Source organism: Macaca thibetana, chromosome 4 (assembly GCF_024542745.1).
Source record: "Macaca thibetana thibetana isolate TM-01 chromosome 4, ASM2454274v1, whole genome shotgun sequence".
In the NCBI taxonomy this organism is placed as follows: Eukaryota; Metazoa; Chordata; class Mammalia; order Primates; family Cercopithecidae; genus Macaca; species Macaca thibetana.
In genome coordinates, this window is record NC_065581.1 from 9,571,296 (window position 1) to 10,148,011 (window position 576,716).

Here is a 576,716-nt window from a genome sequence, read left to right on the forward strand (position 1 = left end):
CTGGATTAGCAAATACCACTTGAGGTCTTTCAGTAAGGCTGAGTAACTTGTATGAGTCACATAATTACTAAGCTTATAGGACAGAATTTCATTCTAGATCTAACTCCAGAGCCCCATATCTTAACCACTTTGCTGTACTATCTTATTCATTTCTTTATTCATTTATTCACCTATTTATCATTCAATTACTGAACTCCTAGCTTGACCCAGACATTGGGGTGTTTATCCTTGAGGAATTTATACCATTTTAGGAGACAATTTCTGCTCCTTCCAAGGTCTCAATAAATTAAGGTATCAATAAGAGAACAGCCTTTCCATTCTAATCTATCAAATGTCCAAGATCAAGCAAACTCTCCATTCAGCAGATCCCAGTGTTCATGCCACAGACCAGTGTATCAGTGCATATTACATATATCTGGTCCTATTTAAAGCATTTCAGGCACTCGTAGAGTATGTAAGAAAACAATAATTTTTTTTTTTTTTTTGTGAAGTAATGAGTAATGGAACTTTTCCTGGATCCCTGGATGCAGAACCTAGCATCACCTACTTCATCCCTGAGTATATCTGTTCTCCCTGTCCCCTCACTCCTCACCAGTGACAAAAGAGAAAATCTATATAAAATGCACTGTATTCAAAAGAAAAAAAATGCATTTTTAAAAAAGATTAGGTTTACCTTATTTCACTCAATCACCAGCTATTTAGGACTTATCATTTGCCAGGGCTCTTCACTGTTATACTAAGCAAGTTCTTAGGAGAATCTCCAAATTGGTAGTAGGTATTTTCAAACGATTGGAAGAATTCCCCAGTTGTAAGAGTTCTCATTTGAAAGGACAATTTTTCCCACCACTAGAGGTGTTTAAGATTGAGCAAGATGGCCAACTAGAAGTGATGTAGTAAAAGAGATTTGTGCTTCACATAGATGGCTGGACCCAAGAACTTGTGTGGATGTACATGCTTATGTATATGTATACGTGTGTGTGTGTAGTTTGTGTATATATATGTGTATATGTATGTGTAAACATATGTGTATATGTATATAGAGCGTGCACGTGTGTGTGTATGCATTGTTAGTGACTAAAATATATAGAAAAGACCATTTTGGACACGTCTTGAATAAGTACTTATAAAACAGAAATGCCACAGTGTCATAAAAGCGTTTCCTTCTGCTTATCCAAGCATTATCAGTTGATTTATTTAATAAAACTGAGGACCCAGATAGACTGGAAATACAGCTTCCAATAGAATGTTCTCATGCTGTGATTATTGAAGTGATAAGTAATTTGCTTTTAATGCTAGCAACATACCACTTAGCACCATACTTAACTGAAGGATGAAAATCATTCATTTTTCATCCACTTGCTTAACTGACACTTAATATAATCTATTTATTGTCATTGAACTTAAAACAAGAAATATTTACTAGATCTCACTTTTTAATTTATAGCATTTAAAATTTTAATTTCTTATTTATATTTTTATCCTTAATAGAATTGCATTCCAAATGGATAATTTATTTAGACAATAAGAGCACAGTAGGTACTAGCAAAAATAATCTATTAAAAGGATTTTTTATTTACAGTTTTCAATTACAATCGTATTTTCTAGTGTATATTACTTTGTAGGAAGAACAATGTCAATGTGAATGACACAAGTCAATTAGCAACCAACTATAATACTAGAGATGAAGTTACCAATGAAATCACTGAGAATATACACATGAGTTTTTTGATATTGTTTTACTAATAGAGGCCTTAAAAATAATTATTAGTATTATAAATTATCCTCAATAGACTGAAAAAGACTGGTGACTAAATTCACAGATATGTAGTCCCGCAGAAACCTGTTCTGAATTTTGAAATAATACTTTGTACTGTGTGTAAACACATGTACTCTCCTAAGGGGACATTGTACTGGCGCCTCTTACATTAGAACTCAGTTCTTACAGAGAATCTGTTTACAAAGACTTTACCCAGCTCTCCTTATCCATGGAATTATTATTTGCGGTCCATAAAGAGTCAGAGAAAATGAGAGAAATTGATTTATGAGAATAAAGTTTCTTTTATCTGTCCCTTTCTTTCTTTCCCTTTCTTTCTTTCTTTCTTTCTTTCTTTCTTTCTTTCTTTCTTTCTTTCTTTCTTTCTTTCTTTCTTTCTTTCTTTCTTTCTTTCTTTCTTTCTTTCTTTCTTTCTTTCTTTCTTTCTTTCTTTTTCTTTCTTTCTTTCTTTCTTTCTTTCTTTCTTTCTTTCTTTCTTTTTCTTTCTTTCTTTCTTTCTTTCTTTCTTTCTTTTTTTGAGACGGAGTCTCACTCTGTCGCCCAGGCTGGAGTGCAGTGCGCGATCTCAGCTCACTGCAAGCTCCGCCTCCTGGGTTCACACCATTCTCCTGCCTCAGCCTCCTGAATAGCTAGGACTACAGGTGCCCGCCACCACGCCCGGCTAATTTTTTGTATTTTTAGTAGAGACGGGGTTTCACTGTGTTAGCCAGGATGGTCTCGATCTCCTGACCTCGTGATCCGCCCGCCTCGGCCTCCCAAAGTGCTGGGATTACAGGCTTGAGCCACCGCGCCCGGCTATCTGTCTCTATTTTTTTTAAGAAACTATGCATACATGTACATCAAAAAAGTCTAAATTAAATAGTTTCTTTCAATGCCAGTACAAACATAGTGTTTACTTCAGGTGTAGATTGTGCCAAATCTTATTTCAACATTGAACTGGGTGATAACACTGAGCCCTGAACCTCGGAATGGTCCTTTTCAACAAAAAGAGAGGATTCATGAAAACACAGGTCAGTAAATTTCTACACACCAAACACCTATGTGTACATATAATGTTATAAAAGATGTAGACAAACTCAAGTGTTGAACCTGTTACTTAGTACTTAGTGCCCAGTAACAGAAGTTCAATGGCAGGGAAAACAAATACAGAAAATCAATAACAGTAACAAAATAAACTCTGCAGACTTGTATTTTAGAATATTGAACTCATGCTTTGCAATAATGTAGTAGAAGATGCCTCGGATTAGAAAATATACTGTGGCCATGGGCATTCTTCAGGTGCAGAAAATATTGCTTTTCTTCACTCATCCTTCCACTGGAGCCACCAATTTCCTAAAGGAAACCCGTAAAAGGAAAAGTATCAATGGATTGATTGCTGATTTCTGCATCGCTCATTCAATTCATTCATTGAGCACATGAAACATAAATTTAAGTGAAATGTGACATGTCCGTTTATTCTTTCATTCAACAAAAATATACTGAGCACTTATTAATTCAGTACAGCATTAGAAACTGGGGAGGTAACATTAAATAAAGTAGACAATGATCCCTGCCTTCGCAGGCCTTAAATTTTAGTGAGGAAATTATAAATAGAAATGATAGACCTGCAAAATTGGCAGATATTTACTTTAATTCAGTTAAGCAAATGGCAGGACTTTTGATTTACTGACTTGATTTAAGAATTTAGTGAAATACAGCATAAGATGCAGAAATCTGCTTCTATATATACAGTTGTTCCTTCTCTTTCTCAGAATATTTTGTGCTGATATAGGTCTATCAGAGAATTTGTTTTAATATATCTAGCCCCGTTTTTTCTTTGTTTCTTTGTGTGGACTTCTTTATACTGTAAATAAGAGCAGAATAAAGAACCAGCCCCAATGCTATTGTTAGGCCTCCTTCATGCCATCTTTCCGACATCAAATGTTTACTAAGCTCCCCCATAGTACCAAACAGTATTCCAAGTTCTGTTCATGCGAAGATGCATTTTTAAAGTTCTCTGTTAACAGGTTAACTCATGCTGTAATGGGAAACAAAAGTATGTAATTAATTTTACTTAACAACTGTGTTAAGTAAAAGTAGAGGTAAATATATGGTGATCAGAGATATGAGTATTAATATTTTCAAGAGTGGAGGAGAGGAAGGAAGGAGATCAGTGATAGCGACATTTAAGTATCTGAAGGAAGATTCTAGTTGTCTGAGGTGAGCAGATGTGATAATTTAAACTTTTTTTTTTTTTTTGAGACGGAGTCTCACTCTGTTGCCCAGGCTGGTATGATCTCGGCTCGCTGCAACCTCTGCCTCCCAGGTTCAAGCGATTCTCCTCCCTTAGCCTCCTGTGTAGCTGGGACTACAGGCACCCACCACCACGCTGGGCTAATTTGTTGTGTTTTTAGTAGAAACGGGGTTTCACCATGTTAACCAGGATGGTCTCAATCTCCTGACCTCATGATCCTCCTTGGCCTCCCAAAGTGCTGGGATTACAGGCGTGAGCTACTGTGTCCAGCCAATAATTTAAACTATTAAAACATGTTTGGAATATTTATTAGTTTCTGTAAAGTTAAAATCTGTTGACAGAGACACTAATGTACATTGATTGTTCTTCAGTAATAGCCATAGAGGATAGAAAGTGTTGATAGTATATATGTTTGATAATTTCTGCCAACAGAGGGAACACACTGTGTAATCTTTAATGCAAACTTCTTATGTTACACTGACAATATCATAATAGACAATGACTAAAGCTGGGAATTGAAAAATCACTAGGATTGGATGCATTCACATGTTCTCTAATTATTGGTATCTATTTTGACCCTTCTAATAAGCACTGCCTTCTGTTTCAGAGCTACGACTGAAAAAACACTTCTCATCCTCCCTTAAATGTGCGGAGGAAGGTCAGGGAGCTGAGATGTCCCTTATACAGTGGACAAAAGATTCTTAATGATGCTGGACTTTTTATGACCATTGAACCCTCTTATGGTTAATTGTCGCTTTGTGATTATCTGATACCTGATCTTCAGTTGACAGAGAGGAAAGCAAGTGAGTAAAGGGGAAAGGAAAGAGATTATATGAGGACCAGAAAGGGGGCTGTGCTACTTTGAACCCTTTACAAAGAATTGTGATTTGGAGCAGCCCAAATCTGAGCCAGCCAGTTTGGGCTTGGCGGTTGTTATCCTAGAATACAAAAGTTATACACACGAATGAACTCATTTAAGTGACCTGATTTTTTGTTGTTATTTAATTCCTTCCATTTTTCTTTAAGTTCCTTCTAGAGAAAAAAAAAGTGAAATTTTTAAGCTAAATGAAGAGGAGGGGGAATTTATTTAGACTTGACCTTACTATTTTTTAGCCATCCCTCTGTTTTCCTCTTCATGAAAGAATACCACTGTGAAACAATGTTAAAAATGGCGTCCTGCCCTTTTCAACTTCCAGAGTAGCCAAATAGTGCTCTCTAAACTAGCAAAGATTAAGATGGTTTCTCCTCTCTCTGAAAACATATTTGCAATGACCTTGACTTCTAGGTGTTCTTTCCAATACCCATTATTGACTTTTAGTCAACTGCATATCACAAGGCAGTAGGGTTGAAAAGGAAGTTGAACTTAGTCTTCTCACCATGAGTTGTGCAACATGGAGCGTTAGAAAAACAAGAAGAAAGAAGTAGCACTTTGTGGCTCCTTCACAGTTGATGCACTCATTCATAGTAATGAGCTAAATATTTAATCAGCAAATAAATACCTTTTAATTTTAATGGGTTCTTTTCATGTCTCTCAATTAAATGTCAAACGAGTCTCCCAGGATGCTGTCCATTTCACTTATATGCTCCTGAATAGCTGTGATCACTTCACTGTGGACGAGCTTTAAGCCACTGATATCACCAAACACCTGAAAAGTTGTGACAAATGGGCACATGTTTATTAATGATGTTTCAAAGAAATATTTAGGTGGAATAAACAACTGTTAATTCTTTCCTATTTTTCTGTTGGAATTGTAGCTTGGAAGTCCCCTGAAATGCCTTATGATTATCCTAATTCCACAGTATAACAGAAGCTTATCATTTAGATTTTATGGTTGAGTTTCACTTCTGACATTTACAGTAATGTTATAGCAACTCTGTCCAATATCATAATATTTGTATAAATATATTTAGTAGTATAGAAAATGGGATTATAATTAACAATTCAAATATGTTTGAAAAGTTATTTTTTTCTAATTCTACTGAAATCTAAAATCAAAAACAAGACTGGAATTTTCTTTTGTGCCTTGAATAACTATTGTTTGATTAAATGCATAGAAATAAAAAACTGGGGAAAATAAGGGATAACATTCCTTTTAGTAGGAACTCACTGTGCCTAAGGAAGCTCTCTGTCTATACAAGACTATACTTGAGACAACGAACAGCTATGCCAACATCCTGCTTCCCTTGTCACACACAATTTAGGTTTATTCCTGGACTGTTTAGAATAATCACCAATTTCACTGACTTCATACGTCTCTCCTACCTCTTGAAGGTATCTAACATTTCCAAGCATTCTGCTGAAGGATTGTTTTCCCCTAGAATTTATGACCTCTTGTACCAAAAGCCATTCAGATGAGAAAGGCGGGAGCCACATCTACGTGCACTTTGGCAAATTGAATGTATTTTTCTGGATACCAAAGGGGACATAGGCTTACCTGACAAGCCTCTTTTTCTTTTTTGGAGGTTGCAGAAGCCATTTTTCTCTTTCTTTCTTTTTTTTTTTAAATATACTTTAAGTTCTGGTGTACATGTGCAGAATTAGAGCTACTCTTCCATCTCCTGATGAGACTATAAATCTTAAAGCCAGCCAATCATAAAGCCTCTCTCCAGGGTGAGCAAATGGAGAAAAAGAGTACTGATTGAAATACCAGGAAAAGAAAATCTTCCAAGATAGCGAGTAGAAGGAATCATAAAAGCCTGGATCAACGTCATTTTATGAAGAAAACATTCTCAAGAATGAACCAATGTAGATGAAAAAAAGAAGAGAAGAGATTTGATAATTTTTTTTAACTTGAGTCAAAATCCCATCAGAATAGCTATGGTACTTCCCATTTATATGAGTTAATAAATATCCTTTGTGATTATGCAGAAATACATTAGGTGTTTGATATATACAACCAAATAATGTTGAGGAAAATTTATCTATCCTGAGACAAGAATCGATAGTATATTATGGTATTTGAACTTGTAAAGTCATTTTCCATTACTGGCTTCCCTGTCATTCTTTGTCTTTCTTTTTTTTTTTTTTAAATTTGAGACAGAGTCTGGCTCTGTCACCCAGGCTGGAGTGCAGTGGCACGATATCCATTCATTGCCACTTCTGCCTCCTGGGCTTAAACAATCCTCCCATCTCAGCCTCCAAATTAGCTGGGACTACAGGCATGTGCCACCATGCCTGGCTAATTTTTTGTATTTTTTGTAGAGATGGGGTCTTGCTATGTTGCCCAGGCTGGTCTCAAACACCTGGGCTCAAGCAATCTGCCCACCTCAGCCTCCCAAAGTGCTGGAATTCCAGGCATGTCTGTCATTCTTATCAACTATCTTTTGCATTTACTCTTTATTATACACCTCTCTATTTCTTGGTATGTGATCTTTTAAAGCTTAAGTTTATTGGGAAACATTCTGTGCACCACGGTATTTATTTAGATGCCTTTTCTTCTTTCTTATCAAGACTATCTAATAATGCAAGCCAGAGTTACAATTCTAGAGCATTTTCCAAGGTTCTTGAAATGCCTTCCCTTTTAGATCCATCATGCCAGTTCTCTGAACTTCTGAAATGCCCTTGTGAATATTAAATTAAAGGGTGCTCAGCCTTCACCAGGAGTTCCACAATGAGAAGGTCACTTTCTCCTCAGTTTTTTGTCATTTACAATCTTTCTTTGTTGTTGAGAATTAGATTCAGAGTAACAACCTTAATCATCACTTTATTATCTAGAAAACAAACTGTTGGGATGTCTCCTTACTCAGTAGTAGCTCTTTATTAATATGAATTCTTTAAAGAGTCTACAGTGCTTGGGTAAGAAGGAAGCGGGAACAAGAGTGGTTTTGTTTGCTGGAGATTTCAGAAACTTTCCAATTCTCATCTGGATGAATTACCTGGAATCATTTTTCTACCTGGTTGTACATCAGCGGGGACATGGACTAGAATCACACAGCCTTCCATGTTACTCTGATTTTTCTAATTTGCTCCCACACCTATAATTATTCCCCCTTGTCCTCATCACAGCTGCCACCATAATGTATCAAAAGTCTACTTGTAAAAAATGATTTGTATGTATGTGTGGTATACATCAAATTAGCAAATTTGGCTTCATGGCTTTGGGGAAGATGAAATAAACACATAACTACCCTCAACTGTAATTCCTAAGGAAATTTATTAATTGTCATTTCTTTTTCAAAATTTTGAAACAGGATCTTGCTCTGTCACCTGGGCTGGAGTGCAGCACAATCACAGCTCACTGCAGCCTCGACCTCCCCAGGCTCAGGCGATCCTCCCACCTCAGCCCCCCAAGTAGTTGGGACTACAGGCATGCACCAACACATCTAGCTAATATTTTTATTTATTGCAGCGGTGGGATGTTGCCCAGGTTGGTCTTGAACTCCCGGGCTCAAGCAATCCACCCTCCTCAGTCTCCCAAAGTGCTGGGGTTGCAAGCGTGAGCCACTACACCCAGCAGATTGTCATTTCTAAGTTAACTCTGTGTGAAAAAGTTCATTTTCTAATCACTACAATGTGATTATAAAGAAATCTTAGAACATTTTAAATTTGTATTAGTTTGTGTAGTCATTTAAGTGATGTGTGCTAAAAATACACAAACAACATTGTAGTCATACTTATTTTGTTTTATGGATATTATTGATTAATAGGAAGAAATGTGGCTAGAAAATGAATATTACTAACGACTGAAATCTTATGACAAACTTGTATTTAAATGGGTCATGCTTAGAAAATAAACAAAAAACAAACCTAGTCATGTAGTCTCTTTCAAAGGTAGAAAAAGACAGTGAATGATGATATCTATGTGGTTTCATATTTTAAATATAGCATTATCTCATTAAGTCATAGAAGTATAGTTTGGTTTGGGTGACTGCAGCCAAAAAGACTATCGAAATATTGGGTAAGTTTTCCATTCACTGTAGTTTTGGTTATACCTTTGTTCATACTTCAGGAGGGCAATTCAGATACACACAGACACAAACAGATGTAGCAGATATTACATACACACACATATAAACATCCTTTTAAATTCTCATATTCTTTAACCTAGTAATTTCACTGTCAGAATCTACCTCTGAGAAGTAATATAGGGTATTAATGAAAACTGCGGAGGAAAGATCTCCAAATTCTATCCCTCCATAACAGCAACAACAACAACAAAAGTGGGCAAAAGCTCAGAATCAACTTTTTTGGAGGAAAACTGGATCCAGCACTCTCTGTGGCTGAGGCCGAAGCCACTGAAGTCTTGATTAGCCACTCAGGACCTCACCACAATGGTGTGAGGGATTTATGATTGTGAACTAATAGAATACAAGCTTGAAACACCGCTGTGTCACTGCCAGACAGTGTGACTGGAAAATAACCTCAGCAGAGACCAAGAAGTATCTTTCAGCCCATGCCAAGGCCATGCTCAATGGAGACACCCATAGCAGTGGAGGCAATAGCACACATAAGCCCTTGTCTTGTGCTTGAAGCAGGACTGGCCCTCTTTGATGTAAAGAATCATCTGCATTTCTTAAGACATTTTCTAGCTAAAACAGGCCTTAAGAAAGAGATAGTTAATTGGTTGCTAATAAGGGTAGGTATCTTCTCAAGTGTCTAATTGGAAAAATGAAATTTATTTATCATTGAGCTGGTGGGATGGCTCAAATCTAGCTGCCGAAAATACGCAATATTGATAAAGTTTCAGTGAGAGGCCTTTATAAATATGGTTAGGGAGATAAGGAGAAAAAATAAAATAGACACAGAATTCTGGTAGTAAATTTTGATTTCATTTGCCCGCTTAACACTAAGATGTATATATTCATAGCACTAATTAACTGATTGCGGCAAGACATCAACATTTGGAAGCCTGATACAAATCATGATGATTCCGAAATGAAGTGGAAGTATCCCTCAATGAAATTCAGATTGCTACCCCTGATTGAAACTATAGAGTTCAAAAGTAGTACTAGAAATAATATGACATTGTATAAGTTATAGGTTGAATCATCATCATTTTAGAGAAAGGATGTTTTCAATTTGAAAACGTAAAGCACATAGGTTAATTTCCTTGAGGGGTTAATTGAACTCAGGGCCGACATTGGGATTTATTCCCTGGAATTTAGGGATCCTGGGTGTCGGTGGTGGTGGCTCTGTTGATCATTACAGCTGTGAAAATTATAAGCCAAAGCACGCAGTCCTTCCATTTTTGCAAAAGTATACTTTACTTGGTTGTAAACTATTCAATATTCTTAAGATTAAATATCTGAATATTGCTTCTGAAAGAGCAGCTGTCAGCTCAAATCTAAAGTCTAGTTTGTTTACTGGCTGTATTTTATATCCTTTAGAAAATGACACAAAATGGCAATAAAATCATTGTAAGTATTCTACAGGGGAATATAAATGCCCTTTGGTTACAGTGTACATATCTTTATACGTAATTCTAGTTTATTTTCCCTAGAATTATGTTAAATATGTAAAAAGCCTTTTCTCATAAAGGTAAAAATGCTAGATGTTTTCAAGTTGTAATTCAGCATTAGTGTCAAGATTGCTTCAGAAAATAAGCTACTGTTACTGTTTCATTCCTTTTAAGTGTCGCTCAGCATACTATATGCAATTTTGCACATAAACTTATATGATTTCATGTTTGGGTTTCAGAAAATGTAAGTGGGATTAAAAATAATTTATAGGAAACAAATATTTTTGAATAACTGATTCTAAGCACCTGGATTTTTAACATTGTTTTATAATATTATTTTAAAATAATTGTTTCAAGTAATTATGGAAGAATTTGTTCCATAGACTGTAATGAGAAACTAATATTATCTATGAATTTCAAAAGAGAACAATCAATATATTAGTAGATCTTAGATTAATATTAGCATAATTCCAAAATGCACCAAAATATTTTCATATTTCTATATATAAATATAAGATATTTATAATACTTTGTAATAACCCTAAACCTAATCATAACCCTAAACATAATCATATTATAACCCTAAGCATAATTGTATCTTTTTATATCCGCATAGCACACATATATATAACATTGCTTTTCATTTTGCTTTTTTTGATGAGCGAATTATTTTCTACCTTATTAGAAATCAGTATTAGGCAGTCTTGTCAAATGGAATCAAGATAAAAATCACATATTCTGAAAATGCTCACCTCAAGCATTACCTTTTGGATGCATGGATTTAAAATATATTCATAATGTAAATACTCAAAACGTTTCCAAATATTAAGATTAATAAATTTGAAAAGCATGAAAATATTTTTTTCACATTTAGAAGGTCACCCTTCAAGATGTCTTTTCTGAAATCCAATTCAGTAACAGAAAAATATACAGAATTCAAAGGGAATTCTGATTCAAGTAAAAACATTCAATCTTTATCAATTATACAATAGTTTCCATTCTTCAGTTCTACAACGTTTATGTTAGACATTTAACCATACATTATCATTCATATATTATATATATTCATGTATCATTCATATATCATATATATTCAAATTTTGACTGCTTCTTTGCATTTATAACTTTTAAACATTTCTTATGAGTTAGAATCCAAGAAAAGTTTTCTTATTCAATATATGACACATATATTATTTCTAATGAACATATGAATACAATAATAGAACAATCATTTTCTACAGCTTTCAGAAGTCCTAGTTATTCAGGGATTTAAAGGAAATCTAAAATATCAAAAATTATTTTATATATAAGAATATTTTTAAAAATATGTGTCTTATTCTTTTTCATGAATGTATAAATTAAAAATATAAGATCCATATAAAGCAGGAATCATTAATGATTGATTACCTCAAAAGATAACATAAACGAAGTATAGAGAAATTTAATATTTTGTAAGATTGAACTGTAATGCTTCTATAGCCTGTAGAATCTCTAAAATATTTCTAACAATTACATCTTAAGTTGCAGTAAATGGAATCAAAAAAGACGTCATGATTTTCTAAGGACACCAAACATAGCTATAGTAAAATTCATGTAGTCACTAAAAGTTAATATTTTTGCGTATTATTAAAATAACTTTTAAAAACAAATAGTTGCGTTTACTAAAAATATGTCTGAAATCTAATGTAGTCATTTAAAATTTACAGTGTGCTAGGTTTTGAAACAAACAGAACTGTGATTTTTCCTTTTCAGGTTACCAATAAGACAAATAAAATGATAAACGCAGCCTGAGGTAAGACTCTTCTTGCTTCACTTTTATGAAAAACTAACCATTTCACAGTGAGTTGCACTGACCCAGTTATAATGGGCAAAAAATCACTTCTTTTGACACATGCATATGGGAATAATTATATTGTCAATTAATTTTCAAAGGGAGCTAAATGCCTGTGTATATATGTAAATGATTAGGAAATATGTCTAAGACTTTTCATGAGGGTGTGACAGAAAAATGTCTTACAAGTGGCATTATATTCTAATACCAGTCTGATCATGGAATTCTACTTTGCTTTTGCATTCTTTTGTTTACATGTTGCTTATAATAAGGTCTGAGTTTCAGATATAGCAAAATGCTGACCTTTTATAATTTAGTTAAAATAGTCCATCAATCATTCTTAGTGAAAGGAAGAGGCAAAATAGTATCAGGACCTTATTTTTTAAAAAATAGAAGTAGCAACTATGAAGTTTGAATTTGAAAACCAGAAATAAAGCATATTAGTATACTTAAATTTTTTGCAATATTTTATGCAAATCCATAATCATTGTTATTACTGTTTTTTTATCTTAATGTGCATTTTTGATATTATCATGTGAGCAAATGTACCCAAAGGCCATACTGAATCTTCCTTTGCAGGTGTCGTGCACAAAATATCAAGTGTTCTAAATTTGGTGAATGAAAATGTACCTTTCTTCTATTTTGTATAAATAAATTCACACCAATATTAAATCCAGAGCAGCCTAAAACTACGCACAGTGGGAAACACATGCATGGCTTTTTTCCTTCCCATGTGCAATGACTTTGAACAAAAGGAAAAACTGATGGGGTAATTTTCTCCCTGAAAATATAAGATATCATTAACAATTTAAATTAATTAGATGAATGTTGTCCAAAGGCACCAATTTTTCTGTATTTTTCTATTGATTTCTCGTCTATATTATTGCGCAACTTCTTCCTCTCTCTCTTAATCTTACTCTTTCTCTCTCTCACACACATATGCACTGCAAATTGGTCATTGTAAAATATAGATATGGAAAATTCCAAATACACTGAACTATCTTTTCTGGAAGAAATCAAAATAGAAGAGTGGAAGCTAAAACATTTTCGATTATTCGTCATGAGGTCTTGCCCTGCAATTCATCAATTCAAGGACAAAATGTGGTTTCCGTCTCTCCATTTATTCAAAGCTTCATGCAGCCTTGCAGGAGAGTCGGTTTCATCTGCTGTCTTGAGAGAAATAAAGTTAAGGTCCAGTCTCTCTACACCTGCTCTTTGCACTTGTGGTCACTTGATTGCATGGGCAGTAGGAAAGTCCAGAGCTGAGTAAAACCCACCTAAGAATAATACTGTGTTTCGGTTTTTTTCTTTTCTCCTTTCTTCTCCTGCTGCTTTCTATCAGCCAAGCACTTAACAATCACTAATTGGTTAATCTGTTATTTAGGCAAGTATTAATATTCTAATTTTGCAGACAAGGAATCAGGCTTCCTGCTGTGTATCCCCTGGCCCTGGGTAAGGAGTGCTTCAAATGGGAGATTCAAAGTAGGTGAGCCTGGTCTCCTGAGACGCAGCTGCTTGCCTAAAGCCGCGCAGGAGGGCTTCGCGGAGCCTGCGTTAGATCGCTCGGTTCCTGACTCCCAGTTCTCCGCTCAGACCACCAGGCGACACTGCCTCTAATGACAAAAACCGTTTTCCCATTCCACCCCAACTAATGCTCCAAGGACTTTCTTAATTGCGACTGATACCCTGGGATTGGGAAGCTTATTTGTGACTTGATGAATCTGCACCAATCTTGCCTGGGTTTCTAGGTTTTGTAGCACTAAAAACTTTAGGGTAACTTTGTTCTTACAAAAATACCTCAAGATAACACTACCTATGGAACAAAGAGACAAAGCATTGCTCTGTGGAGAGGAGTTGGAATCCATGGAGCCTAGAAAGGCTGATAAAAATAGAATTAAAGAGAGGCGCTCACTGCTTGGTCGTCCAACGACCATCTCTGACAAACGGTGGAGGGGATATTTTACAAAGCAAAATATGTAGAACACGGTAAAAGTTGTATCTTCTTAGGTCACAAGCCTGGATGAAAAACATTATGAACACATATCTGTAGGAAATATTGCTTGTAATGTGATTTCTATTTCAGACAAACGAAATCTGACCTCTTTTGTGCAGGAATTATTCTTTTGCAAAAGCATAGTTGTCTACACAAATTAAACTTGAAAATAATTTGCTCCAAATCCAAAATGCTAGGTGTTTACTGAGGAAAAAAACATAGAAAATGTGAATATATGACCTATATTTCATATCAGAAGTAGGAAAGCCTTAAAAATCACTCTAGTTCCCAGTTAGAGCTGTGTTAAATGCAAAAGGAACTTAGAGAACTAGGTACCCTATTTAAAAACCACCATAAAGCCTTCAAGAATAGAGTTCAGGTTATAAGGGTGAAGCAAAACCTCATTCATTTTTGTTTCATATTTATTGCCATATCTAATTTGTAAAGAAATTAGGCCCAGACACAGCTACCTACTTCTTCCATTATCAGAATATCCTACCGAAATATGGCATCAGTCTTACAGGTATTTTTAAATACCTCTAAGTCACTTCCTAATTCTAGGTCACTTAATTCACCGTGGCATCGATGGTAAATATCTTCTGGTGTCTATTATGTAGCGTAAATTGGAATCCAGAAATTCAATGCAATTCAATAGATATCTTTAAGCACCAACTACATACAAAGTACAGAGAAAGGAAATTCAATGATTGAAGGTAGCTTTTGGGCAAGTAGGTGACTGCTTATAAACCATCATTTTAAAAAATTAAGGGATATTTCTTTAATCCAGAAAATATAATCTACCCATTTGCTGGTATTTGATATTTCTTTACAATGCACACATCTAGGGAAAGATAACAGAATGGGTTTTCTCACTGAGGTTGCAAAAGACCAGTTTTAAACCCCTTCCAATGTTAAGTTTTGTAGCTCGAAAGCCCAGGAATAAGCCTGGCAGAACCTTTCAGAGATTAAGAAAGAGCAAAAGGAAAGCAGGAAGATTGGTAAATAGCCAGACAGATAAGAAAATTTGTCTAATTCTCAGTTTGCTCTGGGACTGGTATTGTTTTATGGTTCCTACCCTCTAAGAGACACAATGTAACACTGGAAACAAGTTTGGAAAGGCTGAAGAATAAAATATAATATTGTGACAAGTGCTACAGAAGGTACAAACTGATTACACCAATTTGAAAGTGCACTTCATAGGTTTCACAGAGCAGGGGACAGATAAAGTAAAGCCAGTTGAATGCCTGCTGGAATTTCAGTTGAGCATAGGCTCCTACCAATGCCCAGCTGTTCTTCCACCATTACCATCATATAAGGCAATGGTGTGGAAAACACTGGCAATAAAAGAGTCAGACGGGTCAATAACACCTGTTGCCCCACTGCTCAGTTCTTCCAGAAGTGAGTTTATTTTATTTTTAGCATAATGTTACTATTAGTACTTGAACAAATATTTACAAGTTCAGTGGATTTAATTGTGCATGATTCGTAATACTTTGCAATCTTTATTGCACTTTTTTTTTTAACAGCTAAAAGTACTTTGCAGATGTTATCTCATTAATCTGCCCCAAATCCCTATGAGCCAGGTAGTATGAGTATTCATAACCCAGTTTCACAGATAAGGAAATAGGCAGAGCAGTGGGAAATGACTCAGCCAAGGTTATGGAGTAAATGAAGAAGTGAGCGAATGGAAGGGTGGTGGTGATCGCTCTGTTCAGGGGACTGCAACTGCCTTACACCTGGGCTTTCTATTCGGGCCCCAAGGCTCTAGGATCTACAAGATATTTTGTAGCAGAAAGGCAGACCACCCGATGCCTCTTCTTTTCCTGTTATTTCAGTGCGTGGTGTACACACACGTTTTAGCACACGCCTATGCAAAGTGTTTTAAAAATGCATCCTTGGCAGTTTTGTTCTGCAAAGAGATTACCTAAGCAAATGTTTCAGAAATCTGAAAAGGATTACATGCAAAAGTGGCAATAGCAGCCTGTGACCCAAACTCCCGAAGTCTTACATTGGATACTGTTACAATCTGCTTACCTGCTGCTTTGCTACAATATAGGCAATTCCCTCTCATACTACATCTTGGTCGGGGCAGAGGAGAGCCAGCTGATGGGATATCGTTTCCCCACTTCTGTGCTTTTCTGAGTAGAGTGTATGTGACTCACTCAAGTACCCAAGCAATGTTGTGGGCTGTGATAGCAGGAGGAATAAACTCCCAATCCGGGTGTTTCGCAAGACTGGGTGCTAAACAGTTTGAAATTGCTTGAAGGTTATATTGAAAAGGCTGTTTTAGGAGGACACACTTTCATCAACTTAGTAACAAAAACAACAATGGCTAAGGTTCAAAGGAAAAATGTGCTGGGAATATTAGAATTCCAATATTCTAATATTCAATAGAATATTCAAATATTCTTCCAATTCTAATCAACCAGTATTGCGCCACTGTTAAGTGATGTTTGTATGCCAACAGGACTAGGGAACCAAATGCTCTATGTATCTTAATGTTCCTTCTCCACCACTCTTTATTTCCACCAAATAATAACACTCCTTCAGGATTCACGATTCGAGGGTGATGCTAACGGGACAGACCATGAATTTGGATTCAGAGAATATGATGGATTGCAAGAGATTTTTTTAAAAACTCAAAGTCAGCCCACTGAAAGATCCTGACTTTTTAGGAGAAAACATAACATCAAGATCTTTGCCAAACACTACTTGATGGGGCACATTTCTTTATTTTTAAGATTTTTCTCACAGGGAAAACACAATGAAATGCTACCATCTGATTTATTTTGTGCGAGATCATTTAAGGGAAAGACTGTGCAATTCCTGAGGCATGGAGGTGTTTGTGAACTCCTAGAACTATTATTCACCAACCTGCTAATGTTTACAAACATTGAGTAAAAGTTATTGCAGTCAGAATCCTCAATTATTTAGCTTGATTTGTTTCTTGCCTCTCTTGGACATAGTTATGCACAGAAACAACTTTTTTTTTTTTCTATGTGGTGCCTTTGTTTAGGCAAAAACTAAAACACATCTTCAAGCCCACCATATGTTAAAAACATAAGTTATGATATGTCTGTAAGGTAATATTGAAGCTCACGTATACATATATACATATGCACACACGCTCACACACACACACACATATATATATATATATTTATGGATATGCACATTCAAGCACTACAAAATTCAAGCACTACCCAGCATTTGCATCAGATATTTTCATATATACATACCTCAACAATGGCCCCATCAGGGAGTCTGAGAAAATGGCGGTACAGCTCTTGCAACCCACTGGGATAAATGGTATATACAGATACATGAGAAGTAATATCTCCTGGACCAAGTGCAGACACAGAAATTTCATTTTGATGTTGGAGGTCACAGCTGGAGACACTGGACTTGATGCCATGGCTTTTCCAGATGTAATCATACACTGCCACCTAGTGAGACACAGCCCCCCCAACCCAGCCCCCCAGCCCCAGAAAAGAACAAAAAAAAAATTAATTAACTTCTGGCGAGAGCATAACCGATTTTAAATGATTTTACAATAAATCTGAAAGTCTCTGCCATCTGCAGTGCTTGCACTGCGTTCCATGCATATTTTTATGGCATATATCTAAATAGTGAAGATAGACAAATCCCCGGTGTGTGCTCCATAAAGTTAATTCTACACAGATGAAGCTGTAATTGGCTTCCATATTAACCCAAAGTAGGAAGATCAAGCAGGCTGTGACAATGACAGTGTTGATTAAAAAAAAAAAAAAAAATGCTTACTAATGGTTTTATGAATGGGTGTTTGTGCTTTCTCATCCGAAAGAAATCTTTGTTTGTTTTTACTTACTGGTACCGTGCTAAGCGCTAAGTCTCTGGCATCACTGTAACAGTGGACAAGATACATCAAAGACATACTTTACAGAGGTGCACCGGGAAGGATTCTTGTATATTTCATGTATTTACCCGCTATTTTTTCCTTTACGGCAATCCCAGTTTTTGCACGTACTGGACTTTAATTTCTTGTAGGATTTTTCAGGTAACAATTTCACTGTCTAATATAATTCAGTGAACCCTGTGAGGCCTTCATTAATATTAACTGAATTATCAATGTATTCCAAAGATTCTATCCTTTTGTTTATTTAAACGATTGATGATGAAGGTTAGACTGTACCACTCTAAAATTTGAGGCTGACAAGCTGTCTGGCCTCCAGATATCTTTGTTATCTTTTTCTACAACTGCTGAGCTGTATAGATGCTTTCTGAAATTTCCAGTTTCCAGATTCACAGATGGCAGTAGTTTCAAAAGCAGGCGGGAGAAAGTTTTCAATAGATTTCTTTCCTTACTGGCTCTCTTTAAGGCAGAAAACATTTGTGTGTTGCAGTGGAAATCCCATATCAAACATGTTAACTCCCCCTAAGACTTAGAAATACTTTAAGTTCTCAGAAATATGGAAAGACTTAATAATATGAAAGAAAATTCTGGCCAGTAACTCTTTAAATCAAGTTCATAATTGACAATAAACTCCCAAGATTCTGATGACTTTTTCTTTGAAGCTAAAAAGGTATAATTAAAATTCAGACAGACGGGGGGTGGGGGGGAATAGTATAAATATCTTGAAATGGCGAAAAAGAGAAAAGATCAAGTTCTAAAATGATTAATACAAAGGTTTTTTGAGGATCCATCCTATGAGAGGTTTTTGAGACAATGTAAACATGCTTTAGGAACTAACAATCCACCAAACGTTCACAATAAGAAACTGGTATGTATTTGACTTAAAATAAGTTTGTGGTGAGTGTGCAGAAGGAACCTTACCAAGTAGTTGAAGTTTGAATTGGGTCTCAGAACTTCAGTGGGATTTTGATAGGTATGAAAAGTGCGACAGGTGCTCTTGGCAGAGGAGGAGCACCCGAAAGGCACTGAGATGCAGAAGTGCACAGCAGGCCCGGGGGCCAATGAAGGGTTCAGTGGACGGGACTGAGGAGGTGTGTGAGGACAAGGACATGAGCTTGGAAAGTCAAGTGGTACTGCGAAGACCCTGGATGCTGTGCTGAGTCATTTTGAATGTAATTCACATATGGGGAAAGCTGCTGGAAGTTTGAAAGCGGAAGAGGTGTGACCTGATTTGGGTTTTAAGGTCATATGCTGAGGCAGCTTAAAAGGTAGATGAGAGTTAAAAAGAAGGAGGAGAGTTTGGAATGCTTTCCATTAAAAGTGAACAATGAGACCCTGCACTGGGGCAGTGGCAACTGGATTGGAGACCACATCCATGGTTTCTTTTTCTGAGCTAGAATCAGCAGAGTTGAGGATGCTCGCTAGATACGAGGTATGAATCAGAGATGCCTCAAAAGGGGCAACCAGCATGACACACCAATGGCCAGCGATGACATTGAAAAGGGGCTAAAGCAAGCAGGCAGGGAGGGTTTGAGGAAGCACGGTGATTGAATCAGCACTGAATATGTCTAAAAAAGAAATTTATTTTTTTTGAAATTTTAGTTTGAGACAGGGTCTCATTCTGTTGTCCAGACTAGAATGCATTGGTGTGATAATGGCTCACTGCAGCCTCCACCTCCTGGGCTCAAATGATCCTCCTGCCTCAGCCCCTCAAGTAGCTGGGACCACAGACACGTGCCACCAGGCCCAGCTAATTTTTGTATTCTTTGTAGAGACGGGGTCCCCAAACTAATCAGTGTTGCCCAGGCTGGTCTGAAACTCCTGAGCTCCAGTGGGATTACAGGCAGGCGCCACCGCACCGGCCAAAGGAGATATTAAAACTATGTCAAAACTAGCGACTATGGTAACATAAGTCAAATTACAGAATGAACTGTTACTCTCCATGATAGCCTGGTGAGGACATTAAGCAGCACCACCCTCCCCTCTGGACGTGGATGATAACTGGCCAAACTGAGGGCTCCTAGTCACTCTCCCGGTGCACACAGCACCAGGCCAGCTATCACAAATGCCTCTCCTTCTCTCCCTTAGGGTTAGCCCATTCACTGATAATTCCCAGCCTCTGGATGTAAAATGTTTGACTTTAGGCTAGGCAGAATAAAAATGGGTGGGGAAGAAGCATGCTGCACGCTGGGGAACCATCGAGTTTCCACTCATTCCACAAAACACAGGTGAGACAGGAGTTAGGAGACAGCTCTTTGTGACCCAGATAGATGGGAGCCTCCCTCCCCATCTTGGAAATGTAACATGGAGCAAACCCACATCGCCACTTCCTTAGGTGGCATTTGCATGTTTAAAGGAATAGGAAGATGGACACATTTGTCCCTAAGGCATTAATTCTCACTTCAAGGGCTGATTCCTTTAAAAGTGTGAGTGACTTTGGAAATGTGGGCAGCAAACTGTGCAAAGCAGATTTTTAACAATAATTCTTATTCACTTAAGGATTACATACTTCCTTCTTCCTCTCTTTTTTTTCTTTTTTTGAGATGAAGTCTCGCTGTTATCCCCCAGGCTGGCGTGCAATGGTTCAGTCTTGGCTCACTGCAACCTCTGCCTCACAGGTTCAAGCGATTCTCCTGCCTCAGCCTCCTGAGTAGCTGGGATTACAGGAGCTCACCACCACGCCTGCCTAATTTTTGTATTTTTAGTAGAGATGGGATTTCACCCAGTTGGCCAGGCTGGTCTTGAACTCCTGACCTCAGGTGATCCCCCCGCCTCGGCCTCCCAAAGTGTTAGGATTACAGGCATGAGCCACCATGCCCAGTGCTTCCTCTCCTTTTTAGCCACTCCTAATCATAGGAAAGAGAGGGTTGAATTGCCTTCTGCCCAGAGATGTCTTTGACTGATTTAGTGTCTAGGAGGAAAGGCAGGGGTGGGGGATAGACTAGAAAGTGAGGTGGCATTATTTATTATTTAGTGGCAGGCCCTAAGGTAGCAGTTGTAGTACACACACACATGCACACACACACACACACACACATACATTTTTAAAAACTTAATATGTGCAGCCCTGTCAGGTTAGAATTATTATTCCCATTTTATAGACAAAGAAACTAAGACTCGGAAATGTTAAGTAACGTGCTCAAAGACAGTTATGTGATGATATTTACTAAGAGGTAATTTTTACTCCCGCAGCTCAGATTTCCTTATTTTCCTGGCCTCTCTTCTCAAACTTAACTTACTCTCCTCCCTGGTGAATTTGAAACAAGAAAGCGGAGGAGCTTTCCTTGTCCCTTCTCTCTCATTCTTTTGGATTTAAGCTGCCCCAGGAAGTAGCTATATTCTTTGATTATCTATAATGTCATTTTAACCAGAGCAGGCCCCTTTCAGAAAGGGTCTCCTTCTTCATGAGTGATAAAGTAGCAAGCTCACGTGGCTGCTGATCTACAGTCACATCTTCCAAACAGCTTTTGCAGTAATGAAGCTGATATTTTTATTTCCTTTGGTCTGGTTCCTGTGTCTTCTTAATTTTGTCGAACAGCTTAGGGTGGGGAAAAGAGAGGTATAACATACTAGCCCCCTGAGAACCCAACAGTAATCAGGCAGCTCTGATATTTGAACCCACGTTGGTCTGACTCTAAAGCCCATGCATTTTTGCTTACACCATGTGGTAAAATGTTTGATCACGGAGCACGCTGTTGTTGTGCACGCATGTGCTGCTGCCGAATGGGGATATGTCTGAACACGATCTGGGTGCTGAATTTCCTCTTTACTAAGCGTGCATATGGAAGACTCTGTGGGAAGATTTTCCTATCTTTGGTCTGGGCGGAAACTTAGTAGAAATAGAGGCAGCATTCAAATCACCTCGGCATTCTGTTCTACTAACATCCTGTGGAAGGTTCTCAAGGTCCTTGGAATTGAAGATGAAGTAGGACATGTACTGGAACACACTTTTTCTCCCTTCCTTGAACCATAAGGGTCTAATACCAAAGCTAGTATGGTCATTTCAGAATTTCTAGCCATCAGTTCTTAACACAGGACAGCACACCCGAAACACCTGTGTCCAGCAAGGTATGTGGACCAAGTCAGACCCCACTATATTGCTGTATGAGTACACACCTTTTTTTTTTTGAAAGAAAGAAAGGGGAGAGAGAAAGACAGAAGTGAGAGAGAGTGACCCGTACAACTTCACTAGAAATATTTTTTGTTTGTTTGCTGTTTCTTGTTATTTTAGATAAGAGTTTCACTCTTGTTGCCCAGGCTGGAGGGCAATGGCATAATCTCCGCTCACTGCAACCTCTGCCTTCCGGATTCAAGCGATTCTCCTGCCTCAGCCTCCCGAGTAGGTGGGATTACAGGTGCCTGCCACCACGCCTGGCTAGTTTTTTGTATTTTTAGTAGAGATGGAGTTTCACCATGTTGGCCAGGCTAGTCTCGAACTCCTGACCTCAGATGATCCATCCACCTTGGCCTCCCAAAGTGCTGGGATTACCTAGAAATGGTTTAAGGTTCTGAATTAGATGCTCATACAGAAGAGGATATTTCTGGCTAGCTGCTGAGTGTTCTCACATTGGCCATGAAAACACTCCACCCTACAGGTCAATGCTTTATATTCTGACTTAGAGCCAAAGACAGCCCCCAAGCAACTGGGGATGCTTAGTTTTGAAAACTTCTTAAAAATCCTCCCTACAGTTAAGAAAGTAGGGCAAGGTTAAAAGAATAAGAAGAAGAGGAAGAAGAAGAGGAAGAGGAAGAGGAAGAGGAAGAGGAAGAAGAAGAAGAAGAAGAAGAAGAAGAGGAAGGATGAGGAGGAGGAGGAGGAGGAGGAGGAAAAGGAGGAGGAGGAGGGGAGGAGGAGGAGGAGGAGAAGGTTTTATAACAGGGATGAAATCTGAAGAGGGGCTAATGAGAGGGCATATACAGAGGTAGGGAGTGATGAAAAAATCACCATTTATCTTTAGGTCACGTGGCTCAATTCTGAACAATTCACGGAGGTGAACATGAGTCTCTACAACTTCATTTGCTTGATTTTTCAATCTATGTCCTGAAATCTAGCTGTTGAGGAACCAGCTACTCAGCAAACTGACCTATGATATTTGATCATCAACTTAAATGTTCCCTTATAACATTTCTCATTTCATTTTATTTCAGGCTATGAAGGCAATTCAAGCAGAGGAAGGGAAAGATCTGCTAAGGCAAATACCAGACAACCCAGACCTTCTTGTCTAGAGTAGGTGAGGGAGAAAAAGAAGGAAGCAGGATATGCTTTTTCTATAAACTGCATTTTCTGTAGGTGTCTTTATTTTCCATTTTCTAGTGAGTAATGGTTAAACTGTTTGGCAGACTAACATCCACAGAAAAGTGGAGATCGCTTAGTATTTCTGCAAAATGATAGGCCAGAAGAGAGCTACGGTGCCCTACATTAGCTGAACTTAGCTCCACAAGTCTCTCTCCTGTCATCTAAAATCTCTTTCATTAAAGCCAAACGTGTCTCTTCATTTCTGGGAGAGGCCAGCGTGAGTTAATAAATCTATTGAGACAAGTGACTTGAGAGACTACACATATAGGACACATTTGAGGGGCTGAAGCTGACCTCCATCTGGAGGCACAAAAACCTATAAGGTTCCACAAACTGCCAGACCCGTGAACAGTAATCCTTAAATGAAATTCATCGTTCAGTAGAAAAACAAGTTAAGGACGGTAATTCAATGGTAGACGAAACAGGCCGGAACAGGTTCAAATGCTGCATATTTCACAACAGAGCTTAATTAAAACAGGACTATGAGGCTGTTAATTGCATTATAATAGTTCAGCATGAAATTAGGTCTGATGTGAATGTCCTTATAGTGGAGTTGTTTATGTTATTATAATTACACAGTGGTACATAGATTCACTGCACAGATACATTTTTAACAGCTCTTGAGTGGATTTCTTTTCTTTCCTCATTTAAATTTTGCACTCAGTTTCCAAGTATGGAAAGTCAGTAAGAGGGAACCAGGGTCAGGAAATTAGGTCATACTGGATGATCTGGTTGGTCTCCTGTGTATTTAAAGCTTAGAACTCCAAATAAGTTATGCCTTGATGATCGTGATTTTATTCACTATTTCTTTAGGAGCAAACAATTCATTAAAAAACTGGGTCTCAGTAAAATGGACATAAATGCTTCATTTTGTCTTAGAAAGTGATGACATCCTGTGGAATTAATGAATCCAAATGCATGCTTATGACTGTGTCTGTGGTTCCACGGTATCATATATTCCAGTATTTAAAAAAATAAAACACACAAAAAAATAAACATTGGTGTCTAGTAAAAAATGGTAACTCCTGTTCACAAAATATAATAACAGACATAACAGGAATTGATTTTCCAAATGGTAAAAGTGAGGGCTCTTCCTACATCCAGCCATAGTATCCACTTTTTGGTCAAGAACTTAGCTGCTTTATATTAGAATCTTGCCTGTGACCTTGACTTAAACACCAAAACCTTGGATAGCATCAGCTATTTGGGAAACATACGCATATTTGATGTTTTCAATCTTCATCTTGTTATTTTGATTTCTGTGCATTCTATGTATGTCAGCAATACTGCACATTGTTGCTTTGGAATAAAAAAAGCAACAAATTAATAGAAGACGATCTACAAATAAATTAGGTAAGTAAAATGATTATGCCTTGATGTTTCATTCTTTAAGATAACCATTAAGGGTATAGAACAAGCAGTTAAGTAAATTTGAACCAATTTAGAGAAAGGCAATAAACTATGTTGCAGTGCCAGAAAGCTATACTTCTAAATAAAATTACTTGTGCTTAATTTGGATAGAAATTACGTAATTTTGAGGAAAGTTAATGAATATCCATATGTATTGGTACACACATTATACAGTAATTTCTGTTATCATGAACATCTCACATTTTGGTAACCAAAAATTTTACATCCTGCATCTGTTAGAAATATGTGCTTTTATCACTTCTCGGACTTTTGGCTAAGATCAAGTGTAGAAATATGTGCTTTTGTTTCCTTCCTTCCCTCCCTCCCTCCCTCCCTTCCTTTCTTCATTCCTTTTTTCTTTTTTTCTTGTTTTTAGACAGAGTTTTGTTCCTGTTGCCTAGGCTAGAATTCAATGGCACGGTCTCGGCTCACTGCAACCTCCATCTCCCGGGTTGAAGCGATTCGCATGCCTCAGCCTCCCAAGTAGCTGGGATTACAGACGCCCCCCACCACGCCCAGCTAATTTTTTTGTATTTTTAGTAGAGACCAGGCTTTACCATGTTGGCCAGGCTGGTCTCAAACTCCTGACCTCAGGTGATCCCCCTGCCTTGGCTTCCCAAAGTGCTGGGATTACAGGCATGAGCCACCACACCTAGCCGGAAATATGTGCTTTTCATACCACTGCTCCAAAATTCTTATGAACCCCCCAGGAAACCACAAAGACCTTTACTTCTGGTTATGACATTTTTAAAGCTTTTAGAAATAGAAATAAATGCAAGGCATTTCATGAAAATAGAAAGTCACAAATTTTAACTGTATTTCCAAGGCTTTTGCTTGCAAATATGCATGCAAATGTTAATAGTAGCAATGCAACTACGTATGAACATGCTATAAATTAGTTTCAGAACAAGTAGAAGCATATATTGGCTTCTTTCTGCCACTTTTCACTGCGCATATGATGCACTGGCTACAAATATGAACAATGGAGTAAGAAGGTGAAAACAGGGCCAGGCCTGGTTGCTCACGCCTGTAATCCCAGCACTTTGGGAGGCCAAGGTGGGTGGATCACCTGAGGTCAGGAGTTCAAGACGAGGCTGGCCAACATGGCAAAACCCCGTTTCTGCTAAAAATACAAAAATTATATGAGTATGGTGGTGGATGCCTGTAATCCTAGCTACTTGGGAGGCTGAGGCAGGAGAATCATTTGAACCAGGGAGGCAGAGGTTGCAGTGAGCCGAGATCATGCCATTGCACTTCAGCCTGAGCAACAGAGCCAGACTCTGTCTCAAAAAAAAAAAAAAAAAAAAAAAAAAAAAAAGGAAGAAGAAGGTGTAAACGGTCCTCCACAAATCTGAGATTAGACTGGCAAATCAGGGACGTGGGAGTGAGGACAGAAAGAAGAAAAGTGAAAAAAAACAAAAAACAAAAAAAAGACACCTCTTTACTGTAGCCACTCACTTCTCTGATAAATCTACAGGTGGTGGATGCATTGTTTAAACACAAAGTAGTCGTGATGACATGGCCAGCAGTGTTTTCCACTCATCTACTCCACTCTCTATAGACACAGGAAAGAAAATTTTTAAGTTTTAAAGTCAGACTGTGTAAAACATCAATCATGACCAGAGAACTGTGCAATATACTCCGGTCTTCAAATTTAGAAAATACTTTTTCTTTTCCCTTGAATTCTGGGAAGTAAAAAACACAATGAAATTTGAAGGTTATTGATTTGCTCTAATATTTTAGTACTTGGTCTGGCAGAACCGAAGAAAAATACTTGAACTTACTTAAGACAACCGATTGTGTTAGTCCGATTATCAGAAAGAAAAAAAATAATCTGGCCAGGCACAGTGGCTCACGCCTGTAATCCCAGCACTTGGGTGCAGCAGCTCATGCCTATAATTCCACACTTTGGGAGGCCAAGGTCGGTGGATCACCTAAGGTCAGGAGTTCGAGATCAGCCTGGCCAACATGGTGAAACCCCGTCTCTACTAAAAATACAAAAAAAAAAAAAAAATTAGCTGGGCGTGGTGGCTGTAGTCTCAGTTACTCGGGAGGCTGAGGCAGGAAAATGGCGTGAACCCGGGAGGCAGAGCTTGCAGTGAGCTGAGATCACTCCACTGCACTCCAGCTTGGGCGACAGAGTGAGACTCTGTCTTAAAAAAAAAAAAAAAAAAAACTGACTACAATTTTTTGTTTGTTTGTTTACTTGCAATGTGGTGCCTAACCTTGCTAACGTGTACTCAAGTCTGTCACAGCCATTAAGCCACTCAATCATCGATAGAAGGAGTTTCAGATGTCTACTAGTATGAAGATTACTTACCATTTTTTTTTAAATATTATTTAGCCAGCGCCTTTACCTCCACTTTCATGTGTAAAGCACTGGAACAGAAAAAGCTTCCTCCCTGTCTGGGAATTATTCAACTAAGAGGGTGGCCCGTTGTCCACGCTGGTGACTAATACTTGGTTCTTAGCCCACCCTTTGGTTTAATTTTCTCTAGTGGCTGGAAAATAGCAAAGCATAAGAAAAGCAAAAGATGGGCGGCGGGTAAGGGAGGTTGTCTGTTTGTATGTGTGTGTACTTTACCTTATTTTCATAATAAGTTATCTCCAAGTTTAGTTGCACAAATATTTTTGTATTAACAGAAATGAACAAAACTATATAACTTACGAGTATAATTTTTTATGCTTTAACCAAACTTATTTCAAGAACCAAGTAGTACAAATTGGTTGAAACTTTTGGAGGGAGAATTAGTAACAGCAAGCATGAACTCATCAAACACTGAGCACACTCCTACATGAGTGTGGCAAAGGCTATCGCATGAGTCTTCCCCATACAACTACGTGGCTCACTCCTTTTCTTCGTGACTCTACTAAAATGTCACCGTTATCAGTGGAGTCTTTCCTGACTAACCTGAAGGAGATAGCACCTTCACCCTCAGCCATACCCTGTGCCTTATTTTCCCTACAACACTTACTATAGAAGTTACTACCAACCATACTATAGACTTACTTCCTTATTATCTGTCTTTCTGCACACAAATGTCAGGTTCATGGGGAAAGAGAATAGAGCTGGGCTCATAAGAGGAGCTAAGTATGTATCTGTTGAAGGAACAAATACATCAAATAAGTGGTTTAAATGAATTGAATATTTAAAGCAATCTGTTTTTTTGTTTTGTTTTGCTTGTCTCAAGCTTACCTTTGAGGCTACTAAATCAATTTATTTTTGCTAACTGCAAAATTGAAAGGTAAGACCCAACTGTTCTTTTATGTCAGCATTTCTAGTAATGCTTAGGCCATTCCTTCAGAAGTATCAGTGAGACCATCGCTCTACCAGCATATCACAAGGCAAATTTTAAATCCCTATTTCTTAATTCAGTGAAGTTTGTTCAGCTGCTGTCTCATCACCTCACTCCACCTACACCACCCACGAGTCAAAGACTGCCAGTGTCATAACTCTCCTAGAATAATACCCCTTTGCACGCATATAAAACCTTTACTCCAGGTGTTACAATGGATTACATGATAATTAATTGCCTCATTACATAGCCCTATGAGTAACAGAGTATTACAGTATTTTGATTTTCTGGATGGTAAGTCTCAGATAAAGAAAATAAAACTGCATCTCTCCCTTTAATAAGAATATCAAAGGGATAAGAAACAATGAATTAAATTCATCATCATGCAATGAGTTGATAGGGATGTTAGTGGTTAATGGCAAAAAATAGCTTATTTAATTTACCACTTTTCACTCAGAAAAGCCAGGGCTATTTCACAGGTGTTTCTTTTCACAGCTATCAAAAGAAATCAGAATGGTCGGGTGTGATTGTTCATGCTTGTAATCCCAACTACTCGGGAGGGTGAGGCAGGAGAATCGCTTGAACCCGGGAGGTGGAGTTTGCAGTGAGCCGAGATCATGCCATGGCACTCCATCCTGGGCAACAGAGTGAGACTCCACCTCGGAAAAAAAAAAAAAAAAAAAAAAAAAAAAAAAACAGTATATTTTTGGTGTGCTTACTTTAACTAAGTCTTTCTCATTATTCAAAACTATTTTTGTGTCCATCATTCAAGCTAGATGCCATGAGAAATACAGGTTGAAGGCCAGGCACAGTGGCTTATGCCTGTAACTGCAGCACTTTGAGAGGGTGAGGCAGGAGGATCACTTGAGCTCAAGAATTTGAGATCAGCCTGGGCCACACAGTGAGACCTCATGTCTACTTCTTCTTTTTTACAGAGAGAGAGGAAGGAAGGAAGGAAGGAAGGAAGGAAGGAAGGAAGGAAGGAAGGAAGGAAGGAAGGAAGGAAGGAAGGAAGGAAGGAAGGAAGGAAGGAGGGAGGGAGGGAGGGAGGGAGGGAGGGAGGGAGGGAGGGAAGGAGGGAGGGGAAAAGAAAAGAAAAGAAGGAAGGAAGGAAGGAAGGAAGGAAAGAAAGAAAGAAAGAAAGAAAGAAAGAAAGAAAGAAAGAAAGAAAGAAAGAAAGAAAGAAAGAAAGAAAGAAAGAAAGAGAAAGAGAAAGAAAGGAAAGAAAGGAAAGAAGAAAGAAGGAAGGAAAAGAAAGAGAGAGAAAGAAAGAAAGAAAGAAAGAAAAAAGAAGAAAGAAAGAAAAAGAAAGAAAAAGAAAGAAAGAAAGAAAGAAAGAAAGAAAGAAAGAAAGAAAGAAAGAAAGAAAGAAAGAAAGAAAGAAAGAAAGAAAGAAAGAAAAAGAAAGAAAGAAAGAAAGAAAGAAAAAAAATTTTCTTGGCCTCCATGAAATTTATAATTTAGTAAGGAAAATGAGATACAAATACCAATTATTATAATTTAAAACTAGTAAGTTATAAATGCTCTATGGGAAATTTAAAATTCTAAACATTTCCTCTGAGGAAGGAAAATTCATGTCTGCAAGTGATGAAAATAGATGGCCCATGTTAGATATCTCCTCTGGGCCTGGACTGGAACTTAGAAGGGAGAGAAAAAAGGCCACACATGTGAAGATGAGTATTTTTGATTAAAAAAATAAAGAATAAGGGAATTTGGTGTTCATATTTTAACCAAATTTCCAGTATAGTGTCTTTCAGTGAGTCTAGGTTTCCAGAATGTTTATACTTTTTGAGATTTCAAGGGATATTGTCAGGCTTTCTATTTTATGATTGCACTTGGACATTGGATCTTGCCCTGAGTTTGAATGTGTTCTGTCTTTCAGCATGACATTTTCAGAGCAGAATAAGAGAAGAGAAAAGCATACAGAAAATTGATCACAGCAGTGACTATTTTGGGAAAGATTAATTAGGAATAAGAATTATAAATAATACTTATTTAGGGCTCATTATGTAAAAGGCTCTCTTCAAAGCCCATTCATTCATTCATTCAACTATCCGCTCAAAACGTATTTATTGAAATCCCATTTCGTACCAGAGGAAAATGGAGAAAAATAATTAAAGCAAGGAGACAGAGTCCTTGATCCACAGCTTGAGAAGATAGATGATAAATAACTAAGTACATCATAATTGCTATGGAGAAAAGGGAAACGGGGCAGGAGACTAGACAGTGGGAGGGTAGAGGGCTATTTTATTCAGAGCTTGTTTCTTATTCAGGGAAAGTCTCCCTGAGATAGAGACATTTGATCAGAGGCTTGAATAAAGGGAGGGTGTGCATCATGTACATAACTAGGGGAACAGCATAGTAAGAAGAGGAAACAGCGAGTATATGGCTGTCCAGGTAGATGGTCACCGTCTGAGGTTTCACTCAGTGGTTTCTGTTACCCATAGTCTACTGTGATTCAAAAACATTAAGTGACAAATTCCAGAAATAAACAGTTTATAGGTTTTAAATTGTGTACCATTCTGAGTAGCGTGATTAAATCTTGAGCCATCCTGCTCCCTCCCTACCGGATCATGAATCTTCCCTTTGTCCAGCATCTCTATGCTGTGGAGTTACCTGCCCATGAGCCACTCAGTATTGCTGTAGGTTCTCAGATTGACTGTTGAGGTATCACAATGCTAGTGTTCAAGTAAGTAACCCCCCTTTTTTTAACTTAATCATCACCCTTGAGCGCAAGAGTAGTGATGCTGGCATATTGTTATACTTGTTCCATTTTATTATCAGTTATTGTTCATCTCTGACTGTGCCTAAATTATAAATGAAGCTTTATCATAGATATGTATGTATAGGAAAAAAACATAGTACATATAGGGTCTGGTACCATTCACAGCTTCAGGCACCCACTGGAGGATGTACTTGTCTTGTGTTCCAGAAAAAGCAAAGAGATCAAAAGAGCTGAAACTTGGTGAACAAGGGAGAGATAGGAGATGAGATGAGAGCTGTGTGAGCTGGGGAAGGAGCTGAGCATTTAGGGATGTGTGGGTGGCTGAAGGACTATGAGTTTTACTTTGATGAACATGAAGGCAGAGTTTGAGGTGACACATCTACAAGCCAAGAAATACCAAAGATTGCCAGGAAACCACCAGAAGCTAGGAAAGAGGCATGGGAGAGATTCTCCCTCACTGACATCAAAAAGACCCAACCCTGCTGGCACCATGATCTCAGACTTCTAGACTCCAAGATTGTGAGACAGTAAGCTTCTGTTGTTTAAGCCACCCAGTTGTGGCATTTTGATTTGACAGTTCCAGGAAACTAACACAGGAAATGACCCACTTACATGCATTATAGGTGAGGATGAATGAATAGAGTCAAAATATGACTGCAAGATAATCTGACCCCCAGAGCCCACATTCCAAATCTCTGTCTCTACGACTTCTCTAAAAGACACATTTTAAAATTGTAAAGCGAGAGGAAAAACTTCCAAAGTACCCATGTCAATGAAATTAAAAAAGTATATTTACTTTAAGTCATAAATATATATCCAACAGCTTTTTCTGTGGTTTTTTGTTGAAGTTGAGCTACGGAGAACAAGTGTTTGAAGAGGACTTGGCTGTAGAGAATTATCTCCTGACTGTTTTCAGTTAGGAAGAATAACACCCTGGGAAAGAGAATGTCTATATTCCCAACCTCCACCCACTGGAAATCACTAATCTATTCTCTGCTTTTATGAGCTTGACTATTTTAGACTCCATATATAAGTGATATTATGCAGTATTTATCCTTCTGTGCCTGGCTTATTTCACTTAGCACATTGTCCTTCAGGTACATTCATGTTGCTGCACATGACAAGATTTCCTCATTTTCTAAGACTGAATAATATCCCATCATCATGTATACCACAATTTCTTTATACATTTATTCATTGATGGCTACTTAGGATGATTCCATATCTTGGCTTTTTTGTGAATACTCCTGCAATCGACATGGCAACGAAGTTATTTCTTCAACATACTGATACCATTTCCTATGGACATGTACCCAGAATTGGGATTGCTCAGTCACATGGCAGTTACATATTTTTTTGAGGGACCTTGATACTATTTTTCATAATGGCTGTACTAATTCACATTTCCACCAACAGTGTACCAGCATTTCCTTTTTTCCACATCATCACCAACATTTATTGTCTGTCTTTTGTCTTTTTGGCAATAGCCATTCAAACAGGTATTAGGTGATTTCTCATTGTAATATTGATTTGCAATTGCCTGATGAGTGATGCTGAGTACTTTTGCATGTAACCGTTGGCCATTTGCATGTCTTCTTTTGAGAAATGTCTATTCAGGCCTGTTGCCCAATTTTAATTGCACCATTTATTTTCTTGCTATTGAGTTGTTTAAATTTCTTACATATTTTGGATATTAACCTCTTACCAGGTGTATGGTTTGCAAATATTTTCTCCCATTTGTAGGAAAAATCAACACTGTGTTGATTGTTTCCTTTGCTGTGCAGAAACTGTTTAATTTGATGTTATTCCATTTGTCTATTCTTCTTTTTGTTGCCTATATGTTTGAGGTCATATCCAAAAAAATCATTGCCCAAACCAGTGTCAAGAAGCCTTTTTCCTTGGTTTTCTTGTGGTTGTTTTACAATTTCAAGTCTTTAGTCCATTTTGAGTTGACTTTAAGATGTAGTGCCAGATAAATGTCCAATTTCATTCTTCTGCATGTGGATAGTTTTCCTAACACTACTCAATGAAGAGACTGGCCTTTCCTCATTATATGTTCTTGGCACATTTGTTGATCAGTTTATCAGAATAGTGTGGATTTCTTTCTAGGCTTTCTATTCTATTCCTTTGGTCTATGTGTCTTTTTAAATTCCAGTGCCATTCTGTTTTGATTACAATAGCTTTACAGTATATTTTGAAATTAGGTGGTGTGATGCCTCCAGCTTTGTTCTTTGTGCTCAAGAATGCTTTGGCTTTCTGAAGTTTTTGGTAGTTTCATACCAATTTTAGAATTGTTTTTACTATTTATATGAAAATACCATTAAAGTTTTGATAAAGATTATATTGAATCTGTGTATTGGTTAGGGTAGTATGGAAATTTTAACAATATTAATTCTTCTAATCCATAAATGTGGAATGTATTTCTATTTTTTTGTGACTTCAACGTCTTTCTTCAATGTTTTGTAGCTTTCAGTGTACAGATCTATCACCTCATTGGATAAATTTATTTCTAAGTACTTTATCTTTTTATGCTATTGTAAATAGGATTGTTTTCTTAATTTCTTTTTTGGATAGCTCATTGTTAGTATATAGAAATGCTACTAATTTTTGTATGTTGATTTTGTATCCTGCAAGTTTGCTGTATTTATTAGTTCTAACAATTTTTGGTGGAGTCTTTAGAGTTTTCTGTATTAGATTATCTTGCCTGCAAAGAGAAATTATTTTACTGTTCCCTTTCTGACTTGAATCCCTCATTTCTATTCTTGCTTAATTGCTCTGGCTAGAACTTCCAGTATTATGTTTAATACAAGTGGTGAGAATGGGCATCCTTGGCTTTTACCTGTTCTTTAAGAAACATCTTTCAGCTTTTCATCACTGAATGTGATGCTAGCTGTGGGCTTGTCATATATGGCTTTTATTACAGATGTATATAATAGTTTTATTACATTGAGGTATATTCCTTCTATACTTTGTTGAGTTTTATCATGAAATAATGTTAAACTTTGTCAAATGATCTTTCTGCATCTATTAAAATTATAATATAATGTTTATCTGTCATTTTGTGAATGTGGCATATCACATTTATTGCTTTGCATATATTGAACCATCTTTGCATCCCAGAGGTAAATCATCCTTGATCATGGTGTATGATCCTTTTAATACTCTATTGAATTTGGTTTACAAGTATTTGGTTGAGCATTTTTGCATCTGTGCTCATTATGGATATCGGCCTCTAATTTTTATTTTTTATAGTGTCCTTAACTGGCTTTTGTATAACAGTAATGGTGGCCTTGTAAAATGAGTTTGAAAGTGTTCCCTCTTCTTCATTCCTTTGGAAGAATTTGAGAAAAATTTGCTTTAAATATATGTTTTAAATGTTTGGTAGAATTTACCAATGAAGCCATCATGTACTGTACTTTTATTTTGTTGGAGGGGTTTGTGATTACTGATTCAGTCTCCATACTCGTTATTCGTCTATTCAGACTTTTTATTTCTTCATGATTCAGTCTTGGTAGGTTATATGTTTCCAAGAATTTATCCACTTCTTCTAGGTTTTCTCATTTGTTGATGGATGGATAGTTGTTCATAGTAATCTCATAATTCTTTATATTTCTGTGGTATCAGCCACAATGTCTCCTCTTCTGGTTATGACTTTATTTATTTCAATGACTTATTATAATTTTTATTTATTTCAGTTATAATTGTATTCTTTTTCTTAGTCTAACTAAAGGTTTGTCAATTTTGTTCCTCTTTCAAAAAACAAACTCTTAATTTCACTGATCTTTTAAACTATTTTTCTAGTTTTTATTTCATTTATTTCTCCTCAGATCTTTATTATTTTCTTCCTTCTCCTCACTTTGGGCTTAGTTTGCTCTTTTCCTAGTTCCTTGAAGTGTGAAGCTAGGTTATTTATTTGAGATCTCTCTTTTTTCTTAATGTAGTGTTTACCACTATAAATTTCACTTTTAGAATACTATTGTTGCATCCCTTAGGTTTTGGCATGTTGTGTTTCGACTTTCATTTGTCTCAAGATACTCTTTAATTTTCCTTTTGATTTCTTTTTTGACTCATTGGTTGTTCAGCAGTATGTTAATTTCCATGTAAATTTTCCAGTTTTCCTTTTGTTATTGATTTCTAATTTTATACCATGTGGTCAGAAAAATACTTTATATGATTTCAATCTTCTTAAACTTGCAAGACTTGCTTTGCGGCCTCTCAGCTGAAGAATCATGAGGCTCATAAATTTGGAGTGGAGAGTTTTATTTCTTTTAAGAAGTTGCAGACTGCAGGCTGGCTATCCTGCAGGTTGAAAAGCATAGCTTCTGGCAGAAACCAGAAGCAGAAACTTCGAGAGAGGGAAGGGTAGAACAGGAATTTATGTTAAATGAGTTGGCTAAGTATACATACTCAACTGGTTACAGAAAGAGCTATGGATATTTACAGAAGGGGACATGCACATGCATAGTAAGCAAACATGCATGTAACATAGTCCCATGTTCACTTTGGTTTGCAGACTTAAAATTTAAATACAGTAAAATTAGGCCATATTTGTCAAAAGGTGAAATGGTAAACACAGAGGCATTCTGTGTGCAGCCTCTGTAAACCAACCAGAACCAGTCCATGGTTGGTGGTCTCCTATCAGGAAGGAATGCTGGTTAGTTGTATCAAAACCACACAAAGGGAAGGGAGTCCAGAGAGTGTTTCCAAAGAGCTGCTTTCTGTTTAACCCTTAGGAAACAAAGTCTAATGGTAGTTAGTGAGAGGGGGTATAATGAGGCATGTCTAACCTCCCACCCTGTCATGATCAGGAATTCAGCTTTTAAGGTTTCTCTGTGGTCCCCTTGGCCAAGAAGGGGTTCATTCAGTCAGACGGGGGATTTACGATTGTAGTTTTATTCCTCAGGCCTAACATATTATCTATTCCAGAGAATGTTTTCAAGTACTCTTGAAAAAAATGTCCATGCAGCTACTGTTGGATGGAATGTTCTGTATACATCTGTTAAGTCCATTTGGTGTATAATGTTATTCATCCCACTATTTGCTATATTCTGTTTGGATGATCTATTCATTGTTGTAAGTGTGGTATTTAAGTCTCCTACAATTATTGTATTGCTATTTCTCTCTTTACTTCTGTTGATATTTGCTTTGTATATGTAGGTGCTCTAATGTTGAGTGCATATATGTTTACAACTGTATTTCAGGATTTCAGGCATTTTACAAAAAGCACTTCAGGACTCCCAGGGAGAAGTGAAACTCCAAAGATAGACTGTGTGATGACCCAGCTCTCTCCTTAGGAATGATTTCCCAATCGTAGCACAGACAACTGGAATAAACAAACAAACAAAAAAAAATTAAGGTCTTGATGAGTTGAGGGAGAGTTTGAGGTAGTCTATGTGGCTGGAATTTTCAGGGTAAGAAATGACAGTCTCAGAAGAACATGTGGAAGTTGCTCTTTGAGTCTCCATCTGAGAGCCAGACTGTCCATGTGCAAGGTGAGACCACACAAGGCTCATCAAATAGCAGCTGCCATGAGGTCAAGAGTAGAATAAAGATACTAGGATCTGGAGAGTACTATGAGAAGAGCAGTGTCTTGAGAAGTTAGAGTTCTGAGCTTACCAGAGTAAAGATGATGTGGTTCAGCTCTGTGCCCCTACCCAAGTCTCACATCAATGTGTAATTCCCAGTATTCAAGGAGGGGCCTGGTGGCAGGTGATTGAATCATAGGGACAGAATTCCTCCTGGCTGTTCTTGTGATAGAGTTCTCACAGGATCTGGGTATTTGAAAATGTAGAGCCCCTTTTCCTTCACTCTCTCTCCTGCTAACCATCTGAAGATGTTCTTGCTTCCCCCTTTGACTTCTGCCATGATTGTAAGTTTCTGAGGCCAATCCAGAAGCAGAAGCCTGTACAATACAAAGAACTGTGAGTGAATTAAACCTCTTTTCTTTATAAATTACCCACTCTCAATTGCTAGAAAGATATCTGATTCTGGTCACCATGGCTCATGCCTGTAATCCCAGAACTATGGGAGGACAATGTGGGCAGATTATCTGAGGTCAGACCTGACCAACATGGAGAAACCCCATCTCTACTAAAAATACAAAATTAGCTGGGCATGGTGGCACATACCTGTAATCCCAGCTACTTGGGAGGCTGAGGCAGGAGAATCACTCGAGACCAGGAGGTGGAGGTGGTGGTGAGCCAAGATCATGCCATTGCACTCCAGCCTGGGCAACAAGAGCAAAACTTCGTCTCAAAAAAAAAAAAAAAAAAAAAAAAAAGATATCTGAAAATGTAGTAGCAGATTTGGAACTGGGTAATGAGCAGAGTTTGGAACAGTTTGGAGGGCTCAGAAGCAGACAGGAAAGAAGGGAAAGTTTGGAACTTCCTAGTGACTTGTTAAATTATATAACCAAAATGCTGATAGTGATATGGACAGTGAAGTCCAGGCTGAGATAGTCTCAGAAGAAGATGTGGAACTTATTGGGAACTGGAATAAAGGTCAATCTTGCCATGCTTTAGCAAAGACACTGGTGGCATGTGCCCCTGCTCTGGGGATCTGTGGAACTTTTAACTTGAGAGAGATGATCTAGGGTGTCTGGAAGAACAAATTTCTAAGCAGCAAAACATTCAACATGTGCCCTGGTTGCTTCTAAAAGTGTACGCTCATATGTGTGTGCAAAGAGAGTATCTGAAACTGGGACTTATATTTAAAAGGGAAATAGAATACAAAAGTTTGGAAAATTTGCAGCTTGACCATGTGGTAGAAAGGAAAAACACACTTTCTGGGGAGGAGTTCAAGCCTGATGCAGAAATTTGCATAAGTAAAGAGAAACTGAATGTTAATAGCCAACACAATGCGGAAAATGCTCCCAAGGCATTTCAGAGACCTTCATAGCAGCCCCTCCCATCACAGGCCTGGAGGCCTAGGAGAAATGAACAGTTTGTGGGGCCAGGTCCAGGACCCTGCTGCTCTCAGTCTCAGGAGATGATGCCCTGTGTCCCAGCTGTTCCAGCTCCAGCCGTGACTAAAAGAGGCCAAGATGTATCTTGGGCCATTGCTTCAGAGGGTGCAAATCATAAGCCTTCATGGCTTCCATGTGCAGAGGGCAAGAGTTGAGACTGGGAAGCTTCCACCGAGATTCCAGAGGATGTATGAAACACCTGGATGTCCAGGCAGAAGTCTTCTGAGATTTTGAAGACAGATCTAAAGAAATTACTCAATTTGAAGAACAGAGAAAAAATACTAAAGAAAATAAAAAAGCAAATCAGAAGCATGTAAAATATTAAATAATGTAACATAAATGCAATTGAAATTACAGATGGAAAAGGGGGTGAGATAAGGGCTGAAAAAACATTTTAATAAATGATGACTGAAAACATCCCAACTAAGTTGAAGATCACTTCCTACAAAGCAAAGCAGCATAAAACCACAAAGAACTTTACCTAGACAAATCAGAGTTCAACAGCTGAAAACCAGGGATAAATAGTAGAGATTTAAATCAACCAAGGGAAAAAAGACACATTGCATAGAGGGGAAATGGATGTCAATGACCTCTGACTTCTCTTCAAAAACAAAAACAGAGGCCAGATGATAATGTAACAATATCTATCAACCCAGATTGATAGATATTGTGATCACAAACTCTGTAAATATAGATAGTTATTTTTAACATTTATTTTTATGTTAATACTAATAAACTATTGACTACACATTGGCTTATGCTTTCAGCTTTTCATCCTTCCTGATCTCTGGAACAGTCTTCTGTAATAGTTATAAAAATAAAATTCTAGATCTAGATTCTTATCATTTGGGCAAGTTCTTGATTTTTTTTTTTTACTTTCCTCACCAATGAAATGAAGTACCTATGGTCTCCGACTTAATGAAGGCTTGATTTAACGATTTTTCAACTTTACAATGAAGTGAAAGTGATATGCATTCAGTAGAAATTGTACTTCAAGTACACATACAGTTATTGTTTTTCACTCCAGTAGAGTATTCAATAAATTATGAGATATTCAACACTTTATTATAAAACAGTCACTGTGTTAGATTATTTTGTTGAACTGTAGGCTAATGTAAGTGTTCTGAGCAAGTTAAGGTAGGCTAGGCTAAACTATGTTCAACAGGTTATGTGTTTTCAATGCATTTTCGACTCATGGTGTTTTCAATTTATATAGGTTTATTTCACATAGCCCCATTGTAAGTCAAGGAGCATCCACATTGGACCCAATAATTTCTAAGATAATCACGATCTCTGAAATACAGTACAGTGTATCAGGGTAATGAGCAAGTACTAGAATGGGAATGCATAGGAAATCCATGATTGAGGGGTATTATATTACATGAAGTTAATATTTTCACTTTTAAATGCCTATAAATCAGAAAACCATGATAAACATATTTATAAACAGATTTTTTCCTTCACCTTTGTTTTATTCCAAAACAGTAAAATGCCAAAATAAACACACATGACCCATCAATGTGTCCATCTTAGTAGCCAGAAAATCAAGCCTCAAATGACAGACCATGATAACCAAGCATTTCTCACTTAGTGTCTAAAGGAAATAAACATATTTTCAGAACTTTGGTTATAAGATTATTGATTAGTATGAAACTCATCTGCTGTTTGGTTCTATAGCACTACTAGAAGTATACTTACTAGATGGAGTCAGCACCTCTATTTATACAAAGAGAATGGACCAGTTAGATTTGTAGATTGTTTATTTCAGGTGACTCATGAAGGTATGTGGCACTGCCTAGGTTCTCCCACTTATTTGATTACTTGATATGAGTCTGAGTGACAAATGGAATGGCTAAATAATGGTAGAATATCAGTGCACGCTCTCTTTCTTTCTCTCTCTCTCTCTTCTCTCCTCTCTCTCTCTGTATATCACACACACACACACATGCGCGCGCGCGCAAAACAGAACACCTCTATTTTCTGGGTAATTAAAGAATGCTCTAATGTGTATTGCAAGTGATGTCAGATTGAAATAATCTAGAAATATCTAAAAACATTTGAGTAACACTCTATGACTATCTTTGTCAAAACTACAGCTTCACTTCTTATTGACAATCTGGTCATCAAGTAGGCATATGTTCACAATTCCAAGTGTGTTATTTTCAGATTATCTGTTTATTCTTTCAGGCCTATTATTTTGCCCTTAAGTGTACTAAAAGAACCAAAAATGTTAAGTAGGACATTTAATCCACCCATTTCCTTTGCAAGAACGAAGACAGAAAGGAGATAAAACTAACGTCCCAATTTTCACTGTAACAGATATAACTTTTAACATAGTCTAAAAGAATTATAAGTAAAATGATAATTGACAGATAATATACTCAGATATTTAAAAAGTCATTTAGTATATAGAAACTATGAAAATACAACAGTATCCCTTGATTGATTGATGGGAAAATTGAATAGAGGTTTTAAAGATATAAAAATTGATTATTAAAAACTGTTTTCAAAACTTATACTTTCAAAATAATGAACTTATGAAATTGATTCACTATTTTTAGCTTAAGCGTATTGCCATTAATTTAGCTTTTGCTAAATTAGCTAAATAGAAGGATATTTACAGATTTTTACATTGTTTATATTGAAAATGCTCAATTTAGGTTTACCAGTGATTTTCTTTGGTATAATATCTTGAACTCAGCCAGGAATTCACTTGTGGAAAGAAATAAGCAATAGAGAAGATTAAGCTAGAAATTGGCTTGAGATTTATAAACTGAGGAAGAAGATCCACTGGGGAATCAATTCACCCCCTAGAGATACTAAGAAAATAGCTGGGGAGGCTGTGCTTAGAGTGCAAGAGGCATGGCATTCTGCTCAGCCATAATTCTCGTAATGGCTAAGCAGGAATCTTTAGATGGGCAGCAGCTGCAATTTTGATCCCTTGAATTTTTATCTTTCAGGCTTTTAAGTCCAAGGTCATCTAGTGGACACATATAGTTTAATGAATACAACACTTAGTTGATAAATATATTAATGAGTATATACAAGAAGCAATAGAAGTCTGGATTCAGAATTATAAGTTAACATTACATTCTCACTTACCTTAGGTAACTGTTATTGGGTTATTGGGTTGTTACAGGAACTCATAGAGACTGTGTTTCTATGTGCTTTCTGCCCATGAGGAAATTATTTTCTTGGTAGAGATTAGGAAGTGTGTGGGGAAAGATCAAATAGAAGAATTACTTGAAGGAGAAATATATATAGTAAGTTGGAGATAGTTGTAAGAGCTTACTATAAGGTGCATAATTTAATGTAATTATCACAAGTGTTAACCAAGAAATATCAAGATATTAACCAAGTGACAACAAGAACAGAGAAAAGGTAAATTACTCTGAAGAAAATTAACTTGATTGCTTAAAAGGTAGAAATTCTGAATATAATCAAATGATATGTCATCAGATATAGCATGTCTAGTGACATATCACCTATACATAAAATGCATAAAATACCCAAAGAGAAGAATAAACATCACATATTAGAGTATGTTCATTGAAAACAAGTAGTTGTCAGATGAAAATCGTAAATGTATTTTTCAATAAATAAAAAAAAGTGGACTAAAGAGGGTGAAAGTTCAAAGTTTTGGAACTAACTGGATATCAACAAGGATTTCTCAAGGGCTAGGAAAGAGAAAGAAAGATTCAGAAAGCACACAAGTGAGAAAAGAAATGAGCATTTATATAGAGAGGAGATGGACGAGCCCAGGGAAGGCTGTCATAAAATACACATTGCATAATGCATGATGGATCAATTCTATTATTTAACTTTCTAAAAGATGTAACAATACAGAGATATGCTAAGCATCATAGTCAGCATTAATTTACAGTGGGAGAAATAATTAGAATCTCACTTTTTCTGAAAAATGGAGTGAAAATGTAAACAATGCTTCCCTCCAGGCAAGTGCTTTATCAAGTTGACAGGTGCATTTGAATTTCCATGGGTGGGGGATATAATAGGTTATTTATGTGTCATTTTAATAGAAAGACCCAACCATCAAGATGGACAGCAGACTTTATCAGTACTGCTGTTTGCAACTAATCCTCCAATTTAGTACCCCATGAAAATACCTGCAACAAAACCTGTCCATTTTTCTTTTACACTCTATTATGGAAAAATCAATATGGGTGCTATTCATCGCAAATCTCCTGCTTGGCGGGTGCCTGAGACACAGAATGTGAAAAAACCTGACACTTCAGCACTCTGTGTGGCAAAGCCCATTGCTTACGATTTTATTCTGCCACATTCTACCACCCAGAATGGCCCAGTTGGCCTAGTATATGTTCCAGAATCTAATAGAGATCAGCCAGAGACGCTGAATCTGATTACTGTAAGGGTAATTCATCTGGAGTTAGTTTTAGAGCTCAGACCAGCAGCTAGTTGACTTCCAAACTAGATAGATTTAATTTTTATCTGTTTTTTTAATCAAATAGTGAATAATAACTGATAAATTCAGTAAATAATAATTCAATCAAACCATACGTAAACTACACAATAACTGAATACTTCACTATTTAACCAAGTCATTGAAAACATATTCTGACTACCTATTGTCCAGGAAAGTGGTCTTTGTTTATCTTCCAAATCTCCTAGGCCAGGTTTAATATCCAAAATAAGATGTTAACTGGGAAACAATTCTACTACATCCCAAAATAAATACGTATGAATAGAATGTCATAGAGCTCATGACTTCAACTATGAAGCCACCGAGACTAATTATCAAAAGGCTCAAAATTCAACACCTTCCCCACAAAAGCACCTTAAAGGCAGAATGTTTATTTATCTTTGTTTTCCTCCAAATCACTAAAATTACATGTTTGCCTGGTATTTATTAGAGTAATGAGTATTTAACGGAGAAAAAGTTCATACATTTATTCTTGCTTTATGTTAGCAAAAGCTAGATTATAGAATAATATCCCCAAACCCCAAACAACTCGTAAATGATTCTTAGCCATCAGTCTTTTAATTGAGCTAAATTTAGATAAGTTGAATATACTGCATGAAGCTCTTGGGCAGATCTGACAGACTGGCTCACTCAACATATACTCCAGACACTAACCATGGGCCTTCCAGGAATACAGGAGAGGAAAACTTAAGACTGTATTTCTCAGATCCCCTCTTAGCCATGATCCCCCTTTATAAATTTCTTTCTTAAACTATCCATGGGACTTCTGTTCTCTGCAACGAGTTATCCAAGGGCTGGATTTTTTGCCCATTAAGTGATAAACCATCATTCCCATTTTTGAAATCATAGTTTTTTATGTCATTTTTGACTTAAAAGTTGGAATTCAAAAAATTATCAGCTCATAATGTCTCCTCATTAGCAACTTCCCTTACCTTAATTACTTCCTAAAAATCAAGGTACTATATTTTATCAGTAACTTTCTTCCATTAAAAGGTATCCACACATCTGCAAGTATTATTAGAAATAAGCTGATGTCATTTACTATTACTCATTGCCTCAATTAAATATTGAGTACCCTATTGTATTCCAGGTACATTCAAAAGCATGTTACGTAAATAAGGACAACATTGATAAAAAGAAAACTTTCTTCAAAATATGCATTATTTCCATGATGTTTGATGTTGGGGCAAAGCAAGCAACCTCACATATACAGGTTTTTGCTGTGTTGATGTGGAGAGGAGCGATCTGGATCACGGTCTTATGAGACCTGTTGATCACATTTGATATAGGCAGAACAGCTGTGCCAAAGGGCCAGAAGAAATTTATCAGTGCACTCTTTTTATTGGGCTCAATTCTAAGGACTATTTGCTTCCAACAGTTCCTCAGGTGACAATAAAACTGATTCATTTGGAGGCAAATAAATCCTCTGATATAAACAAACTGTTTGAGAAGTGTTGTTACCTCTGAAACTTTTTGATATGTAGAAATGTCTCATGTCATATAAACACGCGTATTTTTTTCAAGGGTTATGTATATGCTTCTAAACCATACGAGGCAATTGAGCAATTAATTGTAACTCTTATTCTGCTCTGTGATTGTTTTATGTGTTTAATTTTTGTCTTACACTCCTGGCTAGTAAGCTTCTTTACTACATACTTTATATGTCTTTATATCCTCCAAGGTATTTACTGCAGAGCTGGACAGAGCAAACGGCTCGATTAATGCCAGATTCACTGTCAAGGATATTTGGAACTTTCAATGATTTTTTTAAAAGAGTCAAGCTGGTTCATAGTTCCGTAACATCTTATTAGTAGGACTTTAGTTTCACTGCCCCCTTGCAATGACCTGCAGAAGCTCCTTCATTAAAGAGCCACAATTGCACATTCAAAACACAGCTTCCAGCAATATCAACTGTGTGATCAATGTAACCTTGAGGAATTCATGGTAACTGCAACAGTGTTGAGAAAGGGCATGTGATGAAATATAGGGATAGAAGCTTTATTGATTCACAAAAGATTGTGTCTGAATTTTCATCCATTTTTCAATCATTGGATATCGTATCATGCTATATTGCTATATCATGAGATATCTTACCCTGGATTTTCTGAATAATTTTAATTCCTGCCTTTTTTGTCATGTGAGAGATCAATACCATCTGGGCCCAGGTGATGTGATTATTTGTAGGTAGCTGCTATGTTTTATTTTAATGATTATTGGAAAGCATGTGCTCCTAAGAAAAACTAACCATTTTCATTGAACTATTTTGACATCATTAAGTATAATACAGTGAAAATGAACACTTACTGGACTCTGACGACAAAGATCAAGGTTTGAATGGCATTTTAGTCACTAACATTAAGCTGCCTGAGCCTAAATTTTCCCATCAAGAATATGAAAATTATAGCTTACTTTGGATAGTTATGCAAGTATGAAACATGACAAAATGAGTGAAATTAAGTCTGTAGTTTTGTTTTTATTATTATCTTGGAATAATTATTCTATTTTAGAAACTAGATAATTATACTTAAGTAATTTAGAAGGGAACATGTTATTAATAATCATAAGCTTCTAAGAATATATAAACATTCAATGCATGACATTTAAGTTAGAATTTTGTTTGCAGAATAATTTAGAGTAAATGTAACAAAGTGATATTTATAACCTAATTTTTTTTTCTAGGCAGGATTCCAAACTAATCTGAGACTCATTATTTCACTGCTATTGACATGCGTTTTCTTTATATTAGATCTTGGGTTTCCCTCCTTAAAGCAACTGCCACTTCTATGCACATTTCGTCTAAATATGTATCTCAAGATTGAATGCCTCTTATATTTTGCTTTATATTCTTAGTTGCATGCTGAATGCTGCTTTTCCTCTCTCGGAAGCTACCTACTTTGGACCTGCATGTGTATGTGCAAAGATCACCAATGAACGGCTACATTCAAATTCAGTTTTAAACATATTTTCTAAAATCCTGCTATATCACCATCAGCTGGGTTGCTTCCAAAATATCTGTTTTTTTTTTTTCCTTTCCCTGATTTCTTGCCACACTTAAATTCTACATTCCTTTAGAATTTAGAAATTGAGGCCACGGCATGAATGTCATACTTAACCTACTGTGTGGTAGACTTCCTAAGGACACCCTACCTCATGGTGTCTTCTTAGTTTCAGGACTTTGGCACATATAGAATGAAATGATAAACAATGCGGCCCTCTTTTATGATTTTTAAAAATTCATTCCCTTTCCCCTTTCATATGGGACCATATTTGAACTATACAGTCACACATTCAAGTAGAAACAATGAGAAGGAAGCTTCATTTTAAAGGCCAAATATCACTTTTGTGTTTCTCTTAAGGTACATACTTAAATTCATATTGGAAATAAGACGATTCTTTTGTCTTGGGGAAATAATTTTACTGGACCATTTGATATTGAAGGGAAAAGTTACGGTTCTTTTTGGAATGAAGTCCTCTAAAAACACGTGAGCAAACTGCTGAGCAAAATAACATCAATTGTTGTCTTCATTGTGCCCAGTTGCATTTTCTAGACTGTTTCCTGTTGGAAAACTTTCTTTATATTTTATCTTCTTGAGTGGCATGGCAGTGAGGGGTGAGGAGATAAGCACTGCTCGCTCCCTAGTGGGAAAGAAGGCTAGCATGGAGGAGCAGCAAGATGTGGCCAAAGGGACACGTGGGAAGGTCATGGTCTTGTGAATCTTGAAAAATAAGTAAACTACATTAAAAAAAAAGAAAACTACTAATTTGCTTCCATTGCCCAGGTTCATATGAACAAATACCAGGGAATGGAGGAAGGGAAATAAAAGCGTGTTTTGTCTTCATGTCACAAAGGGAGAGATAAATGTCTCTATGTTATATTCTTACACAGATCTTTAAAGAGATATTATTCATAAGCTCAGGCCAAATTTAGTCTTATTTAGATATTATTCATAAGCACAAGCTAAATTTAATGTTAAATTTAGCCACTTATGAAATTTAAAAAAGAGCAGCTATACTTTAACAATCATCGAGGAATAAGAAAATGCGAGCAGCTCAAATAGCAAAAGACACAGAACCAAGGAAAGGGAAAGGAAGACAGAATGCCCAGCGTTTTATAAAACAAGATGACGGAACCAATTAGTAAATGGAAATTCTGCGAATAATAGAAAACAGTATAAATTCTTCTATTGAGAGAGCAGGATTCAGACTAGATTTTTAAAATTCACATACAAGCTGCTCTCAAGGAAAAAAAAAGCAGTATGAAAAGGTTAATAATAATAGCCTTTTTATTTATTGAGCACCTGTAATGTGCCAAATGCTCCTCTAATTGCTTTAACGGGATGCCCTCATCCAATATGTAAGTGGTATTATTGTCAGTTGCTGTTGATTTCTGCTCTTTCTGTCTTAATAGACGCAATTTTTATTAAGTAATCAGAGTGACCAATAAAGTGTTCTTGCTCCTGAAGATGAGACATATTAGTCTATGGATGCTAAGTCTTAAACGGCAATAATCTTTTGCATAAGGCCAGCCTGAGGATGAAACTTTGCATAAGGCCAGTCTGAGGATGAAGCTTTGCATAAGGCCAGCCTGAGGATGAAACTTTGCATAAGGCCAGTCTGAGGATGAAGCTAACATACAGAAGGGACAAAGAGGAATTTCAGAAACGAAGCGTGATGAAGAATGAAATCAAACTCATTTGAGTTGGATTCAGCTAAATGATCCTAACTGACATACTCATTTTACAGAAAAGGAAATGACAAAGAGTTAAGGAGGCACAGTCAGTATTGAAACTCTGCTAGTTTTTCTCCAAATTTGCACTTACATCTAGTATTATTATACTGAAAAAGATTTTAAAAAGCATAAAAACAGTATGTGTGGAAATTCCAATGGCAAACAAAATAGTCTTTGAGGCAAAAAAAAAAAAAAAAAAAAATCATTTCATACCCCTAAAAGGTAAAATCATGGCCCTGATTGTTAATTAGCTCTAGAATTATAAATCCAAAATTCTTACAAATATAAGAGAGATGTAATGTCATTACAGTAGAACTCCTAAACACTCATTTGAGTTTTTTTATATTTCAAGTGTTCAAAACAAAGACATAGGTATTTTAATACACTAATAAATAAGAATTGAATTAATGGATACTCAAAAAAAAAATCAAACTGTAAATTCCACAGAGGATAAACCTTTTTCAAGGGTACATTAAGCATTTATAAAAATAATCATGTGTTAGACCATGAAGAAAACCCTCAATAAAATTTTCAGTGAAAAATATACAAGACACATACATTCATACAATACAATAAGCTAGGAGTTCATCATGTAAATTTAAATGAAAAGCATAAAACTGTTTGGAAATGTAAAGCATAACACTATAACAACAACAAATAGTGTCTTCTCAATTCATAGTAGGTCCGACAAGAAATCAAAACTACAATTTTAGAAAATAACAGTCGAAAAACGTACAATGAATATACATTAGTAAATACTTATAGACAGATTGATGAACACAGAAAGAACTGGTTCTGGGCATAGCAAGGTCTTATTCATCCTGACTTGTCTTCAATTCCAGCCTTGTGTCAATTCAAACTGAAGTCACATGCAGTGCCCCAGGTTTATTTTGAGAGTGTGTTAACCAAGTGCAATGGTCAGGGGGCCACCCCAGACATCTTGAACGAGATTCTTCTCTGCTGTTTCCTGGGTATACTTATGAATAGTGTAATGCCAAAGAAGGTAGAAAGTTACCTCTTAAATTCCAATTCCATTAATGATTGTGTGTCCTGAGGACACTAGAACTTATGAATCTGCATCAGTGATTAGAGGGAATTAGCAGCACTACCAGGAGAAATGGTGTTGGCTAGTAGAAGTAGCCGGACCTAGAGGGAGATACTGGGCTTTGCAAGAGTGGTACCTAATGGAGAGGAAGAGCTGGGTGCACACCTGTCAGCCCCAGAAGGCCAAGGCAGGCAAAGGATAACATCAGGTGCCATGAGTTGACAGGTCTTGTTTCTGAATACCCAGAACTTCTTGAGGGTATGCAGAAATAACTTACAGCATTGTGGGGGGAGGAGGTTATAATGGCAAGAAAATGTGTACACCAGACAAATGCAGGTCCTGAAAATGGAGATGTTTTCTATTAATGTAATGACATATAACTCTGTCACTGAATTTGTAAGTCTCAACAAAGATGAAATCTTCTGAGAAAATATAAATCTCCCCCAAATGAGCCAAGGAAACAACAAGAAGAAAACTGCAATAACCAAGAAAGAAACTGAACATACTATCAAAATTACTTCAAAAATGCTTTATACAAGAGCACTTCGTTAGTGATTACTATATAGTATTTTTCAAAAATGAAATTATTGTCATGGTATTTAAATATTTCCTGGTCACAGAAAGGTAATTTTTACAGAAGTAGAATAATCATAAAACCCCAACCAAATATATATTAAAAAGTAATAATAGCTCAAACATACTTATTACAAAGTGATATTTTAAACCTCAATAATTATTAGGGAAAGTATTTAGTAGTATAACAAGAATTTTCTCCCTCAACCAAGTAGGTTTCTCTTCAAAACACAAAGTTATTGCAATATTGGTAAATATATTACCATAGTATCTACATCAATAAGTTGAAAGGAAAATATATTCTGAAACCTCAATAAAATTACAAAGATATTCAACAATATTCTAAAAATACTCCTCATTAAATTCTTAAGAAAAGTTGCCAGGCATGGCTCATGCCTGTAATCCCAGCACTTTGGGAGGCCAAGGTGGGTGGATCACTTGAGGTCAGGAATTTGAGACCAGCCTGGCCAACATGGTGAAACCCTGTCTCTACTAAAGCGCACACATACACACACACACACACACACACACACACACAAATTAGCTGGGGATGGTGGCAGGTGTCTGTAATCCCAGCTACTCGGGAGGCTGAGGCAGGGAGAACTGCTTGAACCCAGGAGGCAGAGGTTATAGTGAGCCGAGATGGCGCCACTACACTCCAGCCTGGGAGACAGAGCAAGACACCGTCTCAGAAAAATAAATACATACATACATACATACATACATACATACATACATACATACAAATAAATTTTAATAAAAGTAGAAAGAAAGAGATTCCTATTTAACACAAAAATGATTATTTACCTTAAATCAACAGCCAACGTAATTCCCCAGCAATGAAACACAGGAGACACTTGAATTTAAATTAAAGAGTAAGGAAGTGATATTTGATATCACTAGTGCTGTTTAAATGTTTTATAAAATTATGGAAAATTTCATTCAATGAGACATGAACTGAAAAGAAGGAATAAAATCACTGGAGAATAAGAGGTGGGCAGGAATTGCCTTATTCTTCCAGAAAACTAAAGGGAATAAATAGGGAAAAATTTCTTTTTACTTTCATAGCAGAGTACAAAAAGAAAAAATCAGACACAAACATCCTGCTAAATCAGTAATTTTTCTGTTTAAGAGAAAAAGCAGTTAAATGATCTAATGTAAATAAAAATTTCATTTAAAGTAAATTTAAAATAACTAAGGTGTATCTTAAAATGTATCCAACCTATATAAAGAATGCAATACTATTTCCTTGAGAGACTTATGAAAGAAAATATTAATTGATTAATATGCTTGGAATACAGAATGCAAGTTATAAATGTTTTGGGGATTAATGTTCCTTAATTAGAAGATTATCTTTAAAATATATTTACAAAATAAGTTATACAGGCAGTTCTCACTCTACACAGTACTCGGCTAACTAAAACGTATGTATATGAGAGTCATATCCTTGCTTTGGTATGAATTTCAATTAACTGTGCCAAGGCAGAATTGCTTTTAGATTTAAAGCAAACCCTGTTAAAATCCTGATAACATTTTTCTTTCTAACCCTGACGATATGGTCCTGAAGTTCATCTAAAAGAAAAAATAGGCAAGCATATGTAGTAACATTCAAATGACAGAACAATGAGGATAGGACTGTATGACTACACACAACAAATTAACAAGAAATATTAAAATATTGTGGTCTACAATAATTGATAATGGACATGACAAACTATTTAGCCCCCAAATAGGTCCTAGTCTGTGTAGGTTATGCATGTATATATGTTTATGTATATATAAACATAGGGGTGTGTGTGTGTGTATGTCTATATCTTTAATATCAGAGAGAAGCATGACTAATAGAGAAGAGATTCTTCACCAGATTCTCATGATACCACACACCAAAATAAATTCCTAGGTACATCAAAGTTTTAAATGTTTAAAGAAAAACTATTTTTACAAATTAGCAATGTTTTTAGACGATTTCATTTTGGAGAGGAAAAAAGACTTAAGAGTCATAAAAGCAATGAAATTCTGAAAGACTTCAGAGAGAAAAACTTCAGTTACTAAGAATTAAAGCTCACTTAAAAAATCATAGTTCTTACTAAAAGGTCAGTGACAACAGAAAACATGCTTGTAACAAAAAAAAACTATAGCAACAGAAAAATAGTATAGCTGAGGTGTATAATGATCTCTAATAAATTTTTAAAAATCACTAACACTCAAATAGAAAAAAATAAGCAAGTATCATAAGTGAAAAATTCACAGAAGTAATGCAAATAGGCATTAAGTATGTGGAAAACTTTGGGTTCACAGCAATAAAAAATACAGATTAAGAAAATGGCAACTTATTTCAAATTATCAAAGGTGTTTTTTTCAAAAAAGAATGATGCACAGTGCTGGCAATGTTGAGTTAGAATGTATACCTTCCTATGCTGCTAGTGATAATATAAGCTATTGCATTTCTAGAGGGTAGTTTGATATCAGATCTTCTAGATTTTTGGATCTTTTGACTCAGTGATCATACTTCCAGAAAATGAACCTAATAAATGTATCACATATGTGAACCAAGAGTTATGTATAAAATGTTGTTTGTAGTTTATAATGGTGTAAAGTTAAGAGGAAAAGTACTTAGATATTCAATAATGAGAATTAAATTATATCATTATTGGTACTTCCATGCAATGGACTATTATACAAATATTAACATAGTTTCATAGATCCTTTAATAATCCTGGAAAATGCTCTAGGCATATTGGAATATATATATATATATATATATATTTCTAAAGATTGCCCAAATCACAAACATTGGCAATTTTCTCAATTCTGTGGAATTTTGTCACAACTAAGTACGACTGTGATAAATATCTCTGATATTTTAAGTCCTTTCCTGGGGAAGATACACTAACATTAGCTATACCATCATGCACACGCCTTTGCTAGTTCCTTTCTCTCTACAAGGCCTCTGACCATCGTCCATAGAACTGTTGTCCTGTTGTCATCTCCCTGTCACTCTCAGCCCTCTCTTAACATTGTTTTCCTGGACTTGAAACACCATGTAGGTGATGATGACTCTCAGATTTATATCACTTTTCCAGACTTTCCCCCAAGCTACAGACTCTGGATCCAACTGTCTATTTGACAACTGCACATTGACATCTATTAGGCATCTCAGATTTAAAATGGATGGAATGGAACTACTGATATAGTATGACTGAAATTTTGGTGAGATTATGGATCATTTTTATTTCCTCCTGTATAGTTTCTGTATACTCTGCAACATTTCCTAGGACAAGCATGTATTACATTTAGAATCAGATATTCAGTAAACATTATCCCAAAATAAATATCTATCTCAAGAAACAGAGGTCCTCACTTTGAGGCACATGAGCATATTTGTCTAATTTAAGAAAGAAATCCTGTTTCTTTAAATCCAAGTTTTGTGTTGGAGCCACCACTGGGAGGTTGTGCTGAATTTCCCCCATTAAGCAATTTCCTAAGGAGAAACCACCTGATCAAGCACTCATTGCTCCATTTCTTCAGATTTTTAATTTCAAAACATTTCACTTGGCAGAGGCAGACCAGGGAGCCCTGTCAGTGACTGCTGGTATTTGGCAATGACAGTGGAAACACAGGAAGGAACCAAGCGCAGAGCAAGCCAGCACACTTTAATCAGCTCCTAGCAGTGGAAGAGCCAAGGTTTACAAGGGTCTCACACCCCTAGGTATAAGCAAAGTGACACACTCCAGTGTAGCTGTGAAGTTTTATAGCAGTGTTATCACTCACAGAACAGAGACATAAATGCAGAGGGGTTGGAAGAAAAGCACATAATGTTTTCACACACTAAGCTTAATTTCAATATTGTTTCGTGCTCCTGGGGCTTTGTTATGAATGACTGTAAAACTCCATCGTTTTGAAAATTAGTGGATTGCAAGGAAATTGCATCTTTGATGACTCTGGTGCAATGAGTTGATATACTGGTAGCTTGGCCTCACACCAGGGCATGCTAAGTTGGCCATAGTTTCAGGGAAAAGATCTGCGGAAAATGACGAAAGATAACAGAAAAGTTTTTTTTTTTTTTCTTTTGCATCCAGCACAAACTAAATTTAAAAAGAAAAAGAAAAAACAAAACAAAGGAAGAAAAAAAAAAAGAAGTGCACAATGCCAATAATATTCTAAGGAGTTATGCCTGTAATTTAAAAGTAGCTCTAGGGTATTTCTAACTTATATGACCAGTCTGTGCTGCATGGGGGTAGGGTGACACATGTAGCATTTGAACTTGACAGCATTAGATAGATAATGTTTCTATAATCCCCCCATTTCTGAACAATTTCTTGTTGTATAATATATTGTATCTACAGCTGTTCTACATTCAGTGGCCATAAAACCATCCATTTGTGTAATCTCAGGGCAAAAAGCACCACAAAGAGAAGCAATGGGACTGGGAAAATGATCCATCTTCATTTATGCATTTAAAATTTTTCTCACTGTGATAGCCTGGTGAGGTGGATATCTTCTTTTGAAAACCACAGAGAGCCAGCTGCCTCTTCCTAGTCCAACAAACATCAGTACAGACAATAACATTAAGGATTCATAATCCCACATAGAAGTACACGACATTATCCTAACTAAATTTTGTCTTTTTTCATCCCCAAGACTTATTAATACATGGGATAAAAAGCTATGGGAGCTCCAGCTTCCACAGTGTGTGTGATGGATATTGTATTCCAGCTGTTCAATTTGGAGGCTTGTGTCCCAGATTCATCAAGTTCTGGTGGAAATAAACAGAATGTGAGTATTTGATTCTCATAGTTTTTCTAAGCACGGTTTTCTCATTTCTCTTTTCTTAAATGCCAAAAAGGTTATCTAAATCACAAACATTCTCAATTTTCTAATTTCCATGGAATTTTATCTCAGCTGAGTATGTTTTACCTTCAGACTGTGATCAATACCTCAAATATTTTAAGTCTTTTCCTGGGGAAGATATGCTGACATTAGCTATACCATCATGCACCTGCCTTTGCTAGTTTCTTTTTTCTTTACAAGGCCTCTGACCATCGTCCATAGAAGTGCTATTCTGTTGTCTTCTCCCTATCAACTCTCAGGCTTCTCTTAACATTATCTTCCTGGACTTTAAACACCGTCTAGGTGATGATAACTCTCAGATTTATATCACTTTTCCAGACTTTCCCCCAAGCTACAGACTTTGGATCCAACTGTCTATTTGACAACTGCACATTAACATCTATTAGGCATCTCGAATTTAACCTGGCTGGGGTACAACTATTGACTTCCACCCCACCCTGCTTCTTTGAAAAGGAAGTTGTCAGCCCTTCATCATCACTGCAGCAAATGGTGCGACAACATCCACCAGTTGCTCAGATCTAACACCTGGGTGCCATTTTGCATTTCTTTTTCCTTCACATTCTAAATCCATCCAATCTATAAAAGCTAGTTCACAGAGACCCTTGGAATAACTCTTTAATTCTTTAAAAATTGCTCTCCTGTTTCTCTGCTCCTCTCCAAAGAGTCAGAAGAGATACTTTAGAATGTCTTCTGGTCACTGAAGCAATCTACTTCCTGGTCACTGCATGCTATGCTGAGATCAGCAGCTGATGTAACTGACAATATGGTTCTCTGCATGGTCAGAGGTTAGTGGGGGACTGCAGATAACTCAGCCATCCCTCAACTCTTATTGATACTGCGTGACCCCTCTAAGTTTCTGCCATTATCTTCCTTCAAGTCCTGGCCTTGTGATTCCATTGAACTGTTTTCAAATTCACCTACTCTTGTCTCTGTCATCTCAATTTTATTATTGAGCCCATGGAGTAAATTTTCATTTCACGTAGTTTTCAGTTCTGAAATTTTCACTTGGTTCCTTTTTATAGTTCTACTTCTCTACTGAAAGTGTTTGTGTTTCCATTTATTCCAGATTTTGCCTTTACTTCATGAAGGATGATCAACATAGATGATTTAAAGGCTCTCCAACACACGACTCACCTGAACACTAGCATCTGTTGATTATGTTTTCCATAAGAATTGGTCAGATTTTCCTGGTTTTTGTATATCAAGTAACTTTGGATTGTACACTTGACTTTTTAGATACCTCTGGAGAAGGTGGATGTTTGCTTTTTTTGTTTGTCTGTTTTAGCAAAACAATCAACCCAGGTAGTTCTACTTCTGCTTCATCTTTTGGTGGTGGTTCCAATGGCAGTTCAGTTCTCTTTGACATTGCTATGCTGTTTGGATCTACTTCATGCATGTGCCATCAGTTTGGTCTACAATTTGGACTTTATTGTTCACTTCCAAAAGTCTTTCCTGTTGTTCTTTGGATTTGTTCCATGCAAGGACAAGTTGGTGGTGAGCTTCAATTCATACACAAGATACCTCCCACCCCAACACATGCACACATCTGCACACCCTTGTCATGCAGCCGCAAAGTCCATTTATTCTGATTTATCTATCCAGAGCTAGAGATTTTCTCTCATGGCTTTTGAGGCCTCTTCTAGATATTTCATATATATATAATGACATAATATATAGTGTACTGACTTTAATTGCTGTGTAACAAATTACTACAAACATAGTAGCTTAAAACAACACCCATTTTTCCGCACAGTTTCTGTAAGACAGAAGCCCGGGCCAGTTGGGTCATCAACTCAGGCTCTTAACAGGCTATAATCAAGGTGTCAGCCAGACTGTGTTCATATCTGGGGCTTGACTAGGGATGAATCCATTTCCAGATTTATTCAGGTTTTTGAAAGAATTTGGTTCCTTGCGGTTGTAAGACTGAAGTCCATGCTTTGTTCTTGGCTGTCAGCTGGACACTGTTTGTATCTCCTTGAGTCCTTGTCACAGGGTCCCCTCCATAGGCAGCTCAAAACAGCTTTCCTCAAGGTCAGTAAAAGGATCTCTATCACTCAGACCCTCTCTTTTCACACAAGATCTGGACTCCCTTTACTAGGGCCCACCTAATTAGCTCAGACCCACTCAGGGCAATTTCCCATTCGATTAACCTAATTACATTTGCATAATCTCTTCACCTTTGCCATATAACATAACCTAAGCACAGCAGTGACTATCCCATCATATTCACTGGTCCGTTCTAAACTCAAGGGTGGGGATTACAAAGGGTGTGTGCACCAGGAGGAGGAATTTTAACGGCTGCCTTAGAATTCTGCCTACCACAGTGTTTGCATATAACTTCTTTCACTTAGCATAATGTTTTGAGGCTCATTTATCTTCTATTAGGTATTAGTAGTTCATTTCTTTCTATTGGTGAATAAAATGAATATACTACATTTTGTTAATTACCAGTTGATGAAAATTTAAACTATTTCTAATTTTGGCTATTATAAACAATAACTTTACAAACATTTATGTAAATGTTTTTCTTTTTCTTAAGTAGATGTCCAGGGATGGAACTTCTGGGTTGGACAATAAATTTAAAGAGAAGCAAATCTTAGCAAACGGTGTAGTTCCTGGACTCATATATCCTGATTTCAAATCCTAATTCTATTCTTACTAGCTGTGTGATCTTGAGCAAGTTATCTAACCTCTATGCTTCAAGTTTCTTACCTATAATGCTTTCCTAACAGTGTGACTCTGAGAACTAAATAATAATCCATGGGAAACACGTATGGCTTGACACAGAGCAGATACTGTAAACTACCATGAATACTCATTCTCAAAGCCCAGTAGGCATTCGACAGATATTTGCTGATTGACTAACAGGTTGAAGATTCTTTCTTCCAAATAATCTGTATAATATATATAGTTTCTGAATATGACTTCCATGGAACTATGGCTCAGATTTCTTTTTCCATTTCTTAGTGACATGGCCTGTGTTTGGGGATAACTCTATGATTGTTTCCTTTGAGAAGATCTGTCAAATAACCTGACACCCTCAAAGATTTCTTAATAAACATTACCCTTTCTTTTACCCAATAACAAAGATAAACAATGAGATATTCCCATTCCTGTAATGACTTTCCTGAACGGAAGTTGACACACCTATAATTTTGTTCCCACATGGGACTTTTAATATTCTGACCTATAACATCAAATAAAACCTGAGGTTTTTGTTTTTTGGTTTTGTTTTTTTTTTTTTTTTTTTTTTTTTTTTTTTACTACAGGCTGGTGGTCTGTCTGGGATATATTTTATGTGTGAGGGAAAAATAAAATTTTATTTGCTGCCTGCAGACTAAATTCCTTTAAAGAAGAAAGTTTATTGATGTTGTAAGCAACATGATGCCTCTTGGGATGAAGGATGACCTGGGCTCAAGCCACCTCCCCCACCTTCCTCTCTTTCATCACATTCTTTTAATTAAGAAGTCGGCTGATTGAAAGTTCATTAGCTGGCACATTTCTTAGTTTTGGCAAAATAAGGTTATGTTTTAAGAAATCTAACAGGCTCATGATGTCACGTTAAATAAGAGCATCTTCCCTTTTTAATGTTTCATCATTTAGTTAGCATATTAAACCCTTAACATTTCTTCAAATTGTTCCCTTACTATGACCCAACAATATAACCACACCTTCGTTTCCTGATTTTATGAAATATATAATTCCTATTGGAGGAAGGTCATAATAACTTACACGGTATTTCTATATCTCAAGCTTGTCATGGAATAATTTTGTTCCGAGAAAGAAAATAACTTAATTCCCCCTGAATTTAGATTATTCATCCTGTCAGTCACCATCATTTTGTGAATCACCTCAGGAAAAAAATGTGTCTCTCAGACCAGAAAATGAACTCCATAAAGATACTAGTTTGCCACCATCAAGGACCCTAGGAGATCATTTTCAATCTTATGGGTTGTAAAGAGTTTCCTTTGTTTAAAAGCAAACTGGGAGTTAAAAAGCAAGGAAGTAGGAAGTTCCTAAAAATTATATGAGGTCTTAGAAGTAAAGGTGTGGTAGCTGTGTCTCCAAAGTGATGTTTAATGGGGTAGGGATTTGCTGCTGAGTAAATTAGCTATGGGAGGATTATAAACTGTGGTTTGCAAGCTTGAAATTTTTTACATTTTCATCTTCTTTCTGTGTTGTTCTAAGTATTTAACAAATTCTTTTGGAAGTTCAGGCCTACTTGAGCTACAGTGAACTATTCAAGAAAAGGGGAATTTCTCCACACTTCTATTAGAGTTTGAAGTGGAAGGCAGTCCTGCAATTTAGCTGGTAGTAGCAGCAGTAACTCAGTTGAGAGCCCCAAAAAGGAAAATGACATTGAAGAAGATGCCTCTAGTGTCGTATGATTCAACCATATCCGGAGATCGTCTTTCAATGGTAAAATCTTACAGGTTTTTTGTATGGACTAAGAAATATTTTTTCTCATACCACCCCTCCCTAACGTTGTCTCTGATGCTTCAACCCTTACAAAACAGAATTACTATCATGTTAATGATTATCTCAATTTGCTTTCTTTTCTTCAAGATGTTTATGATTTCTAGCTATTCCAATAAGACTCTCTGTTCTTTGACGTTAGGGATGTGACTTAAAATTTGCTGTCTTCTCACAAGGATTATCACATACTGGGTAATATACATGGTATATACATAGTACATTTATCTTTTGTTTATTTATTATTATTATTATTATTGACACTGGGTCTCACTCTGTTGTCCAGGCTGGAGTGCAGTGGCATGATCTCAGCTCACTGCAACCTCTGCTTCTTGTATTCAAGCAATTCCCCTGCCTCAGTCTCCCAAATACCTGGGATTACAGATGCCCACCACCATGCCCAGCTGAGTCAATGTTTTTTAAAGGTAGATTGTAATCTAGATTTTTAAAAACTATTATTAATTTTTAATGTAATTGACTAGTTTATCATATTTTACAAAATACTGAGTTTTGTCCTCATTTCTTTTGGGAAATATACCTAAATGTTGTATCATGAGTTATTATCAGATTCAAATAGATGTAATGGAAAGATATAGAACAAGGAAACTTAAGTCAAAAGACCAGTTTCAGTCTAGGCTTGACCTCTTACAAGTAACATAATTTAAGTCCTGGAGCCTCCTTTAAGCCTTCATTTAACTACGAAATAGCAAAATAAAATGTTTCTCGTAGAGTTGTGGCAATTCATTGAAATCACATATGTGAAGGTGCTTTATTAAGTTATTTACAATAGCAGTAGAAGTAGCAGTGTGTCCGGAGTTGGTTCCTTCTGGTGGGTTCATGATCTCACTGACTTCGAGAATGGAGCCACAGACCTTCGTGGTGAGTGTTACACCTCTTAAAGAGAGCACAGACCCAAAGACTGAGCAGCAGCAAGGTTTATTGTGAAGAGTGAGAGAACAAAGCTTCCACAGCATGAAAAGGGACCCGAGCGGGTTGCCGCTGCTGGCTGAGGTGGCTAGCTTTTATTCCCTTACTTGTCCTCTCCCGTGTTCCGTTTCTGACCTATCAGAGTGCCCTTTTGTCCATCCTCTCTGCGATTGGCTACTTTTAGGATCCTGTTAATTGGTGCGTTTTACAGAGCACTGATTGGTACATTTTGTAATCATTTTGCTAGCTACAGAGTGCTGATTGGTGCATTATTACGGAGTGGTGATTGATGCATTTCAACAATCCTCCTGCTAGCTACAGAGTGCTGATTGGTGCATTTTACAATCCCCTTGTAAGAAAAGTTCTCCAAGTCCCCACTCAACCCAGGGAGTCCAGTTGGTTTCACCTCTCAGTAGCAGCTGCATCTATCAGGAACCAGAAAAGCACTTTCATACATTTAGCTGGAGAAGATGTTCTTTAATGGGAGGATAAAAAGTATTCCATGTTAAAAGCTAAACTTCAAAAAAGAAAGTAATATACCATGCCTTAGCTGTATCTTATAATAATGTTTACTGCAGTATCCATAGTTATATTCATTGATACTAAATTCCTTAAAGATATCCAAAGGAGGGTCCCTAGTGTTTGTTTAAAATAGAAGAGATGACATAGTAATAGGGAAAATGAAATGGTTGATCACAGCAATCTGAAATCAAGTAATTTTCCTTCTTCCTTTAAGAGAACATTGCCATTCAATACTCTCTTAAAAGAAATGCATCATTCATGTATTTCATGATAAATAAATGAGAAAGCCAATAATAATATTTTTAAAAAAATAAACACTAAACTAAGACTGCTCACTTCCTTGCCCCTCCAATGGATCAATCCTATTGAACAGACTGTGTCAGGTTTTCAACCTAACTGTTCAAAAGCTAATCATGTGCAATCTCTAAAAAGTGTCATCTATGTTTCCCAAGAAGCTTACTTTCTTAAACTAAAACTGAATCTGGAAAGCAGTGTTAATATGTTTCAAATCTGGCTGCTTCACACCACAAAATCTACTGTGCTTTTCAAGACAATTACCTCCAAACATGCAAACAGTTGAAATCCTCAGCATAGTTTTACTTAACCTACACTCTGCTTCAAACACTGTCGTTTATAAAGCAATAATGAAAATAACAAGTCTATAAACCTGTGCTTACTGGCAGGGGTTTTAAGCTCCCAGGTCTTCAAACCTGTAGCTTAAGCAATGATTTATATCTAGAGGAATTAAGGAAATAGAAGAAAAAGAGGAAGAGAAAAGGAGGAATCAATCTCTATACCTCCGTGAGTCTATATGTGTATGTGTGTATCTACGTATATATGAGTTATATGTCATAGAAAGAAAAGACTGCGGGAAATAAGAGTCAGGAGAAAGAAGCTCAAAGAACTTTGCCGGGAAACCACTTAGCTATAGCAAAACAACCATGCGATATCTGCAAATATGCTGGAAACCCTACAGTGACACCGAATCTGGGTACTATTTAGGGAGTGGCAATTCCACATTTTGTACATACATAGGAGGGAATTGAGGGTGTTATCCTGCTTGGAAGTGGGCTAAGGTACCTCGTTTAAATCTGCAAACAGTTTTAATTGAGGTTACATGTTTATTTTGGGTGTCTGGAGGTGAGACGCTAAGGAGGGTTGATGGAAAGAGAGCAAAATTTCTTAAGCCTCTTTTGACACTACCAGTAAAATAATCTTCTTCTAACGGTAAATAGGCTGAAAACAGATGTACTGAGTGACCTCATGCATTTTAGTGCATTTCTTTCTTGGGCCTTGCAAGCCAACAAACTAGTTTTTTATGCTACACATCTTCTTCATCAACAGAAGGGAACAAGGGCATGCTGAAAGCAGAAGCAAAGGGAAAGTATCCAAAGTTCTACTCCCAAGATTCACAAGTTCATTTTGTGATATGTCTTAACTTTCAGTTAGACATGGGCTCCCTCTGGGTGACAATGGTAAAGCCACATAACTGCTTTGATTGGATTTTCTTTCTTTGCACAAAACAGGCCAGTTTTTTAGTCTTCGGTCGCCTATAATTTTGGCTCTTTGTGAACAAAAGAACATGTTTTTAGTCTACTTGCTATGGATTTCTTATTTCAGGAAGATAACTTTACATTTATTTACTTCAATACGTTGAGACACACATATGACAGGATTGAGATAAAATATGTTACTCTGGTTTTTAAAGTGGTCTTCAATGATCTGGAAAAGTCTCTCACCTGTAGGACTTCATCAAGGTCCTCTGAGTATTTCTTTACCAGATCCTCCCACAGGAGCAGGACTCACTCATGGGCAGGGTATTGGATCAATATTACAGTTCTGAGTTGATACAGAATTTAAGAACTAAAACACTCACTCCCTGAAGTTTGACTCTTGCTGCGTGGACAGACAAACTGAGATTTCTGGGTTGGACGCCTAGCATAGCCCATTTTCTCATTCATCATTTCTAGATTTCAAACTGAGTGCAAAATATCACGTAACCTATTTAAATAGTACTTACTAACAACCATGCAAGTAAAGGCAAAAAGCTTCTCATTCAGGAGGTTTTCCTCTGTTTCCTGAAACGTCCTGATGTGTAAAGATCATGGCTGGCAAAACGTCCTAGAATTTAGTCCTGACTGGGACACTTTCTTGAGATGGGCTGGTCACTTCTCCGACACTCACTAATTTCCCCCACTTGTGAAATTCCTGACCTGCTTTACCTCAAGGTTTCTTAAGGAACAAATAAAATAATGTGACAACATTTTGAAGACTAATGTGTGATATTAACACAAAGTAAAATTTGTTTCAGTGTTCTAAGTTAAAATCTACAAATTGATGATATTTCCAAGAGATATTGAAATAACTGCTTGTTAGATATGATAGAAGTAAAATCTTTTAGTTTTAAAATGTAAAAAATAAGAGCCAGTGCAAAAAACAGCCTTCTTTAGAGAGGCTTCATTTGTTTATGATCATTTTTCAGCACTCTAAAATGGTCAGCAATGATTTCATCCATACATTTGTATAACACTCCTACAATAGAAAATAATTCTGCACCAAAAAATCAAGACAGATGTAAAAATTTCTTTCCACGACAACTATCTAACAGCTAACTTTCTGTGCTTCATCACTCATTAGGAAGTAATCATAAACGTAGCTGGAGCTGGGGAAACTTTTCTCAGAAACGACAGAGGATAATGATATAAAGAATTATTCGATGAATATTTCTGTGCTTTTATATGTGAAAGCTATATGTATTCCCCTTTTCTTGTATCTACTAATGGAAACCATCTTGTCTATTTACACTACATAGATCTTCATTTATTAAGCCAATGAATTCGTAACGATCAGTCTTAGAGCAACACGGCTAAACACAGGACCCTACTCCACCATTACGTCGTACATTTTAAAACATCAGAATTGGCTAAGTTTGGAGACTAGAATACACGATCAATAAAAAGTGCTTCAATTTAGTTTTTAATCTACTGTCATCATGCTGCCTCATTATATTCCTTTAAAAATTTACTAGAGGCAATTTTCCCGAATACTGAAAATGGAAAGTAGTAAAAGCGGAGGAGAAAAGGGGGTCCCAACACCATTATAGAGTGGCTCACAAAGTTCTTGAGCATGAGTATTATGTATTAAATTTTTGATTTCTGCACAACAATAAGTAAGTGTTACACATAGAATTACTCAAAGAATAGAGAAAGGCAAGAAGGATGAGGTGGCCGGGAGCAAAGAAGGGAGGAAAGCAGGATGGATTACCACTACTTAAGTTACTAGGTGACTTGGTTTAGTAACAAAGTTGCAGTATAGCATTTTAACTGTTCCCTAATGTTATATCACAAGAGAGAAAAGATAATTGCCTTCTCTGTGACTCCAATACGTGAAATAGATACTATCCTGGATGTAGAATTCCCTACACCAAAACAAAACAAACACAAGAAATACATGGTACTAAAATGTTACTCCTTGGTAAACTAAAAGTCACATTTTATTTGTAGAACTTAGACTTGACATTAATTGTTCTTGTCAAATAGGTAAATGCATTAAACTTTAAAGCTAATCAAGTCTACTGGATTTGAAGTAGCATATGCAGTGTGTTCTGCCTCCAGGAATTAAAAATATTTGGCATTGCAAATAGGCCAGAAACCTGAGTGTGTGCTTCTCTATTTCTGTCAGGCCCTTGGTCGATAGACCCTCCTTTGATACATTTTCATCAGTTTGCTTCCTGGACACAAATGATCTTGTGGGAGCTGAGAAAAATGGAAGGCAAATAGAGATGCAGCATTTGTCCAGCAGTGTTGTCAAACCATCTTCAGGGTAATCAACTATTATTAGCTTATTGTAACAATGAAGCTCTTCATGAACTGTAGCACAATTTTCAATAATGTGCAGTTTTTTTCATGACTTTCCATAGACCCTGGTAAAAAACAGTTTGTCTCTTTAAGTATTGCAGAAAATAACCCTCTTCCAGGTATGGTAATTAACAGGATGATAGTAAAACTGTTCATTAGATCCACCCTGTACATAATTAATGCGTTTGTCACAAGACTGAAATTCTTCTATTTTTTTAACAAGAGGGAAAAAAAAGGACTAACATAAAATGTTGATATTTTAAGTAAAACCATAGATGTTTCCTTTGAACCTGAAGGTATGACAAGTAAAATGAGAGACTGGAAAAGTATAATTATCATAACAGAATCCATTCTCTCTCCATCCCGATGATCTTCAGTGTCATTTCATTTTACGTGACTGTGTGGTATGTAGAACAGCAGTAGAACAGCAGAAGAACTATCATGAAGCTCAAGAGGAAAACGATCTCCCAGTCACTTTTTGTTTATTTGGCATTCGTTATTGAACTTTGGGGTTAAAGCCTTCTAGGCTCTCTTACCCTAGGACCCCTTCAAGTTTATTCTAGGTGGTGGAGGGGGCAGTGGCAGAGGAAGAAGACTGTGGATTCTTCAGGCTTAACAAAAGAATATAGATCATGTGTACATAAAGCGTTCTTCATAAATTCCAAGTGAACCAAATATCCTATGAAGTAACCTGGTTTCTTCATAGATGTGAGAGAGCAATAGTATTTTTGTCTTTGTGGGATCTACCTGAGTCATCATGGGAACTTACAGGTGATTCCTTTCTGCTTATTAAGCCGTGGGCCACCAGGAAATCAAGAGCAGAACCAGAAATGACTTCCTCAGGAGGAAGACCTCAACCCTAGTGTATTCAGTTAAAGTTAACATTACTTGAATGTTTAATGTAGGAAAGTACCTAACCTAGCACTGGGAGGGAATCAGATATCCTCAATAAACAGAAGAAACAAGAAAATTAAGGAGCTTCCAATGAGGAAGGAAAGAAATGACATCCAGTGAAAAATATGAAATACAATCAGAATATGGTCAATAGAAAGTTCTTAATTGCTCTGAATACACAGAGATGAAGAGGCTGGTTTCTGTCATTCATCAGGCAGACCCCAGAAAGCTTTATAGGGGAGCTGACAGCCAACCTGGCCTTTGAATACAGAGGATTTTGATGAGACAATGTTTTAGAAAGTGGGATTTCATAAAATGAAGATGACTTCAAAGGCCTAGAGATAGAAAAGTATGTTTGGGGAAAAGCAAATATTTGAGAATGTGAGAGGGGTTTTTGTATTGTGTTGAGCTCTTTATAATCAATGCAGGTCTGTCCTCTACTCCTGTAAAAACCTAGAACATTGCTTCTTAAATTGTAGTCCAAAAACATATGTTTGGCAATCTCAAAGTCTCTGAGTTTTATTTTTAAATTAAAGTTTCTATTTCCTTCATGATATGTGGGGTGATAAAAACATTCTAAAAATTATGGTGATGGTTGCAGAAGTTTATAAACATGATAAAAACCACTGCCTTGGGCATATTAAGTAGATGAACATTATGGTACGTAGATTATATCTTATAAAGCTGGTAAAGATTATTTTACCCATTTTAAAGAGGCAAATATATTTTTAAATAATGAAATAAGATCTTCATTACTTAACTCAAAGTTATTATGCTGTGTTGATCACTGTGAGGCTCTTTGCTATATTTTAAAAGATGCCCAAGATTCCCTTTAAAGGGGTTTGTAGTTTAGTCCAAGGCTACATAGGCATAGGATGGAGATAAAGAAATGAAAACTATAGCTATTAAAAAGAAAGATATAGACATTAAAAGAGATTGGCTTTTAACTTGTCTCGATGGCAGTAGAGACAATTTGATTTACAAATTCAAAATTTCTTTGTTAACGCATATTTAAAAAGTGTAGACTGGAACTAATATACATGTAGCATGTATCAGCTTCTCTATCCCTGATTGGATTGTGACAACGTTCCTGTGCAGAATGCCAAGAGTTTGAAGTTAACGACCTTTTGATCAAGATTCGTTAATTACCTGTACTTCGGTTCTATCAGTCTTTACTGTGGGTCTTATAATAATTAAAAGTATCATATAAACTTTAAAAGAAAACCGAAGCTTTAAAGAATTGCACTACTTGTTAACATTTTTTAAAAACAAACTTATTGATTCATTTTCTTCTAAAGACAAAAATAAACATGCTGGTCACAATTTTTAAGTTTTAGATGTGACTGAGACAATTAGAAGAATCCCAGAAAGAGAATATCAGGAAAATGCAAAAAGTCAAGGGTTTCAAGGCAACTTAGAAAGACCAACCCTCTGGATAGGGTAGAACGTATTTATTTCATAAATTATAATATATTTAACAGAAAAATTAACAGAAATATCCTTTTCATATCAAGAAATTAAAAATAACCACGTATGTAAAGCAAAGGGACAGATGAGTCATAGACTGACCTGGTGACAGGCTGGAGCGTGAAATGAGAGCTTGTCCAACAGCTTGCTTGAGAAGAAGCCAAGGGACCAGCCAGGAAACCAGGAACGAAATATAGATGGCGGCATGTGTCACTTGGCACACCACATGGTGACTCCACTCCTGCCAAATGTACAGCAGGGACAGTCACAGCAGCTTAGCTGTATTTTAGGACCTAATCAAGGCATAAACCGCAACTGCTGCTGTTGGCGGTTGACAAAGGAAACCAAACTGCATTTCTAATTGGGAAGAAGAAAACGTGGGCAAGAGAATAACCAACAAAATCTCATTGGGAGAAACCGAGTGTGACTAGGTTCTGTCACAAAGTTGAGCAAGGGCACATGTTTCACCAAATCTTGAAAGAGAATCATCAGAATGGATTAAGAGACACCTTATGAGCATGTTGGCCAATACATTCTTACAAAACTGATCCTCGCCATTATTTTCTTTCCTCCCTGCCCGAAGACAGATAATAAAGCTATACATAGCAAACAGATTGCCATGGCTCAAACATCTATTTGTGACCATAGTACTAGGAATTGCTTGTTTTGTCTGTTTCATGTTCTTTCTGCAGAACTGATGCTACTGAATGATACAAGATGATGGCTTAAAAAAAGATTTTAAATTGTGCCTGATACTTTTTCCTTTTGGTTAGCAATTTTATAAGTCTTTTTAAGAAATTTTTGAATAAATTGGCAGAAGAACGCAGACAGAAGGAAACTTAAGATGTGGAAGAAGATGTAATGATTTCAAAGAAAATAATGGTTGTTTTTAATGTTAACCTTTTTTAAATACAATACTGATAGAAGAAAACTATTGTACTCTTTTGTTTTAGTGGAGAAATAATAGATGTCTGTTCATGTGTTAAGTGTTATAGCAAAAAAAAATTACACATATGGTTAAGTTAATGAATACTTTTGATTTTATCAGAATAGCAACAGACAGAAGTACTTTGCAGAGACTGACTTCCTAAGCTACTTAAGACAACTTGCACCACTAAGAAAAAAAAGTAGAACCATTTGGAAAAATGAAATTTAGTAGTTCCAAGTTTCAAAGAAATGTCAACATTTTATTCCATTCAATAAAAAACAAAACCAATAGTCTTTTTATTACTTTCATCTGAAACATTCCATGTTTCAATCTGAGCCTTGCAGACTTTCATTTGGAGTTTGAACCTGTTCTGGTTGCATTTCAGTTTTGGAGAACTTCATTAACGTGAGATTGGCAATTCAAATGCAGGTGCAGTTTTCTGTTAATATCATGCTGTTTAGGTAAAACAAGAAATATTAAGTAATTGGCTTGAGATTTTGTAATTTTTTCTCTGAGTTCCTGCTAGATTTCACATTCCAGTAGTCAATGTATTTTCAGTGAAATGTAAAAATATTCCCTTTCTCTTTGACCAGTATTAATTTTTGAGATCTTATTGCTTGTCACTTGAATCCCGTAACTGTTATACATCTTTGGTATAAGCAACATTTGATTTTTGAAGTGTGTACACCATTTCTTCATATTTTCAAGATGCAATTTTACATTTCTGCATTTTAAAAACAGTTTGGCCATAATCCTAGATGCACGCTTCTAATTCATGTACCTGCATATGTGACCTTTGCGAACAGAAATTTGATGTATAATTTGTGTTTACTTGTAACTTTCTGGCTATATACTGCTGACATCAGTGGATTCAAGTTACTGAAGTGAATACCAACAATAAAAAAACCCTTAAAAAGGAATATAAAACTAATAGGTACTCATCATTAAAAAGTAGGGAATTTAGAAAAGCAAAAAGAAGATGACATAAATTTCCTATAATTTTATATCAAAGGCAGATATAACAACTGTGACGATTTTATGGATATCTTTGAAATCGCATGGAGCATAGCATATCGACAGCTTTACATCCTGATATTTTCATTTAACATTCAAATAAGGGCATGTTTGATATTATTTAAAAGAGCTCAACAATAATTATCAAGAATATAAAATACTCTAACATATAAATTCATCACAATTAAACAAGTTTTCAGCATATATTTTTTTCTTTCCTTTTACACAATGTTTTCTAGAATAAGCATCTTTTGAATTAATTTTTTTGTCTGCATTTCTGATTTTTTCTTCAAATATATTCATTAAAGTTAAATTCCTAGCTCAAGGTATATGATCATTCATAAAATAATAATTTTCAAATGACTTTCCAGAAGGATTTTACCAGTTTACATTCTAATCAACAATTATGAATGCTCGCCATGTAAGAGGTAGTTTTATTTCTCTCTGTACCACTTATCTACTTCTCAGTTTTGGATAATGGAATTGTGAATTTTTTAGAATCAGTTCATTATTGATTTATCAATATTATTTACATTATATGCTACCTCCTCTAATTTTTTTTAAAATCTAAAAACCACTTTAATAATCAAAGATTATACAAATAGGATCCACAACTAGGTGGCTGCAACTCTCAATTCTTAATTTTGATTAATTATTAAGTAATATATTTGACTATGTTTTCTTTTTGGTGGAAGGTAACATTTTTGAATGGTGTCTTTTCTCAAACTTTGAATACATTAGAAAATGTTTATGTGGCTCTCATGCAAATATTTAACTGAGCGTGGAGTTATTCTGAATATTTTCAGAATTTAAAAAATTGTGTATCATTATGTGTTTACCATTTTAACAAAAATTAAAGCTACATAATGATATTGCTAAATTATGATGCTTTTATACACTGGAATACTGTATAGCCTGAAAATTATGATTTTGAATATTTTAAAATAATATGAGAAATGCTCTTGACTAAATGTCAAATGAAAAAAATTAGGACATAAAATTGTATCTATAATGTCCTAAAAATGTTAAATTAAGTAATCTGGGTAATTGGGTAATCTAAGATGTAACCTAAACACAAGTTGGGTATCAGCATTTTTCATTAATTTTCTGATATTTGATGACTCAGTTTTACCTATATTTAGTTCACCTATTCATTCCAGAACATTTTCTCATAGTCATTTCAGTTTTCTCCCCAGGTTCTAGGAAGAACTTCTAATCTTTATCTTCCATTCTTCTTCCCTTTCATTTTTTGACTTTACAGTCTGCTATGCGTAATTTTTGCACTAGTTCACTGAATTACTGGGAACTGTGGTTTTGGAACAGACACAGAAAATGAGATACCAACAAGACAGAAGTTGAAATTTTGAAGTGGAGTTTTGAAATGACCCCGAACACAGCAGAAAGTAGGCCCCATTCATTTACATTGTGGTGGTCTGGATTCTGTGTGATTCAGACTGAGTCTCATTATGCATATGTGTGCACATGAGTGATTTTTTTGTGATGGGGTGGGGAAGGAAGGAGGTACATTCTTAATTTTCTCTGCTTTGCTTAGTTCTACTGTTTTCAAGATCAAAGAATGGTTTGACTACTGAATTTTTGTTTTTTGTATATAGTGGAAATTATGTGAAGTATAGAAAATTGCTAACTGAAATTTTAACATTTGGTGCTGCATTAGTTGTCATTCATCCATTTCTTCTAAATCCCTCTTAGCATGTCTTAGATTATTTTCATGATTATTTCAATGAAATAATTGTATAAAGGCAAATCAGTCACCATTGTCATCATATCATACTGTAAAGTCTTTTGCTTATTTTCCTAAAATACGTGAAAGGATCCTAGAAGTTTCACAAGTTAAAGTATTACAAAAGTTTAGAGAAACATATGGATAGAGAAGAGAGTTAAACCAGTGAGTGCTTTTTCCAGTTAAATGGGAGCTCTAGTCATTGAATGTGAAATGGAGTGACTCAAGAAGGTTTATTTAGAGGTGTGGGAAGTAAGCAGGAGGCTGGTCTTGTCTGGCAAAATATAGATCTCAAATTAATCGAAGATATATATATATACACACACACACACACACATATATATATATACGCATATACACACACACACACATATATATACGCATATACACACACACACATATATACGCATATACACACACACACATATATATACGCATATACACACACACATATATATATGCATATACACACACATATATATACGCATATACACACACACATATATACGCATATACACACACACACACATATATATACGCATATACACACACACACACATATATACGCATATACACACACACACACATATATATACGCATACACACACACACACACATATATACGCATATACACACACACACACACACACATATATATATACACATATACACACACACACACCCATATATATACGCATACACACACACACACACACATATATATACGCATATACACACACACACACACACTATATATACGCATATACGCACGCGCACACACACACACACACACACTTTTTTTTCTTTTGAGACAGAGTTTCACTTTTGTTGCCCAGATTGGACTGCAATGGCGTGATCTCAACTCACTGCAACCTCCGCCTCCTGGGTTCAAGCAATTCTCCTGGCTCAGCCTCCTGAGTAGCTGGGATTACAGATGCCCACTCCAAGCCCAGCTAATTTTTGTATTTTTAGTAGAGATTGGGTTTCACCATGTTGGCCAGGCTGGTCTCAAACTCCTGACCTCAGATGATCCACCTGCCTCGGTCTCCCAATGTGCTGGGATTACAGGCATAAGCCACTGCACTCAGCCTATCAAAGATATTTTAATATTGACAAATTATACTAACAGGCCAGACCAATCCGGAAGCCATGTGGTCAAGCTAAATCCGGACACTTTTCCATGTATCCATTTCTTGCCTACCTATCCAGCCTTGGTGCCTATATTGCCTATTATCAGTTACACTGCAGCCACACTAACCTCTTTTCTGCTCTCCAAAATACCATGATATTTCATTTTCTGCTTGAAGTATCCCCTTTTTAGTGCCAAATTTGTCCTTGAACTATTCTTCATCTTTTATATGGTTAGCCTTGGTTTCTTCACCCAAATCTCATCTTGAATTATAATCCCCTAATCCCCATGATCCCTATGTGTCAAGGGAGAGACCAGGTGGATGTGATTGGATCATGGGGACAGTTTCTCCCATGCTGTCCTTGTAATAGTGAGTGAGTTCTCATGAAATCTAATGGTTTTCTAAGGGGCTCCTCCCTGTCACTGGGCACTCCTCTTTCCTGTTGCCTTGTGAAGAAGGTGCCCTGCTTCCCCTTCACCTTCTGCCATGATTGTAAGTTTCCTGAGGCCTCCCCAGCCGTGCTGAACTGTGAGTCAATTAAACCCTTTCCTTTATAAATTACCCAGTCTCAGGCAGTTTATGGCACTGTGAAAATGGACTAATACAATCTTAAATACCCATCTCCATCATCTTCTCCTGAACTCTTCAAATGAGTTACTTCCGTCTTTATTCAAGCTACCACCATACCACCCAACCCATGGCTCTATTTTTCCACTATCCTACTGGATTTCTATTATTTTCTCCTATTTACCTTCCCTATGGGAATATGAGGAAAGAGAGAGTTTTATCTTACTTTCATTTGCATCTAAGAAAAGTGCCTGGTTCATTAAAGGTAATCAATAAAAAAGTAGGACATCAATGAACAGATAGAGGAATGAATGATATTAATTAATCTTTCTGAGCCCCAGTTTTCTCATCTGTAAAATGTGAATAATACCAATCATGTATATTTGCTTTGAGAATTAAACGAACCAACATGTAAATTGCCTATATTGTGCCTGATCCGTTTGTTTCCCCTCTTCCTTCATTCATAAGAAAATATGACTTAAATTATAAGATCTTTTTTCCTCTCTTCGACCTAACTACTAAAAACGTGAGTGTAAAGAGTCAAATGATTTCTCTTAGCAGGTGGTGATATTATGATGACATTTTTGCAACACTGATTTATCAAAGCATTGTGATTGTTAAAATCCCAAAGAATGCCCTACAGTAGTAATTAGATAAGCTAAAATGAACTAAAGGCAATAGGAGAGATGGTATTTTAGTAAACTTGTATTTTCGTTTCATTAAAGTCTATTAGATGCAAGTAATTTTGGAGAACTTCGGTGTCTCCAATACCAATAAGATATGAAAAAGTGACTCTCATTCTTCCTGGTAAAGAACATTCTATTAAAAAAAAAAAGTGAAAGCACATTGTTTAATATAGTACATTAAATTTCATTTCCCATCACAATTATTAAAAGTAGCTCTTGCATTATTAATAAGAATAAATAATAAGATGGCAATAACTATCATTAATGACTTGTTCATTAATATGTTAGTAGTTGGCTGTTTTTATCATGAAGAGAAATGAATGTAAGATAGTAGAAAAGACCGGGTACGGTGGCTTACACCTGCAATCCTAGCACTTGGGAGGCTGAGGTGGGTGAATCTCCTGAGGCCAGGAGTTCGAGACCAGCCTGGCCAACATGGTGAAACCCTGCCTCTACTAAAAATACATAAATTAGCCAGGCATGGTGGCGTGCACCTATAATCCCAGCTACTCAGGAGGCTGAGCGGGGAGAATCATTTGAACCCGGGAGGCAGAAGTTGCAGTAAACTGAGATTGCACCACTGCACTCCAGCCTGGGCAACAGAGAGAGACTCCATCTCAAACAAACAAACAAAAATGTATAGTAGAAAAATTCAGTAAATAATAAAATAGAGGGCTGCATATTTTGTCTCAGTTCATTCAAATATACCTGATTCTGAAGGAACTTTAAAGAAGAGATTTGCATACTGAGTACAGAAGTAGTTCAAAGCTAATAGGTGCTTATTACAAAGAAAACTCTCTCATGTCTCGTTGAGTTTAAGTTTGTTTACACTTAGAAAAACTTGATTTCCTGTGTCTGAGGAAAATAAGCTTATAAAAAAGATGAAAAGGCTGCTATACAGCACTCTAGTAAAAGGATGCTAACAAATTAAGTGTTAATGAATCAAAAACATATGGATTACACTTCACTTCAAATAGAAATAATTTTAGAGTTAAGGGGGAAAGTACTTAGCAAAATGCAATAGGTCTTTGTCAGTCTTAAAACCCAAACATTTAAGGTATCTTCAGGAAGCTCCTAGTGATTCTTTCCTTTTGTTGTTATCTATCATTTTCATTTTATAGAAGAGATCAATCTCTTTATGGCCAAATGACCTTTCAAAAGTTTAACAATATATTGGGTAAGTTATAAACAAACATCCCAGAAGTTCAGAGATAAGAAAAGATCAAGGGAGAAATGTGTATCAATTAACCAAAACCACCATACTAAAACAGAACATTTTCTTCCTCTCCATGCTTATTACCATTTAAAAAGTAAAGGAAAAGAGAAATGTCAGTTTTTATATACCTTTTTGAAACCATCCTCATACACACACACACACACATACACACATATATATTTAAATTGTTGCAGTGATTTATATTTTCAAATTAGTTTGGTGAATATCAATCTCTTCATTGCACAAAATCGAAATCTATATAATGTTAGTAGTTCTAATTGCAGTCCACATTTATGTAAAAACCTTTAAAAGATAATTTCTTAATGCTTATGGCGAACTGGGAATTTTGTCAATAGAAGAAGAAAATCATGCTGGATACAGAGTTCAGAATATATACTTGCTTGATGTATAGAAACCCCTTTGTTTAAGATCATTTAAGCATGTTTTTAGCCTGTGTTCACTCAGGTATGTAAGATATGTTCTTTACTGAAAAAAAATTAATGTAATTTTTCAATGCAAAAAAATGTTTCTTTAGTGCCTAGTCTATTGACTTCATCAAAAAACAGTTCACTGACCTTCCTACCTTGTTGCATAGGCCTCTTTAAGAATTATCTGTGCAAATCAAAATGTTTGTTTCTTTTTTGTGAATACGTAAGACAGTGACTGACCTTTGGTGTCAAAAGCCTTTGAGTCAATTTTGAGGTGGGAACCTCCACAAGTAAAGCCTAGGAGTACAAAATGTCCCTGGAACTGCAGTCAGGGAACCACAAGTGTTCCATTTGGACTGTTTGAGTGCCTTCCTTTTGTTCTCTCGCTGTCTCAGACGTTCCTTGGTTCTAACTGAGTTCGAGCCCTGCTTCCCATCTCCTCTAATCAAGGCAATCTGTTTATGCTTGAATTGACAAAAATCAAGGGTTCTTTGCTTTGTAATCACCACTCACTCGCCTACTACTTTGGATTAAGTCTCACTCCTGGTTTCTATTTCCACACACTCCCACGTTTCATTCCCAATTTCAAATTTGGCCAGGCCCAAGTTGGCTTTTTATTTGTCCTCACCTTCGTTCAAGTCCCCATCAAGTTTGGAAAGTGCTCAGAACGCTGGGACCATCCCTCCACTGCAGGTCAAGATGATGAATAGTTGATGACACTCAAAACACTACTCAGATGTGATTGTGGAATTGGATTTAGTTGGATAGACACCTCTATGGATAATTTAGACATTTGAATGAATAAGCAGCTTTTAATGAAGGAAGGGTTAACTGGGTATTAAACAGAGTATATGAAACAATATACTTCCCAAGAGGTAAAAGTATTAGAGCTTTAAAATAAGCAATTTATAGTGTTCAATGCTCAGGCAAGCCAGATGCTTGACTGAATGAGTTGCTTCTTTTTCATTAAAATTTTCAATGGCTCCCCATTGCCTACAATAAATACATGGTCCCCACTACTGGGCAATTTCCAGTTTTCAGTCCACCTCTCCTGCAGATCTTCACCCTCCTGCCCGTTGTTCCAGTCAAAACAAATTACTTTTAGTTTTCAAACTTGCCTTGGTATTTCCTATCAGTATACCTCTATTCGCTGTTTCCTTTTGCATGGAAGAGTCTAAGTCAGTCCATCCCAAATTTCCATCAACATGCCTCCATTTTGTCTGCATGGCTACAATGTTGCCCTTCATGACTCTAATCAAAGCTTTTCTCCCCACCCTGACTGTATCCTCCAAGTAGAGGTAAACTCTCTCCCTAGGAAAACACTGTCATCATACCAACACATCATCTGCAGTTTGCTTTTTAGATAACAATGCTTAGTTTTACCTCTCTATGTAATTCATTACTAAATGTGGGTTGTTTTTCTTATCTCCTTTTATTAAAAAATTATAAATTGCATATAACCTTCAGAAAATTTCAACAAGAATGAACTAAAGATCTCAAGCAATGTTTGGAGTCTCTATTTTGGTGAACAAAAATAACAGATCAGTAGCAACACTTAAAGATGAGGAAACAGAGTTAGTTTTATGTGTGTGTAAGTTACCTTTCTATGTAATCATTACTAAATGTGGGATGGTTTTCTTATCTCCTTTTATCAAAAAATTACAAATTGCATATAACCTTCAGAAAATTTCAAAAAGAATGAACTAAAGATCTCAAGCAATGTTTGCAGTCTCTATTTTGGTGAACAAAAATAACATCAGTAGCAACACTTACAAAAAGATGACGAAATAGGGTTAGTTTTATGTGGAAGTTTTCCTGCACATATTCACAATAAGTGGGGGCAGTTCCTTTTTAGAGGACCTTTATACTTCCATCCTACAACCATCTATAGCAAAAACTATTATAACATACAACACCTAAAATAATAATCTTCATTAATTGCTTATGGTTGTTTCCGGGTAATACAGACACTTGAGAAATAGGCATTTTCTTTTTTATGCTTTCCAATTTTGCTCTTGAATGGGTCTCTAAATTTACACTCCATTGTCCCATGACACACAACTTTCTCCAATCTCCCGTCTCTACCTAATATCCTGCTATTTTTATGAGCTTCAATAGCCTGTTTTAAAGTGGTAGTTTCTTTAAGAAAATAATTACAATGTAAATTAGTCTTCAACAAATAGTAAGGCGCATTTTGGAATTAAAAGTCTAGGTATTGAAGCTTTGATTCTTGCGATGTTTAAAACCATTATATAAGTTTAACCATAGCCATTAAATCTGTGTACCTAGAAATATCATTCTTTCTGTTGCTAATGAAGGTCCTACGGCACAAATTTATTAAAGGTATATGTTTGCATGGGATAATAATTGGGTCGATAATATTAAATTCATAGGCTCATTATTTAATTGCAAGGGCAGATTATGAATACAGCTTCTAAAATGTATTTTAATGAAAAACACTACATCCTGACCTAATCATATCAACCTTATGCTATCTAATTAAAGATGCAAAAAATCATTAGAGTTGCAAAATATTAGTTCCAGCTCCATCAGGCTGTGAGCTGCCCCTTCATGAATATATATTTTTTTTACCCCATGATAAATAGTTAATGAGGTACAAATGACAAAATTTGCATGTAGGCAAATTAGTTTAATAGAATGATGTCTTTTCTGACTACTGAAAGTGACCTTTTCCTTATCAAAAAAAAATGGTTAAAATACTTGGAAATTATCATCCGGCTGCCTTTGCACAAATGACAAATTATATGTATTAACAATATAAAAATTATAAAACTCAATAATCCTAAATTCTCATCATACTGTAAATGTGTCCTGTGCTTCTGCATTTATCAATTTAATAAAAGGAAATTAAGCATATTATAAAGTATCCATTTATGAGGCAATTTTTATTCCGGATCATAAAAATGAAAAGCACATGCTTAATAGCTAGCACTATGGCAAACATCTAGATCACATTTTTAAAGCACAAGAATTCTAGACTACTTATTTGAAATACTTATATATGAAAATGCCTACTCCACTCTTAGCATTTTAGATTATAGATGATTGTTCTCAATTAAACTGGCATTATATCTTGAGATTAGTACATCAATTATTCAACAGGGCTACCTTGCTTCTCTATTAAAATAAACTAAACAAGCAAACATAAGAGATCTTGAGAAGAATCACACACAAAAATCATAAGAAAGAAAATATCTTCACAGTGTAAATACCAAGGGCATGAAGAGTCATAATAAACAAATAAAATAAACATGCCTATTCATGTAAGTTTGGGAATGTTTTGTATGCTTAAGACACATAACCACAACAAGAAATAGCAGGTGGTCTACAGATTTTCAAATGATTTGCATAAACATTTCTATAATTCCTACCACTCACGGTTACTGAGTCTATACATGTAAAGACAACAGCTGCCATTTATCTAGAAATTTGAATTTCTGCTAATGGTTCAACTGAATCAAAGCCAAAATATTTTACTTAAGACCCAAATGACTTTGATTAAATTGTTTACTTCAATTCCATTTAATTAAATTGTCTTTTCTTTGATTTATTTGAATGTTTACACACAGAATTATGGACATTCTAGGTTTGAAGTCTGTTTCTGAGTTCTAGTCGTATCCATCATGGGGCAGCTAAGTCATTTTACTAAGAAGAGCATAAATATTAAAGAATTAAATAATTTCACAGCCTCCTTCAATTTTTCTTCTAGCACCTAGATTTTAATTATCTCTCATGTGTGTACACACTCTCTCATCCCTTGTTAAAATAGACATAATAAATAGTCAAGTAATTCTGTTTTCCTCTGTTTTATCTATTTAGGTACTGTTGTTCAACTCAAATTCTTTTGGTACTCAACTTTGGATTGTTCCCAAATTCTTGAACTTCCATGTTGTGACACTTATTAATGAAACAACATGCACTCTACCTGTTCCAAGCACTGTAAAATTATCCTAAAGAGGAAGTGCTTTTTGCTTAATCTTTAGGATAATTTCAACAATTTGGTATTTTAGAAATTATGCTGTTAGTCAAGGATGTCTGAAGAAGAAGTAACCAGAACAAATACATAGTAACATGAAATTTGTTTTGCTTCAAGTTAGGGTTTTGAAAATGCCTGCTATAATATTATATGAACTCTCAAATAAACAGAATTCAAGACATATTGATTATATTGAGTGAGCCCATGCAATTTTTTTAAAGCTAACGTTTACATTCCTATCAAGTAGGAAATGAGGTAAGGTATGTTATAAGTTCATTCTGTAGGCTAACGAAATATATTCAATTATTCAACTATTCATTCCTGCATGCATTCTTTTATGTATTGAACAAATAGCCAGTAAACAAGTGCTATGTTCTAGAGATTAAGATTAAGGGCATGAAGACTGAGGACATAGATTAAGGTCATAAAGATGAAGAAACCACTCTTATTCCTCAAGGATACCTCAAGTCTATAAAGAAAGAGGGACACATGAACAGGTAGTTCTCAAATTGTGTGTTGGATGCTGTCAGGTAAGACAAGTAGGTTTGACAAAAAGAAAATGCCAAAATATTTCACTTAAGACCCAAATGATTTGGATTAAACTGTTTCTCTGGGTTGACTCCACAGAGAAAATACTCAAGCTGAGCCCTGGAAGAATGATTAGTTTACCAAATACTACGTGAGAAGTTGGGAGGATATTGTTCCAGAGAGGAATGCATGGACATGGGAAACAGTATGGCATGGGTGGTGAGTTGCTCATATTTTTATATAGCTTAATCATATTGTGGTAAGAAGCATGCTGGCTGGGAAGAGGTGGGATGGATGGGGATACAGGACATGAGGCTGAAGAGGTAAGAAATAATCAGGTCAAATGGCAGTTATAAAATAGTAAGGATTTGTGTAATGGTGGCCAAAACAACGGTAAATAACTTCAAGAACACCACAAGAAAATTATCAACTTGCTGATATACTGGCCGAGTGAGGGTTTTTTGAGCAGTCCAAAACACAAAGCTCCTTCAACCCAACTCACCTTTCTTCTTTCACCATTGATTCCTCTCCATTGCTCAGATCGTTTCACTATATAACTTAGCTCCTGATTGGAAATCTCCAAGTCATACGGTATGAAGAATTTGTTTTCTTCACTGTGGACGCGCTGAAATGCATCTAATATCCAAGAGTCACTGTGTAACCTAAGAATAAAGGCATCTGTTACCCCAAGTCTTGTTTTTTTTTTTATTTTTTTCCCAAGTCTTGTTTAGTTTTTTCTCCCAAAGTGTTAAATAATTCATATTTCTTTTATCATCTTCTATTTTAGTGCATATTCTTCATTCTTTTCTCAGAAATTATTTGATGATGAAGATTTCAGAAATTATATAATAATTTCCTCAACAAAATCCCATAATGTAACAATTGCAACCCAAAGGTTTTTGCAGTTATTTCCTATAAGCCTACCGCTTCTTATTTTAAAATTTGTTAAATTTTTAAATTTTTATTTTTTGTGGCTGCATAGTAGGAAGATCCAGAAGCAACCTACTTGTCTGTCAACAGATGAATGAATAAAGAAAATATGATAGATAGACACAGTGGAGTACTATTCAGCCATAAAAAATAATGAGATCCAGTCATTTGCAACAACATGGATGGAACTGGAGATCATTATATTAAGAGAAATAGGCCAGACACAGAAAGATAATCACATGTTCTTACTTAATTGTGGGATCTAAAAATCAAAACAGTTGAACTCATGCTTCTTATTTTTGATGTCTAAGAAAAAATTGTAAAACTATTTAGCTATTAACTTGGATTATAAATATCCAAATTAGTTCAAATGTGAGGGATCTATCTAAAGAAAATTTAAATTTGGATTCATTCCTGAGTGGTAGAAACCCCACTGGGGCAGGTCAGATAGCACAGTGGTTTCTCTTAGTTGTTTTTTTTTTCCAACGTGAATGGTAAACAGATTAATTTGCTGAAGCATCTAACTTGATAAAATGTTCATTTAATTTTTTTCCATGTATCAAAACAACTCCAATATTGATTTTGAAAAATCAGTTTTTCTTGTGATACTAATAAAGTGACAGCCTGTTGCCTCCCAAATTTATATTTTAATAAGAAATATTAATTATTTGATATTGTTAAGTAACATTTAGATGAGAAGTAGAGATATTTGTTAGGTCAATGCTTATAAAATTTTTCTGTTGAATACCCCTAAAAGTAAAGAAGAGAAAATGTGTATACTTTCCCTAATCTACCAGTATTTAATACAATATATTTTCTTTTCCAAAATTTTGAGTAAAATTGAAACTTGAGAAAATGTAATATTTATCTTGTGACTTAGCGTACATATGTCTCACCATGCATACCAGGAAGTAGTTTCAGAAGCACAAAATTGGGCCACTAACAGTTCACATGCCAGACCAAAATCTTTTGTGTCTCAGTGTCAATAAACGACCCTTCTGAGAAGTAAGTTTTTAGAAAATGGCCTGAGATACAAATTGGATTATCAAGATATTTAGGCATCACATAATTATGTGTCTTCCTACACATTCAAAGTAGAGAATTATTTTAATTCAATAATTATATTTTGCTTTAACTAGTCTAGATAATGCTAGAATTTATTGATTTTCCATTATAATGGCAGTCAATTTCACATTCATCGAATTATTCTAGCCTTATTTTAATCTCGTTTTTTATATATTGATACACTAAGATACTAAAAGAAGTTTGCCTCACTGTTTATAAGTAACAGAGACAGAATTTAAGCTCAAAGATAACTCCAAAGTTTATTTTGTTCCTTTTTTCTTTTTTCGAAATGCAGTCTTGCTGTGTTGCCCAGGCTGGAGTGCAATGGTGCGATCTCGGCTCACTGCAACCTCTGCTTCCGAGGTTCAAGTGATTCTCCTGCATCAACCTCCTGAGGTGCTGGGATTACAGGCCCACACCACTGTGCCCAGCTAATTTTTGTATATTTATTAGAGATAGGATTTCACCATGTTGGCCAGGCTGGTCTTGAACTCCTGACCTTGTGGTCCACCCACCTCAGCCTCCCAAAGTGCTAGGATTACAGGCGTGAGCCACTACACCCGGCCCAAAATTTATTTTGTTCTATCATGTTGATTTAGTTAAAATAACTAATATAACATGTATCTTCATTTAACTACCTCTGTCTCAACTCTTACCAAAATAGTATAATAAACATTTTGACCTTAGCTGCTAAATAATGTCTTTGTGTTTTTTCCCCTACTATTCTGCATTTATCACACAGTGAAAATAAAAGCAAAACTGCCACCCAGCCTAACTGATGGCCCAAGACAGGCCATATGGCTGGATGCCATCTTGAAATGCAACTACTGCTCTTATTGCACTTGAGATTCTAGGTCGGCTGTTTGAATGATTTACTAGTTGCCTTGTTAAACAAGAACTAGTCTTTACCATTCTCCTAAGTTTGTTTAAAGTAACATTCATCTTTTTATTTTAATGGTGGTAAGATTTAATGTAGTTGAATTACTGTCAATTTGCCTCCATAAACATTTTCTATATGAAGATTTTAAGTGCAACATTATCAACAATGCAATTAACTTTGAATTAATTAGGAATCACAGTCCTGTTTCTGCTGGCTTCTGTTCCTTTTGCCCAGAAAATATCTGGCTCCTCTTTATTTTTCCTTCATTCTGTGTGAAAGAATAATTATGTAAACATCCAAGCCCAGATCTACAGGATGGTAAACAAGTACTTTGACAGAGAACAAAATAGCCCATTGGAATAGGGAAAGCTGTACAAAGATTAATTGCATTTTAGCTTTATTATTATTATTATTATGCCATTTTGGGTGGCATTTTCCAGCGAAAAGTTCCATGATGAGTTGTTAATGGGTTAAATTACAAACTTTTATAAGTTTGTAGCATATTTTTGAGCTCTATAAACCAAGCTCATATAAACAAAGAAAAAATAATCTCTGGTTATATAAGCAAAATTTAAAAAATAAATAAATTGAACATAATTCTCAACATAATTGAGAATTATGTAATTCTTCTGATAATATATAACTTTTGATAATTATAATTTTTATAATTATTTTATAACATTAAGCAATATAACACTTATCCAAAGGTGAATTATTTTGTTCTTCTGCATTAAAAGATATTTTAGCCCGTTATACATCTGTGAAAATGTCACTTTTCTGGTGTTCTTTAGAAAGTTAAGAAGCCCATCTATATGTTAGGAGAATTTCTGTAATGATAAACAATGTAGAAACAGTCCTTATTTCATAAATAAATTGGGTGTTGGTTACCACTGATGAAAGAGCAACAGACTATTCTCTTTGTATATGCAACACTCAATAAAATACTAAGTTTAAACTTTTCATGATCATATGTAGTTATAAAGTTTACTATCCTCAAGTGCATCAGTAATACACACAAACACACACACATTTTCACCCATTGTCTGCCATCTTGTGTGTGTGTGTGTGTGTGTGTGTGTGTATATCAAACTGATTTATATAAAAGTAAAGATATGGCTGGGCACGGTGCCTCCCAACACTTTGGGAGGCTGAGGCAGGCAGATCACGAAGTCAGGAGTTCGAGACCAGTCTGGCCAACATAGTGAAACCCTGTCTCTACTAAAAATACAAAAAATTAGCCAGGCATGGTGGCAGGCACTTGTAATCCCAGCTACTTGGAAGGCTAAGGCAGGAGAATCACTTGAACCTTGGAGGTGGAGGTTGCAGGGAGCCAAGATCACGCCACTGCACTGCACTCCAGCCTGGGTGACAATGCAAGACTCCATCTCAAACAAACAAACAAAAAAAGTAAAGACATTGGATTATATTAGATGACAGAAGAGAAAAAGTAAACCAACCATGGAAAATTTTCAACAATTAATATCTCTAGTAGAAGGATATAAGTTCATTGTATGCTTATAATTTTTATAGGTTTGGGTTGTTTTTAAATAAAATGCTAAAAATTATAAGATTCTATTGCAATATACGTCATTATATGGTGATGCTTGCAAATTTGAATTTCTTTAAAAAATACAGCTATTCAATATGCCTGAAAATTTTATATCTCTAAATTATTTCTCATAAAGGTAATTAAAAGAGAAACTATATTCTACCTGTTCATAAAGCCTTAGGCATTGATGTTTATAGAAATAAGTGACATATTATGCTACAGGTTCTGATGATGGCCAATGAAACAAAGTAATTTACAAAGTCCTTTGCCCTGTGTCCTACATTTGCAGCAATTCATTGCTTTGTGAGTGGCAGAAGCTATTATGTTTGGTTCACATCTCAATGTGGGTCATTTACAGCAACCTAGTGTGTGACATTTCTTGTAAAGCTAAAAAGGACAAGTGTGAATATTTAGCTAACATAGTATTTTAAGCATCATAAAAAAATGGAATCTATAACTTTAAATAGCTCTAAATGCAAATATACATATGAAGAAGAAGAATCAAATATAACTGGTTATTTCTAACTCTAATAGCTACAAGTCAGATTGGCAGTGTGATTTTACACATAGAGTAGTCAACGTACTTGTGATGTAAGTTGGAAAACTACTTACCTCTGGGCATATTTGCATTAGAATGATGCAGGTATAGCTCTAAACAGACAGGATACAAACAGCCAAACTTTTGGCACGACCAGCATATGTTCATCAAAATTCATTTTCATTGTCTTTACTTGTTAAAACCCACATATTATTTTATAAAATTGTTGAACACTTAAAAGAGGTGTCTGATACCAAAGTATTGAGACATATGGAGGCAGTTTTGATTTGTTTTCTAGAAACTCTTAGGTGCTCACCATTCTGTTTAAGAGTCATTGAAATTCAAACAGCTTTGGTTTGAAGTCATACTAAATAAAGAAAAATGAAAATATAAGGGAGGAACAAAGAAGAGAAACAGAATAAAAAGGGACACAGAACTTTAGAAAAAGGGAAAAGAAATTCACAAAACAATAAAGTGCACACAGCTGGAAGGAGTCAAGAACTCCCCTAGCCCCTGACCATTTCTAGAGGCAGTCTTAGTGTAGGTTTCTAGTGATGAAGTCAATGTTCTTCTATATGTGTAGTCTCATGTTTGTAAGGGGACAGTCATATTCTTCTTCATTCATTCCTCTTTATTCAGTTGGTTAACAAATATGTATGGAACTAGATGAACACATTAAAGAGTAAGGGAATTTCCTGAATGTGGACATGGTTGATATGGAGGGTGAAGGAGAGGGAGGATGTAAAAATGTAATCACTGGATGGGTTTTTTTCTGCCCACTGCACAGAAAAAAATCAATTCACTGAGATCACAACATTGCAATAGAGAAAGAGTTTAATTGATGCGAGGCTGGCCACACAGGAGATGGACTTCTTACTCAAATCAATCTCTCAAAACGCTCAGAGACTAGGGATTTTATAGACACTTTCGTGGTCGGGGGGCTAGGGAATGGGTGTTGCTGACTGGCTGGGGGTGAAATAATAGGGTGTGGAAAATGGTCCTCATGCAGCGAGTCCACCTCTGGGCGGGACCATGGGACCAGTTGAGTCATGAGTCACAATTCCATGTGGGGTCAGTCTGAAAAATACCTCAAAAAAAAACCTTTTATGTTTTACAGTAGTGATGTTTTCCACAGGAGCAATTGGGGAAGTCACAAATCTTGTAATCTCTGGCCACTTGACTACTGAACAGTAAGTGACTATGGAAACCATGCCTATGTTTTAGCAGAAGTGAGGTCCATCCAATATTCCTAATTTTATGGCCTTTCACTAGTCTTACAAAGGGAGTTTCAGCCCCCGAACAGGTAGGGGATTCATTTTAAAGAGAGACTGTTACTATTATTATCCTTGCTTCAAAGTTAAACTGTAAATTAAATTCCTCCCAAAATTAGCTTGGCCTATGCCCAGGAATTACCAAGGACAACTTTGAGGTCAGAAGCAAGATGGAGTCAACCACGTCAGAATTAGCTTACTGTCAAAATTTTGCAACGGCAGTTTCAAATAAAGCTGTCCAAAATAGCTTCTCTTTTCCCTCCCCAACCTTTCCTTCCCTCCACTTCCCTTCCCTTCTTCCCTCAGAACTAGATGAGTGATTTTGGCATTTACCAAGATAGGAAACCTGAATGAAAAGTGATTTGGAGGAGAAAACAATGAATTTATTTTCAAAATGTCAATAGTGAAGTCCTCTTGCTATATATATGTGGAGTTGTGAACATTAACTGTAAGTTCTATATTTTTGGACTAAATTCATGTTTACCTTGAAAGAACTAAATACCATAACTAAACAAAATGGCCTAAGTTACTGTTAGTTAGAAATACACTAAATACATTAGTTTATTCCTAAAAAACAGATCTCATTAGCTACTTTCGTACTGCCAATAGAAATGAATAATAGTTAATATTTATTTATTGAGTAAATACTTGTTATATATTATATATATATTAAGTCTATTCCTCAAAGTTCTAATTTGATTTTATTATTCACATTATCAAGAAATAGAGTCAAAGAGGTAAAACTATTATCTCAAAATACACAACTAGTAAGTAGCAGAGCCATGATTTAAGCCAGGTCTACCTGCCTTCAAACCAGGAACGAACCACTACATTACACTAATTCATTACAGGAAAATTAACCCACAAATGTATTTTTTTAACCATCACATGGTTAAAAATTGGAGGAAAATTAACTACAAATGTGATGCTTTAACCATCATATTTATTTTTAAGTGTACAGTTTAGTAGTATTAACTATATTCATATTATTATGCAACAGAGCTCTAGAACTATTTAATCTTGCAACACTGAAACTTTACAGCCATTAAATACCAGTTCACCTTCTTCCCTTTCCCCAGTTCTTGGTAACCACCTTTCTACTTTTTGGTTGCTATGATTTTGGCTACTTTAAATACTTCTTATGAGTAGAATCAAAGAGCATTTCTCTAGCTTATTTCATTTAGCATAATGACCTTAAGATTAATCCATGTTGTAGGGCATGACAGAATGTTCTTCCTTTTTTAAGACCACATAGTATTCCATTGCATGTGTATACCACATTTTCTTTATCCATCATATGTCAATGGACATTTGGATTTCTTTCACCTCTTGGCTATTGTGAATACTACTACAATGAAAATGGATATTTAAATATGTCATAGAGATTCTGTATTTAATTATTTCAAATATATACCTAGAAGTAGAGTCACAGGATCATATCGTAATTGTATTTTAAATTGTTTGAGGAATCTTCATGCTATTTTCCATAATGGTTGCACTATTTTTCATTCTTACCAAAAGTGCACAAGGGTTCCCAATTCTCTGCATCTTCTCCAACATTTGTTATTTTCTGTTCTTTTGAGAGTGGTAATCCTCTGGGGTGTGAAGTTCTATCTCACTGTGGTTTTGATCTGTATTTTCTAATAATTAATGATGCTGAGCATGTTTTCCTGCACTTATTGGCCATTTTATATCTTCTTTAGAGAAATGTCTATTAAAGTTTTTTGCCCATTTTTTAAACAGGGTTATTTGGGGTTTTTTCATTGTTGAGTTGTAGAATTTCCTTATATATTCTAGATATAAACTCTTTATCTGGTATATGACTTCCAATTATTTTGTCCCATCTAGTAGGTTGCCTTTCAATCCTATTGAATGTTTCTTTTGATGGGTAGAAGTTTTTAAGGTTGATTTCATTGCATTTGTGTATTTTGGATTTTATTATCTGTGCTTTTGGTGTTATATCCAAGAAATCATTACCAAGACCAATGTCATCAGGTGTGAAAGTCCTCTGTGTAATATCCATATGTCAATTCCTATGGTATAGGATGAAATAGGAACCTATGCTTAGACATTCAGAGATTTTTGTGACAGCTATTGGTTAGAATTAGGATGTTATTTTTTAATGGGTCAGATCTACCAATACATATTGTCTGATATTCCTTTGAAGGCACTGACTCATTAGATTACATAGGTGCATCTGTTATAGAATCTGTACTAAGGAGACCCAAACTGCAGAGCATAAGATGAACTATTAAAAGAAGAACTACAGCAGCACTGTCTCAAATCCAACTAGTCTGTGAGGTCTTAGCTACTGGGAAAACACAGTGCCAGGAAAAGGTCCAGTGTTACAACTAATGTCAATGGTGAAAACCACCACTGCTTGTGTACTACAACTAGCCTAAGGAGGAGGCCCCTTCTGTCATTGTCCCTTTGCAGAATGACAGCCCCTTTGTAAGTATGACCAAGATCACTAGGAACTCTTCTGCAGTTTTGAGCATCTGAACATGCCTTATATTAACCTATTTAACAGGTCAATAAAGAAAAAAGACTACTTGGGGAGGAAAGCAGAAGATGGAGGCTGGAGGCCACAGAATAGAGATTTGAAAATACCAAAGTTAGAACAGAGAATTGTCAAGACAGAATTTAGAGATCATTCTGCATCTAAACTGTGGTTATTACCACCCTGGGTTCTCTGAATTTTTTATTTACATTGACTAAAAGTTTTGCATTTCTCCTGCTATGCATCATTCTGACAATTTTGAACTCTTCCTTCCACATTGCATTGTACTTTTTAAAGTTGACTGTTACCAAAAAGTCAAACTAAAAACCTATTCTGGTCATTTTGATAAGTCAAATTAACACAGGCGAGAGCTGTGTGTGTACCTTTCCATGCTTCATTATATTCCAGCTGACAGTTCAAAATGAAAAACACTTGGGGACAAGGGTCATTTGAACATGCAGCCTATAAGTTACATTTTATTTGAAAGGGAAAGTGTGTCCTCACCACATAAAAAAAGTATTCATTTATTTATTCATGCTTTTAGTTCAACCAATTTTTGTTGTGTTCCATTGTATTCCAGGTACTTTTCTTGGTATAGAGAAGAGAAGGGTGAATTATAGAGTCCACATCTTGCCCTCAGTTGCCAGTCCAAGAATGCCATATCATTTTCTCACAATATTTGCTTCATTCTGGTCTGACTACTTATGCAACATTAAAATACAAGGTGAAGAGAATTCAACACACTGCTTTTATGCAGAGGTAATCCTCCTTGGTCTGTGGCAGCAAACCAAGATTTTTTTTTTTTTGGTTGGTTGTTCAATTGTTTCAGTAATAAGGATGGCACAATTTTTTTCAGGAAGAGTTTTAGAAACTATACATATTGCTGACAGAGAAAAGTGGGGAGTGGCACTGGCCAATGCAGATTAACTACGCTATGAGATGCAAGTACTTACATGAAAGTAGAAAAGAAAATTTCTTATCCCAGTGACCTAAAATAAGCTCAAGCCAGGAATCTAGACTGTGCCAGCCAGGTAGTCTGTACCTTGTCACTTCATTCGGGCACATATAAGTTTATTGACACCTGTTTGTCATTGATCAAAACTCACATGCCCTGTTTCCCATATGTTTGGGAAGAAAGTAGAAGTTGTAACAGATTATTTTATATTATTTTTACCCTAGAGGTTCTGAAAACAGGCAAATTTACCAAAAGTCAATTCATCAAAGGAGTGATTGGGTCTAAACTGACCAATTTTTCTGTTTATAAGAGAAGAAATATCATGCCAAGGAATGTTCACCTTATCTCTGACCTAGCTTCTTGCGGCTATGGATGGGAAGAGTTGGGGTAGAAAAAGAGCACTCTATCTGCTGAAACAAAAATGGAAGGGGGGTCAGCTACAACATTGTCTCAACTGCCCACACAAGACATATTAAAGTCTAAGGAGTAGAGGGAGAAACAATGATGAGCTTTTAGCAAACAAGCATTCAGTGAATGTATCTGGACCTAAACCAGCATTCAGTGAATGTATCTGGACCTGCAGGATTGAGCCATTGAGTTACAATCATTCAGTTTAATGGAGCTGACGCAATGCAGTATCTAAATCTTTTAAATATGTCTATTCCTATATAAATGTGTCATAATGTACATAGTTCATTTCTGCCTATCAGGGCATAGAATGTCCATGAACTAATTAGGTGAGAATTTCAAGGAATAAGAATTGCTTAGCTAGATATTAATTACATACATTTTAGAATTTTTTTTCTTTACCTGGTAAATAATATTTTGCCTTTACCAAGGAACATTGTAAAGAAGATTGTGGATCCACAGTGAAATGATTTAGAAAGTAGAAAATCTTTGATTATCTCATACACAGTCCCTAGACAATGAATATGCTCATAATATTCTCATCAAAACCTGTCTTTAAATTATTTTAATCTAAATTAATTTTCCTAAGTAATAAATGACAGCAGCTAAAACTTATAAGGCTATTTGGAACTATTAAGTCAATGATTAAGAAGACATAAAGACCCTCAAAAACTAATTAACTTGACTATCAGTCTTTTAGATTTGTGTACAGCTTCCAGGACTATAACAAGCTTAAATAAATCTAACTAACACTTAAATTGTGATTTCTTGTTCTCTGCATATTTTAAAGAAAAATGTAAACAGCCTGGAGATCTTTTGTACTATTTAGATAAAGGGTTTAGAATTCAAGAATCTATATGATATCAATGGAAGCTTTATCTGAAAGGAATGCTACAAGACCAAACACTTAGTCATGGATGGGCCTCACATCTTTTCCCTAATGCCAATGTCCATAGTAGTCATTTATAAATGTTTGGGGAAAGGTAAATTTTGTAGAAGATTATCGTGAAAACAAGAGAAGCTTACTCTGTCCATCACACTGGAAACATAAAATAATGAGGTAAATTTATTTAAAATAAAACCCAGTAAGATAAAATAACAAAACAGTTAAGATCTAATGATGATACCAACTTACTGAACATACCAGAAAATTAAAGATAAAAGAATGTCTTAGATCTCAACACTAGCCATACCAAATGACTTCTACATGGCTTATGAGCAGAGGTTCAAAAAAGAATTCAAACTTTCTAAAAATAGAAGTAAATAAATGGGAAACAATTATTTGTCAAATTTGTTATTTCAATGTCAACAAAGTTATAAAAGACTTTATGTAAATTTTAAATAACTATTTTAAAATCAAAACATAAATTTAAAAGGCTAGCAGAAAATAGAGAAAATATCCGTTAAAATTATGACAAAAGGGTTAATACTGTTAATATATATATATATAAAACTCATAAAACTGAGTAAGACAAATATTTGAACGCTCTGTGAAAAGGAAGGCAAAAGGACACTTAAAAAAGAATTCATAGGCTAGGCGCTGTGGCTCACGCCTGTGATCCCAGCACTCTGGGAGGCCGAGGTGGGTAGATCACCTGAGGTCAAGAGTTCGAGACCATCCTGACCAACATGGTGAAACCCCAACTCAAAATTAGCTGGGCATGGTGGCAGGCGCCTGTAATCCCAGCTAGTGGGGAGGCTGAGGCAGGAGAATCACTTGAACCCGGGAGGCGGAGGTTGCAGTGAGCCGAGATAACCTGAGTGACAAAGTGAGATTCCATCTCAAAAAAAAAAAAAAGGCAATTCACAGAAAATGAAATATGAATGAATAATGAGCATAGTAAGAATGTTTAGCGATGAGTAAACAAAAACTAACATTTATTGAAAAATGAGATTTCATTTCTTCTATTAAATTTTTAAAAAGTTAAGACATTACATGAACATGATTTTAGAACTTTCCTCATTTACTACTGTGGAAAAATAAATCCATACTACTTTCCTAGAAAACAAGTTTGCAATAGTTGTCAAATGTCTTAGAAATATCAAACCCTCTAAAACAGTATTTCTGGGTCTCTAGGACTCCATTCAAATAATACTTTAAAATGTAGACAAGCCCCTGTGCCCTAGGATGTTCATTAGAATTATTTATAAGATGTACAAAAATGTAAAACAATCTATTTTCCAGCAATAAATAAATATGTATTTTATACTGCTTCTACAGTATATTTTATACAATATAAAATATTGTGTATGCATTAAGTGCATACATAATTCTGAGCAAACTATCACAAGGACAGAAAACCAAACACCGCATGTTCTCACTCATAGGTGGGAACTGAACAATGAGAACACCTGGACACAGGAAAGGGAACATCACACAGGAGGGCCTATCCTGGGGTGGGAGGAGGGGGGAGGGATAGCATTAGAAGATATACCTAATGTAAATGATGAGTTAATGGGTGCAGCACACCAACATGGCACATATATACACATGTAACAAACCTGCACGTCGTGCACATGTACCCTAGAACTTAAAGTATAATAAAATTTTTTTAAATGTATCACATAATATTAAGTTTAAAATCAACATATGAAGTTGTTTTTGTAGAATTCCAACTTTGTAAAAAACTATATAATGGGAAAACAGTTTAAATAAAAGCTCCTAAAAAATTAACAATGCTTTATCTAGATGAGATTACTCGTGTTTTTAAATTTATTCTTTGACTTTTTTCTATACTTTCAATTTTTTTCATAAATCACAAATTCTTCTAGAATGAGAAAAATTACTAAAAATATTAATGCTTTTTAGAAACTATAAAATCAAGTCCAAATGATTACATCTAGCAGATGTGAGAAACTGGTATCCCAGTCAACTTGCCTTTCAGAGCCATGGAGACTGAGAATTTTTCTAGTAGAAATCCTGTAGCATCTAATTACTGAGGCTCTTGGAGGAATCAGGTCCAAACAAGCAAACTTAACAGGGATCAATCTGGAGCCTGCACAGCCAGTCCCCATAATGTGGAGCTTCCAGGGCCCAGAGCTAGACACATCCTTTATGAACTGCCAGCACAAGACTTGGTCTCCTTTGTCTTCCTATCATGCTAGCCATATTAACATTGCCATGTTGACAGCACTGATCCAGAAGTCCAGAACGACTTACAGTTGTTGCTCTAATATATCGATTAAGGATGCTAACCTAAATCAGTCAGACATTGCACAAACCCACATTGGCATTTTCCACTAAGATGAGTTCTTATGACTTCTGTGTCTCCTGGACTATTATGCCAGAGCAAAACCCCACCTCAATGACCAGATGCATCTGCTGGGGGCCGTGCTGGCTTCACAGAGGACCTGGGCTGCCCAGCATGCCATCATTTTGAGAGGTGACAATGTGCTAGCAGACCTCGCTAGCTCTCAGAGCCTCCGCGGCCTCGGCGTCCACAGTCGAGGAGCCCTTCAGCCCGCCACTGCACTGTGATAGCCTCTCTCTGGGCTGGCCCAGGCCGGAGCCGGCTCCCTCTGCTTGCAGGGAGGTGTGGAGGGAGAGGCGCGGGCTGGAACCGGGGCTGCGGGGCGCGGCGCTCACGGGCCAGTGTGAGTTCCGGGTGGGCGTGGGCTAGGTGGGCCCCGCACTCACAGCAGCTGGCTGGCGCTGCCGGCCCGGGCAGTGAGGGGCTTAGCACCCTGGCCAGCAGCTGCGCAGACTGCACTGGCTCCCCCCAGCACTGCTGGCCTGCCCGCGCCTGGCGGGAATTCTCACCAGGCCTCAGCCGCCTCCCCGCGAGGCAGGGCTCTGGATCTGCAGCCCGCCATGCCCGAGCCCTGCCCTGCTGCCTCCTCCCTGCCTGTGGGCTCCGGGAGGCCAGAGGCTCCCCGAGGGGCACCACTCCCTGCTCCACGGCTACCGGTCCCATCAACAGCCCAAAGGCTGAGAAGTGCAGACGCCTGGCGCGGGATTGGCGGGCATGGCGGGGGATTGGAGGACAGCTCCGCCTGTAGCCCCGTGTCGGGATCCACTAGGGAAGCCAGCTGGGCTTCCCAGTTGGGTGGGGACTTGGAGAACTTTTATGTCTAGCTGGAGGATTGTATATGCACCAATCAGCACTCTGTTTCTAGCTAATCTGGTGGGGACTTGGAGAACTTTTATGTCTAGCTAAAGGACTGTAAATGCACCAATCAGTGCTCTGCGTCTAGCTCAAAGTTTATAAATGCACCAATCAGTGCTCTGTGTCCAGCTAATCTGGTGGGGACTTTGAGAACTTTTGTGTCTAGCTCAAGGTTTGTAAACACACCAATCAGCACCCTATCAAGACAGACCAATCAGCTCTCTGTAAAATGGGCCAATCAGCAGGATGTGGGTGGGGTCAGATAAGGGAATAAAAGCAGGCTGCCGAAGCCAGGAAGGGCAACCTGCCCTGGTATCCTTTAACAGTGGGGCAGGTTTGTTGTTTTGCTTTTTGCAATAAATCTTACAGGGGCTGAGTCTCTAGGTTCCCCACTGCATTTATGAGCTATAACTGTTATTGTGAAGATCTGCAATCTTACTCCTGAGGCCAGCGAGACCAGGAACCTGTGAAGGAGAATGAACAATTCCAGACGAGAGGAACGAATGATTACATACGCGCTGCCTTAAGAGCTGTAACGCTCACCGTGAAGGTCTGTAGCTTCACACTTGAAGCCAGGCGGACCACAAACTCCTCCAGAAGGAAAAGACTCCAAATCCCTCAGAACATCAGAAGGAATAAACTCCAGACACACTATGTTTAAGAACTGTAACACTCACCACGAGGGTCAGTGGCTTTATTCTGGAAGTCAGTGAGACCAAGAACCCACCAGTTCCGGACACAGTTTCAGAGAAAGACAAGTAAACAGACTCTTCAGCTGATGTATGGAAGAGACGGACTTACTCAGATGGAAAAAAACAGGTATTTTTCCTGTAGGAGATTACCATCATTTTATCAACATCTGAAGGAACCTTAAGAGCACCTGCTTCTAGAATATAAGCAAACCCTGCTGAGGGTAACTAAGCATGCCTAGTTTAGACGGCAGGTTAAGCATGGAAAACAAGGAGAACTAGGTTGAGAGAGTGAACAAAACCTGTTTATTTCTACTAAATTATTCCAGGTTCATTGTCTATGATGGCCAGGCCATCCACCTGTCATTGTTTTGTCCCTATATTATTTCTCCATCCATTATAGTGCTTCCCACTCTTCCTACCCATAATTACCTGTGGGGTAATCTTTCTATTTTAATTCAAATACCCATTTACTTTAGGTAGCAAAGCATTAAGTCATAGTTATTTGGTGCATAAATTTTGTGCTTTCTTTTTTAACTTTACAAATAATGTAGATAATAAAGTTGTAGACCTCCGACGATGAAGAGTGTAACTGTAAACATTCATTTTAAGTGAAAATGGTTATATTGATGTGGGAATAAATGATACAAAACATTATTTGATAATTTTAATCTTAGAAAAGTCTAAACTACATCTCATGCTTTAACTTCTCTGATCATTTTAAACAATAATTATTCATGTAGAGCCTGTTATAAAAACCTACACATGCATGTTAATTTCATCATGTTACACAAAAAAAAATGCCTAAAGTCTAGCAAATGAACATCTTTGCCTAGGGCCACATGACAAGTTTGTGGTCAAATGAAAACTGAGTGATCAGAGAAGCCCTTCTCTAAGAAACTAAGTGCTCTGGAAAGATGACATACAGTGCTTATGACATGTCAAAATATAAACCAAGCCTGTGCCTAAACAACACACATCCCCTGGAGAATTAGGCAATTTTACAACAGCTATGTTAGTGACCTAAAGGCCGCATCAGAGAATGATCAGTCTACTGAAGGAAGACTTGCGCAGTGAGTTCACCTCGCATTTCATAGAAAATAATGACTATCATATGTGTACTCCCTCAGTACCCAGCCACAAACCTCCAAGCAGCTGCATTCACCCTTACCTTTTTTTCTTATCATATCAAGAGACAAGATCTTTTTCCAAAATCCAAGGTTTGTCTCCATCTGAGTTGTACCTCATGTCTTCAGAGACCTCTCTCAAATATACTCCCTTGCTTAAGTATTTATAATATTTCTGTAAATTTTCATCTCTGCCTAGAAATATGTTCAAACCACGCCCGTATTTAAAAATCATTTTTAAAATATATTTTCTAACCACTTTCTATTTATAGCATAACTGTATAAAAAAAGTCACAAAGTACCAACTCTACATCCACATCCTTGACTCAGCCCACTGCAATTTAGTCTCTACCAAAAGGCAATGAAACTCAAGGTTTCAACTACATATATCTATAGTCTATATTGATTTCCCCGAGCTCTGCACTTATTTATCCAACTTCTCGTAACATATTTCCCTTGGCAATATCAAAGATAGCTCAACATGAAAGAAAAGTGAGTTAACTTGTTATCCATCTCCTGTAAATGTTTATTTTCTATCTAATCCCTGCCTCTGAGGATTCTACAGCCATTTCCCACCTGCTCAACTCCTGATCTTGAGACTATACTAATTATCATCCTCTCCTTTGCCTTCAACTTCCAATCAAATTATGTTATGTTCTGCTCATTAACTATTTGGTTTTTGTTTTGAATTTCTTTATTTCTTCTAAAAAATATGGGAAACATCTGCAGAAAGAGCAGGTTTGTTACATAGGTATACATGTGCCATGGTGGTTTGCTGCACCAATTGACCTGTCCTCTAAGTTTCCTCCCCTCACCCCCCACCCTCCAACAGGCCCTGGTGTGTGTGGTTCTCCTCTCTGTGTCCAGGTGTTCTGAGTGTTCAACTCCCATTTATGAGTGAGAACATGTGGTGTTTGGTTTTCTATTCCTGAGGATGATGACTTCCAGCTTCATCCATGTCCATGCAAAGGACATGATCTCATTCCTTTTTATGACTGCAGAGTATTCCATGGTGTATATGTACCACATTTTCTTTATCCAGTCTATCATAGATGGGCATTTGGTTGGTTCCATGTCTTTGCTATTGTAAATAGTGCTGCAATAAACGTACATGTGCATGTGTCTTTATCGTGAAATGATTTATATTTGGGGGGATATATACCCACTAATGGCATTGCTGGGTCAAATGGTATTTCTGGTTCTAGATCATTGAGGAATAACCATACTGTCTTCCACAATGGTTGAACTAATTTAAATTCCCACCAACAGCGTAAAAGCATTCCTATTCCTCCACAGCCTCTCCAGCATCTATTGTTTCTTGACTTTTTTGTGACTGGTGTGAGATGGTATCTCATTGTGGTTTTGATTTGCATTTCTCTGATGATCAGTGATGTTGAGCTATTTTTTTATGTGTTTGTTGGCCACATGTATGTCTGTTTTTGAAATGAGTCTGTTCATATCCTTTGCCCACTTTTTAATGGGGTTGTTTTTATTCTTGTAAATTTGCTTAAATTCCTTGTAGATTCTGGATATTAGACCTTTGTCAGATGGGTAAACTGCAACATTTTTCTCCCATTCTGTAGGTTGCCTGTTCACTGTATTGATAGTTTCTTTTGCTGTGCAGAAGCTCTTTAGTTTAATTAGATCCCATTTGTCAATTTTGGTTTTTGTTGCAATTGCTTTTGGCATTTTCATCATGAAGTCTTTGCCCATGCCTACATCCTGAATTGTATTGCCTAGGTTTTCTTCTAGAGTTTTTATGGCTTTGGGTTTTACGTTTAAGTCTTTAGTCTATCTTGGTTAATTTTCATATAAGGTGTAAGGAAGAAGTTGAATCCCAGAACAGACCAAAAACATGTTCTGAAATTGAGGCAGTAATTGGTAGCCTATCAACCAAAAAAAGCCCAGGACCAGACAGATTCACAGCTGAATTCTACCTGAAATACAAAGAGGAGCTGGTACCATTCCTTCTGAAACTATTCCAAACAATTGAAAAGGAGGGACTCCTCCCTAACTCATTTTATGAACTAGCATCATCCTAATACCATAACTGGGAAGATACACAACAACAACAAAAAAGAAAATTTCAGGCCAATATCTCTGATGAACATTGATGCAAAAATCCTCAATAAAATACTGACAAACTGAATCCAGCAGCACATTAAAAAATTATCCACTATGATCAATCAGCTTCATCCCTGGGATGCGAGGCTGGTTCAACATATGCAAATCAATAAACATAATCCATAAACAGAACCAAAGACAAAAAACACATGGTTATCTCAATAGATGCAGAAAATGCCTTCAATAAAATTCAACATCCTTTGTGTTAAAAACTCTCAATAAACTAGTTATTGATGGACCATATCTCAAAATAATAAGAGCTATTTATGACAAACCCACAGTCAGTATCATATTTAATGGGCCAAAGCTAGAAGCATTCCCTTTGAAAACCAGTACAAGACCAGGATGCCCCCTCTCACCACTCCTATTGAACACAGTATTGGAAGTTCTGGCCAGGGTAATCAGGCAAGAGAAAGAAAGAAAGGGTATTCAAATAGGAAAAGGGGAAGTCAAATTATATCTGTTTGCGGATGGCATGGCTTTATATTTAAAAAGCCCCATCGTCTTAGCGCCAAAACTTAAACAGATAACCAAAGTCAGCAAGGTCTCAGGATGCGAAATCAATGTGCAAAAATCACAAGCATTCCTTTACACCAACAATAGAAAAGCAGAGAGCCAAATCATGAATTAACTCCTATTCACAATTGCTAGAAAGAGAATAAAATACCTAGGAATACTGCTAACAAGGGATGTGAAAGACCTCTTCAAGGGGAACTACAAACCACTGTTCAAGGAAATAAGAGAGGACACAAACAAAAGGAAAAACATTCCATCTTCATGGACAGGAAGAATCAATATCGTGAAAATGGCCATACTGCTCAAAGTAGCGTATAGATTTAATGCTATTCCCATCAAGCTACCATTGACATTCTTCACAGAATTAGAAAAAACGACTTTAAATTTCATATGGAATCCAGGAAGACACTGTATAGCCAAGACAATTCTAAGCAAAAAGAGCAAAGCTGGAGGCATCACACCTCCTGACTTCAAACTATATTACAAGCCTACAGTAATCAAAGCAGCATGGTACTGGTACCAAAACAGACATGCAGACAAATGGAACAGAACAGAGACTTCAGAAATAACACCACACATCTACAACCATCTGATCTTCGATAAACCTGACAAAAATAAGCAATGGGGAAAGGATCTCTTATTCAATAAATGGTACTTGGAAAACTGGCTAGCCATATGCAGAAAACTATTTCTTAAATATATGCCAACTTCCATGTTTAGTGATATTCTCTTTAAAATTTTTGACACTCCTTGCCTAGACTATCAAAATGGCTTTCTAACTAGATTTTCCTACTTCCAACCTGGTCACTGTTAAACCCACCTTTCCTTCTACTATCAGAGTGATTTTCCTAAAATTAAAAGTTACGTTAAATCCTTTAATGTTTTCACTTTACCATTAGAAGAAAGTCAAACTCCATAGCATGATGTCAAGTCTTTTATCATCTTGTCCTTGAATACATTTCCAACTTTAACTGTGCTGTCTGCCATCTCCCCATATCCTGCACACCAGCCATGTCAAAATACATTTGATTTGTCAAATACGTCACACTTTTGAAGGACCATATGGCTTTATATATCTTCCCATTGCCTGCAAACCTGCTTCCCTCTGTTTTTTATCTAGCTAAATTATATTAAGGCTTCAAAGATTACTTAAGTATCATATTTCCACTGAAATCTTTGCCTGTTGCCCACATCCTCCACCAGATCTGTGTTGTTTCCTTTTCTCAATGCTCCTAGAGATCCCTGTGTTGATCTCTTTCTGGCACTTTGCTAAAAAATGGTGGTGAGAACACTTAACATGAGATCTACTCTCTTAACAAAATATTAAATGCACAATACAATATTGTTATCTATATACCAATGTTGCACTGCAGATCTCTGGAACTTCATCATCATTTGTAACCAAAATTTTTACCCATTGAATGGCAACTGCATATTTACCCTTCTCCTCATCCCCTGGAAATCATCATTCTACTTTCTGCTTCTATGAGTCTGACTTATTTAGATACTTCATATATGTTAGCATAATGTCCTCAAGGTTTATACACATGTATTCACACTGTCACATATCACAGGACTTCTTTCTTTTTTATGATAATATTCCATTGGATGTACGTACCACATAATATATTCATCAACTGGTGGAGATTTAGGCTGTTTCCATGTCTTGCCTATTGTGAATAGTGTTGTAATGAACATGAGAATGCTAATATCTCCTTGAAGTTCTGATTCCAATTCTTTTGGATAAATACCCAGAAGTGGAATTGCTAGATTATATTGCAATGCTGTAGTAATTAAAACAGTATGGTACTGGCATAAAGACAGATATAGACCAATGTTACAGACTACAGAGCCCAGAAACAGATCTACACATATACAATGAACTGATCTTTAACAAGGATGCCAAGAAAACACAATGGGGAAAGGAGTCTCTTCTACAAATGGCACTGGGAAAAGTGAATATTCACATGCAAAAGAATGAGATTGACCTTTATCTTACACCATATGTTAATACAAAAATCAACTTAAAATGGATTAAAGACCTAAACATAAGATCTGAAACTGTAAAATTCCTAAAAGAAAACATAGGGGAAAATCTTCATGACATTGGTCTTGGCAATGATTTCATGGATAAGACACCAAAAGTACAGGAAGTAAAAGTGAAAATAGACAAGTGGGACTACATCAAACTAAAAAGCTTCTGCAAAGCAAAGGAAATAATCAATAGAATAAAATGCCCTCCTAGTACTTTTTATACTACCTTGCATTTATTGCTTCTCTTCTCTTTCATCACAAACATAAACTGATGACTTGGCAAGCCAAATCCATGATATTCAGGATCAAAGCTGAAGAATAATTTTTCTGTTGGTGACTTTAACGGGTGGAAAGTGTGGGAAGAAGCAGGTTGGAAGGAAAAGAAAAAGAGAATTTAAGACGAACTTTTCAGGAAATGTCCCAGAATGTTATTAGATATCAAGAGATTGCTCTTTGTTTGCTACAGGTCTCTGGTTTGGAGCAGCAAGTTTAATAACTCACAGTAAAATTAGCTCTCTCTATAATGGGGAAAATATTTTCCTAAAGTCAAATAATTTCCTGGTTGGTCTTCAGGACAAGTGTTACAGGTAACCAAAGAAATGTTCACCTTAGCAATGTAGAGATGGTTCTAACTTCTCTTCTTTAACCATCTCCTCACAACCTAAATGTGCAAAAAGAAGACTGGAGGCTGAACACATTGAAGAACAAAGTGATTGAAGCACCTTACCTGAGACAATATAAATATAAAATCAAAGAAGAAATGATGAACAGGAGGATGTAAAGCAGCACTGTGATCACCACGCCAAGAATGCCTGGCTGCATCGTTCTTACAAACATCCAGTAGAGCTTCGCGGCATCTGCCATGGGAGTCTCCTCATTATCTGTTAGCCGCTGACAAAAGCAAATACAGATTTGAAAAACTAAGAATGGGAACACTGATCATCAAGTTAGGTGAAAGTAAATATACAAAGACTATGTGACCCTATAAATTGTTTTTGAAATAAGTCTTCCAGGTACTAAAGATTGCCAGCTCTTCTGGTACACAAAGGAAAAGAAAAAAGGCTTGGTTTACCCGGTTTTTCTCATCTTCCCTCTAAGCCTTTACATGCACACACTTGACATGCAATTCATAAAGTAAAAGCCATGTTTTATTTATGTACTATTAACTTCTGAATTTAATGAGCACAAGATGTGAAGAAATTAAATATGATGGTGAAAAGAGTCCTTTCTTTCTGAAGCAGATTTGATAAGAATTTAATTTGTGCTATGCATGAAAGAGATGGCTTATTTTAGAAACTTATAAAAAAGTTATCAGGCTACTTAATGTGCGTTTGAAAACCAAGTTTACATTAGGTTAATTTAACAATAAGTCCTTATTTTAGACAAGGAAAGACGTACACTACATTGGATTAGAAATGAAAAACAATACTATGGGGTTTTTAAAAGTATATACATTTGTAAAGACCTACAGTATCATCATATGACATCTTTGACTTTATAAAATATGGATGTTCTTTAATTATAAGTCTCTTGATATCAAGTGGAAGTAATGTGCAATATAAATGTTAAGTAAGGTATCTTTTCTCAATGCAATAGAGAAGGAAGAATATCTTTAGTTTTTAAACTAATGATTAAACTGATGATAAATAAATGTTGAAAAGCCATTTTTTAAAAAGCTTATCCAAACCACTCATGTGTAGATGAAAACAGAAACCTAAGCAGATTCATTTGTATTTTCCCTACACCAAAATATACTTTAGTGATTGGGCAGTGAGTATAATTGAGATGTTCCAATTCTCAACTACTGCTTCTTTGAGCACCATCTCAAAACTTTTATTTCTATATTCTGTACTTGTTAACCAGTCTATCTCGCAAAATTGTGTGACTGCTGCCAGGACTTCTGGCAGTAGATTGTAAGAGTCATCATGCATCTCTCCTATTCTACATCATACCTTTCTGCTGTTTCTTAAAGGTAATGAAATAGACTTGAGATTCATTAATGAAACCAAAAAAAAAGATATATATTTGATGACAGTCACATAACCTAACCAATATATTTTAATTATTTCTTTGACCTACATATATTGAATGCCTATTATGTGTCATTAGGAACTGAAGATAAAAGAGGGAATACAATTAGACAAAAGCTCTACCCTCTTGGAGCTTACATTTATGTGAGAAGGGGGTACATGAATGATAGTAAGCATATATGCAAGATTAAAATAAGTAATTTATTGTTTATGATACATCACAGGATGGTATTATGAAGAAAAATGTAAACCAGAAGAGGTATAGGAAAGATAGAAGTGTATCACTAAATATTGCTTCAGAATAGGTGTCACTAAAAATATGGCCTCTAAGAAAAGACCTAAAGATATAAGAGAATGAGCCAGGTGCCTCCCAAATGGTATTCATCACATACGGCCCATACTACATCTGTGTGTGTGTGTGTGTGTGTGTGTGTGTGTGTGTGTGTGTGTTGATTCTCCAACTAGATTGTAAATTCCAGCCTGGACTATAGGGGCAATGGCTCTTACATCTTGTGTCATTCACAGAGCACAGCATCATCATTTCATTCTCATACTCTCATCTTTATTCTTTTTATGTTAAACATATAATATATAGTATGTTTATATATTTATACACATAATATATAAAATATATATTATATATTTATATACATAATTTATATATGTATTTTATATATATATATATATGTTTCAAGGTTTATTCCCAGTCTCTTATTTGATCTTCCCAGCAACACTATAAAAAGAGTAAGGTAGGTGTTTTGTATTTGTAGATATTACTACTTTCTCATGATGCATATGAGGACATTGAAAATCGAAGAGGTAAACTGGCCTATCCGACATCAAATAGATGACACATAGCAGAGCTGGGACCAGAGCCCAGCTCTCTCTGACTCCAACTCTGTGGTCTTTCCACTACTCTATGGTCACTTCTAATGGAGTGTTTGTGATTTGAATGTGTCTCCCAAAAGCATGTGTTGGAAACTTAATCCCAGTGCAAGAGTGTTGGGAGGTAGAGCCTAATGGGAGGTGTTTAGGTCATGAAGGCTCCATCCTCGTGAATGGATTAATGCCAATTATAAAAGGGCTTGAGGCTGCAAGTTTGAATTCTTGCCATCTCTCATCCTCTCTTTGCTCTCCTGCCATGGGATGACACAGCAAGAAGCCCCTTGCATGTGGTTGACTGCCACGGGTACTACTTGAGACCGTCATTATGGCAGTTACTATTGTTACTGCTTGAGACCGTCATTACAAGACTGAACAAAGGGATGAACATAGAAATGATAACAAAAAACAAAAGAAACTATTTTAAGGGAAGGCTAGCATGGAGGAGAAGAAGAGAGCTCCCTGCTTCTAGTGAGCAAAGACGGCCGCTGAGCATCTACAACCCTTTGTATTTATTGAGTAACGAGCAAGGAGGAGAAGGTAATGACTAGTCAGCTGCTTAATTGATCAAGGGTTCATATTGTTACTGACAGGTTTCAATTATGCCTAATCATAAGAAACATTTGTGCAGCCTCCAACACTTTTAGGATGTCAGTTCCTCAATCTCGGACTTCCCAGACTCCATAACCATGAGCCAATAATTCCTGTTCATTATAAATTAACCAGTCTTAGGTATTTTATTATCGCAGCACAAAAGAGAATACGATGTGGAGTCTCAAGAATCGTTTGCTGAATGACAGTGTTTGCATCCTACCTTTCATCTTTGCTTACATGTTTTATTCTTATCTCACTATTTATATTGAGGGCAGAAATTATGTCATATTTATTCTGAATCTTTTAAAACCTTATGTAGAGAGTATATACTCAATAAATATGTGCTGATGGACTAAAACATTCAGTAGCAAATCTTTCCTCTACTTTTTATCCAGATTAGGGCTCAGGCAGAGAAATAATTTATCCATTTAATGAAATTGTTGAACATAGTATCATCAATGCATTGCCAACCTCTGAACCAACAAACTGAAGGACTAGCAAAGAATTACTAGCAACATCAACAGCCACTCAGCACTTCAGCCTCAGACCAATTCATCTGCCACATCTCCCTTTAGATCTCCATACATGAAATGAATTCAAGACAGAAAATACCAGTAAAATTAGGTAGCATCTCCCTGAGCTGAGTGACCTGGTTCAAACCCAGAAGATACTCAGCTTCGTCCGCTAAAAAGAAGTGCGGAAGGATCTGGAGGTATGAACTCAGGCAACCTGAGTCTCCCAAGTGACATTCAACCTATGATAACTGCAATCCTTGTGGAACAGTAGTTTTCAAGAATTAATGATCATCAGAATCACCTGGAAGGTTTGTTAATATACATATTGATGGGCCCCTTCCCAATGTTTCTAGCTCAGTGAATTTGGTGCAGGGCCTGAGATTTTGCATTTCTGTTAAGTTCTCAGGTGATGTTAATGCTGTTGGTCCAGGGACCACGCTTTGAGAACCATAGATTTAAATCAATACTTCTGAAGCTTCAGTATGTGGCCACATCCAAGTGCATTTTTACAGGTTCCCAAAGGGTTTTAATGCTGTCTATCTGTGGATTACAGACAGCTTTAGAGGTTTTTAAAAGATAACAAAATTAGATGTCATCTGCAATAAAACATGATGGATTCAAACTGCCCAATAATTTGTGCAAATTTGGAAAACAATTTAGCTTTTTTTTTTTTTTCAAGTGGAGAGAGAGAGAAGGGTGCTCTATACAGCTACTGGAATCCAAGGCAGCCTTTGTCAGGTTCCAGATCTATGAACTGGTTCTGAGATGGCCACACTGGAGGTTACTTTCCTATAGATTACATCGGAGGTCCAGAGTAAATTAAGTTCTGCTCATTTTGTCAGCTGCCTTGGATACAGTGGTCTGGTTTCCTATTTATCTGCCTGAGGGAACTAACTGAAACAAGAAAAGTCCTTCCAAGATTGCTGCAGACATCCTTCTGAGCAGATCTCAGAGGACTACAGGGACAGCTGCTCATCCTCCCCAAATGGCTTCACGTGTGATGTGGCTGTAGGCTGAGCCCCAGCACCCTGTCTACTCAATATGCACATTAGGACTCTGGGAGAAACTGGAAGTTGGTCCTCCCAGAATGCAGACAGCATTTCTCTCTACATCTCCTGCTCATCAATCCTCGATGCCACAGTCACCTTATTATCCTGGAGAATAAGAGAGGTAGGAATGTAGATGTTATCCAGCTGGAGAATCAGAATGTGCTAATCAACAGGGTGAAAAAAGTTTAGAGATGGGGTAGGAAACACAGCCACTTCTAACTCAAAAGGCTCCCTCTTCTGCCATGTTGTCAAGGTGCTCAAAGGCATGGAGGCTTCACACAGTGGTCTGTCCTTCAAGAACTGAGGAGCGTTCCTTGGCACATGATTCTTTCGCTAATCCCTAACAGTGGGACTAGAAACTAGATATACCAGTGGGCTTGAGGGGCACTGTTTTAGTTAATTTTAATAATGTTAAATGATCTACATAGTTAGAGTCAACAATCACACTTGTAGGCAGGTTCTGGGCATTTCTGGCAGAGGTCATTTCCACTAAGGAATAAGCAGTCAGAATTCTCACATGAAATCAACAAGACATTAGTGCACTTAAAGCTTCGAGAACTCCAGTCTTGTGAAGAGCAGTCCAGCTATCCCCAGTGAGCGAAAGCCCAGCCTAGCAAGCAGGAAAATGAAAGGAAAGGCCTTCTCTGCAAAGTATGTAGCACCTTGTTACTCACAGTGTGTCCATGGAACTAGCATCATTGGCACCATCTAGGGGTCTATCAGTAATGAAGAATCCTAGGCTCTACCTGCTAACTCAGAATGTGCATTTTGTTTTATTTTTTAAAATATGTTTTTATTTTTATAGATTTAGAGGCTGTAACTGCAGATTTGTTACATGAATATGTTGTGCAGTGGTGAAGTCTGGGACTTTTCATATAACCATCACCCAACTAGTATACACTGCACCCATTAGGTAATTTCTCATCCCTCATGCCAATTTCCCATCCCTCACGCCCCTTCCACCCTCCATCCTCCCACCTTTTTAAGTCTCTGATGTCTATTATTCCACTGTTTATGTTCATGTATACTCATTATTTAGCTCCCACATATAAGTGAGAACAGGAATGTGCATTTTAATAAGATCCCCAGGGAACTTGAAAGCAAATCTTTCCTCTACTTTTTATCCAGATTAGGGCTCAGGCAGAGAAATAGCATGCTAGGGCCTGAGACACAGTGCGAAAAATGGTGACAGGCTCTGCTGACCTTAGCTGTCTACTATAGCACCCATAGTGGGAGATATCTTCATGGATGCAAATGTTCTGAAAGCACTTTGTTGACAAAAGAGTCGATTTCAAACACAGTTAACAAGTAGAGTCCATCAAAACACTCATCTCTATGATTTGCTTGGTATGGTGAATATAATCCAAACACATACATTCCAGTTATGAAACTTTCCTTTTTCTTGTTAAAAGGAGAAATATACCAAATGTGGAATATTATTTCATACATTAAGATAATTTTATAAATAAACATTTGGTCATATTGATTAATTTATAGTATCTATATGCTCCCTTGCTTGGAATGATATTTTATGGCCAGGTCTACAGTATAGAAATTTAGTTAAAATTCAGATGTCTCTTCTTTTGCCTATTGAAATTGCTTAAAAATGTGATGACTCCAAGGTAAAGTGTTTCTTGGCTTGAATTACTCCACTGTTTGCCAGTATCTTTAATTTTGCTTTGATGATTTAATCTAAAGCATTTGGCAATTTAAATGGAGCTTCAATAAAGTTGCTAAATTGCAGGTCAGGGGTCACGGCAAGTAGGCAGGATAGGAAAGGATGATCCCCCATTGAGCCTTGTCTAGCCTTGCCTAGGAAAGGATGCCCAATTGAGCCCTGCCTATGCAGGAGCTTGCATCTTCCAACCTATGTTGCTATTCTTAGATCTTCTTAGTCGGCTCATCAGAGCTTTCCTATGCATCCATAATGTCCATGGTCCTCAAACTGTGGTCCCTGACCAACAACATCACTGTCATCTGTAAATTTGTTAGAAATGCAAGTTCTTGAGCTCTACTTCAGACCCACCAGAGAAAGAACTCTGGGGATGGGGCCCAGCAATCTGTTTTTACCATAGCCTACAATAGATTCTGATACAGAATAAGGTTTGAGAATCAGTACGTTTCAGTAACACTCTCTAGGAAATCCCACGCCTTGCGAATTCAAAGCAATAGATTTGGATATGGTAATAAATTTACACTAAGAGCCACATCATTTTCGCCTCAAATTATAGCCCCCAAATTCATTGGTAAATTAAATATTTTGGGGTAATCAAAAAATTGTCATCAGGGATAACATACATTTGATTTCACAAAGCAATATATTGACTGAAAGCTTGAAGTAGAGATTTTAACACAATGGAAGGAACATCATCCTCAGAATTCAGAAATCTGGGTCCTAGTCGTGGGTGCAGTGTGAACTGGCTATATGGCCTCAGATAAGTCATGTAATTCTGCATCTGGTTTCTCCCAGCTGTAAAGTGAGAAGAATACTTGCCCTATCAACTTACAGGATTGTCATAAATATGTAATCAAAGACATTGTGTGAAGATGCTTGAAAAATACAGGAGCACTCTTCAAATATTAGAATTATTATTACCATTATTTACATGTCATTATGTACCTTAATACATCATTCATAATTATGTAATCTTAGAAATATATATTTTAGGGTGAAAATGCACCATGTCACTTCAATATCATCACAAAAGTCTAAATAAATGCCTATGCGGTAGTTTTTAAAACACATTTATTACTTAGAAATGTTTAAAAAGCTTTCATTCTTGACTGTATTTATTGCAGAAGAGTACTACATCATAGTCAATAAATAACCTAACTAATTCAAGGAACTACTGTGCAGTTACCTTTTTGCAAAATTTGCCTATGAAAATTCTTAATATTAAAAAAGTTACCTAAAAAAAGTTACCAAAAGAATATAACAAAATAAAGCTTCTTTGTAATAAGGTTACAAATGTGACAGCTAGCTGGGATTTGATCTTCAACATGACTTCTGGCTTATTTTTCAAGTGTTTATTTATGAGAGTTAAAATTACACTTAAATTGATTATATTAGACATGCATGACTTTTTTATCAGAAGAAACTTAATTTCGATTTAAGATGAATACTGATTGTTCATTATGATTGAAACTTTCCATGTCAAATGATTCATGGACTAAAGCTAAATTCTATGTCAAGGACTCATATCCTGATTATTTCATTTGACTTACCCCCAGGAGAGTATCCACTATAAACACTGCCAATGGGTCTAGAACTGTCCATAGTCCCATGGTAATGATTAACTTTGACAAGACATCAGGGCAGGAGGCAAACAGTAGCTGACAGCCCCATCTGATCAAAACCAAAAGAAGTAGGATTGCATTCAGCATTAAAGGCCCCATCACAACCACAGGAAGCTCTTCTCCAATGTGAAGTGAGGAGGTTGGGTAGCGAAGCTCAACGGTGTGAAGAGAAAAATGGAATCTGTGGGAAAAGAAGGCAATCGTATAAGGGTGAACAAGAGGAACCGTACAAAATACCAAGTGTACAAACCAATTTAAAGAATTCTGTGTTTTGTTTTCTTTTTCTTAAATACGGAAAACTGGACACTTAGTAGTACCCCCCAATTTATTGTTAGAAGTTTTCATCTTATCCCAGCCCCTCAACATGTTACTTCCCAGGAAAAGGTAAACTCTACCCTGTTTATTGTTGTTTTAAGTGTCCTGTGCCTCCATAGAAAGTATGTCAATTTGAGCCACTGAACACAGCATTCTAAGGACTAAGAGCATTTCTGCAGTTCACACAGTACATTTTAGTAGGTTATTTAAAATGCGAAATATACCAGTGAACTTTCTACTGTGTCAATCTTTAACAGAAATGAGAACTAGATGTAAATCTAATGCTCCTTTAGAGTTTCAGCATAACTGATTAATTTTACTCATGATTCTTGTCAGCAGATTCCCAGATACAACAAAAATGACACTGTCACCACTAACAACCAAAATATCATACTCCTTTGTTGTTCTAAAAGAGTCAACTAGATGCAGTTGAAGGACCTAACTCAATGATTAGATCCAATCTGAACCCAGTCATTCAAGCATCCTCGACCCAGGCTTTGCCACTATCTTTCTGTGCAGCAAGACTTTATTTCACTTGAAGTTTTCTCTCCCCTGAATTTCAGCCTATGTAAAGCTGCTTCATAGTTAATCCTGCCTGTGCATTCTATTTATCTGCCATCTACTAGAAGGAGTTGTTTTACCCACTCCTTGACTTGTGCTTCAAAGAAAGTTTTATGCTTTGTTCTTATGTGAATATCAAATAAAGTAATGTACATACATTTCTTTTTTCTTTCTTTTTTTTTTTTTTTTTTTTTGAAACAGAGTCTCGCTATGTCACCCAGGCTGGAGTGCAGGGGCACAATCTTGGCTCACTGCAAGCTCTGCCTCCTGGGTTCACGCCATTCTCCTGCCTCAGCCTCCCAAGTATCTGGGACTACAGGTGCCTGCCACCACACCCGGTTAATTTTTTTTTCTTTCTTTTTTGTATTTTTAGGAGAGATGGAGTTTCACCATGTTAGCCAGGATGCTCTCGATCTCCTGACCTCGTGATCCGCCCACCTTGGCCTCCCAAAGTGCTGGGATTACAGGCATGAGCCACCGTGCCCGGCCATGTACTTAAATATCTTAGCATAGTATCTGACACAGAGCGAGAGTGGAAGACATGCTCATTGTTGGTAATGTTATTGCTACGGCTCATAGCTAAGATGTGACACAGAGCTACTGTGTAACTCAAACCTGCAGACTGAGACAATAGCCAGAAAATATCCTTTGTATCTTAGGTCCTCCCTTGCTTAAGAAATTGGTTCAACGGGGCTGTCAAGATACATTTTGCAGTCTCATTTTATTAACAACTAATAAAGATAGGGCTTCCTTTCCTATTGAAGAATAAAAGAGTGAAAAGCAAACAACAACTAGGCCAAGCATATAACATTTGTTTTTCCTGCTTTGGAAACCTTAAAAAAAGGAAAGAGAAAGAAAGAAAGGAGGAACAAAGAGACTATCCATATAAAAATTCCTCCTTGAAAATGCAGTTTAGTATATACACATTTGTATATTCCATAATATATTCGGACCTTTATGATTTCATTTTCAAAGAATATCAATAACTATATATGTATGTATAAATACAAATATACATATATATTATTTTCATAAAGTCTTAAAGTTCTTTGCACTCTTCTTAATTGAAAATATACACACAACTTTATTTTTATCTGTACCATCTACATTTGAGAAAATGAATTTTACTCGTATTGATATCTATCTGTGTGTCTATCTACAGTGTCTTTGGAATCATGTTTGATAAAGAGATAACCTTTAAAATATCATCCTTTTCCAGAGGATAATGGCCCCGAAAGCTGCCTGGGCTTGAGTTTGGTAATTGTTTGAATTCAATCATTTTGCAGAAGAAGCAATCTTTGCTTCTCTGTGAATAGGTGATAAATCACACTTACATTACTTCTAAAATACCTTCAGCCTAAGTCACTATGATAAAATCAAAATAGAATAAAACATTGTTGCTAAATTCCTTTTTGGAACCTGCTCAGATATTAGAACATATTTGAATCTGCTAAATTTAAAATAAATATTGATGTACCAGTTATGTACTTATATATACAGGCCCATAAGGTGAGACTATAACTGTAATAGAAGTTCTTGCTCTTAGATAAAGACATTTTTGTCTTTTCAAATAATCTCTGCATTTTAGGTTGTACGGTAAATGGATGGGAGAGGTGTTTTGTACTTTCATTTGTCCTATCAAGATGAAAATACATTCTTTTGACTTTCAGAGGAAAGCACTCACTTTGTAACAGGAGTTGAAATGGCCTGGAGGAAAAGCCACTGGCCCAGGTAATGCAGGTAGAGCCTCAGGAACCAGAGAGAAACCATCAGCAGGATAATGTACCAGAAGCCCTGGCTTTGCCATTGAGATAACTGAAGTTCTGAAGACACTGATACCAGCACAAAATGGAGATGCTTGAAGAAGTCTCCAGATCTACTGTCAGCAACTGAAGAACAGCTGCAAACAAAGAAACAGTACATAAAATCTGTGCTTAAAGCACAACCAAAAGTAAGATATTTTGAGAATAACAGTGAAACACTGTGAAAGGAAAATTGATCAAAATTATTTCTAAATAAATAATTGGACTCAAAAGTATTTATGTTCCTTTTAGCTATAGTGGATTGCTCACATTATAGGAGAACACAAAGTAACATGAATTAGGGAAATGCAAATCAAGACCACAATGAGATGCCACCCCACATCTGTTAAAATGCCTACTATAAACACACACACACATACACAATAATAAGTGTTTGCAAGGATGTGAAGAAATTAAAACCTTTGTGTACTATTAGCAGGAAAGTAAAAAGGTTCAACTGCTATGGAAAACAGTATGGTATATCCTCAAAAAATTAAAAATAGAATTATCATATGATTCAGCAATTCCACCTTTGGATATATATCCAAAAGAATTGAAAGTAGGGTCCAGAAGTGATATTTGTGTACCCATGATTATAACAGAATTATTCACAATAGGCAAGATGTGGAAACAATATAAATGTCCATTGGTCGATGAATGGATAAACAAAGTGTGGTGTATATATATAAACAATGGGATATTATTCATCTTTAACAAAGAAGGAAATTCTGACACATACTACAACATGGATGAACCTTGAGGACATTGTGCTAAGAAAGATAAGCCAGTCACAAAAGAACACATACTTATGATTTCACTTACATGAAGAGGTATCTGAAATAGTCAAAATCATAGAAACAGAAAGTAGAATGGTGGTTGGCAGGCGTGGGGGAGAGGGGAAATGAGCAGTTGCTAACAGTATAGAATTTCAGTTTTTCAAGATAAAAATACTCAGGAGATTTGTTGCACAACAATGGGAAAATACCACTGAACTGTAACTTAAAAGTGGCCAAGATGGTAAGTTTTATGTTATGTGGATTTTACCATAATTGAACAGTTTTTAAAAATAAACATGAAATAAATTATTGTAAATGGTAAATGTATTTTTTATTTTTAAAATCTAAAATATATTCCTGCTTATCTCACCCACAATTATCTCTCTACATGGAGATTAAATTATTTGCATGTAACTTGTTAAAGATCAATTTTCATTTTAAAAATTGAAATTATCAGTATGCCACTAAAAATCTATGAATACAAATTCAAAGCTTAAGAACTTTTTCATTACATAACACAATACTGATATTTTTGGCTGAAATAAACTATAAAAGGATCTCATACAAAGTATTCTGATTTAGCTCTGATCTCCTCTCAATATTTGGCATTAAGGGCGAGAGATGTCAAAGTTTCTAAAATTTTTTGCAAGAGAAAAGATGAAGAGCCCATCTGAAAATAACTGAACAATCAGAAAGCATTTTCCACTCAGTCAAAATAATTTGTGGAGGTAGTATACAGTAGTTACCACAGTGTTGTGACTAAAATCTCTGGGAGCTGACAGCCTGGATATAATTCTCTATGCCTTAGTTTGCTCACATGGACAAAGAAGCTTGTAATAGCACCCATATCTCAGGGTCAGCATGATGAGTAGGTTAACAGATATAAAACAATTTGAACCATATTATCACTGTGGTACATTCACAAAACAATGAACACTTAATCTGTTGCTTCTCTTTCTTTCTCCTAATTTTTCCCAGCGCTACTTTGAACTACTCTGGGCTTCCATTGAGCCCAAGAAATGTAGAAAACCTGACTAAATAATGATATGATTCCTTTTATTTTTGAAGATATATATATATGGATATGCAAATATTTATTTAAGGCAGTAAATCACATGGGTATATACCATGTGTTTTATTAAACCAGTAATTGATCTTTATAATAACTAGTCTCTAAATTCCTGGATAAGCATGCCTAATTTTATTCTAGAAAGATTTTCCAGAATGAGATAGTAAATTCCTCCATGAAAAATAGTCTTAATAATAAACATGTTACCAAAGGAGAAACTAGTAACAGACTAGGCAGTTCAATGACTTAATGATGAACCACAGCAAGTCAGAGCAGTGCTGGGGACAGCAAATAAATGGAATTCATGGACATATTCAAAAGATGTTACATATAAATCCTCATTGCTCTCTGAAGATAAAATATGATGACATAACATGGGAAGAGAAGATAAATCATGAAAACAAGAGTGGGGAAAAAAGAAAGAAAGAAAAAACAATGAGTAAAAGATAATCTACTATTCCCTCTTAGCGTTGCAGACCACGATTACAGTCTTTTGGTCTGCACAGAACTAGTGAGGCACCGAACCTGATATTGACAATTCCTTTTTTTTTTTCTTGTATGTGTTTCTCCATGAAGGTGTAGACCGTCACCTAATGGAAAGCAAGATGCAGTCTTTTCATTGAGCATTCTTTTCAATTACACAAATGAGGAACAGTTAAACAGGAAACAGACCCCAAGAAGGTTTGGTTTATATACAGTAATGTAGTCAGGGGCTAACTCTGTTATAGAAGGGATTCCAAAATACCTCACTCCATTTACCATCATGTGAAATGAAATGCAGAACTTTCCACACTGCTAAAGCAGAATGCCCTGTACATGATCTCTTCCTCAGTTAATTATTCTGTCATTGTTTTGCCTCTTCAAAGGGAAGGGAAAATCAAATGCAGATTTGGCATTGTGTTGTTTGAAAAAAAAAGAACAAAAAAACCCTGGAAAGTCTCAAATGATACAAAACAGAAAAGACAGTAGCTTTTTTGACCTTTGGAAATTTCCACTCTTCTTTTCATATCTATTGACATAAATGACTAAGCAGTTTAAGTGTGTATGCACAGAACCCACTATAAAGTCATTCTTTTACCATTAGTTTTACTATAAAAATGTTTCCTACTCACATTCAGATATATGTGTTGTTTTTTTTAACCAGACTTTTGATTTAGGACAAATAACACTAAAATTTCATTAGGAACCACTTACATTGAATTCAAAATATTCAGTTATTTTATACCCAGTCACCACAAGTCAATATTTGTTTTTTGATTTATCTAATAATGGTAACTATTATTAGATACATGTGGATTTAAAGAGTCAGGAAAATCCCTGAATTGATCATTGAGAGTTTAGAAATTTATATACTGCAAATTAGAAATTAATAAAAGAATCAGTTGATACTGAATGATGCCAAATAAAAGACTATATCAAAAGCTAATTAATTGAGCAAAACTAGGCAAGTATAGTGTTATTAACAATGCTCATACAAAAACAAAATATGACAGTCTTTTAATCATTTTAAATTTGCCCTTGAAATCTAAATGTATAGAATTTAGAACTATTGTAGAATTATCTCTACAACTTTCTCTTCACTTCTCATTCTTGAAACATTTTTCATTAAAAAGAATTTTGCTTCCATGTTTCAAAATTGTCTTGAAAAAGAGCATCTTTTGTATCCTTATAGGCATGCAAGGCTTACATGATAAAATGCAGTGCCATTGTGGAATATCTTCATCCATATTGCAACTGTTCTTTTCCTTCCTCTGTAATCTTTCTTGGTTATGTACAAAGAGTATGACCATCAAAAGGATAATAAATGGCCTCTGCCACTGGGGTGTGTAATACGCATAGTGGGAATTGATTTGTTGGTTATGAAGGAAGCCACAGAGCACACAGATCACTGCAAAATCACATTGAGGCCAGCAGCTACTTCTCAGTTCATGCGGACATCTCCTCTATTGCTCACGGGGTGAGCTGCCAGAGGGTGAGAAGAATGGTGAGGTCATCCAGTATTCAGCTATTAAATGAAACCTATTTCTCTGAACTTTAGCCACATTTCAAATGACACACATATATCTACCTTCCATGCCCAGTCCTAATGGAGACCTGAAATCAAACAAGATTTCTATGATCCATCCACGTAATCATAATAAAAAAAGACCAAAATTGCTTTGGAAAAAAAAGAAGAGAATGCATAAAAAAGAGAATGCATTCTTAAACTACTCTATTCTATAGTTAACAAGAATCCTTAGGAATTTGGATAAAACAAAGAGTCATTCACTCATCAATTATGCATAATAATTCTTATTTAAAAATCACTACCAATAGATGGCACTAAAAATTTCCATATTCCTTTCTTTTGGCATAACCAAACACACTCTGGTTGTACCATTTTTTAAAAAGTATGGTGCTTTTTTCATTATAATCATCTATAAGTAATTCTTTTATTTAGGTACTTCTTAATTTCTTTTCCACCATATCCCACTCATCAGCAAGTTTTTGAGCATGGATATCCTCAGTGACTTCTGAGGCTTTCTAAGACTTAATAGTCACCTTTTCAGGGAGTCATTATCATGAAGATATCAAAGAAACATTGATATATCATATCATTTCATGGTTGGAGAAGGTGTTATTATATTCCCTCAGCATTCCCTTCTCCAGAGGCTGAATTAAAGCCTAAATAAGATCAGTCATTTGCCTAAGTAACATTACTGGTAACAAAGAATTTTTAAACTAGTGTCACCTGCTTTTTTGTGAGGACTCTTCATCAGTCAGCTACTGAATCACTTTAGCAAGAAACCCAACGACCAAGAAACTCTAGGCTGATTGAAAGTGAGCATCTTTACCTAGAAACTAGGTAAAAAAAAAAAAAAAAAGCATTTCTTCCTTTGTAGAAGCTGGTTGAATTGCGTATAATTTATTCAACAGATTATTGTTAAATCAATATAGTATATCAGGCTTTATCATAGTGCAGTTGGCAGAATAATGGCCCCCAAATATTCTATGCCTTAATTCCTGGAATCTGTGATTATGCGAAATTATATGGCAAAGGGAAATTAAGTAGCAGATGGAGTTAAAGTTGCTAACTGCTGGGCTTAAAATATGAAAAGTATTCTAGATGATTTAGTCAAGCCCAATCTAATCACAAGGGTTCTTTAAAAAAAAAAAATGGAAGAAGAAAGCAGAAGACACAGAATGAGAACACAAGACAGACCCAGAAAAAGGGTAACGTGAGAAGGATGGTGGAAACTGTAGTCTTTGAACCTGGAGATGATCCGAGGCCTGAAGACAGACTCTAGAGGCTGGAAAAGACAAGGAAACTCCTCTGGAGCCTCCAGAAAGAAGGCAGTCCTGCTGACACCTTGACTTTAGCCCAGTGAGACACATTGCAGACTTCCGACCTCCAGAACTGTAAAATAACAAACGTGCATTGCTTTAAGTCACAAGTTGGTAGTCATTTGTTCCAGCAGCAATAGATTGCTAATATAGATGAGCTCTGGATTCCCACCATTCGATTCCCACCATTGAATAACACCCCCACTCACCCACAGAATTTTCCATCCATTTGTAGAGACAGATGAGTGTAGAAAAATAAAACACAGAGCTAAAATCCAGTGATAAGCGCTTTAGTGTTGTACTAAATACTATGAAGAAACATATAGAATAGACCTATCTCTAACTTAGCCAGAGGTGACTTCTCTTATGAGCTTTACAAGGTAAAGAGGAATTAGACAAATGGGTAGGAAAATTGGAAAGGCATTCCAACACTATGCAGTTTTCAGAAGAAAAATCCTGTCTCCAAAACTGAAAACAAATGGAACTGGCTGGTGAAAGTCCAAGTAGGAGAAGATGTTTCCAGAATGTGAAGCTAGAGAGGTAGATATGAACTACTGGGAAGAGACCTGGCCAGTTTATGCCATCTAAAGGAGTTTGGACATTGTCTCAACACCATCAGCAGACTGTATTTTTCTTCCCTTGGGGATGGGGGGAATATTATGCTTGCATTTTTGAAACATTGCTCTGGCTGCAGAATAAATAAAGGTTTGGGAGGGTCCATACTAAAGGACGGAAAGCATGGTGACCTACATCAATGTTTATCAGTAATGCCCGACCAGGGGTGGAACTCTGGAGTCTTCAGACATGTGGTTGTGGGTGTTCCTTGTTGTCACAGTAACATGAAAGTTGGCTAAGACACTAAGCTTCCTGAAATGAGAATGGAAGTCTCAGACAAGGAAGAAGTCTTTTGTCCCCATGTTAGTTTCTTAGGGCTGCTGTAACCACAACATGAGTGACTTCAAACAACAGAAATTTATTCTCTTACATTTCTGGAGGCTAGAAGTATTAAATCAAAGTGCTGGTAGGGCGATGGTCCCTTCAAAGCATCTTGGAGAGGATTCTTCCTTGCTTCCTCCAGCTTCTGGTAGCCCCCAGCGCTCCTTGGCTTATAGCAGCATACCACTAATTTCTACTTCAGTCTTCACATGGCTGTCTTCCTCTGTATGTCTGTGTCCTTAGGCATAAGAGCAGCAGCCATATTGGATAAAGGGCCCACCCTACTCCAGTATGGCCTCATCTTAACTTACATTCGCCATGACTCTATTTCCAAATAAGGTCACATTCTGAGATAATGTAAGTTAGGACTTCAACATATATATGTATGTTATATGTCTCTCTCTCTATATATATATGGGGGGGGGGGGCAGAGAATACAATTTAACGCCTAACACTCCCAAACATGAACAGCCGCATTTTTGAAGAAAAGAGAATTCAAGTGGTAGAAGAACAGAGAAAAGAGAGTGTACTCCAGAGAAGTCCGACTACTATGGACAGGATGTGGAAACTGAATATGAGGGCTGAAAGAAAAGATTCAGAAAGGGTTCCAAACTTTCTGGTTCAGGTAGCTTACCCAATGGTGGCTGAATAGAGGACATATTAGAAAAAAATCGTTGGTCCGGGAGTGGAGAAGATGAGGGAAAAGATAAGCTCATATTGACCTTCTTATAGAAAATGGCAGTGGTATGTCCCAGAGAATTTTCCCAATTGTCAGTTTTCCTTATGGAAGTGGAGTTCAAGAGATGTCAGGACTGGAAATATAAATTCGAAGCCATACACATGGTAACAAGAAGCAATCAGAATGGTGTGAAAATGACTTGAAACTTTAAAAAATTATAAAAATGTTGGTGACTAGTATGATACACATTTTCTCTTCTCATGGAATTTACTGTATTGCTGAAGCAATTGACACTCCAGCACCCATTGAAGCGATTCTTTTTCCATATGCTGCCTGATGGCTGCAAATCCACTTAATCAGGAAACAATGTGCCTCCACTCACTTCTCCAAAAAAGTTTATGAATAAGAGGGTTTTTTTTGTTTTTTGTTTTTTGTTTTTGAGACGGAGTCCTGCTCTGTCGCCCAGGCTGGAGTGCAGTGGCCGGATCTCAGCTCACTGCAAGCTCCGCCTCCCGGGTTTACGCCATTCTCCTGCCTCAGCCTCCCGAGTAGCTGGGACTACAGGCGCCCGCCACAGTTGAGAGAGAGTATTTGACATAGACAATACTACTGATGTAATATTACCAGCTATTATGCATTGAATACACTATGCACTGGGAGCTTTTCATAAATATATCTAATTTACAGGGCCAGTTTGGAGGACACATGGTACTGTACTCATTTTACAGAGGAGGAAACAACTAAAAAAGTTCAATTTACTTGCTTTACATCATACAGCTATTAAGAGACAGATCAAGACCAGAACCTAGATTTAAACCTGATTTTCGTCTAATGCCAAAACCTGTGCATTTCCACAACGCATGCCATGTTTGACTACATGGGGGTTGGTAGGGATGGCAGGAAGGAGGTATACGACCCACTCACATATACGCAGAACTCAGTTAAAATGCAAACTGATATTCATGATGTAGTGACTCTGCTCTGTGAAGGCAGGAACTGTCTGTCTTGCTCACTGCTGTGTTCCCAGGTGCTAGCACCATGCCTCCTGCATTGCAGGTGCTTGAAAATGAACAGGTACTAAATGAATACGTTCTTAGAATAAGTGGGTTTCTAAATGGCTTCAGTTAAAACTATGAACTGCTTCTGCCTATTCCTATAATCTACCATTTCAAGATTCATACAGCCCATGCCAATGTATGTGCTTGGTACCTAAGAAATTTGAAAGCAACCATTAGGATTTTCTAAATGGCTTCTGAAGAAAGGTACAACCAGATATCATTATGTGATGTGGCTGGTATGACCCTCTTTGGGCAAGTTCATTGTGACACCATGCTTAAAAGAAAATGAGGTAAAATATGTCAAGATAAGGAGGCACTTATTTGGAAAGAAGGAGCATTAATCAAAAATAAGTTATGACAATACTATAATAATGTGTTGATATTAGATAAATATTAACACATTAATTATAAATGACATCAGTTTCATTTTTCAACAAAGTTGTTAAAATGCTCAAATCTTTTTTATTTTTGTCTTCAAGTATTTTTGTGAAATGTGTATCTTTTTACATAGGTATCTGTACATATACTTTTGCCAAAATATTCTGGATAAAATTGTTATCCATTCTTTCAACTTTTAGAAAACCTGATGAAAAGAAAAACTTCACAACTTTGTTTTGATGTTGACATTTTTAAACTGGACATTTCCCCTTAAAATTGTGTCTCCTTGGTCAACGTGGCTATTATATTTTTAATATAACACATTGCACTTTTAACAGGTTTAATTCAATTTACAACAAATGCCTCTAATTAAGTTAAAAGATCTTTGAAAATTGCTAAATCTTAGGGGTAATATTACCACTACTGACATTGAAATAATTGATCATTCCCACTGAGGCACAAAAGTATAAATGTTCTAATGAGAAAACAGCGATTGAAGTATATTGAAGGAATCCAAAGAGACTCCAAACTCTTTAGGCTGTTATTTCCAATGACAGTCTCTGAATGGGAGAGAGAAGCTTTGGAGGGGGCAGGGAACGATGAAACTTATCACACAGTATAAAAAGAAAATTGAAAGCAAACTTCACCACTTGAAGCAAGGGATGCCAAAGTCTGTTTGTCTTTTCGCAAATACATTTTTTGAAATTCAGTGTGTGTGGTACGTGTCTGTTTTGGACCGTTAATTTTGCCATTTGAAAATAACAGTTTCTTTAACATTCTCTAGTAATAAATACTGGGTGCAATATTCGAATGCACTTATTTTTCCAAGAGAAATTTTCTTAGAGTCAAAGATGAATAAATATAGGGCCAGTGCTTTATGATAATTAAGATGTATGAAAACTAAGGACAACAATTGTCCCGGACTTAACAACAATAGCAGAGCGGGAAGCAGAAATGAATGACTGTTGCCACAATTATTATCGCAGCTCACCTTCTGGCGTTGGGAAGTGACTTAGCTTTGCAGCTAATCTATTAGAAAGAAGGAGAACATTTACCTTGCTGGTATTTGCCTGACCTAATTAGTTAAAATGTTTACAAAGCACTTCATAAGTGAAAATAGCTGAATACTTTATGCATAATGGGAGTTTTATTAATAATTGGAACAATAATGTAAAAGCAGTTAGCTTTGAAAACAATTACATTGATGAGCTGTGTGATAATGTGTTAACAGAACAGTATAAGAAGAAAAAAGAAAAGAAAAACAACTTCACAGCTTAGCCAGAAGCATGCCATCAGGAGCCTCCCAGACACGTAAGGCTGCCCACACTGAAGGATGAGGGAAGGCAGGGCTATGTACAGGCTGACAGCAGAGATTCCGGCTTAAATTTTTGCTCTTCTATCTATAGCTTTGTGATATTTCATAAATTATCTAGACTCTGGGCCTCAAATGACTTCTATAAAAACAAGAGATTGTACTGTCTACCACTTCAAATTATTATGAGGATCAAACAAGAGAATATGTCAGATTCCTAGGAAGGCAAATGCCACTTTTAAAGAAGAATTGCTTATTATACAAAGCTGAGAGGTCACTAACTAGTCAAAGAAAGTACTTTTGAATCACAAAATTAGTTTTTCGTTTTGTAGTCACCATTGCAGGCAATGGAAAACACATTTCAGTGAAAAGAATCACATTGTGATTCTAACGGCATCTATAAGTAGCTCAGACATTGAAATCAAGAAACAAAGGACATAGCTTGATCTCTTCTTTGTTTCCTTCCTAAAACCATAGTTTGGATTGTATGTATTAGATAAATAGGTGTTTGGCAGTAAGGAGTCCAAAAATAGAAATGCAGCCCAAACCAGTGACAATATCAGATATGTTGAAAACAGTAGAAAGAGAAAAATACACGCAGTGTATGTGAGTTTAAACAGGTCGATAAATTTATTTTGTATAGAATACACTCTAACACTCAGACTTTCTTGTGAGATCAAGTTTAATTTTGCCTTTTCTAGCAAAATGTGGACATCTGTCAAATACAATATGGGTATGACATCTTATCCTGACATAACAGTGTAATTCAGATATAACTCAGATTAAAATGAAAATGAAGACAAATGAGGAAAAAGTAATAATTGAGTGTTGACAAAAAGTCGAAGGGGAGCAGCCCTGCTATGCTGTCAGTGTCTGGAGTAGTAGTGCTCATAGTACTGCTCAGGAAGGCATAGCTCAACTGAATTGATTTGAATTGAAAATGCACATGGCATAAAGAATGAACTGTATTTAGCAGTATATGTAATATGTACATATATGACATATACATATCTATTTGATGAATATAATATCAAAAGAAAAATGTATAGCAGAGTTTTGAAAGTATAAATTTTTAAAATCAGATGGAACTGGATTTGAATAGTAACCTTATCACAAAGTAGCTATAGAAACCTGAGTAAAGTACTTAACTTCTCTAAAATAATAATTCTAATAATATAAAGAAGATAATACTTTTTTTTTTTTTTTTGAGGTGGAGTCTCACTGTGTCACCCAGGCTGGAGTGCAGTGGCGCAATCTTGGTTCACTGCAACCACTGCCTCCCGGGTTCAAGCGATTCTCTTGCCTCAGCCTCCCGACTAGCTGGGGTTACAGGTACCTGCCACTGTGCCTGGCTAATTTTTTTGTATTTTTAGTAGAGATAGGATTTCACCATCTTGGCCAGGCTGGTCCTGAACTCCTGACCTTGTGATTCACCTGCCTCGGCCTCCCAAAGTGCTGGGATTACAGGCCTGAGCCACTGCACCCAGTCAATAAAACCTATTTTAAAGGTGCATGAAGAAATGTAAAGGAGTCCAGGTGTGGTGGCTCTTGCCTGTAATCCCAGCACTTTGGGAGACCCTGGTGGAAGGATCACTTGAGGCCAGGAGTTGGAGACCAGCCTGGGCAACATGGTGAAACCCCCTCTCTACAAAATATACAAATATTAGCCAGGCATGGTGGCCCACGTATGTAATCCCAACTATTCATGAGGTTGACCTAGAAGGATTGCTTGAGCCAGGAATTAAAGGATTCTTGAGCCAGGAATTCAAGGCTGAAGTGAGCTGTGATTGCACCACTACCCTCTTGCCTGTGTGACAGAGCGAAGCCCTATCCCCCCATCCCCCCAAAAAAGGAAAAAAGAAATGAAAACAGAGAATACATGTAAAGCTATTAGCATAATATTTATCTCACAGGGGGCCAGGCGCGGTGGCTCACGCCTGTAATCCCAGCATTTTGGGAGGCCGAGGTGGGTGGATCACGAGATCAGGAGATAGAGACCATCCTGGCTAACACGGTGAAACCCCGTCTCTACTAAAAATACAAAAACTTAGCTGGGCGAGGTGGCGGGCGCCTGTAGTCCCAGCTACTCGAGAGGCTGAGGCATGAGAATGGCGTGAATGCAGGAAGTGGAGCTTTCAGTGAGCCGAGATAACGCCACGGCACCCCAGCCTGGGCAACGAAGTGAGACTCCATCTCAAAAAAAAAAAAAAAATTTGTCTCACAGTTAGTGCTCAGTTAATATTAGCCAAATAGAATTATTCTTATTTTTTGTCACCATCATCATCATTATTAAAAACCATGATGGCAGCATTTTCTAAACAAATAATGGAAATAATCTGAATTCCATTCTCTTCTAGCTTCTTACAAGGAGGTGCCCTTGCTATAGAAATAAGATTTAAATCCTTCCAATTATGTTGAGAGAACTTTTAGTAATTATCAATCCATATCTTCTTTTAAGACTTCTAAATAAAGACCTAAAATAGAGAAAAATATGTCTTCATAATTTAATGTAACAAAATACATAATATATTAATTATTTTGTTTTCCAATTTAATCCTGAGTTGTTTTATTTAGTCTCCTATTATAAAAAGTAATTTGTGTTGATAGCTCTGAGGAAATCTAGAAATTAAAGAACTAATTAAATTCTTTCTGAGTAATTTTTTAGTCTCTCTATCAATATATGTGTGCTCACACGTTCAAACATCTACGAATAGCCAAGCACTGCAGGATGTTTCTCGAAACTGACCTTCCATGATGTCTACTTTGACTCACCCTTTCCTCTGGGCAAACAAACCTAACCTTTAAGCCACATTTTCAAAGGAATCATAGATCATGCACCTCATAGAACTGAACTAGAATGTCAGAAATTATGATCAAGATAGGAAAGACAGGTAATCAGAAGCTGACCTATTTTGTCGTGAATTTACTATGGATGGAAGATCTCAAGGAAGTTTTTACTTTCTTAAGTAATAATAGTGATAAATACTCTGTAAAATATTTAAATAATGGTCCCATTTCCATAAATAGTTTGGCATCTTCAAAGTTATATTTAAATAATATTTTTATAAATAATTTACCTGCATATTTAAGAAAAGGAGTTTTTAAAACATATCATGAAAGCACTATAAAGAAACTATAACTGGTGTGATAATTCTAGAATTTCACCCTGAAACAAAAATACCATCATAGTTTACAAAATCCTTTGTTAATTTAATTCTGTGTATATACTCCTATATTTCAATAAAGGTGCTATTTTTTTTTCACCTGGAGCTCTGATATATATAAATAACAGCAAATCTCTTGTTATTTTTAAATGTAACTCAGTTTCTTGATCTTTCATGTTTTTTACATATGCATTTATCAAAGTAGATATCAGCAAATCTTAAAATCAAAACCGAAATTGATATTTAAAATTTAAATTTTAAATTCTAAAACATATAAAATTTAGTGAATATAAAATTTACTGAAGCACTCTTATTCAAATGGGACAAAAATCTGGGAACACGATGCTGATTAGAATAGCAAGGTAAATATAAGCCACCGAAATGTTGAGCTCTCTCCTACTAAATAATTGTCTTCTCGGAGGCAAATTTGAATGCAAGAGGTCCCTTGAGGAGAGATTACGGGAGCTGTACTTGTCCTAAAGGGAAGGAAGTAGAACTGAGCAGAAGGAGAACCTGACCCACAAGGCCTTTGTGATGATCTGGAGTTAGAGTGGCCCTTCATACTGTCCCGAAATAAGGCAAGGGGAGCAGGCCTTTGTGTTTCCACATTAGTCATCAGCTTGAGTTGCCCTATTAGAGGGGCACAACATGAATGAGAAAATTTCCTATGACCAAGGAGAATTCCCCAGGAGGCCCTCAGGTCTCAGCCATCCACGACCAATATTCCCAGCAACTGAAGGAATGGGGGCTGGGTCTGAGTGAAACATGACAGTATTCATCATAGTCCACACTTTGTGCCACTCAGATCCACTTGCTTCCTACAGTAAATTCACACCATCTGGAAACTGTTCCAGTTGGTCAGTCTTGTTTCCTGGGAAGCTTAGTGGAGAAGGGTGAGTGGGGACAATGGCATCCTGAGTTGTACTGCCACCATACAACTGCTGCAGTTGATCTCGAGGTTAACACTGACATTCTCTATCACCCTCCTCCACCGTACTTACCCTGGAGTAGCACTTCTGCTGGTCTAGATGTCTTGCTTGTTGAGATGTTCTAATCTTCATGCCCTGAAGGTCCAAGTCCTAGAGAGTGTGACCCTCCCAGGTTTCTGCTCCTTTCTCTGTCCATTGACAGTTAAAGCCAGACACGAGGACCAGAAGAAGCCCCAGATGGATCACCTGAGAACCAAACCTATTTTCCCCTGTTCCCATTGTGTAGTAGCAGCTCCACCTCCTACCAAGATAAGAGATAATTAACCTTGACAATAATATGACTCCTTTCCTTGCCTGCGGTCTCTTGGCATGAGAAGCCTGAGATGACCTAGTGGTGACTATAGCTTAATGTTCTATGTCCTGAGATGGAAATGGTTTCCTTCTGCAAAGCAAGGCCTCCAGAATTCTGCAGCCTCAAAATTGTTGGGTTAGGAAACAAATTCCCCATGTGGGTCACTAGGAGTCATTTTAAGTGAGGCCCTTTCCATTTCCAGCTCTTGCCTTCCAGTTATTCTATGTACTGGGGACACCCATATTATGGTTACTGATTTAGTGTATGTTGGGCCCCCCCATCCTTCCAAGGTAATATATTCAATCCAGTGACTGAGCTGAACTTCCAAGAGGCTACTTCAACGATCTATCAGGTTGGGAGCATATGGAGGGTGGGAAATATACTAAGATTAGTGGATCATGGTACCACAGCTGCATCTCCTTGGGAATACAATGAGCCCCTTGTTCTTTTCTTTTATATATATACTTTAAGTTCTAGGGTACATGGGCACAACGTGCAGGTTTGTTGCATATGTATACATGTGCCATGTTGGTGTGCTGCACCCATTAACTCATCATTTACATTAGGTATATCTCCTAAGGCTATCCCTCCCCCTCGCCCCACCCCACGACAGGCCCCGGTGTGTGGTGTTCCCCACCCTGTGTCCAGGTGTTCTCACTGTTCGATTCCCACCTATGAGTGAAAACACGCGGTGTTTGGTTTTCTGTCTTTGCGATAGTTTGAATGAGCCCGTTGTTCTGAGGCAGTCTTGCACAGCCTTCTGGCTGAAGGGATCAAACCCTCTGTAAATTGTCAGACAGTGTACAGGCCATGGCCTAGTTGGCAATACATGCAAACCCAAATCTAGAATATATGTTGCTCCTGGTCAAGCTGACTTGCTGCATCTTCCAAGGAGGAAGGGGCCCAATGTAGTCAACTTGCCGCCGAATGGCTGGTTGGTCTCCTTGAGAGATGATGCTATATCAAGGGCAGCATTTATTTCTATTGGTGATGGGCTGGACATTTGGCAACACTAGCTAATGTAAGCCATGGTGAATTGCAGCCCATACTGTTCGCCTGCACATAGCTTTCATCTCTGCCCACATGTCTATTTGGTTCATGAACTCATTGTGCCAGCACTGAGATGGTCAATTATAAAGACAAGCTCAGGTTAAACAGCTGAGACACTGTGTTTACTTTTTGCTTGGTGCTTCTTCCAGGGTGGATGTTACCTGTGGGTGTTAACGTGCAACCCAAAAGTGTTTATACTTTGTACCCACTTCAAAGGTAAACTCCTGTGATTCTTTCTCAAAACTCATTACCTATTTTCTCTTTACCCTTTCAGTCCCCTGTCCAAGCAGCCAGGACATCTGTGTCTACCATGAGCCCTCACAGATGTTTACCTTAGGCTACGTCACTTTCAACACAAAGGTAACGACTAGTTGCACCTGCAAGAGTGCTACCCACTGGAGAATTTCCCCTGCCTGCTGACGTGCAGGGACACCCCAAGTGAGCTGTAATGCAGCAGTTATCTGTTTTCCACTACATGAACCACCTGCAAGCTATGCTTGTTCTTCTTTTCTTTTCCATCAGGTGGTCATAAAAGCCCTCTCTCCTATATTGACACAGATAGTAGTTCAGAGAGGGAATCCAGTGCATCAGCGGTAGGTATTATGGAAGTCTAAGTCATCTGCTCATACAGCGTACTTTTAAAATTAAGGTCATCTCCAAAAGATGGCATGGTTCCACCAGTATGGTATCACAGATATGACATATGTCCAAAGTCATCAAATTGTATACATTATACATGTGCAGGATTTTTTTTGGGGGGGTACATCAACTATACCTAATTAAGATTACATCAAAAACTGGTAAGTGCTATGAAAAAATTATATGAATCAGGATAATGAGATTGGGATTGACTGTTGGGCGAACATGGAAGGCCACAAGGCGGCATTTGAGAAGACCTGAATTAGATGAAACCATGTCAACTTATGACAATAGGCAAAAACATTCTGGAGAGAGTGAGTCTGTCCCTGGGTCAAATCATACCTGAGGTCAGTGGCCAGTTTTATTCTCTATCTGCCACTATCCTATCCTCCTTTAAAAAATATTGATGCCAGGCACAATGGCTCATGCCTATAATCCCAGCACTTTGGGAGGCTGAGGCAGGCGGATTGCCTGGGGGTCAGGAATTTGAGACCAGCCTGGCAAACATGGTGAAATCCCGTCTCTATTAAAAATACAAAAATTAGCCAGCCATGGTGACGCGCACTTGTAATTTCAGCGACTCAGGAAGTTGAGGCAGGAGAATCGCTTGAACCTGGGAGGTGGAGGTTGCAGTGAGCCAAGATCACACCACTGTACTCCAGCCTGGGTGATAGAGTGAGACTCCTTCTCAAAAAAACACACACACACACACACACACACACACACACGAGATCATTTAAATTAAATTTTGTGATTTTGACCAAAGAATTCTATTGTAGACTGCATGTTTGTGTTCCCCCCAAATTCACATGGTGAAACTGCAACCGTCTAGGGATGGTGTTAGGAGGTGGAAATGTTGGTAGGTGATTAGGTTCAGATGACGTCATGAGGGTGGGAGCTCTCAGCATGGAATTCATGCCCTTATAAGAAAATAAAGAGACAAAAATTTGTTCTCTCAGCTGTGTTAGGATCCAAGGAGAAGACAGCCATCCATGAACCAGGAACAGAACCCAACCAGACACCAGATCTGCCAGCACCTTGATGTTAAGCTTCCAGCCTCCAAAAATAAATGTTTGTTATTTACCCTATGTAGTATATTTTTGATACAGCAGCTCAAACTGACGAAAACCAATCCTAATATAAATCCTAGTATTAATTCAACATATGCTGTGTTGTGGTGGAGTTGGGATGGTGAGCCTATTTTCTGTGAATAATAAAAAAAGTTAATAATACTAATTATAAGATTTGCAGGGACCATGTGGCAATAATTAGTTGGCTACCCAAAAGCACATTCCAATCCAACTGTCCCTTTCCCTCCTCCAGCTGGAGAGGCTAGAAAAGTCTAGATATTCCTTTTTTCAACTTCCCCTTGTAATGAAGAGTGGGCACATGACCCAGTTGTGGACAGTGAGATACAAGGGGAAGGCTGCTGAAGGGATTCTGAGAAAGTGAATCCTCTCCCTAGCAGAAGGGAAAACACAAATAAGTTCACTTACCACTAGCCCCTCTTTCCCTTTGAATGTGATCTTGTTACTCAGAGCTCGTGAAATCATGAGGGTCAAAAGAGAGAATCACGGAAAGACGGAGCCAGAATCCTGACACAGCCAAGCCATAGAAAATACCAGCAACTGCCTGCTTATCAACTCCCTGTTGCCTGAGAAAAATGGACTTATCATTTAGGCCATTCGTGTTTGGCTTTCCTTTTATTTGCAATTTGAAAATATTATTTACTTAAACTAACCATGTAATACATTGAATTCCTAAAACCTAGCAAGACCTAGAATAGGAATTGCCATTAAATAAAAATCTACGGTGTAAACAAAATTAAGGAGAGTTGAAAATATAAGAAAGCAGATACAGCCATCATCATGTTTGCCTTGATGATGTCACTCAAGTCACAAAGTCAGGAAACCAAAGGACCTAAGTTTTTGCTAGTTTTGTTTTAAATATTCAGGATGGTCTTTCAGTTGAATAGCAAAGGTAAAAGAATAATTGAATTATTTATTGATTTAGATGCTGGGGTTGATCCTATGTGTGTGTGTTTCGTAGGTGACAGAATGATTATTAAATGCACACTGCACATATGGGCAGCAAGTGTCATTTAGAGAGATAGCCATGAGATTTGCTAGCAAAATATTTCTCAGCAAAGCTGCTCTGTGTGTGTATGTGTGTGTGAGTGTGTGTCACTGTGTGTGTGGGTGTGTGTGTATGTGTTCAGAAGCAATTCACAGCACTAGGATTGTATCTGCCTGGAGGCAATCACAGACAATGCACACACAAATACATTCAGAAACACGGGGAAAATCTGTTATTGTGTGAAATGTTACATTTCCCATACGATTCCTCATAACCACAACATTAATTATTAGGTCCTACTTGGTAAAAACAAAACAAGACACTCAATAGGTTATTCAGGAGAACACTGTATTAAATGGAAAACAGGGATTCGAATATGATGTGAGAAAGTGAATGAAATACTTAAATGCCCTCTAAATTAGCTCTGAATGGAAACATCTAATAATAAATTAGGAAATTAAAAATTTCTAAATGTCGGGGGTTCTCAAAATGAAGGGACGCTGCAATAACCCCTATGTAAAGCAAAGCAAAATAGAACTCCCCCCAGGGGTAAAAGCCACAGTGAGAATTTGAACTCAAGTCCTAGGAAGCCAGAAGGCAACACTGCCTTTCTCCAATGGTAAAGAGCCACATGGAAGAATAGTACCTGAGATGTCTGAATTCATCTTCTAGAATCTTTGAGTACATTTAGAAATTAATTTCTATTTATATAGCAATTGATCAGAGAGTTTTAAAAATAGCTCATCATCCAGTGTCCTGAAGTCACGAGCAAAGCTTGTGAAAAATAAAAATCCTCTTGTTTTCCTTCAAGAGTGTAGCAACAGTGTTTTCATTTATTTTCAGAAAGCAGCAGACAGAGAATAAGGGCAGATTGCCAAATACGAGACTAGGGATGTCCTTGAAGACAGCCTACACCAAAACAAACACAAAAACAAACATGTCTACAATTAAAAGACAGTAACACTGCATTATAATTAGTTGTCTCGGGAAGTAAAGATGTTTTCAGTTAACTGAATGGGTAACAATTACTTGGATTATTGTCATACTTAAAATGTCAGTGTTAAATGATTGCTTTAAGCACATAATAATAAATTCTGCATTCTTAAGTGGCAAATACAACAAAGCCAAATATAGAGAATGTTGTTACTGGAAGCAAAATTAAACATTAACAAAAACCTGCAACACGCATTTTTAAAACACAGGGAACAAAAGAGGAATAGCTGGAGATAAACAAAGATTGTTCTGATATTCACCACTTGCCTTAGAATTAGGAACAGGTCAAAAACTCATGGAGAAAACCTGTTTGAGGCACGCCTACCATTTCAGAAGTAAACACATAAGGAGGGATGACTACAGAGAATAGTATAGAACCTTCAAGACCTCTTCCTGGAAATCTAGGTTAATTATAGTATTTAGGAAAATGACATTGCTTAATTTCACACCTGCGATTAAATCCAACATGATTTCCTGGGATATGTTACGATCACATCATCGTCCTTGCAAACCATATTTTTCCCGTGTCGCTGTTAATTGCGCGGGATTAACAAATAACAAGGGCCATTTGCTTACACTGCCACCGTCAGAGCATCTCTCTCCTTTTCTCCAATATAGGTTCTTACTTCCTTTTGAATTCCCAAGTCCCCCAAACAAACCTAAAGCTTTCAGTGATTCAGCTGAGGCAGTTTACCCATCCTGCAAGCCATGCCACCTGAAAACTAATACCACAGAGCAGGAAGTTAGATCTAACTGCAAAATTGTGGGAAGAGTTAGTTCTTCCCTTTGGAAGTTAGAGTTTAATTGGATATATGAGATATTCCTCTACTCATCATCCATGACTCAACTGCACTGATTTTCTGCACTGATAACAATGGATCACAAATACAATGGGCTCTGTCCTTCCTCTTCTGCTAGGAGAGAAGACATACCACAGCCCTGATGTTAATTGTCTAGTTGGAAAGTTCTAAAAGGTTTGGAGCGGATAAGAGGCCACTTGTAGCTGGAAATAAATGTTTAAGGACCATCTGCTGGGAAAATGGTTTGTGAGATGGACTCTGAAGCACTGGTAGGATTTGGGCTGGCAAAAGTGTGGGAGTCTGAGGATTATATAACAATGTGGAAGAATCCAAGAAGAGGGACATGGCAGAATGAGGAGGCAAACTTAGCTGCCTTCCATCTTTCTTCACAGAGAGAGAAAATATTTCCTCCCTATAAAGGTCTTGAGCAACAAGTAAATTTTTAAAAAGACTCATTTGCCCTTTGTTGTCAACATCCAGAATTATATACTTCTCAAAAAGAAAATAAAAGCTAATCTATTCTTTCTCCTTAGAAAAGAAAATACAATGTTTTCTTTTGGCCTAAGCTATTAAGGTACTTCTCTCTCAGAATTTACACACCTAACAGAGCTGATAAGAGCTTCCAAGCTCAGAACTTAAAGGAAAATCTATCATTATTATCATTCTTATATTTCATTCAAGATAAGACTTTCTTTGAAAAGTATGATTTAATAAATAAACAAGCAAATCAGACAATCACAGTAAATGCTGAACCCAGAAAGCATTACGTGCACTTCATCATAATTCAGGACACACGTGAGTGACTAAAGGTTGTGGCACCATAATGCCTATCAGTAGACCCATCTGAAATTGGTCCACTGAAATAATGACTCAAAAATTGTGGTAAAGCTTAAATAGGCAACCACCACAGGCAGCATGAGCGTCACCTCACGACATCGCAATTTATTTGTGCTGGGTTCCAAAATAGTAAGAATATGGAAACAATAATTGGGATTGCCTTTTCAAAGGCCTTTCAACTTGTTTGCTTCCATAGTCAAAAGATCATGGGTTTTAACTTTAGTGGGCAGTAGGTTTCAAAGCAGCTGGCTACTTCCCAGCCATGTGGAATGAGGTAGATTACTTTGTCTGAAGGGTAACTTTATCTACCTTCAAAAACAGGAATGACACCTTCCTGAAAAAGTTTCTTAAGAGAGAAAATTGGGGAGACACATAGCTATGCCGAGTCAATGCCACCTTATCATAGTAGTAAAATAATTGAATCACTACTCACCCATTTAATAAACATTAACGGAGTGTCCACAAGATATAAAAGAAGACAGAGTGAGCATGTTTACAAGGGCACCTGAATCTAACGTCCTTAAAGCATCTTCCAGCTGCCTGTGCTAAAAGTGAAGAGATAGCCAAACCCTCCACAGTGTGCTTTTTGAATGCTTCTTTACACTGTTTTTCTACTAATTTCTAACATAGGGAGAATTTCATTAGATAATTACCCAACTAGTGAGGAAAAGGAGAATACATTAAATGTTGTTGAAACAATATCCATAACCTGTTCTAAATCTAAAACATTCCTCAGACTTCTCTTCCAGAACCATGTACAAATAAATGTGCTATTTTAATTATTAAATAAGGAAAATAGGGCAAATTTAACATAAACCAAGGTTGTTTTATTATAACTGCTGTGAATATTAATATTAGAAGAAAGAATTATTAATGCATTTATTTAGACCTTAGGGTCCAATTTCTTTTAAATGCTTTTGTATAATGAAAAAGTAAGGCCAATTGTTTGGGGAATCAGGCTACCCTGGGAAAATACTTCCTTTCCATTTAACAGTTATTATTTTCAAAAAATTCATTAAAACCGTTTATCTGATTAGCACTATACTAGGCACTAAATTGATCAGTGAAAATTACATTTTTAAAACAAGGGTATTTTAAATAATTGATTTTTAGAATGCTTTGAGAATTTTTATATATTTCAAGAAGCCAAATGCTTATTTTTTCTAGAAATTACACAACTTAGAATAAGTCTTACGCATTTACTGGAAGACCGCAAGAGTGTCACTTAAATAAATATCAAAGCAATGAGTCCTCACGAGAAGTTGAAGCCTGAGGTTTGTTTGAATTTGCTACTTTAAAAAATGCAGAAACCATTACAGTCAAGAAGTTCAAGTATTAGTCTTCTCTTTTGTCTTCTATCATTTAATGAAGAGCAGAGAGCCAGATGCCACCAGGCACTAATGCTGGCATGGCCCATTCTAGGTCAGTAAGTTGCCAAGAAATGTTCTCTGCACGTTGGTATTTGCGTCCAGCACTAGAAAACCATACTATAGTGCCACTGTGTCTATATACAAGAGGAATGAATAAATCCACAATAAATTAAGTACTAAATGTGTCTAATTTCCAATGCAGTGCTTCCAGCAACAATTGAAATTTAAAAAACTTCTAAAACACAACTATAGAACATGCTATCTTGTTGTGAGTGCACCGAAGCAAAGATTAACAATAAAATAAAAGAAGGAATGAATATGCATCTATAGCTGGGATGTCATGCCTGCCTGATAGGCCTTGGCAACAACCATTGTACTTGTCAGATCCCATATAAGTTTGGAAGGTTCATGGTTTTAGAGCAAGAAAACGTTTTTCCATTTTTTTGTTTGTTTGTTTGTTTTAGTGAGACTCAAACTAGAAATGCCAAACTGCGATTTCCACTAAAGACACGGATGACTATGTCAGGTTGTCTGCCAAATTCTGTACCTTGAATAAATATAGGTAAACAGGAATTCAGTTCAGTAGGACCAGGGTCCATATGTCTACTAGCATACCTACCCCTACCTTGGGGAAACATTAAGAATAAAGTCTGCATTCCACAAATACTGTTGCCATAGTGTGGAATTTGTTTCATGCTTTCCTGTGCTGGGTGTCAACTTGGAAAAGCTAAGAGCTGCATTTCCTAGAATCTCCTTCCCTATAGGGAAGAGTTTTGGGGTGCAATCACTCAAAAACAGAGCCAATGCATTCGTTAAAAAGCCAGAGACTCCTGTTAAGCCCTCGTAGAACATCCACACCTATGGAGTAAAGCCTTCATAGGACATCCACTCCTGTTGAGTGAAGCCCTCACAGAATATCCATTCCTGTTGAGTGACACCCTCAGAGAACAGCTGTTCCTGTTGAGTCAAGCTGCCATAGAATATCCATTCCCATTGAGTAAAACCCTCACAGAACATCCATTCCCACTGAATGAAGCCCTCATAGAACATCCATTTCCACTGAGTGAAGTCTTCATAGAACAGCCATTCCCATTAAGTGAGGCCCCAATAGAACATCCATTCCCATTGAGTGTATTCCCCATAGAACATCCATTCCCATTGAGTGTATTCCCCATAGAACATCCATTCCCATTGAGTGTATTCCCCATAGAACATCCATTCCCATTGAGTGTATTCCCCATAGAACATCCATTCCCATTGAGTGTAGCCCCCATAGAACACCCATTTCCACTGAGTGAAGTCCCTCATAGAACACCCATTTCCACTGAGTGAAGTCCCCATAGAACACCCATTCTCGTTGAGTGAAGCCCCCATAGAACATCCATTCGTAGTGAGTGAAGCCCCCATAGAACATCCATTCCCACTGAGCAAAGGCCTCATAGAATACCCATTCCCGTTAAGGAAGCCCCCATAGAACATCCATTCCCATTGAGAGAAGCCTGCATAAAACATCCATTCCTGTCGAGTGGAGACTTCATAGAACAGCCATTGCCACTGAGTGAAGCCCTCAGAGAACATCCATTCCCATTGACTGTCAACTGATTGCAGCCATGATTCATCCCAGGCAGAACTGCCCAACAAGCTCAGCTCCAACTAATAGTGGATTTTTTAATGCAGTAATAGATAACTCAATTTTAAATAATGATATTAAAATGTGCTGTCATAACAAAAATCTTAAACCTGTGGCACTGGCTCTGGTAGGAGATGGGTTATGGGTGAAGCATACAGAAGTGGCAAAGAAACTTTTGGGAAAGGGAAAAAGCAGCGAAAAACTGCTAGAAGATACCAGTCCCCTATAGTATATAGAGGTGGAAAGATTTGAAAAATTATCACCTGTAGTAACTTGGAAAGTAGAAAATATGCATAAATAACTTGCAGATCTGGCTAAGAAGAACTTCGGAGAGAATGGGAACTTACTGGTTTGGTACATCTGGCTGTGTATGACAAAGCACTGTAAGAGAGACATAAACTAAGGGAAAAAACTCTTCAGTTTGGAAATACAGAGGGGCCAAGACTTCCTGGGTTAGGAAATAAAACTCTTTCTCATCTTATATGTGCCTTCACCCCACAAAAGTTGTCCCAGTAAGAAATAGCTCCAGAATAAAGAATAAAGATATGGCTATAACATCTTTTTCAAGACCTAAGAATAACTTAAGAAAGTGCCTAATAGACCCTCTCAGTAGGGCAAAGGGCCTCTATGAATCTTAAGAAGGTTGTCCCACAGCATCCTGACCTGCCGCCCAAAGTAGAACAGGACTATTTCCAAAATAATGGTGGGTGTGGCCTTTACAAGAGAATCTAATGGGAGATATATATATATATATATAAAATCTGGCACATGAACTTTTTAAGGGATCTTTGCCAGCATGGTAAAAGTATAGAATAGAGACACTTCCAAATGGACGTTGCTTCTGGGCCCCCAACTTTCTGTGGGCAGGAAGCAGGGTAAGAAGGCTAATTAGCTGCAAACACGGGGAATTTCTTGTCAAATAGGAAAGGCATCTCAGAGACCGGAGTTAAGAGCCTGGAGGTGAAGGTAAGAGCAGAAGGGGACAATGGCCTAGGGAGCTACTTTCTGCAAATACGACTTAACCCTAACCAACACGTTTTCCCTGTCTCTGAAATAGGAGAACTTACAACGGCTTGTGTCCAGATGGATTTCAGAATCGCTATGGAACAGCGATTGATACAAGCTTCTTGCTCCTTACCTTCTGAAGAGAGTATCTATTATGATTACCCTGCTAAGTGTGTGTAATGGGGTCAGGGGTGACATACAGATAACAAGTCCTTTTAGAACACTGATCCCTGGATCCAGAGGAGCCATATCTGAGTAGCTGCATCTAAGAAGCTCAATTCAGATCTGGTCCTGATTTAGATGATGAGATCCTGGATGATTTGACCCTAATGTCATAATGGAATAAGACTCCCGAGGAGAAGGCAGTGCATCTTTATGTAGAAGGGATGTAAATAATTATGGCCAAAGAGTGGACAGAAAGTGATTGTTTGCAATTGGTAATGGATACATCTCTTTTGTTTTTATTATACTTTATGTTCTAGGGTACATGTGCACAACTTAAGCCTATATACTTACACGTATATAATTCCAGGTTTATATGCTAATGGTTGAGGATACAATAGTAAGGAAAAATAGATGTATTTTCTGTTATCACAGTTTCAGTCTTGTAAATATAGAGAAATATTAGTAAAATAAATTATCAATAAAAGTAAATTGCACCAATGGTAGACATTACAAAGAAGAGGCACATGAGATTATGAGAATCAAAATAAAGGCGTAGGGAAAAGGAACATCTGAAGAATAAGTAAAAAGTAACAAGGCCAAAAGGAGAGAAGAGTTTCTAAGCAGAGGGACCACCTGACAAATCCCCTCTGGAGAGAGAATCCAAAAGCTGGTAAGAGTCTAATTGTGATGTTTTGAAAGAATCTAAACATTAACAGGCAGGTAAAGTTATTAAATACAAATACTACCAGTAGGCAGTCTCAGTCCTAAAGCTTGAATAAAACTAATCCTGAAAATGATTTGAGGCAAAGCAAAGAATAAATAACCATTAGCATAGTTCCTGAAAAGTTACATTTTGAAAGAACTGAATCCTTCCCTGTTAAAGTAAACAAAACATGAATCGCTGAACAGAAGAATGCAGGACCCCTGAATATAGATTGAGCCTAGGCATTTGCCAAAATATTATTTACCAGCCCATTTCTTACTAAGATAAAAAGCATATCTAATGAGCTGGCAAGATCAATCTCCATAATTATTACCCAGAGATATATATTTCATAAGTAAAAAATGAAGTGCTTGTATAAGAAAGAACTGCATTATTTGTTTCAACATTTCGGTTTGTAATTTTTTTTTTTCAGATGAATAGACTCTTGTATGTAGAGACTGACTGTCTATGCAAAGACTTCTAATTGATTGCTGTTGAGTGATCCATGTGTAATGTTTACAATGACCCATGGGAAGCTCCTCATCAATGAGATTGAATGGAAGTATATCACAGAAATTTCCATTCTGTCCATTAAGAAAAGGAAGAGAATTCTTACTAATTGTCAAGAAGCATATCCACAGGTCATGTTTGAAGTAATCAACTTCTCTCAGAAGGCAAAGATTTATATCAAAGTGGAGGGCTTTGGGAGGCCGAGGCGGGCGGATCACGAGATCAGATCGAGACCATCCTGGCTAACACAATGAAACCCCGTCTCTACTAAAAATACAAAAAAATTCGCTGGGCGAGGTGGCGGGTGCCTGTAATCCCAGCTACTTGGGAGGCTGAGGCAGGAGAATGGCGTGAACCCGGGAGGTGGAACCTGCAGTGAACTGAGATCGTGCCTCTGCACTCTAGCCTGGGCAACAGAGTGAGACTACAACTCAAAAAAAAAAGTCAATTAACAAAAGGTTCAGGAAGTGCCATCTTGACAAAATATGACACTCATAATCCACTGGAAATGTTACCACATGATGTATCATATTGGATTCAAGTGATCATGATTAGAAACCATGAAGTTACACAGTTTTTGAAATGTACAAGAAAAATGCCTAAATATACTGAATGTTAGCAATAGTGTTTCTAAAAATTAAAAGGGGAAGGAAGGAGGAATTCAACCCCTTCTCCCTGCCTCACTTAATGAACTGGGACATCTCATCTCATTTGCGTTTGTTCTCAGAATGGGATTTACAACATCAGCTCCCCTGGTCCTCAGGTCTTTGGACTCATACTTAATTACACTTCCGGCTTTCCTGGTTTTTAGTTTATAGACGGCAAGTGGTAGGACTTCCCAGCCTCCATGGCTGCATGAGTCAGATATCTATATATCTATATATATATCTGTTGTTCTCCTCTTTCTGCCAATGTGTTCTCATTATTTAGCTCCCACTTATGACTGAGAACATATGGTATTTGGTTTTCTGTTCCTAAGGATAATGGCCTCCACCTCCATCCATATTGCTGAATAGTACATGATTTCATTCTTTATTATGGCTGCACAGTATTCCATGGTGTATATGTACCACATTTTCTTTATCCAGTCTACCTTTGATGGGTACTTAGATTAGATCTATGTCTTTGCTATTGTGAATAGTGCTGTAATGAACATACATGTGCATGTATCATTGTGGTAGAACAATTTATATTGCATTGAATATATACCCAGTAGTGGAATTGCTGGGTCGAATGGTAGTTCTGTTTTTAGTTCTTTAAGGAATCGTCACACTGCTTTCCACAATGATTGTAATAATATACACTCATACCAGCCGTGCATAAGTGTTCCCTTTTCTCCGCAACCTTACCAGCATTGTTGTTTATTGCCTTTTTAATAACAGCCATTCTGACTGGTGTGAGATGGTACCTCACTGTGGCTTTGATTTGCATTTCTCTAATGATTGGTGGTATTGGGCATTTGTTCATATGTATGTTGGTCACTTGTATGTCTTCTTTTGAAAAACATCTGTTCATGTCATTTGCCTACTTTTTAATGGGGTTGTTTTTTGCTTGTATGTTTGCTTAAGTTCCTTATTGATTCTGAACATTAGACCATTGTCAGCTGTATAGTTTACAAATATTTTCTCCTGTTATGTAGGTTGCCTGTTTATTCTGTTGATGGTTTCTTTTGCTGTATGGAAGCTCTTTAATTTAATTAGGTTCCATTTATCAATTTTTGCTTTTGTTGCAATCGCTTTTGGCATTTTCACCACAAAATCTTTGCCAGTTCCTGTGTCCAAAGTGGTGCTTCATAGATTATCTTCCTGGGTTTTTATACTTTCAGGTTTTACATTTATGTCTCTAATCCATCTTGAGTTGATTTTTTATATGTATAAAAAAGGAGTCCAATTTCAGCCTTCTGCATACAGCTAGCCAGTTATCCCAGCACCCTTTTTGAATAGGGAGTTCTTTCCCCATTGCTTGTTTTTGTCAGCTTTGTCAAAGATCAGATGGTTGTATGTGTGAGGTCATATTTCTGGGTTCTCTAGTCTGTTCAATTGGTCTGTGTGTCTGTTTTTGTACTAGTACCATGCTGTTTTTGGTTACTTAGCCTTGTAGTGCAGTTTGAAGTTGGGCAATGCGATTCCTCCAGCTTTGCTCTTTTTGTTTAGGATTGCAATGGCTATACAGGCTCTTGTTTGGTTCCATATAAACTTTAGAATCGTTTTTCCTAGTTATGTAAAGAACATCATTGGTAGTTTGATAGGAATAGTGATGAATCTGCAAATTGCTTTAGGCAGTGTGGCCACTTTAATAACATTGATTCTTTTGCTGTCCCAGAGCATGGAATGTTCTTCTATTTGTTTGTGTCATCTCTGATTTCTTTCAGCAGCCTTTTGTAATTCTCATTGTAGAGATCCTTCACCTCCTTGGTTAGCTGTATTCCTTGGGATTTTATTCTTTTTGTGGCAATTGTGAATGAGATTGCATTCCTGATTTGCCTCTCAGTTTGGGTGTTGTTAGTGTATAGGAATGCTAGTGATTTTTGTACATTGTTTTTATATCATGAAACTTTGCTGATGTTGCTTATCACCTCAAGAAACTTTTGGACAGAGACTATGGGGTTTTCTAGATCTAGAATCATGTTGTCTGCTAATAGGGATAGTTTGACTTTCTCTCTTACTATTTGGATGCCCTTTATTTCTTTCCCTTGCCTGATTGCTGTGGCCAGGACTTCCAATACTAAGTTGAATAGGAGTAGTAAGGTGGCATCCTTGTCTTGTTCCAGTTTTCAAGGGGAGTGCTTCCAGCTTTTGCCCTCAGTATGATGTTGGCTGCGGCTTTGTCCTAGATAGCTCTTATTATTTTGAATTATGTGCTTTCAATACCTACTTTATTGAGAGTTTTTAACACAAAAGGATGTTGAATTTTATTGAAAGCCTTTTTTTCTGCATCTACTGGAATGATCATGTGAGTTTTGTTTATAGTTCTATTTATGTGATGAGTCATATTTATTAATTTGCCTATACTGAACCAACCTTGCATCCCAGGGATAAAACCTAATTGATCGTGGTGGATCACCTTTTTGGTGTGCTGCTTGATTCCGTTTGCTAGTATTTTGTTGAAGACTTCTGCATCTATGTTAATCAAGGATATTGGCCTGAAGTGTTTGGTTGTTGTTGTTGTGTCTCTGCCAGGTTTTGGTATTAAGATGATGCTTGCCTCATAGAATGAGTCGGGGTTGAATCCCTTCTCAATTTTTTGGAATAGCTTCAGTAGGAATGGTACCAGTTCTTCTTTGTACATCTGGTACAAATTGTCTGTGAATCTGTCCAGTCCTGGACTTTTTTGGGGTTGGTAGGCTATTTAATTACTGATTCAATTGCAGAGCTAATTATTGGTCTATTCAGGGCATTCAATTTCTCCCTGGTTCACTTGTGGGAGGATGTATGTGTCCAGGAATGTATCTGTTTTTTTCTAGATTTTGTACTTCTTGTGCACTGAAGTGTTCATAGCAGTCCCCAGTGGTTATCTATATTTCTGGGGGGTCCGTGGTAATATCCCCTTTGTCATTTTTATGTTTTTTGGATCTTCTCTGTTTTCTTTATTAGTCTAGCTAGCAGTCCATCTATCTTATTAATTTTTTCAAAAAAACCACTCTAGATTTGTTGATCTATTTTGTGTTTTTTCATGTCTCAGTCTCCTTCAGTTCAGCTTTGATTTTGGTTATTTCTTGTCCTCTGCTAGTTTTAGGGTTTGTTTGTTCTTGCTTCTCTAGTTTTTCTAGTTGTGATGTAACATTGTTAATTTGAGATCTGTCTAACTTTTTGATGTGGGTGTTTAGTGCTATAAATTACCATCTTAACATTGCCTTAGCTGTGTCTCAGAGATTCTGGTATGTTGTGTCTTTGTTCTTATTAGTTTCAAAGAAAGTCTTGATTTCTGCTTTAATTTCATTAGTTACCTAAGAGTACATTGTTTAATTTCCATGTAATCGTGTGGTTTGGGCAATTTTCTAGGCCTTGGTTTTTATTTTTCATTGTGCCGTGGTTCAAAAGTATGGTTGACATAATTTCAGTTATTTTGAGTTTGTTGAGTGTTGTTTTATATCCAGCTGCATGGTCAATATTAGAGTATGTGCCTTGTGGTGATGAAAAGAATGCATATTCTGTCATCTTTGGGTGGAGAGTTCTGTAGATGTCTATTAGGTCCATTTGGTCAAGTGTTGAGTTCAGGTCCTGAACCTCTTTGTTAATTTCCCGCCTCAGTGATCTATCTAATACTACCAGTGGGGTTTTGAAGTCCCCCACTATTATTGTGTGTAAATCTAAGTCTCTTTGTAGGTCTCTAAGAACTTTCTTCAGGAATCTGAGTGCTACTGTGTTGGGTGCATATAGATTTGGGATAGTTAGGTCTTCTTGTTCAATGAAACTGTTTACCATTATGTAATGCCCTTTTTTGTCTTTTTTGAATTTTATTGGTTTAAAGTCTGTTTGGTCTGAAATTAAAATTGCAACTCCTGCTTTTTCTGTTTTTCATTTGCTTGGTAAATTTTTCTTCATTAGGGAGATTCTTATACAGCATGAGGGTAGAAGCACGATAACATGTAAGTCAGTCAAAATAGGAAATGAATGTCACATCCAGAATTATGACTTCACAAGATCTCATACTATGTGAATGTTATGACTGTTAGGGAGAAAAAAATCTCCTTTGAAAAGGATTAATACACAAATGCCTCCCTCCTATCCTTGAATGGAAACTTACTCACTCACCAGGTTATGTGAGTTGAAATGAGAAACAGTCTATTTGCACTGCTACTTACTGCCTTACCACTGAACACAAAGTTAAAGATACAGTAGCATTTCACATGTGATGGAATAGATAAAGAGGCAAGCTTATTCATTCTTAGCACCACCTGTGATCATCCTCAACCCATTAATAAATTCCTTCTAGGGCATCAGATAATTATCTTAAACTCATTTGCAGGAATACAAGAAACGTATTTCCAGGAACAGAGAAGAGTCTAGGAACAAGGATCTATTTCATAAAGTCTTAGGATTTGGGCTTTAATTTTTTTGAAAAGTGTAGTAAAATTTTAAACTCATTTGTAAATCTATATAAATGTCTTTCCAGGGAATGAAGAAGATACCATGAACACAAATCTATTTCAAAAGCCTTATACATTTTGCTTTCAATTCTTTTAAAACCATAGTAAATATAAATTGAAACTAGCAGGCTAAGTATAAAAATAACACAGCCGTTCACATTTGGCATTTCTTCCTTTTTAACAGAAATAGCATATTTGAAGCACAAGGTCAAAATGTCTTCCTTTATTTAAAGAAAACGTCAAAGATAACAGTAATTTAGGGATCAACTTGTAAACAATGCATAGCAAATTATATCAGTAACTGGTTAAAAGCCCTATAAAAATAACTTATCCTGTATTTTTAAGTAATGGGATTCAACAAGAACTTCTAAGACATCAAAATGCTGATTCACAAAAGAAATTCTTTAAAAAGAACCAAATAAACGTCTCTGCAGGCCCCACACGCAAATTAACTTGTTGTTTAGCTTGAAAGGTTAAAGACGTGGCAGGATACTCTTGATGAGTTCCAATGAAGGTCACAACCTCAAGGTCACAGTAAGCTCATAATGTTTGACCTAGGAATTCCTTCCTAAATAGCTTTATCTTCCTAAATCAAGGAAAAGGAATCATCCACAAGGTGTCAAATTCTTGGCCTTTTATGGAGAAGGGTAGCTTGGATAAATTCTGCATTCAGTTACTTTTACATTAAATGGGATTTACTGGGAAGGAATGGGAGAATCTTGACTAGTGGGGAATAAACTGAGTAACTTTTCTAGTGGTTTAAACAATGCCAAGTACTTTATGACCAAATTGTTGTATAGCTGAAGAACAGCATTGTATAGCTCCTTAATTACCCTTACTTTTTCTTCCATTCTTGTTGAGCAAAAGGAGAAAACATTAGCTAATAATTCAGTTCACAAGAACAAGTGTGATTGCACTGACTCATTAGGGCTTGTGGCCAGATATGTGTGAATGCTGAGTGCCTTAAGTTAGAGATAGTCGAGAATGAAGGGAAACCAAGAATGGACATGTGATGAATTAACTGCTACTTTGTACATGTATTATTTCCTAGATTAAAACTACTGTGAATCTAGTTTGTTTTAATGAAAAATACAATAACATATGGAGAAATAAGATGGATTTTCTCTTACCTAGATTAGTTTGACCAATAAATTAGTTATTAATAGACTGTTAGCATGATACTGTTATCTGACGCACTATTAATAAGAATTATATAATAGATTCAGGAAGTTAAAATCTCAAAAAGTTATTACTGCTGTGCCCCCAGTTTCAACAATAGTGCCTCACTTATAGTATGTGTTCAGGAAATACTTGTTAAGTGGGTTCTGTCGCAGAAGAAACAACTGCAATATTTCTCAATATGTAGACATTTTAACAAGAGAGACAAAAAGCAGTATTATCTGGAAAAAATCAAAGAATTCTTGCTAAGACTGTTATATGAAAACTTTTCAAAAATGAAATGTCCAATGATTCATCCCTATGAATCACTAAGCATATATAGTCCCTTGCAATGTCTTATTGGGTGCAACTGGAAACCCAACTAAGCTGAGAAACTAAGATGTCCCCTAGCGTTGTAGAGAGAGACTGTTGCTTATCCAAGAAGAAATGCATAATATGGCATTATGATACCTAAAAAGGTGAGAGAGAACAGACCTTTCTAGAAATCCAAAAAGTAATACTCAGTGTTATCTGTGGTGCCCTATACCTGTATTATTTTATTCACTGGGGTCCCTATGAATCTCTGGACGTATATAATCCCTTGCAATGTCTTCTTGGGTGCAACTGGAAACCTAACTAAGCTGAGAAACTAAACATTATGCGTGTCTACAGGCAGCAAAACTGAGAGCAAATCATATATATAATTTGGTATAGGATGAAGAAACAAAGTGTTCTGTTGATGTGTTTTATAAAGTGTTTTATTTATCTTGATGCATGGTAGATGCATCTAGGACCCACGTTTTTATCTCTTAGGAGAAAAGATTGACTTGCAGCTCTGTTGTGCCTAATACAACCAATCTGTCTCTCCACCACATAGCTCAACAAACCCACCCCATGAGGGCCAGCTGGACATCCACCAGAACACCCTACGCATCTCCATACAGTATGCCAACTCCATACACTATGCCAAGAGGACCTCCATGTACCTGGAAATGAATTCTCCTCTACAGTGGATATCTTTGACATAGCTTCCAGGTGGAATACCCTCAGCAGTGGTACTGAGGCGGAACTGAAGAGTCCTTCCTCTCTAGCTTCTGACTATAACCCTGGTTGAGACCAGGAATCTTCAGGGCAGAATTAAATAGGAATAGACACTTGGCCCCAAGCCAGCTACATAAGTGCTGGATGTTCCTGGCTGATGCAGAATTAGTTGGTAAACATAAGGAATATAGCCCTACCATGAACTCTGAGATCTTAATTTGGCTGCAGAGAGGAGATAATGGTATGCTATATTGTATTCCAAGCCCACTTGGGATACGAAGAAGGAAATTCTCCATGTCTACATATTTTAAATTCATCTACATTAAATGTTCCTAAGTGAGTGTGTGCTGTGTTCATACATGAGAGAATAAACAAATAATCTAACTAAATAATTGGCACTCTAGGAAAACTGTACATGACTTGAAAAGGCTGATTTTTTTTTTTGCAACTGAGAAAGTATTACAAAGAATTTGTTAGTCTACATGAATAAGACTTAATGTTAATAAAAGACGTATTGTGCTAGACATTTTCCTGTGTTCTTCGTAGAGACTCATTGAATCATTACCATATCCCTACAAGATACATACTGTCATATGCCTTCAGAAACTGAGACACAGAGAGGTTAAATTTGCTCAATGACATTATTAATTGATAAGGCCAAGATTTAAATCTAAATAGTAAGTTGCATACCGTTGCTCTTAACCATTAAGCTAAGTCATATTTCTAGATTACAATGTCTCCAAGGGATATCCCACGAAAGTATAGAAGAACAAAACCACTTCAAACCAATGACAGTTGTGAGTTAAACCTTACATTTTGTGTAATTATAGTTGGTATATATGAAGCATACTGTGTTTTGTTCAACTTGTGGTTGCAAATGTTTGGTTGGTTAAAGTATCATTTTTAACTCTGAGGTTTGATGACGCTGTTAGTTCTTGAAAAGAAATAGTATGTGTCGATTTGATAACAATATTTATTCTATAAAATCTGTACCCAAATATCTTGAGGAAGTCATTTAAAAATATATACTACTTCAAAACAAACTAGATAAAAGATGCAATAATCTCTAGTTTGCTCCATGCTTTCTAAAGCTAGCTTTCTAAACTCAGTGGCTTTAAAATCCCTTGGCCTCATTCATCACCAGCTAGGTACCCAACTCCAAAACCAATTCTGGTCACAAGAAGGGGATTACAGCAAAGGTCTGATAAAAGATGTCCCCTGGCATTGTATAGAGATTGTTGCTAAGGGCTCTATTCTCTGCTTTTATCCGCTTCTCTGGTAACTGTTTCCTAGCAAGCAAAACTCTTTATACTCTGCCTCCTTAGTGAATCACTATCCTGTCTTAAAGCTCCATCTCTGGTAAATGAAGCTCTTACTTATTCCTGCAGTTTCTTTATGATTAGGTTGCTGATATTTTATAGTTGCATCATTGTGCAAAGAAGACAGGAGTTAGAGTTAGAAGTACACTGTTGGTGGGAGTGTAAATTAGTTCAACCATTGTTGAAGACAGTGTGGTGATTCCTCAAGGATCTAGAACCAGAAATACCATTTGACCCAGTAATCCCATTACTGGGCATGTACCCAAAGGATTGTAAATCATGCCACTATAAAGACACATGCACACGTATGTTTATTGCAGCACTGTACACAATAGCAAATACTTGGAACCAACCCAAATGCCCATCAATAATAGACTGGATAAAGAAAATGTGGCACATATACACACGGAATACTATGCAGCCATAAAAAAAGATGAGTTCATGTCCTTTGCAGGGACATGGATGAAGCTGGAAACCATTATTTTTAGCAAACTAACATAGGAACAGAAAACCAAACACGGCATGTTCTCACTCATAAGTGGGAGTTGAACAATGAGAACATGTGGACACAGGGAGGGGAACATCACACACCGGGGCCTGTCAGGGGGTGGGGGTCTAGGGGAGGGATAGCATTAGGAGAAATACCTAATGTAGGTGATGGGTTGATGGGTGTAGATGATGGGTTGATGGATGACACGTGTATGCATATGTCACAAACCTGCATGTTCTGCACGTGAATCCCAGACTCAAAGTATAATAATAAAAAAAGAAGTACTGGAACTAGCTCCTAGGTTTGATAGTTGCTAGCTGAGTAAACTTTAGTGAATTACTTAACCTCTCGTACTTTTAGTTCCTACATGTGCAAGATAGTAGTGCTCATAATAATGGACTTGGTAGCTCTGAGCAAATTGCTAATACCTTCAGAGTAGAAGTTGCATCTCATGCATTTTTGTGTCCCTAGCAGCCAGTCCATAGTCAGTGTTCCTAAGTGAGTGTGTGCTGTGTTCATACATGACAGAATAAACAAATAATCTTCATCTTGGTGCTGTGGTCCTTCCTAAAACAAAGTTCCAGACTTCCTCAGTCTGGCATCTCCTGTTGGCTCCCAATTCCTGATTTACCCTGACATGTAAAGGTGAATCAGTATTGCTAAAAGTTTTTGGAGGTGGGTTCCATCTCACCAGGTAGTATGGAGAAGTGAAGACTTGATCTGATATTTTCTGTTTGTTTAATTTTTCCTCCTGCATTATCCCCTACTTTCAAAATAAGCAAAGCTCAAATTATCATCATAAAAATTAAATTCTGCTCTGATGGATAGCTTTTTTTCTTTTGCATTAAAGAGTCAGCCACCACTAAAACCTCTAAGGCAATCTTCCGGGCAAATGCTGATGGTTGTACCGAAATACATGAGCAAACAGGCTCGGAGATGGGCTGATAGTTTCCTTACTAGAGCCACATTGCATTATGAGTTGGCAGAAAGTTAGGTCAGATACGGCCAACACCTGGAAAAGTCACAGAAGCATCCAAATACTGTTGTAAATGGCAGAAAACCAAAGTCTGGAACTGAATTCCCCCCATACTATGCACTCCAACAATGCACAGTTGGAGAAGGAGACAGCAGCCCTCATTAAGCTTCTGAGTGCATCCTCGGGAAACATGGCACCAATGTAGCATCAAGACAGATGAAAATCCATGTCTCCTAAGCTGGCGTGTCCATGCAATTACCTTAATGCATCCCAGATTTGAACCCATCATTGATGTTCCCGTTAGTTACTGGACTGATTCCACTAGTGCCACCAAAGCACCATTCTCCAAGTCAAATGGCAGTGTCAAATCTCCACCAGCAGGCCTTGGAGTGTGTCCAGCTTTCAGATGTTGAGGCAAATCTAATCAAATGATAGCACTTTGGGGAAATGGTTTGTCAGTAGAATGGATGAAAAGGCAATTTTCTACAAGATTTTATGATAATCTACAGAGGGTAAAAAGGACAGAGAGTGATAGAGCAAGATATTGCAACTCCAGCAAATTCTTACTGAGCCACTGCAAGTGTCTGTCATTGTTCTCAGTGATATTTGGCTTCAACACATGACAGTACACAACCTTTGCCTTCAAGGAGATTGCAACATAGAAGGGAACTTCTTCTATAGAAGGTGGAGAGGAAAGACCACTTAAGAACTCTGAGGTTAAGAGAACTAGATGAGAATCACAGCTCTGACTCTTACATGCTTATGTTATGAGGCAAGTTATTTAAACTTCTAAGCATCTGCTTCCTCCTCTATGTAATAATAATAATAATAATAAAAATACTCTTTAGTAGACAGAAAAGGGAAAACCTGTTTGCTATCTGGATTAAAAATAAAACTGGGTTAAGCAAACACCAAATGGATGGGTAGAGTAAATGTATAGTAATCAAGAGTGCACATCCTGCACATGTACTCCAGAACTTAAAATAAAAGAGTACAGAAGAAAGTTTTTTTCAACATAACTCCAAAAAAACATAAACCACAAGGTGAAAATGTTATGACAACATTGCAATTAAGGGTTTCAATTTAATAAGAGTCAACAAAGAAAAATTGGCAGATGAGTAATTAAAAAAGGTATTGACTAGGCAGATGACAGATTGAGATAAGACACTGGCAAAACTGGACATCCATCAGGGTATAAATACCTAGAATTCACTAGAAATGTCCACATATTAACAAGAAAAATACAGAAAGCTCAATAGAAAGCAGATAAAATATGTGAACAAACTACTCTCAGACGGAGAAACCTCGGTGGCAGTAAGTATTGAAAGAACACTCAAATTTATTTGTAATTAGAAGAAGTAAATTAAAACAATGAGACATCACTTGAAATGCATCATATTGTCAAAAATTAGAAAACTGGTCATGCTACATGTAGGACAGTATGTAAGAAAACAGGATCCTCATGCACCATCGGGGAGGGGTGGAAGGCTCATTTAGCTATTCTGCAACTGCTTAGTCAAATAAAGCACAACTGTACATGGTGACCCAGCAATTTCACTCCTAGGTGTACTTCCCAGAGAAATTCTCATATAGGACCCTAAAGGGGTATATTCATTTCAATGTTGTTTCTGCTAGTGGAATTGGAAGTTATCCACCCTCCTCCACTGAAAAGGGTGAATGGACACAATGAAACAGTGCACAGATATTAGAATCTATTAGAATATTACATTCATTATATTAGCTATCAGAATATTACATGCACCAACATGGAGATATCTTTTTTTTTTTTTTTTTTTTGAGACGGAGTTTTGCTCTTGTTGCCCAGGCTGGAGTGCAATGGTGTGATCTCGGCTCACGGCAACCTCTGCCTCCCAGGTTCAAGAGATTCTCCTGCCTCAGCCTCCCAAGTAGCTGGAATTATAGGTGCCCACCACCATACCTGGCTAATTTTTTGTATTTTTAGTAGAGATGGGGTTTCACCATGTTGGCCAGGCTGGTCTCGAACTACTAACCTCAGGTCATCCATCCACCTTGGCCTCCCAAAGTGTTAGGATTACAGGCATGAGCCACCACGCCCAGCGTGGAGATAGCTTAAAGGCATAGGGCTGAAGACAAGAGAAACAGAATGATATCTACAATTAAATGTCTTTCATGTAAACCCATATGAAACAACAGTACCTTCTTTTAATGATGACCCGAAACTCAAGAACACAAACATGTTGTGATGGTTACATACCCATTTTATTTTTGTATCTCTAGAACCTAACACGATGGTTGGTGCCCGATAAATATTTGCTGGGCAAATCCATAATTCAATGTAGAGAACAAAGATAGGGGACATTCAAAGAGATTCGAAACCGTTTAGTGGATGTGACAGCAGACATCATTTGCAAATAAGATGTGTCTCTCAGAACAGGGGACAGATCCAGTTGATGGGGAAGGTCTGCACCTTCGGCTCCATATCTTTTGACTTTGAGGTACAAATAATGAGCCAGTAGTCCACCTAAGTCTAGTACTCAGGAGGAATTTAGATTTGGGTCTCAGCTGCCAATAGATGATAGTTTCAGAAGTAAAAGGAAGAGAATAAAGTAGCAGGTAGAGGGGCAATGGGACCAATGGTAATGCTGGCATGATATTGAAACAGTACAAGAAGGGAATGATGTGTGGTTAAAGGACATAAGAACTGATCAGTAGAGGGGGAAAGATTATTTAATCTTCCCTGTGGATGGAGGGGTGAGTTGAAGTGATATGAGAGGGATACAGTAGTAACCTCTTACTACTGTATATAGAGGCAAAACCCCTAAATAACCCAAGCCATTTGTTCAAACTGCTTGCCCTATTGTTTAACTATTGAGGAGCAAAATTAAAATTGGCATATTTGGGAAAAGAAAGGGAGAATGAGCAGAAAGGTCAGAAACCAAATTAAAAATAAGAATAACAAACTCTATCCCTAAATCCATAGATGGAACTATCTAGAGTTTGCTTCTGAGGCCAGATAAATCCCCAAACAACTTTAATTTAAAATATCCTGAGAACTGCTGTTCTTACGTTATTCCCTAGGTTCCAATCTGCTAACAGCCAGAATCAGAAAGGTACCCAAGATAAAGATAAATTTAAGATTTACTATTATTGAGCCCAATTCTCCTGTTCTAGCACCACAGGGTGGAACAAATGTTTCTCCCAAAGTAGCAAAAAGAAAAAAAAAGAAACTCTTCCACCTGTGCTCTTGTAGGAGACCCCACATTTCAGAAAGCCTCAGCAAAATGCATAGATTTGCTCCCAGGCAGGTTTACCCCACATGTCATATTGGCCACGTCAAAGAACTGCACCTCTCTGATACTTAGAATTCATGCCTACTAAATATTCTTAACATGCTATCTGCTGGATTTAAGATTATTATTAAGGTGGTCATCCCAATAATTTAGCCACAAAAACGTTAGAAGAAAAGAGATGTTTTGCTAGAGATGTTATGAGGAAAGAATATAGAGTGCTTAGGAACTGATTTGATTTGGGGGGAATGTTGTGATCTCAAATTCAAAAGTGTGTGAAGGAGAATAATATTTTAATGACAGAAAGTATGACAGACTGAAGGAAGAGGAAAAGAACTCATTGTTATTTAGGAAATGGGTTGATGGCAGATGTCCCCTTGTTATAGTCAGACAAACAGAAAGGTTCATGCTTTGCCCAAATTCATGTGAATTGAAGCATTTGTAGAATTTTATGAACTATCATCAAATAATAGGAAACTATGAAGAGGCACACATATCAGTTCCTGTCTACATGAGAGAAGCTTTACAATCATTGTTGTAAAACTAATTCTAGACTTATAATGAGTGGGCTAGGAAGATGAAGTCATCTTGCTTCAAATTTCAGCCATAGTCTGTACGGGGATGTGAGACAGAAATACTACCTAAGAGTGTTTCTGGGCATCAGGTAATAAAAAGCTCTAATGTCACATCGTAGTTTCACTGTAGCTAAAAAATGGACATCACTGGGTGGATGGCCCTCTAATGGGCTGTATCTTTGAAGCACTGGGGGATCCAGGAATTAAACTGTAAAGAGGAAGATGAACAGTCACTTATGCGAACTGGTGTTGTCATGCCCCTCACTACAAACCATTGATACACCCAGTACTGCAAACCACTAATATACTTGAGGAGAGAGAATCAATAAAGATGATACTGTGATTAGAAAAAAAAAAAAATTTTTTTTAACTATGATCACAGCCTGGGTTTTTTTCTGAGAATTTTAAGTTGTCCATGAGATTAACGTGTATGTGTGCATGCAACGTATTTCGTGTGGTTTTGGTACAACGGTCACTCGCTGAACATCAAGGACAAGAAAAGACAAAGCTGTACTTCAGCTGACAGAAGAGGAATGCAGTTTGAAGGTAAAAGCACACAACAGACTCTGGTTTCATTTATACCCACTAATACCATCTTTGAGTAACTTTCTGCTGAGGTCTACATGGGCCTGTAAATTAGTCAAGTGGGGATCGTAGGATAAAACCCTATAGGTAGAGGATGGAGAGTAAAAATAGACACTATGAAGTTTGATGACAGGCCTGACTGTACTAGCACAGATTTAGGAAAGGCCAGTAAAGAGAAAAGGGGTGTGGCCCAACCCACAGCATTTATCTACTGAGGTCAGCACAGAAGTAGCATAATTGAGAAAAGCAGGGATTCCAAAGGTCCCCATGGGAATCGGGAGTGGCAGAGTAGATGGGATTCAAGGAGAGCTTGTAGGCCCCGATAGGAGCATGCTGACTTGGGGGAAAAAATCTCCACAGATGGCAATTCAGGAGAAGTGAAAGGTCTCCTGTTTTACCAAAACACCAGAGGGTGAGATGACTTTTGAGTATATATGTTAGGGGGAAAGGATAAAGACACTGATGGTTGATTCATTCCCTTTTAGTGCAACATACACCGGAACATTTTTTTTTAGACGGAGTCTTGCTCTGTAGCCCAGGCTGGAGTGCAGTGGCAGGATCTCGGCTCAGGGCAACCTCCGCCTCCTGGGTTCAAGCAATTCTCCTGCCTCAGCCTCCCAACTAGCTGGGATTACAGGTGCCCGCCACCTCACCCGGCTAATTTTTGTATTTTTATTAGAGACGGGGTTTCACCATGTTGGCCAGGCTAGTCTCAAACTCTTCACTTCGTGATCTACCCACCTTGGCCTCCCAAAGTGCTGGGATTACAAGTGTGAGCCGCTGTACCCAGCCCACACTTGAACATTCTTGAATGATACATCCTGAGACCTTTGGAATTTTCCCAGTTTAAAATTACTCTCATCACTTCCATAGATGTATTGTAGATATTAGCAACCTCATCTGGATGTTTCAAACGTTAAATAAGATGATGTATTAGGTATAGACATGGCAGTTTGAACAGGCTCACTCATCACTAGCTAAGAGACCGCTTCCATATGTTAGCCCCATTGCAAGCAATTTTTAGAATAGTTTACCAAAAACATTATAAATTTTGAGTGATTGTAGGCTTTCAAGGCTGATTACAGTATTAATTAAGGCAGGCTCGGTTATGTTATGGTGACAACTCCCACATTTCAATGACTGCACACAATACACGATTTTCTTGTTCATGCAAAGTTTGCTGCAGGATAGTTGCTCCAGAGTGGCTCTCTTCCATAGGAAGACTCAGTGGTCTAAGCTACTTTGATCTGTTCATCCTGTAATCTCAATACAGGCCTCTTCCATAACCGCTAGCTAGAGGAAAGGAGAGAGGGGATGTCACACTGGTGATTAAATGCTTTGTGCAGGAAGGACAGACATACATCTCTTTCTGTTCTTAATCAATTGGCCAGAGGAATTCAGACCAACTACAAAGGGAATAGGTAGTCTTCTGTGTGTCTGGCAAGAGAACAGCATATTGGAGAGCAGAGTAATCCATAATCTCTCTATCAAATCCATAAACAGGCTAAACCAAGGTAATGTTTAGCCCATCAATGAAAACATACACTGCTTGTTCTTCGGACTCCTAAAAGGTGAAAGCTATGTTCATTTCTATCCTTGAATCCTTCCCAAGGATTTGTGCAGAGCTGTGTATTGAGAGTGCCAAGTTTCTAGCCACTGCAGGCAGTAACTGGATAAGAAGATAACGAGGAATACTGAAATTGAGATGCAATTGATCTAATGATATTTAACAAATCTCTACATTTTGAGATAGATAAATGCATAAATAAGTTATTTGGATACATAAATAGGGTAAATAAATATAGGAATAAATAGTTTTTGACCTGAGATTTTAGTGAGTCAAACTGATACTAATAATTTAAAACACAGAATCACAGATTTTATACTATTAGGAGGAATTTTTTCACTGTCAAAATTTCCCAAAACAAACTAGATGGCCTTGAAAAATAGCACGTGGTCCACCCTTAAAGTAGCCACATAGATTCTATGACAACTCAACAGGAAGCTGCCAATGAAAATCAAATTTTAGGTCAGCAGCAATATGGCAGAAAGGAGGGGCAGGGAGATGGACCATAATGCTAGGTGTCTTTAGAGTATATTCCTGAAATATTTCTGTAAAAGCTCATACCACGCAAATGTTTAAAAGCAAAAAGTTCATAAAACCTTAAATTACCTCATCTTTATTTTTTTTTCTACATTATACAAGAATTCAGTTGTTAAAGCAGAAATGAATTTAAGATAAATATGCATTGGTATAAGTTGTTTTTCTTCTTAGGAATTCTAAGCACTTGGCATATTTCCAATAAGATACACTAGGTTAACACACCATTGATATATATTTAAGAAACTTCTATGTACCATCAGCGTATTTAAGATCCTTCCATTCTTGTTTGTATGTGGAGAGATGAGGGAGTAACTTCCATATGCTGAGAACGCCAACTGAATTAATGATTCTGAAATCATATAAACTACTGCCATATTACAATTTGAGTAAGACAAAATCCAAAGCAGTTTAGGTGACATAAAATACTGAATAATCATGAAAATTAGTGGATTGTGAAATGAATGACCACCTACCGTCACCGATGAAGCTGGCCCAAGACTCTCCACTTTTATTAAAGAAGGCATAAAGTATATGAGAGTGAAAGAATTTACAATGCCTGAAGCTCAAAATACACCCGCTGAATTGTTTTCTTGCTGCTGTTTGCAAACTATTACAACAGAACATTATCTATTTTACTGGTAATTTGAGTTTTTGCATCAAATAAATCCCTACATTGCTTCCTGCCCAGCTTTGCCCTTTCATCATTTAAATCATGCAGCTTGGATTTGGACTGACTCATAATCTGAAGCTCCTGGATATTTAAATCTTATCACTGATGTCACGTTAGGTTTCCAGACAGTTGGCTAAATTAATTCTATTCACCTCATTCTCCATCTCTCCAACTGAATCAGTGTGGTATCTGTGGAGAAGAATCTCCTGCACCATACTGTGCTCATTTTCCAAATAGTACTGAGCTAAAAAGCAACTAGTTATATGCTATGCTCTGGTGGATGTCAGATAATATGAAAAAATTCTAATATTACAAGTCCAGAATATAGGATACCATGTAAACCTATTAAATACTGAATGAAAGCATGAATATCTACTCTTCAATGGGGGTGAGGGTCCACCAGGTTAATTGTCTCAGTAAGATTGCTTTCAGCCATGAGCAACAGAATGCTCATCCAAGAGTATTGAACAATAGCACATTTAATTATCTCATGTGAAAGAAACTTTCAAATAGGTAGAAGGGGGTGATAAGCTTTGGGTCCACACAGCAGAATGCTGGGTCGATTTCTCTCTCATTTTCCTCCTTTCATAATGCAAGATGTCTGCAGAAGCTTCCAATACCATATCCTTACAGCAATGATTCAAGTGGGAAGAAATAAGAGGGTGGGAAAAAGGGTTCTTCTTCCCTGTTTCCCTTCTAGAAGGAAGCCCACGCCAATATCCTCTCACATCTCATTGATCAGAACTGCACCTATGACCACCCATAGGACATGGTGGACTGGGAACATATCTACTATTTTCAACCACTGAAGGCACCATCCCCAGTAAGAAAGATGGGGGACAAGATAGCTGCTGAGGTGGAACCAACAGTGTCCAACGCAACACGTACCTGCTTTCAAACATAAGGGAAGTCACAGGGATCAAAACCTTAATTGCCCTAGTGATGTCAGTGAAAACTACATTCTTCATGTTATTTTCCTTATGGAGACACAGATGTGGGGAAGGTGATGTCATTTTTCTTATCTTTCTAGAAATCTAGTGGACCATGGTATCCATGAACTGAGATCATTTATCAGAGCAGTTATGGCTTCTTAGCTATATTTTAAAAATGGATTGCCAGAAAGAAACCCTGTTAGAGAATAACTTTTTAAATGAGTTCACTGAGCACCAACAGCACTGACCCCTCCCCACCAAGAAAATAGATATAAAGCTTAAAATCAAAAGAGAAAATCATATTCATAAAATAGTACCAAAATCAACGTACAGAGGAGATAGTGCGTATGAACAGGAGAGGGGCTACAGAAGAAAATGGTGTTTTGTGGTCATATAATCAAGGCAATAAAGAAAGTAGAGTGAAAATACAGTTTTCTGAGAGGAAGAAGGAAGCTTTTGAAGCAAAGGAGTTAGGCCCTGAGAGATCAACGGGGAACATACACCATGTCAGCCTCAGGCCCACCCATAGGAAAGAAGCAGATGTGAATGTCACCTAAAAGGCAAACTGGATTAGAATCCTTCACATGCACCAGTAGGGAGACAGTTACCATCCACTCCAAAGAGCAGCAGCCTGCGTCATTGCCTCCCTATGTGGGGTAGACAGACTAGGATCCCGTGATTGGCCCCTGTAATTTCTGCCCCTTGGTATTCCTACCCTGTGTGATCCTCTCTCCTGGAGTATGGGTGGGACCCATGACTTGCTTCTGGCCAACTGAAAATGGCAAAGGTGAAAAGATTTTGCAGAGGCAATTAGGTTCCCCATCAGTTGGTTTTGAAACCAAATGGGAGACTACACTGAGCAGTCCTGACTTAACTGGATAAAAGCCTTTGAAAGAAACACTGGCCCTCCTTGAATGAAAGACTCTCCTTGTTGGCTTCATAAACTAAGTGGCCATAGAGAAGACCATATTGCCTGGAACTATAGGTGGCCTCTGGAAACTCCTAGGAGCAGCCTCCTAGCCATGGCCAGTAAAAAGCTGCCCCCCTGCCCCCATCATACAGCCACCAAGAAATCAATTCTGCCAACAACCCAAATTAGTGTAAAGGGGATTGCTCCCCAAGTTTAGCCTCCAGATGAAGCACAGCCAAGCCAAAATCTTGATTACAGCCTTGTAAGACCCAAGGCAGAGGACACAGTTAAGCTATGCTCAGACTCCTGACCTATAGAGACTATACGATTAAACACAATGTGTTGTTTCAAGCTGCTAAGTTTGTGTAATTTGTTTTACAGCAACAGAAAACTAACACATTATGTTTACTCCCCTGGTATCTCCCCTTTACCATTAATATCTTATTTTTACACTGAAGATCTTTTCATTACTACCAAATACTTTGCATGTTTCCCCAAAACAAGCAGGTCATTATTTTAATAGTTAAAATATAGGCTAGAGAGCAGATACTTGTGAAGAGTAGCAGAGAGGACAGAGCCGTAGCTAGTAATAAGAGCTAGGGCCAGCTGTGGTGGCTCACACCTGTAATCTCAGTGCTTTGGGAGGCCAAAGTGGGAGGATCACTTGAGGACAGAAGTTTAAGACCAGCCTGGGCAACATAGCAAGATCTCATCTGTACAAAAAATTACAAACATTAGTCGGGCATGGTGGTTGCATGGCTGTAGTCCCAACTACTAGGGAGGCTGAGGCAGGAGGATTGCTTGAACCCAGGAGTTCAAGGTTGCAGTGAGCTGTGATCGTGCCACTGCACTCCAGCCTGAGCAACAGACTGAGACTCTGTATCTGAAAAATAATACTAGCACTAAAAATAGTAATAGCTAACATCTGTTGAGCATTTGCTATATACTTTGAGCATTTATACTATTCTTTTTTTTTTTTCTTTTTTTTGAGATGGAGTCTTGCTCTGTCGCCCAGGCTGGAGTACAGTGGTGAGATCTCGGTTCACTGTAACCTCTGCCTCGCAGGTTCACATCATTCTCCTGCCTCAGCCTCCTGAGTAGCTGGGACTACAGGTGCCCACCACCACGCCTGGCTAATTTTTTTGTATTTTTAGTAGAGACGTGGTTTCACCATGTTAGCCAGGATGGTCTCGATCTCCTGAATCTCCTGACCTCGTGATCTGCCCGCCTCGGCCTCCCAAAGTGCTGGGATTAGAGGCGTGAGCCACTGCACCCAGCCTGTACTATTGTAATTTTTATATACATATTTGAATTCACTAAAATAAGGCTGGTACCTCTAGCTTCATTTGTACAGATAAAGAAACTTGGATAGAAAGAGTTTGAGAAACTTGTCTAAGTTTACTCAACTAGAAATTTGTAAAGCTAATTTGTTTGAGTTTAGGTACTATGCCCCTAGAGCCTGTATTCTTAGCCACCAAGACTTATTCCTTCTCAGTACAAATATATGGTCAAGCATTAGCCACACCTAATAAAGACATCACTCAATTAATCCCTAATTATATGTGCATCATTGATAAATTACTGTCAGGAATAGACCTCCATAGTTATTTTGCTCTGATGAACTATTCTAGAACTGACTTAGCTTCCCTCTGCATGGTGTCTCACTCTCACTCCACACCCACTGAACGCTGCAGAATGGGCCAGTAGAATACAACTTAAGACATTATATTTTCAAAACTGCAGAATGCATGAACTAATGTCTGTGTATGAATCTGAGACTAGTTAGAGAATTCCATGCTATATGGAAAGAGCATAGATGCACTAGTTGAGTGTTGGTAAATTAGCCACCTAATGTCTCTGGAATTCAGATATATAATCTGTAAAATGGGAATAACAGTATCACAAGAGTGTTGTGAGCACCAAATGAAAAAATGTGGAAAAGAGATTTATAAAGTGTAACATTCTGCACCCATGGACATGGTTAACTTATCATTATAGGAAGGAGCACACACTGCTTTCACCGTATTACACAGAATAATTCTCAGGGAATGAAAGTTGGAGGCCCTTAAGAAGGCTTCTTAGCATAATAATTTAATATTTAAGATTCAGTTGATAAATAAGAAGAGAGTACTGCTCTCCTGCCAAATATCAGGAGCGTTTCATCCCGGTCATAGTGCAGACACAATGTTGAAGTTAATATTTGGGGTTTGTTCCTTTGGGACGACTCTGCCATTTTTTGACTTGTTAGGTTTCAGGATGTGTTTCAAAGCGAGAAGAAAAATGATATTTGGAGGTGACTGTAACTACCTTTTCTGTTGCTGAGATTGTACGTGTTGTATCTATTTAACCCCTATAAAGGGGGCACGAAATAAAGGGATCATGGGTGTATCATGAGAGCCTTTTCCAAAAGGTAACATTTATTTTCAAGTGTTTGGATTGCCGAGACAAGGATTTCTCTCCAACGTACAATTCATCAACCTCCTTACTCACTGTAAAATCAATCTGTTCTGTTTGTATGACATAAACAACAAGTCATTTCTCAGGAATGAGGCAGACCATATGTGAAGGTGTTTCAGAAAAGCACAACAGGGAATACGCCAATCAAAGAAGCATCTGCATTTTATTTCAATGTCAAATCACATGTGTGTTATAAAAAGGAAAGTGTATCAGTTTTATTAAAGAACAACTTTCCTGTTGTGATGTGTATAGTTAACCCATACCTCGCCTAAGCAGTACAGTCATGTCAGCCACATAAACAACTGGTCGAGAACACAAAAAGATCTCAGCCTGTGTGGTCAGCAATGTGCATTTTGTAAATATCTTGGCATATGCCTATTCCCTACCTTTGTAGCCAGGAGAAGACTTGCCACAGAGGTAAATCCATCATATGCATTTTCCCCAAAATCAGCTCTCTCGTCAATGCATTGATAAATATCAAAGCAGCTTGAAACTGATAGAAACAGGAAACTATGAAAAGACTAGCAGAGTTCTAGGGAGAATTTACTTTTTATGATTGGTACTGAATTGAAATGGAAAGGAAGTGGGTTCTAGTGTCATTTCCACTTCTTATTAGCTGGATGACCTAAGGCAAGTCACTTAGCTTCTATAGCTCTCAGCTTTATACTTGTATAAACTGACAGGGCTGGCTGAACTAAATAATCCCAAAATCCCTTTCTGCTCTACAAATATGTGATTCTCTGAGATTGTCTTGTTACTGAACCTTCTCCCCATTTAGGAGTTAGGTATCTCTGAAACTATGTTAACTTCTTTAAACCACTGGAATGACGTCTACTGTTTTGAAACAGTCTTTAGTGCAATTTCCAGAGGTACTTATCACATAATCTAGCTTACTTCTTTGGAGAAATCACTGTACAAAGATTAAGTTACTGCATTAGGAAGCAAGAAGCCAATTCACTCCACAAGGAATGGATTCTATAGCTCTGTTTACACAGGTAAATAAGTGGCTATTTGCATAATTAACTGAATGGACATTGTAAACATTCTCCCTGAAGTCCTTTCACTCATAGAAAATAATAATAATTAAAGTTCCCAGTGGTCAGTATCTTTTTTGACCTGAAATGCATATATATGTGTATATATACCATTTATCTCTATAGACTCATGTCTAACATACAATTTTTAGGATTCAACTGTTCATTTTGTTTTCTGTAGGACAGAACATACACGTGTCACCTATAAAGTATCAGTAGGGTTCCTACGGCTACTGGTTTCAAGTAGGCTAGAAATTATAAGTGTTCATAAGGGGTAGTAGAGGAAGTATAACTAGCAAAATAGTGGCCTTGGCCATAGGGAGCATTAAACTGAAATCACTGCAGCTTAGCACCTGGGAGAGAAAAAGGAATCTCTATTTCTAAGCAATAGAATATAAAATTCCAGGAAAGAATTTGGGTGGCCTGGTTCAGATCACATGCCCATCCCTGGGCCAATCACAGTGGTCATAGGAACATAACCTATATCACGTCCAACCCCATGGAGTATGTGAGAGGTGAGGGGAGCTCTGTTATCAGAAAAGAGGGGAAGCAAAGGCACTTTTGGGAAAGAAACATGTCCGCCAAGAAGAAATGAGAGCCACCACAGACAACCTGACTCAGAACATCTAAAGTCAGCCTCAAATTTTGTACCACTGGCCTTTTCTCCAGAACTTTCTTCTGGAAATACCAATATTTCTTATTTTACCCTAATAATTTTGTATATTATTTCAACAAACATGTATTCAGTGCTTCCAATTTATAAAAGTATTGAGGAATATCTTGGGCATCTCATAGTATCTAACACATAAGCAGAAGATAGTCAACCTGTCATACAGGAATATATCTCAAAGGAAAAACTGAAACACCTTGTGAATAGAGGTCTTGCAGCTGAGGAAAAAAAGGCAGTCATGATGCAGACCCTCCCAGGGACTATCCCAAAGACTGTCACCTAAGATTACCCGACCCTGCTGGCAGCTGACCAACTAGATTGAGATGTGTAGGAATGGGGATGTCATTTACACATTTAGGTGCAACTCAGCTGAGTATCTTTTTGGTTGAGGAAAAAAAGTAGGACAGTCTTAAAATTGTATTTCAGAAGCCATTTTTAAAAATTATTGGCAGCTACAAATGAAATAAACTTGCCTTTGATTAGCTAAGAGTCTTATACATCAAAAACATGTATTAGAACCTCCTGAAGCCTTCACAGTCTACCAAATTCACCAACATTGGCATATTCAAATGAGTGCTGGAGGAAATGGGAGGAGTGAGTTGGGGGTAGGAGATAGAGCATATCAGACAGAAAGAAAACACACATTTAAACTTGCTGTGCTGCAGCAAATGTTTCCTACCCGATGTCATATAATATCTTTGAAGCTGGGTAGTACAGTATTCTGTGTTAAGTACATTTTATGGGGATTTGGAGAGGATTTAGGTAAAGGCTGCCCCAATAAATGATTTACCAGCTCTAATAAAACATCAAGGAAATTGTTCAGATTGATCTCAAACGATTTAAAACAGACATTTATAGAGGTTTGAGCAGCCCCCATATCCTCAACCCCTGGTTTAAAAAGAAATGTGTATAGTGATTAATTATCCCCTATTACCCTTTTTTTTAATGGTAGTAGTTTCCAGAGAAGCGAGAGATTGGAAGTCAATAAATAGGTATAATAGCCAAGGGGGTTGGGAGAGAGAGAGAAGTGATCACATATTCCTCCTTCTATTCACTCATTCGGTAAGTATTTGCTGGTCATACTATGTACCAGGTACTCTAAGGCTAGGACCTGGAGACCCAGAAGTGACCAGAGAAGGGGGATTCCTGCCTACGGCTTCTGTTTAGTCAGAGGAAACAAAAATGAACAAATCAATGAAATAAACAGAAAACATTATTTTAAATTGGGGTTAAGTACTTTCAAGGAAACCAACAAGGTGATGAAAAAGCAAATTGCCATAATAGAGGTGGGTCCCACTTTGCATAGAGAATCAGGAAAGGCTTCTCTGGGACATAAAGTGGATGCTGCAACCGCCAATCACATCGCTAGGAATAGGCAGAACATGCCAGATAAAGTGGAAAGGTGCTGATGTCATCAAGCATTCAGTGTGTCTGAAGAACCGAAGGAAAAGCAGATACAGAAAGTGAGAAATCATCTAAGTGACCTATGCCGTCTATTTTAACCCTTGGAAAATGTATTTCCTAAAAATGGATTATTAATAATGTTAATAATAATTGTCTTTATTTAAAAACCATTTGTTTTAGTTGCTGTAAGAATATCTTCTGCACTTTATCTCTCAACTTTCCCAATATCCATCAGATTCCAAAACACAGAAATCATTATTCTAGTTTGACACAGGAGAAGGCAGCCTCAGAGAGCTCAGACAAATTGTTCACGATTACACAGTAGCAGCAGAACTGGAATTCATACTCAGGTTCATCTATCTGCAGAGCCTACACCTTTTTGTTTCCTTTAACTTGTTTTGTTCAGCAAATATTTGAACCCTATGCTAGGAACTCTGCACACAGAAATGAATGAAGCAAAATGTTGTGGACTGTTTCTAAAGATGGCCACACAGTATCTTCCATCCCAACAGGCCCTTTTGCAATGTCACCTTTCTGCACCTGCATCAAGAGGGAAGTCTATTCCTTCTCTTGCTACCCCTGAGGCTTATTTTGACCAAAAGAAGAGTTTTCCATTATGTCTTGCCTGAATTCCCAGCCCTCAGAATTGTAAGCAAATAAAATGGTTGTTTCAAGAAACGAAGTCTTGAAAGTCGTTTGGTGATTTAGCATAACCAAAATGCATAAGGAGCTCAGCCTGGAGAGGGAAACAAGCATACAAATATCTTTAAAATAATGCAAGTGTTCCCATGTTTACTGCAGCATTATTCACAAGAGCCAAGATACACAAGCATCCTACATGTCCATTTATGGATGAATGGATAAAAAATACAGCATATAAACACAACTGAAATACTACTTAGCCATACAAGAGAAGAAAGTTCCGTTATTTGTGACAACACAGTTGAACATGAAGGACATTATGTTAAGTGAAATAAACTAGGCACCAAAAGAGAAGTATTGCATGATCTTATTTATATGTGGAATCTAAAAAGTTGAGCCTACAGAAGCAGAGAGTAGAAGGATGATTACCAGAGGCTGAGGAGTGGGGAGGTTGGAATGTTGTAGGTCAAAGGATACAAAATTTAAGTTGGGCAAGAAGAATAAGTGCAAGAGTTCTATGGTACCGGATGGTGACTACAATTAATAGCAATATATTGTATACTTGAAGATTACTAAGAGAGTGTTCCCATAAGAAAACATAATTATGAGAGGAAATGCATATGTTAAATACTTTGACTTAACAATTACAAAAAGTATACATAATTCAAAACATCATGTTATACACCATGAATATATACAATTTTACTTGTCAATTAGAAAATACATGATTTTTAAAAGTAGTGTGAGTGGCATCATGAGAGAGCAGCGGAGAAGCATTTAAGTCAGTGTTGCGCAGAGGTGGACAAACTTTTTTGGGAAAGACCCAAATAGTAAATATTTTAAGTTTTGTGGGCCACACCTTCTTTGTCTCAGGACATAATTCTGCCATTGCAGAGGGAAACAGCCAAAGACAACATATAACCAAACGAATGTGTCTGAGTTCCAATTAAACTTTATTTACAAACACAGAGGGAGAACAGGATTTGCCCCCAGAAGCTGTAATTGCCAGCATCTGGCCTTCTTAGAACATCAGAGGAAACCAGTTGAAGGCATAGTGCCTGAGAGTAGCATCTTAAAGGATCAATCAGGAACTGAAGCTCTGTGGTCCTGGGAAACCCTTCAGCCTTTTAACTTAACACATAAGATAATAACCGTATTGTGACACTGCATATTCTGGACTCTGAAAGGTCATTCCCGAAGGGCAACAGGGAGCTCAGTCATTACAGAAGGCCTGGAAAACAGGGGAAATGGAAGAGCTGGAAGCCTGAGGGCTTAATGAAGCTTTTCCTCTAGCCCTGGTGAACCCGAATAAGAATTAAGAACTTAGCATATGACTCAACAGAAGCTCCAGCTCTCTCATTGCATTAGTCTGTTCCCACGTTGCTACAAATATACTATCCAAGACTGGGTAATTTATAAAGGAAAGGGATTTAATTGACTCACAGTTCAGCATGGCCAGAGAGAAACTTACATTCAGGACAGAAGGAGAAGCAAATGCATCCTTCTTCACAGGGTGGCAAAAAGGAGAATGAATGAGTGCTCAGTGAAGGAGGAAGCCCCTTAGAAAACCACCAGATCTCGTGAGAACTAACTCACTATCAAGAGGACAGGAAGGGGAAAACTGCCCCCATGATTCAATTATCTCCAGCTGGTCCCTCCCACAACACATGGGGATTATGGGAACTACAATCAAGATGAGATTCGGGTGGGAACACAGCCAAACCATATCACTCATCTACATACATCAAAGTAAGCACCTAAAACCTCTGTTCTGGAAATCATATCATTGAATCTAATCTAACAAGTATGTCACTACTCCCCTTAGAGACTATCACAGAGTTTCTGAAGAATAGGGAGCATGTCTTTTTCTTACTAGCAAATAGCATCTCTTGTACATGTTTTCTTTCTAGGAGAGCCATGTATGTTTCTTGTCTTTGAGCTCTTTAGCTTCCCTTCATGCCTGATGCTTCTCAGTCACAGACCTGCTTCTCTTAATCTGGAAAACAACTCACTCTTTAGCCTGAATACCACACTCTGGCAGCATCAGGAAAAGCACTGGTGAAAGCATTTAGAGTTCTAAGCTAAGACCAATGGGAGTTCTAAAAACTGTGACTGGGCACAGGAAATTTGAGCTGATACCATGTTTTCAGATGTTGGTTCCAGGATGGAAGAGTGAAAGCAAATTCTGAGAACCAAATCAGATAAATGCCCAGTGGAAAAAGAATTTCAGGAAGAGATCTCGGGGTGGGCAGGGAGGCCATGGGTAGGTACGCATGACTTTGACTAGGTACCATCTCTTCTTTCCAAGGTCACTCCTCGTGTCACATGACCACTGTCATTCCTCCTTACCACCATTGATGGACACCACCATCGCAAAATTCTGTACTCCTTACTTCTGAGAAGATCCACTGCTCACTCTTTCATGGTTTTATTTTGATGTTTATTATGAAATGGGAAAGGTTCCCTTGCCCCCTTGCAGGGCATGCTATGGGGGTGTGGCTCGCTTCTTCAGTGCCCCACTGCTCAAACCTCTAGGGAACCATATAGATGGGCAGGCTGTGGGGCTCTGACCCCATGACAGTGTCTGGGGGTGAATGTTTACAGCTGAAGCCCCAGTGGGCATGTGTTAGAGTGCTCTTCTAGTTTAGCTTCCATAGGCGGCTTGTGTTAACCAGCTCAATTAGGCCCTCTACTTTGTCTCAAGGACAGAGGGCTTTCTGTATCCCAGGTTCTTGCCTTGGTGTGCTGGAAGAATCGGATCAAACCTAGGTTTGGAGAATGAATGCCTGCCAGCCTGTTGGTGCCTGTCAGTGTGTCCCTCTCGACATCCAGCCACCCATGTGTTCCTCTGCTGATGTGCTCCTCTCTGAGTCCAGCCACCTGTGTGTCTGCCTGCTAGGGTCTTGGCAGTTTTTATAGGCACAGGATGTTGGTGTGGCAGGCTAGGGTGGAAATGTAACATTTGGGCAGGAAAACAAAAATTCCTGTCCTCACCTAGGTCCATGGGCACAGGCCTGGGGGTGGAGCCCTAGCCAGGGATCACACCCTTCCCCGCTTCTGTATCATTTAGAGGGACCATGCCCTTCCCTTCCTAGCACTTCTCTTCTATATCAGTTATACGTGCGTTCACAGAAACAGATACACCCATGAACACATCACTAAGTAGAGAGAGCAGTAATTATGACCTGCTTAGGTCTTAAGTGAACTAAGTGATCCAGCATGTGTCAACCCCAACTATCCCCCTAATTCCATCTCTGGACTCTGTCCACACCAATTTGTCACCATTTCTCTATTACAATCTTCTCCCCAAGACTTGGCTCAAACTTATTTTGGGAACCACTCTCCATTCTCTAGTAAATTCAGCCATCAGCTTCTCTGTAAGCGCATGTTGCACTTTGAGCAATTTTTAAAAATACCATCATCAGATCACATTGATGTTTTTAAACATTAATATTCCTCATTGGACTATGAACTTTCTGAAGTCGGAGTACACATTCTATAGCCTACAATAGGAATGCAATCAATATTTGTTGAATAAACAAATAATAAAATAATAATTCTTGCTGGAGTCAATACGTTTAAATTTGAAAATGAAAAGAAAGGATATAGTGACTCACCAGACAGAAAATCGGTGTTCCTCCAGTTCCTCCAAGTAAGATATGTCCTGTGAATAATCTTCAGCTTCTCCAGTTCTCAAAACAGTTGATTTTTCTTTCACAGAATGATCCGTCAGGCTATCTCCCTTGTCAAATAAATTAACAAATATAAAAAAATGAAGTATTTTATTAATAGGAGATTGAAAGTTCACCTAGTTTCAGTGACATTTTCCCCAGAATGACTTATAGAATCATTGATCACGAAGAAGCATCGTTAGGCATGGGTTCTGCATTGAAATTATTATTTTATGCTCTAGATACCCTCACTAAATTTTTATCTCTGTCAAGGCAGAGACCATGACATGTTCACTTTTGTCTTATTTCACATGGGACAACTTATGTAAATGTTGTCAGAATGGAAAGACAAACATAATGATGGTCACAGTATTTGTACTGAATCAGGACTTTTGCATGCAAGTGAAATAAATGCAACTTGAACTGGCTCTCAACAGAGTAATTTGAAGGGAGATTTGAACAACAAGTCTATGGAGAAGGAAAAGAGAAGGAAATTCTGCTGAATTTCAAGAACACAAGAATCAAGGACTTGAAGGCTCCCAGGACTCTCTTTGCCTCTGTTCTGTGCTCTGGCAGGTTACTTCATTGTAGCATTGTCACTAATGGCTCCTGAGTCCCCCAGCCTGTGATTCTCAACAGCATCCATTCAAGCACAGGAATTGCATGATGTCTATGGAGCTCCTTCCTAGAACTTGAAAAATGATGTAACCTGTGATGATGGGTCCAGAAGGCAAACTGAGCCCTGTGGCTCAACTAAGGGTTCTTGGGGCCCTGCTATGGCAGGGAATTGGAAGTGGAAGCAGCTAACCTAGCAGGGCTCTTCCTTCCTCTCCCACCCTACAAGCTCGGTTTTTACCTGTTTTATTTACTGGGGTCTCCTGCTAAGCTTTTACTATAAATGGTACTGACATGGTTGGGATGTTTGTCCCTTCCAAACGTCATATTGAAATGTAATCCCCAGTGTTGAAGGTGGGGCACAGTGGAGAGGTTCTGGGATCAAGGTGGCGGATCCCTCATGGCTGGCTTAGTGTTGTCCTCAAGATAGTGAGTTCTTGTGAGATCTGGTTGATTAAAAGTATGTAGCACCTCTCTCATCTCTCTCATGGTCCTGCTCTCACCATTTGATGTGCCAGCTCCCACTTTGCTTTCTGCCATGACTGTAAGGTTCCTGAGGTCTTCACTAGAAGCACATGCTGCAGCTATGCTGATACAGCCTGCACAAGCATGAGCCAATTAAGCCTCTTTCCTTTATAAATTCCCCAGACTCAGGTATTTCTTTATAGCAATGCAAGAATGGCCTAACCCATGTGCTGATAAGGAGTTTGAAAATCATTAGTCTAGAGAAGCAGAAAATCAGGCATGACTTGCATTTATAAGATAGTTTTGTTAAAACTCCTCTTCTCTTTTCTTTAGACCCTTGTCAAACATTTTAAATGATTATTTGTAAGAGGTCAGTTTGGTTGAAATTCCTTAATATTAGCCCAGACAAGTTTTAGCACAACTTCATAGTTGGAATAGCTTGAAATCGCAAAATGTTGCTTTGGGTTGACAGATTGTTGTAGCCAGGAAAACCTAAGCATGAAACTCAGGTGAATGAGATGTGTCGTCAAATCCCCAGTGAACTCAACGAGTTTCATTTCCTTTATTATAAAATTGATCAATTTGATTACCTTAAGAAGAAAATCCAGTTATGACAGATATCAATTTAAAGTAAATGCCTTTCATTGTGGTCCTTTATTTTAGCTTCTATAGCATAGAAGTATTTTTGAGTAGACTATTCAATGTTGATAGTTTTAATTACTCCATCCCTAAGTAAATTAAAGAGTACCAAGATTCTTGAAAAAATATGAGATCTTTGAATTGTCCCAACTAAATATATATTTGATTGGCACACCTTGCCAGGTTGCTGAAAAAAAGGCCTTTGTAACTTTAAAATTTCAATTTGATGGCATTTCCTGATGAGTTGCTTAGATACTTTATTCAATCTCATTCAATAGAAGATTGAAATGGCTACCAAGAACTATACCATAAATTTGGTTTACCCACCAAAGCTGCTGATTTGATAAAGTAAAGGTTTTTCATGATACAATGCACAAATTGCTTTCTTTCTGGTTTCTCTATGAATATCTACATAGTTTCTTCAAACTAAATTCATGGCAGAAATGGGATGTAGTATATTTCTTTGTCTTCCACACACTTCACGTGGTTATAAGCATATGGTAGATCTCAAGAAACAGCAATTAGAGGCCATTTTATTAAGTAATTACATTATAATAACAGCAACAGTGGACATTACCTCTAGTTGCCAAGTCATAAAGAAAAACATCGGTGAATACTAACTATTGCAAACATTTCTTGAACTTTTATATTTCCTTTAAGAAATATTTAAATTAAGGCACTAAAAATTCCTTCAGATGGATTTTTGGGAAGACATAAAGTCATGGAAACTTGTTCATCTCCAAAGAACTGATTCAAAAGAGGAACAAAAATATAAAGAAATAACTTCTGATTCCAAAACAAAAGGTAAGTGTGTGCAGAGAAACTCCCGGGTAAGTACCAGGATGTATGAAGCCTGTTCACATGGAAGCACTTTCATAATATAAACAGTCTTCCAAACACAAATGTATATCTTAAATATATGCCTGAAAAACAATGCCTGAACCATATTGTCAGCACTCAGAAGACAGAAACTAGATTTTCTGCCTCATTACAACTATAAATCCTATCTGTATTCTGAACCCTAAGAACATCATCATTAATTTTTTTTCAACAGCAATGTCTTTAAAGAGATTAATATCTATACTTTAAAATAGAAATTGGTGGTACAAATTTATTCCAAAGCATCATATTTTATATGTTGTGTATATTGTTACTCATATACTGACCTGCCACAGAAATCAAAAGCAAATCTTTAAATATAAGTTGCTAAAATTTAGAATCTGATTTTCAAACTCGTAGACTAAAAATCTGGTTTGTGAATATTGGTGGTCAAATACAACACTGGTCACGAAACAATGAATGAACCTTCTTCCAACGCAATGCAAACTGAGAGGCGAAAGTGTTTTAAGGAATTTTGAAAATCTAAAATATATAGTGCTATAGCAAAAAGAGTAGTCAGGTGGTGATCAGAAGACACATTCAAGTCTTTTTACTACTTTGTGAACACAGATGGATTATTTAAAGTCCATGAATTGAAGTTTTAAATTTAAAGAATAGAGATAAGACACTCATGAAGAGAAACATATATATTATATTAGATATATTATACATATATAATTTATATAACGTATAATTTACACATATATATAATTTATGTATGTATATAATTCTTCCAGGAGGTGTGAGAATAGCATGTAAAATGCTTTACAATGCTAAGGATATAAGTAGTATCTGGTACCATATCCTATACAGCATAAGTGATCAATTGAATATTTAACACCCTTCCATTTCTTGTGAGTTATTATCGCATTTCTTTGCAGCTGCCATGAAAAAAATGTTATAGGAGCCAAGTCTCAAAGTTATCTAAGCCTATGACATATAACCCTATTTAATTGTGTCATATGGTAGGTAGCAAAGCTCAGGGTTCTTTATTGCATAGGTTAGAAACTTTAGTTTTTTATTTTTTTTATTTTTTTTTATTATTATTATACTTTAAGTTCTAGGGTGCATGTGCATAACGTGCAGGTTTGTTACATATGTATACTTGTGCCATGTTGCTGTGCTGCACCCATCAACTCGTCAGCACCCATCAACTCGACATTTACATCAGGTATAACTCCCAATGCAATCCCTCCCCCCTCCCCCCTCCCCATGATAGGCCCCGGTGTGTGATGTTCCCCTTCCCGAGTCCAAGTGATCTCATTGTTCAGTTCCCACCTGTGAGTGAGAACATGCGGTGTTTGGTTTTCTGTTCTTGTGATAGTTTGCTAAGAATGATGGTTTCCAGTTGCATCCATGTCCCTACAAAGGACACAAACTCATCCTTTTTTATGGCTGCATAGTATTCCATGGTGTATATGTGCCACATTTTCTGAATCCAGTCTGTCACTGATGGACATTTGGGTTGATTCCAAGTCTTTGCTATTGTGAATAGTGCTGCAATAAACATACGTGTGCATGTGTCTTTATAGTAGCATGACTTATAATCCTTTGGGTATATACCCAGTAATGGAACTTTAAAATTAGTTGAGGATCCAGAGGTTTCTGCCCCTTTGCCATAATTCCTTTCATGAGCCAATCAGTTTACAGAGAAGGATGAGGGCCAGGAACTGGTGAGAGGATAAGTCTGTGAGTGCAGAGAGAGCTGGCAGTTCACAGGCAGGGCTACCAGGGCACTGGTATTACGGTGTCAGCACAGTGAAGCTCCACTTAGCAGCATTTCTTCTCCAAACCCCTCACAGGGTTTTTCTGTGGGTCTCTGGAGAGAACTGTTCACCTGCCCATCTGGCCAGATGAAGGGCAAGGGGATTGTTTTCATCAAAAGAGAAAGCCTTAGAAGGAGGAAATGGTGAACAAAGGGCTGAATCCAGAGGATTACAAATGCTTTTGAACTGCCCTGGGAAGATCAGAAGTGAGCAGCCGTGGAAGCTTTCATGCCGGCCTAAGTGATGCTCACCAGTTTTTAAGAAGGCAGGGGAGGAAGGTTTGCGGTGGAAACACTCTGCTAAGAGGCTTGTGTTAATAAGATCACAGAATTGCAAGTCCTAGATAACAACAACAAACACCAGGTGTGCCTGAACTATCAAAAGCAAATAAATATGACATCAGGTTCATTTCCATCAGTGCTATTACCATCATCCAAAAACAATCATAGCTCCAAATTAGATTCAGCCTAAATCCTGAGACCATCCAGCAGAAATACTCTTTCCCCTTTCTTTAACTCATGCCTGATGTGTTCATCAGAGAATTTCACAGGACAGGCTTCCATTAATGTACGCAGAGGAAAACAAGATATCCCTGGCTAGGTAGCTCAGGATATGCTAGAGAGACCCCTCAAGTACTGAGTCCCTCGGGCTTCTGTTTCTACCCATTGGAAGATGACTAGCATCTCTGGCCGCTTGACATCACACATGTAAACTGTTCTCTGATCATTTACATTTGAAAAACTGATGCTTCACATTTGAAGTGCAACACTAACCTTATTTTCCCACGGCCATTTTATGAACTGCTTAGGTTAGAATTTTTAAAAATTAGTTGAAGATCCAAGTTAATTCCTGATACTATAAGAACATGAGAAAAAATAAAATGCTTAAATTGGAGTGTGGAGTCTCAGGCTGAGACTGTTTATTGTCAAGAGAGGGGTATTTCTATGCTTAGAAGGTGGTATAAATGCCCTTACCCGTAACACTTGGTTGCTTATAATTTGGGTGTGTCCTGGCTCTGTCATCCCACAGCACTGATGGGGCTGAGATGCAGGTCCCAACATGTACGTGCTGCCTCTGAAAGCCATTCAGCATGAAGACACCTTCCCAATGTGCCTGGACCCCAGGGAAAAGCTTACTTTCCCAAGCAATTGCTTCGTAAGTTTTAGAATAAAATATTAAAAATAAAACCAAAAGAGAACTCCTTGAAACAATTGTGAATGGGAGTTCATTCATGATTTGGCTCTCTGTTTGTCTGTTATCAGTGTATAAGAAGGCTTGTGATTTTTGCACATTGATTTTGTATCCTGAGACTTTGCTGAAGCTACTTATCAGCTTAAGGAGATTTGGGGCTGAGACGACGGGGTTTTCTATATATATAATCATGTCATCTGCACACAGGGACAATTTGACTTCTTCTTTTCCTAATTGAATACGCTTTATTTCTTTCTCTTGCCTGATTCCCTGGCCAGAACTTCCAACACTATACTGAATAGGACTGGTGAGAGAGGGCATCCCTGTCTTGTGCCAGTTTTCAAAGGGAATGCTCCAGTTTTTGCCCATTCAATATGATATTGGCTGTGGGTTTGTCATAAATAGCTCTTATTATTTTGAGATACGTTCCATCAATACCGAATTTACTGAGAGTTTTTAGCATGAAGGGCTGTTGAATTTTGTCAAAGGCCTTTTCTGCATCTATTGAGATAATCATGTTGTTTTTGCCTTTGGTTCTCTTTATGTGATGGATTATGTGTATTGATTTGTGTATGTTGAACCAACCTTGCATCCCAGGGATGAAGCCCACGTGATCACATGTACCCTAGAACATAAAGTATAATAATAATAAAGAGAACTCCTTGATTGAACATGTAAACTCAGAAAATATGGGGGAGAGTTTTAGGTTTTTAGAGTGAACATATTCATTCTCACCTTACCTACTTTAGCCTTGCTTCTAATCCCAAAGTTTATGGTCAACGACTGCTATGAGAATTTTACAAAAATAATTAAAAGGCTAGTATTAGACCCATAGTATTGTAGAAGTCGCACAAACATCTTTTTTCATTAGTTTCTCACGGAGTATATGTAAAATGACCTGAATACATAATATGTACTAAAAGAATGTGATATTTATTCACCCATTTTTTTATTTGCTAGAGGATTGCCCCGTGATTTCCATACCCTAGACCTGAAATGAAGATTATAAAAACCAGGAAGTAGAAAACATAACTGGCTAACACACATAACTTATGTTTTTCCATGATTGCTACAAATAGGGATTCTAGAGCCAGACAGTCTGGGTTCAAAACCCAGTTATATACTTTAATTAGTAATATAATTTTGGTTAATTTACTTCATTTTCCCATGCTTCATTTTTTCTCATCTCTAAGTTGGGGATAATGATGATAATACCAATATCTATCTCGTTATTTCGCTGTGAGAATAAGATGAGTCATTTGTTGTAGACTGAAAAAATTCACCAGCACCTAGTAATGTCCTAATTCTCAGTAAATGGTACCTCTCATTGTTACAGATTTCACTAAACTTTTTATTTCAGAGCTTTTATCTTTAATATAGCCTGTGATATAGAAGGTCTGCAATGTAAAAAGTCTGCAATATAGAAGCAATCACAATTGTACATTCTGTAAGTAGTCACCTGAACATTAAAAACACAGTCATTTATTTGATTAAATGATGGCCCACAATTTAGAGGTTAATAAAGAAAAGATTTACTTTAATGTCAGTAGTGAGAGCAAGATGTGAAAGATGGCCCTGTAGAACTATATGCATTTAGCCAGGAAGGTATAAATTAAGATAATGATTCAGATAACCTGTACACAAAGGGACCAGGTTGTAGGTGTGGGTCGGGTTCTTTTACTTCAATTTTCTAGCCAAGCTAAATTTTTTAAATACTTAAAATTCAAAGTCACCCGGTCTAGGCAGATACAGATTTTTAAAATGTTAAGTCTCTAAAAACTGGATCCAGTAATACAAGTAATATTAATGTGGCCAATGTTTTGGAAATCCAGTCTACTTAATTTATCTAAGTTTACCAAGATAGTTTCTATACAGACTTCATGGCAGCCATGATCGTGCCAAATAAATCACTGAAACACAGCACAATCAGCACATTTTCTAATCATCCTGCTCCAACTGAAAAGAGTCTTGTAGACTGATTAATTTAACTAAAGTCTTCAATAGCTTAAAGAAGTCTGATTCCAATGTTATAAAAATTTATTGGCATTGCTGATTTCTCAAAACGTCAGCCACTTTACCATATCCCACACTTCAAAACCTGCTGTGAAGACCAAATTACTTTCTACCTGGAAATACATTTTAAGAAATCATAGTTTATAACCAGGGGCTGCTGTTTTCATGGTCTTTCCAAAGCCAACTTCTACAGCCTTCATCTTACCTGAGAGTGTAGGTCTTCTTTTAAGAGATTGGGATCATAGTCCATAGAACAGGGACCGATTTTATTAGTAATGCTCCCTAGGGTTAAAAACAAAAAGGTGGAAAAAATATATGACACATTTTCACTTCAGAGGATGTGTAAGCTCACACTACTGAAATCGAAGAGCTTATATATGCCTTGACAAATGGGGGTGGAAGAAACAATTCTAAAACGAAGGCCCTAAGCTATGTCCCTGGTTTTAATTCAGCCAGTGTATGAACTTCAAGTAGAACTCTACCCTCAGCCATACCACGGGATATAATTTACAAGCAGTAGCTGTGTCTGGTCTGCTTTCCTACCTCATCTGGGTAGGATTCTCTATCATCAGCTATGTTTCTGGGATCACGTTTTCTTTTTTTTTTTTGAGACGGAGTCTCGCTCTGCCGCCCAGGCTGGAGTGCAGTGGCCGGATCTCAGCTCACTGCAGGCTCCGCCTCCCGGGTTCACGCAATTCTCCTGCCTCAGCCTCCCCAGTAGCTGGGACTACAGGCGCCCGCCACCTCGCCCGGCTAGTTTTTTGTATTTTTTAGTAGAGACGGGGTTTCACCGTGTTAGCCAGGATGGTCTCGATCTCCTGACCTCGTGATCCACCCGTCTCGGCCTCCCAAAGTGCTGGGATTACAGGCTTGAGCCACCGCGCCCGGCCTGGGATCACGTTTTCAAGGAAGCCCTCCTGCACCTTGTATCAATGGTTCAATATGAAACTCTGAGATTAGGGAGATTTGGTCCCTGCCTGCAACCAGTGCTTCTCACTTTACTTACTCTCTCAAGAAGCTGACTCATAAGTTTTGCAATATAATATTAAAAACAAAAAAGAGAACTCCTTAATTGAACATGTAAGCCCAGAAAACAGAGTTTTAGGTATCTTTGACATATCTTGCGTGATTATATCAAGGTTTCTCAGCTGGGGCGCTATTGACATAGCGGGCTGGATAATTCTGTGTTGTGGTGGCTGCCCTGTGCTTTGTTTAGCAGCATCCCTGGCCTCTACCTCCTCAATGCCAGCAGCACCCTCTACCTAACCTCCAACCACTAGTCGTGGCAACCAAAAATGTCTCCGGACTTTGCCAAATGTTCCTTGGGACAAAACATGGCCAGTTGAGAGCACTGTTCTAGATTGCAAACTCGTTAAGAGACAAGGTATCTTTTCACCCTTGCTTTTCCTATAGTGTCTCACACAGTGCCTGACACAGAGTACTTTCCGAACCAATCAGATGTTGCTTAAAGGAAAAATAAATAAATAAATGGCAAGAGCGCTTATAAGCAGGTATTCCTACAGCTTTATACCTCCGAAGTCATTGTCTTGACCACTCATTTCACTGAACCCATATGGCAAGGTCTATCCCCAGGGTCTTGTGACAAATATCCTGGCCCAGAAGATGCTGGTGCTTGGAGTGCCTCAGGACAGCCACAGCTTTGATGTGGGGGTTGACCTGAAAGGTTTTTTTTATCAAAACAGAGCGTGTGTTGTGAGCAGTCAAAGCCTTGTTTTCTGTCCCCCTTTCTCCCTCCAGGAATTGAATGGTGTCATCCCCTGTCCTTCGAAATTGCCTTTGTGGACTTTTTTTTTTTTTTTTTTTTTTTTTTTTTTTTTTTTTTTTTGAGGCAGAGTCTTGCTCTGTTGCCCAGGCTGGAGTGCAGTGGCACGATGATCTCAGCTCACTGCAACTTCCACTTCCTGGGTTCAAGCAATTCTCTTGCCTCAACCTCCCGAGTTGCTGGGATTGCAGGCATGAGCTACCACACTCGGCTAATTTTTTGTATTTTTAGTAGAGAGGGGTTTTGCCATGCTGCCCAGGCTGGTCTCAAACTCCTGAGCTCAGGCAATCTGCCCGCCTTGGCCTCCCAAAGTGCTAGGTGCACAGGCATGAGCCACAGCGCCTGGCCCCTTGTAGACATTTCACAATGAGATTTAAGAAGTGTAAGATTCTGAGAACATAGACTGTGTGTCTGCATGCTTCAGAAATCTTTTCTTCCCAAAGGGTGACCCCGCCAGCTTCTTGATCCCCAGTCTAGGTCTGTGTGGGGCAAGCATTTTGGGAAGTGATGTCTCATTGTGTTTCTTGACACTGCCTCCAGTGTCCTGCACCAAGATAAAGGCAGATACTGAGAAATATCCTTCTCCATGGAAATTCAGATGGATCAGGCACGTCTTCTTTGAGACACTTGATACTTCAGTCACATAGATCCCTGGAAGAGCTACCTTTCTTTGGGTCTAAAACAGCATTTGTTGGTAGTGAGATTGTTATGGTCAAAATGACAATAAGAAAGGGAGGAGAAGGAAAAGTAGTGTAGAAAACATTTTTATTTAGGTTTTAAATATATTATTTAAATATAAAATTTTGATATTAGTAATTTATATTAATCATAAATTAATTACATATTAATTAATCATGATTATATAATGTTTACATATAAACATTATATTAAACATATAAAACATACATAAACATATGTTAAAACAAATATATAATTATATATTGTATATAATATGTAATTATAATCTAATGATTAATTTAATATTTATATATAATTGACATATTATTATATATTATAATGGGTGACTTGATGGTTACATTAAATATTATTTAAATATTACACTATTTATATATTTAGCATATATTTTTAATGTATTATTCTTTTTAAAGTCTTATAATTTAAATTCTTAGTGTATAATTTCTAGCTGGAATAACGAATATAAATATGAAATAATAATAGAATGCATTTTTTAGTATTTTCTAAGAACTCTGTATATATTATGTTGTTTACATCACACGCACACACACACACACACACACACACGTTAAAATAGTTACCATTCCCCCATTTGATACATTTGGAAATTGAGACTCAGATCAAAGAACTTCCCTCAAATTAGACAGCCAATTAGAGGAAAATCTGAAATTCAGTGCCAGTTCTTTTTGACCACCAAGGCCTTGCATTTCATCCTTCTGCTGTATCCTACTTGAGAAGCCACACCACATTTTCTACTTATACACACATTTAAACATTGGACACATTTTATTACTGCTGGAATGAATTACCACAAACTTAGTGACTTAAAACAACATCTTTTTATTGTCTCACATTTTTTGTGGCTCAGCTGGGCATAGCAAGGTTCAGCTGCTTACTCTATTTAAGTCTCACCACGCCAAAAATCAATGTGTGAGCCAGGGCTGCAGCCCTCATCTGAGTCTTGGAGTCTTCTTCAGGCTTACTGAAAGTTGGCAGAATTCATTCTCTTCTCCTAATTTCCATGGGATCCCCATGGCCTTCAGGTCAGCAGCAACTGGTTGTGTCCTTTCCTTGCTTGAATCTCTCTAACCTTTTTTTCTGCCACCGGCATAAGAATGTTCTCTAGTTTTAAAGGTTCATGTGATTAAGTTCACCCCGATAATCTCTCTGCTGATGTGTAAACATTCTGGGGATTAGATCTTGAACATCTTTGGAAGACCATCTTAGAAATCTCCCTACTAGAAATAATTTCTAATTTAACAGGACTTACATCCCTATATGTTACTAAAATGTAGTGATGGTGTGCCTGTTAGGGTAATAAAGTCTCTATCAAAGAGAGAGACTCCTAAAAGTCTTTAATATTTTCTTGGTTCTCATGTAAAATATTCTTTGCTTTAAAACAGATCTTCCTATTTATAAAAACATAAATAGCAATATATGTATATTAGATAATTATTTATATATGCTATGTAATATTTATGTCATATGTGTCATGAAATTATTATATGTTATATAAATGTATCTATAATACAATATTTTACCAAACTGTGATCGTATCATATATGTAGTTTGCATCCTTCTTTACACTTAATATATTGTGTTTTTTACTGATTATTAAATATTCCCCAATGTGTAATTTTTAATGACTGAACAGTAATACATAATATGGTTGTATTTAACCAGCCCCCTTTGGTTAATATTTATATCATGTTGCACATATTTTACAAAAATTTTATTGTCCTTCTGTGCTTATTTTCTTGAAATGAGTATTCAGGATCAGGGATACTAAATCAAATGCTTAAGGTTTTTTGTCTTTGCTCTATAAAATGAATTATAAAAGTTTATATTGTAACGGCCAATGCAAGAAAGTATCTAATTATCCACACGCTTGCCAAAACTTGTCTGCTTAGTGGATAAAATAATAAATCTCGTTGTTGTTTTAATTGGAAATCCTAGAAATCTAATACATTTGAATATTTTTATGTTTGCAGAGCATTTATGTAGATTCCCTTCCATGCCATTTCCCCAAATTTTTCAGCTATAACATTTAATATTTTCTTTGTAATTTTTATCTTTACATATTAAAGATATTACTCTACCTGATGTGATGGTTCAAAATATTTTTCTCAGTTTGCAACGTGTCTTTTAATTTCTTTGAGAGTTGTGTGTATATAAATAAGATATAATTTTCAGTCTTATATAGTCCTGTGTATCAATGTTTTCTTTCATTGTTTCTCCTTTTACTTATAAGCTCACAAAACCTTTTCACACTAAATAGTCAAACCATACATACACAAAATATAAATAAACAAAGAACTTTTGGGGTACTTGTATGATTTTCTTGCATGCTTTCCCACTGCCAGGTGGGTAGACGTGGCATCTGGGGTCCTGCCAACACCTCAGGCTCAGACATGCAAAACACAACTGACGCGCGTTCCTATCCAAGGGCTCCTTTCTCGTATTTTTCTATCTCTTTTCATGACTTTGCTATTCTCCTTCCACCCAGACTCAAAATTCTCTGTCTTGCCTGAATTTTCCTACTCTATTGTCATCCACATCTAATGCCTTGTCACATTATCTTCTACCTCGTTCAGTAGTTTAATGGCCATTTCTTCCTCCCTTTCTCCATAACCCTAGCTTGAGCCTTCATTGCTTTCTACCTCTGCAGGTGCAGGCAGATGGGGGATGAAGGGAGAGAAAGAGAGACACTCAACTGAGATAAATTCATGGCATATGCTTTTTGGTTTTTTGCAAATTTTTATTTTCCATTCAATAAGACATTATGGTCATCTCTACAAGTCATAAAATATACATCCACCTTTTTTCTTAAAATGGCCTTTTTCTTCTAGATTCCCCTTCAGGGCTTCCATTCACAGTTCCCTGATTCCTTTTCAATTTACTTGCCCCATATAACCAGACACACACACACACACACACACACACACACACGGACACACACACAGGGACATGTACATTTATAGAGGTACTTTTTATCACTGCACAAAAAGGAGATTATATATAATCTCTTTTATATATTTTTATATTATATATAATTTTTTAATATTATATGTAAAATATATATAATATGCCATTATATTAAATATAAAATAAAATGGGTTATATGGGGCAGGTGAATTGAAGAGTTAGGGAAGTATGGATGGAAGGCCTGGAGGGGGATCAAGAAGAAAAAGGCCATTTTAAGAAAAAGGTTGGAAAGAAATTGATTTTCTTATATGTTGCTTGTCAAAATGTATTTTTAAAAGTTTTTTGAAAAGCAGACTAGTAACATCTATTAGCATTTACAATAAGCAAACTCTTTGACTCAGGAATTCCACCCAAAAAACTAGAAGCTAGGGAGCTAAGATACAGGAGGACTATTGAGAGTTCACTGCAAACCCCCTTCATACAAGCTCTCACCTTGTCACCCAAATCCTACATGGTGTTTAGGGCACAGGGCAAGGGCCACCTCACTCCTTGCAGCTTCTACAAGCTTGCATCAGATGAGGATGTCCCCGGCAACTTTGTTACTACACACCCTGCATTTCCTCTGGCTAACTCCAGAAAACCAGAATCCAACTGATATATTTTTTTAATCGAATTGTTAAGTTACAATTAATATACAATAAAATGTACATATTTTAAATGTGCAATTAAATGGGTTTTGACAAATGGATAATTCCATGTAACTCCCAAGACAAGTAAAATCTAAAACATTTTTTGCATCACATTAAAAAAGTTCTCCTATACCCTTTATACACACAGATACACACACACACACACACACACACACACACACAGAACTAGCAAACAGTGATCTGATCCCCAGCATGATAAATTAGAATTCTGCTACAATATCACATAGATATAATAATGCAGTATTGACTCTCTTGGTTCTGGCTTCTTTCACTCAGAACAGTAGTTGAGATTCATCTGTGTTATTGCTTGTATGGGAATTTCATTCCTCTATTGATGAGTAGTATTCCCTTTAACAAATGAACTACAATTTATTGATTCTTCATATTTAAGTGTTTCAAAGTTTTGACTCTGAGTATGGCTGTTATGAAAATTCATATCCAAATACTCTTGTAGGAAAATGTTTTCATTTCTCTTGGGCAAATACATAGGAGTGGAATTGCTGGATCATTTGATAAATATGCCAGCAAAGAAAAAGAGTTTTTGTTTCACGAATTTTCAATTTCTGCCATTCAGTGTATATTTAGGAATGTATGTCTTCCTAATGATTCTTCCCCTTTCTTTATCTTTGTTTTCAAGTCTATTACTAGATTTCTAACATTAGATATTAGTGTAGCCACACCAGCTTTCTTACATACAGTGTTCCCATGGCATACATATTTTAGTCCTTTCACTTTCAACTTATTTCTGTCTTTAAATTTATAGAGCATCTCTTGTAGACAACATATAGTTGAGTCTTGCTTTTAAATCCGTATTAGCAATCCCTGCTTTTTAATTTATTTAATCTTGTTATTTCATGTAATTATTTATATGACTGAGTGTATGTGTTGACATCTTGCTATTAATTTGTGCTTTGTCTCTCTGGGTTTTTTTGTTCTGTTGACCCATTCCTGCCTTATTTTGGGTGACTCTTATATGTTTTTAGTCTTTCATCTTGTTTCCTCTATTATTTTCTTGGCTATATTTTTTGGATTGGTACTGTTTGCTTTAGGACTAACAGTATGCATCCTAAAATTATCCCACAATATTTAGAGTCAGTGTTATAGACTGCCACACTTTATACCTGACAGTTCACATTACCCACTTCATACTTCTCACTACACAGTATACAACAGTATAATTCCAGTTCCCACTCCCTCATCCTTTGAGCAATTGTCGTATCTTTTATCTACACATGCTTTATAACCCCATCTTACAATGTCATTTTATTTAAAAAGTAATTACATTTTAAGAAAATTATTAGAAAACTTAGTGTTCCATATTTACACATATACTGCAATTCTGATATCCCTCTATTCCCCTGTATAGATCATTTTGTATTATGTTCCTTCAGCTTAAAGAACATTTTTAACATTTTTATAGTGCTGATCTGCTGAAGAAAAATTATTTCAGCTTTCCTTCATCTGAAAATGTCTTTATTTCACCCTCCACTTTTATAGGATTCTTTTGCTAGATACAGATTGGTGAATTGACATTCTTTGTCCTCGTTTTAAAATATATCATTATATTGACTTCTTGTCTCTATTTTTTCTGACAATGTCAACAATTTCTCACATTATTGTTTCCTTATCTATAACATGTTTTTTTTTCTTTCTTCCTGCTTTCAGGATTTTCACTTTAATTTGGATCTTTAGCAGTTGACTATGATATCCCTAAGTATGATTTCCTTTATATTTACTCTTCTGGGGTTCACTGAGTGTATTCAACCTATAAGTCAAAATATTTCCTCAAATTTGGAAAATTTTCAGTCATCGCTTTTTAATGTATATTTTCTCCCATTACATTATACTTTTCTAAGATTCCCATTATTGACATATATGTCAAATTATGTGATGTTGCCCCATGAGTCTCTCTTCGTTTTTCTCCCACCTTTTTCTTTTCTTTTTCTTTTCCTTTTCCTTTCTTTTTCTCTTGGTGGTGGGGGGACGGAGTCTCACTCTGTTCCCCCAGCTGGACTGCAGTGGCGCCATCTTGGCTCACTGCAAGCTCTGCCTCCCGGGTTCACGCCATTCTCCCGCCTTAGCCTCCCGAGTAGCTGGGACTACAGGCGCCCGCCACCACGCCCGGCTAACTTTTGTATTTTTAGTTGAGCTGAGATTTCACTGTGTTTGCCAGGATGGTCTCGATCTCCTGACCTTGTGATCCGCCAGCCTTGGCCTCCCAAAGTGCTGGTATTACAGGCATGAGCCACCACCAGGCCACCACCTGGCCTCTCCCACCTTTTTCTTTTCTTTACTTCAGATTAATTTCTATTGCACTGTGTTCAAGTTCACTGATTGTTTCTTCTGCCATCCTAATTTGCTCTTAAGCCTATGCAATAAATTTATCATTTAATTCTTGGATTTTCAGTTCTGTGTTTGGTTACTATTTTATAATTTCCATGTTGCTGCTGAGACACCCTGTCTATTCACTCATGAAGGCCATGAGTGAAAAGTATTCTCTTTAAATTTTTGAACATATTTGCAATGGATAGTTTACTATTTTTCCATGCTAAATTTAATGTCTGAATCATTTTGGTGTTATTTTTATCCACTTTTTTCCTTGCCTAAGGCTCTTATTTTCTCATTTCTTTGCATGTGTAGTAACTGTAGATTGTATAACGGCCATTGGTGAAGACTCTGGATTCTCTTATCTTCCTCTGAAAGGTGTTGATATTTTTTTCTAGCAGGCAGTTCAATTTTTGGCTGACTCCTTTAAACTCCTGTAGTCTTGAATTTACATTTTGTTACAGCAGGTCCAACAAACAAACAAACAAACAAACAAACACCCAAGGGTTTCCAAGCCACCAAGCCACTCTTTCTTGACAAAGCTCAACCTCAAAGCTCTAACTCCTCTGCTTACACTGTCAGGGCTTGTTTTGGGCTTTCTTTGGGTGGGTGTAGAGTAAGCTACTCTAGAGCGTGCTCTTTATGTCTAATATGCAGACACTTGGTATCCTAATTTTCTGACCAAACTGATAATGAGGTATTAACATGCCTCTTCTGGTTGCGCTTGAACTCCACCTCTGTTTGAATTCTAGTATGTCTGTTCTGCTCTCAGGTCTACGGGAGCCTCTAGCAAGTAGCCACTGAGCAAAGCCTTGGTATGCCTTACTGTGGTTAAGTACAGCATAATCCTCAACCAAGAACATGGGAGGGAAGTTTTTATACTGACATCTTCCTGTTCTCTGTTCTACTTTGCAGACTGCAGCTGTTTCAACTGCAATGGTGAACTCTGTTTCCTGAGCTCAGTGGGACTTTCTCTGCTTGGACTTCATTCTACTTCTCTACAGTTAGGATATTGTACCCAGTTAGAGGGTCACTGTTCACCGCATAGCGTTTGCTTATCAGTTTCTCTTCTTTCAGGGATTACAGTCATGCCTTCTGATGGCAGTGTTCCAATGCAGTTGCTCCATATATTCTTTCCATTGTAATGGTTGATTACAGCAGAAGAGCTAGCGTGGAACCAACTGTTCTACCACAGCTAAAATTGGAGGTTGCAATATTGTTAAATTTTTTAATTAGAAAATAGAAATGAATATAAGAATTTGTCATGAGCTAACTAGCACCCATGTTATATGCTAGTAATGCAAATATTGGTTAATTATTTTGAAAGTCCACTTTAAATCCACTTTATTTTATGGAACTACTATTCTATTTAACTATCAGATCCTTGTATATTGAGAAAAAGATTAAATGTTTACAAATAACATTAACCTGCTGATGCCTTGGGAACGTGTCAGCTGGTATCACCCAGAAAAAATAAATGGAACAGTCATATTTTTAATAATACATGAGGTGCACAAGGAAAACACTTGTCAAAACTGTATAATGTTACAACACCCTATCTCTGTATAAATGCATATGTTTATAAAAGTGTATTTTCCCTGTGTTCTGCTAATCTTTTTTACTTGGCATGTTTTTAATGGTTTTTCCAAATGACCTTTGTAAAATTAATCAAGGATCTGACACTGTCCTTTGGAGAAATATAAACAAAGAATGCTGCCTATAATAACTTTTGCATGAAAAACCAGTCAGAAAATGACAAAACAGAGAAAACATTAATACTGAAAACAAAAAATAAAGCTTGAAAGTGGAGCCAACTGAAAAATGTTGCCAAAAATATTTTTATGGGTATCTGAAATCCATTTTCCTTTTATTTTCTATACCATGTCTTTATTACTTGAGATCAGATAGATTTCTCAAGACAATTTTCTATGTAAAATATACCGCATTTTTTCAAGAGCTCTAATAGTGAGAAGCATCTCAAATTAAAGATGAATAAAATCTACAGAAAATATGTGTAAAAATATATAAATACAAAGAACCCAGAAAAATGCCTGCAATTAGACAAGATGAAAATTTAAAAAGAAATTAAATTTAGTTGTAATCCATTCCTTATTCTTTTCTTTGAGAAAATTACTACTGAAGTGAGGGTTTTCCCCCCTGTAATTTAAATGTTAAGCTGCCAGATGTGTGTCTCATGCTTGAAGAGTCGAAGCTTTGCATTATTTAGCATATTAAGAATCACAGAATTTTAAAAAGGGCTCCTTTATTGCCTCGAGGTTCTAATTAAGTAAACCTTAGCCTGGTACATTTAAAACTTGCAATACATGAGAATTTGCTCTTTTTTTCCCATAGTCAAGTCACATCTATATAATAAATATGGAAAATCTTTAAAATGATATAATTTTTCTTTTGCTTGAGGAATTAAACCTATCTATTATTTTAAGAAGTTTTTAATAGAGGCCAGCAATCTAAAAGACAACTAAGGATTCAAAATACTTTCTAATCATTGCAAGTTGCTTTTCTTATTTATACCCACGAGTATGTGTTTCATAAAGGCCGTTTCATGCTATCAATCTTACTTCTTCCTTACTCTCTGCTTCTACTGTGGTCCCAACTGTTCCATTGACAAAGGCAATTCTAAGAAGCAACAAGGGGGTCATTGTTTTGGGGATCGATATTATGTTTTTCTGTGTTTGTGTGTGTCCGTCTGTGTTAAATATCTGATCACACAGCACTAATTAGGTGCCCTTTCAGCAGTTTATGGAAAGAGTTGCAGCAGCTAACCTGAAAACTATAATCAAATAGAAGTTGTGGAGGCACACAGCATTCATAAATCATACCCTTAAATACAGTTATTTTTGCCATTTTAGAAAATGTCAAAGGTGTCAACTCTGTCCAAATATACCGCTTAACAGTGACTATTTTAGTAAATTGACTTGAAATGCATTCAGCTAACTGACAGTTAGAAGCACATAATCTAGTTCACAGTACAAATGAACAGTTTAAAGGCCAAAATAAGCACCAAACTACAAATTCTCAATAACTAACATGTTGCAATGACCATGATTGTAACCACAGAAAAAAATCTTAGTATTAAGGAGTTTATCTACATGAGAAATCAATGCTTAACATTTTTTTAATGAAATGTGACTTTTAAAAATCTAGTTTCCAGTTAAGAAAAAAATGTTCTAACCACATTCAAAACTATAGCCAAGTATCAAATTGGGATATTAACAGTGAATAACCTAGAAATTACCCAAATGCAGGTAATGAGTTGTTAACGTTCTCAGCTGGTGGCACGGTTTGAACCTATGAACAGTTCATGGATGCTGCCAACATAAGTAGATAAATGTGTGTCATAATGGCAAGAAACAAGAAATTCTCTTTTCATCTTGGGAAGTACAGATGAACAAACTGATCTTCAAAAATGTAACTGGTGACAAAGGGCAAGTTTTATAAAAATGGAGCTTAGGTTTGGCCAGGATTATTATCTCCAAAGCCTAGGATGTTTACTAAAAGGTAGGATTACCTAATATTTTATGAACTGGTTTTCTAGATATGTGAAGAAATTTAGTGGTTTAATATTTGGGGGATATTTTAATATAGTTGGCAGCAGGAATGCAAGAAAACCATCCCTACATTCACTCTGTCCAAACCACTGACTGGCTGAGTGGTTGGATCGATCTTTCCACATTGGTCCACAGCCCATGTCACATTTTGGTGCTATTTATGAATTCCAGCAGTTATTTGATTGAGAATAATGCATTATATTTATAAAACATTTTCCAGTTGACAAAAACTTTTGCATGTGTTACTTATTTAATTTATTTTGATTAACTTTATTGCCTGTAAGTAGTTTTGTCATCATCCCAATCTAGTTGCAATCTCTTATTTTACATTCTTTTTTTTTTTTTTTTTTTTTTTTTTGGAGACGGAGTCTCGCTCTGTCGCCAGGGCTGGAGTGCAGTGGCGCGATCTTGGCTCACCGCAAGCTCCACCTCCCAGGTTCTCGCCATTCTCCTCCCTCAGTCTCCCGAGTAGCTGGGACTACAGGTGCCCGCCACCATGCCCGGCTAATTTTTTTTTGTATTTTTGGTAGAGACAGGATTTCACCGTGTTAGCCAGGATGGTCTTGATCTCCTGACCTCGTGATCCACCTGTCTCGGCCTCCCAAAGTGCTGGGATTACAGGCTTGAGCCACCGTGCTCGGCCTGCATTCTTAAAATAAAAATAGATTCCTACATGTATATCTTACCTAATAAAATATGATTATAATGTAAGAGCAGGAATATACTTCATTATTCTTCTCAAGGATAATCTTTAAATGTCATCCATTTCTGCCATATTTAAGATTCTATCCTTTTATGAAAGTCAGCTTTTTTTCTGATTCTCAAAAATATTAAACTCTCCATCTTAAGCACAATAAAAGAATGCAGAAATTTTAATATGCTGCTCATGAGCTTTCCCTGGTTATCATCAGTTAACACTTTCACTAAACTTAGAACATCCAAAGCTATTTGGAAAAATACATTATTTTACCCACTACTAAGTTCCTATTGCTAAGAGAAAATTACACATAGAGATAGAGCGAGTCGTTTCACCACAGTGAAACAGAGTGTAGACACACGCAATTGTGTGTCTGCCATTGTGAGAGTCAACTCAGTAACACAATGATGATTTTGTGAGCACCTACCAGGTGTACAAAACTTTACAAAAATGTAATACAAATATTATATGGTATAATCTCTGAGTCTTTGCTTCTTCACCAAGAAAGGGGAGATAACAGGCCCTGACACTATATAATATTGGTAAATTACTAATATTTACTAATATGTAATGATATTAATAATTTATAATACATAATATTAATAATTTACCAATATAATAGTAATTTACTAATATATAATACAATCATATCATTGATATTAATTGATATTATAAATTATTAATATTATTGCATATTATATTAGTAAATATTAGCAATTTACCAATATTTTATAATGCCAGGACCTATTATCTCACCTTTAAAGCTGAGAAACAAAGACCCGGAGATTAAGGAACTTGACACAGGACATTAAATGAGAGTCAAAATCTCAGTTTACGCCTCTCTGCCTCCCATATTCAGGTTCCATTCCTCCATTGAATCTGGACTCATCTGAGTTCTCTCTGTCTATCCTTGCACATCTCCCACAGGCAGACTGAGATAAGGGCTGCAGGGTGATGCTCTTAAAGTAAAAAATAGCACAAAAAAGAACAAAAACAGAAATGTGAATCAACAACCCACTGCAGACTTTATTCATACTAGAGAGAAGAAACATGGATAATAAAATCCTGCAGAGGCCGGGTGTGGTGGCTCACGCCTGTAATCCCAGCACTTTGGGAAGCCGAGGGGGTGGATCACGAGGTCAGGAGATCGAGATCAAATTGGGATATTAACAGTGAATAACCTAGAAATTACCCAAATGCAGGTAATGAGTTGATAACATTCTCAGCTAGTGGCTGAGAACCTGGCTAACATGGTGAAACCGTGTCTCTACTAAAAATACAAAAAATTAGTGGGGCGTGGTGGTGGGTGCCTGTAGTCCCAGCTACTTGGGAGCCCGAGGCAGGAGAATGGCATGAACCCGGGAGGTGGAGCTGGCAGTGAGCTGAGATTGCACCACTGCACTCCAGCCTGGGCAACAGAGGGAGACTCCAGGAAAAAAAAAAAAAAAAAAAAAAAACCTGCAGAAAGTAATAGTAACAGCTAACATTGTTGCATTCATACTATGTACCAGGCTTTACAACTTTCAAAATCTCAACTTAGCTACTAATTTTATACTCTACTTCACAAATCTACTTTAAAACACTTCAGCGAGTAACAGGATTTACCAATTTAAAACTTCCTTTCTTCCTTGAATATTATGCTAAGTGAAATAAGCCAAATATTGTATGATTCCACTTATATGACGGACCTATAGGAGGTAACTTCATAGAGGCAGAAAGCAGCATAGAGCTTATGGAGGCTAGGAGCGGGAAAATGGGGAGTTGTTTAATAGGTACAGAGTTTCAGTTTTGCAAGATGAAAAAACAATTCTGGAGACGGATGATGGTAAATCCACTTAATGCTACGGAACGGTGTACTAAAAAATGGTTGAAATGGTAAATAATATATTATCTATATTTTACCACAATTACTACTTTTTTAACTTCTGGATCCCTCAATCCCTCAATAAAATGCTAAGAAACTTTCAAAATGATGAAAGGCCCTTAGTAAAAAAAATAATAAAAAATCATAGGAAGGTTTCCAGGTGGAAAAAGATGGCACAAACTCAATTCTGCTTTGTTTTCCCCACTAAGTCCAAAATAAGCCCTGGAATTAATCCAAGAGGTCATCAAAGGAGAATTCCAAAAGGTGTAAAGAGGTAGGCAAAGTAATGAGAGACCCCAGAATTGGGGCAACAACTTAGGACAGGGCATCCTAAGCTGCCCCACCAACAGAGGACCCCAGTCTGACCTGACATTTCCTGACCTCACCCTATCAGCAGAGAGTGGTCCAGGCTGGCACGTTCATTCCTTTATCAAAGGGAATTTGCCAGAACAACACTAGGCGAGTCCCACAGCAACTGTGGAACTTCTCTACCTCCTTGCCTCCCGGGAAAGCATTATCCTTCCCTACTACTTGAGAGTTCCTCCCCCATTGAGAGACAACAGGTAGCCAAATGGTGGCCTATTGCAAGTGCTGACACAGGAAGCCTTTTTTTTTTTTTTTTTTTAATTATACTTTAAGTTCTGGGATACATGTGCAGAACGTGCAGGTTTCTTACATAGGTATACACGTGCCATGGTGGTTTGCTGCACCTATCCACCTGTAATCTACATTAGGTATTTCTCCTAATGCTATCCCTTCCCTAGCCCCCAGACCCCAACAGACCCCAGGGTGTGATGTTCCCTTCCCACAGGAAGCCTCTGATCAGCCTGAGGCCAGAGACTGCCTTCCCTAACCCAGAAGCACCAGGTGGCCACACCGAGGGAAACTCTGTCCTCTTAGGCATCACCAGCAGAGGACTGGGAGCCCTAGAAGCACGAGTTGAATCACGGAGCCCAAAATAGCACAACGTCGTTCAGTTACTGAAAAAAAAAAAAATCAGCCACAAATTCTATATCCAGTTGACCATCCTTCAGGAATGAAGAAATAAACATTCTAAGATGAAAGGAAACTAAAAGAATGTGCCACTAATAGACCTACCCTTAAAAAATTGTTAAAGTTTCTCAAACAGAAAGGAAATGATAAACAGAGAAATCTTGGAGCATCTGGAAGAAAAGAAAGCAAAATAAAAGGGGCATCAAGTGTTATGATATACAGTATTCTACTCTGTCCCTCATGAGTTTTATAAATCGTGTTGGATGATCAGAGTGAAAATTATAACACTTGTCACTCAGGACAATGCTTAAAAGTAGGAAAGGTAAAGAAACGGAAATGGAAGTAAGGTATCTACAATTGATTCAAAGTGGTAAAATGTTGACACCAGGCAACTGTGATAAGTCACAAGTATATACAGTTATACCCGGAGCAACCACTATGAAAGCCACAAAAAGAGATATGTCCAAAAACTATAAATAAATCAAGATGGAATTCTAACAAGTGTTAAAGTGGTACACAAGAAGGCAAGCAAAGTGGGAAAACAAACTAAGACACAAGGGAAACAATAAGAAAACAAACATTAATTATTTCAATGAAACAGGCAGATCGGAAGTAAGAAGAAAATGAAAAAATATATACCACCATGCCAACATTAATTTTTAAAAAACAGGATTGACTATACTGCTACCAGATAAAATAGACTCAAAGCAAAGAAAATTACCAGGCAGAATAGTATATAATAATTAAATTATCAATCTATAGGTAAGACACAACAATCAAATACTTATACGCAAATAGTGGAGCCTCAAAAATGAATGAAGTAAAAACTGATATGGATGAAAGAAGAATAGAAAAATTACAAATTCTAGTTAAGGATTTCAACATTCCCCTTTCATCAGATGATAGAGGTACTAGACCAAAAAACCAGCAATAATATAGAAGATTTGAACAATACAATCATCAAACATAATATGAGAAAGGCAGATTAATAGATACACACATATACACACACATATGTAAAGCACTCCACTCAACAACAGCAAATACACATACTTTCTCAAGTCCCCAAGGATTATTCACAAATGTCATACCTGCACTACAAACAAACTCCAACGAATTTAAAAAGAATTAAAATCACACCGAATATGTTCCATGACCATAATTAAATTGAACTAGCATTCCATAACACAAAGACAAGAGAAAAAATTTTAAACTCCTGGAAATTAATCAATGTACTTCTAAGAAATCTGTAGGTCAAAAAGGAAGTCTCAAAGAAAATAAAAATAGATTTAGAACTAAATAAAATGAACATGCAACATATCAACTTTTTTTTTTTTTTGAGATGGAGTCTTCCTCTGTTGCCAGGCTGGAGTGCAGTGGCGCAATCTCGGCTTACTGCAACCTCCGCCTCCTGGGTTCAAGCGATTCTCCTGCAACATAGCAACTTTAATGGGATGTAGCTAAAGCAATGTTGAGAGAAAAATTCATAGTACTAAATGCTTACATCAGAAAAGAAGAAAATCAATAATCTACAGCCTCACCTCAAGAGCCTAGAAAAAGAACAAAATGAATCCAAAGCAAGTAAAAGAAAGAAAATAATAGTTATAAGAACAAAAACCAATGCGATTGAAAAGAGGAAAAGTAAAATAAAATCAATGAAACTTAAAGCCGATTCTTCAAAAAATTCAGTAAGACTGATAAATTCCCAGCAAGACTGACAAAGATAAAAAGAAAGAAGATACAAATCACCAATATCAGGAATAAAATGGGATATCATTACAGATACTGGAGCCATTATGAAATAAAAGAATACCTTGAGCAGTTTTATGCTCTTAGACTCAACAACTTAGAAGAGATGGACCAATTCCTCAAATACTCCAAACTACCAACACTTCGCCAACATGAAATAGATAACCTGAATAGTGCCTTAACTATTAAATACATTGAATTTGTAATGTTAAAACCCTACATCCAGATAGTTTCCCTAGACAGTTTTACCAAACAATTCCAGAAGAGTAAACATCAATTTTACACAATCTTTTCTAGAAAATATAGGAGGGAACAATTCCTAACTCATGAGGCCATTATAACCCTGACACCAAAACCCGACAAAGAGAGAACATAAAGAGCAAAACCACAGATCAATATCTCCCAGAAGATTAGACACATGAATCCTCAACAAAACATTAGCAAATTGAATTCAACAATGTATGAAAATAATGATACACTACGACCAAGTGGGATTTATTCCAAGTATAAAAGAAGATGAATCAATTATTTGAATCTGCCATATCAATAGTCTAAAGAAGATAAATCACAGGATTGTATCTATTAAAACAAGTGAAATTTGATAAAAATACAACATCCGTGTATGATAACAGAAATAGAAGGTAACTATTAACATCTCAAGTTAATAAAAAGCATCTCCAAAAAACTTACAGTTATTGTATGTAGTGCTAAAAGACTGAACGCTTTCCTCCAAAGATCAAGAATAAGACAAGCATGTCTACATGCACTCCTGATATTCAACACAGTACTGGAATTTCTAATAACTACAATCAGGCAAGAAGAAGAAGTAAAAGATATACAGGTTAGAAAGAAAAAAATAAATCTATTGCTATTGGCAGATGATGTGATTGTCTACATAGAAAATTTTCAAGGAATCTAGCCAAAAATTTCAAAGGACCAGTACATGACTTCGGCAAGGTTGCCGGATACAAAATCAACACACAAAAACCAATCACAGTTCTATATACTAGCAATAAACCTGCAGAAAACAAAATAAAACAGTCAATACCCTTTACAGTTGTTCCACTGATAATGAAATACTTACGAATAAGCTTAACAGAACATGTACAGGATATTTGTGCTCAAAATTGCAAAATTCTGATAAGAGAAATCATGCAAGATCCAAATAAATGGGAAGACATATCATGTTCATGGATTGGAAGGTTCAACATAGTAAAGATGTTGCTTCTTCCTAAATTATTTCGTAAATTTAATGAAAGTCCTACCAAAATCCCAGTGTGGTTTTTAAAAATAGATACAGACAAGCTTTTTCAAAAATGTATATGGAAAGGCACAGGTTTTAGAATGGTTAAAGAAATCTTGAAAAAGAAAAATAAATGGGAGAAATTATCAGATATCAAGTTTCACTACATATAGCTACAATAAATCAAGTCTGTGTGACATTGGCATAAGCACAGACACATAATGAAGAGAAGAGAATAGAGAAGCTAGAAGTAATTCCACAAAAATATGCCCAACTGCTGGTTTTTAAGAAAGGTGTAAGAGTAATTCAATAGCAGAAAGATAACCTTTCAACAAATGGTGCTGGAGGAATTTGGCATCCAAAGGAAAAATGAATTGACTAAAACTTCCATAGTTACATTAAAAATAACTAAAAATTGATTTTCATTTAGAAAAAAAAAATAAGAGAAAATCTTTAGGATCTAGGGTGAGGCAAAAAGTTCGTAGATTGACCCCTAAAGCATGATCCATAAAATGAGAAATTGATAAACTAGACTTAATTAAAATTAAACATCTTTGCTCTGTGAAAGACCCTGTTAAGAAGATGAAAAGGCAAGTGACAGATTGGGAGAAAATATTTGCAAACTACATAATCAACAACTATAGGTTTTAACCCATATAACAGGTGTTACAGAGAAAAAAAAAAAGTACTAAGATGATGAATTTCTGGTCTTCCCAACAACCAGTTCACCACACTTGGCTAAAACTTTATTACATGAAAATTAGCCCCACACATGACACCTGATGTCTGAAAATCTGAGAAAGAAAATAAAAGATGTTTCATTGAAAGCCTAGGTGAAGGCAGAAGAATGTACTATTCATTATGGTCCAAAAGAAAATACTTTAATGCTGGTGAAGATGCACTTGCTGATTTAAAAAAAAAAAAATGTCATTCTAACTACAGAGAAACTAACTAATAAGAATCTGTTTGGAGAGAAAGCATGAATTAGAATAAAGGAGAACAATTCGTGTTTTAGGTTTCTGTACTGTTTTTCACTAAATTATGCTTTCACAACCTTTTCGTCTTAACTGTGAGAACCACTTGTATCTTTAAGGTTAGTCTCATAATTCCCATGCCTTTATTTCTAAGCAGACGTGTTGTAAGATTTTTTTTCTGAAGTTTCTATTAGATTGGTGCAAAGGTAATGGCGGTAATTACTATTGAAAGTAATGGCAAAAACTGCCATTACCTTTGCACCAACATAATACCTTACAAGAATCTAAAGGCTCAAGTTTCTGAGGAAATAATTAAAATCCTATGTCCATTTCACTAATTATAGCAAATTATCTCAACGACAACAAAAAAATAGCTATGGTTTTGCAAATGAAGGTGGGTCAAATGTTTGGCTTCTAGTAATAAACTACTCAAGGACAATGTGTCATATATTAGTGATACAAATAATGAACTTCTCACATGCATGATTGCCAGGGCGCCACCATTCAAGAACAGATTTGTTTCTCTAAGATAATTATTATAATTTCAAAAGAGAGGCTAATTTTTCTTTTACCTCATGCCAAAGGATGCCAAATTTAACACATTCAAAATCCTAGTTTTCTAATTTGGATTTCCTATTGCATATGATTCCTCCAATCATATTGAGTGGATCATTGTGGACACAATAGTGTCTCTTTCTGCCAATCTTGATTTCAATTATTTCCACATTGAGCAAAGTCAATTGCATGCTTCTAAGTCAGATACTGGAAGAGGGAGAAGTTGGTCATACCATTCAAGTGTCCAAAGCCAGCCGCATGTTTAGAAAGCGTTAATGAGCCCATTTATTTGTGCAAAAGTTCTCACAATTCATTTATTTTTCACTCCCTCTTGTAGTTTCATCAATTTGAAAAGGACAGTACTGAGCCAATTAGATGCTACCTGCTATGAACATACAACAAAGAGTCCATAATAAAACCTACTGTATAAACTGAAGCAACTGTAAAGCCAAATCAGATAGGCTGCTACTTTATCATGTTAAAAGAGTAAATTCTCACCAGCCAATCATGGTTTCTTTCATCATAACTCACATGTTAGTAAAAATTGACTAAAAGTATATTTTTATTCCTGCAGTTCCTTATTTCCAACTTATTCAGACTGTGCATTTAGCTATGAATGCTTCTGAGAATGTCCAGATTGAATAGTGAGACCAAAGTTAAGTGTGTCTTGTCATAGCTCCACATTAACTCTTCCCTCCTAAACCACTGCTCCTCAGGCCAGTTAGAAGTGTTGTAATTTTCCCAAGCTGTTAGGTCAATTGCAGTGGATCATACTGAGTCAAGAACTACAATATTCTCTGTTGCCAATATTCACTTCTGCACCATACTTTTGCAAAGACATTTGTCTAATTCTGAGGCATTGAATATCCACAGATTAAATGAGAGAAATTGGCCAAAGAAAAATAGGATTATTATCATGAACAGTTCATTCTTATGAATGACTGCTGATTATACATGGCATGTTTGCATTCGTTAACATATCTACCACAATAGATTAAAGAACACATATACACACACATTCACAAAATGGGATTAGGGCTGTCGGAGGGCAGGGAGAAAGTAAGCATTAATTTTCCCCGCTTTAAAGAGTGCACTCAGAAAAGTATGTGTTCTGAAAAGGTGTTTCAAGCATGAAGAAGAGGAGGAGGAGGAGGAGGAAGAAAAAGAAGAGGAAGAAGAAGAAGAAGAGGAGGAAGAGAAGAAGAAGAAGAAGAAGAAGAAGAAGAAGAAGAAGAAGAAGAAGAGGAGGAGGAGGAGGAGGAGGAGGAGGAGGAGGAGGAGGAGGAGGAGGAAGAAAAGGAAGAAGGAGAAGAAGAAAAAGTACCTTTGAAAATGACTTCATTGGTGGCTGCCAAAAGATTGATCATTTGACTTTTGAAATGGTCTATGTTGACTCACTGAAAAAAATGGCAAACCTGTTTGAATAATAATACAATCCAATTGCCCTCTTATGTTTTCTTACTGCACTGCTTAATTGCAAAAACACAGAGGGTAAATGGACTGTGATGAATATATAAGACCAAATAACATGTTGAGAATGTAAAATGTCCTGAAAACGCAAGTTGCAATCTGATGTTGTTGATCTAATCCACACACATTCCATAATTGGAAACATATCTCACACACCAGCATATTGGAGTAGATCAGTAAACAGATATTTCTAAGTTTTCCTCAAACCTAGATTTAGATCATTCACATGTGACAACTTCATTTCGTTGCCTCTTCCACTTAAAAAAAAAAGAAAAATTTAAAAGATAGCTTTAAGAAAAACTCAGAATGTTTTGGGGCCTTCCAAATAAACAGAATTTTGGTCTTCCTTCATGAAAAGAAACAATGAAGCAAAGATTCGAACCTGCTGGAAACGTTTTAAGCCCGACTCGTCTCTCTGTCCCCACAGATCTTTTCAGCACACCCTCCTCCCTTTTTTCTTAGCGTCAAACTGGTTCTCCACTTCCTTTACATCAGTGGGAACACTTCCCTTCTGGGTGTCAGAATCTCTCAGAGGGGTCAGGGGCTGCCCTGCAGAGGAAATGACCAGCTGTGAAACGTAAAAGAACAATTCCTTCCACATGTTCCTTTGCTCCCGGAGCAGGCAGGAGTTGTCAGCTAGCATCACTTTGGAACCAGGCAGGCCTCTGCATCATAGTCCTGTCAAAACTAATTTACAATTAAAGACCTGCATGACTGTTTAAAGCTTTTTCAATTCCAGCAGTTTTCAGAAACGACTTTGAGATTGAAATGGATCAAACAAAAAACCATTGTTGTAATGAGCTGTGAAGGATGGCGAAGAACCTCACAAAATAAGCCAAAGATTAAAACAAATTGTAATCATGTTTAAAAGAAATCTGTTAATGGTACAAACACTCACTACACCTCCAATTAACGTTTGTGTGAAAATTTCCCAGCTAGGCCAGGCTGGTGCGGGGGCTCACACCTGTAATCCCAGCATTTTGCGGGTCCGAGGTGGGTGGATCAAGAAGTCAAGAGATCGAGACCAACATGGCAAAACCCTGTCTCTACTGAAAATACAAAAATTAGCTGGACTTGGTGGCATGTGCCTCGTAGTCCCAGCTACTCGGAGGCTGAGGCAGGAGAATCACTTGAACCCGGGAGGCGGGGGTTGCAGTGAGCTGAGATCACGCCACTGCACTCCAGCCTAGCAATAGAGCAAGACTCCATCTCAAAAACAAAAAAGAAATTTTCTCAGCTAAGCCCCAATTTAGGAAGTTTAATGCTGCAGCTATTGGAAGTCATATGCAGTTTGTAAATGAAGTTACAAGGTTACACCTTCATGGCCAAGAAGGAAGGAAAGGAAGGAGAGGGAAGGGGAGGAGAAGGGAGGGGAGGGGAGGGGAGGGGAGAGGAGAGCGGGGAAGGAAGGAGGAGGAAAGAAGGAAGGAAGGAAAGAAGGAAGGAAGGAAGGAAGGAAGGAAGGATTTACCTTGAGCAATGGAAGCTTTAAAAAAGATTAAAATTGCTTTAAAATATTTTGAGCATTTCTGTGAATTAAAATATTTTGATGCATTTCCATATCTTAAATAAAGGCATTTAAAAATTGCAGGTAATTAGCTTTTTATGCAGATTAATCACTTTGAAACATATGTGGTTCCCTGAGGCTCAATTTTACACTGAGATAAAGGACTTAGATCCACCTATGCTACTTGAAAACCAAGACATTCAGGAGAAAATATGCCATAGTCAAAGTCTAAAAATTGCCTCAACATTTCACCAAATGGTGATTCTGAAATGGCAATTTCACATTCTTAAAAGCTTGGATATAGTTTATTAAAGTACTCATTCCTTAAGAGCTATCTGAAAATAATTAGGGATACACATGATAGAAAATTATTTGAGACAGCTTCTCCACAAACTCAACTCCAGCTGTCAAAAGCAAAGTCATACGTTCTGTTTTCAAATGCCAGATTAATGATTCTTCCATAGAAACAGGGAAACAATTGATCAGCAAATTATTAACTGAAAATACGTGTCTCTGGTTTGGAATCATTAATCGTGTCTGAGAGCAACTTGCTTCCCTTATCGTACACATGTGGGAATGGTGACCTCAGCCCTTCAGGGAACATGATATGGAGACTTGGCTAAAACAGATCACAGATACAGAACCATTCGAAGTCACACAATAGGTCTCTTACTGTCTGAGCATACCCACTAAGCTCTGCTGTCCAGTTTGTCCATGGCTTCCTGTTCCGGAGCTTCAGTATGGAGGGACTTCGGCTGCTTCCATCTGTGCCTCTATGGCTCCCACTGCAGCTATAATTAATTTGTCATCTTTTCATTCTTCCTCTACCTTGCGGTTTACAGATAAACTGGCTTATGTCTATCATATCTATAACAGTATATATTAGGCAGAGCCCTCTCACCAGGTCGCCAAATAAGTCACCAAAATTGAATCACTGGTACGTGGCCAACTGATTTTTGACAAAACTGCAAAGGCAATTCAACAATAGACAAAGAGTGTTTTCAACAAATGATGTTGGAACAATTGGACATTCATATGTGAAAACAAATAAAAAACCTTCAACCTTAACTTCACCCTTTACTCAAAAACGAACTCCAAATGGATCGTTGGATTAAATGTAGAGTGCAAAACTACAGAACTTTCCAAATAAAATGTAAGAGAAAATCTTGTGAACTGGAGTGTAGGCAAAGGGTTCAAAGACATGACCTCAAAAGTACAATCCATTTAAAAAATTACAAACTGAACTTCATCAAAATTCAAAACATTTGCTATGTGAAAGAAAATATTAAGAAAATAAACAGATGAACTTCAGACAGAAAGTATTTGCAAAAAAGTATCTGTATCCAGAAGGGATAAGAACTCTCAAAATTCAACAGTGAAAAACAAATAAATAAACCATTCAATTAAAAGAATGGGCAAAAGACTTGAACCGATACTTTACTAAAGAGGATATGTGGTAAATAAGTACATTAGTCATTAAGGAAATCTAAATTGAAATCATGAGATGCCACTACACACAAATTAGAGGGACTTTTAAAAGACTGACAATACTAAGTGTTGATAAGGATGCAGAGCAACTGAAATTCCCATGTTACTGGTGGAAGTGAAAAATGATACAGTCACTTTGTAAAACAGGCAGTTTCTAAAAAGTTAAATATACACATACAATACAATCTAGCAATCGCACTTATAGGTATGTATTCTGAAGAAGTAAATACTGGCCGGGCGTGGTGGCTCACGCCTGTAATCCCAGCACTTTGGGAGGCCGAGGCGGGCGGATCACGAGGTCAGGAGATCGAGACCATCCTGGCTAACACGGTGAAACCCCGTCTCTACTAAAAATGCAAAAAATTAGCCGGGCGAGGCGGCGGGCGCCTGTAGTCCCAGCTACTCGGGAGGCTGAGGCAGGAGAATGGCGTGAACCCGGGAGGCGGAGCTTGCAGTGAGCCGAGATCGCGCCATTGCACTCCAGCCTGGGCGACTAAGCGAGACTCTGTCTCAAAAAAAAAAAAAGAAGTAAATACTATATTTACACAAAAACTTCCTATGCGCATGTATAGCAACTCTTCAATAATTACCAAAAATTGAAACAATGTAAATGTCCTTGAGTTAGGGAAGAGATAAACTGCAGTACATCCACTCAACAATGACTGGGAATGAGCTGTTGATATGCACAATTACTTGTACGACTCTCAGTGGTGCTATGTTGAGGGAAAGAAATCAGTCTCAACCAGTATGCATACAGGTTGCACACTGTATGACAATTTAAAAAGTCAAAACCAATGACAAGTATGCCAATTTTGAAAAGACAAAACTACGGTGATGACAAACAGATCAGTGAGTGCCAGGGATTAGGATGGATGGAGGGAAGGAGGTGCCTGTAAAACACAGCACACAGGAGTTTTTTTGAAGAGTTGGGGGGTGGCAATAAAGTGCTTCTTTATTCTTGTTGGGGTAGTGATTATGCAAATCTGTATTTGTACACAGAATTGTATATTCTTTGAAAAAGTCCATTTTACTGTATTTTTATTTTAAAACACAATAAATAAACTGCCTACTTGACTGCTTTCCATAGAAAAGAGTTCTGGTCCTAGTTGGTACAGAGCTATATTCATGTATTCATTCTGCAAATGTTTACTGAGAAGCTATGATTTGGGACATCATAGATTTATGTGTCTTGTAGACCCTGGGATACATAAATAAGCAAAACAAGATGACTTTCCTGCAATTGTAATCTCTCTATGAAGAATTTTTTAAGACTTAAACCAGTAAGTGGAAGTGGGAACAGATAGAGCTGGTGCCTTCAGAAGCAGCTCTAGGCAACTGTCTTTTCATTTTTATCCTGGTAATCTAAAGCAAAGTGAGGTTCACAGACCAGTGCCATATGCATCACATGGGACCTATAGAATTAATGCCCACCTCAAACTTGATGAATTTGAATTTTCCGTTTAGCAAGATCTCTGGGTGATTCCTATGCACATCAGGTCTGATTAGTACTGCCACAGTTTATCTTGCTGATGTGACCACTCTCTTCCTTCTTGAGACTTAAAGCTCCCTGGTCTCCACAAAGTCTGACCTCCTACTTCTGCTTTTTCAGATTGTTCTTTTGCAATTTCCTGCGTCTTTTCTTTTACCTGTCCCTTCAATTAAGAATGTCCTACTCTTAGGTCTGCTCTTTTCTTCCTTGGTAAACTCATTCATTCCTGTGGCTTTAGCCTGCATATCAGGAGGACACCCATATGTTACTTCTGAGCTTTAAATTCATCTTTTCAACTCCAAGCAAGTCATTGTCTTCTTAATTTCCCCTAACACCTTAAATTCAGTTTGTCCAAAAGTAACTGGTTAACTTTAATCTGATACCTGTTCCTTTGGGGTTCTTATCTCCAATAAGGGCAACGCTAGTTTACTGGAAACCCGGGATACAAATAGTCTTGCCTACGAGCTTCACATCTTTGCTTACAACACAACTCTTCACTTTCCAATTCCTGTTAATGCAATTTTATCATGTCTCTTGAGTGCATCCCACAGCAGTGCTCTGCCTCAGGTCCTTACCGTCTCTTCTGTAAGCTAATGTCATGTCCTTCTTACTGGATTGCTTGCCCTAAAATGATCCTTGCCCAAATCCATCCCAATTTGTATACCAGAGCCCAGTGGTTCCTTATAGTTCCTCAAATACAACTTACACTATGTGACTTCTTAACTTAGCTGGTGGTTTTCCTTTTATCCCGAGATAATTCCCGACTATGCTTGCCTTTTGAACTCTAAACTATCCTTCTAGCCCCAGGACAAGATTGTGAAACTAACATATATGTCCCCAGATCACATCAGTACAGGATTAAAAACGGGGTTATATTAAAAGTTCCGATCAATTTCAATTGACTTCAAAAGCTCACTCATTTATTTCCAGGAGTCCACCTGCATGATCACATGAGCCCATGAACCACTAATTTCCATCCACATATACTTTCTCGCAGTGGCTCCATAACACCCTGAATTACAATGTTGCTACACGTAGAACACAGAGCCGTTCCCTCTCATTCATGATGGGTAAGTTCCAGGATCCCTAGGGGGCATCTGAAACTGCACATAGTACCAAACTCTGTATATACTGCACTTTTTCCTATCCATACATATCCATGATAAAGTTTAATTTATAAATTAGTCACAGCAAGAAATTAACAACCATAACTAATAATAAAATACAACAAATGCATCAGTATGCTGTAATAAAAGTTATGTGAATGTGGACTCTCTCTTTCTCAAAGTATCTTATTGTACTGTACTATTTTTGGACCATAATTGACCACAGGTAACTGAAACCTCAGAAATCAAAATTGGGTAAGGGAAGACCACTGTATTTGTATATAGCAGGCCTAATTGTCTCAGAGGAGAGTATATACTATAATATACTGTTCTGTGTCTGACAGAATTTCAATGAAATGGTTCTCTTTTAGCAGTTTGGGGAGTGTTTCCAAGCACTCCTCTCTCTCCCTGGGAATTCCACTGTGAGTTGACTGGGCTAAAGAACAAATGTGATTCCTAGACATTCTACGTTTCCCACAATCGCCCCTCTCACCTAGCAACTGAGTCTCTAGCCAATTGCATCTGCTTCAATTCTTCTCCAAGTCTGAATTCTCTCTGAGAAGGTTTGCAGGCCCCTTATGTAAATGGAGTGCTGGTGGGCCTTCTCGTCATCTCTTGGATATGTGGACACATGCATATCTCATGTTAGAGCAGGCTTGGGCTCAAGTAAGCCTTTGAAGGCCAAGGGCTGGGTGTTGCTTTGATTTTTAATTCTATAGCATTTGGCAGCATGATTTGTTCTTGTGGTTGCACAACAAAATTCTGAATTGAATTTGGCATCACAAAACAGATATAGATACTGCCAGAGAACATTGCTCATGCAATGTAGGCATATTCAAAACACAATTATCAAGTGTGTGAAATATTTGCCTAGACTGACTCCTAAAAAGTAAAACAGCCTAAAAGATGGCGATAATCCAAAAGTTATATCATGAGTCTCTTCTTCTGGCCTTTCATAAATATTTTCAGGCCTCTGATATCCACCTATTTGCAAGGCTGACCACCGCTTAAAACATCAACCATAGGATTAAGTCTGGAATCCTGTAGTATGTGTACGTGAGTGCACATGGGAGTGCAGGTGTGTGCACACACATGTGTGCCTGCAAATGAGCATTAAAGACACTTTTTCATGATTCTAGGACAGTAGCTGACTCAACAGATTACATATAGAACCTATCAATGTGGACAGCTTGTGAAAGATCATAAACACATTTTTCATATAGAAACGTTGCAGCCATAAACACACCACGTGGTCACCCCTTCCCTAAGCTTTGCTCCTTTAATTGTAAATAGCCAGAAAGTCATCAAGCCAGAGTTTAATAAACTTTTAATTTGAAATGAATTACCACATGTTGTGTTTGTTTACCCGTTATTAAATCTCTTAGCAACATATCAGTGGCAGAAACAGCATACTGTATCACAGCCCTGATATATTGGAAAACAAACCCATGGGGGATATTAACGGCTAATAATATGCTTCCAAGAAAAATAAATAAATATAAGCAATAGTAAAGACGTGTATTTGAAGAGCTTTTTGTGTTCTGTTTTTCTGTAAATTTGTTTAGAATAACAGCAGAAGTTACCTCTGCAGTCTTTGAATGTGAGACTTGAATAAGTCTCCATGCTCAGAGCAGAGCAAATGAATAATCTTTTTTTTTTCTAAAGCATTTTCCTAAAGCAGAAAACATTTTTCCTCTCGTGATATACAGTATTCTCGGATTGAATACGCGGGTGTTCCTGCTTTCTGGAGTGCTATCTGTCCTCCTTTTAGGGGAACTGGGAACGGCATTCTAAAAGTCAAGTTTATAGCTCAGTGCAGTAGGTGTGGAAAATACAGCCCTCGTTACTCCAAGGAAAAACTAGAAAGCAAAAATGGTCCAAGAGTAATTGGCTCTCGTCTTCTGTTTTATCCTAACACTAGGTTAAAACATCAATAACACTGACAGTTTATTAGTTAAGTCAAACTCACTTTCCCAAAAGTTAAAAATTCTAAAGTAAGAATATTTAGCTCCATATTTAATGCGAAAACACTGGGAAAGAAAAAGAAAAAAAAAAACCTACTTTGCAAATACATGTATTTTACAGTGTCTCATGTGGCGGCTTTACAGTTGACTTTTGAACTTGATATTTGAGCAAAAAAAAAAATCAATGATTTTCTAGGGTTTTATCTAATGAAATCATAATCATTCCTTTTGTATTTTGTGAATTATTAATTTTATCTTAGGAAGATGATCTTCAACCATCAGCAAGGGCTTCGTCCATTCCTTCCCTTTCTGTGTCTCAGATTCCCAGGTTGCACAGATGATACGCTAATGTTAAAGTAATTTGTTTTCACAGAACAAGGGCATCACAGGCCCTCAGGTTGGAAGGCCTGACTAATCTAATTCCACATACAGGAATGGTGTAAAAGTGATTCTCCTGCAGAGACAACTGAATGAGAATTACCCACAGTGTCCATGAACATACTCCACGTAACTGCCCCACAAAGGAATTCGGAATGAGGCTAAATCTGACACTGGTTGGTCTGTGCTTTGGGAACCCATCCTCCCTTTTTTTGAGACAGGGTCTCACTTTGTCACCCAGGCTGGAGTGCAGTGGTGAGATCTCAGCCTACTGCAGCCTCGACTTCCTGGGTTCAGGCGATCCCCATAAGTAGCTGGGACTACAGGCATGCACCACCAAACCTAGCAAATTTTTGTATTTTTTGTAGAGATGGGGTTTTGCCATGTTGCCCAGGCTGGTCTTGAACTCCTGGGCTCAAGTGATCTGCCCACCTCGGCCTCCCAAGGGGTCACTTTTATGACACTCTCTGCTCTTTTTCAGACTGCCAGAGCCTTAGGCTTATTTTATGCCCTACCTCTTGCCTTCCTTTTATCCACACTAAGTACACCGACACACTCATTGATGCCTACCTTGGATAGTGGTATTTAAAATTTAAAAATTAAAGCATTGAGCCTATTAAATCTCACAATGAAAAATGCTTAAGGCTGAGAGCAGTGACTCACACCTGTAATCCCAGCAATTTGTGAGGCCGAGGTGGGTGGATCACCTGAGGTCATGGGTTCAAGAGCAGCCTGACCAACATGGAGTAACTCCATCTCTACTAAAAATACAAAATTACCTGGGTATGGTGTTGCGCACCTGTAATTCCAGCTACTCCGGAGGCTGAGGCAGGAGAATCGCTTGAACCCAGGAGCTGGAGGTTGCAGTGAGCCGAGATTGCGCCATTGCACTCCAGCCTAGGCAACAAGAGTGAAACTCTGTCTCAAAAAAATAAAAAATAAATAAAAAATAAATGCTTAAAGTCAGCTGCAAGTTGTGATTTTGAGGACCGCTAGCTCCACACTTTACCCACCAAAACCAGACCATGTTGTCAGTCATTTCTTATCTTCTCTGGCCGTAAATCCTAGTTCTAACATGAGAGAAACAATACACTTTGGTCAAGTTGCTTTATAACTGTGATGCTTGTTACATAGCTTCAGCATATATCTGATTTCTAATTTATCTTCAGAAATATTTGTTTAAAGCCAGTGACATAATTTGATATATATGTATTCTGTGTATAAAATTTCAACACATCTCCAGGTAGACATCACTCTATAAACTGATATTTAGTTGTCTGGAGGTGGAAGTGGTGGTATCTCAATTGTGATATGATATTGGCTTACTCCCAAGAAAGCAGGTCAGGTGTGTATATGGAAGCCCAGGCCTCATAGTAGATCTGCCCTTAGGAAAGCAGGGGTTACTAATACTTGAGCCTGGCAGAGAGTTGTACTTGGTCCAAGAAGGCATAATCTCTAAGGGACTTGGAGAACCCCAGTAACAACTTGAGAAGTATTTATCGCCCTCTATGAAGCTGATAAGCGGAAGACAGGAAGACAGGTGTCACCTGGGAGGTTGAATCGTGTAGGCATTGTGTCTGGCCATTATGGCTCCATGGTAGGGATCTGTCATTCTTCTCCTGAAATATTGCCATTTCCCTGATCTGTGTTCTCAACTCAACATGCCTATCCCTCTATACATTCTTTCTGGTTAAACTCAACCACTTAGCAGTTTCAGCTACAGTCTCTGTGTTCACATGGCCCTAATGAACATATACTCCCTCCCCATTCTCCATCTCCCTCCTGAGTTTCACGTCCATTTCCCAATGATCTCTTGAACATTTCTTTTTGTTTTTTGAAATGGAGTCTCACTCTGTCACCCAGGCTGCAGTGCAGTGGCGCAATCTCAGCTCACTGCAACCTCCGCTTCCTGGGTTCAAGCGATTCTCGTGCCTCAGCCTCCTGCATATCTGGGATTACAGTCACCTGCCACCATGCCCGGCTAATTTTTTGTATTTTTAGTAGAGATAGGGTTTCGTCATGTTGCCCAGACTGGTCTCAAACTCCTGAGCTCAAGTGATTCACCCGCCTTGGCCTCCCAAAGTGCTGGAATTACAGGCGTGAGTCACCACACCCAGCCCCCTTCAACATTTTTATTTGGATATAATACAGAAATATCAAACTCTGCAGATCCAAAATCAAGCTCCTGATTTTCCTCTACTCTTATTCCTCTTCCTATAGTTCCTATTATCTGCTGGTTGATATCCATATCTATTGTGTTCAAAGTTTAGGAATCAACTTTTGTTATCCTCCAACGTCCATATTCAATCAATCAACATCATGTTTATGGCCATTCTATCGCCCCTCTTTAACACTTTATGAATGTTCATTCTCTTCTCTAACTTTATTATCTCTGCCCTAATTGAGGTCCTCATCTTTTGCTTGGACTACTCTAAGCTTTTCCGACCTGTTCTGGTTTTAGACATGCCCTGCTCAAATAAATCCTCCTAAAATTTCTCAGTGATCTATCTAAAATTGAAATGGAAATACATCACTCCCCTTTATATTGGCTACCCACTTAACACTGATCTCTGATCAGCCGCAAGACACACAAAAAGGCAGTGGAAAAATGGTAAAGAAAAGGTATTACTACCCTAGAATCTTATACATGGCTAAATGATCTATCAAAAGTGAGGGAAAATACTAGACTCTTTCGGATATACAATGACTAAGAGAGATCCAAACTCTAAACAAATTACTAAAGACTTATTTCAGCAAGAAGGAAAATGGAGCCAGAGTGAAGACACGCTATCTTAAAAATATAATGAAGCATCAATATGTCATTAAATTAATTTTCTATTAAGAGTAAAAAATACTAACTGTTGTGTTTAATGAAAAAGTGAAACTGAAACCATAGCCAATAATAGCAATTGGAAGAGGAGTTGTTTTCAATGGGCAAGGCATGCCAAAAGTCCTTGCCACATCCAGGAAAAGAACGGAAATACGGAATGAGCTTAGAATTTTAAAGATGTTTTATAGTTAAATATGTAAGTGAGAAATTAAGGATAACATCTAAAGTAATGGATGAAATCTGTAGATTATACAGACAGAAGGGCATAAACAAATTAATTTTTTTAAAGCAAAGAAATAGGACGGTAAATTTAAAGTGAAAATTAGATGCCATCAACAAGTACAAATATAACAATAATAAGAGTAATTTCCAAAACTTTAAACTTACCTATTTAAATGGCACATGTTATTTACTTGTCTTTTCTTCTATTTTTAATTAGTATATGTGAGTTTTACTTATTTTGGAAGTACATGTGTATTTTGATACCTCTCTGCAATGGCTAATGATCAAATTGGGGTATTAAGGATATCCATCAACTCAACCATTTATCTTTTCTCTGTGTTATGAATATTACAAATCTGATATTCTAGCTATTTTGGAACATACAATAAATTATTGTTAACTATAATTTTCCTACTGTACTCTCAAATACTAATGTTTATTCCTTCTATCTAAAATTGTATTTTTGTACCCCTTAATTTGTCTTGAAAATAAAATCCAGATTTATGCTACTAATTGATACATGCCCAAACTGTACTACAGAAAAATGTTACAATTTAAAAATAAGGGGTAGCATAATAATGTGTGCCATGAAAATACTAAAAATTAGTAATTCAGGTGTGTAGCATTCATATCAGATGAAACAGAACATAAATTCAAAAGTATTAATAGACAAACAGAAGTAGAAAAGAATTATAACATCCTCCAAACTATAACAATTATAAACTTGTATGCGCTTAGCAGATTCAAAATGTATAAAGCATTATCTGACAAAATTACAGGAAGCAATGGACAGATCCATTCATAATTTTCTCTGATCTACAATGTGTAGATTTTCTCTGATCTACACAATGTGTGGATAAATAAAAAGTTAAGATACATAAAAATGTCAAGAGAATAAATACATAGAAAATAAACAATCAGTGGAGAACTTGAATGAAGGTAAATGTCAGTTGGATACTGAAAAAAAATAAATGAAAAGATTAAAAGCAAGACTAATAAGGAAAAACAACGATGGCTAATATTAATTATCAACATTAGGAATGACAAGAAAAATATATAATATAATGATAGAGTTACTTGTATTTCAAAATTATAGTAGTAGTTTTGTGTATTTTCTTATAGATACATAAAAATATCTATTGAGTAGTACATCGGTTTCCTTCAGGGAGAAGAACTAGGTTGCTGGGGAGCAGAAGGGGAAGGCAGGTTTTCTTTTGAACAATGTGAATATATCACCTGCTCAATAAAACTTAAACAAAAGGAGATAAATTTAAAAATTAAAAAGATAATGTACCATGACCAAGTTAACCCAATTGGTTAATGAATTAAACATAGAAAGATGGCATAATAAGTAACAATCAAAAATTGAACCAGAAAATAAATGTCCCCTACCACCCTCCTAAAAACAGCAACAACAACAACAACAGCAACAAAGCCCCAGAACTCTTACAGGTCGATGAGGCAAAACATGGCCCAAAGAAAGTGGACAAAGTATAGGAACAGGCAATTTCCACAAGATAATACCCAAATGGTCAACAGAAATATACGTAGTTTCAAAAATGCTCTAATATACTTGTATCCAGAAAAATCCTAGTTAAAATAGATATTATTTCATGGCAATTGAATTGGCAAAACTAATCTGACAGCAACAAGGGTTGATAGAATGTGGGCCAAAGCAACTCTCTTACACAACTGTAAGGAGGGTAAATTGACACACTAGGGGTGGCAGTGTCACTAGTCTATACATTTAGAAAGTGTGTGCATGTGATTCAGCCATTCTTTTGGGGGTTATATAGTCTCTAGTGAAATTCCCACCCATGTGCACAAGCAGAGCATGTTCAGGACTGGTCATTGTGGCTTTGTTTGCAACAGAGTATAACTAGAAACAACTACAATAACATAAATAAATAAATTTTGTTACAATCCTGCAAAGGAAGTCAATACAACAAAATTAGTAAATTAGAAATAGACAGATATAGTTAGATAAATATCAAAGACAACGTTGACAGAAAATAAAAGTTGCAGAAGCAGATGTGAAGTATGATATATTTATGCAAAGCTTAAAAACATAGAAAAGATATACATTGTTAGTGATTCCATATATATGTAGAAAATGTTTTAAAATATACATGGAAATGATCAATAACAAATCTGAGAAGGCTAAGAATGGAATTAGGAAGCAGTTCACAGGGAGCATTAATCACTGATAAATGTTATTTTTTCATAGAAAAAATGGGAAGTAATACGGCAAAATGGTAAAAATCAGCAAAGCTGGCTACTGGGTACTGGTGTTTGCTATGTTATTTTCTGTATGAGATGTTTAAAATATTTAATAATTTCAAAAATAAAAATAAAGTACTTATTACAAGGCTGCTTATCACTGGTAATACTTGTAGCATTAGTACAATGCTGGTAGTGCTATTACATGCTGTCGTTATTATAATTAATACCAATCCATCAACTGCTATTTTAACTGACACGAATGTTTACTGCTAGAGGATACACCCTGTTAAAGAAGCTTGTGAATCTTCTGGTAAATGCAACAATCCTTTTATAAGAAGGAGAATAATCTCTAATAGCATATATATTCTGTAAGTTGGAATTTTTGTAGATTGACTATTTCAAAAAACTTTATTTGCTTATTTACTGCCTGACTAAACCAGTCCTGAAGACAAAGGCCAATAAAATAAACTATATTAATTGACAACTATTTTTCTGAAAATATGTTATCTTTCATAGCCAGTTTTTGGTTACCAGTCTTGTAAGCATGCAAGAAAAATTGAAATCTAAAAATAAGAACCAACAGAAGTCAAATTATGCCCCCTTAACAAGAACAACAAAAAAACTTTCAAAGCAATAAGGACACGGAGAAAGACTTGTTTCAATGATGTTATTTTATATTTACGTATGTAATAGACAATGTGATATAAAAACTAATATTCAAACATATTTAAAAAGAATGATAGTTTCTTATACTCGTAATATAATTTATACAACACGACGTGAAATACTAGCAATAGAATGCTGGGGAGAAAAAAGCCAACCAACCCTGAGAAGAGTATACCGTGGATTTAGCTTCTTCCTCATCCATTGAGGCACAAGCGTTCTTCTCTGTTTCTTTCTCTGAAAGGCCAGCTGTATTATCCACTCCTGATTCTGCTTTCTCTCCTTTAGCCATTAGGCAAACTGGAAATTCAGGGGAAAGTCGAGTATGGCTTTCATGATTTTTTTGACCATCAAGATGCAAAGGAAGTTTGATGACCTATTAAGAGATCAATCTGTTATCTAAATTGTTGAAACTATTACATAGTTTTCATCTTTAAAAAAGAGACAATTTGAAAAAGCTAAAATATCAATAATAAATTCAGTTTTCCATACATTATATGCTTTTGTTTGGTTGCATTACAAAGAATGCAGGTTTTTTGCATTAACAAATTTACACAAGTGCTTCAGATAGTACCATTTGCTCTCTATATATTAGTTTCTCCTTTATTTCAGTTTATAATTTTTAAAATTTCTTCTTCTAAATAACACTATCTAACATTCATACTAGGAGAAAATTAGCAAATATTCATTCACTATTTACCATCTCCAAGAAATAATATTTTAAGTTCAACAAGAAATGACAAGATTGTAGAATCTAGCAGTGAATGAGTGCTCATTATACAATTTTTTCAATTTTTCTCTATGTTTAAAATTTTAATAGTAAAAGTGCTTGGAGACAGTAATGACACAAGAAGTGAAATATTCAGGAAAGTGAGGAATTGACAGACAAAGTTTCCTGGGAAAGAGTGACAGGCTATCTTTCTGACATCATTTTCACTGTTGCATCCTTACACACATGCTGTGGGGAGTCTCAGAGCTGTTGGCCAATCTCCTCTGGGATGCTCAGGGTTATTAGTCTGAGTACTATCCCTAATGACACCGTGAAAGAACACGTGAATTCATGGCTAAGCCACGTGACCTGGCTCTGCCAGCCCCTCGTTGACAGTATAAGTTTCTCCACACTGACTGACCCAGGAAAGAAATGTTCAGGATTCACCTGGATTGACTTGTTTCCTTTTTATCTTCCAACAGGGCATTGCAAAAAAACACTTTGCTGTTCCATCATCTGCATTACTTCTCTTTTCTCTTCCCAATTCCAACTTATTCTTTTCTGAGTAAATACAGCATTAACTTGTTCAAAAATGTTTGCATTTGAGAAAACTTATATTGGAAAAATCCACAACTTTTAGAATTTCACATAAGAGGAAACTGAGGTTTCCAGAAAAGAAGTTTTTTGTTTTTGTCCTCATGAGAGAGAAATATCTACATGCCTACTTATTCTGCCTATAATCAGAAAATCATGCATCTTGCATGTTATTATTCTCATTAATAAGACTCACTTCCCCATGAAATGTTCAGAAGGAGAAAATTATTTTTATTGTCTATCAAATAAGAATGTTAGTGGACAATTGCATCCATTTCTAATGGATAATGCCAGCTGAACTCTGCAAATAAATTATAGTATTCCTTATTTTTCTCTACAGAGTATTTTTAATAGAAAGTCAGAAAAAAAACGAGGCAAATTTTAGTAATACGTTCAAATTCAAGTAGATTTTGGTCAAATCAAATTATTCTAATGCTGCTAAAATATACCCACTTTTCTTGACCTTGCAAATATTAAACACTACTTCGAATTTAACCTCAAATATATACTGTCTTTATGATGAATAACAGTACTACATAAATTGTCTTTTATAAAACAAAGCTGGTTCTGACTTTCCATCCCATAATTTATAGAACGCTGAATTTTAGGAAACAGTTAGTGAAAAAGTCAGTTAATAATTATAGATGTCTTCCACATGAGTTAGACCAAAATTTACTTATTTATTTATTTATTTATTTATTTATTTATTTATTTATTTTGGGCCAGAGTTTCGCTCTTGTTGCCCAAGCTGGAGTGCAGTGGCGCGATCTTGGTTCACTGCAACCTCCACCTCCCAGGTTCAAGCGATTCTCCTGCCTCAGCCTCCTGAGTAGCTGGGATTACAGGCACCTGCCACCTCGCCCAGCTAATTTTTGTATTTTTAGTAGAGACAAAGTTTAACCATGTTGGTCAGGCTGGTCTCAAACTTCTGACCTCAGGTGATCCACCCGCCTCGGCCTCCCAAAGTGCTGAGATTACAGGCATAAGCCACCACACCCAGCTCAAACTTTACTTTCTTATGGCTATATTTATTTTGACTCTTGATATGGAATTCAGGTCACCAATTTTTAAAATATTTTCTTATGGATTTTCTATAGTTATCTTCAACCTTTAGATAAATTTTCAATTTTTTTTTACATTCACTTATAATAGTCTTCCTTTTCAAGCTTATTTATATCAGCATTTCTGATTCTTAGAAGGTTTTAAAAAGTTCTGATGCCTGACACCCCACCACAAAACAACTAAATTAAAATATCTGAGACTAGAACCCAGGCAAAGGTATTTCTAAAACTTCCCACAGAATTCTAGTGTGCAATCAGATTTATCTTAGGATGGCACTATTTCCAAAATGAATAGACAGGTACATATTCATATAAACATTATTTTATTAATAGCATACCTACACTGCCCCAACACGACATTTCAGCAAAACATTATAATGGAATTAGATAAGAAGAAAAAATGCCAGGTAATGCTACTCAAAGTAAATAGGAAACAGGAAGACCGTTGCTGATTTTAAGGATGAAATTACTTGTGCTTCCTGGGAACACCCAATTGAATAGTTCTATCAGTTAGGTAAGCAGATAGGTAGACAGACAGACAGACAGATACATTACATAGATATAAGTAAAACTTCAAACATGAAGGTGAAGAAGAACAATTTATGGCATTATATGACACAAAAAACCTGGGGAAAAACATCATAATCAGGAAGAATAAATTTGGGTACAAGGAACACACCATGAATGCACTGGAATGCTTATCCTTTTTGCATCCCTAGAGCAGGCAATGCCCAATGCACAATAGAAGCTCAGTAAACACTTTTTTTTTTTTTTTTTTTGAGATAGGGTCTTGCTCTGTTGCCCAGGCTGGAGTGCAGTGGTGTGATCTCGGCTCACTGCGATCTCCGCCTCCTGGGTTCAAGTAATTCTCCTGCCTCGGCCTTTCAAGTAGCTGAGATTACAGGTGTGTGCCACCAAGCCTGGCTAGTTTTTGTAGCTTTTTAGTAGAGACAGGGTTTCACCATGTTGACTAGGCTGGTCTTGAACGCCTGGTATCAAGTGATTCACCTTGACAAGGAAACTTACCAGAGCTCCATCCCCACGTTGATGAGATGAAGCTGCACACTGTACCCCAGCAGTGACAGATTGTGAACTGAGACTTGAGTGGCAGCTCTGGCCCATTCACAACGCAGAAAATTTTATTAAATGATCTTTCAATTTCCCACTAATTCTATAATTTTATTCCTTTTTCCAAATATTGATTTAATCTGTATTATCAGAAATCAGCATTAAGATGTAACAACTTTTACCATTCTATGCCACTTTACTTATTAAATTTTCCAATGGCATGAAAGGAAGCTGAAGGCTAGAAAGAGGCAGCTTTAGAAAACATTTTAATTCCTTGCCACTTAAAAAATCATACTGCAAACCTGAAAATAGAGATTGCACAGCCAATGGTCCAAGTCCAGACAAATCAAATCTTCAATCTTCCTAAAGTTGCTGAGTTTCTGGTCATAATGTCCTCGGAGAAGGGGACACTTATATTTTCCCTCCACTGTATTAAAGTTGTTATCACACAAAGGGAACACTGCCCAGCCCACAGCCTGGTCCAGGCAAGCATATGTGCCACGAAGGAGAAAGAGTTCAAACAAGAAAGCCATGCCAGGGCTCACATTTTTCTTTTGAGGGAGCACCTATGAAAAATATTAAGAAAAGAGAAGATAGAGACGCTTATGGTTTTAGAAACACGTTACATTCAGTGATGACTATACACAATTTAGAATTAAGTAAAACGTTGGTCTATACTCCTGTGGTTGGCCCTTGAAAATTCACCATTGGATGTCTTTACATTCACAGTCCTTCTAGCCCCAGGTAATTGAGCAACCATGAAAATGTGATCTACACAAATTTGACCCTGCCAGTTAAAGAGTCTAAACTTCATGCGTTTTAGAAATCAAGTTTGCAACATGTTAACTCACATAGTAGTCTGTGTTTTCATTTCATTCCTCTTTGATCGAGCTGGCACCTCTACTGTATAACTATTTCTATCTTCCATAAGAGTCACTGTTTTGAATGCCTGCCATTCATTTTTGTATCATTCACTTACCCAGCACAACTGCATCACACAGAACAAATGCTTTTTAAAAAGTTATTAAGTAAATTATCACAAATTATCCTACCCATAATAATAACTTGAATTATTATTCCAAAGTCCACCTCTGGAAGAATAAATAGAGTCCTACTTAATTTTGTGATTTTTCTGTTTATTTCAGTTGACACTATAATGCACATGCTGTATAAGTGAGTTGTCAGTGCCAAATAAATAGAACTGAATGTAAAGATAGGCGAAATAATCAGAATGACCAAGCCACTGATCAAGTCCCCAGATGTAGAGATGGAGCCTATTGCATGACCTTAAAACAAAATTTAGAGAAATGTAAGACACAAACAATCTTTTTTAAAAACTGAGTTACAGCCTTCGATTTCTTTTTAGAATTTTGTGTGGATAATTACAAGTAGACAAAGATTGGAACTTAGACTATTTTTAAACACATATTTAACCAAAAGTGTGTAGGTATATTGTATATTATTTTTACAAATATTCCAAGACTTAGTTTAGGTATAAAATGAAACAGAGGCATCTGTTGAAAAATGCCATAACCTTGTGGCAGCTGCTATTAAACCATTAACAGGATCAGGTTTTATTTAAACCAGATTTATCATTTTTTTACAACAGCCTATGGGAAAGCTAAAAACACTAGGCACAAATCACTGACAAAAGAGAACCTTATTCAAGCTGTACTTTTCATTTGGCTAGTTGGCTGTGAGTAACCTTTGTGATACGAGAATAAAAGTTGAATTGGGAGAAGGAGTCAGAATCCTGTTTTGGGCCATCATTTAAAAATCAAGTTGAACTGATACTATCGACAATAATTTCATCTATTTTTAGCCCTGCATTTAGAAGTGAAAACTAGAGCCCCTGTTACACTAAACTCCTATGTATTCAGCTATACATTCAAAGTAGATGAATTAAGAATTTGTCCAGTACTGACTCAATTCTATCATTAATTTTGTTGCGGTCTTAGGAAGTCACTTCTTTTACATACAAGTTTCCATGCATTTGAGTTCTCTCTCAATAAAAAACAAAGCTATAAATATCTTCTTCTCAAAGTTAATGTAATTATCCACTTAGTAAATACAAACGTTCGGCCGGGCGCGGTGGCTCAAGCCTGTAATTCCAGCACTTTGGGAGGCCGAGACGGGCGGATCACGAGGTCAGGAGATCGAGACCATCCTGGCTGACACGGTGAAACCCCGTCTCTACTAAAAAATACAAAAAACTAGCCGGGCGAGGGGGCGGGCGCCTGTAGTCCCAGCTACTCGGGAGGCTGAGGCAGGAGAATGGCGTAAACCCGGGAGGCGGAGCTTGCAGTGAGCTGAGATCCGGCCACTGCACTCCAGCCTGGGGGACAGAGCGAGACTCCGTCTCAAAAAAAAAAAAAAAAAAAATACAAACGTTCCCAGAAAATATGACATGTGCCTTTATAAAATTTATTTATTCTAGGACCATCCCAACCACTTCTAAGATGACTTAGTAATAGTTCATTTTAATAAACAGAAAAATAGCATAGTCAAGGTTAAAATACATCTGTGAACATGTAAAGCAGCAGCATCATTTTTTTGAGTATGTGAGAAATAGTTCAAGGCTACCAAGCACAATAATAAATACCATGCAGTCCTGTGTCACCTCAAGAGGAACTCCATCTCAACGTGTTCTACAAGATGGGGGAGTCACATGCAACTACCCTGACAGCCCCTAAAATAGTTAAGCATGTGAACAAGACCGCACCTAGTCACCGATACTAAGAAGGAAAATGAAAGCCATAAATTGTTAACTAAAGGAAATGACTTTATCTGATAACAGTTGTAGCTTTTCGTTTGGTGCCTTTCCTTGGCTGCATATTGTAGGAGAAATCTTCTGCCCTGCAGTATGTAGCTTGTAATTCATTCGTTTCCTCTTTGGCGAGAAAGGCCACTAAATTTCAGCGTACTTTGCAGAGGATCCTTTTCACAAATCTGAGTACTTCCATAGCTATCCCATGATGATTTTTCAGTAGCTTTGTAGTTAAATACCATATGTTAAGAAAAATATATGTGTTGGTCTCCCCCAACTATCAATGCCCTCCGTCAGGAGAGTCCTGGTAGGTGGCGATTATAATAGCCTCAGAGTCCCTTAATTTAGTGAATGCCATGAAGAACGCCTCTGTGATGCTGCTCCTCTCCCGCCTCCCACCCTCCACCTTCAAGTACTGCGCTGAATACCTGAGTGATGAAATAATCTGTACAACAAACCCCCACGACACGAGTTTACCTATGTAAAAAATCTTCACATGAACCCCCAAACCTCAAATAAAAGTTAAAAGAGAAGAGTACCCCTCTGGAAGGAAGAGCTGCTGCAAAGCTGAATTCCACTGCATAGCATAAGGGTGATACATTTGATCTTCCATATTGCAAAAGGTACATGTGAAAGGTGAGTGGAGAAAAAATGGAATCCAAGAAGCAAACGGGAATTTTGAAGTCTTACTGTTAAATGGAGGATTGGAAGAGAAGGTAAAATTCCTTACACTTTAAAAATGTAAAGGATAGGCCGGGTGTGGTGGCTCACACCTGTAATCCCGGCACTTTGGGAGGCCGAGGCAGGGCAGATCATGAGGTCAAGAGATCAAGACCATCCTGGCTAACATGGTGAAATCCCGTCTCTACCAAAAATACAAAAAATTAGCCCAGCGTGGTGGTGGGCACCTGTAGTCCCAGCTACTCGGGAGGCTGAGGCCGAAGAATGGGGTGAACCCGGGAGGCGGAGCTTGCAGTGAGCCGAGATCAGGCCACTGCACTCCAGCCTGGGCAACACAGTGAGACTCCGTCTCAAAAAAAAAAAAAAAACTGTAAAGGATACACTTTTAAACTACTTTTAGGTATACTTTTATATTAAAGCACTCCAGAGAGGACTAGAGTAAATGCAAAAATGATAACCATGTACATTCACAAAACATTGTTCATTTTTCTGGACTTTTGGATTTTTGGTAATGATTATTATTTTTACAGAAAATAAGTATACTAAGTGATTTCAAAAATCAGAGAGCCTTCAAGGTCCTGCTTCCGGTTATGATGAAGATGATCAAAAGTAACCAACACTTCCATCATAAAAAGGAAACAAATCAGTTAAATTACAAAATTGTATTTTTAACCCATTGGGAAACTGGGGACACAAAGAAATTTAGGGGAAACTAAATCTCATAGAGGGATCAGCCCTTCCTATATGAACTAGGATAGAGGCAGCTTTAATCCCAGGAAACAGGTGAGGAAGCAGACCAGTCACTGGGTAGAATACTTTGCAGGGGAAAGAGAAACTGGCTGAACTTTTAACCATCATGGGCTCTTATGGAACACTGAAAACATATAAGCCTCAGACAAAGAGCAAGTTCTCACTATTTACCAATTCTCAACCGTGGGACTTTTAACAAGTGCTCAGCAGCATGTGGGCAATTGAGTCTAGATAGGGAGCAAAAAGAGATTTCCAGTGGCACAGCACTGGAGAGCAGAGCAGAATGTTAGTTACATGGTGCATGGATAAGCAAGCCCAGCTGGAAGGAGGGACCTTTTACAGCTTAAAGCTTTGGAAACTGGTAGTAAATTAAAACTAACTAAAGCTATAAACTCAACCCCAACTAAGCTCAATTCCTAATTTGATCAGAGAGATCAGCCCTTGTGGAGGAGAAATATTTTCCACTCCAGTCTCTGTAATTGGCTTATATACAATATCTGGCATCTAATACACAACTGTGAGACATCCATGGAAGGAGGAAAATGTGATGCATGAACAAAAGAAAACCAATCAATGGAACCAACCCACAAATGGCCGGATGTTGGAACTAACTAAGACTACAATCATTACAAATAGGACCCAAAATTAGAGGAAAAGATAGAAATAACTGAAAAAGTTTTGAATAGCTCAGAAAAGAATTTTTAAAATGTTTAGAACAGAAATCTAAAGTATTTGAAATAATAAAATTATTAAATGGGCATAACAGCAGAAATGGACACAACAGAAAAAGGATATGTGAACTCTAACAGAGGTCAATAGAAATTATTCCAACTGAGGCATAAAGTCAAAAAGAATAAAAAAAGTAAAATAGACTAGAGCATGAAAGAATTGTGGGGCAGTAATAAACAGTCTAACACACATACATTTGGAATCCTCAAATGAGAAGAGAAAGATGATAGTTCAGGAAAAAGTATTTGAAGAGATAATGGCTGAGAATTTTCCAAAATTGATGAAAGACATCAATCTACAAAACCAGAAGCTCAGAAAATCTTAAGCAGAAGAAATACAAAGAAAATACCACCCAGGCATATCATAATCAAACTGATTGAAAATCAAAGATAAGGAGAAATCATAAAGACCCATCAATGATACCTAACAAAAAAACTCATTAATGACTGTCAAAGGAACACACTTAGACAAGTATCCATATTTCCTTATCATGAAATTCTGAATTTAATATAAAATATTATAAATCATATGGTAAAATCTAACTTTTACTTCTTTGCCCTGCTTCTTTCCTCTGGTAACATAAAGTTACTTTTATTTCTGGCACTGCACAAAAGGTCTCCAGAAACTTGGTTTATTATAAGTTCTACTTTTGGTTGTTTTTTGCCTGACATCATATATTTACCATATAAATGGTAATTCCTTAGCATCATATTCAGGACCCTAATGCAGTATCATAGCAATCTAAATTTCTAATTTTGTCTCCTCTTAAACACATACTTAAATACATATTAACATGTATAATACATATCATATTAAATATTGTCAAAATTATTTTTCAAATGCCTGTACACATACACACACACACAGAGAGAGAGAGAGAAAATTATTTTCTCACGGAAGCCTATTCATCAGGAAATTCTTCTTCCTCCCCCAAGGTATTTTGCTCATTATGATCAAGGAATCTTGTCTTCAGTTTGGACAAGACCTTCGAGGTTATCATTTCTAATCCACAGGTTCTCAAGCAAACACACAGGCAGAGACACTGATAGGACCCAGACACAGGCCCAAGGATGGTGTGTCAGACAAGGAGAATCGGAACTAAACTCAAGGATATCTTCCAAGTCTGACATTCTATGAGGAATAGGGATAGTCAACACAGCAAATCAGTATACTTAATGTGCATTAGAAATAACAAAATTTTCTCTTTGAGGCAGACAATTCTGAATACCTGAGTGGGAACTGAAGCCACAGAATAGAGTCATCTAGGTTATCCCCTGAAAGTTTCATAGAACCATTACTGTTTTTTCCATTCTTTCAGTCCAGAAAAATAAATAGGTAACTCAGCTCTAATCTCCAGTCTTTCTGCTATAAGATAAGAAAAAGTAGCTATTCTTAGAAACCTGTCTTGGCCTAGGGATCAAGAACACAGGGTAGTAACAACTACAACTGTCATTGCTTCTAAACAGAAGAGAGAGATTCTTACTTCCTATACCATGGGAAAACCAGCATTCTCATGTCAAATCTAGTAGTTCCCGGTTCCTGTTTTAGGAAATTTACTTTTTTGGTTCCTTAATTTTAAAAATTAGTATAATATCAACAGTTAAGTTTCATTCCCTAAGTGCAAGACACTTTTTGAAAGCATTTTATCCTTATTAACTCAATAGCCACTATAATCCTACAAAGTAGATTCTATAGACTCAATTTTACAAATAACACAACTGGGGGAAGGTCCAAGGTCACACAAAACGATGTGGAGGTTAGAGCTGGGATCTGATTTTAGGCAATCTGCACCAGTCAGTCATGCTAAGCTTCCTGAATGTAGGAGGAAACAACTCACCTTGGATTCATGGTGAGAGACCTCAAGGTCATTCTGCTCTATCCTATTTACTGCTTTTCCTGATTCCTACAAACTGAGAAGCCAGGGCTCCCCTTCCAGATATTTCCCTCTATCTAGCCAGTTCTCTCCTAAATTGCTTGGTTCGACTGCAGGTAACCAAAACAGACAAATTGCCTATCAAGAAAAAGCATTTTTACTACAATAAAATCCTACTATCAGGGATTCTTTTTTTTTTTTTTTTTTTTTTTTTGAGACGGAGTCTTGCTCTGTCACCCAGGCTGGAGTGCAGTGGCCGGATCTCAGCTCACTGCAAGCTCCGCCTCCCGGGTTTACGCCGTTCTCCTGACTCAGCCTCCCGAGTAGCTGGGACTACAGGCGCCTGCCACCTCGCCCGGCTAGTTTTTTTTTTTTTTTTTTTTGGATTTTTTAGTAGAGACGGGGTTTCACCGTGTTAGCCGGGATCGTCTCTCGATCTCCTGGCCTCGTGATCCGCCCGTTTTGGCCTCCCAAAGTGCTGGGATTACAGGCTTGAGCCACCGCGCCCGGCCGCTATCAGGGATTCTTAAAGAATAAGTCTTTCTAAAGGGCTAAGTTTACCAGTTAGCTTACAAATGAATAATTCTGAATGAAAATTCTCCTTAAATGAGGGGCACAATTCCATGATCTCTCAAACCTAAAGTCCCGGAATCTAATTTTACAATTTCTCAACAACTAATTTAATTATTTGAGAAGCACCAACAATCATACTGTGATGTTTTCAAGACCCTAAGCTCTCAGTCTCAGAAATTTAGTTTGTAAAACAATTACCCATGAGTCATTATTGAAAGTGTAGACTTCCCAGACCTCACGCTTACCTTGAATTAGTAAGTCTGGGGTGGGGCTTGGTACTCTGAATTTTAACAAGAATGTAAGGTAATTGTGAATCAGATGGTCTTTCAGCCCACACCTTCCTGAGAATCACCACCCAGTATGGACACAAAGATAAGCAAGCCAGGTTTGTGAGTCCTTGATCATATGTTGGATCTCCTACTGCTTACGACAACTACATTTCTGCCTAAAATCTAATTGAGTCATACCTGGATAATTACTGGTTAAGCAATATGACCTTTCCACCATTTTCCATCAAAAATGACTGAAATCAAGAAGAAATATATGATATGTCATCTCATTATATTACAATTCCATTACCTCACCTCAACCTCAGTATGTCATAACTCATCTCTTCACATGCTACTCAGATGTTCAACTACAAATATTTCACTCTAGAGAGATGGAAAAAATCTAATTGAATATTTTAATTTAGAAAGTTCAGTTCTGGGATTCTCCTCCTCTCTCTCATTTTTTTTTTTTTTTTTTTGACTGTGAAAACAAAAAGTCAAATTTTCTTTTAGTTTCTCCTTGTTAGGCAAAAGATAGATCTTTCCCTTCATTGTCCCTGAGAGTTGAACACATTGGGGAAAAATTGGGCACAGCCCATTACTTTTACAAACTCCAGTGAGTGAGCCTCAATGCACAAAAAGATGGCATTTTTGAACATCTGCAGCCTGATTAGATCAAAGACCAACAAATTAACCACAAATGGCTTTACAAGGAGCATGGAAATATATCATTTGGAAAGGAGAAAACTTTTGGCAATAATTGCTCATCAACGTTTTCCCTTTAGGCAGCCCACATTGCACCAAAGATATCTAGCAATGAAGTTAATGCCTGTGCAGCATTTTATATTTTACAAAGCTCTTACATGCACATTATCACATTTGATGTGCACGTCAACCTTGTTACGCTGCTGACATTAGCCCATTTTACAGGTGATTGAAAAAAAATGATTTAGGAAAGTAATGACTTGCTCATGTTTCTCCAGCTACTGAATTGAGTTGGCTATATCAAAACCCCCATCTCTGACTTTACTGTTTCCCTCCAATCATTCATGCTCATTTATTAAATCTCAATTTTGCATTTAGACACCACTTTTGGCACTGAGGATAAAAATAATTGAGTGAGACAAAAAGCTTTCTACTCTCACTGAGTATACTCTGATAGGAAAGAGAATACGCAATAGACAAATATATATGAGACCTTATCAGTAGTGATAAATGTTTAGCCTATCACAATTGATATTGAAATAATGAAAATAAATAGCAATGGACTAGAAAATTACTAGAGGAGGGGGCTACTCTGTTAAGAAACTCTTGCCTAAGGAAGCAACCCTTACCCTGAGAACTGCCATGTCAAGGTGTGAGAGAAAACCCTACTAGGCAAGAAGCAGTAATGAATTCAGTGGCCCTGCAGCAAGAAATGAGCTTAGTGTGTTCAGAGAATGACAGTGAGGCTGAAATAAAATACACAAGCAAAAAACTAGAATGCAATGAAAGCAGATAATGGGATAGAGGCCAGATCGTACACTCTTTGAAGGCCCAGGTAAGGCATTTGGATCTTATTATAGATGCAGTGAAGATCTAAATGCAATGGAAAATCTTGAGCAGAGGCTGGATATGACCTGATTTGCAGTTTGCTAAATTGACCTTTATTGGTCCCAGAGTTTAGTGATGATTTTGTTCGAACATAAATCTGTTTTTTGCCACCACCATAAGCTTTGAGAGCCTCATCAGTTCAAAGTCATTGACTATTGCTTTATATATGTATGAGAAAGATGATGGGAAAAGATAGCCAGGCCCATCCTTTGCAATTAACAGGCAGTGTGACCTTGGAAAAATTCTTTGCCCTACTCAGTCCTTCGTGACTTCACTCAGTGTTCATAGGAGAATTAATGCCTTAAAAGTAATTGTAAAGCATTTTGTATAGATGTCGAAATATTAAAGCATATTCCCTCTGAATGTGAGTGAGTTCAAATATAGAAGCAAGTTCCTCCTCTTTAGAGAATTCAGAATGATTTGATTGTTGAATTGCATGCCAAGTGAACAAGAACTACTATTTTGTAACTAGGGCATTCTTAACTCTGAATACATTGGATGTGAACAGATGTAGAGAACAGACACAAAGGACAAAGATGAATTTATGGCATTATAAAAGCATTCCCAATAAAATTAAAAATGTGAATCTGCATAAAACACCAAAGATGTTTTAAAGTAAAAAAAAAAAAAATTTCATCTAAAAGGTAGTCAATAGTTGTTTCTTTTACAACTTCAATGTGACTCTGGTAAGTCTTAGAATTGTTCATTTAAAAAATATTTATTAAGACAGATGCCTTTCTAGTTTCTGATGATACAGAAGTTAACAAAACACCAAAGTCCCTGCTCTCAGGAATCTTACATTCTGGTGCTGCCAAGTATTCTTAAGATTGAATGACCACCTGTCAATGTCATGCAATGTGACAGCTTCTTTTCTGAACGTTAATTTACTACATAATACAGAGCCTATCCTTTGAGAGACAGAAAGCAGAGACTGGAAAGGAAGAGAAAGTTGGCTTTAGAAATAGAAAAAAATCTGATAGAAATACACAGAAAAAGGGTAGAAATTGGTGGGTAATTTGCAGATATGAAAAACCAATATATCAGTGATTTCTGCTTCCTTTAGGGCATGTTGTGAACCTTGATGTTGGGCTGAGGAGTCATTCATATGTGGACTTAAGTTCAGCTTCAAACATCTGAGCAAGTTCTCATTTCTGAAACCTCAGTTTTTCTCACCTGCAAAATGGGTTTAATAATGAATTGGGTCATGTGATGTTAGCATTGATAGTATATATCAAGCGCAGAGTGACGTAATTGGCACACTACAGGCACTCAGTAAATGGTACTCTCTCACTCCTCCCAGAGAATAAGTGATACAGTGACTCTCTGTACCCATTGCCTTGAAACCTCTCACATCACCCAGCAGCAAGTAATGTAGACAAAAGTAGCATCAAATTTAGTGTAAACTGAGTTTTCTCAAAGGCGAGAATTAAGAAAGGATTGACTGAGACTTTTGTAAGAAATGTTTTGAAAGACTGTAGAAAGTTAACATACAGAGGAAGGCAGAGAACATTGTACATGAAGGACTATTGTTATAAAGATAAAAATAACTATAGCTGCCAGTTATTTCCTACATGCAATCTACTATGCTAAAGAGCTGATACATCACATTATTTGATGCTCATAAAACCCCTATGAATTAGATATTAGATTCTCATTTCACAGATGAGAAAACTGAGGCCAGGGATTTTTTAAAAAAATAATTTTCCTAAAGTATTGATTGCTAGTAAGTAGTAGAACCAGGATTCCAACTCTGGTCAGCCTCACTCTAAAGATGTGCTCTTAATTACTACACTTTGGGTCAAGTTTTCATTTGTTCTCATGGGGGCAAGGGGCAAGAGAGTGGGGTGTCCCTTTGCTTGACCAGAGAGGCACATGTGCAGCAGCAGTTGGAAGCAAGTTGGGGGGTGAGTTGGGAGAGGCCATGGCTGGAAGTAGGATGCCCCATGACTGTCCATGTCATTGACGAAGGGCCACTGGTGATCAAGAGTCTCCCAAGTCCGAGGTCCCCTTAACCAGCAGAAGTGACCCTTTTAAGAACTAACACAAAGGGCCTTCCTCCAACTGATAAAATGAAAAACTTTCTAAAGCTGCACAATATAATATATTCAGAGCTCTCCATTATTAATGGTAATAACCAATAATCAATAAAAGCAATCATGTGCCAGTCTAGTTTTACTAAGACTGTTCCTTCCTATGAGTTATTAAAATCATTTCAATTCTTAGATATTAAATGTCACACAGAAAATAACCTCTTGTAAAATGTTGGGTTCATCATATTTTAAGAATTAATACTTTAGGTCATTTTAATCAGTTTCTGATATATGCAGTTTTCAGGAAGCACCTCAGGGAAGAACATGGTGGCCATGACTAATAATGACAAGAATATGAACTATATTCTTCATATACATATTGGACTTGGAGCATTACTGAAGTACTTGACCGTCTTAAGTATTTAGGAAGCTTTAAATAAAAAATAAATTTGCCTATTTCACTGAAATTGAGCATCCTTTTTTCGGGCATAAAACTTCAAACTTATTAATTTTATGGCTATATTTTAAAGTGAGTGCCAGTCCCAGCTAGATGACTATATGATAAGTGTCTTAAAATTTCAAGAAAAGGCACTAAATTTTTCACAGTATTTGTGTTTCATTCTCAGTGTAATAAAAATATGCCACCCTTTTAATAATGAATAATAGATTCTCAGTTTGATTTACATGAATGGATTAAATGTCATGTTTGAAAAGTTGCTATTTTATTCATATTGGATTTCCCTCCAGTAAAACAAAAATGGTACCCATCCACTACTGTAATAATGACACCTTGCCACACTGATATATACATATTAATTGGCTGGTAAACTTTTAAAAAATTCTATAGATCCACAAAATAATCTAACAGCACAGGAAGTTTCAGTAAGATTTTCTCTGAGGTACCTATGTGCCTACAATTACCCAGAACCTCCATTAATGTAGCTAAATGAAAGGAATAGGGGAGCCAGGCACCCCTCCTATCACAGATTAAGTTCATTTCAGCGATGCCAGATTCACATGTTGATTTCTAAAAGGTTGAAGTCTTTTGTGACTCCTCCTTTCTTACCAGAAAATAAAGAACAATTTATTGTCACCAGATTTTCATGAGCCCCTCCTGTATTTGTAAGAAAGGGCTGCCATAACAAAGTACTACACACTGGGTGCCTTGAGTAACAAAAATCTATGTTCTCAAAATTCTAGAAACCAGAATTCCAAGCCCAAGTTGTTGGCAAGGCTGGTTTCTCCTGAGGCCTCTGTCCTTGGCTTGCCGATGGCCATCTTGTTCCTGTCTCCTCACACGGGCTTCCCTCTGTGTGCATCTGTGTCCTAATCTCTTCTTCTACGGGCACCATTCATATCGGATTAGGGCAAAGAAAAGCAAACTTTTCCTTTCTTACTGGGTCTAAAAACTTCACTAGTTTTAGAAAGGAAGGATTTAAGATATCAAAATATAAATATTGTTCATTTACAGCAATTCATATATCCTTTCAAACAATGTAATCATGGACATGATATGAAGGGGAAGAACAACAACATACTTTAGTTAACCAAAACTTCATTGAAGGTGTATATTAGAGTTTTGTTTATGGTTTTTTAAAGCTAGTTTGTTTTAAGTTAAACATTATTTTACTCCTTCAGCATGTCAGGCACTGAACTGCATTATCACATTTACTCTGACCTAGTACCCTACTGGTGGTGACATCATAAGATTAAGGAGAAGGAGCTTATTGTGATGACTATTTTGCAGTTGAGATGGGGGAGGCACAGGTAGATTGAGAAACAGCTGCTGTTACTCACATTGCTAAGTTGGTTTTAGAGCCAGAATTCTAGTCAGGTTATAAAACACACACTGAATCACCATTCTGCCTTATCTCGGACTATAGTGTTTAGCCCTTACATTTAAATATACAAAAATAAACTTCTGTGATAACATTCCCAAAAGATTTTATTAGTAATTAAATTGATTTTATTCTCTTTGTCCAAAGAAAAAGCCTCATCTGATCACAAATAATTAAACAGTAGAACTTCTTGAAAGTTAGAGACTAATAAATCTCCATATTCTGTCATAAGGAAGCCTGGGTGGCCACATTCTGTTCTCTGAGATCTCCGTTCCAGTAACTTCTTTGCTATGGTGTGTGCTTTAATACCATCCATATGATGGCATCTGTTTACTTCTTCCTCAAGGAATCCTCAAGATTGCATAATTTAGTGTAAGCAAAATCATTTTTTGCCTTTAAACTAGCAGTCATTAAATTTCATCATTCACACACTGACATGTGATCCATAAAAACAGATGTACTTATCAAATAAAATGGGGTTAAGTACCATCAAAATTAAATATTTTTTTTCCTTTGGCTGACATAGGCACTCAATCCAAGACATGATTTTATTTTCTTTGTGGTGTGGGATAATGTGAAAAATGAAATCTGTAACCCTAAATTGAAGGAAATCAGAGTCTTAATGGAATCACTAAAGAAACTGTTCCGGAATTATATATCTTTCCAGAAATAATAACCCTGTAATGTCAGCAAATTTGGAGTCAGCCTGGGTTACCCACTGCATACAGCAGGCTCTGGTCATGTTCATTAAATCTGCCTGAGGCTTAGCCAAACTTGAGTACACGACCTTTAAGAATTTTAAAAAATTCATTAATCAATGTTCTTTGCCTGAATTTTGCTGTTTTTGCTTCTTTAACCTATTATTTGTATCATTGTTTTAGGTTGGCCAATCCTCACACTCATCAAAAATGAGAACTGCAAGCATAACAGGTCTAGCTAATAATTAACAGAAGGTTCTTTCAGCTCAGATACCATTGTCAAAGTTCAATAATGATATTTCAAAATGTCACCAAAAAGCATAATAATGTGAGATAATCAGTTATAAGAAAGTAATCATCACCATTCTTAATTTGTGTCTGACTTTACATTTTAAAAAATGATTTAACACATTTCTCTCTCAATCTTGTGTACTGGTCTAAAAATTCTGTATTTATCCACATTAATGGATAAGTAACCAAATACAGTTGAAGCCAGAGTAAGATCTTTCACCAAACTCTCAAAGGATCTGTGTAATTTTCTCATAAAAATATTTTCCTGTGGTACTATTTTACAGTTATTTATCTTGCAAATTATAAGCAAGACAGATTCTCACACATATTTGAAAGGTTTAACGCTACGCTTTCCAAACTGTGGCATATTTGTCTTGTGAAAACTAAAGATGCTGTAGCCACAACCTTTTGACTTAACTTTGAGTTTTCATTGAGTTAATTAGTTGACTAAACAATCATTTAATTATGCAAATTATATGATCATTTTTTTCTTTCATTTGTTATTCAGGGTCTCTTAATTGCCTTATATTTATTAAAATAGAATAGAAAAGGCATGTCTTTCATATTCCTTTGCAAAATTACAAAACATTTCAAATATAGAAATTTAAAAAAAAATACAAAGGTGTTATTTATTTCTGCCTTTTTCCTTGTAATTGAAAACATCCTTTGTAAGTTCTTTTATCATTCCATTGAGGGTATACTTGTTACGTGTCGGGTGGTGTGCTCCAAAATAAGATATGTGGAAATCGTATCCCCCAGTACCTTAGAATGTGACCTCTTTGGGAGACAGAATCTTTTATGATTTAACCAAGTTGAGATGAGGTCACTGGGGTGGACCCTAACCCAATATAACTGGTGTCCGTAGAAAAAGGGGAAATTTGAACACAGAGACGGAAAGGCACAGACAGAAGATGAAGTGAAGACACACAGGGAGAAGGCCATGTGAAGCACTGGATTGATGGATCTGCAAACCAAGGAATGCCAGGGGCTCCCAGAAGCTAGGAGAGAGCCAGGAGCAGGCCCTGCCCTCGCGGCCCCAGAGGGAGCATGGCTGTGCCAGCACCTTGATGTCAGGCTTCTGGCCTCCAGAACCATGAGACAATAAATCTCTGCTGTTTTAAGCCACCAAGTTTGTGGTATTTTTCTGATAGCAGACCTAGGAAACAACTACAATATCCTTAGTCAAAAATGTATTCATTTGTGACCCTTCTGATCCACTCTTGAATAATAGGTTAGGTGAGTACAGTTTTTTTCTTTATCAACTTTGTTTCAGAGTTTTGAATATATGTTTCTGTTGTCTTCAGTCCTCTACTGTTGCTGTCTGAAGTTTCACTAGAATGTGTCCAGAAGGGGATTGATTTTACTTTGTCTGCCTCAGAATTTCTGTTCCCTTAATCTGAGAGTTCATGTCTTCCAATGAGTCTTGGAAATTAATAAATAACTGTTAATCTCTTCATATCTTTCCCTCGTTCTAGCTAGTCTCTGTTCTGGAAATTGTATAAGTTGTATGTTAGACCTGCTCTGTAATCTTTGCAAATCACTACGAATCACTTTTCACTTCACTTTTTTCATCTCTTAGAGATGTAGTCTAGGAAGTTTCCTCAGATCTGGCTTCCAGTTCAGTAGTTCTCTGTTCAGAGGGTCAAATCTCCATGATAAGTATTTTTAATTTTTAACCCTATATATTTTCTATTAAAGAAATTCAATTGTAGATTATTAGGGGAAACAGTATTTTAAATGAAACATTTTAAAAAGTTTTTCTTTCTCCAAAAAAGATTCTTTTATCTCCGTCTAGTGGACATATTTTTTGTCTATCTATCCCTTTTGACACATTTTGAGTATCCAAAATTTATGGAAAAGGCTCTTTCAACACCCTATACCTAAAAGGCCCAAAGTCTCATCTCCTGAATGGTCATTAAAATCCAATGTTTGAGGTGAATGAAGCCCTAAGTATCCTGATTTGATCATTACACATTGTGTGCATATATCAAAATATCACATGTACCCCCAAAACATATACAAATATTATGTATCGATTAAAAATAAGTACATAAAAATAAAAAGATAAAAAAATGCAAACCAAAAATGAATCCAAACCTTTAGATCAACAAGACTGATGATCTGTTTTTCCCTCTCCCAGGCAGCAACAGCCCCAGTTCACACATTTTCCTCTCTAGTTTTTGATTTCCTCTTCATTCCTGGCACCCAAGGAGATCCTATTCATTCTTGAGTGTTTATGAATTTAAAACCCTTTTGGTTATATCTTATCTAGAATTTCCAGGTGCTTATAGAACAGAATCGGAAAATAAAATGTGCCTTTTGGCTCCTGATCCTGGCAGGATGGGAAACTAAGATAACCTGAACACTTACTTCCTCATCCTGCCACAACTGAAAGTCACAAGGCTTATTCTGGGCATTTTTCTTCCCAGAGATCTAACCCTATTCGTTGTTAATGAACAGCATCAACAAAGGAGGCAATCTTTTCTGTTTGAAATACTTCGGGGTTGAATGTCAGAAGACAAGTAGGCTCCAAATGTCTCTGCCAAAGAATTATTCAAAATCTTTTTAGCAAGATACTCAAAGCGAATGTGCCTAAGCTTAGAGTCCATAATTATTTAACTTGATTTAAGATGATTCTTACAGTAACTCAAATAAGGGAGTTGCTATTACCTCATTTTACATGAGGGGACTGAGGTAGAGACAATTAACTCACCGTATTTGACCAGCCCCACCTTACAATACTGGAAGACCAACATTACGATGTAGAGTTATTTGGGACAAGATCCAAGCCATAGTATGTGGAAGTGGTGCGTTGGTGTCTGGAGTGATACACCTTTGGGCTTAGTCATATATCCACTGCTTTACTCAGGAGCCAGCTCAAACACTGATAAGTAACCCTTTCACTTAACCTTCATGTGTTTGCCTCCTAGCCCAGCCTGATGCCAAAGGAAAGCCACCCTTGATGCTATAACACTGTAACCTCATTCCAAGACCCATTAAAACTGTAACCTTACAGGTGTATACAGTGACTTTCCTCCTCACACTCAGTACTTCTCCTGGAATGAAGCCCTGCCCATTCATTTGGGCAGTGCTTCTCGACTCTTTCTTTTTGCACAGGAATAGATAACCATCTCTCTCCAATTACCGTTCATAAGATGCTCTGCACTCTCAAACGACGCTATGGAAGCCAATTTCTCCAAGTCACAGACTGAGAATAAAGATAAACCTGTCTTAGACTTGTGTTTAAAATGTAATGAAATAAATATCTTAAATGTCCCTATATCATTTATATACACAATGCACATCTATGTGTTTAGTGAATGTATTCCTGTTATTACAAAATTACATTGCTTTAACATTTACTGTCTTAACTGTCAGTCTCCCACAAACTACCAGCAGAGTGACTGGCAGGCAGAATTGTGTGGTTAGTGAAAAAACTTGATGTTATTGGGTAGAGCCCATTGGAATGAGTAGGACTTTGAGCAACAGCATTTTTATTCTGAAAGCAAAAAGCCTCAGTTGACTTCTCTTTCCTGTCAAGTTCTTGATGTTTTGGTGCTTTTCTTGTTTTTGTTTTCACCCTGAATTTTGTACTTTTCTTATATACACTGAATGTGAAATAGCCTAGTGTATTTCTTTGGGGATCCAGGATTTTGCTAGGTGATACCAAGGGATGGATGTAATTCAGTGACATTTTGTCAGGCTGTTAAAGAGTAAATTTTCCTTGACTGTGGCAGGAGGTAATTATTTTTTGTTTGTTTGTTTGGTTCTGACACAGGGGAAAAAAATTGGGGGTTGCTATTTCAACTAGTCCAAGATACTTTCTCTTCTGTTTGGCAGGAAGGGAAAACACATTTTGTTATTGGAACTATTGCCAGCCTTCACTTTTCCCTACAGACTTGATGCAGTTTTTAATACTATGAACATTTTTTTCAACTTTCATTTTAAGTTCCGGAGTACATGTGCAGGATGTACAGGTTTGTTACATAGGTAAACATGTGCCATGGTGGTTTGCTGCACAGATCAACCCATCACCTAGGTATTAAACCCAGTCTATGTTAGCTATTCTTCCTGGTGCTCTCCTTCTCCCCGCACCCTGGACAGGCCCCAGTGTGTATTGTTCCCCACAGTGTGCCTATGTGTTCTCATCATTCAGCTCCCACTTATAAGTGAGAACATGCGGTGTTTGTCTTTCTGTTCCACCGTTAGTTTGCTGAGGATAATGGCTTTCAGCTAGATCCATGTCCCTGTAAAGGACATGATCTTGTTCCTTTTTATGGCTGCATAGTATTCCATAGTGTATATGTACCACATTTGCTTTATCCAGTCTACCATTGATGGGCATTTAGGCTGATTCCATGTCTTTGCTATTGTGAATAGTGCTGCAGTGAACGTGCATGTGCATGCATCTTTATAACTGAATGATTTATATTACTTTGGGTATATACCCAGTAATGGGATTCCTGGGTCAAATGGTAGTTCTGCTTCGAGGTTTTTGAACATTTTGCAACCTCAATGTCTTAGTGGTACTATCCTCTCTCCCTGAAGATGTCCGTGATGCACTTCTTAGTCCTCTGATCCCTTCTGGCATTTTATCTGTAGTGTACCCTGTTACAATCATTCAACAGCTCATGTGGAATGTCTTCTACCTGCCAAACATATTAATAGATGTGGCTTGCACTCTAATGGGCCTATAGAATGGACATCTAAACAAATGATAACAATAATAAAAACATTCTATATTACCTTTTGATATAAATAGTTATTTATGCAGATGGCTCTCAAAAGCAAGCTCTTTGAATGACATTTTTTTGCAGCCCAGCTCCATACTTTAAAATATTAGGTACTTGATTACAATGCACCAAAATAATGTAACTGCCCATTAGGCTGATTGGACTCTTTCTAGAAATTTGTTAATGAAAATTCTTAGCTACCACCTCATTCCTGAAATTTCTTTGAGACCAATGGTGAGGAACAAATCCTCAGTTCGGGGGCTGACCAATACCCAATGCCTTTGTGGTACCTGTCCTCAGATTCTGCTTCTGACAGTAGGTGGGCTCCCCAGGGGAAAAATCATCTTCACAACCGAGACTAACACCCCTCACCTATACTCCAGTATTTTTAACAAGGTCTTCAGGATTCCTTGTTGAAGAAAAAAATTAATAATCTATATTGTTCTCAACAAAAGTTTAATCTGAAGGTTATCTGATGCTGGCAAGGTTACAGGGAACGTAAATGCTTATACACTGTTAGTTGGAATGTAAATTTGTTCAGCCTCTGTGCAAAGCAGTGTGGCAATTCCTCAAAGTATTGAAATCAGAATTACCATTCAACCCAGCAGTCCCATTACTGGGCATATACCCAAAGGAATATAAGTCATTCTACCATAAACACACATGCACGTGTATATTTACTGCACCACTGTTCACAATAGCAAAGACTTGGAATCAACCTAAATACCCATCAATAGCAGACTGGATAAAGAAAATGTGGTACACACGTGTTCTCACTCATAGGTGGAAATTGAACAATGAGAACACTTGGACACAGGAAGGAGAACATCACACACCGGGGCCAGTTGTGGGGTGGGGGAAGGGGGGACGGATAGCATTAGGAGATATACCTAATGTAAATGACGAGTTAATGGGTGCAGCACACCAACATGGCTCATGTATACATATGTAACAAACCTGCACGTTGTGCACATGTACCCTAGAACATAAAGTAAAATTTAAAAAAAGAAAATGTGGCACATACACCATGAAATACTATGCAGCCATAAAAAAGAATGAGATCGTGTCCTTTGCAGCAACATAGATGGAGACAGAGGCCATTATCCTACGTAAACTAACGGCAGGAACAGAAAACCAAGTACCACATGCTCTCATTTATAAGCGAAAGTTAAAAAACAAGAACACATGTTGACAAAGAGGGGAACTACAGACACTGGGGCTTTCTCAAAGGTGAAGGGTGGGAGGAGGGAGAAGACAAGGAAAAAATACCTTAGTTATGCTTAGTATATGGGTCATAAAATAATCTGTATATCAAACTCCCATGATATACATTTACCTGTATAACAAGCCTCCCCACATGCCCCTGAACCTTAAATAAAAGAAAAAAAAAAGGTCATTTGGAATATACACATTTATCATATTAATTTAAGAAAAATTCCAACAGGTAAGAATTTTTAGGCATCACTAACAAAGAGACATCATAATTATAACAATAATAATTCAAGAAGCTTCTGAATTCTTACTGTGTATTGACACTGTGAATTTCTGCAAGTGTCAGCTCAGTCATTTTTCACATGCCTCTAGTAGGCAGGCATTGCTATACCCATTTCGCAGATAAGCCAGCTGAGGCTTGCCTAGTTTCTGGGTGAATCCTGTCAGAGATCTCTTTTCCTTTAAGAAGAATTCTTTTCCAGAAAGAGTTTTAATGCCCGTTTCAAAGAGAGGGCTGGCGTCCCCACCAGTTCTCCAAACTGTCTGAAGGTTGAAGTGGATATGGATTAGGGTTAAACTGTGATAAGATTCAAGATCTGCTAGCCCAAAATATTAAGCGGGAAAGCCACTCTCGCGTTCTCCTCACTGCTCTTCCTTGAGGCAAACCATAAAACCTAGAAAGTTCACTCCCCTCACACTTCTCCCCGGAAGTAGCTCATAAGATCCTCATGTGAGCAGTACCCTTCCCACACCCAGAGGAAAGAAACTGAACACAGACAGTCCAAGAAGGATCTGAACAAATAGCCCTTGCTAAGTTCCCCCAGTGTATTACCATTATATCATACTTTTTTGTCCTCGAATCGTATTTCACCGTGACTGTCCACTCTTCATCAAACCTAAGTATAAAAATACGCAAGCTTATCTACTCTTTGGATCTTCGTTTATAAAGGCTCCCATGTCACCTAAAACTTATGTTACAAAAATGTGTATGCTTTTCTCTTGTTAGTCTGTCTTTTGTTACAGGGACCTGAGCCACGCCTCCCGTGGTGGGTCTGGAAAGAGATCTTTTCCTCCCCCAGAGCTGCAACATTCACTAAATGTCTACACAGCATCTGGCCTTTTTGTTTGTTTGTTTTGATTGCTGTTTCTAACCCCTATCAACTTCTAAACAACAAAGTGGTCATCTGGGACTTCACACTTATTTATTCAATGGAGTGGCCTCTATGGACATTATATACTTTTTCCATTTCCTACAATTCACTAGGAAGCTGCTGCTCAGTTAAAAAAAAAGAAAAAGTAGTAGCCACTGTCCTCAAGGGTCTTAGATATCTAAAAAGCCAAGGTGGTGAGAAATGAGAGTTGAAATCTGTTTCTTTCTCACACATTGGAGGTAAATAATGGCAGTATAGGTTTGTTGTTTATAGATCTTTGCAAAATTGTTCATTTTTACAGCCTCATTTTTTACTTAAACTTTTTTATGTGGTCATTCAGTATCCAGAATAAACACAATACATTGTCTGAAAAATATGTTCATGTGAAGAGCCTATTATCACCCTTAGTGAAATACCACAAAATAAAATTAATGAAAAGAACGTCTTTTAACATAAGACCTAAAGGGAAATGAGGAAAGAAAGTACACTCCTATTTTAAAGAAAAATTATTTTCTTCTTAAATATCACTTGATTCTCATATTTTTTAAAGAAATTGATGTTAATAGTATAAAAGGCAATTCTAAATTTGTGAACAGTCTGTGCTCTGCCTAGCATCCAAGCCATCTGCATGAGATGAGCCCCCCTTCTTCATTTTCTCTTGGGCTGGAGTTCCCTGGGAGGCACAATCTGTCAAGTCTGACATCCCAAAGAATCCCCTCCCTGTTTCTCCAGGTAACTTGATGCTCTCTGAACCACCCCTAACACTTCCCACCACCCCTGTTTTAATCCCTGAATCCATGATCGCTTTCTAATCGTATCCATCGCTTCCTTTCCTAGTACCGTCTCCTCTACAATTCCTTTGCATGGTAAACACACTCCCCTATATCCATCATATACTTCCTGAACAGTCCCACCAACAATCTTCTGACCTACAATCTGGTTCTCACCTCAAATCAGTGACCCTCACTTCCTCCACTCATGCACGTGCATTACTTACAACGTACACATCAGTGATCTCTCAGCTTGCACAATCTGAAAAGGGGGAAAATTATACCAAGAAGCCGTAAACTATGTTCTTGATATATAAAAATGGGCTTTCCATTTTACACAGGATTTAGGGTGTCTACCTATGGCCCATACAATGCTTGGCACATAATGGGTGATTACTGGGAATTTGCTGAATGAATGAATGAATGAATGAATGAATGAATGAATGAATGAATGTAGGCATGCATTAAATCCTTTATGTTTATTACACAAAGTGTTTTATCTAAAGTGACATGAACAAAGAGAGAAGGTGGAGATAGATAGGAAGAGTGGAGAAGCTGAGTAAAAAGAAGAGAGGTAGACAGGCTACTTACCACATAAAGGTTTTCGTGGAAATACAGCCCCACGTCATAAAAGTTTCCGTTGTGCCTGACGGAGCGTGTTCTGGTCTTCAGTTGCTCCATTTGCCGCCACTGCAAGACACAGCCTCCCAGTCGACCAAGCAGGGACACTTTGAGGACATAAGAGCCTGGAGGAGCCTTGTCTTTAAATCCCCTCAGGCACCTGATCCAGATTTGCAGAGGCTGAGGTGGTTGAGGCTGCTCATTCTCCACAAAAGGTGGGGTTCTTGAATTACGCAGGAACTGGATGAAACCACACAATTAGCAACAATGGGCTTCTCAGGGGGGAAAAAGGTAGACAATTATTTTTATCCAACCTGTAATTGTCAGGTATTAGCCATGATAACAGATGAGGACACAAGATATATAATTAGGGGGTCAAAAGGCAAACCTGCCATTAATGGGAGGGAAAGTTTAGTCATTTTTTCAGCATGGTATGTTAATGAGCTGTGACATCAGAAACCAGTCATTTATTATAGTAAGATAGAATTAACAGGAAACCAACACTTCTACAAACCACACAACATGCCTTCTAAGATATCTAGGGTGGGTGAACATGGGCAGTAAGCTTCAAATTTGGAGTTTGAAAGGTGACAGTCCTGACTTTAACACGAACCACTGACCATAATGCCAGGTTGATAAGCAGAGTGCAAAACAGGTCAGACTAACACCTCAGCTGATGTGATACTTCCAGAGTCTCAACAAGATGTTAACTTGCCTCAAAGGCTTCAAAGGAGAGTCAAAAATGGCAGGGGGGAAGGAGTGGTGGGATAGTATCTGTACGTGCTCTTTCCTGAAATTTAGCATGAATTGTGTGTGACTGAGAGACACGACTCAAGAATATTTTACAGGGCATTTGAATGTCATTTTTCACCTACAGCCGAGAGAAGCAGGCCATTTTCATTTTTAATAAGTGCTGAAAAGTTTGTATACACTGATAAGATTTTTAGTGGACTATTTTTTCAGAATAAACAAAAACTAAACTATGATTATTATTAATAATAACTCAAATGTAGTGAAGTCATGTTTTCTGTACTTACAAGTCCCTAATATTTTTCGGGATTATCTGACTTCAAAGGATCCTGTTATTTCGTACTTTAAGCAAAAATAATGTCCTTTTTGGAAGCAAGTTACTACCCTCTTGGCAACCCAAGTTAGTAGCACCACCGGTTAATCTGCAGCCAACAGTAAGCATTTTAAAACCCTGCCTAGACTTTATTTTGTGAGAGATAATATGTATTTCCATATAGATAGTATGCTTCTGGAATTAAATTACAGTTAAATAAACAGTGAAACTTGTTCAGCTTTCTTTGTTTTTTTTTTTTCACACAAATCATACTTAAAAACTAATCTGAATAACAATTATTTTTGGCTTAATTAGAAAATCTTAATTAACAATAAAGACTTAACCTTAATATTTTGGTTTCCAAAAATATTTTAAAAATTAACACCATGTGAATAAATAAGACAATCTTTTTAAACCTCAAGGCAGGATTACTGATGCAGGCAGAGTGAGTTATTAAACACATTCTAAATTAAACGCCTCCATGAATTTTATACTGAAATATATTGTGATAGTTTTGCATGCCAAATATGACATTTTGTATTTCAGATTCATCTTCTGTAGTAATTTTGGAAATGTCATACAAACAAAGATTTTGTCATTTACCAGTGGAATTACTATGCATGGCCGCTTAGCCATCTCTTCGCTAGTTCTTGTGGTTGTTTCAAGTCAGCAAGCCATAAAAAATCTTTATCTCTCTGAAACACAGCAATTTGGAAGATAATCGAATGGTGACTAGGGGGCAGAAATGCCAGTCTGAGGAATTATACCACAATCTCTCTTGCATTTACAACCTTCCTCAAAGCTAGTGTCAGCCAAGTAGGGAAAGGAGATAGAAGATTCAACAAATCTCAAGCCTTGTCTCATTTGCATGGTGGCAGGCCTGCCTCATTGTCTAGTGAGACAGAGCCTGGCCTTACTGACAACCTGTTTTGAGGAATTTTAGTAGCTTTGTCGAGAGTTTTTGGCCATTCTATTTCAGCATTGAATTCTCTAATACATATAATAATAATAATAATAATAATAATATAATAATAATATATATATATATATATTAAGACCTGCTAAAGTTTCTCTAAAGAGTCCTACAGGAGAAAAAGCACAGCAGGCAGCAGCTGGGTCAATACAATTGATCTCATCATTTAACATTTTGCATCTGAAAAAAGTCAGTGGCAAGAGCCTCACCTTCCAGCGGGGTCCTGCTGCTCCCTTTGAGTCATTAGTTACTTCTGTGAGGGTACCAAGCTGGGCTGCACTGTCCTTTTTACCAATATTTAGGTCTGCAATGAATGGTTGACTTGGAAATCTGCAGCAGTTAAAAGAAAGAAGGCAGATAAAAGAAAGAGAAATTGACAATGGAGTGTAACAAAAGAGTTTGCCTTTAGACTTACAACACAGTTTGATGTTTTCCTTAAACATTTTGTCAGATTAACTAGAAAGTAGGTAAACACCACATTACAGGTGCTGCAGTTAATTCAAGTCAAGGAGGCGAGTGGCTTCTGAGGTGTGGCCCTACAGGAGGTGAGTGGCTTTTAAGAGATGTGGCCCTATAAAACATAAGACTCCCTGCATCGGCCGCTGATCTCCCAAGATGTCACTTGCTTCTGAAATCATCAGAAGATCCAGTATTTGATAAGACTTTTTGCCACTTCATTTCCTATCCTCTCTACATTCAACAGACTGTTAGCGAAACTTTGAGGAAAAAAAAATCCATTATATAGATGATGAGCTGATATAACATAAAGTTTTTCTTTTCTTAATGCAGTGGTTAGAGATCGAGATCTATTTCGACTCTCGAAATGTTCCCTAGGCTTTTTTCCTCCTATTAACATTTACTGACTGTATCTTGAGGTTCTTCTTTATTGTTGACTCCTTTCTGTTGCTGTTGTCAGCTTCTCCCATCCTGAGAGGGTTCTTCTGCCTTCCCGAATTCATTTGAATTAAGAAGGATCCGCATCTCACGTCTCCTGACTTAAGCTTAATTCCATCAGCAGGGCCATCTGTGACAACGACTGTACCCTCAGCAGAGGAATAGCCTTTTTGGGTCTTATTGCTGATTTAGTTGCCTGTGATACAAATGATTTCCCTTAATTTGGTTAGAGCTAACACTGACACAAGGGTTCATTAGGACACCCATTTGCTGGCAATTCAATTTCAAATTAAATACACTTTGTTGTAAATTTTATTACTTTTAAACTACTGTATCTATTGTCTTTAATGGCCCTATTATATAGTTATGAAGGTAAACAGATTTCATTAGTAGACATCAAACATTTTATGTTAACCACAGTGAGATGATTTCCTCAGTTTCTTTCTTTGTTCCCTTAGCAAGAATTGTAAAGCACTTGGAAACTTTCTAAACACTTAATCTAAATAATTAGACACTAAATTCATGATTATAATCCTAAAGATAAAAAGAAAAAAACACAGTCCCTGGTTAGAATCTCAGTTCTTTGTAATTAAAGATTTTCTAAAAATACCTTCCTTAAAGTGAAAAAGGAGCACAATGCACTTTGAAAGGTTAAGTCACAGCTGTAACCTGATACCAGGTACCCGGAGACAAGACTAGGGATGTGTGTCCCCTTGGAGCAGCCATATTCTAGGTCAGGAACCAGATCTAGGCATCAGTTCACTTTTGCATTAGGTCCTAAGGCATATTATTATTCTTGTTTTCTCTCTTCTAGAGCACATCTTAATTTTATAACTGTGTATGTCTTTGTGCATTATTTAAAAATGTTTTAATTATACTGAAAAACACCACCACCACTGACACACACAAAAAAATCACCCATTAACCTACAGCCCAGAAATAACCACTGGAAAAATACTGGCTTCTATTCTTTATAGCTGAGTAGAAAGGCACATTTTTAAAAAATTTTTTCTTTACATAACGAGACTGATGCTATACATAATACTATCTTTTAACTTGTATTTTTTGCTTTGTATGTCATGGGCATTTGCCATGAGAGTATTATTATTTTTTTTGCTAACATATAATTTTTAGGTATTATCTAGTATTCTAGGTGTCTACCATAATTTATTTAAATGATCCCTTATCATTGGATATTTAGGTTAGTTCCTATTTTCACTATTGAATGTTAGCCTCTAATGAACTCTGTCACATATAAAGTCTTGTAGGTATCTTAGTATCAAGTCCTATCATTGGAAATGCTCGGCATAGGAGGCACGCTGTTCTCCATCTCACTCATCTCTGCCCTGAGCTACCTAATCACTGAAGTGATGCCTTAGTGATCGTCTCTGCACAGCCTATTTTCTCAGACATTAGATAGTCCTCACAGGGAGACAGGTCCAACTCCAGGTGATATCTTATTTGCACTGCTGCTAGGGTTAGAAGTTCAAGAAAATGTCTATGAGTAAGCAGCACTAATGTACTTCCAACCTGGCACTATGGACATTGTGAATCAGATAATTCTTTGTTGCAGGACTATCTGGCACACTGTAGAATGCTCAGCAGGATTCCTGGTCTCTACTGACTAGATCCCACTAACATCTCTCCAGTCCAAGTCCTAACAATCAAAAATGACTCCAGACATCACCAAATGTTCCCTGGGGGCAACACTGATCCCTGCTGAGGCCCACTGGTATAAAATACTAACTAGTATTTATTAAATCCTGCATGCTCAAGGCACTCTCTCAAATACATCGTATTTCTTATCTTATTTAATCCTTAAAATAATCCGATATGGTATTCTTATTTCTGATTAACTGACGAGAAATGGATGCTGACTACCTTCTTTTGACTATCATAAGGGTAGAAGCTGAGATTCAAAGTGAGACCGTCCAACTTGAGAACTGTCCGTCACCCTGCAACCTGCTGCTTCTGCGTCTTCTATACATGAATGGAGGAGGGGTGGCTGCCATATCCAGACCTGAAAAGTTCCCACACTGAACCAAGGATTTTGATATTTTCTAGGAGATAAATAAGATATGACTCCCAGCTATATTACCATTCCTATAATGCTCCATTCCCAAATAACATATGGATGACTGGGCCCAGATGTATCCCAGGATGAAATGGGGTCATGCTTCCCAAAAACCTGACCCTTCAGGTGAGGTGAGCTAGGAGGTCTCTATCATCTATAATTGGCCCATACTTAATCAGTAGCAAAACATGTATGCAAAATAAATAAAATGCATTAAATCTAACATTAAGGGACATACTTCTCAAATGTTTTGCCAGTCTTTAAAAGTGACATAGGAATGTATTCGTTGAGTCCTTCCCCTTCGAATTTCAAATCCTGCATGAAATAAAATAGATATAAAATTAAATGGATTCAAAACACACTTGAAACATCTATGTAAAAGTTGGATTTTCTGATACCAGCTATGCTGACTCTCAAGATTAAGCTTCCCAGAGACAAATAAGAACATGAGAATTATACTTTTAACAATCACCTTATTATAGTATCTGATTTTTCTTACTTACCTAGTTACTTTTCAGCCAGAAAGGCAAAGGGAATAGTAAACAGCATAAAAAAAATAGGATGAATACTTCGATCCCAGGACAGCTTTCTCTGTCTTTTCCTGTTTTTATTTTCCTCTCTCTTTCTCACATTCACACACACGTCCCACAGTGGTATAGTTTTAGATTATCTACATGGACATATGGCTAGATGTGTAAGATGCTAGAGATGTTAATAATAATTTTATTCATATAATTTATTATTCAATCCACGGCATTTGGGGGAAAGGGGGAGAAACAATTATGCATGCTAGGATAACAGGCATGAACTTGCACTATGCAAACTATAATATAAAACTGTTAATAATACTATTAATAATAATCCTGTAAGGTTACATACAAGCAAATATCAACATTTTCAGTGAAGGTGAATGATGGGGGTGGGAGTACAGAGAGAGAGAGCATGCACTCAACATGGAAGCAGCAATCTTCAATAACCTAACGTCAAAATGACACACCATGACTTCTGCTGTGTGCTTTGGTCACACAGATCAATGCTGGTTCAACATAAGAGGGAGCGATACAAAGGTGTGAATAACAGGAGACCAAGATCACTGGTTCATAGCAGTTACGATATCCAGACAAGGAAATGTCAAAGGTTGTTTAATGAAGTCTCAAGTCCTGAGAATAATTCTCCACAGCTCTTGCCTCTACCTTCTGTACTCTTGGTTCTGTCATCTGAATCTTCCTTTTTTCATGAAAGGTAGCACATCTTGGAAGCTAAGTCATTTTCTTAACTTGCTTTCTGCCGTAGAATTTAAAGGTCCAAAGACCTCTTTTCATCTTGTTTTCTCTGTGTCCCTTTTAGTCAAATAGGTGATTTTTCCGTTTGTATAATTCTTTTAAAAACTTTGTGGGTCTCCTACGAATCTTATTGGAGTCTACTATATTAGACAAAAGACAAATTTATAAATCTTTTCAAAAGAAGACAAGTCTTAGGGCTCCCAACAACAGGATGAAGGGCAATGCCCTTAAGCTCCCTAGAAATCCTACTGCTTGATTGAGAGGAACTGAGGCAACCCTTCATCTCTGTAGAATGCCTTGAGTCTCAATGAATACAATTCTGAGGCACTACCTTTGATATTTCTGAGGTCTTAAAAGATTTGATGGTGTGCGCTCAGCTTCATCCATGAATCATATTTATCTGGCATGTGATCTTTGCTCAGAAGCCACTTCTTCCTTTGAGCATTGTTTGCTATCTTGGGAAGCTGAGAATTCTTAAAACCATAAAGTCGTTACTCATTTTATCAGTCCTTTCTTCAGTTTCTCTCTCTTCTCTCACATTTTGCTATAAGCATCAAAAAGAAACCAGGCAGTACTTGAGATTCTGTGGTCAGGGATCTCTTTAGCTAGGTCATCCAGGTTATAAAGCACATTTTCTACTTTTCACATAACTGCAAACGGCAGTGTTGCTAAACACTCTGACACTCCACAAAAAAGATTTCCTCTCCTCCATTTCCCAATGATATTTTCCTCACTTTCTTGAAAGCCCTCACCCCATTTCCTGAAGACCATAAGGTTTCCAGACACATCTTCTTCGAGTACTAGAAGCCTAACACTCTCCTCAAAACCCACTGTGCAGCTTCAATGCACTCCACCTCCAGGTGCCAAAATATACATTAGTAATTTATCACTTTATAACGCATTTCTCCAAAAATTAGACAGTTAAAACAACAAATCTCACATAATTTCTGGAGGTCAGAAATTCAAAAGCCACTTAGCTGTGTTTTCCTGGCTCAGGGTCTCTCATGAATCTGCAATCAAGCTAATAGCTGGGTGGGAAGCCAGGTCAGGGGTCAAATGAGGCTGCAGAATCTGTTTCCTGGCTGAGTCACGTGTTTGCTGGAAGGCCTCGGTTTGTGGCTATTGGCTAGAGGCTTTGGTTCCTTATTACATGGGCCTCTCCACAGGTTACTCACAGGATGACAGTTTACTACCCCACAGCAAAAGATGAAATAGGTCTAATAGAAAGTTCTACACATATCCACAAAAAAGGACTAACACATTTACTGAGATGGGAAAGATAGAGGAAGTAATGAACAGGGTTTTGAGAGGTAAAAATGAAGCATCCCAATTGGACATGTTAAATTTGAAGTGTTTTTGAGATACTCAAATGAAGTGGTAAGTAGGAGTGAGATACATGGTTCTAGAAGAAAAGATCAGAGCCTTTGGCTATCACCAGCAACAATTACGTGTTGGAAATTAAGGAAATCACCCTGTAAGACACCTCTAAGCACAATTGTATGCATTATATTATTTATTTCTTTGTCTATGTTACATTATTTAATCCCCACAAAAACCCAATGATGTATATGCTTTAGTGTCATAATTATTTCATACATAAGTAAACTGAGGCTTACAAACCTTAAGGCATTTGCCCAAGGTTACAGTATGTGGTAGAAGCTAGAGTTGACTCTCTGTGATTCAGCTCTTATTCAGTGTGACTGGTCTTTCATGTAGTCATTTATTGCCTTCCTGGAAGATACATTCAGAGGGTAACAGATTTTTTGGTGTTTGGGTTTTTTTTTCACTTACTTGACCCCTATATATTTTCTATGACTAGGTCATAACAAGTCCCCTTGTGAAAACAATTAAAGGTTAAACAGTGGATGTATATGGCCCTTTGGAAACAAATAGAAAGGGCTAGATGGTAAAATCTTATTAAATCTTATGACATTTCCCTTTGTACCAATCATTTTCCAAAAAGGGTCAAATACAGCAAGCATGGTTTACAAAGAGAAAGAACTCCTTTACCAAGCCAATTATTTGCAAATCTTCTCAAGTATTTGAGAAGCATCAATTTTTAGTGAACTAAAATGTATCTCTTCATTAAAGAAGATTTTATCACAAACTTTATTATGTAATAATTATTTCATGCAGCTTTGGTCATAGTTCCGCTTTTATATAAAGGTAATTCTTCTGTTATATAAAAATTGACTATGGAGTACTTTGCAGCCTGGACTTTCACTTATCAATCTAAATAAGTGATGGTTGACTGTAACTGGGGAACACAAAGGAAACAATTTGGCAAAAATTACCAGTAAATATTGTTGATCAACCAGAAATTAAGATAGTAATGTTCTACTTATTCATGTAACATCCAAAAAAAATTCAAAGGATTCCTGGTTATCACTGAGAAAGTTAAATAGTGTTTTCCAAAATTACGTGTCTAGATTTCTTTAGCCTGGATCACCTTTTCCAACAGCAATATGAAGAAATGACACGGAGAGTGCAAGATTGCTCCAGAGGCTTCTTTCTTGAAAAGAAACAAAACAATCCCTCCAAATTTTGCCAGATTTCCCATAAATTGCTATAAATCCTATTTTTAATTCCTTAACTCTCTTTTGGACAAGCAGCAAAAATCATCAAAGAACAGATTAAGTTCTACAAACTAGGTGGTTGCTATTTTTCATTTCATCTACTATTGACTATTTCACTTGGATATTAATATTCATACTCATGATCTTCTTGTTTGTGGTAATGGCTAGTATGGGGTGAAGGAAAAAAATAAAGGACCTAATTCTAGTAAATATTCACTGACTACCTCTAATGTGCCAGGCATTAATCTAAGGACTTTATATGTACCAATCAACAGAATCCCCACATTAACCTTTCAGGTAGATATATTGTTATCTCCATTTTACAACCAACGAAATGGCAAGAGCAAGGGGACATCAGGCCTAGAGAGCTGACCTCCAAAGCATCGTACCTAACCCCTATATTAATGAGTTCTGAGTTTCATATTCTGATTATATTTTAGATAATTGAACAAACTCTATTCCAAAACAATGGTCTGTGTGCAAACATATAGGAAATCATCCCCACACTGCAATTACTTATTTAGAAATAAAAATAACCTAACCCTATATGGAAAATTATTTCTTCATTGGAACTCCTATCAAATTCATTAAGCCTCAGTAAATATCAAAAACAGTAATATTAAAATTATCTTTGAATTCAATGTCAATTCTTCAATTTTCTTGTTAAAACTAAAAACGTACATGAACCATGCTATCAAGCAATGTAAACAACATATTTCAGTAAAATATTGTATAACAATAGATAAGAATCTGAATTTCTATGTAGAAATGCTCTCCTTTGTCAATTAAACTTTTTTTATTTTTTCATTTAAATATTTTAATTTTCTCTCTATTTAAAAAAAAACACATTTAAGTACACAGGTAATAGCAACTTTTATACTTGTCAATCTAATATATATCAAGGATACACATGTGTGGTATAATTAATAACTCTACTACAATGATTGAAAATGTGTATATGTGATTGAAATAAAAATCCAAAGTTTATATCACAGACAAGACTAGATTGTTTCCTTTGAAGAGTAAAACCCTATGAAATAATTCCCCTTAAATATAGCCTCTGTGTTATATGGTTAACAGCACTCACAAAGTAACTTAGATTGAAGAATTAACCTGATAATCATCAAGCTAAAGAATAAATTGCAATAAAGCCTTGGAAAAACTTAAATAGTTGCATTTCCACCAGATGAAAGGAAGTATGTTTACCCAAATCCATAAGAATGTTCAGGACACTTAACGCCTACGGGCGTTTTTCATTCCTAGATGTTTGGAGTCTGGCCTGGAGAAGGAGAAAGAAAAGTTCTAATTGTCAAAAGTTTTTATAAGAGGCTAACTAAAAGAAAGTTTGTCTAAAATAGAGTGTTATTGACTGGAGAAATAGTCTCAGGACATGGTGAGAATTGCAAACTTTAGGACTTTTTTCTAAGTTTTAAAAAGTTCCAGCAATCCCTTAATTTAAAACAGCTACAAGCAATTTGATAATAAGTATCAGAATTAAAACTGAAGAAGGATTAAAGATGGCTGCGTAGATATAGCTGGAATTTGCTTCTTCCACAGAGAGGAAAATATGAAGTTCCTTCACACTTTCAACAGATCTTTTGAGAGAAAATACTGAAATGTAATTAAGAGGAGACAATAGACACTGTGGTTGAAAAAGGAGGAAGCAGCACTGCCTGCTTGGTGCTGCCTCGCATCAGGATCAGATCCCAGACCCAGACTGGACCCAATAAAGGAGCAAGTGAAGGAACCTCAGGATACCACATTCCTGCCACAGACTACTGAGATCCTAGTTACTAGTGTTCTTACAACCTGCAGACCTTTGGACTGGCAGGGGGAACTACCTGGAGAATATGTAGAAGCATTACTTGAACGCCTGCAGAGCCCAGAAAGCTTCAGTGTGCTGGGCAACTGCACCAAAGGTGACTCTGGGCACCTACTCTCCAAGACTCTGCATCCTGCCCTGGGTGACTGCAGCTCCTGCTGTCTGTCCAGCTGGGAGAGAGTGGGGACTGGGATGATCACACACCCAAGACAGGCCTGGCTGCCATTGCAGAGGGACCTACGTGCATCTGAACTGCATGCCCCCATGCCTGCCAGTCCCTCACAAGACTGCCTGCCTGGCCATTCCCAGAGGAGTAGAGGTATGGGGGCCTCACAGCATAGCCTCCATCACACTGCCTGGGTGGTCTGTTGGCAACCTAGGAGCAATTTACTCTCCAAATCACATCCAGTGTTTGACCCTGAGGAGCCAAAGGACAAAACTACTGGCACAGTCCCAGTTCCCCAGGACCCAATCACACCACCTATGGGTATGGGGAAGAGATTTGTGAACTGTCCCAAGGTGGGGAGGAGCTCCCACTGTCAAAACACAGAGAAGAGTGTGCAGTGGTGCTCCCTTCACAAAACTGGACTAGGAAGGATGTGGGCTGAAAGCTGCAGTTTCTGCCACAGGAAGCCTTGAGGTCTGGGATGCCTGGGATAGTGCGGTGATCTGGGTGCAGATACCTTGGAACTAGCCTAACAAGTCAGGCCTGTTGCTAGTGACAGAAACCCACCTGCATAGAGGTGTCAGAGCAGAGCTGAACAGGCCCTATGGCCCCTACCTTCTGAGCTGAAAACCATGGCCACCCCTCTTTCCCTGACAGGCCCAGGAGGAGTGCCTCCCTAGAGGGTTGTCCAAGTGGCCTGAGGACTTCCCCGAGACCCCTGCAAGCATGCAGCACTCAGAGAGCCTGGTAATGGGCTTGCACAATCCAGCTCCACCTAGCTAGCCCTGCCTAGCTTTGCCCCCTCCAGCCCCTTAGCAGCAGAGTGCAGAATGAGACCCCTGAGAGCCCCATGTCTGGTCCACTGCCAGGGACACCCTGGTATTGCTCTCATCAACAAAGGCCAAGTAAAAATTCCAGTCATCACTGCAACTGCATCTTACCCACAAGCCCCACTTAATGACATGGATGCCAAACTGCATGACTCATCACAACTTCTGCTGACATCACTGTACAGTGCTCAGCCAGCTCTTACCTGCAAGTGCCACCTCCTGTCCTGACGGTTGAACTGCCCAACCAAATTTAATTTCTGCGGACAGAAGTGCACACTGCTGGGGAATGAGATAGATCTCTTGAGACCTCCAACTCCCCATTGCTATAGGAGACAGTAAGCCTGACCACACACACTTGAGAAAACCACTATACTAAGGATGTCTATAACCGAGGAATTCATACCGTCTGCTAAAAACACATAGAAGCAAAACCAAAAGACCCTATGCAACATACGGAGCAGTCATAGCCTTAAGAGGGGAAGAAAAAAAAAATCCCACCTGAATAAAAGTAAATCCAAAAGTAAGAACTGACATATAGGAAAGAACCAGCACAAAAACTCCAGCACCATGAAGAAACAAAATGTTGTGACATCCCCAAAGTGCAACTCTAGCTCTCTAGCAATGGATCCTAACCAAAATGGAAACTTTTAAATGACAGGTAAAAAATTCAAGATACAAATTGCAAAGTAGTTCAGTAAAATCCTAGAGAAAGTTAAAAAGTAATACCAAGAAACACCAAAATAAACCAGGAATTGAAAGACAAGCTAGATATGTTTTTTTAAAAACAAAACACAACACAATTTCTGGAAATGAAAAACTTACTGAAGGAATTTCAAAACACAGCTGAAAGCTTTAATAATAGATTATGCCAACCCAGAAGAAAGAATTTCAGAGCTTGAAGAACAGTCTAATTACCCAGTCAGACAAAATAAAGAAAAAAATGTTGAAAGAAAAACAAAGCTTTTAAGAAATATGAGATTATTCAGAGCAACCAAATGTGACTTATAGGCATTCCTGAGGAAAAGAAGAAAAAGAAAGTAACTTGGAAAATATGTTTGAGATAATAATTCAGAAAAATTTCCCTAATTGTGCTACAGATGTAGACACCCAGAAACAAGAAATTCAGAGAACACCTTAAGACCCTATGCAAAATGAACATCACCAAGGCATATAGACGTCAAACTATCCAAGGTCAAAATAAAAGAGCAAATCTTAAAGGCAGCTAGAGGAAGTGTCAAATAATCTGTATTAAGGAGAAAAACTGCCAGCTAAGAATTTTTTTTTTTTTTTTTTTTTTTTTTGAGACAGAGTCTCGCTTTGTCTCCCAGGCTGGAGTGCAGTGGCATGATCTCGGATCACTGCAGGCTCTGCCTCCTGGGTTCATGCCATTCTTCTGCCTCAGCCTCCTGAGTAGCTGGGACTACAGGCACCCACCACCACACCTGGCTAATTTTTTTTTTTTTTTTTTTGTATTTTTAGTAGAGACGAGGTTTCACCATGTTAGCCAGAATGGTCTCGATCTCCTGGCCTTGTGATCCACCCGCCTCAGCCTCCCAAAGTGCTGGGATTACAGGCATGAGCCACCACATCCAGCCAGCCACGAATTTTATATCCTGCCAAACTAAGCTTCATAAGTAAGGAGAAATAAACTTTTTCTCAGACAAGCAAATGATAATGGAATTCATCACCACTAGACCAGCTCTATAAGAAATGCTCAAAGGAGTTTTAAACATAAAAAACGAAACGATGATACTCACCATCAAAAAAAAGCACATGTAAGTAGAAAGATCACAAATCTTATAAAACAATTACAAAATTGAGACTCCAAGGCAACTCACTAACAATACTGTGACAGAAACAAAATCTCACATACCAATATTCATGTTGAACGTAAATAGCCTAAGAACTGCACTTAAAAGATACAGGCTAGCAAATTGGATCAAAAAACAAGATCCAACCATCTATTGCCTATAAGAGACACTTACAAATTCAAAGTAAAGACGTGGAAAAAGATATATCACACAAATGGAAAACAAACGCAATCAGAAATAGCTATTTTTACATCAGATAAAAACAATTTAAACCAATAACAGTTTTTTTTAAAAAAAAGATAAAGAAGGGCATTATATAGTGATAAGGGGTTCAATGCAATAAGATTCAACTATCATAAATACATATGCACCCAACAACAATCACTGAAATTCATAAAACAAATACTACTAGACGTAAGAAAAGAGATTGGCACTGAAATGTTAGTAGGGGACTTCAACACTCTACTTCACAGTGTGCAGCAAAATGTCAACAAGGAAACTCTGGACTCCACCTGGACTCTAAACCTAGTAGACATTTAGTGAACATTCTAACCAATGACTCCAGAATACACACTTTTCTCATCTGCATGTGGAACATTCTCCAAATTAATCATATGCTTGGCCATAAAACAATGCTCACTAAATTAAAAAAAAAATCAAAAGCATCACTGGTATCTTCCCAGGCCATAGTAGAGTAAAATTGGAAATCAATACTAAGAGGAACTGTCAAAATTTACACAACGATTGAGGTGATGGCTATCCCATTTACCCTGTTGTGATTATCACACATTGCATGCCTGTATCAAAATATCTCACATATTCTATAAATATATACACCTACTATGTACCCATAAAGCTTTAAAAACTAAATAAAACTATGTAAGTATGTGGAAACTAATTACTTGATATGAATCTAATAAACTTGATCATGAATAACTTTAGAGTAAACAATGAAAGTAAGGCAAAAAAATAAAAAATGAAATAAATGAAAATAGAAATACAACATACCAAAACCTCTGTGATGAAATATAAGCAGTTCAAAGAAAAATGATTATAGCATTAAATGCTCACACCAAAAAGATGGATATAAAATTGACAACCTAACATCACATCACAAGGAACTAGGAAAAACAAGAACAAACCAAACCCAAAGCTAGCAGAAGAAAGGAAGTAACAAAGATTCTTCAAAGCAGAACTCTATGAGATTGAGACCAAAAAAAAAATGATACAAAGGATCAACAAAATGAAAGCTTTGTTCACCGAAAAACAAAATCTATAGACAGCTATCTAGTTTAACCAAGGAAAAAAGAGAGAAGATTCAGATAAGCACAATCAGAAATGATAAAGGTGACATCAAAACTGATGCCAGAACTAATGAAAGGTAATCAGAGATTGCTATGAATAGCTCTATAGTCACAAACTAGAAAACCCAGAGGAAATGGTTAAATTTTTGGAAACATACAATCTCCCAAGATGGAACAAGAAAGAAACTGGAATCATGAACAGACCAATAATGTCCTGAAATTAAATCAGTAATTTTAAAAAAAACTTTCCAATAAACAAAAGTGCAAGACCAGATGGATTCTGCCAAATTTTACCAGATCTACAAAGAAGAGCTCACACCAATCTTTCTGAAACTATTCTAAAAACTTGAAGAGGTATTCCACTCTTACCCATTCCACAAAACCAGTGACTTCTTGATATCAAAATCAGACAAAGATACCACAGAGAAAGAAAACTATAGGCCAATACTCCTGATGAAGACAGATTTTTTTAAATCCTCAAGAAAATACTAGCAAACCAAATCCAATACACATCAAAAAGATAGTTTGCCCACTACCTCATGGAAGTGCTTTCACCCAAGGTCCCCATACAACCTCACCAGAAAGCTTTCACCCTCAACCCCCAATGGAGCACTATTGTCAACAGTCTAGGAGCACCTTCCCCTTCACTCACTCCCTACAGAGTGGGGGAAAATACAAAGTATGCATGCAATAAAGGTCTAACATCCAGAATCTATAAGGAAGATAAACAATTGAACAAGCAGAAAACCAAAAACTCTGTTAACAAGTGGGCAAAACGTAGGAACACATACTTCCAAAGGAAGACATACAAGTAGCCAACAAACATGAAAAAATGCACATCACTAATCATCAGAGAAATGCAAATTAAAACCACAATGAGATACCATCTCACATCAGTCAGAATGGTTATTATTAAAAACTCAAAAAAAAAAGCAGATGTTGGTGAGGTTGAAGAAAAATTGGAACACATAAACTGTGGTGGGAATGTAAATTAGTTTATTCACTGTGGAAAGCAGTGTACCCATATGTTTATCATATATCTGTTCACAATAGTGATGTCATGGAAGCAACCTAAGTGTCCATCAATGAATGATTGAATAAACAAAATGTTGTATATATACTCATGGAACACTGTGCAGCCATAAAAATGAAATCATGTCCTTTGCAAAAACATAGATGGAGCTGGAGGTCACTATCTTAAGTGAAATAACTCACAAACAGAAAATCAAATACCTCATGTTTTCACTTATAAGTGGGAGCTAAATGATGGGTACACATGGACGTAAAGATGGAAATAATGGACACCAGGGACTCCAGAATGGGGAAGGGTAGGAGGGGGTGAGGGTTAAAAGAATTACCTATTGGGTACAATGTTCACTATTTGGGTGATAGGTACATTAGAAGTCAAAATCTCACCAATACTCAATATATCTACGTAACAAATCTGCACATGTATCTTCTAAATCTAAAAGCAAAGCAAAACAAAAAGGATGTTCAAGTACTTTAAACTCCATATTTTTTTTCCTCATACCCCAGAGCAAGGAGCGAAGACTATCACAATCAATGAAGAAACCCCCAAATTCTTTCCCCATACATAGATCACTCTTGACGAGTTTGACACACTGTGGTATGTAATACTTGCCACACATTGGCTCCAATGCTATTTTGTCTTTTAGTAATTTTTAATCTGCTACTTGAAAAGACAAAAAGTATCACAACTTCCGAAGAGAAACAAAATTGAAGTCTGTCATCTTCAAATATAAAAGTGACAATCATGTTTTTAAGTTTTCATAATGAAACAATGAAAGTATCTCTAAGTTGACTTTTCCTTCTATACTACCTTCTACTTGACACTAATGAAAGTCATATCCCTCACCCAGAGAAGAATGGGTTTTCTATGAGTACACAGGAAACTAGGGGGAAAAACCAGGTTGGGAAGGTATGTGATGTGATTCTAAGAAATGTAAAATCAAGTATGAAACAAATATTCAGGCACAGAGTAGGGAAGATATGCGACCTAAGGAATAATATATCACTTTATAAATTACTGAAAGTTTTCATTAGTGACAAATTCCCTGAATCTATTTAATTTTAAAGCTGTTTTCAAATAGCCACTCTACTGAGTTGCACCTTTGAGCCACGAAAAAAAAGAATGTGTTTTTGACATCAAATATCACATAATGCTTTGTGTCTTTCAACTACAGAAAAGTAACTACCAATGATCTCATGCCATTAAGATTCTTTCTACATATATCCTGTTTTTTAGTAGAAATTATATTTTAGAGAAAACAAAAGATTCAAAAATAAATAACTGCTTCCAGGAGGTAGCAGTGGGACACATCTTTCTGTAAAATGTCTCTGGTACATCCAACCCCGTTAATATGTCAAGCTGACTTACAGGACAGAATATGTAAGGGATGGTCCTGATTGGATTCTGATTTGGACAAACACGCAATCAGCTAGTAAAGGAGATTTGGGGAATAATTGGTGAAATTAGAATATAGAATATAGAGGAAAGTACTATTGTTATTGACTTTGTTGATGTTATTTTGGCCATGTTCTTATTTTTAATGCATAATGAATTATTAACTGCTTTAGCTGACTCTGTATGCCTCTTACAAATACCATCATAGGCACTCATGAGCGCCACCTCCCATGAGGCATGTCTACTGAGAGGTCCAGTAGTTTCTTACGGAGCCGCTGCCATTAGAAAACTGCCCTTAGTAAGGTTAGCTGGACCCCATACTGACCTTCAGAAGCCACTGCTAGAACTTGTCAGGGGAATTGGATCTGTGAGAAGTTGTTCACATATTTTATTTCTGCCTTAACCTTTTAAAATATTTTAAAATGAGTTTGAGATTGTCAGAGTGGAATGTTGAGTCAAGGAATCCCAACAACATTCCTTCATGTTTATTACCCTGAAGTTCAGCATCATTGCTCCAGACGTGAGCCCTGTTTTCATATTTCTCTGCAGTATCCTGCTGCATTAACTCTCTTTATTGAGTTGACCAAAAGTGAAAAAAAAATGTAGCTGGGAACCTATTGGTGCACTTAGAACATTTTTTAAAATATGAATTTCCAGAAGAACTAGACACTAGAGTCCCCTATGCATGTTCTTCAACTGAATCCTCTTCGTAGATGTTACCTTCTTGCAAAATAAATGGAAAATTAAACAGACATAAAATAATTGTCCCCATGGTTCCAGTGATACTTTCAAAGTTCTTTATCATGTTAGCAAATTTGTTTAATCTGTGAAGCCTGGCCGGGCGCGGTGGCTCAAGCCTATAATCCCAGCACTCTGGGAGGCCGAGGCGGGCGGATCACGAGGTCAGGAGATCGAGACCATCCTGGCTAACACGGTGAAACCCCGTCTCTACTAGAAAAAATACAAAAAACTAGCCGGGCGCGGTGGCGGGCGTCTGTAGTCCCAGCTACTCGGGAGGCTGAGGCAGGAGAATGGCGGGAACCCGGGAGGCGGAGCTTGCAGTGAGCTGAGATCCGGCCACTGCACTCCAGCCTGGGCGACAGAGCGAGACTCCGTCTCAAAAAAAAAAGAAAATAATAATAATAATAATAATAATCTGTGAAGCCTTATTGAACAGTAAAATGAGACAGGGCATAGCTAATAATTTCATTACCTAAACTAGAAAAATAATATAAAAGATGCAATGCCTCAAATTATTTTCAGAAAACGTCTACGATCCTGTGATAACATATTTTACATGAAATATCATTTTTTAAAAACCCTGAAAACAATTCTAAAATGCAAATTATTCACTACATTTTGAAGATTTTCTTCTTTCATATTCACAAAATCTCAAAATTAGCCCTGTAAATGTCAGCCTACACTAATTACCTTGGGGGTAATGAAGCCAAGAGAAGGTTGTAGAAACATGAAAGTAAAATGACATTTTAGGTGCCAAAAAGCCATTTACCGGTTATTTTTTCTACTAAGAAAAAAAAATTATACTTTCTGGAGTGAAGCTACTCAATAAAAATGAGAAAAGTTGTTTGGGGAAATTTCTTTAATATTTTTAATTTTCCTCTGGAGTTATTATATATGTGGGGATTTTCAAACATAACGATTATTAATTTATTGCACTCTATTTGTATCTCCATTTGTATTGAGGTTTTTTATCTTAAATCTTCCTTAATATTTTATGTCACATTTTAAAAGAATTCTTCCAAGAAAGACTCTGATCTTCGTCAGGAGGAGAAGTTGCAGCCTTAGATGTAATACCTTTTGAGAGTTTCATATGGGGCAAGGAGACTTGTTGGGAAGCTTCAAGCATGGAGCACTTTCAAGTGAAATTATAGAACTAAAACATAGAGCAAGCTGAACAGAGGAATGGAAAGGTTCTTCCAAATCATAGATGGAGATAGTTTAGAAGTTATTTTATAGAACCAGGTAAAATTCTAAAAGACTTTAGGATTTTAAAAATATATAAAAGAAATACATGTTTATTTAATATGTTTCTTCCTTAACAGTAAATTAACATAAATATGTTTATTGATTAAGTTTTTTCTTTAATGTTAAGATATATTTCTAACCTCCTGTTATATAGGGGATACAAAAAACTCATTTTCCATAAGAAAACTATGATAAAGATACTATTAAAAAAATACACTTTTCTCCTCTCCAAATTTTACTTTAGGTTTAAGGTGCAAAATGCATTTAACAAAGTACAATGCAGTGTAGAATCAAAGGCAAAATGAGTAGAAGTTAGTAGATTATACAGGAATTTCCTGACTAATAAGGATACTGGATTATTATTATATGATTTAATAGCTATTTTTAAACTTATTTTGGCATGCTTTATTGGATAGGCTCTTTAACTATAATTAATAATCATGGCAACATTATATAATATGAATTCTTATCCTCATTTTTTTTTATGAGAAAACTAATAGCCTAAGAGCTTAATTGAATTGTCTGAGTCCACAGATGTCATAAGATATAGATTCTATATGAATCTGTTACTGTCTGTCTCTGAAATCCAAGTTCATTCCACTGCACCATGATGCTTCCCCTGAAACATAATTACCTGGGCAGGAAACATCTGCGAGAAGCTATTTAAAGTTTCTGACCAAGGCAATGAAAATAATGAGAGATATGCCTTAGACACAAATTCTGCAATAAATTAGAGCAAAAATAACAAAATCAGGGAGCTTGGCTAAAATAGTCTTAAAGTAGTTTATGCTTGTTACCTTCTTCATGGCAGGCACTGAACTCATTTGGTAAGGGACATTTCATTCGTATTTGTACAGTTAACATTTACAGTGTTTAGCAATGAAAAAGATTTTTAAAGGTAAAATAGTGTATTTATGCTAAATTATAATTTTCCTTTAATCACCTGTGGAAAAAACTGGAAAGATAAAATATGTGTGTGTATATATATGATATGTATATATATGTGTGTGTATATATATGTATATACCTATATGTCTATATATATGTATACATATATATTTATGTATACTCCTTTTAATTAAGATTTCTATGAGAAAAATATATATATGTATTCTCTGAGGGCATTTCAGGGGGACTCCAAATGACATGTTCATGGGCTTCCACTTATACTTCATACCCTTTCTTCCTTCACGGCTCACCCCACCATTCCCTCATTCTCAAAATTTCTGCTTCTACATTACTAATTCTCACCATTCATCACCCAGCCCTTCAAAAATGATATAATAGTGACAAAAATGATGGTACTCCAAGTCATTAGAAATTTTTGTAGGTAGTTACAACCATTACAAATGCCAAAGGAAGATGTGGAATTGCATTTGAGAGAGAAGGAAGAAAGAAAAGAGAACGCAAAATATTGGAGTATGCTCCACAAAAAAAGGTTAAAATCTACTGTAATGACAGATTTAATTCTTACAAAAAATTACAAGACAGCTATACTGGAATGTGTATTTTGGAGGTGCCCACTCCTCTCTTACAGACCCCTTACACTTAGGAAACTGAGGCCATTCAGAGGGCTGGGACATGTGGTCCAGGCCCCCACCAACCAGTGTAATCTCAAATTGGAGGATTTCCAGTGAATCACAGTGAGGATTTCCAGAATTGAACGCATGACTTCTGATGTCCAATCAAATGGAAGTACAGGATATTTGAAACATAAATGAGAATAAGGAAATCACACATGAATTTTAGCAACCTAAAGCATTCATTTGTTCATTCATTTACAATTTCATTGTCTGTCTACTGTTGGACAATGCATTGAGTGCTGAGCAAAGATGGAATATAAACTTGAGACAAATAAGCCAACCAAAACTGGCCCTGAGGAGAATTTCAAAAGGTCCTAGATGACTCTAATTTCTCTTAACTTCTGGAGGGCAATCATTACATGGGGCATCCACCCTATAAAAAAAATAAGTCAACACTGGGTGCAATAGTCTGCATTAGTTCTACATCTCTGAAGAAGGAGGAAGAGGAGGATGAAGAATAAGAGGAATAAGAAAGAAGAAGAGAAGAAGAAGAGGAAGAGGAAGAAGAAGAAGAAGGAGAAGAAGAAGAAGAAGAGGAGGCGGAGGGGGAGGAAGAGGAGGAGGAGGAGGAAAGGGTAAGGGGAAGGGGAAGAAGAGGAAGAAGAAGAAGGAGAAGGAGGAGGAGAAGGAGGAGGAGGAGGAGGAGGAGGCAGCGGCAGCCAGTCGTGGTGGCTCACACCTGTAATCCCAGCATTTTGGGAGGCTGAGGTGGGTGGATCATGAGGTCAGGCGTTCAAGACAAGCCTGGTCAACATAGTGAAACCCCATCTCTACTAAAAATACAAAAATTAGCTGGGTGTGGTGGTGGGTGCCTGTAATCCCAGCTACTCTAGAGGCTGAGGCAGGAGAATCGCTTGAAACCACTACGCAGGAGAATTGCTTGAAACCACAAGGCAGAGGTTGCACTGAGCTGAGATCCTGCCACTGCACTTCAGCCTGGGCTACAAGAGCGATACTCCATTTCAAAAAAAAAAGGGAAGAAAAAAGAAGATGAAGAAGTAGGGGAGGAGGAGGAAGAGGAAAAGAAAGAATCTTCACCTACCCAGCAGTTATTTTCTATGAACCTTCACTAAGTGCTCATAAGAAAGATTAGGTGCAGAGCAAGAGAGCTGAGAGAAACGACCCATGCCCAAGGCATAAAGCACAGGACCTACTAAATACTGAAGGCACAGCAGGAGAATGAGAACTATCACAGTATATTCTGGATCCTATACTGAGTGATTGGGGAAGAGACAGAAATTCTAGGAGACACCACTTACCTTACGTTGCAGATACACAGAAACTGCTGAAGGATTAGGGCAGGAAAACTGAGATAAACCTTCTAGGCACTGAAATCACAAGCTCCACTCAAGGGAAGGTTCTGATCTCAGCATCAGATATTTTGAGGAGAGTGGTGAGTTGAATCTACCTAATGTAATGATAAAACCCAGAAACAGGTGATTGAGTGCTTATAGATTGAAATAAATTTGATACTAATAACATGGCAGAGGAAGGGATATACCTTTTTGTGGAGTAAATATTTTTTTATTTCAGTTTCTATTGTTCATTTAGTATTTCAGCATTCAATTTTAAAAGTTACAGATAAAAGGAACCAAGAAAATGTGATGTATTGTCAGGATAGGAAGTAATCAATAGAAGCAGACTCAGAAATGAATAAGATGCTGAAATTACCAGATGACAACATTAAAATAACTATGAAAAGTAAGTTAAAAGACTATGTTGAAAAAGGTAAATAACCTTCATGAGAAGATAATGAAACTTACAGAAAAGACCCAAATGAACATTCCAAAAGTAAATATATATATATATATATATATGATAGTGATAAAAATCCTTTCAAAGGAATTTTCAATAGGCTGGATGAAGCTGAGAGAAAAAAAAATAAGTGAAATTGAGGACAGGTTAATATAACTGCAAACAGAAATACAAAAAGAAAAAGAAGAGTAAAATAAATAAAGTCAGTGTTCAAGATCTGTGAAACAATATGAAATGGCATAACCTACACAGAATCCCAGAAAAAATAAGAAAGAAAGAATGGAGGCATACTTGAATGGGGGAATACTTGAAGGGTAATAGCTAAGGATTTTGCATCATAAACAAAGGACAAAAGCCACAGACCCAAGAAATTCAGCAAACTTCATGTAGTAAATATAAAAAGAAAACCAAACCTAAGGAACATTAGAATCAAAATGATAATTCCAAAGAAAGAGAAAAATCTTGAAAGGGCCCAGACCAAAATACATATAGTTGATTCTTGTTATTTATGATAGGTGGGTTCCACAAACTCATTGCAAACACTGAATTTTTGAATACAGAACTATTGCTTCTGGGGCAAATACAGGGTTAGATTCCTGAGAGTCTCTTGTCATAGCATTTCCAGAAATTAGAATTCTATTTGTGTCATATAGATTTATTTGTCAATATCCTTATAAAACAAACCAATCTCAAAAGCATTAAAAACCTGACCTTCTACATGGCACTTTTCTTGTATAACACTTAGTAGATAATTCCAAAATTCTGACTTACAGAATCTGCCTCACCTGCAAGAGCTTAACTTTTTACATTTTGAAACTTGCAGCATACCTTATGAAATTTACAAGGCAGCCAGTACTAATTAAGATGGGTTTAACATTTTCCTGAACCTAGGTAACATGACTATAAATTTCTTTTTACTTTCAGTGCTGCCTTGTATGCCTTGTTAACAATCAGTCATCATCTCACGAAGCCACAAATTTGTCACTTTTCCATTATTCCATCAACAGTATAGATGTTATTCTATGGACATTGCTCAGTGTTTTCTGGAGCAGCCTCATGTGCAAAAGGTGAATTTCCTCTTCCATTTTCTGAATGTACTGTATGTTGATTCAGTAATACTAAACTCATGGGTCTCTGCACTATAACTCAAGCCCAAATGAAGTTTACCTAATACACATATTTTCTCCATATGGCATGTTACAGTCTTCTTGCTCTTAGAAACAGTAAATGGGCTTAACTACACTTGAAGGCCACCAACAAAAAGCATAAAATTGCAAAAAAAAAAAAAATTGGCATCAAGTAGATCACAAATAAAACCCTCATTCATAGTATGACAGCTGATGAGATAATAGAGCATCAAGTTGTTCAGTTATAGCCAATAATCTGCACATCAGGTTATTAGCTATAATAACTTAAAATTTTGCCCCTCTGCACATGTTAATAAATGATGATAAAAGTTTCATAATTATTTATTTGAACATTACAAATAAATTTTTTGAGTAGACTAATTTACAAATACAAATCTGCAAACAGTGACAATTGACTGGATACTATCTATGAAAAGAATAGTAAGAATGACGGCTAACTTCACAAATAAAAAATGGAAGCCAGAAGACTATGGAATGTCATGTTTAAAGTGTTGCAACCAAAAAACTCTAAGTTTACAAATCTGTATTCAACAAAAATATCTTTCAAAATGAAAACAAAATGAAGACATTTTCAACCAGACAAAAGTTGACTTTTTCTATAACAGACTTGAACTAAATTTCATTTAGAAATACCAAATGAAGTTCTATAGTTTGAAGAGAAGCGATACCAGATGGAAAGCCAGCCTTTCAGGAAATAATTAAGGATGTCAGAGATAATAATACAATTGTAAACATAAAGCACCTTTAAAAGGTATTCCATTTATATTTTTAAATACATATGTGTCTTTCAATTTGCCTATTGACCATGTAAAAGGTGAAATTTATTTATTTATTTATTTTGAGACAGAGTCTTGCACTGTCACGCAGGCTGGAGTGCAGTGGCAAGATCTCAGCTCACTGAAACCTCTGCCTCCTGGGTTCAAGCAATTCTCCTGTCTCAGCCTCCTGAGTAGCTGGGATTACAGGCACCCACCACCACACCCAGCTAATTTTTGTATTTTTAGTAAAGACGGGATTTCACCATGCTGACCAGGCTGGTCTTGAACTCCTGACCTCAGGTGGCCCACCCACCTCGGCCTCCCAAAGAGCTGAGATTACAGGCATGAGCCACCACAACCAGCTAAAAATAAAATTATACTAAATCCGTGGATTGAAGGTTATAGCATTTATTATAGCATTATAGAAGTAAAATATATAACAGCACAAAGTGTGGGATGTTCATAATTGGAGATATGCTATTATAAAGTTCTTAAAATTTTTGTGAAGCAGTAAAATGCTTTTGAAGGAAGACTGTAAGAAATTAAATATGATATTATAATCTGTAGAACACCATTAAAGAAAAAAATTTCGAGGAAACATAACAAAAAGGTCAATAGAAAATAAATAGGAGAAAACAAACAATCATTTCATTCACCACAAACTAACCCCCCCCACAAAAAGCAAGAAAAGAGAACCAGAGGAACAAAGAGAAGATAAGACAGATAGAAATCAGATAACCAGATGATATGCTTAGAGATAAATTTATTAATTATTTTATTAAATGTAGATGGCCTCAATACCCCAATACAAAGGCAGAAATTGTCAAATTAAATAAAGAACTGAGTCCAAACTGTGTTGTTAACAAGAAATGTACTTTTAACATAACATTTTGGAAAAAAAAAAAAAAGAAAGAAAGAAAAATATATAAACCATGCAAACACTAAGCATGAGAAATCAAGTGTGGCTGTATTAACATCAGATAAATTACACCTTAAGATGAAAAATATTACCAGAGATGAAGAGGGGCATTTCATAATGACATAAAAGAAGAAACAACAATATTAAAGGAGTATGTGTAAAATAATAAAGTTTCCAAATACATAAAACAATAGTTAACAGAAATAAAGGGAAAAATAAAAATAAATCCACAATCATACTTGAAGTGTTAAATACCCTTTTCTCAATAATTAATAGGAAAAGACAAAACAGTCAGTATAAATTTTAAAATTTTTAACATTGCTATCAGACAACTTGCTGTATTTGACATTTGTAGCACAATACACCCAACAACAGCATTATATATCATCTTCTCAAGTGCACATAGATCATAAAATAAGATAGTGATAGACTATATAATGGGCCTTAAAACAAGTTATAATAAATTTCAAAGGAATAATATTATACAGAGTATATTCTCTGATCCCAACTGTAGTAAACTAGACATAAACAACAAAAAGGTATCTAGTAAAATTCCCCACATATTTGCGAATTAAAGAGTATATCTCTCAAATATCCACAGGTCAAAAAGAAATTTACAATATGTTAAAGTAAATGATAATTAAAGCATAATATGTCTAAAAATAGAAAAATAAGTACTTAGAAGAAAAAGTATAGTTTTAAAGTCTACATTGTGGATAGAGAGGAGATATAAAATCAGTGTCGTATGTTTCTACTTTGAATATTTTTTAAAACAAAGCTAATTAACTTCAAAGTAAGCAGAAGACAGGTGTAAGAAAGAGACTTACTCTGTTTTTGATGTTTGACTGCTGAAAGCTTTCAAGCCTATCCCTTTTTTCTCCCCTGTTATGCCTCAGATGGGCAAGCCAATAAGAAACCCCAGGCACTCCCTCCCTTGGTGCCACTGGGAAGTTCAAATTATGCAAGCACTTGTCACACATGGAAAATTTTACCCAAACTTCACTCCCTACTTACAACAAAAACCAATCCAGTCTCCCCTTCTGTATTAGTCTGTTCTCACATTGCTATAAAGAACTACCTGAGACTGGGAAATTTATAAAGAAAACAGATTTAATTGGCTCACACAGTTCCACAGGCTGTACAGGAAGCATGACTGGGGAGGCCTCATGAAACTTACAATCATGGTGGAAGGTGTAAAGGAAGAAGGCATGTCTTCCATGGCTGGAGCAGGAGGAAGAGAGAAGGGGGAAGTGCTACAAATTATTAAACAACCAGATCCTGTGAGAATTCACCCACTATCATGAGAATAGTATCAAAGGTGAATCCTGTCCCCATAATTGAATCACTTTCCAGCAAGCCCCTCCTCCAACATTGGGGGTTACAATTCAACATGAGATTTGGGTGGGGAGACAAAGCCAAACCATATCATTCTGCCCTGCCCCCTCCCAAATCTCATGTCCTTCTTATATTGCAAAACAAAATCATCCAGTCTTAACAGTCCCCCAGTCTTAACTCATTTCAGTATTAACTTAAAAGCCTAATTCCAAAGTCTCCTCTGAAATAAAGCAAGTCTCTTTCACCTGTGAGCCTGTAAAATCAAAAATAAGTTAGTTACTTCCAAAATACAATGGGGGTACAGGCATTGACTAAATACTCCCAATCCAAAGGGGAGAAACACAGTCTCCATGTAAGCCCAAAACCCAACAGGGCAGTTATTAAGTCCTAAAGCTCCAAAATAATCTTCTTTGACTCCATGCCTCACATCCAGTCAATATTGATGCAAGGGGTGGGCTCCCAACACCTTGAGCAGTTCCACCCCTGTGACTTTGCAGGGTACATGCCCAATAGCTGCTTTCACGGCCTGGCATTGAGCACCTGTGGCTTTTCCAAGTGCACAATGCAAACAGTTCATGGGTTTATCATTATGGGGTCTGGAGGACAGTGGCCTTCTTCTTACAGCTCCACTAAGCAGTGCCCCAGTGAGGACTCTGTGTAGGGGTTCCAACATCACATTTCCCCTCTGCACTGCTTTAATAGAGGTTCTCTATGAGGGCTCCATCCATGAAGTAGACTTCTGCCTGGACATCCAGGCATTTTCACACATCCTCTGAAATCTAGGTGGAAGCTTTCCCTCTGCACACCTGCAGGTTTAACACTGCATGAACGGTCCCAAAACTTATGGCTTACACCCTCTGAAGCAACAGCCAGAGCTGTACCTTGGCCCTTTTTAGCCACACTTGGAACTGGAGCAGCCTCAAAGCAGGGTGCCATGTCCTCAGGTTGCCAGAACAATGGGGTCCTGGGCCAACAAAACCATTCTTCTCTCCTAGGCCTCCAGGCTTGTGATATGAGGGGCTACCACAAAAGTCTCTGAAAAGCCTTAGAGGCATTTTCCTCATTACCTTAAGTATCAACATTTGGCTCCTCTTTACATATGCAAATTTCTGCAGCCAGCTTGAATATTCCCCCAGAAAATGGGTTTTTCTTTTCTACCACTTGGTTGGGCTGCGAATTTTCCAAACTTTTACGCTCTGCTTCCCTTTTAAATGTATGTTCCAGTTTCAGATCATCTCTTTTCTCATACATAACAAATGTGACCTGACTCCAGTTCACAATAAGTTCCTCCTCTCCATCTGAGACCTCCTCAGCCTGAATTTCATTATCCATATCACTATCAGCACTTTGATCACAACAATTTATCAGGTCACTATGAAGTTCCAAACTCTCTCATCCTGTTGTCTTCTGAGTCCTCCAAACTGTTCCAGCTTCTGCCCATTACCCAGTTCCAAAGTCACTTCCACATTTTCAGGTATAGGTATTGCAATGTCCAACTCCTAAGTACAAATTTTCTGTATTAGTTCATTCTTGCATTGCAATAAAGAACTACCTGAGATTGGGTAATTTATAAAGAAAAGAGGTTTGATGGGCTCATGGTTTCATAGCTGTAGAGGAAGCATGGCTGGGGAAGCCTCAGAAAACTTACAATCATGATGGAAGGCAAAAAGGAAGGAGGCATGTCTTACATGGCCAGAGCAGGAGGAAGAGAGAGGAGGGGAGGTGCCACACACTTTTAAGAAAACAGATCTTGTGAGAACTCATTCACTATCATGAGAACAGCAAGGGAGAAGTCGGCCCCCATGATCCAATCACCTCCCACCAGGTTCCCTCCTCCAACATTGGGGATTACAACTTGACATGAGATTTGGGCAGGGACACAAATCCAAACCACATCACCTTCCTTCTCTCTCAAGCCATTTTTGGATGTGCTTGTGAGCCTATCCTCTCTCCTCAGAAAGCCTTATTATGTGAATAATAAACATTTTCATACCCCTTTGTGTGTGTATGTGGCATCACGCAGTCTCAATATCTGAAGTAAATCTGGGTGACAGGTGTCCGCTGTACATCCACCAACAGCAAATAATGAAGACAAGGACAGAAATTAATTAAATAGAAAATGAATAGACAATACACAAAACCAAAACAGTTTTTAAAAGTTATTGAAAAGATTATGAAAATAAGAAAAAAAGAATGGGCTAGGCATGGTGACTCACACCTGTAATCCCAGCACTTTGGGAGGCCAAGGTGGGTGAATCACTTGTCAGGAGTTTGAGACCAGTCTGGCCAGCATGGTGAGACCCTGTCTCTACTAAAAATTCAAACATTAGCCAGGAGTGGTGGCGTGTGACTGTAACCCCAGCTACTTGGGAGGCTGAGGTAGGAGAATTGCTTGAACACAGGAGGTGGAGACTGCAGTGAGTCGAGATCATGCCACTGCACTCCAGTCAGGGATACAGAATCAGACTCTATCTCAAAACAAAACAAAACAAAACAAAAACAAACGAACAACTGGTTTAGAATGGCACATGAGGAAAATGGGGAATTTGAAAAGTGGTGGAGAGTTATGAAACAGAGTAAAAAAGGCTGAATTTGTTTCAGGATCAGGGATACTTCTTCACTGGAAAAGATTCCTTGCTTTTCTTTTCTCTCTATAAATGTTTTACAATATAATATGCTCATTGAGTCGAAATAACTTTACTTTGTTATACAGTGCTTCATAGATATAATCATAGTATTTAAATCATTGGTTCTTGACCACAGAGGGAGTCAAATGCCCTTCCAACAACTCTTTCAGCCTCCACCATAGAGCCATTCAGAGTCACCTACAAGGCTGTTCAACTTATACTCCCCTAATATTTTTATAGTGACCACTTTGTCACTCCTACATGGACAGGACCCTCTTACAAGGGGAGAATCAGTGCGATAGTGACCATCTATTAAACAGTGCAAGAAAGCCTGTTCCCTGCACCTTAATATGCATGTCAGGTGGTTTTAATGCTCAAAAAATTTAAGAAATACTGATGTAAAGGATAATTAACTCAAAAAGGAAGAAATTCACACCAAAAAATAATTATATTACCCAAAACATAGATTTGGGGGTTACCTGCTATGTTTTTAATAACGATTGTATTTAACTATAAGGTAGTATCATTGAAATTTTAGAACTGAAAAGAATCTTAGTAATGATCAAATTCTGCCCTCTATGCAAATGTGAAAACCAAAGCCCAGATTGCTTGCATATTTTGCCCAAGTAACATGCAGTTCATCAGAGCTTTGGGACCCAGAACTCAGATCTCCTAACCCCTGGAGGTAGAGTTTTCATCCCCCAGATCATGTTTACTTTTCAAATTATGAAAAGGTTGACTCACACCAACTACAATTAGAATATTTTACTTGTGATTTTATGCTGCCACAAATAATGGAATTGAAACCAAATAAACACTAAATTAACTAAAGAACTGAAAGATAAGATATTTCTCATGCGACTGGCAGCTAAGCACTGCTGGAAATCATATGGTCCATCAGAAGAGAGCTTTTGGCAGCCTGAACGGAAGATATCAACTTTTTTTCACGTTCTGTAAGGTAACGCTGAGTTACTAAACCTTTACTTAATGGGACACATGCAAAGCTTTAACCCATGAACTGCTACCTTTTTATTTTCATTTTCTGGCTTTCCACCAAAGGAATGTGTGGAAGATGGCTATTAGAGTCATTTGCTCTGCCCGGGGGCTAATTATTCTATTTGGTTCATTTTTGAAAATATTATGTTTCATCCAAGGGCAAAAAATTGATGAAGACTTGTTTCAGGTTTGCTTATGTAATTTTGTACAGATTAAATTAGTTAATCAGAAATTATGCTAGCTACAAGAGATCAGTTGTTTCTAAATCTACAGTAGAAAATTGCTTTTTAAAAAATAATTTGAATGGCATGCTGCTTAAATCTATTTTAGTCAATTCTCTCAGATGTGAGACTTAAGTTTTAATGACCCTAAAGCAAAACTATGAGGAATGAAAGAATCCACAGATACAAGATTGGAAAGAGTATTCATGTGTGACCCCCTAGAACAAAATGCTACAGGATCAAAGAACGGTGATATGGTTTGACTCTGTGCCCTCACCCAAATCTCATCTTGCAGCTTCTATAATTCCCACGTGTTGTGGGAGACAGCGGGCGGGAGATGACTGAATCATGGGGGCGGGGCTTTCCCCTGCTGCTGTTGTGATAGTGAATGGGTCCCATGAGATCTGATGGTTTTAAAAAACAGGAGTTTCTCTGCACATGCTCTCTGCCTGCTGCTATTCACATAAGACGTGACTTGCTCCTCCTTGCCTTCTGCCATGATTGTGAGACCTCCCCAGCCATGTGGAACTGTAAGTCCAATAAACCTCTTTCTTTTGTAAATTGCCCAGTCTCCAGTATGTCTTTATCAGCAGCGTGAAAGCGGACTAATACAAATGGAATAAGTGAAACTCTCAGGAGACAAGGAAAAAGGTAAGTGGCACCTGGGGATTGCGGGTGAAAAATCAGGAGACAATAACAACCTCTAAGCTTCAATTTCTTCATCTGAAATGGCAGGATCATTATATCCACCTCCCACGGTTTTATGCAAAAAAAAAAAATTAATGATGTGACATGAAAATTCCTGTCCCAATGTCTGGCACATGATAGGTACTCAATAAATATAAGCTCAAGTAAATTAAATATTATGGTTTATCTATCTACCTCTCATATATAATCTTGTCAGTGAGAATGTTTTATGACTCCTCAGAGTTTGAGAAGCAGAGACTCTCACAGCACTGTTTGCATTATGGTTAGAAAATGGTGATAATTATGTATTTGAGCCTGTAGGTGCCTTAAAAAGTCGTTCATTACATCATTTTTTAAAAAAAAAACTTCCAGAAACCAGGAATAGAGGCACTAGACCAGTGGTTCTCAATTCTCGATGTGTATTGGAGCTTCTAAAAAGTACTAATGCCCAGGTCCCACTTCCCTCTCCCACTCAGAAATGGACTCAATTCATCCCCAGATAATTCTAATGTTCTGTCAACAGTGAGCCCTGAAGAATTAGATGGTCTAAGCTGACAGATATTCCAAAATAAATTAATATAAGGTAATCAAAACAAAAGTGTTTATGTTTACTTTTAATTGTGAGCAAGACCAAACATATAAAAACACAAGAGAGAATTATATAATGATATCACTAGATATCCATTATCTAAATGTAATAATTAAACTTCAGCATATTTGTGCTATAGATGATAGATAGATAGATAGATGATAGATAGATAGATAGATAGATAGATATTCAAAGGCTGAAAAAGCTTCAAATAAATCACAGATTTTAACATTTAACCATGAAATATTTCAGTATCCATCTCTTATAATGGAGGCATTTTCTTGAAAGCCATAATATTGTTATTACACCTCAAAAGTTAGTACTTATGGGTTTTTTTTTTAAATTTTTTAAATTTTACTTTAAGTTCCAGGATAAAGGTGCAGAATGTGCAGGTTTGTTACATAGTTATACGTGTGCCATTCTACACATGGTTTGCTGCACCTATCAACCCGTCATCTAGGTTTGGTTTGGTTTGGTTTGGTTGTTTGTTTTTGAGACGGAGTCTCGCTCTGTCACCAGGCTGGAGTGCAGGGGTGCAATCTCAGCTCACTGGGACTTCCGCCTCCCAGGTTCAAGCGATTATCCTGCCTCAGCCTCCTGAATAGCTGGGATCACAGGTGGCCACCACCACACCTGGCTAGCTTTTGTATTTTAGTAGAGATGGGGTTTCACCATGTTCTCCAGGATGGTCTCGATCTCCTGACCTCGTGATCTGCCCGCCTCGGCCTCCCAAAGTGCTGAGATTACAGGTGTGACATCATTTAGGTTTTAAGCCCTGCATAAGCCCCACATCTCCGCATTCCCTCCCCTTGTCCCCATCCCCCTACACAGGCCCTGTTATGTTGTTCCCCTCCCTGCGTTCATGTGTTCTCATTCTTCAACTCCCACTTATGAGTGAGATGATGCGCTGCTTGGTTTTCTATTTCTGTGTTAGTTTGCTGAGAATGATGGCTTCCAGCTTCATCCATGTCCCTGTAAAGGACATTATCTCATTCTTTTTTATGCCTGCATAGTATTCCATGGAACATATGTGCCACATTTTCTTTATCCAGTCTCTCATTGATAGGCATTTGGGTTGGTTCCAAGTCTTTGCTATTATAAATAGTGCTGCAGTATACACACGTATACACACGTGTGCGTGTGTTTTTATACTAGAATGATTTATAATCCTTTGGGTGTAAACCCAGTAATGGGATTGCTGGGTCAAATGGCATTTCTGGTTCTAGATCCTTGAGAAATTGTCACACTGTCTTCCACAATGGTTGAACTAATTTACACTCCCATCAACAGTGTAAAAACCTTATTTCCCCACAGCCTTGCTAGCATCTATTGTTTCCTGACTTTTTAATAATCACCATTCTGACTGGCAGGAGATGGTATCTCACTGTGGTTTTGATTTGCGTTTCTCTAATGATCAGTGATGATGAGCTTTTTTCCGTATGTTTGTTGGCTGCATAAATATCTTGTTTTGAGGAGTGTCTGTTCATATCCTTTGCCCACTTTTTGATGGGGTTGTTCGTTTTTTTCCTGTAAATTTGTTTAAGTTCTTTGTAGATTCTGGATATTAGACCTTTGTCAGATGGATAGATTGCAAAAATGTTCTCCCTTTCTGTAAGTTGCCTGTTCACTCTGATGCTAGTTTCTTTTGCTATGCAGAAGCTCAATTAGTTTAATTAGATCCCATTTGTCAATTTTGGCTTTTGTTGCAATTGCTTTTGGTGTTTTAGTCATGAAGTCTTTGCCCATGCCTGTGTCCTGATCTTGGGCAAACCTGACAAAAGCAAGCAATGGGGAAAGGATTCCCTATTCAATAAATGGTGCTGGGGAAACTGGCTAGCCATATGCAGAAGACTGAAACTGGACCCCTTCCTTACACATTATACAAATATTAACTCAAGGTGGATTAAAGACTTAAATGTAAAACCAAAAACTTTACTTATGTTTTTTAAAGACTTTATTATATATTTTAGAGGAGTTTTAGGTTCATAGAAAAATTGAACAGATAATACAGGGAGTTCCCATATAGTCCCTACCAATCCCCACCCCTCAGCATCCCCCACTATCGACATTCTACACCAGAGTGGTACATTTGTTAAGGTTAATGAACCTACATTGACACATCATTATCACTCAAAGTCCATAGTCTACATTACAGTCCATTGGGGTTGTACATTCTATAGATATGAACAAATGTATAATAACCCATACACAACACAGTATTATTTCAAAGTACTTTCACTGCACTGAAAAATCATCTATGCTCCACCTGTTCATTCCTCCCTCCCCCCAACCCTTGGAAAACACTGATCTTTTGACTGTCTCCATTGTTTTGCCTTTTCTGGAATGTCATGTAATTGGAATCATAAATTATGTAGATTTTTATATTAAATTTTTTCAGTGCGAAATAATATTCCACTGTCTTTATGCATTAATATTATCCCACAGTTTATTTGCCCATTCACCTATCAAAGGGCATCTTGATTGCTTCCAAGTTTTGGCACTTATGAATAAAGCTGCTATAAACATCTATGCTGAAGTTTTTCCATAAACATAAATGTTTAATTCATGTAAATAAATAACAAGGGGTATAATAGCTCTATCATATGATAAGAGTATGTTTAATTTGTAAGAAATTGCCAACATAGCTTCCAAAGTAGCAGTACCATTTTGAATCCCTGCCAGCAATGAATGACAATTCCTGTTGCTTCTCATCCTCACCAGCATTTGATATTGTCAGTGTTATACTGGACTTTCACCATTCTAATAGGTGTATGGTGGTATCCCAGTGTTGTTTTAATTTGCAATTCCCTAATGATGTATGATATTGAACATCTTTTCACATACTCATCTGGTTATTTGTTTTCCTGTTGTTGAGTTTTAAGAGTTCTTTTTACGTTTTGGATGACAGTCCTTCATCAGATACATCTTGTGCAAATATTTTCTCCCAGTCTATGGCTTGTCTTCTCATCCTCTTGAGTCTTTTTCAGAGCAGATTTTGTTTTAATGAAGTCCAGTTTAGCAGTTATTTGTTTTGTACACTGCGACTTTGTTGTTGTATCTTGAAAATCATCATCACACTTGAGGTCATCTAGATTTTCTCCTATGTTATCTTCCAGAAGTGTTATAGTTTTGCATTTTACGTTTATGTTTATAATTCATTCCTCAGTTAATTTTGGAGATGAGCCCAAAGTCTGTGTCTAGAATCATTTTTTTGGTTTTTGCATGTGGATGGTGCCCAGCTGTCTTACCACCATTTGTTTATATATATATATATTTCACTGCATTGCCTCTGCTCCTTTGTCAAAAACATTAATTGGCTATATTTGTGTGGATCTATTTTTGGGCTCCCTATTCTGTTTCATTGATCAGTTTGTGTATTTTTTCACCAATATCATGCTGTCTTGATTACTGTGGCAGCATTAATTTGTTTTCTATATTTTATAATCCTTTTTCATAATCAACAGTTTCCCTAATTATTCAAAAAAAGTCCTTGGAGAAAATTGTTGTTGGTTTTCTTGAGATAATTATTGGTGGGCAAATGTTAAGAACCTATTAAAGAAAACTTACAATGGAACAATGACAATAAATTCCAAAACTTTCATAAACATATTCCATTCCGGAAGAGTCCTAAAGATAGACTGAATAAATTTAGCCAACCATAGAAAAAGATCACGATGAAATAACCACTCTAGTGATAATTTTTTAAAAATAAATCAATATGTGGTAAGGATAATCAGGGCTTCTCTATATTATGTTTGCAATTTCCTATCAATTAAATCTAAACTCCTGCCTCTTGTATTGTAGAACTTATGTTGTCTTCTTATATACAATTAGTACATTCTAAATATATACAGAGAGTAGGAATTTGTGTTCTTGGCAGGATAGTACTTTTTGTCATAACATCTCAAATCTTTGTGAGAATTAAATACATTACTAAACATAAAGCACTTAAAACAATGCCTGGCATGTAGTAAGTGCTACAGAAGTATTAACTCTTATTATAAGACAGGAAGAGGTCTTTAATGTGTATAAGAAAATCTCAGAGGGTTGATGTTAAATCATACATTCTAGGGCTCCTATCATTACTGAGATTATGAGACAGTAAATACGTGTTTCTACTCAGGAACATGCATTTTAATTAGCACCTCAGTTATTCTGATAGAGGTTAATGGATGACATTTAACTAGAAGTGGCACTGGACTTCATGTGAGGAACACCAGAGATAATAATAGGAGAGCTGTGGTGTACCATAAAAGCAAAACAGTATGAGAAACGAAAACCCTCAGCCAAATAACAAAGAGATCAATGGGCAATCTTGAAGATCTACTGCATATAAAACTGTTACTTATATACTAGGATATGGGGAATGTGGACAAAGACATAAAATATAAAATTCTTTCTCTCTCTCTGTGTGTGTGCATGTGTGTGTGTGTGTGTGTGTATGTGCATGAGCAAATAATGTAATCTCTGCCTTTATAGACTCTGTCACTCCACAGGGATCCTTAGGCATTAACCTTTGAAAATTTAAGTAACCATAACAGAGTAAAGGGGTAATGAAAAATAATTATTTAAAAAATAATTTTTTATTTTTCTAATAAACCTCACAATGAGTTATTTCCTTAGATACTTGTTTGGAAAAGCATGTGCTTTGCTATCTTCTGACTGTCATTTCTGAATGAAGCTGAGTTGGCTTTTGAAAAAATAATAATAACAATGTTGCAGGGTCTATGCTGTTAACCTATATTCATATGAAAATTGCAATGAAGTAGAGTACAACATCTCTTTTACAATTTTCTTCAAAATCAATGCATGATTGGGTAGATTTATGTTTAACTGACTAAACACATATAGATGTGGAGATGTAAATAGATAAATAGAGAGAAAGGTATAGAGCCACATAGATATATGCTTATATATATACACATATAATTACTTTTGCCTTTTCTTCTATTGGTAATTAAATTATTTCACAGGAAAAGTACACTACTTCTTCACATAAAAGATACAAAAAAAAAAAAGAAGTTATTAAGGAAATGTCCCAATATTAAGTGATACTAATGGGAAGTTGTAAACAGCTCTTCATTACTAAATAGAAGAAATAATTAAAAATAAAAAATAAATGAAAATGTTTTTTAAAGCAATGTGGTTTTTTAATCATAGTTTCCCTGAAATTTCTCAGAAGCTACTGGTTTATGTTGAGCACTGTTCATCTTTGCCTTAACCATCTCCGGTTTTTACATTATATTCCTCATTCTGACATCAAATCATTGAGGGACCTTGGGAGAGTTTCTTGCAAACACCTCAGTTTCTCTGTTTAAAAATAAAGGTAGTAATTCTTGACACTATTATATTTCATGGAGGTATTTCAAAGATTAATGAGCCACAAAAACTCTGAGCTGCTCTGATCAAAGACATTGTATAACTACAAAGGCTTGTTATTATTTACCAGTAGCTCCTTTTTATTGTGCCACTAATGAACATTGTGGTCAGCAATAACTTATTAAAGAAAAGAATGAAAAGTGAGAGTTAAGGAGGCTGTTTCTCTTCGTATTCAAATATAATTCTTGTTAATATTAATTGGTGTTATGCAGACATTTTGAAAATTGGCTTCCTGCAGCCTACCAGATTCTGTTGTAGAAGTCTGTAAATATATCAATATCCTCAGTTAGAGGATTGAGCATACTGGGAGTTTTCCTTGGATTTGTGCAAATTCTACATGGAACTCACATTTTAACAGACATGGAGATGAGACCTAGCATCAAAGCATTTGCAGTGAGATTATTTTCTCAAATATCTCCTTTTTTATTTTTCATGATCCTCAAGCAATTTTACTGACAAATTCTCTTTCTCTCATATATTCAGACATAGACACACAAACAGACACACATACACACACATACACACACACACACACACACGTTTCACCTCATTTTTCTTTGAGAATTAAATTAACCAAAATTATTATTTAGAGGAGCTAAGAATTGAATCATTGGTTTTGCTGAAAATTTTCAATCAGGGGAATAAAAATTTATTCTCTGTTTCTTCTCAAACTATTTTCCATTATACCATCATATACTCTGGCACATTAAACATTCAATGTGAGCAATCTAAATAGTAGCAATAGTAGATATTCAGTACATGTTTGAAAATAGTTCACCTTTCCCAGATTGATGAATGAAACAGAATCATTATGGTACAAATCAGCTTTCAAATGACTGAAAAAAAATTATAAATATTAGTGAAAAAATAAGTAGTTTTATTTTACTTTGTCCTTCCTAAAAGTGCATGTCAAAATCTTCCGGGAATATTTAGAAGCACTTTAGGTCTTTGATAGCAAGACGGAGTACAACTTCACAAGGTTTTGGCAGTGCACCCATCTCTGAGCAGTATTCTTTCTCAGCCTCAGGCTTCTTTCCTATCCAAAGCCCTATCTTAAAATAAACAAAGCACTCAGCAACTAGAAGCACTTCAGCTGAAATGCCTGTGAAACAAGTACATCCTTCAGTACTCGGGGTAAATAAATTTTTCATGAGCTAAGATCTATGTAGAAAAGTTTTCACTAAAATCTAGTGTTTTTTAAGAAAGAGTGCTGGGAACTGAATTTTGCTCCTCCAAAATTCATATGTTGAAGCCCTAACCTCCAATGCAATGGTGTTTGGAGATGAGGCCTTTGGGAGATAATTAAGTTTAGATGAGATCATGAGGGTGGGTCTTTATGAGAAGAGACACCAGAGAACGTGCTCCCTTTCTCTCCCCACCACGTGAAGATAGCCATCTACCCACAACAAAGAGAGCACTCACCAGAAACTCACCATGCAGGTACCCTGATCTTGGACTTTCAGCCTCCAGAACTGTTGTTTAAGGCCCCCAGTCTGTGGATATTTGTTATGGCAGCCCAAGATGATAAATACAAACACCAATATCAACAATGCCATAATAACAATATAGAGACTGGTGGTTCACATTGTTGAGTTATATAACATTTGAAAACTCTAAGTGAATTTATAACTTCACAAAGATAGAAGTATGTAAGTAAATGGCTCATATTTTCTGCAATTATCTCTTCATTCAGTATGTTACATATCAAACACTTGATACATAACAATAAATATCTGCAATTATTTCTGCAAAATGACAGTAAGATGTGACCAGTTAGACTTTATACAAAAGCAATGTGTTTTTTTAAATGTGGCATACATTTTGGGAATGATAGTCTTTTTTAAAGTAGGGGAATGTATATACGGTATAAACTCAATGGTAGGTAAGGAAAGGAGGTCAGTCAAAAATTTTTAATGGTCTGTATTTTTGAAAATAAAGGAATAGAGAAGTGATATCAGTAAATAGTGAAACAGAAATTATCTGGCTTCATGCCCCCAACAGAAATCCATCTAGCAACTATCCATAGGCAAGAATACCATCATGAATACCCCAGAACTCAGGTATAAGGCTGAGACATCCCCTCAGACAACAGAACCAAGAAAGCCACAATCAAATGTCAAGACAAATGGTTCTCTTTAGCTGCGCCACTCCTCCCAAGGCTGGCACAGCATTACATACAGAGAATTTCTCTGGATTCACAGTTTATCATTATTATTATTATTATTATACTTTAAGTTCTAGGGTACATGTGCACAACATACAGGTTTGTTACATATGTATACATGTGCCATGTTGGTTTGCTGCACCCATCAACTCATCATTTACATTAGGTATTTCTCCTAATGCTATCCCTCCCCAAGCCCCCAACCCCTGAACAGGCCCCAGTGTGTGATGTTCCCCTCCCTGTGTCCATATGTTCTCATTGTTCAGCTCACACTTATGAGGGAGAACATGCGGTGTTTGGTTTTCTGTCCTTGGGATATTTTGTTGAGAATGATGGTTTCCATCTTCACCCATGTCCCTGCAAAGGACATGAACTCATCCTTTTGAATGGCTGCATAGTATTCCATGGTGTTTATGTGCCACATTTTCTTTATCCAGTCTATTACTGATGGACATTTGGGTTGGTTCCAAGTCTTTGCTATTATGAATAGTGCTACAATAAACATAAATGTGCATGTGTCTCTATAGTAGCATAATTTATAATCCTTTGGGTATATACCCAGTAATGGGATTACTGGGTCAAATGGTATTTCTAGTTCTAGATCCTTTAGGAACTGCCACACTGTCTTCCACAATGGTTGAACTAATTTACACTCCCACCAACAGTGTAAAAGTGTTCCTATTTCTCCACATGCTCTCTAGTATCTGTTGTTTCCTAACTTTTTAATGATTGCCATTCTAACTGGCATGTGGACTCACAGTTTCTACAGAAAGAACTGTGTCTTATCCACGGGATGAGTCAGAGTGAGTTTCCTGCAAAGTGACCCTTTGTAAAAGCCAGGTAAAACATTGAGAGTACTGCCAGGGCTAGACCACCTGGAAACAAATAACAAGGGTGGGCCTCACGATGACCAGCATGCAGATTTTGATGGTTGCTCTGCATTCCAGCCAACGGAGGCACCACACCAGAGAAAACAGCCAACAGCATCATGTTAGAGGAAACAAGGTCCGTAGGTCTAACAGGTTTGAATTCCCAGCCAGCTTCCTTATGCAACCTGGCTATTTTTGCTAAGTCTTCCCCAGGTCAGCAACTTCTGGCCTTTTTCTCTGTTTTCCAGCATCTGCTGCTGCCCAAACCTTCCCAAGCAGTGGAGAGATGATCCAACTAAGTCTTAGTGGTCTTGTTAAGTCTTTTCCAAGTCAAGAGGCAACTGCAGGTTAGTGGATACTCTTGGAAGTGTTACAGAATCTGTGCACCGCCCCCCCGCCCACTTCCCAGCTGCTGGGTGATAACTGCATCAAACCTCAGTACTCTGTTTAAGCCTATCCTAGTTCTGGAGGCAAGCTCAAGTCCACATGTATCTGTGGAGCACAGCCTCTGACCCTACTCACTCTGTATGGCCAAGCAGTGACCCCAGAGTCCTCATATAGACTCAAAGCCCATCCCACAACCCCGCCCAACTACAGATTACAAACAGCAGTACTAGCCAGCCAAGGAAAACAATCTGATCAGAGAAGACTGCAGAGCCTACCCAGCAGTCTCCCCTAACTACAAAGCACAGCATTCAGTACCATTCAATCTCAGAGCAGATAAAGCAACCCAGCCCAACTTGAGAACCCAACACTAAGGTCTCACTATCTGAGATTTTACCAGCTGACCCATCCAGAATCCCATGCTAGACTAAATACTAAAGGTCTATCACCATTAAAGAATACCTGCAAGAGCCAAAGAGGTGGCTATCTCCTCAAATGTACATTCATCAAGATACGAATAAAAGGATTATAAAAAATCAGTGAATTATGACATCACCAAAATAAACTAGTAAAGTTCCAGCAGTTGAAACCAGCTTTGTAAAATTATGACAGTGGAGAAATCTGACATAACCAACTCCATATTGCTTCTAGCACCACAGGTTGGCTATCTTTGCTCTTTCTGGGCCGAGGCAAGCTAATTTTGGGAGAAATTTTGTTTATAGGTTAAATGAAAATAGCCCTTCTCCAAAACTTAACTGTTGTTCTGAAACTAATGAAAGGCCACCAAGTGACAAGGATGCAAAGGGCTTGAATTCTCAATAATTACCAGCCATTGTTCCAGAGGTCATAAAATTTGCAACTTCACCAATTACTCTTGCATATAACATCACTATTGTAGAAGCTAAGATTGGCCTTTTGAGATACCTTTTCAGGTTTTTGCATTTCTGACAATCCAATGACCTCACTTGGACCTAGCAACCAGTTCTGTGGCCCCTACCCAGGAACTCACTTTTGCACAAGAGGACAGCAGTGATTCCCTATCATTTCATCTCTAACTCAATCAATCAGCATATCCCCTACCCTAGTCCCCTGACCACCAAACTATCTTTGAAAAATCCCTAATCTATGAGACTTTGGGAAGAGTAATTTGAGTAATAACTCCATCTTCCATGTGGCATGGCCACCCTTGCATCAATTAAACTCTTTACTGCAGTGCCTTAGTCTCAGTGAGTCATTTTTGTGCAGTGGGCAGGAAAAACCCATAGTGTGGTTATATAATGAACCCAGAAAAAAGTGAAGATCCATGAAATGACTAACAAAGAAGTTCAGAGAACTAACTACCAAAAAATACAAATACAAAATTAAATAAAATTTGGAAAACAATTCATAGACAAAATAAGAAGTTTAATGAATATAAACAACTTTAAAAATTTGAAATCTTAGAGGTAAAGAATATAATAATTAAACTGAAACATTCAATAGAAAACTTCAACAGCTGACTTTATCAAGCACTGATGCTTTCTTGAATCAGTGAGCTCAAAGACAGGACATTTGAAATTATCCAATTAGCAGGGCAAAAATAAAATAAATATTAAAAAGAATAAGGAAGGCATAAAAGAATTATGAGACACCATCAAGTAATTAACCTTTGCATAAGAATTCCTGAAGGAAGATAGAGAGAAAAGGGCCTTGAAAACATTTAAGAAAATAATGGCAGAAAACTTCCCAAATCTGGGGAAAGAAGACAACATACAGATACTAAAAACCCAGAGGTTTCCAATCAAATTCAATCCAGGGGGAGTTTCCAACACACATCATAATACAATTGTCAAAAATCAAAGACAAAGAAAAGGATCTCACATTCAACAATGGATAGATCATCTAGACAGAAAAGTAATATATAAAAAATTGGACTTGAATTACACTTTAGAGCAAATGGATCTAGCAGACATATATAGAACATTTGATCTCATAACAGCAGAATATACATTTTTCTCAAGTACACAGAAAACATTCTCAGGATAGATCATATGTTTGGTCACAAAACAAATTTTAACGAATTTAGAAGCATTGAAATCATATCAAGTATCTTTTTGGATTACAATGGCATAAAACTAGAAATCAGTAACAGAAGAAATCTTAAAAAATACACAAATATGTGGAAATTAAACATGTTCCTAAACAAGCAATGGATCACAGCAAAAATCAAAAAGAAAATTTAAAAGTATCTTGAGAAAAAAGAAAGTGAAAACAAAACATGCCAAAAGTTATGAAATGCAGCAAAAGTTGTCCTAAGGGGGAAATTTATAGTATAAACACCTACATCAAAAAAAGAAGATTATAAATAAACAATCTAATGTTACACTTTAAGAAATTAGGGGTAAAAACAACAAACTAAGCTCAAAGTTAGCAGATCAAAGGAAATAAAAGTCAGAGCAGAATTAAATAAAATAGATACTAGAGAAACAATTTTAAAAAATCAACCAAACTGAGTTGGTTTTTTGAAAAGATAAACAAAATCAACAAACCCTTAGCTAGACTAACTAGGGCAAAAAAGAGAAGACTCAAATAAATGAGATCAGAAGGAAAGAGGAGACATTACAAGTTGTATCACAGAAATACAAAGAATCATTTATAATTACTATAAAAAATTATATACCAAGAAGTTAAATAACCTAGAAGAAATCAATGAACTCTTAAACACATGCAATCTACTAAAACTGAATCATGAAAAAATAAACAATCTGAAAAGACCAGTAACTACTAAAGAGATTGAATCAGTAATAATAAGTCTCCTATCAAAGAAAAACCCAGGACTGATGGCTTCATTTTTGAATTCTACCAAACATTTAAAGAAATAAAACTCTTCCAAAAACTTGAAGTAAAGAAAGTACTTCCAAACTTATTTTCTGAGGCTAACATAACCCTAATATGAGGCACAGATAAGGACATCACAAAAAAAGACAATTATAGGCTGATATCGCTAATTAACATTGATGCAAAAATCCTCAACAAAATAGTAGTAAACTGAATTCAATAACACATTAAAACAATCTTTCACCATAATCAAGTGGGATTTATCCCTGGAATGCAAGAATGGTTCAACATACACAAATCAATAAATGTGATATACCATATTAACACAGTGAAGGATAAAAACCATATAATTATCTCAGTAGATGCAGAAAAACCTTTTTAAAAAATTAACATCCTTTTATGGTTGAAAACTCTGAACAGATAGGTATAAATGGAATGTACTTCAAGACAATAAAGCCCATATATGATAAACCTGTAACTAGCATTATTCCAGTGATGAAAAGCTAAAAGCTTTTTACCTAAGATCAACGACAAGGATGCCCACTCTCACCACTTCTTTTCTACATAGTACTGGAAGTCCTAGCCAGAACAATTAAGCAGCAGAAAGAAATAAAAGTCATCTTAATAGGAAAAGAAGAAGTAAAATTATCTCTATTTGCTGATATTATATATAGTAAACCCTAAAGACTCCACCAAAAATCTGTTAAAACTGATAAACAATTTCAGTAAACTTGCAGGATATAAAATCAACATACGAAAATCAGTTGTGCTTCTACATATTAATAATGACCTATCAAAAAAAAAGACATTAGAAAACAATTTCATTTATAATAGCAACAAAAAATTAAACACTTGGACATAAATTTAACCAAAGGTGCAAAGACACATGTACTGAAACCTACAAAAAACTGATGAAAGAAATTAAAGAAAACATGAACAAATGGAAAGATATACCATGTTTATGGACATAAAGAATTAATATTGAAAAAATGTCTATACTACCCAAAGTAATATACAGATGCTATGAAATCCCTATCAAAATTATAATGTCATTTGGGTGTGGTGTTGCATGCCTGTAGTCCCAGCTATTTGGGAGGCTGAGGTGGGAGGATTGCCTGAGCCCAGAAGGTTGAGGCTGCAATGAGCCAAAATTGCACCACAGTACTTCAGCCTTGGCACCAGAGCAAGACTGTGTATTAAAAAAAAATTCAATGTCATTTGTTACAGAAATAGAAATGTTCATGGAACCACAAAAGACTTCACATAGCCAGACAATCAAAATAAATAAATAAAAAGCTGGAGGCATCATACTCCCTGATTTTAAAACATATTGTAAAGTGGTTGTAATCAAAACAGCATGGTACTAGCATAAAAACAGACACATTAAACAATGGAACAGGACAAAAAACCTTAGAAATAAACCTATGTATTTTATGGTCAACTGATTTTTTAAAAAGGTGCTAAGAACACACAATGAAGAAAGGACAGTCTATTCAATAGATGGTATTGGGAAACTTGGATATCCATATGCAGAAGAATAAAATTAAACACTTATCTTGAACTGTATATAAAAATCAACCCAAAATACATTAAAGACTTAAATGTAAAACCTGCAACTATAAAACTACTAGAAGAAAACATAGGGGAAAATCTCCACACCATTGGTCTGGGCAATGATTTTTTGGATATGACCCTGAAAGCACAAGAGCACAGGCAACAAAAGAAAAAACAGACAAATGAGATGGCATCAAACTAAAAAGCTCCTGCACAGCAAAGGAAACAACCAAGTGAAGAGACAACCCATACAACAGACATAAATATTTGCAAGCCATATATCTGATAAGGACTTAACAGATAAGAATGTAAACTAGTACAACCATTACAGAAACCTCAAAAAACTAAAATCAGAATTACCATATGATTAAATAAACTCACTTCTGGGTATATATTACAAAGAAACTGAAATCACTATTTTGAAGATATATCTGTAGTCTCAGGTTTATTGCAACATTCTTCACAATAGCCAAGAAGTGGCATCAACCTAAGTGTCCATCAATGAATAAATGGACTATAAAAATGTGGTATATATACACAATAGAATACTATTCAGCCTTAAAAAAAAAAGGGAAATTCTGTCATTTGTGACAACCTGGGAGAAGCAGAAGGACATTATGCTAAGTGGAATAAGCCAGGTACAGAAATTCAAATACTACATGGTATCACCTTTATGAAAGTAAAACACATAAAAGTAGAAAGTTGAATAGTGGTTACCAGAAGGTCCGGGAGATGAAGAATGGGGGAGAGATGTTGATCAAAGGGTACAAGTTTTCAAATACGCAGGAGGAATAGGTTTTGAGATGTATTGTACGGCAGGGTAACTATTGTCAATAATAAGATATTATATATTTCAAAATAAGAGCAAATTTCAAATGTATCACCATTAAAAAATATAGGTAAGCTACAGCATAGCTATGTTAATTAGCCTTGTTTAATTCTGTCGTGTAGTATTCACATATCGAAATATCACGTTGAACCCCATAAATATAAAATTTGTTTGTTAATCAAAAATAATGTTAATAATATTTTTTTAAATAAAGGGATGATTATTTTGTAACGTAGTCTGCATTGGGCATTGTTTTCCCAGTTTAATTGCTAAGAATACCACTGAGTCTTGAGCTGTTGTAAATATTTCCCAACTTTGTTTTTCTTGGTTTGTGATGGCTAAATTCATGTGTCAACTTGACTGGGCTATGGGATGCCCTGATAGCTGGTAAAACATTATTTCTGAGTGTGTCTGTCAGCGTATTTTCAGAAGAGGTTAACATTTGAATCAGTTGGCTGAGTTATAAAGATATTCTTCACTAACGTGGGTGGTCAGCATCTAATCCATTGAGGGCTGGAATAGAACAACAAAACAAAATAGAACAAAGAGGAAGAGTGAATTCACTCTGTTAGAGCTAGGACATCATATTTTCTTGCTCTGGGACAACAGAGCTCCTGGTTTCGGGGTCTCTGAACTCCCAGACTTACTTGGGGACTCCAGCAGCACCACCACCACTATCCCTGGTTCTCAGCATTTTGACTCAAACTGGGAGTTACACCATCAGCTTCCTCTGATTCCAGGTTGCAGACAGCACTTGGTGGGACTTTTTGGCCTCCATAATTGTGTGAGCAAATTCCTATAATAAATCTCCCCATAGAGAGTGTGTGTGTGTGTGTGTGTGTGTGTGTGTGTATTCTACTGGTTTTGTTTCTCCATAGAACCCTGGCACATACATGGTTTACCAAATACAAGATGAAACAGTATTATCACTTGCCTCATAAAATATGTTGGTCCAATGGAACAGAACAGAGTCCTCAGAAATAATACCACACATCTACAGCCATCTGATCTTTGACAAACCTGACAAAAACAAGAAATGGGGAAAGGATTCCCTATTTAATAAATGGTGCTGGGAAAATTGGCTAGCCATAAGTAGAAAGCTGAAACTGGATCCTTTCCTTACTCCTTATACGAAAATTAATTCAAGATGGATTAGAGACTTAAATGTTAGACCTAATACCATAAAAATCCTAGAGGAAAACCTAGGTAGTACCATTCAGGACATAGGCATGGGCAAAGACTTCATGTCTAAAACACCAAAAGCAACGGCAGCAAAAGCCAAAATTGACAAATGGGATCTCATTAAACTAAAGAGCTTCTGCACAGCAAAAGAAACTACCATCAGAGTGAACAGGAAACCTACAGAATGGGAGAAAATTTTTGCAATCTACTCATCTGACAAAGGGCTAATATCCAGAACCTACAAAGAACTCAAACAAATTTACAAGAAAAAAACAAAAAACCCCAACAAAAAGTGGGCAAAGGATATGAACAGACATTTCTCAAAAGAAGACATTCATACAGCCAACAGACACATGAAAAAATGCTCATCATCACTGGCCATCAGAGAAATGCAAATCAAAACCACAATGAGATACCATCTCACACCAGTTAGAATGGCGATCATTAAAAAATCAGGAAACAACAGGTGCTGGAGAGGATGTGGAGAAATAGGAACACTTTTACACTGTTGGTGGGATTGTAAACTAGTTCAACCATTATGGAAAACAGTATGGCGATTCCTCAAGGATCTAGAACTAGATGTACCATATGACCCAGCCATCCCATTACTGGGTATATACCCAAAGGATTATAAATTATGCTGCTATAAAGACACATGCACACGTATGTTTATTGCAGCACTATTCACAATAGCAAAGACTTGGAATCAACCCAAATGTCCATCAGTGACAGATTGGATTAAGAAAATGTGGCACATATACACCATGGAATACTATGCAGCCATCAAAAAGGATGAGTTTGTGTCCTTTGTAGGGACATGGATGCAGCTGGAAACCATCATTCTTAGCAAACTATCACAAGAACAGAAAACCAAACACCGCATGTTCTCACTCATAGGTGGGAACTGAACAATGAGATCACTTGGACTCAGGGAGGGGAACATCACACACAGGGGCCTATCATGGGGAGGGGGGAGGGGGGAGGGATTGCATTGGGAGTTATACCTGATGTAAATGACGAGTTGATGGGTGCGGCACACCAATATGGCACAAGTATACATATGTAACAAACCTGCACATTAGGCACATGTACCCTACAACTTAAAGTATAATAATAATAAATAAATTAAAAATAAATAAATAAATAAATAAAATAACAAAAAACAAGCATCAAAAAAAAAAAATGTTGGTCCATATTCTACTATAATTTCAAGTATGTGAAAACCATTTAACTGGCCTGAGAATGTCACTTCCTCCAAAGAGTAAAGTGGCAGATGATTGATCGAAAATTTTGTATTAAAAAGCCGTATTTTTAAAAACTGTGTGCCCTCATTAGCTGTGATGATTAAGATGAAGTTATAGTCCTAACTCAGCAACTTATTAGCTGTAAAACGTTTCCCAAGCTAGTTGGCCTTTCTGTGCCTTAGGTTGCTCTTCTATAAGATGGGAGTGATAACACTATTCACGTATGGGAGCCATGAGGTTAAATTATGCAAAGTGCTTAAATGATGTCAGTAGGTATGCAATGAATGTTAGCTATTATATTATTAAATGGCCCTTTTCTCTATTCTATGACACTTAAATATTTTAAAAAGTAATTTAGTTGATATACATGAAAGTACCAAATCATAACACTCCACGTAATGACATTATAACAGCATTAGAGAAAGTGAATACCACAGAACATTTGTAAGCCAACGATGTCCACGATAATTTTGCCATACTAGTTATCTGCAGCATGTACTCATTCCTTCATTCATTCACAGAACAAACATTCAATGAAGGTAAACTTTGTTTTCTGCCAGGCCCTGTTCTTGGTGCTGTAAAAAGATACAGCCCCTTCTCTGAAGGAACTCATGGAATATAGCATAAGTATCTTGATTTTATTATCGAAGTGTTATTAGATTTGTTTGATGTCAAATATGGGCGTTTCTTTCTCCTGAAAGCAATGCAGTTTCTCACTTCTGTCTTACACAGCCCGAGTTTTCAGTTTGAGGCTCATAAATCCATTGCTGATAAATAAATGAGGGCTGAGTTTCTCAAGAAAGTTTAGTTATACCAGAAACTTTATAAGGGAATAGAAATAAGTAATCAAAGAGGAGGGCGAAATTATTCAGTCCTTTGTCAAAATGGTGATGTTTTGTTTTTAAATTACACATAATAAAATAATGTTGAGTGTGGCATACTCAGTATGGTGAAACTGCAGCAAAGTTTTATAAAAAGTAGATGCTTTGCTCTGAAACAAAACCCAAAAATTCATGCATTAATATTATTTCAGAAATGTTTATTTGATTCATTAAAGCTCAGAAGACTTCTCACCAAAAGGCTAATTGGCAGCCAATTGAGCTTGCCTTGAACTTTGAGGAAATATTTTGATCATTGTTGGTGGCGACCCATAAATAAATGAAAAATAAAAAAGAGCTGGAGGTAAGTCAAGAACTATTTTACCGTACTTTTAAATATCTAGCTTTCAGGATCTGCAAGTTTACTCGAATATGCAAATCTACTAACAATTATTCCGTTCTCCTATTTTGCGTTTTCCTCCGTGTGGTTTTATAAGCACGTGGAAACCTACACAGCAGTTTCGCCAAATAATGCTTCAGTCAACGTCACTTCATTACAACAAGGACAAAGAAAATCAATTCCCTGCCATGGCCACTGCCTGTGTGGAATCTGCACGTTCTCCTCATGTCTGTGTGGGTTCTCTCTGGGTCCTCCGGTTTCCTTTCACATCCCAAAGATGTGCCCACTAGGTTCACTGGTGTGTCTACACTGTCCCAGTGTGGATGAGTGTGGGTGTGTGTGAATGCAGCCTGCAATGGGGTGGCGTCTTGTCCAGGGCTGGGTCCTACCTTGTACCCTGAGCTGCTGGGACAGACTCCAGCCACCTTCCACCCTAAACTGGAATCAGTGGGTAATACTTTTTCTTATTTAGCCAATATTTCTCATTTTTAATAATTTTTCTTAAACATATATAAAGCCTACATTTATTTCAATGCTGAAAATTAGAAGCATTTTGATCTTTATTTAGATGTTTGGTGATGTATTTGTGACTAGAAATATGCCATAGGAACTTAACTCTTGTTTATATCAATTAGCCTATGGTAAATTAATTTTTTATACATTATTTCACTTACAGTCACAGTTTCCAAGAACCTATCAACAACATAAGTGAGGACTTACTCTACTCCCAATAATGACAACACACATTCTTCTTTCACCCCAGTCCACGCAGAGCTAGGCAGCTTCCTATTGTGGTTCCTGTTCTGTCTGGCTCCTGAATTTCTGTAAGAACCCATGAACCAACCATCCCCTAAGGCTTAGTTGAGTAGTAAAGAAAAGGTAACTGCCCAAATCGCAAATAAAGAATTTCTGCCCTTCTGATTCTTATTTAATAATACAAACTTAAATTATCTGACAATCTATTTGTACTGAATTTCAGTTCTAAGAAGTTATGTTTGCTGAATAATAATCAGCCCATCTCGTCTATAAATACATAAAATGTTATCCTTGGACCATACTTGACCACCAGGGATATATGCTTGGACCACCATATTTTGAAAGATTGTGGAATCAATTGCTTTACTCATTCACGGATTGCTGTTATGCTGTGAACCCACACGTTTTTTTCATCTTAAATTCGACTTTTAACTCTTTTTTAAGTTTATTTATTTATTTATTTATTATACTTTAAGTTCTAGGGTACATGTGCACAATGTGCAGGTTTGTTACATGTGTATACATGTGCCATGTTGGTGTGCCACACCCATTAACTCGTCATTTACATTAGGTCTATCTCCTATTGTTATCCCTCCTCCCTCCCCCCATCCCACAATAGGCCCCCGTGTGTGATATTCCTCTTCCTGTGCCCAAGTGATCTCATTGTTCAATTCCCACCTGTGAGTGAGAACATGTGGTGTTTGGTTTTCTGTTCTTGCAATAGGTTGCTGAGAATGATGGTTTCCAGCTGCATCCATGTCCCTACAAAGGACGCAAACTCATCCTTTTTTATGGCTGCATAGTATTCCATGGTGTATATGTGCCACATTTTCTTAATCCAGTCTGTCACTGATGGACATTTGTGAACCCACACATTTTTAAAAATGATATAAAATTTATTCAGTAACCTCAGTTGCCTCAACTCCTCAACTGCCTCAACAGCTCCTAGTATTGGAAAGGAGAATAGAGACTATTTTGTGTTCCTGCATTAACTAAAAATACTACCAATGGCAGAAGAAAAAAAAAGATGGTATATAAAATAAATCATAATGAAAAAAGTAACAAAATAGCATCATTTTTGTTTTCCAAATGAAACAAAAACTTTTCACCTAGAGGTGCTTATAGAATGTGACCTGATACTAAGTAAATACAAAATTGTCACTGCTAAATAATTTTCCAAGCAAAGATAATGTCACTAAAATATGTTTATTCATTCTCAACAGTGGCCTGCTTCTCTTGGAATTCCAGTCAACTTTGGCAAGAAAGTCTCTATCCAGGTGTCTCCAGAATATTCTGGGCAGCTCAAAAAGTATGCCAAATAGGCCAGGCACGGTGGCTTACACCTGTAATCCCAGCACTTTGGGAGGCCAAGACAGGCAGATTACTTGAAATCAGGATTTCAAGACCATCCTGGCCAACATGGTGAAACCCCATCTTTACTTAAAAAAAAAAAAAAAAAGCCAAAATTAGCCGGACATGGTGGTGGGCGCCTGTAATCCCAGCTACTTGGGAGGCTGAGGCAGGAGAATCACTTGAACCTGGGAGGCGGAGGTTGCAGTGAGCTGAGATTATGTCACTGCACTCCAGCCTGGGCAACAGAGCGAGACTCTGGGGAAAAAAAAAAAAAAAAAAAAAGGAAAAAAGGTATGTTAAGTAGCTAACAAGGAATTTAAAAATATAAATAAAATAATAAATGAAAAGAAAGCCAAGTGTTAAAATCTTTCAGTTCAAATTCTGTGAGTCTTTTAAGCATAAAATGATATTTCTGTCCTCTAGAGTTTTTTTCATATTTATAATAACAGGGCACTATTCTTGTTCATCTCACAAAAGCAAAGAATATGACAGAAACTTGCAAACTGTAAAGAACGGCAGTGTCATTATCATTTCCCTTAAAGTAAAATATGGACAATCACCACTGTTTTTTTTTTTCCATAAAATATTTGTGCTCCTGCTTTTTTGCCTTTTATAGTTTTATTAACTAAATTTTAAAATTATATCGGCATTTATACTTAATATAATGTTTAGGGGATGGTATAAGAGCTACTGTATTAGTTAAGGAAATCATGTAAATGTCTCAAGTGATTTCCGAAAATCAATTTTCCCTCCAAAATGTTTTCTATACTAACCACAGAGTAGAATATATGTTTCTGGCTTACAGAAAATATAATGATTAATCTGTTAAAGTACCTTATGAAATTCATTTTGAATTTACATAGATTTTAGTACGGATTTTACATTTTTAAATGTCTCTCATATCCAAGTATCTGATCTCAAACTTGACATTCACTCACTTCACAATCTTAGATTTGAATCACGCCTACTGTCAAATGCCAGGAAGTTATGAAGAATTTGGAAAAGTAGGGTTAATTGCCAGTATATGCTAGTTTGTTTTTCAGAATGTTTCTCTGGCATCTGCTTAGTCTGGGCTAGCATATTTATTCCACCATTAGCCTAAATGCTATATTTTATTTATTAAATCAAGACAAAACCTTAAAAAACATTACTCATTAATCGCAAAACAACCTCCTTAAATCATGGTGTCCTAATTGAATAAACTAAATGTATGGATTGTTTACAATTAAAATTCAGAGGAAAACCTAGTTATCTGCAACTGATTAGGAACAGGTACATAGCATACAGTAGATACTAGGGAATGTCCAGGAAAACATTTCCTCCTGGTAGCTAACATGCAAAATAAAATTATTTTATATCTAATTCAATACATATTTCAAAAACAATGTATTATTGTTTTCCTGAATTTCCTCTGTGACTAAATTTATTAAAGCTATGCACTTAATCAGTGAATTTTATTCTTTACTAGACAATTTTCAGACCTAAGTCATTTCGTAAAACCCTTCCTACAAGCTTTCCAATGTCAGTGGGATATAAAAAGTCAGCACAAATATTTCTAAAGTAGCTTTCTATATTTAGGCAACTCAATTGCCCTATGATAAGAATAAAAATGGTATTTCATCATTTGCATGGCCCTTGAAGTGGGATGTTCTCAGTTGACTCTGAGAGTGTTACCTCTCCACTTCTCCTCTCATCCTCCCCACTTTTGGTTTTGTTCCTTCTACTCTCATCATGCTCTGGGATACTGTATTAGTCCATTTTCACACTGCTATAAAGACATACTTGACACTGGGTCATTTACAAAGAAAAAAAGGTTTAATAGATTTACAGTTCCACATGGCTGGGGAGGCCTCAGGAAACTTACAATCTTGTTGGAAGGTGAAGGAGAACAAGGCATGTTTTATCATGTCAAAGCATGAGAGACAGAGCTGGGGAGAACTGCTAAACACCTTTAAAGCATAAGATCTCATGAGAACTCACTCACTATCACAAGAACAGCATGGGGGAAATCGTCCCCATGATCCAATCACCTCCCACCAGCTCCCTCCCTTGACATGTGGGGATTCCAATTATGGATGAGATTTGGGTGGGGATACAGGCCCAAACCATATCAGGTGATACCCTGCTGCTTTGACGGCCTTAGACAGGAAGCATCAGTCACAGCACCTTTTCAAGATATTTACAGAACCAGCCTATCCCATGTAGGCTGATACCTGTCTCTTCTGAAGTTGCAAATGATATCTCCACTTGTGACCTGTTGTTATAAAAGATCTCATTGATAATAGTCTTTTTCACCTGATGAATTTTTTCCTCTTTAGCCTGAATCTACTTACCTTTCACAAAACAACAACAACAACAACAACACACACACACACACACACACACACACACACACATATGCCTGGAGCTAGACATATAAGATTCTTGTATTTTTATCACTTCTCTCTCTGGTGGGTCAGAGCACATAATGCCACATTACACATAAATAGAACCAAAGATACAGAAATCAGAAGATAAATCAGATTGTCTCTGAAGCCAAGATAGTCTAACAGCTAAAGACTGTTATGTGGTACAAGTCCAACGGTTAGAATGCCCAAGTTCCTTAAATAGTGACTTTAGAAATGCTAGAATATTCGCGTAGTAATACAGTGCTTGTGCAAACAAGTCCAAGCAGGTTCTTAATTTTTCCAAGTAAGTGTATGCCGCTTTCGGATTTTATTATCAGTAATTCACAATATGCTAGAAATGAGCACTCTAACACAAAATAAACCAGATAATGAAACTAAATTGTACAAACTAAATGTCACGTAAAATGTAAAATGCGTAGGCAGTAATTATGCTCCTTATCAATATCCAGGATGGGTAAGGATATTGATAAGGAGCATAACTTCTGCCTACACATTTTACAATGTGTATAAAAAATAAGGAAAGGACTCAATGAAGTCCTAAATCGTGTGTTCTAGGAAGAGTGTGCTGGTAAGCAAAATCAGTAGACCATGTGTAGGCCTGAAACTTCAACTTGTCATTTGAAAAAGAGAAATTATCTTACATTTCTCAATATACTCTTAATGCTGACCTGTTCTAGTGGAGAACTCCCAAGCAGAATTACATTTTTTTGAGCATAGCTTTGGAACTCCTCAAGGTAAGCAGGGGAGGCTTCGCTGGCTTCTTGGTGGATTTCGTGACTCTGATTGGAACTCCCAGGTGCTTCGGAATTCAGATTCTCCTCCCCGCCACTCTCATCTGTTTACCCCAAGAGAATCACATGGAATTCCACTTGTTTTTGCCAATTTAATGTTGACTAAGCACACAGTAGACTAATCACTGATTTTCTTATATGCAATAAAGTTTGGTTTTTCATAATCGACCAACTAACAAATTATTTTCTATTTCATGTACTGGAAAACAACTAAAGCACAGAAGTTTGAAGATTAAAAAACAACCACCACCACCTTTGTTTATCCCATAATGTTTACAGACTCAACAAAGTACAGCTGTACATTTAAGCCCTTTTCCCAGTTACCAAATATATCTTGAAATGTGGATACTGTGCTTTTCTGTGTGTTAATATTACATGTTCTTTACTTCAATATCTTACGACTTACTCGCTGTGTTGCTGTAACCTGTTTAGGAGATGAATAGGCTTAGAAGAAGCCAGAGCTCTTTGGTTCATTTTCCCACCTTAGGATCTCTGAGAACATTTCCTGAGCTCTGCACACGAGGCACTTTATTTGGGCTACCTTGTTTATTTGCATAGAAATGCCAGCATTTATATAAATGGTATGCGTACTTTACTTCTCTATCACCTGAACACAGTGTCATCTACAAAAGATATCTATTCATCTAGCCAGATGCATGCTGTAAATATAAAATGATCTTCCCTCTTCCAGTCTGTAAAAAATGCTGGAATGTATAATACAAAATTTTCCACATCTCCTATTCTAGGATTTTAACGAGAATCATCAGAAGAGAGCTTCTTCTACAGGAGGAAATGAGATGGCATGCTGGAGAAAGCACTGAGTTATAGTGTCCAGAGGCCCACTCGCCTTGTTCTTTGCACCCTGATGCACTATATTACTCTGCATAAGTATACTTTCTAAGTCTCAGCTACATCCTTTTCTATAAAATAGTTCACAAAATGCCTATTCTATAAATTCTATGAGACTTAAGTCCATAAATGATTTCCGAAGATCTATTAGATGCTATCTGTAAATGTGTGACTTGGGTGGTTTCAAAGGATCCAAGCTGAAAAAGCCATCAGAATGGAAAAGAAACAGCAGGCATAAAAGTGCACTATTCAGTGTCTAGCACTAAAAGGTATTCAATAGGTTTGCTGAGTCAGAAGTTAGACTAAACACAGAGAGGCCTGACTTACGCATAACCATTTATGATGCTTCATTTTAAGCATCAGCTTGAACAGGGTATGGTGCCCACCTGTTTGCCCAACCACCAGGCTCGATGTTGTTGGGAAGGTGTATTTAGATGTGACTAATATTTAAATCAGTTGAGTTTGAGTAAAGCGGATTACTCTTCACAACGTGTGTGGGCCTCATCCAATCAGTCGAAGTTCTTAAACATATAGATTGGGGCTTTCCAAAGAAGAGGGAATTCAGTCTCAAAGCCACAGCATAGACACTCTGGTTGCGTTTCCAGCCTGCTGGGCTGCCCCACACATTTCAGTCTCAAGACTGCAACATCAACTCCTACCTGAGTTTCCAGACTGCTGCCCTGTGGAATTCAGACGCAAGACTGCAATTTCAACTCCTGCCTGAATTTCACATCAACTCTCACCTGATTCTCCAGGTTGCCAGCCTGTCCGAAGGATTTCAGACTTGCTATCTCAGCTACAGAGTGAAGCAATTTCTTAAAATAAATGCCTCTCTATATATTGTCAAACCAACTGGATTCTGCTTCTCTGGATAATTCTGATACACCATTTGAACTTGGGATCCCTCAGAATGAGCTGGCTTGAAAAATGAGTTTGCTTTGTTTATAAAGGCAAAAAGTAATAAATGGTTGACCACACAAACTGATAGCAAAAAAGCAAAGGAGAAGTGTATCCAAGCAGGAATAAAATTTTAAGGATATTATACTGTAAATGGGGATAAAAATGAGGACTAACCTTTAAAGGTTGTTATGAAGTTTAAACAAGTGAATTATTTAGAACAGCGTTTAGGACAGTTCCAGGCACCTAGGAAGCACTCGAATGTTTAACTGGCATTAATATTTTCACCAGCAGGATTATTGTTATTATTTTTATTATTCTAGGTACGCGCTTGTCACATCTGCTCATGTAATAATAATTTAGTCATCATAACTACTGCATGTAACAGGTGTTACATGTTCATTTGGCAAAAATGACAAAGAAAGGTTAATTAATTGGTCCAGGGTCACACAGCTAGTAAATGATGAAGTCTAAGCATAAATTTAATAGAAATAATAACTATTAGAAGACATTATCATGATCAGCCCTCTCCTCTTATATACTTTGAGGAGTTATTATAATAAGGAAGACAAAATTATTGAGAAGCACTAGGCACACATGGTAAAATAATAATAATAATAGAATTATTCCCCATGAAATACACAGCAACTTGTATTTAATTTTTTGGCAAAAACTACAATATGGTTCTGGCATGAATTTATATATATGTTCAACGAAGAATTTAGAATTGAGTTTTTTAAAGGTTACCTTTAAATTATTAGTTTAATACATAAAATACGTTTTCACTTAAAAGCATAACTTACAAGTCTGAATTTCCATGCTAAGGTTGAGAACAGCGTACTACTTGTCTTCTACCACTCCAAAGCATTTGTTCAAAAGCTAAGACACAGTCTTTAAAAAGAGTAGAACATAGTCTCATAACTTAGTGAATCCAAGTATGCCATATGCCATTTTAAGATCCTTCAACAGTAAATCTTAAATCATTTTCACCATTCAGGGTTATAAATTATATGCAATTATAGGAAATTGGGTCATAATTACTTTTCCCCTAAACTTCAGCTACATTTAAATATGTACAACCATGGAAAGCTCACATAGGTAATCAGTGAATGGTTATATTTAGAAAAGATAGGTGAGCATTTGCAAGAAACCATTTCAATCAATTTACAACTAATGTTAAAATAAAAGAGTGAAGATATTTGGTCTCTTACCTTGGGGTTCTCCTTGTCCGCTCTCATCAAAAAGCTTCGTTAATCGATTATAGAAAATTCTCTCGTCATCTTGTAGGAGTGTTAAAAGAACATGTGCATGATAACTTTCTCATCAATTAATTTACAGATATGCAAACATAATTACAAAAAAATTATTACTCACTATGGCTATTTAATTATATTCTGGGTCATACACACAATTTCTACTCAATTTGCTGCCTTGTTCTGAAAAAGAAAAACCTTTTGTAAATAAATGATAATTAGAACAATGATTTTTAAATGTATATTGCAAGACATGCATAATAGGATACTTCTCCATTAAAACTGATCTCATGTTGAATGAATTATGCCATCTATTACTCAAGAATCATTTCAGAATAAGCCATTTTGGTTTGTTACAACATACAATAGAATATACAAGTGATCAAAATGAATGAGTGTTTTCCATTAGCTACTCTCTATATATCATTTTTTAAATATTTATGTATAAGGAACAACAAATTTAGATGGTTCTGGATTATTTTGTATGTGCTATTGCAATATAGTAGGAAATACAGGGATTCTAAGTTCTTTTGTGAATGTAAAGCATTAAGGCTATGTCATTACCTACTGCAAAACACACACACACACACATTATATAAACATTATTCTGGAAGAGGGCCAAAAGGTCATCCAGCTGGTTATCCCTCTTTGGAGAATTCTGACTAATCCACAAGCTATTGTAACCTACATATATAACCTATACGCAAAATTGGAAAATAATAAAATGTTACGCACTTACTACATAGTAGCACTGAAATCTGTATTCTATATAACTAAAAGGCATTTAATAATAAAGTATTTTACGATTTCTACTCTCTACCATACAAAAATGAACATCATATTACCCTTCCAAAATTTAGTGTAAAAAATAAAATCGTGGTGGTGGTGGTGGGTTATTTACACTGAAAAACAGAATATAATTTATATTAAACATCGAAAGTAACCTACTTAGGGCCTTCCTCTTTATACCATTACTTCCAGGAAGCTCAGTGTAAAAATGAGTGCTTAATTAGGTAATAATATTGTCCTGTGTTTTTTGCACATTAACTTGTCCCTTTTTGCAGGTGTTCTCAAATTCCCCTTCCATCTTTACTCAAACTTTCCTATAATTATGTGCATTTATGTTTCTGTTGTAGGCTACCTCAAATTGTTTTGGAAGTAAAGTATAGATTACAAACAAATAAATATTAGAACAGCTGCAGTGGCTCATAATACCAGCACTTTGGGAGGCTGAGGCAGGCAGATTGCTTGAGCCCAGGAGTCTGAGACCAGCCTGAATAACACAGCAAGACCCCATCTCTACAAAAAATACAAAATTTAGCCAGGCATGGTGGCATGTGCCTGTAGTCCCTGCTACTCAAGAGACTGAGGTGGGAGGATCACTTGAACTTACGAGATGGAGGTTGCAGTGAGCTGAGATCATGGCACTGCAACTCCAGGCTGTTTTAAAAAAAAAAAAAAAAAAAAAAAAAAAAAAGCACCTCAACTGCTCAACTACTCAACTAAAGTGAAGACAGATGGGTGCAAGCAAGACTTCTGGGGTGTTCCCAAAATTCTGCCACATGAAATGCTGTGAACTTTAGCTTGCTTCCGACTGCCCCTCTCTGGAACCATCCCAGCAGCTCTGGTGTTGTGTCTGCGTAACCTTTACCCCATGTGACAGAGAAAGTGGAAAGGTTGCTAATTAGCACTGGTTGACCCCTAAATGGAATAACTGTGAAGGTGTGAGTATCAAGCAAAAAGAAAAAGAGGACATTATGAATTGCAGACGGAAGGCTGAGGACTCATCTTATCAGGGGGCGCTGAGCTGAACCCTCTTTCTGCATACCCGCATCTTCTTGTTTCTTCTGTTCTCCTATTACAACTCCAAAAGATACCGTCATATGATTGAGACGTTTCATATTTTGCCACCACTTGGACAACGGGACTGAATCTCAAGACTGGCCAATAAAAGGCTTTTGGTCAATAGCTGTGTTATTACACTGAAGGAATTCACCAGTGGGAGCCATTATCAGAAGAAATCCCAAGTGACCACGAATACTTGATCCCACCTCAAATATGTCCCTTTTTTATTTTTATTTTTTGACAGAATTTCACCGTGTTTTCCAGGCTGGAGTGCAATGGTGCGATCTCAGCTCACCACAACCTCTGCCTCCCGGGTTCAAGTGATTCTTCTGTCTCAGCTTCCTGAATAGCTGGGATTACAGATGCATGCCACCACACCCAGCTGGTTTTGTATTCTTAGTAGAGATGGGTTCCACCATGTCGGCCAGGCTGGTCTCGAATTCCTGACCTCAGGTGATCCACCCGCCTCAGCCTCCCAAAGTGCCGGGATTACAGGTGTAAGCCACCATATCCAGCCAAATATGTCCTCTTTTTAAAAAGTATTATAATATTACTATATTACTATGTTATATATTACTTATATATTACAAGTGACAATATATGATATATAAGTAGATTATATATTATATATTATATATATTAATATATGTATATTACAATAGTTCTGGAAATAAGACACTTTAAGTGGATTTACAAAAACTAATTTCCACTAGTGAAACAGGTCAGTGTACAATTTAAAGCCAATTTATCAAGACAGCAGCTTATAGAAAGTCAGATATGATCCAGGGAAAGTTAGCACATCACAAAACACCCTTCTCAGAGAGTAACTACTTATTTTCCCCCAAAATAGTTTCTTCTTTCTTTCTTTTTTTTTTTTTTTTTTTTTTTTTTGAAATGGAGTCTGGCTTTGTCACCAGGCTAGAGCACAGTGGCATGATCTCGGCTCACTGCAACCTCCGCCACCCAGGTTCAAGCGATTCTCCTGCCTCAGCCTCCCATGTAGCTGGGATTACAGACACGCGCCACCACGCCCAGCTAAATTTGTGTATTTTAGTAGAGAAGAGGTTTCACAATGTTGGCCAGCATGGTCTCGATCTCCTGACCTCGCATGATCCGCCCACCTCGGCCTCCCAAAGTGCTGGGATTACAGACGTAAGCCACCGCGCCCAGCCTATATTTTCAAATATCCGATGTGAACTTGTTATCTTTGATAATGGAATGTTAGAAAATGGAGCTTACTGTATGATGCATATCAGACTAATCTTGACAGATCTCGTATCTGGTCACACGAAGTTTATGGGTTAATATGAAAGTGCAGGACTCTACATTATTCACTGGGTTTTGGACAAATATGTATCACATACATATTATGTGTGAGACACTAAGTGCTGGATATACAGCATCCAATGAATAAGATGCATAGAACTCCTTCCTCATGGAGTTTTCATTATATTTTCTTTTCTTGATACCATAAACAGAGTAGAGCTTAGCTATTAGGAGTGATCCTTTGGTTCGTGGAAACACCCTAGAAGGTGGTAGAAATATATAGCAGACTGATCTTTTACCAGTCATATTTGGCCCAGTGCATCTCATTTATATCATATGAATACACAGGGTTCCAGGGTAACAAAACATAACTTACAGAAGATGTAGGAGAATGGAGAAAACCTATTTTTCAACCATGAGTTCCTAAGCCATAGCATGTGTAACAAAGAGCCTAGATAGATGAAATGAAGATACATAAATCCTTACCTATTTTGAGAGAAAAAGAAATCTAAAGGCCAGGTATGGTGGCTTACCCCCTGTAATCCCTGCACTTCAAGAGGCCGAGATAGGTGGATTGCTTGAGCCCAGGAGTTTGAGATCAGCCTGGGCAACATGATGAAACTCCATCTCAATTAAAAAAAAAAAAAACAAAATTAGCTGGGCGTCGTGGTGCACATCTGTAGCCCCAGCTACTCAGGAGGCTGAAGTGGGACAATCACCTGAGCCCAGGAAGTTGAGGCAGCAGAAAGCCGTGATCATGCCACTGCACTCCATCCTGGGTAAAGGAAGTGAGACGCTGCCTCAAAAAAATCTAAAATCTCTTTCCAATATACATAAAATGTATCTTGTAGGGAAGAAGGAACTTCAGAAAGAAGAGGAAAAAAATGCTGAGGAAGAAATGAAGGGAAAAATGAAAGCAGAAGAGAAGAAAAAGTGGGAAGGCAATTAGAAGGAAGTGGAGGATATAAAAAACAATTGCGAAGGAGTTCATTAGAAAGGAGGCTCATTAGAAAGGTGGAACCCGCAGCTGGTAAGAGGGCCAGCCCCCACCTCCCGCCGCACACACCAGCACGGATCTGGCTACAGGTAAACACACAGAAAGAGCTTCCTGCTCTGAAACGGGGGACCCCATGTTAGCTGCGGGAGTCAGACAATAGTAACTGACTAGGGAAGGGAAAAGGTGACCAGCAATATTTTATAAAACTTACCTGTCTGTAGTTAGAACCATTCCTTATTCATTGAACACAACTTATTAAGTTACCTTTCCCAAATTAGGGAGTCCTCGCATTACAAACATTCCACCAAATATAACTATATATTGTGATTCCTAAGAAATTTAAACAGACTTCAATGGTAATTCAATCAACACCCCTCCCCAGAAATCACTAGAATTGTCTCTTTCTCCCCAAGTGTGTTTGGGTATATAGAAGGTCGAACTTTTCCAGCCTCACATCCACCCTGGCTTTTGAGCTACCAGTGAAAACTGACTCTGAGACTAAGTCCTTGTCTTATCTTGCACATAGGTCTTTAGATAATATCTGTGGATTCTGCATCATTTAAAAATAGGTTATCGAGAGCTACTTTGTAAAATAATCTTTGCACTATGCTTGAGTCCTTTTTGTGAGAATTTACCCTAGTGTTTTATGAAAAAGTGCAGACTCAATGACTGGCACCCACTGGTGGGATATGATCTAGACTGCAGCTGATTCTAAGTAACATTTGTCATTGTCAATATCACATCAATAACCTTTATAAAAACGCTATTTTGTAAACTATAAAATATGTATAATACTATGCACTTAAGGAGCAATTTTGAAAGCAGAGATGCATTTGAAGGTGATGACGCTCCTCAGACACATACATGGGCCTTATGATGGCATCAAACTGCTCACAGTAGCATCAGATGAAAGCACATCGCTGTTTCTTCCATCTGACCAGCCCACTGTCCTTGATGAAAAATTACCTTCGCTGCCCATCATGTTGTTAGTGGTTAAAACTTATCATTTAAATTGTAAGCTGCAAAATCTAAATGGAACTGCATGGGTGATCTTTGTCACCTCATTTTCATGAATGGAAAAGAGTATTCTGACACAAAAATTACATACTTAATTCTAGCTCACCTTCTCTGCTGACCTCCATCGCACACTGCCTTGGGTTTATTTCCTCATCCATCAGTGGGTCAAAGTAATTTCTGCCGTATTCATTTCCTGTGGAAAGTACACGAGGTAAGGGTCAGTGATTATTAGAAGCACATGAACCAAAATGTTAATTTTGAAATCGACACCAGCAAAGAAGGACCATTTTAGCTCTTTTATAAGCTTAATTTTTTTACAAGTCTTCCAGGCCTCCCTTTTTTGTAATTATCATCTTGCAAAAGGTCAGAAAGGTAATTCAAGAAACAAGTTCATGCTATCTTTCTGTTGCTAAAAAGTTAATGAGAAAATTATCAAATGTAGACTTTAGAATAATAATAAAAATCTTAAGCCAAACTATATTGGGATATACTCATGAAATGGAAGTAGTTGGATTATAATGATGTGTAGAACTCACTGATGATTATATTTGCTTACTTATATTTCACTAAGTGTATCATGATGTTGTGTCCAGAATTCCACAGGCCATTTAGTACTATCTTAATTATGAAAAACTACAGCAGAATGTACATGTTGCTAGTTAGGTGAAAAGAAAGAGAGAGAGAAAGAAAGGGAGAGAGGGAGGGAGAAAAGAAGGAAGGAAGGAAGGAAGGAAGGAAGGAAGGAAGGAAGGAAGGAAGGAAGGAAGGAAGGAAGGAAGGAAGGGAGAGGCTTGCTTATAGATCTTTTTTATGTCAACTTCAGTAACATGAAGGGAAGACACAAATGACTTAGCCATAAATTTATCCCACACACATCAACAATCTCAACACCACTAACCAAAATTTCTCACATCACGTCTCCCACTTACTCTGTCCTTATCTTCATGATCAAACTGTAGCATGAGGTATAACTTTGTAATAGAAGAAAGGGTCTGCTATTAATTTTCCAAATCTAGTTTCATACTTCCTGCAGACTGAAATGTATATGTCTGTGGCTAGCAAAATGAATGCTACTCTAATGATAATTCAAGTTGCCTCAAACATTGCAAAAGAAATAAAGCCTTGTAGAATGAAAACAACAACTTTGAAAGTATGGTTTGCAGGGAAGGTTTAATACATAATAGGATTAATACATAATAGGTATACTGTGATATTCTTTAGTATATTTGTTTTAGGATCAAAAGTAATCCAAATGGCAGCCCCTTTTCCAAGGCTAAATGAAATTTTGATGTGAACCTAGGTTTAATTTCTATTTCTGGACTGACACATTTTTGTGTCAGTCTCTGTTCTATCAATGCAGTTAAGTACAAAAACTGAAAATCTGCTTTACCTTGAGGTCTCAATAAGGAAAGAATAAATGAGTTTCATTTTTGTTACTCTATCTGTCAACAACTACTAGGCTGATAGGAATCTTGGTGGTATGTAATCAGAGTCTTATGTACTGCAATAACACCATTCTTCCTCATTCACTGTAATTGTTTTTTTTTTCTCTCTCTACCACAAAGCACTGTGATACTCTAACTATGCCCTTCCATATGCTGGTAAAATAATTCACCTATATTAGCACAAAGATGGTAGCATAGTCCTTATATTGTCAATCAACTACTGGTACCCATAGTCTGGAAGGTTCTCCAATCCAATACAAAACTCAAATTATTTGTCTTCTATAACTGACTAGCAAATATTACCAAGATAATCAAAACCTTGGAGGGTGAAAAAAGTTAAGTCATGTTTAACCAAAAGTCTGGAGTAGTGTATTTAGTTTTTAGGTTCTCAAACCATTTGCATCCCTGTTGTCAGTGGAGATGTTGGGGTCTTGTCCAGCTGCACATGAATGGGGCCTGCACCCTGGGAGCCTTCAGACCACCATTTCCCTTCAGAGCTCGATACCTCCACACACAACTGGAAACAGGGCCCCTTAAGGTCTACACAGATTGTTCCTTCTATGTTTCATGTGGGTTGACGTACATGTGTTAGGTTACAAGTGCCAATACTGGAAGGATTCATTTTGCGTGTCCCATTCTGGGATCCCATGTACAGCATTTTACAAGGAAAGAATTCTGAGGTCACTTGAGCAAAGAGACAGCTTTGACACTCTTAGTTCTGAAATCCTTTAAACATCCCCAAGTTCTATACTGTAATACATATCTAGAATTTATGTCTTTTTATAATTTAAATGCATTTTATATTAATTTTACATTCTGTTAAGCATTGTTTTACAAATATAGTTTATACTCAACTATTGTCTGTCTTCCTCACTAAAATATAACCTCTGTGAATGCAAAGACATTATCTCTTAGCTCACTGGAGCACCCTCAGTGCCTAGAATATTACCTGCCTTATAATATGACCTGAATTCCTTAGTTAAATAAACTTCTCTTGGAAACCTATTGTAATACCCTAATCCTTTCATTGCCTAGATGTTCTCTCTTGATTAAACAACCTTTCATCACCTTTTATTCATATTTTTTCTCTATTCCCCCATCCCATCTCTCCTCCCCATCATCACCACCTACCCCCACACTTTTATTTTTAATTGAGTGCCTTCTAGGAACTGAGCACTGTCTGAATTTGAAAAACAAACACAACAACAACAACAACAGGAAAACTATGACCCCTGCCTTCAGAGCGGGAAGAAGAAGGAAGCTAAACATATACAATCTGGTATGATTTAGAATGGAATTCTGATCGAGAATATCAGAGAAGCATCTACCCCATATTGGGGGTGTCAAAGACGACTTCTTGGAGAAATGGCTACTGGAAATAAGTTTTTGGAAAGGTGATTAGGAATTAGCCAGTCAGAAATACAGGGGAAAGAAATTTTTGACATCTGGGCAAAGGAGAAAAGACTCCAGGTCATAAAGTCATGGAAAGTACAATTTGTTGGTAGATGTTCCTCAATTTTTCTTGACCTCCTAAAGCTACAATTTAATAAAGTGAATAATGGAACCCAAACTTCTTCACTAGCCCCAGAATCAGCGTTAACTAATGATTTTGCTGAAATTCCTAGTGCACTGTTGTACAGTGTCACCTTCCAATGTTTCATATTCATTCATTCATTCAACCAATACTCACTGAGTGCTTATTATGGGACTATAGCAGTAAAATGAAATACCCAAAAATCTCTCTCCTCACAGACCTTACATTCTGTGAGTGGAAGAATAAGCACAATAAATATGTATATTTTATAGTTTATTAGATAGTGAAAAGTGATGAGAAAAAAGTGCCAGGTAAGGATGGTCAGACCCCCAGGAAGGGGTGGGAGCTGCATCTCTTGCTTCCACCTTTGTGTCAAACAAAGGGTGCCACTTAGGATTAAGCCACTATGCTTTCAAGACAATTGAGAAAGTAAAGCTATAATGTATTTATTATTATTTTAATAAGCTATCCTTCTAATTGCTTGCATAACATAAGTCAGCCTTTGAATCAAAATAAAAACACACTCTCAAATATTAAAATGATTGTTTCTTTCTATTGCTATTCCTTGTCTTAATAAACCAATAATTTAAACACAGCAGGTAGAATTTAGAAGAGTAAACCCACGGAACCTGTTATAAATTTAGAAACAATGGACTCCGTCATAACAGTAGCTCCTTTTGCGGCCTTTCATTGGGTGGAGTCAGGATTTAATGAAGTAGGATGGTTTTAAGGATATGGTGTATATTACCAGAAGGTAGATAGCTAATAGAATCAATTCCTAAAGTGTCCTAATCATTCAGAGTATGCTTTTGGATATATCTAAAATCATCTCACAGGAAAATTAACAGACCCACTGAGAAATTCAAAGTAGGGCAATACCAAAACGATAGATTTTAATATGGCTGATATTTAACTCCTTGTAATACTCAGATGAATATATGCCAATCCCATGTGTGTGTGTATACACATATATATGTTGAAGTATGGTTCTACATTGAAGCAAACAGATGTGATATATAAACGAATAAATCAGTAAATTAGTCTTCTCAATATTCTTGATACTCTATTTTTGCTTCCAACTTCCTAGTATTAGCTGCTTAATGTCTAGAACCGCATTAGTTAATTCATTTCTCGTGCTATCTTTTATTGAACTAGGAGAGGAAAACACACACACTTGCCTTCTGCCCTTCCACACATATCAGGTTTTCCTATCATTTAACTCAGAGCAGCACAGAACATAATCAGAGCTTTTACTTAAATTACACTGTACATGAACTTTGGTCAGGAAACCCTCTAGTGTGCACCCATGCAGTTCCTTGGGGGCTATAAGAGTGAGAATGAAATTGCCCACCAGAGGAAGGTTAGTAACAATCATCGAAGTGTCTTGACTCAACGAAGCAATCACTTCCTTTCAAATCAGCTACATTAGCTAGAGAGGAAGAAAACACTAATGCATTTGTGTGTTTCTCAGGAGTTTTTGTTTTGTTTTGTTTTGGCCCCATTCTTGTTCTTTTCCTGTAAATCCACCTGCTTCAGCTCAGCTTTTCCTCGCCGATAACTGTGTTTTCTATAATATACTATAAACTAAATAACTAAACAATTCATATTTTATGATTACAACCATGCACCAAAATTTTACCACAGAGGACATTCTCCTGACAGCATTCTTTTTAAAGGCATAAAGCCGGGAAAAATAAAATTAAGTTTGATTCCTATGAACTTTATAAATAAATTTGGGAAAACGTCATATTTTTTTCCCACTTTGAAAATCCAATACAAGTATCTCCAGCTGAAATGTCCATGGGGCCAGAAAGTCTGCATAAATACAAAAACATAAGTTTAGAAATCAGGGGACTGCACTAGAATATAAGGGAATAGGGACAATGTCAAACCTAAACACACTGTACCATACTAAAATCCAAATACTATTTTTATAAAGTTGATTTACAAAACTATTTTGTAAATAAAAGGCAACTAAAAATACAAGAATATTTCTTAATGAAAAAAATAGTTATCCTAAACTAAGTCTTCATGTACTAAATATCAAAACAAAGCAACGACAACAACAACAAAAAAGCTCTCTTTTTTTTTTTAAACTTTAAGTTCCGGGATACATGTCCAGAATGTGCACGTTTGTCACATAGATATGTGTGTGTCATAGTGGTTTGCTGCACTTATCAACCAATCACCTAGGTTTTAAGCCCCGCATGCATTAGCTGTTTGTCCTGATGCTCTCCCTTCCTTTACCCCGCTCTCAACAGGCCTTGGTGTGTGATGTTCCCCTCCCTGTGTCCATATGTTCTCATTGTTCACCTCCCACTTATGAGTGAGAACATGCAGTGTTTGGTTATCTGTTTCTGCGTTAGTTTGCCGAAAATCATGGCTTCCAGTTTCATCCTTGTCCCTGCAAAGGACATGATCCCATTCCTTTTTGTGGCTGCACAGCATTCCATGGTATACATGCACATTTTCTTTATCCAGTCTCAAAAAAATTAGTACAATGAAGACTTCGTTTAAAATAACTAACTCTTAAATATCAAAACAAAACAACAACCAAAAAAACAGTTATCTTAAACTAAGTCTTCACTGTATTAAATATCAAACACACCAACACAAAACAACCAAACAAATAAAAAACGAATGACCAAAATATGAACTGTGACTTGGATATCCATCATGAATCTGATTATATAACATTCTCCTAGAAATCTTGGCCAAAGCATAACTGGGGAAAAATAAGGAAAATATGTGCCAAAGTTATTGAAAAAATCCTATGTTGCATACACATAGAACGACAAAGTGATTTCATGCCATGAAAACAAGAGATTTGACTTAAAATCTTTCAGGACAGAGAAGATGTTATTTGAATAATATCTTGGTAAACAACCATATACATAAAGAATCATTAACTTTTCTAAATACCAACCATAGCCACTTTGAAGATATAATGATAAGTAACAAATCAAAACCTATTACAAAGCTCCAGATAACACTCAATAATTAATTAATTAATATTAGACTTTCATAGGAATCTATAGGTGGTGATCAACATTATTAATCTTATTCAGAAACCCAAACTAAAAGGCACATGAGTAACAACATAATTAAAAACAGAGTCAGAGATAGAAGAAAAATCTATACCATTTTTCTTTCCTTTTTTTAATTTTTGAGACAGAGTCGCATTCTGTCACCCAGGTTTGAATGCAGTGCCACCATCATAGCTCACTACATCCTTGAGCCTCACACTCCTGGGCTCAAGGGATCCCTTCACCTCAGCCACCTAAGTAGCTGGGACTACAGTCATGCACCAACATGCCCAGCTAAATTTTTTATTCTTCATAGAGGGGGAAATCTTGCCATGTTGCCCAGGCTTGTCTCAAACTCCTGGACTCAAGTGATCCTCTCACCTCAGCCTCCCAAGGTGCTGGGATTACAGGTATGCGCCACTGTAACTGGCCTTCTTCTTCTTCTTTATAGAAAGGCTAATATGTGAAAATTGGTCAGTTGCTAACAGAATATTCAAGAACTGGTACCATGTCGGACAAATTAACTTTCTAAACTTTTTGTTTTTACTTCCTTCCCAAATCTTGTGGGTATTTGATATATCAGTGATTTGAAAATCTGAATAGGATAACAGTTGAAGTTTGCTAACAAATTCTAATCAATTGATCCATATTCTTTCTTCCCCAAGGCCCTCCCTCACGGTAAATTATGAAGCACTTTAACTTGCAAACCACCAGAGTGCTGTGGAGTGCCTAACTGCTGCTGGACTTTATCCCATGGTACCCCCAAGGCATTCATGCATCATGCGCTCACTGGACCTAGAATCCTCAAGGAGCTGAAGCACGTCCTTAACTTCTAAACAGGAAGATGCTACCAGTACGTAAGTAATTGTGGTAATTCAAAGGTTAAGTATAAGTATATTGTTTTTTCTCATATTTAAAAGTTCCTCAAAAGTCATATCAAAGTAGGGTTTCTTTCTTGCGAGTTTGAAGCTTGACAACATTAGCTTACATGTAAATAAGTTAATGAGTAGAGTTTGGAAAGTTGCCTTTCAGATTATGAAGTACCTGATTTTAGACATCAATCACCCTTCCAATCTTTTCAATTTTGCCTTCATTCATTTAACAATTCATGCTCATCGTGGATCTAAGATTACTTATATGTATGTATTGCATTTAAGGGCTCATTCCGGTAATAGTGTCTTTCAGCACACTGAAACACACTTCGATATGAAACAATCAATATAATGGGCTTTTGGGTTTAGTTTAATCAAAATAATCTTTTTTCTTAAAAATCTTGTAATTTATAGACAAAATCTATCTCATGAAGCAAAGGATTCAGGACTTCCCGTGTTTCTTTTTTTCTTTTTATATTGGGTTTTTGGTCAATTATTCTGATAAAAGCTATGGAAAGCTTATTTTCTTGTTAATTTTTTTAACTTGATTTAAATTTTTAAAGCAACTTGCTGAAGGTCTAAGAAAGCTTATTTCCTACTAAATTGTTTTTGACAGCAAACAAAAAGTGTCCAAAAGAAACTCTAAATGAAATTATTTGGAGATTAAAGACTAATCTAAATTATGCTAAAAGCATAAAATACTAAGCATAGAAAACATATGCCGAAAGCATAAAATACTAAAGTCATGAGAAATTTTTCCAGTAAAATTTTTGTTTTACTAAAATTGCAACTATTCACTTTGGGAGGCTGAGGAGGGTGTATTAACTGATGTCAGGAGTTCAAGACCAGCCTGGCCAACATGGCAAAACTCCATCTCTACTAAAAATACAAAAATTAGCTGGGCATCGTGGTGCATGCCTGTAGTCCCAGCTACCCGGGAGGCTGAGATAGGAGAATGACTTGAACCTGAGAAGTGGAGCTTGTAGTGAGCCGAGATAGTGCCACTGCACTCCAGCCTGGGCGACAGAGCAAGACTCTGTCTCAAAAACATAAAATAAAAATAAAAATGGAACTATTGAATTCCAGCTAAAATGGTGACCAAATGAAGTTTGAAATTGATATGGAAATTAATTGATACAGTGAAACTTCATATTCTAGTAGCAAAAAAAAAAAGTCCTTTTGAAATTTTTATGTAATATTTAAGCAGAAGTAGGTACAAATTGGTAATCTGACCAACTGCTTAGACACTGACTGCATCACTAATATATTGGAAAACTGAAGTCTTTCCCAGGTTTTTTTTTCCCCTACATAGTTATGTTTATATTAAGAAAGTCATTGGACCTCTAAAAAAATCACCTATATCATCTCTAGTTTTACTGTTTCTATGAGTCTAAGATTCTCAAGCATCCTTTTTACTATCATATAGATTCTTGTGCTCACATTTTTATTTTAAAGGTATATAAATTTGAATGACATATAAACCCACTGGTTTAAATGTATGAATCCATCTGTCATCAATGAACTGGAATAGTAATGTCTTTGGAAGTTAAAATAATTCTTACAAAGATTGTTTCTTCAATGACCTATGGCAGATTTTATAAAACATTGTTTGCAAAATCATACATTGGAGGTTTCATTAACATGGATTCGAAGCGACAATGTAAAACTAACTATGCTTAAGAGTTAGTTAAGTGTCAACACTGGCATCAATTTCAGCATTAACAGAAACAGAAAAGGACAACACAAACAGATATTCTGCTAATTTCCTGGGCAAATCTGTCTGATTACCTGGGGGTAGGCAGTTCCCCTGAGAAAAAACAAATAAATAAATAAATAAGTTTTTTCTTATTCTGCTGACATTTCCAAAACTCAAATGTTTGATTAAAATGCTCCTTCTCCAGCTGGACAAGCACCGTCCTGGAACTCTGCTGTTCCATTTTTTCATTTGTTTGTTTTTGTTGTTGTTGTTGTTGTTTAAACCAAAAAAAGACAGGAAAGGAAACAAATTTATTTTTATAAACTGACCAAATATTTTATACATCTAATATCTATATAAAATATTTCTGTATTTCAGTAAAAAGGGTGCTTTCCTGAGGATTTATTTTTAGCCTTCCAAATCAATGAAAGAGATTGAAACCACTTAGGACCCCAATGGTTTCTGAAGACACAAATCCAGGTCAGTTCAATAAACCTAAAGAAAATGATTTTCCTATATATTTTCTTTTTCTTAATAATTGTTTAAATGTCTCAAAGCAAAAAAAAAACTATTTTGTAAATGGTCTATAAATGTTATTTAGCACTTGTTTTCCATCTTAAGGGAAAAACAGCTATAAATGAAAAAAACGTAAACAGTTTTATACAATATCACTTCTAAAATAATCTAGGCTATGTGCACTACTGGGAAAAACAATTCTCATCACATATTTGCTCAGACAATTTGAATTATGCACTTAACACAAGTGCTTATGTTATTTCTATTACAAATTTTTGTACATGTGTATTTCTAATGGCCATAGTGGTCTCAAGGTAAATTTAGGGTCACAGTTATTACCCTAACCTAGGATTTCTCTACCTCAGGCACAACCACTATGGATCCCTATCCTTTATTCTAACTACCTCTCATCTCTTCCAGAAGGATCTAAGTCCTGAGATCACATATGCTCAGAACTCATTCCTCTCCACATTTCTGGAATGTCTGCCATTTTCCTTCCCTACTCTCAGCCTTCAGCATTGCTGCCTGCTGTCAAGGATCCTATGCTGACCACCATGCCCTACAAACCACCAGTGTCTCCACATCCATCATGAAACAACTGGTGGCACCTCCAGTTCACAAAGCCACATGGATAACACTTCCTGTCAGTGCCAGAGCTGCTGCTGGGGTCACCTCCATTGACTACTGTCGCCTCTAACACTGATTCTTGCTGGTGCCCATTACAGGCCATGCCACATTCTCTCCAGTATCTTCCTGGTTCTGATCAAACCTTGCACTCACACCTCTGTCCATCCAATGTTCTATCAGCAATGCTAAGTGAAGGGGTCCAGTATATGTCATCTCCCAGCTCCTACCCACCACATGCTGCTCCTCCATGTTACACAGAGGCCCCCTACAACTGATGGAGATCTCAGTTTTTACTTCAAGCCCCTCCCACTAACTCCCCAGAATAACTGCCTGAGGATTAGACCACAGGACAATACAATTGGCAAACATTGTACTGTAATCAAAATTACCTTTCCTCTCTGGCCCTGAGATATTGGCATGAGATCAAGCTTGTGTGCCTGACTGTCTCTTTCCTTAGAATTAGTCTCTTCCCAGGAGGCATCTTAGTCTTTCTTAAAATGAAAAATGCAACAAATGAACTAGTCGAATGGTGACAAAAGACAGCTTAGTGAAGTTGAATTTAATATGAAATTTCATTAATATAGTACAGCTTCTTATTCTAATTGCCAAAAAGTATTTCTTTTTAATTTCACCCAATATTTAAAGGGAACTAAGTTTAAAAAAGACAGCATTTTTGGGGTCCAAGTGTTAAGATATTGACCACATCATTGATGTATCAGAAAACCTAAATTTCTGTCTCAGATTTTTCATTGCAAGCCTGTGTTCATTTTAGGCCCCTTTAATCCACAAATCCTCAGATGTGCTCAGTCCTAAACTGAACATGGCTTAACTTAACTGAACTGGAATCCCAATTATACTATTATGGTATGTCTACACACACACACACACACACACATACACACACACACGCTTTTGTTTTGGCCATATATCTACAAATTCATTCTTTTATTCATTGAATGAAAGAAAAGGTATTTTAAAAATAGATGTCAAAATTGTATATGAGCACATATTATGTGTTTGAGAGTGCCAGATGAATCTTGATCAACTGTAATTTTTTTTTTTTTTTTTTTTTTTTGAGATGGAGTCTCTCTCTGTCGCCCAGGCTGGAGTAGAGTGGCGCAATCTCAGCTCACTGCAATGTCTGCCTCCCGGGTTCAAGCAATTGTCCTGCCTCAGCCTACCGAGTAGCTGGGATTTCAGGCATGCACCACCACGCCTGGCTAATTTTTGTATTTTCAGTAGAGATGGGGTTTCGTCATGTTGGCCAGGCTGGTCTCAAACTCCTGACCTCAGGTGATCCAACCACCTTGGCCTCCCAAAGCGTTGGGATTACAGGCGTGAGCCACCGCGCTCAGCCTGATCAACTGTAATCTAAACACAGGAACATCTTGTTTGATTGCTCTTCACTTTATTGTGCTTTGCAGATAACGTGTTTTTCACAAATTGAAGGCTTTTGGCAACGTGCATGAAGCAACTCTATCAATGCCATTGTTCCAACAGTATGTGCTCACTTCATGTCTCTGTGTCACCTTTTGGTAATTCTCTCAATATTTCAAACTTTTTCATTACGTTGTCTGTTACAGTGATCTGTGATCAGTGATAGTTGACATTACTGTTATAACTGTTTTGTGGCACCATAAACCATGCCCATATAAGGCAGCAAGCTTAATAGATAAATGTGTGTGTTCTGACTGCTCCACTGACCAGCTATTCTCTTTATCCCCTATCTTTCTCCCTCTACTCAGGCCCCCTATTCCCTGAAACACAATATAGAAACTAAACCAATGAATAACCCTACAGTGGCCTCTACGTGTTCAAGTGAAAAAAAGAGTCATACATCTGTCACTTTATTCAAAAGCTAGAAATGATTAAACTTAGTGAGGAAGGCATGTCGAAAGGTGAGACAGATGGAAAGCTAGACTTCTTGTACCTACCCAACCTCCTCATTGCAAATGCAAAGGAAAAGCTCTTTACAGAAATTAAAAGTGCTACTCCAGTGAGCACATGAATTATAAGAAAGCAAAAGAGCCTTGCTAATATGGAGAAAGTTCTAGTGGTGTGGATAGAAGATGGAATCAGCCACAATATTCCCTTAAACCAAAGCCTAATCCAGAGCAAGACCCTAGCTTTCTTCAATTCTGTGAAGGCTGGGAGAGGTGAGAAAACTGCAGAAGAAAAAAAATGAAGCTAGCAGAGGTTGGCTGGTGAGGTTTCAAGAAAGAAGCCATTTCCATAACAGAAAAGGGCAAGGTGAAATAGTAAGTGCTGATGCAGAAGCTGCAGCAAGTTATCCAGAAGATCTAGCTAAGATCATTGATGAAGGTGGCTGTGTGAAAGAATAGATTTTCCATGCAGATGAAATCACCTTCTGTTGGAGGAAAATGCCATCGAGAACTTTCACAGCTAGAGAGAAGTCAGTGCCTGTCTTCAAAGCTTCAAAGAACAGTTGGACTCACTTCTTAGGGGCTAATGCAGCTGATCACTTTAAGCTGAAGCCAATACTATGTACCATTCTGAAAATCTTAGGGCCCTTAGGAATTATACTACATCTGCCTGTGCTCCATAAGTGGAACAAGAAAGCCTGGATGACAGCACATCTGTTAACAACTTGTTTTACTGAATATATTAAGCACACCGTTGAGACCACTGCTCAGAAAAAGAGATTTTTTTCAGAATATTACTTCTCATTGACAGTGCACCTGGTCCCCAAGAGCTCCTGATGGAGAAGCACAAGGAGATGAATGTTGTTTTCATGCTTGCTAACACAACATCCATTCTGCAGTCCATGGATCAAGGAGTAGTTTTGACTTTCAAATCTTATTATTTCAGAAATACATTTCATAAAGGTACGGATCCCATAGGTAGAAATTCCTCTGTTGGATCTAGGCAAAGGAAATTAAAAACCTTCTAGAAAGGATTCACAATTATAGTTGTCATTAAGAACATTTGTGATTCATGGGAGGAGGTCAAAATATCAACATTAACAGGAGTTTGGAAGAAATTGATTCTGACCCCCATGGGTAACTTTGAGGGGTTCGAGACTTCCATGGAAGAATTAACCGCAGATGTGGTAGAAATATCAAGAGAACTAGAGTTAGAAGTAGAGGCTGAAATAGACAGAAACGCTGCAATCTCCTGATAAAACCTGAATGGATAAGAAGTTGCTTTCTATGAATGAGCAAAGAAAGTGGTTTTTTAAGATGGAGTCTTCTCCCAGTGAAGATGCTGTGAACATTGTTGGAAATGATGGCAAAGGATTTAGAATATTACATAAACTTAGTTGACAAAGCAGCTATAGAGTTTGAGAGAACTGACTCCAATTTTGAAAGTTCTAATGTGAGTGAAAGGCTATCCAACAGCATCACATGCTACAGAGAAATCTTTTGTGAAAGGAAGAGTCAATTGCTGTGGCAAACTTCATTGTTGTATTATTTTAAGAAATTTCCACAGCCACCCCAACTTCAGCAACCACCACTGACCAGTCAGCAGCCATCAACATCTAGACAACACACCCCACTAGCAAAGATTATGACTCACTGAAGGCTCAGAGGATTGTTGCAATTTTTAGCAGCAAAGTATTTTTTAAATTAGGGCACATACATATTTTTGAACATAATGCTACTGCACACTTTATAGACTACAGTGGAGTGTAAACGTAAGTTTTATACACACTGGGAAACCAATACATTTACGTGTGTCACTGTTTTGTGATATTCATGTTATGGTGGTGGTCTAGACTAGCTCTGCAATATCTCTAAAGTATGCCTGCAGTTACCTTCATTGTAACTCTGCTTACATAGTATATTTCATAAACATAGAAATCCTTTATGTCTTTTCTGTTTATTTTTATATTTCTCATACCTGGCATAGTGCCTGAAAAATAGGAAATGTTCAGTAAACATGCTTTTCAACGAATGAGGAGGAAGAAATGGAGAGACACATCAAGCATTTTTGATGTTTTATATATCTAACTTCTGATCAAAACGTTGAATAAATTATGTCCCACTCATCATGCATATACCACTTCTGTTTTCAATGATGTTGTACTGACATTATTAGCAATAGGAGGCAGCCAGTAAATAATCCAAGCCATATAAACCATAGGAACATTTATCAGATTTTTGTTTGGCTTATTTGTCATTGTTGTCTTGCATCCATTTCCCCTCCCTAATGGCATCACAATTTCCTAGTTTCATTGTGTGCAGTCTCGGTATCCTAGTAACTCCAGATTCCTCTCTCCAACTACAGAAGCCAAGGAGGGCTTGACAGAACCTACTTCTCCCACCCTGTGATAGAGCCAGGAGGCAAGCAAGTGGCCTACGCATGGCGAGTCAAATGTTCTGCCCCTAAGACTTAGAATTTTGGATAAGTGAAGCAAGGATGGAAAGAACACTTGGCATTTACTCATCACAGTGGTAAGAGCTGTTTCAAAATCAGACTGCTCCTGCTATGGAACAGTTACTGTGTTTCCAACTTCCTGTACCTGTAGGCATCTTGGGTTTTGCCCATTTCCACTATTGAATCTCAGAGCTCATGAAATCATTCTGCTTGAATTAGTAAGAGATGGTTTCTGTTGTTACCACCAAGGAGCTCTAAGTGGCACATAGCAGCCAGTCTGCATCCTTGGAAGATGCCACCGAGTGATGTCCAGCAAAAGAGTACAGAAACAACTGCAATGCACAACTCCCAGGAGAAAAGAGGGAAAAGCAGGGTTGTATTCCTTGATATTGTCAATTCTGCTTTTTTTAGTAAGTATAGCTATGCCAGGCTTAAGCAATAATGTACACAATTAATCACATTCGTTTCTTTTCCACTTAGTTTTGAAATAACCTCAACAAAAGTTAAAAATTAAAAGGGAAAAACTTCCCAAGTGCAATTTTTAAAATTCACCATAAGGCTGGGCACGGTGGCTCATGCCTGTAATCCGAGCACTTTGGGAGGCTGAGGCGGGTGGATCACCTGAGGTGAGGAGTTCGAGATCAACCTGGCCAACGTGGTGAAACCCCGTCTCTACTAAAAATACAAAACTTAGTGAGGTGTGGTGGTGGGTTCCTGTAATCCCAGCTACTTAGGCTGCTGAGGCAGGAGAATCACTTGAACCCAGGAGGCAGAGGTTGCAGTGAGCCGAGATTGTGTCACTGCACTCTACCCTGTGCGACAAGAGTAAGACTCCGTCTCAAAAACAAAAACAAACAAACAAAAAACTTACCATGAGTTTACCTGTTCCACTATTCACGTCTATAATTATTTCTTTTTCTTCCTATCTGGAATCTTCCTATAGCCCCTTCTCACATCTGTCCCACATTACATTTTATTGCCATTTAGAATTTAGACCAGGAGTTAGAGGCCAGCCTAGGCAACATCGTGAGACTCTGTTTCTATAAAAAGTAGATATAAAAAATAAAAAATAGAACTCAGGTATTAACTCTATTTTTAGTATCACCATATTATACATTTGGAATAGTAAAGGTGCCCTTTCTCCCCACCCAGGTTAGGAACAAAAACCAACTCTCTTTGTGAAGTTCTAAGCAGTTATGGCTTCTCTACGCATCTCTTTTCAACTATGATAATTCCGGATATGCTGTTATCATCTAGCAAATCATCTTCAGGCAGGATGTGAGGGGCAGTGAGCACTGAGGATGAGCTGAGACAGTGCAATCAGGGAAGCAGTGTGCACACAACAAACACTGGTTCTGAGCAAGATGGAGCAGAAGACGTGCAGCCCAGCAAAGGACACGAACAGACACTTCTGAAAAGAAGGCATTCATGCAGCCAATAGGCACAGGAAAAAAACCTCAATATCACTGATCATTAGAGAAATGCAAATCACAATGAGATACCATCCCACACCAGTCAGAAAGGCTGTTACTAAAAAGTCAAAAAATAAATAAATAAATAGCAGATGCTGGTGAGGTTGCAGAGAAAAGGGAACACTTATGCACTGTTGGTGGGCGGGTAAATTAGTTCAACCCCTGTGGAAAACAGTATGGCAATTCCTCAGAGCTAAAGGCAGAACTACCATTTGACCCAGCAATCCCATTATTCGGCATATACACAGAGGAATATAAATCATTCTACCATAAAGATACATGCACGCAAAAGTTCATGGTAGCACTATTCACAATAGTGAAGACATGGAATCAACCAAAATGCCCATCAGTGACAGACTGGATAAAGAAAATGTGGTTCATATACACCATGGAATACTATGCAGTCGTAAAAGAGAATGATGTCATGTCTTTTGCGGGACCATGGATGGAACTGGAGGCTATTATCCGTAGCAAATTAAATACTGCATGATCTCACGTATGAGTAGGAGCCAAATGATAAGAACTTACAAACACAAAGAAGAAAACAACAGACACCACTGTCTATTTGAGGGTGGAGGATGGGAGGAGGGAGAGCAGCAGAAAAGGTAACTATTGGATACTGGGCTTAATACTTGGGTGATGAATTAATACCTGGGTAATGAAATAATCTGTACAACAAACTCCTGTGACATGTGTTTACCTAAGTAACAAACGTTCACATGTACCCCCAAACCTAAAATAAGTGTTAAAAAGTTGTATGACTTTTAAAAATCCTTCTAATAAATCTTTGCATTCATACTTTAAAAAATTACATATATGCAAATTTGTCTGGGAATGTACAGCATGGGGTGTTTAATGTTTCTGCTAATTGTCTGCTTACAAGTGCAAGGCCAGTGGGAATTGAAAGAAAAGTGTGATGCAGAGCCTGGCAGACTTTCATCAGAAGTGGGGGAGCAAAGGCAGAGCAGGCCAAGGGGGGATACAGCCACAGTGAGAAGGAAGGACTGAGAGTTCAATTCTGTTCTGTTGTTTTCCATTTGCACCTTGCAAAAGTGACTATTACTATCTGGGCATGGTGGCTCACGTCTGTTACTCCTGGTCCCAAGCAATCCGCCTGGCACCAGGAGTTTGAGACCAGCCTGGTCAACATGGGGAAACCCCATCTCTACTGAAAATACAAAAATTAGCCAGGTGTGGTGACGTGTACCCGTAGTCCCAGCTACTCGGGAGCCTGAAGCATGAGAATTGCTTGAACTCATGGGGTGGAGGCTGCAGTGAGCTGAGATAGTGCCACTGCACTCCAGCCTGGGCAACAGAGGAAGCTAGACTCTGTCTCAAAAAAAAAAAAAACAAGGCTGATATCAACTTATAGTGTCAGCTCTGCTGCACATTGTCATTGTCCCTGAAGAATGTTTAGATGAATAAGTGTCTAAGGATGCCTTAACATTGGAGTCTCCAGGTGGGATTTGAGGATATACGAAGGCCTTCCAAATGATCTCGAAATCACAGCAATTGGTAGTTGCCTCCTTTGGCTATTCCTGAAGATCAGTGTGTCCTTACTTTAATTACTTTTCTACTATACAAGGAGACTCAATCCATCATAAACTTGAAATCTTTTTTATAAAGATTTGGTTCTAGAAAATCCCTCTCCTAGACATTTCCTTCATAATTTAAATTGCTATTTGGCAAATAATTTTTCATTTCCTTGAGGGAATTTGAATAAAGTCATGTTGGAATTCTGCCATTACATACAATGCATTTCTTTAAAAAGCATCTTAAAGGAAGAAATGTATTCATATTTACTTACCAGATGATAATTTGTGCTAATTGTAATATTACTGTGGGGAAAATTTGTAACTACTCTATTTTCTCTAAGTAACCACATTGGCAGTTAATATAAATGTCCTTTTAAAAATTGTATTAACAAGAAACACTGTTCTATGATACCTAGTGGTTTCTACACGCACGTATTTCAAATATTCTTCTTTGTTCACAGACCATAAAATTGCATGTATCATTTGCAATTGAATTTTTTCAGAAGTCCCCTCAAAGGGAATAGGGAAAGGTAAAAATGCATCAAATAATTTTTTTAAGTTGGCTATATTCCAGAATACAGAGAGTGTAACTCCTGCCTCTGTCAGTAACTGGCTGGATTTGTAAGGATGATAAATCATTCCTGGATTTTTCATCCAAAGTGCCTTCTCTTTGGTTTCTTCCTCTCTGCTTTATTTTTGGCTTACAAATTTGGCTCCTCCCATCTTCCCAAACCAAACTGATGATCACTCGTGAAAATAACTACCTTCATGCCTAGTCTTTCCTAAGACACAGGGACTAAACCTATAACAGTATGCCTATAGAGCACTTGAAATGGGGCTAACTCACATTGAGGGTTGCTGTCAGTGTAATGATTCACACTGTGTTTTAAAGGTTTCATACAAAAAAGGGAAAATATTTGTTTTACATTGGTTATAAGTTGAAATGATAATATTTTAGAGATCTTGGTTTAAATAAAATACATTATTAGAATTAATTGAGCTTTTTGAAAAAATCTTGTTATGGTAGCTCTCAGAAATTGTATTTCTTTATTTTTTACTTTAGAGACGGGGTCTTGCTCTGTAGGTTAGACTGAAGTGCAGTGACATGATCATAGCTCACTGCAGCCTCTGACTTCCTGGGCTTAAGTGATCCTCCCACCTCATCCTACCGAGTAGCTGGAATTACAGGTGCCTGCCACCACCCCTGACTAACTTCTTTTTTTGGGGGGATGGGGTCTCACTTTGTTGCCCAGGTTGATCTCAAACTCCTGGCTTTAAGTGATCCTCCAGCCTCAGCTTCCTAAACGGAGAAAATTTAAAATTATGTATGTGGCTCTCTTTACTTCCTATTAGATAGTGCTTGCCTGTAACATGTACTTACATCCTAAGACACAGATGGCATCCTTCTTATAACCTCACTTTTCTCTCTCTCTAACACCTGATATATCATAAGTGTAATTATTCACCATGCCTCATTTTATTGAGTTTCAAACAGCTAAGTCATCAAGTAGTACTCTACTTCCGACCTGAATATCAATCTAAAAACTTAAAAATTTGAGATTTTTCACAAAGGTTTCCTAGTCTTTTTCAGCCCCCAGGGAATAAGAATTCTTACTGAAGAAATCTGAATACCTCTGCTAAATATAAATTTGTAAAGAAGGGCTGCTCCATCTTCCATTTTGGGCTAAAGGACACATTTTTACCTCCAGGATCTAGCTGGGAAATACTCTAGCTCAATAAGAAGACCATTTCTGTCAAGGGAACCAAAGAGCTAAAATGTGCCTGCCCCAGGACTGACGATACCAGAAGTTCATCTTCGGAGTCAAGAGTTGACTGAGAGGCCAAATGGATGCCAAGGGACTCTAACCCTCCCTTCCTGTTCCTGTGCATTCATCTTCTTTCCTGCATCTTCTCCCCCAGTCTATGGATTTGCTGACCTTGCATGTCTGGCCAAGCTCTAGAATTTCCTTTCTGATTACGTCATGCAGCCACACTAGATGTCATGCTGACATTCCCACACAATGCCCTGTCCTTTTATCACGTGACATCACCCCTAATAAAGAGAGAGAGAGATGCAACAGAGGAGTAAAATGCATACACCACAGAACCAAACAAGTCCTCCTTTAAATCTCTCATCATAGCACACATTGTATGCTTTACCTTAGCCAAGTTACAACCTTGATTTCCTCATCTATAGGATGAGGATAATAATAAAATGTACTTTGGGCAGGGCCTGCTAGTTGACCCCAATATACATTCTCTTATTTAATAATAGAAACCGGCCAGGCACGGTGGCTCATGTCTATAATCCTAGCATTTTGGGAGGCCAAGGCGGGCAGATGACTTGAGGTTAGGAGTTCAAGACCAGCCTGGCCAACATGGAGAAACTCCATCTCTACTAAAAATACAAAAATTAGCCAGGCGAGGTGGCAGGCACCTGTAATCCCAGCTACTTGGGAGGCTGAGGCAGGAGAATCACTTGAACTCAGGAGGCAGATGTTGCAGTGAGCCGAGCTCATACCGCTGCACTCCAGCCTGGGCTACAGAGCAAGACTCCATCTCACATAATAATAACAATAATAATAATAATAATAATAATAATAGAAACCTTCCAACTTCACCTTGAAACTTGGTTACCAGCTAATGACTTCATTTCCCAGCCTCTGTGGCAGCTCCATGTGGCAAAAGGCATACAAACAGAAATGGTATATCTATCTCTCTCTCTGGCAAAAGGCATAGAAACAGAAATGGCATATCTAACTACCTGTATGTGGCCTTTTTCTTTACTGCAAGTGCCTGAAACATAAAAGTGACATCAAGTCATCTTGGACCATGCAGATGAGAACAACAGCTTGGGGATTACAGAGTAATAAAATGGAAAGAAGACAAGAAATAACCAAAATCAGAGCTGAACTGAGGGAAACTGAGACACAGGAAACCATTCAAAAGATCAATGAATCCAGGAGCTGGTTGAAAACATCAATAAGATAGCTAGAATGCTAGCTAGACTAATAAAGAATAAAAGAGAGAAAATCCAAATAAACACAATCCAAAACAAGAAGGATATTACCACAGACTCCACCGAAACACAAACAACCATCAGAGAATGTTATGAATATCTCTATGCGTATAAGCTAGAAAATCTAGAAGAAATAGATAAATTCCTGGACTCCCAAGACTGAACCAGGAAGAATTTAAATCCCTGACCAGACCAATAACAAGCTCTGAAATTCAATCAGTTATAAATAGCCTACCAACCAAGAAAAGCCCAGGACCAGATGGATTCACAACTGAGTTCTACCAGATGTACAAAGAATAGCTGGTACCATTCCTACTGAAGGTATTTTTTTTTAAAAATGAGGAAGAGAGAATCCTCCCCTAACTTATTCTGTAGTCCAGCATCATCCCGCTACTAAAACCTAGCAGAAGCACAATAACGAAAAAACTTCAGGCCAATATTCTTGATGAACATAGATGTAAAACTCCTCAGCAAAATATTGGAAAACTGAATCTAGCAGCACATCAAGAATCTTATCCAACAAAATCAAGTAGGCTTTATACCTGGGATGCAAGATTGGTTCAGCATACACAAATCAAAACATGTGATTCATCACATAAACAGAACTAAAGACAAAAACTATATAATTATCTCAATAGATGCAGAAAAGGCTTTTAGTAAAATTCCACACCCCTTCATGTTAAAAACTCTCAATAAACTAGGTATTGAAGGAATATACCTCAAAATAATAAGAGCCATCTATGACTAACCTACAGCCAACATCATACCGAGGGCAAAAGCTGGAAGCATTCCCTTTGAAAACTGGAACGAGACCAAAATGCCCTCTCTCACCACTCCTATTCAACATAGTATTGGAAGTCCTGACCAGAGCAAACAGGCAAGAGAAAGAAATAAAGGGCATCAAAATAGGAAAAGAGGAAGTCAAACTATCTCTGTTTACAGATGACATGATCCTATAACTAGAAAACCCCATGGTCTCAGCCCAGAAGCTCCTTAAGCTAATAAAACAACTACAGCAAAGTCTCAGGATACAAAATCAATGTGCAAAAACCACTAGCATGCCTATATACCAGTAACAGTCAAACTGAGAGCAGAATCAGGAATGCAATCCCACTCACAATTGCCACACATGCACACAAATAAAATACTTAGAAATACCAGCTAACCAGAGAAGTGAAAGATCTCTACAACGAGGGTTACAAAACACTACTCAAAGAAATCAGAGATGACACAAACAAATGGAAAAACATTCCATGCTCATGAATAGGAAGAATATGTCCTTAAAATGGTCATACTGCCCAAAGCAATTTATAAATTCAATGCTATTCCTATTAAACTACCAATGACATTCTTCACAGAACTAGAAAAAAAATTTTTAAATTCATACATTACCAAAAAAGAGCCTGAATAGCCAAAGCAATCTTAAGCAAAAAGAACAAAGCTGGAGGCAGCATGCTACACAACTTCAAACTATATTATAGGACTACAGTAACCAAAACAGCATGGTACTGGTACAAAAACAGACACCTAGACAAATGGAACAGAATAGAAACTCCAGAAATAAGGCCACACACCTAAAACTGTCTGATCTTTGACAAACCTGACAAAAACAAGCAAAGGGGAAAGGACTTCCTATTTAATCTTTAGGACTTCCTAAAGATTGAAACTGGATCCCTTTCTTACACTGTATACAAAAATCAACTCAAGATGGATTAAAGACTTAAATGTAAAACCCAAAACTACAAAAACCCTGGAAGATAACCTAGGCAATATCATTCTGAACACAGGCATGGGCAAAGATTTAATTACAAAGACACCAAAAGCAATTACAACGAAAGCAAAAATTGACAAATGAGATGCACTTAAACTAAAGAATTTCTGGACAGCAAAAGAAACTATCAGCAGAGTAAGCAGACAACCTACAGAACGGGAGAAAAATTTTGCAGACTATGCATCTAACAAAGGAATAATATTCAGCATCGATAAGGAACTTAAACAAATTTACAAGAATAAAACAAACAACCCTGTTAAAAAGTGGGAAAAGGACATGAACAGACACTTCTCAAAAAAGAATATCATGCGGTCAACAATTATATGAAAAAAAAGCTCAGCATAACTGATTATTAGAGAAATACAAATCAAAACCACAGAGAGATACCATCTCACGCCAGTCAGAATGGCTATTATTAAAAAATCAAAAATAACAGGTGCTGGTGAAGTTGTGGAGAAAAAGGAACACTTACACACAGTTGGTAGAAGTGTAAATTAGTTCAACCATTGCAGAAGACAGTGTAATGATTTCTCAAAGACCTAAAATCAGAAATACTATTTGACCCAGCAATCCCTTTAGGGGGAACATAACCAAAGGAATATAAACTGTTCTACCATAAAGACACATCCACGCATATGCTCACTGAAGCACTATTCACAATAGCAAAGATGTGGAATCAACCTAAATGCCCATCTATGGTAGACTGCATAAAGAAAATGTGGTAGATATACACCATGGAATACTATGTAGCCATAATAAAATAAGATCATGTCCTTTGCAAAAACAGGGATGGAGTTGGAGGTCATTATCCTTAGCAAACTAATGCAGGAATAGAAAACCAAATACCACATCTTCTCACTTATAAGTGGGAGCTAAATGATGAGAACACATGGACACATAAAGGGGAACAACATACACTGGGGCCTATTGGAGGGTAGAAGGTGGGAGGAGGGAAAGGATCAGGAAAAATACCTAATGGGTACTAGGTTTAATACCTGGGTGATGAAATAATTGGTACAACAAACACCCATGACACAAGTTTACCTATATAATGAACTTGAACATGTACCCCTGAACTTAAAAGTACATTTTTAAAAAAGGAAAGACACCAAAACTTGTCTAAGTCACTGTTACCAGGGCTTTTATTGCATTAACTGAATACCTATCCTACTATGCCACCCTAAAGAAGTATGAAATTAAATGAGGTAATGTACACAAAGTGCTTAGTATCTGACAATATATAATAAGCACTAAAGAAAGAATGGTAGCTGTTGTTATTATTATTATTATTATTATTTTGATAGCCCTACATCCCACCACCTAGCTACAGGCTTACAGAAACACACACATGCATGCACAGGCAAGGAGAAGAAAACCCAAGCAAAATCCATCGCTGTGAACATGTATGATATTACCTAGAAGGTAGATATTCAATACTTAGAGGCTGGCAGAATTTCCCCTGAGCCTTAGGAATTAAAAATCACAACATGCCTTTGGGAGGCCGAGGCGGGCGGATCACGAGGTCAGGAGATGGAGACCATCCTGGCTAACACGGTGAAACCCCGTTTCTACTAAAAAATACAAAAAACTAGCCGGGCGAGGTGGCGGGCGCCTGTAGTCCCAGCTTCTCCGGAGGCCGAGGCAGGAGAATGGCGTAAACCCGAGAGGCGGAGCTTGCAGTGAGCTCAGATCCGGCCACTGCACTCCAGCCTGGGCGACACAGCGAGGCTCTGTCTCAAAAAAAAAAAAAAAAAAAATCACAGCATGCATGCCCTGTACACCATGATAATCTACTGGGATCTGCACTGCCTGTTTCATACAGGTGGAAATCCTGATGAGGCTGCTAAGTGGGACCAGCCGAGAACACATCTGTGCCAGCTCATGCTTCATTACTTCAGACAGTTCCCTCTCTAAAAGCTATCTGGTTATTAAATTCGGGTATCTTTTGTCTTGTTCACTGATGATGAGAAGAGCAAAGACAGCAACTTTTCATGACTTCTTTCTTTGTAGGTGCAAACAATCTTCCCTTCTTGGCAGCAAATCGGTCATGGCTTAGAAGCGCTGCCTTGTCGAGAGTGGGAGGAATCAGACATCACATATCGACTTGATGCAAAGTGTGTACTCCCCTTGCTTGGGTAGCACCCTCTCTATATTTAAGGAAATATCCCTAAGTCAGAAAATCAAGGAAACTATTTCTTATGGTAAATTTCTGCATAGAAATTATAAATACTAAGGGATGCTTTATGCATTTATTCTTAAACTCTTGCACAGGTATCTAAACCTATAGAGAAATTATATCTTCCTCTAAAGGAGGGAAGCATTAGGGCCTGAGCCCCAAAATGGGGTGCCGGCATAGTCTACAAGCATACTGGCAGGATGGCATCCTGTAAATGGGAGCATCAACATTTAATCCCCTATCTGCACCAGAGTCGAGAGTGTGACTAGTCCTGACAGACCGAGCCCCTTGCATCTCAGCATCCGGAGTCAGGGTGGATTCAGTGCTCAGCAACCTTCACAGATGAGATTATGGCCTGCATACCAATGGCAAAGCACATCCTTAAGTGTGTCCTGCCGAGTTACATCCAGAGCCTCCCCAGGAAACCTGTGCAGACACGCCAGACTGGAATGCCTGATGCCGGCTCTAGGACGCCCAGGTTAGATGAGGAGGACAGCAACTGTCACAGAGTGTGAAGATAATCAGGACTGAAGTCACACCTTTTGGTTCTGCAGAGGCTGGCAGCCCGAATTTTTGTTGGGGAGCTGCAAGGGTGCGATCTGGCATGTCATGTCTAATAACTTTCTTTTCTGCAGTCTGACGTGCTGAGAGATCTGGACTGCTCACGTTAAAAGCGGGATTTCCAATGCCTTCTGTAGCTTCTCTATCTTCTTTAACTAGAGCAAAACAAGGAGGTCAGAAGATCATACGATAACAAAATATATTCCAATGACAAGCAGAAAATTCCTTCCAGTAATTCTTGTGCGGAAAGACTCAAGTGTATCGTCCTCAAATGTCACCAAAACAGAATTAGGTTAAAATTAACTCTTAAAAAAAAGAATAAATGATTAAAATAATTACAAATTGCACCCTGACAAGCAAGAGCAAAATTTCGCCCACAGCCATTTGTCTGTAATTAGTTAATTAATCCTTACACAAATTATGAGCAATAACTCATCAAGCAAGGCTCACCCATCAGAAATTCAGCCGACTTGGATTTCTTCTGCTTAGTTTGCTTCAGAGCCTTCTGCCGAAACTTCTGGAGGGAAATTGTTAAATGAATAAATTAGCTAAAGAATGAAGACCATCATTTATGATCCACAACTAACACAGTATTTTAAATATGGGATGGCATTGAAATGTCATTTAATTTACATCTCTCCTAAAGGGGTCAAACACTAATTGAACAACAGAAGTGGAAGAATTAAATAAAATAAGATAAGAAAAGTTAATACAAATGCCAAATGAAGGTCACATTAAAATACTTTGTTTTTTATCATTTTTAATTAATGCAAAGAGCCCTCAACAAATTAAGAATGTTGAAAAACTTGCACTGAGAAATTTACACACAGCACATTTGGCATTCATTCATTTGGACTGTGCTACAATGCCATTTTCTTTGGTGGAATAGAATTATCTTGCAGAAAACCTGTATGCACTAGGTATTTGTTCTCGCTTGCATCCGTATTTGTTTTAAACTGCTAGATTTCAGTATGTGAACTAATTTTTTATTTGAATCTAATCAGGGATATATAAGACCCAATCTTCTTAAATTTCAGTAATAGGCAAAACACTGTAAAATGCCATTTGCCAAGTGGGTCATACTCTATGGGACTTACAAAGATTTCTTAAGATGCCCCGTCACTGAAAACCAGAATTCATTATGTGACTAGAAAACCCATTAATATTAGAATACATAATAAATGGTCAAAAATGAAAATGAATAGCCAGAAATATTATTAGAGTTCTCAGACTCCTACAAGTTCCAAATGAATACTTGATAACTGTCAGGCTAAATTTTAAAATATGTCTGTGATAGAAACATCTAAACTCAGATTGAATTAAAACTTAGTTTAACAATAAGCAATAAGACCAAGAAAGACAAAGACGGCAGAAAACAGCAAAACTCAGTTCTGTTTCTAAGATAGTGTCATATTTGACAACTCATTTAATAAAGTTTCTGATGACTGAATTCAGAATTACAAAATGCCTTGTCTATTTTAAAATTCTATGTCATTGCTTGTAATGGGTTTGCTAAAGCATCTAATATTCCCATTTTTTGTTAAAATGTTTACAATAAACCTGAATTTTTCAAAAAACGTTTATTATTTTTATCACATTATGAAGCAATTAAATCATAACATCATAAGTTGCATAAATATAACAATATCATAAAGGCATGTTGGAGATTTACTGACAAATATGCCATGCAGTCAACCCAAATACAGGACCTAGTTTTCCGAGAATCCCTCTGAAACACAAGGTAAATATTTAGTGTAAAATAGGTTAAAAAGTTATTTCAGGCTGGGTACGGTGGCTCATGCCTGTAATCCCAGCACTTTGGGAGGCCGAGGCGGGCGGATCACGAGGTCAGGAGATCCAGACCATCCTGGCTAACACGGTGAAACCCCGTCCCTACTAAATCTACAAAAAATTAGCTTGACGTGGTGGCGGGCGCCTGTAGTCCCAGCTACGCAGGAGGCTGAGGAGGGAGAATGGCATGAACCCAGGAGGCGGACCTTGCAGTGAGCATTTTCTTTTAAGGAAAATGCATAAAGAATTTTATTTGGACAAAAGTCTAATAATTTTTAAAACATGTTTTCTTCATTAAAGAATTCTAAGTTTCTAATGCTTCAGTTTATACCCATATAGTGGTGTATTCTGCACAACTGCTCTAATTTAAAAGGTATAAATAACATCTAGGAGGTTGTTTCACAATCTGATACAAACTCCAAAAATTGCTTAGATGCATAGTGTTAAAATGTATGCTAGAAATGCATTAGGATGTATGCTGTAAATAACAATAAAAAAAAAACCCACTAATTTACATATTCGCTCTGTTTTAATATAAAAAAATAAGGCCCGGTGCAGTGGCTCACATCTGTAATCCCAGCACTTTGGGAGGCCAAGGCGGGTAGATCACAAGTTCAGGAGATCAAGACCATCCTGGCTAACATGGTGAAACCCCGTCTCTACTAAAAAATACAAAAAATTAGCTGGGTGTGGTGGCGGGCGCCTGTAGTCCCAGCTACAGGCTGAGGCAGAAGAATGGTGTAAACCCAAGAGGCGGAGCTTGCAGTGAGCCGAGATCGTGCCACTGCACTCCAGCCTGGGTGACAGAGCGAGACTCCATCTCAATAAATAAATAAATAAATAAATAAATAAATAAGACTACATGCATTAAAAACTTGGTAAACTTTTTAAAAGAGTAGTTCACAACTGCACTAAATTTTCCTTCATTTTATTAAGAAAGAGGCTGAAGTCTGTTTTTTTCATAGCCTTCAGCTGAGGAAACAGCAGATATTAGTTTTCTTGACATGGTTCAGTAATTTTGGCACTTCACTCCTTTCAGACCGAGTTAAACATGCTTTTAAATAGATGGATGTGGCCTATTAATAGACCTCATTTCCTTACTAAGGACTTCAAATGAAATTATGGACTTGCTCTCAATGTTATAAAGGTCTCAGACATATTTTCACAAGTTCCCATATTCAAAAGGAAAGCAATGTCTGACTGTACACACCAGAGAAGAATTCTTTGAGAGGATCACCAAGCGGTGGTTTGCATTTTGTGACCTCTTTACTACTAACATATGTTCAAGAGGAAATTAGGAGTGATTTCCGACTTCTCTCTTTTGCCAATTTCCTCACCGTTTTCTCTCCTTTACACATGGGCACATTTAAGTGGTGTAAATTGCATTTCCTCCACCCCCTTCTCAATTGAGAGTCTCTCTTTCCTGATGAGATTTTTATCTCTCTAGCTCATGCAAAATCATCCTTCACTCATATTTTACATCAATTCATTCATTACCAGTAGTTAACTTAGTGTATTTAGGCGAATGTTAGCATTTTAATAAGTTCATATTAACTTACTAAATTCCTATAATGTATGTCAAAAATTAAATTAAAAAAATAAAATTTCATCACCAGCATCTTCCTGCTTCTCAATGATATCTATTCAGTTTTGGAGATCAGCAAAATCTCTAGAAATCTTAACTATTAATAAATCTACTATGGATAGGCTTCGTGGCTTCCGCCTTTGTGCTTCTGTTTAGCAGCTATAACGCAAAGTAACTGTCTAAAGGGAAACACTTTTAAAGCATTTTTTATTGCAATAAGAGCAGATAACATAAGATCCACCCTCTTAATGCAAGTTTCATCACTGCAGTGTTAACTGTCAGCACGATGCCGGACCACGGATCCCTAGAACTTACTCATCTTGAATAACTGAAAAGTAATGTATTTATATGTGTGTTTAAGTGGTGCTAAATCAGTTCCTTTTAATAATTTTAGTAATGTTGCCCTATTAAATATATTCAATAATGTGGAAGAAACAATATTTTGTGATTTGAACAGAAAAAAACCCTGAAAACCTGAAATTTTTAAGAACTGACAGTTTCTGATAATAATTTCCTTTTCGTTAAAAAGCAACAAATACCTTTTGATGCGGACACTCTTAACTTGAAAGGAAATCTACAATAGAGTAGCAAACATGAACAACAACAAACTCATTTATAACCAGTGACAACCAAAACGTATGAAGTTTTTAAAAGAATGTGATCGTTGTCAGAAGGAATCGGGTCCCGCGGTACAGTTGTTCAGCTCTGGTTGCACTCAAAGCCACGGCTGAGGGGCGCGGGGAGCATTCCTCCAAGGCTGGTGGGCACAGACCAGCAAGAAAGTGAATTCTGCATACTGTACGGATCATCGCTCAGTTCAGGGCAGTCAGATTGCATCTGGGATCAACCAATTGTGCTTCATGAAACCGTCACCCCTCATTTGTGTCTGGCTGTTTTCTTCTGTCCGGCTGTAAACAAGGCCAGCTCCAGTTTTCTTCCTACCCTTATCTGCCGGGTCAGACCAAGTCGGTGGCCTCAGAGCTCAAGTGAAAGTTGCTTCTTGCAGACAACAGTTCCTGTGCACACTGGGAAGTCACAAAGAGAAGCAACTTTGGGATGACAGAGTTAGGGTCTCTTTTTGGATACGCATACCTTAGATTCCTACGCATACCGGCGTGGCATGGCTCTTCCACGAAATGAAATTAGGTGTTCCTAATATGAACGACTGTTTTTTTCAGCAGCCTAGCTCAGCAGATTCATCTTGCTGGGGAGGCGGGGGTGCTAGTGATTGTGTTTTCTTGTTTCACTGCTCTGGGGCTTTGCTTGGATCAGCCAAAAAAGACATGGATAGAAATACTGTCAATCTGGTCCCACTCCAGGAACCTAATCATGCCTGAATCGCTCGGAGGAGTGTAATGATGGCAACATTACAGGAACAGGTATGTTGGATCCCGTTCTCATGCACTTCGGCCACAGTATCGCCTTTACAATAAAGCAAAATACGATTTTGAAGGCACATCATCTCAATCATCAAAGGGAGGGGGTGTCACTGAAGCCCTTTTCCTTGGCAAGTGGCACAAAGGTAATGTTTAGTATTCACTACATTGAACTCTCCCAGCCAGCTGGTGTGTCCCTGTTAAGACTTTCATTTATGCAGCTTGAGCTGGAACCTTTTTTGTTCTCCCAGTCTATTACTTTGTCGATTCAAGGGATAACAGCCAAAGTGAAACAGCTTGCAATTTGCACCTGTCTGCTCTAAGCATTCCATGTTAGATTGTGTGGAGAGCAAACCCTTCACTGCTAATGAGAGTAAGACTGGGTAGGGCTGAATGCAGTTTTGTTGGGGGGCTTATAGGATATTTGAGTGGTGTTTTTTTTTTTTTTTGTAACTGATTTGATGAGGACCTCTCCATTTTCATGTTTAGAGTCCCTGGAGTAAAAGAAAAATACAATTCAAAAACACACACACACACACACACACACACACACATATAAAGTTGTGTACTCTTCAAAGAAAATTTTAAGTGTCATGTAACTAAGAAGTGAATTAATATTCAGCCTGAGTTGCCTCAGATAAGAAAGCAAAAATTTAAATGCTAAATTATTTGCATGTGAGTATAAACATAAAATACCTACAGAGACCTTTACTTTGTAACATTGGCAAGGAAAGAAACTAAATTAAAAAAAAATTTTAGGCATATTCCAGAATTAGAACTAGTTTTGGTAATAATGTCAAGGGTCTAAAAATAAACTTGAGATTTCTGCTTGGATTGCCTTTGAAAATTTAAGCTACTGAATCCGAAACAAAAATTCAAGGGCGTCACTTCAAAATCATACCTAGATAGATATAAACATCTTTATCCAACTCATCAGCATGTGAATCACAGAATGAATTCTCCACAATTGCACAAATGTCAGCACCTATGATTCTCCCAAATCTTTTCCCAGTTCTCTGCATTCCCCCAGCTTTGATTCTTTCAAGGAATTATATCAGTGGATTACCATCTATTTTGAAAGAATTAAACTCGTTGAGATGAAAGAGTTTTAATCATGGCTTATGACATTCCCCCCAAACCTGGGGATATTAAAAGACTCAAAATAATAATGTTTGAATTATTAGGCAAAATATTCTCAAAGATGATCCAAAATTTAGTAAACTAAAAAAAAAAAAAAAAAAATAGCCTAATAATCTATTTATCAAAGGATCTGTGCTACATTTGGATTCTAAACATTCCCCGCATTGGCACTTCCTGTTGAAATAATAACTTATATGATGACGGGTTAAGTGAAGTCGAAGTGGTCGCAAATGTGTCCCACTAGTAATTAATATATTTGAGTCTAGTTGTTGGCCCACATCTGGCCTGACAGATAACGTTCCAGCTTGTTCAGCGACGACCCTTTCAGCACAGCGTTAGGAGTCCTGCCAGCCTTTGCAGAGTCTGGTCAGGTCAAAGGGTTGAGCCATGTGTAATTCAGAACAGAGGAGGTCCCACGGTCACTCCACAAAAACAATTACACTACTTATTTCACTCTAGCCCTTGCCCAAAATTCACAAGCCTCACAGTTTCAGTGCAGCCAATCTGATTCTGCCCCTAGGCGATAAGCCACATGAAAATATGTGCTGCTGTGTTTATAAATCTAATCAAAAATAGAAAGAGCAGACAGGCACCATGAGGTCCTACTATGGATCATGAGAATCCTTGCGAATTCTGAGGCACTTTTGTTTCTCTTCCGTAGACTCTCTTTTGCTACGACATTGCCTGCTACACTCGTTAATCAGCCTCTTTACTGGTGAGTGCTACAAAGGAGGTTACATTTCTCCTCACTTCTATACTTTCCATCCATGGATAACGAAAAGTCAAGCTTGAAAGCCTTGCTTTTAAAGGAAGAAAATTAAGGAGGGGCCTACTGTGACATCGATCTTACCTCTCTCTCCATGTTCTCAGCTTCTTGTCCTTGGCAATGCGCAGATTTCAATCCAGTTTCCCTAAAAAAGAAAAATAATATTTAAAAACCAAGGTAAATAGACCCAACCATGAACTATGTTAAACAATGTGAGACTGGAGAGCTACAGTGCTACTTAATGGTTCCGAAAAATCTAAGTATAAAGTCAACAGGATATAAGCTAGTGTCTTACTTTTATTGTTGTTGCTCGTTTCTTAAGCCAGACTCCTAATAAACTGAGGGTCAGTCAGCATTCTCAAAATGTTTTACAAAGGCAATCTCTAGGAAAACTTCAGATTTGATTGAGATGGCTTAAATGTCCTATTTTATTCCCCAAAAGTGACAAATTCAGATTGCATTGAAGTTACAATGACAGCTTGCTGCTGCATACCTTAGGTGTCTGTGCTGTTTATCATTTCAAAGTTGTGATCCAGGTTTGCAACAGTCTTAAGTAGATAATATCTGATAAAGTCAATGATAAATATGTGTACTGAGGGACTAAGCAGATTAAACCCTGAGAACATCATCCAGCAAAGATATAAAATATAAAAATTACAATAAAAGGAAATGTGGTTTTAACACTCATTTTTAAAATTCCTTAAAGTCATACAATAAATTATTAAGGTCAATCCACAAACTATTACATTTGATATTACTTTAATTGACAGAATACTACACCAGAACACAGTCTGGGCCCAGATAATTAGAATAAACGGAATTTTTTTAATGAGTGATGATCCCAGCATTTATTAAATTATTGTAAACGTTCACCAGAATAATCTTTTAGGCCATATATGGTGGCTCACACTTGTAATCCTAGCACTTTGGGAGGCCAAGGTGGGTGGATTGCTTGAGCTCAGGAGTTTGAGACCAGCCTGGGCAATATAGTCAGACACCTATCTCTACAAAAAATACAAAAAATAGCCAGGCATGGTGGCACACGCCTGGAGTCCCAGCTACTTGGGAGGCTGAGATGGGAGGCTGGGATGGGAAGCTGACTTGAGCCTGTGAGGCAGAGGTTGCAGTGAGGTGACATCGTGCCACTGCACTCTAGCCTGGGTAACAGAGCCAGACCCTGTCTCACAAAAAAAAAAAAAAAAAAAAAAGAGTCTTTTAAACTTTAAACTCGAAGTTTGCCCTTTTGAAATGGTTATCAGTACTTGGCAGTAAAATAAAGCCCATTGTGTATGAATGATACACGTGACACTATTTTTATTCAGAGCTATCTATTATTGTTTTCAAAAATTATTTCACAAAGTGTAATGAGATTTTGAACAGTATCGATGTTGAAAAATGCAAGATTTTAGTCCTTCTAGTGCTAATTTAAAACTCCTACTTTTTTATTAAAAGTAACCTAAGAGTTTTAAAGATTATATTGAATTACTTCCTAAAATAAGTGAAACACATGTGAAAGTATTTAAAAGAAAAAACCAGTGTCAAGATTTAAAAAATTTAAACAATTGGCAGAAATTGAAGTTTGACTTGCTTGTGTTTTCCGCAGCACAGTGACTGAAGAGTAATTCTAAAGAATCTATTTCTAGGAATATATGTGGAGCAGAATTTTTTTCCCTTGAATTTGGTCTTAATCTAATAGTTAGTACCTGTCTTTGAAAATGTTTGTAAGTTGTAACATTGCTCATGTTAATTGTCATCATAAATTTATTTTGCAGACATATAACCCAAGGTGTACAAGCCAAAAAGCCCAGGTTACCTCTATTAACATAAATAGAATGTTTAAGAAACTTCAAATAAGGCAGACTACTTGTCTTCCTTCCTAGAAGGCTGCATTTTAAATGCCTTTCTGCACAAATATTCAGAATACAATCTCAGTAGAGTAAGACCCAATATAATTGTAAAATAAGATCAAAATTCCTCATTATCTCAGACAAAATGTAGAGTTGAATCCAGAAGGCAGCCTGAGAGAAGTGAGTGTTGTATCATTTTAAAAAGCTGCTGTCACCCGGGGAGGCATACAGCTGTCTATTGCCCGGTCTCAGGAACAACGGGAGTGGCCCAGGGTGCCTCCTCACTTAGGAATCTCTGACAGGTTCTATTAAGCGTTATTTCAATAAAGCATGTCAGTCACTGAGTTTGTATGAGCTAGAATGTGGAGGTTGTAGTCAGACCCTCACAAATGGGGGACAACCAGCAGAACATGGGTTATGAAAAGCAAATGACCCATCCTGAGCCAAGGAAAATCAGTAAACATGTGACCTGACTTTAGAGCATGAACAGATTTGGCAAGCTGTTGGCTGTAATGGATATACTGACACATGAAAATGTGTCTCCCGTGCAACTCCTCAGGGCTTAGTTCAAAGACCTCAAAAGTGGGAAAGAATTGTTAAAAGGTGGAAAACAGCCTTTCAGCTGCTAAGGAGTTCTGGCAAGTGGTGGGGATAAAGAAGAGGTATGAGGCTGGGTTCCAGAGGCCAGAGGAGCTGGACCAGCATGGAGGATGCAGGGACCGCGTAAATTTGTGCACAGGCAGCAGAGTGAACTTTGAGGAATAGACAAACAGTCAAACGGGAAAAGGGAAATGGAAGAAACACGTGAGCAAAGAGTGGTGAAGAAAATGAGAACAAGAAGTTCACAGAGCAATGAGGAGAATCTGTCAGTACGTAATAATTTCAACAAATTAGTGATTATTAATGATCAGCTACCACATTCCTTTTAAAACACAAAAAACCTATGGCTCGAGTAACTGGCAAAATATGAAGCCAATCAGAAAATGAATTCATTTGCTAAACTATCTATAATACCTTCACTGTTGGCCAGGCGCAGTGGCTCACACCTGTAATCCCAGCACTTTGAGAGGCTAAGTGGATTGCCTGAGGTCAGGAGTTTGAGACCAGCCTGGCCAACATGGTGAAACCTTGTCTCTACTAAAAATACAAAAATTAGCCAGGCATGGTGGTGCACGCCTGTAATCCCAGTTACTCGGGAGGCAGAGGCAGGAGAATCACTTGAACCTGGGAGGTGTGGGTTGCAGTGAGTCGAGACTGAGCCACTGCACTCCAGCCTGGGCGACAGAGCAAGAGCACTTTGTCTCAAAAAAAAAAAAAAGACCTTCACTGTCAAAAAAAAAAAAGTCCAAAGTAGCTAGCGTTAAAAAAAAAAAAAGAAAACTAAATTATAAACACTATAAATTTACCAAAAACAATAATAATAATAACCTTAGGCTTTATCGAGAACTCTAGACTTAATAAATAAACAAACGGGCACCATTGCAAAACTCACACTGCGGCTGCAGGTTTGGATGACAGTGTAGCACGTTTATAGAAATGCAAGGGCCTACAACAGGGATCATTTTCTAAAAGCCAATCTCCAACTTGCAAGCAGATTAATAACTGCAGTATCCCCTGCTTGCAAGTAACCTGTTGGCCACACTCTCTTGAGTCCAGGTTAATAAGCACTGCTGATTTGTGTAGTCATTTTGTTGTTTGTTGATTTGAAGGCTGACTTTAAAACAGCTTTCACTGAAATTGTTGGCCTTATATTGCAAATTAAGCCCTGGAATTGCCAAATCTCTGACGACTGGTTCATTGCTTCCAAAGAAGGGAATTAACATGGCTATAGCTGTCGTTTCATTGCATTTCTCTTCTCAAGCAGACCAGCAAGGGCAGAGATGGTGTTTAACAGAGGTCGCAAGCCAGATTCTGTCTGCAGACACATTTTGTTTAACCTCCACAGTGATTTTTAAAATGTTGAGCCAATGTTTAAAAATAAGAAAGTTGCCACTTAAAATAGAAATCCAATTTCTGATTTGTCTTGGAAAATTAAAAGCTTTGGCAACACAGGGTCAGCGTTCACGGTTGGCAGCAATTGGCCAGAGGTGAGTGGCGGCAGCATGTTTTTCAAGCAATACTCTCCAGGCCCACAGGTCCCATCCTCCCTACTGCAGATCACAAACCAAAATGTCCTTTCCTTTAAGGAGTCGTTTTAGTTATTGCTACACCCTTGGAATGAAGAGCAGAGCCTCAGAAGCAGTGGGTGCTTGAAAAATATTTAGGTAATGTTGAATGAAGTGATCTCAAGGCAGATGGGTAATATTCATGGGTGGCTCTAAGACAATAGGGAGTGTCCAGGAGCCCTCACAATGTATGCCCCAATTTTAAAAACTCTGCCAATCCTTAGCTTGCACTGCTGTTTCTCTTATAAAGAAAGATTTTCCTCTGTCACTAACAAAAGCAGGGCCACGAGTGTCAAGGAAAACGAGAGCCCACATTGACCCAGCACACTTTACTCATTGATGTTTCTTGCCTGGCTCCTACAGGCATCCGAATTTGAAACTTCTGAGAGAGAGATGAGAGGAGGCCTGGTACCCACAGTGATAAACTGCTCCACCATCATTCTCCCCCTCATCCTACCCAGTATTTTTCTGAACTAGTGTCTAAATCTACATTGAGGAATAGGTAAAAAGAGGAATATAAACTCTGCCTTGGAGAGTCAATAGTTAACACACCATCAGTCTACACAGGAATAAGAACAGCAATGTGGAGTGGACTGGAGTGTATGGTTAGGAAAGAACTGCTTCAAATCTCCTGCACACAGAACAGTTGCTTAACCTCTGAAAATCTCCAGCTGCTCTACAGGATATTTGAGAAATTTTTAAGATTGTGTATATCAGACTTCCAGCTTCCACTGAAGATGGCCAAAGCTAGAAAGGGCATCATTCCCAAATGTAAAGCAATAAACATCCTAAGTAATATGCGAACTTAGAAATGCTATTAAACTCCTCGGAGAGCTGAGGTCATAGGGTGACAGATTAATCCCAAACCTAGAGACAGTAAAGTGCCTCCAAGGAGTGACAGAACGCAAGCACTTGCTTTCTGGAGCAGGTAGGAGACCCCTTGCGAATCAGTAAGAATTCACCCCAAAATTGTCAATAATTGTCTAAAGTCTGAATGTGGCTTAGTTAGCAGTAAGGAACTTGTGTGATCTTCAAACACAAGGGAAATTCACATCTACTCACAGTCTCTTCTCCATAGACCTTCTGGGTGCTCAGAATAAATACTGGGACAACGTGAGAGCCCAGAGTGGTGCATCCAAATGGGGGGAAACATTTTGACAATTTGACAATGTCTAGACATTGTCCAGGGGACATTTGACAATGTCTGGAGATAGTTTTGTTTGTCACAACTTGGGGGATCCAGTGATTAGAGCCTGGATCTAATGTGGCTAAACATCCTGCAATACATAGACGAGCCCCGCTGTGACAAACTGTCCAATCCATAATATCAATAGAGCTGCTATTGAGAAACCCCGGTCCAGAGAAAGCATCCCTAGTGATGCAGATTTTGTGGAGAGGAACAGAAGCCACTACAGGAACGCACAAAGTCTTACCTGAATATTCCACCTCTACCTCTTCTAAGGAACAGAAGCCTCCTGTGTTGGAAGGGCAATGAACCCTGTTGTACCAAGCCACAGGTTAAGACTCTTTGCTGCTGGGAGAAGAGAATACAAACATAACCTGTAACCCTGTGGTAGGAGCAAGAAAATATCCTGGCCTGGATTATTAGAGGTCTCCTACTTAAGGCAGAGAGACAGGTTCACTGAGATGGCCCCATCCCTGAGACCCAGAGACACAGCTCCTGCTTAATTCGGAGGAGAACATCCACACAGCCTACCAACAGGCTACCAAGCACTGAGTAGCCAGTAATATCAATGTCCTGGTGGAAGAGGAGCAAAAACATAAAGAGAGATGCAATCTAAAGGCAAGTTGCAAAGAAAGGACTTAAACATGGCCAGGCACAGTGGCTCACGCCTGTAATCCCAGCATTTTGGGAGGCCGAGGCAGGTAAATCATGAGGTCAGGAGACTGAGACCATCCTAGCTGACACAGTGAAACCCCATTTCTACTAAAAATACAAAACTTAGCCAGACGTGGTAGCACGTGCCTGTAGTCCCAGCTACTCAGGAGGCTGAAACCAGAGAATCACTTGAATCCAGGAGGCGGCGGTTGCGGTGAGCTGAGATAGCACCATTGCACTCCCACCTGGGCAACAGAGCAAGGCTCCATCTCAAAAAAATAAAAAATAAAAAATAAATAAAGGACTTAAACCTGAAGTTTAAGCCAACACTGAAGAAACTTCTCCTATTAATAGCCACCACTCTAAGCATGAGTTAAGACTAGAGGAGTTCTCAGCCTGTGACACACTAATGATAGCCCTAACAACAACAACTACAACCACACCCAGTTCAAGTCCTGTCCTGGCTAGACAGACTGACCCCCACACATTGAAAGACTAACAAAATTAAAGGCATGTCATTTATGGGCTTAAAGAATGTTTATCTCAATATCTACTGTCCTACCCAAAATGACCAGCTTTCCAACAAAGTCAGGTGACAAATAAAAAAGCAAAGGCGGAGTGGAGGGGAGGGGGCACGCTGTCGGATAGACAAAGCAATCAAGAGAAGCAGAATCAGATGTGACCCAGGTGTTGAAATTGTCAGAGAATTAAAAACAACATGATTGATGTGGTAAAGGCCCTAACATAAAAGGTGGACAACATTCCTGACTAGATGTGGAATTTCAGCAGAGAGATGAAAATTTAAGAAAGAATTAAGTGAAAATATGTTAGAAATAATATGGTATGCAGAATGCTATCAGAAACCTCATTAGTAGTCTCAACATGACTGAGGATAGAATCAGTTGAACTCAAACTATCACCAATAGAAATTACTCAAATTTAACCACAAAGATTTTTTTAAATGAGTTTAAAAAAAAGTTAATACAGAGGATCAAAGAGTGATGGGACCAATTCAAATAATGGATGTACCTGTAATTTTGAATGCAAAAGGAGAAGGGAGCACAGGGTAGAAAAACCACTGAAGGAATGGTGGCTAGGAATTCCCTCAAATTAGTGATGGACACCAAAGCTCACATTCGAAGGAACTCACAGAAGACCAACTAGCATAAAACACACTTGGATACCTCATCTATAAACTACTAAAAACCAACAGCAAAGAAAAAATCTTGAAGGCAGGCAGAGAAAAGAAGCATATCACACACAGAGGAACACGCATAAGAATTACAGCAGACAATCAAAAACTATGTGAATCAGAAGGCAGTAAAGGAAACATCTTTACAGAAAGAAAAACAATCATAAATACAAAATTTTATACTCCCAAAAATATCTTTCAGAAATTATGATGTGGGGCTGGTCGTGGTGGCCCACACCTGTAATCCTAACACTTTGGGAGGCAGAGGTGGGTGGATCACCTGAGATCAGGAGTTCGAGACCAGTCTGGCCAACATAGCAAAATCCGACTTGTACTAAAAATACACAAAAATTAGCCAGGTGTGGTGGCGTGCTCCTGTAATCCCAGCTACTCGAGAGGCTGAGGCAGGAGAATCACTGGAACCTGGGAGGTGGAGGTTGCAGTGGGCCAAGATCACGCCACTGCACTCCAGCCTGGGCAACAGAGCAAGACTCAGTCTCCAAAACAAACAAACAAACAAACAAACAAACAAAAACAGAAATGACGAAATGGGATACAAACATGGTGGAATGAAGATTGTCAAATCTCAGCCTTCAAAAAACAACTCTAAAATTGCAAGAAGAAAAGGGTCTAAAGCAGTAATCTCAGTGCTCTGGAAAATGACCAGAGGTGAAAAACAAATACAGAAAAACATTCATTAATGGAAAACTGCTCAAATTAAGGCATGAATTGGGGGAGTCCATGGCATTCTTGACTGAGGTTGCTCCAGTATCTGCAGTCCCCCACTACCCTGACCTTATTCCTGCTAGACCAGTGTTGTAAAGCTGCCAGGGAAAGTCTGGCCAAAAAAACAACGATTTCACTGTTGGAGGAAGATGACTTCATTTGATGCCAGGGCAGAAAATCCACACCAAGTTGTATTATAAATGGAAGTAACAAACTAATGGGAAATAAATAATGAAAGTCCATGGCTCTACCACCCTGAATTGCAGGCCTACTTGGGTGGAGCAGTGAAAAATTTGACTAATCATTAATTTGGCAGGAAGAACCTAGAGATGAGATGGGCAAAGAAGGGCTGGCTGATTGCTCCTCAGGTCTCTGGCTAACTGGGAGGCTGTGCACACATGCAGGGAAGACTCAAGAGGGCCCAGCTGTCTACACATCCTGCATTGACTTGGATGCTATGCAAGTCTACAGGAAAGACCCAGGAGGGCCTGGCAGAAAGTAAACTCTGTGAATGTCTGAAAACTGTCTGAATGTTGAATGGGCTCCCAAACCCTCCCACAGATCCATCAGCAGAAGACGGAAATCTTACTGGTCAAGGTATTTGAGGACAATCATTGGTTGACTACCAAACTATGCAGACACAGAGGAGCCACTAGAAAGCCAGCATAAACTTAACCTTTAATTTTTTCTCAAAATAAGCAGAGACATCAGCAGCCACACATCATGGGGAAGACAGGTTCAACAGATTAAGTTCCAGCAAGTTACTAAAACCAAGACAAAAGAAAACAAGCAAAACAATCACAACACACAAACAGCAACAATAACAGCGCTCAAGGAAAAAAATCAGAATTTTATTTGCTACAATATATTATCTAAGATGTCTGGTTCTTGACAAAAATTTACAAGACAGAACAAAAAGGAATGTGTGACCTATATTCGGGGAACTAAGTTGTCAATAAAAATTAACTCTGAGTGGATAAGGAGGTTGCATTTAGGGGACAAAGACTTCAAAGCATTTATTATAACTATGTTCAAAGAATTAACAGAAGTCATGTTTAAAGAATTAAAGAAAAAATCTGATAGAATTAAAATAAAATATAATGATAATTAAAGAAAACATATAATTTTCAAAGTAAGAAATTTCAAAAAAAAATCATTAACACTCATACACAAAAATTAACCCCAAATGGGTCATAGTCTTAAATGTAAAAGCTACAACTATTAAAATTCTAGGTGAAAGTTGTTGTGTCTTTGGCAATCTTGTTCACAATTAATTATGAGAACAAAAATACAATCCCTAAAGAAAAAAACTGAAAAAATAACCTTCAAAATTAAAAAACATATTATTACAAGTTTAGCAGCTCAAAACACCCAATTTATTGCTTCACGATGCTATAGTTCAAAAGTCTGGCAGGGCATGGCTGGTTTGTACTCAAACTGAAATCAAAATGTCAGCTGGCTACACTGTTATCTGAAGTGTGGGCACTTTCATGTTATTCATGTTATTGACCGGATTCAGTTGTTTTCACCTGTAGGGCTGAAAGCCTGCCTTCCTTACTGACTGTCAGTTAGGAGCCACATTTAACTTCTAGAGGTAGCCACATTCTACATCCTGTGACCTACTCCATCTTCAAGTCAGCAATGGTGTGTACATCAAAACCTTCTTATGCATTGAATCTCTCTGGCTTCTCTTTCTAACACTATCCAGAGAAAACGTTCTGGTTTGAAAGGGCTTGTGTGACAAAATGTATCCCACCTACATAATCTCTGTATCTTAAGATCGACTGATTGATACTTTAATTACTGCAAAAGCCCTTCACATCAGTACCTAGATGGGATAGATACTGAACCCATCATGGGACATCCAAAGGACAGGAAACTTGGGGACACATGCTTAAAATTATGCTTACGTAAGTGTAGCATGGGAAGGAAAAAAAAAAAAAAAAAAAAAAAAAAAAAAGGCTTACCAAAACTTCATTAAGAAGGGAAAAGACAAGCCACAGACAGGGAAAAACTATTTTTGAATTTATATACCTAACAGACAACTTATATTCAGAATGTATAAACACCACTTGCAATTCAATAATCAAATGGCAAGCAACACAGCTACAGGATGGGCAAAAGATATGAATAGACATTTGCTAAGAAGATATACGAATAGCTAATGAGCACATGAAAAGATGCTGAACATCATTAGTCAATGCCACTCCCAGGCATTTCCCCAAATGAAACATAAACACATTTCATACATAAAAATCCATACATGAATATTTTTAGTGGCTTTATTTTAATTTCTAAAAAATAGAAACAATGCTGATTAATGTCCCCAGCTGGTGAATGGATAAACCATGGTAAAGCATGCAGTAGAATACTGTTCAGTAATAAAAGACATAAATCTTAAAGGTGAAGGAATACAGATTCAAAGCCTACAAAATGTTTAATTCCATATATGCCTTGCTGGAAAAGGCAAAACATAGAGACAGAAAATATATCAGTGGTTACAAGGGCTTGGGCAAAGGGACAAGTTGGCAACAAAGGAATGAAAGGGAATCCAGCATGAATGAGGAGGAAAGTAATCGAATTCTTTCATATTTTGATCATAGTTGTAGTTACCTAAATGTATGCATTTGTCAAAATTCACAAAACTGTACATTAGAAAGGGTGAATTTGACAGTAGGCTAGTTACAGCTTCATCTTAAGAGAAACGTAATGTATATAAATTGCTCAGGAAAGAGTAGACTAAATTTTTTTCCAATTTTCATCAAAGAAATAAATGTTTATGACAAGAAATAAAATACAACAAAATGGTTAATATAAATCTGCCCCCCACCCTGATTTTTACCCACCCCAATTCATAACTCATAGAGGTGAATAGTTTCCATTTATTAGGATTTTTGTTTGATGTGATGGTTAATTCTATAACTGTAATTAATATAATTAATGCAATGATATGTATCTTATCATTGATATCATGTGTATATTCTATTGAAATACTAAAGAGTAATAAAATACTTAAATTGTGATTTCTTATTTTTGTGTTATTATATTTCTTATGTTGTTTTCTTAATCTTGTCATAGATTAGAGGTTGAACGGTGTTACCCAAAAAACAGTCAACATTCTAACCCCCAGCACATGTGAACGTGACCTTATTTGTATGTAGGGTGATCTGGCTTCTCTTTCTATCACCATCCAGAGAAAACTTTCTGGTTTGAAAGGGCTTGTGTGACAAAATTTATCCAACCTACATAATCTCTGTATCTTAAGATTGACTGATACTTTAATTACTGCAAAATCCCTTCACATCAATATAAGTTCAGATGAAATCATGAAGGTGACTCATAGTCAAAATGCAACTATTTCCTTGTAAAAAGTGGACATTTGGTGACAGAGACAGAACTGCACATAGGAAGAAAACCATGTGAATATGAAGAAAGAGATGGGAGTGATGCCTCCACAAGCCACGGAATGCCAAAGACTGCCAGCAGTCACCAGAAGCTATGGGGAGGCATGGAACAGATTGTTCCTCACAACTGTTAGAAAGAACTGCCCCTGCTGACACCTTGATTTTAGACTTCCAGCCTCCAGAACAGAGAGAGAATAAATCTCTGCTGTTTAAGCTGCCCAGTTTGAGCTACTTTGTTATGGCAGTCCTAGCAGTGTATTACTTTGGTATATTACCATGAATGATTAAAATGTATTTTATTTATACTATTCTTTTTTTCTCTTCTCTCCACATCACTTCCAATTATGTAAGTTACTGGGTATCAATATTTCATATCTTCTAATGGTTGCATTAAATAATATCAAACCTTTATTTGTTATTTCATAGCCTCAAGAGAGAATCGCCTCACTTCTTTCAAAGCATGAGCATTTTAAGGCCCACACCCTTTCTACCCATTTCTTCCCAACATCTCTTTCCAAATCTGTCTCAACTATACTGTTACTTTGAATTTTCAGGTTGAATATATACATTCTGTCATAACCATAATAATTATAATAACATTTTGTGCTTTTGTTAATTTAAATTTGATTTTTATATTTTGAGGTCAAATGTCACATTTTATTAATTATATAGGGTATAATTGAACACTTCTGCAATATTCAGAGTAATAGAAAATGCACTAGTAATTCTGGATGACTTTATAGAAACTTACAGATGGAATACAGCATGTAGATCCTGATGGAGTTAGAAATCTATAAAAGAGAGCTAAAAACGTAGATTCCTTGATGGTACTAAATAAAGTTGACCCTAGAAAAATCACCAAAGAGAAAATAAAATATCATTACACAGGCATACTTTGTCTTCAAAAAGCCTCACTTTCTCCAAATTATATTTCATATTTTCCCAAAATACTACACTTTTTGTTTTGTTTTGTTTTTTTGAGAAGGAGTCTCACTCTGTCGCCCAGGCTGGAGTGCAGTGGTGCTATCTCGGCTCACTGCAAGCTCCGCCTCCTGGGTTCAAGCGATTCTCCTGCCTCAGCCTCCCAAGTAGCTGGAACTACAGGCACGCGCCACCATGCCCAGCTAATTTTTTTTTTTTTTGTATTTTTAGTAGAGATGGGGTTTTACCATGTTGGCCAGGATGGTCTCGTTCTCTTGACCTCGTGATCCACCCGCCTCAGCTTCCCAAAGTGCTGGGATTACAGATGTGAGCAACTGTGCCTGACCACCAAATACCATACTTTATTGTCCAAGTTAAGAGAAAATCAAGAAATCAATTCATGCTAATATGTAAATGATTCTTAATGGTCCTTCCAAGGCAACATTTATAATTTTTTTTAATTTTTATTTTAAGTTCAGGGGTACAGTGCAGGTTTGTTACATAGGTAAACTTGTGTCATGAGGGTTTGTGTACAGATTATTTCATCACCCAGGTATTAAGCCTAGTATCCATTCATTACTTTTCCTGATCCTCTCCCTCCTCCAACACTCCACCTTCCAGTAGGCCCCAGTGTGTGTTGTTCCCCTTGATGTGTCCATGTGTTCTCATCATTTAGCTCCTACAATAGCTATTATTATTATTATTATTATTAGCTCCCATAGTAACCATTCTGATTGGTGTGAGATCTGATTGGTGTGAGATGCTATCTCATTGTGATTTGATTTGCATTGCTCTAATGATCAGTGATGTTGAGTTTATTTTTCATATGATTATTGGCCACATGTGTGTCTTTTTTTGAGAAGTGTTTATTCATGTCCTTTTCCCACTTTTTTATGGGATTGTTTGTTTTTTGTTGTAAATTTAAGATTCTTATAGATGCTGGATATTAGACCTTTGTCAGACACAGACTTTGAAAAAGTTTTCTCCCATTCTATAGATTGTCTGTTCACTCTTTTGATAGTTTATTTTCATTATGCAGAAGTTCTCCCATCCCATTTGTCAATTGTTGCTTTTGTTGCAATTGCTTTTGGCATCTTTGTCATTAAATCTTTGCCCATGCTTATGTCTTGAATGGTATTGCTTAAGTGGTCTTCCAGCATTTTCATAGTTTTGGGTTTTACATTTATGTCTTTAAACCATCTTGAGTTCATTTTTGTACATAGTGTAAAGAAGAGGTCCAGTTTCAGTCTTCTGCAAATGGCTAGCCAGTTATCCCAGCAACATTTGTTAAATAGTGAATGCTTTTCCCATTGCTTGTTTTTGTCAGGTTTGTCGAAGATCAGATAGTTGAAGGTGGGCGGTCTGTATTTCTGGGTTCTCTATTCTGTTCCATTGGTCTATGTGTCTGTTTTTGTCCCAGTATCATGCTGTTTTGGCTACTGTAGGCCTGTGGTATAGTTTGAAGTCGGGTAGCATGATGCCTCCAGTTTTGTTCTTTTTGCTTAGGATTGCCTTGGCTATTTGGGATCCTTTCTCATTCCACATGAATTTTTAAGTAGTTTTTTCTAGTACTGTGAAGAATGTCAGTGGTAGTTTAATAGGCATAACATTGAATCTATAAATTGCTTTGAGCAGTACGGCCATTTTAACAATACTGATTCTTCCTATTCATGAGCATGGAATGTTTTTCCATTTGTTTGTGTCATCTCTGATTTCTATCAGCAGTGTTTTGTAGTTCTCCTTGTAGAGATCTTTCACCTCCCTGGTTAGCTGTATTCCTCGGTATTTTGTTCTTTTTGAGGCAATTGTGAATGGGCGTTCATTCCTGATTTGTCTCTCAGCTTGACAGTTGTTAGCGTATAGGTATGCTAGTGACTTTGACACATCAGTGTTGTATCCTGAGACTTTGTTGAAGTTATTTATCAGTTTAAAGAGCTTTTGGGCAGAGATGATGGGGTTTTCTAGATATAAGATTATGTTGTCAGCAAACAGGGATAGTTTAACTTCCTCTCTTCCTATTTGGGTGCCCTTTATTTCTTTCTCTTGCCTGATTCCTCTGGCCGGAACTTGTAATACTATGTTGAATAGGAAAATGTTAATTTTCTATTCAGGGGGTACATGTGCAGGTTTATTACAAGGGTATATTTCATGATGCTGAAGCTTTGGCTTCTATTGTTCCCGTCACCCAGGAAGTAAGCATAGTACCTAACAGAATGGTTTTCAACCCTTGCACCCCTCCCTTCCTCTGTCCTTTTGGAATCACTGGTGCTTATTGCTCCCATCTTTATGTCCATGTGTACCCAAGGTTTAACACACTTGTCAGTGAAAACATGCGATATTTGGTTTTCTGTTTCCACATTAATTTACTTAGGCCTCCACTTTAATGGCCTCCAGCTGCATCCACATTGCTGTAAAGGACATGATTTCATTCTTTTTATGGCTGTATAGTATTCCATGGTGTAAATGTACCACAGTTTCTTTACCCAATCTACCACTGATGGGCACTTAGCTTGATTCTATGTCTTTGTTATTGTGAATGGTGCTTCGATAAACATGAGTGCAGGTGTCATATTTTTGTGCTTTGTCTGCAATTTATTCTAAAAACCAAAACCTTATAACAGCCTTCTCACTATCACTATATTAATACTGCTTACTGTAATATCATGCAGTTGCTAAGTTCAGTGTCATGGCTCCTGTACTACTCAAAGGAGAATAGACCCAGCAACAAGGTTAAATGGCCTCTTTCATCTATAATTTGTTTGCCTCCCTTCCCTGTACATTTTCTTTCTTCACTCTTTCTGTGAAAATTCAATTTATCAAATGTTTCATTCCTTGAGTTAAATCTCTGCATCATTTAATAACATTTTCCATACTTTCTGAATCTTTGACTTTTTTTCCTACATTCTGGGACATTTTCTTAACTTTGTCTTCCAACTTCTTGTGTGTGTGTGTGTGTGTGTGTGTGTGTGTATGTGTGACAGAACATTGCTCTGTCGCCCAGGCTGGAGTGCAGTGTACAATCTTAGCTCACTGCAATCTCAGCCACCTGGGCTCAAGCAATTCTCATGCTTCAGCATCCTGAATAGCTGGGATTACAGGAGTGCACCACGTCCAGCTAATTTTTGTATTTTTAGTAGAGACAGGGTTTCATCACGTTGGCCAGGAAGGTCTTGAACTCCTGGCCTCAAGGGATCCACCCACCTCAGCCTCCCAAAGTGCTGGGATTACAGACGTGAGCCAACTGGACCCAGCCCCAACTTCTTTATTGACTCTTTTTCATAATTGTTATTATACTTTTAATTTTAAATAGTTCATTTTTGTTATCTGATGCTTCCTTTTTGGCACCATATTATTGTTTTATGGATGTAAGGCTTTCATTTTTCTGAGAGTTTTTGCTTTGGTTTGTTTTGTTTTAATTTCTCCAATCTCTCAATTACCTCCTTCTCCCCAGGATAAGTTTCTCAGTTTGGTTACCATTGTCCTTCTATTTCATGTTGCTGTTTTTCCTCACGTTGTTGATGGTCCTTGCTTATAGGCTGATGGCTGATGGACCTTGACTGACCATTCATAGTTAAGTATGAGAGAATTGAAAGACTAACAAATGCTTGTGTATATGAGTACTCTTCTGTTTAGGGTAGGAGGGCATCACTTTAGGGTAAGATGATGAGGAGGAGGACATTAAACTGTCCTCTCCCACTTAAGCATGAAGAACCAGTATTCGTTATACTTGCCTAAAGGTTTCCAGACATTTGCTTCAAAATGTTTAAAGAAGAATATTCTGAATATTTTTCTTATAGGGAAATTCCTGTCACATGATATGACAATACAATAATATATAATATATGGTTTTCAATTACTTTTCTTGTTTTCATACCCCCAAAAACAACTTTGAAATTTCAGATGACTTCTGGTTGACACACAAAATTTTCTATCATAAGTTTGCTAGAAATGTGACTTTTAGCATGCTATAAATACTAACATTTTAAAATAATCCTGTTACATAACTTTTATCACTCACATAAATGTATCCAGTGGAATATAAATACAATAGTATTTTATACCCTCTCTTATCCATTTTCAAAATACATGAACTCGCCATTTTTATTGTTGATAGTTTCATAATACTTCTTTTTTGACTTGGGTTTCCATTTTACTTCCCTTACAGAATTTTATGACTTTATTTTAAGGTATTATATATTTGTGCTTGAATAAATACATATTTTGTTGAACACCCTTTATTACATCTGCAACAAAAATATTTATGTAAATTAAAATAACTTTCTATATTCTATATGTGTATAATACACTATTAACTTTTTTCCTTCTCAATTCAATTATAATTAGTTCACAAATGAGAAAAAAATATAACTGCAGTATACCACAAATATTGATAAATAATTGTCAAACACATAAAGTGTTATTATTTTAAAAAGTGTCTCCAAATTAAAGAAACGGGAAAGGGTCACTGCGTCCAGTTCTGCAGGTTGTACATTGCACAACTCAGGGGAGCACCATTCTAATCAAAATGTGTGAGCTGAGTGTCCCCCTCGAAGTAGTGCGGCTGTGCACATATGTGCAGCAGTCTTGGGTGGTACTTTTTTTAATAACATCAGTTCATTTGTCTATGGAGAAATATTACTGACCCATATTTCTGCATCAACTTTGTTGCTATTTTTCTATGGGAATGGAAGGAGTTTCATCATGATTTCATCATCATAGTGTCATCAGAAATTATTTGTAATGCTCTATGAGTTGGCCTCTCAGAGTTGTTGCTATTGCTCTTGTTGATGTTTGGCACCTGGGCGTTTCACTATAATAACATGAGAAGTGGGGAAGAGGTACGCCTGCATTTTGAGCAGTGATTGTAAGAAGACAGATGGGAAAGAACAACCAGTGCTTTCTAAGACAGATCAGCTTTAGAAAAAGAGGACACATGGAAGATGAAAATCTTGAAATTAATTACTTTAAAATTATCTATGTTTGAAGATCTCTGTACCACTTTATATGTAGGAGCACATATTGTGTGTATGTGGTATGGTGGGGAGTAGGGGAGAACTCTGGTTTTGTTCTCAACTTTCAATTAAACCTTGCATTTGCAGCTGTACTCTGATCTACTGGCCAACTCTTTGGGATTCTCCTGAGTACCCTGGCTCCCTCTTTCCCAGACAACTTCGCTAGGCTATCGCTTTTCTTATTTTGCTTTATCAGCCAATGGTGGATCAACTCTTTTTCCTTTTCCAGAAATGTACTGTTCTCGCTTCCCTGCAGTACCTTCCCTCCTGTTCTGCATGCTTTCACTAATGCTTTACTAGTCTTTGAATGAAAGCTCAAGAGAGATGAGAAAAATAGATATTGTGAACCAAAAACTCATAGAAAGATCTCAATAAATAGTTATCATATTTACTAGCTAATCTAAATGGAGCATTAAACTATGCTGTACTCAGAGTAGCAAAGGTCTTCTCCGGGCCATTCCAGACAGCCCAGCCACTTCTTCCACTACTCAGCCTGATCATTGCACCGCTAAAATGAGCTTTGGCTAACACAGCATTATATTAATGAGCATTATATTAATGAGCCAGACCGTGATTGAAGTGTAGGCTTAAGGTCAGTGAATAGAAGCCTATACCTGCCTTATCCAAGCAAGAATTTAATTGGAATTTCCCTAGCACCAGATCGAAGAAAAATCCCAAACTCGATTTATGAGATCATACCAATAGGGGAAAACAGATCACTTTTAGCAAGCACATGGCTTTCAAAAACACACCTGTTTCTTTGTTATTGATAGTATAATTAATCGATCTCTAGAATCTGATTGAAAACATTGGGCTATAAATCATGCCATATGAACAGTCCCGGATGTATCACAGCTAGTAATTCAAAGCATATTTCAACTGCCCATGGCACGCATTTCAGGATTAGTGTCACATTTGGATTCACAAGAAACAGCCGGGGCTATTTGTTTATATGGTCACATTTCTACCTTTCATTTTACTTCATATTCAACCTGACACTGGCTATACATATCAATACACACGTCAACGTGGGTTTATATTTCTTTGTCAGGTATCTGGGAACAAAACATTGGTTGACTCACAAGTGATGGGAAATTAATGTCATGAAATGACACTTTCGCTACCAAAAGAAACAAACATTATTCACTGTGCCCACTACCTGAACTTGTCATCTAAGTGGAAATGTTCTTCATCATCAAGTTCATTACTAGGATAGTCTATGTTTATTCCCAAGGCCCGCATTTACTTGTCTTTCAATCTTTCAATATATATTTATTGAGCACCTACTATATATATGAAAGACACAATTTTAAGTGCAGTAGGTGACAATGGTCCCTGTCCCTAAGGAAATTACAGCCCAGGGGGGAAATGACTAGTATATAAATACTAGTATCAAATAGATACTGCAGCAATGAGATAAAAGTGACACAGCTAGTCACAAAGAGCCTAAAAGTTCTCAAAAAAAAATTAGAGTGAGGTAGAAAAAAAAATCATACCCCCTGGAAGTGTATATGTTAATATTGTGGTAATTGCTTAGAGACTAGGGCTTTCCTTGTATTATTTCATTGAATCCTCACCACAACACATGAGGAAGCTATATTATCCCTGTTTTAGAGATGAGGAAATTGAAGCAGCAAGAGGTTAGCTAACATGCCCAAGGCCACATAGTAAGCCATGCATCCAGGTTTCCAAGGCAGGTAAGCTTGAGCCCTTAGCTTAGTTGTTCTGTGTTAGGCCATCCTTTCATCACTCTAAAGAAATACCTGAGACTGGGTACTTTACAAAGAAAAGAGATTTAATTGGCTCATGATTCTGCAGACTGTACAAGCATAGCACCAGCATCTGCTCAGCTTCTGGGGAGGCCTTTACTCATGGCAGAAGGCAAAGCAGAAACGCATGCGTCACATGGTGAGAGCAGGAGCAAGACAGAGAGAGGTGGGGGAGGTTCTGTACACTTTTAAAAAACCAGATCCCATGGGAAATTACTCACTATCACCAGGACAGCACCAAGCCCTATGATAAATCCAGCCCCCAAAACCAAACACCTCCCGCCAGGTCCGACCTCCAAACTGGGGATTACATTACAACCTGATATTTGGGTCGGATAAATATCCAAACTCTATCACTCCTCTATTACTTCTGGGAAAGCAAATGAAAAGTTTACTGTGGCTGAAAAATGTGTTTTTATCCTTCTGTATAACTGAGGGAGATTTAAAGCCTCCTAAGTGAGTTTTGACTAATATGCACATTTCTACATTCTCCAATAAAAGTTCTGAACTGGCCCAAAGCATTCATATACATAAACTAAAACTAGCTGCTAAAAATTGCATCAGATGTAAAGAATATATGGAAATGACCCCCATTTTCCTGGCTCACGTGACTTCATATTCCAGCTGTCAGGAAACCAGGACAGGCAATTCACAGCTGTTTGAATTCTATCTTTTTCTCGTTCCCAGCAGACTGTAAAATATTCAGTCTGACCAAACTATTTCTTTGGCTCTACTTTTGTCATTCCCAAAATTAAAACTTCAAACACACACACACACACACACAGAGAGAGAGAGAGAGAGAGAGAGAGAGAGAGAGATTTTCACACATATGGGCTTTTTGTAGCTTGCTGTTAGAAAACATGTTCATGAAAAAGATAATTCACTTTGTCTACCCTCTGAATATTATCTAAAGGGAGTTCTCATCTGGACCTCACCTTACTTTTTGTCTTGTGCTGTATATTCTCATTTCAATGGGTAAAGCCAAACCAAGACCTTAGAATTGCCTCTATATTTTAAATACCCATTTTTGAATCTATGAAGATTATCAGACTAACATAACCTTCTCAAACAGGGCTTATTGTTCTAGACCCATTTTCTGTTGTTTTATGTCTCCTGGGTCACTGAGATCCTGACAGCATGTATTCCAAACCAGTGTTTCTCAAGGCTTAGTGTGCATCTGAGTCACGTAGAGGGTAGCTGGGCCCAGCCCACTGAATCTCCATCAGTAACAAGATTGCAGGTGATGCTGATGCTGCTGGGGCAAGGACAAGCCTGTGAGAACCACTGTTTTAAACCAACCTGAATAAGAAAGAGCACTGGACTAAGAGTCAAGAAACCTAGACTCTGATCCTAGATCTGCCACTGTCTGGCTGTGTGGCCTCGGACACAAGTCATTTAACCTCTCTGAGACTCCAGTCCCTCATTAAATGGCATGCTTTAACTAAGTAACTAATAAAAATCCCATATCATTTCATAGTTTTATAACTGAGCCAAGATAGATTATACTCTACCATGCCCACCAAACAATTTGAGGGGTCCATGCTTAACAGTTAACACAGTTACTGTGTTTGAGAAAATACATATATTTTCCTCCCATACTGTTAAGTTCTGCTGTTATACACCATACATATGTTTCTAAAACATCATCCCGCTACGCAAAATTGTGCAATAAAAAAGGAGTTGGGGAACAACACTCAAAAATTTCATCAATGTCTTATAGGATAAAAAGAAATTAGAAATGTAATAAAGACAATATCACACTTTCATATCTGTTAAATGGTTAAGAAATGCATAAAGAGGCCAGGCGTGTTGATTCACACCTGTAATTTCAGCACTTTGTGAGGCTGAGGCAGGCGGATCACGAGGTCAGGAGTTCAAGAGCAGCCTGGCCAACATAGTGAAACCCTGTCTCTACTAAAAATACAAAAAAAAAAAAAAAATTAGCCGGGCGTGGTGGCGGGCGTGTGTAAACCCAACTGCTCGGGAGGCTGAGGCAGGACAATCGCTATCGCTTGAACCTGGGAGGCAGAGGTTGTAGTGAACCGAGAACACACCACTGCACTCCAGTTCAGATGACAGTGCGAGACTGCATCTCAAAAAAGAAAGGAAGAGAGAGAGAGAGAGAGAGAGAGAGAGGAAGGAAGGAAGGAAGGAAGGAAGGAAGGAAGGAAGGAAGGAAGGAAGGAAGGAAGGAAGGAAGGAAGGAAGGGAAAGAAAGAAAAGAAAGAAAGAAAGAAAGAAAGAAAGAAAGAAAGAAAGAAAGAAAGAAAGAGAGAGAGAGAGAGAGAGAGAAAGAAAGAAAGAAAGAAAGAAAGAAAGAAAGAAAGAAAGAAAGAAAGAAAGAAAGAAAGAAAGAAAGAAAGAAAAAGGAAGGAAGGAAGGAAGGAAGGAAGGAAGGAAGGAAGGAAGGAAGGAAGGAAGGAAGGAAGGAAGGAAGGAAGGAAGGAAGGAAGGGAGGGAAGAAGAAGTGCATAAACACTGCAGTCCATGTAGCATTTAACTTGAAAAAGACTGGAGGTTTGTCATGGAAGTGGGCTGGAAAGGGTGACAACTGATGAGTTTTTGTGAAGTGTTGAAAGGAAAGTACTCTGGAATTAGACAGAAAGCCATCACAGCAGATGTGAATAGATGTGGCTCATTGTCCTTGCTTCCAGCATTAGCATAGACAACACAGTTAAGTCATCTCTAGCAGTCTTTAATCCTGGAGGATGTTTTCCTGTCTTTGCAAGGTAGGTCCTTCAAGGCATATGTGTATAATATAATAGATGCTGTATCATTAAAAATTGAAATTCTGATCCAATGTGCAGTCTTCTTCTTCCTTACCTTCTCTATCACTCCTGGAAATTCTTTGATGGCTTTCTTATCAGCATTTATGACTTTTCCCAACAGCAGAAGACTTTGGAAATTCTAGTGATATTTAGAAATGCTACATCAACCACTGCTGGCACATAAAGTACCCATAATAAACCACTTCTGCAGGATTTGGTAATTTTCATTTAAGCTCTTTGAATCTACACTGTGTTTTCCTTTTGCAGGAACTGCTTGGCAATTTGAACCAAAACACTTACATTTGTCTGGAATATGGAAAGAGATTTTTTTTCCTTTTAGTATAGAGATGGTCGCAAATGTGAAGGAGTAGGAAAACATAACCTTTGTGGATAAAGCTAGCTGGCAGATGTTTGAAATGTGTGTATGTTTGAGCATTTGTGTATTACTACATGGTTTGGTTTGCAGAAGAATTGTGGATAAGCAAATTCAAAATTCATGTTTGACTCAAATGATTCTCTAATTTGTCATGCACGTTGAAACAAATTCACGTTTTCAAAACAACTGTTAGAGCAAACTGACTGTATTTTGATGACAAACATTAAAACTTTGATATTAGAATCACTATATGTCATGGGTAGAATATCAAAAATCTACCAAAATCTCTCATACGTGGGACTGAACACATTCAGGAAATGACTTCTATGAGATGGGAAACAATCCAAGAGAGTTATAATTTTAATATAACTAACTAGTCACACCTTAGACACAAATGAAAGACCTGGGTGTGGAAGGTCCTGACTCAAGAGCTCACCGAAGAAGGTCCTGACTCAGGTATTCACAATGTCTATTAAAATGCTACCTGAGTGGGCGAAGGATATGAACAGACACTACTCAAAAGAAGACATTTATGCAGCCAACAGACACATGAAAAAATGCTCATCATCACTGGCCATCAGAGAAATGCAAATCAAAACCACAATGAGATACCATCTCACACCAGTTAGAATGGCGATCACTAAAAAGTCAGGAAACAACAGGTGCTGGAGAGGATGTGGAGAAATAAGAACACTTTTACACTGTTGGTGGGACTGTAAACTAGTTCAACAATTGTGGAAGACAATGTGATGATTCCTCAAGGATCTAGAACTAGAAATACAATTTGACCCAGTCATCTCATTACTGGGTATATACTCAAAGGATTATAAATCATGCTGCTATAAAGATACATGCACACGTATGTTTATTGTGGCACTATTCACAATAGCAAAGACTTGAAACCAATCCAATGTCCATCAATGATAGACTCGATTAAGAAAATGTGGCACATATACACCATGGAATACATGCAGCCATAAAAAAGGATGAGTTCATGTCCTTTGTAGGGACGAGGATGAAGCTGGAAACCATCATTCTCAGCAAACTATCGCAAGAACAGAAAACCAAACACCGCATGTTCTCACTCATAGGTGGGAATTGAACAATGAAAACACTTGGACACAGGGTGGGGAACACCACACACTGGGACCTGTCATGGGGTGGGGGAATGGGGAGTGAGAGCATTAGGAGATATACCTAATGTAAATGACAAGTTAATGGGTGTAGTACACCAACATGGCACATGTATACTTACGTAACAGACCTGCACGTTGTGCACATGTACCCTAGAACTTAAAGTACAATTGAAAAATGATAATAGGCCGGGCGCGGTGGCTCAAGCCTGTAATCCCAGCACTTTGGGAGGCCGAGACGGGCGGATCACGAGGTCAGGAGATCGAGACCATCCTGGCTAACACCGTGAAACCCCATCTCTACTAAAAATACAAAAAACTAGCCGGGCGAGGTGGCGGGCGCCTGTAGTCCCAGCTACTCCGGAGGCTGAGGCAGGAGAATGGCGTAAACCCGGGAGGCGGAGCTTGCAGTGAGCTGAGATCCGGCCACTGCACTCCAGCCCGGGCTACAGAGCAAGACTCCGTCTCAAAAAAAAAAAAAAAAAAAAAAAAAAAAAAAAAAAAAAAAAAAAAAAAAGAAAAATGATAATAAATAAATAAATAAATAAATAAATAAAGGAATTTGGGAGGTTTCTAGTTTGAGAATATTAGCAATAATTCTGAAATTTTTGTGTGTCTTTTGGTCAAACTATATTGAGAATATACCTAGCAGCAGAATTGCTAAGTCAGAGAATGTATATGTGTTCCACTACAGTAGACATTGCCAAACAGTTTTCCAAAGGGGTTGTACCAGTTTTTATCCCCACTAAAAACATGCAAAAATGTTGATTGTTCTTTACTTTGTCATATCAGATAATGTTTTAAAGTTTAGCTATCCTAGTGGATGTGTAGTCATATTTCCTTATGGTATTGATTTGCATTTTTACAAATATATGATGAAATTGAGTACCTTTTCATAGGCTTATGATCTATTTGAATATCCTCTTTCATGAAGTGTTTAATATTTCATCTGTTTTACTACATGTGTGGTCTTTCTTTTTCTTATATATCTGTATGTATTCTTAACATATACATGATAAACACATATTGTAAAACCTTTTAAAAAAATGCTACCTGAGATAGTTTCTGAGGATGCTCAATGACATAGAGGCATTTCCACAAAAACTGAAGTTTTCAACAAAATCCGCCCTTTTTCTTCTCTTCAATTACCTGTCAGAGAACATGGTGTTTATCTCTTTCCAAAATTTCATAAATTGAAACCAGTTTCCCTTTGATTACCCTTGTGTAAGACCTTTATGGGAATTGTTTTCCCACACTTATTATGAACATTTTAATAGAATGTGAAAAAATGGAAGATTTTTCAGAAAGCAGCCATAGGAAGTATTAAAGATGTGAAAATATTTCCTAAAAGCATAGGAAGCATCTGCAGGGGTGATTCAGGCTCTCAGCAGAAAAGACAAAGGAACATTTTAATAAGCCTAGGATCATTCCAGAGTCCTCTCTTGGTCTTACACCCCACATTCTGTACATCAGGAAATCCTGTTGGCTCCACCTTCAAAATCCATCTACCATCCCGTAACCTCTTACCACCCCCGTTGTTAGTACCCTGGACCAAGCCACTACCAACATCTCCCTAGAATAAGAAACTCCTAACTAGTCTTCTTGCTTCTTTTTTTGACCCCTTGCCCCGGGCTAGTCTCAAACTATAGTCCTACTTGTTCTTTGAAGCTATGCCATTGTTCCACATTTTGTTCAGGATAAGACAACTCATCTCCTATGACTCTGTCTCTCTCATTACACTCCAGTCACACCGTCCTCATTGATGTTCCTGGAACATGCCAGGCATGTCCCACCTCTTACCTTGAAGATTTTGCTAAAATGTCACTACCTCAAGGAAACTTACCCTGACCAATATTTTTAAAAATTGAAAGGACTCTTCAACACACACACACACACACACACACACACACATACACACTCACACTATTAATTCCCTTTATACTGCTCTTCCCCCCAATACCCCGCAATATTTATCTATTTGCACCAGGCCAGATAACTTACTTTTTACCATGATTATTGCATTTTCATGTCTTCCTCTCATTCTTCTGTAAGTGCCCTGAAGGCAGGGGTCTTTGCTGTCTCACTGACATATTAAGTAAGTATGACATATTAAGTAAGTATGACATATTAAGTATCTCACCTACATATTAAGTATTAAGTACATTAAGTATTAAAAACAGTACCTGGCTTATAACATGTGCTTCATAAATACTGAAGGAACAAACCACTTTCAAGTTTACGGAAGTTAATACGAGGAACAAGTCAATTTCTTTGACTATAGAAGTCAACTTCTTTCACTGTCCTCCACTACAGAGAAAAACCAAAAGAGAGACACAAAGAGAGACAGAGAGAGACAGAGAAAACAAGAAACAAATAAAAAGACAATAATAAAATAAGAAAAAGGTTTTTTGACAATAAGAGAAAGCAAAACTATTAAAATTAGCTGTCAACAACTATCAAAATAAGCTACCTGAAGGAAGTACCTTTTGATTATTCAGGTGCTTTTTAAGAGATAATATGGTTTCTTGGTTAAGGACCAGTTGAGACAAAAGCCAGAAAATATGGGGTAAAATTCAGACCTCTAATATTCAGTGAATATTAGACATTGGCCACTTGTCTCCAGAGAGATCTCTGCTACTCACCTTCCCTTCTCCTCTAAAATGATGTCACTGACTCAGTGGATCACAACTTTACAATTTATTTTCATTGATTCTGTCTGAGTGGGACTTAACAATCTATATGGCATTGCATTTTCAGCTATAGAATCCTTGATGGTAGCCTGTCTCAATAAATTAAATGGAGAGTTCAAATGCATTGATTATTCTTTTTTTTTTTTTTTTTTTTTTTTTTTTTTTTTTTTTTTTTTTTTGAGATGGAGTCTTGCTCTGTCACCCAGGCTGGAGTGCAGTGGTGCAATTTGGGCTCACTGCAACCTCCGCCTCCCAGGTTCAAGCAATTCTCCTGCCTCCGCCTCCCAAGTAGCTAGGACTACAGGCGCATACCACCACACTTGGCTAGTTTTTGTATTTTTATTAGAGATGGGGTTTCACCATATTGGCCAGGCTGGTCTCGAACTCCTGACCTCATGATCCATCCACCTTCGCCTCCGAAAGTGCTGGGTGATTATTCATTTTTTGAGCCAGAGGGAGGTCACATTTCCTATTACACAGAAACAGAATAACTTCCATTTATGCAATATAGTTAGCAAAGTTGGGGGTTTTGTTTGGTTGGTTTCTGGTTTTTGGCTTTTTTTTTTTTTTTTTTTTTTTTTTTTTTTTTGAGATAGGATCTCACTCTGTCACCCAGGCTGGAGTGCAGTTACACAATCACAACTCACTGCAGTCTCAACCTCCCTAGGTTCAGGTGATCCTCCCACCTAAGCCTCCCGAGTAGCTGGGACTACAGGACTGTGCCACCACGTCCAGCTAATATTTTTGTCTTTTTGTAGAGACAGGGTTTTGCCATGTTGCACAATCTGGTCTCTAACTCTTGGGCTCAAGAGATCTACTCACCTAGACTTCCCAAAGTGCTAGGATTACAGCTGTGAGCCACCGTGCCCAGTCAGGAAAGTTCTTTAATAAATATTCCAAAGACAGATAAAACATTTTACATGCAAATATTTTTGCTAGTCACAAAGAACATGAACAAAAATACATTGGTTTTAGGATTTTGCAGGTGAAAAAGTAGAATTCTATACAAACTAGTATCAGCCTGGTGATGAATAGTCTTTATACGACAGAAAGATAAATGAATACCATCAGTTATAACCTAAATTGCCATTTTAGACCAAAGCATTATAAATAACCAGATGAACATTTAAGAAAAACAAAATGAATTTTCAAAATTATATAGGGCTTTTTGTCCAGGTGAGGTTAATGTGGAAATTCAGTTTAAGATAAGTAAATAAACATAAACAGGCAATCTGAGTAGTTCTACCAAACCAACCACACTCACAATAAAAGAGCTTTTCATCAGTATTACACACGTTATTTCTTTGGCTTTCAATCAGTCTTGGTTAGTACAAAAGTAACTCTAAGTCTCTTCAAAAATGAAAGTATACCTAAGTAAGGAAAGGAAATTTTGTGAAGTTTATAAAAAATAAAAATGTGTTTCATTGTTCTAACACTTACTTAAAGAAAGGGCTCTTAATTTAGAAAAATAATTTAAGGACTATTTCAAACGTATTTTCTCACAACCCTATTTATTTTAAATATTTAAAGCTAGAGAAGAGGTGAAGGAATAGTACAATAAACAACATATTCTCTTCACCTAGATTCAACAAAGTTATTTGCATATTTGCTTCGGCTCTGTGTATACTACATATATAATTTTATATCATTTTCAACATATTTTTGAAACTTACAGTACATTTTCCTCAAAGCAATTATTCCCTGTTCTTTGCTATCCAACTATTCAACAAATACCTGTGTCTATTAAGTTCCACTTGCTAATGCCACAGATAAACAAGATTTTTCCCTGCTGTGAAAGAGCATATGATCTACTGACTAAAGAGAAACTCATCAACAAGGGAGATAAAGCTTAACACACTGGTAGGTGCTATGAAAGATTTATGTGTTGGAAACATCTGGGACATGAGGGCATGAGTAAGTGGTCAATTCAATCCAGTGGAAACAGGGAGGAGACAGTATCAGGAAGAGACAAAAGGAAACAGTGGAACATCAGCCAATTGGTTTTGCATATTCAGCCTGTCAATAAACATCATCTAAGGAAGCAAGTGAGACTAATATTATTTTGTCAGTATCTGTGTCACCATCCCTTCTTCTGCTGTCCCTTTTACCTCCCAGAAGAATATACTAATGTCCTCCATGTATGGGTTTAATACCTTTCTATTTCTTGAGTGGTGCAAGTCAAGTCCAGCAACAAACTTGACCACAGCATTTCAAATCACATTCCAGGTCGGTGGTTATCAACATTAGCCATACACTGGATTCATCCAGGGAGCTTTAAAAATACTAATATTAGGTTCTACTCTTGGAGATTCCAACTTAATTGGTGTGATGTAGGACTCCCCAACAAATTATAACGTGAAGTCAAGGCTAAGAACTACTGTTGTGAGTGTCCAACTTTAGAATGCATGCAAATTATGTGCAGCTCTTGTTAAGATAAAGATCTTGGCTGTGGGGTGAGGCCTGAGATTCCACATTTCTAGCACACATCTCCATGATGTCTATGCTGCTACTCTGGGGAACCTGGTTTGAGCAGCAAGATTTTATGTCATAAACTACTATTAGTAGCAAGATATTAGTCATAAACTGATCACAGCTGCTATTGCCCAAGTCGTGGCAATGCCAGTCAGGCCCAAGGCCTCACTAGTAAGCCCACCATGCCAATGTTACCCCAAGCTACAAGTTGAAGGAGAAGTCACTTCTAACACTTCTGATACCAAATGTGTGGGTGGTTTTGGTTTTCATACCAAGCAATTCTCCAGTTCTTTGTGGACACTCACTGGTGTCCTAAAATTTAACTCAACTTTCACACTAACCACTCAGAGGTAGCATAGACCCCACAGGTTAAAGGCTCAGCCCCACAACTCTGCCCCCTACTTCAGACACCAATTACAAGCAGTAGTCCCCAGGTTATCCACAGCTCCTGTCCAACTTGGCTGCAAGTTGGAGCCTCTCACAACCTCCTCCTCAAGTGGAATAATTTGCTATAGTGGCTCACAGAACTCAGGGGGACACTTTGTTTGCTATTACTGGTTTAGGATAAAGGATACAAGTGAACAGCCAGATGAAGAGGTACACAACACGAGGTCCAGAAGAGTCCCAAGCACAGGAGCTTCTGCTCCGTGGAGTTGGGATGCACCACCCTCCTGGCACATGGATGCATCCATCAACCCAGAAACCCTCCTGGGTTTCGTGGTTTTATGGAGGGGTTTAGGGGTTTTACGGAGGTTCATAAACTCATCGTTTAGGGGTTTTATGGAGGTTCCATTATGTGGATGTGATTAAGTAAATCATTGGCTATGGGTGATCAGCTCAATCTTCAGCTTCCTCTCCTCCCTGGAGGCCAGGGATTGGAGGAGGGGAGGGATTCTGAAAGTTCCAACCTTCTAATCATGGCTTGATCTTTCTGGTGACCATCTTCCATCCTCAGGCCATCTAGGGACACCTAGCCACCAGTCTTCTCATTAGCATAAACTCGGATGTGTTTGAAAGGGGCTTATTGTGAATAACAAAACACGTTCCTTTCATCCTAACACTCATCAACTTAATAAGGGTTTTAGAAGTTCTGTGCCAGGAACCAGGACTAAGACCAAATATGTGTGTCTTATTCTATCATATCACATAAATCCTTTCCCATCCACAGTTTATCTGGTCTGGGGGTACTTGAAATCCCTGGACCAGCAGCATCAGTGTCTCCTAGAAACTACTGAGAAATGCAACTTCTAGGACCTCACCCCAAACCTAATAAATCAGACACTCTGGAGGTAGGGCACCGCAATCTGTTTTAATATCTAGGGGAAGTGATGCATGCTCAAATTTGGAAACCAGTGACCCAGTCGGTGTATTTGAGGATCTTCCTTGCTTCCCTTTTCATCCTTCGGACCAGCTATTCTAAATCAGTGATTCTACTTGATTGCATGTTAGAATCCCTTAGGGAACCTTTACAACATGCCTATGCCCCTCCCCTGAAGCTCTAGGAGTTGGACCGTTATGAAAACACATGTGCAAAAGCTCCCCAGGTGATTCTATTGTACAACTGATGCCGAGAATTTTTGTTTCGAATAATCCCCAGGAGATCCCTTAATACAGAATGTTTTCCTTTGGCCAATCTCAGTTTCTGAAATCTAACTATTCACGAACACATTCTGCAGATTATCCAGTGCCTCCCTCGTCCCATATTGTTGACTGACTTCTAAGTCCCCTTTTGCAGTGCTTTGGGGTCAATATTACAGCTCAACTCCTTCCACCTTATTTGCTTAATTTAAGATTGGTATATCCTGGTAAGTAGAGTTTGTATATACAAATGTCTTGGCTGATTTCATGAAGGCCACATCCCTTCGGATTTCCCTCTGCATTCTCTATGAAGGTTTTTCTATTCCCTCTTAATGTATACATCTTCCCAAAGTCCCACTGAGCCATTTTCCTCCATTTGCCATCACACTGCACAGCTTCATATCTTTTATTTACTTAAATGCTTGTCTTTCCTTTCTAGACTATAAACCACTAGGGTGAAGGTAGATGTCTTTCCTAGATCCAAGTTTTCACCATACCTAGAACACTGTGAGTACTGTGCCTTCCAAAGGTTTGTGGAATAGAAGATAAATAGCCAGTGCTAACTGTCCCCACAATCTTCATCAAAATGCTAGCCTTCAGACACTGTGCCTTAATTTCTGCACTGCTCTTCTTGAGTTGTCTTTAACCAGTATGTTTCCCCAGCCCATTCCCTTTGCCCAGAGAATGAGCTTCAAATTTGGTCCTGTCTCCTTTTCCGAGAACTCTCTGCAGCCTCAAAACACCATGGTTGAGTTAGAATGAGTACCCTTGAGAAGAGACTAATTCTGTAGACACATTCAGCAGTTATACTCCTTTGTAAAATATCCAGTGTGCACATACTGTTTTCAATCAACAGGCAGATAATTAAGTCTTTAACTCTATGTTTTTAAAATAAAAAATATCATAGAATTACTGTATTTTATCTCCCCTTCCCTAAAAGAGTTCATTATGCATATGTCCACTACTATGATCTATACTCATCAATCAGATTATTAGATCTTGGAACTTAGGAGAGTGTTTCTGTTTATTTTGACATGTAGAAATTCTGTTTAACCTGACCTGAAGAATTTCTCACATTTATCCTATTTTATTTAACTGATCATTTACCTCTCAAAATATTATTTCTTTCAAATATGCCATTTGTCAGACAGAGGGCTGTCTTTCTAGCTGCTGGGGTAGGACTAGAATCAGTTCTTTTTTTCTCTGAATAACATAGTCTTTGCACAGCCTGGTAACACACGAGTAAAACAGACAAGTCTTAAGGTCACCTCTGGCCAGACCTCTCAGTGGTGCCTACAAGTTCCCAGTGAAATAGGCTCTACCTTGAACAGCTAGGGGAAGCACTGGTGGGCCTCAGCAAGTACAAAGGTGTCAAGACAAGCCTCTTTGAGACAGCTAGGTATGGTCCCCACCCACAATGAAGGTAACCAGGTATTCAGAAACTAGACTGACCAGGCACAAAGAAAAAAAAAACAGAAACAAACAAACAAACACAAATAACATTTCCAAACAAGCAGCTAAGAGTCAATCCCTTTCTTTCAAGTCTAGCACTTGTCTAAACTCAAAGTACTCTGCTAAATCGTGTCAACTAGCTTTGTAACTAAGACCTGCCGGCTTTAGTTACCTTAAGGAGAAAGTCTGGTGTCCAAAGAAAGCCTCATTACAAACTGGGTTTTGCTTGGGAGTGGGAGAAGTCCCAGGAATGAGGGATCCCCTGCCAAATCAAATATATCTTCATCCTTCATGGTGATGAGACTGGTGATCCACATAATTAATATAAGCTCACACAGAAGTAAACATGAAACGATTAAACAGGAAGCCTTTAACCAGGCAGCATGAAGCAGGGAGGTGGGGGAGGCATTAATGGATAACAGAGTCTTAGAAACACAGGCAAGTAGTACATGGTATTTTTAAACGAACCTTTGTTCCTGGACTAAAACCAAATGGGTTTTAAAACTTTTCTCTCCACAACAGCCTGGACAAGGTGGCTTGGAGCAGATATTATGCCTAGAATATTTACATTCTGGCAGTTATAGCATAGTCATATGCTATAACTATATTCGATAAATGAAACAGCAAATTCAAAAAGAACTAGCAAGAAAAATAGTAGTTGAATAATTTGTACTCCTTAAAGACTAAATTTGGAGGAACAGCAGATAGCTTGAGAGCCCACTAGGATTGGCATTTAAACAGTAACTCTGTTGCGGTGGGCAGAGGGGGTGAGGGTAGGGGTCTTTATGTGTTGAACAGGGACCAGGCACCATGTGAACTGCTGGGAATATGTAATCTCATTTAACACTAAATACATCTATTTGAACTCTCCGATACCATGCAAGTTTTTTTCTTGCAGAACACCCAGGGTTAATATATGGGCACTATTAAGCAAGCGAAGTCCAAGATATGCACATCCCATTTCCAACAGATAAACTGCGCGAAGAGAGGAGAAAACATACTAACTGCAGAATCTCTTGATTAAAGCCTCCTTTTTAAAATTAGGCTTGCTTGCTTTTTTAATGTTTCAATTAGGGAATTCAGCTAAAAGGAAAAATAAAAATCTGCCCTGCAGTTTTCTGCATCAGGAAAATAAGTTGTGATAGGATGTCACTTTTGATCCTTTCTCAGATGATCTGAGTTAGAAGTCACCCAGGGACCACAGTTTGGGTTTCATTAGCAGTAAATCTAGAACGTCTAAGTTCAGGACCTCCCTATAGAGCTTGACCGTGGGCTGTGGGCGAACACCTAGAGGCTACCATCACCAGACCAGCATGAGAGCCAGCTCAGAAGTCTTTTCCTGCCCCTGAAAGGAAGAATCACACTTTTGGCAGAGGCCTGAAGGCAGGATGAGTAATACTGTATTTATAGGAACCCCAAAAGAAACACCCGAAACCCTTCGGCAGTTGCCTGTCTCGTCTGCTGAAACACCTATTGCATCACATTTTTTTTTTTAAGTCAAGCAAGACCCAGCATGTGGAGAGGAGGCAGCTGGTAATTTTGCTACTGTTCTAAAACACAGTCTTTGATGAAGGCATCGAACGGTATCCCCACGTGCACAGGTAAGGAAACACGAATTAGAGGAGGTTGACTTCCTTGTCTATTAACACAGGTAGTAAGTAGCAGAATCAGTTGAACTCAGGCTGCTTATTGTCAGGTATATGTTCTTTGCTCTTCCCTACCTTGTCATGAGTGTAGTACCCATCGTACGTGGTTGGATATTAACCAGTGTAAACTGCCCTCCACCAGGAATACGGAAACATACCACAACCAGTGGAAAATCAGAAAGATGAAAAAAGAGGGACTAGCCATTGCTAGCTAACGTTGTCAACACTGTAACAGTGGAAACACTGCATCTGGAGAGAGACAGAGCTTGTACTTCATTTCTTCCTGAAATTTCAATCCTTTCCAGCTAATCTGGGTTTTTTTAATTAAATATTAATAAAGATGTATACTGGAGCCAGATGAACCAAACTGATGTTTTCCTTCAAGATTCTAATGCACTTGCTGCAAATACTGGTGATGAACCCTTAAGTGGGGCCCAAACAGAGCCTGAACCCCTTGGGCTTACTGCTGATGGGAGGCCTGATGTCCCTTACTTTCCAAGAGTAATACGGATAAAAGAAACAGCCTAAGGAGAAATCCTACCAACACAACTCCTGTTTTTTGAATTTTGCTTTCATGAAGACTTGCAGCTCAGGATGCTGGATCTATTTTCCACAGAAAAATGCTTGTGTTTTCACATTCTCATGATATGGAAAGGGTGCAAAAAGGAACAGAAAATAACCACAATAAAATTAGAAGAGCAAAGTGTAAATTTTGAAAACTTGAGGGAATATTTCTGGATGGCTTGCATTTTGAAAGCTCATTATTTCAGCTCCAAAATTAAGTAAATATGGTTTTTTGGACTAAATATAATTTTATAACTATAAAAACAGTTTTAGAACCTTTTCAAAGGCTTGACAAGTTTGACCAAACTTCTTAAAACCATTCTGTCACCCAAAGGGCAGTGCAAAAGAATAGAGGAACAAAGTGTGCATAAAATCTTTCAATAAATAAGGGCAATTGGCAAAACTTTTAATCCCCCACCTCACAGCGCTAGGCACACCCTCCAAACACAGATGATAAATAGGAACAACATGGTGAGGCTTCGGTCATGCAGCACATCTGTTCACTTAGTTGGGTCATGTTTTAGATTTGGGCATAACAAGTTTTGATTGTCTTTATGTACAGTGACAGCAATGTAATGAATGTTGTTTGAACTCTGAATTATATAAATACGTAGACATGTTGATTTGAGAAGAGAAAACAAAGCATGTGAAAATTGGCAAAATACCCACTTCAAGAATTACAGATATTCTTCTGTAAAAAAAAAAAAAAAAGAAAGGAAGGAAAGACTAGCACGCAACTGGCAGACCACCCATGAAGTGCGATTAAAATCTGAACATGAACAAAAGAGAATGTTCTCCAGTCAGTACAATTCCTAAAAGTGTTAACTTTAAAAAGTTCTTCACTTAATCCAATGACCTTAAAATACGTCATTGAAATACGGACTCCTTTTGTGTAATCAGTGGAAGTCCTCTCACATATATGAAATCAATTGAGATAATTCGAAAAGGCCAATAATAATGACAGTTGCTAGTATTTATGGGGCACTTTCTATGAGTGAAACAGAAGTATTATACATGTTATCTTATGTAATCCTATCGTCAAACCTATAAAATAAATATTAAGTGAAACATACACATTTATCAAATAAAGAAAGGCTAAGACAATAAGTAAATTGAATAAAGTCACATAGCAAGATTCAAACTCAGGCCCATCCTAGCCTAAGACATGTGGCCTTTTCTCTACAATGTGCTGACATTTAATAGCTCTTTTTTCCTACAGTAGGTATAATTAGCTTGCAATGAATCAAATTTATTATTAACAACAAAAGAGAAACACATAACCCCAAAATAAGGATTCAATTCCTAGAAGAAAAAAATTCAATGACAAAATCTTCCAAGGAAACAAATAAGCAATTAAATTGGGCAAATGTGCACTCAATTTGAAACAAATACAAAAAGCAAAATGTTCAATAATAATTCAAAATAAATCTGTCTCAAGCAATGAAGAAGTAATGAATAGAGTAATCCGAATGTTTTCTGTCTGTAGAAGTAATATGTCTACCCGACTCCAGAAAGAGCCTAATTAAATATGAGGAATGTCCTTTGCCCCCATTTTTTTCTGCTGATCCTGGCCACCAGTAATTATTCTTTTATGCTTTGTTTTCCTACTTCACTTAATACCTGAATGACCTGTAGGCCACCTCACTTTGTATTGTTAATTTCCCTTTATATGTTGAGATCCCTACAATGAGATTTAAGCTCCTCAAAGAAGGCAAGAATATCTTGCACTTTTGTGTATGTCCATATGCCTTGCACGTAATAAGTGTTCAACTAATTGTTGGTTTAATTCAGGCTGAGACTTCTGCCACTAAGGTTACCTAGACACCAAATTAGACTAAATGATAGCATAATGATTATAGTTACCTTGGCAACATTTGAAAGGTTTTGCAATGTAACCTGTATTTTCAATGAAAAGCATCCAATTCTTTGCAATAGACATCATCCTTTTGCCCTTTAGTAGTCAGATCACTGTATTTGCAAGCAACAGGTGCAGGGTGAAGCTTGTGATCTATTTGAGGTATGTTTCTCAAAAGTTGCATTTCATTTTCATTTCTGCCATGTAAGAATTCATCAAGGAACCTCTAAGCAGCACAACAGATTACATGATCTACTGCAAAATAGGAGAGACCATGAATGGATTAGTGGAAAGAGGGAGTGGAGCAGAGCTTGAAAAACATTGCCATAAAGAGTAAATCAGAGCCACTAGAAAAAAGGACACAAACAGAAGAAAGATGAGGCAGAGTGGACCAAGGCTTTGAGATGTGTAAGTGCAAGTTAAGATTTAAGATGTTCTATAAATGTTTATTGAGTGACTGAATGAATGCATAATATCAGAGTCCCTGCACTTTACTGCACTTGAGAGAGTAGACACATAATAACAGGATAGTAAAAGGGAATTGAAGGTCAGAGTTAAGATGCACTTAAGGCATACGTTTAAGCTGAAGCAACCAAGAGTTCTCTGGGAGCAGGGCAGAAAAACTGAACATTGTGTTGTATTGCTTTTGAAAACTCCCAGGAAGTTTTGGCCAATGCGCCTACCATGCAATGCATTAAAGAGTGATAGCCACATTGTGCCTCTCCGAATCATCCAGGTGGCTGGATTAAAAGGGAGTGCACCACTTAGCAAACTCTTTCACCAGCTGTCTCTGTGTGTGAATTTTGAAGCTGCCAAACCATACACGAATGGCACGTTGGCCTCTACAGTCGCACAAGCGCAGTAAGCCACTATCGCAGATGTGCTCTGTTCACACAATATTCACGGTGGCTAGAGGGTGGCTAACTTCCTCAGAGGACGCTGGGTGCACCAGCTGCTGGTAACAGCAATAGAATCAGATAGGTTCTGCCCTGTAGTTTTTAAATGTTGCCTGCTTTAAAAAGCAGAGCCTCCAAATAATGCAGGAGCTAACAAGTTTGCAAAGGAAATGCACTTGCAATATGCAAACCAGAGCAGCTGGGTATCCAACTGTGTAAAGAAACACGGAGGGCTCTTCTTTTCCCTCAAACTGATATTACTCACCCAGATTTTATAGAGTCGAAAGCATATGCTTAAGTATAATTACTCAACAACTCAGACCAATTTCCACATCACAGCCACATAAATGGGATGCTTCATTCCACCTAGGTGGTGACAGTATGACTCTTTTGCCTGGGTATTTCTAATGAGTATTATAAAACAGTGGCTCAAGAGGCAACATTTTGAAATTAATTTGAAAAACAAGATATTTCATATGTACACAATATGCGTAACACTCTATACAAGTAGCCAAAACAAATCACCATCTGGATTAAGAAAGAACATCACCAGTACAACTCAAATCTCTCATCTATCACTCCACATTGGTATCCCCCAGGACCAGCTGCATAATTTGAGGGACCCAGTGCAAAATGTAAGGTCCCTTGTTCAAAATTATTAAGGATTTCTAGATGGTGACAACACAACATGAAACCACACCTAAGGTCCTTCTAAACTTGGGGCTCTGTGTCACAGGTCACATTCCCATGAAACTGGTCTGGTAGTTCCCCCACTCAGCACTCACACAGAGGGAGAATTACTCTGAATTTTCTAGATATGAATAAAATCATTTTAGTAGGCTTTACTCAATATATAGTAATTAAATTTCATGTTTGAAGTTTATAAACATTCTGTATATCTGAAAACATGTTTTTGAGATTCATCCATATTGCTCTATAAATTTGTCATTAATACATTTTTATTGTTTATATTATACCAACTAATGTCACTATATGTTTAAACATTTTCCTATTGAAGAACATTCAGTTCGTATCCAGTTTTCGTGTTTGTTTCTATAAGAAAAGATGCCTCCAGGAACATTTTTGCAAATGTCTCCTGGAGCCCATGTTTAGAGTTCCATATGTTTTAAGTATGTTTCTCATAAACAGCATAGAAATGCACTGGGTTTTCATCAAGTCTGACAATCTGTCTTGTTACTAGTGAAAATGGTCCATTTACATTTATGTGGTTATCGGTATATTTTGATTCATTTCTGTCATCTTACTCTGTGCTTTCTATTTGTCCTCCTCCATGTTTCTTTTTTTCTCCTATCTTATCTTGATTTTCATTTCAATTTTTCTCTACTGCTTTAATTGAATTCTTTCTCATTCTGTCCTTGGAATTGTAACATATCTAAATATCAATGTATCAGGTTAATCATTATTTTAATTATTTAATCAAACAATGCTGAAACTAGAGAATGTTTTAACTTTTGTCACCCTCCTTCAAATTGATAAGCTAATGTCATTCAGTATTTTAGTTCTTTTAGTTCTGTCTTATTATTTTGCCCCACAAAATAGACACTGTTAGTATTATTTTATACTGTCAGTAATTATTTAGATTTATCTACATGTTTGTCCATTTATTGGCTCACATTTCTTCTTATATATCAGAAATACCTTCTAGAGTCATTTTTATTTCATCTGAAGTATAGCTTTTAAAAGTTCCTTTACTTAGAACCTAATGATAGTAACGTCTCAGTTTTGTTCATCTAAAGATTTATTTGGTTTTGCTTCCTGAAATACAGTTTTACTTGCTAAACAACTTAAAATTGACAGCTACTCCATTTTGACACAGCATTCATGGTTGCTATCAATCTAAATTTTGTTCCTTTCTAGAAAAGAGAATAATTTTAAATTCGTCTTTTTGCCTTTGGTACACCCCAGTGCCACCACAATGTATATAGGTGTAGATTTCTTTTTACTTTCCTGTTTGGAATAAATTTTGTTCACATCTCTGATGATTCAAATCTGTCATTAGTTCTGAAAACATCTCAGCCACTACACATCCAAATATTGCCTCCTCATTCTCTCTCGTCTCAAATTTAAAATGCTAGATCTTCTCATTATAACCTCTGTGTCTCTTCCACTCAATTTTCTATTGTCAGTCGCCTTTTTCTATAAGCTATATTCTGGTTTATTTCTTCACATTTGTCTTCCTATTTACTAGTTCTCTCTTTAGCCATGTCTACTTACTGCTAAATTATTCATGATTTCATTACAATAAATGCACTTTTCATTTTAAGGATGTTGTCTTTTTAGAAGCCAAATTAGTCCAAAACTAAAAACTACGAGAGGTATGTACCTATTTTTCCAAGTTCAGCAGTTGACTGTTGACTCTGGTCTAAAAGAAAGTTTTCCAGGCATGGCTTGCTGAGGAAAGGGGCCAGGTGGTGGCTAGTCTTTTTATTCTCAGTTCAACCAATTAGCCAGGACAGTGTTAATTATCTCATGCTTATAACAGGTCTATTGTCTCAGTCTATATCAATGAATGAAATGGAAAAGGAGAGCCTTTTGCATGGTGTTAGTGTGATCCATGGTACTTCTGTTTCTGCTTTCATTTTTGGGCAGATAACAGTATGGGATTGCTTAAAATTCAGTGCTTAAAGGAAAAGGGAACAGATTTTCAGTAAAGTCTAGGAAAATACAAATGGGTGCTTGAAGATGATGATGCAGATTAGAAGGCAATATGGAGATGATATAGCAAAGAAGTGAGGAGGAGGAAGAAGAAGAAAAAAACAAAGGTAGGAATATGGATGGACTGCTGAATCAGTTACAGCTGAATCAGTTACAGTGGCCTGATGTCAGTAAATGTGTGATGGAGCTGTTAAAACCACCACCCACCAGCATAGACTGTGTGTGTGTGTTGTTTTTTTTTCTGAGACAAGGTCTTGCTCTGTCATCCAAGCTGGAGTGTAGTGGCGCAATCTCGGCTCACTGCAAGCTCTTCCTCCCAGGTTCAAGCAATTCTCCTGCCTCAGCCTCCCAAGTAGCAGGGATTACAGGCACCCGCCACCAAGCCTGCCTAATTTTTGTATTTTTAGTAGAGATGGGGTTTCACCATGTTGGCCACGCTGGTCTCAAACTCCTGACCTCAGGCAATCCACCAACTTTCTTTAAAAACTTTCTGTCCTCTTAGACTGTGTGTATGTGTGTGTGTGTGTCTTATAATTTATTTTATACACATAGCATACATATTTTAAACCTAAACTATAGGATGTACTTGAGTATCATAGTTCACATTTAATAATACTATAAGATGTGGATGTGGTAGAGACACAGCTTGCCGATTACATTTTTAGCAGTCATACCAAAGAATGAATATTTCATAAGAAACCTAAAGGGATTACTTTTTGAGTCTTTCATTGGAGAAAGAAGACTATCATCTGAAGAGGCAGCTTAAGGGGACTGTTTAGATGTTGTAAAGAGCCATCAAGTTTATTATTTGTGACATAAATGGAAACTTTTTAAGTAGATTATGTTCTGACATAAAGAATTCCAGTTAAGACACCAGATTGCAAGGCAAAGACACAAACAGCTGCTGCAGCTTTGAAACTGTACTTACTGCTCACTTGTTCACAAAAATGTTTAGATCAACTTCACTACTTTCAAACTTTCTGCAGACAAGAGGCATGGATGTATTACAGACCTAGGGAATGGTTTTAGAAACAATCAAAGGCTAACACAAAGCCAAGAAATGTTCAGGGGGTGCAAGCCTCCACCTCATGAATGAAGTGTTCACTACAAACACTGTGATATTATTGAAGAAAACATGGGCAACCAACCTATGAAACAAAATGAAAAACTTAAACCATAATAAAATCACTGCTATCATACTGAAGCAGTCCTAGGGAATCAATAAACAATTTGGTTTCCAGAGCATATGAATTCTACTTACCAAAGAGAATCTGAGGGACCAATTCTTTTTCGATGCTATTCTCTCTATTCCAGTTTCTGCCTGTTTAGAGTCCTTCCACCCTTCAAGCCTAGGTCAGCATCTACTCCTCCATAAAACACTACTTCATTAGTTCTTTCCATTCCTCTAACACTTAGGATGTATTGATCTTCATTTGTACTTTTACCTTTGAATTCTGTAGCATGTAATTTGCATCACTATTCATGCTTTTTATAAGATGATGCCACTTAGAAAATTTAATAGCAATCTCAAGGCTTCCTGACTACCACGTCTTATTTGTGGTTTTAACAATTCAATGATGCCTGTGAGAAAAATATTATTACTGTTACCTCATTGTATGCTTGGCACATAGAAGACAGTTGGTAAATATGAGTTGAATAGGTGTCAGTTTTTGACAAAGAAACAAAACCTCAAAGCTACTTTCAGGTTTACACCGTTAAGAAACAGCAGAACCATGTCTTAGCATATGCCTTGATCTTCAGGTTCCCAATCCAAGATGCTTTCCATTACCAGGGCTGCCTCTCATATTCTGCCTTGTTTTTACATGCTCACACACTCTTACACACACAGAAGCATAACACGCTCACATATATGCTCACATTCTCACAGTTACTCTGAGACACATTCACACAGAGACATATACACACAGTCACACACAAACTCTTATGTACCCACACACTCACACATTGTCACACACTAACATACACACTCACACACACAAACACACATTGACTCACTTACACATTCTCCCACATTCACACTGACAAAAACATATATACTCACACATTCTCACACTCTCACACACACAAGCACACACAGAGCTTACCTACTAGATTGAAATATCTTATCTACCACGTTGAAATTGTGTTCCAGTGTGAACGACTAGTAACAACTGGTTTTTAGTCCACCCACAGTGAGGCTTGCAGATAAGTTGTTTATTGAATTTAAACAACAGAAATACCTATTCAATGACAAATAAACATACTACACTCTCCTGAGAAGTAATTTAAATAAACTACAATAAACAAAAGTTTTTCTATTCTTTCTTAAAGCTCTCTTGGGCTCTACTGAGAAGGAGACTGATTGACTGAAATGAAAAAAATAATAATAATAATCCAGGAACAACCAGAAATGAAGATGTACAGGAAGTAGAGGATTCTTCAACCGGAAGTGAAGGTATACAGGAAATTTGAGGATTTCTTTCTACACACTGTCCCCTATGCCCATCTGGGAGAATTCTAACCTCCTTCTCAGCCAAGTGCTCACACCTGCAGTCTGAACAGTTGGGAACCACCAAGGAAGGCGTCCTTACTCCCAAGAGGACCAGACAAGTTGAGGAGGCAGCAGGGCACTGACAGGACTAGAATGATCTTCACGAACCCTCAAATCTCTCAAGTCTCCAGCCTCCACACCCACAGCAAACCACTGTCCCTGGGAGTATTCCTTAGGCCACTCTGTGAGGTATTGCATCTGCATTCAGTGCTAACTGAGTGAGCAGGTGTCTTCATTTCCAGATATTAACAGCTTGAATGTTGTTTGGTGACACATATTATAACTACATAAAAACATACCCATTGTAACAGATCATGCTGGTTGTTTACTTTCCCCAGTTTCCATTGCCTGTGGAATGAATAATGAATATTTTAAAAGTATTATTGGAGAGTCATCAGTGAAATCATTTAGCTTGAGTTATCACAGTTCTTGAATTAGCTGGGGTGGGGGAGCGGAGATGGGTCATGAGTGGAACCAGAGGAAAAGATGATGCCAAAAGAACGTCACCACTCTTATCCAGAATCAGGATTTTGAAGAGTTGCCCTAGGTGGAAACTGACTGTACCATATGGTTATGTTTTTCAGGGCAAAATAAATCAATTAAAAATGTCTACAGAGGGGCCAAGTATTACAGCCTTGTCATCTGTTTCTAAGACTTGTTTCATCACCAGTATTACCTATTGAAGAAAACATGGGCAACCAACCTATAAAACAAAATGAAAAACTTAAACCATAATAAAATCACTGCTATCACACCAAAGCAGTCCCCTGAGAATCAATAAACAATTTGGTTTCTCGAGAATGTGAATCCTACTTGCCAAAGAGAATCTGAGGCACCAATTCTTTTTTGATGCTATTCCCTCTACTCCAGTTTCTGCCTGTCTAGAGTCCTTCCATCCTTCAAGCCTAGATCAGTGTCTACTCCTCCAGAAAACACTACTTTAGGAATATATAAATAAAAAGAATCCCAATTCAATGTGCAGTAAGTGGGTAATGGATACACTAAAAGCCCCAACTTCACCACTAAGAAATATCTCCATGCAACAAAATTGCATTTGTATCCCTTAAACATATACAAACTTTTTTTAAGTCCTGTTTGTATTCTAATATTTAATAAATATGTAACTCCTTTGCTAACATAAGAAACACTTTATGAATGATGACAATGTATTGACCCCAAATAACATCCTTCCAGGTCAGGCGCGGTAGCTCACACCTGTAATCCTAGCACTTTCGGAGGCCGAGGCGGGAGGATCGTGAGGTCAAGAATCGAGACCATCCTGGCCAGCATGATGAAACCCCATCTCTACTAAAATTACATCCGTCTCAAAAAAAAATAACAATCCTTCCAAATTACAGGAAGAACATAAAAGTTGCTAAGATTGCAGGTTGATGGTAAACATGTTTCATATACGAACATAGTTAAGTATTAATAATAAATATTATTGTTATTAAAGTTCTATGGGTAATGCTTTATCTCAATTGGTCTTTAAAATAGCCCATGAAATTACTCCCATTTTAAAGTTCATTCCCATTTTAAAACTCAATATTTTTATATTTAATTTTTTTTAATTTATAATTATTCCCATTTGAAGCTCAGGAAATTTAAGAGGCTTTCCTGAGGACATACAAGCCAACATGTGACAGAGAACAGTCTAGATGCAAACCACATCTTCTCATTTTAACTCAAGTACCTCTGGGATCTGTTGGAGGCATGGATAGAGTCCATGTGTTTTGACCCAAGTCTGCTAGCCTTCACACCGTAACACAGCCGACAAATTAAAAATATGAACCCCAGAGGGTCATGGGTGAAAAAAATGACCAATATTGTTTTTCATGTACAACAGCCATTTAGTTAAAAAGAAATCATGAACCTATCTTATTTTACCTCTTGAGTGTTAGACGGAGTGAAGGTGTAAGAACACTTTCTGGGCGGGATTTGGATTAAGTTATTTGTATACTTAAAGCAGAGTCTCTCAACAGCAACACTATTGAAATTTGGCGCCAGCTATTTCTTCTATGTAGGGGTGACAGAGACTGTCCTTTGCATCTTGGGCTATTTTGTAACATCCCTGGCCTCTACTCACAAGATGCCAGTCGTGACAATGAAAAATGTGTCATTTTTGACAGACATTGCCTCCTGAGAAGCAAAACTCACCCTTCTCCTTGTTGAGAACCATAGAGTTAGAAGTATGATATATTTTTTCTGCACCTGAAAGGAGTTCTGTTTAATCTGAATTATAAAATGTCACTGAGAAATGTTCCAAACTTCCTTCAGATGTAGAAGAAATCCAAAAACAGACTCTTTTCCCCCATCAACTGTGAGAGAATTGCCTGACCATGAATTACCAAAAGCAACTATCTTGTAGTTGACAGTGACTTCCCTGACCTTCGGTTTTCTGCCATGGATGGGACATTCACCATACATTGTATCCTGATAGCACAAAAGCATACTGTGAGTGGTAACATACTTAGAGGATGTTAAGAATTCGAGGGAATTTTGTCATTCAGATATTTTTAGGTAAAATATGATAAATATATGAACTGTGGTACTAGAACCCAAGAGGCTTTGTGCCAGTGTGAAATGAGTAAGAGAGGAAACCAAAATCAAAAATAGAAAAAAGTGAACCCACATGATCAACTGATTTCCAACAAAGGTTCCAAAGTAATTCAATGGAGATATAAAAGTTTTTTCAACAGTGGTTCTAGATCAACTGGAAGTACATATGGAAAAAAATATAACATTAACTTTTACCATACAACATTTACAAAAGTTAACTTGAAATAGACCACAGATCTAAACGTAAAACCTAAAACTACGAAAGTTCTTAGAAGGACACATAGGCAAAAATCTTCACAACTTTGGGGTAAGCAAAGGCAGAAAAATATGTGTGTATATATATATATATATATACACACACACACACACACACACATATATGAGATATTGGACTTCATCAAAACATAAAACTTTTCTTTTTGAAAAGTACCATTAATTAAGTAAAAGGCAAGCTATATGCTGGGGATAAATATTGGCAATACATTTAGCATACAAGAATTTGTATCCAGAATACATAAAGAACTCTCACAACTAAAGAAGAAGACAAACAACTCAATTTTTTAAATAGGCAAAAAATTTGAATGAACATTTCACGAAAGGAAAGATACATAAATGGTCAATAAGCATAGGAAAAGATGCTTCACATCATTGGTCACAAAGAAAATGCAAACCGAAGCCACAGAAAGATAACACTGCACATGCATTAGATTTGCTAACATGTAAAAGGTTGACCATCCCAAGTGTTGGCAAGGATGAAGAGGAATGGGAACTCTCATACAGTGCCAATGGGATGTAAAATGGGACAAACATTTTGGAAAACAGTTCAATCGTTTCTTAAAATGTTAAAATACACCTACCATACAATCCAGCCATTCTGGTTCTAGCCATTGACCCATGAGATATAAACAAATGTGCCCACATTTGAATATGAAAATATTCATAGCAGCTTTCCTTATAACCAAATACTTTGAAAAACTCAAAATTAACATATATCCGTACAGTGGAATACTACTCAGCAATAAAAAGGAATGAACTATTAATATATATAATAATATGGATAAATCTCAAAATTATTATGTCAAGTAGAAGACACCAGTCAAAAAAGAAAATATACTATATGATTCAATTTGTATAAATTCTATAACATGAAAACCAATTTGTAGTGATGGGAAGCAGGTTCATGTTTCCTGGGGTTGGTGTGGAAGGAGGCATGAATTTCAAAGAGGTGCAAAGAAATTTGTACAATGACAGACATGTTTGCTAACTTGGTTGTGATGATGATTTTAAGGGTGTGTGCCTGTGTCAAAACTGTTAAAATTGTAAACTTTAAACATATGTAGTTTATTACACTTCAATTATAGCTCAATAAAGTAAAAAGGAACAAGTTGTAGGAAAAGAAAAAGTTTCATCTACCTAATAGAAATTGTGATGAAGGATATAATTCACCCCAAACATCTATTATTCCAAAGTAACTACTAAAGACAATTTTGGTAAAGTCATATGTTGCATAAACACCCAACCCATGACATACCTGTGCTTGGGAACCAGTCTAACTAGTGTATCTTGACTTTCTGGCCAGAATTTACAATAACAAAAACATACACACACACACACACACACACACACACACACACACACAAAGAGAGAGCAAAAGAGAGAAGTGAGAGAGAAATACACTCACCACAAAATTCTATTACAAAGCACAAATCACCTGTGTTACAATTATTTCCTTCTGCCATCCTTTGCATTCTTTCTTTATTTGAGGCTGTCATAGTTCTGTCATATTTTTGTTCATAAAATAGCTAACCTTATTTAAATAAAATGATACATCCTTACTGAGTGAAGTATTTGAGCTGGGCTTATATTAATGCTTCGACTAATGCCAAGTGTTACAAAAGTTTAGAAATCTTGCAGATGCATTAATGAAGTGAATTCTATGTGCTTTATATTTCATGCATGGGAAACCCAAACTGAAGCAAAGTTGTATTTAGTTGCTGTTGTAAAGGTGCCAGACCTGAAAGAGGTATACTCTGAGTAAGGTCTCACTCATGTCCCTAATCTAAGCTAAGTCAAACAGTAAATGCATTTAATATTATTTGAGTCACAACAGAGAGACTAAGTTAACAACCAAAAAACAATCTAGTTTTATATTTTCCCGTGTCTGGCCTCTTTGGGCATCTTTTCTCCGGGGGGAAAAAAAAAGGCTGGAAACCAACAAACTAGGACTTGAATACTTGTTAGGTGTATTGCATTTTTGCACTCATAAAATGAAGGACTGTAATTCTATGGCTTATAATCACATTTTGTGCTTCTCTTTGTTTCTCTCTCACAATGGTGAATTGTACATTATGTCACAGGTTAAGCATTATATAGATTTAGGGTGAGCTGACTGATGCTGACACAATATCAGGCTTTTACATCACAACTTGAGCATTACTAATCTGGCCAGTGTAGACATAAGTGAAGACATTATTTGCAAAGATATTATGCTTTTTTCTTTTTGCTCCAAGATCAGCAAATGCCTTGATGCAAATGATGTTGTAATCCAGAAGAAGGGTTAGCACTTAGGAAGCAAAATAAGGCAAAAGAGATAAAACAGGTCAGAATGAAGGAAGAAGAAAGATAATATGCAAGCAAACAAGACACAAGATAAACCTAACCAAAATCTAAATTTAAAAAGCGAGCCAGCCATGAGCAAGTAGACTCCAAAAAGTAGGAGCAAAAATATCAAGAGTCACACACAAACATAAGCAAACTTATTCTAATTATTTTTAAATATGGAAGTAATGATAGCCAAGATGAAGAACAAACTGTGATTTAAACACACAGACACACACACGAAACAGGGGAGACACACACATGAAACAGGGGAGACACACTGAATTTTAAGCATGGCTTTATAACTTTCTATCCCTTTGGTCTTGGCCAAGCCATTTAACTCTATTCTCCTTCAGATTTTTCTGTTTACTCAGAATAATAACAACACAATCAAAGGAAAGTTGCTATATGAATAGAGTAAGATAATGCTGATTGAGCCCTTAAGACAGAGCAAGGAGCATTATATACCCAATAAAGTGTAGATACTTTTATAAATTATTTAGGATCTATAATAGAGAAAAATCTAACGCCATAGAGCAACAAATCAGTTACCCTAAAGATACATTAGTACTACATGTCTACATCAAAAATATCTATAATATGTGGCAATGCTCACTTAAGGGAACTGAGAAAATAGTCCTAATAATCTACAATGATATAGTTCATCCACATGATTAACAGTAGAGATATTACAGGAAAGAGAAGAGACCCGAAATGAAATTAGTGTTATTCAAATTATTTTATTGACTTAAAAAACAGTTTCAATATAGATTCACAGAGGGCCCAGAGAACCACCTAAAAACAATCCCAAAAGAAAGATATCACCTTTTTGCCATGTTTTTAAATCTAAAAGATAAAAGTCATATTTTACCAGCTGCAAATAAGAAGGTATGATGGTTAATTTCAGTTGTCAACCTGACGGGATACCCAGATAACTTGCAAAGCATTATTTCTGGGTGTATCTGTGGGAGTGTTTTCAGAGGAGGCTGGCATTTGAATGAGTGGACTCAGTAAGGAAGCTCCGCCCTCACCAGCGTGGGCGAGTATTATCCAGTCTGTCAAGGGCCTGAGAAAACATAAGGGCAGGGGAAAGGCAAATTCACTCTCTTCTGGAGCTGGGATGCCAATCTTCTCCTGCCTTGGACATTAGAATTCCAGGTTCAGGCCGGGCGCGGTGGCTCACGCCTGTAATCCCAGCACTTTGGGAGGCCGAGGCGGGCGGATCACAAGGTCAGGAGATCGAGACCACGGTGAAACCCCGTCTCTACTAAAAATACAAAAAATTAGCCGGGCGCGGTTGTGGGCGCCTGTAGTCCCAGCTACTCGGGAGGCTGAGGCAGGAGAATGGCGGGAACCCGGGAGGCGGAGCTTGCAGTGAGCCGAGATCGCGCCACTGCACTCCAGCCTGGGCGACAGAGCGAGACTCCGTCTCAAAAAAAAAAAAAAAAAAAAGAATTCCAGGTTCATGGTAGGGCGCGGTGGCTCACACCTGTAATCCCAGCACTTTGGGAGGCTGTGGCGTGCAGATCATAAGGTCAGGAGTTTGAGACCAGCCTGGCCAATAGGGTGAAACCCCATCTCTACTAAATACACAAAAATCAGCTGGGTGTGGTGGCACACGCCTGTAGTCCCAGCTACTCTGGAGGCTGAGGCAGAAGAATTGCTTGAATCCGGGAGGCAGAGGTTGCAGTGAGCTGAAATCATGCCACCGCACTCCAGCCTGGGCGACAGGGTGAGACTCCACGTCAGAAAAAAAAAAAAAAAAAAAATTCCAGGTTCATGGGCCTTCTACCTCTGGGATTTACAACAGTGAACACCCTGGTTCTCAGGCCTTTGGACTCCTGACCCACAGAAATGATGAAATAACAAATTCAAGTTCTGTAATAATTTGCTATATACCAAGAGAAATATAAAACACTATCTTTAGCACTAAAAAATTATTTATTTTCTCAGATTTTCTTTGTATGAATCTGCTTAGAATGACATTTCATATTCTGAGTTCTTGGCATATGTGATTGTTATTTTTCTTGCTTTAAATGAGTTAGAGTGATTAACATCTTCAAGACACATGAAACCAGGGTAGCACAGGAAAACTCCTACTGCAGAGCTAAGACAACTGGCATTCATCCAGGCAGTCATTCTGAGCTTACCAGTCATGGAAAGACTTTGCTTCTCCCTAATTATTTACAAAGTCATCTTGAATCATGAAGGTGTAAAAGTAGTCAGAAAAAAAAAAAGAGAAACATGTGTGGTTAAACTAGACTGACTAAATTTTTATTAGCCTGAAAAATCAGAACAAAGAACTTGGTAGCTTCCCTAAACTCCTTTTATGGTCTCTAGGTTGTCTACCCACAGAATCTATAAGTCTGACCAGAAGGCTGCTTGGTTCAGCTATTTAGTTCTCCAGACTTTGGCAGTATACTGTGAAACAAAGCCTTACAAGGATTTCTCTGACATATTGATTTTACATATGCCTCTTGGGCTGTCTGGGTAATGGATAATTATTTCCATTCTTGAAAAAAAGTATATTTACCAAGTGTATTAGTCCATTTTCATACGCTGTGAAACAATACCAGAGGCTGAGTAATTTATAAAGAAAAAGGGATTTAATGGACTCGCAGTTCCACATGGCTGAGGAGGCTCCACAATCATGGCTGAAAGCGAAAAAGCAGCAAAGGCACGTCTTACATGGAGGCAGACAAGAGAGCATGTTCAGGGGAACTGCTCTTTATAAAACCATCAGATCTTGTGAGACTTATTCACTATCATGAGAATAGTACAAGAAAAACCCACCCCCATGATTCAATTACCTCCCACTGGGTACCTCCCACAACATGTGGAGATTATAGGAACCATAATTCAAGATGAGATTTGCATGGGAACACAGCCAAACCATATTGCCAAGGTTCTCAAATATTTACGAGTTCAAAAAGATACCACATTTCTGGTCTTCAGAGGGCCATAGCTAAATCATCACAAAATGTAGACACTCATCATATTTTTCAGGCAACAGGCAATTCTGTATAAATCAGGGTTCCTCAATCTTGGCACCACTGACATTTTGGCCTGTATCATTTTTTTTTTTTTCTCTTTTTGAGATGGAGTCTCGCTCTGTCGCCCAGGCTGGAGTGCAGTGGTGCAATCTCGGCTCACTGCAAGCTCCGCCTCCCAGGTTCACCCCATTCTCCTGCCTCAGCAGGAGAATGTAGCTGAGACTACAGGCACGTGCCACCATGCCTGGCTAATTTTTTGTATTTTTAGTAGAGATAGGGTTTCACCGTGTTAGCCAGGATGGTCTCGATCTGCTGACCTCGTGATCTGCCCACCTCGGCCCTCCAAAGTGCTGGAATTACAGGCGTGAGCCACCGCGCCCGGCCTGGATCATTCTTTACAATGGGAGCTGAATCATTCTTTACTATGGGAGCTGCCCTCTGCATTGCAGGATGTAGGATGCTTAGCAGCATCCTTGGCCTCTAGATGATTGTAGCACCCCTCTTCCCCAATTGTGATATCCAAACATAGTCTAGACATCACCCAATGTCTCCTAGGGAGCAAAAGAGCCCCAGTTGAGAATCACTGGTATAAACTCACCAAATAGGTGGTCAAATCCCTGCATGCATTTGAAAAGTCACCGTAGGAAAACTGGGCAATGACCATTTCTATGTCTATAGCGAGCATCCACCTACTTTTTTAGGATTTTGTTTCCCAAAACACTAGCCTTGAGCCACATGTGGCTATTGAACTCCCGACATGTGGCTAGTCTGAAATGAGGTATGTCGGGAGTATAAAACAAACACCAATTTCAAAGACTTTGTATTTTAAAAAGTTGAAAGATTTTATAGATTTTATATTGATTACATGTTAAAATAAAATATTTTGGATATACTAGCTTAAATAAAATATATTATTAAAATTAATTATATTTGCTTCTTTCTACTGTTTGAATGTGACTACTAGAGAATTTGAAATTACATAAGTGATTTGCATTATACTTATATTAGATGGTTCCGTTCCAGGAAGCCAAAGCTCTTTGCATGTGAAGTAATTTTGTTCCTCATTAAGCCCACAGTATTTAAAGAATGTCCAGTATGTGTGCACCTAGGAATATAGTGGTTGCTTTTGACCCCACCTATATGAGATAAATTTATTTATGCCAAGTGTTGTCATTTTATTTTGCAGATATAAAAGTTGAAACTCAAAAGATAAATCCCTAGAGCCATTCTCCCAATTGCAATGCCAAGACTAATTAAATACGACCTATTGCTCCTCATCACAAGTAGTTTTCAGCCACCAGACATATATGTCCCTGGAATCATAGCATGTTCCTTGTACTATAATTATTATAGAGATAAAAATCAAATTCCCAATAAACAAATATCAGACACCTTAGAACAATAAAGCCAGCATTTGTTAAGAGAAAATAAAAGTATTTTTATTTGTTGGGACACTCAGACAGCATTATTATGTATAATAATTTCTCACATATTGAAAAAAAGAAAAGCATTTTTCTTCTCATTTCCCATCACTTTTAGATTCCTTTTGTGAAGATTTGTGCAATTCATTGTGGTTGAAGCAGGCCCCTGACTTTTTATGTATACCTAAGTTGCATAATGTGCTAGGAGTGCCTCATGGGATAGTAAACTTAAGATCAACTGAGTTAATTTGCTTTCTTAACTCAGGTTTGAGTGGGCACTAAACTTAAAATCAACTGAGTTAATTTGCTACCTTAAGTCAGATAATTAGAATCAAGACCGCCCGAATTTTTTCCAAGTATCATCGTAATCATGGTCATTTGACTAAGTAGAGCTCCAAAATTTGTGTCTACTCTTTCTGTTAGAAGCAGAACCAAAAACATAGTAAGGGAAAGATTCCACATCTTTTTTTTTCACTTGTGAACAAGAGTGAAAGGTAGCAACTATAGCTGAAATTATTAAGTTATGTTAGAGTAGTTCATGATGCAACACTTTCCTAGCAAACGTAGTATAATCTTCTAAAAGACCCATTACTCATCTAGAGGAAGGCACCATTATATCCCTTCAGATATACCCCAGGATATCTGAGAAATGCTGCATGCCTCTAGACAGTTGAAGAAGACACCAAGAGAAGAGACACATGCAACTGAGCCCAGCTGACAGCAACCCTGCATGGAAAGGCTCATGTCAGAGGCAGGAAGGAGTTGGGAGAAGCCTCCTAGTGCACCAGAGTGCCATGTACCCGAGAGCAGCATTGTATTTATCCCCCAGAGCATGCGATTTAAGTCAGGAACAAGATTACTGGCATGGGTATGTATTTACTTACTCATACTCACTTATCTGTCTTTTGTTCTCTCATTTTTCAAAAACTATGTGCCAGGCACTATGCTAAATGTCCTGTGTTTCCTGGTGAAAGAAAGTGACAAGTAGGCAGCAATAGGCAATAATCAACACTAGACAATTACTAATACTATACTAAAAACTGATTCTCTACCTAAATTTGCATACCCACAAATGGGAGCACTGAGCTATCAAGGTTTTTCAGAAAGTTTCTTCATGCTAGGAGTATTCTGTCCAGCTCTTTGTGCTGCAAGTGTCCATGGCCTAGATCTTTCACCATTCAACCATCACATTCAATAGTTATTTAATTCAATTTATTTTCCTAAAGTTAGTTAAATTGGTCAATGTGTTTTCCTCTTTGGAATTAATACACAATTCACTTGTATGAGGATATCTGTAGTAACTAATAAAAACTGTTTCTTGTTTTTATTATATCAATTGGAGGTATTCTATTAATTCATAAATTTAATATTTTTAATATCATACATTTATGGAAACAAATGGAAACTTGATGAATTGCACACAATTGAAATTGAATGAGTTACATCAATCCATAAATTTGGTTGTTTCTCATATCATATATTCATGGGAATGTGTGAGAACTTTACAACCTGTTCCCAGTTGTAATTTGTAGGTGGTAGATTAGCTTGTATTAAGTGATTTTAGTCATGAAAGCATCTGACCAAAACATGCCGGAGAGTCTATTCCTAATCATCAGATAGCTCAGCTGTGCAAAGCCTAACAAGAGATTTCCTTCCACATTTCCTTACAATTCTGACTTCTCCTTTCTAATATCCACCAAATCATTTTAAATTCCATAAATGTTCAAAGAAGCATGTACCCCAAATTAGAAACACTATTCCAGTGTCATTTCTCTGGCAGGCATTTATGGAGGCCAAATTTTACTGTTGTGGGGCTTGGAATTGAGAGTTAGTAATAAGCAATGAAACAACACCAAGCTCAAGTAAGTCCAAGGTAAGATTTGATCTGCAGGCGTGGTGCTTCTTAGAAGTGGGTTCTAGTGAGAAATGTAACTCATGCCAATAAAATTAACTCCAGAATTCAGTGCTCAAGGCTCTGCTACGCAAAAATTCCATTTATTGCAAATTGTGCTATTTCCAATTTCTTTTAGTAATAAAATGCATGAATAGCCCAAAAAGGCTATAAATAGTCAACAATGCCAAGAGGTTTTTATCAGAGGCTCTGGTAGAGCGAAGGGACCAGAGCTCTCTGATCTCTTTCTCTCTTCCCTAGGGCAATGCTCCACAATGACTCACTAATCATTAATAATTCTTTTGCCCATTTAGTTTCAATGAATACATAAATCAACTATTTACTCTAGGACGAGACATGGGAAATTGTTTGAAGCCAAAATTCTTTTGGGTATCAACAGTATGTAAATTATATCCCCTTCTGTTTGAACTCTGAGTAAGTAAAAGAAAGGAGGGAGAAACAGAAAATAAGATTCAATGCTAGGTAATTTTTTCTGTGCCTGTATTTATCCTATGTCACACTTTCTTAGGTTGGTTCAATAGTATATTGGTGAAACAAAAGAACATGATACCTACTGACTTTTGACGAAGATGAATGATATGGCGTGCTATCAGGGTGAGCAGTTTTTGTGTTTCCATTTCATCGTTTCATTTTATCCTTTACTTAAGCTCCTCAGTAGTTCAAACATAAATTATTTAGTTTAGGTAGACAAAGATAGTAGATGCTATTGTTTTATTTACTGTCCTCAATACTATATTAAACCAACTTAAAAGTATGACATTAAATAAAGGAACAGAAGAGATTACTTAAGGTTCAGAATCTTATTATCAGCATCACTTTATTAAAAAAAATTAGAAAGAAGATAAAATGCAACTAAAATACTAAAACAAACAGACATAATACTATCTAATATAAAATGTTTACAGGGTAAAACCATTTGCCCCTTCAAAGCAAACAAATCCAATGATTAAATGACTGATATGAATGATTTTTTTTCTATACAAAATGCAAAAATGATATCTTTCAATGCAATATGAGTGTTACAATCTAATTTAGGTAGCTTGTAAAATGCCATCTTCAACAGTTCTAACATTGTATAAACCCTTCTGAAAACCCTAAGGCAGTTATGTAATATAAACAACTCAGAAAAGTGTCCAAGTTTTATTTCTTCTATCCCTAGGCACGTTCAGAACTTAATTTTCTTAAAAATTCCTATCACCAAAATTTAATGTGTGAGTAAAGAGTTTTAGAAAACCCTACCTGTCTCTCCGTTCCAGGCAACACTTTCCTTTTGAAACTGTATCTCTGTGTCTACTGTGGTTTCTATAGTGACAATTTTGTGTTGGTTTCATTGTTGAGAAGATCTTGGGTAAACTCAATAGGAGTGGAAATTGTTTCACCTTGCCAGTTGGTTTTGAATTAAGAGTCGTGTGGCAGTTAAAAAATGGATTTCCTCTGAAAATAAGATTCCCCATTATGGCTTCCTAGAAACGAAGATAGTTATGCTACAGAAGAAAATATGTTTAGAATACATTTGCTGAGTAAACGTTTATATGTCTGTCTTAGAGGAATAATCTCCCCCAAAAAAGAAAAATATATATATTAAAAATATATATACTTATAATATATAGTATATATAAATATATATATTAAATATATAATATAAATATATATCATATATAAAAACATATCTCATATATAATATATATCTCATAATCTCATAATATAATCTATAATAAATATATAAGTACACACATAAATGTATGCAGTAGAACTTTAGAATCACAAGCTAGAAGACATCAAGATTATATAATCTACTCTTGATAAATACACAATTATACAAAAAGAATATTTAAGGAAACAGAAAATTTTTTGCTTTTTGGTGATATGCTTCATAGAAGCATCAATGATACCTACATGAGAAATAAGCAGAGACAGGCATCAAGGAGGAGAATTTTTTTCTCAGTTCCAACACATTGGAGATAAAAATTAATAGGCAAAGTGTATCAAAAAAAAAACAGATGCTCTGCTGAAAAGGCCTTCGGGCTGAATTGCATCAGCAGGCTTTCTCTGGTGAGGCAAGACTTCAGCGACTCAGAGAATAATTGCTACATACCCCAGTCATAGCATTTTACTGTACCTGGCTCTATGCTCAAGCAACCATCCATTGATGGGAAGGGGGTTATGTGGGGGCTGGATGACAGACAGAGGGTGCATGCCATTTTAGATTATGTCCTTTATAATTCGTGGAGTGCTGTATGTCTACTTCCTAATGATCAGAAGCCTCAGCAATTCCTTGCTTTGCTTTTTAACCGAGCAAAGCAGTAACCAATGTTCATTGTCAGAGTGTGATGCAGCTCTTAAATGCATAATAGGTGTATATGTCAGTAAAAAAAAGCAAAGCAATCAGAACACTGCAGCTGAAAAGAAAATAGAAATTATTAAAACAATGTCTACATACACACAATTTTTCTTTTTTCTTTTTGAGACGGAGTCTCTCTCTGTCACCCAGGCTGGAGTGCAGTGGCGTGATCTCTGCTCACTGCAAGCTCCACCTCCCGGGTTCACGCCATTCTCCTGCCTCAGCCTCCCGAGTAGCTGGGACTACAGGCGCCCGCCACCACGCCCGGCTAATGTTTTGTATTTTTAGTAGAGACTAGGTTTCACCGTGTTAGCCAGGATGGTCTAGATCTCCTGACCTTGTAATCCGCCGGCCTCAGCCTCCCAAAATGCTGGGATTACAGGTGTGAGCCACCACGCCCAGCCCACATAAACGCAATTTATTATGACATTAACAAGTCAAAAGAATGCAAGGATTTTATGAAAAGTGTTTTACCCTAAGCAATGATATCTTCTTTGTGTCTACCACAGTATTGCCTAGTACAGTGGTTCTCAAAGTATGGTCCCTGGGCCAGCAATATCAGCATCACCTAGGGCCTTGTTTGACATGGGAATCCTCAGACCCTACCATGGACACACTGCATTAGAAACCCCTAAGCCTGTGATCTGTGTTGTAACAAGCCCTGTAGGCGATCCTCTTGCCTGCTGAAGTTTGAGAAGCTCTGGCCTAGTACAGTTCTTGAATTTGAGTGTATCATAAACACTGGATGCACATTAATAGTTCTGATTCACCAGGACTTGCTCCCCAGGAAATTTGATTCAATAGACATTTTTAATCACACCACTCGTCATTTCAATCCAGCTAAACAACTGCCCACAATTTGCAAACACTGGCTTAATGTTTAAGAATGTGCTGCTGTTTGGCGGGGTGTGGTGGCTCACGCCTGTAATCCCAGCACTTTGTGAAGCTGAGGTGGGCAGATTGCTTCAGCCCACGGGTTCAAGAACAGCCTGGGCAATATGGCGAAACCCCATCTCTATAAAAGAAAAAAAAAATTTCTAATTTTAAATTTTTTTAAGTTTTATTAAAGAATGTGCTCCTTGGAGTGTGCTGGTGTGGCAAACCATGATTAAAAGCCCAGGATGCGGGAGGCTGAGGCAGGGGAATGGCGTGAACCCAGGAGGTGGAGCTTGCAGTGAGCCGAGATTGCGCCACTGCACTCCAGCCTGGGTGACAGAGCGAGACTCTGTCTCACAAAAAAAAAAAAAAAAAAAGCACAGGATGGCCATTCCTTATCGGCTGGTCAGCTTCTCCGAGCCTGTTTATCTGTAAATAATAATAATGCCTATCTCGAAGGCGCGTAGTGAGGATCAGGTGTCTGGCACCTGATTTAGGTTGATTCTATGTCTTTGCTGTTGTGAATAGTGCTGCAATGAACTCTGATGTGCATGCGTCTTTATGGTAGAATGATTTATATTCTTCTGAGTATATACCCAGTAACGGGATTGCTGGGTCAAATGGCAGTTCTGCTTTTAGCTCTTTGAGGAATTGCCATGCTGCTTTCCACAGAGGCTGAACTAATTCATACTCCCACCAACAGTGAATAAGTGTTCTGTTTTCTCTGCAACCTCACCAGCATCTGTTATTTTTTGACTTTTTAATAATAGCCATTCTGACTGGTGTGAGATGGTATCTCACTGTGGGTTTGAGTTGCATTTCTCTAATGATCAGTGATATTGAGCTTTTCTTCATATGCTTCTTGGCCACATGTATGTCTTCTTTTGAAAAGCGTCTGTTCATGTCCTTTGCCCATTTTTTGGTGGGGTTGTTTTTCCTTAGTAAATTTGTTTTAAGTTCCTTATAGATGCTGAATATTTGACCTTTGTCAAATGCATAATTTGCAAATATTTTCTCTCATTCTGTGGGTTGTCTGTATACTCGGTTGATAGTTTCTTTTGCTGTGCAGAAGCTCTTAAGTTTAATTAGATCCTATTTCTCAGTTTTTGCTTTTGTTGCAGCTGCTTTTGGTGTCTTTGTCACGAAATCTTTGCCTATTCCTATGTCCAGGGTGGTATTGCCAAGGTTGTCTTCCAGGGTTTTTATTATTTTGGGTTTTACATTTAAGCCTTTAATCCATCTTGAGTTGATTTTTGTGTATGGTGCAAGGAAGGGGTCCAGTTTCAATCTTCTGCATATGGCTAGACGGTTATCCCAGGACTATTTATTGAATAGGGAGTCTTTTCCCCATTGCTTGTTTTTATCAGCTCTGTTGAAGATCAGATGGCCGTAGTTGTGTGGTCTTATTTCTGGGCTCTCCATTCTGTTCCATTGGTCTATTTTAAAATTTATATGGAACCAAAAAACAGCCCAAATAGTCAAGACAATTCGAAAAGAACAAAGCTGGACATCATGTTACCGAACTTCAAAACTATACTACAGGGCTACAATAATCAAAACTATTATTATTTAGTTAAAATATCATTGATGTCAATTTTCTGTATGCTAATTATAACTTTAAACCCAAATTTAAACTTGAACTTTTGTTTCAGTGATTAAATGCAATTGCATTTCAGTATTAAATATAAGGTTGTCAATGTTCTAATTAGGAATAAAAGTAGATTTTAGAATTGAATGTATTAATATTAGGCACAAACTTTTAAAAAAAGAGATCCATTTCTTGTTTGCCTTCAGAATGAAGATTTGAGTAATGCTTTAGGTCAAGGACACATAAGTCTGTTGCATTGTCTACTTTTGAGTACTCAGGAGTAATTAGAGTCTCATTTGCAAGTCTGAATAAGGCATAAAAGAAATTTATCTCTAAATATATAAAAACCCATCCTGATGACCCAGTTTTTACTTAAAATGTTATTTAATACACAAAGTCTGAGAGAAACAAAAGTAAAACTTCACAAATAAAATAAATCTATGTTTGAGTTAACATATCTGAAACCTAAAATACTCTGAGAGTAAGCCAACATAGTATAAAACAATTTAAAAGAAAGGTATACTTAAAAAATTGGCCACCATTATGCTTTTGCTGACAACACTGTATATAACATCAGATAACTTAAGAAAACCTAACCTTATTCTAGTTTAGAAGCCCAAAAATGTTTTAGGCCTGATTTGCCTTCAAATATCTCATATGACAAAATGAACATGCTTAATTCTTGAAACATTTAATCCATAAAAAAGAAATTATTATTCCCAAATGTGTATCTTAAGTAAAATGTCTAATAAACTTTAAGAGGCATAGTTCTTTGAAGTTCCTTCTAAAACCAATCAGAAATCTTACATTATATGGGTTCAAATATATTTTAAACAATAATATCACAGCACCCATTTCCCCAAAATCTCAAAGTTGAGTCACATTCCATTTCTTTTTGCAATAGCCTTAGAAGGGTACGATATAAACAAAACCTTTCTCTCATCTTTTCTTGGGAAAATTGCAGTCATATCATTCTTTAACATCAGTTCTCAAAATAGGTAAATTATGGCCTTTATTGCAAGAAACAGGTTGTTAAGGTGTGGCCATCAACACTAGATAGTCCACAAGCTCCTTCCGTAAATTTAAAATGCAAGTTAAAAAAACAGTTTTTACGTTGAGTACCATGAACACAAAGAAGGGAACAACAGACACTGGGGCCAACTTGAATGTGGAGGATGGGAGGAGGAGGAGGATGGAAAAACTACCTATCAGGTACTAAGCTTTTCCCCTGGGAAACTCAATAATCTGTACATCAAACCCCTGTGACATGCAATATACCTACATAACAAACTTGCACATGTATCCCCAAACCTAAAATAAAAGTTTAAAAAACACAGTTTTTACATATTGGGGGACATACTGAGGTTTTACATTCACAGGTAAAGTTAAAAGTTTAAAAATAAATATTCCCTCAAATCACTTTTAACTTTTATTAAAGTGTTAGGGTAGAGACGCGATTGGATAAAATACGGGTATAGATGGAATATAGGCTAATCCTGGGCAAAATTTCAAAGTAAACTAAATTTTCATATTCCCTCTTTAGGTTAAATCACATGAAATTGACATTTTTGTAGGTCCAAAGAGTTGAATATCAGCAACATCATATGATTCAACCTTAATACATCCTGGTGCTGCCTCTCTCTCCAACCCCTACGTTGCCTTTCTGTTGCCCACATCCTCAGGTTGTATCATGTCACACTGGTCAGCTTTCAAATCCCCCATACTCCAAAATATGTTTTCACCTGCCTCAAGTGAATTCTTAAGTAGAAGTTTAGATGAAATAAAATTAAGGAATTTAATTCATGAGGGAGATATTCAGAAATAGATGGTCCTTGCAAGATAACTTAAATCAAACTACATAAGCAGCCAAATTCTTCATCCCATGTATTTATTAAAAAAAAAAAAAAATTATTTCCCTGCGACTGGCAGTAAGCCTGCACATTGCAGTAATGTTACTCAAGCATATACCTATAGAGATTACTCCTCTTCCAACTGAAGTCTGAACGATTTTTAACAATTAAAATATTTATTCAACTCAAGAGTTCTCTGAGTGATTTCTTTCCTTTCAGACCTATTTCTCTGAGTTAACATACTTCAAATTAATGAGCCTGTAATGGATATAATATCTTTGACATCATTCAAATTTTATGTTTCCTTATCAGTAATACAATGACCACATCTGCCATTACTTTATGTGGATGGCAACGTAGCATGGTAACTAGAAGCACGGACTCAGAGCGAGTATCCCAGGGTTTGAGTCCTGGCTCCTCCGCTTAGCAGCTGTATGACTTTGGATAAGACGCTTAACCACCTGTGCTCAGTTTCCTCTTCTAAAGAGATAGGATAATAATACTGATCCAATAGGGATGTTATAAATATTATGCAAATTTAAGTAAATGAGCTACTATTTATAAGCGCTAGAACAGTGACTGGTGTACCTTTCAATGGTTTTTAAATAAGCTACAGAAAAAAAAAAGGCAGAGGACAGAAGGAAGTTATCTATGACTTAGGAAACTGGTCCATCTCGATCAAAACATTAAGGAAAAAGCTCAATTTTTCTAGTAGAAAGAAGAAAAAAACATAGAAACCTTGCTCCATAACAGCCAAAGCCTCAGAAGGGAAAAATATTTCATACAAGTTGAGAAAAAAAGAGAAAAACTGAAGTATGCTGACTCCACTTTCCAATGGGCGCTCTAAGGAAGGAGGATCCACCTGCCCAGCATTACCTCAGCCACTTAGAGAAACCATAGTCAGGCACAGCAAAGCTGCATCTAGGATGACCTAAATTATCATGGCCCTGAAATTCCTGCTTGTGCTTTTTGGGAGTGGGGAGGTGATCAGCGGGTCTGATTGCGAGCTTTTCAGGTGGTATTGTTGTCCTAATGTGTAAAATGGTCCTATAAACAAGGACTATCAATCAGCAATGAATAGCGGGTGGCAGGTGTGGCACAGTAAGACAGTACAGTCCCTGGAGAGCTGGCCTGGGCCTCATCAGCCTAGCACACCAGCAGGCTTCACCAAGTCTAGGCATTGGAGACCATGAGTGACAATAGATTTCAGCAGTGGACCCAAAGAACACTCAAAAACAGAACCAGACAAATTACAGATGCTGTAGATATCAGCTCTCACGTCCTCACAAATCTCACTATCTTTCCAAACCCCTCAACCCCATACCGACGAGGAGCAGGAGGAAGGGAAAAGGAGTTGAAGACTGAGTTTTTCTAAAGTGACTGGGCTACCCAAGAGGTTGGTCAAAGATATGGTAAGCTTACCAAATTGAATTCAGTATCATTTTCTCCACTTCCTCATAGTGTGGGGCCCATGAGGAATAGTATATTTACTTAAAAAAAATGAAAATATATCTTCTGGCCGGGCGCGGTGGCTCTCGCCTGTAATCCCAGCACTTTGGGAGGCCGAGGCTGGCAGATTACAAGGTCAGGAGATCGAGACCACGGTGAAACCCTGTCTTTACTAAAAATACAAAAAATATTAGCCGGGCGCCGTTGCGGGCGCCTGTAGTCCCAGCTACTCGGGAGGCTGAGGCAGGAGAATGGCGGGAACCCGGGAGGCGGAGCTTGCAGTGAGCCGAGATCGCGCCCCTGCCCTCCAGCCAGGGGGACACAGCGAGACTCCGTTTCAAAAAAAAAAAAGAAAGAAAATATGTCTTCTTTACACTTTTGAGTATATTAAAAGTAAATTGGGCTGGCCACAGTGGCTCACGCCTGTAATCCCAGCACTTTGGGAGGCCGAGGCAGGTGGATCACTTGAGGTCAGGAGTTCAAGACCAGCCTGGCCAAAATGGCGAACCCCCATCTCTGCTAAAAATAAAAATAATGAAAAAGAAACCTCAGCCAGCCACGGTGGCAGAGACCTGTAATCTCAGCTAGTCAGGAGGCTGAGGAAGGAGAATTGCTTGAACCCGGGAGGTAGATGTTGTCATGAGCCAAGATCATGCCACTACACTCCAGCCTGGGCAACAGAGTGAGACTCCATCTCAAAAATAAATAAATAAAAATTAATTAATTAATTAATTAAATTGATCACCTGCAAGAAACACAATGGGAGAATAGTGCATTGAATTTTCAGAGAGTAATTTCAACTTTTGAAAAAACTATTTTGTTTCACAAAATTACCTATAAGGGAAAGATGACATGTAAATAGAACGTTCAGATCATCGGCTTTGGAGCCTAGTTGCTTTGGTTCGAATTACAGTTCCATCCCTTTCAATAACTTTTCTAGGGCAAGTTATGTAACTTCTTCATGTCTCGGTTCCCACACATATAAAAATCGGATATCAATCCTTTCCACCTCAGATAGTTGCTTGGAGATAATACATGCACATCCTAATAGTTTCTGTTACATGATCCATTTTAAATAGTATTGAACAGGCAAAAATGTGAAACAGTTTCTGGCACAGAGTATGAGATCAGCTATGATTAGCAGTAAACGTACCATCCAGTAGAATTGTGTCAGTCAAAAGCCTGTTGATGGGGAGAGACACATTGGTCAAAGGATATAAAATTTTAGATAGGAGGAGTAAGTTCAAATCGTCTATTGTACAACATGATGACTATAGTTAATAACAATGTATTGTATATTTGAAAATTACTAACAGATTAGATTTTAAGTGTTCTCCTCACAAATAAATGGTAAGGATGTGCGGTAATGCATATGTTAAGTAGCCTGATTTAGCCATTCCACAATGTATACATATTTCAGAACATCATGTTGTACATCATAAATATACACCATTTTTAGTTGTCAATTAAAAATAAATAAAAAGTTTTTTTTAAAAAGGCAAGCTGATATTTCAACCAGCTAACCTTATTTAAAAAGATTCTTCCAAGCTGTCATTTGACAGAAATATAGATATACTTCTAGCCATATTTTCAGTAGCATGCATGTGATTAAACTGTTATTTTTAAATTATCTTTTTATTAGCTATGTATAACCTATCCATGTATAGCCTATGCATCTAGTTTATATTATTTTGAACACTAAATTTACATAAGAATTTTGTAGAAGCAGGAAAATGGGCAAGATCTTCCAACCAATTATCAAAATTAAACTACTTTATGGAAACAAATGACTCAGGGATGACTTGCTTTGAACTTAACAATGTAGAAAAATGGAATTTTTATTAATTATTTACCTTTGATCTCTCTAACAATTAACCAAATGGTATAAACATAATTTTCTTAGGACATGAGAACAAACAGGTTTCAGTGACAGGTGGCTAAAAGAATTTTGTAAACTATTAGCCTTTCGAGCTTTAGTTTCCATTTGCTAAGTAGTTTGTTAGTTCAGTCTTTTGGTAAACATTAATTGTTTGCCTACTCATGTTTGACAATACACTAAGTACATTAGGTTGGTGATGGGAGAGGCAAGGAAGGATAGAGAGATATAAAGATGCAGAAAATATGTTCTCTACTCTCAAAGATCTCACAGTCTAGCTCTAGAAATCTCCTATGCATCCACAAGCTAAAGCAAATGACCATAAAACAACATATGCAACATAATATTGTAACATACGTGTATATGAGTACTGGGAGGATATGGAATATAGAATTAAGGGGATAGAAATTATTATCTAGAGTCAAGATGCATATAAAATGTATTCATTTACTTAAACATTGTACCAATCTTAATAAAAAGTGGCAAGTGGCAAGGTGTATATATATTCAATCAACCATAGATTAAAAATATTCCAGAGGAGAAAGAATTCCACAAAGTTCCAAAAAGCTAACCTTCAATTTGCCACATGCCAAGTACTATGTTGAAGCCACATCAGTAAAGCAACGTGTATGCATTGTACTAGGTATTAAAAGTAATCTAAAGATGATTTAAATACAGGAGAACGTGCATAGATTATATGCAAATACTACACCATTTTATATAAGGGATTTGAGCATCCTCAGACTTTGGTATCCACTGGGGGTCCTGGAATCAATCCTCCATGGGTATACATATTATGACAATAAATTGAGACTCTCTTTTGTAAATATTTTTGTATCCGAAGCAAATTCCAGACGTGTGGGCTTCATTCAGAAAAACCAAGTGAAAGTAGTACTGTGTAATTCATTTCAATAAGGTACAAATACAAATCTAATTTCCACTTTCCTTGTCTTTTTAACCATAGTTTTTCTCCTTAACCTACAATGTACACAATGGCGTTATTAAAATCCTATGTAGATATATAAGGTAGACTACGTAGGCTGCATGAGCAATTAACAAGGATAAAAATTGACTACCATGCATAAATATTTCTAAATTGTTGCATAAAAAGAGGATCCAGAGAAACATAATCAAATTACACTATTAATAACCACTTAGCAAATAATTAACATATTCTATTGATTTGACATTTAATTTCATAGAACATCGCTGTTCAGACTCTACCTCATCACATGTCCAGGGAATATGCTATGTTGAGGGGTAACTCATTCCATTATTTGCTAGTTCTCATTGGAAGACAATTTGTCCTTATACTGAGTTCACATCCTTCCACTAATTTCCACTCAGTTATTGTCTTTAGCCAAACAACATAAACTGATTCTTCCTAAGATAGTAGCCAACACAATGAACATGAAATAATGAGAATAATTCACATTATAGAATACATACCATATCCCAGGCACAGTGCCAACCATTTTACATATGTAAGCATACCTTGAAGATTTTGTGGCTTTGGTTCCAGATCCCTGCAACAAAGCAAGTCACATGAATATTTTGTTTCCCAGTGCATGAAAAGTTCCGTTTATACTATATTGTAGTCTATTAAGCATGCAATAGCATCATGTCCAAGATATGTTCATGACTCGATTTTAAAATAGTGCCTTAAAATGCTAACAATCCTCTGAGCCTTCAATGAGTCACAATCTTTTTGCTGATGGAGGGTCTTACCTTGATGTTGATGGTTGCTGGTTGATCAGGATGGTGGTTGCCGAAGGTTGAAATGTGGCAATCTCATTGCCTCATTGATGGACTCTTTCACAAAAGATTTCTCTGTAGCATGCAGTGTTACCTTACCCACCGTACAACTTCTTAAGAGTCAGTCCTTTCAAACCCTGCTGCTGCTTTGTCAAATAGGTTTATGTAACATTCTAAATCCTTTGTTGCCATTCAAACAATGTTTACAGTGTCTTCACCAGGAGTAGATTCCATCTCAAGATACCAGGTTGCTCCTCTATAAGAAGGAATTCCTCATTGGCTCAAGTTCTATCATGTGATTGCAACAATTTAGTCACATCTTCAGGCTCCACTTCTAATTCTAGTTCTCTTGATATTTCCATCACATCTGCAGGTAGTTCCTCCACTGAAGTCTTGAACCCCTTAAAATCCCCCATGAAAATTGGAATCAACCTCTTCCCAAACTCCTGTTACTGTTGCTATTTTGAGCTCCTTCCATGAATCACAAACATCATTAATGGCATCATTTAAAATGGGGAATCCTTTTCAGAAGATTTTCAATTCACTTTGCCCAGCTCCATCAGAGGAATGGCAGCTCTAGCCTTACAAAACATATTTCTTAAATAATAAGAATTGAAAGTTAAAGTGACCCCTTGATCCATGGGCTACAGAATGGATGTTGCTAGCAGCCATGAAAAAAAAGCATTTATCTTCTTATACATCTCCATCAGAGATCTTGGGTGTCTATGTATGTTGCCAATGAAAAGTAATATTTTGAAAGGAATATTTTTTTCTGAGCAGTAGGTCTCAACGGTGGGATTAAAATATTCAGTAATCCATGCTGTGAAGATATGTGCTGTCATTCAGTCTTTTTTTCACTTGTAGAGCCCAGGCAGAGTAGATTTGGCTTAATTCTTAAGATCCCTGGGATCTGGGGAATGATAAATGAGCACTGGCTTCAGCTTAAAGTCACCAGCTGCACTAACCTCTAACAGGAGAGTGAGCCTGTCCTTCGAAGCCTAGAAGCGAGGCATTGACTTCTCTTCTCTAGCTATGAAAGTCCTAGATGCCATCTTCCTCCAATATAAGGCTGTTTCATCTAAATGGAAAATTTGTTTAGTGTACTCATTTTCTTCAATGATCTTAGCTAGATCTTCTGGATAACTTGCTGCAACTTCTACATCAGCACGTGCTGCTTCACCTTGCACTTTTCTGTTATGGAGACAGCTTCTTTCCTTGAAACTTCTCGACCAAACTCTGCTAGCTTCCAATTTTCTTCTGCAACTTCCTCACCTCTCTGAGCTTGTATATAGAATTTAAGACTTAGGGCCTTGCTCTGGATCAGGCTTTGGCTTAAGGGAATGTTGTGGCTGGTTTTGTCTTCTATCCACACCACTAAAACTTTCTCCACATCAGCATTAAGACTGCTTTGCTTATCATTTGCGTGTTCACTGGAGTAGCACTTTTAATTTTCTTCAAGAACTTATCCTTTGCATTTCCAAGTTGGCTAACTGATGCAAGAGGCCTAGCTTTCGGCCTTTCTCGACTTTCAACATTCCTTCCTCACTAAGCTTAATCATTTCTTGGTTTTGATTAAGTGAGAGTCATGTGACTCTTCCTTTTACTTGAACACTTAGAGGTCCATGAAAGGTTATTAATTGGCCTAAATTTCAATATTGTCGTGTCTCAAGGAATAAAGAGGCCAAAGGAAATAGAGAGACACAGGGAAACAGAAGAATAGCCAGTGAATGGAGCAGTCAGAACACACAGAACATTTATTGATTAAACCTGCTATCATCTCATGCCTGTAATCCCAGCACTTTGGGGGGCCGAGGTGGACAGATCACGAGGCTAGAAGATCGAGACCATCCTGGTCAACATGGTGAACCCCTGTCTCTACTAAAAATACAAAAATTAGCTGGGCATGGCAGTGCATGCCTGTAATCCCAGCAACTCAGGAGGCTGAGGCAGGAGAATCGCTTGAACCCACGAGGTAGAGGTTGCAGTGAGCCAAAATCATGTCCCTGCACTCCAGCCTGGCAACAGAGCTAGACTCCATCTCAAAAAAAAAAAAAAAAAAAACCTGCTATCATATATGGGTGCAGTTTGTGGTGCCCCAAAACAATTACAGAAGTAACATCAAAGATCACAGATCACCATAACAAATATAATAGTGAAAAAGTTTGAAATAATGTGAGAATTACAAATATGCACCATAAAGACACAAAGTGAGTACCTGCTGTTGAAAAAATGGTGCCCAACAAGCCTGCTAGATGCAAGGTTGCCACAAAAATTTAATGCGTAAAAAACACATCTGCAAAATGTAATAAAACAAAGCACAATAAAATGAGGTATGCCTATATCACATTATTTAAACCTCACCATGACCACATACGGTAACTGATTACTATTCCCTTTTGTCCACTGAGACAACTCAGTAAGACAGCTGAAATGAATTTCCCAATTATGCATAGCCAGTGTTTAGCCACCAGGCTCTCACCTTGGACAGTCTGGCCTCAGTCAGACAGTAGGACAGCCTAACTTCAGAGTCTGTGCTTCTGTTCCTTATACTGGATCACCTCACCTTGTTAGGTAACCAGAACCAAAGCATCTTTCATAGTATTACATGGGTACTATTACCACATGCATTGTTCTCCCCCATGGAGGATCATTCTGAAGATCAGTCTAAATCTGAATGCCATCCTATCTGCCAAAATAAATCAAGCTTTCAAACCAATCTTTTTAGTAGCTCGTGAGGCAGATCACAAGAAATGCTGGAGCAGAGGTGCAACATAATACAAAAAAAAACAAGACTGGTGTCTGAAGGCAATAAATGACAGCAGTTGATTTGAGGACTGCACATATAGTTGATAAGGTCACCTTAGTTGAAAACTGATCTTTGAGCAATTGCAGCCGTAGAGTGTAAGAATTCCCTATATAAACTGACAGAGTCTCTAAATAGGAAACAGTCATTTCAGCACAGACCAATGAGATGTGGTGAATGTCTGTTTGACCAAACTTTGTAAAATGTCAGCAGCACTTAGAAGCTGAAAGAATTAAAATCTGAAATGATACAATCCTTTAAGGCACATAGCTAAAGTTTTCACCCAGTTTCTAGTAAAAAGCAAATGGAATCAGTCATTTTCCCCAACATAGTTTTTATTAGTGGTTGCCTATATACTTATGTTAAAGATAAATGTAGTACTACCCTTAGAACTAGGCAACCAGTGCCCCAGCCCTAGGCCCAACTCTTTAGAGGGGGTAGTTTTTGGATGGACAATTTCTAGCTACACTTCTCCTTCAGCTTCAGTTCCAGAATGAAGATACAATGGAGGGCTGTAGCCAAACTGCAGTGGACATTTTATATGAGCAAAAAGCAAGCTTGTGTGTTTGTAAGTCACTGAGACATAAGGATTGTTTGTTACTAAACATTTCTTAGCTGACTGGTACAAATCAGCATTTTCCAATCATACCATATTCTTTGGAAATATACTTTTAATGTATGCACACTGCACTATTCAACAAAAAATGTAATTGTTTATTATTAAATGGAAAAATAATGTGATAGGACTATCATTACAAATATAATCAAATCATTCTATGAACACAGATAAGAAGCACATAATTCCACACATTCTATATAATTCTACTTGAGAAATTTTAAAAAACAGCTTTAAAGGGGTAGTGTGTTGTCAGATTGTTCCTAAAGATGACAAGAATCTCTGGTGGCAGAAAAGGGAGGCAAGGGCATTGTACACAAAAATGTACATGAACACTTCAGGAATGTCAAGGAACTAGTGCTTGCTTCCAGAGCAGGGACTAGGGAGCATGAATCCTGAAAGGAACCACGAAAGGAGATTCTAAAGGATCTTGAAAAACATTATAAGGAATCTAGATTATCCTAGAGGCAAGGAGGAGACACCAATGCTTTTGAAGACAGGTAGACTAAATCTGTGCTTTTGAAATGCATTTTATGGAGGAAGGAACATTGCTTTTAGAGTCAGGGGACCAGTTTCTTCTGAGGCAAATTCACTCATGTGTGAAAGTATATTTCAGAGGTGCTTTATGTATTAAATGATATGTTAGTAGGTGCCCAGGAAATGATATTCAGATGTGAACTGGCTATAAGTGCAAAGCATGTTTTGAAGGAGGGAGCTGATAAAAGCATAGTGTCCTGAAAATGTAATAGTCCAGGCAGTAGGTAGTGGGTGAATACACTAGGAAAACAGCAGTGGGAAAGCAAGTAACCAAAAGATTCAGAAACATTCCGGAGATCTAAAAGACAGGACGTGATAACCAACAGGACGCAGGTAGTGAGGATACTGGGAAAACAGAAACGCAATCATGGAGTCCTGCTAGAATGACAAATGGACAAGTCAAAACAAGAATAGAAACAGGAGGCAATGCTACAGAAGCAAAAACAAGTATGTCTTGGAAGCTTGAGAAAAATTAAGATCATGAATCCATAGGCCCTATTAGGTGGAAAGTAAAGTTGCAACTGTGTGAATTTGATCAATGTCAGTAACATGGGTAATTTGGGCACCAGGAACCTTTGTCTGTCCACAGTATGCAGGAGGATAGAGAGAACAAGGGCAGTAACTCATCTGAAAAAAAAATTCAGGTTTTTACTTCTAGATTTTCAGGAAAGGTGAAAATGAGAATCAAACATATGAAACACATTGTGAAGGAGACCAGTATTCCCCATTTTGATCCTCTCTTCACCTAACCCTTGGGAAAGGCGCTTAAGGTAGTTGCATGCATGTGGAAATTACATACACATATATATATATACATGGGAACACATGCATATAATATATAGACTAATATGTATATACTATGTATATTTATATGGTGTATCTATAGTGTAAGATATGTGTGTATATACGTGTGTACAAGTTTCATTTGTGTATGGCAATAAAACAAAACAACCTTTGATGTATATATGGAAATGTATTATATATAGGTATATACACACACACACACACACACACACACACACACACATTCACACACAACACATAAACAAGCATTCCTTGGTATCCCCGGGGATTGGTTTTAAAACACTCCCTCCACCCCCTGCATATATTAAAATCTAGGGATGTTCAAGTCCTTAGATAAATAGTGCAGTATTTGCATATAACCTATGCACATCTGTATACTTCAAATCATCTGTAGATTACCTATAATACATGATACAATGTAAATGCTATGTAAGTAGTTGTTATACTGCATTATTTTCACATTTGTATTGTTTTTGTGGCATTGCTGTTTTTTATTATTTTTTTCCAAGTTTTTTCCACCTGCGGTTGGTTAATCTGCAGATGCTGAACCCATGGATACAGAGAGCTGACTGTATACATGCACACACATACACAATAAATTAATACAGGTACTATATATTTATATGGTATACATGTATAGCCTAAGGTATTTATGTGTATATTCATGTATGTTTAAAATGGCACAGACTCAAGGCCAAGGAATAAAGGGTTTCTCTACTTCTACCTCTCTGTGCCTGCATCAGGGGATGAGGAGGCCAGATTTATGAGACTGTTCTGAGCATCTTGAAGCTGCTATTCCAGAGCAGCTGTGTCCTTTCCACAAGGGAAGCTTTCCCCTTGTATCCTAATTGGGCATGAAATCTGACTCACCAGCACAAGTTACAGTGGAGCCGGCCAACAGAGCAGCTGCCTATGAAACACACTTGAATAACCCACATCCAGTGACTGAAATTGATGTGGGATGAAACACGGGGCCCTGTTAACCTGGCAGATGCTGCATGGAACTCAAGTCACCTCAACTCTCACCACTCACTGCAATGAATTGTCCTAGTTTGTTTGTCCTCACAGTTTCTCAAAGACCAGAAGTGGCATGAGAGCCTATATAGTTTTATCCTGGTGGTAGATGTAATGACGTAATATTGACACAGTAACTTATTCTCTTTTTTTCCATTTAGAAGCTGTTAGTATATTTTGATTTAACTTTTTCTTTTTTAATTAATTTATTTTTTAATTATACTTTAAGTTCTGGGACACATGTGCAGAACGTGCAGTTTCATTACATAGGTATACACGTGCCATGGTGGTTTGCTGCACCCATAAACCCATCATCTACATTAGGTATTTTTCCTAATGCTATCCCTCCCCTATGCCACAATCCCCCAACAGGCCCCAGTGTGTAATGTTCCCCTCCCTGTGTCCATGTATTCTCATTGTTCAACTCCCACTTATGAGTGAGAACATGCAGTGTTTGGTTTTCTGTTCTTGTGTTACCTGGCTGAGAATGATAGTTTCCAGCTTCATCCATATCCCTACAAAGGACATGAACTCATCCATTTTTATGGCTGCACAGTATTCCATGGTGTATATGTGCCACATTTTCTTTATCCAGTCTATCATTGATGGGCATTTGGGTTGGTTCCAAGTCTTTGCTAGTGTGAAGAGTGCTAAACTTATTCTTTGTATATACTAACTCATTCTATTAGAAATTAGAGAGTATGTTCCCAGTGAAGAGTCTGATCTTGAGAGTTTGATCCATTGCAGATTTGAAAATCAGCGTCCTACTAAAACACCTGTGGTTAATGTCTATTATTGGTGAGCCTCTGTCAGGCTCTAGGCAAACACTATGTATTGAAGACAGAATATCATAGATCTCAAAATCACAAGCTTTGGAATTAGACAGTCCAGGAGACAAGAAGGTCTAACAATTATTGCTGGATAATGTTGGGCAAGTTGCCTAACCTCTCTGAGCTTCAGCTTCCTCAACTGAGGTTGCATATTATATTTAACACAAAGGATCCTGTAACATAGTGAATACAAAGTGCCTGGTATGTAGAAAGAGCTAAATAATGCAAGTTATAATTATTAGATTACAACTTTTCCTTAAAACCATCACATAATCAAGATTGGTTTCAGGAAGACAGCGAGAAAACAAGAGAGTCTCCTTCATAAAACCATCCTCACTGCTGTCCTAAAATGTCACAATCAGCAATCCCTGTTTTAGGTTTGCAAGTATTTCCGTTCTTAACAATTCATTGACACAAACAAAACCTCTCTTCTGTGAACCCTAAAGAAACTGGCTAATTTGCATTTCAGAAATCTAAAAAAAAAAAAATCTATTCCCAAATAGGCCTTTTGCTTGAAAGGAAATCTTGGTCTTTGAGAAAATGGGGTTCAACATAGCTTAGACTGTCAATGAAAATTATTGATTTATATTCCCTCCTGATCACTAATTAGAGTTAATGCAACTTAATGACCGAGCTTCTCTGGAAACTACTTATGAAGACAGACACACCCTAAGGAGCTGCCTATGCTCATTCTGGACACCGCGGTAAGAGAGGGTACTATTGAAGAGAAACCAGAATGATGGGGCCATAGGGAATGCTGGTTAGCCTGATATAGAAAAGCCCATTTTATTTTAGTCTCAGTAATTGTTATACTGAAAATCACTTCGACCTTATGAGGTACACAGATATGCACATATGTCTTTATGAAGTTCAATATGGACTTAGCACTATAAGGAACTTCACAGAATGTCTAGTCCAATCTCTCTTACAAAGGAAAAGAAGCAGAGGCGCAGAACAGCGAAGCAATTGTTCAGGTTCACGCAGCTGCTTAACAGCAAAATCAGGAGTTCTAGCTCAAGTTTCCTGATGTTCTCTGTATCATGTTCCTATCTTGATTTCTCTTTAAAGACTCCCTATGTTGAAATGCCTGTGGTTCCCAATCAGGGATTTGGATTGTGGACATCCAGGAATTCAGGGCGGACATGACAGGAAACTAGGCTCTGTCTGATATGCCCAGGTTATATCCTAATGATTCTCTGATAATCATTTATTTTCTGTCTTTCTCCTACCCAGCTATGTGAAGAGTCAGGGTAATAAGCTTCTTGTTAACTCAAGCTGTACTCTGCGGTGATGCCCTAATGGCACGTAAGAGTTAATGCTTCTGGCCAGGCTCGGTGGCTCACGCCTGTAATCCCAACACTTTGGGAGGCCGAGAGGGGCAGATCACGAGGTCAGGAGATCGAGACCATCCCGGCTAACACGGCGAAACCCCGTCTCTACTGAAAATACAAAAAAATTAGCCGGCCGTGGTGGTGGGCTCCTGTAATCCCAGCTACTCGGGAGGCTGAGGCAGGAGAATGGCGTGAACCCGGGAGGCGGAGCTTGCAGTGAGCTGAGATCGCGCCACTGCACTCCAGCCTGGGCGGCAGAGCGAGACTCCGTCTCAAAAAAGAAAAAAGAAAACAAAGTTGATGCTCCTAATCCCTCTTCTTGCTGCGTTTTCTTGGAACTGTGCACTGTGAGCAAACGTTTTCTGCAAGCAGATGTTTGCATCCTCTTAACCAGCTCCTTCTCCGGGGATCCTCCTACCCCAGAGTTCCTGGAGAACGTTCCATGGGCGTCCCGAGGGCCACCGCTGGGGTTCCCTAGCTGTGGAGGGGGAGGCAGCCCTTGATTAGCAGAGCCTTCTCTGCTCGCCACCTGCAGGGTATCTGGCTGTTCCTGACTCTACCGTCTCAGCAGGTTCTCAATGTATATTGAGCCCTCATCTTCACCGTTATCACCGTGTTCCCCTCCTGACCAAACTTATGACCACCTCTCTGTCACGAGCTAAAGAGAAAACTAAATTGCGCTAGCCTTCATAACAGCACGACAGTCCTGCCTGGTTTGAAACTACTTACCTCAGAAAATAGAGCCAAAAGGAGCAAGTGCAGGCAGATAAGAAAGGAGGAGAACCATCGGTATGCATTTTAGACAGGGGCCACTGATGTGGACACCATGTGGGGGACAAAGTAGTCATTGGCCTAAGAGTTTGCACAAGAAATGCATGCGCAAACCTCCCCCTCTACACACACACATACACACCCCACCACCACTGTGCAACATTCCTCATTACATAATCTTAAAGACCAAAGACAGTATTCCTTGGCATGATCAGCATAATATCATATAGATGAATATTGAATCATTACTTCCAAAATTTGAAACAACTCTCATGATTAGAATGATATCCTTTAAAAACCAAAAATAAACAGCAAAACAAAACTTTTTTCATGCACACCACTAAGAAAAGCATGCGAGCTTAGGGTCATCTATATGCATATTTTTCAAATGCATGCCCTTGGGAAATTCCCCTAGTCCTTTGGAGCAGGTTCTCGGAGAAATTCTGTTCCCTTGTCATTCCTTTACAAGCTTCATAAGTGGAATGACAGTCCTCCTAAATTAAGTACTATATACTTCAGGCTAATTTTATGTTTTTTATCACAATAGCAGGGCAGTCTTAGCAGCCTATTATTTTGTCAGCTTTCTCATTTAGCAAAGCAGCTTCAATTTATTAACAGTGAGGAGTGTGCATGAATCAATATGTTTCATTGGGCAATGTGTCATTTGTTAATCGGATATTGATGAGATTATTGACGCACAGCTAATTAATCTCAAGCCCAGTGCTAGCCTTCATATGTTTCCTTAATTATGTCCTTCATCTTAGTCTCCCGGCCATAGCACCCAGGCTCAGAACTGCAGACAGTGAGTGAGGTAAGCTGTCAGGGGTTCTTTTCACACATTTACAATCCCTTGGCAGTGAAATTATTTTCTTCGTTGTAAATAGGTATCAGAGAGATATTTAATAAAATTTGGCAGCAGATTGATATTGATTGGTGTGGACTTGCCTCAAATCCAGCAGCCACAGAGCTTTGCCTCAGAAGGAGACTATTAGAAAAGAGAATGCTTAATTGGAATTAAACAATTGCATGAGTCAGTTGCCATCCGCCCTCTGGAATTTAAAAATAGTTCTTCTACAGACATCGTTCGTACGTTCTCGGTTGAATATTTCAGATAATCTTTGCTTTATTTTGATTTTTTACTTAAACTCTTTATAGCCACTTTTCTTAGCCATGGACAGTATATTCATGGGAATAGAAAATTCGGGACCCAAACCTCTGGTAGGTTTTAAAAATTAATACAATCATAATTAAGTCACATGGTTACAATTCCACTGCCTGTACCTCTAAGTCCATTAAGCCAACAACAACAAAAATCTTTATGTTAAATAGAAGTCCACTTTCCCATCTTCTTCAAGTCTTCCTGGACTTCTGAATCAAAGTATAAAGCACAGGTTCTAGTCCTGTTCATTAGCTGTGTCACCCTTCTATATGTGACAGTCATTCTGAGCCTTAATTTACTCATCTGTAAAATGGGGCCAGTGATAACTGACTTGATTAACTCCCAGGATTGCTGTGAGGACACGTACTTGTGTGAGAATAGTTAGGATATCTAGTATGCTATCTGATTGCTAGACCTTATTTGTTTTGGTATAAATATTATTTATCAGAGTTCCAGAGTTTATTTCAAGCCTGTTTCAGCAAAGCACTAGCCTGTTATAATTTTTAGCTTATTACTATAATTAGCTAGTTACTGTATTTATGTCCATTTATTAATTCCTCACATAAGGTTACATGGCATAGTGTAGCAAAAAACGAGTGAAGCAAGCTCCTTTAGCACTTCAACAAATCTGGTTTAAAATGTAATTTCCTGGAAGTATGGATTTCAATAACAAGCCCTGTTGAAATGTTTCAATATGTATTCTTGTAAAGCCTCCTTGTAAAGAAAAGGGTATTTAAACAATCGTGCGTTTTGAATCCAGATCTAGACTGAAAGGCAATACATGAATTTGCCAGCTACTGTTTCCTCATCGGGGACATTAGACAGTGACCCCTTTTCTCTTCCTAACTTTAGACTACCATTGAGTCTAACAGGAACAATTTCAATACACACATGATTGTTCGACCAAAAAAAGTTTCTCCCCCTCCACGGTGTGTGCATGCCTGGGAGTATTAAGATGATAAAAAAAAATAATTTAAGAGATGAAGATTAAGAAAATAGATAAGGAATAGAATGAGAAAGACGTGACCCAATGAAACTTGTCCAAAAATTCCTGTTCTTATAGCACTACACTGGGGAGATGTATGAGGACATTAAGGGTTTTGTTCAGGGCAGCAAGTTCTTCACTAAATATTGCTCCTTTATTCTGTAATTAGAAACTCTGCAGAGGGAACTAAATGACTATGGGGACATCATTCATATGTTCTTCTCTCCAGCACAGGGCCCTGCACATAGTAGATGTTCAATTAAGGTTTTTAAAATTGATTGTGCCTATCTGGACATCTGGGGAAATATTGTTGCTCAGGAAATGAAATGGTCAGTGGTATTAAAAGCAATCTTAGGATGACTTCAGGTGTTTGTTTTACTCCATGTCATTTATATAGATCAGGGGGTGAGAAGAGAGATATGGTCAGTAGTGTCGTGACTATAGCTTTAATATCACTGTGTTAACTTGAACTTCTCTCGCACAAGGCCAATCAGATACCCTGTTAAATGCTAATGTTTCCTAAGCCTCATGGGCATGCCACCATGGTCTGCTCTTCCCAATGCACACTCCCAAGAGTGGCATTATTCACACCCCAGCTTCAAATTCCATCTGTATGTTGATGACACTCAACCTTACTTCCAGACAATTAGCCGGGCATGGTGGCGGGCGCCTGTAATCTCAGCTACTTGAGAGGCTGAGGCAGGAGAATCGTTTTAAACCTGGAGGTGGAGATTGCAGTGAGCCGAGATAGCGCCACTGCACTCCAGCCTGGGCAGCAAGAGTGAATCTCCATCTCAAAAACAAACAAACAAACAAAAACTTGTCTATGAAATACCAAACCCATGTTTCTATCTTCCTCTAGAAAATTTCCACTTAAATGTCCTGTAAGCAGCACAGAATCCTTCTCACTCATCTTTTTATTTTTTCTTTCTAACAGTCACGCCCCTCAGCTGCAGGTCTTTTGGAGTTTGCTGGAGGTCCACTCCAGACCCTGTTTGCCTCGATATCATCAGTGGAGGCTGCAGAACTGCAAATATTGCTACCTAATCCTTCCTCTGGAATCTTCATCCCAGAGGTGCACCTGCCTGTATGAGGTGTCTGTCGGCCCTTACTGGGAGGTGTCTCCCAGTCAGGCTACAAAGGGGTCAGGGACCCACTTGAGGAGGCAGTCTGTCCATTCTCAGAGCTTGAATGCCATGCTGGGAGAAAGACTGCTCTCTTAAGAGTTGTCAGACAGGGACGTTTAAGTCTGCAGAAGTTGTCTGCTGCCTTTTGTTCAGGTATGCCCTGACCACCTTTTTTTCCTCTGAGTCGCACTCTGTCACCCAGTCTGGAGTGCAGTGGCACTATCTCAGCTCACTGCAACCTTCACCTCCCAGATTTAAGCGATTCTCCTGCCTCAGCCTCCCAAGTAGCTGAGATTACACTCCTGCGCCAACACACCCGGCTAATTTTGTATTTTCAGTAGAGAAAGGGTTTCACCATGTTAGTCAGGCTGGTCTCGAACTCCTGACCTCAAGTGATCCACCCATCTCAGCCTCCCAAACTTCTCACTCATCTTTAATCAATTACCAATTCCTACCACGTTGACATCCTAACTCTCTAACAAACCCTCTCCCTTTTTCCTCACCTTGGTCAATGACCTGGGTCATTTTCCCCATTGCCTTCATGCTGCTTGGCCTGGAATGCTCACCATGAGGACCAAGCCTACTTGTTCTCTGGTCTCTGTTTAATGTCACTTCCTCTGGTAAATGCTCCAAAACCCCACCTACAAGTCTGGGTTCTATACAAAGGTACTCTCATATCATCTCATGCTAATTCTATCATACAACTTATATAAAAACCTGTTTATTTGTCTAGAGCCTTTTAGCTGCAATTCCTTTGAGAAGAGGAACTGTGCATTTCTTCCTGTTCACTATTCTATGTCCAAGTCTGGCAGAGTTCCTTGAATATACAGGCATTCATAAATGCTCATCAAATTAACTTCACTCTACTGGGATGAGTTCATTATCTTCTCACCAAATATATGTTCTTCCTTTAATTTCCTTCTATTTTAGTTTATATACTCAGTTGTCCAATCATGAACAATGCTTTTTTAAAAAATTCCGGTTTTCTCTTATTTAGCAGTTGGCTAGACCTTTACACCAGGCAGGAAGATGGAGTATTAAATTCTCATGAAATATATTAGCTGGGCATGGTGGCACGGACCTGTAGTCCCAGCTACTTGGGAGGCTGAGGTGGGAGGACCACTTGAGCTCAGCAGGTGGAGGTTGCAGTGAGCTGAGATCACATCACTGCACTCCAGCCTGGGTGGCAGGGAAAAATTCTGTCTCAAAAAAATTAAAAAAAGGAAAAAGAAAAATTAAAATTACACAAATTTAAAAGTAAATAAATTGGATTAAAAAGGCATTAAATGGTTAAAATTCATCACCTCCTAATTATTTTACTCCAGTTTACTATTACTCATGCGCTTGAGATCATCTCCTCCGTTGTGTCTGGCGGAAATACTATATAATGGCATGCGACTGTGTGTTCAGTAGTGACAGTGTGTCTGTAGCTTGAAATAGAACATGGTGACAATGTTTACACCATAAAAAAATCAACAAATGCTACAAACCTGTGATTTTTCTTTTCTTTTGGAGAACCTGTTGTAAAGCATTTAGACCAGTACTCTCCCACCCTCACTGATTGTGATACCTGGCCTGGCCTCATGGCCCCTGGTTACAGTAGGCCTACCTACCATCTCTGTCTTCCCCTCAAATGAACTCTCCACGCTTCTGCAAAAACACTTTTCCTACAACATAAATATGATGAAGTCATTCCTCTACTTCAAAACTCCTGCTCAGCACCTACATAGCCAAGACCTCACTCCCTACTGTGGTTTCTAAGGTCCTGCAACAACCCAGCCCTGCCTCTCAAGCCTCCTTCCCACAATGCCTTTGCACTTTCAAGGCTCCAGCTATGCTGTACCTCTTGCGGCTGTGACTCTTTAACCTCTTCTCATGCTGTTCCTGCTGCCTAGGCTGCACTCATCTACCTTGTGTGTTTGGCAAACTTCTGGACATCATTTGAGTTTCAGTTCAAATACCTAATTCTTTACTAAAGTATTGCCTGACTTCTTGTCACTGAAGAGTTCCTCTCTTATGCCCCCACCATCATCATCCTTATACAGCAAACATGGCGCTTATAATGTTCCTGTATTTGTGGGTTTTCCAGTGTCTCCTCCACCTCACTGAGTCCCTCAAGGGCAGAGACAGTGTGCCGGTCATCAATACGCTGAGCGTTTATGAAGTATTGGCTGAAAGAATAAATGAATGAATGCGTGGGAGTGAACTCACTAATAAAATGAGTTCTTCAACCATGATGGTCATGGAGATGACAGTAATACCACAGTGGCCAAGACATTAGTGATTCCTCATGGTAGATATCATCCAGGGACATCCCAGAGGTCTACGGAGGTACAGGTTTTGCCCTCTCACTACATCATGTTTTTATGGAGGTCAAACCAGGTTTAAATTAGCCACAAGAATCTGAAATAGAAAACAGAGTCATAGAATAGGATCTATGTTCTTAGGCATGTATATAATAAGCAAGTGTAATCATACTTGATTTGTTCACTGACAACAGAAAATTTACAGCCAATTCTATTGTAGCTTCAGATTGTTTACAACAATGACCATTTCTTCTTTCATGACAATTGTGTCTCTTACTTAATCAACAGAAATATGGCTGCTAACTTAATTCAGATCCTCAGTGAATAACCCAATTCAGTGTACCTACAATAGTGCGCCTATTTGTTGTACACAGGTTGCCTCATGCTAAGTTTTATTTCTTTCCTCTGCTGACCTTATTCAGCAGATATGATGCTATGATTAGCAGATTCTCTCTGCCAGTCTAGGACTTTGACCTCACTTTCATTCCAAAAACTTTCCTCTTGTCAAGAGGTATAGCCAATCTGTAAACTCTCTCCATGAAAAAAAAAATGAAAGCCAATATCAGAAACTCCTAGTTTTCCTTTTGCAGTCTCACTGGTCAGTTGAAAGATAATATAAAACATTAACAAGAAATATGTTCAGGAGACGCTCCTTAGGTATGCATTGTGGTTCATTCTGACCCCAAAAGGATATCAAAGATGGCCCAGACAAAATCAGACTCGCGTAACTCCACTGCAGAGAATCTGAGACTGAACTCAAAGAAAAAGCAATCACAGATCTATTATCTCCAAGACCTTCCCAAGCCCTAGTGAGATAATCTGTAGCCCTAGTGAGATAATCTGTAGAAACCAGCTACAAACTCACCTGCAGACTATTGATCATAGACCCTACAAGCAGGCCATACCATCCATTCTCAGCTAACTCCGTGGAAGGTGGCTGATAATTACATGGTAATCTAGAAATGGCAGATGGTCAAGATGGGCCTAGTTCAGATCACAAATGACCTATTTACCACAATAGAGAGGAAACTGTGGTTATATGTTAGAATTCATACTTTCAAACAAGTAGAGGGAGATAAAATTTAAATAATGTAGTCAATAATTGAACCAGATATAGATATATACATATAAAAGCAAACACACACTATTAACATTATTAACAGATGGTTATCTGCTTCATTCTAGTGTTCTAATATGACCATAATATTGAAAAAAAAAGATTTTTTTCTTCTATCTAATACCAACATAGTACAACAAATCAAAGAAGAACAAGAACACATATTGTAGGTATTAGCAATCTAGCTGGCAGCTGTAATATATGAATTAGGCCAATTTAGAAGGAGCTAGGCAATTTTTGCAGCTCAAATAACTCATGAAAGATTCTAAGTAGTCCTCCTCATTAAGAAAAGAAGAAGAATTTTTGTTAAACCAAGCTTAGACATCAATATAAATGACAACAAATGAAGAATGTTAGGATTTACTTAGAATGACACTAACAGAAACAAAAAGTGGGCCATAAATGTAATATTACATTTTCTAGTAGCCACATTTATAGAGGGATATTTTAAGTTCAAAATAATTTTAATAATATATTTTATTTAACCCAATATTTCAAAATCATTTAAGCAGGCAATCAACATAAAAAATTAACAAGTTGTTTAATATTCTTATTTTGTATGAAATCTCCAAAACCAGGTATGAATTTTACACTTACATGATATATTAGTTTTTATTGAAAATATTGAGCTGTATTTATTTAGTTCCAGGTTTATTGAGCTGTAACTGACAAATAAAAATTAAATGTATCCAAAGTGTAGAATGTGATGAGTTATACACTGAAAAAAGATTACCACAATCAAATTAATTAACACATCCATCACCACACTTGCTACCAATGTGTGTGTGTGTGTGTGTGTGTGTGTGTGTGATATGTGTATATGGTGAGATCACTTAAGATATACCCTCTTAGCAAATTTCAAGCGAACAATATAAAATTATTAGCTAGTCACCATGCCGTACATTAGATCTTCAGAATGCATTCATCTTATAACTGAAAATGTATACCCTTTGACCATTTTCTTCACCTCCCAATAAACTGTATTTAGATTTCACGAAATTTAAAGTTGAAAAAGTAAATTCATATAACCATGTTTTTCCAATAATCTTAAAAGTTTTTAGTAACTAAATCAAATACCAAAAAAATTATTTTTCTACAGCTTTTGTAACTAAATTAACAAAACTGACTCCTCTCTTTTGGAAAAACTTATTTGTCTTGCATCAGAGCATATCAATTTCAGAATCATGTCTGTCCAAGTTGAGCAAATTCATTAACTCTTGTGTCAACTCAGTATTATTAACATTGACTTCAAAAACGTATTGCATAAACTGAAACGCAATTTTAAATTTGTCAATACCGACAAAGCGTTCTACAATTTTCTTATAGTTTATTTAGCCAATTTACACAATGTTGTTGATTACAGTTAAAATATTCTGCATATTGATTTATGTTAAAAAATGTATAAAATCATTATTATTGACCATGAAGTCATTATTATTGAAATCAACATAAATTCTTATGCCTGCCTACTGAGATCACAAATAAGCTTTTCCTTTCTTAGAAGCTTTAGATATGGCTCACTTATATGCTATGCAGTTTGGTGAGGAAATATAAATCACATTGTCATTTTTGCTTTTTTAAAAATATTTGTGGGTATACAGTAGGTATATATATATTTGTGGGGTACATGTATTTTTGCTTTTGATTTTTGATATTGAATACATTGAGCATTCTTTTTATTGGAGTTAACAGCACAGTGAGTCTTGGTCAAATTATTTCATGATTCCACCAATGAACACCAGAAAAGAACACAAGATCATTAAATTCGTTGCCTTCTGTCTCTTTCCAAAGTTCCACAAACTGGAGATAATCCGTGACATTTGCGCATCTCTATGGAATGATTTTAATAACCCTATCCATGACAGTCTTCACAGAATCGATTTCAGAAATGTTTGCACAAATATACAGTGGAATAAAGAAATAAGAGAAATAGTATTTTGCTTTAATATGCCAGCAAAATTTGATTTTTTATCAAATACAATTAGAACACTGTCAATCATAATAACAAAACTAATATTTTAATATCTAGGTTAAATTCTTTGATAGATGTAAGACTAAAAATATAAATTTTAAAAGCTACGAATTAACATTTATTTATAAATTTGGAAGTCCTTTGAGACAAACTGTATCAAAGTATTGAAAGGGCAGTGTCTCTTATATCACACAACTCATCCAAAGCTAAAAAAAATAGTACTTGAAATTTTTAAAATTTTGAAAAGAATGATCTTTAGTATAGTTAAGTCTCATATTCTACAGACAATTATTCGGTGGCTTAACTGAAGACCTTTTACTTTGTATGAAATATTGCTTAGCCTTATCCTCATAATTTTCTAACAAAATTTCCATAACTAAAATAATAATATATTTTGCTCTCACTCCAGCTAGAAGCGGGGTTTGTGGGTGGTGCCCTGTTGAGAGAAAACTTCTTATCAAATTCGCTATGTGCTTTCTGAATATGTCTCTTTACGTTTTAACATTGCCATCTTAAAAATTTGTTTATACAGCAAAGAAACCAGCTTCTCCCATTGACTCTGCTGCAGCAAGTCGCAATTGCCATTCTTGGTGAAACTGGTGACACACCTTCTAATCTAGAAGACTAGATGAGTGACGTGTTTCTGTGAAACGGCCCACGTGCCCAAAAGGCTCACAATACAATAGTAATATCCTACACAATCCAGCCATTCAAAAGAAGTGTATTCCTACCAAACAATGAAGCTGTGTTTAGTGGAAAATAGTTCTACTTCCGATTTCAAAACTGAATTCAAATAAATTGCAATTAAATAAAATGTGAAATTCAATTCCTCAGTAGCACTAGCTACATTTCAAGTTCTCCATTCTCATAGGTCGCTGGTGGCTACCTACATATTAGATACCTAGAACCTTTGATGATTCAAGATAGAAAGTAGGGAGGGAAAAAAGGAAGAGAGGAAGGTAAGAGCCAGTTCTGGGTTTAAACACTAACAGTAGTTAGATTAAAACAAATGTCTTTACTCAAATACTCATTTAATGCAGACCTGGATAAGGCTCAGAATACATACTAATGTATGCCATTTCAACAACCACAATTTAAAATAATTGTCAACTATCTTTAAGTTACATACATAATAGTAGGAGTAATTTGTTATGTCAACATATTGAACACTGTCCATTTTTCCACAATAAAATTGAAAGTGCACATTTGAAACCCGTATGAAAGGCACTAGCTCTTACACCAAGTGGCCCACCAATCCTTTAGAGGTCTCACAGGAAGCTCAAAGGTGTGATTTCCAAAGTTAACTCATCATCTCTAAAAAAATCACCATGCTCCTCTTCATGTGTTCCTATATCCAGTATCTAGCACAGTGGCTGATACACATTAGACCCTTCAACAAATCGCTGCTGAATGATTAAATAAGTGAACTTACCGGCATTCGTAAGCTGAAGTTCTTAAGTACTTATACAAGTTGATAAACTTGAATTTTATACAATGTTTGAAGTATATACAAAAAGTTACCTGTCATTTTAAATGTATAACCGAGGGAAAGGGAAAAGCTTATAAAAATAAATTCCACAGTAAAGTCAAGAAATCTGATATCAACAATTGCATACCACAGTGAAACTGCAAACCAATCAGATAGAGTTCTTCAACACCATTATCTTGGACTATATATTGCCACAAAGATTAAATCATTGCTTGCTTTTTTGCATTTATCATATTGTACAGCTTAGTAAGAATAAGTGAGAAGGGACCCATGACCTCTATTTTTGAGATAATTGGCAGTGCTTGTTGAAATTTGGTTTCAAGTTTAAAAGCAAAGACTGGATATCATTAATTCATGGGACTGATCATTTCATTCATACCGAGAACCTCCTCAATGGGATGGGTATAAGATGCCAGAAAAAAAAAAAGGGAGAAAAAAGTGTTTCTTTTGGGAGTAATGAAATATTACCCTGTTATTTTATCCCCATTTTCTGTCACAGTCTGCAGTCAATGAAATGAGTATAAGCCAATCTCAATGAATTGAACCACAGGTTGGATTTCTTTGACACATTAAAGCTTCAACATGCCTTCAACTCTACTAAGGCATTAGATTTTCTCAAAACTTTTATGAAGACTCTAAGACAGATATAATTAACTTCTTCCATCTAATGGAGAAACAAAGACACAAGATGTCAGACATCAGCTAAATTATGCAATTAGATGAACACAGTTTCAAAGAATTCAGATCTCTTCCCTGAAAGCCTAACACTATGCTGGACACCATTTATAGCATAGCCTAATATTGACAGATTCTGTGGGGACAAGAGAAATTCTCATCCAAAGTAAAGAAAGTTGAGGACAAAATGTGAACCTAGGGGAAAAAATGAGTTTGAGTTGCTTAGAAATAGTGACATGAGAAGGTGAGAAGTAGAGCTCAGAAAGTCCAAAATAATTCTGTTGCTGGCAGCACTTCGAGACTTTTCAGCATCTAACAATATACGAAGAAGAAGGAAAACGTGACATGACCCAAATGAAACGATTTCACTTAATGAATTCGGACAAGCCATGTTTCCTCAAAGCATTCCATTAACCATGCTTTGTCCCATCGCTTATGTAAAAATATCATATTATATAAGTGCCTACGTTTAGACATGTAGGTAATTAAAATAGAGGTTTAATGTCCATTTGGTTTTACAAAGTTGTGACATTTCCTATACAAAGTCAGGGGCTTACTTCCTCCCTAATTCATTTGATAACTTACCTTGATGGTAATATGAGTTGCGTGTTTTAAGATATTATTTGTTTAGCCTAGGGGTAATGTAAATTCTAAAATTTAACTCTAACGATCTGAATAATAACACACTATATTTATACATGGCCAACTAACTGCCATTTATATTTTGTTTTCTCTATACTTTTGACTACAGTATTGGTGGGGAAAAAAAAGCCCCAAGAAGAGACCTCCAACAAACAAGTTTATGTGCACAATGACTATTACTGGCATCCTACAAGTTTTTTCTCTGCATACCACTGGATACATTCTGTACACCCAACATTTGAAAGTAGTTTTCTATTTTACATTTTCTTAATTCTAATTAAACAAATCTTAATCTTGACTTTAATGGCTGCAATTATGATACTTCATTATGTTAAATGTTAGTTGCAACATAAGAATAAATTGTATAAACAGTTTAGCTGCAATTGCATGGTGTCTAACTGTACATTACTCATTAACAAGATGTGGGTAGCAGCAATTATAACATCTCCTCCTAATGTCCCCATTTATTGAGTCTCAGCAGCAAGCCCCCTTTCACATCGCACACTGATTGACGATAGCAGCTTTTGTGCTCATGGAGAACAGGCACTATAACCCGCTGTGTGCCTCCAACTCAGATCGATGAAAGTACACATTAGCTCTTAGCCTCACAGGCCGGAGTTCTTGAAGGTCAAAATAGCCATCAGCATCACTGTAGGGTATAAAAATCATTTCACAAACTGTGAACAAAAACAACACAACTTGCTCTGCAGTTTGATTATTGTTTATAGATACAGCAAGCCAAGAATTAAAGCATAGCCTTGGGGCAGCATAATTATTTACAGCTGAAGACTCATATCATTATTAGCGTTCTCCTAATTGCTTGAAGTTATATCAATGTTAGTTGATTTAACACATTTCTTATAACATACATGGAAATTGTTTCCTCTGCATATGGAGTGTCAGTTTATCTGGGAGATGGTTTCTTAATTTATCAAAGTTTTTTTTTTTTTTTTCTTCTAATTGTTCTTTATTTCTTTGAAGGAAGATTTTCCCTTAGCCGTAAGCAGGGAGAAGAGTTGAAGCTGAGCTTTAATTTATCTACTGTATCTTAATGCTAGCAATACTAGGATCATTTTTGTTTGTTTTCATTAAAAATTGAATCCATAAAGCTACACCAACATCTTCCACTAGAAAATGTATCAAACTTTCCTCCAGATGGTTCATACACATCTTTTCTCCTTAGGTACCTAACCTGAAATGTTAACATTAAGAGCACAACCACATAGCTCGTAAAAGTGTTAGTGATGTTGAAGTCATGAAAATCTTCATACATTGTAAAATCTCAAATCTTGATCCATCAGTCATCTATTTTATATATGCATAAGGAAGATAAAGCTAAATATGTAGCTACGATATAGGTGAAAACTTACAGTAATATTGAAGAAGAAAATTAAAGAGAAACATTCAGGTAATACGGTTGTGGGTAGAGTTTGGAATTTGTAAGGGTAAAAATGAACTCCTATTTTTTACGGTGTTCTCTACCTGGATGTAATTATTCTTTTTCTGTAATATATTTTCTACCTATAGGTGGCGACACTTGTACTGTTTCCTTTTGAAGTGTTCTTTGTGCCTGGGAACAAATGGACTGCTACTAGGGGAAGACAGAGTTGAACTTAGAGACCATGGTGTCAAAGCCTTTCGAGGCTAGAAAAGATCTTAGGAACAAGTAGTCAATTCCTGAAACAAAGATATCTGAGAAATAAGACCCCAAGAGACTAAGCTAAATGCCCAAGATCACACTACCAGTTAGTGATAGACCTGGAAAAATAAAGAAACTAGATTCAGAAATAATAACCTGAGACAACCCGTAAACATAAAAAATAAACTCTTAAGAAAAACATTTGCAAAATATCGCATGGAACCCTATTTCCACAAAGTAGACTTGGAATCGTTCCGATACATTGTGTGTATTTAAACGTAAATCCTAGCATTCATTTTTTTTCTTCCTTCACAATAAATGGCCCTCCAAAATATTATGATAAAAGAACTAAAGTCTCTTATTTGAGAAAATGTAATGTTTATTAAAATGCTTCCCAAAGGGAAATATCAATTTAATGGCTAATGTATGTTTTTACAAAATTGATCACCACTTGCAGATATGAAACTGGAGAATATCTGAGAAAATTGCTAATGGGGCCTATTGTTTAGAACTACGCCAAAGCAAATACCAAAGGCTTTGATTCTGGGTTACAAAGGTCACCCAGAAATCTTATGAAATTTAAGCTGTGATTGTTAACCTGCTAAAAGTTACCACGTTACTTAACACTTGTGATCTTATCTAAGAGACATATGGTATAAATATTTCCAAAGATTTCTAAGAACAATTTTGTTTTATCAAAGGGAATATTATTTAACAATTCTCTTTACTTTATGGGCCTTTAGCAAAACTCTTGCTGCTGCCTGGAAGAAACAGAAAACCTGAAAATGGTATTTTAGATTAATTTAATTTAGATTTTCTTTGAACAAATCACAGTCTCTACAGCGACCCTTGGATTGCTTCTGGAATCTGAAGCAGCCTCGGTCCCAGGCATCCCATGAACACTATTCCGTAAAAATGGAAAGAACTGATGAGGTGGTGAGCGCCTAGCAGAAACCTCTTATCACTGTGGGTGATGTTTAGTGCCGGAGCCATCGTCTTTCCTAAGAATTTAACAATGCCTTCCCTTCTCCAGACAGAAATTACCTTAAACAGAGAATGGAAATCAGGCATGGAAAGGTCATTTTACATTGAATTTTGTAAAGTATGCCTAGATATATAGTTTCTATTTTTTACATAGTTTTCTTCTTGGTTTATCTATATTTAGAAAGATATAAAACAATCAAAATTGGTTAGATGGAGAAATAAAAGTTGTAAGGCAAATTAAAGTTTATAATTTAGTATTCTCACTAAGATATCACATTAAAATATTTTTCTTCTCAAAGGTATATCCATATTTTCCCCAGACTGAAAAATTGATTTTCTTCCTTTTGTTTTTCAGAGCCACCCAGCTTCATTTTACTTTTTAAAAATGTTTTTAGTGCCGCCTTTCACCCGTATAAATTATGCATCTCAACTTTTACCTTTAGGTTTGGGGTAAAATAACTGCTTTTAGTTTGCCAATGGCTAGGGTCTTTGCTTATCACTTGATTCACAGTAGACACTAAACACGTTTATATTTTTTACATGTGATATACTAAATAGGTGCAGTATAATGTTACCTCGTTTTCTCACCTACGAGACTTATTATTCCACAAAAATCGTGACTTAAAAAATCTCTTAACTGCTATAATGGTTTGATTGTGGTAACTACTGAGGGATTGAAAAACTACTGTTCTTTAGGTCCCATCTTTCATAAAAATGTCTCATTTTAGGAAACATGAGTGTACTCAAGGTAGAAAAAGAAATTCCTTGTGGTCTATTGCATGGAATCCAATTCTTAAGACACATAAGATAAATATTTACTTTTTAAACTGTGTTGAAACAACTATCATCAAATAGTGGTTGCAAAAAAATGCAGTGTGTACCTCATGTTAAAATAAAGTCCAGGTTTTACATTTCAATCCATCTCTCCTGCCTTAGTGCTCCCTTTCAAAGGGACCTGAGACCCAGTGCAGAAGTGGGTGGGGGAGGCTGAGCTCAGCAGGGTGAGAACGATGAGATCTCTGTAGGTTACAACATCTGCTGGGCAGATAACATCTGCAGATAATGACAGGGCAGGGGTGAGGGGTAGAAAGGCCAAGCTATGCAAAAGCGGCAGAGCACGGGGGAGGGAGGGGAGCTGTTGCAAGAGTTCCTGGCATCCACTATTTCCCACTGAATCATTAATCGGCAGCCTCACCATTTAACCTGTGCGGATCGCAGAGCGGCGTGGTACCCCCGACGAATGGATATTGTTTAACTTCTCTTTTCACTCCAAGAAGAACAAGCACAGTGATTGCAATGACACTGGATGTTTGCGCTGTTTGATAAGTGATGACTAACACGTCTACTACTTTTAACAATTTTTGCTTTCCTCTCCTAACTGAAGCTGTGTGGCACTGAAGTGAGAGAAAGCTAATACAGTAAATGGGAACCGCTGTCAGTAGGAACCAGATTAGTCAATCCTTATAGCAAAAGTGAATTTCAGATAACAGCTCAAGCATGACCACTCTGATCACAGCCTCGTGTTTATGTATACAGAGGAACAATGCAGTGGCCTGGCAATTACTGCAAATACATTCCTCAAGCTTTCAGGCGATGCCAAGCTTAAAATTGTGGTCAACTGAAGTGGGAGAAGCAGGATCAACTCGGAATTCATTGCGGCAATTGTAATTAAATCACATATTTTGTCTCTCTCTATCTTCTCTTCATGCTAAATGTATACATATTTAAACCACTGTGGACATACCAGACTGTAAGACTGCAATTCTCTCAGGTAGAATGTTTTCATTTCTGTCCATGGAATCGAACCATGAAGAGGGAATAAAGTGACCAACTCTCTTATCCATATAGGGACATAGCATAAAACCATGCTAATCTTTCCAGAGGTTTTATTTGGTACTTAAAATGTTTGCAAACCTACAATTGACAGAAGCAAAAAAAGCAGAATTCATGCACAAATAAGGAAAAAAGTTCATTAGTAATAACGGCAAATTAAGATAGCAACAGGTACCTTTCTCACCTAATAACTTTAAAAAGATTATGCCCAGTGCCCATGCTGTTGTGGAAAATCAGGGTTAGTTTATTAATCATCACAAGAAGCATTAGGAAGCTTTGGCTTCAAGCTGCCTGGCTTCACGTCTTACCTGCTGGGTAACCTTGGGCAAGTGACTTAACCTCACAGCACTTCAGTTTCCTGAACAGGAAATGAGGACAATGATTCTATCGACTCCGCAGTGCCATTGTGAGGACTCAGTTTTAAAATGCAGGTAAAGTGTTTATCCATGTGCCTGCCATTTGACATAAACCAGCCATTATGTCTATTAACAGTGTGTTCCATCTTGTAGGCATTGCATCACTGGATTCTCAAGAATAACTCAAACTGTGTTATGGTTGCAACTACATCAGAATGTGTCTATGACTATAAGCAAAGACTGGAAGAAAAATCATGTAATTCAAAATCATCAAGGCCAGGCCCAGTGGCCCACGCCTGTAATCCCTGCACTTTGGGAGGCCAAGGAGGGTGGATCACCTGAGGTCAAGAGTTCAAGACCAGCCTGGCCAACATGGTGAAACCCCGTCTCTACTAAAAATACGAAAATTAGTCGGGTGTGGTGGCGCCCACCTGAAATCCCAGCTACTCGGGAGGCAGAGGCAGAAGAATCGCTTGAACCCAGGAGGCAGAGGTTGCAGTGAGCCGAGATTGTGCCATTGCACTCCAGCCTGGGTGACAAGAGTGAAACTCTGTATCAAAAAAAAAAAAAAAAAAAAAAAAGTTCCTTTACTTCAATATATTGCTTACAAAAAGGAGACAAAAGTATGTATGCAATTATCTTTGCTAAACAACATTTACTGTATAAACTTTATTTCCTGATAGACTAATTAAGAAGGAAGGGAAATAAATAGCTTTAGAGATAAATAACCTAGCAAATGAAGTCTTATCTAAAGCACCCTAAGCACTCTTCCCCTCAAAGAAAGTATGATATATATACATATAAACATATATACACACGTATGTATATTGCCAGTTACAGGCTTGATCTGGTTAACAAATTCAATTTTTTAGGAGCAGATATCTTTTGGCAGATCTTTCCTATTAGTCATTCACAAGTTAGTATGAATTATTTAATCTGACAGGTCCATATCCAGCTGAGATCAAAGGCACTCAGTTGATAACATTTTTGATCAAGAAATAAAAGAAGAATTTATAAGAAATTCTTGGAATGTGAAGGGTGATAGCCTTCTTTAAAAAACAAACAGTGAGGAATTTTGAACAGCCAGAAGCCTTTATACGTGCTATGGTACTGTTTGGGTGTGTCATCGTATACACAAACCTCTTGCCAACAGAAATATATAAATAAATAAATGCTTCCACCCTCAGTGACCCTCTTCAACAATTATCTTCCCTCTAACTAGTAACACTCTCTGATATCGTACACTCTTCATGGATTTCCCTAAAAATCTTTCCTTCAAAAGTGCTGAAGGGCCGGGCACAGTGGCTCCCAGCACTTTGGGAGGCCGAGGTGGGTGGATCACGAGGTCAGGAGATCAAGACCATCCTGGATAACACAGTGAAACCCCGTCTCTATTAAAACTACAAAAAATTAGCCGGGCGTGGTGGTGGGTGCCTGCAGTCCCTGCTACTCGGGAGGCTGAGGCAGGAGAATGGTGTGAACCCAGGAGGAGGAGCTTGCAGTGAGCCAAGATTACACCACTGCACTCCAGGCTGGGCCACACAGCAAGACTCCATCTCACCAAAAAAAAAAAAAAAAAAAAGGCGCTGAGGTGCTTCTCTATCAAGCAGGATTGAGAGAGGTTAGAAAGCCAGTCAGTGCATGGTCCCCGTCCCCAGGATCCACCATATCCATTCATCCCAGAACCTCTGCAGACGGACCATGAGAGAGGCTAACATGACAACTTTTAAAAAATTTTTTGCCATCTAATGTTGAATAACTAACATTAGCATCAGTCCAGGCTAGTTACATTTTATTAAATATATAAACATGGAGAGTTTACTGGGGTCAAGCTTAAGGGCTGCAACCTGGGAGCATTGATTTAAGTTGCCCTGAATCTATGCTCCCAAAGCCAGTTACTTTTTGCCCAACTGAACATTGTTCTCCACTTTATAGCTTCTCGAATTATCAATGGCTGATATTTCTAAACTGATTTCCACATGTAAAGAAAATTTCCACATGTAATGAAAGAGTTTGAAAAGCTATTGAGATTTCTGATTATGGAAAATACCCATAAGTAATGTTTCCAAAGTAATAAACTCTCGAGAAACATGGAGGTTCTTGTTAAGAACACCGCAAGAGTGGAAGTTAGAAACAGGGAGGTGATACTTACAAACCCATCCCAAAAGAGGCTGCCTGTGTGCAGGTCGCTCCTCCTGACCACCACATTTTCTATGTAGGCATTTTCTGTCAGTACGTTTACTTCTCAAAAGTTTTTGCTTGTTTTCCCTCTGATATACATAGAAATTTCGCTGTCTGTGGTAATAAATATCATCTCTGTCATCCACAGCCATCAATAATCATAGGAATTTCTGTTTTCATCTCATATGGTTGTGATGAGCTTTCATATTTAGCTCCAAGCACTCTTCTCTTTTAAGCTAGATTTAGATGCTGGAAGACAATAATAACCACTAACTATTACTTTAACAATATCTGAGACATAGCGATTAGCCCTCTAGCTTACTAGTTATCAAACACTGTAGCATCTAAGGCAGAGCTTTTTGTCTTCATTCAATATCCCACCACTCTGCTCAGCTTCACTAAACGTATATAACATCATAATCTCATCTTTCCAGCCACAAAACCAGTGTTTTTGGACTTGCCACTGTCTCTCACTTTGACAGCCAAGTGTTGACCATATGTTAATTATAAATTTAAAAAATTGTTTCAATCTTTCCATATTCATCTCTTCTTTATTATTTCTTTCCTTTGTAGCTAATTGGCACGAACTCTTTAAGGATCTGCTAAAATATTACCTGCCACTCTCTCTGAATGTCTTTCCTTCAGGTCTGCTTGCTACCCCTGTGTGTACCTCTGTGCAGATGAAGCCTATTGCCACCTCTGGTATCCCCCAGAGTACAGAGGAAGAATTTTGCTTCACTGGTTCTCATGTCTCTAGCACAGTAAACAAATGTGTTTCTCAATAAATGTTTGCTAATTTTTCATTCAGGTGCTGAATTACTGAATAAAAGAAAATCTGTACCCCCCTACTTTATTTCTTGGAGAACCTCAATGTACTAACTAGTTCTCAAGTGTCCTGAAAAATGACTGTGGACGTAGCTTTGACAGCAATGGAGTTAGAGTCCTTTAGGAACAGGGAGATTCTGCTAAGGAACTGTGCCTGACTGGGGTGGTTACACTACAGTTGTATTCAGAGTAGAGAAGAGCTTCATATGAGTGGCAATGAACATATACCATGCTGTTTCACTTAAATAATGCCCCTACAACCTTTCACTCTTCGTGTTTCTTATTACATTTAAACATGTTATCATGCTGTTGCTCCCCTCATCTTCTCCTGACTTGCACCTCACACCTGGCATGTTCCACATGCCCCACTTAGTCAAGTTTTTTGTTTCCATCATTCAGACAACTTCAGAAATCCTATTTCCTCTATTAAGCTTCTGACTAATTAGAAAAGAAGCTAGCAATTTCCCCTTAAAAGGCTGTTCCCACAACTCTCTCTCCACATGACTCTGTCCTGGGAGCCCTGATTCCTCTGGAAACTGATTCATTCCTCGGACAATGTTTGCTTTATCTAGAGGGTTGTTTTTATCCAAAAAGGTAAGTTCAGAGAATAGAGGGAACTTTGAAAAGTACCTTGAATTTTTCCCTGGAAAAATGGGGCCTTAATAAATGTGTTAAGTGAAAATGAGATGTTAAAACTCTCAAATTGAAAATCTATTCTTTGACTAAATGCTTACCTAGAGTCAATGATTCAATAACACAGATAGTTTTTCAGATGAAACACTCCTGATGTTTTCATATGATATTCCTGTTGATAAGGCAGAATTGGTAGTTAACTCTCTTCTTAGTAACATTGTCTAATGCCATTAATTTGTAAAGAATAGAGATATCTGGAACAATAGAGGTTCATCTTATACTGAATTATGAAGTTTCATTCTCCTAAAATATGTATTTCTTACTCATATTTTACAAATCAGGAGACTAGGACAGATAATCCAAATCAAAAATTTTACATTTGATCTCACAGCAAATCCCAGAACAAAAGCTCATATCCCTCAAGCTTTCAGCCTTTCAACTTGGATACATCGTCTCATCTCAAAGAAGTAGATTAGGGTTAAATGCAGGAGGAAGAACTCATATAGGTCTTATAATGTCTCCTTTCTATTTTTTGATTTCTGAAGTTGGAATCACCCAGCATCAATACAGCTATCAAGACTCTAAAGTTGTAGGGCATTTTGTCTGTTCAAAACACAATTGGATCCATAAAAAAGACATAGTTTATTTCAATGTCTTTTCAGCACCTTTCCTGAGGACACACCTTTCTTAACAAGATGCCATTATTCTACACATCTACAAATGCAAACCACTGACATGCATTGATACGCTGCTTTGATCCTCTGCAAAGTGTTAGGGTAACCAGAAAGCAAAAGGAAAAATGAATGGAGGGAAGCCCTGAGGAGCAGCGTTTTATAAATCAGAATTTCCATGCAATTTATAGATGAGTTCACTGGGTACCATGTTAGAATATGAATGCAGAGCAAAGAATCACCATAATTTGTAATTTTTATACCTGAAGTGTGCCATATAAATCATTCATCTGAATGTGAAATGTTGATAACTCCTACCCATTTGTACATAATAAGGCATATACTCCCCTCATTTAAGCTACTCCTTAATCATGTATTACATGCTATTTTTGCAATTGTATTTCAGGCCACAGGATAACTACAATGAAGTATATTAGTACCTCAAACACCAGTTCCACAGTTTCAAAAAAAATCCTAAGTGTCAATCGAGGAGCAGTCACTGGCTTTTAACATTGTCTGATTCTAAAAGTAAAATGTCCATCCTTCATAGACATTGGATTATGTAGGACTAGTGGGGGTTTTGTTTGTTTTCTACCAGCCATGGTAACATTTTATATTGCTGTTTCAGAAATTTATGAAGTAGATATCAGTGTGAGTTGAAATCTTGGTGAATTCAATTCATACTGATATCTACCTCATTTAACCTATGTTAAGGTTACCCAACCTTTTTGCTCCATTTTTTTTTTATGAAAAGCATATAATGAAGTGAATTCAAATTTGTATATCCAGTTACATTAATAATTGCTAACAATTATAAAGAATAGGGTATTTGGCATATGCAATGTTAAGTAGATTATCTCATTACATCCTCTGAACATCCCTATGAGATAAACACTATCATCAGCCTCATTTTAGAGATTGGAGAACCAAGGCTTAAAATGGGGGAGTTACTTGACCTGGTAAGCTAGCAGCAGGAAAAGACAGAACTACTTGCATTATACAATTCTACCTACCAACCCGTACTTCTTTGCCCCTACATTCTGTCACTTCCACAGTTACACTTTAAGAAAGTCGGTAAAAGGCTTGCTTATTCAACACATCATGCAAATAAACGATATATCAAGAATAAGGAAGCTCAATATTACAAGTACAGGCCCTAAAGCTTGGCTTCAAAAAGGAAAAAAAAAAAAAAGGCTTTACTACTTACGAGCTTGGTGACTTTCAGACAAGTTACCAAACCTCTCTGTACCTTAGTTTCTTCATTTATAAAGTTCAATAATATTAGTACCTACCTGTTATAATGGTTAAGGATTAAATTAGTTAATATATGTAAAGCACCCAGAACAAGGATCTGTACATAATAGGTGCTCATTTCATCATTTTTCTTTTACCTCATAGACAGATGCTGTCTTAGACAATTTGTGTTGCCATAACAAAATGACAGGTGAAGCCAGCTGGACTTCCTGGGTCAAGTGAGGACTTGGGGAACTTTTCTGTCTTACAAGAGCATTGTAAAACGCACCAATCAGCACTCTGTAAAATGCACCCATCAGCAGGATTCTAAAAGCAGCCAACTGGGGGGGATGAAAAAAGGGCACTCTGATAGGACAGAAACAAAACATGAAAGGGGACAATAAGGGAACAAAAGCTGGACACCCCAGCCAGCAGCGGCAACCTGCTGGGGTCCCCTTCCATGCTGTGGAAGCTTTATCCTTTTGCTCTTCACAATAAACCTTGCTACCTCTCACTCTTTGGGTCCGTGCCATCTTTAAGAGCTGTAACACTCACCACAAAGGTCCACCGCTTCATTCTTGAAGTCAGCGAGACCACGAATCCACCAGCAAGAACCAACTCTGGACACAAAAATACCACATACTGGGTAATTTAGAAAGAACAGAAATTTATTTCTCCCAGTTCTGGAGGCTGGGAAGTCCAAGACGAAAATGCTGGCGTTTGGTGTCTAGTGAGGGCCTGCTCTCTGCTTCCAAGATGGTGCCTTCTTGCTGTGTCCTCAAGATAGGATGCATGCTGTGTCCTCACCTGGTGGAAGGGATGGAAGAAAGCAAACCCACTCTCTCAAGCCCCTTTGAAAGGGCCCTCGTCCCTTTCATGAGGGCACTCTTCTCACGCCTTACTCACCTCTCTTAAGACTCTAACATTGGCCATTAAGTTTCAGCATATGAATTTTGGGAGACACATTGAGACTATAGCAGAAGACTACTCTGTTCTCAGGAAAAAAAGGATAGTATGTCCAGGTAAAATCTGGTTCCCTCAAGGAGTATGGTAACTTCTGGGAACCAATTAGGCCAGAGCTACTGTTTGCCCATTTAAAATCTGATGCAAGTTTTAGAAGCATTTAAATGATTCTAGAATGTTGTAGGAACCATTATAATAAGCAAAGTTTTTGAATTCGAGAGCGAGTGCTCTCATCTTTTTGAGAGTTAAGGCTGCTTTAAGAATTTGATGGAAGCCACTATAGGTCTTCTTCAGAAAAATTGGAATATTCACATACAGGTAAATTTATGCCTATAATTCCCAGTATTCAGAGATTCCTGAAGCTCATGGGCCCCCACAAAGAATCCCTGTCTCAAAGGAATATGGTTGGGACAGTAAACCCATGTTCTAACTGTGTCTTTCCCAACTAGTGGAATGATCTTAAAGCAGCCTTTCAGCATCTGTAAATTAAATATTCTTATTCCCACCTTAAAATATGAGGATCGGAGCAGTTGGTTTCTAAGATCCCTTCCACTTCCAGTTCTACAGTTCTAACTTCTGAATTACATAACAAGTTCTGTTAACCATCCAATTTCAGTAATTTATTATTCTTCTGTCTAGGTTTCTTAATTAGTATTGATCTTGCTTTAGCTAGTGCTGCCAATTCTGAAGAAAATGGAAAATTACCTTAATTTTTATAGACACCTTCTAGATTTTGGATTTATAATTTACTGCCCAATTTTATCCAAGTTTGTGTAAATGAAATTTACGTATTTATATACTCTATCAATTACTTCATTATTAATGCAGAAGTCATGACCTGAGCTGCCTACAAATAGAGTGAATGGATAGTAGTTGAATTCTTCCTCAAAATTCTTGTCACTCTGGAGATAGTCATCTTTAACCCCAAACTAATTTACTTTATAGACTAAAGAGGGGGAAAGAAGGGAAACTACCTACTATTTATTAGCCCAGGACTTGACTATTGATATATCATGGATTGTCCTTGTGGATCACTTAAGTTTTCGAAGGTCAAAGTGCAGATACTCCGATTTAAAAAAAATGCTACTTATATTTTTGTAGTCCTGTACATCTGCAAAGTCCTATTTTGCACATGATCTCAGCTGTCATATCACCTTTTTATTTCTTGTTTTACTTTTGAATAACTTTGGATTTCAGAAAACTTGCCAATATAGCACAGAATTCTCTTATCCTGGTAATTTACCTAGCTTCCTTAATGTTACTATCTTACATAAATAACCAATACATTTGTCAAAACTAAGAAATTAGCATTAGTACAACACTCTTCACTAAACTACACACTTTACTCAGATTTCAATGATTTTGCTACTAATGTTCTTTCCCTATTCTAGAATCCAATTCTGGACACCACATAACATTTATTTGTCAATCGTTCCTTAGTCTCAAGCAGCCTGTGACAGTTTCTAATCTATCCTTGTTTTTCATGACTTGGCAATTTTGGAAAGTCTGGATCAGGTGTTTTACAGAATGTCCCTCAGTCGTGTTTTTCCAGTGTTTACTCACTGTTAGATAGGGTTATGTGTACTGAGGAAAGAAAATCATAGAGGTGAAATGTCCATTTCATTACAGAATCTCAGAGGGCATGTAACATCAGCATCACTTATCACTTGTGATGTTGACCTTGATGACTTAGGTAAGGTCATATTTGACAGTTTTTCATGCTGTAAATTACAATTTTTCTCTCTCCTTACTTAATTCAATGGGAGAAAATCACTAAGTGAGGCCTTATTCAAAGGGAGAAGAATTAAGCTTTAACTTCTAGAGCTGTGTGGTGGTGCAGGGAAGTGCATCTATATATATTATTTGTAGATACAACCACCTTTCCAAGCACATATTCCTGTTTCCATTTGTATAGGTGAAGACAGAGGCTCAGACTGACCAAATTACTCAGCTAGGATAGTCGAGCTAGTTTGCAAAATCAGCTCTTCTAATTCCAAATCCACTCATTTTTCCATGACACTATAGCGTGTCTATTTAAGTAGAGTTGCTTTTCCCGTGTTTTAGGGGGAACCCAGCAATATGCACTTCAATTTTTTACTTTTTTTTTTTTTTTTTTTTTTTTTGGTAACTGAAATACCTGACACCATTTTAATGTAGCCAAAAGGTGCAGTGTGGTTCCCGAAATTTCCTGTGAGGTATATCATGTGATGTGAGACAGTCTGGCTCCCTCAGGATCCACTATGTTGTCATTCTAGGCACTGTTCAGCCTCCTATCTCCTCAAGTAGGTGTTTTTCTACTCTAAGATTATCCTATCAAAATACATCTTCTTATAACGTCAATACAAGGAAGGATGAACCACTGTAGACCTTGCCTTAGATAAAAGACAGATTTGTTTGTACTCAGACTCAGTTTGTAACCTACCACAATGCTGATCCATCACAATGGGCTCGCAGGCCTTCGTGGAGTGATCTGAATTGTCTGAACAATCCAGGAAAATTGATAAATGGAGGTTGTTAACTGCCCCATGTCACCAGGGTCTTCTACATGAGTCTGGTTGTAGACACCAGGCTGGGTAGAGCTATCTGCTGGTAATGATTTCCAGTCACAGAAAAGGGAGGCCAAATTGTAACAGGTGACACAAAGGGGAAAGATTCTGTATCACATTACTAATTCCCAAGAGCTAACCCAGGTCACTGGACTTTCCTCGTGTGAAGTTCAGGAATTTACAGACATTTTAACATTAGCATTTCTCCTGGCCTAATTACTCGTCTTAACAGTCAGTCAAGTAATGTCTAATAAGCACTCCCTGGCTTGTGGTGACTCACTAAGCCAATGGGAGACTTAATCCAGAATAACAGGGTCCCCGCCCACCAGGCACATACCATCTAATACAAAGACAACAGACTCACACATAAGGGGAGACATTCCATCCAGACACAAAAGGGAGGGTTTATTCTGTGTTGGCTGTGTTTGGGGTGCTTGGATTTTGTTGTCTACTTTAGGGGTGTGTGTGTGTGTGTGTGTGTGAGAGAGAGAGAGAGAGAGAGAGAGAGAATGCAAGATTCTTGAGATGCAAGATTACAAGCACTAAAACAGTTAAGGAACTAGGGGACAAAACAGAGTTCACTGATTATCAATTTAAGGCTTCACTATTAAGTTGAATGGATTCGCACCCTAGGTGCTACAGTGCATTATGGAGGTTTTATAAAGTGAAAGCTCCAAAAATCAGACTTAACGTGGACTGACCCCATGTATATCCCCTCACACCCTTCTTACCTATGTATTTTCTACCCTCCTGCACCATGGCCCTTGTCCTGCCAGTGTGTTTAATGTGCCCTAATATACGAGTCCCACTCCCTAAAGAGAGGCCATAGTCGGGATTTGGTGTTGCTTTTGGAAAAGCTGCCATGCTTGTTGGTTCATTTCTCCTCTCTCCTTGGCTAAATGATAACTACCAGTAGTGTAGTCAGAAGACTCACTTATCTGTATGGGATATTTTATCTCTCTGCCTCCATTTTCTAATCCATAAAAATACAGATAATACTCATGAGTTTATTGTGATAATTTTAAAAATTAGCTCCCCTCTCAAAACACTTATACACTGTGAAACACTAATCACACATAAGGAATCATGAAGAGTTTTTTATATAAGACCTTGATATAGTTTCCAATCCAATGGTAATCACCATTTTAGACTCTTTTCAGAAATTATCTCAAGTTGGGACTATATGTTTAATATTCTCATGAATTAAACTACTGATTTCCAGAGATCTTTAAAATTGACAGGCTAAAGTAAAAATAAATTACATATTTTCAAATGTGTATTAATAAAAGCCCCAAGAAGAGTCAACCTGTTAAATCAGAAAATGCATGAGCTTCTTTTAAATCATTTTTAATTACAGTTAAATATACATAATATGAACTTTACAATTTAACCTTTTTGAAGCATATGGTTCTGTGCAAGTTCACAATGTTGAACACCCACCACCACCATCCATCTCTAGAATTATTTTATCCTCCAAAACTGAGCTTCTGTACCCATTAAATTCTAACCCTCCATCCTTCTCTCTCCCCACCCCTTAGCAACCACCATTCTACTTTCTGTCTCTATGAATTTGGCTGCTCTGTGTGCCTTTCATAGAAGTGGAATCACAATATTTGCCCACTGTGACTGGCTTGTTTCACTTAGCATAGCCCAGGGTTCATTATCCTATTCAAGTATCCATTTTGTAGCATGAAACTCATGGGGTTTTGTGCCTAGTGATCCAAAGCTCGTATTCCATCTCTATCACTTACCAGCAAAGTGAAAAAGTAAGTGGTTTAGTCAAAAATACTATGGTAATGAAAATAATTTGGCCAAAACAGTGAATTGAACTTGTAAGCATACACAAATACACATACACACAAACACGCACACACATGCGCGTGCGTGCACACATACCCAAAAATGCCAGGGTACCATACTTAATAAAACATACTGCTTGACTCTGTAGTTTTAAGTAAAATAAAAACCCCAGGAAGAGTCAATCTGTTAAATCAGAAAACGCATGAGCATTTTAACTGTGTTAAACACAGTTAGTCCTTTATTTGGCTGCATTTGAAGAGCCACCTCTTTATTTTTTATTTCCACTGTTGTGTGATTCTTAACAAGAGGCTATCAGTTTTTCACGGGTTTAGTTCACTATTTTGGGAACATTTCTAAAACTCTGCTATACTTTTAAGTAATACAAGAATGTTTCATATAATCAGGAACAAGATGCCCAGTTGGAAAAAAATTGATACTGACTTTTATGACAATAAAAGCATCACAGAACTTAGATTATAAAAGAGGATTTAGAACTTATCGTGACAAAACTATATGGTCTACATGTGGAACCTCTGGAACACCTGAAAATAGATAACCTATATGTTTCCTGATCATTTGATCTTCAAGTATAAGAAATTTTCATGCAGCCGAGATGCATGCAAGGTTTTGTGACTTTCATTAACTTTTAATCATTTTTTTTTTCAGAAAATGTTTGCCCTCCCCATACACAAACTGTGTCATTTTTGTTTATTTTATTGCTAATTCATTTCAGACAAGCATGCCTTCTTTTTGCTTGTTTGTATTTTCTACTTTTAAAATTTTGTCTCTAGTAAATATTGCTTTTGTGATGAGAAGAAAGAAACTAATAATAATCAAATAATGTTAAAAGATAAATTTTCTACCAACCCTACTTATGTGGAAATGCTCTCATGAAGTTTCTAACTTGAAACTGGAACAAAAATGATGCTCTCAGGCATATGTTCACATTTCTCTAACTCATCTGCCTTGTGAAACAGAAGAGAGGCAGAAAATGATTAATAGATACTTTAGTTGTTTCAAGGCTTTTTTCTGTTATTAGCAGTACAAAGCAAATATAGTTACCTAAATATGAATTTAAATGTTAAAAAGAAAAATGTAAAGGAAAAAATAGAATTCTTAACCCTGTTTATGTCACATGTGCTATATTTTTAATTAGGTAATTTTACTAAATATTTATTAAAAGTTAAATCTGGATGCAAAAAGAAAAAGAGTAAGTTCATTGATAATTGATTTATCAGCACCCACTGAGATAAACACGTTTTCATTAAAAGTAAGTCATTAGGAAAAACTGTTATTAAGTCAGTTATGAGTGAAGAATTGGTAAAAACAGGGCGAAAATAAAATAAGAAAAAATAAATAAAAGCTATATAATTTCTACAATATCTTGTTCCACTTTAAAGAAAGTTAGGCTAGAAATAATAAATGAAGCTTCAAGCTTGTGATTTATGCAAAAAGAGAGAGAGAGAAAGAGACTGGTGGGAGGGGGGATGCAAGACAGAACTTCAATCATGGCCAACAAAAAATAGCATTTTTATCTCAGTTGACTCATTGAAGTTTGGATGCTGTATTTTACCTCTAGAAAAAAAGCATATATTTATGTGCACAGTAATGTTGTTGAATAAAGAGGAACACCAACCAAAATTTTTCTTTCTCCTTCTTCCCCTCTTTGTCCTTCATCTGCGTCATAAGTGATACAAAGAAAACTGAAAGAATTAGGGAATGTGACACATGAATAAAACTTAGCTGTCAGGTAGGACTACTGAAATAAAGGTTTCAGAATCACTGCCTTAGAAAACAACTTATAATCAACTCTGTGCATTTAATGGCTTACAGAGATTTTAAAAAATCATTGCAGAACTGCTGATTTTTGTATGTTAGCCAAATAATTGTAAACAAGAATTTTCTAAAGTTCATGAGGTAGGAGGGGATCAAGGGAAGAAAAATATTCGAAGTAGCAGGTGAGAAATCTCTACAGAAAGTGGTTTCACTCTTTTTTTCTTAAAATAAAACAGGACCTACTACAATTCTCCAGACAAAGAGAAAGTAATGACTCCAGAGTGCACAGGCCTGTGATGTGCTAACTAAAAGGGATCCTCTTGTGTGTGCAAGTTCATTCCATTAACAGAAGTGTTCAAGTTATCACAGAGAGCAGTTTGTGCACTGCATAGATCTGGTTCAACAAATATTAAATAATAGCCCCATTCAAAAGAAAAGGACAAATATTGGGTGTGTATGACAAAGGTTCCATTCTGTGTTAATTTTAGTCGATGAAGGTACGTGGTATTTATGGTGATTTCTTTAAGTCAGACTTTAATGCTAAGCCGGATATTTATTTGACATAGTAAAGTCCTTAAAAAGCCCTCATTTGAAGCTTTGTATTGATCTGTCATTATATTCGAAGTCATTGCCTTTGTATTAGACTTAACAACATGTTAACATTCTGTGAAAAGAAGACCTGTTTCTACAAGTTCTTCATAGATCTCAGAGAAGCAGGCAGAAACATCTTGCCCACAGTCAATCACACACACACACACACACACACACACACACACACTTTCTCTCTCTTTCTCTCTCAATCTCCTGAGAAAATTTTAAATCCTCAAAACTTTTGAAGGCTTTATAGGAAATATCAACCAGCGTTGCCCTTTGGACACTTTTTTTGGTTTTGTCTGGAATTTCACCATGGACTTTGGAAAATCATAATAATTGTCATATATACACACACATACATATACACACATATTTATTTATGTAACTTAATTATATAAATATGATATAGTGTGCACCTTGAAAGAACAAGCAGTATTTAGAAAATCAGAAAACCGAAAGAGAATATATCCTGAATAGTGCCTTTTACTTTTATAGCAAAGGGTTCTAAGTTACAAGTGCGATTAAAAAAAAAAAAAAAAACTATTCATTAATATTCAAGAAACCATATTAAGAACTTACCATTTTCAATAGGATAAGAAAATGTATGTCTCATTGGCACATTGATTTTAAAAGTAGCTGTGACTGATGCTAGATGCAAGGCCCCCTGCCAGGTAAGGCAAAGTTTGTAAGGATGTGTAGGATGTGATCCCTAATTTTCAGATGGTGTCTCCTTGTGTAATTTCCCTCAGATTCTGCTCACCCTGTCAGTTTTGAAGCCATTTTGCTATCAAAGACCCCAACAGGTGGAAAGGCGGAGAATAAGGAAGATGGGTGCCACGGTAATGCTGAGCCCTGCAGTACGGCCAGTTAGCACTCTTTTCCCAATTGTGCGACAGCCCTCACCCTTATCTGCCCATGGCTCAGGTTTTAAGGAAATCAGTGAATTCATTACCTGGTGCAGCTGAGAAAAAAAAGTCTTACAGTAATACCATAGTACATGTTCTAGTGTTAACTTTGTAAATATTAAAGGCTACAATAAGGATATTTATAGTGCCCAGTTTTATCTCAGAATTGCAAAGTATATGGCTCATATTGTCAAATACCCCCTTTGGAGTATGAAGCAAACATCACTGGCCATAGATTCTTGAAGAATGAAGTGAGTTAACGAGTGTCTAAACAATTTGCTCAACATCCACAGGCAAACCAGTCGAAGGATTAGAAACAGAAGTCCTGTCTCCCAACACTTACTCATTCCAGTATTTATTTTTCCAATTTTTGAAATTGTGTCCTTCATAAGCCTGCCATCAGGAGACATTCAGACAGTTACCACATTTGAATTGTAACAATTAAACCGGTCTTGAAATAACAGGAAGAGCTCATACTAATTTATTTAAAGCAGTATTCCTTAAAAACTTGGTGTTGTTTATTATAGAAGATGACATCATTTTCAGTGGTGCCCCCGAGGGTATTCAGTGCACAGTAAGAGGCCTAATGCAGCAGCCTTGCTTGGCAATGTTTGATATACTGATTTTAACTAGAAATTTTCAAGTCCTGGATGTGAGGGAGTGATGAGGTGGTAACTGACAGAAGAGTGACTACTATTAATAATTAGTATTTCATAAAATATTTATTCATTTCAAGGCATTTTGAAATCTCTAGTTATTCAAATGGTCCTCAAAGGTGAATTTGAGTTCCTTTACTGAGTAGAAAAGAGTAACGATGATCAAGATTTGACTAGTACTGGCAAAATGTAAACTATAGGAAATAATGTACCTTATTTTGAGAAGTGGATTATTGGTTTACTAAATAGAAATAGTAACATTTCAACTTTATTCCATACTGAAAACAAACAGGAAGACTTACTGGCTGCTTCCAATCACAACAATGAAAGGAATGAGGATTGAAATAAATGTTTGCTTAGCTTTTTTCTAATTTTTAATTTTTATAGGTACATAGTATATGTATATATTTAGCTTTATTATTATAAAGTAAATTCAACCAAAATATTTTTATGTCTTCTCTATTCCCACAACTGCCTGGCATGACACTTTGCTATATTAATTGAAACAATTAAATTTTCTATGTTAGTTGGGCAAAATTAAGGTAAAAATTGAAATGCATTAACAATGAAGAAGTTTCTGCCATTCTGATAGCTTTATTGAAAAGTCAGGATCAATGAGAAAAGCACTGAGCCAGATCTTGGTTTCGCTCCTGCCTCTACCCATGTGTTATTTAGCTTCCTGAGTCTCAATTTCTTCCATTGTAAATAGAAGGGTTTTTACTATTTGGGGTCTCTCAATTTGTTATCAGAGAGTATGGTTAAAAAGAGAAAATGATAATTTGTTTATCTTCAGAAGGAAGGATTATTTCAAACCATAGCTTCTTGAGATTCTAAAAGTAATCTTCTCTAAAATGACATTTCCCACCCTTGCCCTCTTGACAATCCTTTTATCTATGGAATTATGCTACATCCTTCTGGTGCTGGCATTTAAAAAAGTAGACATCCCCTGAAGATGACATTTAATTTCCTTTAAGTCATACAATTCTATGACCCATGCCGCTTCTAAGAAAAACAAATGCATCCATGAAGGAAAACACTCTTGATATAATGGTAAATAAATTAGTACCATCAAAAACATGACTGATTGTGGAAATGCAGACACAGAGGTGGGTAGTCGTTTGGCAAGCCCCTCCCCCTCTAGCTGAAGCAACTTCCAGGATATTAGCCAACAGATTTTTCTCCCTTTATTTTCCTCTTTTTTCCCTTATTTAAGAAAGATATTTAAGAACTAGGATATTCAAAAGCAATCACATTTAAAAAGGAATTTAGAAAGTTACCATACACATCTAGGGAAAGGTGCAGGCTAAGAGAATAAATAAGAAAAACTTAAGTTTACACACCCCTGGCACAGAGACAGGCAACAACAACCAAAGAAAGAAACCAAGAAAGAAAACAAAATAATACAGAACACCCCGGGGAAAACAGGGGTGTGATTTCCAGTTACCACATTATAAAATTCAAACATCTAGTTTCCAACAGAAAACAAAAATCCTACAAATAAACAGGAAATATAGCCTGTGCAGAGAAACAGGAAATATAGCCTCTGCAGAGAAAAATAAATAAACAAACAAACAAACAAACAAACACAAACTGTCCCTGAGAGAAACTAGATAGCACTTACTAGACAAAGAACAGCTGCCTTAAAGATGTGCAAAGAATTAAAGAACAACATGGAGAAAGTGTAGAAAACAATGCCCAAACAAAATGGAAATATCAATAAGGAGCTAGAAAATACAAAAAGAAACTAGAAAGAAAACCCATATCTAAAAAGTACAATTACATTAAATGAAAAATGTATTAGAGGATTCAAAAGCAGATTTAATGAGACGAAAGAAAAAATCAGTAAACTTGATGATAAAATAGTTGATCAAGTCTGAGAAACAGAAAGAAAACAGATTAAAGAAAAGTAAACAGAACCAATGAACCTGTGGGACACCATCAAACGAACCAACTTAAGCACTGGGGGAGTCAGAAAAAGAAGAGAAATAGCAGCTGATAACTTTTCAAATTGGATTAAGGACATGAATATAAACATCCAGGAAGCTCAAAGAACTCTATGTAAAATAAATTCAAATAAATCTACACCAGGACACATTATAATCAGACTGTCAATAAACAAAGATGAAATGTTGAAAAACAGCAATAAGGGAGAAGTGGCCTATCACATGCCAGGGATCCTCAAGAAAATTATCAGCAGGTTTCTCATGAGAAACCTTGGAATTCAGAATGTAGTGAGCTGAAAGAAGAAAAAAACACTGTCAACCAAGAATCCTATATCTAGCAAATGATTCTTCAAAAATGAGGGAGAAATTAATTTTCCCAGATAAATAAAAGCAGAGGAGTTCATTATCATTGGACCTGCCCTGCAAGAAATGTAGGAGGAATTACTTCAGGTTGACATGAAAAGATGCTAGACAGTAACTCAAAACCATAAGAAGAAGTAAAGATCAGAGTAAAGGTAAGTACATGGGTAATTATAAAAGCTAGTATTATTGTAACTTTATAACTCCACTTTTTGTTTTCTGCATGATTTAAGAGATTAATGTATGGAAAATCATTAGTCTGTTTTGGTATACAAAACGTATACAAATCCAAATTTGTGACACAATAGCTATTGATTATATACAAAAGGAAATTAGAAAGGATTGAAAATGTTTCACTATAAAAGCAATAATTAAATGTAAAAGAAAATGATAATACATGAAATGAGGGATAAAATTCTAAAAGGCACATAGAAAACACGTAACAAAATAACAGAAGTAAGCCTCTTTATTAGTAATTACATTAGATATAAATGGAATTAAACACTTCAATCAAAAGACAGTTTGGAAGAACAAATCAGAAAACATGATCGACCATACACTGTCTACAAGAGACAAACTTTAGATCTAAAGACATACATATGTTGAAAGTGGCAAATATAAATGAAAATATCACATACCAAAACTTATGAGATAGAGTAAAGGCAGTGCTAAGAGGGAAATTTATAGCTGTAAATGCTTATACAAAAAAAAAAAGACCTCAAATCAACAACTAAATTTTACAACTTAAGAAATTAGAAAACCCCGTCTCTACTAAAAATACAAAAAATTAGCCGGGCGCGGTGGCGGGCGCCTGTAGTCCTAGCTACTCAGGAGGCTGAGGCAGGAGAATGGCGTGAACCCAGGAGGTGGAGCTTGCAGTGAGCTGAGATGGCGCCACTGCACTCCAGCCTGGGCAACAGCGTGAGACTCCATCTCAAAAAAAAAAAAAAAAAAAAAGAAAGAAATTAGAAAAAGAAGAACAAACTAAACCCAAAGCTAGAAGAAGGAAAAAAGCAATCAAGTTTATAGCAGAGATAATGAAATAAAAAATACAACAGAGAATATCAAAGAAACCAAAAGTTGTTTATTTGGGAAGGTTAACAAAATTGGTGAACCTTTAGCTAGACTGGGGAAGAAAAGAGAAAACTCAAACTACTAAAATCAAAAATGAAACTGGGAACATATTACCAATGTTACAGAAATAAAAAGGATTGTAAGAGTTTCCTTTGAACAATTATGCACCAACCAACTGTATAATCTAGATGAAATGAACAAATTTCTAGAAATATGAAACTTACCAAAACACAAAATTCTACCAAACATTTAAAGAAAAATTAATGCCAATCCTTCTCAAATTTTTACAAAAATTTGAAGAGAAAACACCATCTAACTCATTCGATGATACCAGCATTTGCCTAAAACCAAAGTCAAATAAAGACACTACAAGGAAAGAAAACTGCAAACCAATATATTTTATGAACTTTGATGCAAAAATCCTCAATAAAATACTAGCAAACCAAATTCAGCACCATAATAAAAGGATTGTATACCATGACCAAGTGGGATTTATTCCTGGAATGCAAGCATGATCCAACATATGGAAATTAATCAATGTAATTCACTATAGCAACAGCATGAAAGAAAAAAAAAAAAAACACATGATCATCTCAACTGACACAGACAAACTATTTAGCAAAATTCAACACCCTTTCATGACAAAAACACTCATCAAACTAGGAATAGAAGTTAACTGCCCCAACATAATAAAAGCCATATACGAAAAACCCACATCCAGCATCGCATGCAATGGTGGAAGACTGAAGCTCTTCCTCTAAGATGAGGAACAGGGCAAGGATGCCTGCTTTTGCCACTTCTGTTTAACATAGCACTGAAAGTCCTAGCGAGAGCAATAAAGTAAGAAGAAGAAATAAAAGTCATTCAAATTAGAAAAGAAAAAGTAAAATCATTCTGTTGCAGACGATATAATCTCATATGTATATGTAGAAAACCTTAAACATCTCTCTCACATACACACACACACACAAACACCCACAAAAAAACCATTAGAACTAAAGAATATGAATGCAGTGAAGTGTTGGATACAAAATCAACATGCACAAATCAGTGGTATCTTTATAAACTAACAATAAACAACCCAAAAAGAAAATTAAGGAAAAAATTCATTTTCAATAGCAACAAAAATAATAAAATAATACTTAAGAATTAATTTAACCAAGATTTTTACAATGAAAACTACAAAACATTGCTGAAAGAAATTAAAGACTTAGGTAAATGAAAAGATATTCTCTATTCATGGATTGAAAGATTTGATATTATTAAGGTGTTAAGACTACTCAAAGCAATCTGCAAATTCAGTCATCCATATCAAATTCCTAAGAACATTTATTGCCAAAATAGAAAACTCCATTCTAAAATGTATATGAAATCTCAAGGGACCCCAAATCGGCAAAACAATCTATAAAACATAGTTGGAAGTTTCACACTTCCTGATTTCAAAATTTACTACAAAACCACAGTAATCAAAACAGTGTGGTATTGGCATAAAACAGACATGTAGACCAATGGAATAGAATAGAGAGCTCAAAATTAATCCTTGTATACATAGTCAAATGATTTTTGGCAACAGTGACAAGACCATTCAATGTAGAAAAGACAGTCTTTTCAACAAATGGTGCTGGGAAAACTACATACAATAAAGTTGGACCCTTAGCTAATGATGTATCTAAAAATTAACTCAAAATGGATCAAAGAGACAAACATAAGAGCTAAACTTATAAAACTCTTAGAAGAAAACCCACACAATAGGAGAAAATATTTACAAATCACTTATCTGATAAGAAGTTAATATCCAGAATATACAAGTCAAATCAAAAGTCCTAAAACAACAAAAACAACTGGATTCAAAAATGGGCAAAGAACTTGAATAGGCATTTCTCCAAAAAAGATGTACAAATGGCCAACAAGCACATGAAAAGATGCTCAACATCACTCATCATTATGCAAATACAAATTAAAATCACAATGAAATACCACTTCACACCCATGAAGATGGTTACTATAAGAAAAACAGAAAATAGCAAGAGTTGACAAGGATCTGAAGAAAATGGAACCGTTGTGTACTATTGATAAGAATATAAAATGGTGCATCCACTATGAAAAACAGTATGGTAGTTCGTCAAAAAAAATTACAAATATAATTAGCATGTTATCCAGCAATTCATTTCTAGGTAAACACCCAAAAGAATTGAAAACAGGGACTTGAAAAGATATTTGCACACCCATGTTCATAGTAGCATTATTCACAACAGTGAAAAGATAGAAGCAACCCAAATGTCCACTGAAAGATGCACAAATAAACAAAATACTGTATAAACAGGCAGTGAAACATTATTCAACCTAAAGAAGGAAGGAAATTCTGATATATGCTACAACACAAATGAACTTTGAGACATTATGTTCTACAGATATAAATTTCTATTGGAGGCGGTGATGATAGTGGTAATGATGTCATTACTCTCATTATTGTTATTCATACTATCATTAATCTAAGTTGGCATGAGACTGAAGAGTGGTGAAATGGAAAACGATAAGGAGCAAGACAGATACGTATGTGAACCCTTGCTTCTGCACTTATAAACCATGTGGCTAGAAAATTCTACTTTCATTATTTGAGCTTCAGTGTGCTCACATGTGAAACAGGAAATATAATACATTCCTTACAGAATTATAATAAAGATTAGAAATAATTTGGGTGGAGTGCCTAGCAAAGTGCCCAAAATTCGCACACAGTAGATACTCCAAAAAGCATCGCTACTATCATTTTAGTAGTAATAGTATAATTATATTGTTGCCAATAAGTAATAAAAATAACCAACAGTAACACAGTATTTGGTACCTAGTAAGTACCCTAGAAATATCAATTCATTATCATCATCACTACCACCACCACCATCACTGTAACACCAAGATACCTTCTTGTTTCCTTCTATTTCTCTTTTCACTGTTTTCACTTCCAATTTAGGTGCAACTGCCATCAGTGATCCTAGACAAGATCTTTTAAAGACAAGTTTATCTGTTATCATTTTTCCAGATAAATTTATTTTCCATTTTAGCAAAATGTATTTGGTCTAGAATAACTAATTAGACCTAAACATGAGGTAATACATCAATACGTTCAAAATATTAATTCTCAATGCATTATGGCTTAACTCTCTTCAAATATTTAGGAATTCACAAAAAAGAAAATTTAAATTCTTTTTTCTTCAACCAGAAAATACGGGTTTTCTGTAGTTCATCTTAAGTAATCAATATTTGTCAACACTTCTGTTCCCTCCAGAGGGTAGTAATTAAAATTGAGTAATAAATTACCATTAATGTACATAAATGTAAATGTCATATGTATCTTGTAAAATAAACATCTGGTGAAAATCGAGTAAATCTATACATTATAAAATGGAAAGCATTTTTCAGTGTTTCTTAAAAGCCTAAATAACTTTTATTTCCTTCCTAAAATTGGGGGCTTTCTGAGTAACATCATTCTTAGTTTATAATCTTTATATTTTTCCATGGCTCTGCATTTTCCCATCCTCACTTTGCTCCATATGTCTGAAACACAGTCATTTAAAACAGCAAGCTTACGTTAATTACCAGAGACAAGTGTTAATGGATTTTAATTTTGCTTTATTAGAATTTATGCAAATTTCAGTGTGTTGAGATTCCAAATAAAATCCTTACACTCACAACTTCTCTCTCTCTCTCTGTCTCTTCTGTTGACTTTACTTTGTAGAAGAGAATGGGAAAAGTTTGCATTAGTATTCAGTGACAGGAACTGTTGATAGCAATATTCTTTAAGGGGAAATAGGTTTTATAAAATTCCCTTTAAAACCATGTGAGTTTGATAATTTGTTAATTAGCACTGATGTCTTTTCTCTATAGGTTGAAATATTCAATTACACTTTCTGATCCGGCTGCTTATTTTAACTGTCTTAATGGCTGTTTCTGTCTTGACCAAAATATGTGCATTGTTATACACTTAATGACATTCTTTTCCTTCCACCTAGTACAGCCCATGATATAAGTTTATTGGAAAGTTGTTCTGGTAACTCAATACATACTCTGCTAAATGGAAAATAATATGAGAATTTTAGATGTATTTTTAGCTCTAAATTATTATTTCTGTATTATCCAGGAGACATAAACACAATGTTGAGCTTTCTAATATTCAAAATTATTCAAACATACTTTCTATTTTCATAGCTTTTCTTGAGTTATTAAGTGTGGCTTTATTCTATTCTAAAATTAAGATAAAGTTTTAAACTTTTCTGTAGTTCTATATTTTTCTGTTCTATGTACTTTTTAAATTCTATATCCTTTTCCGTAGTTCTATATTTTTAGTACTTTAACATGCTGAACCTGTTATTTTCACAGTTGGAAAATAATAAAATTATATAAAGATCGATTCTTTTTTGTTGGGAATATCCATTTCAGGTTTGTGTACCTGATTCTATATCTTTTGCAATCTTATTTTTAAATTGATGAATTATGATAGTACATATTCGTGGAAACGATGTTTCAATACATATAACATATACTGATCGTATCAGGGTAATTAGCATATCCATTAGCTCAAGCATTTATCATTTCTTTGGGTTGGGAGTTTTTCCAGAGCAGTTTCATAGAAATTCTAAGTTATAAATTCTCATAACATGAAAATGAAGCACTATCATCTCAATTTTCCACATTAGGAAACTGAAGCACTAGTGAGTATCATCCAAGCTAGTACAACTTATAACTGGCAAAGGCTGCACTGGAACAGTTTTACCTGACTCTAAGCAGGAATGTTCTCTTTTCTACCCTAGATATCTCAATAAATGGAGTTCAGTCCTGAGGTTAGCAAGACTGCTTGCCTGAAGTAACTTCTCAAGTATCTGCATTTGGTGGTTTTAAAAATATGTCCATCAATTCTCTGATACATCTGTCTTCAGGAAGCTGAGTATAATTCCCCTGTCCTTGAGAGCAAGCAGGCTGGATTCAGTGACTGACTTCTAGTAAACATAACACCACTGAAATGAAGGTGTGTCATTTCCAAGATTAGGTTTTGAAAAGACTGTGGCTTCTGTCTTGGGGACTCTCTTGGATACTCACTCAGGGGAAACCAACTGCTTTGTTTTGAGGGCACTCAGGCAGCCTTGTGGAGAGGTAATTTTGGCACGGAACTGAAGCCTCCAGCCAAAAGCCAAGGGCACGAGTGTTCTCTCAAGGTCCAGTCAAAGCTTCAAACAGTGCAGCCTCAGTCAGTGAATTGACTACAACCTCAAGAGAGGCCAGGAGCCAGAAGCACCAAACTAAGCCACTCCCAAACTCCTGATCCTCTGAAACTGTAAGATAATAGAGGCTTGTTGTTTCAGACCACCATGTTTTGGGGTAATCTGTCATGCAGTCATTGATAACTAACACAATGTGTTTGTCCAAACCTGTCATTCTTAGAGACAGGTCAATAAATCAGGGAGAAGAGACTGGGGCTCAGGGGTCCATTAGATATTCTGGCGTCAGATACACAAAAAGAGGCAAAAGTTTGAATATTCAGAAAGCAAAAGGAGCACTACATCATATGACTTCTTCTTGGGGCTCCACAAAGCTAGCAATACTCATGGTTATTGGGCCTTGGGATCAGAACCTCCTGGGTTAAAAATTCAACTCCTAATGTTGACTGTGTGACAAATACAGATTATTTTGCATCCCTGTGTCTGAGAACTTCACAAAGCTCTTGTAAAGACTAAATGTGAGATTGCATGAAAAGTAGTTCTTAATACACAGTAAAGCCTCAATAAATAAGAATTACTTCAATTAGTACTAGTAGCAGTAGAGTTATAGGAAAGCAGAGAAGGAGTAGAATTGGCTTTGTGAGAGCAATGCTTTGAGCCCTCTCAGGCCCTGGGTCCCACCATATATTGAACTCACAAGACCCAGGAGTCCACTGGGTTGTATGGGACCCAAAGACTCTATGGCCCTGGGCCATATGGCACCTAGGGATTTCCAGATGCTGATAATCTGGTAGCCAGTGAAGTCACCCAGCAGGGCATCTGAAGTGGCTTGTCTCACAAAGCTTGTGTTTAGAGTTCAGTAGTTGTTCAAATGGTGTGGAAACTAGGATTATGTGGGATTGGGGCAGGGGTACAAGAGATTCACAAGGTGATAAGAAAATAGGGTGAAAAGAAAAACTCGGGCCAATGACCAAGTGCAAGATGTAGCTGAAGCACAATTGCACTGCTGCTGCCATTCAGAACGTTAGCCCATGTCTTAGGACAAAGAGCAAAACCCCTATTACTCAGAGGAGCCGGTAATTCAACTTTCAAGGGTGAGTGTTCCAAGAAAGGGATGTGATGTGTTATTTAACCTTGCCCACAGTGTCCGTCCAGACTTTTACCACGTATGCCCGATTAGGTACTCTCTTCCTCTTAAAGAGGAGATGCAAAGCCCTCTCTAAAATGACAGTGCATGATCTAAAAAGCAGGATTTGGAAATGGCAACAGTGCCCACCATTATAATTAATGCCAGACGTCTTCGAAGACCTTCTTTCACCTACAAATGAAACTAATTATTAGTCTTTTTCTTTGGGAGTCCTTCACTGTGTGATGCAGGAGCAGCAACAGCTGGGTCATCCCTTGCAGTTTATTCTCAAAGGCCTTTCAATAAATCTGTTTTGAATTCTACAGCCCACCCTCCCCCACTACCTAAAAGAAATATTCAGGAAATAGAACCTAGTAAAAAAAATGATTTATAGCAGCCTACAGTCTGGTAGGGAACATGCCAGCATTGAGGCAATGAATTCCAGCCCCTCCTTGTCTGTGCCCAGGTGTAAACAAACAACGTTAAAAGAACCAGGCACAAACCCCAGTGCTTCATCAAAACTCTAAGGCAAAGATCGAGAAAAAGAAAGAACAGAGCTAATCTTTTAAAAACGTATTTATAGAGCATTTAAGGAAATAAAAGGATTCGAAAGAATTTTAGGACTGGAATGGATCTTTGAGACTCTCTTAGTTCAACATCATTGTTCAATGTTTCTCCCATGCCACGTGCCACCTGCCAACCTCAAGTCAAAGCGGTAAAAACTGAGGCTCCAAGACCTCAAGTGGTTGTCTCCATGCCAAACAGACCAGAGGCCAGTTCCTTTGATTGCTAATCTTCTTTTCCTACTCCATTAAATTTTTAAAATCATGTTTGTTAGGGCCCTTAGACGGGCAATGTCCAAAATTAGGATAGATTTTTCTTAGACATGGTTCTGCAGGTACTGCTCCTTACCTGGCTTTTCACCTCTGAGCATGAAGATAAGGACTGTCAATGCCATTCACGCCATCACCAGGCCTAAAGGGTTCTTTGAATGTGCAAATTTATAAATACAAAAAAAAAATGCATTGAGAAAAACTAAATCCACATCTGGAATAGATGCCGGTTACTAGAAAGTTAATCCACAAAGACTCTTCACAGACAGGCAGTGTGTTTGAGATTCTTCCATCCTGCGAAAGGAGTAGATTAAGCCCTGAGAAAAGTATGTCAGGAAAGTATCTCCAATTTGTTCTGATTCCTCCTCCTCCCTCATCAATTTCCTATTTGTCCTCTGATTGACTTCTGTTTCCCAAAATATCCTTATACATAGCTAAGATCTTCCTTGTATAAGAACGAACGTACTATCATCAGTTAATTCTCATATGTTGCAATTGTTGGAAATTTCATTTTTAAACTACACAGACTTAGGTATCTAATTGAAATTCTGCTAGCTCCAATCTTAATTCCTAGCTGCATAATTAATGCAATTGCTTGCAAATGTGCTCTGCAAGTGCCCTGCGATATAATGTCTTGAACTAAGAGAGTTTTATAAACCTTCCTTGCTTTCAAGAAGAAGAAAAAAAAAATTATCTGAGTTGAGTGGTGCCCGGGAGAAAAAAAAATCACTCTTTCTCTTTCAGAAACCTTTTTGTTTGTTTCTGCCTTTTGGTTTATTAGTAAAAGTCTACCTGCACCCTGCAACTAGGCAGTATTGGCTTTTAAAACTGTGTTTTCGTGTTGGTATCTTTGCCTGACTGTTAAGTTCTTGCTATATTCCTTGTATGTATTCCTGAAGGAATGTCTGTTACTTGCTCCAAATTCCATGCTCCTAAATTCCACACACCCAAGAGCGAAAATAGAATCGAAGAAGATGAAACGAAACAAGGAGAAACAAATGAAAAGTAAGAATGAAAACGTACCCAAGGACAGGGTTCTTTCCAAACTTGTCTCTTCCCCCTGCTGCAGCCAAGGCCATGATCAACAGAGTAGCGAGTAGGACACAGACCAAATGGGATTCTGGGCAAGACAAAGATAATCTGGCAAAAAAAGAATGACAAATCTTTCATTGCAAAGATGTTAGCGCTCATCTTAAGAGATGAAGGATTTCGTAGGAATAAGACTTGCCACCCAAATTCTAGTAATTTTCATCCTATATTTGTAATATCTTCTAAAAGAGTAATTCCTAAATTTAAGGATATTGTAAGAATCACCCCGGGAAGCTGGTTAGATATTCAGATTCCAAGCTCTTCCTCAGAGATACTGATCCAACAAGTCTCTGGTGAGGTTCAGGAACCTGGATTTCTAACAAGCACCTATGTGATGATTCTGATTTAGGTAATCCCAGGATTACAGTTTAAAAAGTATGTTTTGCAATAAAACTGCCTATTTCTGGAAAGAAAGGGGGAAAAAAGCGAGAAAGATAAAAGGAAAAAGTTACTTGTTAAAAGGATTTTTCGTTTTTCCCCCCAAATTTGAAGTTCTTAAAAATATATGTAAAAAACCCAAAATGTGTTAAAATTCAGATAAATATGAACTGAGCACTCTACACCTTAAAAATCTATTTTAATAGAATCTGTGCAGATAATTTAACTTATTAAAAGAATGTAAAAGATCAGGAAGTCCATTGTTATAAAATATTACTTTATTACGCTGTTTACAATTTTATTTTTTAAAGAGTATACATATTTTCCTCAGAAAAAAGTCATACTATCAAATACTTCTTTTTACCCTTTGCATGAAACAATTCACAGCCAAATACATTTAGCACATTAGAACTTTGATCTCCAATTTCAGCTAACCAGTAGGGTAATAGTTACATTTGAGGTCACAGTGAGGTCTTGACCTCTCTCAAGGCTTTTTTCTTCAAGGAAACCTCCGCTCTCATCATCAACTTTTAAATAACTCACTAGTCGCCCAAGTTTTAATACCTTACATTGGAGCAAATAAATCTGAGTTTGAGTGAATGCTAGCAACATTCACTAAAGTATTACTTTACCACTCAGTTTCCTATTAGAGTCTGGACTGGAAAAATCACCCATATTTTTTTAACCACTTCTGTAAAAGTGGTTAAATTCTTGAGCAGCAAAGGCAACCACATATATTTCCACAACATAAGATTTTCTATGTTTGTTTTATATGTGTACAAAAGTAAATAGTTATTTAACATTGTATCATAGTATGTTTATTTCTCAAAAAGTTGCACTATTCCTTTTGTAAAATAGTCTATCATCAACTTATTCTGATGTAAAAACTAACCTTACATTCAACACCTACAATAGTATATTTAAAGCTGAAATTATACATTGTAAGTTAAAAACATCTCATTCAGAAATGTTTTATACACTCAAACACTCTTGTTTTTTGTTTTCTTTGGAAAGGTTGGGTGAGAATTGGCACGTTAAAAATTTTGCTGCCTGATTTCCCCATCACTTATTACAGCTGGCAGAGAGTTCATAAAAGAATAGAGATAGCTGTCAAATCACATCAGCAGTTGCAAAGAAAGAGACAAAAGAAGAATGCCACCATTATTATTTATAGTTGTTCATTGGGGTGAGTTGAGTTTTACTTTTTCTTACCTGAAAAGTGGAGAAAATATGGCATCACTACATATTGCATTTATAACCCCATACTGGGTTGTAATTCAGTCAACATCCACGATAGTTTTAATGTGTTTATCTCCAATAAAAGTGAGCACCGTGGATACCAAATTAAAAATCCTTTGGGGTTGTTCATTGCCTATATAGCATTCTAAAAGTAAATATATTTCAGTTTAACAATGGAATTTTAAAAAGTAGTTCTTGGAATCAAAAGACCTGTATTTGAGTATGGTTGAATGATATTAAGCCATGTAATCTGGAGAGGATAAAATGGTGAGTGCAAATACAAGGTCCTCACCATCACAGAGCTGATCTACTGTAGAAAGCAGATCTTAATCAAATTTTCACCAAAAAAAAAAAAAAAAATGGTATAACGTTAACTGTACAGAGTAAACGAAGATATGTGTTTGAGAATTTGGTACAGGATAAACTAATTTAGAGGTTTAGAGAAGACAACTAAAAAGTGATCTGTAAGTTGAGCTTAAAGGGTGAGTAGGAGTTAACCAGATAAATAGTTAACCAAGGGAGAGTCTGGGAGGAGAAGCAGGGGGTACCCCATGGGTAGGGACAAAGTATCTGTGGAAACCAAGTCCAACAGGAGCATAGAGTGTCCAAGAGAAAGTTCGTGTGGCTGGAGTACACACAGCTGACACAAAATGAATTTGGGGCCAGTAGACAGGACACACAGGACCTTGCATATTGTATTCAGGATTCTGGTCATTATCTTAGAATTGGGGAGTCATTGAAAGGTTTTGTGTAAGTGAATGTGTCTGTGCGTGTGTGCTTGTGTGTACACGCTGACAGCACAGACTCTGGAGGAGGGATCATGCATGATGTGTTTGTACTTCAACTCAGTGACTCCAGCTGGGATACGGAGAAGACATTAAAAATTGAAGCAGGGATCGAGCTACCTATGGTGATTGGATAGAAAGCTAATGCCTTGATCCAGGGAAGAGGTGATGAGAAATTGGCCCAAGATAATTACCAGAAAGCAAATCAAGAATGAAACTCTGTCCACTGTTCCTATGGGTCATCAATTCAGTTCTGAGCCAAAGATCCAGTTTAACGGGGAGAATATAGGTCCTGTTGATTTTGAGCTGCCTTTGAGATAACCAAGTAGAGATAAGAGTAGACAACTGGCTAATATAGTTTAAAGCCCCCAGGGTACACCAAGGCTAAAATTATTTGAGTTGTGAGGATGTTCTAAAGGAAATATAGGATTTTCCTTTATGGAGACTAGGGGACATTCTAGAAAGAACACTTGTAATCACACTAAAGCAAGAACATGTAGAGTCTGTTCTTTCATTAACCACAAATGCAAAGTATTTTGTTTTACAACACAATTTAATCAAGACTTTTTAAAAAATTAGGCCCTAAAAGGCATTAATCCATTATTCTCTTTCCTTCATCTAATGGAATGTTAGAGTAGACTCACCTAATGGATGAAGTAACCTCATAATAAAGGGTGAGTTCCTATATCCCACGAAATTTACAACTTCTCTTTTCTTATCATCACAATTTATCCAAAATTTGTAGAATTTTAAATCCCTTGTAAGCTCCTCAATTATTTCTATAATTTGTTAAATTATCTGGTAGATTTTTGCCTTTGATTTTTTTTTCTTCAAACCCATTGTCACCAAACACCAGTTTGGGCATCCATAATTCACTATTAATAACAAAAAACAAAATGTGCAAGTGAGTTAATTATTTATAAAATTAGCTTATATGCAAATTATTCATTTAATTAAGGTCAGTCTCATTGATTGCATTCAAATACACTTTCTGGAGAGGAAGAGAAATCTGTAGAATTGCAGTAAACTTGCATGGACTTGCAGGGGGAAATAACAAAGCTTATCTGCATCACCAACCACAGGGTGTCAGATATGTTAATGTCATCTTTCACATGTGCTGTGGTAGAAGAAATTGAGAACTACTGCTCTAAACATCAAAATTTTGAAACCCCAAATAAAATACATGAACAATAATACATTCATTTTTCTTTTTATGCAAGTCAGATGAAAAAGTTACAGATGCTTTATTTTATAAGTCATTCCAAATAGTGGAGTAATTTATTATTTTTCAGATACAAAAGAATAAACTTAAAGCAACATTTACTATATATATATTATATATATATATAATTTTTTTTCACTGAGAACGAACTAACAAGTACAGGTAGAATTACCTTCTGTAAACTCTTGCAAAACAAAACAATTGAAACATTTAATTTTATGTGTTGTGACATGAAAGAGAAAGGCATCAACACAGATCTATTTAACTGAGCACACAGTGAAACTATATCCAAGAAACTGGCTACTGGTTTTAGTTTTTCATGTGGGAAAACCTAGAACACAGACTATGTCCTTAATATATTTATTATCATGAGACTATAAAAAACAATAAGTACTGCAATGAATTATAAGTCATATTTCTTATTCAACTTAAAAAGTTTCCCATAGGACTTTCACAGGATTTCCTTTTTAGCATAAAGTTTATATTGGAAGTATATACTCTCAAAAGGATGGCATATATTTGTTTTGTTTTTTTGTTTGGGGGGATGGGTTGTTTTTGTTTGTTTGTTTTGTTTTTGAGGCAGGATCTCACTTTGTCACCAGGCCAGAATGCAGTGGCGCAATCTCAGTTCACTGCAACCTCTGTCTCCCAGGCTCAAGCAATCCTCCCACCTCAGCCTCCAGAGTCGCTGGGATTACAGATGCATGTCACCACGCCTGACTAATTTTTGTATATTTTTGTAGAGATGGGGTTTCGCCATGTTGCCCAGGCTGGTCTCAAACTCCTGAGCTGAAGTGATCTGCCCACCTCAGCCACCCAAAGTGCTGGGATTACAGGTGTGAGCCACTGTGCCCAGCCAAGATGGCATATATTTGGATGCAAAGACAGTAGATTCTAACGTTGTCTTACACAATGCCTGGAATGATATTTCTTTATTTTGATATGTATATTATTCTAAAGTGATTAGGTTATAAAGCTACTATCTGAGAAATTTTCTCCTGTTTAGAAACATGAAAGTTTGCCATTCCTTCAGAATAGTTGCCATACAATTACCAGTTTAATCAATTTTTGAGCACCATCCACCTTTAGGTTCTACTGTATATTCAGGGGATCCAGAGATTTAAAAATAAACAATTCCTGCTATCAAGGGCCAAAATCTATTGGGAAAGAAAAAGACATGGAAACAAAAGAAGTAGTTACACTCTAGAAGCAGAGTAATTGGAGTGAGAAACCAATAGAGTGGCTTTGTTGTGATGTAAATTCAGAGTATAAATTTGAAAAACGAACATGAATTTGGCAGATATATAATTTGAGGGTAGGCACTCTAGAGAGAAGGCAGAAGTAAATACAAAGACAGTGAAGCCTGCAAGACCTCCATGTGTTCATGGAGCTGTAGGTAATTAGGGATGACTAGAATTCAGGATGAATCTGAATAGCATCGTATCAGAAAAGTAAACTTGCAAGTCAAATGCAAGGACTTACGCCACTTAGTAGACCACAGAAGTCCATTAAAGAGTTGGAACAAAGAAGGCCAGGTGCAGCAGATCACACCTGTAATTCCAGCACTTTGGAAGGCTGAGGCAGGAGGATGGCTTGAATCCAGGAGTCCAAGAGCAGCCTGGGCGACAAGGTGAGACCTCGTCTCTACAAATAAAAAAGAAAATTAGTCAAGTGTAGTGCTGTGCCGGTGATCCCAGCTACTTAGGAGGCTGAGGTGGGAGGATTGCTTGAGCTGGGGAGGTTAAAGCTGCAGTGAGCCATGATTGCACCACTGGATTCCAGCCTGCATGACAGAGCAAGACTCTGCCAAAACAAAACAAAAAACAAAAAAGAGTTTGAACAAAGAAGTGACAGGATTTTATTTGAGTTTTAGAAAGATGATCCCACTGGACATGGGGAGGATGAAGTCTATCTAAATAATGGAAATTGATACCACATTTTTAAAGAAATACTGAATTAACTAAAATGTCAATTCTTCCTAATTATCTTAAGGTTTTGATGAAATTGAATTCAAATGTGCCAATAAAGTTGCCATTGTTTTTGTTTAGGTGAAGAGAATACAACAAGATGATTTTCAAATTCATGGTAAGTTGTTAAGATCATTGTTTGACATTAAATATTTCCATTGATACTCATAGGAGACTTAAGAGAAGTAAATAAGAAAATTACTCCCATTTGTCAAGTAAGGATTCTGAGGGTGGGGCAATTTAAATAACTTATCCAAAATCATATAGCAAGTGGTGTGCAATGGGCTTCTGACCCCATACTTTATCTTAAAATATTATAGATGAGTTCTTTATAGCAATACGTCAGAAATTTTAGATAATCTAAACGTGAAGCTACTGGAGAACAGATACGTAAATTAGAGTACATTCATATGAAAGAGTCATATAAATCAATAACTATAATAAACATAAAAACCTAAACATAATGATTTAGAGAGAGATAATTAAAATCCTGGATTTTTACAGTTTAGGTAGTCTCTAAGAGATATTGTAAATTCTAAAAATACAGAAAGTTTAAAAGCAAAATGATGAGGATAAACATATTTAAAAAAAAAAAAACACTAACCAAAAGACATCTGGTATTCTTATACAAATACCAGATAAAATATATTCCATTAAAATCTACTAATTATAAAAAGGATTTCTATATAATTCTTTAAAAAACCATTTCATCCAAAAGCAAAGTAATTTCAAATATATATGCATCAAATAAGATAGTTTCAATATGTACAAAACAAGAACGGATGGAATCATAAAAAGAAACTTACAAATATACCATTAGAGTAGGGGGTTTTAACATGCTTCTTCTAGTAGCATATCAAACAGATAAAAGTTTTTAAGGATGTAGATTGAACAATACAAAAATCAGTTTGATCCAACTGGCATATAGAGAACAATACACTAACAATTGAAAAATACATGTTCTTTTCAAGTACATATGGAACACTTAAAAACTTGACCACGTAAAAGGCCACAAAATAACTTCAACAAACTTCGAAAAATTGGAAGCATACAGATCACAATCTCTAATCACAATGCTATAGAGTTATAAATTGACAACAAAAAAGTTAATTAAATATCTCACCACCTATACTCCTGGAAGCAAACAAACTTTCACACAACAAAATGTTACGAATAACTGAAATAAAAACTAGATGGGAAATAAAATATTATTGTATATAATTAGTTAACACCTAAGGAGCACATGAAAATTTGTAAGAGAAATATTAAGATTGCAACAGCTAATAGCCAAAGGTTAAATACCTGAAATAAAAATTAATCAATAAGGAAGCACAAAGAATACCTAATCTCATTAAGAGTTTAAGAAATACAAATGAACTCAACACCAAACTACCATACCAATTAAATTAGCAAAATATTATTTACTTTTGGCACTCATTGCTGGTTGAGACTAAAAAAAAAATTGTATATTCATGCACTGTTTATGACAGTGCAACCTGGTATAATTTTGGATTGCAACATTGAACCATAAAAATATTCCTACACTTTGACACAATAATTTCACAATTTGGAAAGAGTTACTTTAATATGATTTACTAATATGCTTGACTAAAGGAGCCTTTGCTTTTGCCACAGTTATTAGAATTCTGTTTCCTTTACGCAGATGAAAAAGGTACCCATTTCTTCCATTAACTTCACATAGCCACATGTCTGTAAAAGCCAATATATACAATTTTTTTAAGCAATTGGACCATGTACCTCCCGGTAAATATGAGAAATACTGAGCACAGCTACCATCATGTACATTGTATGTTGTATGAAAAATGTATTTTGCAATAATAATTGTTATTCCATATTAGGAAAATGCATGTACCAGGTCTCAAAATGACTGACTGAAGAGAATGTGTGCAGGATTGTATAAAATTCTGTTATTGGCTAGGTTACGCTTATTTCTCCTGGAAGTTTTAGAGTTTGTTCAATTGTTTGTTCATTTGTTTGTTTTGAGGAGAAAGGAGAGTAGCAAGTGAAATTTGTCCATTGGCTACCGATGACATTTATTGATACAAGTGTTTTCTCCTAAAACAACGTTTAACAAACATTTTTTAAAATAAAATTAAACTTGAATGTTTTTTTAAAAACCCTCCTTTTTGTCCAGCCAGCACAGGCAAATAGTTTATTGTGTTGGTTCAAAGTGATCATGTTAGCCATGTTTAGGAGAAATATGGATCCCTGTCAATGACTTTTGAAGTCAGTTACAGAAAAGGATAGAGGAGGGAATAGAGGCCTTGGAAGATTAAGCAAGATGACTTACTTAGAAACCCCCTCATGGTATCCTGCCATTGCACTGAGCGTCCTTGAAACTCACTAGAACTCTCTTCCTGGAATGCGTTTGTACTGAAAGGTAACAACCGAGTTAAATTAATAACCAACAGATGACTCAGACAGAAACAAGAATGCTTTTTGTCCCTACTCTACTATATGTAGAGCCATTTTTCAAAATCAGCATCCTCCGAGTCCATGGACTTTTGCAATAGAGAGTTGGGCTTATGAGAAAATTACATTTTTGAAATAACTACCATTCATTTAGTGCTTGCTATGTGCCAGCCTGGGTGGATTGCTTCACTTGGAATATTTTATTTAATCCTCACAGCAACCCTATGACATAGACCATTTTATTCTCACCATCAAAAACAATGAGAAAACCAAAGCACAGAGAAGTTTAGTAACTTACCCAAGGGCACTTAACTAGCAGGAGGAGTAGTCTGGAATCCAGCTGAGAGGAGGATAGAGGCATAGTTATTATCCCCTTTTCAATGAGGTAGAAATGGAGACTCCGGTTAATTCTTGCCCTTTAGCACATCAGAAAGTGTCAGGTCCAGGAGTTGAGCCTTGATGCTATATGCTAATCATGTCTTTTGATTTTCTATATTCTGAAGTTTTGACATCTGAACCTTGCTGAATATGGAAGGACAGCCCCTATACCCCAGAGTCCCCCAAAATTATTCAAACTAGCCAATCCGAAGTGTGTTCACTCTGCTTTGTCTATTCTTTCCCATGGAAACCATAAGGCTTCTGTTCACAGTCCCACCCTCTCCCTCTACCTCCTGACTGATCCTGGTGCTGTCCCTGTGCCCTCTACCCCATGGCAGGACATGGCATGGCCCGCCTTTGCTCTTGGGATCTGTGAGTAACAAATCATTTTTTTCAATGGCAGTTATCCCCTAATCTGTTGGTCTCTATATCTAAGTAATAATAAAACATCACATACTGTGATGTCAGTACCTATGGTTTTCCTGTCATACCAGATGAAATTGTTATCAGATACATATAAAGCTTTCTATGGCCAGGTAGGTAAGTCCTCTTATAGCTCTCAAAGACTTCTAAACATGTGTATAAAAATGACATTAATACCTTCAATAGACTTTGATCAATTTAACATGTCAATGTATTATTTTGCTAACATGCACAGTGATTAAGTTCTAGGAAGAGTTACCCAATTTCTATGGCCAGATTTAATTAAGAAATAAATTAATAGTGTTAAAATAAGCAGAATATTGGTATATTTTTAACACTTAATGATTCATTTTATGGCCTAAGAAATCGCTGCTTTTGATCCAGTGCTACATCAGTCTGCTTTAGACATTTGACACATCCATTTGAAAGGTATGATTTTGACACTTTCCTTGTTAGAGATGTGGAAATGTAATCATCATCAGTTCCAACCTCCGAAATTAAGGTGATAAAAATTAAAGATTTTTTTAAATTTCCATGTTTTGAAATTATTTTAAATGGTTAAATTGATTTCTACTTTTCAAAAAAATGATAGGGGGAAAAATCCTCCCGGGCTAAGACCCGATCAGGAGAGTTTTAGCCTGGAGCAAATTTTTACAGCTCAGTTATAAACCCCTGAAATAGGAGTTCATAATGGAAACGGCTGCCCAACCTTAACTATTGCGGGTGCCACTACAATAAAAGCGGCAGGAGTTCACATTAACATTGGCTTCCCTTACACTCTTTCCTGTTAGCCATCCATTAACCAAACTACACTACCTAATGGAGGTAAAGGCCACAGCTTTACTCCCAACAAAAATAACAAGATAGGCAACTTACAGGTGGTAAATAACATATTCCCCCAAACATCAGAGTGTACAACTATCCCCTGGAGACCACTCTCCAATCTAGAGAATGACATCCACTCCAATGATTTCAAATTAGGAATAACGTCCCAGCCTGCAAAACACTAGGCAATGACACTGATTTCCTGTTTACTTTTTTAATGTATTACATTTTCAGTGTTTGTAGAGAGAATAATTTTTTTAAACTCCTTTATAATGAGACTATCTTTATATAATACGTTCATATATACTGACAGGTAGATGATTTTCCAAAATTAGAAACAATATTTGAATTGAAGTACCTGAATATTTCATTCATAGAAACCACCACAGAGTCATCCAGATTAAACGACGGTGGAGTTTTACTTGCGTGTCATCTTTAAAATCCCCAAGAATGAGGAAGAGACCAGCATTTTTACGTGCTTATATGCCAGATGCTTTGTGTCTATTACGCAGTTCTTATAACAAATCCCCATTATTATCCCCCATTTACCTATAAGAAAGTTGAGGCTCAGATTGGATAAATAAGGTTTTGCTTTCACAGAGCTCGTAAATGGAGGAGTAAGATGAGCCTTGAGTTCTGTCTGATGGTAAACTAACTAACTCTGCTGTCAGATTACAAAAGAGAAAGAAGAGAGAACCCACCACTTCCAATCATTCATCTTTCTTTAAGCCTAGTCGAGTAATAGTATTAATTGTTTTTCAGTCAAAAGATAATTGCCTTGGAGAGCTTTAAAGTTTGCAGATCTTATGCAGAGACTTGGTAAGGTGTACTAGATTAATTTATGAGGGTTACATAGAATTGGCAGTCAAGTATTTTCTGCTGACCAGTAGGATTGATTCTTCCAGGATTTCACATGACTTCTAAATGCTTGGAAAACTCACCATCCAGTGAACCATGCTGCCTCCCTGGGCAGTGCCATACAGGCACCTTCCTTAGAATGATATTCTTTTGAATCTTTAGTCATAAGCAACTTCCCCCACCCCTTGGTTTTGAGCTCTATTCCATAGGTGACAATGTGACAATAGCAATGTTCCAGAACACAATTCTCAGTCTGTTTTCACATGAAGGTGAGCTTTGTTCAACTCATCGGAAGCCTGTTCCCAACCTATTTTTTCATTTGAAACTCTTCCAATCAAAGAGGTCACTGAATAAAATGTAAACACTTAAATATCTATGCTGTTAACATAACCACCCTCTATCCTATCCCCAAAAATAAACTGAGAACTTGGTTGTGAAAAGGGTGGGAGGAACGAAGAGAAGAAAGAAGTCCCGCAGTCTCTGTGAAGCCGGTCTTGACAAACTGGAAGCAGGGCATTGATTTCTACTCAACATAACTCTAAGCATGCAACATCCCTGGCTCTTCCCCTATTGTGAAAAATACAGTGGTGCCATTGTCTGTAATGTACATGTCTTAGATAGTTACATGATTTCTGAACTGGGTCATTGTTTATATTGTCACCTGTATATGCCGTGATGTTTTTCTTTTTCCAAATTGACTTCTGAAAGCAAGGTAGTGACTACATCTCTTTGACTTATTGTGAGCCACAGCCCAGCATTATGTCCAGGGGGATATTTTAAGTCAATAGTTTGATTTTCATGTGATTTTGGAGAAATCCAGTATTGACATGTAAAGATTCTCTCTACTACATGTATAGGTACACATTTTCTTTCTAAAGTTTAAAAAAAAAGGTTATCTGATCACTGTGGGAAGCTTTTAAAAGTAATAGACCCTTTTTCTGGAAAAGTGTACTTCATATACATAAGATGTTTTATATATGATTTCAGGTAGTTAAAATATCACCTTATATACCTACGCAACTCTTAGGAACCAAAAACCCCAATTTAAGACCCTTGCTTTCTAGGGACTATACTAAGTATAATTTGTTTTCAAAGATTATCCTGGGCCAGACATGGTGGCTCACGCTTGTACACTTTGGGAGGCTGAGCTGGTTGGATTGCTTAAGCCCAGGAGTTCAAGACCAGCCTGGGCAACATGGGGAAACACTGCCTTTACAAAAAAATTCAAAAATTGGCAAGATGTGGAGGTGCAAACCTATGGTCCCAGCTACTTGGAAGGTTGAGGTGGGAGGATTGAGCCCAGGAGCGGGAGGTAGAAGTTGCTGTGAGCAGAGATCATGCCACTGCACTCCCACCTGGGCAACAGAGCAAAACCTTGTCTCAAAAAAAAAAAAAAAAAGAAAGAAAAGAAAAAAGAAAAAAAAAAGATTATTCTGGAATACATATAAATGAGATTCAGCATCAAAAATTTAAATCTCATTCTTAGATCTCCCACTGCATGACTTTAAAAATGAATTATTTATTTTTCTTGGCCAGTTCTCTACCTTTAACCACAATAGGACGAGGGTCAGTGTAGGGTCACCCCAGCACTTTTTTACCTCAGATAATTTACAAGGGAAGACAGTAGTGGAAAGGCATCTGACTTATTAAATATACACATAAATGTGCACACACGCATAAATACAGATATAGATAGAAATATATAAGTCAGAAGATATTTGCTTCTTGGAAAGCTCTAAAATTGGATGGGATTATTCTAAGGCCTTGTATTTGCGCAGATTTTGAATGATCCGTGGGAAGGTATTTTGGCATCCTGGTCTCTCATGCTAACCAGAAGGACTGATGATTCCGTGATTTTACTTGACCCTGGAAAATATAGACAGTCCTCCTCCTCATCAAACTGTGTTTCACAGCAACAGAGCGATGGTTCTCAAAGGGCGGTCCTCAGACCACCAGCAGCAGCACTGAGGAATTGTTTGCAATGCAAATTCTCAGCCCGATCCAAAACCTGCAGTGGCCCAGTGATCTGTACTTTAACAAGTCCCTAGGGATTTCTGGTTGCAAATCACTGCATTAAAGAGCTTTTCTGTCTACTGTGAGCAGTATTTTAACCTAGATCTGAGTCCAGTGGCACAGCTCAGCCCACATAGACTTCTCAACTCCCTAAGGGTGACAGAGCATTCCCCTCCGCATCAAAACTTGTTCAGAATTCTCTGTTCACACCAGGGTACTAAAGACCAAATATAAAGGAGTATAAAGGGATCCAACCGATTAATATTTGGGCATTTGAGGGGCGTGTGAATTCTTACAGGCCAAAGCCCTTCTCGAACAGCATCTTTCTATGCTCAGATGAATAAAGACAATCCAGTGGAAGAAAATAAGCAAATGTGCATATTGTTCTTTAAAAAAAATAGGTATTTGCTTGTTTAATTTTCGACTTAGGCTCCTCAGTTTATAAGTCCAAGTGAATTTTATTAGCAATTTCCTCAGAGAATCGCTGATGATAATTATCATTGAAAAAAAAATCCAAACACTTTAAATTACAGTTACAAATCATATAAGTTTTTTTTTTTTTACTTTTAATTTTCAGCATATTGTACAAATACATCTAATTATTCTCTCTCTACATAGTACGCTACAAAGTGCCTTGGGGGACTGATTGGTTTATCAATTCAATTGGAAAGTTGGTTGTTTTGATTAACGTCAACTATTATCTATTATAATGAGTATCATAATGCCATCTAATTAAGACAAAGAAAGTGCTTAAAATTTTCCAAACCTATTGCCTATATGAGTAAAAAACAAAATTCACAACAACAAAAAGCTGTCTGATTTCACTCAGTGTAGAAACAGCCCAACAAACCTCTCTTTCTTTAGTGGTACCATTGAATTATAGACCTCTATAAAAATTATCTACATGAAGATAATCTTGAGGCATCAAGAAAAGGTTAGATCAGGTCTGGCTTGCTTTAAGAAGGTGGGAGATAGAACTAGGGATAAGGACTTGGTTGTGTTGAGCAGCTATCTTGAATTCAGCTTAGTAAGAAAATAAAGGGCAAAGTTCCTTTTCCCTTAAAAAGAACCTAAAACTGTAACCTCAGCTCTTTGGGAGGCGGAGGTGTGGGGATTGCTTGAGGCCAGGAGTTCGAGACCAGACTGGGCAACATAGCGAGACCCTATCTTTATTTAAAAAAAAATGTTGGTGGCCAAGCACAGTGGCTCACGCCTGCAATTCCAGCACTTTGGGAGGCCAAAGTGGGTGGATCACCTGAGGTCAGGAGTTCTACCTCGTTCAAAACACCTTCTCACCAGCCTGACCAACATGGAGAAGAGTACAAAAATTAGTGGGTGAGGTGGCGGGTGCCTGTAATCCCTGACACTCGGGAGGCTGAGGCAGGAGAATCGCTTGAACCCGGGAGGCAGAGGTTGCGGTGAGCCGAGATGAGCCATTGCATAAGAGTGAAACTCCATCTCAAAAAAAAAAAAAAATTGGTATCCAAGAAGGTGACTCTCTTTCTATATATATATGACCTTTAAATATATATACATATGCACATATATATACACACACATACATGTAAATATAAAGTTTTAGGGCCTTTAAATGTATATTTTTATATAAATATATTCATATAAATTTATATTTATTAATATATTAAAGATATTTTTATAAATTTTTATAGATTTAAATATATATATTTAAAGACCCTAAGACATTATACTTACATATATATATGTATATATATGTGTGTATATACATACATATGTTTAAAGGCCCTAAAACTTTATATTTATATTTACATATATATTTAAAGACCCTAAAACGAATACTGCACGGGATAAGTCAGTGTTTCTTGAATGTCTTTTCTGCCCCAGGGTTGCAGAGGGATATGGAAGACACCCCTTAGCAGCGATGGGTGACTTGGGCAGTAATGCTGTCAGACAGAGCAGGATGGCGGGGTTAGCTGCCCACCCCTGATCTCCAGAGGATTCCATCAGAATCTCCAGGGTCCTGAGTGCACTGAAAGGGTCTCCAGATGCCTGGGCTATGCCCTTTGGCAATTATTTAATAGTTGTGAGTCTCGGCTGACCTTTCAATATGAGGACAGGTTTGGAATTGTTTAAAGAGAAACCTAGATGGTCCATTTGGAGACCTATTAAACAAGTAAAAAAGAATCATCTTAGTGTGTTTGGGCTGCTCTAAAAACAAATCAGACTGGGTGGCTTAAACAATGGAAATGTATTTCTTATTGTTCCAGAGGCTGGGAAATCCAAGATCAAGGTGCTGGACAATTGAGTTCCTGGTGAGGGCCTCCTTCCTGGCTTACAGACAGCCACCGTCTCACTGTATTTGCAAATCGCAGAGACCACTATGGTGTTTCTTCTTCTTTTCCTTTTTTTCTTTTTTTTCCTCTTGAGACAGAGTCTTGCTTTGTCGCCCAGGCTGTAGGGGTGCAATCTCGGTTCACTGCAACCTCCGCCTCCCGGGTTCAAGTGATTCTCCTGCCTCAGCCTTCTGAGTAGCTGGGACTATAGGCACGTGCCATCTCATCCAACTAATTTTTGTATTTTAAGTAGACACAGGGTTTCACCGTATTGGCCAGGATGGTCTCGATCTCTTGACCTTCGAGTCCTGCCACTTTGGCCTCCCACAGTGCTGGGATTATAGTCATGAGCCACAGCACCCAGTCTCTTCCTCTTCTTATAGGGACTCCAGCTTTATCAGATAAGGGCCCAACTCTTATAACCTCATTTAACTTTAATCACCTCCTTATTCCAAATACAGTTATTTCGGGGGTTGTAACTTCAATATAAGAATTTGGGGCAGTAGGCTGGGTGAATGGCTCACGCCTGTAATCCCAGCACTTTGGGAGGCCGAGGTGGGTGGATCACCTGAGGTCAGGAGTTTGAGACCAGCCTGACCAACATGGCAAAACCCCGTCTCCACTAAAAATTAGCCGGGTGTGGTGTCACACACCTGTAATGCCAGCTACTCGGGAGGCTGAGACAGGAGAATCACTTGAACCTGGGAGGGGAGGTTGTAGTGAGGTGAGCCCAGATCATGCCACCGCATTCCAGGCTGGGCAACTGAGTGAGACTCAATCTCCAAAAAAAAAAAAAAAAAAAAAATAGAAAAGAAAAGAAAAGAATTTGGGGCAGTAGTGGGTGTGGGGTGGCACCTAATTCAGTCCACAGCAAGAACTACACAAATACAGATTTTATTTTTTTAACTCTATAGGATCAGTTCAGAGATAGCACCCAGCTCACATTGATTTTGCATTTTTTAAACTATAGCAAAATCATGTTCTTTCCAATTTCCTACTTGAGGGGGGAAAACTTAGAATAATCAGGTAAGACTTATGATAATGTATTATTTACAGAATGGAAAGTGTTCTGGATATGGACAAGGCAAATTTAGATAGGGAGCATTACCAAGTACGTAGTTCTGTCATTGAGACATGTCTTGGGTTGTGCCTGAGTGTCCTGAATTAGCCTTGTGATTCTCAGTGTGTTTAGGCTTCACTGACTTTCCCCTTTGCCTGTGGATGTTTTCAAATTATGATGTGTCCAAGCTGAGGGAGGTATTCGGGTCAAGAATATTAGATTCTCTTCTTCTATTTGCAAAGAATTGTTGTTATCTATGAAACAAGTGTTTTAGAAAACTTGGGTCATTAGCTCTGGGTACCTGCCTGCATTTTTTGATGTGTTTCTGTGGACTACACTGACCCCATATACAAACTTGATTGCACCTAGAGATACAGTAATGTCACTGGACCTGATCACAAGTGAGCTTTAAAAGTTTGAGGTATGTTATTTCACCGAAGGATAAGTTCTTCCGTTGGGAAGTGATTTTGACAATAAAACTTATGTTGGATTAAAAGCCTTTTTGGCCAAGTTCCTAGACTGAGACTGTATTTTTTTGTTAGTTCATTCATTTTGGTTTGAGGTGTGGGTCAGTCCTGAAACCAAAATCATCAGGAGGTAACAACTGCTGTGTGTGTGCACGTGTGTTAATATATGTATGCACGCGTGCGCATGTGTGCATTTTCTCACTAGTAGCATAGCCTAGTATTTATTTCCAATTCCCATGATCCACTGAAAGCAACAGTGGTTTTAGGTCCATGAAGGAACAAATTGGTTCCTGCAGGTGCAGACACTGGTTTCCTACAGGCAAAATCTGACGGCACCACCAAGCTGATTCGGCAAAATGAACGCCGCACCAGTCTATTAGTCACAGTGAGGGGCAGTTACCAACCAGAATGGCTCACTGGTGTCCAATAAAGACAGGAAGTGGTCTTTTGGTGAGTGGCCCTTCCCTCCATGTTGGAGCACATTTCCTCTTGTGACTGGTAGGTGTCAGCTATCGGGCAGCCTAATTTACCTGAAAAATGTTGTTAAGCATAGGATGAATTCAGGTTCACGGTGTAACATAGTTTAAATAGAAGTAGTGCTGGTATTTAAAGAGAAAGTTTATTTTCTCCTTGAACATGTATTTTACCCCTTGGCAGGACCACAAGGCTACTAAACATTCCTAATCCACATCACTGCTGCATTTTAGGCAAAACTAACACACACACCTCATTATTTTGTACTGACTGGGTGTCTGTGAACCTCCTTAAACAGAGCTGTGGTTCTTGTCCCCCATTTTTCCCGTACTCCTTTGGGCTGAACTATTTGTGGGCCCACAAACTACAAGAAACTGGAGATATTTTGAACAAGAAATTTATTTGCCTCCTGCAAATACTGCATGATTGAGAAAGTGTGTGAGTATGTGTGTTAACATAAATATGATAAGAAGAACAAGAAGTTTAGTCTACATGAATAAAGTGGCACTTTTCCTTGATGCCTTGATGTTCTGTTTTAAAACTTACTACATAAGGCAGGAAAATGTCTAAATTTATATTCCATAGAATCTGAGTTCAGCTACTGCTTCTACTTTAATGTGATGTCTTTAGGACATGAACCCATTATGATAATAATCTGATTGGTAAAGAGAGGTCATTAGATATTTTTCTCCAAAGAGATAGCTGCCAGAAAGAAATAGCGATTAGAGGTTTAAAAAAGATTTCTTTAATGTTTCCTGTTTTGCCATTTTATCTGTAGTAAAAAAATTATTCTTCCACGCTCAGTAAATTCTGAAGAGTGCTCTGAGTTCAACTGATAGTAGACTTCTTTACATGCCCAATAACTTTTGAATCCTGGTTATGAATGGGCTTCCTAACTACACTTTTGATGTATGCATATTGTTTTGATAAATGAAAATACAAATGCACTGAGGAAAAGATAAAACAGATTTTTATTTCAGAGGGAAACTCAGTGATTCTGACCTGTTCACAAGAAAATATATTTGATATCTCCTTTGCTAGAATATTTTGGAAGATAGAGGTTTTTAAAAAATTTCTTTCTGAAATTTTACTAATGTTGCTTTTATGGGGAAAAAATTATAACAACCACATAGTTACAGAAATTAGGCCAGGCACGGTGACTCCTGCCTGTAATCCCAGCACTTTGGGAGGCCGAGGCAGGCAGATCACCTGAGGTCAGGAGTTCAAGACCAGCCTACCCAATATGGCGAAACCTTGTCTCTACTAAAAAAATATAGATATAAAATTAGCCGAGCGTGGTGGTGGCCGCCTGTAATCCCAGCTACTCAGGAGGCTGAGGCAGGAGAAGCGCTTCAACCCAGGAGGCAGAGGTTTCAAGGAGCCGAGATCGCGCCACTGCACTTCAGGCTGGGTGACAGAAGCGAAACTTCATCTCAAAAAAAAAAAAAAAATTAAACACATTACAAGAGGGGTTGCTTTCTTTTGGGGAATTATAGTGCCAGAACTAAAAAATGATTGGGCAATCAGGACACAGCTATATCCGCTTGTAATAGCTGTAGCATAGGAGTAGCAGCTCTGGATCTGGGAGTCACTATATCAAGGCGGCTACTGAGAGGAGCCCATTCCAGCTCTCTGCCTGAGCCCCAAGACTCTCCTGGGCATCCTTTGAAATCTTGGTGGAGGCAGTCACACTCCCATGGCCCATGCACTCTGCAAGCCAGTGAAGATGGCACCATGCAAATGCCATCAAGTTTACTGCCTGTGCTCTCTGGAGGAGTAGCAGCCACTGTACCGGGGCTTGCTCGAACCAAACCTAGGGTGGCCGAGGAGTACTGCTGGCAAGTAGGGAGCAGAGCTTTAAGGTGGTGCTGGGCAGAGAGCCCTGAGATCCCACAGGCACCCTGGTCCTCTCCTTTGAAACGGTCCTGCCCTTGAGGCCCTGGCACTCTGGGCTTGTGATGGGAGTGGCAGTCCCACAGATCTTTAAAATGCCTTCAGAGTTACTCTTCTATTGTCTTGATGAATAGCATGTGGCTAATACATACTAATCTCCTTACTCACACCTTTGGTGTGCTCTCCCGAACATGCTTTCTCATTCGTTACGATATCGGCAGGCTGAGAATTTTCTGCATCTTTAACTTCTGCTTCCCTTTTGATGATAAACTCTGTCTTTGAATCTTTTCTGTCTTCTCGCGTTTCCTATAAGCAGTCAAGAGAAGCTGTGCGCACCCTCAGCACTGTGCTTAGAGGATTCTTCTCCTAAATATTCAATTTCACCATCCATGAGCACTCCGGTCCACAGAACACTAGGATACCAACACAGTTCTGCCAAGCTCTTTGCCACTTTGTAACAATGAGCACCTTTCCACCAGTTTTCCATAATATGTTCCTCATTTCCACCTGAGACTTCCTCAGGATGGCCTTTACTGTCCGAATTTCTACCAACATTCCGATCATGACTACTTAGGTAATCTCTAAGAAAGATTGAAGCTTTCTCTATAACCCTCTTCTTCTGAGCCCTCAATGGAATCACCCTTTAAGATCCATTCTCGGCAATGTAGGCTTTCTCTAATATCACTTCAAAACTCTTCCAAGCTTACCCATAACGCAGTTCTAAAGTCACTTCCAGGTTTTTAAGTATTCGTTATAGCCACACTCTAATTTTTGGTAGCAATTTCTGTCTTAGTCCATTTGGCCTGCCATAACAAAATACTTTAGACTAAGTAACTTACAAATAATAGAAATATATTGCTGATAGTTCTGGGGCTTGGAAAATCCAAGAACAAAGTGGGATTAAGTTTCAAAATATTGATTTGAGGGGTACACAAACATTCAGACAATAGCACCTCCTTTATAAAACAGGGAGACTTCTTTCAATAAAGTTGCTACAAGAATAAAATGAGGATGTACCCCCAGCATTTAGTATGGTGCCTGACACAGCTCCATGTGAGCAAGAACCACATTCTTCTCATTCTCCTTTGCATGCTCAGTGTTTGATACTGAGTCTGGCACATAGTTGGTCCTCAATCAACATTTGTTTACTAATGAAATAATAAACACAAAATACCAGTTCTTGTTTTCTTAAATGTCTTGTAGCTGCTATAATGTGATCTATGCCGAGTTTTATATATAACTTGTTAAATATTAACACAATAATCCCTCCCTATAAATGTCCAGCAAACTAATTTACTTTTTGTGTCTTCTTGATTCTGGTATATAAAGAGGTGAATCACTCCTGTTAGACCTGATGAGTAAAACCGGAAACTTGGAGAAATAAAAAGGGAAGCAGTGTCAAAAGCAGAATGGATTGCCTAATAGCTGTCAACTCATCCTCTCTGCAGTGGGCCTTTTTTTTTGCAGTGAAGTCTTGGAGGAAATAAAGGAACATGAGGGAAAGAAGATCCTGGCCTTGGACATCTCTTTTTATTCTCAGTCAGGAGAAAGACAGACAGAAGTATGTGGAAGCATAAATGGCTCATGTTTTGGCATAAGATTTTTATGGGCAACCAAGTTACTGCATATCCCCAAGACCTCAGTGGACGCTAAAAGTGCTTAGAGGAAAATACATAAATCAGGAAAGCACTGAACACTTGACAGAGGACTGACAAATGCAACACCATGTTGATTTCAACAAAGCTAAATACTCACTAAGCAGCGACCCATTAAAAATTCAGTGAAGAGAGTTGCTGAACAGTTTCTAGGAACCAAAAGATGGCCAATGAAACAAACAGCTCCACACCCAATGTTACAAAATATCATTGCCTTGGGATTTATTTAGTGTCGGTGTTTGTTTTTCTATTAATGAACGTCGTGGGATTTTAAATTTTACTTTTGACTTCAGCTCCTCAACCTTGTATTTTTCTTAAAGTCTAGGACTTTGGATTATGGGAAGACTACTCTGTGTGTGTGTGTGTGTGTGTGTGTGTATGCATGTGCAAACGCTCATGTATCCATGTGTACATTATGTTGACTTAAAAGTATAAGTGTGTACATACATGTACTTGAGATGTAGCTCTACACTACATATATGTATACACACACATAACTCAAACATAGGCATGTACACACAGACAACATGCACCTTGCTCTCCTTTAGATGTGGAAACCCCTAGTGTGGAGTCTGTATCATATGGTTCTCATATAGGACAACATTTACAGCACCGGTTAAGTGCTGAGCACAACATGAGCACTTAACAGATACTAAAAATGTTTTTCAACTTTAAGAGAGGAGAAGTTTAAAAATCCAGTCCCTTTGAAAGGGTTTAAAGTAACATAAAAATTCAAAGGAATACAGGCACCATTTGGTTAATTAGAGCATCTTCTAATAAACCTTTGATATGGCTGACTGCAACATTAAGTGGCAAAATGGCCACTTGTCCAGGACAACCCCAAACCCTAAAATTCTTGTGATGGAGAAAACTACTTGGAAACGTTTCTCTACATTAATTCAGCAGTGTCTGAGGTCTTCTCATTTTTATTATTCTCCGTAAAGAATATAAAGTGGAAAGAGTAATCAAAATAATTTATTTGAAAGACTGAGAAAATAATTCCTTAAATACTTTACAAGTAGCAAAAGATGCATGATATCGGTAGTGCTAAAAGGAAGGGAAGAAGAGAGGGAGAGACGGAGGGAGGAAGGAAGGGTGGCAGGGAGGAAGAGAGGATAGAGGAACAAAGAAACAAAAGGAAAAGAAAAGGAACATTGCAGCTGTGAATTGACTCCAGACCAGAGTATATTCTTTCTTCATCTGAGGTATTCTTAATACATTCCTGAAACTTCCAGAAGTGTTTTCAACAGTTGAATGGGCCAAAGGAACTTCCATAGTCTCCGCGTCCAAAGGGCAAACTCCTTTAAGGGAATGTAAAGATATAGCCTTAGGGTAGTATCCAGGGATACAGAACAAGAATGTTTGCTTATTCATGTATATATCCCCAAGACTGTACAAAGCTCCCCTTCGTAAGAACATAACCTTTCAAGATGTGGAGACAAGAAAAAGCAGAAGAAAGAAAAAATACTAACGTCTCAGCAGTCCGACTGTGCATCTAAGACAGACTTGACAGGCGACTCGGCACATCACGTCAATCTCATCTTAAAACCAAAATTCTGATGTCATATGGAGATGGCATGCTGACATTCACTGAGCTCATGCTTAAGGGATTTCTCATGATGCGTGTTCAGACACTATCCCTTTTTAGAGTCTTGATCTGTGTCTCGTTGGCTGAGCACTCAACAGGGAGAAAGTAGGTAGCTCATATTGCTTGCGGAATTTACATAAAGTGCTTAAACAGATATGTAAACCCTGAGTGCCTTGCCAGGCACGGTAGTAAAATTTCTCAGCAGGCGTGATACCCTGTAGCAAGGACCTTCTAAATGGACTCACAGGGAGAAACGTGGAGGTTCAAAGGTAAAGACAGTAGTTTTAAGCCTACACCAAGGCGAGCTGGCACAGGGATTGCCAGAGAAAGAGAGGTGGCAGTGTTTAACCACTCCAGTTCCGGAAAACTCCATCCATCCCTCCTCCACCCCCACACCACCACTACCACCACCACCTCTTCTTGCTCAACACAGTGCTTCAAAGGAGCTTGGTGAATGGGCGAGTCTTGGGCGATGGGACTGAACACAACCTCCTGCTCACTGGGCCACCTGGATTGCCTAAGAGCTGTCAACTCATCCTCTCTGCGGGGGGGCTTTAGTGTTGCCCTGAAGACAGCACAGCGCAGCGGCTGGCAAGCCAGGGCCTTTGATCCTTGCAGTCTCCACTATCAGGGCTTTTTCCCCCACTTTTTCTGTCTTTCTCCAAACTTTGAAGATAATGAGTCTTAAACATTTGCAAGTAATTAGAAGGTGTGGCTGCCAAGGAAAAGTGAGTATTTTTCTTTTAAATGGGAAGAGTCGGTACTGTGCTCTTCACACATCTCTAATTATATCACATGTGCTTATTTGGTCTCTGATAAACTGATCTGGCCCTGGTAGGGAAACCACACCTAGGAAGTAATGAGCCCCTCCTGCAACAATAATAGCCATTAAGAGGCAAGCAGCAGAGTGTCACCATGAGTCAATTATTTATCATTTACTGACAACTTCATCCTTCAACTTGCTTTTCAGCTTCAGTATCTGAACAATGGAAGTAAGGGGACTGTATTCTTCTATCGGAACAGAGCAGATGACTTCAGAAAATACTATATGAAGTCTCCTTTTATTACACATTTAAAAAATTTTACTGAAAAACAAAGTCACCCGCTATCTCTAAGTTCATTTTTGGTACTTTTCATAGTATGTAAGTGTGTGTGTGTGTGTGTGTGTGTGTGTGTGTGATGAAAGGATACATACAATTTGAAATGTGAACAATACTTTATTATCCATTGCCAATGAAGAAAAAATCAGAAAGTCTAAAGGAAGCAAATATATAAATAAATGGATCACTGGGATAAACCCCTTTACCCATATGAAACGTCCAACAGCTACCCTGAAGGGTAAAAATAAAAATGATGGCTTGGCTTATTCAGTCATTCTCCCACTTGACCGATCAATCTCTCAGCATAGAGAAGATACACACAATTATCTCACCCTATAGGATTTGGCCAAGGTCTATGTAGTAGAACTGTCTTTCCTCCCCTATTTCTATCTCAGATGTCAAAAGGACATTTCAGATCATTTACCCAGTGCCTTCATTTTACAAGGAATAAACTGAGGTGCAGAGACAGGCTGTTTGAATGGCCCACGATCGAAAAATCAGCTCACAACAGATTCAGGTCTTCTGGTCCCACATAGAATGGCGACTGTCCTTGCCCTTACCCAGACTTTGCCTGTTTTCCAGTCCTTTAACAGGATGCTCCCAGCCAGCTGAGAGCCTTTACAGGCCTCGCTGCTCATAGACCAGCACCTGAAAAGTGAGGTTGTTAAACAGAAGCACTCACAGTCTTTCAAGGTGAATTTGCTTTTGAATTTATAAAAGAAAAAACGTTTCGGTAAGTTGTCAAAGTAGCAAAGTGAGCTTCTTCCTCTACTCACATGTGTTGCTATGTGGTGGTTCACCTATTCTTGGGATTTTGTTTTCTTACATCTTCTAATTGTCTCATTGTCTTTACCCTTTTAAAGGTCTGTGTGTGTGTGTGTAGACATATATGCATGCACGTATCTATATAAATATATGTTTTTCCTGTTCAAACTACTCAACTAAGAAAGGTGCATGAGAATATAACTACACTTGTCTCACCTTTTTGAGTATTGACTTTGGACTATTGAAGACGGATTTTAGTTTATGAGTTGTTGCCTCAGCATTTCAGTTTTTCTCTGAAGGCACTTCTCTAAGACAAAATAAGGCAGAATAATGGCTTTTGGGGACAAGGGAAGTGGAAACTTATTTGTTTGTGTTTTTATAGGAACACAAATTATAGGAATAGGCACAGGACTCAAGTGTGCTCAATCCTGGAGGTATCGAGGGATGCTTTATTCTCAGCTCATGGCTGGTTAGTACCCTCTCTTCTGAGAAACAGGAGTTTGAGTCATTTACAGTATTTGACTAATCTCAGAATTTAAAGGAAAACTCAAAAGACTTTGAAAGCACAAAGGCCATATAGAGCTGGGTGCAGTGGCTCATGACTGTAATCCTTTGGGAAGCCAAAGCAGGAGACTGTTTGAGCTCATGAGTTCGAGACCAGCCTGGGCAACATAGTGAGACCTCATCTCTACTAAAAATAAAAAAAAAATAGCGGGGCATGGTGGTGCCTACCTGTAGTCCCAGCTTCTTGCAAGACTGAGGCAGGAGGATTGCTTGACCCCAGGAGTTCAAGGTTGCAGTGAGCTGTGATCGTGGCACTGTACTCTAGGGCAACAGAGCAAAACCTCGACTCAAAAAATAAAAATAAAAATAAAGTAAAGAAAAGGGCCATATAGTAATAAATGCCACTAGATTAAAATCACAGGCTTCCAAGATGTCAGTCATGGTTTTAAACATTTTACACGTATTAACTCTAATCCTTAAGACACCCCTATAAGGTGTATACCATTATTATACCCACATTTCAAATGAGGAAATTGAGACACAAAAGTGAGACAACCAGTTTACACCACTGGTCGGTGCTGAGCATGGAAGTTCAGCCTGCACTCTGCACCCCAACACACTGCCCCCGGCCCCCGCCCAGTGAAAAGCAGGCTCCGTTCAAGAAACCAGGAAGCATCAAGTTGACATCCCAGGAATAGAGACTTTCTGGAAGCCCCAAGGGCCTCTCCTTTAAACACTCTCACCTACTCACACCCTGATCTAAATTAGGTTTAAGAAATCCAGGTAAGATCAGGATGCCTACAGGGATGGAGTTCTCGCCGAACAGTGTATGTGAAGAGGAATATGGTCTAATCCCAATGCCAGTTTGTTCCAAGCGAAAGCAGAAGTCTCGATTTCAGGGGCTTGCCTCTCTAGCTCTCCAGGATCAATGGACCCAAGGATTCGCCAATACATTTTGAAGATGAGATGAGTTGCTGTCAACTTTTAGGAGGTGACCCAGGACACTGAAAGCCATTCTTCCAGAAGAGTCAGGAGCCTGCGAAGCCTCTAAACACAGGTGCATCTATATATGTATACACAGACACACGAACACGCACCTCAAAGACTACTTACGTAAGCTCATTTCAACAGAACTCTGCCAGACAAACAGGCACAGAAATAACTCAGTACAAGATGAGCAATAATAATAAATAAGGTAACAGAGGAACAAGCTGCTGTGGGGATCCAGGAAGACAGTTCATGAAGAAATCATGGCCCCTCCTCCCACCCACCCCTTCCTGAGGAAGGGAGGCATTTAGTGCATGGTATTTTTCACCAGGCACACAATGGAGTTAGGTAACTTTGGAAAGAAAGGTGATTTAAATAAAGAGAGGCTTGATGAAGTAAGTTAACGATGTACATTCTTGGGTGGTGAGAAGATAAAACATGTAACAGTAAAAAATGTGAGTTCATCAAAAGGAAGAGTGTGTGTGTCGTATATTTCAAGATATTTCCACCTCTATTGGTCTTAATTAAAAAACATGGTTTGGGTCGGGCACAGTGGCTCAAGCCTGTAATCCCAGCACTTTGGGAGGCCGAGGCAAGCAGATCACCTGAGGTCAGGAGTTTGAGACCAGCCTGCTCAACATGGTGAAACCCCATCTCTACTAAAAATACCAAAAATTAGCTGGGTACAGTGGCAGGCGCCTGTAATCCCAGCTACTCAGGAGGCTGAGATAGGAGAATCGTTTGAAGCCGGGAGACAGAGATTGCAGTGAGCCAAGATCACACCATTGCACTCCAGCCTAGGCAACAAGAAAACAAAACAAAACAACACAAAACAAACAACAACAACAACAACAAAAACATGGTTTGGCATGTCGCTTACGTCTGTTTTAGAATTTTCCAAATTTTTTGTAAAGAGTTTGTCCAGTTTTATGCCACTCACTATCTTTATTAACTTAGAGAATGAATATACCCACCAAAATAAGAAGATGAAAGAAAAAAGAGAACAAATATACCCGTTTTCAGATATACTTTTTAAAGGAATAATTAGAATACAAAGAATTTCTTTATTAAAGAGGGAGTTTAATAAATGTACGGATATTACAAAGAATAGTACTGCTGCCAAATATAAATTAACTGACATCATAATATGCCCTTATACCTCTTATAAGTTGTATGAAATTTTAAGATTTTCAAAAAGAAACCATAATTCAAACTTTAAAACATAAAAAACTTAAAACTATCCTTTCTCCTTCAACCTCTAAACATGAAATCCATGGGCTAGCTCAATGTAGATTTTTAAAATAGTATGTCAAATTTTTAACCTATGTATTTAGACATTTCATTTTATGGACCATTTTAGCTTCTATCCCATGGAAGTTCGCTGTTTCAGGAACCTATTTTTAAGAATGCAGTGGGGAACTTGCAGTCATTACCAGAAGACTTTTGGGGGGCCTTTTATACCATACATTTCTATTTGACTCTGACAGTACCATCAGGCATTTTTCAACTTGACACTTACAGAGTTTGCCCAACCTAATAAAAGAGGCCTCCTATCTCTAATCATTCATTTTTCCCTCAACCAAAGAAGATCTTTGTCTCATTAGAAATAAGCAGTATTTTTTTAATGCAATTCTTAGTACTTAGCTAGTAGGGTAAGGATGACTTGATTTTCAGGTTTGGTAAGAGTGATGTATTGTTTAAGCAATACAAGCAACAAGTTTTAATAAATAAATTTTACTGCATTTAAAATTTAAAAAGGAATTCCCAAGTTCCTTAATGAAACTTTGCCTTAAGTTTACATACATATATATGTGTGTATGTAATATATATGTAAACATAAATCTGATAGACTTAAGAAATAAAATATTCTATTAACTTTGAGGTAGGTATAAATAATAAATAATAAATAGATCTCCATTTTTCAAATAAATGCTTTTTTTCCCATCCCATCTTGCAAAAAGAATGTATTCCATATTTATCTATGGTGGCCCTATTCAGAGAGGCAGTTTTATAATGAAATCCTAGCAGGCAACCTTTCTGTGCCCAACCTTGAGTACTACTATCGGAGTTGAAACTCTCACTGACTTAGTGGAGGCAAAGGAATAAGGAATAGAGACTGCTTTTTATTTTATTTTATTTTATTTTTGTTTGTATGTTTGTTTTACTTTTTAAGAGACAAAGTCTTGCTCTGTCATGCAGGCTGGAGAGCAGTGGCAAAATCATGGCTCCACTATAGCCTCCAACTCCTGGGCAATCCTCCCACCTCAGTCTCTGGAGTAGCTGGGATTACAGACACATGTCACCCTGCCCAAGCAGAGCCTGTTTATGGAAGAGTGGGTGGACAATCCATTCTGCATAAAAAAGTGAGAGCTGACGTTAAGTCCAATTCAATAGGTAGATAGCAGGTAAGTAGATGGAGTTTTGCAAGCAGGAAATCACAGAAGTAGTTTTATAAATTTTTTGTTATCTATTTATTGCTATGGAAATAAAACTATTTACTTTCAGAACTCTACTATCAAAATGTATTTGAGGCTGTGTGTGGTGGCTCAAGCCTGTAATCCCAGCACTTGGGGAGGCCGAGACAAGTGGATCACTTGAGGTCAGGAGTTCGAGACCAGCCTGGCCAACACGGTGAAACCCCATCTCTACTAAAAATACAAAAATTAACCATCATGGTGGCATGCGCCTGTAATCCCTGCTACTCGAGAGGCTGAAGCACAAGAATTTCTTGAACCCGGGAGGCACAGGTTGCAGTGAGCTGAGATCGTGCCACTGCACTCCAGCCTGGATGACAGAGCGAGACTCCATCTCAAAAAAAAAAAAAAAATGTGTTTGATACTTATTAAATAGTTATCAAATTCCAGAGATGCCAGATTAGAGACTGGCAATGTTTAAGGTTCCTTTTAATTTTACCTTTCATAGATATAAAAAGCATTAAAGAGAAACCACTACTCCCTCTACTTTATGGCTGAAAACTTTAGCTCCTTCTAGAAAAACAGTTTACGTACGCCTTCAAGTCCATACACATCTGAAGAAAAGAATCTGCCACACTTTTGGAGTCTCAGAATGTTCAAAACTAGCAATGTCACTGGGCTCTCCCATGCTGAGGTACTTCACTCAAGGCCTAAAAGCAACTATTCTCCAAACACAGTTTCAAAACCCTATAATTATAAAATTCTGTTTGTGGCCTGTCAAAGTTGTGGTTTATAACATTTTTAAAGTCCAGAACACAAAAACCACCATTCTAAATGATAGAAGTTCTTTTTTTTTTTTTTTTACCTCATCAGTTATTTATGCCTCTCAAACACATCATTTTGTTTACTGTTCAGCTTCTATATCATTAGTGATGAACAACAGGAAAAAAAAAATCACTGAACAGACAAAATTCTGGCAAATTCATAGGATAATCACATTACAAGTAAACAATAATTACACAATAGTATAGCTTTTGCTAATAAAACTTATTGTGCCTACTGAGCACAATGTTTATTACTTAGCATCAGTGTTTTTAATACCAGCCAAATTAATTTCATAGTTGACATTTCTAGCACAAAGTATTAGTAATTTGCAATCTTGTGTTTTCTAATCCCAGCACCACCTACTGATACCGAAGAATGTTTAGCACTACTAATTGTGATGGCCGGGCATGGTGGCTCATGCCTGTAATCTCAGCATTTTGGGAGACCAAGGCAGGTGGATCACCTGAGGTCAGGAGTTCGAGACGACCCTGGCCAACATGGTGAAACCCTGTCTCTACTAAAAATACAAAAATTAGCCAGGCGTGGTGGTGGGCGCTTGTAGTCCCAGCTACTTGGGAGGCTGTGGCAGGAGAATTGCTTGAACCTAGGAGGTGGAGGTTGCAGTGAGCCAAGATCATGCCATTGCACTCCAACTGGGCCACAAAAGCAAAAAGAACTACTAATTATGAACTAGAGCTTTATAATTCTACTTTTTATAAAGTCATCCCATCATTGCATCTGCTTGAAGTTCTAACAAAATACTTTGCCTGTAGGAGTCCCCTAAAATATAACAACTAGATGATAAGTAAGTGAATAAATAATTGGAAACACCCTGGCCAAGTGTATTAGTCCATTCTCACACTGCTATAAAGAACTACCTGAGACTGGGTAATTTATAAAGAAAAGTTTTAATTGACTCACACTTCTGCACACTATATAGGCTTCTGCTTCTGGGGAGGCCTCAGGAAACTTACCATCATGGCAGAAGGTGAAGACGAAGCAAACACATCTTCACTTGACTGCTGGGAGGGGTGGATGAGGGCAGTGGCATAATCTCAGCTCACTGCAAGCTCTGCCTCCCAGGTTCTCACCATTCTTCTGCCTCAGCCTCCCGAGTGGCTGGGACTACAGGCACCCACCACCACACCTGGCTAATGTTTTGTATTTTTAGTAGAGACGGGGACTCACCATGTTAGCCAGGATGGTCTCGATCTCCTGACCTTGTGATCCACCCACCTCAGCCTCCCAAAGTGCTGGGATTACAGTCATGAGCCACTGCACTTGCCCGATACAACACAGTTTCAAACAACAGAGCTCATGAGGGCTCTATCACAGCCCAGTGAGGAGGATGGTGCTAAACTATAAGGAACCACCCCCATGATTCAATAACCTCCTACCAGGCCCCTCCTCCAATACTGGGGATCACAACTTGATAGGAGATTTGGGTGGGGACACAGAGTCCCAAACTATATTATTCTACCCCTGGCCCCTCCAAAATATCATGTCCTTCTCACATTTCTTTTATTTGGGGGGGTGGGGGGTGGGGGGACAGAGTCTCACTCTGTCAGCAGGCTGGAGTGCAGTGGCACGATCTCAGCTCAGTGCAAACTCCGCCTACCAGGTTCAAGTGATTCTCCTGCCTCAGCCTCCCGAGTAGCTGGGACTACAGGTGCATGCCACCACACCCAGCTAATTGTTGTATTTCTGGTAGACACAGGGTTTCACCATGTTGGCCAGGATGATCTCAATCTCCTGACCTCATGTTCCTGCCGCCTTGGCCTCCCAAAGTGCTGGGATTACAGGCATGAGCCACCATACCTGGCCCCTTCTCACATTTCAAAACACAGTTATGGCTTTCCAACAGTCCCCGCAAATCTTAACTCATGCCAGCATTAACTCAAAAGTCCACGTCCAAAATCCCATCTGAGACAAGGCAAGTCCTTCCACCTATGAGCCTGTAAATTAAAAAACAAGTTAGTTATTTCTAAGATACAATGGGGGTACAGGCATTGAGTAAATGCTCCCATTCCAAAAAGGAGAAATTGACCAAAACAAAGGAGCTACAGACCCCATGCAAGGCTGAAACTCAGCAGGGTGATTATTAACTCTCAAAGCTCCAACATAATCTCCTTTGACTCCATGATTACATCCAAGCAACACTGATGCAAGGGATGGGCTCCCAAGGTCTTGGGCAGCTCTGCCCCTGTGGTGGTTCTGCATGGCTCAGCTCCCATGGTTGCTCTCAAAAGCTGGCATTGAGTGCCTGCAGCTTTCCCAGGCACATGGTGCAAGCTGTCAGTGAATCTACCTTTCTGGGGTCTGGAGGATGGTAGCCTTCTTCTCCAAGCTCCACTAGGCAGTGCCCCAGTGGGGACTCTGTGTGGGGTTCCAACCCCACATTTCCCCTTAGCCTGCCCTAGTAGAGGTTCTCTGTAAGGGCTCCACCCCTGCAGCAGACTTCTGCCTGGACATCCAGGCATTTCCATACATCCTCTGAAATCTAGACAGAGGCTCCCAAGCCTCAACTGTTGCCCATTGCATACCCACAGGCTTAACACATATGGAAGCTGCTAAGGCTTGGGGCTTGCATCCTATGAAGCAATGGCCTGAGCTGTACCTTGGTCCCTTTTAGCCATGGCTAGAATTGGAGTGGTTGTGATGCAAGGCACCATATCCCAAGGCTGCACAGAGCAGCAGGGCCCTGGGCCTGGCCCAGGAAACCATTCTTCCCTCCTAGGCTTCCAGGACTGTGATGGGAGGGGCTGCTGTGAAGGTCACTCAAATGCCTTGGAGTCATTTTCCCAATTGTCTTGGTTATTATCATTTGGCTCCTCTTATGCAAACTTCTGCAGCTGGCTTGAATTCCTCCCCAGAAAAAATGGGTTTTTCTTTTCCGCCACAGGGTCAGGCTGTAAATTTTCCAAACTTTTATGCTCTACTTCCCTTTTAAATATACCTTCCAGTTTCAGACCATTTCTCTCTTTATGCAGATGAGCATAGGCTTTTTGTAGCAGCCAGGCCACATCTTAACGTTTTGCTGCTTAGAAATTTCTTCCGTGCCAGATACCCTAAATCATCTCTCTCAAGTTTGAAGTTCCACAGATTATTAGAGCAGGAGCATGGCGCCACTAGTCTCTTTGCTAAAGTGTAGCAAGAGTGATCTTTACCCCAGTTCCCAAGAAGTTCCTCATCTCCATCTGAGACCTCCTCAGTCTGGATTTCACTATCCATATCACTATCGGTATTTTGGTCACAACCATTCAACAAGTCTCTAGGAAGTTCTAAACTTTCTCTAATTCCCCTGTCTTTTTCTGAGCCCTTCCAAACTGTTCCAACCTGTGCCCATTACCTAGTTCCTAAGCCGCTTCCACATTTTCAGGTATCTTTATAGAAATGCCCCAATTCTCTGGTACCAATTTTCTGTATTAGTTTGTTCTCACACTGCTATAAATACTACCTGAGACTGCATAATTTATTTTAAAAAGAGGTTTAATTGACTTACAACTTTGCAAGCTGTACAAGCTTCTGCTTCTGGGGAGGCCTCAGGAAACTTACAATTATGGCAGAACGTAAAGGGAAAGCAAGCACATCTTCACATGGCAGCAAGAGAGGGAGGGGAGGTGCTACACACCTTCAAACAACCAGATCTTGTGAGAGCTCTATCATGAGAACAGCAAGGGAAATGGTGCTAAACCATTAGGAACCACCTCCATGATTCAGTAACCTCCCACCATCTCCCTCCTCCAACACTAGGGATCACAGCTTGGCAGGACCAAGATTGCACAAAGAGGACTATAGGAATATTACTCAAAGACGGCAGAGGGGCTCCACATTTTCTCTTTTCCAAGTCTTGATTCAGTTATGTAGAGTACATTTGTATTAAATAATTGGTTGTCTTCAAGAAAATGCAAGTGTCCTAGCACATGCCAAGCGTTCCCTAAAGACACCTATCATGATAATGTGACGATAAGGCCCCCAAGGACCTGGCTGGATAGAGAACGACTGGAACTCACCACACTGTGGCCTCTTTAGAGCAGGGTAGAGTGAATGTTGTTATGCTTGTTGTTTAAAGAACAAGCCCTAGATGATTAAAAAAAAAAAAAAAAAAAGTGGTCAGTTATGATTGCTATTAGTTTCCTGGTGATGGATAGTCATGGTGGGCCCAGAGGGAGGAAGGGGCACTTAGGAAGATTACAGTAGATTTGCTGATATTCGGATGTATTTCTTGCTTGATCAGAATAGAGAGAGAGGCTGCAAATATGGACAGCAGGAATTTCCAAATGCTTCCTAGGATGCAGTCATGTGTTTAATTTCTCAAAGTCACATGGCAGCTGGAAGAGGATTGGGGAGGGTGGAGCAGGGAAGCTGATGAAAAAAAGGGGGAAGCACACAATCTGCAATGCAAACTGGTAGACCCTGGAGGCCCACTGGGAGATTCTGCCCGGGTGCCCGGAGCGGGATCATCTGGAGGGTAGAGTACGTGCTGGCCTTTTCCCACTCCACTCTTCTCTCCCAATTCCAACATGAAGACATCATGAACAGCCAGTGATACCAGTGCCAGAAAGACCAAGATTCAGAGGTAGAACTGCCCCTCACTTGTAGTTTGACTTTGAGAAAGTGACTTTTCCTGCCTCCCTTTCCCTACTAGTAGTACTGGGTACTAGCCTCACTTAATTGTTCATTCATTGCTGTCGGTTTTGTTCCCCTTGTCCACTTTGTCAGGAGCACTGGAACAGGATTACCTCTGAGGTCCACTGGGATCCCACACATGGAGGATGCGAGCACGTAATTCCCTTCTGAAAGCCATAGTATTACAACCATTTTAGTTTGTATGTTTCAGTTATTAAGAGGCTGCTTAATAACATCACCACACAAACGGAAATACTGAAATGAATCTGACTAAAGCTTTTTATACTAACGGCAAATTCTATTTTTGGCTGTATTTCAATAAGGATACTTGTTTTCTAGTTATCTGAAAGATGGAAAAACAATCATGTTTTACTGATTGGAAATGTATTTATGTGACTTACAAAAAATCAAGACCTGATATTAAGACATTGTTTTTACTAAGCTTAAAGTTTTAAAAGCCTTATGCTCTGGAAAACAAAGGACCACTAAAAGATATCTGGTATGTTTTGAAAGCAAAGAGCCAGAACATCTGGTGCCCTATAGGACCAAAACCTAGGTAACATTTTTGCATAATGTGTGTTTGTGTCACACACCTAGGTATCATTTATATACATATATATACACACACACACCCCTATCATTTTTGCATATGTGTGTGTATGTGTGTGTGTGTATATATATATATATAAGTTTATATATATACATATATAAATTACTATAGTGTATTTTTCCAAAAGAACCTACAGTTCAGGGGATTGTTCTGTTCTATATAGGAAATTGTGTTTGTTTTTATAGCACCCAGAAAAATGAGATAAAGGTTGTGCTGTATCTTACATTTTAAGGTGAAAAATGAAGGGCAGTCAGAAACCAAGGCAGAAACACGCCCCAGGTCTCCTAACTTTTACTCCAGGACTCTTTGTACCAATGTTTGGACTGTCCATCCATTTCTCTGGTGAACCTAGAAATGTTTTTGTTGAACGCAATGATTTCTCTGCATAAAGTTGCTTATTTAGAATCACAGACTATTAAACCTAAAGGGAGTGAAGAGCGTCTCATTGTAGGACTGTGCTGTTTACCTACAGAGGAAGGAGCAGAGGCTCATACAGGTAAAAGGCTTTCTCTTTGTCAAATAGTCCATTAGCCATATCGCCCTACAAGAGCCTTGATTTTCTTATTGCAAGCCTTTCTTTTAGAAGGTTGGACGCCATAATGCCATTGTTTGTATCAAAACAGCCAGTGCATTTTTCCAAAGAGCCTAACTTTCCCCCACTGAAAATCCAGCTGGTAAAATAAACTTTAAAATTGGTTAGCAGGCCGGGCGCAGTGGCTCACGCCTGTAATTCCAGCACTTTGGGAAGCCAAGGTGGGCAGATCACTTGAGGGCAGAAGTTTGAGATCAGCCTGGCCAACATGGTTAAACCTCATCTCTACTAAAAAAAATACAAAAATTACTGGGGGCATGGTGGCAGGTGCCTGTAATCCCAGCTACTCAGGAGGCTGAGGCACGAGAATTGCTTGCACCCAGGAGGCGGAGGTGGCAATGAGCCAAGATCGCACCACTGCACTCCAGCCTGGGCAACAGAGTGAGACTCAATCTCAAAAAATAAAATAAAGTAAAATAAAATAAATCGGCTAATAGTAAATTCATAATATCTCAGTTTAACAATTTTGTTGTGGTCAGTCTTGATATCTTATTATGTGGTTTTTTTAATACTTTACTTTCCTTATAGCCTAGTAGTTTGGACCCTTGAGGTTAATTGATTCTTCAAAAGTGCCTGTTTAATTTGCCTTAACATATGACGTTGTGGGCCTTTTCTCTCAGTACTGACCAGTATTGAGAGAGAAAATTTCAATGAAAAAAACTGACCAAATTTACTAACCCTGTTTTCACCCGGCTAAAGATACTACAACCTCTCTGCACATTTTATCTGCCATGTCATGTCTTGCCTTTTCTGTTCAAAGGTTTGTAAAAAGAAAACTTTGTATCACATGCTAGACAGACCTTCCTGTCCTTAACTTTTACTGCGTACCAACAGTGCTGTAGCCACTAAACAAAACCCAAAGAGCAGCACCTCTCCCTAGTGTATCTAAATAATAGATTGAAGAGCAGGTTGCACATGTGCATATATTTTAATCAATATGCATTTACTGCGGCTATAAATGACACTAAAACATCACTACTCCCCAGGTGTCATTACCATCCACAGTCACCCAATGGGCATTCTCCTACTTTATGTTGTTAAGTGATCCTGAAAAGTTGCATGTCAATCAAATAATGTTAGATACAGTTGAGTAACCTATTATGGAGAACCCTTTAAGAAGCAATAGGTAGCATATTATTAACTCTTAGAAATTTGGTATAAATTTCTGGCATTTTCTCTTGTAGTTACTTATTTTAAATGCTGTGAGACAATTCATTTCTTCATTCGATATTGTTAAATTCTCACTATATACAGTACAACATAGAAAGAGTACCCACTTACAAGACAGGAGAAGCCAAATGTATCTATAATGCAAGGGAAAAAGAAATAGCTCCCCAAAATGATAGCAACTAAAATAGAAACGGTAGAAAAATTCAAAGTGAAAAAGAAAAACGGACATAAAATTTATAATGCATTTATAGACGCTTAACATACTTTTTATATAAATAAAGATGAGAGATCATAAATATCAGAGAAAAATCTGTATATGCTTAGAGTGGTATGATTTCCTTTGGTTTAGCTCTCTGGTAAATATGTCTTAACAAAACGTTTAAATCCCAAAATACAATTAGTGCATGTCATTAGAAAAAAAAGTTCAGAAGAAAACCCCAAGGTTGAGCGTGGTGGTTCATGCCTGCAATCCCAGCACGTTGGGAGGCCAAGGCAGGAGGACTGCTGGAGAACAAGAGTTTGAGACCAGGCTGGGCAACAGAGGGAGACTCTGTCTGTACAAAAAATAATGTTTAAAAAGTTAGCCAGGCGAAATGACATTAAGTCTTTAGTCTCAGCTGTTCTGAAGGGGATGGCTTGAACCCAGGAATTTGCGGCTGCAATGAGCCTTGATCACGACACTGCATTCCAGCCTGGTGACAAGATCTTGTCCCCCAACTCCCCCCCCCAAAAAAAAGCAAAAGAAAAACCCATTTCTTCTTTCACAGGATATCTGGCATTGCTAACTCTGCCATGACATGTACAAGCTATTTGGACCAGCTGGCAAAAGTGTCTGTTAATTTAAAATAACCTGTTTGTTAATTGCTTTCAACCCAAGTCATTTTGTTCCTGCACTTTGAACCCTAAAGGTAGTTTGGAATAAATGCGGCTGGGAATGAGAAGTAATTAATGCAAGCAGGCAGCCGTGGCTGCAAGAGCCGGGGATGGAGTGGGGACGGCCTGGAACTGGTGTTTGTGCTCTGAGGAACTGATCCCGCTGGTTTGTTGTTAGATTTTTTTTTCCCCTTTTCCTTCTGCCGTCTAGTTGCAGGCTACCACTGGAAGCTTCTGCCAAAGCGGGCTATCCCATCAGCCCTCTGGCACACTGTGTTGATCAGTAGATAAAACCTTCCCGGCAGTCACAGCCGCCGCTGCCACTGACGAGGCCACAGCAGCGAGCGAGCAGCTCTGTGGAATTCACTAACTGCCTCTCCACCTGCCGTCACCTCCTTGGGTCCCCCAAGGTTCTCCTTGTGGTTGATAGTCATGGTGATTGCTTGACCTTGGGCCTTGCGGCTGGCTGGTTTCCAGAAAGCTCCTCTGATGACAAGGTGTGCTGAAGTCAGTGTTCACGGACGCGGCATTCAGGCGCAGAGCGTGGGATGCGGGAGAAAAACCTGCTGCGGCCCCAGTGTTCTTCCCTCGCAGGCAGAAATTATGCAGGCTTCTATCTCGTGGCTTCTCCCTTTGCCCAGTAACTTGTATGTACTGGGAGACCAGACCGTGACCACCTCCAGGGTGACAGGAAGCAGCGAAAAATAAAAACAAATAATGACAGAAAGACATGCGTTGTATTTTCCAGTCTGTTGGCGCTTCTTTTATTGCATACTCTTGGAAGAAAAAAAAAAAATACTGTCCTGCCAGTGATTTACACATGACTGTAACATTTTAAAACCTAGGCAGCACACACAGGTATTTATCTGACTGATGCTTCTCTAACTCTTTGAAGTCCTCAGGCCATCTAGGAAGTTATGTCAATTTGTAATTTTCCAGGGACACGTGTGTGTGCGCGCATGTGCACACACGTGTGCGTTTTGCCAAATGAGGCACTGGCATTAGGGCAATGGTTAATGTAATATTAGTTGGTGTGGCCGACAGCAAAAATTGCACTTAAAAGATTGAGCTGAGGTGAAACCAGCCAGACGACTTTTCCCAGAACGTGTACAACGCCCTCTGTGAAAAGCTGCTTTTTCTTGGCAAACTTCTTTTTGCTTTAATGTAACAGGGAAGCGTGTCTTATCCTGGAATGATTATACTCAATTTCACTATGGTTGGGGATTGGGAGGATTTGGGAAAAAACATAGTGGAGCCTTTCCAGAGTCAAACCTAACATTGTGTCAAAAGTATAGAAATTTGATGAAATCATAGTATCAATACTTGAAGATGTGCTGCTTGAAGATTCCTCTCCCAAAGGACTCTTGATTGTACCTAGTTTTTGGACCTTGAGTACATAGCATCTAGTTTTCTCTCTTAAAAGACATGAAGCAATGGTAATACTGGCCTGCTCTTCTAATCACTAAATCAAACTTAAATTTGTGTTTTGTTTCTCTTTATTTTTAAAAAATATGTTTCAGACCTCTTTCAAACATATTTTTTGTTGATCGTTACAACCAGCCTGGTGAAAAAATATCTGCTTTCTGCAGGTGAGCAAAACGAGATTTGAATTAAGAAAAAAAAAAAAAAATGTCAGCCGGGCGCAGTGGCTCACGCCTGTAATCCCAGTACTTGGAGTGGCCGAGGTGGGCAGATCACAAGGTCAGGAGTTCAAGCCCAGCCTGGCCAATACAGTGAAACCCCGTCTCTACTAAAAATACAAAAATCAGCCAGGCGTGGTGCTACACGCTTGTAGTCCCAGCTATTCAGGAGGCTGAGGCAAAAGAATCGCTTGAACCCGGGAGGTGGAGGTTGCAGTGAGCTGAGACCACGTCACTGCACTCCAGCCTGGGTGACAGAGCAAGACTCCATCTCAAAAAAAAGAAAAAAAAATGTCTGTTACCCTACCTAATCAATGGTGAAGCTGGGATACAAACACAGCTCTTCTGATTCCAGATGGCAATTTTCGTCTTTGCATTGAAATTTTTCTAGCTTTTCCTCGTTTCTCCGGTCTAGAGATGGCACAGGACCAGAACAGTACCTTCTCAGGACAGACCTGCACCTTGGGCCTGGGAATTAACCAAACTGGCATGAGAGTGAAGAGGCCGGTGTGCTCCCGCCACAGCATTCAGGTCCACAGCGTTCAGCTCTTTGTCATACTCTGTTAATCCATCTTTGTCTCCTTTCTCTTTCATCATTTATTCATCAGGACCAGCCTTAAGGCAAAGTGAAATGCCAATTCCACTTTGTATGTTTTTGTTATCTTTAATTTTTGTTATAATCACTTTTACCAAACAAGTCTATAGGCAGCCTCTGCATTAGGTTACTTAGATATTTGTTTGTCTGGTTAATCGGAATCCTTCTAAGAGTTAAGTATGTTCAAGACTGTATGGGTCAGGTTTGCATTTTTATTTTATGATTACTCACTTGCCACAAGGACTATCATTCTCCAAGTTAAAAAGGAAAAAAGCAAAACTGTCTGGAATATATTATAAACTTGCCACGACACCTGCCTATATTTTTGAATTGAGGTTTTCCTTCTCACAGCCACTCAAAGGGATAATACTAATGTTTACAGCAACAAAGTCAGAAGGAGCCTTCCTCCCAGATCAGATTCCTGGAAAGATCTGGAAATTTCTCCTCCTAAGTTTCCTTTATACCATGTAGGCGTTGTTCCTGTCTCCTCTGCCCCTGCTTTTTGGTTGCTACTCATATTCCCAACCCTGCTCTTCTACCTTGCACGCCTTTTCACCTCTCGTCTTTGAAAGTCATCCTAAAACTTCCTCTCTGAGGCTTTCCATGACTAAGGCAGAGAGACCGAGGAAGCCACAGCTGGAGCTGCACCCGTTTGCACAATAGCACATACATGCGGCCTAAAATACGCAACCCAGAAACCCTGTCTTTCAGCCCGCTGCCAAGCTCCCCTTCCCTCCGTGGAGAGAGAAAATGATCTGGAAGGCCTGAGTTCTCAGAGACTGTTCCACATGAATGCTCGCTTGTATTTGCATGGTACCTCTTTTGCTAGGTGCCCAAAGTGCTAATGTAAGTGGCTCACACATTTTTCACAACTGCTCTTTGACATAGGTTGTCAACAAACACCATTATTCCTAGGCAGTAGTGGAAGGTGACAGAACTTTAGGGAAGTCAGGCAGCTCCCAAAGACAGAGCAGGGCTGAGACCTTGCACGAAACCACACTTATCAGAGCAGGCCAGGCACACAGCAGAGATTCAACTGAAACACAGTCCGGCCAAAACCAAATACAATTTTTAAAAACTCAAACAGGAGAAACCGCTTTCTGAACCACCAATAATCTCTGAATAACTTCTACCTGGATCCAAGGTGATGGTTAATAAAATAGACGCCAGTGAAGACACTGCTTGCACGGGAGACAGGATATAGGACACTGGCAACTGATAAATAAAGGAAAGGACAGAGAGAAAAAAGACAAAGTTGCACAATGCCATCTGTGGGACTCAATGGGAAGACACCATTTAACTTACCTGAGACTTCTAGACACAGGTCACTCTGTTTTTGCCAATAACAGGAACGAATCTTTGGGACTTTTTGAACAAAGGGGAGGGAATGTTGTCTTCATGACCTTTATCTCTATGTAAGACCCGACAGGAAGTTATGGTTACAAAATAATCCCAAGTCAGTCTCACCTTTTCTTTTTTTTTTTTTTTTTTTTTTTTTTTTTGAGACGAAGACTAGCTCTGTCGCCCAGGCTGGAATGCAGTGGTGCAATCTCAGCTCACCGCATCCTCCACCTCCCGGGTTCAAGCAATTCTCTGCCTCAGCCTCCCGAGTAGCTGGGATTACACACGCCCACCACCACACCCAGCTAATTTTTGTATTTTTAGTAGAGATGGGGTGTCACCATCTTGGCCATGCTGGTTTTGAACTCCTGACCTCGTGATCCACCTGCCTCAGCTTCCCAAAGTGCTGGAAATACAGGCGTGAGCCACCGCGCCCATCCCATTCTCACTGTTTCTAAGCCACAGAGTAAGATGTATTGTTTGTATTTATTTTGCCTTTGTTTGACTTATTTAAGGATAATATAAATAATATTACATTTCCTACAGCAGCAACCTCTCTAGCATAAATGTTTATTGTACCAGAGGTTCCCATTAAAAGGAAGGGTCTGCCTTCCTTATACAAGTGAGCATCACAGCTGGATATATCGCAGAGCGGTGCTGCACCTCTGTCACTCTGAGGTGGGTGACAGAATGGCTCTCTCGGTGGCCAAGTACACCTGAGCAACAGTTTCAGCGGAAGTCTATGGTAAGAGGTGATCTCAGCTCTTCCTTGAGTATACCATAAGAAGATATTTTCCCATACCCATATTTTTATGCCTTTCTTTTTAAAAATGTTCTTTGTATTGAATGTCTTTATAATAAGTGCATTCATTCAAAAGTCATATAGTCTATGGTTTCAGCAGCTTCCAAAGAAAGGGCTGAGTGGAATAGTGATGCATTTTGCACCTCCCTTTTTTTTAAGAGAGACAGGGTCTCGCGCTATCATCCAGGCAGGACTACAGTGGTGCAATTATGGCTCGCTGCAGCCTCAGCCTCCTGGGCTCAAGTGATTCTTCCACCTCAGCCTCCTGAGTAGCTGGGACTACTACTACGGTGGCACACACCACCACACATGGCTAATTTTTTTATTTAACTTTTTGTAGAGACGGGGTCTCGCTATGTTGCCCAGGCTGGTCTCAAACTCCTGAACTCAAGTGATCAACCTGCCTCAGCCTCCCAAAGGGCTGGGCTTACAGGCATGAGCCACTGCAACTGGCCTACGTTCCTTTCTTCGTAAGGAATGAGGATCAGGAACTGTTTTCCTCATTTCATTGCTACTGACATTTCTATTCTTTTCCTATTTTAAGCTAGAATTTTAGGTTTACTTTACTTCTTGAGTAAATCTCATTCTTTCAACCATTCTTTCAGAAATTTAGAAGGAGTTGAAATCAGTATGTTTTGTATGAATTATAACCTCTTTTCATAAATTTCACAGAGCATTTATATGTCATTATGATTCTTTTTCTGAAATCTTTGGAAAGAAAACAAAAACCTATTCTCCAGGCAAATACTTCTGTTTGATAAAGGAAGAAAGGACATTCTCATTTTCCTTTCCTTTCAATGTCATTGTTGCTTAGAAATGTGGTTTTTTTTTTCTGTCCAGATACTTCCTTAACACCTACCTTGTGCTGTGTAGACTTGGCCTATGAGCATGTGGTGAGGAATGGAGGAAGGGCTGCAGACATGAACAATGTCCTCCTCTCCTGCATGGAGGGAGGTCCCAGGTCATAAACCCCCAGAGAAGGCCGCAAGAGCGGGGATGTCCATAGAGTCAGGAAAAGACAAATCAACCCTTTACCTTTGCTTCCCTTCTCCTGCACCACTGCTGAATGTCTCAGCTTCAGTTTCTGATCAGTCTTGCCAGAGCTGTGTCCATTCTCTCCCTTCCTTTCCACATTCTAACCCCTCCTAGCCTCGGTACTTGGGTGGTGGGGATGGGGAGGAAAAGAGGGCAGACAACGAGGTGGCGAGAGATGACAGCGCTCATCACCTCTAAGTGGGTTCCAGCTCAATGCTAAATACAGTATCAGCTGCCAGGCACCTTCCAAGGAACCCTCGCATGAGGCCCCTCTTGCCCAAGGATCACGCTGGCCTCAGCATTTCTGACAGACCTCACCTTCCAGCAGCTACCAATCTTCCCTCAAGGAACCCTCAAAACACTGCCTCTTTTTCTTCTCCTCTTTTTTTGTCCCTACCTTCAGCATAAAAACCAGGGGATTCATTGGATTTTTTTTTTCATATCCAATCAAGGGACAAAAAGGCACAGACAGACAAACCATTAAAACAGAAGCAATACCCAAACAGCCAAACGCTCTTTCCAGAATTTAGGAATTGGCAGGAGGTTCCTTTTCCCAACTTTTACAGCCCTAGAAGCCCACAGTCTAACTAAGAGTTAGCTGTGAATACATTACATAAAGACTCAAAATTACAGCAGAGTAAATATATCTAAAGATTTGAGCTACCTTAGAAGAGCTAAAATTGAGTGGAGAATGGTTATACTAGTCTTCACTAGATAAGAAGTTTAAATTCAAAAACAAGTAAATAAAAGGTAATTTGTGCTGTTAGTCAGCTCAAGTGGTCAAAAGGTTTATTGCAGATGCTACTGGAGAGCAGAGGAACCATCTATGTACCATATGCACTCCCTGGACTGAGTCCACATGGCCAGTCCTGGTGGCAGTGAATTTGGGACCTGGTCCTCATAAGGCTTAGTATTGCTGGGCACAGTGTCTCATGCCTGTAATTCCAATATTTGGGGCAGCCAAGGCAGGTGGATGACTTGAGCTCAGGAGTTCGAGGCCAGCCTGGCAACATGACAAGATCCTGTCTCTACTAAAAAAAAAAGTGGTATGGTGGTGCGTGCCGACAGTCCCAGTGACTCAGGAGGCTGAGGTGGAAGGATACTTGAGCCTGGTGGGGCAGAGGTTGCAGTGAGCCAAGATCCTGTCTCAAAAAAAAAAAAAAAAAAAAAAAAAAGCTCAGTAGAATGGAAAGCTCAAGATGAGTCACCTTCATTTATTTTACCAACAAAATTCCATTGTTAGAAGCATGGGGAGAGAAAAGGCCAGTGTCGTGGGAGCATAAAATAGGGTTTACATTTCTAAGTCTTTCTAAGGTATAAGGTGGATTTTTAAAACAGTTTCAAATAATCTAAATCCTCCCCTAAATGCTGCCTGTGCATATTTACATACTGTCAGCTCACCGGATAGTTCAACTATAAGCAGTTAAATGCTAATTAGAACTTTGTCACACTGATCAGCTTTGTAAAACATGAGAAGGTGTCAGGTACAGCGTCCCCTGGCCTGGCCAGCTGATGGGCCCTTCCCATCAGCAGTCCATAATGTAGGATGTGGCCTCAGGTGGTTCTTGATCATCTCATTAGAGCTGTAGTGAGAAACTCACTAGAGATTTAAATTCTAAGGCACGAGGCCCTTCAGGCTAAGTTGAAAAGCTCGAGAACTCAGTGCCATTCCGCTATTAAAATTGATATGAAAAGTAAACTGGGAAGGAACTGGTCTGAAAAACTAGCTGAAAAGAAAGCTGTTAGCCACCCAGACCTGGTCCCAGCCACAAGGATCTGATATTTGGAACATAAAGCTATAGTGTGGCCTTAACTCTGAGATATTCAAATATGTGAGAAAAAAAGGTAAATAATTTTAGCACAAATTTGTCATCATTTTTAAGACCCAGACTACCAGATTCTATAATAGAAAACTAAGAAGATAAGATAAAACATCTAAATACATGTTCTGCCTAAAATTACTTTTGAGGTTTTGTTTGTTGTGTCATTAAATTCTGCCCAAAACTTGTGAACAATTTGCTTATTGTCTTGACACCGTCCCCCAACCATTTCCGTTTATTTATTTTTCTAAGATTTTCTTTCCAACCAAAATAGACTAGCCAGGGTAACACCACAGCCCCAAATAACATCTAATTGGGATAAATGAGAGGTACTTCAGTTGTTCAGGCAGTATCCTTGATAACTCAAAAGACAATGTTTATCTAATTTAAGCATAAACAAACAAAATTTTTAAATATTATAAGCCTGAGGACAAAACTAAACTGAGAAGTAGAGGGGGTTGGTTCATTTAAATACCCAGTACTACATGGAGAATCTAGTCCCAGTGGTGAACACCTTGGTACAGCTTCACCACTAAAGACATACTTAAAAAAAAAATAAAAAATAAAAATCCCATCTATTGTAGGAAACAACAAAGGCAACAAAATCCTTTTTTTTTTTTTTTTTGAGATGGAGTCTCACTCTGTCACCCAGGCTGGAGTGCAGTGGCGTGATCTTGGCTAACTGCAACCTCTGCCTCCTGGGTTCAAGTAATTCTCTGCCTCAACCTCCCAAGTAGCTGGGATTACAGGCACCCACCACCATGCCCAGCTAATTTTTGTATGTTTAGTAGAAACGGGGTTTCACCATATTGGCCAGGCTAGTCTCGAGCTCCTGACCTCATGATCTACCCACCTCAGCCTCCCAAAGTGCTGGGATTACAAGCGTGAGCCACCACACCCGGACAACAAAATCTTGTTCTAAGAAATATCAAACAGGGATTAGGTGGGTTTATTTTCTTGCACACTGAAAATCCCCTATTTAAGACGCTATGCCATGGTTTGAATATGTCCTCCCAAATTCATGTGTTGGAAACTTAGTCTGCAATGTAACAATGTTGAGAGGTAGGACCTTTAAGAGGTGATTGGGTTAAAGTTATTATTGCTGGAGTAGATTAGTTACTGTGGGAATGGGTTTCTGATAAAAGAGTGAGTTCAGCTCCCTTCCTTTCTCTCTCTCTCTCTCCCTCCCTCTCTCTTACCCTCTGTCTTCCATCATGAGATGGCACAGCAAAAAGGCCCTCACCATATGCAACCTCATCAGTCTGGGACTTTCCACCTCCAGAAGTATAAAAACTAAATCTGTTTTTCATAAATTATCAAGTCTTAGACAATCTGTTATAGCAGCACAAAATGGATTAAGACATCCTCCAACATCTAAAGGACAACTTCCGCAGTACCCACAAGAGAAACCCCATTCAAGGGGCTCTAGAAAAGACCAGCGTTATGCAACTTCATTCTTAGGAAGCTGAGTGATTCTAGAGATGATCTCCTCTCAAAAAGAACCAAGTTATAAAGAAACTCTGGCCAATGCCAAACTAATTTGATGTCGTTTACACAGCGTGAGAACTTTGGCCATGCTCTCATCACGGACATGCCTAAGGTTTAGGTAAGAGACTAGATCTCTGCCTGTATTATTTGGGCTCTTAGCCGCCACTGGAGCAGTGGACTTTCTACCTCTTTAGAGCACCTGTACTAAATGCTGCTATAAGGGGATGTGGCAGTGCTTTAAAAGGGAGATTTCCAGAATGGCAGCAGGAACAACAAACAAATAAAAAATATGGTATCACAGAAAGAGCACTGGACTAATTGCTATTACTTCAAATGTTTTCTGTCGAGGAGGAATAGATCAAAAAATGGAAATGGGAGTTTTTGCCCATTTCCAAACGCATATTGGTCCATTGGTGAAATAGAAAAAAGCTTGGAGAAGCCTCTGCCCTAGAGAATGGTAGCTAAACCTATTAAAAGCAAGGAAATTTCTAAATTACTTTTTACAAAATTAACCCTTAATACCTTAGAAGAATTATTTAAGTTCACAACAGGACTCTACAAAAATCAGTCTGAATACCTTGCAAGAACTCTCATTTATATCTTAACGTAACTACTGATGTCCCAGTCTCTAAGACATTCACTATTTAAATTATCTGTTATCTATTAAAGGGTGGGTAATTAAAACAGCTGTCACTTATTATGTGCCAGACATGGTTCTATGCCTTTTATGTGTATTAAATCATATAACCCTCACACACTTTTATGAGAACATGGCTCTGTTATCTCCTCTTACAGATGAGGCAACTGAGGCATTAAAAGGCTGAGTAATTTGCTTATGTTTATAGAGCTACTAAGTAGCAGAACTGGGGTTTGAATTTAGATGATCCAATTTCAAAGCCATGATTTTACCTACTCCAAGGAAAAGGTCTGGAAAATACAGAAATAGTCTCACAAGATGCTGAGGAACTGACTTCTTTTCTTGTGTAAAAATTATAATTCTGGCCGGGCACGGTGGCTCAAGCCTGTAATCCCAGCACTTTGGGAGGCTGAGACGGGCGAATCATGAGGTCAGGAGATCGAGACCATCCTGGCTAACACGGTGAAACCCCATCTCTACTAAAAAATACAAAAAACTAGACAGGCGAGGTGGTGGGCGCCTGTAGTCCCAGCTACTCGGGAGGCTGAGGCAGGAGAATGGCATAAACCCGGGAGGCGGAGCTTGCAGTGAGCCGAGATTGCGCCACTGCACTCTGGCCTGGGCGACAGAGAGAGACTCCATCTCAAAAAAAAAAAAAAAAATTTAATTCTGTTTTTCTTAATAGCAGTAGTATAGTGCTTATGTGTGCAAATTCTACTGTCAGACTGCCTATGTCATAAATTCCCAGTTCTGCCACTTACCAGCTCCATGACCTGGCCATGATAAACTCTGTAATCTGGGTATGTTACCTAATTGTTATATGCCTCAGTTTCTTCATCTGTGAAATAGGGATAATGGTGATAATAGTACCTCTCACAGGGCATCATTGTGAGGGTCAAATAAGTTAATATACACAAAGCACTTAGATACAGTAAGTACTAGATAAGCATAGACTACTTTGTGCAAGAATTATGTAATAAAGTATTCATCCAGAATGCTTTCAAGAATAATTAATACATAATAAGCATTCCTTTCAATGATACCTGTCGTAGTCTGTTTCCTGATGCTATAACAGAATACCACAGACTAAGTAATTTATAAAGAAATTTATTTGGCTCACACTTCTGGAGGTTGGGAAGTCCAAGAGCATGCTGTCAGCACCTGGCAAGGGTCATCTCACAGTGGAAAGCGAAAAGGCAAGTGAGCAAGCAAGACAGAGAGGACATCAGACCACATTCATACTTCTATCAGGAGCCACTCACACAGTAATGGGCCCTCATGACCTAATTGCCTCTTAAAGGCCCCACCTCCCAGGACTATTACATTAGCAGTTAACTGTTTTTTTTTGTTTGTTTTTTTTTTGAGATGAGGTCTAACTCTGTTGCCCAGGCTGGAGTGCAGTGGCGTGATCTCGGCTCACTGCAACTTCTGCCTCCTGGGTTCAAGCAATTCTCCTGCCTCAGCCTCCCAAGCAGTTGGGACTACAGGTGCGTGCCCAGCTAATTTTTGTATTTTTAGTAGAGATGGGGTTTCACCATATTGGCCAGGCTGGTCTCAAACTCCTGACCTCGTGATTCACCCGCCTCAGCCTCCGAAAGTGTTGGGATTACAGGCATGAGCCACCGTGCCAGGCCTGGCAATTAATTTTTAACACGAGCTTCATCAGGGACATTTAAACCATGACAGCCTATTTCCTCTATTTGCAAAACTCACTAATACAGGTGCTAAGCCAGGATGCTAAGTCCCTCTTGCCATAAAACCCACATCGATTCCATGGTGATGGCAGAGGCCATGAACACTGCTAGTGAGCAGGGGGCAAGTAAACACGAAAGGATGGACCCCCTGGCATTCCTGCTGCAAATCATAGAGAGCAAGAGGCAGACCAGCACCATGGCAGAGCAAGTGTCAGGAATTGATTTCAAATCAGGTTCTTAAGGATAATGTAGAGGATAATTATGATCATTATTGTTATTGTCATTATACCTTGCAATTACCTTGGCTTAATTAATTCAAACTTGTGAAGTGCTTTGAGATCCTCAGATGAAAGGTGCCATGTTACTCTGAAGTGTCATTATTCTTCTACTGCCCTTTCATCCAAGGTGATTATAGCTCTTCGCAAGCATTAATTAATCCTCATAACAGCCCCAGAAAGCAGATAAGCATAGGAGTCATCCACACTGGGGCCAAGAGAGACGTTTATCCAAGGAGTTTAGCGGTAGCTATTGTGTAGTTAGCTTGGCTGTTGGGAGGCCCCCAAATCACAGGGCTTTGTGACTGGAGCATCAGCAATTTGTACAAGCCTCCAGTTTAGCACGAGTTCAATGAGGAGCAATATCTGTAAAACCCACATTTTAAAAAATTATTATTCAGTTTATATCCAGAGAGATATCCTCAAAGGCTTAGTCATTGGGTAGGGGTGGAGAAAAATAGAACTGACATTTATGACTTTTCAATGACCTGGCAACTTTGCAATCAAACAAAACATTTCCCATGTTCTATAGAAAAGTATTGGCCCAAGGTCACAATACTATGGAGCTTAAGCTATTATAGGAATTGCCTTTAGTTCAAAATCACAGATAGACTTTGACTTTCGCTAAGATCTGTGAATTGTGGTCTTTTTCACTGCTGTTTATGCTGCTACTGTGGGATGAAGGGTCCTATTGTGAGATAGGAATTTTGTAGACATAAGTTAGTGCCCTTTTCACAGAAAGGGAAAATCTCCTCTTTAAGGAGACTTCTCTCAATGGCTTACAATCTGCTTTTGGCGCAAATATTCTATGAGCAAAAGATTTGTTTAAAACAGCTTGGATATCCTGCTGACTCCCAGGGAACAGAGAGTAGTGTGACAAAGGGACTTGAGGACTGGCAAAGATGCTTGTTTTCTTTTAGTATTGAAGCTTTGGAATTCTTGCACCATTTATTTAGAAATGGATGTGAATGTATAAAGTCCTAATTACATCAGATCTTAGGACTACAGCGGAAAACAAGGTAACCCATCCCTTAATGATCAGGAGTATGCCGGTCCTCTTGGTAGGGTGTAGCAGCAAGCTGGGTGCAGCGCTGGTGAGGATGAGATAGACAGTGCTTGCCTCATCCACTTGGTGCTGGACTGCAGTTACCCGGCACTGCAAACACTGTTATTGCACAGCCACAAATACTGATGATGATTGTTTTTTACCATTACTATGGCTATTGCTGTTATTATCAAATACAATAAAGTTATAATTACTACTTGACATTCACTAAGGCTTGCAAAGCACAACCTCAAAACAGACTCCACCAAAGGTTTATATAATAATTTAGATAGGTAGAAAATAAAACTCCACGTACAAAATGCAATTGGAATGGACAGAATGTGTGTGTGTGTGTGTGTGTGTGTGTGTGTGTGTGTGTGTGTGTTTCATTACAGACTGCTTTTCCAAAGGGTATACAAAATTACTCTCTGAGATGCATATGTAAGCCAAGGGTTTGCTTTCTCTGCCAGTAGAAGGAAATCCCTTGAGATACTGCTCCACTGCACTTCCCAGAACGTCTTAACACCCAGTAAGCGCTCTCAGGAAGAGTCTGTTTCTCTCTAGGCAGAACTGCATTAACACAGGTGACATAGTTAGCATATTTTGTTTAGGGTTGAAATGTCACTATTGTGAGGGTCATAAATACATGTATGTATTTTTAAAGTGTATTCCAACAGTTAAGTTCATGCTATATGATTGAGACTGAATCTTTCAAATACTGCTTCACTGATTTCCACTAAGTATCATGAATTGTCATCATTCTAATACTCAAGCATCATCCCACAAAAGAGCTGATACCCCATCAGCCATTATGATCATCACAAAATGTGCAGACATTCTAAAACAATTGCTGCGCTGATAGGACTGGCTTGTGGCGCACACTCAGCACACGGTACAGCCTCTATTCCAATCACAGTTCAAATAAAGACTGAAAATCTCTCCCCAGTGTCAATAGCAAATACTCTCTGGACATGTGTTTAAGGAGAATCTTTTGAGTATATACTACCAAAGGCAACAGTGTATAAGGATCCAGGTAATTTTAAATAATGTTAAACTTACTGAGAAACAAGAAAAAGTCCATTCCTAAACCAACTTTCACCTGTAAAAAAAGTTCCACTACTTTAATTAATGATTTTAAAAACAGTTCATCAAAGTCACTTAGATCTGTTCAGTATGAAATACCATGCCTGTCTGTCAACTTTCTGATATGCAAAACGTAATTGCACCATTAATAGCAACTTAATTTGTTCAGTCTATTAGTCCAGGAATATACTGGATAGATTACCAGCATCTAGCTCACCTTTTCCCAAGCAAAACCAGGTTAGAACATTGTGCCTGTAATTCGCCAGTTGTCTGTCCCTCCAGATCCATGCCCCATCCTTCTATTTTCTGTGAGGTTCATCTCGGTGGACCACATTGCGCAGATTCCCTTGTCCTCTGGCTGCTGGGTGAGTTTGGCCAAGGGAGGCACCAGCAGGATCTTAGAAGGAAGAAGGAGAGGATATGTCCCAGTTCTTCCCTTAAGGCCAGAGTTTTGCCAGTGGTGCCTTCCTCTGACCAAGAGAGCCCTGGGTCTTGGATTCTCCAACAACCATTCCCTTACACTTGCTCCTTCCTGTCAGAGCTCCTTGGTCTAGATTGAGTAGGTCTCTTTTCTTTTGCACAGAAAATGCCCTGAGACCCTGATGAAAATAGAGGTTTATGTGATACTCTAAAGCTTTAAAAAACCAAAGTGAATATTGTATTTCCTGCTGGGTTTTTTCCTCATGACCAAACAGGGAAGCCAAACAGAACTAACACATGTGCTCAGTACCATAAAATGCCTGCATAACACAGAATTTCAAGGATGATGGCCTATGAATTGGTCCTTCCATGTGGATTATATAGGCAACTGCCTACCCTGTGTGATGTTTGGAGAAAATGATGGGTCTTGGGCCACACACGCACACAAAAACCCTGCCCTAAAGTTTAATGCTTCTAAACCCATAGATTCATCCCTTGTGTTTAATGATTTGTCCAATAAGAATCGTCCAGGGGTAAGGGAAGCTTAATTCTTTAAATGTCAGTAGTCATTTACACCTTAGTAAGATTAAAGGACACAAGAAAAGTTTTTGATGAGAACAAAAGAAAGACAATATGAGGGTTCCTAAGGAAAGGGGAGGTTGGGCGCGGTGGCTCATGCCTGTAAGTTCGAGACCAGCCTGACCAACATGTTGAAACCCCATCTCTACTAAAAATACAAAAATTAGCAGGCCTGGTGGCGGGAGCCTGTAATCCCAGCTACTCAGGAGGCTGAGGCGGGAGCATCATTTGAACCTGGGAAGCGGAGACTGGAGTGAGCCAAGATTGCGCCACTGCACTCCAGCCCGGGTGACAGAGGGAAACTCCGTCTCAAGAAAAAAAAAAAAGAAAGAAAGAAAGAGTAAATGAAGACAGCACAAAGTAAGAAAACAAGGAAGATTCGGAGCTGACCTCATACCTCACTGCATTTCCTCAAACCAGACCCAGAGTTACGGATAAAAAGCAAAGATGAGCAGAACTTTCACTGTGTTCCTTCTTGCCGCCTGTCACCTACACGTGATAGGCCTTATCAATCAAACTCCCATTTGGTAGAATGCAGCTTCCCTCTGCTCCCACGACTCACTCTTCCTACCAGAGCTCATCTGACACATTTGTTTCTGAGTGTTTAGGAAGGCTCTTGTTTCTGAGTATGAAAGACAGCAAGTCCCATGGGACAGTTAGGATTCATGCTCCAGAACCCAGGATGAACGCTGTGCCTATTTTAAAAGACAATTACAATACACATAGTGTTCAAGTCAGTCATCCCAGTGTTTTATTTATTGTATGTGGAAGCAGATGGTCTTCAAAGTGTTTAAACACATTTGAACATGCAAGATCCATTATTTATTGCATGAGATAGTGAGTAGAGGCAGAGCGTGGGGCCATTAGCAGGTACAGAAGGCTGGGGACGCCAAAAGGCAGCTGGCTTCCATGCAGCCCAGGAGAAAACTACCCTCTTGTCACATTCGTTTTCCAGTCCCAGAGCTGTTGGCCAAAAGCGCACCTCCAACCCGACCAGAAACACTATCTATGTTGCTGTGTGTGTGGAAATGAATGTCTCTTTTTTTTTTTTTTTTTTTGCCAGAATGCGTGGACAAATATGCAAATATGCAAGAAAAAGAAAGAAAGAAAAAAGAAAGAAAGAAAGAAAGAAAGAAAAGAAAGAAAGAAAGAAAGAAAGAAAGAAAGAAAGAAAGAAAGAAAGAAAGAAAGAAAGAAAGAAAGAAAGAAAGAAAGAAAGAAAGAAAAAGAAAGAAAGAAAGACGGGTGTAACTTACAAAAAAGCTTACTGGATTTAGAATGCCAAGGTCTAGAGAGTGGAAAGTGATTGACTTGGAAATCAAATGAAATGGAAAAAAAAAAAAAATCTTAAAAATGGAGTGAAGGCCCCACCCCCTCGCCTTCTGCTCCTTTCCTGATCTCCTCTCCTTTATTATTGATACCTCTCTTTTTGATCTGTGCACTCCTTTGTTTTGGCTTCCCAGGTGCCTAGGGAAAATGGCTAGCAGTGAGTTCTTCAGCTTCCCGGCTCGGGCTCCGCAGCCAGCCCCTCTGGCTCAGCCAGCTGGATCACACTGAATTAGTCAAGTACTTCATTATCTCCCCTCTCTGCACATTTTGCTCCAGGTAATAAATGCCCAAACAAGAGAGCCTTCTGCTGCACTGTTTGTGAAGTTCCAGGGCCTGGGCCAATTCTGCAGATAGGCTCCGTGCCCTGGGAGGGCACCACTTTTCATCCCTCGCCTGCAGTGCCCCCCAATCTCCGTTTAGTCACAGCGGTTCGCTAACCGCGGAGCTGCTGATAACCGGCCGGCTAGGGAGCCGGGGAGCCCTTGCGGAGGCGTGGGCTGGCTCGGGTGCGTAGGCCTGGCCCGGGGGGGCGCCCGGAGAGCCGGCCCAATTATGATGTTGGGAGGGATGTCGTGATCCTCGGAGGTGGCTCTGGCTAACAGGCAGGGCCTGGGGGACCCGAGGCAAGGCTGTTCTCAACAATGGACAGGCAAAAATGCAGATCTCTAGGTTTGGTGGGCAAAGCCACAGGGAGGAATTTTTAAAACATAATCAAGTGGCCACCCTCGAAAAGTCAGGTCAAGCTAAATCATGATGTGAACTGTGTGGCCCTGTCCCCTTGCTAGTAGATGGCCCGAAATAAGAGGCTCCTTCAGCTTCGGAAGTAAGATCCAAGTTGAGCCCTCCAAATGCAAACACATTTTCTCCCTCGATTTTCCTCCGACTTCGGAGTTTTGTGAGTTTTTTTTTTTTTTTTCTTCCTTCCTTCCCTGAGAACACTTTCAGCTCTGCTCATTGCAGCAGTGAGGCAACCTCCAAGGCCTTCTTTCTGGTTGGTGACAGGCCAGGTACCTAAACCAGAGGGAGCAGAATCAATAGAATTGAGGTTCTTGACCTGCACAGTAAAGGACCTTTTAGGGTGACTGAGATTACAATGTCACAGAACTGTAAATGCATGTAAGAAAATTTGACTAAAGAGACTAGCACTTTAAATATAACACTGTCTTCATGTCAATTAAAGAGGGAGACTGACCTATAGGGAAAGTTCAAATTCAGGATTGATATGCATCAAGAGATTTTAAAGCAAGAGAAGCTTTTGTTACATCCCTGGTACAAGTATTATGAGGAAGTCCACAGAGGAAGAAAGAATATATAGATTGACTCTCATTCATCAAAGCTAACTACTTTAATATCAAAGAATGGGGGAGAAAGGGAGCTCTCAGGCAAAAGAGGGGGCCCCCTTCTCCTTTACCCCCTGCTCCAAGTCATTAGGGAAAAAAAATGATAGAAAAGAAGCTTCTCTGACCACCGAGATCTAGACTGCAACATTTAGATAAAAATATCAATGGCAAAATACTGCTAAATTAATCCAACTTCTTTTGATTATTGATGTCCTACTGTTTTGTGCCTGAAACAACATACAAGATGCATCAGTCATTTATAAATTATTCATTCAGTTATTTTGGCAGCAGTGTCTTTCCATTTATCAACTGATAAATGTACGGAAGATAAGAAGGGTAATTTTATAGCCTCTTGACATTTACCTTTGACATGATTTTCATATTTAATAAGGGAAAAACACTAATGAAATACGTTTGACAACACCGTAGGCATCCTAGATTAACACCAGCAAAAATAAGCCACAGGCACCTGATCTCCCAGCTTTGGCCAGGAGCTCCAGAAACTCACCAGCTCCCTTCAGTTTCCTGCTTGACACAGTCCCATCTGTGTCTGCAAACAGAAGTAGATATAATGAGAATTTTTGCTTTTGCTCCCTTGTTTGTTTGGTTCTGAATAGCTTTACTTTGTGACCTAAACAGAAAGAGGCATTGTTTTTATTTTTGGGTTTTGGCAGGGTGGTAGTCTAAACAGTTTTATTTTCTAAAATATATCTACCAGGTAAATTGGATAGGTCTATAGGGATAGCGTATGCCTGGTGATTTTGTTATTCATACCAAAGCAACTCACTTTGCACATTCATGCCAATTGTCCCTCTTGATTCTTGATAAAAGTTGCAATGGATAATCCCTTCACTATCCACCTCTCCACCATAATCAGGTCTTATTTCTGCCTTAGTCTCACCAACCTTCTCACCTGGCTTTGCATTCTACTCCACTTCTCTGACTGGTATTCTATAACAGTGCCATTGACTCACACCCCACAACACACACACACACACACGTGTGCGCACACACACACACAACGTGTGGAGAGATCTAGAGAGAAGCAAGGTTATCAATGACTCCCTGGGACCTAGACTGTGGGCTGGAACCGTAGCTAGAGTGGGTTGCCGAAGATGGACTGCTAGCTCTGGCCAATCAGAGGCCAAAAGAGATAAGAGTGACAGCAGTTTCTTCATACACACTAACCAACTGATATATCTAAATGTTTCCTCTACATCCAAAAGCTTCGTCAACAGAATTTTGTAAAAGATCTGGGCATATTATGAGAAGAGTTTAAATAGATTTCAGGAGTGAGATCAGATAGACAGGCAATTTTCATTTGGCTATTCCCTAGAAGGACCTACGGATATAAAAAGTCTCCTTATCTTAGAGTTAGTTACTGGGATACCAGGCAGGAAACCAAAGCATATTCTCAAAAATAAAACCTCAAAGGGGAATTTATCAGGATGACAGAACCGAAGTACCTAACAATGTTTGGAAGCAATGATGTTGTACAGAAATTATTTCACTTACAAGACTATAACTTCCTTCAGAAAATGAACCAAGTTACATATATGTTAGCATCCCCACAACCTAGCACAATACCAGGCAATTAATAGGTATTCAATAAATGTATGATTTTTTTGTATTATACTTAACATTTATTGAGGACTTGCCATCTGGCAGGTACTATGTTAAAAACTTGGTATAAATTATTTCATTTCATCAGCCTCATAATACTGTCAATATTAGTTTTCAATACTGTAAAGTATTCAGAGGCTCGGGAAATAAAATCTAGGGAGGATAGTTTCCTGGGGTCACACAGTAGTAAGTGCCAGAGCTACGGTTTAAAAAATAATAATAATAGACAATCTAATACCAGAACCCATGCTCTTGGCTACATTTGTTGCCTCTTGGGTTGAACATCTAAGACCAGGACTGTGAAAGGAGTATGCTTGGTCAAAGCAGGACCACACAAAGCTGGCATAATTTTCATACTAAGTCATTGGGCTAGGGTTCATTAAGTTTCTCACATTATTATTATCCCAAAGGTCTAAAGCAGGGACTTTCTGGAGGCATATACAAATAAAATGCAGAGGTCAAAGCCAGAACTTGAATTTTATTTTTATAACGGCATGAAAAAATTACCCAAATTCAGTAAGTAAAATGAGAAACAGAAAAGTGACGTTGAACTCTTTCTTTAATAAACCTCTAAGCTATTTTTTCAAGACAACAAACGCCAACCCACAATGTAAAGAAGACATGCCAAATGCAATGACATTCAGCTTGAGAAGGGACATCCTTTACTGCAGATCTCAAGCAAAGCCAACAGCACATGCTTCTCCAACCCAAGTGACACACTCTGAAAGGTAAAGCAATGGTCTATGCACTTTTAGCTATCTAGGGCTATCTACTATATTATTTCTGAACTTAGTGGTTTAACCATCATAATTCAATGTCTCACAGTTTCTGCAGGTCAGGAATCTGGACATGGCTTAGCTGACTCCCCTATTCAGGATCTCTCGTAAGCTATAATCAGGGTGTCAGCCAACACTGTAGTCATCCGAAGTCTCAACTAGGGTACGATCCACTTCCCAGCCCACTCATGTGATTGAAGGCTTTCGATTAAAGGCTTCAGTTCCTTGTGGGATATTGAGGCCACTCTCAGTTCCTTGCCATATGGGCCCCTTCACAGGGCAGCTGATAATATGGCAGATTTCTTCATTACAGCAAGGAAGAAAATAACGACGACAATGAAAAAAACTGGGAACTAGATGGAAATGACAGTTTTTAAATAACCTAATCTTCAAGTGCCATCCAATTATCTATTTTTCTTGGAGGCAAGTCACTAAGTCCAGCCCATAGTCAAGAAGGAATTATACAAGGATGCAAATATCAAGAGGGGAGGATAAGTGGGACCATCTTAAGTCGTTCATTTATCTCATCTTACTTAAAACTAAAGGAACAAGTGCATGGACTGGCAGTGGGAAATTCCTTGAGCCAGTTAGAACAGTCATGAAAAACACAGAATATGGGAATAAGCAGAGAACTATCAAGTTATATCTGCAGAATGCATTCTGTGTTTGGCAAAGGTGACAAATTGTGTTAATGGCCCAATTCTGCAGCCTTGTGTCCATGTTCTTCTTCATGCAACTTTTCAGTTACTCTCACTAAAAAGGTACAAGTCCTTTCCTCACCTTTGGGATCTCAGCTCAGCTAAGTCATTTGCTTTAATGATGTGCCAGTTCCAAGACAAGTTCTCAAGAGTCCTGTGTATTTCTCCTTACTCTCTTGCAGCTCTGCCATTGCTGTGAGAAGGATAAAACTAGGACTAACACGCTGGTCTTAGGGGATAAATGAAAACTATGTAGAGTAAAACCACTCCCAGCCTAGGCCAGACTAAATCAGCCAACCACCACCAGCTGTAGACTTAGGAATGAGCCACCTTAAAAGTTAACCAACTTATGAATGTGACCAACATGATCACAATAACTACTAAAAGGTTGTTGTTTTTTAAGCCACTAAATTTTGAGATGGTGTGTTGTGCTGGAATAAGCAGCTCCTACTGTATGGGAAAGGAAGGAATATCTGCATTAGGATCATTCTTTTACTAATAATCTCAGCTGGCTTAGAAGAAGTAAATCAAAAAAATCTAAAGGAATAACCAACAAAAGCCATAAGAATTTTTGCAAGGCTAAAACATAGTTTTGCCTTCTTTGTAAGACTAGCCTCCTAAAATTTGTTCCAAGAAAAATGAAAGTCTTTAGTAAAATGAACTAGTGTAAAAATCACGAAAATATAACATAAAAAAGAAAGAAAAAAATGCAAGTGAAATGACATTTACCCCAAAATATTGGCATAAAGCCACTGAAAGCAAGAAAAAATATGTAATTATAAATTTTGAAAATGTAACAAATCCATTGCCCCTACAAACAAGAGCTCAAGTAATATGCAACAATCAGAGAATGTACAGGGGACTAACATAATTAGTCAAACCATGAGCTTGAAGAGTTAAGGGAAGAAGTAGGACAAAAAAGGTAATGGAGCTCCTCCCTCTGCCCAAGATGCCAAAAGGAAAGAAGGCCAAGGGGTAGAAGGTGGCTCCGGCCCCTGCTGTCTTGAAGAAGCAGGAGGTCTAGCAAGTGGTGAATCCCCTGTTTGAGAAAAGGCCTAAGAATTTTGGCACTGGACAGGACATCCAGCCCAAAAGAGACCTCACCCACTTTGTAAAATGACCCCGCTCTATCAGGTTGCAGCAGCAGAGAGCCATTCTCTATAAGCAGCTGAAAGTGCCTCCTGCGATTAACCAGTTCATCCAAGCCCTGGACCACCAAACAGCTAGTACTAACTGCTAGCAGCTAGTACTCAGCTGCTTAAGCTGGCCCACAAGTACAGGCCAGAGATGAAGCAAGAGAAGAAGCAGAGGCTGTTGGCCCAGGCTGAGAAGAAAGCTGCTGGCAAAGGGGACGTCCCCACTAACAGACCACCTGTCCTTCGAGCAGGAGTTAACACCATCACCACCTTGGTGGAGAACAAGAAAGCTCAGCTGGTGGTGATTGTACATGACGTGGATCCCATCGGGCTGGTTGTCATCTTGCTTGCCCTGTGTTGTAAAATGGGGGTCCTTTACTGCATTATCAAGGGGAAGGCAAGACTGGGACGTCTAGTCCACAGGAAGACCTGCACCACTGTCACCGTCACACAGGTTAACTCAGAAGACAAAGTTGCTTTGGCTAAGCTGGTGGAAGCTATCAGGACCAATTGAAATGACAGATACAATGAGATCCACCATCACTGGGGAGGCAATGTCCTGAGTCCCAAGTCTGTGGCTCACATTGCCAAGCTCGAAAAGGCAAAGGCTAAAGAATTTGCCACTAAACTGGGTTAAATATACACTGTTGAGTTTTCTGTACATAAAAATAATTAAAATAATACAAATTTTCCTTCAAAAAAAGGTGGTGGAGAAATGAAGTTTAGACTAGAAGTAATACAAAAGAGAACCAATCATACTGAATGTATAATGGGGACATGGATGACAGGAATGAGGAAAAGCAAACAAAATGAGATGGGACTAAACAGGCTTAAAATGTTAAAGAAAATGATTGACAAGTAAGACAGACACAGAAAACATAATAGCTGTATAATGTTTGTCCCTGTAGAAGTAAAATAATAAAAAAGAAAACATACAGATATAATTCAAGAAAAGTTGCCAAAATTATAATATTTGAATTTATGGAAAAAAGGACAGACTACATCAAAGGAAAAATTATTATAGAAAAATCAAAATATTGGGCCAGGCACGGTGGCTCATCCCTGTAATCCCAGCATTTTGAGAGGCCGAGGTGGGTGGATCACGAGGTCAGGAGATTAAGACCATCCTAGTTAACACGGTGAAACCCCGTCTCTACTAAAAATACAAAAAAATTAGGAAGGTGTGGTGGCGGGTGACTGTAGTCCCAGCTACTCAGGAGGCTGAGGCAGGAGAATGGTGTGAACCCGGGAGGTGGAGCTTCCAGTGAGCCGAGACTGTGCCACTGCACTCCAGCCTGGGCAACAAAGCAAGACTATCTCAAAAAAAAAAAAAAAGAAAGAAAAAGAAAAATGAAAATCAAAATATTCTCCTTGAGACATCCCAGAAAGTTACTAAACTTCAAAGGCAAAAAAAGAATAATGTGGGGATCAAGGCAACAGATCAAGTATTTCGAGGAAGAAAAAAATGCTAGTCTCAAAGTTTAGAAAAACCAATATCAGAAGACAGAGGAGCAGTGCCTAGAAGACCCTCTAGGAAATAAAATGTGACTGAAGAAGTTTAAACCCAGACAGACTGTAATATAACAATCACTTTTTCATATACAAAAAGATTTTAAATCTCAGTAGCTTTATTAAGAAACTATCAGAAAAGTAACTTCAGACAACCAAGAAAAAAATAGAGTCACTATGGCTAAAGAACTAGCAGGAAGGATTTTAAACCATGGAGCTATGTGATCAAGACTTGAACGAATATGAGACTTGTAAATTACAAAATAGACTTTTATAACTTTAAACTCTGACAATGTAGAAATTATATTTTTTTAATTATGTTTTCTTTTTTTTTTTTTTTTTTTTTAAAGGAATGTGGTCTCACTTTGTTGCCCAGGTTAGTCTCGAAGCTCTGAGGTCAACCAATCCACTCACCTCGGCCTCCAAAAATGCCAAGTGAGGCACTTCACCTCCCAAAATGCTGGTGAGCCACTGTGCCCAGCCAGTATGATTTTTTTTTTAATTGAGATGGGAGGGAAAAAAGTAAAAGGAAACATAGGTTTGCTTATTTCTTCTTAAAAAATTGTTTTAATAGCCTGGGGTCAAATGAGGCAATTTAAACCTGACATATCAAATAGCAAAGCAATAACTGCACTTACAGATATAAATATAATTTTTTAAAATAATATAAACAATTAAAATTGGATGATAGGAGGAAGTATGTAAGACAAACAAATTAAATTTCAATTGCTCATATTAGAGGGTTGATAGATACTCTCTTGAAAAACAGAAGATTAAGCATATTATATGTTATGGTTATTAAATAATTACTAGAACAAAAATTAAAACTTTTAAAATTGTAAGAAACAAAACAGAGCACAAGATGAAATAATTAGAAAGAAAAACAGACAGCTTGGCATACTATATAAGAGAATTTTGAAATAAAATTCACTAGAAAACAATCATCTGAAATATTAAAACTCTCTAGTAAACAGCTCAGTAAAGAATAAGATCAAACCTGAAATTATGGAATATATAGAAAATGATGGCCATGAAGCATTACATATAACCCAAGAGATACTCTCCAATCATGCTTAATGCAGAAACATTAGATGCAGTCTTATTAAAGACAGGAACAGGACACACATGTCCTCATCATCACTGTTAGTCAACATTGTTCTGAAAGTACTAACCACTGCATTTATTATTTAAAGACAATATTGGCCGGGCACAGTAGCTCACGCCTGAAATCCCAGCACTTTGGGAGGCCAACGCGGGTGGATCACGAGGTCAGGAGATTAAGACCATCCTGATTAACACCGTGAAACCCCGTCTCTACTAAAAAAAAAAAAACAAAAAATTAGCCGGGCGTAGTGGCGGGCACCTGTAGTCCCAGCTACTCTGGAGGCTGAGGCAGGAGAATGGCATGAACCCGGGAGGTGGAGCTTGCAGTGACCCGAGATTGCGCCACTGCACTCCAGCCTGGGCGACAGAGCAAGACTCTGTCTCAAAAACAAGCAAACAAACAAAACAAACAAACCAAAAAAAAAGGCAATATTTACCTCTAAACGCATAGGAGAAACAATTGAAAAACCACAATGACAAAAAAATTTAGGAAGGTGGCTCCAGTACAAAATCATTCTTCTTCCTATATAAAAACAAACTACCAATAAGAATACGAACTGAAGGGGGAAGAAACATTTATTATAGCAATAAAAGAATAAAATACATAAGAACAATAGACTTTTTTCACCAATAAAAAATCAGCATAAGAAGAAAACTTTTAAATGTTATTGAGGGACATGGAAGAACATTTAAATAAAGGAGCTTCTTTTAGGATAGCAGCAGCCAACACTAAAAATATATTCATTCTTCCCGAGATAATAAAGTTAACACAATTTTCATTAAAAAAATCCAGAAAATTGTATCTGTGGAAAAAAATTGTAGAAAACATGTTTTAAATTTAAATAAAAAGAAAAATGGGGATTTTTGAGGCAAATTCTGAGAATGAAGAATAATAAAGGGGTGATCAAGTCTAACATAAATTTCAATAGGCTATAACAATTCAAGTGGATAAATATTGCAAATAGGATAAAAAGTTCAGAAGTAGATCAAATACACACAGGAATTTAGACATTTTAAAGTTGGCATTCCAAATTTATAAGCAGATGATAAATAATTCAGAAAATAGTTTGTGAACAACCAGAAACCATGTGGAAAGAATGGAGTTGGGAAAATAGCCATCTCCCAACTTATATCAAAATAAATTCCAAAGGGACAGAGGCTTAAACCATACAATATAAAACCATCAACCTAAGAGCAAGGTTTTATAATAATGGACTAGGGAAGGTCCTTCTAAATATGACCTAAAATTCAAAAGCAATAGAACATTCATTGAAATGTATGAAAATAAAACTTTGCTGACTAGAAATAAGCCCTGTAACAAAATTAAAAGACAAATTACAAAACTGGGGGTGAGGGAGGAGTAGGGAATGCAATTAATATCACAAACACAGACCAATGGCTATAATAAATAAATATCAATAAAAGAAACAGAAAAACTAGGTAAAAAGATACATATTCACAAACATACATATATTGTACATATTTACATATATGTATATGAGTGTGTATGCACAAAAACACACATATACATATGGAAGATTCACAGAAAAAGGAACTAAAAATGTCTCTTAATCATATGGAAAGATGTTCAACTTCATTCATAATAAGAAATAAAAATTAGAACTTAACTAAAAGAACTTAACTTTTTTAACCTATGAGATTAGCAAAGATTAGCTAGACTTTGATAACACTGTGTTATTATATATACACAGAAATACTTTCCTAGAAAAGTAAGTGAAAAAATTGTCCAACCACCATACTAATCACCCTGATTTGATCATTGGACATTATATGTACTACAGCATCACTATGTACTCTATAAACATGTATGGTTATTATGTGTCAATCAAAACATTAAAAATGTTTTTTAAATTTTCAAAGCATGGATTACTTATGCTATTATCTTACAGTAGTTTGGGCTACTTTTAAGCTTCATAGAAATGGAATCATGCAGTTCCTACACTCTCGTGGCCAGCTTCTTTTACTCATCACTTTGACTGATTTATCCATGTGACTTTATATAATGGGTTTTGTTCTTTTCATTCCATGATATGAATCTACCACAATTTATCCAGTCAACGGTGAGTAGACTTTTCAATTGTTTCCAATTTGAAGCTGTGAGAAATAATGCTACTATAAATATTTTTGTACAAGTCTTTTGGTGCACCACATGGTGATGGTTAAGCTAGTGATAGCTAAAGATTGTGGAGATAGCCGGACAGACTACAGATATTAAGAAGGGTGAAGGTAAATGGCCCTAAATTATATCCAAATGCTTTCATTGTTCAAATATAATAACAATACCAATAAGTCCAAAAAGTTTTACCCTCAATGGTATTTATCACTTTCAGCCTTGGTTTCATAAAACAGCACATAATTTTTTAACAAGCATAAGCTAAAAAAAAAAAATGTGCCACTTAATAAGCTTCACAAATGGTTGGCTTGTTGTTTTCTACTACTTTTAGGATGGATTTGATCTGTATGTATTAAGTCCTGAACTTCGGCAAGATAAATGACCACGCTTGTCCTTATCCACCGTCTTACACTATATGACCGACAGGGGCATACCAAGATCGAGGACTAAGGATTTCTTAGGAATGTGAATTCACAGACTGGAAGGCAGAGGGCAAAAATCATCTTAAATTTTGTTTAAAATCTTTCATATCCCGGCCCGCGGGATAGTCGAAGCAGGCCCTGGAGGAGGGGGTGGGAATTTGGGGAACAAGAGATACGAGAAATGGAGACAAGACAGTGCTCTGATCAAGTCTCGTTTAATGGCGGTAATGCACTGCCTTATATACACTTGGAAGGGAAGGGGTTGGGCCAAGGCGAAAATGATCTCATAGTGGAGGCGTGGCCAGATAGGTATTGGTTTCTCTGGTCGAACGTCATGTTGCACCTGCACTGTCAGGTAGTAATTTTCGCGGGCGCGGGAAAAATGGGTGAAGAAGAAGCAGGAAGAGCGCCATCTTTAACGAGGTATTAGTACAGGGGAAAAAAGGCAAAGATAGGGAGAAGGTGTGGGGTGGAAATGAATATAGCTCAGGCGTTTTTAATCGTCAGTTATTATTCGCTATGGCCGGGGCGTGCAGCTCCGGACACTTTCATTTTAAAATGCTACTCTAAATTGTTTTGTTTTGTTTTGTTTGAGGCAGAGTCTCTTTCTGTCACCAGGCTGGAGTGTGGTGGCACGATCTCAGCTCACTGCAATGTCCGGCTCCCAGGTTCAAGCGATTCTCCTGCCCCAGCCTCCCAAGTAGCTGGGACTGCAGGTGCATGCCACCACGTCCAGCTAATTTTTGTATTTTTAGTAGAGATGGGGTCACCATGTTGGTCAGGATGGTCTCGATCTCCTGACCTTGTGATCTGCCCACCTTGGCTTCCCAAAGTGCTGGGATTACAGGCATGAGCCACCACACCTGGCCTAAACTGTATTTTTTATAATAACATAAGCTTTAAACTAAGACTGATCTGCAGAGGTCTTAACATAAAGGTGTTTGTTTCTGAAGAAGAAAACTTTGCTTCTGAAAAAGTTATTATATGACATTTCCAATGCAAATAATACCTAGAAGCAGAAAACAGCTGCAAAAAATGTCATATATTTAATTTCTTAAATAGCGTTTAAAGGAAGAAAAGCAAAGTATTATCACATTCTGATTTGAGAAAAGTAATTGCATGGGTATCAATGCTGGAGAGTAGCAGTACCCCATTAGTGCCTGTAACTTTTATTTCTTGATTCTGCTGTAGGAATGTATTCTGTAGGTAAGCTAGACACCAGAAAGGTTTGTGATACTGTGGAAAGTGGGAACTATTGAGAAAATAGTCAAAGTGCTTAGAAACTTCTGCTGGGACAACAAAAATGCACAGGAGTTTCCAGAGATCAGAGAAAGCCAGAGGGTATTTGGATGGAAAATGCCCCAACACGATGTAGGTAGAAGTGTTTAAATTTAAGGTAAAGAATTGAGGTAAGTAAAGGCTGGGCATAGTGGTTGACACCTGTAATCCCAGCACTTTGGAAGGCCAAGGCGGGCGGAGACGAGGTGGATAGATCGAGACCATCCTGGCTTACATGGTGAAACCGCATTTCTACTAAAAAATACAAAACTTAGCCAGGTGTGGTGCCATGTACCTGTAGTCCCAGCTACTTGGAAGGCTGACACAGGAGACTCACTTGAACCTGAGAGGCAGAGGTTGCAGTGAGCTGAGATTGTGCCACAGCACCATAGCCTGGCAACAGAGTGAGACTCCATTTCAAAAAAAAAAAAATGAAATTAGGTAAGTAAGAAAGCAAGTTTCTTATTAAGTTCAAGTATCAAACCAGGATTGGCTTAAGTTACGGTTTCCTGAGAAAGACACCAAGTCGTGTTTTTTTTGTTTTTTTTTTTAATTTCCCTGTAAATGTGTCATTTCAGATCACATTTGGTGATACTGGTCATTTAGCTATCAGGGAGAAACTCATTGTGTAGTGGAAAGAATAAGAAAGAACTGTCAAACTTCACTAAAAATCAATTTTAGGGGGTTCCAAGATGGCTGAATGGGAACAGCTCCAGTCTACAGCTCCCAGCATGAGTGACAGAGAAGACGGGTGATTTCTGCACTTCCAACTGAGGTACCCGGTTCATCTCACTGGGGCTTGTTTGACAGTGGGTGCAGCCCACCAAGCACAAGCCAAAGCAGGGAGAGGTATCACCTCACTTGGGAAGCTCAAGGGGTCAGGGAATTCCCTTTCCTAGCCAAGGGAAGCTGTCACAGATGGCACCTGGAAAATCAGGTAACTCCCACCCTAATACTGAGCTTTTCCAACAGTCTTAGTAAATGGCACACCAGGAGATTATATCCCGCGCCTGGCTCGAAGGGTCCCACACCCACAGAGCCTCCTCATTGGTAGTGCAGCAGTCTGAGATCGAACTGCAAGGTGGCAGTGAGGCAGGGGGAGAGGAGCCCGCCATTGTTGAGGCTTGAGTAGGTAAACAAAGAGGCCCGGAAGGTTGAATGGGGTGGAGCCCACCACAGCTCAAGGAGGCCTGCCTGCCTCTGTAGACTCCACCTCTGGGGGCAGGGCATAGCTGAACAAAAGGCAGCAGAAACCTCTGCAGACTTAAATGTCCCTGTCAAACAGCTTTGAAGAGAGTAGTGGTTCTCCCAGCATGGAGTTTGAGATCTGAGGACAGACAGACTGCCTCCTCAAGTGGATCCCTGACCCCCGAGTAGCCTAACTGGGAGGCACCCCCCAGTAGGGGCAAACTGACACCTCACATGGCCAGGTACCCCTCTGAGACAAAGCTTCCAGAGGAGCGATCAAGCAGCAACACTTGCTGTTCAGCAATACTTGCTGTTCTGCAGCCTCTGCTGCTGATACCCAGGTAAACAGGGTCTGGAGTGAACCTCCAGCAAACTCCAACAGACCTGCAGCTGAGGGTCTTGACTGTTAGAAGGAAAACTAACAAACAGAAATGACATCCACACCAAAACCCCATTTGTATGTCACCATCATCAAAGACCAAAACCTCAAAGATGGGGAAAAAACAGCAGAAAAGCTGAAAATCAGAACACCTCTTCCCCTCCAAAGGAACGCAGCTCCTCACCAGCAATGGAAAAAAGCTGGATGGAAAATGACTTTGATGAGTTGAGAGAAGAAGGCTTCAGATGATCAAACTTTTCAAGCTAAAGGAGGAAGTTTGAACCTATCGCAAAGAAGCTAAAAACCTTGAAAAAAGATTAGACAAATGGCTAACTAGAGTAACCATTGTAGAGAAGTCCTTAAATGACCTGATGGAGCTGAAAATCATGGCACGAGAACTACGTGATGAATGCACAAGCTTCAGTAGCCAATTCAATCAACTGGAAGAAGGGGTATCAGTGATTGAAGATCAAATGAATGAAACGAAGCAAGAAGAGAAGTTCACAGAAAAAAAGAGGAAAAAGAAATGAACAAAGCCTCCAAGAAATATGGGACTATGTGAAAAGACCAAATCTACATCTGATTGGTGTACCTGAAAGTGACAGGGAGAATGGAACCAAGTTGGAAAACACTCTGCAGGATATTATCCAGGAGAACTTCCCCAACCTAGCAAGGCAGGCCAACATTCAAATTCAGGAAAAACAGAGATTGCCACAAAGATACTCCTTGAGAAGAGCAACTCAAAGACACATAATTGTCAGATTCACCAATGTTGAAGTGAAGGAAAAAATGTTAAGTGCAGCCAGAGAGAAAGGCTGGGTTATCCACAAGGGGAAGCAGATCAGACTAACAGCAGATCTCTTGGCAGAAATTCTACAAGCCAGAAGAGAGTGGGGGCCAATATTCAACATTCTCAAATAAAAGAATTTTCAACCCAGAATTTCGTTACCAGCCAAACTAAGCTTCATAAGTGAAGGAGAAATAAAATCCTCTACAGACAAGCAAATGCTGAGAGATTTTGTCACCCCCAAGCCTGCCCTACAAGAGCTCCTGAAGGAAGCACTAAACATGGAAAGGAGCAACCAGTACCAACCACTGCAAAAACATGCCAAATTGTAAAGACCATTGATGCTAGGAAGAAACTGCATCAACTAACAAGCAAAATAACCAGCTAACATCATAATGACAGGATCAAATTCACGCATAACAATATTAACCTTAAATGTAGATGGGCTACATGCTCCAATTAAAAGACACAGACTGACAAATTGGATAAAGAGTCAAGACCCATCACTGTGCTGTATTCAGGAGACCCATCTCACTTGCAGAGATACACATAGGCTCAAAATAAAGGGATGGAGGAAGATCTACCAAGCAAATGGAAAACATAAAAAGGCAGTGGTTGCAATCCTAATCTCTGATAAAACAGACTTTAAACCAACAAAGATCAAAAGAGACAAAGAAGGCCATTACACAATAGTAAAGGGATCAATTCAACAAGAAGAGCTAACTATCCTAAATATATATGCACCCAATACAGGAGCACCCAGATTCATAAATCAAGTCCTTAGATACTTAAAAAGAGACTTAGACTCCCACACAATAATAATGGGAGACTTTAACACCCCACTGTCAACATTAGACAGATCAATGAGACAGAAAGTTAACAAGGATATCCAGGAATTGAACTCAGCTCTGCATCAAGTGGACCTAATAGACATCTACAAAACTCTCCACCCCAAGTCAACAGAATATACATTCTTCTCAGCACCACATCACACTTATTACAAAATTGACCACATAGTTGGAAGTAAAGCACTCCTCAGCAAATGTAAAAGAACAGTAATTATAACAAACTGTCTCTCAGACCACAGTGCAATCAAACTAGAACTCAGGATTAAGAAACTCACTCAAAACCATTCAACAACATGGAAACTGAACAACCTGTTCCTGAATGACTACTGGGTACATAACAAAATGAAGGCAGAAATAAAGATGTTCTTTGAAATCAATGAGAACAAAGACACAACATACCAGAATCTCTGGGACACATTTAAAGCGGTGTGTAGAGGGAAATTTATAGCACTAAATGCCCACAAGAGAAAGCAGGAAAGATCTAAAATTGACACCCTAACATCACAATTAAAAGAACTAGAGAAGCAAGAGCAAACACATTCAAAAACTAGCAGAAGGCAAGAAATAACTAAAATCAGAGCAGAACTGAAGGAGATAGAGACATAAAAATCCCTCCAAAAAATCAATGAATCCAGGAGCTGGTTTTTTGAAAAGATCAACAAAATTGATAGACTGCTAGCAAGACTAATAAAGAAGAAAAGAGAGAAGAATCAAATAGATGCAATAAAAAATGATAAAGGGGATATCACCATCGATCCCACAGAAATACAAACTACCATCAGAGAATACTATAAACACTTCTACACAAATAAACTAGAAAATCTAGAAGAAATGGATAAATTCCTGGACACATATACCCTCCCAAGACTAAACCAGGAAGAAGTTGAATCCCTGAATAAACCAATAACAGGCTCTGAAATTGGGGCAATAATTAATAGCCTGCCAACCAAAAAAAGTCCAGGACCAGACAGATTCACAGCCGAATTCTACCAGAGGAACAAGGAGGAGCTTGTTCTGAAACACTCCTTCTGAAACTATTCCAATCAATAGAAAAAGAGGGAATTCTCTCTAACTCATTTTATGAGGTCAACATCATCCTGATACCAAAACCTGGCAGAGACACAACAAAAAAAAGAGAATTTTAGATCAATATCCCTGATGAACATTGATCCAAAAATCCTCAATAGAATACTGGCAAACCTAATTCAGTGGCACATCAAAAAGCTTATCCACCATGATCAACTGGGCTTCATCCCTGGGATGCAAGGCTGCTTCAACATATGCAAATCAGTAAACATAATCCATCATATAAACAGAACCAAAGACAAAAACCACATGATTATCTCAATAGATGCAGAAAAAGCCTTTGACAAAATTCAGCAGTCCTTCATGCTAAAAATGCTCAATAAATTAGGTATTGATGGGACGTATCTCAAAACAATAAGAGCTATTTATGACAAGCCCACAGCCAACATCATACTGAATGGGCAAAAACGGGAAAAATTCCCTTTGAAAACTGGCACAAGACAGGGATGCCCTCTCTCACCACTCCTATTCAACATAGTGTTGGAAGTACTGGCCATGGCAATCAGGCAGGAGAAAGAAATAAAGGGTATTCAATTAGGAAAAGAGGAAGTCAAATTGTCCCTGTTTGCAGATGGCATGATTGTATATTTAGAAAACCCCAACTCGTCTCAGCCCAAAATCTCCTTAAGCTGATAGGCAACTTCAGCAAAGTCTCAGGATACAAAATCAATGTGCAAAAATCACAAGTATTCTTATACACCAATAACAGACAAACAGAGAGCCAAATCATGAGTGAACTCCCATTCACAATTGCTTCAAAGAGAATAAAATACCTAAGTAGGAATCCAACTTACAAGGCATGTGAAGGACCTCTTCAAGGAGAACTACAAATCACTGTTCAATGAAATAAAAGAGGACACAAACAAATGGAAGAACATTCCATGCTCATGGATAGGAAGAATCAATACTGTGAAAATGACCATACTGCCCAAGGTAATTTATAGATTCAATGCCATCCCCATCAAGCTACCAATGAATTTCTTCACAGAATTGGAAAAAACTACTTTAAAGTTCACATGGAACCAAAAAAGAGCCCACATTGCAAAGAAAATCCTAAGCCAAAAGAACAAAGCTGGAGGCATCACACTACCTGACTTCAAACTATACTACAAGGCTACAGTAACCAAAATAGCATGGTACTGGTACCAAAACAGAGATCTAGACCAATGGAACAGAACAGAGCCCTCAGAAATAATATCACACATCTACAACCATTTGATCTTTGACAAAATTGACGAAAACAAGAAATGGGGAAAGGATTCCCTGTTTAATAAATAGTGCTGGGAAAACTGGCTAGCCATATGTAGAAAGCTGAAACTGCATCCCTTCCTTACACCTTATACAAAAATTAATTCAAGATGGATTAAAGACTTAAATGTCAGACCTAAAACCATAAAGGCCCTAGAAGAAAACCTAGGCAATACCATTCAGGCCATAGGCATGGGCAAGGACTTCACGTTTAAAACACCAAAAGCAATGGCAACAAAAGCCAAAATTGACAAATGGGATCTCATTAAACTAAAGAGCTTCTGCACAGCAAAAGAAACTACCATCAGAGTCAACAGGCAACCTACAGAAAGGGAAAAAAGTTTTGCAATCTACTCATCTGACAAAGGGCTAATATCCAGAATCTACAAAGAACTCAAACAAATTTATAAGAAAAAAACAAACACCCCCAACCAAAAGTGGCCAAAGATATGAACAGACACTTCTCAAAAGAAGACATTTATGCAGGCAACAGACACATGAAAAAATGCTCATCATCACTGGCCATCAGAGAAATGCAAATCAAAACCACAATGAGATACCATCTCACACCAGTTAGAATGGCAATCATTAAAATGTCAGGAAACAACAGGTGCTGGAGAGGATATGGAGAAATAGCAATACTTTTACACTGTTGGTGGGACTATAAACTAGTTCAACCATTGTGGAAGACAGTGTGGCGATTCCTCAAGGATCTAGAACTAGAAATACCATTTGACCCAGCCATCCCATTACTGGGTATACACCCAAAGGATTATAAATCATGCTGCTATAAAGACACATGCACACGTATGTTTATTGCAGCACTATTCACAATAGCAAAGACTTGGAACCAACCCAAATGTCCACAAATGATTGACTGGATTAAGAAAATGTGGCAGATATACACCATGGAATACTATGCAGCCATAAAAAAGAATGAGTTCATGTCTTTGGAGGAACATGGATGAAGCCAGAAACCATCATTCTCAGCAAACTATCGCAAGGACAAAAAGCCAAATCCCGCATGTTCTCACTCATAGGTGGGAATTGAACAATGGGAACACTTGGACACAGGTAGGGGAACATCACACACTAGGGCCTGTTGTGGGGTGGGGGGAGGTGGGAGGGATAGCATTAGGAGGTGTACCTAATGTAAATGACGAATTAATGGGGGCAGCACACCAACATGGCACATGTATACACATGTAACAAACCTGCACGTTGTGCACATGTGCCCTAGAACTTAAAGTATAATTTTTAAAAAACAAACTTTATAGCTGAGGGAAGGTGATTAAATGCTTCTGAGCCTCAGTTTTCTTATCTGTACAATGAGAATAAAAAGAAACGGAATGGGCTAGGCACAGTGGCTCACACCTGCCATCCCAGCACTTTGAGTGGCTGAGGTGAGAGGATCACTTGAGGCCAGTAGTTCAAGACCAGCCTGGGCAACATAGTGGGACGCTGTCCCTACTCAAATAAATAAATGAAGGTGTTTTGAAGATTTTAAAACTGAATATATAAAAGTCACAGTAAGTTTTTTTTGTTTTTGTTTTTGTTTTTGTTTTGAGATGGAGTCTCGCTCTGTCACCTAGGCTGGAATGCAGTGGCACAATCTCAGATCACTGCAACTTCCACCTCCCAGGTTCAAACAATTCTCCTGCCTCAGCCTCCCAAGTAGCTGGGATTACAGCCCTGTGCCACCATGCCCGGCTAATTTTTTGTATTTTTAGTAGAGACAAGGTTTCACTATGTTGGCCAGGATGGGTTTGATCTCCTGACTTCATGATCTGCCAGCCTTGGCCTCCCAAAGTGCTGGGATTACAGGCGTGAGCCACCGCGCCTGGCCTCCTTCTTTTATTTTATAAAGTTATCTTATTAACCTCTAAAACATAGAACAAGAAAGAAGGCACTTTCAGAGCTCTGCTTTCTGTCTTTCTCTCCTTTCCTGCTCCGTCCCTCTTCCCTGGTAAGTCAGTCCAAGTGTCCAGGTGCCTAGTGCTATCACATGACAGCTGCCTTAATTATAACTTTGGTTTCTTTGAGTGCGAAACAAATACCGTGAAAGCTGGCTCTGAAACAAAACTTTAAAAATGACAGTGGGAGCAAAAATTATTCTAGCACTTCCTGGTGAATACTCACTGTTTAGAAAGGGGTTACTCTTGAAGAAACAATAGTGTGTGGCTATACCAGGTACTCAGCATTAAAGGGTAAGATCAAATTATGTAAAAACATACAAAATAATTCTCCTTAAATGAGAAAAGTTTGTGTGTGTGTGTGTGTTTCACCTATGAAGTCAATGAGTTTAAAAATTAAGACCTACTTCTTAGATAATAAAGTTTAGCCTTTAAAAATGGCCTCCTCCTACCTGAATGAACTATAGTATACAATCAAATTTTTCTGACCTTCAACATATGGAAATGATACAGTTTCTAACCAATCCTTATTTAAATGGATTGTTCTTTTCCCTAAGCATGATGTCAGTCAAATGAAAGAAGAAAATCTCTGTCTACCTGTTACCACCCAAACTTAGTAAGGTGGTCCTGAATTTGAGTCACAATGCTTTAGACTTTTCTTGACATCTAATTTGTATTGTACCAAATAAATTAAGTCTAAGTGCATTAAGATATCACCCAACTATTTAAATGGGCTCATTTACAAAGGGATTCTTTTTGATTCCAAACCAAATTTATCAAATTCTCCCCGGTATCTGTACCTTATCATAGTTTCTCTATTTCTCCTGTTGGGGCCACCAGCCTCTCGGTTACCTAGGATCCCCTTGATTCTTCCCTTTTTCTTCCATTATAGGAGCAATGAGCTACCAAGTCAAACCAGCTGTGCCAATGAAAGAGGTCTACGTCCAACTGCACCTCTTTCTTCTCACTACCACAGAAATACATTAGACTTGCATCACCTTCTGGCTTGTACCATTTAAAATAGTTTTTTCACTAGGAATTCTGCCTCAAGTCTTTTGCCAACTCTACTTCATCCCATCATCTCTAGATTACAACCCCTAAAGCATAATACTGAATTAATGGCTCCCTTACACTCATTCACTCAAAACACTTTCGTGACACCAACCAGACTCCTCAAGACACTTTAATAGCACCTAAATAAGTATTCAAGGTCCACAATTAGCCAACTAAATTCTACATTTTCAGACTTTTCTCCATACCACGCTGCCCTTTTCTTAATCCAGTGTTGAGTCAAACTAATTGTCCCACATGAGGAACCTACGTGGTACCTTCCCTCCTTCTTCTACCCTTGCTGCTTCTTTCATTTCCTCCTTTCTTTCCACCTTTCCTTGCCAGTTGAAATCCTCATTATGCTTCAAAATTAATATTGTGAAGGATTGCCTGTTCCCTGGAGTTAAAAATAACTTTGCCTTCCTTTGAGCTTTCATAGCATGCTGAATTTCTTTTCAGACTCACTCATTCATTACAGTTATTTATGTACATATCTATATTTTCCTATTATACATAGGTATGCACCTCATAGTCAAGATATGCCCACCAGGAAATAATTTTCCCATTAGTTTTATGCTTCTGCACATCTTCCAAGCAGAGGTTCTGGCTGCATTGGTTTCAGACTATCTTTTCAAGGACGTTTACAGAGCAAACAGTCTTGGAAGATAGAGGTAGTGTCTCCCTTCAGAGCAAAGGCAGGTCTGCTTATGGTTCACAGCAATAAGGGCATAGGTCAGGCATGCTTACTGAGTCTAATAAAAAAATCTAGTCTGTCTAAGCTCAGAGTTCCTTCCCCAAAACACACCCTACTCCATGTGCAAATACCATCTAGCCCTCTTCACATCACACTTTGAGAAATGGCACTCAGGAAATCAGCACAAATGCAGATACTCTGGGTTTTGCTTCTATGCATAACAAAGTCTTTTGTCTCTGATCCAGGAGTCTCATGTCTTCTGCCAGCACTCCTGAAACTATAATAGAGAGACTCTAAAGAGGCCCCATGATTCCCACCTCCTGATATTCACACCCTGGGTGACTCACCTCCTGTTGAGTCTGAAGAGGACCTGTGACTTGTTTCTATCAGACAGCATATAGCAAAGGTTGTAGGATGTATGTGACTACGTGTACATGATTACGTTACAGACAGTTGTAACATCTATCATGCAAGGAGACTCTTTTTCCCCTTACTGGCCTTAAGGAAGCAAGTGGCTATGTTGGGAAGGCCAAGGTGGCAAGGACCTGAAAGCAGTTTTTAGCCAAGAGCTATCAAGAAACTGAAGCCCCAGTACAAAGCCTGCAAAAAACCTAAATTCTTCCAGCAAGTATGTGCCCTTGGAAGCAGATCCTTTTCTAGTCGGGCCATAAATGAGAACACAATCCTGGCTAACATCTTGATTGCAGCCTTATCGAGGACCCAGCTAAGCCATGCTTGAATTCCTGACTTACAGAAACTATGAAATAATCTATGGGTATTAATTAAGCTGTTAAATTTTTTATAATACAGTTACTAAACAATATATAATGAATACAGAGGCAAACTTGGTAATTGTTTTGCAAGTAGGGTGAAATCTCAGACCCTTCATAGTTCTTAGCGGTTTTGGCAGCAAGGATGGGATGCTGACAGAGACATGGCTTTCAGGAAGGAGAAAGATAAGGGTCTTGTAGACTAATTAATGGACTTTGAGGGAAATCCATGGGAATTATCAGTAAACATGTTGACCACATTATACGGTTAACTGGGCAATAAGTGGTTCTCCATTTTATTGCCTGTTAATGAGGAGGAATTTTCCTTAATTCCCCAACTTAATGGGCTCAGGCCAAGTCCCAAGAAGCAGACTCGGACTGCTAGCTGGGCAGTACCCTGGTTGTTTCTAACTCTCCTCCAAGAGGGGGAACTTTCTCACCAATGCAGCAGCCAGCCTCAGGTATATCCCATGGTAACAACTTATGGTAGATTCATCCTGGAGGAGGCAGAAGGTGCTGTCTTCTTTCAGACAATGGTTACAGAGACATCCATTTATAGTGTGTATACAAGGTGGGAAATTTTCAACAATCATGGGCAGACACTAACAGCATTGTGATTATACCTGAAAAACACCAGCTATCTCTTTGGGGAAGATGTTACTCTTAACTCCGTTGCCTGAAGCAAAACTGTTGTTCAATGGAACTCCTGAACCTGGGCCTGGGCCTGGTTCACACATAGTTGGGCTAAATTGAAACCAATAGTGTCTGTTGAGTCGCTGCAACTGTCTAGCCTTACTGACAGCCATGCACAACCAAAAACGTAGATGTCTGCTCAAATCAGTGTGTAGAACTCAAGTCCATTCTCACTGTTCTGCCCAGTATTCCCCTCAACAAACTATGTTAAATTTTGACTGGCTTTTGGACTAGGACCAATAGTCTAATTGTTTGGTATGCTACTTGGAAAACTGTAGGCTGGCAGATTAAAGATACCCTCATTTTGCTTCATGAAATGAAAAAAAAAAAAAAAATCATGGCTGCTAATTAAATCTTCTGGGTTACTCACATAGGAGTCCAGGGTAAAGGCCCATTCTCTGATGGAACTAGCTGGAATCAAATTGCTGATTGAGTCTGTACCATCCAGACTGCCACTGGTGCTGTCTGGATCTGTCCTTATACTGAATACGGCAACACATGCACCATCATAGACTAAGTAAAAAGTAAAGGACCATATGTTTTTTGATGCTGAGTTATCATGACAAGCCAGTCTTCTGACTCTTGCCAAGTCAACCCATTTATTTTACAGTGAGTGAGGCAACGTAACACAGGGTACGGCTCCCATCCACTCCTGGAAAATGGAGCATATCAGACTTTTAACCCCTTCTCGGAGCTATCAGTGGTACCTCACTGCTACTGACATTTTGGGGGGATTGTGGTGTTACTTTTCCAGTATGATCAGCAGAATCTAGCCACAATATTGTGGCTCTTGAAACTAAAAGGAGTCACAGTGTTTTTGGTTCTCTGGAGCATTTGCATTCTAATATGCCTTTTTTACCAAAGCCATTCAACAAGCTAATAGTCAAGATAGTCTTGAAAATAATGGAGCAACCATCCAGCAATTAGTTGAACTTAACAGCTGAGTATCATCAAAGAAAGAGGCTCTCAAAAATAGGCCAACACCACTGTCAGCCCAGGGTAACTGTGGGCATACCTGAGGCTGTATTCACTAAGGATCAATGTCAGAGGGGTTATACTGCAGGAAGAAACAGACACCACAAAAAATAATCCAGCCAATCCGTTAAACAGTAAACAAGAAAATAAAAATAACAAGCGCGGGGGGAGAGAGGGAAGGATAGAGCACCAGCATCCACAGTTGCTATATTATCGAAAGTTCTTGGTATCCAACCAAAAAATTACAAGATATGCAAAGAAACAGGAAGGCAGTACACCAGGAAAGAAGCAGACAACAGAAGTTGCTTGTAAGAGAAACTAGATATTGGATCTAACAGAAAAAGCATTCAAGGTAGCCATTATAAATATACTCAAAAACCTAAAGGAAACCATAATTAAAGACATAAAAGAATGATTACAATGGGCATTTATGGACAATGTCATATGAAATAGAGAATACCAGTAAAGAGGTAGAAATTTTATATATATATATATATTTTAAAAGCCAAATGGAAATTCTGAAGTTGAAAATACAATAACTAAGATTTAAAAATCACCAGAGGGGCTTAAGAGTAGGTCTGAGAAGCAAAAGAAATAATTAACAAACATGAAGCTATATCAGTAGAAGGTATGAAATCCAAAAAATTAAAATAAAAAAAAAAGGGCCGGGTGCAGTGGCTCACACCTGTAATCCCAGCATTTTGGGAGGCCAAGATGGGTGGATTGCCTGAGATCAGGTGTTGGAGACCAGTTTGGCCAACATGATGAAACCCCATCTCTACTAAAAATCTCTACAAAAAATTTAGCCAGATGTGGTGGCAGGCACCTGTAATCCCAGCTACTCGGGAAGCTGAGGCAGGGGAATTGCTTGAACCAGGGGTGTGTGTAGAGGTTGCAGTGAGCTGAGATCATGCCACTGCACTCCAGCCTGGGTGACAGAATGAGACTCCATCTCAAAAAACAAAAAACAAACAAACAACAACAAGAACAACAAAAATCAGCATTAGAAAAATAAAGATAGACTTAGAGAGCTATAAAATACTATTAAGCACATCTACATATCCATATTGGGAGTACCAGAAGGAGAGAAAGAAAAAGAAATTAGTAGAAAAAATATAGGAATAAATAATGACTGACAACTTACCAAATGCATTGAAAAGAAATAATCTACATATCTAGGAAACTCAACAACCTCCAAGTTGAATAAACACAAAGAGATTCAGAAGCAGTCTCATCATAGTAAAAATATTGAAAATCAAAGACAAGGAGAAACTCTTAAAAGCACTTAGAGAAAAACAATTTGTCACTTACAGATAAGCCCCAATAAGATTAACAATGGACTCATCAGCAGAAGCAATGGAAACCAAAGGATAATATATTCAAAGTGTTCACGGAAAAAACTATTCAGCAAGTTACTCTTCAAAACTGAAAGAAAATTGAAAACATTCCCAGATAAATAAAAACTAAAAAAAAAATTGTTGCTAACAGATCTGTCATATAAGAAATACTAAAAGAAGTTCATCAGGCTGATGTGACCACAGATAGTAATTAGAATCCACACACACAAAAAAAGAACACCAGTAAAGACAATCATGTAATAAAAAAACCCATATAAATGCATATTGATTCTACTTTCTTCTCTTATTTTAAAAATAAGTGTACAGAACACTATGTATATAGTGTGTTATTGGGCCTATAACATATAGAAATGCAATATATTTGCCAAAAACAGCACAAAGGTGATAGATAGAAATGAAGTTGTATTGGGCTAAGAAAATGGCTCCAGATGTTAACTCAAATTCGGAGTAACAAATGAAGAGAACCAGAAACAATAAATACAAAGCTAATTTAATAAAAGGTGTAAGTATAAACTCATCTTCTTTTCTTCTCTTAGCTTTTTTGAAAGACAAAATTATATAAAGTAATAATTATAGCAGTCCTTTTGAATTTGTAACTTGTATGGATTTAATAATTATGATAATACCACAAAAAGAGGGAAAAGAAAAATAGATGTAACATATATAACAAAATACCATAAGAAGAAGAAAAAGGAATATTTCTATATCTCACTTGAATTAATTTAGTATACATCTGAAGCTGATTGTGATAAGATCTATATTGTAAGCAAGAATAACCACTAAAAAAGTTCAAAAATAATTTGTGAAAAAATTATTAAAGAAATTAAAATTCTACATTAGAAAATATTAGCTTAATGCAAAGAAAGCAGTCAAGGAAAAATAGTGGAACAAAAAGCCATAAAACATAAAAATTAAAATTAAAATGGCAGATGTAAACCCAACTGTAATTGAAAATAACAGTAAACGTGAATGAACTAAACAGTCCAATCAAAAGACAGAGATTGTCCAACTCTGTTAAAAAATATGATGGGTTAAAAAAATATGATTCAACTATGTGCTGTCTATAGGAGACATACTTTTCATTCAAATACATAGATAGAAAATAAAAAGATTTTTTTAAAAAGGACATACCATACAAACAGCTACTACAAAAAAGCTGGAGTAAATGGTTATACTAATTTCAGACAAAACACACTTAAAACATACAATGTTACTAGATATAAAAAGGGACAATTTATCATGATAAAGTGGTCAATCCATCTAGGAGATATAACCATCATAAACATATATGCATGTAATAACAGAGCACCAAAATATTTAGAACTAAAACTGACTGAAATGAAAAGAGGAATGAATAGACAATGCACCAATAAGAGTTGGAAACTTCAATATTCCACATTCAACAATTGATAGAACAACTAAGCAGATCAACAAGGAAACAGAAGACCTGAACAACACTGTAAGCCTAGTGAACTATAAACATAATAAACTAGACCTAGAAGACACTTATAAGATATTTCATCCAACAACAGCAGAATATGCATTGTTCTTAAGCACACATATAACATTTTCTAGAAGAGTCTGTTAGGCAATAAATCAAATCTCAATAAATTTTTAAAAACAGAAATAATACAAAGCGTGTTCTCTGACCACGATGGAATTATATAAGACATTAATAACTGAAAAAAATGGGAAACTCACAAATATGGGAAAATTAAACAATACACTCCCAAATGACCAATGGATCAAAAAAGAAATTAAAAGGAAAATAAGAAAAAATTTCAAGTGAATGAAAATGAAAATAGAACATACCAAAACATATGAGATACAGCAAAACAGTGCTTGGAGGAAAATTGACAACTGCAAATGAAAGGAGGAAAGATTTCAAGTCAATAACCTCAACTTATATCTTAAAATAGACATTTGAAAAAGAAGAAGAAAAAAACTAAACTTAAAGCAAGCAGAAGCAAAAATGAAACAAAATATGAAGATTAGAGCAGAAATTAATAAAATATAGAATAGAAAAATAATAGAGAAAATCAATGAAATCAAAAGTTGGTAGCTTTTAAAAAACAAAATTGATAAATATTTAGCTAAATTTATCAATAAAAAAGAGAGAAAACTCAGATTGCTAAGATCAGAAATGAAAAAGACATCACTACTGACCTTATAGAAGTGAAAAAGATTATAAAATAATACTATGAACAATGATACGCCAAATTAGATAACTTTGCTTAAATGGACAAATTCCTATAAAGGCACAAACCACCAAAATTGACACAGGAGGAAAACACAATCTGAATAGATCTATAACAAGTATAGAGATTGAATTAAAGTTATGCATCACTTAACTATGGGGATACATTCTGAGAAATGTGTTAGGCAGTTTTGTTGTTGTTGTGCAAGCATAATAGAGTGTACTTACACAAACCTAGATGGTATAGATAACTACAAACCTGTATAGCCTCAGTGTGATTGCTCCTAGGTTTAGATTGTTCCTAGGCTGCAAACCTGCCCAGCATACTATTGTACTGAATATTGTAGGCAATTGTAACATAGTGGTAAGTATTTGTATATGTAAACACATCTAAACATATTAAAGTACTATAAAATATAGCATTATAATCTTATGAGACCACTATCATGTGGCCCATCATTAACAAAGTATTATTATGTTGTGCATGACTGTAGTAATTTTAAAAGCTACCTACAAAGAAAAGCCCAGGTCCAGATGGGTTCATCACTGAATTCTACCATTTAATGAAGAATTAATGCCAGTTCTTCACAAACTCTTCCAAAATATAAAAGAAAACACTTCCAAGCTCATTCTATGAGACCAGTATTACCAATTCTAAAATGGAAAAAGCTATCAGAAAACAAGAAAACTAAAGGCCAATATCTTCTGTGAATATGGACACAAAATCTCCAGCAAAACATTGGCAGACCAAATACAGCAACATATAAAAAGAATCATGCACCATAATCAAGTAAGTGGAATTTGTCCTAAGGATGCAAGATTTTTTAACATCTGAAAATCAATTAATATAACATACCCTATCAATGGAAAAAAATACATGATCATCTCAATAAATACACAAAAAGGATTAGACAAAATCTAATGGCCTTTTATGATTAAAAACACTTCACAAACTATAAAGAGAAGAAACCTTCTTCAACTTGATAAAAGGCGTCCATGAAAAGCTTGGAGTTAACATTATACTTAATGATGAAAGACTGGATGCTTTTCCCCTAAAGACGAGGAAAAAGACATGGATGTCAAGTCTAACCTCTTCTATTCAACATTATACTAGCGGTCAAGCCAGGGCAAATATGCAAGAAAAATAAATAAAAAGCATTCAGATTGGAAAGGAAGAAGTGAAATTATCTCTATTCACAGATTATATAATCTTATATATAGAAAATTCTACAGAATCATACTGAAAATTATTAAAACTAATAAATGAGTTTGGCAAGGTTGCAGGATACAACATCAACATACAAAAATAAATTGTATTTCAATATGATTGCAATGAACAAACCATAAATGAAATTAAGAAAACAACTCTTGTTGGACGTGGTGGCTCATGCCTGTAATCCCAGTACTTTGGGAGGTGGAGGCAGATGGATCACCTGAAGTCAGGGGTTTGACACCAGCCTGGCCAACATAGTGAAACCCCGCCTCTATTAAAAATACAAAAACTAGCCAGACATGGTGGCAAACACCTGTATTCCCAGCTACTGGGGTGGCTGAGGTAGGAGAATTGTTTGAACCCAGGAGGTGGAGGTTGCAGTAAGCTGAGATCACACCACTGCACTCCTGCCTGGGTGACAGAGCAAGACACCATCTCAAAAAAAGAAAAGAAAGAAAGAAAGAAAGAAAACATGTCTTGTTTTAGGAACATCAAAAATATATATATTTAAGAATAAATTTAATAAAAGAAATGCAAAACTTACACTTTGAAAGGCTAGGGTTGGCCGAGTGCCGTGGCTCACGCCTGTAATCCCAGCACTTTGGGAGGCCGAGGCGGGTGGATCACAAGGTCAGGAGATCAAGACCATCCTGGCTAATATGGTGAAATCCCGTCTCTACTAAAAATACAAAAAAATTAGCCGGGCGTGGTGGCGGGCGCCTGTAGTCCCAGCTACTCGGGAGGCTGAGGCAGGAGAAAGGCGTGAACCCGGGACACGGACCTTGCAGTGAGCCGAGATCGCACCACTGCACTCCAGCCTGGGCGACAGAGCAAGACTCCATCTCAAAAAAAAAAGAAAAAACAGAAAAAATGAAAGGCCAGGGTTGTTATGGATGGTAGAACTGCCCTAAGCTTCCTTTTTGCAGGCCAGGACAAGTCTATGCAATCACTAACACATCCTTCTGCATCTGGATGAATGCCTTGGGCCAAGGAGAAAAGGCACTGTGGAAACTAAAGGGGAATACTACCTGGCTGTAAGATAGATCTGGATGATTCATTGAATTGGTTCAGCTTATGGAATCTGGAACTCTTTAAGTCATGGTGAGGTTAATACTGCAGGATGGCCTTGTCCTGCTGCTTGAACTCCTGTTGATAGTAGTTTTAATTAAATACTATAAGAGATAAATTGAATGGATTTGGCCCCGGCCTCTATTCGTCAGATGAACCAGAGCAGCAGATGGAGTGGCATACTCATGCCTAAATTTGCCAGAAGCTGGGGTGTAGAAACAAGGGGTGGAGATTTTTTAAAAATCCTCCACAGGTCTCTCATGTTTCTGCACCTGTCTTTGTTCCAGGATGTCTGTATAGCAAACAGCTTTGGAAGATAGTGTCTCCTTTTGGAGTATGGGGCGTATGGTCCAGTATAATAAGGATAATTTCTCCCTCCAGGATAAAGAGCAGGCACATTTACTGCTTGTTATAAAAGATCTCGGATTCCTAAGTCCAGGGTTCTTCTACAATGCAACTTTCTTGATGTGCAGGGTCACCTGGCCCTCTTCATGTTGCACTGTGAGAGTTACGGTTCAGGGAACCAGGGCAAATTCTGGCTACTGTCATTGCTGTGACTAATAAAATCATTTGTTTCTGACCCAAGAATCTCATATCTTCTACCAACATCTATGAAGCTGTGGTAGGTTCACCTGTTTACAGTTAGCACTTTGCTTACAGGTCTTTTACAGTTCTTGACTGTGCCTATGACTTACTCATCTTTGTATACTTCATTCCATCTGTACTAAATGAGTATATAGATTAATTTTTATTTGAGCTATGTAAAAACACCCCAAAACATACAGCCGGTCCACAGGTCAACTCCATGCCTCTTATGAGATATATAGTATCAAGGTATAAAATACATGACTGAGCATAATTCATAGGTGAACAAAAGATCGTTTCCAGGCTATTTACATAAATAAGTTCACAACATAGCAGTTCTATTCATTTCAGCTATCATGAAAATTTCCCCAGTCCCCACAGCCAAACTGATTCTGGCTTGATCTGTATAAATCTCTTACACTGCTAAAAATTAATCCATTAATGTCCAGCACAGTTCATCTGCACATCAAAAATTCTCATTCTCATTTTTCCTCTCCCTCTTACTCTCTCCCGCCACCACTGCCTCCACCCCTGCACACACACACATACACACACCCCTTAGCAATAAAAAATTTTTCTTTATATTCTTAAGATTCTCAGCACACTAAGAAAAAACAGCAACAAAGATATTTGGGTCCTGAGTTAAAGATTTATCAGAATAGCTCTGACAACAACTTAATTGAATATATATGTACACAAAACAAGTCACATTAAGAGTAAAAACAAGATCTCTTTATCCCATATAAATATCTGCCTCCACGCTATTCACAGTAGCAAAGACTTGGAACCAACCCAGTGTCCATCAATGATAGACTGGATTAAGAAAATGTGGCACATATACACTATGGAATACTATGCAACCATAAAAAAGGATGAGTTCATGTCCTTTGTAGGGACATGGATGAAGCTGGAAACCACCATTCTCAGCAAACTGCTGCAAGGACAAGAAACCAAATACCATGGATGAAGCTGGAAACCACCATTCTCAGCAAACTGCTGCAAGGACAGAAAACCAAACACCACATGTTCTCACTCACAGATGGCAACTGAACAATGAGAACAATGAGACACAGGGTGGGGAACATCACACACCGGGGCCTGTTGTGGGGTTGGGGGAGCGGGGAGGGATAGCATTAGGAGACATACCTCATGTAAATGACGAGTTAACGGGTGCAGCACACCAACATGGCACATGTGTACATATGTAACAACCTGCACGTTGTGCACATGTACCCTAGAACTTAAAGTATAATAAAAAAGAATAATAATAGAAATAAATAAATAAATATCTGCCTCTTAAGATAAAATGCTCATTGACTTCAACACCTTATAGAAGAATGAGAAAGGGAACATGTTCTCTATTTTTAAGAAGACTTTTTAAAGCTGTCATTTAATTAGCTGGGCGTGGTGGCAGTTGCCCGTAGTCTCAGCTAATCGGGAAGCTGAGGCAGGAGAATTGCTTGAACCCAGGAAGTGGAGGTTGCAGCGAGCCGAGATTGCACCACTGCACTCCAGCCTGGGCAACAGAGCAAGACTATCTCAAAAAAAAAAAAAAAAAAAAAAAAAAAAAAAAAAAAAAAGCTTTCATTTAAAAAGCAATTATCAGTGGACCAAAATAGATTTATAAAGATGATTCATCTCAGTTAAGCTTCAGTCAGATAAGCATCCTCAAGTCCCAGACCTGTGTGCTATGATTCAGTGTGAAATGGCTTGAGATAGACAGGGCTGGGCTGGGGCTACAGTCAATAGGGAGCTATCTCATGGAGACTCGGGCAGGAAGCCATGACTGTGGTTAATTCAATGGTGGGTTCCTTTTACATGTAAGCAAAACCTGAGAGTTCTTCTTCCTTCCTTTTAAAATTTGTCATTGAGAACTTCCATTTGTAATTATTCTTTTACATTTAACACCTGAGTACATACGGGATCTGCAAAAGTACATTAGGCTCAGCAGCATTTGGGGTACCGTGCAACTAGACCACATAAGTAGCTCTTACGCTAGATTCCATTTGTTCAGAATGAAGTAAAATAGGACCAAGATCCTCCCTCTCCCTTGCTCACTGATAACCCTCCTGGGCTTGGGGTGAGAGAAGAGACATTGCCACAGTCAAATCACATCACTCTCAGGGAAGCAGCCCGCGTTCCTTCAGACATTCGTGAATGGGCCTTTTCTCCCTTTCCCTTTCCTTTTGTCCCCAGACTTTCTGTGTCAAGAACCTGAGAGCTGTTCAGAAGAGAAGAAAGGACAGAGAGGTGCTCTTGCATTTCTTCTCGGAGGTGCTGAAATTAACCGCTTATCTGTCCTGGCCAAGCATCCTGAGGTTTCCTTAATTAACATTTGTCAGGCTCTTTCAAAGGAAAGGTGCCAGGTGATGATTACGGTAGCTTATCTCACCCTCTTTTGTTGGTAAATCAGCTTAGAATTTTCTCATGAAACTTGGGGTATCAAGCAACTCTCCTTAAAAGGAACTATTCCCCTCTCCAGTGATTTCCAATTCTAGGGTCTAAAGGAAAGAGATACAATGAAAAGTTTGAGGCAAAGTGTACTCACTATTCAAACTTAATTATAATGACATCATTTTCATACTTCAAAATCAAATTCCCAAATTAGGCCCTGCAAATCCTTCCCACATTTTCACCATTACTTTGCTTCTATTTGGACTATTCCCATTTCCATGAGCAATACTGGCTCAGAAATAAAACATACACTATAATTTGGCTTTTTGGGTCCACCTTTCGGACAGGTGTGTGAGCATCGTGTTCTTACTGTTAACTTACAATTGAGGATACTTCTCTCACACTTGTTGATTTTACTAATGTGTGTGAGGGTGCCTGTGAAATCAGCATTCCAGCACCAACCATTCATTGCCAGCAAACTAATCATCAAATCAAGTAAGTGAATCACTGAGCCCGAGAGCCCGCCTCATTCTTTTGCAATAAGGATCACACCTCATTTCCTTCTGGAGCTTGATTACAACAAGCAAGGATTCAAAAAGGGCTGAGGCCTGAAGATCACCCTAACCAACTTGGAGAGCTCAACATTGTGAAGCTCAGCTACCAATATGTTGCTGTTAACTCAAAGACTGGAAAAGGTGATGGATGTTTTAAGGTTCCCCAGACTTGCAGAAATCTGTACAAACCGGGCTAAAGAGCTAAGAAAAGAAAGCGCTTTTTTAGTCCTCTGACCTCTACTTGGAAGTTTTCAGATCCTGTAGTTAAGACCAAAGAACAAGTCTTGGGCCCGTCTAACCCTGACCAAAATTGATTTTCTGTCCAGTGACTGCCCAAGTTCTAGGTTAGTTCATACCCTATCTGACAAAGAGCCTTCGCTAAATACGCTACAATAGCCCATAGGGATCTTTTTAAAAGTTTCCCAAGAGTGACTTTTTCTTCCCCTCCTATCTTCCCTAGAGTTTTCTTTTGTTTGAAACCACAACCTCGGTTTTTTAAAATTCCATGAATGAAAAACCATGAATATTTTACAAAACATTCAGGTTATGGAAGTGGTCACATTTGTTGATTTCTTCAATAAAGCTGAAGTTCTTTCTCCGTTGCTATATGGTAAGCCCTAGGGCTCAATTCAGATAAGTGTGCTGTGTTTCACCGCCAAAATAACATCCGTTTTCCTCTGCAGTCACCATAAACCAACAACCCTAGAAAAACCTGCTTTGTGGTCCTGAAGGAGCTATTATTGTTGAGAATATTTTACATGTAAGTGAAACCTGAGAGTTCTTCTTCCTTCCTTTTATAATTTGTCACTGGGAACTTCCATTTTTATTTATTCTTTCACAGTTAGCACCTGAATACTTATGGGATCTGCAAAAGTACATATTGAAATATGCAAATAGTACATAGCATGTGAGTGTCAGATTCATGGAAATTAAATCAAATACAGGGGAGAAAAAAGAAACAGTGCATTAAAGCTAACTTTATGGCCCTAAGCTATAGATAAATTGTGGTCTGTGGTAGTTAAACAACAGCTGTTCGAATTCAAAATAAAATTATGATAAGGATCCCCAGAAGAAAATACTTCTTGAGGTAACAGCATTTACCTCAATGCATCTGTTAGCAAATAGCACGGACAAGAGCGTTGATGTGAAGGTTTACTCCCATTTCTTTCCCTATGGTCGTCTTGTCATTCCCACTTCTGGCAGACAGTGACTCTTACTGAGTGAAATTTATGCTTCGGTTCCCAGCATAACCTTTTCTTCCATGTCCAGGCAGGTGAATTTCTGCTCCAGCTGGCTGTGGACCATCATGACGAGGGAATGTGATCAAGAAGAAAAACTCATAGATATCATGAAGAAAAGAAAACAGAAGGTGGGTACTACTTTAGTTGGAGTTCATGTATTCAAACTGGGTCTTCCTTATTCTCTTAGTGAATAGCAGTTCTTTAAGAGCTTCACACCCAATAAAATATAAACTTTAATGTATTACTATCTTCATTTATTGTTCAAGAGCTTTATTGCAGACATGTAGGAAACCACCCAGGTGGAATTTCTAAGAGCAATGACTGCTGTTTCCCTCAACACCTCAAACCTATGTGTGCTCATTTCAAGCCCATCTGCTTATTTTCTCTCTCTCTCCTGACTCGCTCCATCTCTTGCTCTCTCTAGAACCTGATCTCTGTCCCCCCCCACTGTCGTCACCATCACATCCACCAAAATGCACATTTGTAGCAAATAGACTATATTCCTAAAAATAAATCTCTCAACCTATATTTTTTTGGTAAATAAAACAATTTGTCCAAGCCAAGAGAATGCATACAATTTTTAAACAATTTATACTTGATCTGAAACATGATATTCGTTCATATAGTTAAGGATGTTTAAGGAAATAATTTGGAACTGAAAACTTCCCCACGAAGCTGTATGTATATATAGAGATAAAATCTACATATAGAAGCAGGCTCTTTGCATGGCCCAGTGCCAAGAAAAATCGTAATGGAGGGTTTTCAAATACAAATTAAATTTTGAAGCACTTTGTTTTTTTTTTATTATTTTTATTTTTATTTAGGAATCTCGCCCTGTAACCCAGGCTGGAGTGCAGTGGCACGATCTTGGCTCACTGCAACCTCCGCCTCCTGGGTCAAGCAATTTTCCTGCCTCAGGTTCCCGAGTAGCCATGATTACAGGTACCTGCCACCATGCCTGGTTAATTTTTGTATCTTTAGTAGAGATGGGGTTTTGTCATATTGGCCAGGCTGGTCTCAAACTCTGACCTCAGGTGATCCGCCCGCCTTGGCCTCCTAAAGTGCTGGGATTACAGGCACGAGCTACCACGCCCAGCCTGCATTTTTTAAAATGAGCTAAAAACAGGATTTAATAAGGAATTATTGTTATTAAAATATAAGTGAACTTTTAAAATAAAATTGACATTGTAAAATTTGTCAGTGAACTGGAATAGTATAGTTTGGGTTGTTTATGACTTTAACATTTTCAATAATATAAAAATTATTTGTTAATAATTTTATAACTTGCTTGCTTTTTCAGATACCAATATACTTTTTTGTGAGCCAAGGCAAAGTCCGTCTGACAACAGCAGATTGGATAATAACTGAAATGTAATCTGTAAGGAAGCTTAATAACAAGATATACATCTCTTTATATTTCACTAAATGGCTAAAGAAAGAATGTGGAAAACTTACGTTTATACAAAAACCAGCAGACTGACATCTGTAGCAGCTTTATCCATAACTGTCAACATTTGGAAGCAACCAAGATGTCCTTCAGCAAGCGAATTGATAAACAAACTGTGGCACATCCAGACAAGGGAATATTATTCAGCACTGAAAATAAAGGCGCTATCAAGCCAGGAAAAAACAAGGAGGAAATTCACATGCATATTGTAAGTAGAAGAAGCCAATCTGGAAAAGCTGCATACCGTATGATTCCAACTCTGACATTCTGGAAAAGGTAAAACCCTGGAGGCAGTAAAGAGATCAGTGGTTGCCAGAAGTTAGGAGGAAAGGAGGGATGACTAGGCAGGGCACAGAGGATTTTTAGGGCAGTGAAACTACTCTGTGTGGTCCTGTAATGGTGGTTTAATGTCATTACACATTTGGTCACACCCATAGACTGTACACCACCAAGAGTGAACTCTAATGTAAACTGTGGACTTTGGGTGATAATGATGTGTCAGTGTGGGTTCAATTGTAACAAATGTGCCACTCTGGTGGGGGATGGGGATAATGGGGAGCTGTGTGCATGGGGTGGGCGGGGGCATGCGCGAAATCTCTGTACCTTCCTCTTAACTTTGCAGTAAACTTAAAAGCTCTTAAAAAGTAAGTATTTTTTTTTAACGAGAAAGAAACAATGCAAACTAAATATACTGCTGGATCTAATATGAGAAAATAAGAACTGCTATTAATTTACATATATTAACTAATTAATTGTTAACCTTTTTAAAATACCATTGTGAACTGTAATGTATTTCATATTCAAATGAATCCTCAGCCTTATTCATTGTAAATATTAGTTAAACAAATGAGTAAATAAAAATTGACATCATAGAAAATCAAGTGAGTCTGGTCATAGCCAGATAACAAAGTGTTTAACCCACAAAAGAAATGCAATTGTTCTTTAAAACAATAAGAGGATTAATACAAAATTATTAAAGTTCATATTAAAGACATAAATGTAAACTTTACAAATAATTTTCTTAGGGATACATTATGCTTACTGTAGTTATTAGCCGGAACTTACAATAATCTACATATTAAGACAACCAAGACAACAATTAGTTTGTTTTAAAGCACCTGCCAACTTATATACCAGAAAATAAAAGTTTTCCAAGTGAAAAAAAACAGCTTTGCTCAGAATTTAAAACACTCTACTGGATAGCCTGCTTAACAGCACTAGGGAAACAAAAGTTCTATGCATCAAAAGACGAATGAAAAGAGAAATAATAAACCAGGATGAAGATACATACAAACCCAATGGCTTCATATCTAGAATATATAAAGAACTCCCACAAATCAATAAGAAAAAGAGAAGCAGCCCAATAGAAAAATGGCAAAGTATGTGAACACAGAATCAATGAAAGAGAAAATTCAAATACTCCAAAACATTTTAAAATATGTTCAACCTCTGGCTGGGCACAGTGGCTCACACCTATAATCCCAGCAATTTGGGAGGCTAAGGCAGGTGGATCTCTTGAGGACAGCCTGGACAACATGGCAAAACCCCATCTCTGATAAAAACACAAGAATTAGCTGGGTGTGGTGGCACAGGCCTGTAATCCCAGCTACTCAGGAGGCTGAGGCACAAGAATCGCTTGAGCATGGGAGGCCAAGTTTGCAGTGATCTGAGATCACACCACTGCACTCCAGCCTGGGCAACAGAGCAAGGCTCTGTCTCAAAAAAAAAAAAAAAAAAAAAAAAAAAAAAAAAAAAAAAACACTTTAACCTCAAAATACTTACAGAGATGCAAATAAAAACCATGAGATTTCATACCCATCACGTTCATTAAAGTTTTCCAATTCTGACAACACATTATTTTGGCAAGTGTATGAAGTAACACAGCTGATGGAAGTATAAACTGGTACAATCAATTTGGAGAAAATTTGGGAGTATATACATAAGTATCATATTTGAAACTACTCACAACCTATGCCTCAGCAACTCCAAACCTGAAGAAACTCCTGTCCACATGCCCAAGAAGATCTCTTTAAGAATGTTCACAGCATTATTTATTTCTAAATAATATAAAACTGAAAATATGTTACACACGCTCCATCAAGGATAAAATGTGTAAGCAAACTGTGATGTATTCATAAATAAAAATAATTAAAACATGCAAACTAGATGTCTATATCTATCTGTATTTTTTCAGCATGAATAAATCCCCAGAACATAGCACTAAAAGCAAAAAGCAAGTTGGAAAGACAAATACAGTTCAATAATACTTTCATGAAGTTTTAAATATATGCAAAAGAGCACCATGAATTGCTTATTAATGCAAACACAGAGTATAAAAATATGATATGTATGGGAACGATAGACATTGAATTCAGGAAACTAATGATTTCAGCTTGGGAGGGAACGGAACAGGGTAAGAGTGTGGGGGCTTTAACTGCACCTATGTTTTTTGTTTTGTTTTTTTAAACTGGGTGGCTAGGACTTTGGTGTTTACTATATTATTCTTCGTAATTTTTTTAATACTTCATAACTTAAAAATAAAAATGGCATCTGCCTCACAACCCCTAACAAGGACTTTCCCAGCTTCCCATTAACATAAAGATGGGGAAGCAAATAAAAAGACCGTATTTGAAATAGTGGTTGTGTTAGTTTACTAGGGTTGTCATAACAAAATACCATAGATCAGGTGACTTAAACAATGTAAGTTTATTGTCTCGCAAATCTAGAGGTTGAAAGTTCGAGATCAAGGTGCTGGCAGGGTTGGCTTCCTGTAAGGCCTCTACCCTTGGCTTATAGACGGCCATCTTCTCACCGTATCCACACAAGGTTTTTCCTCTGTGCGCATCTGTGTCTTAATCTCCTCCTCTTATTAGAACACCAGTTGGATTGGATTAAGACCCACCCGTATGACCTAACTGAACCTTAATTACCTCTTAAAAGTCCCATCTATCTCCAAATACAAACAGTCCCCAATTTACAATAGTTCAAAAACTTAAAATTTTACTATGGTGCAAAAGCAATACCCGTTCAGTAGAAACCGTACTTCGGGTACCCATACAACCGAAAAAAGTGAAAAGCTTTTCACTTCTAGTACAGTATTCAATAAATTACTTGAGACAGTCAACACGTTATTATAAAATAGACTTTGGATGACTGGATATTTTTGTCCAACTGTAGACCACCGTAAGTATTCTGAGTACGTTTAAAGTAAGCTAGGCTAAGTTACGATGTTCAGTAAGTGAGGTGCATTAGGAGTATTAAATGCATTTTTGACTTAATGATATTTTCAACTTATGATGGGACTGTTAGGACACAACCCTATCGCAAGTTGGGGAGCATCCGCACAGTCACACTCTGACGTTCTGGGGGTTAGAACTTCAACACATGAATTTGGGGGGGACACAATTTGGCCCATAACAATATTGAAATCTAAATTCAATGGACAACAGATTCCTAAAAGCTCGAATAAAATGCCTCATTATAAGAATAGTGGAATCCTTTTGAGAATAAACAATCAATAACTTGCCTATGTTTCGTATCAGGCGTAGCACTGCCCCACCCACCCCCGCAAAGGTAGTGAGGAGATAAATCACCTCTCCTTTGTCTAATCTTACTTAAGAACCAAGATCCAGCCATAGTATGAATTGAGAATGCCAAACATTTTCTAATTTTGTTTTGTTGTCTGAAATAGGTAATAATCTGTCTCTGAGACTTCAAGATGATGATCTTTTCCCCTAATTGTGCAATATTTTTCTTATAGGCCTCCTGCTGGTATTTTTCTGGGCTTTTTTCATTGTCATAAAAAGACGAATCTTTTCAGTAAGAAATAGAATCTTATTCTTCCCTCCATCCCCATCTCCTCCCGCTCGCCCCTGCCACCCTGGCCTCCACCAAAGTACAGTCCATTCTGAGACTATGAGCACATGAAAAACTCCATTTCCCAGAATGCACTGTACTTCGCAAGGACTACACCTCCCAGGATGCAATGCACCTCAGCAGGTCTTCTCAAATGCCTGCACCAGTTTTGTTGTGTTTTGTTTTATTTTTCAGTTACATTTTCTAAATGGATGTAAGGCAGAACCATCTTCTGCAATGGAATAAAAGTAAGCTTGTCTTCAGATTTATTGCCTTCAGCCCTAAATGCCAGAACACAGTGGAACATTGTTTACAGAATTTTGAGACAGAAAAAAATAAACAAAACCCTTGAATTTATACCCAGCCAAGTGTTATTTGATGGGAGGAAAGCAACAGAAAGAACCTTCTATCATAGAGAAGTTTATTGGTCTTTACTAATTAAACAAAAGCATAACTTGGCTTTTTCAATATACATTTCAAAGATGCCAGAAAAATCATTACCCAAGAATGTTGTTTTCAGATCGATTGGACAGCGAGGAATAGAGCTTTTCTCTACAGTCCCTTGCCCAAATGTTCCTTTTCTGCTTCTGATGCTGTTAATTTTCCAGCATCAGAAATGCTTCTTGGGCCACATCCTTGACTTACTGTTCTAAATACTTGACATCTTTGAGGAACACTTAAAACAAGAAATGATGCTGTTCTGTGCCAGCATTTACTAACAACAGCCAGACTTTTCACAGGGCTGATACAAAAAGTGCTCTTTTTGCCCTCCACAATAGAGAACTGCTGAAACCAACATAAAGGCCATTTTCATTGCCAAGTTTCTTGGTTATTGATTTTTTTTTCTGCATCTTTGAAATGCACATTGAGAAATCTAAGTGTGGTTTTAAATAATTAGCAAAGATCAATAAAGTGCCCTATGATATATTTCACTTGACACAAATCCCCACCTCTTATCTTCTTCCAAGACTGGAGAATATTTCTGTCTAAATATGTTTTTAAAACATTATATGCAATGATATTTGTTAGATTTATGTTGCAAAGAACAAAATCCACTCTAGCTAGTTTAGCTGAAGCTAGTTTATTACAAGTTTGAAATGGGTTATTGGATTGTTAGGCAGGCTGAGGAAAGAGCCTCTAGGTTAGATTTCAAGAATGGCTCCCAAAGTCACAAAATTCAGTCACCCACGGAGCTTCTTTTGTCATTTGGAAGCTGCTTGCCAAATAGGAAAGCCGCCACCTCCTGAACCTTACCAACATCGCCCCAATCAAGAAGGCTGCTGTAATCTGTACCAGAAAAACAGGTCCCCTCTCCACACTCCAACTCCACAGTTCAACAGCTGTTGAGACGTTCACAGGTGTCATAGCAGAAAAACCAAGTTTCTACCTGTTTCTGCTTACTAAGAAAATCAAGCAGCTACAGTCTCTGCCTCCCTTCCACCTTCCAAATCATTCATGAGTGCATCTAATTCATCTACTTTTTGGAACCTAAATTACACTCAGAACCTCAGACAAAAGGAATTCTGGGAAATGTACAGGAATGCATACCAGACAAATGTTGGGAAAGACATGGAACACCAGTCCATCATCTTCACACCACTACCAACCTAATCATATTCTTAAATGTATAGGAAAAGAGACAAAGGACACGCCATAATCCTCGTGGTCCATTAGAAGCATCTGTGGAGCTTGTTGTAACTGAGGATAAGAGTTACAATAATAATATTAATCATCATCATCACTAACATTTGATTTCACACTATGTGTCAACCAATATTCTATGTGCTGTATGAGCATTATGCCATTTAATCCTTATAACAGCCCTGAGGTGTGTACTCTTTTTATCCTTAATTTACACCAGAGAGAACTGCAGCATAAAGAGGTGAATTAATTTGCTCAAGGCCACATACTGTTAAGTGATGGAATCAAGATTCTAACCCAGACAGTCTGACCCCAGAGACTGCCCCTCTGCTGGATTTAATGCAGTCGGTCTGAGGTGGGGTCCAGGAGACTGCTTTTTAATAAGCTCTCCAGGGCGACTCTCATGGACATCCGAGTTTATCTCCGGTATCTTCCAATTTTAGGCAATCATCGTGTATTAGTTTTATAATCATGAAAATGCTCTAAAAATTGACAACATATATCATTCTGCATATGCCATGTGATCATTGCCACAAAAGTAACATACACACTGCAAAAGGGCTGGAAGTAAATATACCAAAGGGCTAGCAGAGGTTCTCTTTGTATAGTGGGACTGAGAGTGATATTTTGCTGTCTTCTACTGTTTGTATTTTTCAAATTTTACGATGAGCATGACTTTTATTCTACGTCTGCATGTGCTCAAGTTTCATCTATTAGTTTACAAGTGGTTGATGTTGGCACCCAAGCCTTAAAGATGTCATCTTTTTACTTCTATTTCCCTTTTGTTTCCTTTTCCGCCACGATGCAATTTTATCATATAAAATTAAAAACCAGAATGCTAACTGAAAATTTCTGAGTCCACTGACCAGGCTAAGACAAGAAAAACACAATTTTCCAGATAAATTCAAGTATTTTGTTTTTATGTTTTACATGAGAGACTATGAAAGTGATTTGAGGTGCCAGTTCTGAACATGTACATCAATACCTGTTGATCACACTTGATCTTTCTGCATTCCCTCTTTTTCCTGTCTACTCCACTCCTTCTTGTCTGTAAGTCTAAAAGGGCCCTGGCCGTGCTAAGAGCTCGGCAGCCTTCTCAGAAACACAGTCGCCAGAGACTGGCAGCTCCCACCGTCCACTGGGCCAGTCTGGCTCCTGCACACGCATGAGCTGACCACACACTTGGTAACCGTCGCTTTGACGAGCCAAGCTCAACAACCCTGATCCATCATCCAGGCAAACATTAATATTTTACCTCAGTTATCAAGTGTGCCCGTTCAAACTTTTATCTAAAACATTCTTTATCATCTTTTCATTACGTTCTCAAGAGCTAATGGTTTCTGAGTTCCCCGGGTAAGGATGATGTTCTGAATAATGAAAGCTCATTATTTCTCCACAGAATGCTTGTTAATTCAAATGATGATATTAAAACTATAGTAGCCTTTAGCGCTGGGGTGATTTCTAGCATACTTTATCATGTATCAATATATACTCTGTTTGTCAAAACTGCCCAGGGCTGGGGCTGACATTCTCTCTGGAGGAGTCTAGTGCTTCAAAAGGCACTGAATACACCAAGGTGACAACTGGCAGGGTTTGCGCCTCTAGGAAATGGAGAGATGAAACTTAAAGTGCCACTGTCTCTCTTGATTTCCTTATTAGTATTCCTAAAGAAACGGTGCCCTCCTCTTCCTAGTCCTCATGGGTCTCCCTTTCGAATGGAATAAAAGAAAATCAATATTTTGAGAAAGAAGCACACACGGGGAGGTTCTACACATGAAATGTTATTTATTTCCATTTAACTGATCCCAGAAAAATCTGCACAGAAAAAAGATGGGTTTAGTTATTGCTTAGACACATACATGTGTACACACAGACTGCACTCAACTCAATGCTCCAGATGGTTGACAATACTCTTGGGGGAAAAGTGTGGGTTCTCACAGTTATTTTTAACAAGGCATTATTATTTGGTTCACTGAGTTTGGGGTGTCTTTCAAAACTTCCTAACCGTACCTCATCCAAGTTTTTATGACCAAGGAGATTCTTACAGTTGTCACATTGCTGTAAATTTCTTGAATAAGTCCCCGCTTCTCGACTTTCAACAGCAGGATACTTCAAATATTTCAAATGTTGCCAACCTCACCTCATGCTCCTCAATTCTTCCTTACCTTTGGATAAAAGGTCTTTACTGACTGAGATGCTTACTGCAAAGAGGTTCCTTCCCACTGGAAGAATAAGCCCAGCCTATCTTCTAGGTGAACTGTACAGCTTCCAGTTAGGGGATCTCCCATTTCCTTTCTCTCCACTCACTCTTTGCCTTTCTGTTATGGAAAAGTGTTGCAAAAAAATAGAAATTGCTTCCTTCTGGAAGTGTTTCAAATTCCTCTCTGTGTCCTGCATTTTTGACGCACCTGAAATTTTAGTCTCCCAGCAGGTCTCCAAGGAGAAGGCACTGTTCCCCAAACTAGGTGTTTTACCTTTTTGAAATTGCGCAAACCTGAATAATCGTATCCACCCCTCCCTCTAGAATCTGGGAGGAATTGTCATTTTGAAAACCAAGCCATTCTCTGAGTTGCTTGGAGCTGTAAGGTCAACACACAGGAGCATTCGTGCACGCTACAACATGCATTTCTGTACCATTGTCTCTTAATTATCTCTCTTGTGGAAGACTAGCTGGCCTTCTGCCCACAGGCTCCATCATACCACGATGGTGAACTCTCTGCATTATAGTTGCACTTTTTAGAACAGTAACGATCCAAAAGAAAACGATCCAAAAGAAAAGGATCTACCAGCATTACTTTAATTATATTAATTATACCACTCAATAGTTTCTGCATTTTACATTAATCATGCTAGGCAATAGAATGATGCTTATTTAAATGAAATAAAAGTCACTCTGTTCATCCAACAAATGAATGAAAAGGAGCATCTCAGCTAATTTATTATAGAGAAGCAAATGCATTCCCAGAATATTTCGGTCGTTAGGTCAACTTAAGAAAAATGTGGTTTAAGAAAAGTATGTAGGGCATTTCCCATTGCATACATGGTTTTAAATATTCTGACCCAGTATCAGACTATGTGCCAAAACATCTTCAGGGTATACAAACATCCCAATCTTTGGTTCAGAAAATATGGTTACCATATATGCAGGGAACTGGTTGAAACTCCTCCCAAAGTTTAAATGGTACTTCAGTCCTAATATGGATAGCAAAGAAGTAGACTTGGAAGAAACTGATTAATACATCATTCCATTTGGTCTAGCAGCCTACTAAGCATCATTTTCCATAAAAGACCCCAGAAGCAAATGCTGTATTAATTTGCTCACTATTTCAGACCATATACCCACTCAATCTTTTAAAGCTCAGATTTTATCAGGAATGGGTAGCTTTAGGAGAAATTAAAATGAAACATTTGAGAAATTGACTTGTTGGCATCTAAGATTAGCAAATTAATTTTCAAGAGCAAATGGTACTTACTGCAACTGAACAAAAAATGTGGGGGAATATGGGTAGAAAGCTAAAGTAAGGAAATATTCTTGGTAGATTCCATTTTCAATCCTTTTCACATAAGCATTTTATTCAAAATGTATTTGTAAAGGACAAAGTCAAATGTAAATGTCTGCATGATAAATCCATGAACATCAAAAATGAAAACACAGAGGCAAAATTATTTTGACTGCCTGCCCAAAAAAGTGAATACAATTGAATGATTTACATATGAAAATACGTTTTTTCAGAGGTTGGGTTTTGTTTTTATTTTAATGAATACATAAGAAATTCTTTCAACGAATCACAAGTTGAATTCTACATGTCATTCTTCACTATTCAGAATACATGCTACTAACCATCACAAAAAAATCTACTCTGCTGTAAGGATAGCCATTTCAAGCTCAATAGGCTTTCCAGATCAGCTGAAAATCTTTGCGGATCTGTAGTCAACAAAAATATATTGCTCCATAATCTGCAGGTTATTTTTTTTTAAGTTCTTTATTCTTTTCACACTTTTTATCTGTGCAGGTTGCTATCCATAGCTTAAAGCAGGGATGAACAAAGTCTCTAAAGGGTCAGAGAGTAAATATTTTAAGATTGGATTTGCAAACCATGCAGTTACTACAGCAGCTACTCAACTCTGCCATTGTAGTGTGACAGTAGTCATAGACAATATATAAATGACTGCACATGGCCATGTTCCAATAAAACTTTACTTGAAAAACAGGCAACAGGTCATATTTGATCCACAGACCATAGTTTGCTGGCTTCTATAAAGGAAAATATGTCTTAAAATCATTTGCTTTACACATAGACTAATATATTTATTTAAAACTACTCTCTAAAAAAACCACTAAGAACAGAATTATATGGCTTAATCATTTATGATTAAGTCACTTACAGTTAGCTTCACATCAAATCTGTTTCTTCCAGCATATAAATTACTTGTACAAATGATTTTATCTATAAAATGCTACATAAATTAACCCAATATCTGGCGGTCAATTGAACTCTTGACCTTGTTAAAAGTAAATCTTAATCTTAACATTAAAAAATTAAAGCATATAAGGAAGGAAAAATGTGAATAAAGATAAACTGTTTAAATCAACCATTCATGCTAGTTATTGCAATAATATAAGGAAGATCTTCTAGGCCACAACTGGACCCTTATATAATGAAAATGATATATTGAATGATCTGCCTGTGAACTGTAAGTATTAGAACAACTAAGAAGTTCTGAAGCTTTCTTCTAGGATGGCACATACTCCATGGAAGGGCTGTTTCAGTATTCCACATGAAGTAGGTTAGTCCTATCGTAAACTGTGAAAGAAACTGAAGAACAAAGGGCATGATTCATCCAAAAATGGATGCACTAATGAAACATCAACTAACTCAGAAATTTTATGTTTCAGGGCCTCAGAGTTTATGTAAACTGGGGCTCTTTACTTTGGGTCTATGACTGGACTTCAGTTGTGTTCCAAAAGTTGCGTAAAATTATGGGGAAAATTCGAATGTTCAAGTGTTTAACTTTTGTCTTTTGTGAAAGTCTATTAGATCCATCAAGTAACTCCTACACAGGTCATTATCCCTCACAGCAATTTGAATAGTCTAAGTTGTAAATTATTGCCTGTAAGTACTTATTTGAGATTTCAGAGATAGATTGGGAAAAGCTTGGAATTACAAAATCAGAGTTTCAGAAGGGTTCTGAAAAGTTTTCTGGCCCAACCATCATCTTGTCCTTAAATTATTTCTATACCCCCCTCAAGCAATCATGTAGCTTAGTTTAAATGTTTCTGTTGACAGGGATCTCACCTCCTTACAAAACAGCCCTTTCCGCCTTTTGGTAACTCTGATTATTAGAAGGTTCTTTTTCATATTGAGTGAAACTTACCTATCCTATAGTTTTTACCCATTAGTTACCTACCCATCTACCCATTAGTTTACCCATTAGTTCTAAGTTCTGGTGCCTACAGAACAAGTCTATTTCCTCTTTTACGTGACAGCTTTTGACTATTTCAGGTGTCAGCAAACTTCTTCTGTGAATGGTCAGAGTAAATATTTTGGAGTTTTCAGCCATATGGTGTCTATTGCAACCACTCAAATCTGCTGTTGTTACAAAAAAGCCAGTCACTGACAATAGGTAAATGAATGAGATGACTGGGTTCGCAATTAAACTTTGCTTATATAGACATTGAAATTTGAATTTTATGTATGATTTGCTTCCAACTATTTAAAAAGGGAAAAATCATTTTTAGCTCACAGGCCATACAGAAAGAGGAAGTGGACCAGATTCAGCACCTGGGCTATTGTTTGCCAACCCCTGAGATTTTCCCTTCTTCAGTCTAAACATTCCTGGTACCTTTAGCCATTTATTTTAAGACGTGGTAATACTTCTTCATTATTTCAGCCAAAAATTGCTTTTCTTTCTTTCTTTCTTTCTTTTTTGGAGACAGAGTCTTGCTCTGTCACCCAGGCTGGAGTGCAGTGGTGTGATCTTGGCTCATTGCAGCCTCCATCTCGCAGGTTCAAGCAATTTCTCCTGCCTCAGCCTCCCGAGTAGCTGGGACTACAGGTGTGCAGCACCACACCCAGCTACTTTTTGTATTTTTAGTAGAGACGGTGGTTCATCATGTTGGCCAGGCTGGTCTCGAACTCCTGACCTCAAGTGATCCACCTGCCTAAGCCTCCCAAAGTGCTGGGATTACTGGCATGAGCCACCAGGCATGGCCATTTGTCTGTTTTTAGTCTTTTTCTTTGTGTGTGGATTACTCACATGTATTGAATTATTTGACTGAAAGTATTCTAATCTGTTTAAAATATATTACCTCTTTTAACTCTCATACCAATCCTTACAAGGGGGGTATTACTAATTTATTTATTACTTTGTTCTAGAAGTTAATATTATCCCTGTTTTATACATGGGGCAACAGAAGGTTAACAGAAGGCAAGTGACTTGCCCCAAATATGTGGTTAGAAAGTAGCAAGAAGAAGGATTTGAAGACAATCTCCTAATTCCTAGTCCAAGATGCTTTCTACCATACCTTGTCCCCCTGTATCTGGAGGTCATACAATCCTGCAGAAGGGAATGAGCTTGTTCTGACATGATTCATACTTGGTGAACCCATGAGGCTTCTGAAAATCATCACTTTTTTCCTATACTTTTGAACCATCTTTTCAGTAGAGAGATCTAACATCTTTTGTTGGTTGCAGAATTATCCTCTGGCCTCTTTTGAAGGCATTCAGAATCTTGAGGAAAGTGAAATCTGAGCACTGTCAGGATTTAGAGAGAAAACAGACATTGGAGGAAGATGAGGTAGGATTTTTAAAAATCAGCATGTCTGGCCAGGCATGGTGGCTCAAGCCAGTAATCCCAGCTCTTTGGGAGGCCGAGGTGGACGGATCACCTCAGGTCAGAACTTCAAGACCAATCTGGTCAACATGGCGAAACCCCGTCTCTACTGAAACTACAAAAATTAGCCAGGTGTGGTGGCGGGCACCAGTAATCCTAGCTACTTGGGAGGCTGGGGCAGGAGAATCACTTGAACCTGGGAGGCGGAGGTTGCTGTGAGCTAAGATCACACCATTGCACTCCAGCCTCGGCGATAGAACAAGACTCTGTCTCAAAAAAAAAAAAAAAAAAAAAAAAAAAAAAAAAAAAAAAAGAAAGGAAAAGAAAAGAAAAGGTTTGCACAATTGCACCACTGAAGGAATATAGAGTACATCTTCCAAAGCAACCACTGCATAGGAAACAATATCATTTGGATGCGTAAGTTTTGGGGAACTTGTATAAAAATTACTCAGGCTACACTATAGTCTTTGAAATGTCTTGGTAAGAGATAGTCCTATTCTCCCCGCCCCTTTTTTTTTTTTGTCGTTGTTGTTAAGTTCAATTTAACCAAAATTGTTAAGGTGTACTAGTGTCTGGTGTCTTAATGACAGCATAAAAGTGTTAAAACATTATACTGGCCCTTTTCAGTTGTTTTTTTGTTTTTGTTTTTGTTTTGAGACGGAGTCTTGCTCTGTCGCCCAGGCTGGAGTGCAGTGGCCGGATCTCGGCTCACTGCAAGCTCCGCCTCCCGGATTCACGCCATTCTCCTGCCTCAGCCTCCCAAGTAGCTGGGACTACAGGCGCCCGCCACCTCGCCCGGCTAGTTTTTTCTATTTTTTAGTAGAGACGGGGTTTCACCCGGTTAGCCAGGATGGTCTCGATCTCCTGACCTCGTGATCCGCCCGTCTCGGCCTCCCAAAGTGCTAGGATTACAGGCTTGAGCCACTGCGCCCGGCCCCTTTTCAGTTTTAATCTATTTTTAAGACTGCTGACATTTCCTTTCAGGAGTTAAAATACCACCTTTCAATGTGGGTTTCAAGCATGAGTCAAAAATACTCTTAGGTTTAGTAGAGCCTGCCAATAGCTCTACTTTCCCTAGACCATCCAGATAACAGGCCAAAGATGCTTCATGACTTGGGCATGAGTGGTATTCGAATTCCAACCACAAAAGGCTCTCTCTAAGGAGACCTACTCCAGAAGCATTAGTGCACTTCGCTGGCTTGGTCTGTGTAAATGCTCATCATATTTAGAGTCTACACCAGAATGTGGTATCAGACTGGCTCTGTTTCATAAACATCCAAGTCTGACCTCTCAAACCCTGACAAATAGCACCTGACCCCTGGCTATCATGACTTTCTTTATAATGGCAGAGCCCAGTCAATGTGTTTGTAAGAAAGTTAAAGGAAAAAAAAGTTTTGATGGTCTTAATTGTTATTTAAATAACTCAATATATTCTGTTTACAAGGTTTTATCAAAACATTAAACATTGCAATTTTTTTTTCTGACTTTTAAGTTCAGGGGTGTATGTGCAGAATGTGCAGATTTGTTACATAAGTAAACGTGTGCCATGGTGGTTTACTGCCCAGCTCATCCCACCACCTAGGTATTCAGCCCAGCATCCATTAACTATTCTTCCTGATGCTCTCCCTCCCGCTATCTGCCCGCTCCAACAGGCCCCAGTGTGTGTGGTTCCCAACAATGTGTCCATGAGTTCTCATCATTCAGCTCCCACTTATAAGTGGGAACATGTGGTGCTTGGTTTTCTGTTCCTGCATTAGTTTGCTGAAGATAATGGTTTCCAACACCATCTGGGTCCCTGCATAGGACATGATCTCATTCCTTTTTATGGCTGCGTAGTATTCCATGGTGTACATGTACCACATTTTCTTTATCTAGTCTATCATTGATGGGCATTTAGGTTGATGCTATATCTTTGCTATTGTGAATAGTGTTGCGAAAACATTGCAAATTTAATTTATTTATTTATTTATTTATTTTTGAGATGCAGTCTCGCTCTGTTGCCCAGGCTGGAGTGTGGTGGTGCAATCTCAGCTCACTCCAACTTCCACCTCCTGGATCCTGGATTCAAGTGATTCTCCTGCCTCAACCTCCCAAGCAGCTGAGATTACAGGCACGTGCCACCATGCCCAGCTAATTTTTGTATTTTTAGTAGAGATGTGGTTTCACCATGTTAGCCAGGCTGGTATTGAACCCCTGACTTCAAGTGATCTGCCTGTCTCGGCCTCCCAAAGTGCTGGGATTACAGGCGTGAGCCACCGCGCCCAGACACATCGCAGGTTTTAAATGCTAAAATAAGGGCCTCAATACTTTGAATCTCTTATGATGACACTGTTTTTATCAAAGGAGTTTGTGCCCTTTCCATTATCATACATGTTACATATTACTGAATCATAATCAAGGCTTTACATACCTTGTTATTTGTTAGTGGTCTCTGTCAGCTAGAGGGCTAGAGCTCCACAAGGGCAGGGATTTCTTTTTGTTCAGTTATATATAACAAGCACCTGGAACAATGCCTGGCACATACTAGGCACTTAACATTTACTTAATGGATGGATGGATGGGTAGATGGATGGATGATTGGATGGAGCCATATTCCCTACTAGATTACTAGATTGTAAACATCCCAAATAAACATTCTAAGAAAAGTAATACATGTACTTTGTTAAATACAATTCAAACAACCTGTAAGAAGAGTATGAGACTCATTAGGGAAATTTGAATAGTGAATAATTGATGCTCTTCATAAAATATTGCTTGTTTGTTTAGGTGTAGAATGTATTGCAGTTATGGTTTACATATTGAACTACTTAAAGACACAATGATGGCTGGCGTTTGTTGCAAAACAATCTTGAGGCAGGGGAAGGGCAGTGAGAGAGATATGGATGAAACATAATCTGCTGTGAGTTGATCTTTGTTTTGGGGTAGTGAGTGCATGGAAGTTTATTACACTGTCGTCTCTACTTTTGCTTAATATACTTCAAAATACTTAATTGTATTTTTTTCATAATAAAAACTGAAATATTCAAGCATTACAGAATGGCATAGAGTCAAAAGCAAGACTGTCCCATCTCTGAACTCTTACCCCTACATCATCTCATTTCCAGGTCATTCATTTAAAAAAAAAAATCTTAACTACAAGCACCTAAAACATACCAAGCTCTATTGTAGTCACTGGAGCTATAGTTGTAAGCAAGTGCTCACATGACAGTGTAGAAACAGATAATAAATAAGCTGATAAATATATAAGACAATTTCAGAGAGTGATAAGTGCTCTAAGAAAACAAACCAGTTCTCCCCAAAGCAACCAGTGTTTCCAAGTAGTCTAGGCATTTAGCCACACATGCGTGCGTGTGCAATGCGTGTGTGTGCGTGCGTGTGCACATGCGTGTGTGTGCGTGCACAATGCGTGTGTGCACGTGTGTGCAATGCGTGTGTGTGTGTGCAATGCGTGTGTGTGCGTGTGCACATGTGTGAGTGTGTAATGCGTATGCGTGCATGCGTGTGCACATGTGCATGCTCATGCATGTATCACATACCATTTTATTGCTCAGATGGGAGCATCCATGCTGTTCTATACTTTGCTTCTTTCCTTGAATAATACATCCTACAGATAAGTCTATACCCAGACTGTGACCTTTCAAGAGCAAGGGCCACATGAACTCACTTCACATCCCCAGTGCCTGTCAGACCCACAGCAGAAGCCTGATAAATTTAATGCCTGATTGAAAGTCTTTCCAATCAAAAATTGGTTAAACAACAAATACTCTGCCTTCTCACCCTCTCTGTACCTTGCCTCTCCTACTCCAAAGGTGGGATCCAAGGGAGGTTTGCAGAGTTGTGTGGTGCCTGGCATATGGAGAGCTTTCAATCAGTGTTTGCTAGAGGAATTCAGAGTGGGATGAGAATTACAGCAAGGCAAAGACTGTCAGACAAACTTCTCCTTAATGAGAGCTGGGCATCTGGTGTGCTGCGCCAGGAAGAAAATGTGTGCCGGGTCCCCAGTGTGGACAGGTGTTCTCTGGCATTTGGAAGCAAAGCTAAAGCACAGTTTATGGTGCATGCCGCATGGTCTAGGTTGGTTTTGGTTTTTTGCTTTTTGTTTTTGTTTGTTTCCTTCACCTGCTCTAGCTGCTACAGCCTTTGATAATGCTGTATGCTTGCCCTAAGAATCACCTTTAATTCTCAGCAGATCTCAGAGAGCTGAACATGGAATCACTGGGCAATCACTTACCTCATGGTTTATTTCCTGAAGAGCTTGACTCTTATAAGATCCAAGATGTCATGTTAATTTTTTAAAATGTATTATTAGTAGTCATAATGATTCTGTTGTTGTTTTTCTGGAAAACATTAATAGCAAAAAGGTCACATGAGTTAAGTGGTCACCCAGACCATTTGAACCCTAAACCTTGCTTAATCTTGAATGGCCTGAGAAAGGTTAGAGGTATTTTACTATGTTCTTAAAAATAAAATACCTGAGTTATTGATAAATACAAAAAAATTGGAAGAACAACCAATTTAACCAACTGTAAATTGGAACTTATTTACATATTTCCTAGCATTACTCATTTTGGGATAATGCCTATTTGTGTAAAGAGAGCTGAAGAACCTGAGGATATTCTTCCTGCTACTACATCCAGGTCAATGTGTGATACTCCCTTTGCTAATCATATTTATTTAAAAGATTGGAAGATTATTCCAACAAATTGATCTAAAGACCCCTTTTGCACAGCCCAAGATACTTGTAAAACTCTCCTTTTAAAATATCACTAAAAGATCTCATTTGACATAACATTAGTGTTAGGTTGAGTGGGAGCTCAGGCCTATCCATGATGGTTGTGTGTGCTAGGTGAGTTATATCAGTTTGTGTGAAGAGAGGGAAGTGAATACGAGCACACAGAACATAGCAACAGAGGCTGGAGAATGCCTGCAAGTTTGAAAGAGGAAAGGAAGATACCAAAGACATTTTCCATCAAGTTAACCATCAAAATCATCATAGAAACAAGGACTGGCCAAAATGCTTGAGGTCTGCACATGTAAACACATGTCTTAGTCAGCTGGGGCTGCTATAGCAAAATACCACAGGCTGGGTGGCTTATACAACAGATATTTATTTTTTGAGATCAAGGTGCCAGCATGGTTGGGTTTGGTGAGGGCCCTCTTCCAGGCTTGCAGACAGCCGCCTTCTTGCTGTGTGCTTATGTAGCCTTTCCATGGTGCCTTATTGTGGAGAGAGAGAGATCCATCTCTCTCTGACATCCTCTTCTTATGAGGGCACTAATTCCATCATGAAGGCACCACTCTTGTGACCTCATCTAACCCTAACTACCTCCCAAAGGACTTTTAATACCATCACACTGAGGGATCAGGGCTTCAACACATGAATTTGGTGGAAAGGACACAAATATTTAGCCCAAAATAACACTAGAGTAATTTTAGCACTTTACACATGCATTTCATTTGGTTGTTGTGAGAAACTATGTATATCAGGAAGCCCTGTACGAGTTTGCTTTGGATTGATTATTCACTTGACATTCAAGAAATATTTCTTATCATTTACTCTGTGCCTGGTGCCGTTGTAGGCCTTGGGGAATTCAGCAGGAAAAAATAGACATGGTCCCTGTCCTCAAGGAGCTCACAGTTTAATGGGAGAAAAGGAGAGACAATGAATAAACAAACAAAGAAAAAAGTAAATACAAATAAATCAATCACTTGTGATTTGGCTTTGAAGGACAAATACAGATGTAGTCCTAGAGAAAAGGACGGGGAAGAGGTGATTAGGAAAGGCCTCTTGGAAAAGGCAACATTGAAGCTGATACCTGAAAGATAAGAAGCCTGCCCTGTGGAAAATGGAAGAGGGTTTCAGCAGATGGAACAGCAGGTGTGAAGACCTCCAGGCAGAAGAGAGGCTGGCATGTTCTAGGGACCAAAAGAAGCTTCTGTGTCTGGAACGCAGTCTATGATGGGAAGAGAACAGCATGAGGTTGGGGGGACTGGGAGTACAAGATTGCAGGGGGCCTTGTTAGCCAAGGTAAGGCCTTCATTTTATTCTAAGGATGATGGGAGCTGTTATAGAGCTTAAGCTGGGGAAAGAGGTGGTTTGGTTCATGGGATTTGTTCACTGTTAAGAGAAGCAGTCAGTAGATGAAGGTAAAGAAGGCAGGAAGAGACAAAGACAAAGCCAGAACCAATTCAGATATTTTGAGTAAATCAGTTTTCTTCTAGCCTTCGTGGTCCTAGAAAACTATATGTAGACTTAGTGTTGTTTGAAAATCATTTTTTAGGTGATGAAGGGACTGTGCATTCAGCAGACGTTTGTTGAGTGTCTACCCAGATGTGTTATGTGGTGGTGGCACAAAGATTGAATAAGACAAAAACCCTGGCCACCAAGAGCACTCAGGCCAGTCAAGGATACTGACAAGCACACCAAAGACACTCAAAGAACACATGAAGAGCTCTGAGAAGCGTAGTTAAGGAGGAGGAGGAGGACTCTGAAGATCGAGCCCTGCCGGGGAGGGCAGGCAGCAGGAAAGGCCTTGTGCAAAACACAAGTGCTGCATGAGCAGATTCCTTATGGAATAAGGACGACTTTTCCCAGGTGGATGGAGTTAGAAAAAAAGCAGGCAGGGGGAACAGCACACACAAACTTTCGGAGATGAGTGAGCCACGAGTCTGAAAGCCACTGTGACAGCTCGTGTGGCCAGAGCGCTGGGCCACAAAGGGGAGTGACAATGAGGATCTTCTCTACCAATAAGAGGGGAAGAGGGAAGAAAGCTAAGATGAATTTCTTTAGAAGACGTGTGAAGAACAATTTGGAAGAAGAATAAAGGCAAAGTAGAATCTGATGCAACAGCCCAGGCAACAATGCATTAGTCACATCTAAGGCAAGATGATAAGCCTCAAAAAGGTAAGACCACGTGACAGTCTTCATTGTATTCCCTTGACCATCAGGTACAAAACCAAACACATCATATTTTCTTAAATTACTATTAAATTGCATTGAGTAAATATAGCACCCTCACAGTGAGGGATCAGGACTTCAACATATGAATGAATTAGAATTTGTATATTCTAATATACAAAATGTCCAGTTCTAGATTCAGGATAAGATATTACACTACCAGAGAGAGGCAAAGCACTAGGTGCTATTTTTACATATTTATAAGGCCCAAACAGGTTAATGCATATTCTTGACATCACAGATTTATTTCTATGTTAATTTACTTTCAGAAAGCATATGTAACCATAATATACATGGGGGAAAAGTAATTTTATTCATGTGTTTGGACATAAAAAATATCATTATGCAGTCTAATAATCCCAGTTGACAGTTAGAATCATTTAAAAAAAAAACAGATATATTAAGAAAATTCAAGAAAAGCAACAACTACACTATGGTCTGGCTCCTCTGTTTTGTTGGGTGGCACTGATTTACACCAGCAGGCACAGTCATTTACAAGTACATTTTGTGATCAATGCCTAGCCTATTTGCCTATATACGGCATTATGAAAAGTACAAGCAGGCCTACTAAAGAATTCCAACTGCCTAGACTTTTGCAGGCAAGCGAAAAAGAAGGATTTTTGTTGTAACCTGTTACCTTTACATTTTTTCTATTCTATGGTGACAGCACAGGTTTGGGGTCCCTGGTTAGATACCAACGTACTATACATACCATTTAAAAATTCAAATGGGGTTAGTTTAGATGTTGGTTCAGATCTTTTCCAAAATAGGAAAGGGCATTTTTATTCCTTTTGGATGATTCAAATCTTTTCCAGAATAGAAAAGGGCATTTTTAGTCAGTTTGGATAACTTTGAGTTTTTCTAGATAAATTTAATCTGTAAGGGATGAAAGTCGATCGGGAATTATCTCTGCCAATGACTTGGTCCAGCCAGTGGACGGTAAGTCTTGCTTCTTCTCCATATAACTTAATTCCCACATTTCCCTCCACTCCCACTGAATGAAAAGAGAAGATGTTTCCACCATAGGAAGCCACAGATAATTGAGAGAACTTTCTAAGATAGTTTTTCCTTTCTTCTTTTTATCCTCACTTTCTCTCCCCACTCAGAGTTTAAATAAATGATACATCTCTAGCTTTCCTTGCAGCCCACCTCCCCGCCCCTCCTTTTGGATAAGCCTCAGCTTCGTGGCCTGGCATGCCAGAGAAACTGGTTCTACACACCCAGGGGGAAAATGACAGCTTTTCACCGCAAGCTGCTCAGCTCATAAATAGCGAGGGATAGCGTCCACACACGTCCCGACCTGCCTCTTTCCAAACGCCTGTACAGCCAGCATGGCAGGAGTCTTCAGGGAACATTAACAGCTCTTTACATAACTTTCTGTAAAGTAGCTTAGTAATGTTTGCAGCCTAAACAGCCCACAGGTGAGAGCTCTGCCATTCTAATGCCTACAAGTGAATGACCAGCTCACCTGGGCGGTTCTTTCTTCTTCCAGAGTGGCCCTGGGAGACAGGGAGAGGGAGAAAAGCACAGAGCTGAGTGGAGAGAGAAGTTAGCTTATTAAAGAATGAAATGTCCACAAACCTGGCAAAGGGCCTATGATTTTATGCCTTGAGGTAAGAAAGTCAACTGCTTTTCCTGGAACTTGGTCTAAATTTCACACCCGCTTTTGCAAATGTCTGCTGTACGATGAGTTGTGTGAGCTCATGGTGGAAAGTGACAAAGTAGGTACACAGCTGATATAATTTATTTATAAATGCATGAGTGCCGAAAGGAGGTAAAATCACGCAGAGTTGATTTAGCTGTTGTGTTGTTCATGGAAAATATGTTGCATACCAACAAAACACACAGATGCACATCTAAATTATTTTAAAGATCACATTTAAACCTGGAAAATAACAGTGACTTTTTAACTTTATCACATCATAGTTCGGGCTTTAACAAAATGAATCTATGATTATTTCCTCTTGAGACTATAAGAGAAATAATGAATATTAAAATGAAGGTACTTAGTTGTCCTTTTGTATTTAAAACTACCAGGAAAGGAAAAAAAAAAAAAGCAGTTTAGGTTAAGTTTAAGGAAGGAAAGAAAAAGGGGAAAAAATAGATTGTCATTTTCAGATTATCATTTCATTTTAATAAGATTTTTAGGTGGTGATTGTTTTTTGCTTGTTTGTTTGTTATGCAAGCTCAACAGTATAACAACAGAACTTAAAGATCTTCAGGTTTGAGAGGAATTATTAAGGGCTAGACCGGTTTATGTATTGCTTTTAATATACATTTCACAGCGTTTACTGCAGAAATCTCTTTGGGGAAATTAGTAATGGAACAATTTCTATATTTAAGAACCATAAGCCTCCATGTATGTTGAATTAACCTATTGTATAACCACAATACTAACAGCAAGGAAAAAGATTTTATTAAAATAGGGTTATTGCACCTTTTTATTTTTCTCTACTCCACTCAGCAGAATCTTAGAAAACTCTGCCATAACCTTATCTTCAAACATAAAGTGATTACATGCTTTTGATATACTGTGTTTTTGCTTTTGTTGATAAATAGCTTTCCTGTAAGAAATGGATCATGACAATCAGAAATTAGATAATTGTAAACAAATTATATTTTACTGTTTTATATAAAAATACAACCATGAATATGAAGACACTTAGAAACACAAAAATAGTAAGTTATATTTTCCATACTTCAATATATAAAAACATCCAGAAGAAGAAATTTGTTCAAAATTGGGAAACAGTTCCTTGTCTGTAAGGTATAAATCCTAACTTTTTAGCAAATGTATAATTCTATATTTTGAAAAATATTAAAAATTAAAAATTGGTTATGAAAATAACAATTTGTATTATTGTGCAGATTTATATACAATGGGAATCAAATGAGAAAGAAAATATTATATTCTTATTTGTATAGCAATGAAAACAACAGAATAAATCTGGAATTAAAGCTGGTCTTTAAAACAATTTCAATGTAAAGTTAAAGCATTTATTCTACTGCATATATTTTATCATCTATATAATGCCTAACTCTTGCACAAGTTGAGCTTTCTGCAAAGATCAATATTTAAAAGCTACTTTCTAGAGACACTACTACTCAAGATTTATCATTAAATTTATTCCTTCTCCCTTTCCATCATGGATAAATGTTCTTGAGATCTAGAGAAAAGAACTTCCTGTTTCCTCCAGAAAGTAAGAAAACCAAACCAGAAATAAAGAAGAATGAAATATAACAACCCAATAGAAAAAGTACAGAAGTCATCTGTAGCTATACACTTTGGCTTCAGATGAAGAGATAAGCAAATTAAGACCTCCCAGGAAAATCCATGCCACTTCTTACACAAAACCCAAGCCACTACTTGGACATTGAGTTAGTTCAGTGTAGACTTTCTGCCAGACATAATGTATTTGATAAAGCTTCTGGCTTTTTATCTTCAGACTTGGTTTGCTATATTAATTCAAGAGTCTGAGGAATATGAGAAACAATGGCAATATTTCAAAATTTTTCATTATCTGTTCTTGGATGTGTCTTCATTTGTCATAACTGTAGGGGCTGTAATAAAGGAGCTGCTTCTGTCTTTTCATATAAATTTGGGTTTATTCTTTCTCAGTACTAGTTTCAGTCTTGGACTCCCCTGGCCTAGGGACAGGGTCTGCGCTCCTTCTCACCAGATACCCTCAGCCGGATGTATTTATTACTTCCCACACCAAGACCGCCTTGGTCTCTGATCTTTCCAGCCTCAGAACCCATCTCTTCACCTCAGCTATAATCACACCGTTAGTGAAAGGGTGAGAGAGCGCCAGACTTTTCCAAACCGAAAATGATCACAAATTCATAAAAATCACAGAGCCAAGATTATGAAAAGCACAGTTTATAGTGGAAGCCATTTCTATGTTAAAAGAAAAACCTTAGACAAATTAAATTTACCACAGTTTAATTGAGCAAAGAATGATTTGTGAATCAGGTAGCCCCTGAACCAGAATATGTTCAGAGAGACTCCAGCACTGCCTCCTGGTCAAAGAAGAATTATGGACAGGAAAAGGCAAGTGACTACGGAAAAAGGAAGTGAGGTTGCAGCTGGGTGTTTGCCTCATTTGAACACGGTTTGAATAGTTGGCCACCTTTGAATGGCCGAAACTCAGTGATTGGCATGAGAGTAGGTTACAGTCTGTTTACACATCCAGTAAGGTTACAGTTCACTATGCACACTTAGGCTGAATTTAAAATGCATAAGGAGGTAGTTTTAGGCCAAATTTAATTTAACACCTATTGAAAAATACAAAAATCCTAAAGCAGGATTCACTATAAATATTTATTTCTAGAATTCCTTTCCTTCCCCTTCTTTGTGGTTTTGCCTATGTTCTTCCTAAAGCCAGGGAACATGCCAATTAGGATTTAAAAGGCCACATTCTTATCAGTCTTTGGTAAGGCGTTGTTAGCATAATAACCAAAGTTATAAGAGCTGTTTGATATTAACAAGAGAAAGAACTGTCTTGTAGATTTTCACTCAAAAGGATGCAGATGATCACCCTTCCTGCTCTCATAGTCATCAAGGGAAAAACCATAGTGTATTTACTGAATGATGAGTTTGAACCCTGAAATAAAGGCTAACACCAAATGGGCAGTGGGGAGTATGACACGGAGATCTCAACAGCGGACTCGCTAATGCCCTTGGGAGGGAGCATCTGAATGGGCAGTTGACTCCTGGGCTTTTACATTGGCTGGCTTCTCTTCCTAGAACCCTCTTCTCCCTTTTAGGTATATAAAATACTCTCACCTTCTTCAAGTCTTTGCTAAAATGTTTATATTTTGATGAGGCCTCCCTTGACCGTGCTATTTAACATTGCAAACCACCCTTCAGTCCTCCACTATAGATTCCCTATTTCTTTCTACTACCTACTTATCACCTCCTGACTCTATACTCTATTACACTAGATCATGTGCTTTTTTATTAAGTTTTCATTTATAGTTTGTCTCTTCCCAACCACAGGAGGATAGACTGTTTCAGTTTGTTTTGTTTATTCATGTTCCCTAATTTTTCCAAGCACCTCTAACAGAGCCTATGGATACTGTGAATTTCTCTCTACCCATGGACTCCATACCTCAGGCCATTTCAAATATTACAAGTATAATTAAGTAAGGGGTTACATTTAGGTTATCATCACCAAAAACAAACCAAAAAAAGTCACCATGGCAATAAATAGCATGAACAACTCAGTCTACCATTTTTAGTCCCTTAGCTTTAGTCCCAGAGTTTTCAATATCTATCGGTTTCCCACCAATCCCTGCACTGCTACCAATAACTGAGATTTCCTTTTTCAATTTGCAAGTTATTGCTAACAAGTGATCATTGATTAACTATGCTCATTAAGCAGTCTATTGAAAAGAGAGAACCTTAGAAAAACAAAAATAAATATAAAAGGTCATCTCACCATGAATTACTACCACCACACCACCGAAAGAATAACAGCAATGAGAAGAGGGGAAAGAGAAGAAAGAAAATGGCAGAGGAAGAGAACAGATGTTAATACATTAACCAGTTACATTGGAAAATGATCCTCCTAAATGCTGTTATTAGTTTATATACCATCGCTATCAACAGTCATACTTCAGTTTTTTTGTTTGTTTGTTTGTTGGTAATTCCAAAGAAAAAGTGTGAGATAGAAAAAAAAATGAAAACACATCATGAGATAGGGAGAAATTTGAGGTCTCATGTTGGCAAACGGAATGTTCATTATGGTTCTTAACAATTTAGGTAACTTTTTCACTGACACTTGGAGAACAGAAAGTATTTTTTTAATTATGCCTCTAAAAGCTAGAAGATGTAATTATAGCACTTTCTCCTCACCTGTTAATGTTTGTTCTTTTATTTATTTATGTATTTATTTATTTTTAAGACAGCTTCTCCCTCTGACACTCAGGCTGAAGTGCAGTAGTATGATCACAGTTCACTCAGTGTTGACTTCCTGGGCTCAAAAGATCTTCCCACGTGAGCCTCCTGAGTAGCTGGGACTACAGATGCAGGCCACCACCCTTGGCTAATTTTTATTTATTTATTTATTTATTCATTCATTCATTCATTTATTTTTATTTTATTTTATTTTTGTTTGTTTGATTTATTTATTTATATATTTAGTAGAGATGGGGTTTCACCATGTTGTCCAGGCTGGTCTGGAACTCCTGAGCTCAAGTGATCCACCCACCTCAACCTCCCAAAGTACTGGGATTACAGGAGTGAGCCACCGTGCCCAGACTGTGGTTGAGATCTTATGTCCTCTATATCTGCATTCAATATAACTTCTACTATTTTGTTTGGCACAGATATACTTTGTTAAATTTATTATCAGATGGTAACAAATATCAGACTGATTTTGACAACTCTTGGGTTCTCGAGTAAGACTTTGAAATTCATGAAGAAAAAGCATTTCCAGTTTTCTGCTGCAGATCATATAAATACTAGGGTGGAGTCTAAAATCTCCTGCCTGTGAACTGAGCCCATGACCCTGCATAAATCATTTGAACTGCTCTGGTTCACATAATTCTGTGATTGCTTATAAATACAGCTGAAAGACTATTAATTTCTTCACCAGGCACCGGTAAAGGAGAGGAATGGGGACACTTCTTCCTTCGGGAGCCAGGGCAAAAGATGTATAACCAAAGCCAATGTAAACTAAGGCGAAGAAGCCAGTACTGTCACTTGCTACTCAGCACCTGTTTAGTTATTAGTAGATATTAGATGTGTCACTGTAAGATTCTAGGCAAAGGGCTAGAGAGAAGATGCAAGAAATGTTAGCCCTGTGGGTTAAGACTCAGTAGAATGATTTGAACAATATTCAAAGAATGAATGAATGGATCAATGAATCAATACATGAGAGATCCAAAATGCAAATATTTAAAAATCAAATAGGAAAATAAATAACTCTTTGAGTCAATTTCAAATTTTTAGCTCCTTAAAATTTAAATAAATAAAGTTTTCACCTGGGTGCAGTGGCTCGAGCCTATAATCCCAGCAAATTGATAAGCTGAGGCAGGACAATGGCATGAGGCCAGGATTTGAGACCAGCCTGGGCAACACAGTGAGATGCCATCTCTAAAATAAATAAATTCATTAATTAAATAAATGAAATAAACTCAGCCCAGCATGTTGGGCCATGCCCATAGTCACATCTACACAGGAAGCTAAGGTGGGAGAACCACTTAAGAGCAATGATTGCAGCACAGAACTCCAGCCTGGGCAACAAAGCAAGACCCCAACTCTAAAAATAAATAAATAAATAATAATAATAAAGCTTTCCCTGAAAATTAAAGGTACAGGAAAGTGACAGAGGAAATAGAATTTATACAGGTATTTAAAAGATTATTATGTTTATTGCGGCAATTTTATAGTAACTGAAATTAACAGAAACCACAAAAGGAGATTAATCAAATTATAGTACTTCATACAATAGAATACTACACAACTGTAAAAATAATGTAAAGAAATTTTGTACATCATGGGAAAATCTTTTCAATACAATGTTAAGTGGAAAAAAGGTCTACAAATGAGTACATATATATGTATATATATAATGAGTATATATACAAATGAGTGTATACAAATATATACTACAAATATGTACAAATATATACAATTGTGTATATATACAAATGAGAATATATAATGAAGCCATTTTTATAATTAAGAAAATAAATGTGTATGTGTATATAGATGTTAGTCATTATGTCTCTTAACTAATTATTAATTCTACTAATGTGTATTTATAACAAATATGTATTATAATTGTCTTCTTAAGAAACAGTGTGTGTATATATATGTGTGTGTATGTGTGTGTGTGTATATATATATATATATTTTTTTTAAATGTTGTTGTGGTGGTGAGCAGAATAATGGTTCTCTAAAGATGTCCACGTCCTGATCCGAGGAACCTGTGACTGTGGTGTGATGTGTTACACAGCAAAGCAAAATTAAGAATGTGGATAGGGCTGTGGTTGTTAATCAGCTGACTTTAAAATAAGATTATCCTGGATAGGTGCAACATAATCACATGAGTTCTTAAAAGGAGAAGCAGAGGGTTAGAGAAGGACAGGAGAAAGACTCACCTGTTGTATTAGTCTGTTTTCACACTGCTATAAATAATTGCCTGAGACTGGGCAATTTATATAGGAAAGAGGTTTAACTGACTCACAGTTCAGCATGGCTGGGGAGGCCTCGGGAAACTTACAGTCATGGTGGAAGGCAAAGGGGAAGCAAGGCACCATCTTCACAAGGCAGCAGGAAGGAGAAGCGTCAAGTGAAAAGGGAAGAGCCCCTCATAAAACCATCAGATCTCGTGAGAACTCACTCACTATCATGAGAACAGCATGGGGAAACTTCCCCCATGATTCAATTACCTCTACCTGGTCTCTCCCTTGAAAGGTGGGGATCATGGGGATTATAGAAATTACAATTCAAATAAGATTTGGATGGGGACACAAAGCCTGACTATATCACCTGCCTTCACTGGCTTTGAAGGCGGGAGAAGGAAGCCACAAGCCAAGGAATGCAGTGGTCTCTAAAAGCTGGTAACAACCCTCAATAGCCAGCAAGGAAACGAAGACCTCAGTTTTACAACCACAAGGAATTGAGTTCTGCGAACAACCCCAGGAAAGAGCAAACAGATTCTCCTCTGGAGCCTATAGGAGAGGAATGGAGTCAGCCGACACCTCGATTTTAGTTCAGTGAGATCCATGTGGGGTTTCTGACCTACAGAACTCAGATGATTAGTTTGTCTTGGTTTAGGCCTCTACATTTGTGATCCTTTGTTATGGCAACAAGAGACAACTAACACCATCAGAAAGGGTTTGGAAATGCAGAGAGGACAAGGAGAATTAATTTCACAAACGAGGAAGACTCAGTAGAAATACACCACGTATGAGAGATTCAATAGGATCAAAGATTAATAGAAGAGAAGTGAAAGAGACAAAGTTGGAAGGATCCAGATTAGAGAAAGCCAGAGGTGCAAATCTGGATGATAGGGAAGTCAGAGAAGATCCAGGTGGTGCATGTCAGCTCTCCTCAACCTTAGAGGGATGCACCAGAAAGAAGCTGCCTTCCGAAAATAAAATGGAAGGCTGCTGGGGTGGTGGGGAAGGGAGGAAGAGACTTTCCCTGGGAAATAGGGAGGACATTTTCTAAAGGCTTAAAGCAGCCCCCTCGTGGGTACTGGTAGTCTGGAAGGCTAAAGGGAAATTAATTTAAAGGTGGCCAGTCAGCAGCAAGCCCTAGCAGAAGGAATCTGTGCTAAGCTGAACAAACAGCACTCATTGGCCCCGGAGCCAATTGCTGGGGTGAGCCTCATCCATTGATGGAATTGGTAAAAGCTACATGTAATCACGATTGCAGGGAAAAAATGATAAGCTAGTCCCAAAGCTCCTTCATCCTCAGTCTTTTCATTGTTCCAGTTTAGGATTCAGCAAGCAGGAATGGCTACAACCATTTAATCCTTACTTCAAAATGAGAGCCTGTGTTCTTCCAATTTACTCTGCCATACACAAGCAGTATTTGTGTAAACAGCAGCTTATTGGTCTTGCATTTACTCAAATCTAAAGAAAGTGAATGACTGTATTGAATTTTTTTTCTTGTTTGTTGCTTCATTACATGAAGGTTGGATCAAAGCCTACATTTAATATAAATAAAAGTTGATCTGCTAAAATATTATGAAAAACATCATTAAATCCCAAGAAAGTAGCCATTTCTAGAACCTAAAATTTTCTGTTTTTCTGATAGACTGCCAGCAGCTCTTTGTTTAGATTAGAATTTAGTGTCTGCCAAATTGGAAACTGTAGAACTCAATCTCAAAAGATTTTTTTTTTTTTTGGGTAAACTTAATGGAAGACTCTAAGCAGCTCTCCTCAAATATTCACCCTAGTAAACAAATGAGTATTTTCTACATAAAAATTCTGTGAATTTATAAGCCAGCTACTCCCCACAAAGTTGTGGGGGAAGGAGGAACAGAAGACAGATCCAATGCAACCTTATTTTCCGGAGGCAATTCCGAGGATTCCTGGAGTTCTAGAATAAGGTGCCTTGGGGAGGAATAAAATTAGAGATGATAGAGTTGTTACAGGGCTCCAGCCTAGAGCATGACATTCAGCCCAGCATACCTAAATGCACCTTGAATCCAAATGAAGACCAGACCATCACTGCTGCACCATGCTCTGATGCACAGGAATCAGGGAGATTTCCATGGTCATGGAGAGCTGGCCATGTGTCAGGCCTTTGCCAAGCACTTTCTCAAATACTAATTTATTCTCAAGAACTGAAGGAGGCAGGTCATAGTATCCCATTTTTGTAGATGAGTAAACCTCAGTATAGTGGATAAGGGTTTATCCCTCTTCAACCACACGTTGTAAAGTAAACCTCCAGTCATTCTTGGTTCCACTGTCCTGTTTGATTTCCTTCAATACGTCTATCTTTACCTGGAATTATTTTGTCTATTTGTTTGCTTCCTTGTTCCCAGATTATGCTTAATAAATATATATGGAGTGAATAAATGAATTTGCCCAAGCCCCACCAATGGTTGGTACCTGGAGTAGAATTTGAACTCAGCTCTATCTGATTCCAAAGATAATTACATGCTTAAAGAGTGTTTTATTTATAATCCAGCACTTTGGGAGGCCAAGGCAAGCAGATCACAAGGTCAGGAGTTCAAGACCAGCCTGACCAACATGGCGAAACCCCGTCTCCACTAAAAATACAAAAATTAGCCTGGCGTGGTGGCGTATACCTGTAGTCCCAACTCCTCAGGAAGCTGAGGCAGGAGAATTGCTTGAACGCGGGAGGCAGAGGTTGCAGTGAGCCAAGACTGTGCCACTGTACTCTAGCCTGGGCGACAGAGCGAGAGACTCAGTCTCAAAAACAAAACAAAACAAAAACCCACCATTGTTTTATTTTAAAAGAGCTACATAGATACTTACTAATGAAATGATATGATGTCTGAGGTATGCTTCAATATAATGTGGGGGTGGGGGAGTGTGTACATTGAAACAAAACTGACCACATGTTGATAGTTGTTGAAGCCAAGTGATAGGCACAAGCAGGTTTATTGCAATATATTCTCTCTTCTTTTGTATATGCTTGGAATTTTCCATGGTAAAAGTTAAATTTAAAAAATAAACAGAACTTCAATACATTTTTAATTTCTGTCCTTTCTTCTCCTGCTACAATCGTTATTGACAGTCCATTCTCCTTCTCATCCTGTAGTATCTAAACAATTTCTATTCCCCTTCCTGCCTTTTCTCCTCCATTTCTCTGACTTATGTACAGTAGACAAAATTTTTATTTCTCCCTGAGCACTTCTACATGTAAAATATTGCCGCATTCTCAATTCTATCTACTAACCAAAAAGCAGGAATTTAATTCCAAAACTGTTTATGTGCAAATCAGTGAGTTTATGTACAAGTTTAATATATTTAATGATTTTAAGGAAAATTTAAAATTCATGTATGCAAACAAATTGCAACACAGTACACATCTGATTCATTGTTATTTAAACTCTTAAACATAACTTATATCATTATTCACTAAATGTTCTCCTGAGGTAAGCATGCAAGCGGTAATACCTATTCAAGGCAATTGTAGGAAATAAGACTGGATTTAAACACCAAATAGGAGAGAAATTTATCGTTTTTGCTTTCATTCTTCTGATTTCTACTGTCTTTCCAGCAGTATCGCTGGGGCAAGTGCTACTGATTTCTCAATGTATTTCCATTCTGTGATTCATCCTTGTCACTTGAACCCAAATGATGTTGGAACAGCAATGTGCCCAGCCCCAGATGAGATGTTCACTCTCTCACTCTCTCATACCTCTAAGGATAGATTTGTACAATCATCTGGCTAACAACATATACATGAAAGCTCACTTGTGTTCTGGAAAACCTTTAACACTTGCTAATGAAAAGGAGACAGGAGTAGTTAGCATATCTCTCTACCACCACCATCTAATACACACACACACACACACACACACACACACACACACACTTACTTTTCTTCCCATCTTGAATGTAGATGTGATGACTGGAGCTACAGCAACCATCTTGCAGCCATGAAAATGGAATCAAACAAACACAGGATGACAGAGTGGAAGGAGGCAAGAAGCCTGGGCACCTAGTGGCATCATTGCAGGATGCCATTGAATCAATGCCAGCAGCCATTTACTTCTAGACATCTGTTTATATTCTTTACATCAGGCCTTTTCAATACCTGCAACCAAATACATTCCTAACTGATATCATAATTTTTGCTGAAAACATTTACCTGCAGATTAATATTGATAAATTTAACAGAAAATCAGATTTGAAGATGAGGAGAGATGCTAAAGTGGATGGGCTTACACACATACATGCATAGACTTGTTCAGCTTGTGAAATTGACCCTGTGGCTTCAGGCAAATTTCCTGAGATTCTGTTGGGTGTTTGAAAACACACAAGCCTCCATTTACTCAAAAGACTGTTTCATTCAGTAAAATGGGTACTAATCTAAACAGTGGAGAACACAAAGCATTCTATATTTTGCCATAAATAAAATTACACATTGTTAAATAAAATGTATGCAAAATACATTCATTTTCTGCTCCTTCCCTCATGTCCACCTCATCAGTTTCATGACCTCTCCCCACCCCCAGCTATCATTCCTTTTTCAGCTTGTCTTTTATCTTCTCACCCTGATTGCTACCCGCTAACACCTGATCTTCAATTTCTAATTCCTTCTCCCCAGAAATAATTGTTGGATTTTATGCCCATCCTGCATCCGTTATTAGATCCTTTCCTTTGCTCGGTATTTACTGAGCACTTACTATGTGCTACCATATGAAGGGTGGGGTGCTGGCAGTGTACCAGTGAGGCCCCCTGTCTGGTAAATCTGATGCTGTAGAACCTCACAAATTCTCTCTTAAATGATATCTCAGGGTAGTTATTTATGCATTGAATTTTACACTTACGTGGCTGAAACTAATGTATATGAAGAAATCACAATTTTTTTAATGTTTCAAAACTTGACATTCCAGACTTGCTACTGCAAGGAAATAATTGGCAAGTGACCTTTAGATGCTTTAGTTGGGTGACAAGCTTACTTGGATGATAATTCAAATGGTTCTGCATGTTTAATATGTGCTAAAAAGAAAAAGATATGTTTGAGTATTTGAAATTCTTTCAGAGGGTATCAGCAGCTTAGAAAATACTAGGTCTGAGCAATATATACAAACACACATATACACACGTGTTTGAAAAATTATAGACTCTTAAACTTAATTCAAGCTTAGATATTAAAGTCCAGTTCTATTCTTTGACACAGTAGACAACTAAATCCCAAAAAGGTTCAGTGATTTAGTTAAGATTATAAAGCTAGCAAATGTGTTAGGTTCAATTATTTCACTCATAGAGGAGGTTTACTATATAGGAGTCCTCAAATCATGACTGAAAATGGGCTCTCTGGCACTCTTGGAAAGAGAGAATTTTAGAAAAAGAAAATAGAACTCAGTCTGTTATTGAGGTAGAGGGGCTGGTGCAGCTGGTTGGAACCATGGAAGAACGAAGATGGGCAGAGCTATCCGTCTTCTGTTTAGTTTTTGAAAGACAAACATATAGACACCATGTCATAACTGTACCCGTAACTGTGGTTCAGGGATCGACTCTACAGTTAAAACATTTAAGGAAGAAATTGTAATATTTTTTCTGAAAATGCAACATGCCCTGTTTTAAAGCCCTGCTTAGAATGAAAAACACATAATTCTGCTGCATCTATGACTAAATAGTCTTTGAATCTAGGAATCAAATCTAGCTAATTTGTAACCTCTGTGTATGAATACATCAGAGGTTTCATGGGAAACATGAGTTAGAAGAGTTGAGGCTAAAGAGAGGTTACCAATTTGTTCCCCAGTTGACATTTCTTGGAATTTTTCTCCATGTAGTCATCACTGCGTTGGAATGTAGGCATGACATCTGAAAGGTACCTTGCCCAGAAGATCTCAAAATGGCATTGTAGATCTTTAGGGAGTCTCTGAATGTACCGTACTCCCAATGTCCACTTTGAGGAGAGAGGGCCCATCATTTTCATCAGCTGCTCAAGGAAGTCTCTGATCCTAGAAAAGTTAATGATTCTATTAATAAACTTGGTGACTCTGAACTCACTTCGTGGATAGAAACGTGGTCAATGCGTAAAGGAGGCCAGTGCACAATTGGGCTTCTCCCAGTTTCTCTCTCAAGGCAGACAGTAATTTATGCCAAGCAAGTAGAAAAGAAATACGCATTTCACTGATTTTATTACCTTTTCCTAAGGGTAGGGCCAAAAGGTGAAAAAATTAAGTTGTCAACAGGTACAATTTTGTACTTAACTTGTAAGAGAGTGAAAGTGTAGACAACATGGAGTGTAGAACCCGCAGATAAAATCATTATTTTATCCAGCACCAGCAGAACCCTCACAGCACCGTTCCTCGCCCCGGCCACAGTCGCCTAGGGTAACGTGTGAAAGTGTGTGGAAACCATGATTAATGGTTCTTACTTATCTCCTATTAAAATGCCTAGCGGCCTTCGAATATAGGTGCCTGAACGTTTTAAATTTATTAATTTATTTTTATTAGAATCAGTGTATCCTGACACTAAATTGCTTTAGCACTTTGCAAGAATACTAAACTAATTTATAAAGTAAGTTTTTCTGTCTGTGCATGGCCTGGGCATTTCTTTATAAAGGATTGAACTTTCTTTTTTATTCAGAGCTTTTATTTTTCCATGTATATGAATTATTTCCCAAACTGGCCATTTTCTTCTACCTTCCTCACTTCCATATGCATTTTTGAATGTGCCATGGGATTTTTTTAGCATTATGCTGCCTGCGGTTCACAGAAAAAGGATACATTTGACTTTAAATAGAATGAAAATGATATTTTTCACACTTCTGTTTAGTTTGTGAGACTGCAAACACATAGATATCATGAATGCTACGTAAAACTGATTAACTCAACAAACATTTATTTATTGTGTACCTACGAGGTGCCAGGAACTGTGAATAATAATAGGAATGGTAAAAAAAAAAAAAAAAAAAAAAAAAAAAAAAAAAAAAAAAAAAGCAGGTTTTTACCATGAGTGCATTATGCCAAGTTTTGTGGTACATTCTTTATGTTGACTCTCTGATTTAATTCTCACCATAATCCTATAAACTGAATATTCTTTTATTTTTAAGCCTCACATTACAGATGGGGAAACTGAGGCAGAAAAGGTTAAATCTATTGTCCTGAGTCTTGCAGCTAAAAACTGGTGGAGCTGGGGATTTGGGCTCAAGCAACCCCATCTAGACCCTCCATGTTTATACACCTGACCGTCACGGTCTTACTCTGAGGTAGCACAGGAAACAAAACAAATGGAGCTAAAAAAAAAATAAATAAATAAATAAATAAAACCACACAGAGCTTATTTCTTTTTTGTTTTCTAGAGAGCAACCCAGTATTATGGAGAGAATTTTGAGACACATTATCACTTGATTCATATTTTTAAAAATAATATAACAAAGGGTAGGCATGGTGGCTCAAGCCTTAAAAAATTGCCAGCATTTTGGGAGGCTAAGGTGGGAGGCTTGCTTGAACCCAGGACTTCAAGACTAGCCTGGGCAACACAGTGAAACCCCATCTCAAAAAATAAAAAATAAAAAATAGCTGAGCATGGTGGCACATGCCTATAGTCCCAGCTCCTTGGGAGGCTGAGATGGGAGGATCACTTAAGCCCAGGAGATTAAGGCTGCAGTGAGCCATGATCATGCCACTGCACTTCAGCCTGGGCAACAGAGTGAGACCCTGACAAGAAAAGAAAAGAAAAGAAAAGGAAAAGGAAAGGAAAAAGAGAAAGAAGAGAAGAGAAGAGAAGAGATGGCGAGAGAGAAGGAAAGAAAAAGACTACAAAGAAAGAAGCAAATTATGAGCTTTGAAATTTTTTTCTCTATGTCATATACTTCATATTACACTCAAATCTGTATTTATTAAATCATAGTTCAGAATATCTGGAATCTTATTAACCATTCCCATAAATTCTGGCATACTCTTTCTTAATTGAGAGAAGGGAGGAAATCTAGCTAATGCATTTTCTACTGCTAAATTGTCACCAAGGGCAGAAATGAATTGAGAATATGAAAATCTATGGGGAATGTCTTTAAGAAAGAAGTACAACCACTAGAAAAAAATATGTATGTTTGTCTCGCTCATCCGCAGCCACTCTGGCTCTTCACCCGTGATACGGATGCGGTGGCAGGGAAGGCGAGCACCGGAGGTACAGCATCTCTCCGTGGTCTGTGCAAGGCCGCAGGTGTGCACCTCACCACTTCGGAGCGCCGGCCGGGTGCCATGGGGAAGTGTCAGGACACCACATGAATGAAAGGTGCTTGCCAGGTTGCCAGACTGATAAGAGGAGAGTAAACACTATCTATTTCAAAAGGAAGCTTGTTGTGACAAGGTTTTTGGCCCATGTTCACTAAAGGATGATGTTTTCAGAGGAAAAAAAAAAACTTTTTGCATGAATTTCCATTCTCTTAGAGAATGGAAATTTTGCAAATGCATCCTCTGAAGTTGGTGCACCACACCTGCTGACAGGAGCCAACCACGTGCCCTGGCAGGATGAGGTGAATGCAGGCAGCCGGGCTTGAGCCGTGGTGGGATTTCAGCACCAGGGCTGTGGGCTCACAGACGCTTTCCTTACTGCCACCATCCAGGAATTTACATTCTAGACGACCCTCTCTTATGTCCTAGAGCTGTGTATCTTTGGATGCCTTGGCTGAAATTCAAATATCCCTTAAGGCATCATGAAACCTAGAATATAGTCCTGAAAGACTATTTATCCAAGAGTCTATAGGTAATTACAAAATTGTTTATAAAGAACTTTTATTAATGATGACTCAGTATATTAATCATGACATCATAATATTTTTAAGACATATGCAATAAACGTGAGGCAATGAATGAAGTGACCTGCCTGACTGCAAATTAAGATTGGCAGTGTCACTTCAGACTAACCCAGACCAATACAGACACAGTAGCATTGACCATAAACATACATCAAAACAGAATCCACTGGGAGTTTCATCTGATAAAAGTCTCATACATTTCATGGAGCAAAGATCATTGTTTCTGAGACTATTTCCGAGACGTTTGAAAAGGAAAAGTGCGGGCTGGGCGCAGTGGCTCACACCTGCAATCCCAGCACTTTGGGAGGCCAAGGAGTGTGGATCGCCTGAGGTCAGGAGTTCAAGACCAGCCTGCCCAATATGGTGAAACCTCGTCTCTACTAAAAATATAAAAATTGGCTGGGTGTGGTGGCACGCACCTATAATCCCAGCTACTCAGGAGGCTGAGACAGGAGAATCTTGAACCCTGGAGGCGGAGGTTGCAGTGAGTCGAGATTGGCCACTGTACTCCAGCCTGAGCAACAGTGAGACTCCATCTGAAAAAAAGAAAAAGAAAAGGAATGTAACAATGTAACACTAATGGACATTTTCGCGAAGGCTAGTTTGTTATTTTTATGTATCATTTGAGATTCTTTAACAACTCAAATGGGCTTGGGCAAAAAAAAAAAAAAGGTGGATGGGGAAAAGAATGTTTTGGCTTACATAACTGAAAAGTCCTGGGGGTAGAAAACTTCAGGCATGACTAGATTAAGGCACTCAAATGCTATTATGGGGAATGTGACTCTACATTACTCTCAGCTCCACCATTTCTTTTCCGGCTCTATTCTCAGTCAGGCTCTCTCCATACATGGTGGTCAAGATGGCTTCCAGCTAGTCTCCTATCTACCTAGCAACAGCAGTAGGAAGAGGATACCTCCTTCCAGCAGTGCAAGAAAATTGGGGCTGATCTCATTGGCCTATTTTCAGTTATGTGACCAACCCAAAGCCAATCACTGTGGCCACTGTCATATCTTGTTCTACCTGTGGACCCAAGCAACGGGGTCAGCCTCACTTTAACCTTATGTATGTGTTTGTGAGGACTGCCATAACCAAGTACCACAGAGTGGAGGGGTTTAAACAACAGAAACTTCTTCTCTCATGGTTCTGGCATCGGAAACTCCAAGATAAGTTGTCAGCGAGGTTTTTTCTCCTGAGGTGCTTTCTCCTGAGGCCTCTCTCTTTGGCTTGCGGATGACCGTCTTCTCCCTGTGTCCTCACGTGGTCTTCCCTCTGTGTGTGTCTGAGTCCTCATCTCTTCTTATAAGGACACCAGTCAGATTAGGGCCCACCCTAAATACCTCGTTTTAACTTAATTACCTCTTTCAAGGCCCTACCTCCAAATACAGTCACGTTCCAAGGTACTGGAAATAAAGACTTTAACATATAAATTTTTTTTGGTGGGGGGGCAATCAGCCTTAGAAATTAAATTTTCTAAGAAAATTAGGACACTGTTCACAAAACAGGGGAAAATTAATACTGGGCAAGAAAAATAACAAGGTTTGCCATACCTTTCCTGTTTCTGCAGACACAGTCCCAGAGAATCTTGCAATGAGCTTGCTACAACTCTGTTTGAGATACTCTTCCCAGTCCCTCGGGAAGGCCAGCATGCGGAAGGTTGGCACCCTCAGTCAATAGTACTAGAAAGGAATTTTAATGCTTTCAAACCATATTCCCTAAGTGTGTTCCACTGAACATTAGCTCCAAGTGGGATTTGATGTTATTGAAAAAAAGGATTATGTGGTACAAGAAATGCTTTTGTTTTGTTTTGGAAATGCTCAACTCAAATTAGACACATTTCTAGACCATAGGACTTTCCAGGACCTTTTAATATGCTAATAATCTTTGTGAATCCCTAAGAATGATCGTGTAATCTACCGTATTTACCATTCCTCCAAACACACATTAGGAAATGCTTCATTATAAACCTGCCATACACTTAACGGGACACAGACTTTGGAAAGCAGAGGCAGGGCAAAGGAACCAGTAGATATTGGAACTGCCGAAAACTGGCTTTTGCCAGTTCTGGAGAACTTTGCCCTAATCTGGTGCTTTACGCTGAATGTTTATGTCCACCCAAAATTTATTGTGTTGAAATCCTAACCCTCAATGTGACAGTATTTGAAGATGAGGATTGGAGGAGGTGATTAACTCATGAGGGAGCCCTCATGAATGGATTAGTGCCTATATAAAAGGGACCCCAGAGAGCTCCCTCACTCCTTCCACCATGTGAGGGCACAGTGAAAAGGAGCCATCATGAACCAGGAAACGGGATCTCACCAGACACCAAATCTGCTGTCACCTTGATCTTGGGCCTCCCAGCCTCCAGAACTGTGAGTAATAAATTTCTGTTGTTTACAAGCCACCCAATCTATGGTATTCTGTTATAGCCATCTGAATACACTAAGATATGCGACATATTAACCAACTCAACCTCAGCTGGCTAGCAGCAAGAGGTTCAGAGCTGAAAGAAGAGGGCCTCCTGAGGCTGACTGCAGAGAAGAACAAGGAAAAGGAATCAGGATAAAAGGGGGAGAAAAGAAGCTGTGGTCCAAAACACCAAATTCAAGAGATTTAGCAAATTTAGCATGAACTAGAGTGGCTCAGTCTATAAGGGATCTATCTGATTATTTGGGGGCAGGGAGGCCTACAATGAGATTTTCTTAACTTTTTTTTTTTTTTTTTTTTTTGAGACAGAGTCTTTCTCTGTTGCCCAGGCTGGAGTGCAGTGGCCTGATCTTGGCTTACTGCAAGCTCTGCCTCCCAGGTTCACACCATTCTCCTGCCTCAGCCTCCCAAGTAGCTGGGACTACAGGCACCCGCCACCACGCTCGGCTAACTTTTTGTATTTTTTAGTAGAGATAGGGTTTCACCGTGTTAGCCAGGATGGTCTCGATCTCCTGACCTCGTGATCCACCCGCCTCGGCCTCCCAAAGTGCTGGGATTACAGGCATGAGCCACCACTCCTGGCCAGATTTTCTTAACTTTACTTGAGTGTCTGGGTCATGGACCAGGGAGACCCATCTCAGCTGATGAGATGGATATTAGGATCTGGGACCAGTCCATAGAGAAACAAACCAAGGGGTGCAGATCCAAAAGCCAATTCCAGAACTGGATTGGGAGCTTGGAGTCAGTAAGACAGCCTGGCCATGCCTAGTTTAACTTCAGAAGATAAGAGACTGATACAGTTATTAAGGGCCCATATTCACATCTACATTCATCAGATGGAGCAGCAACAGATTTTAAAACCAGATTATTAGCAGAGAAGGAATTTCCATTCTACTGCCAGGCTGACCACCGTCCCTTACCTTCACAGCCTCAACTCCTGCAACTCCCCCTCATCCTTCATGCTCCCAATGAGAGGCCTGTTGTTAGCGCCCCCTTCATTATCGCATGCCTCTTGCTTTTTCTCTTTCTGTCGCTCTTTTTGCGTATCACCTAGGTAACCACAACTGCTTATTTATGACCCAGCTCACACAAAACCTCATTCATAAAGATATTCCTACCCGCCATGTGTCTCTTTACCTCTCCCACACTGGGCCAGGTGCATTTCCTTCATAGTTCCATAGAAACCTAGGATAACACTCCAGTAGGATATCATTCTGTACAGACAGCACATGTGTGCATCTCTCTTCCATAGGAGTGTGGGAAGACTGCGATCAATAGCTGCTAATCTCAGCCAACCTGTGGCAGCAAGGTACACATGGAGTTAATTGACTCCTACGTAAAGTTGGAATTAAGCCTAGCATATTACGACATTTACTTTCTACTTGTAAACGTGGAAAAGGTACCCTTTCACATCTAATTCTCCTGCCATTTGACCTCTGAAATAAAATGGAGCACACGGTGTCAAGGGAGCTAAGGCATCTTTCTGACACATGGTAATTACCCTTAAAAGTATACCTCCCAATGAATCCCCTAGAAAACGCCCCAGCTCAGATTCTGGCAGCGTTCATAAATCACCAGTCTGGCCCCTCAGAAGTTTAGGAAGTTAGCAAGGACACTTGACAGAATTACTGCTTTTATTAATGTCATGGACTTGGATTATTTATTTAAGATTACTAGGATCTGAAAACATGCACTCCAATCGAGCCTTCACCTAAATCACAAGGAACGGTGCAGAAGCCCCTCTTGCTAGAAATCTCTTGCTATTTGTTGCTGATGGGAAGAAGCTCTCTCAGGGATAGAAGGAGCTGGTAAAACTCCAGGAAGAACAAGGATGATTAAAAGTATCCTTTCCAGTCCAAACACTATAAATGTTAAACACATGTTTTGCAGTTCAATTGTTTTCAAATATTTTCCAACACGACCTTTATAAATATTTGTATGTCTCTCCCACTCCAAGGAGTCAATGACTGTTGGGTGCAGCCCCCTGGGGAGGTCTAATGAGGAAATGCTCCCAGTGCAGGAACTCTGCCCTGCAAGTAAGTCAGCCCCTGTTAGGATGTGTGGTACCCCTGCAGGTCACGGGGCTTCCAATTAGACTCTAATTACTAGAAGACTAAATTGTTCAACATGACCCGAAAAGAAAATAAAGCTTCCCAAAGTTGGTGAAGCAGACAGGACCTCAGAACAGGAAGGGGCTTTCGAAATCATCTGGTTCAAAACCCTCCTTTTACAGATGAAGGAAATGAGGCACAGAGAAATGAAGAGAGAACTCCAGGTTCGTGAACAAGCCTCTGTATCTGATCAGTTGAGTCTGCCTTTTGAGCCACCACACGACTGGTTGGCTTTCCTTTTGCCTCCTCCTCTCTGTCCCCACCACAGTGTTCTCTTTCTCTTCCTGACACTAAAGCAGGGTATTCTGCAGGATCCATTCCTTATCTTTCTCCCATCCCAACCCTATCTCCCAGCAAACCAAACCACTGCTGCTCCCCAAGCCCAGGGCACAATTTCGATCTGTGCATTTGGATGTGCTTTTTCCTCTGTCTACAATGATTTTCTTTCCCTGGGAAGCTGATAGACATCCGCTCAGCCTTTAACACACACCTAAAGACAGGCTTGACTCTCCCCAGCCATCTCCTGTCTTGTATTACCATAGTCATTCCCCGCGTATGTTGAAGTATAGTGCTTACAGCACTGAGTTCTAACCATTGGCTTAGTTATTAGCCTCTTTGACTCAACAATGAGCCCCACACAATGCCTGGCATGTGGTGCATCTTCGGTGTCTGGCCAGTTCCCTTTAGTCAGTTTCCACTACAACTCCACCCCGGATCTATATTTCTTGGCCCAGTCTCCCTGCATGTTCCAACACTCTGCTGAATGTTCCACCAACATCTCATACCTGTTCCCCAAGCTGAAATTATTGTTCCTCTTACCCTTCCATTCGCCACCCCAAACCTACTCCTGCCCATCTCCCCATCCTTTGCCATTCACAGTATTGTAATCCTATCAGTCACCCAGATTAAAACCCAAGGTGGTCATTGATCCCTCCTTCCCATCTGCCACTGAACCATGGCTAAGCCCTGTTCATTCCACCTTGACCACATCTCCAGTGACATCACCCTCCTCTTTTATGGGGACCACAGCCTGAATCCAGCCCTCGTCACTGCCTGTCTCACCATTTTCAGGACCCTCTGCTCTGTTCCCTCAGCTTCTGCTCTTGCTCCTCCAAGTCACCCAACACACTGCTGCTAGAGTAATTGTCCCCAAAGGCAGCTTGGTCACATCATTTTCTTGCTCAAAAATTTGCAATAACCTCTTTGTCCACAGTCCAAATTCTTTCCAAGGTCCCCCTCATCCAAAGTCCTCTACAATTCAGCTTCTACCGCATTTTCATTCTTACCTCCTACTCCAGTTACTCATTCTAATTCCAACCACTGCATCTCAGAATCTCATCGCTGTGCTTTCCTACTACACTTCCTACTAATGCTTCTAGCCTCCAGGCCCTGCTTATTAACTGTCACCTAAAATTCGACTCAATTATGAAGTCTAAGCAAGAAGTAACTAATCCCAAATCCTACAAAGCACTTTGTTTATAAATGTGACACATATACACCATGGAACACTATACAGTCATAAAAAAGAATGAGTTCAAGTCCTTTGCAGGGACACAGATGAAGCTGGAAACCATCATTCTCACCAAACTAACACAGGAACAGAAAGCCAAACACCGCATGTCCTCACCCATAAGGAGGAGTTGTACAATGAGAACAAATGGGCACCAGAACGGGAACATCACACACCGGGGCCTGTCGTGGGGTACAAGGGGAGGGAGAGCATTAGGACAAATACCTAATGCATGCGGGGCTTAAAACCAAGATGACAGTGCAGCAAACCACCATGGCACGTGTATATCTATGTAACAAACCTGCACATTCTGCACATGTATCCCAGGACTTAAAGGATAATAAAATTAAAAAAAAAAAAAAAAAAACTAGATGACAGGTTGATAGGTGCAGCAAGCAATCATGGCACATGTATACCTATGTAACAAACCTGCACGTTCTGCACATGTATCCCAGAACTTAAAGTCAAATAAACAAAATAAATAAATGTACAGTAACTGGAAAAAAAAAAAAGTAGGGTATTATAAAGTATCCCAATGTTAAGCCCATTTTGTGGATACAACAATGGTTGTGTGAAAAACACAATTACTGCTACCAAAAGACAAATAGAATTGACAATTCTTAAGAAACTAAAGGAAATCTATTCTTCCCGCCAAAAAAGCTCTTTGTCTGCTATACAATGTTCTTCATTCTCTAACTGCAGCCAAATCTCGGTAGATGTAAGATGCTTATGGGACAAGGCTGCACCCAACTCATCTTCTGTGGTTAGCACCTTAAATATAGCAGGTATTCAATTCATCTTTATTGGTTAGTTTACCTTTAATATAGGTATGTTAAAAGAATTAGACAACTAGAGGATAGAGAGAGCTGTCCCAAAGCACAATTAGCATTAAATTTGAGACACCAAGCAAAGAAATAATAACTTTTTTAAATCCCAACCCTTATCTGTATTATCCATATAGCCACTGTGTTTGTTATGACCTTTTTATTGTTATAATCAGCATGACCCCGACTGACACTTACTGAGCGTTTATTCTAGACAAGCTATGTTATGCTAAGCACTTTACCTAAAGTATTTAACTCAGTCTTCAAAAACTGGGGTTGTAATAGAGAATCTGACTGGATTTTTTTGAAGTTTAAATGGTGATCCCTCATCCTCCCCTTGTGCCCACACTTGGACAAATTGATAAGAAAGCCTGAGTGTTTCCTTCTGTGGCACCCATGGGTGATTCAAACCACACAAGCCTCCACCCAGCCCCACTCTCTAACCACTATAAAAACCCCAAGACAGCCTCTTTTCTCTGTTTACTCAAGGCTTTCAGAACTGCTTGGAAAGCATGCCCGGCTCTCTCCAGAAAACTTCATTATGTAAGTAATATGTCTTCTCAGACCCCCTGTGAGTGTGTCACATCCAAACCAAATTTTGGGTAGGGAATCCATCTTGACTCTGAAGCGTGCTTGAAGCAAGGATAGATATCATTACTGCCCCCCCTTTAACCTAGAAATAATCAGGCATAGATATCATTAGCCCCGCCCCCTTTAATCTAGAAATAATCGGGCATACAGCTTTACTCAAGGTCACACAGGCCGTAAGTTCATCCAGTCAGCAGACTCTGAACCCCACACTGCGTTTTCTCCTGCCTGAATTACTATTAAGAGCCTTCCACCTGGTCTCCTTGCCTCTAACTTCCCCTCCCTGCAACCCCTTCTCCAAGTGAAAAACAGGAACAACCCATACCTAAGTAGGTCATTTACCTTTTTCCATAGCTGCTCATGGTTACACAGAAGATAACTCTGGCCCAATCTACTGTCCTAGACTGATCTCACATGACACCTTCTCCACCTGTGGGGAAGGTCTCTACAGGTCCCCAAAAAGCCTGTGCTCTGCTCTATATTTTCACTTCATCATCTTCTCCATATACTACATTATATAACATATAAATATGATTTATTGTAATCATTATATGCTGTAATGCAGTTATTTGTTCACATATGCATCTCTCCAACTAAACTCTGTGCTTCCAATACAGTGCCTGACACACAGAGAGAAAAAACAGATCTGATGAATGAAATAAGTCAGCAGAATGGTGTTATTGGAGCTTGACGAGAATAAATAGTTCTGTTCCAATCATTTTAGTAGCAACACTCACTCAAGAACATTGTATTGCATTTACCCAATGTACTCACAAATTAATATACACTACTTTATGATTTAATTTTTTTTATTTCCAGAGTCTCAAATTGTGTACTTGAAGTTTGAAATCATAATAAACCTCCAAGTACTCTTTTTGCCTTCAATCCCTCCTTCCAATTCAAACTATAAATTTTCACATAAAGGAAATTACTGTCTCTAGACAATAATCTGTTATCTTTTTGGAAACGAAAAAGGTTTAGTAAATTTAGCCTTCCATCCATGCCCTCATTTAAGTCAGTGGATTCAATCTCCCCATCCAGCTACTCAGTAGTTTTATATACAAGTGTCACCACAAGAAACAGACAAATTAATGATTTTTCCATTATGAATTCCATAGGCTAACAGGTTTCCCAGAGAATGAAAATATGTCCCTTCTCTCAATATCATGTACATCATTATTCCACATACACTTTCAGTTCTGCTACTCTTATAGAGCATTAGATGAAGAACAAATTAAGTGCTTTGGAAAGAGTCAAAACCTCCTTTCTTAGAAATGGAAAGATCTAATCCAGGTATCCCCAGTCAGAAGATGTGGACCTTCTTATTGTCTTTGAAGTAACCCTTGGAACCGTGCATCCGTTATGAATCCCAGGGAAGGACTCTAAACACCTCACCAATACCATCCACCAGCATCAATTCCAGAGAACTCTAAATACCTTGCCAATTTCTGCTAAGGTTTTTAGATCTGGCA

General features: G+C 37.8%; 1 protein-coding gene and 1 pseudogene across 1 annotated transcript; one reads left to right on the plus strand and one right to left on the minus strand.

Moving 5' to 3' along the window:
* Positions 1–3,457: 3,457 nt before the first annotated feature.
* On the minus strand, positions 3,458–321,342 carry LOC126952358 (uncharacterized; the record flags this gene model as incomplete). The annotated part of the gene is made up of 21 exons (XM_050786815.1): positions 3,458–3,495; positions 5,566–5,653; positions 17,469–17,675; positions 78,347–78,506; positions 99,264–99,427; positions 106,832–107,084; positions 109,464–109,679; positions 164,279–164,403; positions 172,106–172,182; positions 198,095–198,176; positions 205,674–205,686; positions 207,449–207,699; positions 211,058–211,321; positions 233,305–233,574; positions 235,580–235,700; positions 238,577–238,653; positions 287,985–288,151; positions 291,065–291,133; positions 296,338–296,424; positions 320,798–320,974; positions 321,270–321,342. Coding segments are annotated over 21 exons (2,979 nt in total), but the record flags the coding sequence as incomplete, so codon positions are not given.
* A 179,902-nt stretch (positions 321,343–501,244) lies between these two features.
* Positions 501,245–502,068, plus strand: LOC126953876 (60S ribosomal protein L7a-like; annotated as a pseudogene).
* Positions 502,069–576,716: the final 74,648 nt, after the last annotated feature.